A 576,716-nucleotide genomic window follows, 5' to 3' on the forward strand; every position below is an offset into this window, starting at 1 on the left:
TGAATAGAAAAAGTTACAAGCTCTCCTATATGAAAGGAAAGTTGCTTTTCTAGGTACATTATGGTTTCTTTTGAGCAGTATTTTTCAATTCCCAATTACTCAAAGGGTCACTGCATCTTCTCAGGATCTCCATGATATTGCAAGGGCCATAGGTGAACAATCATGGGAAGCATAAGAACAAGTACCAGCTCTTAGGAGGTGGATAAAGAAGCTCAGAAAGGAGGGACATCACTGAATAAAGGATAAAAGTCAGCTGTAAAGTAGGCGTGCCACAGAAAGCTTATAAGACATACTTTGAAGTATTATTATGAGTGAGGTCAGTGCTTATTCATATCTTAGTGGCAGGAGCTTACAAGCTAATATATACTGCTTAATTATGTCAAATAAGAAACCTAAATGCATTAAGGTATAGGATTAGTGTCACAATTAAGGCAATATTTTCTTACATGCAAACACTAACTATGCTTGAAACAATTTCTATTAATTAGAGGTCTTACCTTACCAGTTCTAATGGGAGGTGAACATTTTCACGCCTTATCTTATTCTTAGTGTCATGCACGCTCACATAATAAATCAAACAGAAAAATATACGTAAGTCTAGTAATATTTGTAAAGTTATAATTATCCACTTATTCAGAGTACAAAATTTGCAACAAAAATTGTAATTGCAGTTTATATTCTCTGAAGTCTATTTTCAAATGCTATGCTCTATTTATGTCTAATGAGGTAAAATATGAAGAGGTTATGAACCAAGGTTGATGCATTTATAAATAGTGCTGTGATAACTTTGTGAATAGACAAATATAGGTTTTGGAATATTGTATGTTTTAAATTTTTGAATTGTTGAACTAAAAAAAAAAGCATAGAATGAGATCCTAATTTGTCATCTTCATATTCACTGAGAATGAATTATGTGTCAAGCATTATTTTAAACTTAATTTTTGTAGGAGATGGTGTCAGGAGGAGAGGATACCTCCCATAAATTCAGAAAGAAAGCCTGAGATTGGTAAAACAGAGAAGACTTTTGCCTTCCATGTACCAGATGATTTAGTCTCTGACACTGAATTCCTAATCTCTGCCATACATGATTCTTGAGCATGAGCCAGGAGTAATCTTTGAGCATTATCATGTGTGGAGAAATAGAAAGTGTTCAGCAAGCCTGGAAAGCAGTCACTAACGAATCAACCAACCCACTCAGGTGGTTTAATGCTTGGTTAATGTTCCCACCAGTAAATGAGTGCTGCTCAGGCCCCCCAGGCTGGGGTGTTCCATTAGTGGGGGTGGGTGGCTGTCTGTCTCTGTTTTAGAAGGTAGGGTAAGAGATATGTTGTACCAGATACAGGCCCTGGAGTGCTGTGGTTTTCTTAAAATTAAGAGGATGAGTGTTGTCAAGTTAGACAATGGGTCCCTATGCCCAAAAAAGGCATGCCCCTCTAATATTTGGACAATCTCAACAACAATACTTCTGGAGAATTCTTTAAGTACAGAGACTATCAAGGAGTTGATATCTCTCTCAATATCACTGAACTCAATGACAAAAGAAATAATTTAAGAATTGGATATGAATCTTGAAATCACACGAAAAAATAATTCTACTTATTAAATTTAAATGATTGATAAATAACTTAAACACTATGTATAAAATATTGAGGTTCACCTAAAGAACTATTTAAACTTAAAATAGAATTAAAATAAAGGCTAGAGAGATAACACTGCAAGTAGGGTACATATGGTTTACCTGGATTTTGTTCTCCAAATGCAAATGGTCCTCCGAGTACCAACAGGAGTCATGAAGAAGTACTGAGCACTCCACAAGTGGTCCAAAACCTAATAGTAATAACAATGCATGATAATAGTAATGGCAATGATAGCCAAGTGTTGAGAATTTCTTATATATTGTATTATGATTCTGAAATGTTAACTAGAGATAAAATTATGGTAATAAAAAATTAATGGTAACAGTAATAATGAACTTGAGCTATAAAAATCTAATGCCATGTAAAGCAAGCACAAAAATAAAAGTTGACCAAAATGCATAATTTTGAATTCAAACCATTGGTACATCGAGGTTAATCTGCTCAAATATTTACATCATTGGGCAAACATTATTTCCATATTTCTACCAAGTAACAATGAGAACCCTTGCATTCCTTTACTTTCAACAATTCTTTCTCTCCTTCCTCACTTATTTTAAAATATTTGCTGGGAAATTTAAGTATTTCAGTCAGTGCTTTTGAAGCAGAAGCAATCAATGTTTTTACTAGTGGCTAGACTTCTAAGAGAATGAAAAACATAAACCTGCCCAGGGAAAAACACAGGTCTAGTTGAAGAATTGTTACTCCATACAAGCATTTGAGTTAGTTTTTGAAGCTTAGATAAATGGCATATTTCATAATGAAGTTAATACAGTGTCATAGTATAAAATCAGAATTTATCCTATGTAAAGATCAATTTTCCAAAAGTGATATTAAAACCAATCTTAAAATGTTTTATGGGGCAAAACCAAAATTTACCTTAAGTTTGGAAGAGAAAAACTAAGCTTTTATTTCTCTTTAGTTGTGTTGAGTAGCACAATAGAGATCAAGCATATAGCAGTGCCCACTTATAGCTGATAATCTTTGGTTGACAGTGAAACTCTATGGTATTTTTTTTCACAAGACCATATGATCTAGTAAAGAATAAACTGTTGTTGATATTTCTTTTAGCTCTATGAAATATAGAACATACTGCACATTGGTTATCAAAGAGGGCTACATATCAAACTTGCTCCTTTTACTACATATCAAGTATCTTTATGTTACAACTTGTTTATCAAATAGCGATGATGGGATTTATAAACTTTCATTCATGAAAAGTTCCCTAAATTTTACCACCTAAAATTTGAGAAATCATTTTTCCATATGAGAAATTTAAATGTGTTAGCTATTGTATCTCTGTTATTTTACTGTTCATATGTTGCTTGTTCTAGCAAAAGTTACTCGCATGAAATGATATGAAAAGTGAGCAAAATTCCATGCATTCTAAGTTTGCCTCACATTTATTAGTTGGCCTTATACTTTCATATTTGTTTACATAACTAATACATTTTTTCTATTTTAGCAAGAAAATAAAAATAAAATAACAATCTGTGGTAGGGGCTGTAAACATAAGATAACATAACTTTTTGCTTTTTAACACTGGAGAATAATACAGCAGGTAGGGTGTTTATATTACAAGTATCCAGTCCAGATTTAAGCATTAGCAATCCAATATAGTCCCCTCTATTCCATCAGTAATGACCCCTAAGCAGAGAGCCAGGAAAAATCCAAAGCATGAATATGTACCTAAAACAAACAAACATGCAAACAAATATTAGTTTACATGCAGCTGACATGGATTCAATTCATTCTTTCTCAATTCTTCCCTCAGGAATAATCCCTGAGTACAGTCAGGGATTGGGGCTTGGTTTTAGAAAGTTAGGAATATCCTCCAACATATGTATTATGACTTTATTTGTGGCCATTGATCAAAAATGATGGGGCTGATCTCCAGTCATTAGACTTGAGTGGTTTACATGAAGTAAAGGATTTCCATTTTATATTTTTTTCTTTGTTTATTTGTTTATTTGGGGGCCACACCCGGTGATGCTCAGGGGTTTCTCCCGGCCATGCACACAGAAATCGCTCCTGGCTTGGGGGACCATATGGGACACTGGGGGATTGAACTGCAATTCATCCTAGGTCAGCCACGTGCAAGGCCAACCAAAGCCCTACTACTATGTCACTGCTCTGGCTCCTTCGTTTTATATCATTATGAGTAAATTTCCTTATAAGTATGACTAAATTTATAATTATGATTAAATTTTCTTATAAGTATGTGTATTAAATGTCCTTATAAGTATTGGAAAATGATATACGTGTGGAATGTGTATAATTGATTTTAAAAGTAAGGCTGTGTATATATGAAAGAGATTGGTTCTGGCTCACTCTGAAAGAGTTGATTATGATACACTAAGACAATATGTTGATTCATTTTCCTTTGCTTCTTAAAATATTAATTATATGACTTCTTTTGGTTTCCCCATATAGGTCAGTACCAGATCTCCAGAAAGTTCACAAGCTAATTCTATACTGATAAGATTTAGTAGTGAATTTAGGGACAAGCACAGAAAAAAGCTGTGATAATACTTCATTAAAATATTAATTATATGACTTCTTTTGGTTTTCCCATATAGGTCAGTACCAGATCTCCAGAAAGTTCACAAGCTAATTCTATACTGATAAAATTTAGTAGTGAATTTAGGGACAAACACAGAAAAAAGCTGTGATAATACTTCATTAAATATATACTCTAAGTATCTATTTAACAAAATAATGATATATCTTCAAAAATAAGTGTAAAAATATTTTAATATGGATACTGTATTTAGGTCTTTAATATTCTAAATAACCTGCCTAATTAAGATACAAGTAGTGAATATCATGCCATTCATAAAAAATCCATGAAAAAAGTGCACATGTCAAATATCATAAGTACAGAAATATAATAGTAAGGAAAGCAAATATTGTTGTATAGATATTGAGCTATTTTTATAATGTTTGTTTCTTTACTTTATCAAGTATCTATAGCTCTCACTATATTAAAACTAGTTTCTCCTATTCAAGTATTATTTCATTAAACATGAAATGTATAAATCATGTCAAAAATAATTCTTATAATACCAAATTTAACTTTTTTATTGTTTTTGAGCCACACTTGACAGTGATTTCTTCTTATTCATGGCTTTATGTTGAAGAGTCACTCCTGAAGTGGGGTTCTGGTGATTGATCCCTAGATGGCCACATGCAGAGCAAGAACAAGATCAGTCTACTATTGTTCTAGCCATCAATATTTTTGAGGGATGAAATATTACATCATAATTATGTATTTTTTGAGTGGGTGAATGAATTTATTTTAGTGCATTCAATATACATTTGCCTACCCTATTTTTTGTTTTTGTTTTTGTTTTTTGCGCCACTTCCAGTGACACTCAGGGGTTACTCCTGGATATGCACTCAGAAGTTGCTCCTGGCTTGGGGGACCATATGGGATGCGGGGGGATCTAACCACGGTCCGTCCTAGGCTAGCGCAGGCAAGGCAGGCACCTTACCTCTAGCGCCACCGCACCGGCCCCTGCATTCCCGATTAAACTGTCAAATTCTAATTTATTTCCAAGCCCAGATACCATTAAAGACAGAGGGGAAAAATGTGAGGTATCATATCAGGATGTCAGAAATATGAGATTGTCCAGAGTAAAGAGGAATATGGAAAAACCTACTGAGAATTCCTGCACCTAAAATAGCAAAACTTGTTTCCTGGACTTTTGCTTTGGCAACTTCAGTGCTGGCCTTCTTGAGATGGATACTTTGGTTTCAAGTCAAAATCAAATCAGAACCAAGGTTTTAATTGCCTTGTCTTCTTATTGGCTGTCATCTTCTACTTTAAGCTATCATTGGACCAAACTTGGTTGAATACTTACCTCCTACGCTTCATTTTTGAGAATTTTCCCCTTCAGTTACCCTCCAGCACAGCCCTGCCTCTCTCTCTACATTCAGGCTATATTGAGCTATCACTGAAATGCCTGCTGGGTTTTCCTAGATGTCGGGTTTTTGTAAGGATACATTTCTTTCTTGACAGGATAATAATTTGATTATACTGATTATGTGTTCTTCATGCACAGTCCCCATTGCAGGCTGATTGCTCTCCGAGTTTTATTATAGAAACGCCTCTAGGCATAGTTAGTTGTGGAGAGAGAAAATGCTTTATGTGTTTTAAGAGCTTTGGATTTTGCTTTTTTCAAGAGCAATCCTGTGAAACTTGAATCTACAAATGTACGCCTGAAAAAAAAAAGTCTGAGAAGGTTTATGTTGTGGGATTTGTTTTCCCCACATTACCAGACCTGAAAGAGTAGCCGCCGGTTTTGAAGAGGAGAAATAAGTACTAACTGGATACAGAGAGTTAGAGAGGTGGGCTCTGCAAACAATCCTGTATTCCATGCCTCTGGCTGATTAAGTGGAGCTGAATCTTGCAGACTCATCCCATGATCAGAGGCTGAGAAGATTTAACCTAATTCCTAGTTAGGAAAAAACAAATTTTGTAATTTAACGGAAAATATGGTATAGCAGCTGTAGAATATAATAATGGCATTGGATAACCAGCAAGAAAGAGGAAACAGCCATTATCTCAATTGCTTCCACTCTTTTTTTTTTATTTTTTTGCCCCCCAACCCACTCTTCTTAATGAGACAAATATTTGTCTCATTTATAAAAAAAACAATGAAAAATAATTATGTAATTGAATCACCATGAAATACAGTTACAAAGTTGTTAATGATTGAGATTCAGTCAGACAATGTTCAACATCTTTCTCCAGTGAACACACAGTTCCCGACACCAATGTCCTGTTTCCCTCCTGCCCTTCCCCTTTTCTTCTCTCATTCCTTCTCCCTCTCTCACTTTTTCTTTCTCTTGTTATTGTTTTTTTTAAGACACTGTGGTTTACAACATTGCCACTGAAGAGCATTGAAGAGCAGTACTGTGTCCTTTCAGCACAAATGTCTTAAAGTTCTTAATCAGTCAGAAGTCCATCAAATTCTCCATAACCCAGAAAGAAAATGATATAGCCCAGAGATAAATGTTTGTGAGACTATGATGGTTGAGGGTGGCGCTAGGGGAGGAGTATAACCCACCAGTTCACAGGTCTGGAGATATCAGATATGTGTGTGGAGGGATGGTGGTAATGTGGAGTTTTCTGAGTGAACAGTTGAGACAGCTGCTATTGCCCAGATAAACATGAACTCTGAGTGACAGAAAATAAACCCTAGAGATTCCACACCATCCAACAATACCCTGAGAAATGTAAAATCTAAAAGAGACCAACTTCTTTTTTATGAACTGAATTTTCTAGGATTTGACTAAAATCAATGCTGAAATATACAATGAATTGAAAATTTTGCTATTTAAAAATATTTTCAGTTGGCAGTATTACTTTTTTACTTAAGATACAGCTATAACTATAGTTAATATATTATATGCTAATATGCAATATCTATAGCTATTGCATCAAGATGTCTTTTCAAGTTGAGAAAGGATCAAGAACTCGGGCCCGGAGAGATAGCACAGTGGCGTTTGCCTTGCAAGCAGGGGATCCAGGACCTAAGGTGGTTGGTTCAAATCCCGGTGTCCCATATTATCCCCCATGCCTGCCAGAAGCTATTTCTGAGCAGACAGCCAGGAGTAACCCCTGAGCACTGCCGGGTGTGGCTCAACCCCCCCAAAAAAAGAAAGGATCAAGAACTCAGACACAATATACTTATAATTTGTCATACACTTATAATCAATAATATTATATATAAAATACCATTTAGCTTTGGAAATATTCCTGCAGTAAGAGTTTCGTTTTGAGTTTCTGAAGAAAAAAACTACGTACGTCTTTATTCAAGCACTTGAGTGCAGAGAATTGAGTTTTGAAACACCATTGGTCACAGAGAATTCAAACGGAGGCATAAAGAAAAGACTGGGGCCCTGAGAGATAGCACAGCGGCGTTTGCCTTGCAAGCAGCCGATCCAGGACCAAAGGTGGTTGGTTCAAATCCAGGTGTCCCATATGGTCCCCGTGCCTGCCAGGAGCTATTTCTGAGCAGACAGCCAGGAGTAACCCCTGAGCACGGCTGGGTGTGGCCCAAAAACCAAAAAAAAAAAAAAGAAAAGAAAAAAAAGAAAAGACTGAGTGCTTTTCTTTTCTGAGCTGTGGATTGAGTTTATTATTTATATTTTATTATTTTTATATTTATTTTATATTGTATTTATATTATTTATAGTTTACTATTAATTATTATTTATTATGTCTTTTCTGAGCTGTGGTTTATGAGTGATAATGACCATTGTATTCAAAATTGATTCCCAGCTCTGCCAGAATGGAGTATAGCCCTTTTCACCACAATTCTCTCCAAGTGTACATTCCTTTTCATTTGGTTTATGTGTATTGGAATGTTGGCCTGGGATTCTGTAGTGTCTTCCTGTAAGTATGATATAAATGTAGAATTCAGGGGTGAAGCAGTGGCGCAGAAGTAGGGCTTTTGTCTAGCACATGGCTGACCCAGGACAGACCACGTTTCCATCCCTTGCATCCCATATAGTCCCCAAGCCAGGAGCGATTTCTGAGCACATATCCAGAAGTAACCCCTAAGCATCAACTGCTGTGGCCTAACCCCTCCACCAAAAAAAAGAAAGAAAAAAAGAAAAGGAAATGTAGAATTTAAAATATGATGTGCTGAGTATGTTAGAAAACACAATTCTGTTTTACTGATATTTTATTACTGGTGGTCATTCACAGAAGCCTCAATGAGTCAACTCTAGAGAAAAGTATGTGTAACTTAAACGTTGTTCCAGAGATTAAGAACTGGCTTCAGGAATGAGCATGTATGATAGTTACTCAGGGTTTATAATCAGAAGGATCCTTAAACTTGAACTTCAATATTCTAAGTAATTCTTCAGAATACATCCCTGTAGCTTGTTTTGAGAACTAGAGTTATCACATGCACTGATACTGCTTTAAACAAGTCCACATGTATTTGGTGACCTAGTTAGTTGTTGCCTGCACTCACATCTGTCATTAACTGAACTCCTAGAAGTCTTATCCCCATTTTTTTCCATGGTGAGACTGTTGTGTTTTTTTGTCTGGGTCAGTGACCAGGATGCATGGTGAGTGGGGAGCTGGTTCTATCATTGATTTCTATCATCAGCCCTTTGCTAGTGAGCAGATCTCAGCTTGGACATAAGGCTTGGGTTTTTGAACATCCAGCAAATCCATATGAGAAAGTTTTCACCATTTGTGGTTTACCCCATGTTGGGATTTGATATATAAAAGAGGAGATTATATCCCTGGATGAAAGTAACTACATATCCTCTTTTCTAGAAATGATCATTCTGATGTCTGGGCTTGCTGACTAGGGGATAATTTCCCAAAAATAGCTGGTTCCTAGAATAGTTAAGTGTCTTTATCTCTTGGACTAAAGAAAATTCTGATAAATCTATGTATATATATATATGTATATACATCTATATATGTATTTATATATATAAATTATCTTTGGGACTCTAGACAAGCCAGCATATATACACTCTGTATTTTTACCTTGTAACTGATACTGATACCTCTATACTATACCTCTATACTAAAAGAAGACTCTAGCTAGGGCCAGCAAGATTGTACAATGGTTAAGAGAGTTGTTTTGCATATGGCTTACCATGGTCCAATCCTTTGCACTTTATATGACCCCCCAAGTGGTCCTCAAACTATGGCCGGCGGGCCACATATTGTATTTGTATCTGTTTTGTTTCTTCATTGCAAAATAAGATATATGCAGTGTGCATAAGAATTCGTTCATAAGTTTTGTTTTTACTATAGTCAGACCCTCCAATGGTCTGAGGGACAGTGAGCTGGCTCCCTGTTTAAAAAGTTTGAGGACCCCTGCAGCACTTCAGTAGTAATGTCAGGTGTAGATCCAGGAATAACCCCATAGTATCTTCCTGAAACAAACAAAACACACACACACACACACACACGCACATACATGCACACGCACACACACACACACACACTTCAGATATCTCTTCCTTCCTTTGGCTGTTGTTATAGCCTTTGGGACACTGAGTGAATGGGTACAGTTGTTATTGTTGATTCAGTATTATTATTATTATTAAATATAGGATTATATATATATTATGCATTGTTGTGTTCAGTGTTTACTACAGGCTCTGTGCTTAGGAATCACTCTTAGATAGGTTCAGGTAAACACCTGGGATGCCAGAAATTGAACCCAGATCAGCCATAAGCAAGTCAACTGTCCTACCCACTGTTCCAGTCCCAGATAAAAAATGTTTTTTAGATGACTGATACTAACCTATTTGTTGCCTATGTAACATATCTATATTTTATGAAATTTTATGTTATCACCTCATTTGCATTAATTTGGTATAATTGTCTGCAATCACCTAATTTATAGCAAAACCGGCAGCACACATTCTGTTAATGACCCAGAAATTCTAAACAGGTACATATTCATGTGAGGTGGTGCTGAGATCAAATCATGGACCTTATTCCTGTGAGGCAAGCTTTCAACCAAAGGGGCATTCCCAGGCACATGAAAGCATCTATGCTAAATAGTTAATAATTTGGCTACTTTGTTAATACATGAATTTTTTGTAATACATGAATTTTAATATGAAAAACTCATGCAGATGTTTGATGGGTCTTACCATAATGAGGACAAAAGCCAAGACATCGACCATCGTATATATTTGATATGTGAGTTAATTTCCTGATCCCCATGATTTCTATTCAATGTATACCAACTTTTTACTGAAGTGTCCAGAAGGACATCAGTTTTAAAATAGTGACCAATATCCTCCTTGGGGACATATTTTTATCATGGACTTTTCTAGGTTCTCCAATCACACATTTTCACTTACGTTACTCAGACCTCCTTGTCTTGATTCTTAACTCAAAATTCTTCCTTCCTTTTTATTTAAATATCTTATTTGAATATACGGAGAAGTTGATGAGACTGAAGTCTTTTATTAATTTTTCATTTTACAATTTTATTTTTTAAAGTCAAGAGAGATTCTTTATATTTAGGTACATTTTATTCCTTCAGTACTCTAGCATGGGTAATATTTGAAAGCAATTTTTATATAAGGACATTAATTTATTTCCAAATTTAAAAGTGCTTTATGATAACAAATTCTCAAAAATACCCATTTAAGTCTTTGAAATCATTATATACTCAGAAATTCAATAAAGAGATCATGAAGCATAAAATTAACTATATGCCTTAGAAATGTTAGAAACTTAGTGGGACAAGTTGGATAGATATTTAAATGATATATCCTCATCAGAATTATATGATATGAACTGAAGTAAAAAAATATATGTGAAGATTGGGGAATCATGTGAAAGCACTGGAAAGGGTAAGAAAAGGACAATGAGAAATAATCAGGGAAGGCAACTGGATGTGATAGGATATATTTTTTTGGGGGGGCACACTCAGTGACGCTCAGGGTTACTGCTGATTATGTGCACAGAAATTGCTCCTGCCTTGGGGGACGACATGAGACACCAAGGATATAACTCAGGTCTGTCCTGGGTCAGCTGTGTGCAAGGCAAACGCCCTACTGCTTCACCATAGCTTCTGCCCCCACTCCTTTTTTTAGGATTTTAATCAACTTTGAAACATTTAGATATATCCCTTGAACAGAAGATGAGGTAACCTAGAAGCCTTTGTGTGATTTTTGACACAATCAACTCATTCAGAAACACTGAATGCAATGACTAGGCAAAGAAAACATGTCAATTGAAAATTTTTTCAAAGGACAACTATGCTTGAATTGGCTCATATTGTGGAGGTTATTGAATCCAGCAGGGAATTTTTAGTTGTTAATAATTGTCATACTATCAAATGGATGGTAACAGAGTTATAAAGTTCCAGTAAGTAGAGAACCTTGAGAAGTATCTAATTGAACACATTTATTCTGAACAACTTATAACAAATTGGGAGTATCCCTTTCTGGGGCTGAGTGATAGTACAGCAGTAGAGCATTTGTCTTGCATGCAACTAGACTGTATTTGATCCCCAGCATCCCATAATATCCCCTAAAATACGCCAGAACTGATCTCTAAACACAGAATGAGGATCAAGCTCTGAGCACTGTAAATATATTTCCCTTTTGTTTATAATATCACAGCAATTTTTTGCTACAAGCTAATAAATACAAATTCTTGGGTTAAACTTGATTTCAGGTAAAATTTCTGTGATATTAGATTAAGCCATTTTCTACAGTTTATACAATAACATAGGAGAAGACATTCTCTTAAATTTGCTTTAATAGTTATATTGTTAATTCTAAGTCATTTATTATTTGTTTATTTATTTGCTTGGGAGCCACACCCAGCAATCACTTAAAGGTTACTCCTGGTTCTGTATTCCACAATCACTCCTGGCAAGCTCAGGGAAACATATAGTATGCCAGGGATTGAACCTGGGTCAGCCACAGGCAAAGGAAGTGTCCTACTCATTGTCTGCCTCTGTCATTTCATTTTAACGTTACGCAAAATGAGATATCTGTTGCATATCATCTGCCCTGTTTGTTAATCATATTAACTTGAATTAATGTATTTAGCTGCCTATCCAAATAACTTTTAAAACTGTCTATCAAATTTTAGCAGCACTGCATCATAGGGCAATGTTTTATATATTTGTCATATAATACATGTTTATATATGTTTCAATTTATTTGCATAGCCTATATGTCTTATGCAACAACATGGAGTATAAAATGAAAAATATACACAAAATCATATATATCCTATAAGTGGCTTTTATCTATTTTTAAGACACTTTACCATCATTTGAGTATCCTTAAATTAAAATTAGTTTCAAGCAGAGTAAGAAGTCTAATTATTCCAGTTGTGCTGGAGAATGCAATGCATATGAGTGAATATTGAACTGCATTGGAATTGTAGAGGAATACACAGGGGTAATTATTTATTAACTCCTTATTCTTTTTTTAGTGATCACTCATGGAGGGGTTCAGAGCACCATATGTGGTGCTGGTCTGTGGCTGCAAGAACTACTCAATGTAATATTGTTCTGGCCCTTGTGATTATTTTGAATTCCTATCAAGGAAATTATATAATCCTATTTTCTTTATAATTTACTTACTAACATAGACATCCTAAGTCATCTTCAAAAAGGACCATGTTGCCACGTAAAATCTGTTCAAGAATGTTGACAATCATACTTGAGGTCTATAAATAATGGAAAGACTGTAGAAATGGTAACTTTCTGGAAGGAGAGTTTGAAAGCATCAGGCAATATTAGTGTTTCTACTCTTTAGTTAATTTAGGATTTTTTTTAATATATTTGTCTGACTGCTGGTAATGAAATGCCATAGAATTTTAGTCTGGGGGTTTCTGGATTTATAATCTTATGATCTATTGACTTTTTAACATCTGTAAATTGCTGGAACAGGATGTTAGCTTTTATCATATAAGGTCAATATGAAAGAGCAGGCCAGAGGACTCAGAGCAGGTCACATGCATGCCATATCAAATCACATCAACTTTATAAAAAATATTTGTTTATTTCTATTCTCTCAAAAGCAATTATTCTGAATAAAAAGATAGAATTCTAGACTTGAAATTAGTTTCCTGGGACTGAGTAAATTAAACTCTTCCTCATAGTGAATTTTTATTTCCCCAATCTCGCAAAGGTATGAGGTGTGTCATTGAATCTGAATTCTTTAAGATTTCTCAAGAGGTATTTACAGGTATTTTTGGAAATTGCCTGATAGGCAAAGATTCTATTCTTATTTAGATGCTCAGGTTAAGCAAGTCAGATATTCAATTTAAGCCTGCTATTTATCATGAAGGGAATAGTAATTCACAAGTTATTTAAAAGTCCTGATTCTTATATCTTCCTAGTAGTTTGATTTATATTTTCCTAAACTTGACCAGAAAAATCTATGTGTGAATTAATTTGAAAATTTCTATGTTCCAAATGTTATGCCAGTTCTACTAAGCATAGTTTTAAAAATGTTCATAAATACCAATTTATAATTTATATGCAGTTTTATGCTGTAGAAACTAGTTATGAATGATAATTTACTAGATTAATTTCATTTAATTTATAATAGAACATTTGCCTCAAAGCAGTACTCTTAAACCACAAGATAGTACTTTTATATTTTACTGATATTGTTCTCCTAGTTGTTACCAGAAGCAGATTAAGTCCCTTCAGCTAACTAACATTAATATTTTGCTATGTTTAGAAAAAAAACAAAGTTGTTGGTAGTTTAAGTTTTTAGGACTGCTGTAATAAAACAGTACAGACAAATATGCTTTAAACAACAGGGATTCCTTAAACTGGTAGGAATTATTTTTTTTCTGTGAATGGACCAGTGGATTTTCTCCCTAAATTTTAGATAGATATTTAGTCTTAGGGCTGATTCTAAGTAAAGAATAAACAATGTTTTCTCTATTCTTAGCTGGACAAGATTAAGGACTACTAAAGTTCTCAGACAGTACCAATTTATTAATAATTGTACCTCCCACCAAAGTTACTATTGCGACTTGAACATGGGATTTGGGGGCTGGAATTCATTCCACTATAATGATCTTTCAATGAAACTTTGACTCAATTGCCTACACTTTGAACTCAATATAATTAGACCTATCTAGTATTAGGAATATGGCATGATTAGAAAATGATAGTGCTTTACCTATACCTACATATCTCTATCTATGTAAAAATTCACTTTCATGAGGCTGGAGCAATAATACAATGGTAGGGCATCTGCCTTGCATGTTGCCTCCCTAGGATGGACCCGGGTACAATCCCTAGCATTACATATGATCTCCCGAGCCTTTCTGAAGGTATTTCTAATCTAAGAGCCAGGAGTAACCCCTGAGCACAGTTGGGTGTGGCCCCAAAATAAAACAAAACAAAAATTCTCTTTCTATCTATAACTACCCACTCTGGTTAAATTTTCTTTGAGAAATATTACTTGTGAATTTTCAACATTATAGATAGTGTAATTTCAGCTAAGTAATATTTGAGCACAGCATTAAAGAGTTTGAGGAACCTATGTGTGAATTTAGACATTTCACACCTTCTCCAGAAATCTATGAGGTCTCAAGTGGGATCTGGGAATTTAGATAAGCTTCCAAATAATATAGATGCTGCTTGTATTTCAAGCACAATTTAAACAGCAAAATTCTAAGATAGATACACAAAAGGCATCACTTCACGTAGCTTATTTAATATTTATTAAAATAAACTGTCAGATGGTTATTGGGAAATACATTTTGTTATGAACATTTCTTTGTCTTTAACTACCAAAGTCAATCAAGAAAAGAATAGATTTGATATCTGCATTATCCATTAAAACTTCTATCTTAAGTGAACAGTTTAAAAGAGAACATTTTTTTATTATTTTTCAGTTTTACAATTTGGCTTTCCAAATATAGTAACGACTTAATCTGCATAATAGCAAATAAGCTCTTATTTGTTTTAGTGCCATTAAATCAACATGCAATTTTATCTGTTGTAGCTAGAAAGGATGATGATTATTAATGCATTACTATGGGAAAACATATTGTGTTTTGAAGATCAAACACAGCTGGGAGCTATGCATGACCTCAAGTACCAGATGCTCCATTATCTGCCATTTGCTTAGAATTATTTGCACAAATGGGTATGTGATCAGAAGGGTAGAGAGACACCCTTTTTATCATTGCAAATCTCATTTTTCTAAGTAATATAGGCGTATATTAAAACATATATAATTGTGCATATACATATAGTCACCATGTATAACAAAGTTATTTGTGTGTGGGTATTAGGACATACCATTTCACTACACCAATCTGTTCACCAGTGTCCACTTCCTTCCATGAAGGCTGACCCCGAATTTACCATTCCAAACACCAATTTGACTCTGTGAGACACTTTATTTCATGGCTTTTGTACTTTTGGTAGTGTGGTTATATAGCGTTACTGATAGAGTCTCATGCATGCCACTTTATCGCATTCCAGGACCTCTCCTTGGCCACATAGAAAAGATTTCCCAGCCATTGTAGTACTGTTTTCTTCCCTGTTCTATTTGCTCAAAATGCCATGATCAAGAGTAGCATATATGAGTGCTTGCTTCAGCAGCACATATACTGAAATTGGAACGAAACAGAGTAGATTAGCATGGCCCCTGCGCAAGGATGACACGCAAATTCATGAAGCGTTCCATATTAAAAAAAAAAAAAAGAGTAGCATATATGCTGCTGAAAATCAGTTCTCATTGATTCTATTCTCTTTGTGCTTCTGTTGTTCTACTATGTTTCTTTATATACTGCATATGAACAAGTGTATTCAGTGTCAGCATCTCTCCTTCTTACTGATTTTGCATGCTATTTTCCAGATACCACTGAATGGCAGAAAATTGCATGATTTTATAATTTTTATAAGGCTGAGAATATTTCATTGCATGCACATACCATAGTTTCTTTTTCCAGTCATCTGTTATAGGGCACTTCTGTTGTTTCCAGTATTTATCTACTGTGGACATTCCTGAATAGAACATATAGTACCATACATTCACATATAGGAAAATTTCATGACTTCATCTCTCCTGACAGCTGTATAATACTCCATTGTGTATATGTATCACAGTTTCTTTAGCCATTCATTTGTTGAATGGCATCTTGGTTGTTTACAGAATCTGGCTATTGTAAATAGTGCTACAATGAATATAGATGTGAGGAAGGGATCTTTATATTGTATTGTTCTGTTCTTAGGGCGTATCCCTAGGAGTGGTATAGCTGGATCACATGGGAGTTTAATTTCTAGTTTTTTGAGAATCTTCATATTGTTTTCCATAAAGGCTGTACTAGAGAGCATTCCCACCAGCAATGAATGAGAGTTCTTTCTCTCCACATCCCTTCCAACACTTATTGTTCTTGCTCTTCATGATATGTGCCAATCTCTGTGGCATGAGATGGTAACTCATAGTTCTTTTGATTTGCATCTCCCTGATGATTTGTGATGTGGAGCATTTCTTCATGTGCCTTTTGGACATTTATATTTCTTCTTTGAGAAATTGTCTATTCACTTAGTCTCTCCCTTTTTTGATGCAGTTATATTATTTTTCTTTAAGTTCTGTCAATGCCTTGTATATTTTTGATACTATCCTTTTGTCTGATGGGTATTGGGGTAAACCTTGGAGTCAACTTAAGTAATACCTTGGAGTCAACATAACTAAAGAAGTGAAAGACCTATACAAGGAAAACTACAAAACCCTGATTCAAGAAATAAAAAAGGACACAAGGAAATAGAGATACACAGCCTACTCATGGATTGAGAATATTAAAATCATTAAAATACCAATACTTCTCAAAGCATTTGAGAACAGATTTAATGCAATTCCTCTAAGGATACATTCTTCAAAGAAGTGAATTAAGCACTCTTGAAATTCCTTTGGAATAATAAACACCCGCGAATAGCTAGAGGAAACTGTGGGAAAAAGGAATATGGGAGGTATCACTTTCCTCAACTTTAAATTGCATTACAAAGCAATAGTCATTAAAAAAGCATGATATTGGAATAAAGACAGACCCTCAGATCAATCAAATAGGCTTAAGTATTAAGAGAATGTTCCCCAGAGATGCAATCAACTAATCTTTGATAAAGGGGCAAGAAATGCAAAATAGAGCAAGGACAGCCTCTTCTACAAGTGGTGTTGGGACAACTGGTCAGCCATTTGCAAAAAAGTGAACTCAGACCTCCATCTAACACCATGAACAAAGGTCAAATATACATGGATTAAAGACTTTGATATCAGACCCGAAACTGTATGGTACATAGAACAACACGTAGGAAAAAAAAAGAAACTCCATGACATTGAGACTAAAGACATCTTCAAAGAGGTAACAGCAATCTCCAAACAAGTGGAAGCAGAGATAAAGAATTGAGACTATATTAAGTTAAGAGCTTCTGTACTTCAAAGGAAACAGTGCCTAGGATACAAAACTGACCCTCAGAATGAAACTATTATCCCTAAAGGTTTGACCTGATTTATATTATCATAAACAATATAAAAATGATATATTCCAATCTACAGTTTGGCAAAATGGGTAAGAAAACATTGGGTATTTTTATTATATACTAAGATAGAAACTAGATATTAAGGTTGTTTTAATTTTTACATCTCTCCTTATGATTGAATTTGATTATATTTGAGTGTGTGCATATATTTTTTATTTTATTCCCAATATAGTATCATATTTATTTTGTCCAAATTTGGGCACAGGGTGGTGTTTTAAAGCACATTACTAATTGGTTTATCATGTTAATTATTTGAAGATATCTTTTCGAATTTTATGAAATGGATTTCTATAATCTTTTCTTTTATAATTTTAAGAATTAAAAATCTAGTGACCATTCAGAATAGAGTCATTGTCTTAGTTCAGTGTAGTTCTCCAAAACAGAATAGTACACAAGTTCATATTATCTTCCTTTATCTCTAAAAGTTTACTTTTAAAAGTTTTCTGCATTGGCAATTTGGATACTATCTCTTTTTGTTTACTCTACAGATGCATACATAGCGTGTACTGAGAAAGGGAAAATTCTGTAATAACAAGACACCTGCCTCCTAACTAAGGACCACTGCTAATAAGTTTTGAAATCTTGGAATGTTGTGCACTTTGCTTATTTTAGCTGAGATTTCAATCAAATGATGCCACTACTTCTATGCCCTCTTTAGTTGTTTTTCTCCTTTATTACCTATTATGCAGTATATAAAATCTACATTATTGCAACCCTATACTTTTGGAAGTCCTTATAGATAATTATATTCTAGGGATTTTATGCTATTAGGAAATAGAAAGTTATTATCTCTCTAAAATTTCTATTTTTGAATTTTTAAGCCCCAATAGAGCTGTATTCAAAAAAGGAACCTCTAGAGGTATAATTAAGGATAAATAAGGTCATATAGTTGGAACCTTATCTGATATAACTGGTATTCACATTATATAGTTCTGGGAGCATTTACTCTAGTTTGCTTCTTCTTTCCTTGTCTCTTCAATCAACACTAAGGAGTTCATGGAACCAAAATGAAGTTAGCTGACTGAAAACCAGTCAAAATAATCTCTTATTAGAAGCTCAAGATGCCAAAACATTTATGCTGAACACTTATGACTACAAAATTGTGGACAAAAAAAGTATCTGTTATTTAAGACACCAGACTGTGTTCATCATTAATTAGCAAAAGCTGATTTAGTCATGCCTCTTAATTCTTTTTTTTTTTTTTTTTTTTTGGTTTTTGGGCCACACCCGGTGGTGCTCAGGGGTTACTCCTGGCTGTCTGCTCAGAAATAGCTCCTGGCAGGCACGGGGGACCATATGGGACACCAGGATTCGAACCAACCACCTTTTGGTCCTGGATCGGCTGCTTGCAAGGCAAACACCGCTGTGCTATCTCTCCGGGCCCATGCCTCTTAATTCTATGTGAAACTATCAGTAGATTATGAAAGCAAAATTTAATATATACCCAATATAATACCAGATATGTTTGTGGTGATAGTTTTTATAGGTGTACGTTTTTAATAGTTTGAAGGTCACTATTGGTACTGATAACTGGAAAAACACGTGTCTTAGCTCAATTGATACTGTAGGAAATAATTTCTAAATCATCAGTGCCTTTTACCAAATCTTGGATATGAGAGCTGGGCATGGGTTATCAAATCAATAGCAGGTTAGCACATTTTCAATGGAATTTCACTTCTAATGTTCTAAGTTATAATTCTCTAGATATCAAGAGAAAACTCAGGTATCCACAAAGAAATTACTACATCCAAGTGACCCTTTTATATTTAGTGTCAAATTAACATATTATGAAACATATATATTTTATTTTATTTTCAAAATTTTATTTTGACCAAAGTGGATTACAAATCTTTCACAGTAATTTTTAGGTACATAGTGACATTGAATCAGGAGACATTTCCACCACCAATGTTGTCCTCCCTCCACCCCTGTTCCCAGCATGCACCCAATATCCCCCCTACTTTACTCCCCGGGTTTCTAGCATAAGTGGTCCTCTCTGTGTCTATCATGTTGTAGATTGGTGTTGGATTCTGTTGTCGTTGATTTGGATTTGGTGTTTAAGTCTGATTCATTTTTTTATTTCTAATTAATGTTCATATGACTGTCTGGTTTTGGTACCCTCCATTATTTCCCCCTAAGTTTGTGAAGCAGAACAAAATGGCTCAAATCATGCAGTTCTGTTTGAAGAAAATAAAAAATATAAAATAAAATGGGGCAAAAAGTCAAATAAGCAAAAAATGGTAGGAGACCTTCTAGAGGCTATAAATATCAATTTAAGAGAAGAAAGTGAAAAAGGAAAAAAGACATAACACAATAGTAGGAAAAAAGAAAAAGAAATCAAACAAAAAACTCGAAAAGCACCACAGCAATAAAGACACCAACCACACAAAATAACCAGAGTCCTGAAATAAAAATAAAACAAGGCACAAAAAAAAAAGAAAACCCACAGGAAAATAAAAAAAAAACAAGCAACAAACAACAAAACCAAAGGGGAAAGAAGTTAATTTTGATGCTTCTCTTCTCTTTCTTATTTTTTTTCTTGCATAGGCACCAGTAAATATTGGGGAAATTAGAAAGGGAATTCCCTTGGCATAAGAGATACAGGGTTGCTCCGCCCTTGAAATATACTTATTTTTAATTTTTAAAGCTATAAAATTTCATTAAACAGGTATACTAACTTGGACAAAATTATACAAAATCTCAAAATGGTAATGAGTTTTAGATAGTGAGGACATTATCTTTTACTTTTAATCTTATAGAAAAATGAAAGATACTTAATACCTTCTCATTGTGAACCTATTAAAATTAATAGCATCTTAAAAATATTAGTTTTTAATTTAATTTTTCTCTTATGAATAAGAGCAGAATAATAGAAACAGACTTCAAAATATCTTCATGTATTACTATGTCTAAGTAGCCAGATACCTATATCTAAAAAAATTAATAATCTAAGACACCTGCAACATTATGTAGAGATTATTCCTAGAGCTTAGACCTATCTTCAAAGGCAGTGATATTATAGACATTTAAGTAATAAGCTCCTTCTCTTATAGAAGCTGCTGGAAGATATTTGAATATTTATGACTATCATTTTTCTAAGTTGGTAGAAAACAAATAATGTTAATGTGTTAGAGGAGTCTCATTTGCAGAAAATATTAGGTGTGGCTGAATATCACTGAAGACATTTACTTTAAAATATCAAAATAGTATATTGATGAAACAAAATGTCTTAGCTTTTAACATTAAAATGTAGATAGAGATGCATATGATAAAAATAAATATGAGCCAAGTAGCAAAATAGATTTTCTAAACAATAAAATGTATTAGTACTAACACTTATTTAAACATCTATTTATATGAATCAAAGTCTCCTTGCTTTGATGTCATTTGGCTCACACATAACTTAACTACAATTAATGGGCAAGATACTATTATCATACTCATTCAACCACTAGGAAACTGAAACTTCAGTATATCTCAAGAACCAATGGACATAAGAAAGCAGAAAGATTCAAATCTCATTCTATTTAAATCAAGTCTAGAGAAAGGCACTGAAAACATAAAACTGGTTTTAAAGCTTATTTTGCAGGGAAGTTACTTCAGTGTTGTGAGCCTCTAAACTCTACATAGAAAATTACCAGACAATAACAAATAAAATGATGACTTTAAGCATATTACATATTATAGAGGATATAGTACATTTGTTCAAGTGGAAATTTGGTAACTATCAATACATATTTAGTCTAAGTTCAAATGTGAAAGATAGGTTGGTGATATTCTCTTCCAGAAAGTAACCTATTTAATATATAGTGCAATTCTTTGCCCCTAACATATTTGGTTCTAGAGGTTTGACCCTAACTTAACACCTACTTATTCCAGTACTTTCTGCTCCATGCCATGGCCTGTTTCTTTTTTTTTTTTCTTTTTCTTGCAGTCTCTAGATCCTCTGCTTTGACTCCAATGTCAATTGACCAATTGTAAGCCACAAAACTACAAGTTTCTTCCCTACATATCTTCCACCATGAACACATTTGTATTTCTCCATGGCTTTACTTACATCAGTATTCTGCTGTCAACTGGATAGCTTTATTTCTCACCTCTCCAAGGAGCTGTTCAGTAGTCAGAGACCTCCTCAACATCTTGTTTCTAAGTCCCATAAAGCATCATGCCTATACAGTTTGAAGACAAAAACAATTCATGAATAATTCAAAATATATACAAAAATGAAATGCATGTATTTGTAGCCTTTCGTTCACTCACTTGAGGATTCTATTTTAAATTGAGGTATAGCTGACATGTATTTTACTAGTTTCAAAATAATAATTCAGTGTTTTCATTTTGCAAAAGAAACATCACAATAGTCTAGTAAACATTTGTCACCATCTAGAGATACAAATATTTGTACCATAAATATTTATAAAATACCGTATAACATTGGTTAGTGCCATGGTCATGCTGTATTAACAAAAAGTTAGGGTCTTCGGCTGCTTTTAAACAGTTTACCAACTTTTTAAGCCCCTATCTTTAGTCATTTACCTTTTTTAGGTATTTGAGTTTTGGTTTCTCTCTCTGTTCACTTCCTCTTTCTTCATAATTAGTTTGCTCTTTATTCTCTTCTTCTTCAGATATTATTCGAAACCATATTATCTTTCTCTCAGTTTTTCCCCTAATTTAAGGTCCTCAAATTCCATCATTGTTGCAAATGGAAATCTTTTATTTTCTTTCTGTTAAATCACATTCTATTGCACTGAAAAAAAAATAATTGTAAGGTTCCGAGAATGAATAGTTGGTTTGAATGAACAAGTTCATGTACAAAACTACCTTCTAAAACTTGAAAAAATGACTGTTTCAGTTGTACAGATGATGACATGAGTTTAAAAAGAACCAACCCACAAGAGAAGAGAAGCAATGACACAATTAAACATGATGAACTTTACAAGAGATAAATAAAATGAAAAGAAATAAAATAAAAAAATAATTAATTATAAAGTTGTTACAAAGGTGCTTAACAGGGTAAGGGGAATAATGCATGATAAATACAGTTTCAATGAAGAATTAATTATATAAAAACGCAGAACGTAAAACTATAGCAACAATTTTACTTTAGGTTCAAAAGATCATGTGATCGAATAGAAAAGTTGATGAGGATAACATTAGAATAATTAAATAATCTCAACAAGTGGAAAGAAAAATAAAACTAAAATTTCTTTTGTAAATAAAATTTGTAATTAAACTTCTAACAATAAAATTGTCCAACCTTGAACAAAGAAAAACATGGCATAAATGAACATTAAAAAGATAGGATATATTCATTGTTGGATTACTGGTTCCCTCCTAATCAGTATTCATACTCCACCCTAGGGTATGATCTGGTGATGGGATTATTGGATCATTTCCCTACAGGGTATACCTTCTCCACACTAGGGTGTGGCCTGGTTTTTGCAAATAAAAGTGTGGGTTTTAGAAAGGAAGGGCCTCATTTTTCAGTCTTCTTCCACTAAGCTACTTGCCTTCTTACACCAGCAGAAGACTGGTGTAATGGGATTCCTGGCTGAAAGTTGGCATTTCTGAATTTGTTTTTGCACCTTTTCACTGAATGGATTATTTCCTGCATCGAGTTTGCTATCATACCTGCATCTCTGCCTGATCCTAGTTTTGGAGCTTGGAGCTTCAATCATATATCATAATGACCAAAACCAAGGAAAGAAAAAGACTACCAGAAATCACTAGCAAAACTCAGGCACTATCAAATTGAATAGTCTAGAAGAATTAAATCGATTATCCATAAATCCTACCAAGACAAAATTAAAATTAAATAGAAAATGTGAAAGAAAAAAAATATTTATTAAGGGGTATAAATAAATAATTAATACCCTACCAAGAAATACAGGCAATTCCAAGTGACTTTCTGGATGAATTCAACTAAAACTCTAAATGATAATTAATGACTGACCATCTCAAGCTCTTCTTAAAATTAAAAGGAAGAAACGCTTCACAATGCATACTGTGAAACCAGAAAAGTAATATTACAAGTAAGGAAAATGAGGGGCCAGCTCTGAAGGGCTGATGCTCAGGACAGATAGTCACAGATTTTAGCTCAAGCTGAATGTCACTCCTGAAGTTACTAAATGTGGCACTATGGGCTTGATCAACACACACAACATCACGCATATTGAAACTTCTGTTTCACAACGCTGCTCTGAATATCATTGGAAATGGTCTCTGGTCTTCTGTGCACTGGGAGGGACTTCAGCCCAACCTTGCCTCTTGACAATAAAATAAATGAAAACTAAATGCCATTGTTCTGCTTTATAGTGATGCTAAACTCTTCACTGAAATATAAATAAGCAAATAAAACAGCATTTTAAAAAAGTTTATACCATTTTTAGAGAATATATATTGGACTATGTTGTTTTAACGTATACAAATGAATTAAAATTGTATATGCCACTAATTTCTTGAGGAAAAGACACAATTATTTGAATGTGTAGAAAAACATCTTACAAAATTTAATGAAAATGCTCAGGGCATGGGGTCAGAGCTATGGCGCAGCGGTAGGGCATTTGCCTTGCATGTGGCTAACCCAGAAAGGACCTGGGTTCAATCCCCTTGCATCCTATATGGTTCCCATGCTGCGCACATAGCCAGGCGTAACCCCTGAGCTGTCACTGACTGTGGCCCAAAAAAAAAAAAAAAAAAAAAAAAGAAGAAAGGAGAAAAAAAGAAAATTGCTCATTGCAAATAAAAGTACAAGTACTTAACGTACAAGAAAATTATTCACTGTAATAATGACATATATGTGGGAAGCCCATGTCTGGTGTTATAAGAGTGGAAATTGCAAAATATTTCCCTGTAACATAAAAATGAAATAGAGACCAACTCATATCATTGTTATTCAACATGGTGATGGTGGCCTAATTCAAATCACTACATAAAAATAAAACAAGATAATTAAAATGTAAAACAATAAAAATACCCCACATATTGCAGATTGGTTACATAGAAACCCAAAAAATATTCACAAAGATTTGTTAGGCTAATGAATAATAAATTATCAGGAAAGTTTTAGGATTTCAAATGCACATATAAAAACCATTGTATTGCTTGCACTAACGATTCAGAAAACTATATAGTATGTTAATTACAAAGCAGTCATTTATATATTATTAGGAATAATATATCTTAAATAAATTAAGCCAATCATAGGTAAGAACATTTTAGCTGAAAATAGACCAATAAAATAAATTAAATATGTAAACATGAAATTATAAATTATACTTATATAATAAAAGTCAATCAATCAAGCCAATCTTTACATTCAGTATTGTCCCAATAAAAATATCAATGGAAGTTTTTCATCTATATAGAAAACAATCTTAAAACTTTATCTTTTAATTCTTCCAATATGGAAAATGCTTTTTCTCATCTCCCCTTTTTGCCTGTAATTAACACATTTCTTACTACATTGTCACTTCACAGTTACCTCACAAGATTCCTGTGAAAATCGAATAATAAAGAATATGATAATGCACTTGCACATTATATTGTAGTATACACATTTTTACAACAATGTGGAATTTCATTTTATGTCTATGTAGTCTAGTTCTCATTTCAGTATCTTTCAAGACTCCGTCATATGCAATTAATTTTGCTATCATATAGAGCAGAGTACTGAGCATAATTTACATATGCACATACATACCCACATTTACATAAAACATATGCATATACTAGAACTTGATCTAAATAATTGATAGAGAGACTAGAGAAATAGTACAGTGGTTTGTGTGTTTGCCTTGCATGCAGCCAGCCTTCATTTGATCCCCAGCATCCCAGATGATTCCCTTAGTCTCCCAGGAGTAATTTCTGAGTGCAAAGCCAGGAGTAACCCCAGAGTCCAACCAGGTGTGGACCAAAAAATGAAATAAATAAACAAATAAAGAATTGGTTAAAACAGAGTCATGGATCAAAGATTTGGATTAACTTATGGGGTGCACAATTGGCACTGTAGTTGGTTTTGAATAATATTTGTGGTACTACCCTGTCTGCAACATCTGTGGTCCAAAAACCTACATTGACCATCTAAGTACTAAATCATTATTCCCACCTGATCAGGATGAGTCTCTCTAGAAATAGCCTCATTATCATCTGCACCATCATGATCATCACAGTGATGGGCAGTGTTGCAAATAACAGCAATATTTCATCTGTAATCACCTACTTCATATTAGCAATGATGACTATCATAACCAAATTCTCAAAAATTATAATTGAAGACATTGATTTCAGTTTTGATCTGTTAGATTAGCATTTTAGTAACACTTATTTAATCAAGTTCACATTTGTTAGTATATTATTTAAAAATTTATTTAAAGATGTATTTTCTGCGTACACTCCAAATTTTACAAGGGTGAGGTAAGGCAAATTTATTTTAAATACATTTGTAGTTTGAGAAAAAAATTAGAAAATTTTATAGAGCATAATAATGTGCTAGTTGCAGTGCATTATATTAGAAAACGAAATGTGGGTGAACATTTAGAGTATAAAATTAAAAATTTGAACCCATATAGGGAAAGATACTTGCGTTTGAAGGCTGAATGTAGAACTTTCAAGAATTAAAGACAGTGCAATTTGAAAAGAAAGAGATTATGTGATGAATTTGTTTTGACGAGCACACTTTATATGATACTTTGGCATGTATATGGCATAAAAAATGCTATTTTCTAGTAGTCTTCATGATGGTCTGTATTATATTTTAACAAATTATTTTATTTAATAAATTAAGAAAGCTTGGTTACTCCAGATAAATTTTTTCTTTGTTTTGTTTTGTTCTGGATCCACACTTAATTGTGTACATGCCTTGTTTCTGGCTCTGTAGTCAGGGATTGGGGGACCATATGGGGTAATAGAGACATCAAATCCAGGTGTGCTGCAAGCAAGGCAAGAAAGTTTTACACTGTACTTTTGCTCTGGCCTTAACATTTCTACTTTTTAAAATAAAAGATAAGGCAATTTACTGTAGAGATGGCTAAAGGTATTAGAAAAGGGTGAATTATTTTAATCCTTTATAACTTTCAATATCCTTGTTAAGTACATTTCAATGGAATAAATCAATATGACCATCATTTTGAGCATTAATGAGTTGTAAAATATATACTGGTACTTTCAAAATCTTTTATAAAATTATATGAAAAACATTTGTCTTTGCATGTTTTTCATGTATTATGTATATTGAATAATATTATGTATATTGAAAACAGAACCTGAAAAGGGACATTAAGAATATAAATGTTGAAGACATTATGTATAACCCCATCTCTTAATCTCTAACTTTAATTTCTTTTAATATAAAATGAAGGGCCAGCGAGATAGCACAGTGGTAGGGAGTTTGCCTTGCACTTAGCTGATTCAGGATAGACTGTGGTTCGAATCCCAGCATCTCCTCTAGTCCTCTGAGCCTGCCAGGAGCGATTTCTGAGTGTAGAGCCAGGAGTAGCCCCTGAGCATTGCTGGGTGTGGCTTAAAAACTATGATATATAACATGTATATATATAATAAAAATTTATTTAAAACCTTTTCTAATATCAGATTTATGAAAAGCTATTTCATGGTGTTGCAAGTACATCAATATTTCCCATAAAACATGTGCTATATTACTCTTAAGAAACATGCTTTCATTTTAATTTTCGTATAAATAGAGGTACATTTTGACTGCTTCATCTCTTCTTGTTGGTGAAGAACCAGCTGTTTAATTCCCTCAGAGGTTGCTCAAGGTTACTGAATGTATTTCAGATATGAGAAAATTTAACTCAAGTCCCAAGGCATAATAAATGGAAACCTAAAAACAGTTACTAGGTCCATTTTGGTTCTCTTTATTCATCTTGTAAAGTGCTGTCTGTGAACACTGGGTTATGATGATCAGAAATTAGGGGTACAGTAGAGCAAGAGGATATATTCTGGTTTTGAAAAATGGAAAATCAATGCATAACTCACATGATGAATATGATGTGAAGAATAAAAATAAATCAGAAATATATATTCTTCAATTCAGCTTTGTTTTAAAAGGAATCCTATCATAATATAGTTCCAAAAGCAAAACCAAATGGATTTATTTATTGGAACAACCTGTGGATTTTATTTTTTTGTTCTTTATAAGCAATGCTCAATGGGCTGAGAGTAGGGTGCTATTTTAAATAATATGTCAATAACAGACTAGCAATAGCCAAAATGCCATCTGGGTGCTAACCATTGTACCTCTCTACCTGGCCCTTTTTTATCTAAGTTTAACAGAACCCAGAGTTTCTAAGTAGGGAATTAAATGCTCCAAGAAAGTTATATTCAGGTACTTGGATAGTGATCTAGCCAAAGTAGTAAACTTTGAAACTGTGACAAGGCTTTGGGTCTTTAGGGTCCACTTATGCAATTTTGTGCAGCTTTCTTCTGATGTCAACTTTCACCTTCAGTATTGACAGTGTTTCTGTCCTTCTGACATAGAGGAGTAAGAGAAATCATTTTGATGCTATTGTGGGTTTCTTTGGAGTTGTGTGTTTTTATTTTAAATACCTTCTAGGCCATAAGGAGAACTTGGGAGCTTGTGAACAATGTTGCAAAGTTTGGTGATTTGCTGTCTTTTTTTTTTTTTAATGTATTTGTTACTTGCAAAGCAAAAATATTATATGCCTTTGCCTGACAGCCTCTGAGGGTGAAAGGGAAGTAGAAAGACAGCAGTTATTGACAAGCATTAGATTTCCTGTGCATTAATATTATGTTTGTTGTTTGCATTGGAAATGGCAAAAAGACAGCGAGGATTGAAAACAGAAGGCAAAGAGCTTACTTGTAACTACAAAGCTAGAGCCCTGATTTCAAAGGGTCTTATATTCAGGGAAATCTTTGGACATGTTTCATTGTTTCCACTGCTTGGCATAGTGCTCTTTGCTGCAGATAAGGTATAAAACATGGTTTCTGCCTTAAGAAGGAAGAATAAAGCAAAGAAAACAAGCCCTTTGTACTTCAATGTTGATGGCAAAAACTTTGATTATCAATGAGGTTCACTGAAATGTCTCAGAGTACACTGGGTGCTGATTCTTCTTCCCTGGTTTGTGTTCTCTGTTTTTGTTTCTTTCTTTATTTTTTTGTTGCTTCTTCTTCCCTATGTTATTACCCAAATGCTCTCAAATCCAAAGCCCTTGAGTTTATTCCTGTTTCAGTTCAATGGTTGTTAAATGCGGGTTAAGTTTAGGTCTGAGTAACAGAAATGAAACAGCTGTGGCTTTAAAAGAATTGATCTAGGTTATTTTCCTCTTTGCATGAGCTCTGAGGAAGACAGTTTAGGATATATGACATCTCTGCTCTCTGATGAACTTGCTGTATTTCTCTAGCTAAAAAGTAATGGTCACTGATGTGGTCCCCATGGGAACTATAATTGTCAAATTTGGAATCCAAGTGAAAGATGGATGGAGGGCAAAGTATTGATAATACATCAACACTTTTCTAAATAATTTTCCAGAGAAACTGACCAATAATAATGTTACATTTGTACTCCATTGACTAAAATGTATTCATTGGGCCACATTTAGCTACAAGTGAGGCCAGAAAATACCTTAATTATTAAATGTGGGGTAGAGGAAATTATGATTGGCAAAATACCAATATGATCCTTCTAACAAATTATATTATTTGGAGTCTTTATCAGTAAGAATTAAAAATAATTGAGGCTGGAGCTGTGGTGCAAGTAGTAATGCATCTGACTTACATGCACGAACATAGGACAGACCGCGATTTGCTACCCCATCATCCCGTATGGTCCCCGAAGCCAGGAGCGATTTCTGAGCGCATAGCCAGGAGTAATCCCTGAGCGCAGGAGTAACCCCTGAGCGTCACTGGGCGTGGTCGAAAAACCAAAAAAAAAAAAAAATAATTAAAAAGAATTACGTTAGTAATTTAGCACAGCCATTTTAAAATTGTATTTTATTTAATACAGTAGGCCAAACTGATATAATAGTAGTCAGAGTAATTACTTTTCATTCAGCGGAACTGGTTTGATCCGAAGCATAATGTATTGCCCCACTAACACATCAGGAGTGACCCCTGAATGCATAGCCAAGTTAATACACGAACATCACTAGGTGTGGCCCCAAAACTAAAAAACAAAAATTGAATATTTTTAAAATCCTACAGTATTAAATGAATCATGTGATGTGTACATATTGATTTATGTACATGCTAAATAATACAGATTAGTAGATTTAATTACTTCCATTAGTAATGGAAATGTTCAAAATATATATTTGTCTCATCTACACAGAGAGTTAGAAATCACTGAATATTGCACCATTAATATTTGCCTTTAAATTTTGCTTCCAATTTGTTTTAAATAATGTCGACTAAAATATCTGATAAAATTGCTACATGAAAATTAGATATGCTATATATTAACTATATATCAAAGTAGGTTAATTTTATGATTTGATATATGTGTATATGTTTTAAGTACTCTAGTCTTTTTAAACATACATGTGATTTCAGATATATTCAAGATGCTAAATTTCAAAATATCTTTTTAAAATATATTTTAGTCCAATAATAATTGCTGGTTTTGAATAATATTAATTACAATATAAGTGGTCAATATAAAAATTTTTGTAATATTTTTAATCAACACAGTGGTTGTGCAGACCCCCTATTTGCTTGCAAGCGCAAACTTTCTTCACCCTTTGTAATCAGGGACCAAGGAAGCCACCCCCCAATGAACTGCCAAGATTGAGTCTCAGTCTGATAACTAGAGAGAGTTTATGCCCTTACAACAATGTTTATATAGGACCAAAAGAGAAATGGAAATACCTGAAAAATAACAGGACATAGTCTGGGGAGTAGGTGAGATGTTAGGGAGCTCAGAATAAACAATTACGAGTGACCCTTAAGCAATGCAATTTATCTTTCTTTTAACCAGAGCTGTGCATGAGGGAAGAGGGATGGTCCTAAGTTAAGCTCAATTAGAAATATAGTGGTAATATTTACAAGCATATATATGACTTTTAAATAGAAGATAATGTTTCTACTATAGCATATATACTTTTCAAATATTCATTCATAAACATTTTAATATTTGAGTGACTTTGATTATTTCATACTTGTTTGAAAAATATAATGGAAAAATCAAGGCTTTCAAAATGTTTTACTGTAATATATTCTTACAATTAAATTGCCTAAGTTGAAAGTTATTTTAGTACCGTTCTTCTGTATAACAATTGAGTTGATTCATTAATTCCATTTTTTCTCTTTAATTTATTTGAAAAGTGTTTATTTATTGGATGTACAGAATAAAGGTACTTGACTACATAACCAATACCTTGGCTAGATAGGCAATACAGATGTTGAAAAATGTAGAGTGAAAGAATTCAAATAATCATGATAGCATTGGAACATTAAATGAATATAGATAAACAATTAAGATAATATTCTGTGATAGCATAAAAGAATTATCTAGAAAGTATTATGATTTAGAGAAGAAAGCAATAATACAGAATGATGCCAACTACACTTTCACCTGACAGTACTGAATAATTTCCTCACTTTCAAATTAATAACTTACACTATCACAACTTTATAATTATTGCACAAGACATAAGTCATATGGTCAGAGTCAAAATATCTTATTACATATCATTCAAAGCACCATATTTATTGTGCAGGAGGTGCAATGTCCCTTGACCCCCACGCACTCCAAGAGATAATTAAATCAGCCAATTATATCATGATATGGAACCATAATATCTAGAATCTCTATTTCTTTTCTTTTCTTTTTTTTTTTTTGTGTCACACCCTTTGGTGCTCTGGAGTTACTCCTGTCTCTACACTCAGAAGTTGCTCCTGGCAGGCTGAGGGGACCATATGACATGCCTGGACTCCAACCAGAGTCTTCCTGTGTTGACTAAGTGCAAGGCAAATGTCTTACATTGTGATTTCGCTCTCGGCCCAAGAATCCCCATTTTATAGAGCATTTCTTTTCTTTTCTTTTTGATTTGTGGGTCACATTTGGCTGTGCTCATGGTTTTCTCCTGGATCTGAGCTAAGGGATCACTGCGGGCAGTGTTTGGGGGGACAATATATAGGACTGGGAAATTGGACAGACTTAGGTAGCATGCAAAGCAATTCCTTGACCTTCTGTATTCTCCAAGGACTGTATTTGGGATTTCTTTCGTTTGTTTGTTTTTATTTTTTGGGTCACATCCAGCCTTGTTCAGGAGTTACTCCTGGCTCTGTGCTCATAAATTGCTCCTGGCAGGCTCACGGTACCATATGGTATGCTGGGGATCAAACCCAGGTCTGCCCAGCTACATGGAAGAAAAATGCCCTACCGCTGTGCTATAAAGTCCAGGTCCACGTATATGAGATTTCTAAAAGACAAGTTCAACATTTTCCCTAGAGGAAAACATTATCTTTACAAAATCTAGCTAGAACAGTATTCTGCCCAGTGCCCCCAAGGGAAGTCTGTCTCTTACTTATAGAGCAATAGGCTCAAAACAAAAATGAAAACAAGAACAAAAACAAAACTTACAAAAAAAAAAAAAAAAAAAAAAAACAAGAACAAAAACAAAACTTACAAAATACAGCATGAAACAAAACTATTAGCCTCTCTTTCTTAGAAGAGCTTCACAAAAAGAAAAGACTCAAGGAGAAATTTTTTTTCTCAAACAGAGAAGTCTTTGAGAAGAAATATCCTTTAATCTAGGCCCTCGGGTTAGGTTTTACTAAATGGAGTTTTCAGAGTAAAGTTTGAAGGCAAGGCTGGGAGTGACACCTGTACTATATAAATTGTATAAAAGATGTGCACCAAACTAAATTTAATATTTCATTAAAAACTTAAATCAATATGTCTTATAGAAAATACACAGTATTTTAAAAATTGCAGAAGTTAATGCTTTCTAATATATTTCTGAATTTTTAGGGATTCTTTGCACTTTAAGGCATGGTTTAAGCTTTAAGTATTTCTATAATATAGATGATATAGATAAATATTTATATTATATAGATATATAGATCTTGTTATCCTTCCCAATTTTCTGTCTATCTTACTTGGATAGTCAGACCCTCCCACATCTGGGTGAGGTCTGCTGTTTGTAACAAAGGGGTTGCCTGAGTGGTGAAGAGAAGCCTGAGCAAGAATATACAGTATAGAGAGGAGAGACACTGGTTGGGTGCGAAGGTCTGGTTAGCTTAGAGGCCATGTGAGATATGCAAATGGTGGTTAGCTTGTAATAAAACTTTGTCTCCTAAAATTTCAACTGACTGCTGTGGATCATTTCCTTGCTGTTATCCTGAACCTACAGACTCTCCAGGTTGAAGAAGCTGCAGTTGCCTGGCTGGGCCGAGAAAGGCCCCAGCCATCCACCATGCACCAGTAGGACTTATTAATGAATATTTAATACAACAGGTCTAATATATCAAACTGTGTAAAGCCATGTCAATAATTGAACTGTAACCACAGTAACAAAAGTTATAAAATTGTCTCTCATGGCGAAAGGCTGGTGAATAGGAGACAAATAGATGTGAAGATGGTGGAAGGAATCAAATATTGGTGAAGAGATGAGAGTTAAGACATTGCATGCCTGAAACCCAAATATGAATAACTTTGTAAACATGGTTACTAAAATAAGTGTTCCCCTAAGAGATGAAGTGATCGTATGTGAGTTGGCAGGAGTATCAAGACACAATTTGCATTGAAATAACCCTATTTCAATCTAAAATCTGGTTTAATCTCTAAGTGTAAAACACAGTAGCCTTGGAGACCTTGGTGTGGCTGTACTGTGGAGTTTCTGAGCACTGCACTAGAGTTTGGAAGATATCTGATCATTATAATATCCAAATACCACTGCATCCTTGAGCCCTTACCTTTTATCTCATTTTGTTAGCTGAGAGTAATGAGGAAGGAAACTTATTCCTAAGCACTGGTTGGAAGAACTTGCTCCCAAATTAAAAAGGTATCAGCAGGTTAAATAAAAAAATCACATACACATAGAAAAATATAATTATAAATTATTATAAAAATTGTAAAAAAATTTACTAACTACCTTTAAATAATACTGATAATATTTTACTAACCACCTTTAAATAATAATTATAAAAATTTAAAGAATTTTACTAACCATGTTTAAATTAGGGCTTTGTTCACTATTCTACCTTTCAGAATATAACAAATAATTAATTCATAAAGCCTTACAATTCAATCCTAATCTAAATTGCTTAGAGATTGATATCTCTAAAATAAGGAAGATTAAACAAAATTTCCAGAATAAAGTCAAGCTCTGTTTTTTATTTTTGCATTATTATTATTTCATGTTTTGACAGAGTTTTAATGGCAATAACCTAGTAGCAAGTTGGAAGATGGCCAACATATGTCCTCAAAGAGACCTTCTTGCTTTCAAGGTCAAGGGAATGTTTTCTGTTTTAGTTTGCATAGCCAGACACAGTGATATTGAGGATTTACTCTTGTCTGCTCTAAGGCACTACTCCTGGTGCACTCAAAGCACCAAATAAGGTTCCAGCGACAGAAACCAAATCAGCCATTATAAGGAAACAAATTTCAATCCCAATAAAACAGGCACAATCTATCTTATCAGATAAATGAAGAGAACTTAAACAGTAGAGGAAAGACAATAAAGAGAGAGAACATGAGAGAGATAGAGTGAGAGAGAGAAGACTATTCTATGTAAAGCTCACAGTGGTCCTCAAACTATGGCCCGTGGGCCACATATTGTATTTGTATCTGTTTTGTTTCTTCAATGCAAAATAAGATATATGCAGTGTGCATAAGAATTTGTTCATAAGTTTTGTTTTTACTATAGTCAGACCCTCCAGTGGTCTGAGGGACAGTGAACTGGCCCCCTGTTTAAAAAGTTTGAGGACCCTGTTTGAAGAAGAGTAAGTTCAGGAAAAATATTATTTTCATTATGTTTTATGGCATGACAGTTGCTCTTGTTTAATATTGATTTTTAATCAGTTCCAATCCCCATAGTCAGCTCTTCCATTTTTTATAAATAGTACCATTGAGTCAGAACTCTCTGCTTCCCGCTGATTTACTTCTTATGTCTTTTCCTAAGGACTCTAGCATACGGCAAATATTTTATCTGAACTACTTTTCTTTCATTTGATCATTCTAGGAATATAGTGCTGTCTCAGATCTGGCTATTAGCTGCTCACAAAGAATATTGTGAGGAAATGTAGAATAGAAAAAAACTGATCTCATTGGGAAATTATTGATCATGTTCTATCTTCAGGGCTTCTTCTTTGTAAGTAGTCTTTATCCAAGACATATTTTGAAGCAGGCAATGCGCATCTTTACGATCTTGCTTTGGGTAGTCCCAAATATAGTTGCCTTGTTTAAATATTCAATAAAGTAAGACTCCCAGTCCAGAAAATATATCATCTTATTCAAGAACACCAAACTGAAAGCAAAGTGAGAATTAGTCAACAGATTTAGGGCTAAAGAGCTAGTGGGGCCTGTAAGCTGCTTGCTTTGAATTGGACCAAAATGGGTTCATTCTATTGCACTCTATTTGGTACCCAAAGTCCCTTTAGCATGAGTTATCCCTAACTTAGAGCAAAGAATAAGTCGAAAGGATCTCTGGCATGTCCCCCAAATAAGAGGGAAATTAATTAGTATATAATAAATACATAGAAAGCAATCCTAGTATTTTCATTTTCACATTGAGGTATTAAGGAAGAATTTAAGGGGGATTCATCCAACTGGTTATCTTATATCTTGTTCCATAGGTGCAAACATTTGAAAATGGAAATATCTAAGATCAAGATATACTCTGCATAAATACAAGCCTTAGGAAGCTTTGGCTGTCACAACAATTTTTTCATGGGGACAAGGAATGCCAGGTGGCCAGTCTTAGAGCCCCAGCCATTAGACACTTATTAGAGCCTGCATGGTGAATATCTGGTCAGAACGATAGAAGTTTACCTATAAGTTGATGTTGAATCACACAGTCTGTACCACAAGAAGAAAGACAATCAGAGCTATCATAACACATGTGGTTGTTCCTCTTTCAATGGCTCTGCTGTCTATAGAGATTGACCGGCATGGATGCTTAAATATGTTCTGTAACCCCAAAATTATTTGCAGACTCTCTGTTAAGCTTATACATCCTCCACAGGAATCAAAGCTAGTGAGCATTGGTTATAACAGATTTTCATGGTATTTAATATCTTTGATTTTCTTGGGCATTCAGAAAAAAAATGGCACAATCAATGCATTCATATTTATGCCATCCATCAGAAGTTCTTCATCTCCAACTTTCATAGTCTTTAGAGTGGAACTATCCAAATTCTTGATCAATGTGAGTACTTTAGAAAAGCAAGATAAAATACATGTTACTAGATTCTAGAGGTCAAATATATTCATTCTCAATAGCCATCCAGTCCTATGTAGAAGTTCCTAAAAGTTTTAGGTACTCATTTTTTTCTGTTAAATTTTTCAATTTTATCTTCTGTTCAATGACAAATCTGCTCTCTGGAATATCCCAAGATATTTCTCTAACTCATAGGCCATGGTACAAAGCTGCCAACTTAATATAAGGATGAGCTGGGTTCCATTATTTTTAAGGTGAGTCCTTCTCTTATGAAGAACTGTCATCAGGTGAATTTATAGACTTGTGAAACTCCTCACATATTGAACATCAAGCTTCTAGTCACATTTACTTTTTCACTCATGATATCCTTATATATCTCAGAATAAAAATGATTTATAGCAATAAGGACTTTCTTTAGACTAGCTCTCTGTATTCAGCCAAATTTCTACCAAAATATATGAAGCTAGACTTTAGAAATTTGTGGCAATGATTTTAGGTGTCTTAAAATAGGAATTACTGATTATATCACCCCACATAGAAGAACATAGAATAATATCTTCATAAAATAATGTCAACAAAGGGTTTTATTCTTTTTAAATACACATTTTGAAAACAAGAAAAAGTACAAAAAAGACTTTTGCTTAAGCCTAAAGACTGATTAGGAGTTCAGGGCTTACAAATTGAGAACTAATGGTAAAATAAAATAATCATAGGTCTACCTTATAAGCAATATTATGTGGTATAAATGCTATAATCCTTTTCATTGAAAACACTGTATTCTCTGAGCTCTCTGAAGAAATTGCTGTACTGAAAAGCTTTAAAAAGGCTAATTATTTAATCTTGGGTAAAATGAGTAACAGAGCAGTAAGAAAAGTCATTTGCAAATGATGCAAGGTTGTTAAATCATGGATTAAATAAATATATAACAGAGCAAGCTTAACTATAGTGAAGATATTTATTCATAAGTGAGAAATATAATGTTTAAAGAGTAAAATTCTCATAAAATATGTCTTATACACAATGAATACTCAGAATTGTATCTCTTGACTCACAATACAGAACAAAATTATTAACTTGACTACTGGAGAGGGAATAACTACAGATGCAAGGAAAGGAGCCAGGGGAACCTTAATTACTTAGATTAAGTATTGAGCATAGAAGCTGCTCAATCTGAATCACCATTGCCCATAGAGTATGATTTGGAAACTATTTCTGTTTTGAAGTATTAAAATAAACTTATTCACAAGAACATTTTGGTTTTCAAATAAAGCATCTATGGGAAAGAGCAAATAAATAATTTATAAGGATATTTTGTAGCCATCAAAATTGATTATTGGTCTTAACCAGCATATTTATGTGCTTTAGATGACTCATTTAAACTAAATCTTTGTAACTTTTCAAAGATAAACATGTTTTACTAGGAAATGTTCAAATTTGTCCTCTCTTACTACTTAAACAAAATAATTTAAAAATATAATAGTAAAATTACATTTTCTATTAAAGTCCATAAAAGCTTTATATGTTTTCATAATTGTCATCATATAGATTAAGAAACATAGTGTATTAGTAAGTAAGAAATTGTATATTGGAATCTCATAAAAGAACATTACAATAGATAAAATACTTTCTATATATCTATAATGCATCACAAAAGTTCTTTCTTCACCTTTTACTCATGAATTATGCTTTGTTAAACAACTTAACATAAAGGGAAAAGATGCTAATTCCATTTAAAAATCACACCAAATTGTGTGAAAGTATTATGATAACAACACCTTAAATATATTTATCAAGTTAACTTCTAAGAAGAAAAACTAGTTTCTTTTTTATTAGTTGACAATTAACAATCACTTGATTAATTAGAAAAATCTTTTCTATTACTGATGGGTATCATGAATATGTTTATCTCCTTTTGCACCCAACTCTTGTCCATAGTGCTCATGTTTAACAATTATTGTCATAAAGATCCTTTCTCTGTCCTAATTTCTAAAATGGATAAAGTTTCATAATGTTTATTTCTCTGTCCTAATTTAAAAAAAGGAGAGAGTGAGAGAGAGGAGAGAGTGAGAGAGAGAGAAGAAAAGAGAGTGAGAGAGAGAAGGGGAGAGAGAGAGCGAGAGAGAGAGAGCGAGAGAGAGAGCGAGAGAGAGAGAGAAGAAAAGAGAGTGAGAGAGAAGGGGAGAGAGAGAGCGAGAGAGAGAGAGAGCGAGAGAGAGAGAGAGAGAGAGAATTGTCTGACATAGTGGCAGCCTACGGGAGAGGGCAGGAGGGAAACTAGGGAAATTAATGGTGGTAAGTGTACACCAGTGAAAGGATAGATGTTGGAACATTGTATGATTAAAACTCATTCAAAAAATCCAAAACTGGGGTCGGAGGGGTGGCACAAGCAGGAGGGCATTTGCCTGGCATGCACTAACATAGGATGGTCCGCCGTCCTATGCTTGGCTTCCCATATGGTCCATCAAGCCAAAAGGGATTTCTGAGCATATAGCCAAAAGTAACCCCTGAGCATCACTAATGTGGCCCCAAAAACAAACAAAATATCAAAAACTGATATTTGTGTTTTTTAAATAAAAAATCAAAAACTGATATTTTATTTTCCAAATCATTGAGGAAATGCATTAAAAAGAATATTAAAATCCAATTATATAATTCAAAAATTTAGTTTATAAGACCATTCAAATTATTATCACATTTGCTTGCATTACAGGAATATTTTCATAACTGTAGCTTTTCTAACATATTTCCTACACCACTGTTGGCCTATTTTACATTAGAATGTACTTTAATCATTTTGATGATTTCAGGAAAAAACATATGTATGCATAACTTAGATAATTTCATAAATTAGTGCACACTTAGTATTTATTGTTATAGTAAAATTTGTACTATTTTGTGAAAGTATATATATTTTTCCTCTGATTTCAATCAGTAACTAAAATTTTATTCTAACATAAAATATAGGCCATTCATGTTCTAGCTAATAGTTAAAATGTTTGGTTACGATGTATAGTGCTATGATATCACTCCAGCACCCAAGTGACAAATTCTCTTACCCATACACAGACCATATGTTTTTACTAACTACTATTTCCATGATTACTTTGAGTATAACAGGTTGATTTAAGTGTGAATTATCTATTCTCTTGCATTTTCTTATTTTTTCTATTTAAAAGTGATGTCATTTGTTTTTCTTCTCAGTATTCCACTTAATACAACATTTTCTAGTGCTATACATTTTATAGCAACATTCATGATTTAAAAATGAGCATATGGTTATCGTTTGGTTGTTGTCTTTTTTGCTCTGGTCTTTTCTTTTTTTTGTTTGTTTGAGTTTTTTGTATTGTTATGTTTTCTTCCTTGATCCTGTTTTTATCTTAAATTAATCTTTATAGCTTTTAGAAGGACTCCTCCCGTTTTGTGCTTGTTTGATTTTTATCCCCCCCCCGTTTTTTTTTCTTTCCTTCAAACAGAACCACATAACTTGAACCATTTTGTTCTGCCTCACAAATTGAAGGGGAAATAATGGAGGGTAACAAGACCGACCAGTCGTCTGAACATGAAGTAGAAATAAAAAAGATCAGATTTAAACACCATATCCAAAGCCAACCACAACAGAATCGATATCCCATCTACAACAAGCTAGACACAGAGGGGACCATTTATACTAGTAGCTCAGGGGACAAAGGAGGGAGATATGGGATGCATGCTGGGAACAGGAGTTGAGGGAGAGCAATATGGGTGGTGGTAATGCCTCTTTTTCAATGTCACTAAGTACCTAAAATATTACTGTGAAAGATTTCTAATCCAGTTTGATAAAAATAAAATTATTTAAAAAAATGAGCATATTGTATTGTGTAAATAGACCACATATTTATTTACTCATTTGGTTTTGAATATTTAGCTGTCCCAGATTTTTAATATTTTCAGAAAACTACAGTGAACATTGTATATTTTTTTCTAATTGGTATTACCCAGAAATTGGGATAACTGCTTAAGTCTGAAACAATTTGAAGTTCTATTTAATTTTTTTTGCCACTGAAGGTACCATTGATATTAGTACAATGTAATATTGTTCCTATGTTTTCTTGAATATCATTTGTGAGGTTCGGGCTAACAATAGAACATAAGCAGACATTGACATTGGTGGTGAGTGAGGTTTGTGCACCAATATTGTGTGTCTGAAAATCAGTTCAACAACTGTGCAAAGTACTGAGTCTTATTTAAAAAAAAAAGAAAAATCTATTTGTATTAGATTATGTCTGTGATAAAAGAATGTAATTTTGTTCTTTGGAATGAAGCATATATTTTTTCCTATTAATATAAGTTGAATATTTTCTTTTCTTCATTTTATGCTCTTTGCTCACTTATAAGGGATTATTTCTTTGTTAACAAGTATATATATTAGTGTATAAATATATAAAATATAAGTATATATATGTTATATATTATATTACATGCATTTATTATAATATACATAATATATATAGATATACCTGCATGGATATATATGTAGCACATGTTCATACATGTTTCATGTGTATGAAATATAAATGCATGGTCACTCAATCCAAGCTTTAATATTATGTGCCAGATACTTAAGATGGAATTCCTACTCTATTACAATATGGTCTGTGTGAATTAAGTCTAATTATTTACCAAAGTTTATCAGAGAGTATATAATTAGAAAACACACTGTTCTCTAGTCTCATATTTTTAAAACTTTATTTAAGATAAATAGTTTTCATTCAAGGTGAGTTCTCAGAGCCCTTTGTTGGTAGTGGAGTGCAGCAACTTGTTGATAATATTATAACCCTGCTACCCAAAAAGAAGCATTTTCACAATGTATCAATTAAATATTAAATAGCTAGTTGTTTGCATATAGATTTAAAACAATTTATATTGTCTTCTACAGCAACTTATAATTTATTCAGATCAACATTTATTTTTGCTGGTGAACAAGAGTAATTTTGTGGAATTAGAAAGTATTTTTACGGGGCCAGTGAGATAGCATGGAGGTAGGGTGTTTGCCTTGCATTCAGAAGAACAGTGGTTCTAATCTGGGCATCTCATATGGTCCCCAGAGCCTGCCAGGAGTAACCCCTGAGCACTGCTGGCTGTGACCAAAAAAACAAAAATAAATAATTAAATAAAAGGAAGTATTTTTACATCTAGTATTTTTACAAGGTGAAATAATTCGAACAGGAAATCAATATTTTTCTAAATAAATAAACATATATGTATATATCATTTCTATGAAAGAGCAAAACTTATATGCTAATTATATTTCAAATAGGCTAATAATTTATTTCATTTCTTTTTCACAAATCCCTTCTTTGGTCCTTCAGAATGTAAGTTTTATTATCCAATTAAACTAAAGCAGAGTTCAAATTCAAATATTTATTTTTAAATAAGTGTTTTGTCCTTATTTTTATATTTTACATGGTTATGGTATATTTTATGTTAATATCACTATTAGTTTATGGATTTGTCCTAACTATGTTTTTATGATATCTTCCATATATACATTCCCTCTTTTTCTATGTATTTTACAATGATATTTTATATATATTTTCCAAATAAATATTTGCCTATTTCCAAATTTGTGTATCTTTAATATTCACACCCTATAGTAATAGCTTCAGGTCAATAGAAATCTATGCAGTCTACAATTCAGTCAATTGATGGCTTTGGTCATATTAAATTATACCAGCCTGCTAAAATTGAGTTAGACATCTTTTCTGTAAAAAATTATTTTACTTCATTTACTTTCTTAGCAACGTAATGACCCATGAGAATTTTCCCATGTCTATAACAATTTTCAGTATTGCATTTGTATCACATCTAACAAAATAAAATTAACTAAAATGGAACAAAATTAAAAATATAGAATGCCTTATAAATCACATGTTTAAGATATTGTGTTACATGCGGGCAGACACACAAAATCTTGGTTAGACTTTGAGTATTTACCTTTCCTTAGGGCTTGATTTTATTATGTATGAGGATTCATATCTTCATGAGACTGAGAACTTAAAATTTGAAGAGGGGGTATTTGAGTAAATATGTGAGAAGTATAATTCTTCCTGAGAGAATTATATTATATTTGTGTATACATGTATGTGTGTGTGTTGGTTTGGGGATCACATATCTCGTGATATTCAGGGATTATTCCTGACTTTGAACTCATTAATCAATCTTGATTGTGCTCAGGGGTCCATATGGGATGCCAGGACACAAAGCTGGGCTGGCTGCACGCAAGAAAAAACCTTTTCTATTGTAATATCACTCTTTCCTCTGCCTGTGTGTATGTTTTTTAAAAACAATTCCTAAAACACAATATTGTGCCTCTGATACATCTTACAAAGTAGTATAATCTGCTTACAAAAAAATATATCAAAGAAACTTTTTGTGATACATTATACTTTTCTCTCTTCCCTATAGGTAAAAAATGCTGCCCCGTGTTCACTGTCTGTGAAGACTTGGAATCAGACAACTCTAGCTTGTATTCTCCAAGTGTTCAGGATGTAAATGTAGTCTGACCTTTCCCTGATGGGCTGTTAAATCATGGACACACTATACAATTTACTCTGGACAGTCCTTCCCCAAACTGCTGTGGCTTCTCTCTTGAATGCTCACTAAGCATTTGTAGCTGACAAGGACAAGGGAGAAAACCGTGAACTGGAAAGTTATCTTACAATGAAAATTACGAGCACATATTGCATCTGTCCAGTCCTCGTGTGTCTCTGTTTTGTGCAGAGGTGTTATGCAACGGCCCATCACAGCACCATCAAGGGAACCAGAAATCAAACCAAACACATCGAAGGGGAAACCGAAGTCCATCACCGCCCCAAAAGGGGATGGGTTTGGAATCAGTTCTTTGTTTTAGAAGAACATATGGGACCAGATCCTCAGTATGTTGGGAAAGTAAGTTATTTCCTGATTCTGTGCTCATTTCTTTTTATGAAGTTGTGGGATGGGTTGAAGGTAGGCATGGCCCTAGGCTGAGAAAGACAGGGACAGTAGGTAAAAGGATTTGGAACATTATTCTTATAATAGACGATCCAGGCATAATAATAAAAATTCACTTGATTAGTCTTGTCACATCTTCCAAACACAATGCCTCATGGATAGTGGACTCGCTGTTTTTTTCCAGAATATTGTTTTATTTTTGTTCTGTCATGAAAAAGAAATGAAAATGCTTGAGCAGCAATTCAATGGAGGAATGTTAAATGATGTAGGAATATTAAAATGAATATTGTGTAATCATGGATGAATATTCACATTTTTCTGCCTCTAATTTGTTGTGTCTAAAAAGAAGACACAACAGTGTGACTATTTATATATATATATATACATATATATACATATATATATATTTCTGTTCATTATGAGTGATTAAATTCACATAGAATTTATCCTCAAAATGAATAGGATTGTGGAGCCAAGGCAATGACACAGATCTTTTTAGCTGGATTGTACTTCATATCACAGGGTACCACAGCATTTCAGAGGGAGATCAGGTAGCCCAGGGCAGTGGATATGGCAGTGGTGACATCTAAGACCCCATGGTTCTCAGTAAAACCAACTCTTTGGATCCTGAAATTAAAGTATCTGCCGTTGTCAAAACTGATATTATTTATGCAATCCCCTGATAAAATTTCCATACATATATATTTTTTCATATTAGGTTAAACTATACATACTACAGTTTTTGTACAATATCCCTTTTGGAAATAATGAATCACTAAAACTTAAATTAGATAAAAGAGGAATTCAAATCAACTTTTCTGTCAAAGATTTGGACAAGACTGCAGCAATATTATAGAAGGTAAGGCACTTGTCTTGCACAAGGCTGGCACAGGTATGATCCCAGGAATATCCTATTGTCCCAGGAGTCCTTTCAGGAGTACACCCTGAACACAGAGCTAGAAGTAAGCCCTGAGCACTGGCTGTGGCCCTAAAGCCAAACCCAACCCAAACTAGCCTAAACAAAAATAGCAAGCACTAACATACGGGAGTTCAATTTCCAGTTTTTTGAGGAATCTTCGTATTGTTTTCCTTAGAGGCCGTACTACATGGCATTCCCACCAGAAGTGAATAAGAGTTCCTTTCTCTCCACATCCCCGCCAGCACCGATTGTCCTTGTTCTTTGTGATGTGTGCCAGTTTCTGTGATGTGAGATGGTTTTGTGATGTGGGATGTGGTTTTGATTTGCATCTTCCTGATGATTATCATATTTTCATGTGTCTTTTGGCCATTTGCATTTCTTTTTTGAGGAAGTGTCTGTTCATTTCTTCTCCCCATTTTTGATTGGGTTATGTGTTTTTTTCTTGCATACCAGCTATACCTCTTCTAGGGATATATCCTAGAAACACAAAAATACAATTCAAAAATCTCTTCCTGACACTGATATTCATTGCAGCGCTATTTACAATAGCTATTTACAATAGCCAAACTATGGAAACAAACAAGATGCCCTTCAGCAGATGAATGGCTAAGAAACTGTGGCACAAATACACAATGGAATATTATGCAGCCATCAATTGAGATGAAATCATGAAAATTTCCTATATGTGGATGGATGTACATGAACTCTATTATGTTAAGTGAAATAAATCAGAGTGAGAGATAGACACCAACTAGTCTTACTCATCTATGAGTTTTAAGAAAAATTAACGGCATTACTGTAATAAAGCCCAGAGACAATAGAGTTAAGGACTGGAAGTGCTGGAAAAACCAACTCATATTTTGAACCTCATCACAAGGAATGGTGAACTCTGTTAGAGAAATTACTACACTAACAACTAACATGGCAATGTTAAAGAATGAGAGAAGTAGAATGCCTGTCGTAAATACAGGCAGGGGTGGGGGTGGATTGGGGGCATTGGTGGTTGGGAATGTTGCACTGGTGATGGGGGTGTTGTGTTTATTACTGAAACCCAACTACAAACATGCTTGTCTTCATGGTGCTTAAATAAAAATTTATATAAAAAACAAACAAAAATAAACAAAAATAATAAGCAAACGAACACAAGCAATAACAACAACAACAAAACAAAAGCAAGACAAGATAATCCCATAGATTCTGGTGCCCTTGAGGAAAAGGAAGTTTCAGTATTTCTGGGGGAGTTTCAGTATTTGGCATGGCACCGGTGGCTAAGGAAGAGGGTGGAGGTGAGGGTTAGGGTGACTGAGTTTAAGATGTTAAAATCTTCCTGCTATTGACTGAGGAAGGAAGACAGCAGCCAGAACTGTGCTAAGAGCTGTGACTTGCCTCTCCCTCTCCTGGGACAATTTATTTTTACATTAGTACTGTTCAAACCAAATGTAAAGAAAAAGGGAAGGAAAAATGAGTTCTAAATCCCAGCCAGAGCATTTCCAAGTTGTGTAGGCAGAGTAGGCTCACAGACCAATTGCACTGCACTCCAAACCAAGAGTGAACACTGTATTTCTGCAGACAGAATATGGAATGTGAGCAGTAATATCTGGTGCACTTCTAAAAGTTTCTTTCTGCATATTAAAATGAAAAGATGCAGGAATTATCTATCTATCTATCTATCATCATCTATCATCTATCTAATTACCTATGTATCTAATCTATGTATGCATATATATCATTCTGCATTTCTATCAGTTTCTTCTCTGAATATTACAATGAAAAGATGCAGGACTTATTTATCTATCCATATATTTATCTAGCTATTATCTCTAGCTATCCATTCATCCATACATCTAGTGATCTATATTTCTATTTTTCTTCTTTCTTTTTTGTTTCTTCTTTCCTCTTCTTTCTTTCTTTCTTCTTTCTTTCTTCTTTTCTTTCTTTCTTTTTTCTTTCTTTCTTTCTTTTCTTTCTTTCTTTCTTTCTTCTTTCTTTCTTTCTTTCTTTCTTTCTTTCTTTCTTTCTTTCTTTCTCTTTCTTTCTTTCTTTCTTCTTTCTTTCTTTCTTTCTTTCTTTCTTTCTTCTTTCTTTTCTTTCTTTTTTCTTCTCTTTCTTTCTTTCTTCCCTTTCTTTTCTCCTTTGTTTCTTTTCTTTACTTGTTTCTTTAATTCATTATTTTTCTTAGTATTTATAAATTTCCTTTGCAGAGAATTCCATGACACAAATAGAAACAAAATACTAACATGAAAAATGTACTTTATAGCTAAAACTCTTAGTTGTATGCTTCAAAATACTTTTCTCCATAATCCTTAAGATTCCTAAAAAAGGAAAAATAAGGACAAAATAATTTTTTCTTTAAACTAATGGACAGTATTTAATTATATATATATATATATATATATAATATTATATATATATATATATATATATATATATATATATATATTATATATATATATATAATAATTTTTTTGTGTGTGTGCACAGACAGCAATACTGAGTCTTGACTCCTAGGTCTGCACTCAGGGATCACTCCTGGCCGACTCAGTGGGGACTATATGAGTTGTCAAGAATTGATCCCTGGGTTGCCTAAGTGCAAAATAAGCATTCTTTCCACAGTATTTTAGCTCTGGCCATTAAATTTTTTTTATTAAAAAAAGACTAATAAAAACTGGTGATGTTGTGGAGGTAGCACAAGACATACCTTATTAGATCCATGACACCACATGGCCCATGTGAGTCAGTGGGTAATCTACATAATTTGGAGTCCACCTTCCAAACTCTGAATACATTTATAAATGCACTACATAGGGGCTGGAGCAATAGCATAATGGTAGGGCATTTGCCTTGCATGTGGACAACCTGGGTTAGAACCAGGTTAGATCATCAGCATCCCATATGGTCTCCTGAGCCTGCCAGAAGCAATTTCTGAGTGCAGATTCAGGAGTAACCCCTGAGTGCCACTGGGTGTGGTCCCCCCACAATAAATAAATAAATAAATACACTGATCATTCCAATTCAAACCAAAAATTAAGCATCTTGATAGAATAGGGAAAGAGAAACATTTTTCACTTTTTTCATTCATTTTACTCATTTTTCTAATTTCAGAAATAATGAATCGCAATAGGTAAATAAGTAACAACTAAGTTCTCTATGTTTTGTTAAAGCCTTGAGGTCTTGTTCTTCAAAGGCAGCTTGGAAGAAGAATGAAGCTATGTAAATTTATAAAGATTCTGTGCTGAGTCTTCTTTGGGTTTCCACTGTATCATTGGAATAGATAATTTCTAAGTAATTATACAAAAAGGTTGCTCTAGCTATTCTCGGGTATTTATTCCAAATGAATTTTAGGAGTTTTTGATACACTTTTTTGAAGGATGTCATAGGCATTCTTTGAGGGATTGCAATAAATCTTTACAAAGCTTTGGGGGAGTATTGACATTTTAATGATGCTAATCCTCCCAATCCATGAGCAGGGTATGTGTCTCCATTTCCTTGTGTCCTGTTTTATTTCTTGAAGCAGGCTTTTGTACTTTTCTTTGTATAGGTTCTTCACCACTTTAGTTAAGTTGACTCCAAAATATTTGAGCTTGTGTGGCACTAATGTTTTTTTTTTCTTGTTTTTTTTTTTTTTGGGGGGGGGAACATATGTGAGACACTCAAGAGTTACTACTGGCTATGTGCTCATAAATTGCTCCTGGCTTGGGGAACATATGAGAAACCGGGATCAAACAGCCATCTGTCATAGGTTAGCTCTTGCAAGGCAGAAGCCTTACTGCTGGGGCCACCACTCTGCCACCAGTGATTGTGTATATATATATATATATATATATATATATATATATATATATATAATATCCATTTCTTCTCTATCATTATTAGTGTATAAGAATGCCATTGATTTTTGTGTGTTAACTTTGTAGCCTGCTACTTTGCTATATGAATCTTTTGTTTCTAGAAGCTTTCTGGTAGAGTCTAGGGTTTTCTAAATAGTGTTTCATGTCATCAGCAAAAAGTGAGAACTTGACTTTTTCCTTTCCTATCTGGATGTGCTTGATAGATTTTCCTTGCCTAATCACTATGGAAAGAACTTCCAGCACTATTTTGAATAGGAGTGGTGAGTGAGGGCAGCCTTGTCTTGTACCAGAATTTAGAGGAAAGGCTTTGAGTTTATCTCCATTGATAGTAATCTTTGCCATTGGTTTTTGGTAGATGGCCTTGACTATATTGAGAAAAGTTCTTTCCATTCCTATTTTGATGAGAGATTTTATGGAAACTCTTTTTTGTAGAATCCATTCACTGCATCTATTGATATGATCACATGGTTTTTATTTTTTCTTTTTGTTGATTTGATATACTATGTTGATTGATTTACAGATATTAAACCATCCTTGAATTCCTGGAATAAAAACACTTGGTCCTGATTTATGACCTTCTTGATGAGGCATTGGATCCTATTTGCTAGAATTTTGTAGAGGATCTTTTCATCTTTGTTCATCAGGGATATTGGTCTGTAGTTTCCTTTTATTGAAGCATCTCTGTCTGGTTTTGTTATCAAGGTGATGTTAGCTTCATAAAATCTATTTGGAAGTGCTCCTGAATTTTCAATTTTAAAAGAACCTAAAAAAGATTGGTAGAAGTTCTTCTTGAAAGGTTTGAAAGATTTCATTAGTGAATCTTTCTGGGTCTGGGTTTTGTTTTTGAAAAGACATTTATTACCATTTAATTTCCTCAGTAGTGATGAGCTTTTTTTTATATGCTAGATAATTCTGGCTTAACTGTGGAAGAATATAAAAGTCCAAAAATTTATTCATTTCTTTCAGTTTCTCATATTTTATAGTAAAGAGTTTCTCAAAGTAGTTTCTGATTACCCTTTGAGTCTCTAGTATCTGTTGTGATCTCCCCCTTTTCAATTCTAATCCAGTTTATTAATCTTTCTCTCTCTGTTTCTTTGTGAATTTTGCTAGTGGTTTATCAATCTTGTTAATTTTTACAAAAAACAACTTTGCTTCTGTTAATGTTTCAGATTTTTTTATTTCTTCTTCAATGATTTCTGCTCTATGCTTTTTTATTTCCTTCTGCCTACCAATTTTTGGTTCCTTTTGTTGATCATGTTCTAATTTTCTAAGCTGTATGTGTCTATTTGTCTGTCTTGTCTTATAGTAGACCTTTACATTTTTCTTTTTTTTTCTTTTTTTTAAATTTTATTTAAACACCTTGATTACATACATGATTGTGTTTGGGTTTCAGTCATGTAAAGAATGCCACCCATCACCAGTGCAACATTCCCACCACCAATGTCCCAAGTCTCCCTCCTCCCCACCTAACCCCTGCCTGTACTTTAAACAGGCTCTCCATTTCCCTCATACATTCTCATTATTAGGAAAGTTCAGAATGTAGTTATTTCTCTAGTTAAACTCATCACTCTTTGTGGTGAGCTTCCTGTGGTGAGCTGGAACTTCCAGCTCTTTTCTCTTTTGTGTCTAAAAATTATTATTGCAAGAATGTCTTTCATTTTTCTTAAAACCCATAGATGAGTGAGACCATTCTGTGTTTTTCTCTCTCTCTGGCTTATTTCACTCAGCATAATAGATTCCGTGTACATCCATGTATAGGAAAATTTCATGACTTCATCTCTCCTGACAGCTGCATAATATTACATTGTGTATATGTACCACAGTTTCTTTAGCCATTCATCTGTTGAAGGGCATCTTGGTTGTTTCCAGAGTCTTACTATGGTAAATAGTGCTGCAATGAATATGGGTGTAAGGAAGGGGTTTTTGTACTGTATTTTTGTGTTCTTAGGGTATATTCCTAGGAGTGGTATAGCTGGATAATATGGGAGCTCGATTTCAAGTTTTTGGAGGAATCTCCATATCACTTTCCATAAAGGTTGAACTAGACAGCATTCCCACCAGCAGTGGATAAGAGTTCCTTTCTCTCCACATCCCCGGCAACACTGTTTATTCTCATTCTTTGTGATGTGTGCCATTCTCTGTGGTGTGAGATGGTATCTCATAGTTGTTTTGATTTGCATCTCCCTGATGATTAGTGATGTGGAGCACTTTTTCATGTGTCTTTTGGCCATTTGTATTTCTTTTTTGTCAAAGTGTCTGTTCATTTCTTCTCCCCATTTTTTGATGGGATTAGATGTTTTTTTCTTGTAAAGTTCTGTCAGTGCCTTGTATATTTTGGAGATTAGCCCCTTATCTGATGGGTAGTGGGTGAATAGTTTCTCCCACTCAGTGGGTGGCTCTTGTATCCTGGGCACTATTTCCTTTGAGGTGCAGAAGCTTCTCAGCTTAATATATTCCCATCTGTTAATCTCTGCTTTCACTTGCTTGGAGAGTGCAGTTTCCTCCTTGAAGATGCCTGTAATGTCCTGGAGTGTCTTGCCTATGTGCTGTTCTATATATCTTATGGTTTTGGGGCTGATATCGAGGTCTTTAATCCATTTGGATTTTACCTTCGTACATGATGATAGCTGGGGGTCTAAGTTCAATTTTTTGCAAGCAGCTATCCAATTGTGCCAACACCACTTGTTGAAGAGGCTTTCCCTGCTCCATTTAGGGTTTCCTGCTCCTTTATCAAAAATTAGTTGATTGTATGTCTGGGGAAAATTTTCTGAGTATTCAAGCCTATTCCACTGATCTGAGGACCTGTCCTTATTCCAATACCATGCTCTTTTGATAACTATTGCTTTGTAGTACAGTTTAAAGTTGGGGAAAGTAATTCCTCCCATATTCTTTTTCCCAATGATTGCTTTGGCTATTCGAGGGTGTTTATTGTTCCAAATGAATTTCAAAAGTGTCTGATCCACTTCTTTGAAGAATGTCATGGGTATCTTTGGAGGGATAGCATTAAATCTGTATAATGCCTTGGGGAGTATTGCAATTTTGATGATGTTAATCCTGCCAATCCACGAGCAGGGTATGCATTTCCATTTCCGCGTGTCCTCTCTTATTTCTTGGAGCAGAGTTTTATCGTTTTCTCTGTATAGGTCCTTCACATTTTTAGTCAAGTTGATTCCAAGATATTTGAGTTTGTGTGGCACTATTGTGAATGGGGTTGTTTTCTTAATGTCCATTTCTTCCTTATTACTGTTGGTGTATAGAAAGGCCATTGATTTTTGTGTGTTAATTTTGTAGCCTGCCACCTTGATATATGAGTCTATTGTTTCTAGAAGCTTTTTGGTAGAGTCTTTAGGGTTTTCTAAGTAGAGTATCATGTCACCTGCAAACAGTGAGAGCTTGACTTCTTCCTTTCCTATCTGGATTTCCTTGATATCTTTTTCTTGCCTAATCGCTATAGCAAGTACTTCCAGTGCTATGTTGAATAGGAGTGGTGAGAGAGGACAGCCTTGTCTTCTACCAGAATTTAGAGGGAAGGCTTTTAGTTTTTCTCCATTGAGGATAATATTTACCGTTGGCTTGTGGTAGATGGCTTCAACTAGATTGAGAAAGGTTCCTTCCATTCCCATCTTGCTGAGAGTTTTGATCAAGAATGGGTGTTGGAACTTATCAAATGCTTTCTCTGCATCTATTGATATGATCATGTGGTTTTTATTTTTCTTGTTATTGATGTTGTGTATGATGTTGATAGATTTATGGATGTTAAACCAGCCTTGCATTCCTGGGATGAAACCTACTTGATCATAGTGGATGATCTTCTTAATGAGGCATTGAATCCTATTTGCAAGGATTTTGTTGAGGATCTTTGCATCTGCATTCATCAGCGATATTGGTCTGTAATTTTCTTTTTTTTAGCATCTCTGTCTGGTTTAGGTATCAAGGTGATGTTGGCTTCATAAAAGCTATTTGGAAGTGATTCCGTTTGTTCAATTTCATGAAAGAGTCTTGCCAGGATTGGTAGTAGTTCCTCTTGGAAAGTTTGAAAGAATTCATTAGTGAATCCATCTGGGCCTGGGCTTTTGTTTTTCGGCAGACTTTTGATTACCATTCTAATTTCATCAATGGTGATGGGGTTGTTTAGATATGCTACATCCTCTTCCTTCAACCGTGGAAGATTATAAGAGTCCAAGAATTTATCCATTTCTTCCAGGTTCTCCTTTTTAGTGGCGTAGAGTTTCTCAAAGTAGTTTCTGATTACCCTCTGAATCTCTCTCATATCAGTAGTGATCTCTCCTTTTTCATTCCTGATACGAGTTATCAAGTTTCTCTCTCTCTCTTTCTTTGTTAGGTTTGCCAGTGGTCTATCAATCTTGTTTATTTTTTCAAAGAACCAACTTCTGCTTTCGTTGACCTTTCGGATTGTTTTTTGGGTTTCCACTTCATTGATTTCTGCTCTCAGCTTTGTTATTTCCTTCTGTCTTCCTATTTTTGGGTCCTTTTGTTGAGCATTTTCTAGTTCTATTAGCTCTGTCATTAGGCTACTCAGGTAAGCTCCTTCTTCCTTCCTGATGTGTGCTTGCAAAGCTATAAATTTTCCTCTCAGTACTGCTTTTGCTGTGTCCCATAAGTTCTGATAGTTTGTGTCTTGATTGTCATTTGTTTCCAGGAACCTTTTGATTTCCTCCTTGATTTCATCTCGGACCCACTGGTTATTGAGTATGAGGCTGTTTAACTTCCAGGTGTTAAGGTTTTTCTTCTGAGTCCCTTTGGAATTCACAAATAATTTCAGAGCCTTGTGGTCAGCAAAGGCAGTCTGCAAAATTTCTATCCTCTTGATCTTATGGAGGTATGTTTTATGTGCCAGCATGTAGTCTATCCTGGAGAATGTCCCATGTACATTGGAGAAGAATGTGTATCCAGGTTTCTGGGGGTGGAGTGTCCTATATATATCCACTAAGCCTCTTTCTTCCATCTCTCTCCTCAGGTCTAGTATATTCTTGTTGGGTTTCAGTCTGGTTGACCTATCCAGTGTTGACAAAGCCGTGTTGAGGTCCCCCACAATTATTGTGTTGTTATTGATATTATTTTTCAGATTTGTCAACAGTTGTATTAAATATTTTGCTGGCCCCTCATTCAGTGCATATATGTTTAGGAGAGTTATTTCTTCCTGCTCTACATACCCCTTGATTAATATAAAATGTCCATCTTTGTCCCTTACAACCTTCCTGAGTATAAAGTTTGCATTATCTGATATTAGTATGGCCACTCCAGCTTTTTTATGGGTGTTGTTTGCTTGGATAATTTTTCTCCAGCCTTTTATTTTGAGTCTATATTTGTTCTGATTATTCAGGTGCGTTTCTTGTAGGTAGCAGAAGGTTGGATTGAGTTTTTTGATCCATTTAGCCACTCTGTGTCTCTTGACTGGTGCATTTAGTCCATTGACATTGAGAGAAAGAATTGTCCTGGGATTTAATTCCATCTTTATATCGAAATTTGGTGTGTCTTTTGGTTAGTCTTGTCTTAAATTAGGTCTTTCAGTTTTTCTCTTAAGACTGGTTTGGAGTCTGTAAAGTTTCTGAGCTGCTTTTTGTCTGTGAAACCATGTATTCTTTAGTCAAATCGGAAAGTGAGTTTTGCTGGGTATAGTATTCTGGGTGAAGCATTCATTTCATTCAGTCTTGTCACAATATCCCACCACTGCTTTCTGGCATTGAGTGTTTCTGGTGACAGGTCTGCTGTAAATCTCAAGGACGCTTGCTTGAACGTAATTTCCCCTTTTGATCTTGCTGTTTTCAGAATTCTGTCTCTATCTGTGGGATTTGTCATTGTGACTAGGATGTGTCTTGGGGTGGTTTTTCTGAGGTCTCTTTTGGTTGGTACTCTTCGAGCATGTAGGATTTGATCACCTATATTCTTTAGCTCTGGAAGTTTCTCTTTAATGATGTTCTTGACCATTGATTCTTCCTGGGAATTTTCTTCCTGGGTCTCTGGGACTCCAATGATTTTTAAGTTGTTTCTGTTGATCTTATCATAGACCTCTATTTTCATGTGTTCCCATTCTTTGACTAATTTTTCCATTGTCTGTTCATTTGTTTTAAGTTTTTTGTCCAATCTCTCCTGCTATATGGAATTGTTATGTATCTCATCTTCCACAGCACCAAGTCTATTCTCAGCTTCTGATACCCTGTCCCAGACTTATCCATTTTGTCATTCACTTTGTTTACTGACTTTTTCAGGCCTGTTAATTGATATGTTATTTCAGTTTGGAGTTTTGTGATTTCTGTCTTCATATTTTCTTGGTTCTTATTAGTGTTCTGTTCAACTCGATTCATGATTTCTTTGAGTTCTTTGAACATATTCCATATTGCTAGTCTAAAGTCCTTATCTGAGAGGTTGATTAGTTGGTTGGCCATTATCTGGTCATCAGAATTGTCCTCTTCATTCTCTATGTCTGATGCTGGCCTGCGTTGTTTCCCCATTGTCACACTTGTATTTTGGGTTTTTCTACGTGTTGTGGTGGTATTCATTGGCTATATGATGTAGGCAGCACACTTCTCTGGCTCCGCCCTTTCTGGATGGGCTGACTTGTCTCTAAGGGAGGGGAGTCCTCCGTGGGTGAAGCCTCACACTGGATCAAATCTTAGGCCCAAGCATTCAACGGAGAAGACAGTCCGAAGAGGAATGCTTGCTTCTGTGTTATAGCTCAGTTCTTAGTGTGATTTTTTCTTCTTGTTAGGATGGTGTTCTTTTCTTAGAAAGAGCTCCGCTTCGCTACACGGCCGTGCTCTGCTGGAGCCTCTTTTGCCCCACTCCCAAGAGTTTCACGCAAGAGGGCAGTAGAGAAACATTTACAAGGAGCACTCACAGTTGGACTCCACTGGGCGGGTGCAGATTCCTGGCTTTTCCCTGCCTGATGTCCCAAACAGGGCAGCTGGCTTCTGCGAAAGCCCGCTGGTTTTCACGTTCTGGAGACCCGACCTGGAAATGGCGTCTGGGAGAGCAGATTTCTGGAGCGTCTTTTGCCCCACTCCCAAGAGTTTCACGCAAGAGGACAGTAGAGAAATATTTACAAGGAGCACTCACAGTTGGACTCCACTGGGCGGGTGCAGATTCGTGGCTTTTCCCTGCCTGATGTCCCAAACAGGGCAGCTGGCTTCTGCGAAAGCCCAACGGTTTTCACGTTCTGGAGACCCCTACATTTTTCTTTTAAGCCTGGTTTTGGATCTCTGTAGTTTCTGGCTGTTGTTTATTCGTGAACTTCTTTTGAACCTGAAAATGAGTCTGGCTGGTGCAGTATTCTAGTTGATACATTCATTTCATTGAGTTTTGTCACTATTTCCCAGCACTGCCTTCTGGCCTTCAGTGTTTCTTGTGACAGGTCTGCTGTAAATCTTAAGGATGCTCCTTTGAATGTAATTTCCCTTTTTATCTTGCTGGTTTCAGTATTGTATCCCTATCTATGGGATTCAACATTGTGACTAGGATGTGTCTTGGGGTGCTTTTCTTTGGGTCTCTTCTAGATGGTACTCTTCAGGCATACAGAATTTGTTTGCATGTAATATTTAGCTATGGTAATTTCTCTGCAAAGATGTCCTTGACTGTTGATTCTTTCTGCAGATTTTCTTTCCATGTCTTTGAGACTTCAATGATTTTTATGTTATTTATATTGAGTTTCTCAAAGACATCTATTTTCATCTATTCACATAATTTGAATATTTTTTCAATTGTCTAATCATTTGCTTTAAGGCTCTTTTATAATATCTTCTGTTCTATGGAGTTGTTATGCATTTCGTTTCCAGCTCACTGATTCTGTCATCAGCTGCCGATAGTCTGTTGGAGAGGCTTTCCACTGAGGTTTTCATTTTGTTTACTGAAGTTCTCAGACCTGTTATTTCAATTTGAAGTTTTCTAATTTCTATCTTTATATCTTCTTGATTCTTATTTGTGCTTCATTTAACTTGATTTATGCTTTCTTTGAGTTCTATGAACATCTTCCATATTTCTTCTCTAAACTCTTTATCTTAAGGCTAATTAGATGTTTGGCTCTTCTCAGGTCCTTAAAACTGTTCTCTTCATTTTCTATCCAGGTTTTTGGGCCACACCCGGCAGTGCTCAGGGGTTAATCCTGGCTGTCTGCTCAGATATAGCTCCTGGCAGGCACGGGGACCATATGGGACACCGGGATTCGAACCAACCACCTTTGGTCCTGGATCGGCTGCTTGCAAGGCAAATGCTGCTGTGCTATCTCTCCGGACCCTGATTTTAGTTTTTCTTATGATAACTTTATAGGAGAAAATTTAATTTGTTGCATTGGTTAACATAAAATATTAAGATTTTCTATTTGGCTAAATCCTTTCCTAAAGATACATATCTCTATATATTTTAAATGTATTTGTAATATAGCATATATGCATGTTGATGCAAAAGCTTTAGTAACTTTTAGTTACTAAAGTACAAATTAATAAGTTTTCTTTACTAAATACTAGTTAGTAATTTTAATAATGCTCATGAGATAATTAAGTAAAAATCTAACTTATAACATTTCATGGACATCTTATGTACTTTTTCAAAATATATATTATAAAGTTATATACATATAACAAATATTTAAATATATATTTTAAAATATATCATGTATATCATAAAGTTTTATTTTATTTTATTTTGGTTTTTGGGCCACACGTGGTGATGCTCAGGGTTTACTCCTGGATGTGTGCTTAGAAATCACTCCTGGCCTTGGGACCATTTGGGAAGCTGGGGGATTAAATGGCAATCTGTTCTAGGTCGGTCATGTGCAAGGCAAATACCCTACCACTGTGCCACCACTCTGGCCTCTAAAGTTTTAAAATATATAAAATAACTGATATATTCGGTAATGGAATATAGTAATGCTACATTTTTTTACTTGGACAAATTTTATATAATTAAGCATTCTCTTCTAAAATTAAGTAAAATAAACAACTGATTTTTAAATTTCTATAGCTGAATGTTGCCACTTGATTCCCATTATAGCTAAATATGTAATGTTATAAAGATGACATGAATACTTTGTAATACAGATCAGGCATCATACCTATCACTGGTGTAAACTCAGTGTCTTCTTCAGATAATGATGATTAATGTATAGAGATAATTGGGTTTGAGTTATATCTTTACTATCTGTTATCTCTATTGCTACTAGGAAGTCATTTTAATTCTCTCAATTAGGTTTTCTTACAAAAATGACAAAGCATTGACTAACAATTATACTGCTAAATCAAGTATACAATACAACTATGGCCTAGAGAATATGGGTTAGTTAACTTAGATCTGTGCACTAAATTTAGACATGGATACATTGATATTCCCCATACATTGAAACAAATTTGAAATATTTTAAAATAGTGAATATATGTACTTGGGGTTTATATAAAATCTAGATTTAGAGTTCAGAAATATTTATTGGAAAAACAGGCATTTACATAATACTTATATCTGATTTTAGATGATAATTTTGAATTTGAATCTGAAGGCTCCGATGTTATTGACCATGTTTGTTTTATAAAGTTTGTTGTCAATGTTTACAAAGAGGCTGTGAGATATTATATATTTATTAGTATATAAATTAATGTGATGCATTCATCAGTGTTTATTTTAATAATAATATGTGCTAATTCACAGGTAAGTCACCATAATCTATAAAATGTAATAATCACATTAATGATTTTGATCATTACACAATACTATTGGCAGAAAAATATGTCTAATATCATATTGATATTATGGAGAATAATAAATTCTTAAGAATTTTAATTCATTCATTTTGGCATTTTAATCCCAATAGATATTTTAATGAATATATATTAACTCTGGTGATTTGATCATTACAGTTTGTGATTATTACATGCAATAATTCAACTTGTCATATGTTGCATACATATGTCAATACATATATTAGCACAGGATAATTTAGATATTATCAGTAATGGGAAAGATATCTCAGATGTTTCTCTGATTGAAATGTCTATATTTTTGTTGATATCTTCAGGTCCCTCTATAGATGTTGGAATAATTATATCTTTCTGAGTGATATATATATGAGTATTTCTGTGCATTTATCACAACAAAAATTGTAAAACCTAGAACTTTTCAGATATAATAGGTGAAAAATTGTATTTATTTGTACTTTTACATTAATTTTATTTGTAATATTATATTATTATATTGGAGAGACACTTTAATTGGAGAGAGTCTTAAGCTAATACTTTTTTTACTGACTTCTTGGGATTATTGATTTTATACTCACATTTATCTTTACTTACAGGTATTTAAGATTTAACACCAATAAGAGATATTTTCCAGTGATAAGTTATGAAGATTTTTACTTGTATTTAATTTCTACTTTTTTATGAATGCATTCTATTTATTTAGTCATTATCATCATTTTTTAGCTTAAAATCATGATTATATTTGACAGATTTTTTTGAAATGTATAGATACTGATACTTAGCAGCCATTGCTGTTGGTAAAAAGCATTACTCATAGACTCATATATACAATTTAACATGTATTATCAAATATTATTTAATGAATAAGAATAATAAAATATGGTTGGGGAGATAGTATTTGCCTTGTATGTAGATGCCCAGGTCCCTGGCACTCCATGTAATCCCCTGAGACAACCAGAATTTGATGCCTGAAAATAGAGCCAGGAGTAAGCTCTGATTACAACTGGGTATGTCCCAAAAGAAGAGAGGTTAAATAACTGATTTGTTATAGCAGATCTATAATTTATGGAATATGTAAACTCCTACTTTTAGTCATTATTTATCAGCTACTCTTTATAAGTATTTCCCCAACTTACTAGAAAACATATATTCAGTATATGCAGGTTATAATTGCTTAGTTAATTGCCTCATGGCATATTTTAGAAATGCTTTATAAAATAAAGGCCAGAGTGGTAACATAGCAGTAGGGCATTTGCTTTGCATGCAGCTGACCCAGGACAATGACAATTTCGATCCCCGGCATCACATATCACAGGAGAGATATCTGAATTCAGAGCCAGGAGTAACCTCTGAGTGCTGCTGGGTGTGGTCCACATGACCGGACAAACAAACAAACAAACAAAAAGTAAATGCTAATTTATGGAAGACAGATACAATTTAAGGATAGACTTTTGAATTTAATTATGTCAATATAAATCTGTCATCAACTAGTTAATTATATTTTAGGTGGTAAATGCTTGTGCTGAGCAAGGCATTGTGCTTAGGAAGTAAATCTTTTTTTTTTTGTTTTGTTTTGTTTTGTTTTGTTTTTTGTTTGTTTGTTTTTGGGCCACACCCGGTAACGCTCAGGGGTTACTCCTGGCTATGCGCTCAGAAGTTGCTCCTGGCTTGGGGGACCATATGGGACACCGGGGGATCGAACCGCGGTCCGTCCAAGGCTAGCGCTGGCAAGGCAGGCACCTTACATTTAGCGCCACCGCCTGGCCCCCGGAAGTAAATCTTAATCTTTATTTTATTATCATCTTGTGTGAGGTACACACCCAGTGGTGCTTAGGGCTTATTCTTGACTGCACAGGGATCAGGGATCAATAGTGGCATCTCTTGAGGGAGCATATTTAATGCTAAAGATAGAGTCAGATCAATTCAATGCAAGAAATGTGACTTAACCCTGTACTATCTTTCTAACTCCCATATTGTATTCATTTTATAGAAACTTTTAAAGATGTCTAAAGATGTCTGTGATTTTGTTTATATTTTGTAGTTACATTTGCTTGCATAACTGTATATGATTTAGTGGTATATATCTATATCTATATCTATATATATTATAAAGTCTTTATTTAAGCACCGTGATTACAAGCATTGTAGTTGGGTTCAGTCATAAACAGAACACACCCCATTACCAGTGCAACATTCCCACCATCAATGCCCTCCTACCATCCCTCCACCCCTGTCTGTATTTGAGACAGACATTTTAGTTCTCCAGTCTCTGCAAAATGTGTTAGAAGAGCATTGTTAATACTTTCAAAGTAGAACAAGCAGAGCTTCCTTCCCCTACTTCCATCTTATTCTCTAGATTCTTCTGGTCTGATTCTCTAGATTCTTCTGTGATCTGAGTGAAAGGACTTAACTTTGCTCAATTTACCTGTTCCCTTTTATTTCCATAAAGGTATATTTCCATATGAGTGAGGCAATAAACTATTTCCTATATCCTTAACTTAGAATTAAATCATCCATGTTTTGAAAATGGCATGTTTTTACTGCTCTTTTGGCTGAGAGTAATATTCTAGTGGGTGTATACACCACAGACTTCCTTATCTATGCATTTCTCATCAAATGGTTGGTTTGCATGTCTTAACTTTTCTAGTTACAGTGACAAAGGTGTGCCTCTATCTTTTGCAAATTGGAATTTTTGTGATTCTGTGGATGGAAATCAAGAAATAGAGTTGCTAGATCATGTGGTAGCTCTCTATTTTTAAGAAGTTAAAAAGTTGCCACAGTGTTTTCCATAAAAACTGAATCAATTTTTGTTTACTGTGTTTGAGGGTTCCTTTTGTCACCGAAGTACCATAATCATTTCTTCTCATCTCATATATAGGCCATTGTCACAATTTTGAAATGATATCTACTGTAGTTGTTGATTTACAAATTTTGATAATGAGAATAAGTTATGTTTTACATATGCCTATTGGTCATATGAAAGATTTACTTAATTGACCAAATTTATCTGAGTTAGCAACACATGTACACACATATATTTATTAGTAATATGACATTTGATTATAAATGAACATATATATACACTTTGTAAACAAAATAACATTTCTTTGTTTTGATTTAAAAATTATAGTTGGAGCATATAGAAATAAAGTATTTCTTTAAGCACATTAAATTACTTAATAAAATATAACACATGCTAGAGTTTTTCTTTAATATAAAAGCCTTCCTAAAAATGCTTAGACAGTATTCTCAATGGAATACTATCAAGTCTTTATAACATAATTTATGTTCAAAATAGTCTGAATATCAGTCCTAATATAATATAATAATTTTAATAATTTTGACACACTTCCACATAAATATGAATATTTATATTAGAACATATGATAAATTTTAAGCCATAATTATAAATATATTTTGTGATGATGGGAATCAATTCTGAGTGACACATATGTGAAGCACATACTCTATGATAGAGTTATATCATAATTTATTTCTGATTATATAATACAATTATACTTATTCTCCAAATTTTTATGATGATTTTTTACAAATTTATGTATATTTTCTTTTTGCCCCACAATCTGGTCTCTCCAGATTCTCTGTTTCTAGCAGTTTCATATTTTATGTTTTACATTCATTCTTACTCTTAAATTTGGTTCAAGAATCTTGAATTGTAATATTAATATTACTAATATTAGTAAGTAATATTACTTCCCTCATCTCCTAAATAATAACATTAAAAGGAAAATTTTAATTCTAGTTTTCTCTACTTTATATGCATATTTTGTCTACCGATGACAATTATTTTTTATTAGTAGTATTGTATAAATTATATAAGTATTTACAGGGACAGAGAGATGGCATGAATGTAAGGCATTTGCCTTGCATGCAGAAGGTCGGTGGTTCGAATCACAGCATCCCATATGGACCCCTGAGCCTGCCAGGAGCGATTTCTGAGCATAGAGCCAGGAGTCACCATTGAGCACTGCTGGGTGCGACCAAAAAAAACAAAACAAAAAATTATATAAGTATTTAGATGTTTTCATATTTAGAAATCTTTGTTGCTCCCTTTAATTATTTATCAGTATTTTATGATTCCACTAAATGCCCAGTTTTCCCATGACTAATGAGACAATACTTTATAAAGTATGACGTATAAAGTAGGAAATAACTGATTATGTATTACCAGGTATGCATAGCTTTATTTTTGGGATATTTTATATTTTATGAGTCTACATTTGTATGACAATATACATTATTTTCATTAATAGATTTACAATAGTGTTTAAAATAAGGAAGTGTGAATATCTACAATTTTGTTTTTCAATAGTCAAAATGTATTTGATTACTAACATATTTTTCTTTTTTTGAATCAATAAGAATTAGTTATTTCTCTTTATGAGATATGAATTTGAAGTTTATATTAATTATACAGAATCTGTAATTACCTTTGACTAATTAGTAATTAGTATTATTTTTAGAATAAATGGGAATTATTTTGATGTTTTCAGTTTCATCTATGGTATGCTTTGAATATACAGCACAATAACCCTGATTTAATTTTTTCTAGGTAATCTGTTTATTTTATATAGCTATAAAATTATTTTATCAACCATTTAATTTTCATACCTTACTTCAAATATTTCTCTTAACACAAACAAGGTTCACATTGATAATCTAAATATCTCTTTTTTAGAAATGAATTATAGTATTTTCTCATACTACAAAACCTCAAATGTTCACAAATAATGAGAGTAAAACTATGCCTTTTAAAATTCCTATTGCACTTCATAACTAATTATAGAAAACTTAATTTCACCATGTACTTGCCCTAAGGAAATGAATAGTCTTAACATAGGTATTAAATTATTTTCAGGAAATCCGTTTCATTATTTTATTGATTTTTGTCCAATGAATATTTGAACATTTAATTGCATTGGACCTCACATGACAAAAGCTTTTAATTTGAAATTAAAGCCTAGCGGGTCTTCGAATAAATTCGTGGTTTATTTTTTCTTACTTTCATTAATAAAACATCAAGTATTCATTATGAAACTGTAATAAGACAAAATATATATCTATTTTCCACTAGAATATTTGTTCCTATATGTGACACTTTCTTTAATTGTACTATATTATTATATTATATATAATATATATTAATATAAACTAGTGAGTACTTTATAGTATGTAATTATTTTATGAACTAAATGATAATAATACAAAATATAAAGAAAATACCAACTTCGTATTAGAGTATTGACTTTGTTTTTTTTTGTTTTTGTTTTTGTATTTTTGGTTTTTTGGGCCACACCTGTTTGATGCTCTGGGGTTACACCTGGCTAAGTGCTCAGAAATTGCCCCTGGCTTGGGGAGACCATATGGGACACCAGGGGATGGAACCATTGTCCTTCTTTGGCTAGTGCTTGCAAGACATACACCTTACCTCTAGCGCCACCTCTCCGGCCCCAACTTTGTTTGTTTGTTTGTTTGTTTTGGGCACACCCAGCAGCACTCAGGGGTTATTTCTGGGTCTCTGCTGAGGAATTATACAGGGTAGGCTCAAGGGATCATATAGGCAAATCAAACCTTGTTGGCAATATGCAAGGCAAATATCCCTGCTGTGCCTGACTATTGGCACTTTTATGATGGGAAAGAAGAAATAATTATATAAACATGGACTATATTACAAATCATCTTATTCAATAGTAACGATTTAGAAAATGAAAAATGATAAAACATTAAATAAGTACTACCAAAATTGTTTTAGTTTGATAACAGTGAGTTTAATTTGAAGAATCTCAAGAATGTTTATGGCAATTATTTATTCAAATGTATTCTGTACCTCCTCGGTTTGAGTTGCTATGCAAATAGTTTTATTTTTTTTCAAATGGGAAAAGCATTAGTATTGAGATATATTGACTTTGAAATGAAACAAATATATAATTTTGAATTCTTACAAAAGTCATAAAAGAAAGGCCTTCTTGCTGTATGGCATAAGACCAGTATTGATGAGTTCCCTGAGCACGGAAAACAGTGATCCTTGAGCACAAAGCCAGGATTAATCTCTGAACACACTTGGGTGTGGCCCCTAACAACAACAAACAAAACGTTTCTCTAATAACTACCTTTCATCCAGTGATAATTGAGAATGTGTCTTGACACTTGTCATTATGACATTCCTTCTGAATTATTCTCATTTTTTTTTTGTGATTGAGCAATGTTTGTGTTTGTTAGCAATCTCTTGCAGGTTATTGAAGAGAATCACTTGAAAGTACACTTATAATGGAAAGTAATTTACTCACTTGTATACCTGAGTATAAAAAGGGCTTACGGCACAGGTAGAACCGAAATACAAATGATGTGATTAAAATTCTAACTAACTCCCTAAAGCTCCAAACTCATAAAGTGTATGAGGGCCAAGCCCTAAGATTTGCATGAACCAGGGCAATCCATTTCTATGCTATTTATACAAATAGATTTCTTTGCTTGTGGCTGCTTTTAAGTGTCCATTAAAGGTTTTAGGGTTTGATTTTTAAAACCTCCTGTTTCTAAATAGCAGTTTATCTACCAGAAAGCCTTCTAGTTAAACGTAACTTATGTTGCTTAGCAAGCAAAAAACAGAAAATGAAATATGAAATAAAATAAATCCATATTATAGTAAGTTTATGCATCATTACTTGAGACATATTGAACTAGTCTTCAAGAACCAGGATGGACTTACAAGAGTAAACTGTGTGAAATAGCAAGCCTGAATTTCTCATTCTCCCATGGATTGGGAGGATAAATTATCAGAGTGAGTTGAAACTCATTCAGCAGATTTTCCTGCAATTATGGTTACATACATGTGCAATCCCTGATAATAGCTTCTAGTCAAACATAGCTATCAATACCTGAAATATGGCTAGTTAATATTAGTAACATTTTATCAATAATGGATTATTATATAATCAATATATTAATATTAACTAGTTAATATATATGAATAATATAGTTAAGGTGCTGACTGCTTATTTTGTGAACTTGATCTTAAATAAATGCTTATGATTGTTAGCTTTTGATGTTTTTATTGATATGTCATGAGTCAGAATTAGATAAATATAATTATTTCAGGAATGCCATGTAACTGTACTGCCATCCCCAACAACAAAATACTAATATTCATTCCCAAATGTCTCTAACTCACTTGCTTAGCATCCACTGCCCCTTCCTAGTTGTCTCACTGAGTTTTGTAGGTAGACTCTTCAGTTTGTTTCATTGGCCACTATCTCTTCTCTCCTTTAGTGCATTATACTTTACTTGTGCATGAGATCTTCTGGTATTGCTTTCTTTCTCATCTCTTCTCTTGTATTATATCAATTTGGAGCATAACACAAAAATTTAACCTAATAGTAACAGCGCATTTTGCATACCTACAAACTTATTTATTTTATCATGTGATGTCGAGCACTTGAATTGATTCTGGATATTTGCTATTGTGAATAGTTTTTTGATGAAAAGCATATTTTCAGATTAGTATTTTTGGTATACATGTCAAGGAATGGAATGATTGTGTAATTTCTTGGTCGTTTTTTTGAAAAGGCTACATAGTTTTGACAGGTACTAAACCAGACAACTGTGCAATTTACAGTGAATCAATGAAGGCATCTTTTGTACAAATCCCTAATATCCCTACCAGGACTTGTTTTCCTTACTTTTTAAAAATCAGTTTTCTCTTGTGTGACGTGATAGCTTATTGCCATTTTGACTTGAATTTCCAGGGTAATCAATGATATCAAATATTTTCTGGTGGGGATATGCCTGTAGCCCATCTGTTTATCACTCTTTCAGGAAGTAGCTGCACATCCCATCTTCCAATTTTCTTGTGGGGTGTTTTGCTTTTCTAATATTGAGTCTAGTGAAATCTCTATTTACTTAGATATTATCTTTTTCTCATATTTATAATGTATATATATCACCACCCTATTCAATAGGACATTTTTGTACTTTATTTTATTTAATTTTATTTTTTATTAATTGCTTTATTTAAGCACTGCAGTTACAAAATGTTCATTGTCGGGTTTCAGTCATATAACGTGCACCATTCTTCACTTATGCACTTTTCCTATCACCAATGTCTCCCCTTTTTCTCTACCCACATGTCTCTAGGACAGGCAATTTGTTTCTCTCTCTTACCCTTTCTTTCTCTTTCCTTTTTTACAGTGTTTTTGCATTATTGTTAATGGAGTGGTGTATTGCATGTCACTTGCACCTATTTCAGTTCCAAATTCTTGTGCAGAGTGATCAGTTCCAACAATCATTGTCCTGCTACTTCTGTACTCTAATTTTACTCAACTACAGCTCTAGACCTTCTATTGATTGTCTCTCAATATCTATAAGATAGATCATACTATATCTTGTTTTTCTTTTAGCTCATAGATGAGTGATATTATTTTATCTCTCTCCTTATGACTCATTTCAAATAGCATATTTATGTTCATTTCCACACATATACAATCCATTACTTCATTTTTCTAATGGCTGCATTGTATTCCACTGTGTAGATATACCACAAATACTTTAGCCACTCATCCGTTGTCTAGCACTTGGGTTGACTCAAGATTCCAGTTATTGTAAATTAGTGCTGTGATGGACATAGGAGTGCAGAGAACATTTTTGTATTATGTTTTTGTGTTCCTAGAATGTATTCTTATGATGGTATTGCTGGATTATATGTAATCTGAATTTCTAGTTTTTTGAAGTATTTCCATCTTTTTTTCCAAAAATGCTTGTCCAATCTGCATTTCACCAGCAATGAATGATAATGCAGAAACTGTCTAGATAGTAGAATTTGTTTACTTTTATTTTTATTTTTTGTGCCAGTAGTATTAAATCACTGGAAATATCTCTGAAGTCTTCATTGCATAGAGTTCTACTTTTGTTTTCTTTTATGCATTTTCAGATTAATTAGAAAGGAAACTTAATTTATAAACTGTCTCTGAAAAATGAGTCTTTAAAAGGCACATAAAATCCCAGACTTAAAATTGATAATTACAATCTATGGATTTAAAATCCTAAATTTGCATGTATAATGTTAAAAAGGCTGAGTGGACTATTGAATGCTCTTTGACTTGGTTTCTAGTGGCATATGTAGAAAATTGTTATTCAATTTATTTGTATGTGGGGTTGTTTGCCTTTTATTTATTATTTTTTGGGGGTCACACCTGGCAGTGCTCAGAGGTTCCTCCTGGCTCTACACTCAGAAATCACTCCTAGCAGGCTCGGGGGACCATATGGGATGCTGGGATTCAAACCACCATCCTTCTGAATGCAAAGCAAATACCCTACCTCCATGCTATCTCTCAGGTCCCGAGCCCTTTAAAGTAGATTTTTTAGGTGAATTTCTTGATTTATTTATTAAAACTGAATAAATCTGCATGATTTAAGCATAAAAGTAGTTTTTCTGATGAATACTAGAAAGCACAAAGAGTTGGCTCAAAAGGTCAGTGAGTCAGTGTTGAAAAAGTAAGACTAATTGAGAGATATTGGTTTGTTATAAATGTTTAGAAGTTAACAGTCTAGGAACAGTAGTCACAAGACAGTGCTTTTGAAATTTCTATCATAGATCTTATTGTTATTGCCATGGTGTTAATAATAATACTCATGCATAGGATCTGATCTGCCTTTACACAATGGCAGACTGAATCCTCTTTTATTTTTGTCTCCCAATTCACAATACAGACTAGGCAAAGGGCCTGGGTTGAGGTGTATATGGGTGCATTTACTGTACCTCCTCTTTCTATACAGTTAGTGTAAAGAACACAGACTGTGGTAAGAATTGGGAGACCTTATCTTTTCTTTTCTTTTTTTTTTTGATTTTTAATATATGTGTGTGTATATATATGTGTGTGTTTATATATATATATATATATATATATATATATATATATATATATATATATATATAAATCCTTCACCAGTGCAATATTCCCATGACCAATATCCCAAACACAGAATGGTCTCATTCATCTATGAGTTTTGAGAAAAATGAAAAACATTTGTGTAATAATTCTCAGAGACAAAATAGAGGAGGACTGGAGTGTCCAGCTCCTGACATGAAGCTCACCACAGGGATTGTTTAGTGCAGTCACAGAAATAATTACACTGAGAACTATCATAACAAAATGTGACTGAATGAGGGAAGTAGAAAGCCTGTCTAGAGTACAGGCCTGTGTGGGGTGGGGTGGAAGGACACTTGAAATATCAGCTGAATTCTCTCTTCTACCAAACATCTTAGCCCATATACATCTATATCCCACACAGATACATGCTAAGGCATACAAAATGTTCATTCACTTACCAACCTCATCAATTTTTCATAATACTTCCTAAGTGTAAATTAATATATGCTTTGGTTTTAATTTATGATGTTTTATGTCTCCAAAGTACATATAATATTATCTATCTTAATTTAAAACAAAAATGCATAATAGTTTGGTATCTTTTTAACTAAAAAATCCAATGTATACTGAAATTCAAAACAGAATTATATTATGTAATTACATACATATAAGCTAAATGCCGTGACTCATATAAATGTTCTGGAACATCTTGTCTGCTTCGTATGTTCAGTTCATTAGCTGCTTTGCATGCATGGGTTCTTCTGTTGTTATATCAAAATTATGAGAAGTATTAAACACATCTAGAATATTCAAGGCAATAGAAACTCCTTTAATTAAAATAAAAGGACACTAAGCTGAAAGGAAATGCTGTTAGAGAGACATATATATTTGACTTGGAATTACATTTGCCTCTACTGCATTACATGCTATGAGTTTATACTTGGTTTTCTTCTATCATTGCCATCGTTATACTTGTTTCTTGAACCTTGTTATTATTGTTTCATGTAATTAGATTGACCAAAGGAATTTTCCATATTGTTATTACTTTATAAGCAGCTAAATTAACATGGCTAAAGTAATATATAATTAACATCAATTGTCTGAACAAACAATGTTCAGTAAATATTTGTGTTGCAAGAGGGAGAAGCATCAATGTATATTGCAGCTGTGGAGAATTCTGGAACGTAGTTCATTTGCATCTCCCTTGTTACTACTCTCCGTTTCGCAGCTGCAGTTTTCCTTTTTTTTGTTGTTTTTGGTTTTTGAGCCACACCCAGCTGCATATTTAAGGCATATTTCCTGACTCTGCTTTCAGAAATCACTCTTGGCAGGCTCTGAGGACCATACTGGATGCTGGGAATTTGATCCCAGGTTGGCTGCATGCAAAATAAACACATTACCTACTGTGTTATCACTCAGCCCCAAGTTTTCTTAAAGTCAATCGAAATATTGGAAAAAGCAAGATAAGGGGCCAGAGTTGTGCAAAGTGGTCAGAACGAAGCTGACCCAGGATGGATGTGGGTTTGATCCCCAGTATCCCACACGGTCCTTTGAGCCAGGAGTGATTTCTGAGCACAGAGCCAGGAGAACCCATGAGGGCTGCTGGATGTGGTCCAAACAAACAAACATACAAACAAAGGATATAGTGGGATGAGTAGTGCTAAAATTAGATCACTTTTTTTTTTAATAATTTTTGGGTGACACACCAGGTGACAATCAGGGGTTACTTCTGATTGTGCTCTCAGAAATCCCCCCCTGGCCTTGGGGGACCTTATTGACACCAGGGATTTATCCTAGGTCCATTCTAGTTCAGCTGCATGCAAGGCAAATGCTATCACACTGTCCTCCCTCGAGATTACTATTTTAACATCAAAACTTTAGTCTCATCTATATTATGAAGTGGTAAATATTAACATGATTCAAAACTATAGTTTTTAACTGAATGCTTTTGTTGGAGAGTCATATAATATTTTTTTTTCAATCTTGAATACCAGATTTCAGATCATATCAATTCAGTGAAGACATGAGTGAAAAGTATTTAAAAGTTTTGTAGATTTTCTTTCAACAGTTTTGATGTCATTAGTCAAGGGAGGGAAGGCAAAATGCTCAGTCTGTAAACTAGGGCATTGTACAACTTCGGCATATTCTGAACCATTTGAGTCTTATCACCAGGTCTCAATTCATTAAAGTTTCTAAAATGTTTCTAAATTAAAATAATTTCAAACTACAAATATTTAAGCTCATTTTAATTATGAGATATAAATATACCTCAGTAATGTGACATATATATCTATTATATTATATATATTATATATAATATATATTATATATTTCTCTACTATCTATCAACTACTCAACTATAAACATATCATATATCTATCTATCATCTATCTATCTCTCTTTCTATCTACCTATTTATCTATCTGAGCCAAATTGATAATATGATAGTACAGGATATAAGGAATTTGTGTGTGGCTTTTCCAGCTTCAACTGAGTCACTAAATAATATCTAGGATTGGTCCTGAGCATAGAGTTAGAAAATTGCTTTAAAGGCAACTGTTATGACTCTCATATCCCAGAAAAAAATAAATCTAATATTTGTGTTTAACTTAGTATTGCATGTTACTGATCCTCACTTTCTCCACAGCAACTCACAGTCTCTTGAACTGAGTTTTCCAAGCCCATCTAGGAGTGGTATTTGGTGGTCTCCAAGCACTCACAAAATAGTTTGGGTGATTCTTGACACTGCAGGATCCAAATACAATTTATTCTCAAATCATCAAATTGAGCTATAAAAAGATTGAGAATCCTCAGACAGACCCTGGTAGATTCCTCAGTGTCACTTTAGAATCCCCCCAATAATAATGTTCATGATCATTATAATTAATTATTTTTTCCAGTGTTCCCTTAACATATTATGTAATTTAGTAATACTCCATTTGTCATTTTATGTATTTTACCAAATAACAAAAGATACGTGACATAAGAAATTGTGATGCATATGTTCAGTGGTTTCTGACTCAGCTATAAGTAAAGATGAAATCATGCAATTTCCCACTATGTGGGGGAACATGAAGGTATTATGCTTTGTTAGATCAATCAGAAAGAAAGGAAATTAGCAAAGGATGTGTTATGTAAGTACAATATATAGACATTTAGTAAGAGAATAAAGGCAACAGAACCTAAAAATTGTCCTGTAGAACTGATGTTACCACAAGGTGGGGTTGTTTGGTGGGACCACGGGGCACCAATGGAAGAAAGCATTCAAGGAAATTGTATATATTTTGATGAATCCATAAAACTATCATTAACATCATATCAATCACTGGGCTGTGGTATAGGTTCAATTCCAGGCATCCCATATAATGAGTTCACTAAGAGAAATTCTGAGCATAGAACCGGGACAAACTCCTGAGCATCACTGTATGTAGTACACACATATGTATACATATAAATTAGTATGCCTTAGTAAAACTTAGGTGAAAAAATAAATATCTTTATTGATGTAACTAAATTATAGATTTTAATCTTCATTCATTAATTATTTCAAAATAAAAATGCAGCTTTAAAAGTCACATTTATTGATTTTTATTTTGGGGATGGAGGCACAACTCCTTGGGGCTTACTACTGGTATATGTGCTGGTGGGGCTCAGAGACCTTGGGAAAGGTGCAGCTGTGTCCACTGGGAACATGCTCCTGACTCATCATCTGTGCAAGACAAAGTCCAGACCCCAGACCTACTGTATTATCTCTCTGGCCCTGAGACACAGTGTTTTATCTATTAATTTGGAATTATTTAAATTGATTATAAACACTTTATATAGTTTAAAATTGGATCTGACAAAATTAAAGAAACCATAATCATGGATATAATTTATATAGTTTCTCTAAACAGTTTTTTGAAAATGTGATAAAAATAATTTTATTTATTATATAAAATGAGAACATCTTTTAATTGCCCATACTTCTCTTTCATCCCAATTAAGCCACATAATGCTTATAATTTCTTTGCATTTGTAAAGATGTGGCTATTCAAAATGAAATACATGCAAGTGAGTGAAAACCAATATCTGCATTAAACTTCAAGTAAAGGTTTCAGATCCTATAATATATCTAAAGAACACAAGAATCAATAACAACAATAACAACAAAAATGCAGTTTCAAAAGGGGGTAGGAGATGAGCAGACACTTTTCTGAAGGTAAACACTTTAAGAAGTGCTCATCATCATCACTTATTATCAAGAAAATCTAAATCAGGAAGATCATGTCATAGCATCTCACAGCAGTGAGACTATCACTTAACAAAAAATATGGAAACAAATTATGTGGCAATAATGTTCTAAAGAAAGAACCCTCTTTCACTGCCCATGAGAATATTGTCTCATCTTACCCTATTAAAAACCATGATAGGTAAAAAGAGGATTTAGTTCACCTAAAATAACTGATTCATATCTAAACTCAAACTGCATTCTCCAAGCTGATATAATGTATGCATAGATGGAATCAGACAAAGGAAAGACAATGTACAACAAATTCTGGATCCTTTTTTGTAGTAAACACAGAGGTAATAGTTGAATAAGTATTTCTTTCTTATTTTCTGGTAGAATACTGTGATATTATGAATTATGTGCTATTAAAATGAGTTAAATTTCAAATATCATTTTTGAGATGCAATTTAATCTGTGCATAGATAGTTTTGTGTTTTTTGGTTGTTGTTGTTGTTGTTTTTTTGGTTTGGGGGCCATACCATGCAATGTTCAGAATTTACTCTGGATCTATGGTCAGAATTTACTCCTGAAAATCTTGATGGCCTATATGGATGCTTGGGAATGAACCTGAGTCTACCATATGTAAGACAAATGATCCAGGCTCTATTATCAAGTACTAAGTATATAGATAGCTTTTAAGGGATCATTTCTTTCCTAAAGTGAAAAATCTGTTTTCTCCATTTTCATGTTCCTCTCTGTCTAAGTGATAAAATTATACTTTTCATAAAGATAAATTTTATGTTATACATTAATTTATATTTTACTATTTTATTTTTTATCTTTTTTTCCTTTTTTGGGGGGCCACACCCAGTGGCACTAAGGGATTACTGTTGGGTATGTGCTCAGAAATTGCTCCTGGTTTGGGGGACCATATGGGATGCTGGGGGATGAAATTGTGGTCAGATGCATGCAAAGCAAACACCCTACCACTGCGCCAATGCTCCAGCCCCCAATATTTTTATTGACTTGGAATCAAACCCAAATTATTATTCATGGAAAGCAACTTATCATATTATTAAGCCACCTACAAAGTTAAGTCCATTTTTTGAAGATATTTTGCAAATAAATGTAGTTCTAGTTTACCAAGCATGTGTGATCCTATTTACTTTGATTCAGTAACTTTGATCCTAACAAGCTTATGACAATTCATGTCCTTGAGTTTTAATCAGCAAAAAATCCAGAACTATCTAATATCTGACTCAGAATTGCTTTCCCATCACATATGGTTAAAAAGACATGCACTATATTTTAATTCCTTAATGCATGTCCCAGAGAAGTCTGTTGTGGAGCAGAATAAACCAGAATGAAGATGGAACAAGAAGCTGTGGAGTAGTGGGAAATATCTTGCTGAATTTTTCAGTGCATGGACTGGGCTTTGGCAAGTGAAAATGAATGAGTAAGTTAAAGTAAATCTATTTCTTTTCCTCCTGTTTCTGTCACATTGCTTGTGAGAACCTGATTCACATTCAGAGACTGAAATGGAAAATAAAAATAGAGTACGGTCTTGGCTTCTGCTGTGTCAGATAATTACTTCCAAAATTCTGTAACTGAAAACCAATTGGGAAGGGAACTGTATTTTTGTTCCTGTGAAACAGAAATGCTGTCATGTGCAGCTACAGGATTTGACTGATACAGTTGGAAGGTGCCTTTCTACTTACTGAGCCTGAGTGACTAGTTGATCCACTTACAAGCAATGCAGAAGCTAGGAAGGAAAGAGAGCTCTCGATTGTTGTTAGATGCAAATGAAACATATTTTCATTTTAAAAACAGAAAACAAAGCAGGGAAACTTTATAAAGAAAACTTGTTTTTCCTCATTCTCTACATGCCTATTAATATGTGATATCTGGGTAATAGCTTTAGCTTTGCCATCAGACATCTCTGCCCAGAGTTTGACATCTTCTAGGTAAACATGTCTACTGCCACAAAGGAGAGAACCTCTTTTTCTTTTTCTTTTTTTTTTTTTTTTTTGGTTTTTGGGCCACACCCGGCGTTGCTCAGGGGTTACTCCTGGCTGTCTGCTCAGAAATAGCTCCTGGCAGGCACGGGGGACCATATGGGACACCGGGATTCGAACCAACCACCTTTGGTCCTGGATTGGCTGCTTGCAAGGCAAACGCCACTGTGCTATCTCTCCGGGCCCGAGAGAACCTCTTTTTCAAAGAAGAAAACTAATATTGATGGATTGTCTATTGGAAGATGCTATAGAGATTTTTATTTCAAACCCAAATAGCTGTATCCAATTCCTTGAGGTGCTATAAACTCTACACAGAGTCCTGAAGAATTTGCCGTCTACACCTTACTGTGAACCAAGCCTCGCACAGGGCCATCCCTTGATGATCTTCAGAAACTTTTTCTGGATTGTGCTTCCATCTCTTCAAGTAATCCAACAACACACCACAGTCTCATCGAATGCTCCTTTCATGCCAAGACCCCATGAACCCAGTCTATTAGTGCGGCCTGTCAGTGCCTCACCTACCTTGTCCCGTATTTTTCAGTTTCTCTGCTTTTCAGCCCTCTCCACTGTCATTTATTTTGTCATTATTTGCTCACTGCAAATCCTGAGCCCACTTCCTAATTGGCACCCCACTCTCCTCCTCAGCCCTCTAAACTCGCCTCTCTCTAGCAGCGAGATCGGTTCTCTAAAACCAGAAAACTGAATCCATCATTCTCAGCTTGAAAATCCGTCAGTGCTTTCCAAAAGTGTTGAGATTGAATTCCAAATCCCTAACAAACACTGAATGGAAGACTCCGGCCTCTGGATGCTTTCCCAGGTTTGGCTCTTGCTACTTCTTTTAGTTTGTTCAGTTCCCCGTATTTTTTTCTGTCATTTTATGGCAGCTTCTATTGTTCCATTATAAAACTTTCCCAAGTAGGATGTTTTAATCATCGGTGCATGCATTCATCACTCGATTGTAACTCCTTCCATGAAGTTTGCTATAGCTCTGTGTTTTAAATAGCAACCACTAGCAGGGCAATGAGATCAAGGGTATCCGCTCAAGTCATGAATAAGGGAGAACATTACATTTCCAGAATTTGAAATGTAGTTAACAGCCCAGAGGGTTGCACCTGATTGTCTTAACAGTAATGACCTGTGTGTATACAATATACACAGAATAATGATAATAATGATGATGCAGATAATTATATAGAAGTGTATCAAAGGAGTTCTCTGTGTTGATTAAAATAATTATTGTATTTATCATTTTTTGTTAATATAATATACACTATGATGAATGCATATTGAGGCATTTTTAGATTCCCAAACTTGTTTTGACTCTTCTCCCTATTTGCTGAGCTGGGAATAAAACAAGGGACTCACACATGGAAGGCTGGTACTTGCCTACCCAACAACTCTACTTTTGGAGCCTTTTGCTTTCAAACTTGTTCGGGTCAGAATAATTGGATAGCGAGTAAGAAAATTGCTTTTTGTACAGCAAACTTCGGTTCAATTCCTGGTGTATCATATGGTTCCCTAAGCACTGCTAGGAAGAAATATTTCCTGAATGCAGAGCCAGGTGTAAGTAGTGAGCACTGCCAGATGTAACCCAAAAGACAAATCCAAACAAGACAAAATAGCAACAAAAAGACTTATTTATGTGGCCAGTATTCACTAATGTAAGAATCAATTACTACCAGTGCCAGAAAAAGGCATCAAAAGTAATATACAGATATAGTCTCTCTGAATTCAGTCACCTACTTAACTATTTTTAAAATGAATGTCAGTAGCAGTCTCATAATTCTGTCTAACATTTATTGTAGGGTTATTTAAAAAATAAGAAATGATACTAGTAGTTAAGTATATATGTAGATAAGTACACATATATACAACCTATATACATGTGCATATCAAATATATATCATATATTTATTGTATATGCTTCAACCTATATTTAAATTATACACTGTATAGTTACATTTGTTTGACATAGGCATATGATGCACGCACATATGCACATCTATATACATGTGCTGAATACAAATATGTGATTTTCTAAACATTTATTTCAGATTTTGAAATTAATGCAATGTAACACAGGCATGTTCTCTCTTCATCATAGCTATAATAGGGATCTCATTGTGCTTAAATGGGTATGAGCTTCAGCAATTTTAAGTAATATTTATTACTGACATTTAAAAAGTACAGATAAGAAAAAGGAAGTAGAGATAAGAAACAAAGGTTAAGTGATCATTACTCATGAGCTCATTTTCAAAAGAACTAAAATAACTCCTTTAAGAGGAGCAACTCAACATACGATATTGTGACCAACTTTTCTTACTTTGAAATATCTTGAAAATGTCCTTGCAATATGAAAGTCTCTTGTCTAACATTATATTAAAAATGATCTAATACTTTATTATATTTTATGTTATATATTTTATATTATATACTATATGCAATATGTAACATAAACATTGTATGTTTATATATTTAAGACCAACTAAGTTGCTTTTGGGTGAGGGACATACCTGGTGATGTTCAGGGCTTACTCCTGCTCTATGTTTAGGGACCATTACTGGGGACTCTAGCGGGGCTAAAGTGAAGCCAAGCATTGAACCTGGGTCAGCTATATGCAAAGCAAATACCCTACCCACTGTACTGCCCCCAAAGTTTTTTTTTTTCTTTTTATGGTTTTTGGGTCACACACAGCAGTGCTTAGGGATTACTCCTAGCTCTACACTCAGAATCATTTCTGGCAAGCTCGGAGACCATATGGGATGCAGGCATTCGAACCATGGTCCTTCTGCATGCAAGGCAAATGCCTTAACTCCATGCCATCTCTCCAGCCCTGCCCCCAAAAGTTTTTAAATTCCCTTTAAAACTCTTTTTCTGACTAATGAGTTGGGTAAATAAACTGCAATTATGAATGCATTACTCTCGTTCACCATAATTTTATTAAGTAATTATTAACACTACTCATTTCATATAAATGTATGTGCTTTGATTTATGTCCATCTCCTTGCAAAACTTTGAGAAAGGCAGTATAGCATCAGATCTAGTGCTGACTTTAACATTAGTGTTGCATTAACATTATCACATTACAGACTAAATTCCACTGATGCTTGAATTCACTAAGAGCCCTGGATGTTTGAGAAGATGACCAGCAGGGTCCAGGTCTGAGTGCTTCTTATCCCCAAAGCAACACTTTCACTCTGCAATTTTGTTGATAATCTCAACATTAATACTGCATAGATGAAACCTCTAAACATCAGAGCAGGGAAAGCAGGTAAAAAAAAAAAAAGACCCAGTTGAATGCAGAGGCATTAAAGAATTTTCATAAAGTTCAGCCTCTCTTGTTCATGGTCAGTCTTTCAACTTGTGCCTAACAGAAAGTCCAAGTTAGAGGCATTACTGTGTAAGGGTTCATGAACTTCCATTTATTCCTCTAATGGTGCAGATATTTTGATTATACAAAATTATAGAAAAAGAACTGGCCATCTACTTTGCCTGTGACAAAGCTCTGATATATAATAATTTGGCAAGAAGCATATCTTTCTAAAAACAGGCTAACAGGTGAGCTGGTTCTCATAAGTGGAGATACTAAGGGTGCCTTTTAAAGGATATCATTTATTATGAATGAGTAACATCTATTTTTCAGTCAAATTGTATGTGAGATTCTACCAGGAACACATTATCTGATTAAAATACCACTAGTTTTTATGTTTTTATGTTCTTTATTCACTTAAAATACTTTGTTTCTCTCTGTGGTTATCTTGTGGTATTATAGTCACAAAGTTCAGAAAATATTTCACAAAAATGAATTTGACTTTTTTTCTCAAGGCATCTCAGTTATGGCCTCTTGAAAGTCCGTATTTCTCCCAAGTAGGCTAATTTCAGTCTCAGCTACAGTTGCTTGGTTACCCGGTCTAGCACCCAGAAAGTCTTAGAGTATATAGGAATTTGAAAGTAATAAAGAGGTTTAATTTCAACTGCTTGCTCCATAGTCCTATTATAAATCAAATGGTAAGCACTCTGTAATTGGTTGTACCAGTGGAATTAGTTCATTGTTAGCAGTGAGTAGAAAAAATTCTGTAGGAATGACGTGGGCACACAATTCCTCAAACAATAGCAGGTCATTATTCATTTAAAAATAGTTATTTTGGAAAATAATTATTTACATTATAATTATCTAGAAGCTACTGTTAATCATTAAACTTTATTATAGGCAGTGTAAGATCTGCTTCATTTCTTTCACTGTCAATATTAATAAGACACAGATGTAAATTATTAACACCTGTGCAGGGAAACTAATATCAGTTTTGCACTTTTTTTTTTACTCTTTCCCTAAAGTCTTCCAGATTATTTTGAAGGAGATATGTTGGGCTTTGATCTTTTCTTTTGATATGCTCTTAGATCCCAGCTTGGCTCACAAATTTTTCATTTTTATTTATCTTCTTAGGTTTTATTTTTCTCGGAGCTATCATGAGGAATGCTGGCATTATTCCATTATTCAAAAGAAAAGCATTTTTCATAATAATGACATAAACAACAGAACTTATATTAAAATGTGGAATACTGATTAAATCTAAGTTTCTGTTAATCGGCAGTAGCTCAGGATGAGTTTGTTTTTGCAATCGACTGTGAAAGATTTCATGAGGCTTGGAAGAAAGCGCAGGAATGAAGGATTCAAGCATGTTTTGCATACGGGTGCCCCCACTATAAAACAGAAAGTAGCACTGGAGTCAGCAGAGCATTGAATGGACATAGTTGGTGATGCTGGCAGAGCTTCACAATACCATATTTGAGGGCTAGTAATGAACTATCTGGCCCAGTAATAGGGTTTCTTTGGGAGTGACCTCCTGACCCTGAACACTGTTTGCAAGTACCCTTCCTACAATAATAATTTCATGCACTGAAATCACTGATACCAGTATTTTTGTATGTAGAGCATTGTTGTGATTTGCAACTCATAATAATTTTAGATTTACAAAATATTTCTTCCAAATATTGAGTGGTTTTTTTTTCTATTCATGTTTAATATGTGAAATTTTCATATTCTGACTATTGTACTAAACAATTAAAGTAACATTAAGTATGAAGATCTCTGTGGTTGGTTGATAGATGCCTAGATGTGGATTCACCATGTTGTATGGAGTTCAACTCACATTGTTTTTGGAAACACTCAAGCTGTTTTTTAGAGTCATAACTCTGGTATTCCCAGCAGCAGTGAACAAGGGTTTTTTCTTCATATTCCCAACAGTATTGATTGTGTATAATCCTTTTGATATATACCTTTCCCACTGCATCGGAATGAGTTCTATTTGGATTTGCTTTGTTATATGCTTGATTGTCATCACTATGTCTGCTTTGTGAGAAGTGTCTATTGATCTTGCAACATTTTTGATAGGATTCTTGAGTTTTCTTGTTTGATAAATAATGAATGTTGTTTAAAATTTAACAGGATTTAAAATATTTTTAGAAGTATTCCTAGAAGAGAAAGTTGAGACTAAAAATCTTTTAAAAATAATTCTGTTCTTTGGACCACAGAAATAGTAGAGTGGAAAGGGAACTGGCATGCAAGCAGCAGCTGACCTGGGTTCAAAAACCCATATAGTTCCCTGAAACCCTCCAGATGTGATATGTGAGCACAGCCAGGTATTAAATATAAATACAATGTATAAAATCATGAAAGGCACAAAAAGTATAAAAATTAAATATCAAGTATAAAAATATGAAAAACGAGGTAGAAAATATGAAAAGCATATAAGAGAAAAATGTGTTTGTCTCAAAAATAAAGTATATTGATAATCTAGAAAAGTTGTAGAATTTTTTATTTTAAGCAATTTACTTTCTAATGGGAACAAACTAAGATTTTTAATAATGAATATCAAGTGTAAAAAGTATGGTGAAATATACAATGGTATCTTTATGACGAAAGGGCAAAAACTTGTTTATGTACTGCAAGTCCATATGGTATATCATTTTATTCTGTACATATTTTGATATTCAAAATTAATAATTAAATATACCTTATTATTTTTGAGTTTTAAAATATTAAATTAAATTTTTCATAATATACAATGAGAATTTATGTCAATTCATATGATGATAAAAATTATAGATACATATTAAGTGTTTATTTTACAAGTAATAAATGCATTAGTTTTAGGAAAATTAAAATTCCAGAGAGACTTAATAAAAATAATTCTTTTTATACTCTCTATTTCAGTCTATATTTTATATATTTATGTTGAAAACTGACCAAATTTTCAGTAATTTGACTTTATGTTAAATATTTATTAACATCATATTATAAATACTGCTACAATATCATTTTTAATAAACAGATATATTTTTATTTACCATAATTTAGTTACATATTTACTATTCAAAGTTTTTCTTCTGTAGTAAAGCTTTAATTTATAGACTTACAATAACTTTAGATAATAATAGAAATAAGCTTATACCTTGTTAAATATTCTTTAAATTTTGATACAATAGTTCAATATTATAGATTAAATATACACATATTACTGAAATGTAATTTGCTTGTTTTCTTTTTACGCTTTCTTACATATGGTTAATAGCAAAAATAAAACTGTTGTGACTAGCAATAGATTTTAATTAGCAAACTTTAAGATGTAGGATTATGTATACCTCGCTCTTTTTATCTTGATTTCTTTCCCATGAGAAGCATTGATTTATATCTATGACTATAGAAGATTCACTATATTAGAATTTCATATAAATGAAATTATTTCATATGAACCATTTTGTACTGAGGACATTTGTTCAAATTATTTTTATTTTTTTAAACCTTTCTATAACTTTTATACAAAGCAATTGATGCTACTATTTGTTTATCCATTCATTTGTTGATAAACTGGTTTTGAACTAATTTAAATAAAACTTCTATGGACATGAATATATCTTTATTTACATATACTTTATTTTTCTTTGTGCAAAGTGAAATTGTTTATCATCTGGTTAATGATTGTAGATATAATTATGTGCTTTTCTAGTTCTATCAAATATTCATATGACAATTCTTATTCTCTCAATAAAATTTTAAACATTGACTTATTCTAAATTGCTAAATTAATATTTCAGTCCTAGGATGAACCTTGCAATAATTATTGCATCTGATTATTTTACTTTAATGTTGATTTTTTCTGACACTATTGTTGTCTACATTCATAAGAATATTAATCAGTAAGTTTCTTCAATATCTGCATAATTTAGGAATAAAGTAGACAAGAGTAGTTTATGATAAAATAACACTGGTCATTTAAAAATAAGTCACCACTGAATATCTTTGGTTCAGGTATTTTCTTTTATGTAATTATTTTGATAGAAACCATACATTTATTAGCTCTGTTATTTCTTTTTATATAATCTCTCTATATTTAGATTCAACTTGATTCTTAAATATTGACATAAAATCATTATTTTTTAAATTTAAATATTTTAAATTAAATTTATTAAGATATGATTATTATATAAAAGTCTGTGCACATTCAGTATATATGATTTTAAGTACCTGAAATAAGTATACCACACCATATTATATTAAAGATATCCATCATTCTGAAAGTTTCTTCTAGACATTTTATTAATATGTAATATGATTAATTGACATATGAACTTCCCTGTCAGTATATATTTAGGTAGACAGTAAATTGTGAAAATATATTTTATTTATTTTTTATCTATATTTTTAACAATAAGCACTATACAATGCAGATTTCTTTTGCCTAGTCTTTCACAATTCAGTTAATTCTTTGACATACTTCTCAACATTACCTGGTAACTCTTATTCTATTCTCTACCTCTATAAAGTTGACTATGTCATATCTCTTATTACAAATTAAATTACAAATTAACATCTTGTATAGTCTTTTTTATTTCTGAAAAAAATTATGGGACATGATCACCTGATATTTTATACATAATTAAAAATATTAGGATTTGCCTTTTTAAGATTAAAAAGTTTCATATTGCGTATAAAAAGCATTTTCCTTATATATACATATATATATTCCTATATACCCTATACACCTGTCAATGAACACCCAGGTTGTCTCATATGAATAGTATGATAGCAAAAAAATGCATGTAGAAAGAAAAATAACCTGACACTGAAATAGTAAAAATAAAATATAAGTAGTAAAAAAGGAAAAATGACAAATAGCAAAAATTAAAAATGATTTAAAAAGGTGTTCAACAGACAAAGAGTCTATAGTCAACCTCATGACAGTATACTTCAAGGGTGGAGAGACCTTGAATCTCCTAGGTCGAGGGAATTCCCTCTCTAATGCCCCCAATTTTTACTATGCCTATGCAGAAAAAAAAAAAAAACAGGGGGGGGGCACAAACTAGTTTTTTAAATCTATTTATTTTTTATTTAATTTTTATCTTCTTGACTTCATTGTTTTATTGTGATATTGAAGTTGATGTCCCTAATCTTATTTTATGTTATTTTATCTTTCTCTTTCTTTTTGCACTCTGGCATGTTTGTTTTTTTTTTTTTTTTCAGGACCGAGACTATTAAGTGGCGCTTGCCTTTAGTGCTGTAGTGCTCACTGGATATTTTATTCGATATTTCTTTTTGTATTGTTGTGGTATTTCAATTTTGTTTTTCCTGTCTTCTCTCAAACTGCGGTTGAGAGCCTCTAGAAGGACTACACCTATTTTCGGTTTATTTGATTTTTATTCCACTTTATTGCTTTTTCTTTCTTTAAACAAAACCACATAACTTGAACTATTTAGTTCCACCTCTCAAACAAAGGGGGAAATAAGGGAGGGTACCAAGACCAACCAGTTATATGATCACTAAGTAGTAAGCTAAACACAGAGGGGACCTCTTACTCTAGCAGCCCGGGGGATGAGAGTGGGGATAGGGGAGGCAGGATGGGAATGGGAGTGGAGGGATGGCAAATTTGGTGATGGGAATTCCCCTGATTCAATGTTAATATGTACCTAAAATACTACTGTGAAAGATATGTAAGCCAAATGGTCAAAATAAAAATTATATATATAAAAATAATAATAAAGGTGTTCAAATTTATTGATAATTAAATAAATGGAAAGTAAAGTCACAGAATGAGATCAATTTTTATATTTTGGATGGTCATCATAAATGTAAATATAGGTTTTATATTGAGAATTATATATTGAAATGGAAAGTTTATAAATGTTATTAGAAGTATAAATGTGTTCAACTACTTAGGAAAAGATGGACATTCTTTCAAAAATAAAGCCATGTCAGTTTAATAATCCCATTTCTGTACATATATAAAAACCTTTGTAACAATTAACTATCGAAATATTACATTTATTTTAATTTTTAATATACGCTTGTTTCTATAGCGATGTTTTTTGTAAATATTCAACCAAAGTTCAAACAAACACAGTCCTTTTACTTTTATCAGTGTCTTCATAAATTATTTTTCTCTTTCTGAAATTTATTTGCCAGAGTTTTTAGTTGTATTAAGAACATATAATTTGGGGCCGGAGCAGTACTGCAAACAGTACGGTGTTTGCCTCACAGTCGTTAACCTAGGGCAAACCATGGTTGATCCACTGGCGTCCCATATGGTCCCCCAAGCCAGGAGCGATTTCTGAGCACATAGCTCTGAACTTCAACAGGTGTGGCCCAAAAAGAAAAAAAAAAGCATAAAGATTCATTCTAATGTTGAATTTTGGGTATAGGGTATAGGTTTCATGTTTATTTCGATTCATACATTCCTAAGCACAAACTCTGCAAAACTAGAAATGTGAGCCATGGTACATTTCTCTTTTTAATTGGAAATCTTGATCTGTTCTATGAACATGAGAGAAGTATTATGAACTATTTTTTCCCTAATACAATCAGCTCTAATGACAAATTCCACAACATCCATAAAAGAAACTCTTTGTAAAGAAGCATCTGTGTTATCAATGACACATATTACTGTTTCTAAAATGAATATCACAGCATTAATTTCTATGAAGTAAAATTACTCAATTCCTTTTTATATATTTGCAAGTTTGATGCTCTTATAAAATACAATTTCACATTCATTGTACTTGACACTGGCCTTTCTTTGCTAATCAATGAATTATCAGTTTATTGATTGATTTTGGGACAAAACCAGAGTGCTCAGTTATTGAACCCTTCCCCAAAGTGGAATTTTTGAGTCATGGAAACTTAGTCATTAGTTTCTTTCGAAGTATCATATTTAAATTTTCTATGTATTTATTTTATTGTACTTTAGATAACATGGCTATCATATTAACATTTGTGACTACACTTTATACCATATGCCCAAGGTGCTCTATTGAGTCCTAGATTTACTTCTAATCCACCCCTTCCCTTCGTTTTTTTTTTTAACTTGGAAAAAAGAGAATACTTTATTTGACAAAGGTATTTTAGAAAAATTTAGATATAATGCTCATCAGATTATTAGTAAGGACCTCTCGTTTCTATTATCAGTAATTTTAGTTTCATCTTTTATTCATTGTCATAGTTACTAGAAGTTAGTCACTTTGACTCCTCTTTTCAAACAAGCAGATTTTGGGCTTGGTGAAAATTGTTATTATTTTCTCATTTTCAATGTCATTGATGAAACCCCTTCCCTTCTTTTTTAACCTCCCCATAACTACTTTGTTCTTTGAATTTTGTCATCCAAAATCTAGATTTTTATTGGTTTAGTATTCTCTTGGATATTCTTTGGACATTCACTTTGTTTAGTTTCTTTTCACCACAAATATGTGAGATTTTTCAACAGTAGTCCTTTGTCCATGTTTCTTTTGCAGGGGACACACTTAGTGGTTCTCAGCTTTTGATCATGGCTCTGTGCTTAGGGATATTCCTAGGTACTGCTTAAGAGACCATATGTTGTTCCAGAGATCAAACCCTAGTGAGCTGTGTGCAAGGCTAATACCAATCCTGTTTTGCTACTGCTCTGGCCTCATTTGTCTATGTTTTGATTAGATTATTCAAACTTTTTATATTGAGTTGTTACAAATTCTTTATGCATGTTACATTATACAAAATATGTACAATCTGAAAATATTTTATTTAATCTCTAGATTCCTTTTTTGTCATGGTGTAAGTTCATTTCATTTTGTTAAAACTTCTATTTGGTGCAGTCTTGTTCATTCTTGCTTTTGTTTTCCTTGTCTCTAATATTTTAGACATTTAGACATTTAGGTATTTCAGATATATTGAATAATCTTGTTATTTTGATCTTGAGGTCCTTTATTGCAACACCTGTTTTTTCTATATGTTTTGTTGTATTTTGTTTAATAGTAAGGTTTTAATTAGCCTTTTTGTGTATATTGCTAGGTATAAATATTTAAAAATGTATTTATATGTAGGGGCCAAAGCAATGGTACAGTGGTTTGGGTGCTTTCTTGGCACTCTTCCAACTTGGCTTTGATCACTGTTATCCAATATGATCCTCTGAACAACACTAGAAGTGAGTTTTTAATGCAGAACTTGTAATAAGCCCTGAGAATTATCTGATGTGATTATAAATAGTAGTAGTAGTAGTAGTAGTAGTAGTAGTAGTAGTAGTAGTAGTAATGCAAATTATTTGGAACCATATATAATGCTAATTTGGGGGGTTAGCATTAGGTTAAGGTACTCAAGATACTCCTGGCTCTTTGATTGAGTGTGATCCCTGGAGGTGTTCAGCGATATATGAGTTGCAAGAGATTCAAAATAAGATTTTGGGTTTCAAGGCAAGTGCCTAAACCCCTATATATTTCTTAGGTCCCAGTTTTTTTCTGCTTAAAATCAGCTTTTGTTTTGCTTTGTTACTGAAACTTTCAAGAATTAAGCTTGGTGAAGGAACAGAAAAGGCCATTTATTAAAGACCTTTTTTCCTTCACAAAGGGAAAAGAATGTGAAAAATTACAAGGACTGAGGACAAAAATAAAATAAGTTACTTTAAATTAAAAATGGTGACTGATATAGATGAAATAATATTTCCTATCTTGACTTTTCAGGTTATTATATGTTAAAGTCTATGTGTAATAATTTTATTTATAAAAGTTCAGAAGATTTTATTTTTTATTGTGATCTCTATGAATAATCAACATTAGACCCAACACTGCTGCTTTGTTTTTTGAGTTTTATATCTAGTACTCTTCAGAATTTTAATGCTTGGCCCAATTTATGGACTCTGTTCACTAAATCACATAGACCAAAAATGTTATTTTTTTTTAACATTTTACTCAAAGCTCTTAATATATCAAAATCTTTAGGGTCTCCAAGATACTGAATCTGACTCTCATTTAGTGAATATCTGTTCTGATCTAGGTTAAACATATACATAATATTAAATATAGTCTTGGTATATGTAGCAGTTATTTTCTTTTTCTTTTTTGTTTTGTTTCTGGGCCACACCCAGAGGAGCTCAGGAGTTACTCTTTGCTCTGCACTCAGAAATTTTGGGGTACCATCTGACATACCAGGAATCAAACCTGAGTTGAGCATGTACAAGGCAAATGTCCTACCTCCTGTGTTATCACTCTAGTCCCAAACAGATCTTTTAATCTCTTTTTAAACACAATGAACTTTAATTTACATTTGATAGATAAAGAAATTCAGATTGAAGTAGAATTTGAATTGTTCTGCAGATCTCTGTGAGTAGTTTTAAAAAATATTCTCAGAAAAGCCAGAGATAATGTAATGAAAATGATAGATTGTCTAAGATAAAGAAGATCTACAATAACAAATAAAAAATAGCAATGCGTATATACATACTCATTATATGGATATGTGAGTAGTACATTGTGTACATGAGTATTCAAATATGGGAGTTTGAAGATATGCCAAATATTTCTTTAATATGTTCTTACTTAAGGGACTATTGTCAGGTTCCATTGGTGACTCAGTCCCAATTCTAAAGTGGACTTAGTGACTCAGCTTTATTTTAAGCTGATCCTAGGCAATCATTTATGACTAATGCAGTGAAGGAAAGTTGATGTTTTATGACTTCTAAGATAAAGTCATAAAATACCATATTATTTCCTTTTAGTTTCTTAAAGTAAAGACTCCCTCTCTGGAGGATCTTAACATCGTATATGTAGGTTGATGTATGGGAATAATTACATCTTGTTCACTTTCATTGGGTGATCTTGTAATCAGTTAATATACAAAGAGCTTATAATTTGTAGGTAAAAATTAAGGAACACAAGAGAGGAAGATTTAATATTTCCCTCAATTGAAATAATTATAAACCAGCAAGATTTCTTAATCACAGTCTGGGAGTCTCTAAATTCCTTAGTTGCATTTAATATTCTCCTGGAAATTTGCATCTTGTTTTTTTTACATGCATTTAATCAATTTGTTTTAATACCAACCAAGGGTTCTCTCTGATAAGCATTCGCATATTGAGCAATTACTAGCTATTGGACACTATGTTAAATGTGCAATAAACAATATTCTCTCAATTTTATTAATTTTAGAGAGAGTCACTCAATTAGTAAATCTAGAATCATTCATTCATATTAAAATAATAATTGAGTACTCCATGTCAGGACACAGTTTTGTTGTTGTGTCTGTGATACAAAAGCAAAAAGGAAAGTGAAAAGCAGAACATTGTGTGAAAAATCCTGATAGTTGACAGTGATCCATAGACACCAGAAAGTGAGAAGGTATCCTGGGATTGTTAAGAACTCTGCATGTATACAGCAAGTGCATGGAAGTTGAAAATTGCAAATCTTTGAGTCAGGATTCTCACTCCTCTCTATGAATAGACAGAAAATGAAGGTAGAGAGGACATGTAAATTACTGCATAGCTGATGAAATGATGGAATTATGAAGAATGAATGCATTTTATTTTCTTATATATGCATAACATACATATACATAGATATATATTTATTTATATACTTATAGTATTTTCACATACACATACACATGCACACACACACAAACACACACACACACACAGAGTTTTTGGGACACTTCCGGCAGTGCACAAAGTTTATTCCTGGCTCTGTGCTCAGAAATCGCCACTGGCAGGCTTGGGGGAACCATATAGGATGCTCAGGATTAAATCCAGGTCCATCCTGGTTGGCTGCATGCAAGTCAAATGTCCTACCTCTGTGCTATTTCTCTGGCCCTCGCATTTTATTTTTCAATGAAAGAAATTCTACTTACCAGGCTCTGGAGTTTAGAAGAAAGCTTTTAGTCTTCACTCTGTTAATTTCCTATAGAATCATTCACAGCTCTCCACTGAATGACTGAAGGGAGAATTTTCCCCCTGCACCAAGAAGGGAGAATTTTCAAAAACAGAAAAGAAAAATCAGAAATTTAAAATTATTGATACAAACTGAAGAAGCCTGCATTGGTGACTTGCATTGGTGACTTGCAGGAGGCAGATTACTTTCTGTCCTCAGGAATTCTTAGTTAAACTTTGTTAAGTAAGTCTATAAGGAAAAAGTCAATACTAGCAGGAATATTATGATATAGAGTTATTTAAAAATTAAAGTTGGGCTTCTTTTTCATTCTTTCAGCTTTGAAAGTTGAAAACACTTTCCATAATAATATGTAGATATGAGTTTCATGAATGCTAATTTATGTCCTTGATCATTTCATTCTGTCTGATCCATTATTTCCTAATCCATTGCTCTCTATGGAACCCATTTCAGAGAGTTGAAGTGACTTCTTATCTAAGAGTGTTTAATTAATAAATGATGGAACGGACATGAGGAAGACTATCAGACTTTTAATTTCATATTCTTTCCAATGCTGCAACTCAAATTCATGTAATTCATAGAAGAACAATAGATTAATATATTATTCTGATGCATAAATCAGAAAATAATATTTCCAGGAGACTATCAGAATTTGTTCCTATTAATTAAGCAAAAACAAAGTTAACACAGCTCAGAGCAGCAAAGACATATTATTCAAATATATTTTATGCTTTGGAACCAGATATATTATTAAAAGTTCTCTGACCATAGATTACTGAACTTTAGGTTTTATGCAAGGTTTGCTGGGTTTTTTTGTAAATTATCATAAATATAATTGAAATTCTTGAGACCGTACAAAGAAAATATTATATTCATAAAATTTCGTGACAAATTGAAAAAATAAAAATTTATAGAAGTATTTAGAATGTCTTCAGACATGGGACAAAGGGTTCAAATATCAATACCTGGAATACACAGAAAACATAGATAAATCTTAAAACAAAATCACATAAAAAAGCAGAGAACATATTTTATTATTTTTCTTGTCATTTTCTCTATTAGAAAAGTTCAGATCAAAATAAAAATGATATGGGGTCAGAACAATGGTACAAGTGGTAGGGTGTTTGCCTAGCATGCATTAACCTAGTATTGACTGCGGTTCAATCCCCAATGGCATCCCATATGGTCCCCAAAGCCAGGAGCGATTTCTGAGTGCATAGCCAGGAGAAACGCCTGAGTGTCACAAGGTGTGGTCCAAAAACCAAAAATGACAAAGAAAAAGACATTATTACTTGTTAAGATCATAATGTGCAAAAATAGTACCAAAAATATGTAGATTGAAGAAAACTTTATACACCACTGATATGGATGTAAGTAGGAGATTCCTCAGAAAATAAAAAATAGGGGCCAGAGCAATAGCACAGTGGTATCATTTGCCTTGCATGTGATAAATTAGCACGAATCTTGATTTGATCCCCTGGCATCCCATATGGTGCCCCAAGCCAGGAGTGATTTCTGAGCAAGGAGTAACCCCTGAGAGGAGTCACAGGTTATGGCCCAAAAAGACAAAAAAGAGAGAAAGAAAAGAAAAGAAAAGAAAAGAAAAGAAAAGAAAAGAAAAGAAAAGAAAAGAAAAGAAAAGAGAGAGAGAAAGAAAGGAAAGGAAAGAAAGAAAGAAAGAAAGAAAAAGAAAGAAAGAAAGAAAGAAAGAAAAAGAAAGAAAGAAAGAAAGAAAGAAAGAAAGAAAGAAAGAAAGAGAAGAAGAAAGAAGAGAAGAGAAAGAAAGAAAGAAAGAAAGAAAGAAAGAAAGAAAGAAGAGAAAGAAAGAAAAGAAAGAGAAAGAAAGAAAGAAAAAAAGAAAGAAAGAAAGAAGAAGAAAGAGAGAGGGAGAAAGAGAGAAAGAAAGGGAAGATGAGAGAGAAAGAGAGAAAGGAAGAGAGAAAGAGAAAGAGAGAGAGAGAAAAAGAAAAAAAAAGAAGAAAGAAAGAAGAAAGGAAAGAAGAAAAGAAGAAAGAAAGAAGAGAAAGGAAGAAAGAGAGAAAAGAAAGAGAAAGAGAAAGAGGAAGGAAGAAGGAAGGAAGAGAGAAGAAAGAAAGAAAGAAAGAAGAAAGAAAGAAGAAGAAAAAGAAAGAAGAAAGAAAAGAGAAAATAAGAAGAAGAAAGAAGAAAGAAAGAAGAAAGAAAGGAAGGAAAAGAAAGAAGGAATAAAGAAAGAAAGAGAAGAAAGGAAAAGAAGAAAGAAAAGAAAGAAAGAAAGAAGAAAGAAAGAAAAGAAAGAAAGAAAAGAAAGAAAGAAAGAGAAAAGAAAGAAAGAAAGAAAGAAAGAAAGAAAGAAAGAAAGAAAGAAAGAAAGAAAGAAAGAAAGAAAGAAAAAGTTAAAAATAGAAATACCATGCAATAAAATTGTTACTCTTTTATTTAGAGATAACCAAATATTTAATTGCTATGTTAAAAATAATACACTCATTTGAAGAGGTTTTTGCTTTCAAATTTAGATTTAGGCATTGTATTCAATAAATAAGAACTGGAAACCAATTTATTCAAATGAATGGAAAAATAAATAGGATATACAATGACAATGGAATACTAGTCAGCTTTACAAAGATAAAAATAGTGCATGTGCACCACGATGGGCCTATATGGTGCCTTTCTGAATATAATAGGTCGGACAAAGCCAAACATTGTAATTATTTCATTCACATGTATATAAAGAAAGCTTACAGATTAACAAAAAAAACAAATCTCAAAATAAGTGTTTGGACTAGAGTAACAATTATTTGATGTATGAGAACTGAAGGGGTGATTCAAGACATAGAAATTGAAAGAATAAAACTTTTAGTGATAAAATCAATGTTGATTTCATTATATGAACATTGAAAATGATTCACACCAAAGAACTATCATAATAATGCAAAATTTCTTCCAGTAAATGTGTTAAAAAAGAAATTTTAGAAATTATATTGGATCTAGAAAAAAGAAAGTAACCATAATTACGAAAGTTTGATAATGAGCATGCATGTTTTTGAGGACTCCTCAGGCAAGTAGGGTCAGCAGATGAGAGCGTCAGATCCTGGATGAAAACAAATACCTATATACTTGAGTATAAGCCTACCCCCCTCATTTTACCGTAAAAAACTGGGGCAAACTTAGTGACTCGAGTATAAGATGAGGTGGAAAATGCAGCAGCCACTGGTAAATTTCAAAAATAAAAATATATGCCCAAAACAATTACAATAATTGAGGAATCAGTAAATTAACAAATGAATAAATAAATGCATGATTGTATTTACAATACATGATTGTTTGATATGTTGTATACCATTTACATGCCTCATTAAACCATAGTATTCAATGACAACTTTAAAAAAGTGAATAAACCACTTAAAGTATAAATAAATCGCAGTAAATAAATAAATAAATAAATTACAGTAAAGCATTGTAAATAAATGGTTAAAAAATCCAGTAAAGCATTGTAAATAAATGATTAAAAAATCCTGAATCCTTATACTCCAAAACCTCTGATTATAAGAATTCAGGATTTATAAACATTTATTTACTGCCTTAAATGTGTTTTTAACTTAATTAAATGTGCCATTGAATATTGTGGGCTAAATAGTTCAGTGGTTAAATAATCCAGTTCAGTTAACTGGATTTAAATAGTTAAACCCAGTGCAGTTCAACCACCTTCCTCTTTAGCTCAGCCATGACTTGTGAACTGAGCTAAAGCACCGCCCCATCCAGCAGAGGGCAGAAGATGACTGGAGACTATGTGCATTTGGTTCAGTGAGCTCCACTGAATCAAATAACCTATATGACGAGAATATAAGCAGAGTTGGGTTTTTGGCACAAATTTTGTGCTGGAGAAACTCGGTTTATACTCGAGTAATATGGTAATATTTCGAGTCTGATTGGCTATCATCTCAGATTCCCCTTTAAGCATCTCACTCTTTCTTTTTTCTCATTAATAGTATATTTTCCATATTGTGCTGTTGTCCAAACTTAGAGACTCACAGAGACAGACAGAGATACAGAGACAGAGAGACAGAAACAAAAAGAGTCAGATCCACAATGAGGGAGGTAGAGAAATATGGCAGCTTTACCTTGGGAGAGAGACAGTGCCAAGGACTGATTAAGAAACTTGTTTCAGACCAAAGTATTATTAGGAAAAATTAAGGGTTGCTTCACCTAAGTAAGTCTTTCAATCATCATTCTGATGTTTTCTTATGTTGCAGTGTAATGTACTCTAGGACATTGTTTAGTATTATATTCCTTTGCATTTACTTCTGTGCCCATTATTACTGTTATTAATCTAGAAAACACCGATTTAAAATATCTATTTCTATTTGCTTGCTTCCAGAAAAAGTACTAGTCACTTAATAATTGCTTTAACATCTTTCATTAATTAATGCCTCAGTATGTTCTCTCACTTTCTATATGTATTCTATATATAATACATATAACTATCATTTATAAATACATGAGGAGACATAATTTAGATGATAGCATATATTATTAAAGAACTTTGAAATTCAGCACTAATATTAAAAAGGTACCAAAATTACAGTTGTGATTATTTTTCTACCATAACTTGCTTTTCACTTTAAATTGTCACCATTCGTTTCTTCTCTTTCTGGTGTGTTTTCCATTTTCACCTCTAACTCTCTCTCTAAACTCCATCTATTATGAATCTGTGCGCTAAAAACTAATGATGAAGAAGAAGTAAAAAATGAATGGATCAAAACATTTTAAATAATCAAAATTATACTGTGAATTACTATTTTAAGGATTTATGATTATTTATGATTTTATAATGAATATAAATACTTTAGAAATTCACTGAGATAAAGTAGATCATTTATAATATAAATTAAAGAAAAATAAGTTACTGAGATAAGTGACACTTTGACACTTTAATACTGCCTGGTATTAAAGAAACATGGACTCTGTTTTCACCACTGGTATCAATATTGTTTTATTTTTAATGGTGATAGTTATCTAAGAAAGTTAGAGTCATACATACATACATTTATACTATGATATTTTTATAGATAAGTACTTTATGTGTTGTCCTATGGAATTTTAAATTTTATTTTACGAATTGTGACTTTATTTTATATGTATTTTTTATATAATACCTTTATAATAAGTAATTTGACACATTAATTCTTTAGTTTCTTTGAAACACATTATCTGTACGTACATAACAAATTTATGTAAATAGTTGTTTGAAAACTTTCGAGATATGCAAATACCAAGATCTCAAGCTACAGAGGCATGCTTTTTTTTTTTTTTTTTTTGGTTTTTTGGGCCACACCCGTCTGATGCTCAGGGTTTACTCCTGGCTATGCACTCAGAATTCACTCCTTGGTTGGGGGGACCATATAGGACACCAGGGGATCGAACTGCGGTCTTTCCTATGCTAGCTCTTGTAAGGCAGACACCTTACCTCTAGTGGCACTTTCCTGGCCCTACAGGCATGATTTTATCATCCATGATGGAGTGGATGGTTTCCAGACACCACAAAAGGACCTAGGGGAGAGTATAAAAGCATGTACGATCCTGTAGTTATTCCCATGACAGTACACTTCAAAAGCAGAGAAACCATGTATCTCTTAGATGAAGGGAATTCCTTTCTAATCTCCCTAATATTTACTGTGCCTATACAAGAAAAGAAATAAAGAGAAGCACAATTTAATTTTTTTGGCTCTGTTATTATTGTTGTTTGTTTTCTGTGGGGTTTCTTTTGTGCTTTGTTTTGTTTTTATTTAAGGACCATGATTATTGTGTGGTTGTTGTCTTTATTGCTGTGGTACTGTTCTAGTTTTTTGTTTGATTTTTTTTTAATTTTTAGTATTGCCATTATGTCTTTTTCTTTTTTTTCCTTCTCTTAAATTGATATTTATAGCCTCTAGAAGGACTCCTCCCATTTTTCCCTCATTTGATTTTTGCTCACTTTATTTTATTTTATTTTTTTTCTTTCCTACAAACAGAACCACAAAAATTGAACCATCTTTTTCTGCCTCACAAACTGAAGGGGAAAGAATTAAGGGCTCCAAGACCAGTCATATGAACATTAAGTAGAAATAAAAAATGATCAAACTTAAATACCAAATCCAAAGCCAACAAAAACAGAATCGATACCCGATCTACAGCATGCTAAAGACAGAGGGAACCACTTCTACTAAACACTGTGGAGATCTATGGGTCTTTTTCTTTTGGTTTGGTTGTAAATATTAGAAATCAAGAGAGAAGGGTGCAGAAGCCATCTTGGGCCATGCGGTTTCCAGCTGCCTGAGATTGGATTTCATCAGGGGCATACCTGAATAATGACACAGCTCACAAATGAAAATGCCCAACAAAAGGAACCAAAAATAGGTAGATAGAAGGAAATAACAAAGCTGAAATCAGAAATCAATGAAGTGCAAGCCCAAAAAACAATCCAAAAGATCAACGAAAGCAGAAGTTGGTTCATTGAAAAAATAAACAAGATTGATAGACCATTGGCAACATTCACAAAGAGAGAGAGAGAGAAACCTGATAACCCATATTAGGAATGAAAAGGGGGAGATCACGACAGTTATTGCAGAGATCCAAAGGATAATCAGAGACTACTTTGAGAAACTTTATGCTACAAAACATGAGAACCTAGAAGAAATGGAAAAATTCTTGGACACTTATAACCTTCCACATTTAAGTAAGGAGGATGTAGCATATCTAAACACCCCCCATCACTACTGAGGAAATTGAAACTGTAATCAAACAGATGCCTAAAAAGAAAAGCTCAGGCCAAGATGGATTTACTAATGAATTCTTTCAAACCTTTCAAGAGGAGCTACTACCAATTCTAGCCAGGCTCTTCCATGAAATTGGAAAAACAGGAACACTCCCAAACAGATTTATGAAGCCAACATCACCTTGATACCTAAACCAGACACAGATGCTGCCAAAAAAGAAAATTACAGAACAATATCCCTGATGAATGCAGATGCAAAGATCCTCAGCAAAATCCTGGTAAATAGGATCCAATGCATCATCAAGAAGATCATACATAATGACCAAGTAGGTTTCATCCCAGGAATGCAAGGATAGTTTAACATCCAAAAATCTATCAACATAATAGAAAATATCAACAAGGAGAAAAATAAAAATCACATGATCATATCAATAGATGCAGAGAAAGCATTTGATAAGGTCCAACACCCATTCTTGATCAAAACTCTCAGCAAGATGGGAATGAAAGGAACCTTTCCCAATCTAGTTGAAGCCATCTACCACAAGCCAATGGCAAATATTATCCTCAATGGAGAAAAACTAAAAGACTTTCCTCTAAATTCTGGTACAAGAAAAGAATTTCTGCTCTCACCACTACTCTTCAACATAGTACTGGAAGTACTTGCTATAGCGGTCAGGCAAGAAAAATATATCAAAGGCATCCAGATAGGAAAGGAAGAAGTCAAGCTCTCACTGTTTGCAGATGACATGATACTCTACTTATAAAACCCAAAAGACTATACCAGAAAGCTTCTAGAAACAATAGATGCATGTAGCAAGGTGGCAGGCTACAAAATTAACACACAGAAATCAATGGCCTTTTATACAACAATAATGATAGGGAAGAGATGGAAGTTAAGAAGGCAATCCAATTCACATTAGTGTCAGACAAACTCAAATATCTTGGAGTCAACTTGACCAAAGACGTGAAGGACCTATACAAGAAAACTATAAAACCCTGCTCCAAGAAATAAGAGAGGACACACGGAAATGGAAACACAGACCCTGCTCATGGATTGACAGGATTATCATCATTAAAATGGCAATACTCCTCAAAGCATTATACAGATATAATGCAATCCCTCTAAAGACACCCATGACTTTCTTCAAAGAAGTGGATCAAACACTTATGAAGTTCATCTGGAACAATAGACACCCTCGAATAGCTAAAGCACTCCTAGGGAAAAGGAATATGGGAGGCATTACTTTCCCCAACTTTAAACTGTACTACCAAAACAGCATGGTATTGGAATAAAGACAGACCTTCAGATCAGTGGAATAGGCTTAAGTACTCAGAGAATGTTCCCCAGACATACAAACACCTAATTTTTGACAAAGGAGCAAGAAATCCTAAGTGGAGCAGGGAAAACCTCTTCAACAAGTGGTGCTGGCAGAACTGGTTAGCCACTTGCAAAAAAGCGAACATAGAACCCTAGTTAACACCATGTACAAAGGTATAAAAAAAAAAAAGGTAAAATGGATTAAAGACCAGGATATCAGACCTGATACTATAAGGCATATAGAACAACACGTCAGTAAAACACTCCATGACATTGAGATAAAGGCATCTTCAAGGAGGAAACTGCGCTTTCCAAACAAGTGGAAGCAGAGTTAAATAGATGGGAATACATTAAGCTGAGAAGCTTCTGCACCTCAAAAGTAGTGCCCAGGATACAAGAGCCACCCACTGAGTGGGAGAAACTAATACCCAACAGAGAAAGGGCTAATCTCCAAAATATGCAGGGCACTGACAGAACTTTACAAGAAAAAAACACCTATCCCATCAAAAAATGGGGAGAAGAAATGAACAGACACTTTGATAAAAAAAAGAAATACAAATGGCCAAAAGGCACATGAAAAACTGCTCCTCATCACTAATCATCAGGGAGATGGAAATCAAAACAACGATGAGATACCATCTCACATCAGAGATTGGCACACATCACAAAGAATGAGAACAATCAGTTCTGCTGGTGGAGATGTGGAAAGTAACTCTTATCCACTGCTGGTAGGAATGTCGTCTAGTCCATCCTCTAAGGAAAGCGATATGGAGATTACCCCATAAACTGGAAATTGAGCTCCCATTCGACCCAGCTATTCCACTCCTAGATATATACCCTAGGAACACAAGAATACAATAAAGAATCCCTTCTTCACACCTATATTTATTGCAGCAGTATTTACAATAGCCAGGCTCTGGAAACAACCACGATGCCCTTCAACAGATGAATGGCTAAAGAAACTGGTACATATACACAATGTAATATTTTACATCCGTCAGGAGATGAAGTCATGAAATTTTCCATTTTTGGATGTACATGGAATCTATCATGCTGAGTAAAATAAGTCCGAGGGGGGGGAGAGAGAGAGAGAGAGAGAGAGAGAGAGAGAGAGAGAGAGAGAGAGAGAGAGAGAGAGAGAGAGAGAGAGAGAGAGAGAGAGAGAGAGACGCAGAATAGTCTCACTCATCTAAGGGTTTTAAGAAAAATAAAAGTCATATTTGCAACAATCCTGAGACAATGAGAGGAGGGCTGGAATTTACAGCTCACTTCATGAAGCTCACCACAAAGAGTTGTGAGCGCAGTTATAGAAATAACTACACTGAGAACTACCATAATCATGTGAATGAATGAGGAAATTGGAAAGCCTGTCTAGAGTACAGGTGGGGGTGGGGTGGGTTGGAGGGAGATTTGGGACATTGGTGGTAGGAATGTTGCATTGGTGAAGGGGGGTGTTCTTTACATGACTGAAACCTAATCACAATCATATTTGTAATCAAGATGCTTACATAAAGATATAATAAATAAGAGAAAATAAAGTATCATGACATTTGCAAAAAGAAATCAAGAGAAGAATCTCCCATTTTAACTTGGAAAAAAGATAGAATCATATCAAAACATAAATTTTGTGATAATTGAGGAGCATGTCTTAACTTGAGACATTTTAAATATTTTATTTATTCTGCTTAAATCAGCATTATTTAATAAAACCCCAAATGAAGCAGATCTTCTATGACCATTCAGCACCACTCTGAGACTGAATGCATGAGTTTCTTCATTTGCTCTAAAACACTAGAGATTTTCTGTTTGTTTTTAGGGTTTGGGTCCACAGTGAGATGCTTGGAGTCTATTTCAACACTGTTCTCAAGAATCACTCTTGGTTTTTTTGATAAGCCCTATAGAGTGTTGGAGATTGAATTCCAATTAATAGCATGCAAGAAAATTACCCTACATCATACCCTGCTACCTTTTCAGTTCTATTACCTGAAAAACAACCTTATTTCTATCTAGTACAAGAAGTGGCATGTCAGTACCTATACCAATATTTTAAATTAGAAGACAAAATTGCAAAGATTGCATTTTTAAAATCTGAAATTTCAATATGTTGGTGGAAGAACAGATACTTTTTATCTCTAGTAAATTTGCAGCTTGTGATGAAAAATCATTTTACTACTAAGAAAAATCATTAGACCAGAGATGCAAAAGAGGGAAAATTAAAGTCTACACAAACTAGATTTTTTTTACAGTTATATGTTTGGATAAGCAAAAGACAAAGATGTATAGGGTTTCTTAGATAAATAATTTTATTTCTTTTAGTTTCAAAAATAAGCACTTCATAGAAATAAATGATATAAAAAAGGATACAAAAGTCCTAATTACCACAGAATTGACTATATTGAGAATATCATAACAAAACATCAGGAAAGGGGCAAAGAATTGATTGACAAGGATGGAAAACAAGTCCTATCAAAATAAAGATTCCTCTTATTACATACTGCTTGGGAAGCATATTGTATTTTTATCATTAGTGTCAAGATTGATAGCACAGTGATGATTGCTCTCTGCAATTACATTCAGTGAAATCACGAATATTTCCTGTGCTTGTGAAAATGGATGTGACCCATGAAGACAAATATGCCTTCAATTGTGGTTTTCTAATATCAATATCAAACTCCAGGGTTATGTTATTATTCCTGTGGAACAAGCAGTAATTTACAGTATCTTCATATCTTAGTTGTTTTAACTTGCTTAGTGTCGTGATTGCATCAGCTCCTTCATCTAAATGTGTACAATGCACATTTGTACCCTATAAGACCAGGTTACTTGTGATAAGAGATTGAGGAGTTGGAAGACATCTAAGTGCTCTACTTAAGACATATAGGATGGATGAACCATATTTGACTTTGTTGTTCTGATCCCAGTTATGAAAGACCCAGTTCAAAACCAGTCCTCACCATGATGAGGACTCCTAACAATATAAAGAAATAAGGTAAGCCCAACTACTTATATAAGTAAATAGAAAGGATTAACTGGAAGAGTACTAGTGCTCAGAATATGATTTTTAAAAATGTAGCATTATCTTTTCCCTCCTACAAATGTTTTGATAATTTTCTTTATTTTTATTGGAAGGGGTTGGCCACACTTGGCCATGTTCAGGGGTTACATGTGACTCTGCAGTCAGGGAACAACCTGGTGTGCTCTAGGGACCATATAGAATACTGGGAATAGAACCTGGGTAGGTTGCATCAATGCAAATGCCCTACCCACTTAGATATTACTCCAGCCCTGATGTTTGATGATTTTCATTATTCAAAGATTATTCCTATCTATTTACTATGATTTTTTCAATGGCTATTCATATTGTACATATTTTATTTTTTACTATATTTTTGCTGTTAGTAGAAGTTCAGAAAGTATCTCATTTTTTAATTTCTAAAACAAGCTATCCATATAAATGTTATGAAAAATATTCAAAAATCCTAATAATTATTAAATTAAACATATTGAGATCATAACAAAAAGTTAGGAAAGGGTCAAATAATTGGTTGACAAAATATTACATTTTTGACCAGTCTAGCTAAAACCACAATTATTTTTACTTTTTTTATATTTTTTAGTTGTTTTATAAAGTACTGAAGGCATTTTGCAAAACTTTATTCTCTATTCTTTTTTTTTGTTTTTTAGCTTTTGAGCACACCAGCCAGTACTCAGGGGTTATTTGTGGTTCTGTGCCCAGAAATCGCTCCTGGCAGGCTCAGGGGACATTTTAGATGCCAGGATAGAAGAACCCGGGTACATCCCAGGTTAGCCCTGTGCAAGGCAAACACCCTACCACTGTGCTAACACTACAGACCCTATTCATTTATTAATCTATACACTTTATTATTTATTTATTTATTTATTTATTTATTTACTTGCTGGAGTCATCACTAACTGTGCATATAGATTACTGCTGACTCTATTCAAAGTTACTCCAGGTGGTTCTTAGGAGACTAGATACAGTTCTGTGTTTCAAAAAAGGTCAAATATATATTAGGTGAATGATATAGCTTCTGTAATATCTTCCCAGCTCCAGTGATTTGCAAAACTTTAAATAAAACATTTATTTACTTTGAAAATATAGGAAGTACTAATATTAGTTTCCATTCAACATAAAAATATAAAATATTTATGTATCAATTCTATATTATATTTTATTAAAAGGAAATGAAACTAATCTCAAAAATGACATAGCACAATTCATCTATAATAATGACATTTTGATATTAATTTATATGCAAACCAACCATAAATCCTTGTCCTTTATCACATGTTTTACACGATTCTTTTTGCGCACAAGACTCAGACCAACTTTTCAGATTCTTCCTTATGTATTTTTAGATGAAATTTAATATATGTATAGACTATTTATCACATAGACGGCTTAGTTGATTAAAATACATTTGTTTCAGGTAAATGGGAGTACAATAATTAAAAGTAAAAAAGTAACATTTATGAAAATTATAGTAACTCACAATGAGGTATTAAGTTGTTGTCAGAATGTTTAGTAAGTTCATATTGCTAGGTGATCTCTATGCAACTTCTTTTGTTTCTAAACATTAGGTGGTTTCATTTACACATTGACACATAGATAGCTGTATTACTGGGAGGATGGCAGTAATTAAAAAACAGAGGTGTACTTTTTATGATTGGAGCCCAACTATAAACATGTTTGTAACCATGGTGCTTAAATAAATGTATTGAAGAATAAAAAATAAAAACTTACACAAATAAAAAAAATCATAAAAAAATGGAGTTGTCTAGGAATCCCAAGTACTATTTCTAATACTGCAGCTTATGTTTGATGTAATTTTTGGCTGGCAGGTTTCCCAGAAGTATGATAATGTTGGGGAAATCATACCCACACTCATTCCATAAAAATCATGGTGATGATAATCCAAATACAGACATACGTGGAGTTTTGGTCAAAATGGTGTCTCTGCAAAGAGCCATAGAGGAGTAATGAAGCAGTGTCAGAGGTGAAGTTGGAATTCTGGGTGGTGGGTACAGCCATCATGAATTCAACAGGGGAGGGACTTTGCTAGCCCTCCCCTCTTGAGCTCACCATCTTTCAACTGCATGACCCATGTGTACCCATCATTTTTTATGATTTTCTTTACATCTCTTTCGAGAAAAGAGTGAGTCTATGAAGATAGCCAAATGCAGACATGGCAACTGTTTCTTTCTTAAATATTATTTTCAAGGACAGAGAGACAAAAGCGAGTAAAGAGAGAGAGACAAAAGCGAGTAAACAGAGATAGAGAAAACTTAAATTCATAGTACTGTTAACACTTGGGAATAGAGGTGAATACTTAACTATTATGTTATATATTTTAAAATATCATATATTTTCAAGGCAGAGTTTTGTTATGAGTATCATGATATACTGCTTAATATAATTTCATTTTATTGGTGTGATGATACCATTTCTTTTCCATTATTTTTTTCACTTTTCAAGTTTCACCGGGACCTTGAGAATGACTGGAGTTGGATAGACTGGTATGCCTGGAACCCAGAGTCTGTCTTATGCCAATAAACTTCTGGGGTGAGGCCTTTTTGTAATCAGGTCAAGGATTTTTTTTTCCATTTTCTTTTTTTTTTTTTTTTTTTGGTTTTTGGGCCACACCCGGTAACGCTCAGGGGTTACTCCTGGCTATGTGCTCAGAAGTCGCTCCTGGCTTGGGGGGCCATATGGGACACCGGGGGATCGAACCGCGGTCGGTCCAAGGCTAGCACAGGCAAGGCAGGCACCTTACCTTTAGCGCCACCGCCCGGCCCTTTTTTTCCATTTTCTCTCCATATTTCTGGACCTATGCAAACATTGGCGATTGCCACTATCACACCTTTACTATATATATATATATATATATATATATATATATATATATATATATATATATATATATATAATTACTCATCCTTTAAGGAAAAAAAACTACAACTTACTGAATCTAAAAACAAATTACTGCAGTAGAGTGCCTGTCTCGAATGCAGGTAGGGGATGGGAAGGGGGGAGGGGGTAAAGGTAAGCTGGTGAAGGGGGATGTTCTGGTTATGACTGTAACCCAAATATGATCATGTAACTTAAATAAAAATATATTTAAAAATACTTTTGAGGTTGACTTGAACTAATATGCAAGTGCATGGAAATGTAAAAAACTACTATGTCTTCATTTTAAGGAGTTACATAAATTTTATGGCTTTAGATTGCTTTGTGTACCTCTAGGAAAATTTATAATTTACTGTAATCTGGGGTCTTGGGGGACAAAGTAATTGTACATGGGTTCTGTTGTATTGTTCTTTGATAATTTTAAAATTGGTGTGTCAGCAGGGGTATTTCTTCTGAGAACTCTGTTTTTGGGTGATTGTCCTTCCACTGTAACTTTACCTTGTCCTCTTTCTTTGCATCATTGTTCACATAATTAAAAATAAAAAAAATTAAAAAAAATTTAAAAATACAAATGGTGGAATCAACACCTGAACAATGTTTTCATTGCTTAATGCCAAAAAAAATATCATACTTAGGAGTTCTTGATTATATAATTATATTTTAATGTTCTGTTATCTAATGAAGACATATATATAACTTATTAATAACTGCTGAAGAGAAAAGAATATAGATGGCAGAGAGATTGTATGAGGTGGAGGATCATGCCTACCATGTGGATGACTCAATTCCATTCCTGAGCACTTCTGTGTGTAACAATTTTGGTCCTGTGCTAATCCCTGGCAATGCAGGGTCCAAGTAGCTCTATATCTTTAGGGCAGTACAGTGACCTACCTGTTGGCCTCATTGACAAGAAACTCTAGTTAATTATACTGATGTTTCCAGAGCACAAATTAGGTGATAGGAAATAAAGTATATCCACAAGGAAAGAGCATACCAAAGGTCTACACAATCCCAAACTGCTTATTTTCTCCCATAGCTTAAAAACAATATATGAAAATCACTCCATTTATTTTATTCCAATATATTTTGTTAGATTGAAAACATTAGTAAGTTTTGTCATTAACTCTTTACCTCCCTAAATTTTCATGACAGTGTTTTCTCCTTTTCTCTCATTTTAAAACAATTTAAAAAACTTATGAATAGATCTTTTGTATAAACAGTCCACATCATGCTTTTCCGAATCCCTCTACAAACTTTAATAAAAAAAGAGAGTCACATCTCTGCAAAAGTAATGTTTTTTTCTGAAATATGTTATACAACAGTTGTGTTTATCAAAAGTTACAGATAAATCTGGAAATTTAAAAAGAAACTTATTTTTCTCTTTTCTTGAATCTCTTGAATACCTTTTCTGTATGGACATTTAACCCATTTTACTGTAATTTGCAATACTTTCTGAAATCTATGTAATTTCTCCACTAATTTTTTCTTCCTATCATGTAATTTTTTTGTTGTTGTTTCCAGATGGCATTTTTTTCTCCAAATGTCTGTTCATTCTTGATAGTTTCTTGGTGCATGAACATATTTGTAATTGCATCTTTTATTTCTTTAAACCTTTTGTGTGTAGTATAATTACTCTGTAGTCTGATTTTACATCTGCAGGTTTTATCATTAAGAATCATTTGTTTTCCCACTTTGCTTCTCTTAGGAGATGATCTTCCATTTCATACATTCATATTTTATGTTGTCATTGTTAAGGCATGCTTTGTTTTTATGGGTATTACCAATTTGGAATACTTCTGTCTGGAAAAAATGGACATATGTTTTGGTTAGTAAGGACTTCTCTGTGTGCCTGAGTCATTTCAACTCAACTGTCTTCCAACATTGAACAAATCATTAGTGTAGTGTGACTGAATCAAATATGGTTTATGCCAGTATGACCACTTGCCACCTCTGATCCTGACTTCTTTTCACTGCTTTTTCTCTATGAATTGCATATCTTTGGCTCAGCTCTACAATACCTACCACAATATCTGGATATTCCCATCTGAGCTTTAAGGGTTTTGATCCTTGGTTACTGGACTCTGAAATCCAGACATATTTCTGTTGTAGCTTTCACTGAGCCTTCCTACCCACTCTCCACAAACCAAACTTCTGTTATTTTGGAAGGGTTCTTAAAGGTTAGCAATATCTCTGACACTGACAGATATATAGTCTATTAAAAAAGGGGGAATAGAAAATACAGTGGAATTCACCTTGTTATGGTTATTTTTTATGTTTCTTTATTATTATTGTCTGTAGATGTGAATATCTTTTTCATAAACTTTGGTATTTTGAGTTTTTAGAAGTACTATTTGTTATGTTACTTTTTTTGTTTGTTTTGCTTTTTGGGCAATACCTAGTGACTCTCGAGGGTTGCTCCTGGCTATACTCTCAGAAATTGCTCCTGACTTGGGGGACCTTATGGGACACTGGGGGATCGAAGAGAGGTCTGTCCTAGGTTAGTGCATGCAAGGCAAATGCCCTACCACTTGTGCCACCGCTCTGGCCCCTATGCTACTATTTTTGTTGTTGTTGTTGTTATTGTTGTTTTTTGGTTTTTTGGGCCACACCCATTTGATGCTCAGGGGTTACTCCTGGCTAAGCACTCAGAAATTGCCCCTGGCTTGGGGGGACCATATGGGATGCCGAGGGAACAAACTGAGGTCCTTCCTTGGCTAGCTCTTGCAAGGCAGACACCTTACCTCTAGCGCCACCTCACCGGCCCCATACTATTTTTAATAATTATTTAAAAATTTAAAAATTTTACTGCTATTGGCCAAATGTTTTATTTAATCTCACTGTATTTACATATGATTTACAAAAAATTAGTAATATATTTATAAGCCAATCGAAACAATGTATCTAATTATATTACTTATAACATATGTGATCTTAAGAATTTCCTGGACTTATAATGTCTCCCTTTACTTTCAGCCTCTAAAAGTGATAATTTTATTCTTATTATTTAAGACAGTAGATGAAACACCACACTTTGCTCAACATTTCCCTCAAGATATAGCTACAAAATGGGCCTGAGTGATAACATAGTGGTAAGGTGTTTCCCTTGTAAGAGGCCAACACAAGAAGGACCCCCGCTCAAATCCTGCATCCCATATAGTCCCCAGAGCCTGCCAGGAGTGATTTCTAAGTGCAGAGCCAGAGTAAACTCTGAGTGCTGCTGGTGTGACCCAAAAAAAGAAAAAAAATAGATATAGCTCTAAAATATGAATCACTAAAATTTTAAAATATAGAATCACTTGAACACAAATGTATAAATTATATATTATACACAGTTATATGTAAATATAAGAAAAATAAAGGTGATATGATTTAATACTTTTATGATCATGGCAAAGTATGTACTTTCAAACATCTAAAAGGTTTTTTTAATCACTTATAGTTCAGTTTTCCAACTCAATCAGCATTAAATAGTTTAATATTCTCTTTCTTTACTCCTTTTTCACTTTTTTCTCTTTTACTCTATTCAGTTGTCTCCATTCACATGCTTTCTTACTTGCCATTGTTTTTCTGTAATGTTCTTGGTTTTCTTTTTCTGAGCTTTATTGATTGCTTTGAAGACAAGAGAAACATTCATGAAAGTGTTTCTCAAATTACTAGTATTAGTTGTGGCATTTATTTATTTAACCAAACAAATAGCACTAAAAGGTTCCATATTTCAGGACATAAAATTCAATTATAGCTCTAATACACAAATAACAAAATAAATTCATTTTTAGCTATCAGAGCAATTGATAACTGAGTTACGACACTCCATGCATTACTATATAAATTGCAGGATACTAATTTTATAATGTAGTTTAAGGACACAAAAAGATGAGGTAGTTTCCATAAGAGAACTCTTTAAAGAAAACATTAACAAGTTCCTTATCAGGTGTGATATAAAAAAAGCAACCTTTATTTTAAAGGATAATTTTTTTTTAGGGTTGAAATAGAAAAGTTCCAAAGGTAATCTGAAATAATTTATTGTTCTTATGGAATTTCTAAGTGTCTCTTATCATACCAAACAATATAATTGGAGAAGATGTCTGGTACAATTAGGACCTTTTTTCTAGAACATACAAATAATGTATCTAAAATGATATGACATTTGGTCTAACTTGTGTAAAAATATTTTAAAGATTGATATATCCAAGTAGACTTGATGTTATTTCTTTTGTAATGTATTTGCTTATCAAGATTTCAATATTAGGATCACTATATGATGAATTATGCTTCATTATGGCAATAGTTTCAGTATATTCTTGGTGCTTAATATATGTTATGATTATTGAGCCATATAAAAATAATATATAGTACATATATAATGTATAAAACTATAAAATACAATGCCAATATATGCATAGTCTACATTATGATTTAAATAGCGGTATATATAACATCAACAGAGCATATAATAAGTTCAAATTTGGATATTTGATACTTGAAAATTCATGACACTCCATCTACTAAAATGAAATCTTTGTAGTCAAACTTGTAAACCCTCATGCTGATAACCACTGATTTGATTGCACTAATAATAGTTTAGCTTTACCTTAATTCTAAAAATAAAAGTATATGTTGGCTTGTTTAATTCAGTATGCTGTTTTGATATAATGTCATATATTTTCAATGTAACCACAATTTTCTCAACACTCAATGGTTTAAATTAAATTTTCTGGCAAAAGCCGGCTCCCTGTGTGTGACACCAGGCGGGGAAATCTGCAAAAGTACACCAGCCCAGTGGGGCCCAACTGTGAAAAACTGTGAGTGTGACCTGTCTATGTCTGTCTACTGTCCTCTTGCGTGAAACTCTTGCGAGTGGGGCAAAAAGAGGCTCCAGAAACCTCGCTTGCCCAGACGCCATTTTCAGGGAGGGACTACAGAGCATGAAAACCGGCAAAGCTTTGCAAAAGCCGGCTCCCTGTGTGTAACACCAGGCGGGGAAAATCCGCGAAAGTACACCGGCCCAGTGGGGCCCAACTATGAAAAACTGTGAGTGTGACCTGTCTAAGTCTGTCTACAGTCCTCTTGCGTGAAATTCTTGCGAGTGGGGCAAAAAGAGGCTCCAGAAACCTCGCTCGCCCAGACGCCATTTTCAGGGAGGGACTACAGAGCATGAAAACTGGCAAAGCTTTGCAAAAGCCGGCTCCCTGTGTGTAACACCAGGCGGGGAAAATCCGCAAAAGTACACAGGCCCAGTGGGGCCCAACTATGAAAAACTGTGAGTGTGACCTGTCTAAGTCTGTCTACAGTCCTCTTGCGTGAAACTCTTGCGAGTGGGGCAAAGAGAGGCTCCAGCGGATCCTTTCTAAGGAAAGAACTCCATTGCAACAAGAAGGAAAAATCACACTAAGAACGGCGCTATATCACAGAAGCAAACATTTCTCTCCAGACTGTCTTCTCTGTTGCATGCTCGGGCCTAAGATTTGACCCAGTGTGAGGCTTATCCACGGAAGACTCACCTCCCTTAGAGGCAAGTCAGCCCATCCAGAAAGGAAGGAGCCAGAGGACTGTGCTGCCTGCATCATATAGACAATGAATACCACCACAACACGTAGAAAAACCCACAATACAAGTGTGACAATGGGGAAACAACGCAGGCCAGCATCAGACATAGAGAATGAAGATGACAATTCTGAGGACCAGATAATGACCAACCAACTAATCAACCTCTCAGATAAGGACTTTAGACTAGCAATATGGAAGATCCTCAACGGACTCCAAGAAACTATGGATCGAGTTGAACAGAACACTAATAAGAACCAAGAAAATATGAAGACAGAAATCACAAAATTCCAAACTGAAATAACATGTCAAATAACAGGACTGAATAAGTCAGTAAACGAAGTAAATGACAAAATGGATAAGCTCTGGGACAGGGTATCAGAAGCTGAGAATAGACTTGGTGCTGTGGAAGATGAGATACATAACAATTCCATACAGCAGGAGAGATTAGACAAAGAACTTAAAGCAAATGAGCAGACAATGGAAAAATTAGTCAAAGAATGGGAACAGATGAAAATAGAAGTCTATGATAATATTAACAGAAACAACTTAAGAATCATTGGAGTCCCAGAGACCCAGGACAAAAATTTCCAGGAAGAATCAACGGTCAAGAACATCATTAAAAAGAAACTTCCAGAGCTAAAGAATATATGTGATCAAATCCTGCATGCCCGAAGACTACCAACCAAAAGAGACCCCAGAAAAACCACCCCAAGACACATCCTAGTCACAATGACAAATCCCACAGATAGAGACAGAATTCTGAAAACAGCAAGATCAAAAGGGGAAATCACGTTCAAGCAAGCTTCCCTGAGATTTACAGCAGACCTGTCACCAGAAACACTCAATGCCAGAAAGCAGTGGTGGGATATTGTGACAAGACTGAATGAAATGAATGCTTCACCCAGAATACTATACCCAGCAAAACTCACTTTCCGGTTTGATGGAAGAATACGTGGTTTCACAGACAAAAAACAGCTCAGAAACTTCACAGACACAAAACCAGTCTTAAGAGAAAAACTGAAAGACCTAATCTAAGACAAGACTATCGAAAAGACACACCAAATTTTGAAATAAAGATGGCGTTAAATCCCAGGACAATTCTTTCTCTCAACGTCAATGGACTAAATGCACCAGTTACGAGACACAGAGTGGCTAAATGGATCAAAAAATTCAATCCAACCTTCTGCTGCCTACAAGAAACGCACCTGAATAGTCAGAACAAACATAGACTCGAAATAAAAGGCTGGAGAAAAATTATCCAAGCAAACAACACCCATAAAAAAGCTGGAGTGGCCATACTAATATCAGATAATGCAAACTTTATACTCAGGAAGGTTGTAAGGGACAAAGATGGACATTTTATATTAATCAAGGGGTATGTAGAGCAGGAAGAATTCACTCTACTAAACATATATGCACCGAATGAGGGGCCAGCAAAATATTTAATACAACTGTTGACAAATCTGAAAAATAATATCAACAACAACACAATAATAGTGGCCGACCTTAACACGGCTTTGTCAACACTGGATAGGTCAACCAGACTGAAACCCAACAAGAATATACTAGACCTGAGGAGAGAAATGGAAGAAAGAGGCCTAGTGGATATATATAGGACACTCCATCCCCAGAAACCTGGATACACATTCTTCTCCAATGTACATGGGACATTCTCCAGGATAGACTACATGCTGGCACATAAAACATACCTCCATAAGATCAAGAGGATAGAAATTTTGCAGACTACCTTCGCTGACCACAAGGCTCTGAAATTATTTGTGAACTCCAAAGGGACTCATAAAAAACACTTTAACACCTGGAAGTTAAACAGCCTCATGCTCAATAACCAGTGGGTCTGAGATGAAATCAAGAAGTTAATCAAAAGGTTCCTGGAAGCAAATGACAATAAAGACACAAACTATCAGAACTTATGGGACACAGCAAAGCAGTACTGAGAGGAAAATTTATAGCTTTGCAAGCACACATCAGGAAGGAAGAAGGAGTTTACCTGAGTAGCTTAATGACACAGCTAATAGAACTAGAAAATGCTCAACAAAAGGACCCAAGAATAGGAAGACAGAAGGAAATAACAAAGCTGAGAGCAGAAATCAACGAAGTGGAAACTCAAAAAACAATCCGAAAGATCAACAAAAGCAGAAGTTGGTTCTTTGAAAAAATAAACAAGATTGATAGACCCCTGGCAAACCTAACAAAGAAAGAGAGAGAGAGAGAGAAACTTGACAACTCGTATCAGGAATGAAAAAGGAGAGATCACTACTGATATGACAGAGATTCAAAGGGTAATCAGAAACTACTTTGAAAAACTCTACGCCACTAAATCTGAGAACCTGGAAGAAATGGATAAATTCTTGGACTCTTATAATCTTCCATGGTTGAAGGAAGAGGATGTAGCATATTTAAATACCCCCATCACAATTGATGAAATTAAAACAGTAATCAAATGTCTGCCGAAAAACAAAAGCCCAGGTCCAGATGGATTCACTAATGAATTCTATCAAACTTTCCAAGAGGAACTACTGCCAATCTTGGCAAGACTCTTTCATGAAATTGAACAAACAGAAACACTTCCAAATAGCTTTTATGAAGCCAACATCACCTTGATACCTAAACCAGACAGAGATGCTACCAAAAAAGAAAATTACAGACCAATATCACTGATGAATGCAGATGCAAAGATCCTCAACAAAATCCTGGCAAATAGGATTCAATGCCTCGTTAAGAAGATCATCCACTACGATCAAGTAGGTTTCATCCCAGGAATGCAAGGCTGGTTTAACATCCGTAAATCTATCAACATAATACACAACATCAATAACAAGAAAAATAAAAACCACATGATCATATCAATAGATGCAGAGAAAGCATTTGATAAGGTCCAACACCCATTCTTGATCAAAACTCTCAGCAAGATGGGAATGGAGGGAACCTTTTTAAATATAGTGAAGGCCATCTACCACAAGCCAGTGGCAAATATTATCCTCAATGGAGAAAAACTAAAAGCCTTCCCTCTAAATTCTGGCACAAGACAAGGCTGTCCTCTCTCACCACTCCTATTCAACATAGCATTGGAAGTACTTGCTATAGCGATTAGGCAAGAAAAGGATATCAAGGGAATCCAGATTGGAAAGGAAGAAGTCAAGCTTTCACTGTTTGCAGATGACATGATACTCTACTTAGAAAACCCTAAAGACTCTATCAAAATGCTTCTAGAAACAATAGATTCATATAGCAAGGTGGCAGGCTACAAAATTAACACACAAAAATCAATGGCCTTTCTATACACCAATACTAATAAGGATGAAATGGACATTAAGAAAACAATCCCATTCACAATAGTGCCACACAAACTCAAATATCTTGGAATCAACTTGACTAAATATGTGAAGGACCTATACTAAGAAAACTATAAAACTCTGCTCCAAGAAATAAGAGAGGACACACGGAAATGGAAACGCATACCCTGCTCATGGATTGGCAGGATTAACATCATCAAAATGGCAATACTCCCCAAGGCATTATACAGATTTAATGCCATCCCTCTAAAGATACCCATGACATTCTTCAAAGAAGTGGATCAGACACTTTTGAAATTCATTTGGAACAATAAACACCCTCGAATAGCTAAAGCAATCATTGGGAAAAAGAATATGGGAGGAATTACTTTCCCCAACTTTAAACTGTACTACAAAGCAACAGTTATCAAAACAGCATGGTATTGGAATAAGGATAGGTCCTCAGATCAGTGGAATAGGCTTGAATACTTAGAAAATGTTCCCCAGACATACAACCACCTAATTTTTGATAAAGGAGCAGGAAATCCTAAATGGAGCAGGGAAAGCCTCTTCAACAAGTGGTGTTGGCACAATTGGATAGCCACTTGCAAAAAATTGAACTTAGACCCCCAGCTAACATCATGTATGAAGGTAAAATCCAAATGGATTAAAGACCTCGATATCAGCCCCAAAACCATAAGATATATAGAACAGCCCATAGGCAAAACACTCCAGGACATTACAGGCATCTTCAAGGAGGAAACTGCACTCTCCAAGCAAGTGAAAGCAGAGATTAGCAGATGGGAATATATTAAACTGAGAAGCTTCTGCACCTCAAAGGAAATAGTGCCCAGGATACAAGAGCCACCCACTGAGTGGGAGAAACTATTCACCCAATACCCATCAGATAAGGGGCTAATCTCCAAAATATACAAGGCACTGACAGAACTTTACAAGAAAAAAACATCTAACCCCATCAAAAAATGGGGAGAAGAAATGAACAGACACTTTGACAAAGAAGAAATACACATGGCCAAAAGACACATGAAAAAATGTTCTACATCACTAATTATCAGGGAGATGCAAATCAAAACAATGATGAGATACCACCTCATACCCCAGAGAATGGCACACATCACAAAGAATGAGAATAAACAGTGTTGGCGGGGATGTGGAGAGAAAGGAACTCTTATCCACTGCTGGTGGGAATGCTGTCTAGTTCAACCTTTATGGAAAGCGATATGGAGATTCCTCCAAAAACTGGAAATCGAGCTCCCATACGATCCAGCTATACCACTCCTAGGAATATACCCTAGGAACACAAAAATACAATACAAAAACCCCTTCCTTACACCTATATTCATTGCAGCACTATTTACCATAGCAAGACTCTGGAAACAACCAAGATGCCCTTCAACAGACGAATGGCTAAAGAAATGTGGTACATATACAAAATGGAATATTATGCAGCTGTCAGGAGAGATGAAATCATGAAATTTTCCTATACATGGATGTACACGGAATCTATTATGCTGAGTGAAATAAGTCAGAGAGAGAGAGAAAAACGCAGAATGGTCTCACTCATCTATGGGTTTTAAGAAAAAGGAAAGACACCCTTGTAATAATAATTTTCAGACACAAAAGGAAAAGAGCTGGAAGTTCCAGCTCACCTCAGGAAGCTCACCACAAAGAGTGAGGAGTTTAGTTAGGGAAATAACTACATTTTGAACTGTCCTAATAATGAGAATGAATGAGGAAAATAGAGAGCCTGTCTAGAGTACAGGCGGGGGTCGGGTGGGGCAAAGGGACACTTGGGACATTGGTGATGGGAATGTTGCACTGGTGATGGGTGGTGTTCTTTACATGACTGAAACCCAAACACAATCATGTATGTAATTAAGGTGTTTAAATAAATTTATAAAAAAATAAATTAATTAAATTTTCTGTATTAGCTCAGATCTAGAATAAAGTGTTCAGACATGGCATTTTTATATTTTTAATGTCTTAATTTTTTGTTTTGACCACACCTGGTGTGGTCTCCTCTCAGGGACACTATTGGGTCCATATGGTTTGCCTGGGAATTGAATCAATGTCAGGTTTCAGGGGAACTAATACCAGAGAAAGGGAAGTGCCATACCTACTGTATTACCTCTCAGCCCCTGAATTTTCCTTTTTTTTTTTTCTGGGCCATACCCGTTTGATGCTCAGGGGTTACTCCTGGCTAAGTGCTCAGAAATTGCCCCTGGCTTGGGGGGACCATAGAGGACACCGGGGGATCAAACCGAGGTCCTTCCTAGGCTAGTACTTTCAAGGCAGACACCTTACCTCTAGCGCCACCTCGGCAGCGCCTGAATTTTCCTTTTATAATTACTTAAAGTGTTGTTATTAAATTGTATTCAGTCATCTCAGAGCTATATTTTATAAAATACCTATATCTGTTTTATTTACTTATTCATCAACTATATTCAGGATCACATTGACTATTGACCAAAGATATTAATGTCTACCCTGATATTTTTTTGGAGGAATTTATGAGCATGACAACTTATTTCTGCTAGACCTGAGAGTATGAAAGATATAAATGTGAGGCTGGTGAGGTGGCGCTAGAGGTAAGGTGTCTGCCTTGCAAGCCCTAGCCAAGGATCAGGATCATGGTTCAATCCCCCAGCGTCCCATATGGTCCCCCGAAGCCAGGAGCAATTTCTGAGCGCTTAGCCAGTAGTAACCCCTGAGCATCAAATGGGTGTGTCCTGAAAAACCAAAAAAAAAAAAAAAAGAAAGATGTAAATGTCAAAAATATGTAAACATGACTATTCTTTAATAGAATATCCTATCGTCCTATTACATGTAGAGTTGAGTTCTTGGATTTGTAAGTTTTTATACAGACTTTAATTGAATAAACCTTTAATTAAATGAAAAAAAAAGAAAGAAAAGGTAAAGTTGGGGCTAGAGAAATAGCATGCAGGTAAGGAATTTGCCTTGCATGCATAAGGACAGTGGTTTGAATCCTGACATCCCACATGATCCCCGAGCCTACCAGAAGTAATTCTGAGCGTAAAGCCAGGAGTAACCCCTGAGCGCTGCAGGATGTGACCCAAAAACAATAACAAAAACAAAAACAAAAAAGAATATGTAAACATAGAGAAACCAATATTGTGTGGCATTAATTTCTCAAAATAACATCCACTTACTTTTAGCCAATTTGGACTAATATTACAGAGACATATTATAGGACTTTGCACATACTTAACCCATGTTTGATATTCAGCAATACATAGTTGTCAAGCATTGCTGAATGTAATTTTGGGGGTTATAGCTTTGGTAAACACCTCTTCTTTGACTCTGGTGATCATTAACATAGAAAGACTGAGCAGTCATTTTTCTTTGTCTTAGCATTCAAGTGTCTGACCTTGTTAACTGAAAATAGTTTCAAATGGCTTCTTGTTCTATGGAACACTAGTTGCAAACCTCCCCACCCCACCCCCGCAAAAATAAAAAGTAGTTGTCTGCATATATAAATAGTTGGAGACTAACTGTAAAGAATTTTAATGACTTTCTAGTGACACTCCTTTTATATCTCAATACATCACCTTCACAAAATACACTCATACGAACCCTTTGTTCCCATAATATTTATTAGTTCAAAGTCCAAAATTGATGATCAAATTCAATTCCAAATTGTCAAAGTTTTTTGAGTACAGGAGTTTAAATTATATATACCCAAATGAAATTTTGTGTAATTTTGGGACATATTATTTTTCTCAACTCACACACTATATCAATGGGTCTGATAAAAATCAATGTTTTCAAATTGGGCAAGAAAAGAAAACAGCAGTCACTGGGACAGAGCATATATAAAACTCAACTTCATACTTGAGGTATATCAAAGAGATCTTAGTAGTAAGGGATAAATATCACAACTACCTTCTCTACCTTATTTTTTTAAATAATAGAAGAGTTTTCTCTTTTTTTTAGTAAAAATTGTTATGTGTTTGCAGATGAATCACTGGTTATCCTGCAATTAGTATTACAAGTTTCAAAATCCAAGTCTTCCTTCTTACATTTTTGAAGAAATGTTTCTATTTAATTATATAAATTTTGTTAACATATACTGTTACACTAAACCATTAATAATACTCTTAATACTCAATTAACATGTATGTAAATATATGTAAATGATATTATCCCCTTTAATCTCTATGTCCATATACACAAATCTGTGAAGTCTGAAATCAGACAGTGTATATCTGTAAAAATTGTACTTAAAAATCACATTATTTTGTGTACTATGGTTCATTAAAATATCATATAAGTTATATCTTAATTTTTAGATGCCCTAACTTAGAAATATGACACAAATATTGTTTTAATTTGTTTTATTACTTTTAACACTGCTTTTAGATTTCAGAAGAAAATTACACATCTTTTAAACACTTACCTACTGTCATAGAGCAGTGCAGCGAAACTGAGTCCTGCCTTAAGACTCAGGTAGTGTCCAGGCTCCCACCATCCCTACTTCTGATCACCGAAGCCTTACTCAATATGAAGTTAGATATTATATACTTTTGCATATCTTTTCTGACATATACACCACCTAACTGTGAATGAACTACATGTATAGTTAACTTTCTATAGTTCCACAAATAATCAGAGAATACAATAACTCTCTTTTCTCTATTTTCTCATTTTTCTTCAAAATTGGAATGTATTTAATGTATGTTACATATGATAACTAGATCAGTAAATTAAAATATTCAAGAATAAAATTAAAGGGACAAAACAGTAAACAGAGCTTTTGCCTTATATGTGACTAGCCTTAGTATGATTTCTGGCATTCCATTTAGGTTTCCTGGGCATGACCAGAAGTGATCCTGAGCACTAAGCCAGGATTAAAATTTGACACAGAGTCAGAATTTAGCCTGAGCTAAATATATTTTTATTATTTTGATAAATTTCCATAGGAAAAATTTGCTTGTACAAGGGGTCTTTTTAGAGTAGAATTTTACAAAAAACTAACAGATTGAAGAAATTTAGAATGTTCTGGGGATGGAGTTCAAAGGAATTCTAATTATATTTACCCCGATTACTGTATTCAGAATGATAGTTTTTACTGTAACTTTAAGATTAGTTTTTCAAGAAAATACTAGAAAGGTAAAGAGATGAAAAGTAAAAGAGAATATGTTGAAATAAAACACACAAGACTGAAATTTCTGTCCAAGGACCAGGCATTTTCTTTATTATATGTTAATGATACAATATAGGTACATACATACACATACATACTTATGTATATGTATATATAGGAAATATATTCCAGAGATTGTTTTTTGTTTTTTGGGGGGGCCACACCCAGTGACACTCAAGGATTACTTCTGTCTATGCACTCAGAAATCAATCCTGGGTTGGGGGACCATATGGGATGCCGGGGATTGAACCGTGGTCCATGTTAGTCAAGTGCAAGACAAAAGCCCTACCGCTGCGCCAATGCTCCTGCTCCATTCCCCGAGACTTTGATTCTTTCATTTCTTGCCTATATTCCTATTGCATTTACATATGAGAAAATTTGGATTTCCTTATCCCATTCATTTGCTTATATTTCCAGTATATTTGTCTTGAATGCAATGGTTGGTAATATTGTTGAAATATTTTTGCTTCTTGTTTTATTTTAGCAGTATTTTCTATCAAGTACCCTTTTTGGCATTAACTTGGTTTATTCTATTTGACAAATAATTTTCAATTGGCTCTTACATTATGCATTGGTTTCTTTGTGATAGAAATGATTGCAATCATTTTTTCTTACATTGTTTTCTACTTCTATCAAAACTTTTATTCAACTGACCCTTATAAAACTCATATTGTAATGCTGTTGTTTTGAAAAGAGTTATCAGTATGAAGTTATTTTAATTTATTGTCTTTTTATTTAATTTTGGGACACAGTAGGCAATGTTCAGGGACTATTCCTGGCTGTTTTCATCAATTACTCCTAGTAGGGCATAGGGGACAATATGTGGTACTTGGGATCAAACCCATTAAGCAAGGTAAGCAGCATTATTGCTCTAATTTCTAGTATTCTGTATTTTTTTCTTTTCGGGCCACACTTGGTGCACTCAGGAGTTACTTCTGGCTATGCATTCAGAAATCACTCTTGGCTTTGGTCGACCAGATGGGATGCCAAAGATCGAACCTAGGTCTGTCCTGGGTCAGCCTGCTGCAAGGAAAACACCCTACCACTGCACTATTGCTCCAGCCCCTGTATTTCTTTAAAAATAAACATTTTTGAGGTTGGTAGAAAGATCAGATGGTAAGGCACTTCCTTTATAAGGGTCCCATCAGAATGCTACCACTGTAACATATGCAGTTACAGTGGAACCCCACTAGGAGTGATACCTGAGCATAGATCTTAAAGTAAAAACTGGAAATCAGCTCCCTCCCATACGATCCAGCTATACCACTCCTAGGAATATACCCTAGGAACACAAAAATACAATACAAAAACCCCTTCCTTACACCTATATTCATTGCAGCACTATTTACCATAGCAAGACTCTGGAAACAACCAAGATGCCCTTCAACAGACGAATGGCTAAAGAAACTGTGGTACATATACAAAATGGAATATTATGCAGCTGTCAGGAGAGATGAAGTCATGAAATTTTCCTATACATGGATGTACACGGAATCTATTATCCTGAGTGAAATAAGTCAGAGAGAGAGAGAAAAATGCAGAATGGTCTCATTCATCTATGGGTTTTTAAGAAAAATGAAAGACATTCTTGTAATAATAATTTTCAGACACAAAAGAGAAAAGAGCTGGATGTTACAGCTCATCTCAGGACGCTCACCACAAAGAGTGATGAGTTTAGTTAGAGAAATAACTACATTTTGAACTGTCCTAATAATGAGAATGTATGAGGGAATTGGAGATCCTGTTTAGAGTACAGGCGGGGGTCGGGTGGGGAGGTGGGAGACTTGGGACATTGGTGATGGGAATGTTGCACTGGTGATGGGTGGTGTTCTTTACATGACTGAAACCCAAACACAATCATGTATGTAATCAAGGGGTTTAAATAAAATAAAAAAAGTTTTCTTAGATAATAAAATTGCACATGGCTTGCAAAAAAAAAAACAATAAATTCTACATATGACCCAAAACAAGCAAATTAAGACATAACTCTTAAAGAACAATGAAATTATGCAGTGTTCTGCAACCTGGTTGGAAATGAGTGTTAGGTTGAGTGATGTAAGCCAGAAGAAGGACAAACACAAATATTCTCACTTATCTGTGCTCTATAGAATACCTGGATGAGGAAATACAGTGTTTTAAAGTGAATGCTTTGATTACACTTGACTTCAGAGTAGAGGAAAGAGAAGGGTAGATAATGAAAACAAACAAACAAACAAACAAAGAAACAAGAAAAGAGGACAGACTATGCAAAATGGAGGTAATAGGGCAACAAGTTTAAAATTACCTCAGGTACACCTGTTATGTGGGAGAACAGTATAGTAACATATTCAAAGCATAGAATGAACAACATTAGAGACATGAATTGTAAACTACAGCACTGAACTCTGGAATGTGTAATACTGTACGCTGAACTTTGAACACTCAATAGTATTGGGGTGAAAGACAAGTATTAGTGGTGGACAGAAGTGGGCACTATTGGTAGGATTGGTATTGTAATAGTTTTTGACTATGACTCCACTGTCAATGATGTTATAAAATATTATTCTTTAATTCAATAAAAAATTAAAATACCTATTTATTCACCTATCACTTTTGAATTTATTCATTTTTTTCTTTTTGACTTTTATGAACACAGATTTTCTATTGGCATTATTTTACTAATTTGACTTGTTACATTTAAGTATGATTTTTTTGCTTCCTATTAGATGCACTTGAATTGTGGAATATATATTCATAATCAATACTCATTTTATTTTAATAACATTTATTAAAATCATATGATTGGATTAAATATTATTTTGGCTTTAATATGAAAAATTAGAAGAACTGGAATAATTCTCTAAAATATAGTATAATATCTTAAGCCCTAAATTATAGATAAAAATATGATTCACCATCACCAAGGAAGTACTTTAATTTAAAAAGAAATTTTAGAGATAATTCCCTAGGAAACTAGAAATTTCTCTGCATACAAATATAATAATTTAACATTTTAGGAACCATTATATAGTTACATTAGCAGAAATTTTATGTGAATGAAGAAATGACAAAAACTTAAAACTAGACTACAGTGTAGTCAAAGATATATTCAGTGTGAAACCTATGGTTTCCTTTCAAGTATTTTATTTAGAAAAGGATAAAATTGAAGTTGTGGGTGTAATGCTCAGTTCTATCATGTGGATGAAAGGGAAACAGGAACAAGAGTGTAATGGTATCATTTCAGAGATAACTGCTCTTTTCTGTGTAGGCAAGTGGGAGAGCATAAAATAGCTCAATGGTAAAGGAACTAGAGATGAGGGGGAGAGATTTTGGAAAATTTAGTAAGATAGAATCATGGGAACTTAGAAAAATTTTAGTGAAGAGAGATGGAGAATAATATTCTGCCTTAATGTATACAATTTGAAATGGATTACTAAAAGTATGGGGAAATAGATCTGGCTATTCAATCTCTTAACACACGAAATGATAGAAAATGAATTAGGCTTGCAAATGAGTAACTGAACTTTATGACCAAAAATTTACATTCCTAGCATGCTGTTTGAAATACATTTAAATGAGTAGAGTGCATAATTTTTATTTCAATTTTATTTTTATTTATTTATGACTTATGTAGATTCAGTTTTGAGTTGAGTAACTTCATACTTCAACACAGAATAAACATAGTTAAGATTCTTTATACTTTTATTCATTATTGCATCCAATTCTGTTTACTTCTGAAAAAAAAATACTGTTATTAAATTCCCAGTTTAAGGATCCAGGATCTGGGAGAATTGCAATACATTCTCATTTAGATTTAATAAAATTATGATTTTTAAATTGGTTATATACACATTATATAACTAAAAACTAAGATAATTTTGGGGTCATGGAGCATTCTTTGTGGCCATTAGTTTTTATTTTATTTTTATGTTCAAAGTAAAATCATCCCCATAATTTGAAATGTTAATATAAATTAAAACATAAATATCTACAAAATATATAATTCAAAATGTATATATATATATAATTTTGGTGTAAAACAAAGAAAAATATTCATTCACACACAGTAGCTGGAATTTATATTGAATAGTGTTGACTAAGTAGTAGATCTTTTTACATGGAAAAAGAAGTCTTTGGTCATTATGACTCTTCTGGCTATATTGAGCCATTGGGGTATCTGAGCATCATTGTTTGAGAATCTGAACTAAAGATTAGTGAATAAACAGATTTCTGTGTGTTGAAGCAACCATAAAAATAGATTATCTCCATAATGTAGTAACTGAGTTCAGACCAGGAAATCCATATTTAAGTTTTTTACTTATATATAAATTTCATCACTTGGGGGGAGTGAACTTTGGGCTACACCCATCAGCCCTTGGAATCTTTCTATGTGCTCAAAATGATCTCTGACTGCATTTGGAAAACCACATACAATTGTTGTGATTGAGTAGGTCTTGGTTGCATGCAAGTCAAGTGCCTAACCTCTCATACTTTCTTGCTGGATTGTTAAACAAGTGAATTGGTTAAAATAAAAATAAAGATGGTTAAATACAATATTTGATGAAAAAATATTAAAATAATGAATAATCTTTATTTCTATTTAAAATTGAAAATAAGATTGACATGCAATTCAGAATCTTTCTTAACTAATATATTTATTTATACACCATGGTTACAAACATGTTTGTAGTTATACTTTAGTTACAAAAAAGAATACCCCCTTTTCACCAGTGCAACATTTCCACCACCAATGCCCCCCATATCCTTCCTCCCCCAACCCCTGACTGTATTGGAGACAGGTATTCTATTTCTCTCAATTTTCCAGAAAAAGTGAGTTTTTCACTTCAGGCCACTCTTAGAACATTGACTAGTTTGTGGATTTCTTGTTCAGTGCACTAAATACTTCTTAAGGATAATGATCCCTGCCTGCCTGATCTCGACAAAGTACTTAGTACACAGCAGGGAGGTGATTATTTGTTGCTCTCACATTCAGTGCCATAGAATTAGTTCTTATCCGAGAATAAACGTAAGGTTTTCCTTGCTGTAGACCTGAGTGATCACTGAAGATATATGTAGAAATTATATTCCTTAGGTGATATACAGAAAAAAAAAGTTAAAAATATAAAGTCAAGAAAAAATTTCAGCACTTTTATTAAACAAACAATAACTGGAAATGCCTGACCATTTCATGCATTAGAATAGGCATTTGGTTAAATTCAGCAAAGAATTTAATAACCTATTTATATGACTCAAGAAAAAATATCAAATAAATGTTTACAAAATGATACTTATTGATGTGATGTTGATTTATAAGACAGTAGATGTTTATAGGTTTTAAGCGTATGATATCAGCACACTATTCCCACCACTATAATACCAATACAGCCCTGACCACATTTCACTGGACACTCATTAACTCCCAAATGTCATTGGCAAACTATTGTGTGCTCATAAGTTAATGTTTTGCTTTCATTGGACATTGCATATTCCCTTGCCTTCTTTTTTTCTCCATCACCTACAAGAAATATTATCCAGTATTTGTCCTTCTGAGTTATTTTACTCAGCATGATATCCTCTAGTTCATCCATATTGCTGAAAAAGACAACATTTTGTATGTTGGTCTAACATTTACATATTTATTGTTACTAAGTAAAAATAAAATAAAACTGATTACATATATTATTTTTATTACAGAGACTTATTTTTTTATGTGGCTTAGCTAAATTAAAAGCCACCTCAGAAATAAAGTCTGCAGTATAGCTGGAGCTATAATACAATGGATAGGGCTTTTGTGTTGCAAACAGCCTACAGGGATTTGATCTTTGGCATCCCATTTGGTCCACCAGGAGCTGCAGTAGTAATTCCTGAGTGCAGAGTCAAGAGGAACCCTTGAGCACAGATGTGAAATAAATAAAAAAAAATTAAGAAAAAGGAGTAAAGTTTAATATGTTCTGTAGGTATATTTTCATGTATTTTATGTGCTGATGACAATGATAATAGTGAGACTGCTATGAATTTCTGAATTTATTTCATTTCCACTATGTCTCCTACTCAATAAAAGTACAATACAGTAGAGTACAAAGTACTATAAAGTAAAGTGATTATGTTATTGGCAGATTTTCATGTCCCAATCGAAAGCAATTTTTAAACTCAGTCTCTCTGTCACTGTCTCCTTAACCTGAAAGATAATAGATAAATCATACAATGGGTAATGCATGCTTTGCATGCAGCCAGCCTTGGTTCACTTCCAGAACCACTTAGTTCCATGAGCTTTGAAGGATCTGGCTCTTGAGACTTATAAGTTGCACAGTCAGGATTGTCCTTTTATTGACTCTCTGGGAGGGCCCCCTGAGTATTTCTTGGAAGCTCTCCATAGATAATAAAATAAAACAAAACATAATTCAATTAAATTTAAAAAATCAAAACTGTTTCCCCAAGGGCAGTACTTACTAAGGTACTCAGGACTAAATAAAAAAAAATAAAATCTTTAATATGTGATCCTACTGTGGTGCAGAATGAAGAACACATTTTCTAGAACACATTCAAGACTGTCTCCTGATCTTATTCAAAATCATGACATGCTAAACTTTAACACCACTTAGTATATGTCAGCTGTTTATTCCTTATATATGTCTGATATTTATTCCTTTCGTTGTTATTTTTATATAGTCTTAAAATAACTTTATTTTTATTTTCTAATAAAGATGTCTTGGTTTACAGAGTTATACAGTAAGGTTTTAGGCATAAAATTATTTGAAAGTGAATTTTCTATTTCTTATTTTCTCCTGTTTTATGTAGCAATTATATATGTATTTTATTAGTAATTAGTTGAAAATATTGATGTATAATTAAATCTAACTTATTTTAACTATTTTTTACAAATCTCAATATAAAAATAATGAAAATCAATGTAGACTTTGCTGAGAAAATAAGACACTTGACTTACACTCTACAAACTCAGGTTCAATTCTCAGCCCTTAAGATAGTCATATAATACATAGTAACAGTAATCCCTGAGCATAGTACCAGAATTAGTATCTGAAGATCACTTGACATGACCTCAAGCAAATCAAAGCAAAGACAAAACTATCACATTGTACAATATCTGACAAAAATAGAGTTTCTTAGCTGCAAAATTATTAATACATGTATACACAGAGTATTTATACTATGTGTATTCTTTTTCCAATTGTTTTATTCAGAAATTGTTTCAATTATTCCAACTGTTTTTTTGCTACCTGTAATAGGAGTAAACATTTCTCTTATTCTGCATAAGCAGAATAACTGTATTCAATTAATTTCTCTCCTTGTCTTGTCTTTTATGACAATTGCTACCATTGATTAAACCCCATTCTTCCTTTCTCTCTCCACTTCTCCTTCCTTTATTCCACTCTTTCCTTTTCTTTCACTTATTTCTCATTATTGTTTATAAAACTATTTACAGAACACATGCATTTCTGAATCTTAAAATCCACATTTAATCAATTTTTTGGTGCCACATCTGTTACTAACTTCTCATAACAGAGCTGAATATTTTAGAACTGATATAGAAGACAAGTATTTAGAGATAGTGTAGCTCACACTAGTGAAACAATAGGTATGAAATAATCTCAGTTTTGATTCACTTACACAGTGAGTCATGAATAATGGTGAAGGTGCAGGGTGTGATACAGTATACTCTAGTAATAATATATTATATGTCTGCATTATAAAAGGCCAGTTTTTTTTATTCTCACTGCTAAAGTAAGTGCTATGTCTAAAGAAAATGTGATGCATACAATTTTATTATATATGCATCACTACTTCTACACAAATAATTCAACATTCTTTTTTGTTTGTTTTGGGGCCACACCTGTTGATGGCTCAGGGGTTACTCTTGACTAAATGCTCAGAAATCGCTCCTGGCTAGGGGGACCACATGGGATGCTGGGGATCAAACCAGGTCCTTCCTGGATCTGCTGCCTGCAAGGCAAACTCCCTATCGCAGTACTATCACTCAGGCTCTCATTCTTTTAAAAACAATTTTGTTATATGTCTTGCACTAAACTTTGTTCATGCACAACCTACTGGTTCCATGTTTGTACATCATTTATTGTGATGCTGAGGGACCATGTTTTATTGGGAGATAGAAACCAGAGGTTTTGTACTCCACTATGAATTCCATCCAGGATTTTGAACTTTCTAACAATCTGCAGAGTTATTTAGTAGTTAATATACTGATAAAATATGAATCCTTGAAATGTACGGTTTTGTTATATTTTTATGTAATTTTTAGAGCGCCAAAAATGCAATTTTGAAATGCCATAATTGATTGATTCTTTGAATGATTGCCTGCAGAATTTAGTGGCTGTTTCTGGCATGTGTTTTCAAGAAAGTAAATTATTATTGATGCAGCATTATTTACATTTCAAATGTTTTTATTGTTCCATAAAACAGTTCTTTTTTTGTACTGTCTTTTTCTATGCTTACCCTTTTAAAAGAATGTCTTCTAAGAGTTCAAACTTTAAAGTAATCCTCAAATATATTCACTCTCCTCTGGCGGAGACCAAAATGATATTTGAACCAGTTTATGCTTTTTTCGAAGCTTCAGAATGTCAGAAATGAGCAAAAGGTGAGTAGTTGAGGTTATGAGGCAAGAAGGTTTTAATATGAAGATAAGCTTAAATCTCTTGAGAGAAATAATTCTTAAAATATGCTTATGATTTAAGAAAGCACTGCATAAGTTCTTGTCTAGAAATATAAAAGTACTGCTTTTGGATACATTTAATGGAATAAATAATAACATAGTAGAATATTAATCATGATCTACAGAACTTTAAAATATTTTATGACATTTTATTGATAAAACTAATTTTTATGTAAACTATTTTTATTTTAATTGGATTAAAAATAAAAATGTTGCTTTTTAAATATCTATTCAAAGGATGTTTAATGATTAATATTTTGTTAAGTGAGAACCTAAAAACATAGCTAAGTTAAGTGAGAGTTAAGGTAAATTTAATTTGTAGTTAAAGCTTCATTATATATATATATTTTTTAATATATCTTTGTTTCAACAGCTTGATTACAAATATGATTGTAGTTGGGTTTCAGTTATGCAAAGAACATCACCCTTCACCAGTGCAACATTCCCATCACCAATGTCCCAGATCTCCCTCCTCCCCACCCCAGCCCCACCCCACAGGTTTCTACTTCCCTCATTCATTCACATTATTATGATAGTTCTCAATATATTTATTTCTGCAACAACACTCATCACTTTTTGTGGTGAGCTTCCTACCATGAGCTGGACCTTCAAGCCCTCATCTCTATTGTTTCTGAGAATTATTGCAAAAATGTCTTTTATTTTTCTTAAAACCCATATATGAGTGAGACTATTCTGTGTCTATCTCTCTCCCCCAGACATATTTCACTCAGCATGATAGATTTCATGTACATCCATGCATAGGAAAATTTCATGACTTTATCTCTCCTGACAGCTGCATACTATTCCATTGTGTATATATACCACAGTTTCTTTAGTCATTCATCTTTTGCAGGGCATCTTGGTTGTTTCCAGAATCTGGCTATTGTAAGTAGTGCTGCAATGAACATAGGTGTGAGGAAGGGATTTTGTATTGTATATTTTTATGTTTCTAGGGTATATACCTAGGAGTGGTATAGATCATATGGGAGCTCAATTTCCAGTTTTTGGAGGAATCTCCATATCGCTTTCCATAAAGGTTGGACTAGTAGACGGCATTCCCACCAGCAGTGAATAAGAGTTCCTTTCTCTCCACATCTCCCCCAGCACTGCTTATTTCCGATCTCTGTGATGTGCATCAATTTCTTTGGTGTGCGATGGTACCTCGTTGTTCTGATTTGTATCACCCTGATGATTAATGATGTGGAACATTTTTTATGTGCCTTTTTGCCATTTGTACTTCTTCTTTTACAAAGTGTCTGTTCATTTCTTCTCCCCAATTTTAATGGGGTTAGATGTTATTTTCTTGTAAAGTTCTGTCAGTACCTTGTATATTTTGGATTTTAGGCCCTTATCTGATGGGTATTGGGTGAATAGTTTCTCCCATTCAGTAGGTGACTCTTGAATCTTGGGCACTATTTCCTTTGAAGTGCAGAAGCTATCACCTTAATATAGTCCCATCTTTTTGTCTCTGCTTCCATTTGTTTGGAGAGTGCTATTTCCTCCTTAAAGATGCCTTTAGACTCAATGTCATGGAGTGTTTTAGCTACATGTTGTTCCATATACCTTATAGTTTCAGGTCTGATATCAAGGTCTTTAATCCATTTGGATTTTACCTTTGTACATGGTGTTAGCTGGGGGTCTGCTTTCTCTTTTTTGCAAGTGGCTAACCAGTTGTGCCAACACCACTTGTTGAAGAAGCTTGCTTTGCTCCATTTAGGAATTTTTGCTACTTTATCAAAAATTAAGTGATTCTATATCTGGGGATTATTCTCTAAGTACTCAAGCCTATTCCACTGATCTGAGGGTCTGGCTTTATTCCAATACCATGCTGTTTTGATAACTATTGCTTTGTAATACAGTTTAAAATTGGGGAAAGTAATGCCTCCCATATTTCCTTTCCCAGGAATTAAAGCTTCATTAGAATAAACATTTCTTATATGTTGAATTTGACATCTAAATTCTAATTAAAAATTTAACTTTCATTTAACCAGAATTGTTCCCCAACATACTATATTAATTTTAAAATTGTAATAATTGATTTAAACATCAATTTGTTCTTGAATTTTGTTTCCTAATTTAATTTAAAATTTATGTTTATATCTTTGTTTATACAATTTTATTACAAACATGATTGTAGTTGGGTTTCAATAATATGTTTCAGTGCAACATTCCTATCATCAATGCCCTAAATTTTCCACCTCCCTAACCCTCTCACTCGGCCTGTATTTAAGATAGGCTCTGTACTTCCCTCATTAATTTACATTGTTATGTTAGTTGTCAGTGTAGTTATTTCTCTAACTGCAGTCACCAATCTTTATGGTGAGCTTCCTATTATGAGCTGGACCTTCAAGCCCTCATGTCTATTGTCTCTGAGAATTATTGCAAACATGTCTTTTATTTTTCTTAAATCCCAGACTATTTTGTGTCTATCTCTCTCCCACAGACTTATTTCACGTAGCATACTTATTCCATATGCATACACGTATAGGACATTTCATGACTTTTTTTTTCCCAATGGCTGCATAATAATCCATTGTGTATAAATACCACAGTTTCTTTAATCATTCATCTGGTGCAGGGCATCTTGGTTGTTTCCAAAGTCTGGCTATTGTAAATAGCGTTGTAATGAATATTGGTGTGAGGAAGGAATTTTTGAATATATTTTTTTATTCCTAGGGTATATCCCTAGGAGTGGTATAGCTGGATCATATAGGAGCTCAATTTTCAGTATTTTGAGGAATCTCCATATTGTTTTCCATAAAGGTTAGACTAGACTGCATCCCACCAGCAGTGAATGAGAGTTCCTTTCTGTCCACACCCCCTCCAGCAAGGATCGTGCTTGAACTTTGTAATTTGTGCCAGTCTCTGTGGTGTGAGATGGTACCTCATTGTTGTTTTGATTTGCATCTCCCTAATTATTAGTGATATGAACCATTTTCTCATGTGTCTTTTGATCATTTATAGTTCTTTTACAAAGTATATATTCATTCCTTCTCCCCATTTTTTGATGCAGTTAGATTATTTTTCTTGCAAATTTTAGTCAGTTACTTGTATATTTTGGATATTAGCCCCTTATCTGATGAGTATTGGGTGAATAATTTTCCCCATTCGGTGGACAGCTCTTCTATCCTAGGCACTATTTCCTTTGATGTGCAGAAGCTTCTCAGCTTAATATTATCCGATCTGTTTATCTCTGCTTCCACTTGTTTGGAGTGTGCTATTTCCTCTTTGAAAATACCTTTAGTCTCAAGTCATGGAGTGTTTAACCTAAATGCTTTTCTATATATCTTATGGTTTCAGGTCTTATATCAATGTCTTTAATCCATTTGGATTTTACCTTTGTACATGGTGTTAGCTGAGGGTCTGAGTTCACTTCTTTGCTAGTGGCTAACCAGTTGTGTCAACATCACTTGTTGAAGATGCTTTCCTTGCTCCATTTTAGATTTCTTGCCTCTTTATAAAAAATTAAGTGATTATATGTCTGCAAAATATTCTCTGATTACTCAAAGCCTTTTCAATTATCTGAGGATTTGTCTTTATTCCAATACCATGCTGTTTTGATAACTCTTGCTTGATAATACAGTTTAAAACTGGGGAAAGTAATGGCTCCCATATTTTTCCCAAGTATTGCTTTAGCTATTCGTGGGTGTTCATTGTTCCAGATGAACTTCATAAGTGTTTGATTCACTTCTTTGAAAAATGTCATGGGTATTTTTAGAGGAATCACATTAAATCTGTACATTGCTTTGGGGAGTATTGTCATTTTAATAATGTTAATCCTGCCAATCCATGAGCAGGGTATGTGTTTCCATTTTTGTGTGTTATCTCATATTTCTTGAAGCTGGGTTTTAGAATTTTCTTTGTATAGGTCCTTCATGTCTTTTGTCAAGTTGACTCCAAGAAATTTGAGTTTGTGTAACACTAATGTGAATGGAGTTGTTTTCTTAATGTCCATTTCTTCTCTATCTTTATTGGTGAATAAAAAGGCCAATTAATTTTTGCATACTAATTTTGTAGCCTGCCAACTTGCTATATGAGCCTATTGTTTCTAGAAGGTTTTTGGTAGAGTCTTTAGGGTTTTCTAAATACAGTATCTTGTCATCTGCAAACAATGAGAGCTTGACTTCATTCTTGAAATTTTTTTCTTGCCTAATCACTATAGCAAGTAGATCCAGTACTACGTTAAATAGGAGTGGTGAGAAAAGAAAGCCTTTCTTATATCAGAATTTAGAAGAAAGGCTTTTAGTTCTTTTATATTGAGGATGATGTTTACCATTGGTTTGTGGTACATGGCCTTAATTATATTGATCCCATCTTGATCAGAGTTTTTTTTTATCAAGAATGGTTGTTGACCTTATCAAATGCTTTCTCTGCATCCATTGATATGATCATGTGGTTTTTATTTTTCTTTTTGTTATTATGTTTATTATGTTGATAGATTTAGGGATGTTAAACCATCTTTGCATTCCTGGGATGAAACCTACTTGATCATAAATAATGAACTTCTTGATGAGGTATTGGATCTATTTGTCAGGATTTTGTTGAGGATCTTTGCATATGTGTTTTTCAGGGATATTGGTCGGTAATTTTCTTTATTGGCAGCATCTCTCTCTGGTTTTGGCATCAAGGTTATGGTGGCTTCATAAAAACTATTTGTGTTTCCATTTTTTCAATTTCATGAAAGAGCCTGTCAAGAATTGTTAGTAGTTCCTCTTGAAAGAATTCATGATTGAATCCATCTCGGCCTGCACTTTTGTTTTTGGGAAGACTTTAATTACCATTTAAATTTCATCAATAGTGATGAGAGTGTTTAAATATGCTATATCCTGGTGAGTGAGTGAGAAATGGCTGCAGGTGGGGGTTTCCAGGCAGAGTGCTGACTGCTCTACCTGCAGAATCTCCACCGGGCTGTGCTTCTTCTGAGGAACTGAGCACCGGAAGGGAGCCCTGTCCTACCCTTCTCTGTCTTTCCTGAACTCTGGAAGCTCTCCTCAGAGCCCTGGGAAGCGAACCCCAAAGAAACTACATTCGGGAGCTACCCAGCGAGCCAGTGAGTGAGTGAGAAATGGCTGCAGGTGGGGGTTTCCAGGCAGAGTGCTGACTGCTCTACCTGCAGAATCTCCACCGGGCTGTGCTTCTTCTGAGGAACTGAGCACCGGAAGGGAGCCCTGTCCTACCCTTCTCTGTCTTTCCTGAACTCTGGAAGCTCTCCTCAGAGCCCTGGGAAGCGAACCCCAAAGAAACTACATTCGGAAGCTACCCAGCGAGCCAGTGACTCTCCTCAGAGTCCTGGGAAGTGAACCCCAAAAATAGAGCATTCTGAAGCTGCCCAGCGAACGAGTGAAAACTACGCCTGACCAGTGGGGCCCGACTGTGAAAAACTGTGAGTGCTGCCTGTGTGTGTCTCTCTGCTATCCTGTTGCGTAAACCTCCTGAGAGTGGGCTGAAAAGAGGCTCCAGAAGGCACTTAGCTCCACTTCGCTACGCAGCCATGTGCTCTTTCTAAAAAAAGAACACCATCACAAGAAGAAAAAAACCACACTAAGAACTGTACTGGATCACAGAAGCAAGAATTTCTCTCCAGACTGTCTTCTCTGCTGCGTGCTTGGGCCTAAGATTTGATCCTGTGTGAGGCTTCATCCACGGAGAACTCCCCTACCTTGGAGGCAAGTCGGCCCATCCAGAAAGGGCGCAGCCAGAGAAGTGTGTTGCCTGTATCATATAACCAATGAATACCACCACAACACGTAGAAAAACCCACAATACAAGTGTGACAATGGGGAAACAACGCAGGCCAGCATCAGACATAGAGAATGAAGATGACAATTCTGATGACCAGTTAACGACCAACCAACTAATCAATCTCTCAGATAAGGACTTTAGAGTAGCAATATGGAATATACTCAAAGAACTCAAAGAAACCATGAATAGAATAGAACAGAACACTAATAAAAATCAAGAAAATATGAAGACAGAAATCACAAAACTCCAAACTGAAATAACATGTCAAATAACAGGCCTGAAAAAATCAGTAAACGAAGTGAATGACAAAATGGATAAGCTCTGGGACAGGGTATCAGAAGCTGAGAATACACTTGGTGCTGTGGAAGATGAGCTACATAACAATTCCATACAACAGGAGAGATTGGAAAAAAAACTTAAAACAAATGAACAGACAATGGAAAAATTAGTCAAAGAATGGGAACACATGAAAATAGAGGTCTATGATAAGATCAACAGAAACAACTTAAGAATCATTGGAGTCCTAGAGACCCAGGAAGAAAATTTCCAGGAAGAATCAACAGTCAAGAACATCATTAAAGAGAAACTCCCAGAGCTAAAGAATATATGTGATCAAATCCTGCATGCTCGAAGAGTACCAACCAAAAGAGACCCAAGAAAAACCACCCCAAGACACATCCTAGTCACAATGACAAATCCCACAGATAGAGACAGAATTCTGAAAACAGCAAGATCAAAAGGGGAAATTACATTCAAGCAAGCATCCTTGAGATTTACAGCAGACCTGTCACCAGAAACACTCAATGCCAGAAAGCAGTGGTGGGATATTGTGACAAGACTGAATGAAATGAATGCTTCACCTAGAATACTGTATCCAGCAAAACTCACTTTCCGGTTTGACGGAAGAATACATGGTTTCACAGACAAAAAACAGCTCAGAAACTTTACAGACTAAAAACCAGTCTTAAGAGAAAAACTGAAAGACCTAATCTAAGACAAGACTGACCAAAAGACACACCAAATTTTGATATAAAGATGGCATTAAATCCCAGGACAATTCTTTCTCTCAATGTCAATGGACTAAATGCACCAGTTAAGAGACACAGAGTGGCTAAATGGATCAAAAAACTCAATCCAACCTTCTGCTGCCTACAAGAAACGCACCTGAATAGTCAGAACAAATATAGACTCAAAATAAAAGGCTGGAGAAAAGTTATCCAAGCAAACAACACCCATAAAAAAGCTGGAGTGAAAACACTAATATCAGATAATGCAAACTTTATACTCAGGAAGGTTGTAAGGGACAAAGATGGATATTTTATATTAATCAAGGGGTATGTAGAGCAGGAAGAAATAACTCTCCTAAACATATATGCACCAAATGAGGGGCCAGGAAAATATTTAAAGCAACTGTTGACAAATCCGAAAAATAATATCAATAACAACACAATAATTGTGGGGGACCTCAACACTGCTTTGTCAACACTGGATAGGTCAACCAGACTGAAACCCAACAAGAATATACTAGACCTGAGGAGAGAAATGGAAGAAAGAGGTCTAGTGGATATATATAGGACACTCCATCCCGAGAAACCTGGATACACATTCTTCTCCAATGTACATGGGACATTCTCCAGGATAGACTACATGCTGGCACATAAAACATACCTCCATAATATCAAGAGGATAGAAATTTTGCAGACTACCTTCGCTGACCACAAGGCTCTGAAATTATATGTGAATTCCAAAGGGACTCAGAAGAAAAACTTTAACACCTGGAAGTTAAACAGCCTCATACTCAATAACCAGTGGGTCCGAGATGAAATCAAGAAGGAAATCAAAAGGTTCCTGGAAACAAATGACAATAAAGTCACAAACTATCAGAACTTATGGGACACAGCAAAAGCAGTACTGAGAGGAAAATTTATAGCTTTGCAAGCACACATCAGGAAGGAAGAAGGAGCTTACCTGAGTAGCTTAATGACACAGCTAATAGAACTAGAAAGTACTCAACAAAAGGACCCAAAAATAGGAAGACAGAAGGAAATAACAAAGCTGAGAGCAGAAATCAATGAAGTGGAAACCCAAAAAACAATCCGAAAGATCAACGAAAGCAGAAGTTGGTTCTTCGGAAAAATAAACAAGATTGATAGACCCCTGGCAAACCTAACAAAGAAAGAGAGAGAGAGAAACTTGATAACTCGTATCAGGAATGAAAAAGGAGAGATCACTACTGATATGACAGAGATTCAAAGGGTAATGAGAAACTACTTTGAAAAACTCTACGCCACTAAAAATGAGAACCTGGAAGAAATGGATAAATTCTTGGACTCATAATCTTCCACGGTTGAAAGAAGAGGATGTAGCATATCTAAACACCCCCATCACCATTGATGAAATAAAAATGGTAATCAAAAGTCTGCCCAAAAACAAAAGCCCAGGCCCTGATGGATTCACTAATGAATTCTATCAAACTTTCCAAGAGGAACTACTACCAATCCTGGCAAGACTCTTTCATGAAATTGAACAAGTGGAAACACTCCCAAATAGCTTTTATGAAGCCAACATCACCTTGATACCTAAACCAGACAGAGATGCTACGAAAAAAGAAAATTACAGACCAATATCGCTGATGAATGCAGATGCAAAGATCCTCAACAAAATCCTGGCAAATAGGATTCAATGCCTCGTTAAGAAGATCATCCACTACGATCAAGTAGGTTTCATCCGAGGAATGCAAGGATGGTTTAACATCCGTAAATCTATCAACATAATACACAACATCAACAACAAAAAAAATAAAAACCACATGATTATATCAATAAATGCAGAGAAAGCATTTGACAAGGTCCAACACCCATTCTTGATCAAAACTCTCAGCAAGATGGGAATGGAAGGAACCTTTCTCAATATAGTGAAGGCCATCTACCACAAGCCAGTGGCAAATATTATCCTCAATGGAGAAAAACTAAAAGCCTTCCCTCTAAATTCTGGCACAAGACAAGGCTGTCCTCTCTCACCACTCCTATTCAACATAGCACTGGAAGTACTTGCTATAGCGATTAGGCAAGAAAAAGATATCAAGGGAATCCAGATAGAAAAGGAAGAAGTCAAGCTCTCACTGTTTGCAGGTGACATGATGCTCTACTTAGAAAACCCTAAAGACTCTACCAAAAAGCTTCTAGAAACAATAGACTCATATAGCAAGGTGGCAGGCTACAAAATTAACACACAAAAATCAATGGCCTTTCTATACACCAATAGTAATAAGGAAGAAATAGACATTAAGAAAACAACCCCATTCACAATAGTGCCACACAAACTCAAATATCTTGGAATCAACTTGACTAAAAATGTGAAAGACCTATACAAAGAAAACTATAAAACTCTGCTCTAAGAAATAAGAGAGGACACGCAGAAATGGAAACACATACCCTGCTCATGGATTGGCAGGATTAACATCATCAAAATGGCAATACTCCCCAAGGCGTTATACAGATTCAACGCTATCCCTCTAAAGATACCTATGACATTCTTCAAAGAGGTAGATCAGGCACTTTTGAAATTTGTTTGGAACAATAAACACCCTAGAATAGCTAAAGCAATCATTGGGAAAAAGAATATGGGAGGAATTACTTTCCCCAACTTTAAACTTTACTACAAAGCAATAGTTATCAAAACAGCATGGTATTGGAAGAAGGACAGACCCTCAGATCAGTGGAATAGGCTTGAATCCTCAGAAAATGTTCCCCAGACATACAATCAACTAATTTTTGATAAAGGAGCAGGAAATCCTAAATGGAGCAAAGAAAGCCTCTTCAACAAGTGGTGTTGGCACAACTGGCTAGCCACTTGCAAAAAATTGAACTTAGACCCCCAGCTAACATCATGTACGAAGGTAAAATCCAAATGGATTAAAGACCTCGATATCCGACCCCAAACCATAAGATATATAGAACAACACATAGGCAAAACTCTCCAGGACATTGAGACTTCAGGCATCTTCAAGGAGGAAACTGCACTCTCCAAGCAAGTGAAAACAGAGATTAACAGATGGGAATATATTAAGTTGAGAAGCTTCTGCACCTCAAAGGAAATAGTGCCCAGGATTCAAGAGCCACCCACTGAGTGGGAGAAACTATTCACCCAATACCCATCAGACAAAGGGTTAATCTCCAAAATATACAAGGCACTGACAGAAATTTACAAGAAAAAAACATCTAATCCCATCAAAAAATGGGGAGAAGAAATGAACAGACACTTTGACAAAGAAGAAATACAAATGGCCAAAAGACACATGAAGAAATGCTCCACATCACTAATCATCAGAGAGATGCAAATCAAAACAACGATGAGATACCACCTCACACCCCAGAGAATGGCACACATCACAAAGAATGAGAACAAACAGTGCTGGTGGGGATGTGGAGAGAAAGGAACCCTTATCCACTGCTGGTGGGAATGCCGTCTAGTTCAACCTTTATGGAAAGCAATATGGAGATTCCTCCAAAAACTGGAAATCGAGCTCCCATACGATCCAGCTATACCACTCCTAGGAATATACCCTAAGAACACAAAAATACAATACAAAAATCCCTTCCTTACACCTATATTCATTGCAGCACTATTTACCATAGCAAGACTCTGGAAACAACCAAGATGCCCTTCAACAGACGAATGGCTAAAGAAACTGTGGTACATATACAAAATGGAATATTATGCAGTTGTCAGGAGGGATGAAGTCATGAAATTTTCCTATACATGGATGTACACAGAATTTATTATGCTGAGTGAAATAAGTCAGAGAGAGAGAGAAAAACGCAGAATGGTCTCACTCATCTATGGGTTTTAAGAAAAATGAAAGACATTCTTGCAATAATAAATTTCGGACACAAAAGAGAAAAGAGCTGGAAGTTCCAGCTCACCTCAGGAAGCTCACCACAAAGAGTGATGAGTTTAGTTAGAGAAATAACTACATTTTGAACTGTCCTAATATTGAGAATGTATGAGGGAAATGTAGAGCCTGTTTAGGGTACAGGCGGGGGTTGGGTGGGGAGGAGGGAGATTTGGGACTTGGGTGATGGGAATGTTGCACTGTTGATGGGTGGTGTTCCTTTTATGACTGAAACCCAAACACAATCATGTATGTAATCAAGGTGTTTAAATAAAAAAAATGCTATATCCTCCTTATTCAACATTATTCAAATGAAAGTTTATAACAGTCAAAGAATTTATTCATTTCCTCCAGGTTCTTATGTTTAGTGGCATAGAGTTTCTCAAAGTAGTCTCTGATTACCCTTTTAATCTTTGGATTATATATAGTGATCTCCTCTTTTCATTTCTATTATGGGTCATAAAAATTCTCTTTCTGTGAATTTTACCAATCGTCTATCAATCTTGTTTTTTTCAAAGAACCAACTTCTGCTTTTATTGATCTTTAGGATTGGTTGTTGGATTTCCACTTCATTGATTTCTGATCTGAACTTTATTTCCTTTTGCCTTTCTATTTTGTTGATCATTTTCTAATTTTATGAGCTGCTCACTATGCTATTCATGTATTCCCTTTCTTCCTTCCTGATGTGTGCTTGCAAAGTTACAAATTTTTCTCTCAGTACTGCTTTTGCTGTGTCTCATTGGTTCTGATAGTTTGTGCCTTTGTTGTCATTTGTTTTCAGGAAAATTTTGATTTCTTCTTTGATTTTATCTAGGACCTACTGGTTATTTAGTAGTAGACTGTTTAATTTCCAGTTGTTAGAGTTTTTCTTCTGTTTTCATTTGTAGTTTAAATCTAATTTTAGAGGCTTGTGGTCAGCAAAGGTAGTCTGCAAAATTTCTATCCTCTTGATTTTATGGAGAAATGTTTTATGTGCCAGCATGTGATCTATACTTGAGAATGAGCCACGTACATTGGAAAAGAATGTGTATCTAGATTTCTGGGGATGGAGTGTCATATAGATAGATAGATAGATAGATAGATAGATAGATAGATAGATAGATAGATAGATAGATAGATAGATAGTACTAAGCCTCTTTTTTCCATTCTCTTTTAATGGCTAGTATATTATTTTGGATTTCAGTCTGTTTGACCTATCAAGTGTTGACAGATTCGTGTTGAAGTCTCCTACAATTATTGTATTATAATTGATATATTTTTTCAAATTTGTCAATAACTGTATTAGATATTTTGCTGGTCTCTCTTGGGTGCATATATGTTTGTAGTATGACTTCTTCCTGTTGCACATATCCCTTTATTAATATGAATATCAATCTTTGAACTTTACAACTTTTCTGAGTATAAAGTTTGCGTCAGCTAATATTGATATGGCCATCTCAGGTTTAGAAGGGTGTTCTTTGCTTGGATGATTTTCCTCCAGCCTTTGATTTTGAGTCTATGTTTATTCTGACTGTTGAGGTGTGTTTCTTTTAGAAAGCAGAACCTTGGATTCATCTTTTTGATCTATTTAGCAACTCTGTGTCTCTTAATTGGTGCATTTAGTTCATTGACATTGATATAGATGATTGTCATGGGATTTAATGTTATCTTTGTTTATAATTTTGGTGTGTCTGGCGGTCTGTCTTGTCTTTAAGTAGACCTTTCAACTTTTTTTTTAAGAATTGGTTTTGCATCTGTAAAGTTTCTGAGCTGTTGCTCATCCGTGAAACTATGTTGAGTTTATCAAAGACTTCTATTTTCATATGTTCACATAATTTGAGTAATTTTTCTGTTGTCTGAACATTTATTGTAAGGTTCTTTTCCAGTCTCTTCTGCTGTATGGAGTTGTTCTGCATTTCATCTTCCAGTTCACTGATTCTGTCCTCGGCTTAGTTACATAGAGTGTGCAGCAGCGAAGCAAAATGAAGCTTTTGCGTAACTGCACAACTCTGGCCTCACTCTGGTCTGGCATGTCCAAGACACCTCAATCTCTGAGGTTTACAATGGGGGTGCACTCTTCAAGTGGGCATGCCTAGGTACCCCTTAATGGCGACCATGGTGGAGGCCTGCACTCACCCTTGCTGGGCTGATTCAAGACACCTCAGTCTTTCATTTCTCATGGAGGGCACTCTTACAGGTGGGTGTGCCTATAGCCCTCAATGGCAACCACCTAGTTCCTAATTTAAAAGTTGAAATTTAGGGACCTGAGTGGTGAGGCAAGTGGTAAGGCATCTGCCTTCCTCATCCTAGCCTAGCATGGACCGCTGTTTGATCCCCTGGCATCCCATATGGTTCCCCAAGCCAGGAGTGATTTCTGAGAGCATAGTCAGGAGTACGTCCCGAGCGTCACAGGGTGTGCCCCCAAAACAAACAAGAAAAATCAAATTTCAATGTCGAGTAGTTAATATAAAAAGATAGTCTGCCACGATGGAATGTGACATGGTTGTTAATAATTTTTATTCCTAATTTTAGTTCATGCCATTAACTAAATGTTGTTACTGTAGAATAACAGTAAGGCTATTGATTTCAATTTAAAAACATTTTCTATTTCTCTAAATGACTTAGTGATGATAAAAGAAACATTTTAAGACTTGTGTAGAATAATTTAGAAAAATTAATGGTGTAATACCACATAACTAATCAGGAGGTAACCAAAGACATACACTTTATATCATATATTATTATATTATAATTATACTATATTATCATTTCATGTCATATTGTATATCATGCAATGCATAGCATATATCATATCTGAGCAGTTTTCTGAGACTGGCTTGAGAAATTGAATATTCATTGCATGTTATGTTATTCCACTTATATTTTACAGCTGCACTCCAATTCTGACAAAGGTGATGGGTCTGTCAAGTACATCCTTACTGGAGAAGGTGCTGGGACTATCTTTATCATCGATGATACGACAGGTGACATTCACTCAACCAAAAGCCTAGACCGAGAGCAGAAAACACATTATGTGCTTCATGCCCAGGCTATTGATAGAAGGACCAATAAGCCTCTTGAGCCTGAATCTGAGTTTATCATCAAAGTCCAAGACATCAATGACAATGCTCCAAAATTTACAGATGGCCCCTACATCGTTACTGTGCCTGAAATGTCAGACATGGGTAAGAGAACTCATATTTATATATTGTCAAGTAATACTTTAGGAAATTTTAAAGTCAGCTTTATAAACCAGATCTTAAATGTTACATCTGTAGAGAAATTTGGAGATAGTCTACATAAGACTTTTAGTGTCACTGGTGGTTTAAATCATAAAAATAATATTATAATTAGGATTAAAATTAACTTCTGATTATATAGATGTAAGTAACAGTTTAAACTTAAGGGGAAAATATTAGAGGAAAAACATCTGCAATTCTTGCTTACTGATCATAATACTTTGAAGATATAAATTATTCATATATAATATATAGATGTCACACATTCAAGGTGATACTTTGCATGCTAAAACAAAATATCAAAATTAGTTTTTGCTAAATATCTTAAATATTTGACTTTTGTTAAAAGAAATAATAGCATTTTGGTCTGGAAAGTGCTCCATGGGCTCTTCCCAGAATCTGATAGCCCTATGAGCACTTTGAGGAATGTCTCCGCAGCACTGAAATTGGAGTACCCTCCGAACAAAAGAAATAACATAACACATTTATTTCTATGATAGAACTAATAGGGGCAGAAATTATTACAATTATCAATAAAATTTTATATTTTTGCACACAAATACTTTATATTTATTTAAAAGTTTAAAAATCTGTGAAAAATTTTGAACATTTTAATGATAAGCAAACAGTGCTTATATAGTTTTCCAAACACTGTGCTGATAAAAATTGTCAAATGTAAAATGAGTTTGGTGTGTTCTAAATGCACAGTACAAGCAAGTCTAGCACTCTCTGTTGATCTGACTGAGCACTAACATATTTCTATTCATTCATTTTTTATCTTATATGATGTATTTCAAAAACATATAAAATATATATTCAAAAACATATAAAATAAATTTCACTTATACTGATGATTATGAGTCTGTGAGATTCTAGATTTAGACAAATGAATAATAATGTACATATTTAAGTCAGCTATATGTTTGACTTAATATATAATTTATTATAGTCCCTAAATAATGCTATTAATTTGGTTGTAGACACACCTAGTGAGTAATTTGGGTTTGATGCTGTCCGAGTATCAGAAAAAATAAATTCATCATGCTTTTATTTCTCTAGGTCATCATGACAAGAGCAGCCCAGTGCAATCATTTCAATATTGCCTGTAGTATTTCAGAATCATAACAAGAAAGTTTTATAGTTTTGTGTGCCTTTTGTATATGTATTTTTATTGAAATAAATTTAGAGATGTGAAAGCGAACACAAAAAGAAAAAGGATATGTGTTTGAACAAGAACAGAGTAGAAAGCCTTGTTAATATTCATCACATTACCTTAAATAGAAAAATATTTGTCAATCTCTTTGGCAAGGCATTTTAAGGAATGAGGAAAGAGGCAGAGAAACACTTAGGGGATAACTTTATATTCTTGTACTGTTCTAGTACACTTATGTTTCTGCCAACCCTGGTGACTGTCCACAGACACACACTTAAGATGACATTTGTTACAAACAAAAAGGGCTATGCTGTTTCTGTTAGGAAAGATCTCATTAGTAATCTAATATTCGGCCTTGTCTTGTTTTACTAAAATATCTCTGTTGTTTTTTTCTCAGCACAGCACTACTCTGAGTTAAAAATTCACATCTCACCACAGCTTTATTCTAGACAGGGTCATTGGACCAAATTATAATGAGTGGGAGGTCAGAGGAAGCCAGTACTAGAGACTTTCAAGGGAACAATCAAGGTTGCTGACCCACAAACACAATTGGTCCCCATATTCCATCCACTCTAATTTTTTTTCTTCCTGTTCGTTATGTGGCAGTAATATGGAAAATGCAACAATCTTAGGAATACACTTGCTGCCATCTGGGCTGGACAGTAATAAATAGGGCCTTACCAAAAATCACAGCAATGCATGAAAGTTCATTCCACATCTTGTTATTCTAAGATATTAAGTAAGTAAACCTTTCTAATTTACTGTGTTTTGATGTGTAAAGTACCAAAAACTATATATTTTATTGGGGCCAGAGAGATAGCATGGAAGGAGGGCATTTGCCTTGCATACAGAAGGATGGTAGTTCTAATCCTGGCATCTCATATGGTCTGCCGAGCCTGCTAGAAGTGATTACTGAAGTCAGGAGTAACTCCTGAGTGCTGCCGGATGTGACCTTAAAACCAAAAAACAAACAAACAAAAAAATAAAACTATTATATTTAAATCCTCTCATAAATGTTAGACAATTTTTTGTATCCCCTCCATCCCAAATTGTCATAATCTGTAATATATTATTGATAATATAAGGTAAGTTTTTGATTAGGTTTTAGCTGTATTTGCATCTAAAATGAATGTGAATTTTTATTTAAAAAACGTTGTATTTGTAACATCGCTTATGAAAACAAAATCAAATAGAAGGGAATGATCAGACATTTTTACGTTCCTATAAGAAAGTGTGATAATATTTAGATAATGATACATAAGTATCTTTATTAGGTGATAACAGATTATATACTGTCAAATTCACTAGTTCTTTCCCCATTCAGTCCATAATAGCATTGTTAAAAGATTTTCTATGCTGGCATTTTTTTCTGCTTGTGGTATAGCAAAGAAATGAGTTTTGAAATCTCTTTTTTTTTCTTTCCATCATAAATAGGGTGATTTGTTTCTGCACAATTTTTTGTGTTTTATAGAAGGAGATTAGATATTTTGAATATAGTAGTCAAAGCTTACAGACAATCAAAAATTGATGACCAGAGTAACCTATTTGTTTTTCTAGAGCCTGGAACTATTGAAAACCACAGATGCTGTTATAATGATTATGGGATTATAATGAGCATAACAACATTTATTGTGCAACTGTTATGTGTCAAGACTTGTATAGCATTTGCAATAATTTATGCTGTATCATTAAGTGCTTAGTGTGAATATTTTTCTCATTTTATGGAGGACAAAAGAAAATAGCAACTTTTGTTTTTTGACTAATTTTGAGGTTAGTAAGAGATATAAACTAAATAATATGTAAATTAGGCAAACTTTAAAACTGGAGTTAAAGGGTCTGGGAAGGCAGTTCAGTAGATAAGGTATTTGTTTTGCATAATCCCAACCCAAATATAATTCCCATGTAGGCCTATAAACACCACCAGGAGTAATTTTTGAGTGCATAAAATGAATAACCACTGAGCAGTACTGATGTGCCCCCAAAGCAAACAAAAAAAAGTTTAGATAAAATTTTCAAATGTAGTTAAAATATGAAGTTTGTTGTAAACTATAGTGTAAAACTATCATTAAAAATGGCCTTAAAGATATGTAAGCCACTATGATCAAAATAAAAATGAAAAAAAATGCCCTTCAACAGACGAATGGCTAAAGAAACTGTGATACATATACACAATGGAATACTATGTAGCCATCAGGAGAGATGAAGTCATAAAATTTTCCTATACATGGATGTACATGGAATCTATCACGCTGAGTGAAATAAGTCACAGAGAGAGAGAGAGAGAGAGAGAGAGAGAGAGAGAAAGAGAGATACAGAATAGACTCATTCATCTATAGGTTTTAAGAAAAATAATAGTCATTTTTGCAACAATCCTCAGAGACAAAGAGAGGAGGGCTAGAACTTCCAGATCACTTTATGAAGCTCACCACAAAAAGTAGTGAGTGCAGTTAGATAAAAAAAAAAAAAACTACACTGGGAACTACCATAACCGAGTGAATGAATGAGGGAACTGGAAAGCCTGTCTAGAGTACAGGTGGGGGTGGGGTGAGATGGAGGGAGATTTGGGACATTGGTGGTGGGAATGTTGCACTGGTTAAGGGGGTGTTCTTTACATGACTGAAACCTAATTACAATCATATTTGCAATCAAAATGTTTAAATAAAGTTAAAAAATTTGAAAAATGGATATCCTAAAATTTTTCTAAATTTTAGATTTTGAAGTGGGGGGGTCACATCTCCAATTATTTATAATATATTTGATATCATAACGATTCTTTTATTTAAGAAATAGAAATTAGAAATGAATATTTATTCAAAAAATATATGCATCTTTATTTGACTGGACAACACTATTTCTACTAGAACCTAATCCCTTTAAAGTACAGTGTACTTTTGAAAACAAAATTAATTCATTTTTCTCTAGTGATCCTAAAATAAGTACTGCATGAACCATGTGTAGAAAGATAATTAAAATGCTTCAGGGAAGTATATTTATCAAAACCATTGTCACCTGCATGTTACAGATAGAAATGCAGATGGACAAGAGTAAGGCTTCTTTCTCGAATGAAAAGTTTTGTATTAATTGGACTGAGGAGTGGAGTTTGAATAGAAGCCAAAGAGTGTTAAAGATATGGGAACAGTATGAAACTGTGTTTCTTTTGTTATTGCAATTAAAAAATCTATAATTACAATGAAAGAGATGGAGGTTTTTACCTGCCTATAAAATTATGACAAATTAGTAGACAGAGATAAGAGTATTGTTAAATATTATTTAAATATAAGATATAAATCACTGGGGATTGGGGAAAGTACATTAGACATTATGGTTTTGAACATGGCTAACTCAGATTTGATCTCCTGACCCCATATGTTCCTTGAGCTCCAAAAGGAGTGACCCCTGACCACAAAGCCATCATGATAAGCACTTTTACAACAGAAAGTGGTCCAAATACTTAATAACAAATATGTCATCCATGGAGATATGGTAAGTGTGCCCTGGTGAAAGGACCAGAGATGGAACATTGTAGGGCTGAGTATCAACCATGACCAATTTTGTAAGTGTATCTCATGGTGATTCAGAAAAAAATATAAATGATTTATTCTAATAATAAAAATAGGAACCTGTAATTACTAAACCATTTCATGACTTAATTAATAAACTATCAGAAATATATATCACATAATCATGCAAAATATAAGATAAAGGAAAGCCAGAATACTTTTAAACGTATATAGCAAGGAAAGAATTTCACTCCATAAGGAACTTTATTTGTAAATAAGAAAATATACACAACTGTAAAACATTGTATACATTAGAGGCTGGAGTGGTGGTGCAAACAGGAGGGCATCTACCTTGCACTCACTAGCCTAGAACTGATCTTCGTTTGATCCCCTGGCGTCCCATATGGTCCCCCAAGCCAGGAGAGATTTCTAAGCACATAGCCAGGAGTCATCCCTGAGCACCACTGGATGTGGCCCAAAATAACAGTAACAAAAATATTGTATACATTAAATTGGAAGATTTAAATTCACAAATTAAGAAACCACAAATAAACTCAAGTATTGGACTTCATATTTTACAATCTTGTTAATCTATGAAATTTTATGATGGAATATCTATTAGCAGACTTTATAAGAATAAACAGAATGAATATTTTCTTATTCAATAAGCAGTTAGATTTTCTGGTGTTGCAAAAAAATAAATGCAGTGCATGACTCTTTCATTGACAGGTCAGTGTAGTACATCATCAAATCACAAGTATTTTTCAGGGATAATTTGTCAGCATTGATCATAAATCTAAAACAACATATTTTATTGACAGTTAACTGTGATAGAAAACTATGTCATACATATATGTAATTCACTGCAGTGCTGTGTTCATAGTGCTTATGTTTAAAAACTTTTATAAAGATATTTTCAAGTAAATTATTTGATAAATACTTCTAATGAATTTAACAATAAAATACCATAAGTAGGTATACAAAACCCTGTTTGATGTGTGTAGGATGTGAAAAATGATCTTTTTGACTTGTATATATATACATATATATAAAACAATCTTCTGTTTATTTTAGAAAATTAGAATGTATTGCTAATTTGTATTCACATATAAGAATCTTTAAAGGTGTCACAAAGAGTTTATGGTGATTATTTCTAAAACCATCGGAGGTAGCTTTATCTGGTATAAAGGAAATGCACTTGCACTAAATATTATGTTATTTATAAAAATAAGCATAGAGAATAAACTTGATTTGTGATAAAAATTTGAGTAGCATCAATGCTAAATTTAAATAAGCATGTTCCTAGCAGTAATAAAGACTAACTCTTGTGTTTCTAGATAGCAATTTTTTCACATCATGGTGCCTGATAAAATTTTCTTTCTGTTTCTTTTTATTAAATTATTTTATTAAAGGAAAAAAAACAATCAATTTATATACCTCCAATTCTAGATGCATGAAGGCAGTTTATATGCTGAGTATAGTAATAGTGGCTAATAATAATATAGCAAGTAATACAAAAGTCCAAATCTGAACAGACTGTAGACTTAAGCAGAAGTTTCAATTTCTTAAAGAAAATAAAAGATTGGATTGAGTGGCCAGCTTGCAGATTTGTGAAAGTATTCTTGATTAATCTTAAGAAATTCATAGGTCATTTCCAGAGGCAATTGGTTGTAAAGAGATATTCCATATGTTATAATGGTAAAATAAATTTATCTTGCTAGAATATATGAAATCGGTAGGGGAAAATATGTATTTATAGGTGTACAACAGAGAGATCAAAGAAAGTTGTCAATTAATCATCTATATTAGTAAAATATGCAAATGATATATTACATATGATATACTTAAAATATATATAACTAAAAAATTCCTGGATATGCACATTTAATGTGCAGATGATTTTTTTCTTGTATATCTGTAATGATAGAAAAGGTGGATCAGGAATCAGTAAAATCAGTAAAATATTAGTATCTACTCTATTTACAGAGAAGAAAACAAGTCAAGAATGTGTAATTTATAGCTAGAGTGTGATAATTAAGACATGTTTGTAACATTATGAATAATTAAGGAAAGTGCAAAATAAAGTTTTGTGTCATTTTTATATTTAAAATTATTTTAGCCAATCTCGTATGAAACTTCTGCTTTCATCTCTTCAATGATAGAGTTGTTTTTTTACAGACTTGACACTATTGCCAATTTTACCTCAGTATATTTAGTCATGATGGAAAATTTTTTTGTCTTAATAAACGTTTCTGAATATTTTACAGAATCATTGCATCTACCTCTCAGAGGCATATATAACCCCCCCATTACCTCTGTGTCCTTAATATCTGTAGACATTGAACACTCTCTATGGAGCAAGGATATGATCTCAACTGAAAGATACTGTCCTAAAAAACATGCACAATAAAGAGAATGAAACTAAAGAGAATCAAAAACGTGAAAAGACAAGAATGATACAGTCTCTTTCAAAAAATATATTGGTGTTAGGATGTTGACATAACAGGAGGAAAAACATTTCATCCTCCCTGGCATATGATTTTTATAATTAATTATAGTTGTGTGTAAATGCAAAAAAAAAGTTGAGAAAATAATTTTTCTCATGGCAATAAAGCAGAAGAGAAAATGAAGTGCCATTATGGTGCTCATAAACAAAAGAGCAAGCAAAAACTCACTCTAAAAATACATCAAATTAGAAAAGTATTGTTTGCATTATAATGAATGATTAATAAGATATTGCTCATCATCTAGTACCTCTATTATAAGGTGCTCTAAAAATTTCATCATATCTTACAAGTATAGATGGAATACAACTTTAACATTATAAAAGGAAAAAAATAACTAGGTTAGCAACATGAGAAGATTATATGGATTATCATTTATCATTTAACATCTTTTATTATTTGATTCTGTATTTCACAGTAATGGCTTCACCACATCTTATCAATATTTTTCATGCACGATCTTTAATTTAGTTGTCTAAATTGTAATCATATAGCCTTAAGATTTTTAGAACTGAAACATAAGAATATAAAATTAAATTTAAAATGCAAACTTAATAGCATAGATATGGACATAACTTTGAAACAAGAGTATTCTTAGAAGGCATTCCAAAATTAAAATAAATATTAAAAGATTCTGTTTAATTGTAAGCTTTATGTGTTTACAGTATTTAAAATTTTTAAGGACTTAGTATGTTTTATAGAAGCATTTGTAAATGCAAGAATAGTATTTTTCTAATATGAGCTTGAGTAATTAGAAAAATATAAATTTGATTCTATTTCTATCAATTATGATAAGGAAAGTTTCTCAATTTAGAAACTATTACAAGGAACATACCTTGTTATATTCATAACTTTTAATTTATACTTTTATTTTTACAGAAAGATGTTAAGAAAACATAAAAGCATATCTAGTCTTTCTTTTCTATGTATTAATAAATGATACCCATGACCTTTCTTTAATCTAGAATCATCTCAAAATATGATAATAGTTGTATTTAATTTTTTGGAAAGAGCCCAAAATAAAATTAATATAGAAATTATGAGTTTATGATTTGTAGATATATTAACTTTAGTGGACAAGACAAACCGTTTGGCAAAACTAGAAGCTATATGTTTGACCCTTAGTTTCAGCAGTTCCTTGTCCTTGGAGATGCATTACAACATCTCTAATCATTTTCATATCTTCTTTGTTTCTCTTCAATATCTAATCCCCAGACCTGTTTCCATTCGCAGCTGTGTTCTTTGTCGCAAAGCAACATGAAAGGACACCAGCTGTGCTTACTTTATTGCACTGCTTGTTGTGGGATTGATTTATATCACCCAAACATCTTGGGAGCCTCATCCTGGATATCTTCCAAGTTTCAAGTAGAAATTTTAAAATCATTACTCTGGGGAATAATCTTTAGAGCTAGATCATTTTAATAAAGTGAAGTTAAAACTATAATTCTACATGTTAACTTAGAGGGAACATATAGAAGGATTTATATAGGACACAAGAAAATGGAAAACTATTACAAGGTATTATAAATTTTCTTCTCTTGTTTCTTTAACTGACTTTTCTGTTAGTGTTTAATTCTTTTGAAGTGAATCAACTGGTGAATTAATATCTCAATTCCATTTCAAAATACACTATTGATGAATTATTCTAATCCAAAATAATCTAACAGATAATACAAATACTAAATTCAATTTAAATGTAAAATTGTATACTAAACCCTAAGGCATATATTAAATATATTTAAATATATACACAAATAATGGAAGCTATTTCCTTTTCATGTATTTCAGAAATCTATATTGTTAATCAATCCCTACCATATGAAACAATATAGATATTTAATAAAATTTTAAACCAATATTATTTCAGAAATTAAAATACTAGTAAAACACTTGTGCAGACCCAGAAGACTCCACATGCCAGGACTTCAGTGTCTCTTCAGCTGGTATGTTAAGGGCTCTGGGCAGGACAGCTAGCCATAGGCCACCTGAGCTGACCACTTAGCCTCCTCTCGTATGCATACTGGACCCCATTCAGAAATTCTTTTCTTACTAGTATTCATTTTCAAAAGCGTGTGGGCTTTCTATATACTTTTTCTATATACTTTTTAACAACACAGAACAATGTTCTTAATTGTCGACTGTTTCTAGAAAAAAGAAATGGAATGCCCTAGAGTTGGAGGATAACATTCAAATAGGTCTCTAAAATCAGTGTATATGTAGACGTGACTTTACAGTGGTCCTCTCAGACTGCCAGGACTAATCCATAAACAATTCATCTATACAATGTATATAGCCCCTGTAATATATTTCCCCTCCTCCACACCACAGCACCTTCTACTCCCTCATCTCCCAATCCGGATTCGTTATAGTCCTCTTTACCCTCAGTTCTTAATTTTTAGGCACCAAGACCGAACCTCCTGCCCCAACAGATTCTGCCCTTTAGCACACCCCTAAAAAGCTCATTACTACTCCTTAACTCTCTCACCCCCAACTATCAGTACCCTACATTTATCCTTTTTAACTTCAGTATTACACAGTCCTAATCACAGACCAAAGTCGTGCATTAGATTTAACAACCCCCAACTATTTCAAAAGACAGAAAATGGACATATATGTCTTTTGAATATTTTATGTACATTTTCTTTGACAGCTATAACTCTTTCTAAATATTTTTCACAGTGACGATTCTACCCACTTTTTATCTTGTCTTTTCTTTGTGAGCTGTTCAATAAGGAATTTTAGTGGAAGAGTCCCTCAGCTTAATGCTTATGATTGAACCATGTCATGGGGATTGTTGGACTTGTTCTTATGTCCCCCATATGTGCCAATAACACCACTTGGCATTGTTCCTTGTTTGCATAGGCACATTAAAATGGGAAAATACTATACATACAAATAAGTTCTTATCTAATAGAGATTGGAACACAAATCTTGTAGTGCAATGGGACCTTACACCCTGAACATTGATATAATGACCTGCCACAGACCTCAGAAGAATGGGCATCTTCCATTCACTCCTGAACCAGGGAAGCTATCTACAAAACATCCAAAGTTTTTATAACAACACCTGGAAGCAATCCTCTACCAGGGAAGACCTTACCACTGCTCTAACATCGACCTGCTCAAAAGAGACTTCCCTCAGCACTAAGAAAACTTGACAACAACAACAAGATCTGCTTACAGGACAGGGCTCTCTGCATTGCAATTTAATTGTGAGGTGAAACAAGAGGACGCTCTGCACCAACCTGTCTGCAATGTAGGATATGCAGATTCCAGGATCTTTAATACAGAAACATGATACTAACAACAGAGACTGTATGAAAAATAAAAGTGTATTGGCACTACAGACAATGTCTTGGATTGGACAAACTAGTTTGCCTGGAGCCTAGAGTTGATCTTATGCCAGGAAACTTCAGGGGTAGGGTCTCCTTGTATTTAGGCCAAGGCTTTTCCTTTCCATGTCCCTCATATTATGGTGGGCCTATGCAAAAAAAAAATTGCCACCCTAACACCGTTTTTACTGTGCTCTTTTGACTCTAATCCTTAAAAAAACAACCCACTTAAACTTTTGAGGTTAATTTAAACTAATATGCATGTGCATGGAAATGTAAAAAAGTACTTTGTCTTCAATGTTTAAGGAGTTACATAAGTTTTATGGTTTTAGATTGCTTTGTGTGCTGCTAAAAAATATTATGTACTATGATCTGGGGATTTGAGGGACAAAGTAATTGTATATGGGTTCTGTTTTATTTTTCTTAATATTCTTTGGCTGAACATTCAAAGTTAATATATCAGCAATGAAACTACTGAGAATTCTGTTTATGGGTGATTGTCCTTCCACTGTAACTTTACCTTGTCCTCTTTCTTTGCACCTTTGTTCTCATAATTAAATATAAAAAATTAAAAAAAAAACTTGTGCAGAAACACAAAAATTAAAAAAAATGAACACAATCTCTTTGTTTTAGTTTGGGACCACACCCAGAAATGTGCAGGGATTACTCAAGACTATGTACTCAGGAAGCATGTCTTATTGCTTCAGGGGACTATATGCAATGCCAGGCTCAACCTTGTGAAAGAGAATGTGCCAACCACTGTACTATTTCTCTGACTCCAACTTAGGTCAATCTTAATGATGATCAAAGCCACAGGTATTAAAATTCTTATATTAAAGATACTAGTCAGATTATAGTACAGTAGGTAGGGCATTTTCCTAGCAAATATTTAAACCATATTTGATCTCAAGTACCACAAATGGTCCTCTGAGCACTACCAGGAGTGATCTTTCAGCACAGAAGTAGAAGTAATACCTGCATAACATCTGAATAGTATTCTGAGTGACATTCCAATTTTTAAAACTTGTAGTAGAGCCATAGTAATCAAAAAAATCTGACAGTAACATAAACACAGAAAACAGTAAAGAACCAAGATGTAAACCCATGTGGTCAATGAACTATTGACAATAATACACATACACTTTCTATATTTTTTAAAGTATTGTGTGGAAAATTGGACAATGACATGAAAAGAAGTGAAAATATGTTATCTTTCATTATATACAAATTAAATCATATACATATTAAATTAATTTGGCGTTTAAATGCAAGCTTTAAAGTCATAAGCACTGTGAACAAAAGATAAGATGTAAATAAGAAATGAGCTTCTTGTCTTTGCTTTTGTAAAGGGGTTTTGGATTTGACATCAAAAGCAAGTAAATAAAAACTTAATAACAGACATCAAGAAAATAAAAACAAATGTGTTATGAATTAAATCATAAATATTAAATGATCACTAATGATTAAAAACAGTTTAATGATTAAATTGATTTTTATGGTTGCATTTTAAAGAAAATAACTATCTTAGGTTTCAATAGTTTTTGAAGAGGAATATCAGAAATTCTACTTTTCTTTTGCTGTTTTCTATAATTGTAAATATATATTATGTAAATATATGTTGACTAGTAGCATATCAATCCACATTGCCTACAACTATAAATAGATGAATAATTTTGTAGACACATAAAATTATTTTATAATTTATTCTGTTAGTATCTAGTTAATTATATTCATTCTACTTTCTTTTTCTATTTTCTAAATTTTCTGCATGTACTTAGGAAGAACAATGTAAGATAATTTTAGTTTTTTACTTTTGTAAAATGATGGAGTAGACTGAGATGGTATCATACATAGTCTTATAAGTCAATGTTAAGTTATTTAGAAACAAATTAGTAAAATATAAACATAAACTAAATTGATTGTGAGATTTTAACTTGAAGAAATCTAAATGAAATAAGCAAGGGATTTAAATAATTGGAACTCACAGCTTAGATATCTTTAATCTTTCAGAATTTTTAAATATAATAATAAACGTTTGGAGACAAATATTGGTCCACATTACGCTTTACATGATCAAAGATAAAATGTGAAGATAATATCAAGGATCACATCTTTGGTTCTTTGGAATAAAAATTAATTTGATTTTAAGGAATATAGTAAATCATATATAAGAGAAAATGACTTTTCCTGTGGAAATGCACTCAGAAAGTTAAGACATTGGAAAGACAAGAAGAAATTATTAAATTCTTTTAGTAATATTAAGATTATATGCTAAAATATTTAGTATATCATTTTGAAAAACAAGAAAGCATATATAGAATAATATGCAGATACAAAACTTCAGAAAATAATAAAACATTTATAGAATAATATGTTGTATACAAATATTTAGAAAAATAATAAAGCATTTATAGGATATATGTTGGAGTAAAGAAGTGAAAATATTCAAACCCATAGTTTGAGTCATTAAGAACAATACCCAAAGCATAATAACTATGCTTTTTGTTTGTTTGTTTGTTTTGTTTTGTTTTGTTTTTGGCCCACACCTGGTGACGCTCGGGGATACTCCTGGCTATGCAGTCAGAAATTGCTCCTGGCTTGGGGGGCCATATGAGACTCTGGGAATCAAACCGAAATTATCCTGGATCAGCCCAGTGCAAGGCAAACACCCTACTGCTGCTCTATCGCTCTGGTCCCAGTATTCTTATTATTAATAAAGATTAGAAATATGGGTATTTGACTCTTCAATTATTCACATCACTTAAATTGCTTTTGAATAGAGAAGACTGGCAAGAGTAAGATTTGAATCTGAAAATTAATTACTAAACAGTGACAGTTCTTTTAACATTATGTCTGTACAGCTTTAATTTTTTTTGGAGGGGGCACACCCGGTGAAGCCCAGGGGTTAATTCTGGCTATGAGCTCAGAAATCATTCCTGGCTTGAGGGGCCATATGGGACACCAAGAGAACGAACTGCAGTTGCTCTTAGGCTAGAGCCGGCAAGGCAGGCTCCTTACCACTTGTACCACTGCTCTAGCCACAGCTTTAAATTTTTGTTACCTTAAAATATATGGATACCATATTATAATAATTTATAAATTTATAGCTTGTACAAAGTAAATTATTTTTCCCCAATGTTTGGGTCAATAATTGAATGCCTGCTGTATGCATATGCACATATTTACTTAGATAAATATAATATAAATTTGAAATATAGCATATATATGAAAATACATTATAATTTCCTCATAAACTCTTTAAAATGATTTTAAGTACATTTTGTAAGCAAAAAGTAAAAAATATTGATTTCTGCTGTTTGATTTTAGAATTCTGGGGTATTATCAAGTGATGCTCAGCCTTATAATGACTGTATTTATATCATTGCTGGCACTGTTCAGAAGATAGAGTCTCACACTAGGGAGTGTATTTGGGCTCACCATTTTCAAGGATAACACTTTAATCTTTATGCTATTGTTTCAGATTTAAGTACAGAATATTTCTACCTTGGTATTTTCTTCTGTAATTTGTTGTGTATGCTTCTCATATGGTAAATAATTTTGTTTTTTTCACTGATGGAAAATTTAGTTTAGAACACTAAACATTTCAGAAAAATGTTAAGGTTTATCAATTACTTCTATTTTCAAGATTGAAAAAGGAAAAAAATTTTCTACAAAGTGAAAATGAAATAAATTTATTGATAAAAATTCTAATTTGATAATAATTTTTTTTAATTTATTTAAACACCTTAATTACATACATGATTGTGTTTGGGTTTCAGTCATGTAAAGAACACCACCCATCACCAGTGCAACATTCCCATCACCAATGTCCCAAGTATCCCTTCGCCCCACCCGACCCCCGCCTGTACTCTAGACAGGCTCTCCATTTTCCTCATACATTCTCAATATTAGGACAGTTCAAAATGTAGTTATTTCCCTAACTAAACTCATCACTCTTTGTGGTGAGCTTCCTGAGGTGAGCTGGAACTTCCAGCTCTTTTCTCTTTTGTGTCTGAAAATTATTATTACAAGGGTGTCTTTCATTTTTCTTAAAACCCATAGATGAGTGAGACCATTCTGCGTTTTTCTCTCTCTCTCTGACTTATTTCACTCAGCATAATAGATTCCATGTACATCCATGTATAGGAAAATTTCATGATTTCATCTCTCCTGACAGCTGCATAATATTCCATTTTGTATATGTACCACAGTTTCTTTAGCCATTCGTCTGTTGAAGGGCATCTTGGTTGTTTCCAGAGTCTTGCTATGGTAAATAGAGCTGCAATGAATATAGGTGTAAGGAAGGGGTTTTTGTATTGTATTTTTGTGTTCCTAGGGTATATTCCTAGGAGTGGTATAGCTGGATCGTATGGGAGCTCGATTTCCAGTTTTTGGAGGAATCTCCATATCGCTTTCCATAAAGGTTGAACTAGACAGCATTCCCACCAGCAGTGGATAAGAGTTCCTTTCTCTCCACATCCCCGCCAACACTGTTTATTCTCATTCTTTGTGATGTGTGCCATTCTCTGGGGTGTGAGGTGGTATCTCATCGTTGTTTTGATTTGCATCTCCCTGATGATTAGTAATGTGGAACATTTTTTCATGTGTCTTTTGGCCATGTGTATTTCTTCTTTGTCAAAGTGTCTGTTCATTTCTTCTCCCCATTTTTTGATGGGGTTAGATGTTTTTTTCTTGTAAAGTTCTGTCAGTGCCTTGTATATTTTGGAGATTAGCCCCTTATCTGATGGGTATTGGGTGAATAGTTTCTCCCACTCAGTGGGTGGCTCTTGTATCCTGGGCAATATTTCCTTTGAGGTGCAGAAGCTTCTCAGCTTAATATATTCCCATCTGTTAATCTCTGCTTTCACTTGCCTGGAGAGTGCAGTTTCCTCCTTGAAGATGCCTGTAATGTCCTGGAGTGTTTTGCCTATGTGCTGTTCTATATATCTTATGGTTTTGGGGCTGATATCGAGGTCTTTAATCCATTTGGATTTTACCTTTGTACATGATGTTAGCTGGGGGTCTAAGTTTAATTTTTTGCAAGTGGCTATCCAATTGTGCCAACACCACTTGTTGAAGAGGCTTTCCCTGCTCCATTTAGGATTTCCTGCTCCTTTTTCAAAAATTAGGTGGTTGTATCTCTGGGGAACATTTTCTGAGTATTCAAGCCTATTGCACTGATCTGAGGACCTATCCTTATTCCAATACCATGCTGTTTTGATAACTGTTGCTTTGTAGTACAGTTTAAAGTTGGGGAAAGTAATTCCTCCCATATTCTTTTTCCCAATGATTGCTTTAGCTATTCGAGGGTGTTTATTGTTCCAAATGAATTTTAAAAGTGTCTGATCCACGTCTTTGAAGAATGTCATGGGTATCTTTAGAGGGATGGCATTAAATCTGTATAATGCCTTGGGGAGTATTGACATTTTGATGATGTTAATCCTGCCAATCCATGAGCAGGGTATGCATTTCCATTTCCGTGTGTCCTCTCTTATTTCTTGGAGCAGACTTTTATAGTTTTCTTTGTATATGTCCTTCACATATTTAGTCAAGTTGATTCCAAGATACTTGAGTTTGTGTGGCACTATTGTGAATGGGGTTGTTTTCTTAATGTCCATTTCATCCTTATTACTATTGGTATATAGAAAGGCCATTGATTTTTGTGTGTTAATTTTGTAGCCTGCCACCTTGCTATATGAGTCTATTGTTTCTAGAAGCTTTTTGATAGAGTCTTTAGGGTTTTCTAAGTAGAGTATCATGTCATCTGCAAACAGTGAGAGCTTGACTTCTTCCTTTTCTATCTGGATTCCCTTGATATCCTTTTCTTGCCTAATCGCTATAGCAAGTACTTCCAGTGCTATGTTGAATAGGAGTGGTGAGAGAGGACAGCCTTGTCTTGTGCCAGAATTTAGAGGGAAGGCTTTTAGTTTTTCTCCATTGAGGATAATATTTGCCACTGGCTTGTGGTAGATGGCCTTCACTATATTGAGAAAGGTTCCCTCAATTCCCATCTTGCTGAGAGTTTTGATCAAGAATGGGTGTTGGACCTTATCAAATGCTTTCTCTGCATCTATTGATATGATCATGTGGTTTTTATTTTTCTTGTTATTGATGTTGTGTATTATGTTGATAGATTTACGGATGTTAAACCATCCTTGCATTCCTGGGATGAAACCTACTTGAACGTAGTGGATGATCTTCTTAACGAGGCATTGAATCCTATTTGCCAGGATTTTGTTGAGGATCTTTGCATCTGCATTCATCAGCGATATTGGTCTGTAATTTTCTTTTTTGGTAGCGTCTCTGTCTGGTTTAGGTATCAAGGTGATGTTGGCTTCATAAAAGCTATTTGGAAGTGTTTCTGTTTGTTCAATTTCATGAAAGAGTCTTGCCAAGATTGGCAGTAGTTCCTCTTGGAAAGTTTGATAGAATTCATTAGTGAATCCATCTGGACCTGGGCTTTTGTTTTTCGGCAGACATTTGATTACTGTTTTAATTTCATCAATGGTGAGGGGGTGTTTAGATATGCTACATCCTCTTCCTTCAACCGTGGAAGATTATAAGAGTCCAAGAATTTATCCATTTCTTCCAGGTTCTCATTTTTAGTGGCGTAGAGTTTTTCAAAGTAGTTTCTGATTACCCTTTGAATCTCTGTCATATCAGTAGTGATCTCTCCTTTTTCATTCCTGATACGAGTTATCAAGTTTCTCTCTCTCTCTTTCTTTGTTAGGTTTGCCAGTGGTCTATCAATCTTGTTTATTTTTTCAAAGAACCAACTTCTGCTTTTGTTGATCTTTCGGATTGTTTTTTGAGTTTCCACTTTGTTGATTTCTGCTCTCAGCTTTGTTATTTCCTTCTGTCTTCCTATTCTTGGGTCCTTTTGTTGAGCATTTTCTAGTTCTATTAGCTGTGTCATTAAGCTACTCAGGTAAGCTCCTTCTTCCTTCCTGATGTGTGCTTGCAAAGCTATAAATTTTCCTCTCAGTACTGCTTTTGCTGTGTCCCATAAGTTCTGAGAGTTTGTGTCTTGATTGTCATTTGTTTCCAGGAACCTTTTTATTTCCTCCTTGATTTCATCTCGGACCCACTGGTTATTGAGCATGAGGCTGTTTAACTTCCAGGTGTTAAAGTGTTTCTTCTGAGTCCCTTTGGAGTTCACAAATAATTTCAGAGCCTTGTGGTCAGCGAAGGTAGTCTGCAAAATTTCTATCCTCTTGATCTTATGGAGGTATGTTTTATGTGCCAGCATGTAGTCTATCCTGGAGAATGTCCCATGTACATTGGAGAAGAATGTGTATCCAGGTTTCTGGGGATGGAGTGTCCTATATATATCCACTAGGCCTCTTTCTTCCATTTCTCTCCTCAGGTCTAGTATATTCTTGTTGGGTTTCAGTCTGGTTGACCTGTCCAATGTTGACAAAGCCGTGTTAAGGTCCCCCACAATTATTGTGTTGTTGTTGATATTATTTTTCAGATTTGTCAACAGTTGTATTAAATATTTTGCTGGCCCCTCATTCGGTGCATATATGTTTAGGAGAGTTAATTCTTCCTGCTCTACGTACCCCTTGATTAATATAAAATGTCCATCTTTGTCCCTTACAACCTTCCTGAGTATAAAGTTTGCATTATCTGATATTAGTATGGCCACTCCAGCTTTTTTATGGGTGTTGTTTGCTTGGATAATTTTTCTCCAGCCTTTTATTTTGAGTCTATGTTTGTTCTGACTATTCAGGTGCGTTTCTTATAGGCAGCAGAAGGTTGGATTGAGTTTTTTGATCCATTTAGCCACTCTGTGTCTCTTAACTGGTGCATTTAGTCCATTGACATTGAGAGAAAGAATTGTCCTGGGATTTAACGCCATCTTTATTTCAAAATTTGGTGTGTCTTTTCGATAGTCTTGTCTTAGATTAGGTCTTTCAGTTTTTCTCTTAAGACTGGTTTTGTGTCTGTGAAGTTTCTGAGCTGTTTTTTGTCTGTGAAACATGTATTCTTCCATCAAACCGGAAAGTGAGTTTTGCTGGGTATAGTATTCTGGGTGAAGCATTCATTTCATTCAGTCTTGTCACAATATCCCACCACTGCTTTCTGGCATTGAGTGTTTCTGGTGACAGGTCTGCTGTAAATCTCAGGGAAGCTTGCTTGAATGTGATTTCCCCTTTTGATCTTGCTGTTTTCAGAATTCTGTCTCTATCTGTGGGATTTGTCATTGTGACTAGGATGTGTCTTGGGGTGGTTTTTCTGGGGTCTCTTTTGGTTGGTAGTCTTCAGGCATGCAGGATTTGATCACATATATTCTTTAGCTCTGGAAGTTTCTCTTTAATGATGTTCTTGACCATTGATTCTTCCTGGAAATTTTCTTCCTGGGTCTCTGGGACTCCAATGATTCTTAAGTTGTTTCTGTTAATATTATCATAGACTTCTATTTTCGTCTGTTCCCATTCTTTGACTAATTTTTCCATTGTCTGCTCATTTGCTTTAAATTTTTTGTCCAATCTCTCCTGCTGTATGGAATTGTTATGTATCTCATCTTCCACAGCTCCAAGTCTATTCTCAGCTTCTGATACCCTGTCCCAGAGCTTATCCATTTTGTCATTCACTTCGTTTACTGACTTTTTCAGTCCTGTTAGTTGACATGTTATTTCAGTTTGGAGTTTTGTGATTACTGCCTTCATATTTTCTTGGTTCTTATTAGTGTTCTGTTCAACTCGATCCATGGTTTCTTGGAGTCTGTTGAGTATCTTCCATATTGCTAGTCTAAATTCCTTATCTGAGAGGTTGATTAGTTGGTCAGTCATTATCTGGTCCTCAGAATTGTCATCTTCATTCTCTATGTCTGATGCTGGCCTGCGTTGTTTCCCCATTGTCACACTTGTATTGTGGGTTTTTCTACGTGTTGTGGTGGTATTCATTGTCTATATGATGTAGGCAGCACACTCCTCTGGCTCCTCCCTTTCTGGATGGGCTGACTTGCCTCTAAGGGAGGGGAGTCCTCCGTGGATGAAGCCTCACACTGGGTCAAATCTTAGGCCCGAGCATGCAACAGAGAAGACAGTCCAGAAGGAAATGTTTGCTTCTGTGATATAGCGCCGTTCTTAGTGTAATTTTTCCTTCTTGTTGCAATGGAGTTCTTTCCTTAGAAAGAGTGCTCCTCTGGAGCCTCTTTTTGCCCCACTCGCAAGAGTTTCACGCAAGAGGACAGTAGACAGACATAGACAGGTCACACTCACAGTCTTTCACAGTTGAGCCCCACTGGGCCGGTGTACTTTCGCGGATTTTCCCCGCCTGGTGTCACACACAGGGAGCCGGCTTTTGCAAAGCTTAGCCGGTTTTTATGCTCTGAAGTCCCTCCCTGAAAATGGCGTCTGGGCGAGCGAGGTTTCTGGAGCCTCTCCTTGCCCCACTCGCAAGAGTTTCACGCAAGAGGACAGTAGACAGACATAGACAGGTCACACTCACAGTCTTTCACAGTTGAGCCCCACTGGGCCGGTGTACTTTCGCGGATTTTCCCCGCCTGGTGTCACACACAGGGAGCCGGCTTTTGCAAAGCTTAGCCGGTTTTTATGCTCTGATAATAATTTTTTTTTTATAAAATCAGCAATAACAGGGGCTGGAGCTGTGGTGCAGTGGTAGGGCATTTGGTTTGCAAGACTAGCCTAAGACAGATAGCTGTAGTTGGATCCCCTGGGGCCTCATGTGGTCCCCCAAGCCAGGAACTGTTTCTGAGCACATAGCCAGGATTATTCCCTGAGTGTCACCAGGTGTGGCCAAAAAAAAAAAAAAACCCAATAATACAATTACCTAGATTACACATGCTCAAATTTAGCAAATGACTAGCTTGTATTTGTGATAGGTCAATTAGTAGATAGGTTAGATGATAGATAGATGGATAGATAGATGATAGATAGATAGATAGATAAATAGATAGATAGATGATAGATAGATAGATAGATAGATGATAGATAGATGATAGATAGATGATTGAGATAGATGATAGACAGATAATACAGAAATATAGAGATGATAGTCATTTGTGGAGAGTATATTATATAGTTTCACTTGTTAGTGGTATATAATACACATGAGTATGGTAATCATATCTAAGACAATTAAGAGGAAGGCCAGGAGGACCAGTCCATGGTACAAAGCTTGCCGAAAAGAGAGGGGAAGTTTATCTAGGCAGAGAAGGGACTACTATTATAATGATAGTTGGAAATAATCACTTTGGACAAGAACTGAGCGCAAAAAGGAGGAATAGTGATAGGCAATATATCCCCATTTCAGTAAAAATATTGCGAACCCGTGTCTAAAGGAAAAATAGGAGAAACACAGAGACAAACTTAGAGACAGAGAGAGAGAAGGAGAAGGGAAGAAGAGAGAGAGAGGCAGAGAGAGAGACAGTGAGAGACAGAGAGAGACACAGAGAGAGAAAGAGAGAGAGAGAACAAATATGTTAAATTCAGAATCAGGCAGAAGGGAGGAACAAAGGGAAATTGGGAACATCAGTGTTGGGAAATGTTCACTGATAAAGGGTGTTGTACATTATATGGCAGAAACTCAGTCATGAACAAAACCCAACTGTATTTTAAAGAACCTTATAACCATGATATTTAAATAAAGTAATTTAAAAGATGAATAAAATGTCAGTCTTGAATTGATTATTCTCTAATTGTTATCTCTATAATCTTTTAAACTTCAATATTTTTATTTGTATACCAGAAACTGCAGCTTTATCAGTATTTCATTATTAATCAGTTGACATACAGTGCTATAAAAGAATAATGAATACTCATTATAAATATATACAAAGAAAATATATATATATATATATATTTTTTTTTTTTTTGGTTTTTCGGGCCACACCCATTAGATGCTCAGGGGTTACTCCTGGCTACACGCTCAGAAATTGCCCCTGGCTTGGGGGGACCATATGGGACGCCGGGGGATCGAACCGTGGTCCTTTCCTTGGCTAGCGCTTGCAAGGCAGACACCTTACCTCTAGCGCCACCTCGCCGGCCCCAGAAAATATATATTTTTAATGATAAAGGTTTAAATAATACAGACAATAAATGTACATTATTTTCTTAGTTGGTATTGTTTCCATATGAGGGAATCAATGAAAAATAAGTTTAATAATGTAAAACTTACATTACCAGGAAGCCTTTGACAATATACAGAAATTAAAAATAGTCATAACTTAAGACTAGAGTGAACATAACAAATTCTTATTTTGGTACCCAGATGTTCCTTACGTATTCTTGCAGGATTATAATGACTCGGGTGAACAATCAATTTTTTTTTCAAATTAAATGATGTATGGAAGGCTATATTATATCTCTGTGGGAATAAATGCAATTCTCATGCAAAGAATGAAATTTCATTTTTATCTTGATATCTATAGTTTTATCACAGCCTAGGGATATCTTCTGAGAATTAAACCCTAAGAGATGCCTTCAGAGAGAAACCCTTAACATTCATAAATCATCAAATTATTTTTACTCAAAATTCTTGGTAACATTTAGTCACTTGAGATTTTAACAAAGCTGTGAACCCTGACAAGTCATGCATAATGATGTATAATCCAAGAGAATATTTTCTTGTTGTTAAATTGCCTTATTAAATATTTCAAATTGGTCTTTAGAGATTTTCAAAAAAAATCAGATCTTTCTCCTCCTTGTTATGTTAACATTATGAAATATTCACTGTTTATAAAGAAATATATAAAACAAACCAAATGAAAGGAATGAAGGAAAATTCTCCAAAACAAATGTTTTAAATTATACATTGAAAGCTCTGTGTGAAATTAATTAATTAACTTATCTATTGTCATACTGAAAGTTGTTGAATGCTTTTTTCATGAATCAATGATCACTCTTGGTGTGCTTGGGAAACTATTGGATTTCTGGGGATTGAAACCAGGTGAATCAATGCATAACCAGGGTTCAAGCCACTATACAATCTCTATGACCCCAAAAGTATCTTTATACAAATAATTATTTCAGGTTTTCATAAATCATTGACAGGAATACATTTATACATTTATGCATTTATACAGAAAATTATGTACCATCAGAAATATTTAAGGTGAATTAATGTATATTAAGTAGTGAATGAGATTTTAAATTACATTTCTCTAATAGTTGTTATAGGCACAGTAATAAATTAAAAATCCTGTAGAGCTCTCATTGCGATTTTTTATTAGAAATCTCTTTATAAGTAATAAATTAAAAAACTATTATTAATATCTTCTGACCAAGTCTGGTGAAAAATAAGATTAATATATTTTGTCCTGTTTTGCTTTATTATTTTTATTTATCATTTTAAGACTATGCCCAACAGTATTCAGGTATATGCAATGCTAAGGATCACACTAATGACTTTGACTTTTAAAACTATGATTTAGTTTTAATCATATAATATTTCTTTTACTTTTTTCTTTTTTTCTTTTTTTTTTTTTGGTTCTGGGGCCACACCTGGTGGCACTCAGGGATTACACCTGGTTCTACACTTAGAAATCACTCCTGATAGGTTTGGGGATCATATAGGATACCATGGATCTAACCCGAATTGGGGATCATATAGGATACCATGGATCAAACCTGAGTTAGCCAAGGCAAACACGCTACCCACTGTGCAATCGCTCTGGCCCCGGCATACAATGTTTCAACACTAATCCCACCTCAATATCAAATCCCATTAATGCTATTCTCACACTCCATCACCACCTCCATCCTTAACACATATTAAACACTTTGGTGGTTGAAACTGATAACTCATGTTTTACATGCTATTGAGCCAATGCTTAGAATTTATATCCATAACATATGCCTACGTCACCAATATACCTAAACCCTGACCTCTATTCCCCTATTACTTCCCTTTGTTATCTTCTTCCTTTTAATCTTGATTATTCCTTTCTTTATCATTTTCCTTTTTAATATCTGAAATCAATGATGATCTTGGCTTTCCCCCTTTATTAAATTACATTTTTCTCATGCAATTGTACTCTATACCACAAGTAAGGGAGATCATATTGTGTTTGCTTTCATCTTCTGGCTTACTTCTCACAATATCCTATCTTCAGTTCCACCCAGGTTGCAACAAATTGCATGCTTTCATAGTTTCTTGCCTCTGCATATTATTCTATCATGTATATATTCCACATGTTCACAATACATTTATCTGTGATTGGACTCTTAGGTTTGATCCATATCTTTGCTAATATAATAAGTGTTGTAATGAATAATGGTGTGCATACATCATTTTGAATGAATGTACTAACTACTGATAAATTATATATATACGAAGTGAATTGACAGGCATGTGGAAATTTGGTTCTAAGCATACTGAGGATTCTCCATATGTTCACCATAGGGGTTGAGACAGCCATCTTTCCTATCATCAGTATATGAGAGTTAGAACATTTTTTATTTTAATGATCAATGCAATGTTTTATTTTCTTTAAAGTACAAATAGAGCTTAATATCATGGCCTCAAATAGAGCTTACATTTTTGAGGTGTTATTCATTTAGATCCATTTTTAATTTTTCCTAACTATGATATTGCTTTGGATATTACTTCACTTATTTATTAATTTGTTCATTGATTGAATTTTGGCCTTCTCTAAACTGTGTTTAAAACTTACACTTGGCTCTGTTCTCAGGGATCTTTTGTAGCAGTGCTCATGAGGCCATATGTGGTGGTGAGAATTATAGCATGTTTGGTTGTATGCAATGACTCAATGAATGTCCAATCTTTCTGACCTGGTTTTGTCTCATTTATTCTGTAACTTCTCGTATCAAATCACACAGGGAATAATTTATCTTTTTTTTTTCTTCCCTTGAATCTATAGGCATTTCTCTAGATTTGATCAAAAGAAAATATAACAGTAATTAAAAACACAACTATATATTATATTATAAAATGAATATGAACAATAAACTTTTTTTGACAAAGATCTATAAAACCACATTCACATTTTTCTGGAGTTAGTGTCACAAAATATCAAACACTAGATATTATAAACAATGATGTCTATTCTCTTACTCATTCTAAGCTGAATGAATATTTGAAGTCCTTTAATCAGCAAGAAATTTTTTATTTTGTTTTAGTTTTATTTTTACACCCCACCCAAATGTCTTCAGTAGGTTAATCCTGGTTCTGCTCTCAGAAATTACCCCTGGTAGACTCAGGGGGACATACAGGATGCTGAGGATCAAACCTGGGTCGTTTTGTGCAAGTCAAAATTCCTATCTGCTGTGCTATCTTTTAGACCCTATCAGCAAGATCATGGACCTTCTGAAATTATCTGTTCAGAGTCTCACATAAGATTCTCTTGATTTTAAAATGAGAAATCTTTGGCAGTGTATTGTAGAAAATATATTGTCCTTAATTTTATATAAAATTATCCTTGTGATTGTGTTATTGTGTATTTGTATATTCTTTTCACCATTGTTATAAGGAAATAATATATACTCAGTTTTGGGTATTGCTATACAACTATCATGACCTTTTGTTCAGAAAAGATAATCTCTATTTTTTAATTAATTATGTTTATTATTTAAAACATTGTGATTTACAATGTGGTTCATAGTTAAGCTCTGGACATACAATTTTGAGCACTAGTCTACCTCTAGTGTAAACTTCTCTCCATCAATGTTACTAGAATCTATTACATATCTGGCCCCTGCCCCACCATCACAATAAGCACATTTTTAAGTTTGGTTGTTAAAGTAACTCTCATGATTTCATTGTTTTTGACTTTATAGTTTGGATACCTCTATCTGTCCTTCCTTAACAACACAATGAATATGACTTCCATGTACTTCTGTCCCTCATTATTTAACATTTATCTTTTTCTTCCTCACTTGATTTCTTTCCTTCTAATTACTATAATCTGCATATATTTAATATATGTTAAGTTAAATACATATTGAATTATATAATTAATCTGTTATATATGAACACACAATACAATAAATGTATATTAAATATTATATATGCTATATTTATATAATATAAATTTAATCATCAAAATGTAGACAACCTCATTTAAACCAATGTATTCCATCATATAGTTCTTCTAAATACCACATACAAGTTATATTGACCTGTATTTATTTTTCTTCTGGTTTATTTTTTAATGATATTCTTTTATAACGATGTCTTCTGGTTTCATCCACCTTGCAGTGAGTTGCATGATTGCATCATTTCTTACAGCTATGTAGTATTATGTTGTATATATGTACCAAATAGTCGTGATCTATTTATATGTTGTTGGTCACCTAAATTTATTACAATTATGAGCTATTATAAAAAGTGGTGTTATAAATAGAAGTGTTTGAATGAATGAATGTTTTTTTGTCCTGGCAATGAATACCAAAAATGGGATTGCTGGGTCATGGTAGTTTGACTCACAGTTTACTGAAAACCCTTCATATTGTTTTTCAGAGGGGTTTATTCAGACAGCATTCATACGAGCAGTGGGTAAAAGTTATATATAGTTGTATTTAAATGCACTTGAGCATAGAATTTCATTCATTAAATTTGTTGCGCAACAGTTCAACTGATCACACACCTTTAAGAGTTCTGACATTTTTTATTTATATAAATTAATGAACATTAAAGGGTTTACCTAATGCCAAATAACAAAACATACTTCTAAACATATTTTCTTCAAAACTTCAAATTATGGGGCCAGAGAAGTGGTGCAAGTGGTAGGGTATTTTCCTTGCATGTGGTGACCTAGGATGGACTGCAGTTCGATCCCCTAGCAGGCCATATGGTCCCCCAAGCCACTAGTGATTTCTGAGGGCATAGCCATGAGTAACCCCTGAGCGTTTTTGGGGGTAGCATCCCCCAAAAAACAAAAAAAATCCTTCACATTTTTAAGACAATAAGTAACTGAGTATCTTTAATCAAGGTTAAAAGTCTTATATTGATTTGATATGGTAGGAAATTCTTAGCAAAGGATTAATTTATTTTTCCTACTATTTGCACTTTTCTACTTGTATATTCTGGGGCAAATTCAGATTTTGAATTACTAGTGTGTGTGTGTGTGTGTGTGTGTGTGTGTGTGTAGGTGCATGTATATGTGGGGGGGATTTGTCTTTAATAGAAGGTGACTAATACTGTTGTTACCAAAGTATACGACAAATGTAATTTACTCTTTATAATTTTACTTATTTCACACATTCATATGAGACATAACTTACACTGTTGTATGGATGACTGATCTTTAATATTTTAATATATAATCAAAATAAAAGATTAATATGCTTTTATTCTTTCTGAAACCCTTTTCTCTTCTTCCTGTTACTGCTATAATAAGCCATCTATCAGTCAGCAATCACCCCCACACTTCCTCTATTCTTTCTTTGAAACTTTATCTTTGTTTTTCCTTTTTTTAAATTCACTTGTCACTTCAATCCAAACAATTGCTTTAACTTTTACTTAACAAGGCTGGACTTTTATAGACACTTTAAGCTGAGCATACTACTCTGCTACATGTGATGTTAAACACACAGCTGCAAACAAAGTGTTATCAGACACTATTTGTCTTTCTCAACTTTATCATGAATTGTTGTTTGGAGCTACAGTCAACACATTGAAAAGTAGCTATACTTAAATGACGAATAGTAATTTTTTTAATACCCATTTTTCTTAAGTGCCATTATTCTCTGTCCGTTTTTTCTGAATCCCAGGAATCCTTAATTCTAATCAGTATTTTCCTTTGAGAGAAATAAGTTAACTGATTAAATTTTAGAGTAGTCTTGACTAAATATAAATATTTTATATATTTGAAAACTACTCTGGCTTGGTACTATAAGATTTAAAAATTCTCTATATAGAAAATATATATTTCTATATATTTATTAAATATAATATATTATAAATTTAATATTTATATTCTTTCTATATATTTCTTTTTTTCTATGTATTTTTAGTTATTAATATGTTTACATATATATTATACTGGCTAATGAAAAAGCACAATAGGTAGATACTTTAACTTGTATTTTATAACCCAGGTTTGATCCCTGATATCCCATAGAACCCCTATCTAACCAGGGGTAATTTATTTTTTGTTTGTTTTAGGTCACACCCATAAATACTCAGGGGTTACTTTGTGCTCAGAAATCGCTCCTGGCAAGCTCAGGGAAACATATTGGAAGCTTCTTGAAGGATCTCTCCTTCCTGGGAGCCGGGAGTCTAGCAGGAGGAGGTTTGGCAGGCCCCCGCCATGCCGGAGGCCTGCTTGGCTAGGCCTAGGGAGGGTGCGGGACTTGGGTAACCCCAGCACCCCTCTGCCGCCTTGCTCCAGATCTCCAGGGCTTTCCCGGGCCACACGCCTGGGCAAGCCGGTGAGTTGGGTCCCTTGGTGGAGCTTGAAGGTACCCTAGGCCTTCCCCCACTATCCATGCGGCTCCTTAGGGAGGGTCTGTGCTCAGAAATTGCTCTGGGCAGACATGGGTGACCATATGGAATATCAGGATCTGTCCTGGGTTGGCAGTGTGCAAGGCACACACCCTATCGCTGAGGTATAGCTCCGGCCCAAGTTTTTATATCTATTTAGTGACACATTGAACAATTTGGCATGATGAATATTGTTATAAAGCAAGATTTGTGTCATCACCAGAAATATTTGTACTTATTAATATTATTTTATCATCATTATTATTATCAAAATAACACTTATTATTAGAAGATATAGTCTTATTTTGTTTAGCTTTGCAAACTTAATCAAGACAGAAGTCATGTTATATTAAGCTAAAATGACTCTTTAGTGTTTCCAATATTTGTTTATATCTGTATTTTGGTTTGGGGAGGGAGGTTGGAGTCATACATGGTCATACACAGTGCTTATTACTGGCTCTGATTTGGTGATTTGGGATAACACTGGCATTTTGGAGGTAGAGTCCATTTTTAATGCTAGGGATCAAACCTGAATCTCTGTGTACAAGGTAAATACTTACCCACTGGATTATTTCTACATATCTTTGTATATTTACTTTATTGTTGAGCTCATAATAAACCAAAAAATCATGAGAAATGACATTATATTCTATACCCTTTATTTTCCTTCAAATGGTAATATTTCACTAGAATATGATAAAGTATAACCAGTTTACTAATATGATTGATTCTAAGTTTCCACATTTTTTGTTATTTTCCTAATCTAATCTAATGGTTCCCATGTGCAGAATCATTTTTATATCACCATAGATGAAATACTGAACATATCTAACAAGAGGATCCATCTATGGCCTTTTCTAGTCAAAAATATATCACACTAGTCTCTCCTCCAGCCACTGAGAACAACTACTAATCTTTTTCTCACTTCTAAAATGTGTTCATTTAAGTAAAGCTATAATCATAATATCACTAAAAATTGTATATGATACACTTAAATGACTGTTGTATTCTACATCCAAGTTGTTGTCTCCATTACGCTTGTTCATTTTTTATTGCTGAGTTGAATTTTTGTGAAGGAACTATAGGTTGACCATTTTCCTACTGAAGGACAGCTGAATTACTTTATAGTAGTTTGGGACTACTATAAATAATACTGCTATGAATATTTATGGTAGTTTTTATGTTCGCATGAAGTTTCACTGCTTACAATAAATGCCTAAGACTAAAATTTCCTAGGTTACCAATAAATATGTTCTCAGTATTCTAGAGAAAGAACTAAGTTTACACTTCTGTCAGCAGTGTATGAATGACATGATTACTCACATTCTTTCCAGTTTGGAATTGCCCATGTGTTTTGTTTTCTACATTTTTCTATTTTTGAGTTTTCTCTTAGACATGAAACAATCAATACTCCTTTTGTGAATATTCTAGGTTTTCATTTTTGTTTGTGTTAAGTGTCTTTATATAAAAAAAGTATTATTTTAGAATCTTGAGTATTAGCACAAGAGTTAAGGCACATACCTTTCATGACTGACCCTGGTTTGATTCTCAGCACCACATGATCTTGGACACTTTGAGGAGTAATTCCCATTCACAGTTCCAGAAGTATGTCCTGAGCACTGGTGACTGTGGCCCCAGATAAAAGTAGTATATATATATATATATATATATATATATATATTCAGAGTATATAATCTCAGAAGCATGACTATTAAAAGTCCATATGCAGTTGTAAATAGTCAGGTGAAGTTGTTTTATCTATTCTATTACTGTATATACTCCAGTATAAGCCGAGTTTTTCCGGCACAAAATTTGTGCCCAAAAACTGTTTATACTCGGGTCATACAGATTATGCACGCACACTGAATCAAATGCACATAATCTCAAGTCATCTTCTGCCTACTGCTGGAGTGGAAGGTGCTTCAGCTCAGTTCACAGTCACGGCTGAACTGAAGAGGTAGGCTGCTGAACGAACTGTATGCCACCGAACTATTTAACCCACAATATTCTGTGCTTTGTATGAGACCAACAGCAGTGATGATATCTGTGAACTCAGTTATGATGACAATGTCTATGCTGATACCCTCACATCAGATATAGCTGAAGTTTTGTTTGGACATACAGATGATGATGAGGAGGAGGAATCCAGTTTAGAAAGATTTTAACCTTTGTGATTTAGCTTGATTACCTGTTAAGTTATAGTTTTCTGCACTTTTTTTTAAAGTTATTGTCACCAGTTTACCATTTTTCTTTAGCAATAAATATTGAAAAACATTTAACCTACTGATTATTTAATTATTGTAATTATTTTGGGTATATATTTTTATTTTTGAAATTTACCAGTGGCTACAGCATTTTCCACCTCAGCTTATACTTGAGTCACTAAGTAATTCCAGTTTTTAGAGTAAAATTAGGGGGTTCGGCCTATACTCGAGCATATGCAGTAAGTTTTCTAGGATTCCTTGAAAGTATATGACAAATTTTGCTTAAATGTTTGTCTGAATTTTAATAATGAAGTGAAAAATGTACAGTTGAACTAATGTCATAGTCTTAAAAGTATATAATTCCTAAATCATTTAGGCAATTACTAAATTGCAATTTAAAACAGAAATGAATATTCTCATATTTAAGTAACAGAATTAATTCAAACTTTTATAAGACCAACTTAACTCTTGAGATATTTTTGATCTATAGCATAAATTAATATATATCTTGGGTTGGATAGAATAAGTTACTAAATATGCAGCAGATGATTCATCAAACTCATTCATGAATAATTGATAGCTCTTACCCATTCATTCTCTAATGTTCCATAATCCTGAAGAGATGTTGTCATGTTACATTTAGATTAGTTGTCATTAAGGAAATACCAAAATATGAACAGGTATATTTAATTACACAAAAATAATGTAAACATAAATTAAAAAGCATAATTATTTCACTAATTTTAGTAACTCAAAGCATAATATTTATTATGTGATGTTGATTTAATATTAATATTCACTTTCATATTTAAAAATCTATTATAGATAAACACTTTATGATAACCCTTATAAAATATAACATCAATGACAGCAGAGATATTACAGAGGCCAGGGCTTAGGCTTTGCTTATTTGAAACACCAGTTCACATGGAGTTATTTCTTTAGCTCCAGGTTTTAGCACTTAAGCCCACACACCCCCAATACTGCAGAGTCATCAAAGTTATCTTGGTATGCCTCTGTATTCAGGGTCAGGGCAACTCCACAGCCTTAGACTCCCACATCAAATTTACTAGTTTAGTTGGCTGAGTAATGGAGTTGTGTCCCCAGTGCATCTTTAGTAGTTTTATTTTGTCCCCAAAGATAATTATGTTGATACTGTGTAGAACAGCCTAAAGGAATGTGATCTGATTCTTGTGGGCCAGAATTAAGACAAATAAATTGTTCCTGTATGTAATCATCAAGGACATTCAAACAGAACAATAATGAGATGTCAACTCACATCACAGAGAATAGCATACATCAAACAGAACAAGAAGGAACAATGTTGGGGTGGATAAATTTCACCACCACATCCTCTGCTGGTGGAAATGTTAATTGCTCCATTTGTTTTGGTAAACACTATTAACACAGTTAAAAACTAAGAACTGATTTCTCATTGACCCATTAATACCACTTCTTGCCATATAACCTAAAGCTCCAAAAACATAAGGGAAAAGACATTCACACCCCTGTATTTCTTGCAAAACTATCCATAATAGTCAAAATCTGGAAGCAAAATTAATATCCAAGAACAGATGATTATATAAAAATATGATTCACATACACAGAGACACAGACACACACATACACAATGAAACAAAAATTGCCCAAAAGATAATATAAAATCGTTTATTGTATATTCCGGCATATAAGACAACTGGGTGTATGAGAAGACACCTTACTATTCCTGTTAAAATATAGGTTTTGGGCAATATTTGCCAGATTAGACTACCTATCTTTTAAAACACATGAAAAGGAAATTAGAAAATGTAAAATTTTATTTCAATAAGAAAATTTTAATTCAAATACTTATGTCATGCATGCACGTAGCTGGAAAACTGTCACTTATAAGCATAAGACTATTTGTCATCAAACATTGAGATCAAGGAGAGGGCTCCTCAAAGAGCAGCTTTCTGGCATACAATGATTAATAGGACAGTAAGAGGAGACAGAGTGTCTCCTCTGTGTCCCATGCAAGCTGAACAGAGGGATGCTGCTGGTAAGACGGGGGGCGGATCACTTGTCCCTGAAGCTGGATAAGTTTCAGCAAGCTGTATAAATGGCATATAAGATGACCCTGAATTTTAAGAAGTTTTTTGTGGTTTAAAAAGTTGTCTTATACACTTGAAAATATGGTTATTTGCCATGTAACTGCTATGGAACTGAATTCAAAGAATCATACTGATCAAGTTTGAGGGAGAGATACTGATTCAGAATGATCTCACACATATGTAGGATTGTAAGAAACATAACAGTGACATACTGGATGCATAAAGACAAAAGAAGCAAAGACCCAAGATATGTCTTCAGGAAGAATCATGGCACCTGGTTGGGGTAGGTGATTTGGAAAGAAAATGAGAGAAAAAGAGGAAGGGAGTGTTTAACTGGGAGGACTGAAATGTAGTGAAGTATTAACCACAAAACTCTATTGCCAGCTCTAACTACTATAACCCATTGTGTTAATATAATATAATGGATGTTGGTCTCAGAGTTGAATGGGGTGGGAGCATTGATAGAAGTAGGTGAACACATGAATGGATTGGTATTGGATCATTGCATTCCTGAAACCCAGGCATGAATAACTTTTAGTTCACAATGACTATAAAATATAAAATATAATAGCAACAGAATTCAAATAACAAGTGAATAGTTTTAATATCTTTGATCACTTTAAATGCCTAAAGAACTCGCCTACACACTAACATACAAACCATCTTTTCTCCAGTTATTTTCTAGCTATGTAGCAGTTTCATCATAACATATTTACTTTTTACCTCGAGTTAAGCCAATGCTACTCATGAGATTCAACAGAATCCAGTGGAGATAATACGAGGGTCATAGAGAATTTTATTTATATTAATAAGTACATTATTAGCCAAATGGAAATATTTGAAATATTGAGATATTTTATTTTTTATTTTTAGTACAATCGATGCCAAAAAATGCAACCTTGAGAGTTGAATCTAAGGATTAGAAGAGGTATACATTGAACATATTAGCATGATTTTCTGTGTAAAAATGACTCAAGTGCCAAACATGTTAATATATTTAAATTTGTTTTCCTGGTTACACAGGTACATCTGTTATACAGGTGACAGCTACTGACGCAGATGACCCTACCTATGGAAATAGCGCTCGGGTGGTTTACAGTATTCTCCAGGGTCAACCCTACTTCTCCGTAGATCCCAAAACAGGTTAGTTGCACTTATGTATTATATTTGTACACTTTCCTTTGTTATATTCTTCATGATATTCTATATCAGGTATTGTTATTTTAGCAAATTTGATAATACTCTTATTATTTCTAAAGCAATCTAAATAATAATTATACACATTATTTCCTATATATTTTGAATATTCTAAATAGCTTTTAAATAAGAATTATTTATTTATCTATATAAATGAACAATTCGATTTCTTTGTGTATTCCTGATACATTTAACTTTTTTATGTTAAAATTCAATAGATATACTTTAATAAATGGAATTTCTAAATATATTGCATTTGGATAAATAGTTTCATTTGCCAAAATGAAAGGCTATTACAGAAAACAAATATTTCTTCATGGTAGTGATTTCTATAACAATTTGGTGATTCTTTATGTTCATTCATATTTAGAAATTATGAATTACTTCATTTTGTTAGCCTTTGATATAAGATGATAGATGGATACCTGATACAATTGACTATAATTAATATTCCTGATGATAAATTTACTACACATAAAAACTAGGACTATATAATCTGTTACTAGGGGAAAAGGGATATGCAAATCTACAAAAACTTAGGTTGCATTTATTTATAATTTGGAATAGTTATAATTTTATTTATGTTGAAATACAAACTTTTTATGGCAATTACTAAAATTATAGATGCTCAATGATATATAGAGCTACACTTATCCTTTAATTTAGAAATTATTTTTACAAAATATCAAATTTTACTTTAAAATTAATATCTTCTGAAAATTTAACTGTCAATGATTTGTTGGTCAATTATACATTTATTTTTCAAGTAAATTTTATATTTACCTTTCAATTATCATCTGAGAAAATATCAGATAGTTTTCAAACACTAGTGCATGTTATCACCTGTAATAATGTTTAAACTGGTAGTCATTTGATTGCAAATCGTTGTTATTAAAAGAATAAGTATGACTAGCATCTAATATACATGGAACATAGAACATTGCAATGTTTATTTAAATCAAATGTCACCTCTCAAGTCAAAAGTGATATTATTAGTTTTACATAGTATTATAATAAATACAATAAAGACAGTTTTTAGTTTGTTTTCCTATAGAAAGATGAGTATTTGATTTTGTTATAGTTTAATTGGGTCAGGTTAGTTATTAATAGTTTTTTTCTTCAATTTCATTTCACATCTTTTCTTTGCTGTTCTTCCCAATGACCAATTTGTTACAAAAATGCCTTTTTGTATTTAATGTGATACTTTATTGTTATGTTTCCATACTTGCTGGAAATCTCATATTGTATAGTTTTTTCAAACCAGATGCTCATTCAGTTTCTTTCCATTTGTGTAATTCTTGCGCACATACTCACCAATGATAACCCTCTTTAGTTGACACACTAGGTACTGTGTGTGAGTGTGAGAGAAGGTTATAGGATCAGTTTGATTGCATATGTGTTCACTAAGATTCTGGCCATATGACTCACTCACACTTAATACTTTTTGCTGCTTGTTTGGGATACATACCCCTCTTTGGGCTGTTTATCTACAATGGTTGCAGTATAGCTAGATATCATTCAGGGAATCAGGGACTGAGATCAGCAAAACTGAATCATATCATGATTACTTCTTATGGGATGCTGAAGATTTCAATTGTGACCACAACCACTCACTTGCAAGAAAAATGCTCTTTGCCTCTACACTGTTTCCTGAAGCATTCCGTCACATTTATTCTCTCTTCCATGTGCTATGTATTCCCAAGTAACTGGGAATACTTCATAGTTTCGTTGCAGGTAATAAATTGATCAAGTTACCAACATGCTATTTTCCTGTTTGCTAGTGTGTAAATTTAGAAATATGAATCTAAATTCAATAAGAAATTTTATACAAAGTTTAGTCTTTGGGACATCATAGGTACCCTATGAAGTAACCTGGTTATGCTAATTGAGACTGAATAGAATTTACAAAGTTGCATTGTGAGCCATAACAAAACTTTGAAATAGCACTGGTACTCAGCAATGGCCTTCCTTATCATCTTGATGCAGAATAAATACATTTAGAAATTAGGGATAGGCATCGGTTTTGTAGGGATATTAGTTGAAAAACAAGTATTTTCAAAATTCTTTCTTTAGCAGCAACATAAACTTAAAACAAATAACATGTTAGCTTCTATTTAACCATCTCAAGTGTAATTATTTAATACAATTTTTTAATTTTAATTTTTTTGCTTTTGGGGCCATACCTGGTGATGCTCAGGGGTTACTCCTGGCTATAAGCTCAGAAATTACTCCTGGCTTTGAGGAGCATATGGTACTCAGGGAGATTCAACAGCAGTGTGTCCTAGGTTAGCGCTTGCAAGGCAAACACCCTACTGCTTGCGCCTCCATTCCGGCCCCTAAATCAAATTTTTTAATTGCTTATAGAAAGTCATGTATATATGTTTGGGTAAAATAAGTTAGCATCTTTATATGATTTATAGATTTTAATACTGTTTTTATAGTAGCTTGAATAAATTATCAAATTCTATCAAAGCACTTCAGATTTGCTTATTATCATTGCACATTTTTTGAATAATATCTTTATTTAAGTCCCATGATTACAAATATATTTGTTGTCATTGTAAATTTTTAATGAGCATTATTTTCTTGTATTATTTAACATCTCACTTATAGTCCTTTAGGAATTTTATATTTGCTTTTTTCTAGTCCTGTAAGATATATATAATTGAATAATTTTTATTGTACTCATTATTTTTAAAACAATATTAAATTTTATAATAATTTAAGTATTTTAGGAGCATTATAGTTGATTTATTATATTAGACATTTTATTAAAATTTTATAGTGTCATAAGTTCACCAAGCAACCACCCTGAATATTTAAAGTAGCATATTTTATAGCTAAGATATTAACAACAAAATTCAGAGTTTCTAAATTTCAAATAAAAGTCTTTAAATAAAATATGATTTGGGGAAAGTAGCTTCTAAGCAGTGATTTCTGAGGTTAAAATATTTTATATTATTACCACAGTTGCTTTATTTTCCAAAAGAATGTACTATATTTCTCATATTGAATTTGACCTTTCCAAACAGCTAAATCAGAAAAGACAACAAAGTTATGATTCTAAGGTTTCTTTCAATAATCTTCTTCCTCTTTAATTTTCTTTTTCTTTTGGACTTATTGGTCTAACTTAATTGTAAATAAGAATGCCAGTCGATATCTATATCAGCACTCAAACTGCCATACCATGGAGTAGGAAAAAGTATTCTTTGTAATCAGAAATTTCCTGATGTTGAAGAAGAGAAAAATAAAATCAACCCATATGTTGGTAGAGAATTATGAGTTGGTCCTCATATTGCCTTCTAATTAGATGTATCTCGATTGATTCTTTTGCTTTACATGTTAAAAAGATGTTTCCCCATTGCCTCCTCATCTGGCTTTTTCCCCTCCTTTTGAGGTGGGCATTGTTTTTCCCAATAAAGCTTGTTTTGGAGGTCTGGAGGGGAAGCTGCCATCTAGGCTTGTAGTTCCACGTGGTGGAGCAACTGACTTGCGGGTGAACAGCTTGTGGTGTGAGTTTCCCAACTGTGTGTGGATTATTTCCTGCGTTGGAATTGCTGCTGGGCCAGCATCTCTTGTCTTACCCGGACTTGGGGCATGGGGATCCCTCTTCCTCTCTAGGGACTGTGGAACACACAACCCAACTTTTTACACCTTTTTTCTTTGAAGATAAATTCTTTCTCCATTCTTTCTTTTCCCTAAATGCTATTGTGTGGTGGCCTCTGGGTTGAAGAGGGGAATATTGCACTAGTGAAGAAGGGGGGTGGTATTCTGTTTATGACTGAAATCCAACTACGATCATGCTTGTAATCATGATGCTTAAATAAAGATTAAAAAATAAAGTAAAAGAAAATAAAACCTAAAAATGAAAAGAAAAAGAAAAATGAGAAATTTCTAAAAATGAAAACTTAAGAGTAATTATGACATTCACAATAAGGAATCTACATTAAACAAAGCATTAAATATTCCAAGTTCTTGATCACCTGGGCAATAGGACACTTCCAATGTCATCTTCTCTGGGTGGGTACAATCTAGATATACTCAAAGAAAATTGATGATTTTGTGTTCAGGAGTTAAGCTGATGGTACAAGGCACTATAAATTGTGCAAGGGATCAAACCGAGATTGGCTGCCTGAAAATCATGGGTCTTAATCTGTGTCTATCTGGTCAATAGTGTTCTAATTAATCAGCTATAGCCTCCTTCAAACTTTTAATGCATTCAACTTCTGGAGATGACTTTTATTTTATAAATCAATCTAGTTGTTCCTAATCTTACTTTTTAGTTTGTAAGTTTGTTCTGAAGTCACATGCTACTCTGCCGAGGGCCACTCCTGATGATGCTTAGTGGACCATATGATCTGGGATTTTGCCCTACAAAGCAAGTACTCTATCCTTGCATTATTTAGCTCAGCATTGATTTCATTTCAGTATCACAATTCTTTGTTTAGTGTGTTTTTATACTATAGTTTAGAATCAGCAATATTGATACCTCCAATTCTACATGATTTTGTTTGAATTTTTCTGGGTAATTTTGCTTATTTGGAGTATTTTATGGCTTCATTTTGATTATGGCAGCGTTTACTTAACGTCTTCTAAAAATCTATTATAAAAACTTTATAGGTGATGAATTGGAATTGAGTCTGTACAATGGTTATCATAGCATTATTATTATTTTAACAAGGTTAATTTGTTTAGTATGTGAAAGCATTGTATCTCCACTTTCTATACCTTTTATCATTTAAGAGTTACTTATTAAATTAATGGAAATGATTTATTCACCTTTGTTCTTTTTTCTCTATATGTTTTAAAATAAAGTTGTTATTGTAGTTATACCAGTTATATACAATCTATTCGATAATATATTTTCTTTTTTCTTTCTTTCTTTATAAATAATTTTTATTGTGCCCAAAAGTGAATAACAAATCTTTCACTGTAATATTTAAGGTACATTGTGACAATGACCATTACTTTTGGCTTTTGGGTCACACTTGGAAGTGCTCTAGGGTTACTTTTGGCTTTGATTTCAGGGATCATTCTTCATGGCACCTTGGGGACCCTATGGGATGCAGTGGATCATACCAAGGTTGGTGTAAGAAAATGTCCTATCTGCTGTGTTATCACTCTGGCCCCCATATTCAATTTCTGATAGAACATTTATGCAATTTTTCTATATAATATTTTTTGTTTTGTATCATTCTTCATGTATTTATCCTTTGTATTTGTCTTTTTTAGTTTCTATGTGGTGTTTTGAACATATTAATATTTTAAGGTTATTACAAAATTTTTGAAAATACTTCAGTTGAGTAAACTATATCTTATATTGTCATCAGCCATATGCAATATGGAAAGTCATACCTTTCCTGACCTATTTATTTCAGCAAATGTTTCTATACATATTTTTATTATACATATTTACTAAGTTATAATACAGTGATTAATAAAATAATAGTAGGTCTTTTATGTCAGCATATAGAGTATACTATCCAAATGATCTTCTTATATAAAAATTAATGAAACAACAAATTTGTTTTCAATATTTTAAAATATATGCCATGAGAACTCCCATTTGATACAGAAAACAACTAGTCGAAATACAACCTAGGAGATCCAAAACACAATATAGAAAAGCCCTCTGTATTATAATGTTGATCATAGAACTATTCACAGTAGCCAGAATTTGGAAACAAGCCAAGTGCCTGAGAACAGATAAAGAGCTATAAGGGGATAGAGTGTTGCACAATGGATAGGGCATTTGTTTTGCACAGGCCTACCCAGGTTTTGATAGCTGACTTTCCATATGGTCTCTGAGTCTGTCAGGAGTAATTTTTGAGTTCAGAGTCAAGAGTAATTCTTGAACCCTATTGAATGTGGCCCAAAAACCAAAATTTAAAAAAAAGAAAGAAAAAAAAAAGACACTATGGTACAGCTAAAAAATGGAGAAACTATGGTACATCTATCTGTTAGGAAAAATTAAGTCATCAAATTTGCTTATAAATGGTTGGATATGCAGAGTATTATTCTGAGATAAATCTTTGAGAGGTATAGACATCAATGATTGCACTAATTTTTTAAATATATTAAAAAGGTATTATGGAAACAATATAAAAAGAAAAATTAAAATCAGAGCCAGGAGGATCACTCCATGATAGAAAGCTTGCCACAAAGTATGGGGAAGTCCATTTAGGGCAGAAGAGGGGCCACTATGTGACAAAGAGAGTGGTAACTGATCACTCTTGAACAGAAACTGGTTTCTGAAAAAAAGATAAAGTGATATGTATGATACCTTTTTATTAAAAATATTGCAAACACAGGAGAGGGAGGGGAGAGAAAGAAAGATAGATAGGGGGAGAGAGAGAAAGAGGGAGAGAGAGGTGGAGAGAGAAACAGAGAAAGACAGGCAGAGAGAGAAAGAGGGGTAAAGAGAGGGAGTAAGAGAGAGAAAGAGAGAGAGATTCTGACCCAAAACTGGGGAAAGGAGGGTTGATACTAGGGGTTTGGTGAAGTGAATGTACACTGGTGAAGGGTGTTGTACATTATATGAGTAAAACTCAATCATGAAGAACTTTATAACTGAAAAAAATCTTTTATGAACAACCTTGTAAAACCACATTGTTTACATAATTTTTAAAATAAATTATAATTTACAGAAATTATATTTGAAACTACACTAAAATTTTGAGTCTACAGCTATTTTGGAATGAAGGCTATATATCGAGGTAGTAACAAAAAATAATACATTCTATAGACTGATAAAATTGATCCTAGATTTTCTCAGGCAGATATATAAAAAGACTAGGATAGAATATATTTGACATTGAAAGGTTACAACTTTAGAGAATTTACACTTATTTTTACTTGATAGGACCTAAAAGAGATACTTCCATGATTCCTTAAGGTTTCCTTAACAAAGAGAAATACTGACTAGAAACTGCATATTTTCAGGTAGGCTTCTGTGGTAGAGAGAGAATGTCTTTTTGAACTGACATCATATCTGATAAAGTTGCATTGGCTCTCTCTTTTTGGAAACTAAGGGAATATACTTCAGTCTGTCCAGATAACTGCTTGATTTCTAACCTTAATAAATTCTCTTTAGTGGCATTCCCATTACTGAAAATATTAAAGTGAAGAGCTTTTCATTTTCTTTCTTGTGACCTGAAAAAATACTTTTATTTTGTTCTCTGATTTTAATGAAATCATACTTTATTCCTTAAATTACATTCCTTTGTTCAATATACCTGGTTTTCTTTAGGAGTGTTCAATCATGTCACAGTGTCACATTTTCTTTTGATGAGTTCCTAGAGTATGATAAAAAAAATTCAAATTTTTGAATATAGATTGAAAGAAATGATCCACAGTTCACAGACTGCTACTGTGCTTACTAGTGAAATACAAGGCCTTTGTATCAAACATTTTTAAAGATTCAAATGCAAACCACTTATAATGTGCTTAAAGTTAAAGGAAAATTATATTTAATATAAAATAAAAATAAGTATTTTATATTTAGGAATACAGTTTAAATAACAGAACAATTTTTGGATTGAGAAAAGACTATCCTTAGTAAGAAGTTTTTGATTTACATGCAGTTGTCCTAGGTTCAATTTCAGCCTCCCAAAAGGCCACTGAGCTCTGCCAGTTTTGATCTCTGAGTGCAGAGTAAGTTCTGAACACAATGTTCAAACCAAAAAGAAAAAATAAAATAGGTCTGAGCAAGCATAAATGGTAGAGTGTTTGTCTTACAAGTGATTGACAGGGTTTGATCTCTAGTATCCCATGTTTCCCCGAACATGCCAGGAGAGATTCCTGAGTTCTGAGCCAGGAATAATCCCTGACCACCGCCTGGTGTGACTACAAACCAAAACAAACAAAAATAACAGTAAAGATTAAATCAGATTTATGTAGTTCTAGTAACTTGAATTATGTAAAATATAGTGCTTAAATTAACCTATAGAAAATAATTCTTTCTTGAAATAAGCCATACTATTTTATTTTATATTTAACAAGTCATAGAATCACCTAGAGCAACTATTAAATATAAGAGTATAAGAAGCAGCAGAGAAATTATATTGTCAGAAAATATACTGTGATAATTTATATCCACCTGTGCATTTTCTTTCTTTATCTTTTAGCAGGCATTACATTATGCATTTCAATAGAAATTTCCAATTATTTCTGTAACTCATGTAAAAGCAAAATTGCTCACCGTAATATTCACTTGAACTGATTCATCAGTAAATATTTATTGCTTGCCCTCTATGTGTAAGACTCTGTGAAATGTTAAGTCTCAATTAAAGAAGAGTAAATTAGAATCTAAATAGCTGATGTCTTCATTTTAAAATTCTAATATATTATTCAAAAACAGAAAGAAAACTTCCAAATTTGTCCTCAGAGTTGCTCAAGGTAACATTTTTATGTGTCCCCAGTAATATTTGAGTAATATGTTTGTCTTTATTTTAAATTACTTTATATATAGTGTATTTAGAAAACAGAGTAATAGTATAGCAGGCAGGACAATTGCATTGTACAAGAATGATGAAAGTTTAATTGCTGAGACTATCCCAAATGTTTTCTGAGGCCTCAAGAACTGATCACTGAACACAGAGCAAGGAGTAAGCACCTTGAATGTGGCCTAAATTTTACTTATTTATATATATATATATCCATATATATTTATATTTTATATATTTATATATATATTTATATATCCATATACATATGGATATGTATATAGTGCTTATAGTATTACTTAGAGAAAATAAGTTCTTATCATCAGTTTACAGATGATAAAGCATGACTCAAAATAATATATATCATGTTTTTAAGGGTGGCAACTTTCCTATAGATTTCTAGTTCTCAGTTACTGAAATGTACATTAGCTATATAATATTTCTATGCCATCTGAAGAATACTTTGCTAGTAAATAATATTGATTCCTTCTACATGATGATAGAAATATTTTTTTTTTTTTTTTTTTTGGTTTTTGGGCCACACCCGGTAACGCTCAGGGGTTACTCCTGGCTATGCGCTCAGAAGTTGCTCCTGGCTTGGGGGACCATATGGGACACCGGGGGATCGAACCGCAGTCTGTCCAAGGCTAGCGAAGGCAAGGCAGGCACCTTACCTTTAGCGCCACCGCCCGGCCCCCAGAAATATTTTAATCTCTATATCAAGATGCATATTTAAAATAATTTTTAAAAAAATCTATACCTACAAACAATTTGTGGGGGGGACACACCTGTTAGCACTGAGGAGTTACTTCTGGCTCTGTGCTCAGAAATCGCTCCTGGCATGTTCTGGGGACCATATGGGATGCCAGGGATTGAACCCGGCCCTTTCCAGGTCATCTGTATGCAAGGCAAATGTCCTATCACTGTTCTATCACTATGGTTCCACTATAAATTATTTTAAAAGCACAAAAATAATTTTTAGTTTATGCTCTTTAACAAAAATACATTAAATTTTATAAAATTTGGTCTACCACAACCTAGTAAACTACTTTCAGATCATACCACTAAGAGTCATGAGCTAGACTTGTCTCAAAATTTTTATATGGTACAATAATATGGTTACTCTAAAATGAGTATTTGATCATTAACCTAACTGCTTACAAAAGATCTATAATTAAGCTAATATTTTAAACTTTTGAGAAAAATAATAAATGATCAATTTTATGTTATGTTATATTTTCCTCTAAGAATATAACAGCTCTTTTGATAAAATTTTCTTAAGTTCAGTGTTTATGTTTTCTTCTGAGGTTTAAAAACACCAAACCCAAAGCCAACTGCAATGGAATCGATACCCAATCTACAAGCTAGACACAGAAGAGACCACTTATACTAGCAGCTGGGGGGTGGGGGGGCAAAGGAGGGACGATATGGAATGTATGCTGAGAACAGAGGTGGAGGGAGGACAACATTAGTGGTGGGAATGTCCCTGATTCAATGTTACTATGTACCTAAATATTATTGTGAATGATTTGTTTATCGGCTTTGGTCAAACTAAAATTATTAATTAATAAAAAAGTTTGCATGGATGAAATGCATTGTATTTAAGTTTTTTTCCTTTCATGCCATTTGTCTTTTTCTCTTCTCTTTTTTTCTTTTTCTCTTCACTCTCTTCTCTTTTCTTATTTTCTTATCTTTATTTTCTTTTCTCTTCTTTTTTTTTCTTTTCTTTCCCAAACTTTTCCCAAAACGTTTGAGTTTTGGGCCAAATCAGTGGTGCTAAGGCTTACAAAATAGCTATGTACTTTGGGATCACTCCTGTTGTGCCATTGGGGAACACATAGGATGCCAGGATTGAAATCCAGATTAACCAAGTAAAAGGCAAATGGTCTATCCAATGAGTTATTCCTTCCCATGTCTTTGAATTCCAAACCTGAGTTCAATGTATGCACATGTATGTGTGACATTTATGTTCAAACAGACATTTATTCTGCAAACAAAAAATTAACTGGGTTAAGGTTCACAGGAAAAATAGCATTCCTGCTCCACTATATACTTTCCACATGGTCAAATGAATTTCAAACATGACCCTGAACGTCAATTTTATCTCCTATAAATAGGCATATATGACCTGTCCTAATTATCTGTCTGAAAACTTGTAAATATTTGTGTGCTTACATGGGCACACCTCTATTGGAAACATTACTTTATATTATGATGTAATTACCATTAGTTGTTCTGCATAGTGTGCCTTAAGAATGTAAATAAACCATCTCTTTTCACTGTTGATGAACTGACCAAACCAGTTATCCTACTTTCATTTCTTTGTTTGAGGCTACATTTGTTTTTGATTGCTGATGTTGAAAATGTATTTGTTGCTAAAGCTATTTATCCTCTTGACATGCATATGAAAATTTACTTGGATTATAGGAGGAGCAATCAGCCAGTGCTATGCCTACTGCTTGCAATAAATTCTGTCTCAGAATTTAAGCTACCATAGCATCAGATGAGGGAGACATAATGTATTCCTAATATGGTCACCAGGATGCTGACTGCATCCGCATTAGGAAAGCAGAATTATGATGTTCCACTGGAAACCAATGAAATCAAAGGGCCAGGTCATAATTCATTCAACAGTTATTAGCTAAAACCCACTAATTTTTCAATGTTTTTAAAACTGTCCCCAAGTAAGGATTTCTTTAACCTGGGAACATCATTCCTTTTCTAGTTAGCCATCTAAAATGGTCATGGTGTCTTCTTACCTTATTCCATTGCACAAGTCAATATAGTCTTCCTTGTCATTTATTAACAAATATGTATCACTATCCAGTAAACTCAAATTAAAATTCATCTCCCAGGATATGCCAAAAATTAGTATGCAAATTACTAAAAGATAAAGATTACCCACAACACACACAAAAACTTAATTATTAATTTGAAACTAATACTGGTCACTGCAGCAACTTTATATGTAAAGTAGTAAAATCTAGTTTTAAGAATACTAACAATTGGGGCCGGAGAGATAGCATGGAGGTAAAGCGTTTGCCTTTCATGCAGAAGGTTGGCGGTTCGATTCCTGCATCCCATATGGTCCCCTGACCATGCCAGGAGCGATTTCTGAGCATAGAGCCAGGAGTAACCCCTGAGTGCTGCCAGGTGTGACCCCAAAAAGCAAAAAAAAAAAAAAAAACAAAAAACAACAACAACAATAAAAAAACAAAAGAATACTAATAACCTATTAGTAACTATAAAGTATATATTGTGCCCTTGTTAGAATCCTTCAGTAAACTTTAAACATTTATAATATTTTGTTAGTTAATTTGTAAGTTAAATTATAGAGGCTCAAAAGGTAGATTATTTCCTATAAATTTTTAATAAAAAACTATTTTTAGTTTATTAGTTTTTGTTGTCTTCTTTAACAATTAATGTCATATTTCTCAAAAGTACTCTCAGAACATTAAAGGATTATAAGAAAAATGCAGCTTGAGAAAACAGCCTGAAAATATAAATATGATCTTATATACACAAGACTAGACATACGATATGGTAGAAATACTTCTTTATCCCTGTAGGATGAATTTATATCTATAACAATGTTTTTGGTCAGGAAGGAAAATATGAACTCTGCTTATGGCATAATATGTGCAAATGGAACATATGCACAAATGTCCCCATTGTGAGACAAATTATATTAAAATATAAGATAGAACTTTAACCTCAACTTCAACTTCCTATAACCCTAGAAACAACAGCCTAGAGTTATTTTACATAGATATATTATATGAAAATTTTAAATACTTTTGAAAATATTAAAAATGTCAAGTTAAAAATACAGTACATATACACTATTTTAATCATTGTCAGCATAGATCCAGAATAAATCCTGGATAATTCATTGGTTAATGAGTTATTTTATTTTAAAAATAAAATTAATTGCAAAAGCAAAATAACAATTGTTTTTAAAATAGATATATAGAGAAAAACAGATGATCAATTATATATAGATAAAAAGAAATTATCCTAGTGGACATTTCTTCCTAGAAGAATTTTTTTAGATGATTATTTTAGTTTAAACATATATATATATATATATATATATATATATATATATATATATATATATATATATATATATATATATATTAGTTTTGGCAGTGTCAGGACCTATACTCAGGGGATTGAAAGCAAGAACACATTCTGACACTATTTTGACAGACATCTATCAAAAACCTAGTCATTTTTGAGATGCTGTGTAAAACAATGTGACATGGGTGTAAAATTATTGACAACTTCTATTATTTTTTCATCATTGCTTCAAATTTGTCAAGGGCCAAGAATCTTAGAAAGGAATTGTTTCTAGGGATGGTGAGATAGTACAGGGGATTGGACATTGGCCTGGCATGAGTTGATCTGGCTTTGATGCCTGGCATTCCATAAGGTCTCCTGAGAACTAATTATAGTAATTCCTTATCACAAAATCAGAATTAAGCCCTGATAACTGTGTGGACTCAAAAAATAAACAAAAGACAGAAGGGAGTTGTGGAGATAGGAAGAGGATGGAGGGGAGAAAAAAAGGAAGGAAGGAAGGAAGGAAGGAAGGAAGGAAGGAAGGAAGGAAGGAAGGAAGGAAGGAAGGAAGGAAGGAAGGAGAAATGGAGATTGGAAGGTAGGGAGGAAAGGAAGGGGAGGAATGAAGGAAGGAAGGAAGGAATAGAGGAAGGAAGTAAGGAAGGAATGGAGGAAGGAAAGAAGGAAGGAAGGAAGGAAAGAAGGAAGGAAGGAGGGAAGGAAGGAGGGAAGGTAGGAAGGAAGGAAGGAAGGAAGGAAGGAAGGAAGGAAGGAAGGAAGGAAGGAAGGAAGGAAGGAAGGAAGGAAGGCGGGAGGGAATGAAGGAGGAGGGAAGGAAGGAAGGAAGGAAAGAAGGAAGGAAGCAAGGAAGGAAGGAAGGAGGACAGAAGGAAGAGTTGTTTTCAATGGAAAACACAGGGCAATGTTAACCATTCTTAACCCAAACAGACATGTTCTCTATAAAGTAAATCTTGAACCAATATTGCCTACACTACATAGTTTTAAAATGAAAAGAAGTTCAATCTTTCCAGGCAGAGCTCTGTCCATCAGAGCTGTCCGTAACATGACAAAATATGCTATCCCCACTCAGTGTTAAATTGCTGCTTAGGTAATGAATGTCATTGCAATTAACAATATTTTATTTCCTTTGGTGGGCATTTATTAATGCAACTTTAATATAAATATATACTTCTGTATTAAAGTTGATTTTACTTAGTCCTGGGGATAGAGCTTAAATTTTCATATAGTTACAATTATGGCTTTTCAGGAACTTCACCAATCCAAAAAGAATATTTTGGACTGCCTGTCACTGGAGCAAATTGAATACTCATCTTTGATTAGCTTTCAAATAGATTTTCCCTTTATCATGGGAAAATATTTTATGTACATTTATAATCATGCTGCAATCTTGTTATATGACTTATAAGAAGCCATCAGTAATAAGAAAAGACATAAAAAGTTAGAGTATTTCTCCAATATAATGGGTAAATGATGTGTAAGTGAAACTCTTTGAAATGACAAAAAAAAAAATAAATGGAGAGTCAAATAGGATTGAAATACAAAGTTTACTGAAGAGAAACATATGGAGCTATAAAACTAAGTTTTTTATTCAGAGCAATTTAATATTCATTTCTCACTTGTATGGTAAAATTTTTCCTCAGTTCCCTAAGAGTTGAAGGCTGTTTAGTTATGCAAAGACTGTTGTATTAGTGAAAAGCATAGAGGTTTACACAGTAATAGAACAACAGATATAATGTAAACAATGTGTTTTAAAAGAACATTTGACTTCCTAGTAAAGATTGTTAGAAAATCTTCCCAACTATAATTTTTATGAGTCTGTATTTAGCAGGAAGTTATTATTAATGACAAAACCAAATAGGAAAAAGAACATCATGGAAGATAACATTGCATGAATGCAACATTGAAACACATTTTAATAACTCTCATTTTTTAAATATGCTCAGGCTTTAAAATTTAATTGCATCTAATATTTATTTTAAATGTTTTACACAATAGTAATGACAAAGAGAGTGCTGTTTTCTCCTTGGAAGTGCCTTTAGTCTCAATGGCATAGAGTGTTTTATCTATGTGTTGTTCTATGTTTCAGAGCTGATATCAATGTCTTTGATCCATTTGGATTTGATCTTTGTGTATGGTATTAGATGGGGGTCTGAGTTCACTTTTTTGAAAGTGGCTAATCAGTTGTGCCAATATCACTTGCTGAAGAGGCTTTTTTTGCTTCATTTTGGATATCTTGCCCCTTTATCAAAGATTACTTGATTATATGCCTGATCACTCAAGTCTAGTCCATTGATCTGAGAATCTAACTTTTTTCCAATACCATACTGTTTTTGATAACTATTGCTTTGTAATACAGAACAAAATTGGGAAAAGTAATGCCTCCCATATTCCTTTTCTGATGGACTGCTTCAGTTATTCGTGGGTGTTTATTGTTCCAAAGTAATTTAGGAGTGTTTGATCCACTTCTTTGGAGAATGTTATGTGTATCTGTAGAGGATACTTTAGAGGATACAATGTTTTGGGGAGTAGAGTATGTGTCTCCTTTTTCTTGTGTCCTCTGCTATTTCTTTAAGCAGACTTTTCTAGTTTATTTTGTATAGGTCTTTCACCTCTTTAGTTAAGTTGACTCCAAGATATTTGAGTTTGTGAGCCTAATGTGAATGGGATTGTTTCTTTAATGTACATTTCTTCCCTATCATTATTGGTGTAATGACAAGGTTATTATTGAAGGACTAATCAAGAATTTGACAACTGAAATGACTCTTGCACTGTTACAAGGTTAATAAAATTTAAAATTGACATTTTCAGTTTACCATAACCTCTCAAAAACTCATAATATTAACCAGAATTAGCTTCTGTCTTTTTGGGATGGAGCATTAGTCCAGCAGGTAGGATTCTTGCCTTGCACATAGTTGACCAGGATTCAATTCTTGGCTCCATTGATAGTTCCTTGTAGCCCACCAAGAATGTTTCCTGAGTAAAGATCTAGGATTAAGTTCTATGTATTGCCAGAATTACCCCCACCCAAATTTAAATAAGAAAATTCTCATTCATCTACCTATATTTTAATAGCTACATTCCATTCACAAATATATTTGTGAATAGATTCACAAAAGAACAACAAAAATGTAACATGAGAATTAAAGCAAGGTAATTATAAAACTGCTGTATTGGTTTTATGAACAAAAAGTACCAATCACATATTTAACTAGCCCAAAAATGTTAGAAAAAGTATGTGACAAAATTTTTAAAACATTATAATATTTTTGGGTCACACCCAGCAGCACTCAGGGATTACTCCTGGCCCTGCACTCACTCAGAAATTACTTCTGGAAGGCCTGTGTTACCATGTGGGAAATCAGGGATCTACCCTGGCTAGTCTGCAAACAAAGTGAATACCCTTCCTGCTGTGCTATCTTTCTGCCCATTCCCCAATAATTACAGAGAATATAGGATAGATATTTGCTAAAAATATACAGGGAAGCCAATCAAACCATTGATTTCAGGAACTAGTTCTTATTTTTTTCTCATCTGTGTTTTTATTATGTAGCATATAAGACCTTGCAGTTGCCCATAAGTGCCTGGTTCTTCCTGTCTCAACTGAATGTTCTGAACTACCATTTGAATCTAGTTAATATCAACTTAATATCCTTTCAACCTCTGTACCATCCTGTGAAATTTAATCAGTGACCCATATAGTTATGTAGATAGCCTTCCGATAATATATGGGAGTAAAGTTCAAATTGTTGTTGAAAAGAATATAAAAACTCATTACAGATAAAACTCAACACATATAAAAATTCATTACCTTAAGTTCAGAATATAAAATAACACAATTTTTAATATGAAATAACACCATATATATATATATATCCTTCCTTTCTTGTATTTTTAGTGTATTTTGGATTATTTTCATGTATTCATTCAAGAAGAACAGAGGTAGTTCAGTAGCTAAGTGTTTACTTTGCGTATGAGAGATCGTTTTTAATCCTGGGCACTACAGGGTCCTCACTCATTGCAGCACAAAATGGGATTGGTCCCAGGACAGAGATTGTTATGGCCCAAATCTAATGAACCAACCCAACAAACAGTCAAAATTCATAGTGAAAATCAATTTTTAAATAGCACCTTCATTCTTTCAAATCAACATTTAAAGGTTTTTCTTGTAAAGCTTTTATATGTGCTTTATATGTCTTTGGGGAGTACTTATCTTAAATTCTTTCATTAAGTTGAATCCTTTGTTCCTCATCACATTTGTCATACTAGGAAAGTATGAGCTTAGTATTATTTATTTTACTTCTTTTTTTTTTTCTTTTTTTTTTTTTTTTTTGGTTTTTGGGCCACACCCGGTAACACTCAGGGGTTACTCCTGGCTATGCGCTCAGAAGTTGCTCCTGGCTTGGGGGACCATATGGGACGCCGGGGGATCGAACCGTGGTCCGTCCTAGGCTAGCGCAGGTAAGGCAGGCACCTTTCCTTTAGCGCCACCGCCTGGCCCCTATTTATTTTACTTCTATTTCATGGTGATATAGAGACTCTTATCCAGAGCATTTAAACGTTTTTCCTTTATATTAAGTTCAATTTTTAGGATGATGTGACATTTTATTTACTGAAATGAGTGTGATTTGATATAATAGAGTTTATGTTCAAGATGACTTGAACTTTCTTATTCTTTATAGTTTTACAAGCAAGTGAAACCCAGAAATGGGTGAGTTTTCTCTGTAAAATTGGACTCAACTTGCAGCTCTCATTCTTCATAGTAAAAGAACCAGTGTCTGATTTTTTTACAAGTTGGATTCATAACAATTTGCCATAATATGTAAGCAGTTTTATTTTGGTTATAGAATAAAATATATTTATAAATGTAAACAATGTATTTTAAAGATATTATAAAATATAAGCAAATGTCATTTTTCAACTACAAAAAACTGAACATATGATCTAAACCAAAGTCGTACTTCAATAAACATTTATAGAGAAATTTAGATTATGTATCCAAAGCGACTACCCAAAGAAAATATAAGAACTTGTATTTCTGCTTCAATTCTTCTTGATATGAATTTTATGTATATTAAGGAAGGTTTCAAATCATTAAAATTCTGTGAAAAACATTAAGTTTATATCCCTCTGATTTTATCAAGAAGACACAAATTTTATTATAAATGAAATAGAAATATCAATGCAAGTTAAAAATATTTTGATGCCTGTGTTTTTAATATATAATATGTGACTCTTGGTGATTATGCAATTGCAAATCATTTTGTTTCTGACAATATTAAAGAATTATGAAATCCTTGGCCTTGATGACAAAATTCTGGTTACCAAACAGTTGGAGATGGGATAGCTAAAGAGGATAAGGAGGAGACAGATGTTACAGAATGGCAGTCGTGGAAGGTCCTGAGCTTTTTGACTCAGTGATAAAGAAGCAATTTTGTACATGATTCCCATAAACAGAAATACTATTGAAACCATAGCTAATAAATAGCAATTTTAATTTAGTTCCTGAATATACTTACATTAATAGTATCAAGTATATTTACAGTAAAAAAAGAGAGAGCATAAGTTCCTGTTATTATGTATATTAGGAAGGCTTCAAGTCATTAAATTCTTCAAATCATTAAAATTGGATATATAATACAGAAAATTAACAATTTGAAGAAAATAATCCAGTGATGTCACTTGAGATGTTAGGTTTTAGCTGTTGATTAATGAAGTAGGACTTGATATTAATGAGTACAGAGAGACATCAGCTTTAGAATTTCTTCTAAAGTATATCCTGATCAATGTGTCTTAGAGAAAATAATTTCTGTACGTAACTGTTCGGAGTGCAATAAAATGGGTTTGTTTCTTCTAACTCATATTGATAAAATATTACTTAAAGAATCCTCCATTTCTATTAGATAATAGCCTGGGTTCTTTTTGTATTCCTATTCTTTGCTCATCACTAGTCCTATAAATTTGGTATTTTAAAAACTTGTGAATTTCAAAGGAACTTTAAGGAGATTAACACCACCAACCTATAAAGAAAATTGCACTAAAATTACTTGTCCATAATTAACATTCTTGAGGATTAGAATGCTTATGAGATTCAAATGGAGAACATTGTAAGAACACATCAGCTTATTTAAAGGGAATTACGATTTATGAGTCATTGGTTTTTCAAGTGAACTTTCCCTAAGACATCAGTAGTATAACATGAGAAAAACTTGCTAATCCCAGGAGAAAAAAATTCTTAAAAAATCCCTAAATATCCATTCAGGTGCTTTAATTTACTCTTTCCAACATCTCTCTAAATCCTATAATTTATAATAATAATTAATAATTTTGTCAGGATTTTAGTCACAAACAAATTGAAGCAAAAGAAAATAAAATCACAAAGGCAAGTTTATGGAGAAAGCATTCAAGTGAAATTCTGCAGGTTGACCATTTACCACTGGTTGTTTTTTGCATAAGTACAAAAACTAATTTCTCAACAATTTTTTTTAAACTCAATCTTATTAAGCTACCAATTACTCAGATTTTAAGTCAAGGTAGACAAATGTGATATAAGGGTCCCAATTTGATGTCTTCACCCCAAGTCCTAAAGCCTATAGTCCCTCATAGTTGCATCATAGGTTATGGTCTATCTTCAAAAATTATATTAATCCATTCAGCCTCTTAGTACAGTGCAGTTTAAAGACTGTTATCAATATTTACAAAGAACAATACTGAGTTTTAACTATGTATCTAAACATTGTTTGTTGTTTGCTGTTTGTTAACCATTCAATGTTTTCCACTTATTGAAGACAAATATTGAATTGGTCTTGTATGGTACAGAGTGCAATACAAGTCCACATCTTTTATTTAGTCTCAAACATCTCCCAAAGCACTAACAAGGTTTTGGAGTCCAGTCTTTCACTTATTTTATTCTTTATTCTCTTATTCTTATTCTCTTATTCCTTCCTTAACTTAACTTCCTTAACATAAACCAGACATATACACTAGGTTAATACACATTCCATTCCTCTAACAGGAATATCTATTATTTAACCATATCATGTTGAAATCATAACTCACATTCATCATTTATTTAATAATTTGGAGCTGTTAAATTCTTTCATATTATACCTTAAAAAACAAACAACTAACATTGGAAGTGGAGGGCACACTAACTGTCTTCAACTAAGCTGTCTTCAACTGGCCTAGTTGTATAGTTCAATTCTTCAGTACAGCAATGAGATGCTAAGCCTGCTAGTACTACTATGGGCCTCTAGATGTGGTTTCCAGAAATAAGGATGTCGCTATTTCAAAAGTCAAGGTACTGTACCCCTACAGCAGTAATATTAGAAATGATAAAAATTTAGAGATTTTAATGTTACATTTAATGTAGATGAATAAACCATTTAATCTGGGAAAAATGTAACAGAATATTTTTATTTAAATTGAGGGTGTGACTTTCAGCACATTTTTTCCCCCATACCCACAACTTCCGTTGTATTTTGTAATTTCCCTCACTGTTTATGCATTTTGTGGGTCGGTATCATGGAGTTTTAGGTCCCCCAAACCAGGCAATATTTCTGAGTGCATAGCCAGGAGTAACCCCTTAGTATCACCGGGTGTGGCCTAAAAACAAACAAACAAAAGAATAGCTGACACAAAAAGAAATTATTGGAGTAAGGTATTTGCACATTATATTTGAACTTTCATATGCAAAACAAGGGATTAAAAATAAATCCAAAGATAACCAATGCAATTAGAAAATAAAGATCTATTAACTATATGTAAATATATAGAAATATTAAAAATAATTATTTTACTAGGGGAATAAAAACTAAAATAAAATATCTCCTATCAGAAAGGGCTATAAAGTAATAAAGTAGAAATCTCAGATATTGAGGTGAGTAGAGTATGACTTCATAAAGAAATGGAGGGGAAATATTCCATATAAAATTGATTATTTATTACATTTATTATTATTAATTAGTTTTAATTATTATTACATAGGAGTATATTTATCTTTTGTAGAGTATTATACTTCCCTTTAAAATTTATATTGTAACTTTTGAGTTCAAAGTGATGAAGCTCAAGTTTTATTTATTAAGTGAAATAAGTAGGAAAGTAAAAGACAGGGGCCGGCATGGTGGCGCTAGAGGTAAGGTTTTGTAGCCTTGCAAGTGCTAGCCAAGGAAAGATCGCGACCGCGGTTCGATCCCCCGGTGTCCCATATGGTCCCCCCAAGCCAAGGGCAATTTCTGAATGCTTAGCTAGGAGTAACCCCTGAGCATCAAACGGGTGTGGCCTGAAAAAACTAAAAAACAGAAAAAAAGTAAAAGACAATCACCATTTGATTCTACTTATATATAAAGTATGATAACTCAGGTAAATAAATTGAAAAAAAAACAGTTAACTTTTTATTTATGAAGACTGAAGTTGATATTGGAAAGTAAAGAGGAAACTGTGAGGAACGGTAGAAGGTCTTTTGAGTGATTTTTGTCACTGAAATATTGGTGATGACAAAATAAATCATACACCTATAAATGTATAATACTTTATAACCTTAAAATTATATCCTATTACAAAACAATTAAAAATTAGTAAATATAATACTATATACAAATATACTTCAAGAATATGGAAATATATAAGACAATGATAATAATTATTTATAGCAATATTACCAAAATAAATAAAGTCTGGAGAAATAGTACAGAGGTAAAGGTACTTTATTTCATTGCAACCAAACCTGGATCAATCTTTGGTACTTATTTATGCTCCATCAAATATTGTCAGAGTGATTAAATAACACACAATCAAAATAAACCTTGAGCTCAGGTGGTTGTGGCACCAAAATTAAACATAAATACATACATATATAATACATACATATATAGGGCAGAGTAGAATATCCATAAATAGATTAATATAATTATTTGATTACCTCCTTGATAAAAGGTAATAGCTATATTTTATATTCAAATATTTTCAATAATGATACTAAAGCACTTGAAACACTAGTTGCTAATGCAATGGCACAACTTAAAAAAAAACAATACTGTGTACATTTCCTTCCACAATAGCCAAAATCCATTCTCCATGGAAGAGGTTTATATGTAAAAAAAGAAAAATAAATATTAAAATTCCATGTAAAAATGTCATATCATTTTATATTCAAATGTTTTCATAAACTCGCTCAAGAACCATACATTTCTAATTTTGTCTCATTCAAAAATTTCAGAAAAAACTATAATTATATGTATATATTTAATTTGCAGCTACCTGTTTAGTAGTTTGAGATGATAAATGCCACATCTTAAGTATTTTTATTTATAATTTCAAATGAGAAACTAAATTCAAAATTTTGTTACTTATAGGAGACAGTCTCAGATAATCATGATAAAGACATGTGAAGTAAAAATTTCTGAAACAGTATTATTTTCAGTTTCCCAAAAAGGCTAAGAAGGCTACATGAATATCACCTCTCAGAGAATTCAAAGGATTATAAGGAAAATATATGGATATTAATTAATGATCAATGATCTATCAGAAATTAATTTTCATTCTTTGTTGATTCTTTACATTCATTATATATAGACCAAACTAGTGGCATCAAAAATTAAACTGCTACACATATCAATAGTAACAAAATGAATGAAGATTTTAATATACTTACTTCACCACTGGTTAGATCAAATGGAAATAAAATGATTCAAGAAATATTGGCCTCCAAGAAAAAAATAAAGGGATAAATAGATAGGTGGGTAGGTAGGTAGGTAGGTAGGTAGGTAGGTAGGTAGGTAGGTAGGTAGGTAGGAAGGAAGGTATGTAAGTAGGTAGGTAAGTAGGTAGCTAGTTAGGTAAGGAGATACTCTCCTTGTTCTGTGCATGTAGGAATTTCCCAAAATTGACCACAGGATTGAACACAAAACAGGTCACAAAATAAAAGAGCTAAAAGTCATCTTCTGTGTTATCAGACTGCATGATTTGATTTTATTTTTGAGTGCAATATCTAGTATTAGTCAGGAATACTCCTTATTCTGCTCAGCGATTATTCCTGGGGATGCCAGGGATAGAACCTGGGCTAGCCATGTGCAAAAAAGCATCTCACCTGATGCACTATTCCTCTAACATAGACAACAATTCTTTTAAAGAGGAAATTAGTTGCAAATTAAAATCTGGGTAAATATCAGCTATGTAGAGGCAAACAATGTCACTATTGAAATGTTAGTGATAAGAAAGGAAAAATTAAAAAAATTTAAAGAATTCTAAAATCAGAAAAGAATGAAGACATATACCAAAACATGTCACACACACAAAAATGATCTAAGAAAAATATTCATAGCAATGATATTACTAATAAGGAAGTTATAAAAGATCCAAAACAACCAAATTACACAACATGAGGATATAAAAAATAAATCTTATAGTAAACATTAATAAAAATAGGAAAAAGCAATGAAATAAATTAAAAAAATAACACAATGGACAGTGGTGAAAAAAGGCTGCTTTTGTAAAAGACGTTTAAAATTTGACAAAATCTTACTAAATACAATGATCAAAGTATAAACCATAATGAATCAGATCAAAAATTGAATATAAAATATACCATAGGAATGAAATAATATCTAAAAATACTCTGAAAAAATTATTCCATAAAATTGGAAAATCTAGAAGAAATGGGTAAAATTTTGGAATCCTATTATATTCACAACTGAATCTAAGGAAGAAATTAAAATGTTAAAAGGTACCCTCAAACAAAACCCCTGTGCCCAAATGGGTTTACTTGTGAGTTCTTCCAATAATGAGACTTTCTCATCATTCTTTTAAAAGTGAATAATACCCTAATATTAAAATTAGAGAAGCATATCAATAAAAATAGAAAATTATGGTTAGGCAAATGCCCATATCTTAGTATCTTAGTATCTTGCATAAGAGATTTGAAAATCTCTTCCACACTTCTTTAAGTTATTCATAGTAAACTGCCTTGTGAGGTATCCCTTAAGTTCAGGTGGAAGTCATCTCTCCTTTCCATAATATTTTTCCCTCAACAAATTGTGTCAAGAGTTTTGGTTTCTCATAAAGTGTCTATTGATGTAACTTCAGCAAGAAAATGCTGAAGTAGGATTTAGAGGTGCATGATAACTGTTACTGTTGTGTCTACTGTAGTACCTGGCATAGTACATGCTTCATGATGATTAAAAGCGTATGATATAAAGTTTTGGAATAATGGCTCACAGGACTACATTTTATTACATTTTTACTCTTGATGATAGTTTCTATCATCAGTGTTGTAAGTAGAAAAGAATGGGCATCTGCAGAACTGAGTAAGTGCAGTTACATTATAGATAGATTAAGTTAGATACTTGCTGGCTGGCTCCCCATGATAATAACAGTGGAGAGTACATATAGGAAGGTACGAACTAGAAAATTTTGTATAAACTACTAAATAGCATAGATACTTATGTTCATTCTTAGTGCACTCATGAAACACCCTGATGTACCTGAAACTTACTGATGACCCAGAAGTAAGTCACCTTGACTTTAAGAAAGACATGGATCTCACACTACATTGAGAATATGCTTTTCACAGGAAATGAAGAGGTCAGACACAGATTCTATTCAAAGAGGAAAACCATGTCCTTCACCTCTAAAAAATAATTTCAGGAGAAAATAAACAATTAGTTTTTATGGAATTAATTATATTCAAGGGAGAGTGTGAGTATATTCAGAAAAAAGTCAGAAAGCTAAGGAAAAAAGAATTTTAGGCCTTAAAAATAGTACTTAATAAGAAAAGCAGGCACTTGCCTTCCATCAGGCTAAACTGGCTTGATTCCTTATATTCAATATGGTCTACCAGCCTTCCCAGAGAGCATCAATGAGCTTAGAGCCAGGAGTAAAGCCTGGGCAGAGTACCAGATGTAGGCCCTGTGTACTATTAGTTGTGGACCAATAACATAAATGAATAAATAAAATGGATATATTATGTTCTTTTATTTCCCCCAAGTGTTCTAATAAATTTATGATGTAATTTTTAAATTTGATTTGGGAATAAATTGTTTTATTGCAATAAAATTCAGTTCCCATGTCTCTTCTATAGAATATATCATATAAAAGTATTGTGCTTAGGGTGCATTCAGTTATTTCAAAGAAACTAGAGAGGACATAGTGTTTTTCATGTCCATATCATAGAAGAAACTAACTTGGATATATATGTATTATATATGTATAATAATTATTTATTCAAATTCTTGCAAACATATTAAAGGCATTCTGATATAGAAATGGTTATTTCGATATATAGTTTGTAATTTCACATTTTATTTTTCTTGTTTCTGAGTCACACCTGGCAATGCTCAGGAGTTACTCCTGGCTGTTTCTTAGGAATTTCCCTTGGAAATATGCAGGGAGACAGTTGGAATGCCTGGGATTGAACCCAGGTTGTCAGTGTGCAAGATAAGTGCCCTCCTTTCTGTATTATCATTCTAGACATTCATTATTTTTTAGCCTTGAGGGTCACAATGCTACAGGGTTCTTCTAGCTTGATGTCTCTCAGAGCTTGATGTCACTCCCTGTAGTGGTTGAGGAATTGTACAATGGCCCAGGGACAAGGCTTCTGTGTGCAAAACATGTGGTGAATTCCACTGAGTTTTATCTCTGGCCCTCACCATATTTTTTAACACATAGTCTATTTTTCTATCTACAGTAAATATTAGCTTTATATACTCATAGTTTCTCTCAACATAATTTAAATATTTTATTCACCTTCTGTCTATCAGTATTTCAAGCAACAAATAAATGTTAGAAGATATTCAATTCTCCCATTTAAAATGGTAATATATATTCTTTCTGTGTTTCTAATTATTCATAAGGAATTTGGGTCATTTGAAACAATTTAAGATGGTTTTGATACCTAAATTTACTTTAACTAGAATGATAGTTTTACATCATTAACTCAGACAGTAATTTATTTTTTTTGGTTTTTGGGCCACACCCAGCGGTGCTCAGGGGTTACTCCTGGCTGTTTGCTCAGAAATAGCTCCTGGCAGGCACGGGGGACCATATGGGACACCAGGATTCGAATCAACCACCTTTGGTCATGGATCGGCTGCTTGCAAGGCAAACGCCACTGTACTATCTCTCCGGGCCCGACAGTAATTATTTTTATGATTCATGGTATATTGTATTTAGATTAATGCAATGTGTTGTTCAACTCAAATTTACTTCACAAAAATTAAATGCATATACTAGGGCCAGAATGATAGCACAGTGGTAGGGCATTTGCCTTGCATAGGGCTGACCTAAGATGGACCATGGTCCATATGGTCCCATATGGTCCCCCAAAGCCAGGGGCGATTTCTTCTTTTTTGGTGGGGGCACACACCCACTGACACTCAGGGTTTACTCCTGGCTATATGCTCTGAAATTTTGCTCCTGGCTTGGGAAAAATATGGAAAACAGGGGTTCAAACCAATGTCCTTTCTTGGGTCAGCCACCTGCAAGGCAAATGCCATACATAGTGCTGAACGATTGCACTGACCCCCGAAGGTGGTTTCTGAGAGCATAGCCAGGAGTAACCCCTGAGAGTCACAAGGTGTGGCCCAAAAATAAAAAAAAAATTAACACATATATATAGTAGTGTTTATTTCTACTAGCAAAATTTTCCACTGCTTATAAAATTTCATGCATTTTAGCCAATTCATTTCAAGAAATAAACATCAACATTACAAGACATAAATATTTTAAAGTTGATTCTTCTCTAGCAGTCCATAAACTATTTCCCATTAAAGATACTCAAGAATACAATATTTTGATTTCACTTTTAAATTTCTAATTGAATCTAAAGAGAATCAAGTTCAAAATAAATTTTAACCTCTGACATAGAATTTGAAATCTCCAAATATTTAATGTGGGGCATTAATAATTAATCAACAAACTGAATTAAATAAAATTAAATAAAATTTTTTCACTAGTAAAATGTTAGACTTTATATTAATTAAAGCTTATAGACTTTGGGGCTGGAGTGGTAGCGCAGCTGTAGGATGCTTGCCTTGCAACAACTGACCCAGGACAGACTTCAGTTTGATCCCCGGTATTCTATATGGTCCCCCAAGCCAGGAGCGATTTCTGAGCACATAGCCAGGAGTAACCCCTGAGCGTCACCGGGTGTGTCCCTCCTCCAAAAAAAAAGTTATAGATTTAGTTAGTGAAAGATTTGCTAGTACTTATTTCATGCAATGCAGACTGATGGAGGCCATAGAGATATGTTATATTCCATTACTTATCCTTTAAACTTTACTCCTCAGAGTGTAATCTTTTTGCTTTCCTTTAGAGATTATCTTTCAGAATATTTCCTAAAAAAATCTCATATGGAAAATTTTAGTTTAGGTGTATACTATTTTAACATTACTTTGAAACAAACTCTTGGCTAGCTAAGAATAGAGATATAGGTATGCATAACACAGAATGAAATTTTTCCACACCATATACTTGAAAGAGATTGTTTGAAGAATTTTCATTGTATTTGAATAAATCAATGATGAATGTTCCCCACTGCAGGCAGAAAATTGCAAAAGTGAAGGGAGGTGTGTATTCTATGACTGCACCCCAATTATGATCATTTCTGTAACAATGGTACTTACATAAATAATCTTTAAAAAAACGAAAGAGGGTGTCAGATCTATAGCACAATGGGAAAAATCAATAACCAAATATATAGTATGTTTTTAAACATCCATAAATATTATGTACTATACAGTATAAAAGTATTATATATAAAAGTGGCAACTATAAAATTTATTTTTAGGTGGATACAAACTTTGTATTTACTGAGTAAAGCTTTTGCCTGTGATAAAGTACTGTCATTATTTAAATGATTCCAAAAATGACCAAATACCCATTAGAAACATAAAAGGATACATTTTCGAAAGTACTGATTTTATCAGCTTTAATGTAAAGTTGGATTATTAAAATATCACATGTAGTTAGGTTGAAATTCTAGAAAACTGTTACCATGAGTACTTTAGTGTAATTTCAGTCTGCTAAGAGTTTTCTATGTCCATTTGTCACCCATGTTATAACAAAATTGGGAATGAAAGTACATCTATTCATTCTCCAAAATTATTTTATAAATATTCCCAAGTCTTTTTAGATCCATTTTCATTGTTCTAAAATTATACCAGCTCAATATATCTACTTACCTATTATTTCACTGCACAAAGTTTTATTTCTTATGGAAATGAAATCATGGGTGCAGTTTGTTGTGAATTTAAATTCAGTTATACTTTTTTCTGAACTTATGCATTAATTTCACATAGTATACATGCCATGCGTAAAACAGAGACTCATAACTAATGTACAGATAGAGAAAAATGGAACAGATAGTATAGAATGTGTGCAACGGCACACCATAGTGTTATGAATTTTATAGAAATAAGAGAAAGATGTATTGTTAAAGGGTATTTTAAGAATTCTTTCAAATATAACCTGGGACCCCAAGTTGCTAAAGCTAAAATATGAAGATGATACAAGCTGTGCAATTACGTACTTTGCAGCTAAAAAACTACACGTCTCTGACATTGAAGCATAAAATCACAGCAAGCATTCTTGATGGTGATATTTACCTCTATTATGCACAGTGAGAATCAGTGTGCTGGGGGTCTGGATGACCTATTTGTTCTTTTATCCTTACATATCTATATAGTGCTTCATTGGCACCACTGTGCCAATGTGTGACATATGTTAGCATAAAGGAAATGTCAGCATATCAAGATAAAACGATTTAAACCTTAATGGTGAGCATCTTAAACATTCTGAGTAATTGCTTGCATTCTTTCATGAGCAAATCTATACCAAATTAAAATTATGCATTCTTGCATAGGATTTTAACATCAATAAATAAGAACGAATGTAAAAACACTGACTACACCAAAAACATTTTCATAAAATATCATAAAGGCAAACCACGTGTTACAACGATTTCTTGTTTGACTATTTTTTTTTTACAAGATCACACTGGCAATGCTCAACACACTCAGGAATTGCTCCTAGCAGTGCTTGAGTATCATAAGGAATGCCAATGATTGAACTGGTTTGGAGCATGTAAGACAAGTGCCCTACTTACTGCAGTATCTTTCTAGCCATGCTTACAGCATTTTATTAATCTATATATGTTTTAAGTCACCTTATAGGCATCAGGATTTGGCAGAAATGGATTTTAATTTGAATTAAGGCATGCATTTATGAATTATTCTGAAGTCAAAGAATAATAGGATCTGACACACATATATATTTAAAATTATGTTTGTTTATAATTTTTCTTTTCTTTTTTTAATTCAGTGTTACCATGCTATTGAGAATAAAATGTTTTGGGGCCACAACCAGCAGTACACAGGGCTTCATAGTGACTGTACATTTAGTGATCACTCCTGGTCCTGTTCCAGTAACTGAACCTAGGTGTTGGGTGCAAAGCAAGCATCCTACACACTATACACACTGTTCTGCCCTTGAGTCAATTTTTTGAAACAGATATTAGGGGAGGGGCTTGCAAGCATTATGGGATCCCTAAAAACAGTGTGTGTGTGAGGATTGGGAATTTGTCTGTTGGGTATGGGTGTAGCTTCTGGGATTTTAAAAGGAAGTTTAGGTTATCTATCTACCTCTGTTAAAAATTCTAGAGTCTCAGTTGGGTCACCATCTACCTGAGAAGATTAAGCAGTTGTGTATCTTTGTGATTAGTTTTTAGAGCTGTTGTTTATTTTATCCAGTTTTATTCTTTGTTTTCTTGTGGCTTTGGAGACACACACAAGACTTTTTCCAGGCTCTGTACTCAGGGATAATGGTGGTAGAATTTTACCATGTTTGGTATGAGGAAGAGTACTAGATTAGTTATGGAAGGCAAGTGCCTTAAGAGTCATATTATCTCTCTGAATAAAGTAATGAAAATGTAGATATATTATATACATTATAGATGCACCATTTTATGAAATTTATTTTAGTGCATTTACTGTGACCATGAATATTAGTCCTTTTTTACCATACCACATGGGGACATAAAATATATTGGGGGTATGTAGTTAGACATTTCAAAAAAAGGAAATAAAATATTATGGAATGAGCACTCAGATTAGATATATGGATAAAATAGCAACTATAGGGGCTGGGCGGTGTTGCTAGAGGTAAGGTGCCTGCCTTGCCTGCACTAGCCTTGGACAGATGGTGGTTCAATTCCCCGGCGTCCCATATGGTCCCCCAATCCAGGAGCAACTTCTGAGCACATAGCCAGGAGTAACCCCTGAGCGTTACTTGGTGTGGCCCAAAAACAAAACGAAACAAAAAATAGCAACTATATTTAATATATAAAAGGTATTTGCCAGGATTTTGTTGAAGATCTTTGCATCTGCATTCATCAGCGATATTGGTCTGTAATTTTCTTTTTTCGTAGCATCTCTGTCTGGTTTAGGTATCAAGGTAATGTTGGCTTCATAAAAGCTATTTGGAAGTTTTCCTGTTTTTTCAATTTCATGAAAGAGTCTTGCCAGGATTGGTAGTAGTTCCTCTTGAAAGGTTTGAAAGAATTCATTAGTAAATCCATCTGGGCCTGGGCTTTTGTTTTTGGGCAGACATTTGATTACTTTCTTAATTTCCTCAATAGTAATGGGTGTGTTTAGATATGCTACATCCTCTTCATTCAATCGTGGAAGATTATAAGATTCCAAAAATTTATCCATTTCTGCCAGGTTTTCATTTTTAGTGGCATAGAGTTTCTCAAAGTAGTTTCTGATTACCCTTTGAATCTCTACCATATCAGTAGTGATCTCTCCTTTTTCATTCCTAATACGAGTTATCAAGTTTCTCTCTCTTTCTTTCTTTGTTAGTTTTGCCAGTGGTCTATCAATCTTGTTTATTTTTTCAAAGAACCAACTTCTGCTTTCGTTGATCTTTTGGATGGTTTTTCTGGTTTCCACTTCATTGATTTCTGCTCTCAGCTTTGTTATTTCCTTCTGCCTCCCTATTTTTGGATCCTTTTGTTGAGCACTTTCTAATTCTATGAGCTTCGTCATTAAGCTATTCAGGTATGTCCCTTCTTCTTTCCTGATGTGTGCTTGCAAAGCTATAAATTTTCCTCTCAGTACTGCTTTTGCTGTGTCCCATAGGTTCTGATAAATTGTTTCTCCATTGTCATTTGTTTTCAGGAAGGTTTTGATTTAGACGAATGGCTAAAGAAACTGTGGTACATATACACAATGGAATATTATGCAGCTGTCAGGAGAGATGAAGTCATGAAATTTTCCTATACATGGATGTACACGGAATCTATTATGCTGAGTGAAATAAGTCAGAGAGAGAGAGAGAAAAATGCAGAATGGTCTCACACATTTATGGGTTTTAAGAAAAATGAAAGACATTCTTGCAATAATAACTTTCAGACACAAAAGAGAAAAGAGCTGGAAGTTCCAGCTCACCTCAGGAAGCTCATCACAAAGAGTGATGAGTTTAGTTGGATAAATAACTACATTTTGAACTGTCCTAATAATGAGAATGTATGAGGGAAATTGAGAACCTGTTTAGAGTACAGGCGGGGGTCGGGTGGGGAGGAGGGAGACTTGGGACATTGGTGATGGGAATATTGCACTGGTGATGGGTGGTGTTAAAAAAAAAAAGAAAAAGTATAAAAGATGCACTACAATTTAGGATTAACTGGAAAAAAAAAGAAATTAAAAAAAAATAAAAATAGGTGTTTTAATGACTTGTATAAAATAAATCTTGCTCAAAAAAAAAAAAGGTATTAATATTGGTGATGGGAATTGACACTGGTGGTGATACTGGTGTTGAAACATAAGTCTAAACCTCATGTAAATCATGGTTCTTTAATTAAATTTAAAAACATTTAAACAAAGTTTTAAAAAATAAAATCTAAAGTATAACAGGGTTGGAGAGATAGCATAGAAGTAGGGTGTTTGCCTTGCATGCAGAAAGAAGGTGAGTTGAATCCTAGCATTCCATATGGTCCCCCGAGCCTGCCAGGGCTATTTCTGAGCTTAGAGCCAGGAGTAACCCCTGAGCGCTTCCCGGTGTGCCCAAAAACCAAAACCAAAAAATCTAAAGTATAATAAATTCAATAACAAAATCATGTCAACAAATCTAGCCTTTATTTTTGGTTAATTTTTGTCTTCCCGTTGTGAATAAAAGTATTTATAATCACTTTATTTTTAATCATTATAGACATAATAATTATAATAGATAATATTATAGACATAATAATGTCTATTGATAAAGTTTACTTAAGATACTATACACTAAGTCTTGGTACAATTACAGATTTGACAGAAATGTGCTATCTCACACCTCTAATTTTTGTTTGGTTCTTGCTTTTCTTGGTATTGGGACACACTCAGTAATGCTCAGGAACTGCTAAAACACTGGGACCCAAGTTGCACTATGCAGAATTATCAGGTTGATTTGCCAAAGCTGATATCCATGCAACTTGACAGCTGGCCAGATGTTCTGGGACACTGGGGAAGGTTTCAGTTAGATCGTTGATAGAATTTATGTTTTAGCAGTTGTAAACCCCCCATAAAACCATATTTTCTTTGAGGGCAAAAGTTTGGTTGGATGATCATTTGGGCCACATTTAGCAATGCTGAATACTTCTCAATCTGTTCTTATGTGCTCAATTTCCACTTGTGCATTTCTGAGTCAGCTGCATGCAGGGCAAGAATCTTTACTCCTGTCTTATCTCCTTTCTCAAAACCAGTGGTTCTCAAATACTGGAGCAGGACCCCTCAGCGGGGGAGCGAGGCTCCGTAAATGAGGGCGCTTTTGACCTGGGCAAACACTGTCATAACAAGTTAAGCCCCGTGTTTATGTCTCTGTATGTCTCTGAAGGTGAGAGTTGCTGTGTCCTGCTTCAAACACTGCTTCGAAAAACTATGCATTGCAAAATGTGCTCATTGTAGCCATTAGTCCAGACATTACCTCTGATTAAAAAATCAGCTCAAATTATTATATATATATTTGTTTTGCAGGTCAAAGTTTTTTTTTAAATAAAAAATACTATTTACAGTCGAGCGGAAAGGGGTGGAAAAATGTTTTCTTCTTCCTGGGGGGGCATGACAGAAAATAATTGAGAAGCACTGCCCTAAGCTCACCTTCCTATTAGAAGTAAATGCAGACCCAACTCTGTGGTACTTGTTGCCACTACTTTATCTGAAAATGCCCCCTATTTTTAATCCACTACAAAATACCTGTTGCCACTGCTGCTGCTGTTGCTACTGTTGTTAAATCTTTAACTTCAAAACAAATCTACCAGTGAAAAAATAATAAAGGTTTAAAGTTTTAAGGTAATTAGATTAAATTCACATGCATGTTCCTTGTATTAGAAGGTCAAATGTTAGCAATCTTAATTAAACTTACAAAATCTTGTTATAATATAAAAACGACATAATCACAGAAATAGCCCCAGAGAAGAAAGGTCATGTTAGTCATTTTAAAAAGTTACTTTCCAAGTCCAAAATTTTAATACACTTAAATTATATAGCCTGATCCTTCTTATGTTACAATTATTTGTGATATACATGCTTATTTTTTGAAGTGTATCTATACATTGGTAATAATCCTATGCACTCATACTTCAGAAAATATTTCACATAGGTTGTTTTTTTTTTGATAGTCAAATTTCTATTTGTTTTATTGTTCAAAATTGTGATAAAGGTGTTAATGGTAATATTGTTCCAACTCTTAGGCTTGAGTGAAGTCAGAAATCACAATTACATTTTAGAAAAAAACTTTTATTACCTCTACTACCCATATTCATCTGTTTAAAATCACTGCATTTGGGAATTCTTACTGATCTCAGTATTCCATGAAAAAGAATAATAGGTTCTGATAATGAATTTATAAGCTTTTATTTATATTGATAACTAATGATTGATTAATAAATATCTTATTAGAATTAATGTGAAAAGTGTAACATAGAAACATTAGATAGCCTTACATGCTGCTCAACAATTCAATTCCTTGCACCAAGTAATACTCCCATGCAGAGAGCCAGGAATAACCTTTGAGTAATGGTTTCTGTGAGAACAACTACTCTGCCACCCAACATAAAGAGAAATTTGGAAGCTTGTATTTGTCTATGCTGCAAAGCATTAGAGTGAAATGACATGATTCTCATTTGCAATTTCATAATGTAATTTTCAAATTCCTCTAGCATGATCTTGAAGCCTGAATACATTAATAATTTGATAAGGAAATAGTGGTCATGTTGGATACAGAACTGTATTGCGTTTCAGCAGTTGGAATTATATTGATGTATTTTTTTTCTCCGAACTGAAGATAGTTAATGCCAGGCTAATGAAACTTTCAACTGTTAATTCATTTTTCTCTTTACTGGTTATTGTTATGAAAAACAATTTAGTTTGAGAAAGATCATAAAAGAAGATAAAGAACTTACTGAGAAAGATTTTAAAAGCTTGTAATTATCAAAGAAATATATTGGGAAAACAAATTTGTTCATCTTTAGTACTGTTTATGTATAGTAATTGTATAATTAAAATCATTAATAAAACCACTATGGGGCCATGCCATTTTTTAAGATTAAATAATTTGCATATTTTAATTAAAAACTACTAAAGACTTGATATTTCCCTCATAGACTTGGAAAGTAGGTCTTAATAAGAGGCCATCTAGAGGCATATACTATCGTGTATAATATAAAATTTACTTGATTTACACAAGAGTTAATTTTGCACAATTAAAAACCTAAGTAGACACAAAACTATTTGTGTTGAAGTAGTTTATGCTGAAATAATTTTAAAGGATTTTTATATCTTTTCTTCTTTGATAACTTCTCTTATGTTAATTTAGCTTTTATATAGTGGTATACACATTGAGAATTACCTTTTAGTTGAAATCACAATCTTAACTTGTTTCATATATAATTTGTTTCACAGAAGAAACTATGGGAATTGTTTTTGTAACCAGACCTTTTGTCAGACTCAATGGAACTGCTTGGAGGTTTCAATCTGTCTGTGGCTATTTGTAATCATCCACTTAGAATTAAAAACTAAATTTGATTTTTATCTTACCTTTTAAAATTGCATTTTAAACTAGATTTAATTATTTTTCCTTTGGGATCATACCTAATTGTAGTCAGGGATATGTCCTAGTGCTAGGGTTTGAACATAGTTCAGCCATGTGCAAGACAAGCATCTTACCCCTGTACTATTTCTCTATTTTTTTTTAAACTTTTAGCCTAATAATTAAAATTGTTATTATTGTTGGTTGGTTGTTCATATATATAAGTGTTCAGCATTTATTTCTGGCTAGGTACATAGTCATGTGGTGCTGAAGTATGAATAAATAAAAAAAATCTCCATACAAAGCCTATGATTCACCCATTGAAATGTCTCTACCATCTCACTCTATTAAAATTACATTTTAATAAATAGTTAATAAAATATTTAATCTGCCTTTAGGATCATCTTTCTTGAAATGGAATAAAAAACAGAAAATACTCACAAATTTGAAATATATGCTAACATAAAATTAAACTTCCTTGAGCATCCATTCCAACTGAAATATTAAAAATAATTTCCTTTTTCTTTCTTTAATACACTCAGAAATAAGTTACTCAGCAATACATTTCTGGCTTATTTATATGAACGATAATACTAAGGAAAATTGCATTCTTGTGGATGATGCCTGGATATATTTCACTACTCACATTTCAATTACTAAGGCCCTTCTGTTAGTGAGTCAGAGAGAATCTGTCAGTAAAAAAAATAAATAAATAACTGAGTAGACTAAAAGTATCTCTCAAGCTTCTATGTTTGGAAAGAATCAATTTGCTTTCATCTTAATCCCAAATAGAAGGAGCAATTGACTTTGGGAAAATCCTGTAAAATGTATTGCTGACAGCATATTAGAGAATACTTTCTAAGGATGACAGAACATATGAATTGATTTTGCTTCCAGTGTCACCAGCATAACTGGTTTTCTCAATCAAAGTGTAGCTGTGAGGTTTGTTGGCATTTTCCCTTGGTGCTATGAAAGCTTCATATTAAATATGGGGGGGGAGAAGCTTAGAGGGAAGATATCCAGCATGTACTTAATTGTTGTAGAGTATCCAGGAGCCATTGCTGCAATTTTGATAATATACAAAATTATATCTCTAAATATAGCCAAATAGTTTTATTTATGTATAATGGATTCAAACATTAACAGATAATTTTAACAGATTAATGAGCAAGTTTTTATTCTAAAAATATTGAACTCAATAATAATAGATATTTAATTTAGAGTGAAATTCATATTTGAACATGAAGTTTAACATTTACAGTATAGAAAATAATAATTATTTGGGCTGAAGATAGCACAACAGGTAGGGATTTGCCTTTTCTGTGGCCAACCTGGGTTCTATCCCTGGCCTCGTATATGTTCCCAGAACTTTACAGGAATGCCAATGGGTGTGACCCCAAAATAAACAAACAAAAAACAGAATTACTAACCACCATGGAGAAATTTGAAAATAATTTTAATGAAATTATTTTTTAATAAATGATTTTATTTTTGCCAATGACACTCAGAGGTTACTCCTGGCGATGCGCTCAGAAATCACTCCTGGTTTGGGGGAGAACATAGGACTCTGGGGGATTGGACGGTCCTCTTAGGTTAGCATGTGCAAATCTTTATTGCTGCAGTGCTCATTGGATATCTTATTTGATACTTCTTTTTGAACTGTTGTGGTGTTTCACCTTTTTTTTTTCCCCTTCGTCTCTCATACTAAGGAGGAGAGCCTCTAGAAGGACTTTGCCCATAGTCGGCATAGTTGATTTTTACACCATTTTATTACTTTTCTCTTCCTCAAACAAAACCACATAACTTGAACTATCTAGTCCCGCCTCCCAATTAGAGGGGGAAGTAATGAAAGTACCAAGACCAAACAGTTACAAGATCAAAAAGTATTAAACTAGACACAGAGGGGACCACTCATTCTAGCAGCCCCTGGGTGAGAGTGGAGGATATGGGAGGCAGGATGGGAGCGGAGGTGGAGGGAGGACAATTCGGTGGGGGGAATTCCCCTGATTCAATGTTAATATGTACCTGGAATATTACTGTGAATGATATGTAAGCCAATATAATTAAAATAAAAATTATATTACAATATATAAATTAATTAAATAAAATTGATATAAAAAGGTTAGCATGTGCAAGACAAACACGCCCTATTGCTTGTTCCACCGCTCCAGTCCTAAATGATAATGTTTATGTTGTAACTGCATATTATATGTATGACTCTAAATATATCTTTCAAATATACACTTTATGCACATCTACCTGTGTTTGTAATTTATTATACATTGAAACCTACTTAGTTAGGCTTATGCATTCCCAATGTGTCGTAAATTCACATGTACAGAAAATCAATTTTGAATTACATTCAAATACATCTGATGCAGTTAAAATATTTGTAGGTACATAATGCAAGGAAGCAACTACAACAATATTGTGGCATTAAATGTTATTACTAATTGCCTTCTTCTCAATCCTTCATCCCCAAGGTCACAGAAAACAAAACCAGGATCAAAACACAAAGGTTGTACTTCCATGATCTTTGTAGAAAAGTACACATAACTCCCCATTTTTACCAGGTTTATGTAAAAACTCTAATGAAAACCTGAGGATAGGGATTAGGGCCATTTCACTACTTACAGAGAAAAATCTTTGATGTTCATACAGAACCTCCAAAAAGAATGTCTAAAATGTTATTTGTGGATTATTATAATTGGATACACACCTTCCTCAAATCTCCTCATATTGGAGTAATGATGGTTGAGGTCACTTCTCCAAATGTTCAAGGAAAGACCAATCAAAAAGTGTTGACAAGGGGCCGGCGAGTTGGCCCTAGAGGTAAGGTGTCTGTCTGCCTTGCAAGCGCTAGCCAAGGAAAGATCGTGACCGCGGTTCGTTCCCCTGGCGTCCCATATGGTCCCCCCAAGCCAGGGGCACTTTCTGAGCGCTTAGCCAAGAGTAACCCCTGAGCATCAAACGGGTGTGGCCCGAAAAACCAAAAAAAAAAAAGTGTTGACAAAATGCTACCTATTACTTCTCATCAGTTCTCTGCAAAAGGCACAGTCTTCTTTCCCTTGAGCCAAGTAGAGAATGCTAAAGGCAATCAAAGTTAGATGTTTCATATACATATCCCTTAGACTAGTAGCACCTTAGAGCTTAGTAGAAAGAATCTATATGAGCATAGTCTAGCAATTGGGAGAAAGAATGTGAGCAAAATTAATGCATGCTACAGATAACTTATATAAGACAAACTTTGGAAAAACTTCCAAAAAAATTAAAATGGTCTACAATAGAAGCCTTATGTTTCATGATATGAAGCACAAGATATATCTGTGAATGAGATGCCATATAAATTTTGAAAATGATCTGTGTGCAGTTTTAAAATGTTGCCAATGATGGGCATCTATATTTTTTAGTGAATTTTTATGTCTGGTGGTACAAGTGGGAATGATGGGTCATAGTAAAATACAAATAGAGCTAAAATTATATATTATATCAAACAAGTGAGAATACATAAAACATTTAAAATATTATGTGAAAAAATAGTATTGGACTCTAATCCACTGCTGGTGGGAATATGGGTTAGTTCAAAGCCTACAGAAAACAGTGGGAATTTTTAAGTATTTTAGGAATAAAGTGTAATGATACCTTAAAATCTAGTATCAAAACTACCAACTAAGCAAGATTGTTACAATCCAAACAATTTGTTTGGATCCGCCACACTCCTTTATCCCTTCTCCTCTGACACTCTTACTTGTATACTCTCTCTCCATGTTTATGTTTTCATTGCTTTTGTTCAATTCATTTTTTTGATATATAATAACATGTGATTTTTCCATGTGGAATTTCACATGTTGAATTAGGAATTTTCCTAACATGACACTTCAAGGTAATACAGATTCTGAACAGGTTAGAATTTATAGGCTACAGCATTTAGTCTTATAAACCAATGTGGCTTCAAAAATAAACAAATTTACAAACTATATAAACCCAGAATTCCTGTGTGATCTATTTAGAAAATATTAAAATTATTTTAGCAACTTTAAATAGGTCAAAAATAGTAACAGGTAGGTATACTCACAGTAATAATTATAACTGTAAATTATAAACTATAAAATTAAAACTGTAATATCATGTCTAAATAATTAGAAAATTAAACAATACAAAAATATTATTTTGATAAGAAGTCTAATGAATATATAATTAACACAACATATTTTTTAATTTTAATTATCTTGTTGTTTAAACACTGTGGTTCATACCCCTTCAACAACAATATTGCAAAACACATGTCCAAAAGGAGAAAGATTAAAAAAGAGAGGGAAGAATAAGGAGAAGAAAAATGTTTCCCCCAGATATAAGCAGCTGGGAAAGGGCAGAGGAAAACATTTTATAGCAATACTATTTTTACAAAACATAGTTTCTTAAAATTATTTTTACATTAGTGTATTTATATTATTTTTTTCCACTCTGAAGAGGAATAAAGAAAAATAATGAGTTCTTAGCTGAGTATGTGGGGGTTTAGAGATACAGCTCTATTATCTGGCATACTGGAGCTGCTCCCTATGTAACTATGAAACTATTGCTTCCATTTAATCTTCTTTACCTGAGGACCCAGTTTATTTTAGTCACACTGGTGTCTCTCTTATCTTCATTTTTATAACTCCACCTTTTATCTTTGAAAATAGTTTGCATTATACTTTATAATTGTTAAAGATTGTATTATAAGATATTAATATCTATTCTTACTACATTTTTCTTAGTTTCTACTATTAACTCTTCTCAACAGAAAGGTTCAATATAGGAGAGGAGAGATAACATGCAGATGACCCAGGACTGACAGTGCAGTTAGATTCCTGGCATCCCATATGGTCCTGAACATACAGGATCAATTTTTGAGCACAGAACCAGGAGTAACCCTTGAGCACCTCAAGGTGTGACCCCCCTCAAAACAAAACAAAGCAAATAAAAAAAGAAAGGTTGGTGTCAGAGCAGTGGGAAGAGTAGTAAGGAGTCTGCCTTGCTAGCTCTAGCCTAGGGCAGACTGCTATTTGATCCCCCCCGACACCCCATATGTTCCCGCAAGCCAGGAGCTATTTCTGAAACCAGAGCCAGGAATAACCTTGACCCTCACAGGGTGTGGGCCAGAAAACCAAAATAAATAAATAAGGGGCCAGAGAGATAGCATGGAGGTAGGGCATTTATTTGCCTTAAATGCAGAAAGACGATGGTTTGAATCCTGGCATCCCATACATTCTTTATTTAATTTTTTTTATTGCACATAGTTGTGTTTTATGATCTTGGGGATAACCCAAGTAGTAGTTAGGAAGCCAGTCATATCAGAGAATGAAGCAGGGCTTCTTTGATACTAAAACATGTACTTTCAGTTGAACTTAATCTTTAGTTCTTAAATTTGCATTTTAACATAATTCTTTCATGGAAATTTTAAAACTTATAAAGTCTTCTCTACTTCAATTAATATAAGGACTATTTTATTGGGATTTTTTTTGGAGGGGGTCACACCTGGCAGTGCTCAGGGTTACTCCTGGCTTTTCTCTCAGAAGTAGCTCTTGGCAGGAACTGGGGACCATATGAGATGTTGGGATTCGATCCACCACCCATCCTGGATTGGCTGCTTACAAGGCAAATGCCCTACTGCTGTGATATTTCTCTGGCCCAATATAAGGACTGTTTTACTTCTGTACATCAAACAGCAAGCACATTAAAAACAAAGTTTTACTGAGCTTTTTACTTATCTCAATTTATTAATAAATTAATTCATTAATAATTCACTAATAACCAATTTATCAGCAAATCTTTTCAATTCTACTGCCTTCGATCTGGATTTACTTCAAATCTGTTTTTAATATCAAAGAGACATATTCACTTAAATAAAAGAATTCAGTGTGTCGACTTATTTCATCTATTATTTTTGTCACTGCTTTCATATACTACATCCTCCAAAAAACAACTAAGCTTCATTTAAAACTCACATAGTCATATTAACTTCTCAGAATAGCATTATTTTTGATATCTATCTTTCATTCCATAAAGTTCAGATACTGTACTTTTATTACTTTGATATTCTCAAGAGAGAAAAAAAGGCACATGCCCTGCCTATGGAGAATCTTGGCATTGTAACTTGCCAGGTAATGAGATGTGAATAACAGCAATATGTGTCAGTTCCCAGCAGAAGTATTTGCATCTCTCTTAATATTCTTTTCTGGCTTGGGACATAATATTTAAATGGTTCTCAAAGTAAAATGACCAGGAGCATTGCCAGAATGAGCCTATATTCATGGATAGGTTATATGAGCAAAAATAAATTGCTGGTATTTATGTCAGAACTCAGCCTGTCCATACAAATATCTTCTCTAATTTGATATCCAAACTCACAATCTTTCCTTCAAACTGGAAACCAACACTCTTTTGTGTTACTTAAGTTGTTTTATTTGTTGTAACTCTATCTCTTCTCTCCCATTTTTTTTTATTCTAAGCACTTTGCTCATGCTGAATTAACTCGTCGAGACTGTGAACTCATTCAGCTAGTTCTAACTTTGGATAGTTTGCATTTACTTTCTCTGTCTATTTGGTTTTGTTTTAGAAAGGTACATAATTAATTTACTCTTTCTATTGATTCTCAGATTAAATAGAATCTTTTATTAGGGTACTTTTCCATTACTCTGTGTAATTCTAAAACTGAGTTCCCTTTTGCTCCCACCTTGCTTATTTCTATTCATAAAACCAACAGTTTTTATATTTGAAAACAGCAGCAACATCGTGTGATAGTACTTCTGGAATGTGTACCCCATACCAACTACTGTTTCATTTTTTTTTTCTATTTCATCTCATGTTAAACTTGGAATTCAACAATTAAAATAACACCAACCAGATGTTATGTTTAAACAGAAAGAAAAGGTGTTTAAGTAAAGTGACCAAGTCCATACAGCATTATGTGGGGAAACAAAGAAACTGTATATCTGAACCATCTCATTTTAGGAAATAAGAAGCTGAATATACTTCCATCATAAGTAAGACCTGTATTACACCACCTCTTTACCTGCTTTTCCCCAAAAGTAAGGTAGTTTCTTGCATCATTCTGTTCCTTTAATCACTTTTTTATTTCATTTTTTAATCTTTTTATATATATGTGAGCACATATATTTTTATTTCTATTTTTATCTTTTTTTGGGTGTGTGACCTATTTCTGTTTTCTTCTCTTTCCATCCTCAAATGCACCGGCAATATGATGTAGCACCATTTCTCCCTGCAAAGGCACACTAAAAAAACGGGGAAATCTTACGTATAAAAACGAGCACTTATCTACTAGAGATAAGAACTCATACTTCTTTACAATACAGGGGCATCTCCCACCTTGAAAATATGTCACGTGGACCCAACTTAGACCCCAACTAAGACACCAACCGTCCAGCCTTGAACACTGGATTCCAGACATAGAAATGACACAGTTCTTAAGACCTGCACAATAAGCATGATCCCCAGTTCCGGGGAGAGACAATTGTCCGGCAGAGACAATTGTAACGGAAAGGGGCTTCTGGAAGCACAAAGAAAGACGCTATCCTAGATGCCATCCTAGGTTCAGTGCAAAGACCAAGATCACCAACCACAGAAGATGGATTAAAATGACACTGAGGTAACAGAACCTCTAGATTCACAAAGACTGACTTCACCATAAGTCCCACCTCAGGATCCGTACAGATACTGAGACCTCTAAACACAGAGCTCTGATTGTATCACCCTGGACAGAGCAGAAGTCTTCCACACACCAAAAAAAAAAAAAAAATACCACCGGGAGAGTAATGATCCTGAGCAAAGTCTAGAGCTGATCCCATGACAGTATACTCCAAGGACGGAGAAACCCCATAACTCATAGGGCAAGTGAATTCCTTTGCGAATGACCCCAATATTTACTGTGCCAGGGCAGGAGGGAAAAAAAACAAAAATACAAAAAACACAAAACCTCGGTTATTTTATATATATATATATATATATATATATATATATATATATATATATATATATATATATATATATCTTACCTTCATTTATTATTGTTATTATTATTTTTATTTACCTAGCTATTTTGGTCGATTTCTCTGTTTGGATGTGACTATTGAAATTGTTGTCCCCATTATTCTTTTTTTTTTTTTTCTCTTCCTTTCTTTTCTTTCGTTATGTGCTACGCCATGTTTCTTATTTCAAGACCACGGCGTGTTTTTTTGTTTGTTTGTTTGTTTGTTTTTTATGTTTTTTGTGGTGCTTATCGATATAGCTAGAGTCCTCACTGGATACTTGACACTTCTTTTGGTACTGGTGGAGTGTTTCACCTTCTTTTTCTCCTTCATTTTCCAAATCGATGATGAGAGCCTCTGGAAGGATTCTGCCCATTTTCGGGGTATTAGACTCTTACCCCAGTTTATTTATTTTCCCTTTTTCAGGCAAAACCACGCAACTTGATCTAGCTAGCCCTGCCTCCACTTAGAGGGGGAAATAAGGGAGGCACCAAGACCAAACTGATGCAAGACTACTAAGTAGTAGGTTAGATACAGAGGGGACCACATATTCTAGCCGCCCTGAGGGGGAGGGAAGAGGAAAAGGGAAGTAGGAAAAAATGGAGGTGTAGGGAGGACAATCTGGTGATGGGAATCCCCCCTGATTTTATATAAATATGTACCTAAAATGTTATTGTCAACAAAATGTAAGCCACTATGATCAAAATAAAAATTATATTAAAAAAAAAGAAAGAAATGACACAGTTCTTCACAACAGTTTCAGGAAACAAATCCCATCCGGGACATCCTTAATACTGCTCGGACATCAATAAGTGCCAGCTCTAATATGATATCCTGACAAGGAGGAAACTGGGAATAACTTGACCTAAGAGCAGGTTATCCTACCTCACCAGCTAACGATAAGACAAAATCAGAAGACTTGTCACCCTTTGGTCTGTCCAAATGCCAAGATTGCGATTTACAGATGACTGGTTGATAAAACCATGACTGGACTGTATGTATCCTGGGACCAATAAAAAAGACCTAGTCTAGGGTTTGAGCTACGACCTGCACAACAACCATGATCTCTAGTTCCAGAGGTCTGTCTGAGACAATTGCAACGGAATGGGTCTTCTGGAAACATAACTAAAGACGCTATCCCAGGCCTCGTCCTAGGATCAGCACAAAGACCAAGGCCACCAACCACAGAAAACGGATTAAAATGACACAGAGGGAACAGAACTTCTAGAACCACAAAGAAAGACTTCATCATAAGTTCCACTCCCTGACCTGTGCAGATACTGAGATCTCTAGATACAGAGGTCGATTTTATCACCCTGGACGGAGCAGAAGTCTTCCATTCACGACAAAAGCGCCAAGGGGAGAGTAAATGAACCTTAAAGGAATCTATAGTTAATCCCATGACAATATACTTCAAGGGTGGAGAATTCCTTAAAGGAATTCAACCTCCTTAAAGAGGAAACCATACTACTGAGGTTATAGCAATCTCAGAAAAATAACTAGATGATTTATTTACTTAATTTTTTAAGTTGTCACAATATTTTAAAAGCCATTCATTTAACAATTTGTTTTACATATATAACATCAAACAATAATATAAAAACATATTCCTTGTTATGAACCACATGTTTGAGAAGACTCTTGAACTCAACCATATAAAAAGAAGGATTTAGAGTTGGAATGAGTTGCCTGCTCTATTGAGTAGAATTTTGCTAAAATTTCATATATGATGAGTGCTCAGATATATAAGAGAATTCTTTTGAGCACATTGTTTTAATATGTTTGATAGACCCTAGTCCATAAATATGTGCAGATGAAGTATGTATCTCTGTGGCACATGCCACAATATTAGAAAAAGTTTTACTCTTCATTCTTATGTGTTTATTTTTCTGTTTTGCTTATCACCTTTAATGAAACTTAATCATAAAAAGTTTATCTTTCTCAGATATAGCATTTTGAAATACTAAGTCAATTTTCCCTACAATTTTTTGCTTTAAATGCATTTATGTTCTAAGTGATGATTTCTGAAAACCATATAAACTTTGGACTTTAATAATGAAGATGAACATGATCAATGATCTTAAATGTAAAGAATATTGCTATTTTAAAGGGCAGAATTCGATGCAAAATATTTAGTGAATGCATGACATATGACTGTAGTACAGAATGCTCTGCTGAGCTTACCAAAATGTTGCAAGTATGAAGGAATGAGTATAGAGAGGCACTGATGGTAATAGAAGAACAACATAACCAATGATCCAAATATATCACTTAAAATAGTGACAATGGTATATCCAATTCTTAATTTTTGAATATCAACTACCCCAGAGTTTTGTAAAAAATATGAGGATATGTCTGTATTTATGCTATACAACATATAAGTCATCCTGCTTTTATTTTTTTATTTATCCTTTTCTGTAACAGTTGTCTACTGATAATTTATTACATGTCAGGCATTCATATAAATAGTTTGAAATATATCAGAGAATAAAACAAACCACATTCATGACCACCTGGATTCCATTCTATTTGTCAATGGTGGTGAAGGGAAGATATATAATATGCAATAAAAGCATAATAAAAATAAAATTACAGGGAATGATAAAGTGTGGTAAATGATGTGCACTACAAAAAGGAAATTGAATTCACTGTGGGGATTAAAATATGTGAATTAGGTCAAGTTTCTGTATAATATTCAATAAGAGGTTGAGGTAACAGCATCATCAATGAGAGTAGTCCAGCCAGAGAAATAAAAATGATCTATCTGCAATTTTTAAATTTCCCAAAAGTTTGACATTAATTTTCCCCAGAGGAACAAAGCTCCATTAAGGGAAGAGGCACAGATGGTTTTGATTCAGCCTTTTCTCTCAGTTTTGCTTGAGAGGAGATGATATTTATTCTGTCATTTCTGGCAAGAAGAAAAGAATCACATTGCTTATAAAAGGTAAACATATAGTTATGTAAATAAGATACACAAATCTTAGGCTTGCAAAATGCCACTCGAAGTAGAGATATGGATAAGAATAAATATCTATGGTTTTGGCTTTTACTTTATGAAAGTTGTGATTTATTAGCTTGTAATGACAAGGTTTATATGTATAGAACATGAGGGAGTTCTGACAGATAATAAAAGGCATAAAGCCAAGAATAAAGAATTAATTTTTTATTTAGCTATGAAGGTTAAGTTCAGACAGGGTGCTGGATTCTATATAAATATACCCTATTGATTATACATATGATAATTTGGATATATTAGTACTATGAAATTTTATATTATAAGACTTTTAGTCAGATAGTTTGAATGTAATCAATACAAGCATTAATTTAACCCTTAAAATCAAGTAAATTAAGCATTTACAATGTATGAAAATATGTGTCGAATGACTTTTTATAAGACTATTTAAAAAGTAGCATATTTCTTTGGAAAGTTAGTTGCAAATGATTTTAGGTCCATGAGGCAAAACCAAAAAGGCGATTAATATTCTTTAATTAAACTCTAGAATTTGATGTTCTTGTACACCCACAGCTTATAATCAGTTTATTTAGTTTTTATTGCCCTAACTAAATCAGAGTGTGTAAAAATTATGGAAGGGTTTTTTAACTTAGTAATTGAAAATCATTGATTGAGCCAGGTCTATTTCATCAAATAGTGGTTTTATGGGTTATAGATCACAATTCATTGGCACTTTTCTAAGAGAAAAATCTCTCTTTACTTTGAGGAAACTTTCCATTGCTGCCATACCATATAATAAATATATATATTTTCACTAAAATTAATGGAAACGTCTATTTTCCTCTGCCAGAGTACATAAAAATGATTGTAATTCTTCAAAGCAATTACTTTGGAATTTTTTTTTAACTTCCACATTAAACTTGTTAACCATTCTTCTAAGCTCTCAATATCACTGCCAAAGATAGTATGTAAAGCCCAAAAAATAAAAAGGAAGATGTTAGAAACAGAGATCATACAGTCTGGTATTTAAATTCAGTCTCTTATTTTTTTCTAAATTCATTATACTAATTCCTCTTTTTAATTCACTAAATATTTTGAATCTCATATTGCTGAATTCACTTTTGATCATATAATAAAATGTCCAAAGATCAAGGAATTTATTATTTATTATCTATTTTTTGTTTGTTTATAATTTTGGCTTCGGTTCATTATATTGTGATAAAGCATTTCCCATTCTTAGATTTAAATGTATAGTATTTCTGTGGGGATTACATGCTAGCTATTGATTTACTTAATTTTTTGTTTCTTAGCATTATTTTTCTCTGGCAAGACAATTACTACACCAAAATTATGCATATCTTCTTCTAAGTCTACTAGGTAGTAATGAAATAAATGCAAGCCTGATTTTCCACTCATTAGTTCAACCAACACCCATCTGCTGTAATAGCCATTTCTTCCACTGAGGATTCTGGTTTGAAAATAAATGTTATTAACAGTGCATTATAAAATCTTAGTTCTGCCAATTTACACTGTATAAGTAAGTGCATATAGTGTACTTATGTTTTTCACAATTAACAATGAATCTCTCTACTAATTTCATTTGTCATGTTTTCCCATGTTCTCTGGTGAATACTATAGACTATACTATAGTTATTTATATTTATATTATTATTATATTATATTATATTATTATATTTATATTTATATATAGTTATTTATATTTCTCCGTATTACGTATAATTTTGTAGAAATAAATTAATAAACCACTAGATGACAAAATATTAGCTATATATAATTATATGTAAGGGGAAAATGTACTTAATTTCATTTGTTCAATATTTCTAAATATTGGATCAATACAAACTTATATTTGTAAAACCTACACTGTTACATAATTGAAATTTAATATAAGAATTCTTATAATTTCTCCAATTAAAATAAATTAAATACAAATTGTATATGCAAATTTTCAAGTAGACTTATTATAATAATCATTTTAAATATAGATAAATAAATATATTATACAACTGAGCTCAGCACAATGCCAATACCAGTATTACCTCAATAACAATATAAATACAAATATATATATAAATATAATAAATACATTCAATTTTATATAAATATATAAATATAATAAATACATTGATATATATATGAATATACATATATAATATATAAAATCCAATATATCCTTAAAATAATATTTAAGAGGAAAGAAACTCACCTTATATTTGCCAAGTATTTTCAAATTAAAAGTTGCAAATCACTTCTAGAAACTTTTCATTTCCCCTGTCTTACTTTTAAAGCTGGTGCTCCCTATTTATTATTGATCATTGCCAAACTGGCTCTACAATCCCCATCTTGTGTTCTCAGATAATAAAACAAAGATTCACACAGTGACAGTTCAAGCAATAGCTTCCAAAGAGTAATACTGCATGAGGACAGATGTCCATTTAAGCACAATATTCACTTCACCCTTGCTCTCAACACATCAGCCAATGTTTACATTAACAAGGACTATGACAGTTCTTGGGTACATTAAGAATTCATTTCAGCACTATTTACCATAGCTAGACTCTGGAAACAACCAAGATGCCCTTCAACAGACGAATGGCTAAAGAAACTGTGGTACATATACACAATGGAATATTATGCAGCTGTCAGGAGAGATGAGGTCATGAAATTTTCTTATACATAGATGTACATGGAATCTATTATGCTGAGTGAAATGAGTGAGAGAGAGAAAAACCCAGAATGGTCTCACTCATCTATGGGTTTTAAGAAAAATGAAAGACATTCTTGCAATAATAATTTTCAGACACAAAAGAGCAAAGGGCTGGAAGTTACAGCTCACCTCATGAAGCTCACCACAAACAGGGATGAGCTTAGTTAGAGAAATAACTACATTTTGAACTGTCCTAATAATGAGAATGTATGAGGGAAATTGAAAGCCTGTCTAGAGTACAGGCGGGGGTTGGGTGGGGAGGAGGGAGATTTGGGACACTGGTGATGGGAATGTTGCACTGGTGATGGGTGGTGTTCTTTACATGACTGAAACCCAAACACAATCATGTATGTAATTAAGGTGTTTAAATAAAACATATATAAAAATTTAAAAAAAGAATTACTTTAAAAATTAATAGGTGCATAAAGAGCAAAGGTGAAGATATTTACATAACTATGACCATAGGGTGATAAACAATTGGCCGACACTATTAAACTTATAGAATGAAAGCCATAATAATCACCTATTCTATTCTGCAGACCTCATTCTCTAAACTACGCTAAAGTTGTTTTACCTAGGGGACTATGTGGACTTTGGAGTTTTTACTAAGGGGACAATTTCCCACATACATTTCTTTTAGCCAATAATTTATTTAATATTTATTGGGTATAATTATACTTAAAGAATGTTTAAAACAATATGATTAAAGTAGTTTGGTTATGTAAAGTAGAATTTTAAAGGTAGATAGCACAGGAAATAACATTTATATTGCATACAGGCAATTCTATTCAAACACTGTCCTAGAGATTATCTTCTGAGCACTGCCAGGATTCATTCTTGAATACAGTGCCAGGAATAGACAAGGATGGGGTGTTGAGGATACATAGAGGTTTCAGAATTTACTCCAGGTTCTACACTCAGAGATAATTCAGTGCTCATGCTACTCTGTACTATCACTCTGGCCATATAAGAAAGTTCTTTTTGTTTACTCTTGGCTCTCTGCTCAGAAATCACTCCCGCAGGCACTAGGGACCATGTGGGATGCCGGGATTCAAACCACCATTGGTCCTGTTCAGTGCTTGCAAGACAAATGCTCTACAGCTGTGCTATCTCTCCGGCCCCTATGAAGACACTTCTTAAGTCAGTCATTCAATAAAATGAAATGATTTTGTAGTATATGGTAACATTTGTGATTTTTTATGTAACCTATGTTTTGAAAATCCCCTAAATCATGAAATGTTGGTGAGCTTGCTAATGTCAATAAAAAGCAACAGATCAGATAGAGAGTTAACTATTATTTCAAACTGGATCTTGATATGGGGCAATAGTACAGTTGATGGAGTGTTTAGCTTGCATACTGCTGAATCAGTTCCTTTCACTCACACTCCATATGGCTCCTCAAGTTCAACAATAGTGATCTCAGAATAAAGAGCAGAAGTAAGCTAATAGTACTGTGTGACCCCCCCACAACCAATAAATTAATGCATAAATAAATAACTGGCTAAATAAATTAATGAATAAATAGATGCATGGATAAATGACTAGATCTATAAATACCATGAGCTCAATATTTGATAAGAAATTTTCAAAAAGACTAAGAAAATAAATCTGTTCCCAAGTAGAAAAACAAAAGATTTAATATTAATTTGATTTCAAATTTAAAAAGGAATAAAATTGGAATATGTTTTTATATATTGCAAAGATATTTCTATGTTTATTGGAATATTTTAACATCTCTCAATTCTGTCACATTCTAATTATCTCTAAACAAAATATTTTCCATTTAGCTAGTCTGTACTCACATTTGTTTTTTTTTTTTTTTATCCCTAGTTAATTCCTTTTAGAATCATCTCTGAAAGAAAGGAAATATCACAGAAAATGATGCCTAAAATCTTCCCTGTTGAGTTTGTGCAATAACTTTGACAAATGATGCTTAAATCACTAGAAAGACATTTATAGGTTCTCTGGACTTCTACAAGTGAACAGCATCAAAATAAGCAGTGAAAGGTGTTAAATCAACAAAAGTGATACCATTTCTGGGTTTATTTTCAAAGAAAGTGTTTAAATAACTAAATAAAAGCCTCAAGTTTTTTTTCCCCAGTCACAATTTTTATTTTAATTGTTTTCCTTGTTCAACCCTTGTTTTATATTTCTGATTTACTCTAGTCTTGTTTTCAAATGCATTTTGCTTATCAAATAATAAATTCTGTGTAACTAATTCTGAAACATTTTCAGGATATGGTTCTATCCAACTCACAAGTCCACCTATATCCTATATAGAGAGTTCTTCATATCATTCTGAAACTTGGTCCAAAAGCTTGAGCATACTCTGTTCCATTTTTGTTTTTGACAGTGCATATCAAGTCTTTCAACAACTACCTTCAAACATGGTCTAATTACAACACAAATTTTATGTTGATCTATTGACTTAACTCTCTGGACTCAGATTTTTATAGTCTCTAGGACTCCTCCCGTTTTTCGCTTTTTTAAAATTTTACCCCACCCTGTTTTTTTCTTTTTCTTTTCATTTTTTTTATCTTTATTTTTCTTACCTTCAAACAGAACCAGATAACTTGAACCATCTTGTTCTGCCTCACAAATTGAGGTGGAAATAATGGAGGGCACCAGGACCAAACAGTCTTATGAACATTGAGTAGAAATAAAAAATTATCAGACTTAAACACCAAATCCAAAGTAAATTACAATAGAATTGATACCCAATCCACAACAAGCTAGACACAGAAGGGACCACTTATACTAGCAGCCTGGGGAAAAGGGCAAAGGAGGGATGATATGGGATGCATGCTGGAACAGGGGTGGAGGGAGGATAACATTGGTGGTGGGAATGCCCTTGCTTCATTGCCACTATGTACCTAAAATACTGTGAATGATTTGTAAACCACTGTGGTCAAAATAAAAATTATTAACAAACAAATTCATTACTTATTAAATTTTTCTTTCTTTCTTTCTTTCTTTCTTTCTTTCTTTCTTTCTTTCTTTCTTTCTTTCTTTCTTTCTTTCTTTCTTTCTTTCTTTCTTTCTTTCTTTCTTTCTTTCTTTCTTTCTTTCTTTCTTTCTTTCTTTCTTTCTTTCTTTTTTTCTTTCTTTCTTTCTTTCTTTCTTTCTTTCTTTCTTTCTTTCTTTCTTTCTTTCTTTCTTTCTTTCTTTCTTTCTTTCTTCCTTCCTTCCTTCCTTCCTTCCTTCCTTCCTTCCTTCCTTCCTTTCTTTCTTTCTTCTTTCTCTTTCTTTCTTTCTTTCTTTCTTTCTTTCTTTCTTTCTTTCTTTCTTTCTTTTCTTTCTTTCTTTCTTTCTTTCTTTCTTTCTTTCTTTCTTTCTTTCTTTCTTTCTTTCTTTCTTTCTTTCTTTCTTTCTTTCTTTCTTTCTTTCTTTCTTTTTTCTTTCTTTCTTTTCTTTTTTTTTTTTTTTTTTGCTTTATGGGCCACACCTGGTAATGCTCAGGGGGTTAGTCCTGGCTATATGCTCAGAAATTACTTCTGGCCTGGGGGACCATATGGGATGCTGGAAGATCGAACAGCACTCTGTCCTAGATTAGCACATGCAAAGCAAATACGCCACTGCTTGCGCCACTGCTTCGAACCCATTAATTACTTAACTTTTCTTCGAAGAAAAAAATTACAATACTATTGACAATAGGATTTCACTCATACAACATTCATCTGAGTGCTTATTCCTTCCACCTATGTTTAGGATTTCCTCACAACCAGCCCTATACCCCTTGTCTCACTCTTGATAAAATCAGGTTGATAAACACATTTTTAGATTTTGTTGTCTTTGAATACATGTTACACCCTTACCCATATAATGCTTCCTCTTCTCTGATTATTGTCATTCTGTTGTGAAACGTCTAATTTTTTTTAAATCTTTTTATTTAAACAACTTTATTAATTTTAATTTACTATTTTATCCTATTTCTATATATTTACATTTTGTAACTCAAAATGAGAGACCATATTGTATCAGTCCCACTCATTCTGGATGGCATCATTCATTATAACATCCTTCAATTTCATTCCCATAGTAAGGAGTGCAAGAGTTTGTTATTCCTTTTATATAAGTTCCTTCTGGTCAATTTTTTCACAGAAAAGTTGAACTGCTATGTCATACCCATTAGATTATGTCACACATTTGCTCAAAACATTTAATAATCTTTCTATCATATATGGCCATTAAAAGACTTTATGATCAGACACAATATATAATATTACATTTTAAAATATTCTCATTACTTTTGCTAAACAAAGATAATGGTTTCACTTATTTCTCAAACATGCTAATGAAAACACTCATTAGAACATTTTCACATATTTGTCTGGATCTATTATATTATTCTATTTGTCCTTAGTACATCTATTTGTACTTAGTATATATGTAAGTAAATATTTAAGATCGCAAAATATATGGTTTGTGTAAATATAAATAAATAGCATAAAATAGCAAATAAAAACTAGATTTTGACAACAGAATGATAACAAGAAAGAAATAAGTATGTGATAGAGAGAAACTAGCCAAGGTGCTTTTTTTTTAGGTAGTAGCTAGAAATCCTTTATTGGTGGGTATTGTGTGCAATACACAGATGCTGAAGTATAGTAAAGGTTAAAAGCTTGAACTGAATTGTAATTAAATATTATCTCAATATATATGATTCAATGTTATAACCTTATACTGAATTTTACATAAATATCGCCTCAGTATATGTAATTCTTGTAAAATAAAAATAAAATGCATGATTGATTTATTTTAAAGTTTTCTCACCAAAAGGTGGGTAACATCTGCTTTTCAAAGAATTGTAAAATATACTATATATAAAATATAAAATATACTATAGATTTTATGTAAATTTGGCATGTTTTATTGATACTTGTAAAATGCTTGTATTGATTTTTTTTGCCAGACTCAGATAAATATATGCTACTTGTATTAGTAAGAGTTTTGAGAAATAAACAAAGCAGTATCATTGAGATAGTGACACAATATTATTTTTTAACATATCCTCTTATTTTTAGGGAAGTTACTAGAGGTGAATAACATGAGTTGGATCTTGTATACTTTTCCATAAAACAGCTGGGCAGTGTGACAGTCACACAACACAATCATCACTCTTCAAGCATCACTTGACATGCATGACACAAGATCCCATGCCCATAACTTGTTTTTCTAAAGAGTTGATATTTGGTCCAAATATATATATATATTTGGACATGGACATAGAGGGCTGATTATTTGAAGAGACAGACAAAATACCAAATAAGCATGAGATTGTTCTTTATCAGTCATAGAGAGATATGTATTAGGTATATGTTTTACTCGCTTTGAAAAGAAATAAACCCTGGCAATACTTAATTTTAGGATATAGTCTGCAAAATTTGGAAAAGACATTTTAAAAAGATACAAGTCTGGATCATTACATTGCTCCTATGATGGAGCCTGGGATAGAATCTTTCGTCATGCTTCCGGAAGACTCGTTCAGTTGCGATTGTCTCAGTCAGACCTCTGGAATTGGAGATCTTGTTTATTGAAGAGATCGTAGACCAAAAGCTAAGCTAGTGCTTTTTGTTGTTGTTGTTGGTGGTGGTGGTGGTCCTGGGATGCATACTCTCCAGACCTGAATTGCAACAACCAGTCATCTGTATATAGTGATCTTGGCTTTTGCACAGATCAAAGAGTGACATGTCTTCTGATTTTGTCTTATCGTTGGATGGTGCAGAAGGACAACTTGCTCTTGGATCAAGTTGTTCCCATTTCTTTGTTGTCAGGTTATCAATTTAGAACTGGCACATGTTGGTGTCAGAGCAGCATTATGGATGCCCTGGAAGGGATTTCGTTCCTGGAGCTGTTGTGGAGAACTCTGTCGTTTCTATGTCTGGGATCCAGGAATCAGGGCAGGACGGTCAGTGCTTAATTCCCTGGGGTCTGAGTTGGTTCCACATGACGTACGTTCAGGGTGGGAGATTCCCCTATGTTGTAAAAAGTATAAGTTCTTATCCCTAGTAGATAAGAGCTTGTTTTTACACATAAAATTTACCCTTTTTTAATATGACTTTGCAGGAAGAAGTGGTGTTACATTATATTGTTGGTGGATTTGGGGGTGGAGAGAGAAGAAAACAGATACAGGACAAAAACTAAAAATATATATGCTCACCCATATCTAAAAAAAATACTTTTTTTCTTTAAAAATGATTAAATAAAAGACGTAATTAAAGGAATAAAGTGGGGCCAAGTTATATCCACATGAATCAAGAAATTGTCAAGACAAAATAGAATCTTGCAACATATTTTAATTCCAAAATCAGGGTTTGGCTAGCTTAGTACACAGGAATAACATTAATTTTTGAGGAAAAGAGCTACATATTTCGGGCCCGGAGAGATAGCACAGCGGTGTTTGCCTTGCAAGCAGCCCATCCAGGACCTAAGGTGGTTGGTTTGAATCCCGGTGTCCCATATGGTCCCCCATGCCTGCCAGGAGCTATTTCTGAGCAGACAGCCAGGAGTAACCCCTGAGCGCCGCCAGGGCCCAAAAACCAAAAAAAAAAAAAAAAAAAAATCTACATATTTTTTGATTCATGTGGATAATATAACTTGGATTACTTGGCAGTATGCAGAAAGCACCCGAATTCACGTGTAGACTTAAAGTTCCTGCCTTATAACGAAAAAATTATAGCAGTTAAGACTAGTATCCTTGGGGCTGGATCTGTGGCACTAGAGGTGAGGCATCTGCCTTGAAAGCGCTAGCCTAGGACTGACTGTGGTTCGATCCCCCCAGAGTCCCATATGCCTCCCCCAGCCCCATATGGTTCCCCTCAAGCCAGGAGCGATTTCTGAGCACATCGCCAAGAGTAACCCCTGAACGTCAAATGGCGTGGCCCAAAAAACAAAGCAAAGCAACAACAACAACAAAATGACTAGTATCCTTTCTTTTAAAAACAAAACAAGACAACAATGACAAGACATATAAACAAGTGCAAAAAAAAAAAGATGATACCATATTTATACCCTTAATTTCATGGAAATTTGGAAACTGAATTCCAATTGGATTTTTGACATTTCTTTGTTTAAAATCTTTATTTAAGCAATTTGATAACAAATATGTTTGTTTTAGGGTATCAGTTATAAAAAAAAAGTACACCTTCCTTCACTACTGCAACATTTCCACCGCCAATACCCCCCATCTTCCTCCTTTCCCAACCACTGCCTGTATTAGAGACATGCAATCTACTTCTCTCACTCACTACCATTGTCATGATAGTCGCTAGTGTAGTTATTTCTCTAACTGCACTCCTGTGGTAAGCTTCGTATCCTGGGCCAGACCTTTCGGCCCTCATCTCTATTGTATCTGTGTATTATTACAATAATGACTTTTATTTTTCTTAAATTATCAAGATTCCTCTAAGATTTTTTGGGGGTTACGCCTGAACTACTTGGTTGATATAATGGGTACATTATAGTCCAAAATAGAAGTATGAGCAATTTCTGGAAAGAATGTGCTTGCCTTGCATGTCCCCATGTTTAGCCTCTAATTATAAAACCAGTAGTGGCCTCTAAGCAAAACACTGTGTCCCCTCATGTCTTCTCAAAAGTAGAAGCTTCTAACACTTTGAATTTGGGAGTAGAAGCTTCTGTAATGCAATTTCTATTTTCTGATATTAATCAAAGCAGTCATAAGCCAACGAAGAATAATGGCATTAATATTTTATTCCCTGCAAAATAATTCAATATTTAACTAATAGCTGCTTGGAGCAAAAATAATCTACATTTTCTTTACTGATAAGAAGTAAAAATAGCATTTTCTCTAACTGACAAGAAGAATCATTGTCTTAACTGATTTATTGTCTTTCACAATAGCCTGAATTCAGTGTTGGTTGTTTTCCTTGAGCCACATATTATAGTTATTCTACTTTCCTCACCTTAAATCCTTTAAGTCGTGGAGTATAATTAGAACTTTGATTTTATTGTTATCAGAACCTATCCTGGCCAAGAGCGCCAGATATTATTTCAGAAGTCACATTGTCAAGATTAAGACATCTCTCCAAAATCTTATTCAGCTTTTTAGCAACATTTCCCACAATTTACTCACAAAAATTCAAGGACTTAGAGGATAATCATTATAAAATTTGACTGAATTTTAATTAGTGTATCAAGTACCCCCTTTATTATAACTATATTCCTGTGAAATTTTCTTAACTTTTAGTTCTTATGATCCTTAATTAATAAAACATTAAATTACATTCAGAAATAACATTATAATATACACTTGTTTTGAGGATGTAAGGAATTATTTACAAAGCTTAGTGATGCCACTAAATATCTTTGGCTGTGAATTAATTAACACAAGTTGTAGAACCACTATCAATGTTTATATACTTCAGAAGTTGGGGTACAAAGAGATAGTACAGCAGGTATAATGCCTTGCAGGGTCTGACCCAGGTTCTTTCCCTGGACTGTATGTAGTCCCTAAAGCCCCTCAGGATTCCTGAGTGCAAGGTCAGAAATAAAACATAACAACAGCTCATTGTGGCCCACACTAGAAAACAAAATTAAATACTAAATAACACAATTCTTTCTAACATTATCATCATCATCATCATCATCATCATCATCATCATCATTATCATCATCATAGGACCACTGGCCTTGAAAGAGATTTGACAGCTCTATATTGTATTGGTTATATTAAATACACTATGTACAATAATCATCTGAAAGTTTAAATCACATTGAAACACTAATGGTACAATTAAACTACAATTAAAAGAGGAAAATATAGATGGTAGTAATTCCCAAACTAATAATATCTAATTATATCCCAATAAATCTACATGCTATATAGATTTTCTTTTTTTTTGGGGGGGGTCACACCCAGCAGTGCTCCAGGCTCAATAATTGCTTCTGGCAGGCACAGGGGACCATATAGGACACCAGAATTCGAACCGATGACCTCCTGCATGAAAGGCAAACGCCTTACCTCCATGCTATCTCTCCGGCCCCATATGTAGATTTTCTAAGATTTCTCTTTCCTCCAATCTTCTCCAATCTTCTCCTCTCCTACCTTCTCCTTTCTAAATGCTTTATCTCTGCCATTTTCTGTATTCATTTTTCAATTAAGCAATTTGTCTATATCCATGGTTTTATTCAACTGGTCTCCTCTTTCCATATATAGTTGCATAAATTCCATCCTTCCATATTGTACAAACTCAACATCCTCCTACCAGTTAATCATCAGTCATTTTTGTTTCATTTGATATGATTTCTAAATTGTTATTAAAGCTTACATAATTCATAACATGTGTGTTTACACATGCTTTTCTATTAATAAATAAACTTTAATTTCTAACCCAATACAGTCTTCTCTATTTATGTATCCCATACTTTATATGTACCATGAAATACATTGAGCATATCTTAAATTGAATTTAGCATATATTAAACCATGATTAATAGAAATACAGATAATCTAAAACTGTGTTGCTTATATGACTATAAAATTGAGGTCTAGGGTTGAGATCTATTATATTATACCTATAGTTGAGTTATATTATATTAATTTTCAAGACAAATGAGAAGTTATGGGAGTCATATTATATTATAAAGTCATTGGGATATTTATAATGTATTTGAAAGGATATAACTTACAATACAGTAAATGTTTAAATAAATGTTAATTGAATAAGTAACATAAATAAGTTGAAGAAGATTATAAACTATATTTGATGAACCCAAATCACCAAAACCATGCAGTTATATCGATGAATTCTTATTGGTAGTTTCATCATGTGTAGCATGCTTAATGAAATGTACATATTTATAAAAACTCACACCATTCATGTAAATTAATGTAATGAATAGATTCTCAAAATGAAGTGTGAAAGAATTGAGTTGGGGCCAAACATCATGCATTGTCAGCACTGATAGCTATTGCTTCCTAGGATACATGCAAAGTTTGTCACAGACACTGATCTTTTGGCTGGATTCAAAGCTGGATTCAGCCGGTCTCTGTGGGGGGCCCTTACAATTGCATGACAATTGGTACTTCATGTGATTTTTGTTATTAAGTGGTCCTTGTGTCCAATTCTATAAACACCAGGAATCCAGAACATTTGAAAATGCTTCCCATAATGACATAATAGACATTAAATGAATAAATGAGCAATTGAGAAAATTAAGAATCAAAATAAGCAATTGAGTCAAAGTGCTCTTCTATTGTTCAGATATGGGAGAAAACTTGCTGATCTTCTTATAAAGGCTTATGCATTCACTGGAGATTTCTATAGGAATTTAATGCTTTCTTATTTGTTCTAGATTTTGAGGGATATTTATTTTGTACTCTTCTGTGTTAAAGTCTAATAATGAAATGATGTTTTTCATTTTCAGCTTGATACTTATTAGTCAGTAAGTACAAGAAAACTTTTTGAGCAATCGGTTGCTATTTATGAAAATCATTAGTCAGAAAACACAAACATAAAGTGTGCTTGTGAGCCAGTCTCCACGAGTGATGTTCATCACCATAGATGAGTTTTCGATGTTATGTACTTGTATTCAGCAGAGAGTAATTCCCAGTTATAAGCTCCTACATATCAAGGTAATTGAGAAGCAGTAGTCTGAAGGTAATTTGTAGGCAGTGGTATACTAGCAACCATTTACCAGGAAAGTTGTAAGAAATAAAATCATATGATACAAGAGTAATCACATCCTGTTGATTCAATAAAGCATCGCAAGAGAATAAGACTAAAAAAAATACATTAAAAATTCAAGTAAAGATTGCTAGAAAAACTTATACAACAGAAAATAAAAATATACCTCTGTAATCCACCTAGAAAATATTGAAATATGAGATGTTTTCTTCATTAAAAATTAAGAAAATATAATTAATTCAAAGGCCATTATTATTTTAAAGTTACTTAGTAAAAGGTATTCTGCTGTATTTATTTTGAAAGATAAAGATGTCATAGTATAATTATTGTTATAAAAGGATACAGAAAAAAAAAGTAAAAGAAAACATTTCCTACCAATACTGCATAAATATAAACTATCCTAGCCTTTTAAAAACTTTCATAATTTTCGACATGTATATTACCATGGCATATTATTTTATATATATACATATATATTTTTCCTAATATAATTATTGACATGGCACATGGCTTATAAAATATGGCCAAATATATGAATAAATACTAATAGACTATTTTTCTAATGTGGCTGTGTAAAGTGTGATTTTGATCCACTTAGATGATAATTAACTGTATTATATATTTTGCTCTATGTGTATTCTCTGTGCTGAATCCCTCACATACCTGATGTATAAGATAAAGTATAACACTGGAAAAATAAAGTGAAAGATTAGCAGCTAACTAGCCAACAACAGAATCCCCATCACAAAACAAAATAGCATATGCATTTATTTTAAAAATCTGCAAAATTATGACAAATAAGTTTATAGCTGCTTGAGCAAAATATAATAAATTTGCTGAAGTTTGTTATACAATGCTGGAAAACTAGAGAAGATTTCAGTTATTTGAACTATCACAAAAATGTTAGATATTAAATTGGGCAGAAAAGGCAGCAGGAATATTAAGACAGTTTAAGCATTCACATGGCAAAAAGGATTGAGTTTTGTTAAAATTCTCAGATATGTATCAGAGTATTGTTATTTATCTTCAAACTCTTAGACTAATTGGGAATAATTGTTCTCCATGACTGAAATGTGAATGATCGGGACTTATTCTAAAAGGACTCAAGCACAAAGAATGTCACATCAGGTTGATGAAGTGGATATAGTAAGTAAAGGCGACTACTGAGGCTAATGAGGAACAGGTATGAGGTTACATTTCAGAAAGATTTATTCACCCCAGGGTAAAAGGAAGCTAGAGAGAGGCAGGAGAGGAAGTATAAACTGAGTTAGCTACTGGTATGTTTGGGATAAGCAAACTAGCTTGGTTCTATTGCAGCAGAAGAACTGGGGAAGATTGAGCAACTGGGTGGGTGTTTTGGTGGGAGTAGATTCTTCATTTTACACCCAAGTATTTCCCCTGTAAATAAAAACTGAAATTTCTTATTAAAATATAAAACAAAATACATTTGCTGGGTCAAGAATGGTTACAAGAAGTCAAGACTTTTCACTTAAATATGCTGATTTATTGCAATAGGGAATATATTTCCAAGAATTTCCTTTATGAAAAAGAGTAAAAGGTGCTAAAGACGTTGCTTCTTTCTCTTCAAATTTTTCTCTATTTTTTAATTTTTGTTTGCTTTATAAATAATTAATTTAAATACAGTGGTCAGAAAATTGTTCATGGTTGATTTTTAGTCATTTAATGTCCAACACCTTTTACCAGTTTCCATTTCCTCTCTCTCTCTCCTCTCTCTCTCTCTCTCTCTCTCTCTCTCTCTCTCTCTCTCTCTCTCTCTCGCTCTCTCTCTTTCTCTCTCTCTCCATCCCTCTTTCCAACTTTTTTTCTATTTAGACACTGTGGATTTCACTACTGTTATTGGTAGAGTGCATCCTTGTATTTTTGTAAATCCCTGGGATCTGACACAAGATTAGATAGATAGATGATAGAAAGATAGATAAGATAAATAATAAAATAATATTTATCCTTAAATAAATACGCAATGTGTAATCAGAATTAGGACTGAAAATCACTAACAAAATATTAATAGTAAAGTGACTGAAAAGCCTATTAGTCAAACTGTTACACATTTCAGAATGAAATTGTTTCTTTGCATATTATTCAGGTACAGCACTAATCTGAAAATATTCACGGAAAACCAATGTTTAAAGTAACTTTTCTCAGAGAACTTCAGAAGTGTTTCTAGCTTTGTGTATAAAGACTCTTCTTGGCAATGATTGGGCGTTCATATGTGGTATCTGGGATCAAACTGGGACTGGCCATGGCAATGGAAGCACTTAATATCTCCTTAAACGATCTCTCTGTCACCTATATTTGATTTAACAAAATTTATTATTTATTATTATTACAATATGGAATAAAATATTTATTTAATATACATAAAGAATGAAAATGATGATATTGAGGTTACTTAGATCACAGGAAAAACATTATTTTGAATAATAGAAATAGAGCATTGGGGACCTTTGAAAATGGGTGTGATTTGGAAGTAAACACTTGCTGAGGATATTTTAATTCATCTGCTTTAGATAGTGAGTAGTATACTTGTGTATAACATCCAAAATTATAAATAATTTATTCATGTTTAAAACCTAGTAACCAGTTAATAAATAAATATCTTAAGGCATTAACTCATTCACTTTGTATCATTTTGAAAAATAATTTTAATCAAGGGACAACGCCACCTTAAAATTGTTATACATCTCTTCTGATAAAACATTTCAGATTTTAGAAACTAAACAAGCTAGTACGTGAGTGATGCAGCTGAATTAACTAGTCCTAAGGACATGCATGATTTTTAACCCCATTATGAAGGCTGAATGGAGAGAGAATGAGAGTGTGAGATGAGAGAGGGTGAAGGAACCATGTTATAGGCTGATGGAACATGCTATGAGCTATTGTTTCTAGCCTGTTTCATGCAGAGAAAACACCCCCCAGGGAGTTAGAAGTAAAATAAAATATAACAGTCAATAACTTCTTGAAGAATGAAAAAACTCCAGATGGGCTTGAATAATACTATGCTTAGATTAGTCTATCAAATCAGAGCCATAAAAGAAATACTTGATAAAATGGACTTCAAGGGGCCGGGAGGTGACGCTAGAGGTAAGCACCTTGCAAGTGCTAGCCAAGGAAGGACCTCAGTTCAATCCCCAGGCATCCCATATGTTCCTCCCAAGCCAGCGGCACTTTCTGAGCGCTTAGCCAGGAGTAACCCCTGAGCATCATATGGGTGTGGCCCAAAAAAACAAACAAAAAATATGGATTTCAAAATTATTGCTTAAAATCTATAGTGTGAAAACACTCCCCGGGGAGTTAGAAATTAAGTCACATACTTGTAGAAAATGTAATTAAAAGACATCAGATAAAGGACTATAATCTTACAGCTCAATAAGAAAATAAGCTACTTAAATAAACCAAGTACCACTACAGACATCTCATAAAAATAAAAATAAGCATAAGAAAAGATATTCAAGTTAAAAATAAAAATAACAAATAAGCATAAGAAAAGATCTTCAAGTTCAGCTACCACTAGAATAAATCAAGAGAAGAAGAACAAGGGTCACTTTACACATAACAGTGTAGCTAAAAATCTGAAATACTGATCACAATAAATGCTGATACATACCTGGTACACTAGCAAACTCTCTGGTTTGTGGCGTTAGCAAAATTATATTCAGTTACAAGTAGAGGATTTTTTTTAATTGTACATGGAAGGAAAGAATGTCATCCCCTCCTTTTTTTTTTTTTAAATATAAGGGAAAGGGTGAATTTTAACTGTCTAACCAGGGGAACAGGAATTTCACTTAAGTCTGCATATTTCCCAGCCTTGTATTGGAGGAAAGAAGAAAAGGATGTTAAAATAGAGGTTAGGAAAATGGGTCTTCATCATTTGATTGATCTAGCCACTTTATATAAGCAAAAGTGTCCTTCTTGTTTGGATTGTGGTACTTAAATAAACAAGGTGCCATGAAGTTCCCTAAATAATAAACTGGACCTTGAGGCAGTGATGTCTTTCTGTTGTTATTGTTATTGTTTGTTTTGGGGCCACACCAGGTGGCGTTCAGGGGTTACTCCTGGCTTTGAGCTCAGAAATCACTCTGGCAGGCTCAGGGGAACATATGGGATGCCTGAGATTGAACTGGGTCTGTCCTGGGTTGGCAGCATGCAAGGCAAATGCCCTACCACTGAGCTATTGCTCCAGCCCCAGAGGCAGTAAGCTTTATTTATTTATTTATTTTTCTGAAACCTAATTTGAAAAGCATTATTTTTTTATTCTACATCTTTACTGGATTCTGACAATTTTGAAAATTAAACCAGGGCCTGGGTTAGGGTAATATATTTCGTTTGCCATTAGCCTGTATAAAATACTTATGACAGATTTGTTCTACAATTATCTTCTTAGGAACAACAGTAGTTAGACAAAATAAAAAAAGAAAAAACAGGAAAATATTTATCTGTTAGTTCCTGTTTGGCAGGAGGCTGTGGCTGCATAAACCTCCATAAACCTCAGGGCTAATAGCTCATGAATCTCCAATGAGATGTACATGTGGTTAATTTCACAATTCCTGCTGTGATACCCAGTAAACATTTTGTTTTGTGTGTTCCTACTGGACTGATAGTGCCCAAGGCTAGAGTTACCAGAGGTAGGTCCTTAATAAATTTCTCATAGGCATCCCCATAGTGCTAGTACTAAATCAGTCTTAGCACTAAGTGACCCTTAGTAGTGCCTCTTTGCATTGCAAGAAGCCCTTTAGCAAACAATCCCACAAACTGAAGGCAGCTTTAAAAGAAGAGAGTTTATTGCTGAAAGGCCCTGAGGGCAGAAGTCATGTCCTGAGGAGATATTGGTTTGTTCAGATTTTATTGGTGACTTTAAGACATAAAAGAGAACATTTCAAGTGTAACAAAAAAGGATAAAGAAGAAAAAGAAAAACCTGGAGGGAAATCAGCTGCAATCTAAGTTATCTAAATCACCCAGGCCCTGTAAAACTAGAAGAGTCTGCCTGCAGAAGTCTGAGGGGAGAGAGATTCAGTCAAGTTTTGAGTGAGGCCTCTGCAGTGGTAGCCTTCCAAACAATTGTTTTACTGAAAAGAAAATCAACTTCAGGAGATTACTCAACAATTTTTTAATGTTTACTCAATGGAGGCAACATTTTATTTTTACCCAGAAGTCTACACACACACAAGCAGTGCAAACACACACACACACACACACACACACACACACACACACACACACACACACACACACACACCCCAATTTTGTTTTATCCAAATTCACCAAACTTGGAATAAACCAAGTGATGCTTCTGTAGGTGAACATAGAACCAGATTGCAATTCATCCTGATCAAGCGATGCAATTTAGAGCAAAAATAAAAGAAATGATTGGTCCTTAGATATTCCTACATATCTTTAGACATTTATTCCTAAGTGAAGCAGCCATTTTGATGACGTTGCAGAAAAGCAAAGCAGACATACTATCAAAGATGGGCAGTTTTAATATTTACATGTAAGGCATGGAGAAATATATTGAACGGAGGTATTTGGGGACAGTTACAGTATTTTCTGTTGTTACTACAATTATAAATATATAACGAATATATAAGAAATATTGTTTTAAAGCAATGTACTATTCAACTTCAAGTGTGAACCATAGTATTAGCTCTGGGTATTAGATAATAATGAATGGCAAAATGCATTTGTTGTTGTAAAATATGCACTTTCCTGGTACCATTGATAGAAGGAGTATGTATATTAAAGGGTCAAGGTTGCCATGTAACTTGTCCCTGTCTTTTCAATTTGATGCTCTAAAAAAGTTGCTTAGAAGAAAACCCAAATGGTGCTGCTACATTTGTTCTGCTCCAGGTCACCCATGTATAAGCATCTGGGAGACATGTTATACAGGGATTATATTACACTAGAAAGATATTGCCATAGCAATTTGGCTAAAATGGTTCCCAGTTGTTCGAAAGCCCTCAGGAGAGGTGAGAGTTAAGCATGTGTAAGCTCAAAGTCTCTGGGGGAATTGAGGTAATGTTAAGTGGATACCTGCACAATTGTTTGTGAGCTGTGCTTGTCAACTCTGGCACTGCTCTTTTCTTCCTCACAGTAAATTCATCTCACAAGATTCTCTCCCTTTTTAGTCGAATGTAAGTGTAAGAAAACTGAGGGGAAAATGTCAGAGCAAAGACATAATTGAAAACTCTTCTAGAAATTAGGGGGTGATCCTCTTAATTGAATAGCCTTTGTATTGTGTAACAGAGATGTCTAAATTTCACTTCTCATGCTGATTTTATTTTTATGACCTGATATTTTGTGAAATATCTCCTTACGTTTTTTCATTGTAAACTATTATATTATCTTGGACTAAAGTCTCATAAAATATTTTCACAAAACCTTGGCTTATTCATCATCACATATATTCAACACTTTTTTATATACATAATTATCTAATGTGATAAAACATTGTTCTTTTTAATAAGGATGCTTGAGGCTTATTCATATTCATGAATTAGATGAATCATTTATTATAATATTATTATAATTTCCCTTGGTAAGAATGATTTTCACGTCTTCTTAGCTCCAGGAAAGTTTTTCTATACCCCCTCAACGATATATTCTCAAATTTTGAAAGTTACGGGCTCATTTTCTTTTGGTGCCTGAGGTTTTACTTACAAAGTCATTACACATTTAATCAATTCAGTTTCAACAAATTCAGATTCACTATTCATATTCAAAATAACTCCTTGACTGATTCTGCTCACTTAAAAATTGTTTATTTTCTTTTCTCTCGTGGTATCAACATGTCTATAAATGTTTTTAGTAGATTTTTGGATTGGCAATTACTATTATTATCCTTTGAAATTTACCACTAATAATAAAGTGTGTTTTTGTTTGTTTTATTTTGGGGGTTTATGAAGTTGGCCCACACCTGGCATAGCAGATGGATTACTTCTTGCTCTTTACTCAGGAGTGACACCTGGTGGGTATTCAGGGGAAAAATGAGACATGGTGCAAGGTATTCCAACCAATGTGCCGAAGAAATAGCAAAGCTCAAGAAGCCTGCAATATATTTCCTGCCCTGAAGAGTATCTTCAATTGGAATTGTTGGTGTCTTTCTCAAAAGTGAAATAATGAAAATATTTCTTTAGCAGAAATGGTGGTTGTTAAGAATAGATCAAAGTTTAGAGTAGCAGATGTATTCTAGTATTTATATTTTATGCAATAAAACACATGCATATTTATGTATACATTTATGGTTCATATAATATGAACCATTCCCATGAAAATACATTTTCTTCTAAATTCAGTTCACAATTCTTATGTAAACTTGACCTGAATAATGTGTTTCAGTTTTTTAAATTTTACAGTGCAAAGCCATGTCAAATTTCTATTTTTATAAGTATGTATGGGGAGTACAACTTTTGTTTTTCCTCTTCCAACTAAATATTAATTCATGAAGCTGACAGTCTATGTGAATTCTGGAGTTAATCCTATCACATAATCTTGCATCTATATGCTTAGCCCTAATGCTTATTGTAGTTAATGCCTGTCAAAATAGTTTCTTGATCTTGATAAATGCTCAAATGACTACTGTTGGGATCTTTGTTTAAGTGCTAACATCCCTTCACTTTCCATCATCAGTCTTTGACAGCCCTCTTGGAAGCTGTGTGTATTTTCTGTAAAGAGGGAAATTAACCCTGCTCAAAGCATCTTAGTTGACACTTGGGAGGAACATAGCAAGCACGAAGTTAATAACACCATCCACGCACCCTTTACCCACCCAGGCAAAAATCCAAGGTGGGCTCCAGGCGTCTTCTAGGAGCCACCCCATATAAATTTTGCAAAGCTATGGGCATCTTTCATTCCCAGCTACAGGGAATGATTGGCAATGAGTGGCACTGTTAAATCATTATTTTTATGAGGTCAATTAAAGCATACATTTAAGGAACTGTTTGACTAAGGCTAAGCTGCCAGACTTTTAAACAATTTATTAGGAGTGTATTTCTTACAGAGAGAGAGAGAGAGAGAGAGAGAGAGAGAGAGAGAGAGAGAGAGAGAGAGAGAGGGAGAGAGAGAGAGAGAGAGAGAGAGAGAGAGGGAGAGAGAGAGAGAGAGAGAGAGAGAGAGAGAGAGAGAGAGAGAGAGAGAGAGAGAGAGAGAGAGAGAATATGGGCTGGTAATATTGAGAGATAATAGAGTAGTTAGGGCACTTGCATGGCGCAGGAATGACCTGATCCCTGGTACCCTATATGGTTCCTTGAGCATAATCACGGGTGGTACCCGAGGGAAGAGCCAGGAGCAAGCCCTGAGCTTCGGTAGGTGTGCGTAAATGCAATCAATGAATAAATAAATACATAAGTAAGAGCCATCTAGGAAACCACTCCTGTGTTGTGCCTAACAACGTGTTTCTTGGCTTGCAGGAGTGATTCGAACTGCCTTACACAACATGGATCGCGAAGCCCGAGAGCACTACTCGGTGGTCATTCAAGCCAAAGACATGGCTGGGCAAGTGGGGGGCCTGTCCGGGTCGACAACTGTGAACATCACCCTGACTGATGTCAACGACAACCCCCCGCGCTTTCCTCAGAGTATGTACCAGTTAGTCAGAACCTTACTTTTCATTTTTTACATGGGCAGGACAAGGACTTGGAGCTTACAATGTTTTGTGATTCTTATTGTTGAGATCTAATTTAAGTGTTATGCACTATGGTGTCCACATTTTTTCTTCTTCCTTCCTGCCTTCCTCCCTCCCTCCCTCCTTCCTTCCTACCTTCCTCCCTCCCTCCTTCCTTCCTTCCTTCCTTCCTTCCTTCCTTCCTTCCTTCCTTCCTTCCTTCCTTCCTTCCTTCCTTCCTTCCTTCCTTCCTTCCTTCCTTCCTTCCTTCCTTCCTTCCTTTCTCTTTTCTTTCTTTTCTATATTTGTTCTATACCTAGTTGTGCTCAGGATATACTCCTACCTCTGTGCTCGGAGATCACTTCTGGCAGTGCTTAGAGTATGATATGTGGACATGGAACTAATGATGAACATGGAAATAAGATTGGATAAATGCAAAGCAAGTACTTTAATCTTTATATTATCCCTCTAGCCACATATAAACTCAATTCTTTATTTTATTATTTTGTTACTCTGTTTGTGTCTACTTGAGGGCCACACTCTGTAAAGTTACTTTTCCCCCTATACTCAAGATCAAAACTTGCAGGATTCAAGGTCCAGAGATCAAATTGAGTCCAGCAGCTTGCAAGGCAAGCACTGGATTAAAGAAGGCACTTATTGGCACCACAACAAAATATAAAAAAATGATACAGTATTACCAGGAATAATTGTTTTTAAGGACATTCTCAAATAATGAATATTTATATATTTGTGTTATGCTTCCAAAATCTGACATGCACCCATCATGCCACACTCTCCATCATTGTTTTTCTAGCTATAAAAAATTGTGTCGTATGTGAATATTTACACTTGAACCTAGTATACATAGCGACACACCACACCACACACAGACACACACACACATACACATGCACACACATACACACATAAATGGTTATTTTAATAAGTTGGGTTCTCCATACACAGTCTGGTCCTTGTGAATGAAGAAAATAAATCAGTTATACGTTCAGGGTATAAGGTATAAGTTGAGTGAACATTAAGCCTGGTTGTGTCTAAAATGTGTAATGAGTACATGTGTATTTTTTCAAAGTGGTAGAAACTGTGTGTAATATTTCATGTTGGGGCTGCACACAGAGTACTTAGGGCTTACTCCTGGTTCTGTACTCAATAATATCTCCAAGTGCTTTTGGGAGACCATATTGAATGCTGAGGATGGAAACTGAATTAGCTGCATACAAGATAAACACCTTACCTGCTGTGCTATTGCTTAGGCCATGTGTATAACATTTTATAGAATGTATTCATTATATACAAACTGGTTTCTTCTTGTACATGGTGTTTAAAAACTGTAATAAACTGTTGTGACAATACAGTATATATGCACGCCAGTGTGAAATGCTTTCTTCAGCTGTTTACCTCAGTACTATATTCAGTGTAGTTTACCCTGGTTTCACCTGATTCTTAAGCTCAACGACATTGTTCTCTTCTTTATTTCAGACTAGAATTCTCCATACTTATATTCCTTTTTCTAAGAAGCCATGAATTATTTCTTTTGGGAATTTGGTACAGCAGTAGAAATATTAATGAATCATATCCCAAGGATTTGTGTTCTCCTTACTCTTGTGGGTGATAATGTCTCTGCGTCATGAGTCTCTCCAAATGAAAACGATGCTTGAGTTGTTTTTGTAGACTTAAAGCTTTGGATGAGTGCATAGTCACTGATAAAAAGATATTTGTGGTCAAAAGAATTGAATCTAATTTCTCTGTTTCACCATCTTTAGCAAAGGATGATTGTTAGGAAATAAGCATGGTATTTAACCTTTAATATAAATTGTTTTTATTTTTTAGATAGTGCTGACACCTAGCTGTGCTCAGAGATTATTTCTGATAGCCACTTAAAGAGATCACCCTTGTCAGGGTTGACAGGACCAAATAGGGTGCCAGAATTTGAACCCAGGTCAACTGTGTGCAGAGAAAGTGCTCCCAATCCACTGACCTCTCTGCCAATCCCCACAACAATTTCAAACATTATTTGCAAAGCTAAGATTTCATGACCACTGGTCATTTGTGCGACTGTGGCTGTATGAAGAAAGTATATTTGAAAAATAATATATCATTGTTACGTCGACATTATATTCATTTATGAGCTTTATTTCACTCTTAAGTCATTTTACAAATTACAGATAATTTTTGTATTCATTTTTTCATTTTTCACTTGGTGCATAGTATATGTCTATCCAGACATAATTTCCTGATTGTTATTTTACATATGACAAAGAAAGTGAAGTACAAAAATATTTTAAAAGATAATAATTGACAATGCTCAACATAACAGAAGAAAACATTCTTGTAACTGGTCTTAGTTTTAGTCAGATTCTTCCAGCATTGTTTCTTGTTCGGTTCATATCATCTCTTAATAGAGGGAAGAAAAAACTCAGGGTATAAATATTCAGCCTCAATCAATGCTGAACATGCCATGAACGTTTCACCTTTACTCACCCTCATTCTCTCCATAACAAGTTCATTAAAATTGATTTTAGAAGCCAGCCGGAAATTGGAGTGTGATGAATAGAAGAAAAATCACTCACAATTCATTATTTTGATTAATACAAGTATTATCTATGAAGCATCAGTACTTAGAAAAACAATTATTTTCCTGACAAGAAAGCAGGAGAAATAAATATCCTCTGAGTTAGGACATTATTTTCTTATGGGATCTCCTCACCTTTCTTCCACAGCAGATTAAATAGACTGACTGGCAGGTGTCAATCTTACCATGTTTAAATAATGCACTTAGTGTTTTGAAAAATGGGAAAGACACACAGAATCTAAACTGGAATTATTCTAAAAGGATTATTTTATTTGAACACAGATTTCACATAGCACAAAACTTTTTTTTAGAATGACTGAAGCTTTCAGAATTATTTGCTGTCAACTTGACGTGTGGAAAAATGTTTGTTAAAAAGCATTAAAGCTCCTTAACATATTTACACATTTACATGTGCATATGATAATACACATTCAAGATAGATGAATATTATAATAAATAAGATACTTGTCTTTCATAGAACCAATCTGCTTTGGTTCCATAGAACCACATATAGTACTGTAAGCATAATTAGTAGTCATCACTTGTAAATGGCTTCACACACCATAGTTCCATTCAGGATGGGTAAAGCAGGTCTGTAACAGGGTCACCACAGAAAATAATCCAAAGTAGGTTGAAGAGAGATGAAAAATGGATTTGGGGACCTGTCTGCCACATGGAACAAGAAGAGGCTACACAGGACTATTGGCAAAGTTAGGATTTTTGGCGAGTTAGGATCATCCCATGGGGACTAAGGCAAAGGACCTATGCAGAAGTTCTTCATGCATAAGTGGGTCTTTGACATGTAAAAGAAGAAACCAACAGAGTTTAGGATGAAGGCTGGTTTACCTGAAAATCCTTAGGGCATAGTCAGAAATAAGCACTGAAGGGCACTGTTATGGCCCAACTGTCTTGGCCCCCACAAAATAGCGGTAATATATATTATCTATACTAATGATATTTATATGTGTGTATTTCTATATAGTGGATATCTTTATATCTATTTAACACGAGTCACTTTTTTAACTGCTTGGAGGAAATCATGTTATATTAGACTTGCAACCACAAGTATACAATCTGATCTATATTACATTCATGGTCTATATTACATTCAGCCCTGCTATTTTATTTGAAGTAGATAGAGAAGAAAAGTAAAGGATGTGCTACGTGATAATCAATCTCAGTCATCCACTGATTTCATTGCTGTTTTTCTGAAGACATAATACCATGGCAGCTCTGAATCTGTCTCTATTTAACTGGGAGAAGCTGTCTTTTTCACACCAAAGCTGTGATTGACTCAGGTATAAACAACAATCACGCAAATCTTTGTAAAAAATATTCCAAGAAAGTGATTTTTTTCCTACCTTTTCTTTGATTAATTTGCTAATGCTTGTGAAAGTGAGTCATGTTGTAATATCTTGTTATATCTTAATTTCAGGCTGTCACTGCACTCTCATTTAAAGCATCTCAGCTTTCAGTAAGTGTTTGAGAAACAGAGAGTGAATTACACAAGTCATTTGTGTTATAGCCTCTATGGAGTTGCAAACGTGGTGATATAGAATATTTGGAAAATAATAGTGTGCTGTTTGATGGCAATGGAGAGGCAGTAGCGGAACAGGCAGGCTGAGAACAGCTACACTTGAATTTGTGGTAGTGTGGTGACATAGGTAGGGCAAAGACAGGAGAGAAGATACTTATGTGCCTCTCAGTAATAGTCTAAGTTCTAGTTAATCAAGTGGGTGAGGTAATTAGTTTGCACTTTTTTTTTTGATCCCAAGTGCCACATATATTGCCTAAAAATACTACAGGAGTGATCTCTGAGCACAGAACCTGAAAACTGCTGAGTGAATGTTCAAAATAAAATAAATTAAAATAATAAAAAGGACAGTTAAAAGCAAATGAATTTGTTTTCTCATATACATTGTTTTAAAGATTGTTACTATTTCTGATTCAGGGTTTAATGAGATTAATGCTATTTATTGATAAGATCTTATTTTTTGAGAGGTGGAGATTCACTGAGATATAATTTCTATATTAGTGTGTAAGGACAGTAATTTGCATGAATAAAGAAGATTTTCTTTGTCTTTAGTGAAGCAGTTTTATGTAAAGGAAACTTATGGTTAACCAGCTTGGGTCAGAAAAAGCACAATATATCACACCAATACACAGTGGATCAGTACTATTGGTTTGTTTGTTTTTGGGTCACACTTGGTGGTGCTCTGGGGCTACTACTGGCTCTGTGCTCTGAAAAAGCTCCTGGAAGGCACGGGGTGGGGGTGGGGGTTATATGGGATGCCGGGATTTGAACCACTGTACATCCTGGATCAGCTGCGTTCAAGGCAAACGTTCTACCCCTGTGCTATCTCTCCAGACCCAAACCAATATTTTTATTTGTGAAATAGAAATATCTCATTGAATTTGATATATTTATCCAGTTAAGTCTAACTGTAACTCAGTTTTGGGAGAATCAAGTGTAAAAGTTGAATAGATGGCAGAATTTTCCGTATCACTAAATATTACAGCAATTTCACTTATATTGTATATGTTTTAGTAGTCTAATCAAAAGTGTTGATGAAACAATTGAAATTATTTTGATTTTGTTAAGAGCAAAATATCCTGAGCAATGATTATTATTCTCATTGTATTTTTATTTTCAAGAAAGCCAATCTACATGGTCTATATCATATTCAACTCTGAATGTACTAAATTCAAATATTTTATTTGAAGCAAATTGAAAAGAAAAGATGGAAAAATGTTTTCCATCAAAATGTGGGGTGATTCTCTTAATTTCAAACAAATAAAAGTCATTGTAATAAGTGTTCAAAATTATAACTGGGATCAGAGAGATAGTACAGGGACTCAACTTGCCAGTACTGAATTCCGTTTGATTCTTATGGTTCCAAAGCATTGCCAACAAAGACTCTGTAGAGTCCCAGAACACCTAGGTTATTATAGGTAAATCCTAACTAACCAAGACTCAAGAAAGATTTCATCATCAGCTCCTAGCATTGATTCATAGGCCCATTTGAGTTGATTGCCAAGAGGGGCACCACAATTGCTGATCAGTCTTTGAAACCCACCAATTTCCCAAGTTTTGTTTTTATGGTATGTTTATTATCAACACATTTCTGATGATTCTGTGTTAATAACACATTGACTTTGTGTTGCAACTATTACAATTTTTTCACATCTGTTTTCCATCTTGTTTGTAGTTTCTTAGTATATCTATAAATCTAAGTTTAGCTATCAAGTACAATCAAAATGATTTTTTGATTTGAGGCCTTTTTCTCCAATGTTTCTATTTCACACCCTTATTTTCATTTTAGATACAATACAAAACCTTGGAACTTATAGTTTGCCTGGACAGTTGATATAATTTTAATTATATTTTTTACCTAACTTTGAATATTAACTTTTATCTTAATCATTGTGAATTTAAAGCTCATTTGTTATGTTTTATTAGAATCAATACACCAATATGGTATTTATAGAATTAGTGTTCATTAATAAATTGAAATAGTCATTTCATGTAGGTCATGTAGCTTTTCTTATGGTATTTCAAGAGAAAGTCCAGCGTTTTCTTAAGAAAAGAAATATCTCTTCATGGTAATATTGAAAAGACAGCTCCACTTAAGTTTATATTGTAAGTTCATAGAAAATTTAGAGGACAAAATAATGAACTGGATATTGAATGTATCTAATCTGACATATTAATTTTGAAATATTCTTTTTTTTTTTTTTTGGTTTTTGGGCCACACCTGGCGATGCTCAGGGGTTACTCCTGGCTGTCTGCTCAGAAATAGCTCCTGGCAGGCACTGGGGACCATATGGGAGACTGGGATTCGAACCAACCACCTTTGGTCCTGGATCGGCTGCTTGCAAGGCAAATGCCGATGTGCTATCTCTCTGGGCCCAATTTTGAAATATTCTAAAATGACTTTACTAACACATAATCACTAACCTTGTTTTATATTAAGTTTTTAATTCAGTATTGATAGAGACAAACTCTGAGAGTTTAACTTATAAAATTGCTACATAAGAATGAATTGTTTAAATACTTATTAAATAAAATCATTTATCCATAAATATTTTTAAAATATAATAGAAATATCATATGTATTTTAAAAGTTGTATAATTCTTACAAAATTAATGTTGAAATATTAAAGCTATTTTGTAATTTCTGTTGAGAATGTAACAACCATAACATAATTTTGTGACATTTTTAATGCCTTAGGCTACATGGTATGGAATCATACAGACTTATTTTTTCTTTTAATTATTATGCTTTAAGTAGATATATATATTTGCTTTATATGAATGTATATTTTTCTGAGAAAATATTTGTCATACTTACTTGTTCATTTCTGACCTTTATAGAATGTTAGAAAAGAATGATTGGACAAAATAAATTTATTTAAATTATCTTTATTTAAGCACTATGATTACAAACATGTTTATTCTTGGGTTTTAGTTATTAACAAAACACCCTCTTTCACCAGTGCAATATTTCCAACACCAATGCCATCCATCTCCCTCATTGCCCATCCTTGCATGCATTGGAGACAGGCATTCTATTTCTCTCACTAACTACCATTGTCATGGTAGTTGTCAGTGTAGTTATTTCTCTAAATGAGATCACCACTCTTTGTGGTAAGCTTCATATTGTGGGCCAGTCCTTCCAGCCCTCGTCTCTTTTGTCTCTGTATATTATTACAATAATGTCTTTTATTTTTCATAAAACCCATAGATGAATTAGACTGTGTTGTGTCTATCTCCTCCCTCTGACTTATTTCACTTAGCATAATAGTTTTCATGTCCATCCATGTGTAAGAAAATTTTATGATTTCATTTTTCCTGACAGATGCATGGTATTCCATTGTGTATATCACAGTTTTTTTTTTTTATCCACTCATTCATTGTTGGGCATCTGGGTTGTTTCCAGATTCTCACTATTGTAAATAGTGCTGCGATGAATATAGGTGTGCACAAGGCATTTTGGTGTTGTGTTTAAAATTCAAAGAGTCTTTAGAAAAAATAAAGTCATGAAATGTACCTATACATGAATAGATATGTGGAGTATCTTATTGGGTGATATGAGACAAGGGGAGAGAGACAGACATACAATGATCACACTCATATATGTGAGATAAATAATAACAACACATTATTATATTATGAGAATAATACCCAAAATAAATAGAAAAGAAATGGTCCACGGTAAAATGTTTGCCACAAAGAATGAAGCAGGGCAGTTAGAGCAGAGAAGGAACCTTATGACAATGATCATTTGAATTGATCACTTTGGACAAAAACTTGCTGAAAAGAGGTAAAGTGTTATAAATAGTACTCCTTCAGAAACAGTATTTTTTTCTGTATTTCTTTTTTTTATATATATAAAATCTTTAAGCACCATGATTACACGCATGATTGTAGTTGGGTTTCAGTCATAAACAGAATACTCCCTTCACCAGAGCAACATTCCCACCACCAATGCCCCCTCACCTCACTCACTCCTGCCTGTATTCACCACAGGCATTCTACTTCTCTCGTTCTGTAATATTGTCATGCTAGTTGTTAGTGTGGTTATTTCCCTAACAGCCACCAGGCATAGAGAATGAAGATGCAACGCTGGTAACCAGAAACAGTATTTTAAACTATAGTGCTAAGAGAGGGGGAGGGGAGAAAGAGAAGGAGAGGAAGGAGGAATTAACTCCCATCGATGTAGTCTAGGAGGTGAGGGCTTTGTGGAAATGGAACTGGAGACTTTGGTACTGGGAAGTGTACACTGGAGAAGAGATGGAAATGACTAACAATGACTGTGCATGTCTCAATGATTCAACAATTGTAAAGTAAATATACATTATAATTTGACATTTTCCCTTTTTGTGAATTTTAAAACACAAGTGGGCTTAACTTAACATTGTTTGAATTAAAAGTTTTAAATAATCATTCTTGCTGTATTTATATTTACACATGGGAACACAGAATGTGTTGCATTAAGCACTTTAAAACATACAATTCCAGTGTAGGATGCATATTTTAATGTAGAAAATTGCCCTTTTACTGTGTCATTTAAATTGCTACATTATTAGTTCTTTATTTTATTCATGTTTTAAAATAAGCACAGAAAGAATTTATAATATAATTATTCAACATGAATTTTCTAACATACAGTGAATTCTGAGAATCATTGTATCTTTTTTAAGACCAAATTATTTCCTGATAAGTATCTGCATAAAAAATTAAAGATTCAAAATCTCTAGGTAATTTTATATAAATTGTATAAAATGTATAGATCATAGTATATAATCTCATAGTATGCCAATTGTATTTCATGCAACTTATAATATCTAATATATAGTTAATAATTTCCCGAAATACTACTTATTTATTAAATTGTAAGATTAATTTCTGAAATAAATATCATAAAATTGATTACAGATTTTTGTAGATTGAGGTCTGAAATTAATATTAGGATATCAATTATTCACCTACCAACGTTATGGAAACAAAGCAATAAGATCTTGTGATTAAAGTGTATTAAATGAAACTAGCTTCAAGGAGTTAGATGCATTATTTTATCCCCACCAGATTTTTCTTAAATGCACTTCATCTTGTCATTAATATTAATACAGAATTGTGAATTAGGTTGATAAATTACACATTGAGGTTCACATAACCTATAAATAAATGTTTGTAAATTTGAAACAAAATATGAAATACCTATGTTAGTCTATGCTGAGAAAATCACATAATCCCAAAACCAAAAGTTGAATTAACACTACTTAAAATGCTTTCTTAAACACTTGATTGGGTGGCTGAAGAGATAAAATAGAAGATAAGGCTATTATTTTAATGGGGTTTTAGTTATATTACTGACATCATATATAGCTCCAAGAAGCGATTCCTGAGATGAGCCATGACTGGGCCTGAATACTGCCAGATGTAAACCAAAAAGTAATAATAATGGTAATAATAATAATAATAATAATAATAATAATAATAAACTTTTTGAAAAAGAGCCTGAATATAGCAAATAGGCTTGAGCATGTGAATTGCATGTAGGAGGTTTGTATTTGATCCTAGGTACTACATGGGAGCATTAAACTAGGGGTAACTTCTGGGAAATAATGAATATGAATCTCCAAAATGAGCAAAACAAACAAAAATGTTTAAGAAGTAAAATATAATAGGAATAATCTTTTGTTTTGTTTTGTTTTGTTGGTTATTGGGCCATACCCAGTGACACTTAGAAGTTACTCCTGGCTATACACTCAGAAATTGCTCCTGGCTATGAGGATAATATGGGACACCAGGGGATCAAATCGCTGTCCATCCTAGATTAGCATGTGCAAGGCAAATACCCTACCACTTGTGCCACTGCTCTGGCTACATAATGTAGTAGAAATAATCTTATATAATTAAATGAAAAAGCAGAGGCTGTAATAATACAGAACACATTATGTGACACTGAAAAATCAATAGAGCATTTAAATTATCTTTCTTTTTAACAAGTTTAAGCTTTACATACAAAAAAGTATTAAAATAAAAAACTAACATTTCTAAATGTAATTACAGTTTTTTTGGGTGGGAGTATTACATTTCTTAACTTATTTATCAGATTATTTTCATCATTCTACATTTCCAGCATGTGGTATCATGGCTTAATTTTCCCTATATCCTGATTCAGATGTTGGTTGATTAAAACTTAATCTTATTTACTGTTAGTCCAGTAACATTTATATAAAATATAATACAGCAGATCAACTATTTAAATGTACCATTTGTATGATTAGTAATATTCCACAGTTGCATCATTATCTTCATCATACATCTCAAGACCTATTTTTTAACTTTTAAGTTTGAAATTCTATGAAAATCAAACACTAAATTTTCATTAATACTTTTTTATCTTATAACAAACAGCTATTCAATTTTAATCCTTTATAATATTTACTATTTACTTTATTTAAAATATGATATATAGTATTTCAAATTTCATTCATGCTTTAAAATACATCAGGATATTGTTATCTAATGAGATATTCTAACACATTTATTTCATCTATTTATCATTTAACCTGGTTCCTCTTTTGAGATTTGTTTAATATTTCTATGATAATTGACATACATATATATTCTGCTTTCAATGCTTTTGACTATATGCCAGAAATTTGTTATTAAATAACTTGATAATTCAATATTTGATTTTTCTTGATAGTAATTTCTAAGCTGTGCTTGGGATGTTTTGGGCCTGGCCTCTCTACCAATTATCTTTGGGTTCAATGCAAAGACACTCAACAAGGTGTTAACTGTTCTCTATGACTCTAGGTTTCCTCAAAGTCACCCAACAGAAGCATGGGTGCCTTCTAGGGATGTATTTGGTGTAGACTGGTTTTTGGAGGAAATAATGCACTATTTTCTACACTGCACTGTGCTACTGTTTCAAAGTGTCCCATTTCTCTGATTTCTTTTTAAAAAATAACCATCCTCTTTTCACTATAATTTTCTTTATAATATCTTATATGTTTGTTTTGTATATGTTAGGACACAACTAATGGTGTTCAGGGCTTCCTTCTGATTCTACACTCAGAGATCACTCCTAGTGGGTCTAGGAAATCATATGATGCTGGGGATCAAAACTGATTCCACCAGGTGTAGGATAGAAAAACACATGTCTCCCATCCATTTATGAGAATGGTTAAAATGGGGTAAACCTCTAAATTCCTTTCATCTTCTTTAGTTAGGGGCTTTTACAGTTGCATATTTAAATAGTTTCACAGGAACTTTATGTCTCCCTAACTGTGATTGATGACCAATAATGGAGTTGGAAATGTTTCCAGATTTTTGTTTTAGGTAATCTGTAAAGTACATGTGATACCTTAGAAATATGTTTACAATATTATGGATATTTTTTCTGAAATAATGATCAGATTACCTGAGAGATATTACTTTTCTTTACATGGTTGTGGCATAAATCTGAAGTACATATGACAAATAGACAAAAAAAAATTCACAAAACCAGAATAATGATAAGCAGCAGATATCTTGGTTTGTTTGCCACATGGACAGAAGGGAAGATAATTTTAGGAATCTAGCCTACTACAAAATATCTGCCACGAAAAATATCTGCCACAAAACTAAATTTCAAAAAAACTTCCAAATTTTGAAAAAAATTCAAAAAAATTAAATTTCACAAAACTAAATATAAAACTAAAATATATATTTATAATATTAATGACATAGTTTATTTTATTGGACACACTTTTTCTTTTCCTAGGTCTATAGTCAGAGAATAGCGTAGACTGAAGAGAAAATGCACATTTTAACCTGTAAATAAGATATGGAAATTAAGAAAAATGAATAGGTCAGAGTCCAGTTAAACTACCCCAACTTAGATCTATTATAATTTTGAATAAAAGAAAACCACTATATACTCAGTTGTAAATTAAAGATATAGGAGTTATTTGTAATTTAAAAATGTGATTGATGAAATGATTGCTCATTCTCACAGACGATATTCTTACTAATACAATCACCATCAAAACAAAGTAGTTCCATGGTGTTTGAAGAGGAAAGTAGTGTGAAGTCATTATGAGATGCTGAAAAATGCCTGTGGTTTGTTTTCTTTAAAATAATTTCCTTGGAATAATGGGATAACTTGTTAGGCATAAATGAATCAATAAATTATAGCTTTAGAAGAAGTTTGAAGGGAGACCATTTTTAGAGAAAATAATTGTTATTAGCTGTATTTGACAAAAAATACTACAATAAAAAAGATCTCTCAAACAAATAGCATAGTATATTTTGTAATTGTCATAAAAGTGAAGAAAAATTTCATGACTTCCAAGGATAAAAATGCAAATATATAAGTTTGTTCACCAAATAAGTTATCATCAGTCATGAAGTCAGAACTGAATAATTATGGTCTAAAATGACTTTTTGAATTAATTACTAAAATACTTTATCTCTAAAGTGGTATTTTCTGTTATTTGTGTCCATATTCATGCCTGATTATGTACCTAAATTTAGATTATATCATATTGTAGAAAGTCTGCTTAAATTCAATGATATATGAAAAGTCAAATTATGATACAATCATATTATAAAATTGTGAAATTCATGTCTTATTTTATGGATTAAAAGGGTTTCATAGAGCTGGTAAGTAGTTCTTACCTGTAAAAGGAAGATAGGTTGATGAACTGCGTTTGACTGTGGCTGATTTTATTATTTAATCGTAACTATTTGCTTCATCTATTTTTTATTATGATTTTATTGCTAGGTGAAGTATATGTCTCTGGTGTAATTTTAAGATTTTTTCAGTTACTTTGATATAGCCTATAAAATAGGAGCAGACATGGCTCGAGGGGTCCTCAAACTTTTTAAACAGGGGGCCAGTTCACTGTCCCTCAGACCATTGAAGGGTCTGACTATAGTAAAAACAAAATTTATGAACGAATTTTTTGCACTCTTTATATATCTTATTTTGCAATGAAGAAACAAAACAGATACAAATACAGTATGTGGCCCGCGGGCCATAGTTTGAGGACCACTGGGCCACGGTTGAGAAGATGGTTTAAACCCAACCTGCTATTTGAATTCTAAATTTGAGACTATAAGCTCCAATGACTGATTCATTAACTAATATTTTGCCAGAAATTTTACTTAAAATTAAACATCAGAAGAGCCTGAGTGATAGCACATCATGTAAGGCATTTCCCTTGCACAGTGCTGACCTGAAATCAACCTGAGTTTAATCCCTGGCATACCATAATGTTCCCAAGCCTTCCAGGAGCAATTTCTAAGCACAGAGCCAAGAGTAACCATTGAGCACTGCCACTGGGTATGTCCAAGAAACAAACAAAAATTGGATAACACAAAGACAAAAATATTTACTCTAATAGCAATGCAGTTTAATTTAAGTTCTCATTTAACACAAGGCATAATTGTTTTCCTCAACATTATAACATCATAAAAATATTGTACATTTTTTAAATATATAGCATGTCCATTTGAGCTTTCTCATAGAATGAATAGTTGAGAATTTGGTGGGTTCTGCTTATAGTATTCTCATTGCATAAAACAGTCATGATGGAAGATTACTAATATTTTCCTAAATAATTAAAAAATGCTGATGCAAACATTCAAAGAGGAGAGTTAAGTTCATGGGAAAAAGAACAACATTTAGATAACCAATCACATAACAATTTAAAAGTGGATGGAATACTTCTGAGAAATCATTTTATCTTTTTTTTTTTTTTTTTTTTTTGGTATTTGGGCCACATCCAGTGATGCTCAGGGGTTGCTCCTTGCTATGTACTCAGAAATAGCTCCTTGGTCGGGGACCAAACGCAGGTCTGTCCTGGTTAGCCACGTGTAAGGCAAACATCCTACTGCTGTTCTATCACTCCGGACACGAAAGCATTTTAATTTGATCAATATTTTAACAAACTTGAAAATACTTACAAAACAGGTTTAGGTTACTCTAGTACGTAGTACGATTTATGACAAAAGTATATATTCTGAAGACACAGATACCAATGATCATCATCATATCAATAAATCTATACTATGGGTAATAGAAAAACATTGATTACATATGTAGGTACTACTTACCTATTAAAGCATAAGAGTATGTTTGAGATTAATGATGTAAAGTTTAAATAAGAGTAAGCATAGATCAGTTATTTATTAAAAATGGTTAGTACATAAAATATATTTGTGTAAGAAATAGAAAATCATAGGTAACACAGAATGGGCGATGCCTTAACTAGTTATAATATCTTCATATGGATTGCAAAGTTGGTTGGCAATGAATAACATTTACATCATAAAACAAGAATAGTTAGAATATAAAATTATAAGAATTGAACAATAAATGTAGGTATGCAGGAAATTTGAAAGTAGCCCATTAATAAATTAATAAACTTGATTAAATGTTTAAGAATTACAGAAGAACTAAAGAATTTGGGGGGGGGTCTTGGTTAATCATGTTAGATCACACCAGGAGGGCTCAGGTAGTACTCTCAGATTCTTGTGAAGTATATGTAGAATTAGGTTTGGAACCTGGTCTGGCTACATGCAAGGCAAACTTCTTTCAGACCTCTGCTCTCTCTCTCTCCAGAGAGGTCTTTATTACTATTCTTATTTGACAATGTCTAAAGGATTGCTAACTTTAGATTTTTTTCTATAAAAGAGTATCATGTTTATGTAGTTTAGGCCTTGAATTTTAGTGACAGATTGATCAAATGTGGATATTTGAGATAATAAATATTACCAAGAATACCAAAAATGTGTTAGAATTTTAATACTTTTAAATAAACTAAGATCTTAGAGCTTGATAAAGACATTTAAGGTAGAACTTATATTTTATTACTCTTAGAGTGCATTCAAAACTGAAAAAATGGTTAGTGTTGACAATAGTCATAGTATAATATCTTCATACAACTTTCCTACTTTGTTCTTGGTCATTTTGGGGCCACATTCAACAATGACCAAGGACTACTAATAGCTCTCTGCTTCAGAGTCACTGCAGTTAACTATGTTCTTGGAACCATGTATTGCCAGAGCTTGAATCTGTGTTCATACAAATATAACTCAGCACAACTTCACAGCTTTCATCTCAACAATTTATCTTATCTTTATGGACCATCTCATTTAATTAGGATGTGTTTAATATCATACAGAAACATATTTATTACCAACAAATAACAAACTTTGGAATATAATTTACTACTTATTCTAACAAAAAATAATTTTTATTAGTTCTTTTTTTGTTTGTTTGTTTTTGGGCCACACCCGTTTGATGCTCAGGAGTTATTCCTGGCTATGCACTCAGAAATTGCCCCTGGCTTGAGGGGACCATATGGGACGCCGGGGATAGAACCATGGTCCTTCCTTGGCTAGCGCTTGCAAGGCAGACACCTTACCTCTAGCGCCATCTGGCCGGCCCCTAACAAAAATTTTTAACACAAGTCTTGAATATGTATAAAATATTTAATTTTTTCTAATAAGTTTTATAATACAAAGCCAACATTTCACAAATAATTAAAATATTTTAATAACAATGATAATACTCAAAATTTTATTTATTTACTTATTTCAGAATTCTCTGTAAGACTGAAGCAGTGCACTTGGGTAAATTGTTTTGTAATTTAATTGCATTTTTAATTCTTTGACCACCACTCTGAATTTGCTATACTTCTTAAATATCAAAGTAAACAAATACTTCTTGAGGCAAATTATGCAATTTTATCTGAATAAACTTAATATTTTATTAGATAATTGAATATTGATAGTGAGGAATAATCTTTTGTTTTTATTTTATTTTTACTTAGTAATAATTTTCTTTAGGGAAATAAACCATATCTATTAGATAGTTTCCCACTACAATTACGTATGCGCTGTTGCCAAAGGTAATCTACAGAGTACACTACTTGAGGTCATAAAAAAGGCCACTTACACTGTGTATTTTTTACATTTTTAAAGGAATGGTTACAAAACACCCTTTAGTTTCTACTATATACATGCTAATTCAAAACTATATATAGTTTATAAAATTTACCATGTGTGTTAATAATATATATACAGGGGGCGGCGAGGTGGCGCTAGAGGTAAGGTGTCTGCCTTGCAAGAGCTAGCCAAGGAAAGGACCACGGTTCGATCCCCCGGCGTCCCATATGGTTCCCCCCAAGCCAGGGGCAATTTCTGAGCTCGTAGCCAGGAGTAACCCCTGAGCATCAAACGGGTGTGGCCCGAAAAACCAAATATATATATATATATATATATATATATATATATATATATATATATATATATATATATATATATATATATATATACTGTCCAAAATGGATAAATAATTTCAAGGGAATAATCTTTTTCATGGTGTAATACTGTAAAAAATGTTCTTCCATTTTTTCTGGTAAATAATCATGCTTAATGGTAATTTCTCATTTTCTGGAGCCAATGAAATTATAGAAATAAAAAATGTCATAGTTGTGGTTTTGTGGTCAATCTTGAATGATGAGTGGTGTCTTATTGAAAGAATAATGATAGTTAAACTTTTAAAATTTGATAATTCAAGAAATGGTCAGTCACTAGAATGGAAGATTTGGTTTCTAGATTTGAATTGGTTAGGGTGGGGAGTTAGGTGGATGAATTGGGACACTGATGGAGGGAATATGTGTTTCTGAGGAAAAAATATTAAAATAAAATTTCTGTTTAGTGAAATTAGTAGTGATATAAAATAACATATTCACAACTATCTCCTGAATAGTATACATATTTCATCATTAAATACTGTGAAGTGATACTGATACAGTTTGATAAAATAGAACATCACAATTAGCTAATTTACTGCTCTTCTATGAAATTTTACTTTCATAGTCACTTTTAATATATTCTATTAAAATTTCTAAAAAGACTAGCTGGTGTCTATCATTGACTCACTTCTAAAATTTTTAACATCTGTTGATATTTTGTTATTATAAAAATAGTCTAAGAAATTCTCAGAAATTATTAAATTGTAGATATTTCTTCAGTTGATTTCAATACATATAAAAAGGTGACAATAAATAATGGTCTGGTAACAAGAGAATGATAAGCATATATCAAAAAAGAAGACAGAAAATAAACTCATGTATATATGTTAATTAATGTTTTAGAGTATCACATTAATAACTATTAACTATGACTCTTCATATAGTGTTGCACTTTTTTTGTTTTTGTTTTTGTTTTTGAGCCACACCTCGTGACACTCAGGGATTATTCCTGGATATGGGCACAGAATGATTAAATTATTTAAAAATTATACAATGAGATTTTTGCATTATATTAAATGAATTAAAATATGAATACCATTCTATATTTGAAAATATATTTTGAATTAAAAAAGAAAATGTATCAAATTAAGTATTATAAATTTAAAATAGAGGTACCACATAAATAAATATTTACAGGAACCTCAATAAAGCCATATGTTAACATGTTAACATGTTAACATGAAAGCAAAGATAAGCGTTTTAGTAACTTGAAGGATAGGTTAGAAATTTGATTTTGGTAAATTAGGTTACCATAATTTGGTTACCATGATTAGGTTAGTTAGTCTTAGAAAGCAGATGTGGCTACTATAATTTATAAAAAAAAAAAGAATATCTAGAGGAGGACAGTAAAATGTTTCTACTTGGCCACATACGTGTACACTCACTAAACTATTCTATATGCTATAAAATATATGTTTTAAGTCATGATAATTTTCTAATTTAAATTTGCTGATATTTTTTGTACTTTTTATACAAAGCACCACAGGATAAAGGTAGCTCAAAATGGCCCATTAAATTGAGCTAATTTCTCATAATTATTGTGGGAATAATATAAACATCCTATGTTACACCTGTGATTTAATCCAAATGTAGCAGCTTACAAAAGCCAACATTGGATATTTTCACAATTTCTGTCGGTAGGTAGGGATTTGATTCCATTGGGTGTGTGGAGTTCCTGTTCTTGAGATCACAGAATCACTGGCCACTGGTATTATATTCTTACCCAAACACTTGGTTCGCTTTGATGGGGCTGTTTATACTAATGAGCTAATTCTAATGAGCAGGATTGTTGCCAGGTCTGTGTCTTACCATATGGTCAACTCAGCAGGGCTTTGATACAACTTGGTCACTACCTCTCTCCAGAGGAACAATCCAAAAAGCAACTACAATAGAGATTTCAGGAAATCAAGTATCATTTTTAATTTGAATTCCCACACTTTTATATTTTAACCCATGAGATTATTGCATTGGTATAAAGTACCTGACAATTTTAGATTATGTATAATATAAAATTATAAACATTCCCCCAACTTATCTGCTTCTGGCTGTAGTGCTACTAAAACATTTTATGTTGCTATAAATATAAATATCCTGGCATGGAATATTTTCATAAACTTAAATTTATAATATGATAGTATTTTATTTTTATTAGCATATTGATAATTCATAATGTAAATGAATATTGCATATACTATTTAATATGATGCTCATTGAAATATGCATCTTACAATGCTTAATTTTCTTCTTCTAAATCTATTACTGCATGTGCCTTATCAAACACATTAAATGTGAAATGTTTTTCAGAGCACTATCAGTTGTATGTTCCGGAGTCAGCTCAAGTTGGTTCTGCTGTTGGAAAAATCAAGGCTAATGATGCGGACACCGGTTCAAATGCTGACATGACTTACTCCATTATTAATGGTGATGGTGCTGCAATCTTCTCCATCTCCACCGACAAAGAGACAAGAGAGGGGATCCTTTCCTTGAAGAAGGTAAAGAACATATTGTTAGAGATTTATGCAAATCAGTCATGCTTTTATGAAAAAAATAATTGAAGAAAAATATAGCACATTTTTTCAGGTCATTACAGCATTGCAAAATTTCCTCTTAGAGGTCAAGTGGCATTTAACTTTTAGTAGTATCTGAGTAACTAATTATTTTTTAAAACAGTATTGTTATCCTGTATAAAAATGATGTGATATATGTAAAACATCCTGGATACAACTCCCTACCCTTCTTTGTTTTCAGATAACAAATTCATTATGAATACCACTTGAAGTACTTTTATTATTAAATTTATAACATTATTATATGAAGTACTTATCTACATAGAGTAAGAGGTTTTCAGATGTAAATTCTTTTTACATGTGGGATAGTAATAATTATGACAGAAAACTTTACTTGAAAGTTATAAGTATATAGAATAAATTATATGAAACTACTAAACTCATTTATTATTTTTAATTAATTGGAATTATACCATAACTTTTTTGAATTTTAAAACTTTATCCAGTCTTGTAAAAAATTAACTGGAACACAAACAAATGAGTGATAAAATTTAAAGTCACTCTCTAAAGAAGTTTGTCAACACAGCCTTAAAGGATTAATAATTCTAGGTTGGAAAATTTTTTATTAATATCTTTATTTAAACACCTTGATTACAAATACGATTGTAGTTGGATTTCAGTCATGTAAAAATCCCCCCTGATTCACGAGTGCAACATTCCCATCACCAATATACCAAACCTACCTCCTCCCCACCCCACCCCTCTCGTTCTCTAGACAGGTTTTCTACTTCCCTCATTCATTCACATTGTTATGATAGTTCTCAGTGTAGTTATTTCTCTAATTGCACTCATTGCTCTTTGTGCTGAATGCCATCTTGTGAGCTGGACCTTCCAATCCTCCTCTCTTTTAACTCTGAGAATAATTGCAAAAATGTCTTTTATTTTTCCTAAAACCCACAGAGAGTGAGACTATTCTGCATCTATCTCTCTCCTTCTGACTTATTTCACTCAGCATAATAGATTCCATGTACATCCATGCAGAGGAAAATTTCATGACTTTATCTCTCCTGACAGTTGCCATAATATTTCATTGTGTATATGTACCACAGTTTCTTTAGCCATTCATCTATTGAAAGGCATCCTGGTGTTTCCAGAGTCTGGCTATTGTAAATAGGGCTGCAATGAATATAGGTGCAAGGAAGAGATTATTGTATTATATTTTTGTGTTCCTTGGATATATCCCTAGGAGTGGCATAGCTGGATCATATGGGAGCTCAATTTTCAGTTTTTGGACGAATCTCTATATCGCTTTCCATAAAGATTGGACTAGACAGCATTCCCACCAACAGTGAATAAGAGTTCCTTTCTCTCCAAAAACCAGCCAGCACTGCTTGTTCTCATTCTTTGTGATGTGCGCCAATCTCTCTGAGATGGTACCTCATGGTAGTTTTGATTTGCATCTCCCTGATGATTAGTGATGTGGAGCATATTTTCATGTGCGTTTGGCCATTTGCATTTCTTCTTTGACAAAGTGTCTGTTCATATCTTCCCATTTTTGATGAGATTATATGCTTTTTTCTTGTAAAGTTCCATCAGTGAATTGTATATATTGGATATTATCTCCTTATCTGATGGCTATTGGGTGAATAGTTTCTTCCACTCAGTTTGTGGCTCTTGTATTCTGGGCACTATTTCCTTTGAGGTGCAGAAGCTTCTCAGCTTAATATAGTCCCACCTGTTTATCTCTTTCCACTTGATTGGAGAGTGCTGTTTCCTCCTTAAGATGCATTTTGTCTCAATATCATGGAGTGTTTTACCTACGTGTTGTTCTATATACCTAAGGTATCAGGACTGGTATCAAGGTTTTAAATTCATTTGGATTTGACCATTGTACACGGTGTTAACTGGGAATCTAAGTTCACTTTTTTGCCATTGGCTAATCAGGTTGGAAATCTTATAACGTGCAGATGTCTATATTTTGATTCAGAAAGACTGTATTGAGACTAAGAAATTATCCTTTTTAATAATTACTTTCAGTTAAAAATCATATCATTCTTGTTCTATACCTATGATATGTATTTATTTATATATTTAAATTATATATTTGAAATATTTATTCAACTCAAGTTACATGATATAAAATTTTGTACATTTTTAGTTATTATCAAAGTTATACGAAACTATATTGAGAGCATACTTGACTTCTGAATGCTATAGAGATGTATTAAAAACTAGATTATATAGTATACATATAGTGATATGGTCATCACAGATCTTTGAAAAATATTGTTCAGTTTTGTTTATGTCTTTTTCTTGTTTTACTCTTTGAATACCAAGTTTGATTCATCTGAGTCAAATGTATGACAATATGTTGTCATATTTTTAATAGATGTATTCATTTTGAATGCCACTGTGTATGAAACTTCTCTGTTCTATATAAATTATACAAGAATGAGATGAGATAAACATAGTTTGCCCAGGGATTACACCTGGTGTTAATATTTAAGGATCAACCCTGCTCAGCAACCATACCAGCTGCCAAAGGATAGAATTGGGTCCTCTTTAGTGGAGTTTTCCCCCTACATCTCCTTGATATTCCTTGGTCCCAGGATCCCCATGTGGAAAGAAATAATGCATTTGTGTCTTCTATGATGGATGTGGGAAAAAATGGTCTCAGGAATTTTTATTTCCCTGCCCTGACTCCCTGTCCATGTCCCCTCAAAGCAATCAGAGCTTCCTATAGCCCTCCCCAGCTGTAGTTTAGGCAAATATATTTATATGATACGTATACACTAAAACTTTTTCAGTTTTACATGATGGAAAATTTTTGATTTGGTGCATGTATTTGGTAATGGCAGTTGAATCAAAATTCTAACATCTGCAGGCCCTGAGATACTATCAAATTTCAATCCCAGTCAAAAACCTCTTGAAAGAGCCTTTGATGGATTATAAAAAGAAAGTAATTAGATCATAGTTGATACTTTTGTATTCATATATGTTTGAGCAAGACAGCTTTAAGTGAAACTTTTTTTTTTTTTGGTTTTTGGGTCACACCCAGCAATGTTCAGGGGTTATTCCTAGCTCTACGCTCAGAAATTGCCTCTGGCAGGCTCAGGGGACCATATGGGATGGCAGGATTCGAACCAGAGACCTTCCGCATACAAAGCAAATGCCTTACCACTGTGCTATCTCTCCAGTCCCTAAGTGAAACTTCTTTAGATGTGAGGAGACAACAGAGAGGGGAAATGAGTTCAAGAGATAGTACAGAAGAAGCATTAGAGTGGAAAAAAGCAACTAAAGAAATATGCACCAAGACCAAACAGTCAGATGAACATTGAGTAGAAATTAAAAAAATGATCAGATTTAAACACCAAATCCAAAAACAATTACAACAGAATTGATACCCAATCTACAACACACTAGACACAGAAGGGACCACTTATACTAGCAGCCCAGGGGGGCAAAGGACGGGTGATATGGGATGCATGCTAGAAACAGGGGTGGAGGGAGGACAACATTGGTGGTGGGAATGCCCCTCATTCAATGTCACTATGTACCTAAAAATACTACTGTGAATGATTTGTAATCCACTTTGGTATATATAAAAATTATTAATAATAAAAAAGAAATAATGTGGGATACTTATTGAATAAAGAGAAATGGGATAAGTGTCAGCCAGTGTCTTTATTTCGCATAGCTGTTAATAAAACTATGTGAGGGTAAAGCTGTATTTTCTTTTTTACTCATCATTACTGGGGACTAGTAGTTTGTTATTGGGGATTACTCCCTGATCTCACATATGCAAGGAGAATACTTGAATGATGAGTTATATTTCTTTTCTAATGACTACTTTCTTAAATTTAACTCATACCCTAATTTCTATCAAGTTTTCAAGTACAGAGGAGGCATTCAATTAGCCATGGAGTAATTAATGAGTGGATAAAAATATAGACTGAAAATGAATGCATCCCCACTTTTTGTACTTTGAATTTTTTCCTGACTTGATTAGATTGATAAGTGACTCATCTTTATCTAAAGATAAATTTTGAACTCTAGATACATCATATTTAGAATAAAATAAAGGCAAAATAATTTTTTTTTTGGTTTTTGGGCCACACCCGGCCGTGCTCAGGGGTTACTCCTGGCTGTCTGCTCAGAAATAGCTCCTGTCAGGCACGGGGGACCATATGGGACACCGGGATTCAAACCAATCACCTTTGGTGCTGGACCGGCTGCTTGCAAGGCAAACGCTGCTGTGCTATCTCTCCGGGCCCAAGGCAAAATAATTTTGAAGGTATATTTAAAAATGTAGGAAAGATTTTTACCAATGGAGATATTGGTACTCAGGAGAAGATAATGAATAACAATATAATGTATTGTATAAATGTAAAAGGATTAGGTTCATATTACTTGGACTTAATGAAAAGTGTAAGGATTATCACCAACAGTCTTTAGATCATCTTTATTTTCATCTTTATAAGAGTAACAGGACCTAATATTTACACTTCACTTGGAAGATATTTTTAAAGCGTTAATTAGTTAATATACAATCATGTCTTTAAATCTCACCAGGATGCTGAGTTGGATAGTGTTATTATCTTCACATATAGAAGGGAAAGAAATACAGATAAAAGAACATAATCACAAAAATTTAATAATTCACTAGAACCCAATGAAACTGCATAGTGTGTCTTCAAAATCTGAATATATATATATTTTTTTGAAAACTTGATACATGGAGATAAACAAACTTGTAGTGGTGAAAGGAGATCAATAAAATAAGAGGTAAAAAACACATCATCCTCTTTTGTGAACATATAAAGAGTAAAATGATAGGAACTAAATACATTTAAAAACAACAAAATGAAATTGCTTATTGTTGATATTAATAAAGTGTATTTTCATATGAAAAGTTAAAAAGCTCATAGATTTTAAAGGAACAGAATAATAGAAAATTATTTAATTTAAAAAGATAACACTTGGAGCCAGAGCAATAATACAGCTCGTAGGGCATCATCCCATACGGTATTTTGAGCCTTCCAGAAGTTCCTGAGCCCATGACCAGAATCACAGTGTGGCCTCATAACAAATAAATAAACAAAAAAAATAAACATTAAGTCAGGGCTTAGAATTTTTATCCTTCTTGAAAGTAAAAGATGGTTGCAGAAAAATTTGTAATAATATTCCATATGATGGTACTTTTCTAAAGTTGCAACTTATAAAGCAACCAGGCTAAAAGATGTTCTGATTAGACTAAGTGAAATTAAAAACAATAGAAGGCTTCCCACTTAACACATAATTAATTTTAATATAGTCTATAAAAAGTAAAATAGAGTATGCACATATTATATAAATAACAATATATTAGATAGGCATTCTTCATTCTATTTTCCCTAAATATAATGGATATTTTTAAAATGAGAATATTTCAATTGATTCAATGTTAGTGAAGATGTATTAAATAGAAATTTTCAATTAATTTATTCAAGAAGTCATTTATGATTGTTTTTCCTTAATTTTTTAATCAGTTTATGCTGCCTTGGGGATTGATTTCTTTCTACATTTGCTTTCATTTTAATTTTGTCATTTGTTTATTTATTTATTTATTTATTTATTTATTTTTGCTTTTTGGGGGTCACAACTGGTGGTGCTCAGGGTTTACTCCTGGCTATGTGCTCAAAAATTGCTCCTGGCTTTGGAGCCCATATGCGATGCCTGGGGATTAAAACCTAGATCCCTCCAAGATTAGTATGTGAAAGGCAGACACCTCACCAATTGCATCACCTCTCTGACCCAATTTTTGTCATTTAAATTAGACTTAACAATACCTAAATTGCTTCATTTGATATTGACTTTGTGTTGAACTAATCAGAAGTAAAAAATTAAGCTATATAGTTTAGAAAATTTTAAAAACTCAGAGGAGGCCATGATTCCAATGGCAGTGAATGGATAAACCAGTGCTTTAAAAACCTGTGCCTTATTTAATCTCTAAAATAACTCACCTTATCCAACAAACAGAACTGCTAAATCTTCACAAAGATCTGTATCTGCTCTGCTCTATAAATCAGTTTTCACAAGTTCCTGTACATTCTGGTGCATATCATTCTTTCATCAGAAAATTGCCAAGTTCAATTCACTGGTCCATGGCTTGGTACATTGTAAATAAACTCTGATAACGTTTCTTACCTGTTTAATGGAGCCTGACTAGGTGGAAAGGGAAAAGAAGAGATAAGAATGAATACATGTTGAGGCTTTTTTTTTATTTCATGTAAGCCCCAGTAGCCAAGGAGGCACTGTTTCTTAGAAGATACTTATGATTTCTATATAAACTTATGCTCTTTCCAGGAGTTGTTCCGTATTATTTTTCCTACTCCAAGATCTTACCATTTATCCTCCGAACTCTTGAAAAATGCCAGATATTTAATTAAATATGAAAGGTATACAAATTTAAAACAAAAAAAATCTTAAATGAGGTCTTCAATTCATATAAAAAGTGTGCTCTTAAATGACTTATACATATCAATCTGAATTTTAGTCTTATTGAGTAGTATATAATAATTTTGAAAAATTAATTAAAAAGCTGATAACAATGCACTGGAGTGTATTTGGGTGTGATTTACACTAAAATGCTCAGTTACATTAATAACTCAATATTTATATCTCTTTTTATGTTCTATACATCATCCATTTGTACCAAACTTATACTTTCTACACCTCTCAATGTGGTTATTTTACTTCTTTGTTATATTTCATGTTATATAATTCACATTACACTGTAACTGGAAGAAAATATTCTGTTATAGCTCTATTCAGTTAAAGCATTCATTGATGGGGCTGGAGCTGTGGCTTGGAGCAGTAAGGCACCTGCCTTGCAGAGGCTAGCCTAGGACCACGGTTAGATCCCCTGGCATCCCATCTGGTCCCCCAAGCCAGGAACAATTTCTGAGTGCAAAGCCAGGAGTAACCCCTGAGTGTCACTGGGGGTGGCCCCCAAAAACAAAATAAATAAATAAATAAGTAAATAAATAAAGCATTTGTTGATGCCTATAATTACTTCTGACAAATATTTCCTATTGGAAAGATTTTGTTCTCCAATGAATCTTTTAGTATAGATTCATGTATACTTAAAGTTACCTTGAAAAAATTGGATTCTGAGATATAGCTTAAACTAGGGCTTGGACAATGTCTTCGCATACAGGAAGCCCTGTTTCAGAAACTAGCATTGCATGGCCCCTCTAGCACTGTTTGGTGAGTTTATTATGTGGTGTTTGGGGGCAGGATAGCCATGGTAACACTCTCAGAAGTATTCAAGACTTACTGTTGTTTCTGCTCTCAGGAATTACTATTGCCTATGCTCAAGAGGCCAGAGGTGGTGCCAAGGATAAAATTGGACTTCACCTAAACTGTTTCAATATCTCTCAAGGCCTATGCTAAACGTGTTTCTTGTACTTTTTAAACTTTAATCTAAGACTCTTGATTCAAAGCTAATGATAATTGGGGTTAAGGCGTTCAATTTTTTTTTTTGAGGGGTCACACCCAGCAGCGCTCAGGGGTTAATCCTGGCTCTATGCTCAGAAATCACTCCTGGCAGGCTCGGGGGACCATATGGGATACCGGGATTTGAACCATCGAACTTCTGCACGCAAGGCAAACACCTTTACTCCGTGCTATCTCTCCGGCCCCTGCGTTCAATATTTTAACACCAATCACTACACCCCAAAGTGTCATCTTCTCTCTATCAGTGCTGCCTAGCTCCTCTCTCTCACCAGCTACTTTGACAGATTTTTTTGACCTTCCAGTGTATCTTTCACTATCATTGGTTCCCTTTTAATCTTGTTATTTCCTCAGTATTTTTTTGAAGTTAACATATAATTCACACACACACACACATTTGTAATCTGTTTTGACTTTAAATCATGCATATCTTATGTTGAAATCTTAAATTCTTACTATTCTCTGCAGAATTGTTTTTGATGTCATGTTTGCTACAGCTGGTTAATAATGTTTCTAACATAAATGCCTGTAGAATGTAATTTAGTGAACCAGTTGTAAATCCATTATTTATTGAAACTTTTTAAACTGTATAGGAATATAGACAATTGGTAAGTTTTCTTATGCACAGGTATATTAAAATAAGTTAATATAATATATATTATAATTCATATGATTTACATGATTGTTATTTTTATACTTTAGTGTTAAAAAACAACAGTGTGATATTTATGAAAACTATACTGTACTTTCATACATAATAATAGTAATTAGCACAGTGAAATTTATAACAAAAAAAGTGAAACCTATTCTAGACTCTACATGCCCCGAATTTAGGGTAACCCTGTAACAGGTAATATGTAATATTATCTATGTGAAAAAAATTTCAAATTATTATAGTTTTTTTTTTTTGTGGTTTTTGGGTCACACCCGGTAGTGCTCAGGGGTTATTTCTGGCTCCAGGCTCAGAAATTGCTCCTGGCAGGCACAGGGGACCATAAGGGGCGCCAGGATTTGAACCGATGACCTCCTGCATGAAAGGCAAATGCCTTACCTCCATGCTATCTCTCCGGCCCCAAATTATTAGAGTTTTTTATGACTTGACAAAATGATAACATTTTAAATAGCATTTATAGGTAAAAAATATGACCTCATGGGCCAGAGTGAAATCACACATGGTTAGGTGTTTGCGTGCCCTATTTGGGAAGGATCCAGGTTTGATCCCATCATCTCACAAGATCCCCTGATCCTGCCAGGAGTTACTTCTGACTGCAGAGCCCTGATTCAGGAATAACTAACCAACCCCCTCCCCCCAAAAAGAAAATAATGACATTAGGTGCTGGTCTGTGATTCGTATATTTTGTATGATTTAAATAATAGTTTTTATTTATTGAACTACTGATAAAGTACTCAAATTAATCCTTCACTCCTACAGTTGAAAATCTGACTGAAATAAAATATTTGATAAAGGAAAGCTCTGAAGGGTTGTCTTCTCTAATTATATAAGAATACAATTTTTAGAAACTTCTTAATATTCTCGAAATACTGAGTCAAAGCAACTCTGTTAAATCATGTTTTTCAATATCCTATTTATGATGGTTATATAGTTTCAGAGAAGGAATATTCTAGTGTGATTTAATGAATAGTAAAAGTGATTAATGAGAAACAATTAAAAAGTTTCAAATATGCAGAGCTGGCTGGAAAATGATTGATAAGAAAGATGATAACTAGAATGTGAAATGTGTAACTGTTAAAGAGGATGAGTATTATTTTATAAGTTAGAAAGAGTAATGATATGTAAAAGCAATTACTAAGAGTAATAGTAGGAAATTAAGAAACTAAAGTTAAATATAAAAATTGGAATCAACTCATTGACAATGGATTGCATTAAAATACTGAACAGTAACTAAAGAAGAGTGAGATAATTCTCCATTCCCAGTGGAAGTTAAAATTATATAAATAAAAGTACTTTTAAGAGAGGAAAATGAGAAAGAATTTTGCATATTAGGCATTTCAATTTCATAGTTCTATGTGCCTACAGATTGCAGTGACATAAAGGTGCTCAGAATTATGGTAACCCAAATTAATGAAGTTGTCATTTTATTTTTAATATTTAAACATATGGAAACATACACTTTCATTTCTTTTCCTTTTTTTCGTTTTTGGGCCACACTCAGTGACACTCAGGGTTTTACTCCTGACTATGTGCTCAGAAATCTCTCCTGGCTTGGTGGACCATATGGATGACAGGGATCGAACCCAGGTTAGTCCTGGGTCAGCCGTGTGCAAGGCAAATGCTCTCCCGCTGTGCTATCACTCCTGCCCCATTTATCAAATTGATATTGTACATTATTTATATGCTCTGTTCTAGGCTTTTTAGCCCAGTATTAAAATACACAAACTCATGAGTCACATAGATTCTTTACAAATATAAACTCTTATATGGTGGCTTCTGGACAATTTTCTATTTTTTTTTTTTGACAACTTTCCTAACTTTATATGCTGTGGTTTAATTTCCTGTGGTTGAGAAAGAATTATGATATTCTATTTTGATTGAATGAGTTAATATGTTGTGATTGTTTAGTTCACACATGTTAACTATTGATCATCTTTCTCCTTCCATATGTAAACCATGTCACAGCAATAGTTTCTATTATAAACCCATCTATTTATAAACCCAGATATTTAGAATTTAGTAAAGGCTATTTGTCACCCATCATGTACTAGGAATTATACTAAATAACTGATATGTGAAGATGAAGTAGATAATACTCTTTCTTTCTAGACATGAAGCAGTGTTAAAATGTCAAAGTCTAATGGTGCAGGATTCCTTAAATTATTCTGAGCTCACAGATAAATGAGGGGGATTTTTAAAACATGTAAAAGAGCTATATGCTATTTCTGTTTAATATTAAGCATGCATAGACCAATATGTGTAAATACTCAAGAAATTCAACCTTATTTGAGATAGTACTATAATGCTATATTATGTTTTCTTTATAGAGAATGAAGTACACAGTTTTTAGTAAAGTGGGAATATATTCCTGCAAAATGCTTCTATCCCACAGAGTAAACAATAATAAAAATGAACTGAGAGAGCATGAGTACAATGCATAATAATATTAGGGCTACAAATCAAAATGTAGACGGTGTTTGTTCCAACGATGTAGAGAAAGTAAACATCATGTATTTATGTTTAAAATAAAATTATTACTCATTATTATTAAGGAAACAAAAATTATATGTTAGAATAAATAAAGAAATAATTACTCTATAAGCCACTTAAATATAGGATTTAAACTGCTATTAACATATTGAGGAGCAGGGAGAAAATCAATACACTATTTTTTTTCCAGGATACACAGGAAAGGGACTGCACTTGACTATACAGGACTATTTCTGACTCTGTACTATGGAGTGGCTCCTTTAGGGACAATATTTGTCACCAGGGATTAATGTGGGATAAGGTCATGCTGACTAATTCCTTAACTCTTCACTATCTCTCCATCTTAAAACATTTAGCTTTATCCCATGTTTTATGCAAATAGTGGTAATAATTCTTAAAATAAGAATAATAAACACCTATGAAGAAAGCATAAAAGGCATCTCAAAAGAAAGTAGAAAACTTATAAATAGAATTGTAGTTAATACTCACAAACAAAAGCAGAGACATTAAAATTTAATAATAAATAAGAAACCAGTAAAAATAATAAAAATGCATGTCATTGATTTTTATGCTCAGAATGAGAGAATAAATTCTTTTTTTTTTTTTTTTTTGGTTTTTCGGGCCACACCCGTTTGATGCTCAGGGGTTACGCCTGGCTAAGCACTCAAAAATTGCCCCTGGCTTGAGGGAACCATATGGGACGCCAGGCGATCGAATTGTGGTCCTTCCTTGGCTAGAGCTTGCAAGGCAGACACCTTACCTCTAGCGCCACCTCGCTGGTCCCACAAATTCTAATAATAAAAAAGAAAACTTGCTTTCCAATTGGAGTTATTTATAATTTATGTATGATATAAATAAATAGGTTTGTAGTGTAGTACATAAGGAAGGAAAGAAAAGAACAAAAAAGAAAGGAATAAAAAGAAATAAAGTAAACAAAAAGAGTGAATGAAAGAATAAAACAAAAAAGAATGAGTGAGTTAAAGAAGGAAGACAGGAAAGAAGGAGGGAAGTATGAAAGGAAGGAGGGAAGAAAGGAGGAAAGAGAAGGATGAGGGGCTAGAGAGATAGGATGGAGGTAAGGAGTTTGCCTTGCATGCAGAAGGACGGTTGTTCGAATCCCAGCATCCTATGTGGTCCCCTGAGCCTGCCAGGAGCAATTTCTGAGCATAGTGCCAGAAGTAACTTCTGAGCACTGCTGGATATGACCCCCCCCCAAAAAAAAAGAAGACAAAGAAAAAGGAAGGAAGGAAGGAAGGAAGGAAGGAAGGAAGGAAGGAAGGAAGGAAGGAAGGAAGGAAGGAAGGAAGGAAGGAAGGAAGGAAGGAAGGAAGGAAGGAAGGAAAAAATGAGGGTAAAAGGTAAGGAAGAATAGAATGTAAAATGAAACCTAATAAAATGAGTAAAATAAAAATAAACAATAAAAGCAGAAACATAATTCAATAAAATAAAATTAAAAACATTTTAAATGTTTCAAAGAATGTTTTCTTAGTTATATGTAAATAAATGTTATTGCAGTGATTTTACATGTATAAATTACTAAAAGCATACTAAAAATAATGAAACAGCATATAATAATGATTTCCACTTCAGAAATTGAAAATTGTGTGGAATATGCCTTTCAGATATATCTAATTTAATGACCTGCTAAGAAATTATATCAAATTGCAAAAGAATATGATCTGATACTATTTAAAAATTGTAACACATGAAAATAAAAACAGTTTTTAAATTAAGAAAATACATCTATGTTAATTTCTGTAACATCTGTAGCCAATTCTCACAAATGACCTTAAATAACAGCAACACATTATTTAAAGAACTGAAGGGCAAAAGTTTTGAATCAAGATAGGTATAAATGGGAGTATGGTTTGTCCTGAAACTCCAGAGAGTATGTATTTCCCTTGTTTTTTGTAGATGATATTAACTCTAATATCCCTTGGCTTTTCTCCATATCACTCCAATCTCTGCTATTGTGGTTCCCTGACTTCATCCTGTTTTCTCATTTAATTCTGTTTTCTAAATTCTGGGACATCAATAGTTGATTCAAAGTCCACTTGGTGGGGCCAGAGAGAGAGCATTGAGGCAGGGTGTTTGCTTTGCATGCAGAAGGTTGATGGTTCGAATCCCAGCATCCCATAGGGTCCCCTGAGCCTGCCAGGAGTGATTTCTGAGCATAGAACCAGAGTAACCCCTGAGCGCTTCCGGGTGTGACCCAAAAAAACAAAGCAACAGCAAAAAAAAAAAAAGTCCACTTGGTAATCCAAAATAAATTTATCTTTATCTTTAATCTTTTATCAGATAAAGTAATTTCCTCTTTTATTATAATTACATGTTTACATGTTTGAAAAAAACTATAATTCAGTCTACTATACTTTTCCCCCCAAATGCAGTACTTAGGGATATCTCATATACCATATATTCACTTTATTCCAATATCCCCCAAACTCTTACATGATTAAAATTGTTAATTGCTCAAGTTTAACACCTCATATAAATTTGGTTTTAAAATTTAATTTTTAGTTCTCTAGATCATTAGAATCAGATGTATATCTTACTTTATAGCAAGTGTAGGATCATGGATGTCAACAATTATATTCCAAGAGAAAAAATGTGGAAGAAATAAATGACCAACATTAATTTCATTTAGCAGGGAATATTCCATTAAGTTTCCTTTATTGAAAAGAATAAATTTAGGTACTTTCAAGTTATTCAAAGTATGACAATTTGTATGATAACCCTAGGGTACTATTACTATGATATTGGCATAGGACAATAATCTTATTGTCTTATCTTAAAAATCTTATTGGTACCTAATCAAAGTACAAAAATTCCTTAGAGTCCTAAATAATTTCTTAATAATGATAGAAGATTTATTGAAAATACAGGATTATGTTCAATACAGAGGTTTGCCAACATTGGAATGACAAGAAAAATAGCTATGATGACCCAAATGAAATCTTTACTATTATTGTAGTAATACAAGTTAATGTATTTCTTGTTTTCTATGCAATATGTAATCTCAAGATAAAAATAAATGCATTTACTCATTCGAATTCTTTCACACTTACAATGCAGAACTGTTGATTTCTCTTCATAAATGAGGTTGTTAAGATATATCCATTTGCATTAGTTCATCTGCTTTTAAATTCTTGTCATAACCTTAAATAATTCTCTCATTCTTTAGTGTCTCCAGATGGGTTCTTATCTGCCCAATCTGCCAGTTCTGGCAAACAAATGATGATCAAAATGATTATCCCTGCTTGGGGACAGTTAAATATTATATTTGATCATCACAAGCATAAAGCTGTGTGTTCATATGAACAGCTTGTACCTTAGCAATGGGTAGGTTAGTGTTGAGACCAAAAACATTCGACATGCCAAGCTTCTTAAAAATAAAACAGAAAAAGAGAAGCCTGTCATATTGTAGGCACAGCATGACAATAATATCTTCTATGTTAATGGTGGCCAAAAGAAATCCAGAAATGGGTTTAAGCTCAGAAAGATGCAAGAGCCAGCCCACAGTATCAGATATGTGAAAACGTGTGTTTTCAAGTCCTATTAATTCATCTCAAAGGATTTGCTATTATACACACATATCCCTAATAAAATAAACAAATCCGGTCTATTTTTTTACAATCACAAAAGCTAATGTTCAAATAGAATATTCTTAGTTATTGTAAGTCAGATGCAGCAGTTTGAATGAAACATTGCTTTTATCCTAAACAAATAGAAATTGTCCCAAGAGTTTATTTTGCTCTCATAAACAATATCCCTGGATTCTAATCTTTGATGCTTCTCTGAAACAAGAGGCCCCTATTTATTTGCTCCAAACATGAAAGATTACAGACAGAATACATCCTAAGCTGTTTATTTTTATTTTAATTTGATTTATTGAATCATTCAAAGATTCTCATTTCCCAATGTTAAGGAGAAAGGAGTCACAAGAAGGAAACTAAAAAGTATAATGGACTTATGGGTCAGCTAAAGGATTTCTGTATCTACCTAGTCAGGGTGAATTAGTAATGTTCAGAATTTATTTTGTATTTGTTTCCAAGGAAGAAAGTGACTCCAAATTAGTGAGTCAGAAACTTCTATATAATTATCTGGATTTGATCCCTAGCATCCTATAAGCTTCCTAGAGCCTGCTAGGAGTAATTATGAGTACAGAGCCAGGAGTAAACCCTTGGGTGTCACTCCAAGCCAATAAATAAATAAATAAATAAATAAATAAATAAATAAATAAATAAATAAATAAATAAATAAAGCTTGTAATATATATATAAATATATAGGCATATATATGGGGGGGAAGTCAATGGTATTAAGGTGTTACTCCTGGCCTACTCCTGCTCCTGGCTACTTACTCCTGGTTACTCCAATCTCTTTACTCAGGTGTTACTCCTGGTAAGTTTAGGAAACCATACAGGATGCCATGGATCGAACCTGGGTCGGCCATGTGTAAGGCAAATGCCCTACCTGCTGTGCTATCACTCCAGCTCCAGAAAAACTTGTAAAATATTCTAATAACTCCATTTTATCCAAGTCCCTGACACTTTTTTGGTTCAAAACATAATATCTGGTTGAAAAATTAAATAGCTGTTTTTCCATTTATACTATCTCCTTTCTCTTGGAAGGCCCATTTTCCATGGCAATTCAGAGACATTAGGGAAATAATCATTATAGGACTGATCACTCTGTTTACAAAACCCAGTTAAGGATTATTTTTTCCTAATAAGCTTTTCTCCCAGGCTCTCTTTATGACAGAGAAAATGTCTTAGTTTCTCTATAGGGAGTGATAATTGTCTGATTCTGCCAAGAAAAAAATATGCAAGATGGAAGCAGGTTAGTTCACATTCAGAAGCAAAAATAGGGTTGAAGAAGAAATATTTGCTCTGTTTTTCCCCATACTGTCGATCAGTAAATTGAGTGAGAGAGTAAGAAAAAGTAATAGAATTTTCCCTGGATCACATGCATTGCCATCTTGGTAGTACTAATATCATTATTTATTCTGAATCAAAGCTTAGTTTTGAGAGGTTATGCTTTCTGAAGGATGTTTAACTTTCTTCCATTATTTAGTTCTTAATTGAAGAGGTTCTTCCTATTATGAACATTAACTACATGATCTCATTCTTATTATCTAATCTTTTCATGGCTTTTTAAAATAAAAATCAATATAAAATACCTTTTTTAATCGTTTCTTTTTCTGCATAGTCTTTAAAATATCAGTTGTCAAAAATATAGAGCTGACCTAATCTATTAGATTAGGTCATGCTACTATAATATGATAATGAATATACCACTTTGACATCATAATTGTGTTATCAGAAGAAATATAACTATTGGTTGAATAATTTTATATAAAAATTACAATGTTCAATGCAACTATTAAGTAGATCTAAAGACTAAAACAGTAAATGGTAAAAACAAAATAAGAATATATCTTCAATCAATAATATTGATCACAATATAATAAGGAAAGTGTTATAAAATAAAAAAGTAGCATAGCAATTATAGAAAAGGATATATTAACTTTTTTTATGATTTCAGAGATGTAGATAAAGAGATAACACAGAGAGTAAGGTTCTTGTTTTGTACAAAACTATTCCCAGTACTATCCCATGTACTACACATGGTCAAATGATAAGAGCCAGAAATGATTTTTGAGCACAGAGCTAGGAGGAAGCACATATCAAGATTTGTCCTAATAGCCAGCCTCCTCCTGTAAACAATTACAGAAATAACTTGGTGAAATTTTAAGATACTGTTGAATTATATAATTGATATATATCATATTTTAAGAATGCTAAAGCCAGTTTTAAAGCCAGCAAACTGAAAGAAAACATGATATAAGATATTAGATATAAGATATCTTAAAAATAGATATGAGATATCTTAAACAATTTTTATCTTTAAAAGATAAAAATTGGGACCAGAGTGGTGGTGCAAGCAGTATGGTGTCTGCCTTGAACCCTCTAACCTATGACAGACAGCAGTTTGATCCTCCGGCGTCCCATATGGTCCCCCAAGCCAGGAGCAATTTCTGATCACATGGCCAGGAGTAACCCCTGAGTATCACCAGGTGTAGCTCAAAAACAAAAACAAACAAAAAATAACACAAAAAAATAAAAATTGATGTAAGAATAAAGAAGAAAGGATAAAATGAGATCCATTATTAAGTGAAAACTGAAGAAACTAAATTTTAGTTTAAAAACCACAGATTTAAAATTATGCATAATAATAATGTTGGTTGAAAAGAAGATGTAAAGATGGTAGTAACAGAGTCTGAAGGATTATGTCAAAAACTTTTTTTTCAGAGACTGAATTTTGTATCTAGGAAGCATCTTTATATTTAAAAATACCACAATGGACTTCGTGGTGTCCATTAAGTCACAATGCATATTTGGCCTTAAATAATCTCTTTAGGAGATTGGAATTTGAAGCTTCTAGTAGGACTCAGAGAGCTATGGGATCCCCTCTTTGTGACTCTGAGTCATTCAAGCAAAAAATAAATTTGTGGTTCTTTAAGTTTGTGCTCTGACTTTTGATTCTAGTGATAACAGGATCCTCTGGTAGTGCAGGGCTGCAACAGGAGTGCACAAAGTAATTCTCAGAGGATCGTGTGGTGCAATAGATCACCAGGAATCAATGTGTACAAGACATGAGTTCACCTCCTCTACTATCTCTGTGACCCAGGAATGATGTGTATGAAATGAATAGAGATAAGTTATTGTTATCTAAAATACAGAAAAAAATGTGTTAAATTGATGGCTGTTGTAATATTGGACATCTTTTTTTTCTTTTTAACAGCCACTGAATTTTGAGAAAAAGAATTCATATACACTCAACATAGAAGGAGCAAATACACATCTTGATTTTCGCTTTTCTCACTTGGGTCCCTTTAAAGATGCCACCATGCTGAAGATTATTGTCGGGGATGTTGATGAACCTCCGCTCTTTTCCATGCCTTCCTACATCATGGAGGTCTATGAAAATGCCAAGATTGGAACTGTTGTGGGCACTGTATTGGCACAAGATCCCGACATTGCTAACAGTGTTGTAAGGTAGAGTATTCCCTTTAGAAATGCATTTATTAAATTTTATAGAATATACTCTACTTGAAGTGAATATCATTTTGCAAAAGTTCATTTTCAGGATATCTTTGTATTAAATAATTAAATTAAATTACCTAATTTTTCAATAGAGCAATGTTTTGATTATGATTATGACTACATGTAGATAGCCCTCTGATTATATTCTAATCACAAGTTAATTAGCTCATTTGATATAATAATTGACTGAAAATAATTTTGGAAATTATCTATTTACATATTAGATGACTTATTTTAAAATTATCAGTCATAAAAAGTAGAGATGAATGAGAAGAGTGAGGATTTGGAGAGAATGCTCCTTTAAGAATGATATTTAGCACAGCGGCGTTTGCCTTGCAAGCAGCCGATCCAAGACCAAAGGTGGTTGGTTCAAATCCCGGTGTCCCATATGGTCCCCCGTCCCTGCCAGGAGCTATTTCTGAGCAGACAGCCAGGAGTAACCCCTGAGCACTGCCAGGTGTGGCCCAAAAACAAAACAAAACAAAAGGAAGATATTTTTCTCCAATAATGGAATGCCCTTAGGAAATTACCTACCTTATTTGGAAAAGGAGAAAATGAACCCCTCTCTTGAAGAGTTATGGTGGAATTACATAGAGAAGTTCACTTAAAATACAGAGCTGTATCTTGAGCAACTGTGGTCACTGAGAAAATGTGAATTTGACCAAGACAGTACAAGAATCAGGGTCAGAGACAGTAAGACCAGTGTGGTAATGATGCCCTACTGAATAATTTCCTGCATGCTCTTTCTAATATGAAGAAACATTATTGCTGAGCAAGCATTTACTATCTATCATCTATCTATCTATCTATCTATCTATCTATCTATCTATCTATCTATCTATCTATCTATCTATCTATCTATCTATCATCTGTGTGTGAGATATTTGGTTAAAATAAACAATAGTACACTTTAAAGAACATATAAACTCACAAAAATAGTTTATTAATTCAGTATGTCCTGAATATGCAGCAGTTATAATTGATTATTTTCTTTTCTAAATATACAACTTTCTTAAATATGACCATATCAAACTATTGCATATAGGTATTCAGTTAACTGTACTTTTTAATTTGAATAGTCTCTAAAATTTGTTTATAAAGTCTTACGGTATCAGTTTACCTTTTACATCAAGTTCTTACTCACATTTTCTTTGGTTAGTATCTCTTTTAACAATAGCTTATGTGACACATTCCATAGTAGCCTGTATAAAGAGTTTCTTTTTGTACAAACATGGTAGGTTATGTTTTTGAAACTAAATTGACTGTCAAACTGAGTATAAACTCTTATGGACACAAATGTATTTATTTAATAATTTTGTTCTTCTTGTAAGTATCAAAACAATCTTTTAGCAACTCTGGCACATTGGAACTAAAATATGAACATTTGAGAAAGTAGACAACATTCAGTAATATCAGTGAATGCATTAAAAGCAGAAAGAAAAATTCATCTGCAATATGAACATTTGAGAAAGTAGACAACACTCAGTACTATCAGTGAATGCATTAAAAGCAGAAAGAAAGAGAATGCAAGAGACGAAGAGATTAATATACTTTGTTGTCAAAGCAGAAGAAAGCTCACTGATTTGTGTTAAAAGAGAGATTCTTGGGGCTGGAGCATTAGCACAGAGGTAAGCAGTTTGTCTTGTATGCTGCCAACACAGGAAGGACTCCGGTTCAAATACCGTCATACCATTTTGGTCCCTCGAGCCTGCAGCAGCTACTTCTGAGCCTGCGCATAGCCAGGAGTAACCCCCGAGCGCCGTTGGGTGTGACCAAAAACAAACAAACAAACAAAAACAAAAAACAAAGAAGAGAGAGATTTTTTTAGAGAAAGGACCCACCCTTTTTTGAGAATAAAAACATTTTCCTGTAGATGTGAAGTTACTTGATGAAGATTTGAAGCATGAGAGATATTACCGGTGTTAAAGTCTGTGCCGTGCATCCTCTCAACCTGGTTGAGCTTCCTAATATCCCATATCGTCCTAGAAAAGAGCAAATAATCCCTAAACAGCACTCTCAGTTATAGCCCCCAAACTCAAACTCTTTCATTCTAAACATTTTTAGCTTTCTTTTAAAATTGAATTTAAGTATTAGTATGTCATCTTTGAATTCAAGAAAGAGGTAGGAGTCACAGTTATTTTTAATTGTATATAAACACCAATTTGAGATTGTGTTCCATTCATTATCATGATACAGATACTAAAAACCTCTACATACATATGCACACACAGCAAAATTTTAAACTATGTCGTATTTTGTAGTTGAAACTAATAGGGAAATCAAGTAAAAATGTAAATGCTATGATAATGGGATGGGAAATATTTGAATGAAACAAGAAGTTCAAGTATCTGGAGGGAATGAATTGAGGAAGGGTAAATTAAGTTCAAAAACCCAGGTCCAGGTTGGAAATTAGATATTCAGACAAAGAAATATTGTATGGACAAAAAATTTTGATCATCTATATGGGAATCGGAAGTGACGTGTATGAATGAGAAGTAAGAAAAGAATCATGAAGATACTTTGAATTAAACCCATATATTTTAAATATTTCATGTCTTTGAAATTTATGACAGCAATGTCAGTGGAAGCAGAAAAAACAGAGATAAGTAACTTTATTTCAATAATAAAAAGAAATATTTCCTGATAAAGAATAACAAATATTTAAAATCTATAAAATGTAGTATCTATAGCTTAAAATCCCACCAGGTGTGGAAAAAATTTTAAGAGCCAAAGAAAGTATTGCTTTTGTGTGCTTTATAGAGTCAAAATTTTATATACAAAATATCAATCTCCAATAGAAAAGTAATTAGCATGAAATGGTGAAAGCCTTATAACAAAGGGCATTTGGCATTGTCAGACCTGGTTTATTGTCACCACTGAAATAGGAATGAATGGTGTTGTCGTCTTTTAGTGTATGTTACTGATATACACAGTCTTAGCATGTCCCAACTGCTGGATACTGAGGTTGAAAAGAGTCATAATAAACCAAACTCAATGATAAAGTAGTAAATATGGAATGCTTATAATGCTCAAGTAAAGAAATTCTGAAAAGATATTTTTGGCAAGAGACTATCAGTATATGTATTGTTCATATACATACTCATATATGCTTAAGCATATACATGTTTCCATGTATAGACTTAATTGAGCAAAACACATTATCTGTATATATTTAACTACCCCATAATTTTGTCTTAATAATAATTCTATATTGTTAGGATGATTTAATTGACACCATGCCTAAATAATAGACATGCTCCCAGTTGTTAAAGTTTAAAATGATTGTCTCAGAATAAGTCAAATTATTAGCATATGTATTCTTTTTATGCTCTATCTTTGAATTGGCAATGAAACTGTACTTATAAAGTTGCCTTAATAGAATTAGACTCCAAAAATGTTGTTTGGGGCATCATTTACATAATATTTATTCTTGATTTTAATAAAAATATGTCATTCACATGGGCCTGTAAGTGCCAACAGTGAATTTGATAGAAACAAAAAAACAGAAAACATTAACAAACACAAAAGCGCGCTTTATACTTCCACCTTCTCAGGGACCAAATGTTTGTACTAATTAACAAAAAAGCACATTGAAAAGATGAACCTTGTAATGTGCCCCAAAAAGCAATTAACAGCAAGTTTGCAGAATTGGTAATGAAAGGAGTTTGCTTCTGAAAGGCATCTGTGAAAAGCTTCCCAACTTCAGTCTTTTGTATTTCAATTTTCAGAACTATTAGTGAAACTCTTCAGATTTCTAAGAGCGTACTATATTGAGTGTTTGCCTCTTTCAATTCCAAACAAGAAAGCAATTTGCAGCAATAGTATTATCACCTTTAAAAATAATCAGAACCAAACTGTTTTCCAGAAATTGGGAACAAAAGTGTCTTGATTTTTACTGGCTATGTTTACAGATCACTTGCTGTATCCTGGAACTCGACTTAAGTAATACTCTGATTAGCTACTGAGAAATCAGGGACCCTTAGTGGATACCAGCAGAAGCCAGAAAGCTTTGTGGTCATGCAACCTTCAGTCATATGAATATTGAAAACACTTACTAGTCATAGTTTTACCTGTAGGCCTGACAATGCAAAAAAAAAAAAAAAAGTATTATTTGACTCCTGAAGAATCTATATTGCTAGTACCATTCTTCAGATGAAGAAACAGGCTCGAACATGTATGTGATTAAAGTTCACATAAAGATAAAGTCACAGATTGAGAATTAAATCTAGTTTTGCTTTACTACATATTCTTATTTTATTGCTGTTGCTTTTTGTTTGTTTGTTAATGTTTTGGGTCATACCCAGCTATGCCTGAGCTTAGTCCTGACTCTAAGATCAAGGATTACCACTGCTGATGCAAAGGTCAGAACTCATTGGGTCCTGTTAAGGCAAATCAAGTTGAAGGTGAACAGCACAAGTAGGATTTCACTTAAATCAGAATTGTTAGGGGACAAAGCAATAGCACATTGGGGAGGGTGTTGTTTGCCTTGAAAATGACCAGCCTGGGTTTGATCCTTGGCATCCCATATGATGTCCTGAGCCAGACATAATCCCTGAGCATTGCTGAATGTCCCCAAAACAAAACAAAACAAAAGAAAGAAGTGTGTGCCTTTTCCTTGTATTTGGAATTATCTCAAGTCACATATAGTCAAGTAGCATTTTGAGGAGGAATAACAGCAATAATTGCTATTAAATGGTATGGAGGCAAGACATTTGAGTATGTAAAGGGTGTTACAGAAGATTGAGGCAACTCTACCTTATAGATGAAGATGCCTGTGCATAGACTAAATCAATCAACTGACTTATTCCAGGCACACAGAGAGCTAATATCCGATATTAACAAAAATGATAGGATATGGACAATTTCATCATCTTAAAATTAATATATTGAGGCCAGAGCACAAAGCTAACCTGGGTTTAATTCCCAGCATCGTATATTGTTCCCCTAACTAGAAGAGCAATTTCTTATTGCAGAGACCAGGAGTAACTCCTGAATATCACCAGCAGTGCCATGATATGTATTAAAATCTATATTAAAATAAAAATATAAATGGTCATGCAAATATCTACATTTTCAGAATCAAGTTGACCTGATGAATGATTATGTATTGATAACCATTCAAGATGACAATCCGGTACAATGGAAATTATGCTTTCTCATTATTTCGCAACCTATTTAACCCTGGAATTAAAGCATAATCTTGGCTTAGTGATAGTTTTAGTCTAAGGGGAAACTAAAAATGCAAATAGTTTCAATGAAAATATTTCCAAAAGAGGTGATATTCAAGTTGTTTACAAAGAATTTCAAGAACTCAGGGTTTTTGAAATGTCTTATATTTTGTTTCATTTGAAGCATAAATAGAGAGAACATATCTTCCATTTATAGAGGTATTAATTTTTAGACATTTTATTGAATAGAGTCAGTTGCCCATTTGACTAGGCATAAAACACTATCAAGTGGCAAATCATCCTTATATTTAATTTCTTTAGAAATACTGTTTTCTGGATTTATGACTAATGGAATTAAATGTTTCACCAAAGTGAACAAAAAAACTATTTTATTTTTAAGTCACAAAACTGAGCAGCCTGCTTGTATGATACCTTTTGTAAATTAAAGACAAGTCTAAGCTGCTATAACTTGCCACAGGGTATACATAGATGAAATCTTATTCTATCTATTTATTGATCACAGGTAGAATCTGCTAAATAGCTCTTTGGAAAGTCAGATCTTAAATGTACCCACCACCCATGCTATATGTTTGAATATATTTAATATATGGCAACTGAACAAATGCCTTATGCTTTTTGCAGCAGAAGACTTTTCAAGTAAAACTCTGTGCTATTTATTTCCACTACATAAATTTTCAATTACTTTCTTATAGTGAAATGGACAGCCATGTAAATAAGTGCTCTGAAGACCAAAATTTTGTTACTGAAATAAAAAAAAAATAACTTTTTCAATGCACTTAACCGTGACAGTGATTATGCTGAATCTATGTCTACATAATCAAAGGGAAATGGAGTGCCAAGTAATCAACTGAATAATTTTTTGAAGTAGTTTATTTTGAAGAAAACACTTGATTATGGTCATCATTATAGAGATTGACTGCTTGCTTTGGTCATAGCTTTTTTATTTGTTGGCCCCTTAATTCTAATTTACATAATAAATTCTCAGCTACTTTCAATAAAATGCAATTTCTTTTTACTTTTTATCAGTGCTTTAAAATATGTTTTTGTAAAATATGAATTGGTGTGTATGTTATGTGACAAAACAGAAAGTAGTGGGATAATAAATATTACAAACCATATTTACCACTATATGATAAGTTTGCAAGATCTCTGTAGTACAATTTGAACCTTTATTGGCCAGTGTAAAATTTTTTAGTTCACATATGACACTAGTTCAATTTGAGAACTGTTCAAGACTAAGTAAGCACCCATCTGAGCTGGACTAACTTTGCCTTTTTTTATCCTAAAGTCAAGTAAGTTCACATAGAGGACCATGTTGTTGTCTATTAATCATGCACATTTCTAAATAGCATTTAGTATGGATGATTTTTGTTGTATTTTGGGGGGATACACACAGCAATGTTCAGATCTTATTCCTGTTTCTGTACTCAGGAATTAGAAATGATAAATTTCAGAGACTATATGGGGTACATGAAATCATACCCAGGTCAGTTGCTTTTAAGGCAAGAGCCCTACCCACTGTAATATATATATATTACATATTATATGTTATTTTAATATAAAATCTATATATGTAATATATTATACATTATATAATTATATATGATGGTATTATTATAATACATAATTATAATTATACATATACATTATATAATGTATAATATATAGTATTGTATAATGTATATGTATATCATGTATATATGTTTCTAGATAGATAGATGATAGATCTAGCCTAAGTATAATTGTCTATTGCAGGGGTCCTAAAATTTTTAAACAGGGGGCCAGTTCACTGTCCCTCAAACCATTGGAGGGTCTGACTATAGTAAAAATAAAACTTATGAACGAATTCTTATGCACACTGCATATATCTTATTTTGCAATGAAGAAACAAAACAGATACAAATACAATATGTGGCTCGCGAGCCATAGTTTGAGGACCACTGGTCTATTGACATTTACTTTATACAGGATGTGGAAACCATGAGGAATCAATGGCTTAATCATTGCATTAGAAGTTCCTTGAACACAATTCCACATGTACTTTCTTATGGGAACCCCTTATGTATGTATCTATCTTTTCCAAAGCATTAGCTATTCTAGATTGTTTGTATCTATCCTTTGATTCACCTGAGGGTGGTTACTGTTTGGGTGCCAGATGTAAAATCACCTTATGGTCGTATCTCCAACCTCAGGTTAACGAATCTAAAGCAGGTCACATATAAAATAATACAGAACAAGGTGAGAATGAAACATATGTAGTCTGGCTTTCTTCTATAACAACTGTTTTTTATTGAGTATAGAGACCTCCCCTCAGGAGGGGGAGTAATGACATAGTAAGGGTAAATAGCTCAGACTATTCTGAGCAAGTCAAGCCCAGATTTACACATAAAACAAACTTTGTTTTTGTGAAAACAAATTGTAAACAAATAGATCAAAAGAAACCAGAGAGATGGGGCCAGATAGGTAGGGCATCTGCCTTGCATGCAGAAGGACGGTGGTTGAAATCCTGGCATTCCATATGGTCCCCTGAGCCTGCCAGGAGCGATTTCTGAGTTTAGAGCCAGGAGTAATCCCTGAGCACTGCCGGGTGTGACCCAACACCCCCCCCCAAAAAAAAAAGAAATCAGAGATGATCTTTGTTTTAGGTAAAATAAGGTGTAACCTAACAAAATTTTAGTCTTAAAAGTGACTATAAGAATTGATCATTATGGTGTATATAAGTTGTGGAACTGTGTGTCTATGTAGTTTCTAAAAGATTAATGTTTAAAATATTTAAGTATATTTTATAAGTATTTTTTCTAAGTATATTCCTCACCCACTGGTTAGATCCTCTTTCATTGAAAGAGAAAAAATATTGCGAATAGCCTTGCAATCAGAGCTCAGCTCTGTAAAATTTTAAGGTTGAAGTATATTATTTTCTTTAGGAACCATTTTTCAGCTACAGACACTCTTGCTTTTCTAGTACCTACAAATGGAAATTTCTTGAAATGTTTATGGAAACTTAAAACAAGATTTAATAGATCATCAATGAGTTTCTGGTATTTTTTTAATTAGGGGAGCCATACCTGGTGATTGTTTATGGACTACTTATATTTCTGTGCTCTGGAGTTATTCCTGGTGATTTTCAGGAGATCATATTGTGACAGAGATGGAACCAGGGTTGGCAAAATTCAAGGCAAATGCCTTAGCCATTGGATTACTTACTGTGTCATTTAAAAAAATTTCCTGTTTATCATAAAGCAAGATTTCCCACACCTACTATGATTTAAATTCTCATTATCAGTGTTGGTTTCTCTGGAAGTGTTATTTTAATAATTTAATTTGTTTTGTATTGTTCTGTTTTTGTTTTTGACATGATTTCAAATCAAACAAAGTAAAATAATGTCAAGTTTCTTGTGCCAAATATTTTGGAAATAATGTGATTTCCACCATTTTGTAAATTTATCTTTTTTCTGAGTTATAGTTGCTTTACACAATTAATTTTTATTCAAACTGGTGTTTTTCACTATGAACTCTGTAGCTTTCTTAATATGTAGTTACTGAATAATCAATGTACAAAATCAATTATTTTTCTTGACCACTTACAAATAATATATGTTCATTTGCAGGTTTATTTTTCAATAATAAAGCTCTGAAATATTAGAGTTTATAGTCTTGAAATGTACGACTCTATTAATATCTTCTCCTGTGTGGACATTTTTCCACATGTTTTTGAAATATTCTTTGCCTAATGATACGTTTTACCTGCCTGGTAAGCACAATATTGACTTTCCAGTGGTATTATTTTGCCTCTCCATTTTTAATTACTATGTTTCTACTATCTACTATTTATTTCTTTTTTAGTGGAATATGGTAAGGATGTAGAAAGTTGGTTTGTAATTAGTTATTGAACTAACCATAAATTAAAAACACACAGGTAAAAAAAATCATTGCTCTTGGTCTACACATAAAATTGTTAGGCAGATATTAAGAGTCATAGCTATAAACAAAAATAATATAGACATATATTTTTAAATAGTGTCCTTCAATTTTACTTTATTACAGCATCAAGTAAAAACATTCATCTTTATTTTTAGGTACTTTATTGACTACCCTGCTGATGATGACAGATTTTTTAACATTGATGCCAATACTGGAACTATTAAGACAACAAAAGTTCTTGATAGAGAAGAAACTCCGTGGTACAACATCACTGTTGCTGCTTCAGAAATTGGTAAACTGTTTATATCATGTATCATAATAAAAAAATCACATGGGCATGAAGATGTACTGACATTTTTTCAAGAGAATGTTTTATGTTTTTATTTTTGATGCCAGGATCTAGCTTAGAAAACCAAGTATATGAGACACAATTACATGTTGTCAGAAACAGTAAATAAATCTTACACCTTTTCCTTTACATTCATCTTTGTCAAGTAGCAGAAAATTGGCATCACAGAACAATTTGTCTTTATTTCTGAATCAAACTACTTGCATCACTCTATCATGTGTTTCTGACTATTATATTCATAAATGAGGAGTAATAAGGGTACCTCCTATGTATGCATTATATTCTTCAAAATATAAATTGAAAATGTGAAATTTTTCTTGAATACTTATATTTGTTTAACTCTTATTTCCCAACCTTTGATTCACATATAAATTTACTATTAGCTTAGAAAAACCATTTCATGCCTCATCTGGAATATTGTACTGTGATATATATCTAAGCTCAGGGGTGAGTAAATAAATATAATTATCTATGATTTTCAAAATAGGTATGCATGGGTTTTTTAAATAAATAAAAATAAAATTATTAAACAGGATATATAATTTTAATAATTTTCAGTTAATAGTTAAGATAAAGCAAATATACCAATTACCTTTGTTTCATAGTTATATTCACAAGTATTGTGTATGCATGTGTATACATATAAATTAAATGTTTAAGTTTACTCATGAAAGAACTATAAATATTTTAAAAAGTTAAAATAATTCAAATAAACTAGAGATGATTACTAATACTTATGCAGTAATTTCCCTGAAGTTCATTGTTTATTACAATGCATAATACAATATTGGATTTTAAGAATAGAAACCCATAGTCCATGGTATTTACTGTTCAAAGTTGTATATCATTATATAATATATTAGGCTACTTGTTTTGCTCTAACAAATAAACTCTTTCCTGTTCAGTCATCAGATTTTAGTTCTTCTTTTCTGTGCCCAAACCTTGAAACCTCTAATCTAATATCTGTTACCCATGAATATCTTACATAGACTGTCCAATATAATAAGATACTATGAACTAAGTATTTTAAACTACAGACATTAGTTCTTCCCAATTCTGGAGCCATGGGAGTGTAAGTTCATTGGGCCAATTGACTTGTCATCAGTTTAGGCATTGAGTTATGATTTATAACCAATCTTAACCAAATTATTTCATAGGATAAAAACTCATCGGAGTTTGGGGTATGTTTTTTTTCCATAGAAAAAACATTTAAAAAAACTTTTTACAAAAACTTGAGTCTTCACCAACTTTGATGCTAGAAATAATTCAAAGAGATGGAGTGCATTTCTGGCATGTAGAGGAACTGGGTTTTTTGCTGGCTACCACGTGTAGTCCATGTAATATAGGCATAATATATGGGTATTGACCACTGATTCTCAGTAGTGCTGGTGAAATCCACAAAAAATATGAATTAATTGTCTCCCAAAGTCCCTACCATACCAATTTCTATAAATATACACAGGAGATAGGCTTCAATATATGCATGTGAAAAGGATAATAAGCACTAGTTCTATAGTAATGATTTGCATACTTTCATCATGTCATATGAGAAACATGCACTGTGATCCTGTTATTTGCTTATTTGGCTTAGTATAATGTTTCAGAAAATGTGGTGTATCATTATTCCATTTCTCCACTATTAAAAAAAATTCACATAGTATGTGTATGCATATTTTATTTATCTACTTATAACTTGATAAACATTTATGTTATTTTTACACCTTATCTAATGTGATTAATACAGCAAAAGACATTAATTGATAGTTTTGTGTGAATTTGTTTTAATTTCTCTTGGGTATATATCCAGGAGGGATATATGAGCTATATAAAAATTTAATATTTTATCTGCTATCTAGCTAGCATATGAATATTCTACATATATCTTTTGCAAAGTGGTATATTTAATTTTAGAGAGATATTATTTATGTAGTTCACAATGACTGTTATTTTCTGTCTCTTGATTTTTCTAGTGGGTATGAATCACAGTTAATTGTGATTTATGAACTTTTTTTTTTTTTTTTTTTGGTGTTTGGGCCACACCCGGTGGTGCTCAGGGGTTACTCCTGGCTGTCTGCTCATAAATAGCTCCTAGCAGGCACGGGGGACCATATGGGACACCGGGATTTGAACCAACCACCTTTGGTTCTGGATCGGCTGCTTGCAAGGCAAACGCCACTGTGCTATCTCTCCAGGCCCAGATTTATGAACTTTTATTTAAATCTTTATGACAAGTAAATAAACAAATTCTATTTTTTCCTATTGTATCTGAATCTTACATTTTTTGTCTTCAAAATCACTTTACTGACTTTAATTTAGATTTTTTTAGCCTACTACTCTCGTTAAAAGAAAAATTCACTTATTAGTTTTAAATAAATTTTATAAATAATACACAATTATATTTATTAGTGGTCCTTTCAATGTTTATTTTCAAAATACACAGACATAGAAATTATATGTTCCTCTAAATACTAATGGCTCATTGAAAATTAGTTAAAAGCTAAAGTAAATTAATATATTTAAGAAGTGATGAAGACAAAGATTCAGAAAATATTTTTTATTTTTCTAAGGTATAGTCCACATGTTTAAAAGATTAAAGAGAGAAGAGACAGATAGCATAAGATATAAAGCACTTACATTGCATGTTACTGACTGTGGTTTAATCTCCAACATCACTGAGATTCCTTCAAGAACTAGCATGTATAGCCCTGAGGTCTCTGAGCATTTCTGGAGTGGCCTGTATTGTCTTTCATATGACAAGGCCCAAAACAACTCTAAAAACTGAACCAAAGAACAGGAGCAAGCATGGCTTAGAATCATTGAGAGGGAATACAAGATCCTGAAAATAAATTAGGGGAACTCCTTCCAAAATGCATGGGGTGAGTTCATTGAGATCACATTTATTTATATGACACTATCAAAACATATTTTTCACTAGATTCTAGAGTTTCTCAGTTGCCGTGCTTCAGAGTCTCATTATAAAGAGATATTTTTATTAAATAGAAAATAAATTCTGAATATTTAAGAGTTAATGTTTATAATGGACAGGAACTTATTTGCAATCTTAGCTAAAGGAACTACAAAAATGTATTCAATTAACATCTTAAATATATAATAATTAAGTATACTTTCTAGTTTACTATTTGCTAGATTCCATATGAAAAATGAGTTAATAAATATCTATTATTAAGAAGGTATATAAAAACAGCAATAACCTTGTATTCTATAGATGCTAATTTAAAAGGTCTTAGAGATGTATCATCAAGTCTTACTAAAACAAAAATATTCCTTATTATCATAAACTATTATAAAGTATGAGCATTGATTAAGTATCCAGAGTGTGTGAGATAATTTATTTGGAAAACTGTACATCTGAGTGCCATTTGCTTGATTCAAGTATCTATGTATAATTGTTACTAAATTGTTTCTAAACTTTAAACCTACTATCAGTAACAACATCAAGTAATTTTAAATACAATTTGTACTCTTTCTTTTGTTTGTTTGTTTGTTTTATTGGCACTACCCAGTGATGCTCAGGGGTTATTCCTGGCTATGCATTCAGAAATCACTCCTGGCTTGGGGGACCATATTGAATGCTGGATATAAAATCGAGGTCTGTCCTGGATCGGGGCATGAAAGGCAAACGCCTTACTGCTGCTATAGCTTCGGATCCAGTTTTTACTCTTTACAACTGACTTTTTCAAAACTATATATATGTGTATATATTTATATTATATCTATATAAATTTTATTGTGGTCAAAGTGAGTTCAACTCTTTCACAGTAATATTTAAGGTACACAGACACAATGAATAAGGAGAATTCTCACCACCAGTGTAGTCCTCCCTCCACCCTCAAAACTATATTTTTAATGCATTGAGAATCACAGAAAAAATGATGGATATGTACTGAAATTTCTTATATATATCCATTTTCATATATACATATAATCTTCAAACTCAACTTACTTTGCTGCAGTCATATTTTGTTTTTACTTAGAGTTTTAGTTGCATAGCACACATGTCCACAGCTCAGAATTAAATTAGCATAGACTTGATTTACTGTAAGTAACAAGCCATACATCTTGCATTACAGAGTCATATATACTACCTTATAATTTTGAATATACTATATACATGATCCATTCATTTCTTCCCACTATGACTCCTGGTAATCATATACATTTATATTTGTATCATAAATTTTTTTCAATGTTATATAGCTGAAATAATATAACAAGAATTATTTTTCACATCTTGTTTTTTCTTAAGATATGTATATAAAGTTCTTTATCTTTTCATGACTTTTCACTCACTGATCTTTTTTGCGTACAATAAAATGTTTTAGTAGACTACTCCAAAATCTCTTCATCAATTCCCCTACTAAAAGATATTTTAGTGACTTCTTAGCTTTGAAATTATGAACAAATGTGTTTATGAACTTACAAACGGTAAGTTTTAGTATAGACACAATATTCAGCTTCTTTAGAACCTAGCAGGAATTCAATGTTTGTTCAACTGCTGAGTTTATTTTGATTTTTGAGAAATACAACTAATTTCTAATGTGATTTTAAAATCAACAATCAGTGGTATACCCACAATCAATTTTATAAATGCTTTCATATTTGTCCTTAAATTATTCTGAATTTCTGCAACTCTAATAGGTATGTAGTTGACACATATTTGTTTTGTAGTTTCTGTATGGCTTTTGAATATTATGTTAACATTTCAAAATCTTATTTAATTTGAAATATATTAAAGCTTTTGGTCCATTTTTAAATAGTTGTTTCTTTAATTAGAATTGAGTTTTAGTACTATGTTAATATTGTATTATATATCCTTTATATGATGTGATTTTATACATTTTTCAGTAAATATTAGTCTTTTTAACATTATCTGTTGCAAAGTTGAAATCATATTTAAGAATTTTTTCTAATGTACATTTTTGAGGAGTCTTATTATGAATAATGGTATTAAGAAATTAATATTTAAAGTTCTTTTTAAAAGCTTTTATAATCTTGGCTAGTATTAAAGGGCCCTTTTTCTGGGTAGAAGAGTTGCTGCACTAGAACTTAAGAGTGAATTAAAACCAAGAGATCTCTGATAACGCAAAAAAAAAAAAAAGAAAGAAAAGACAAGACAAAAATAAAACTAAAGAAAGAGTTAAAGAGCAAAAGAACAAAATAAAGCCAAAAGAAAGATCTGAAGGAGAAAGGAAGTATGGAAGAAAGCATGGAAGAAGGAAGGAAGGAAGGAGGAACAAAGATGAAGGAAGTGAGGGAGGGAAGGAGGGAAGAAATGAATGAGGAAGGAAAATGTAACAAATGAAAAGAGGGCCTGATTATAGAGTGGTTAGGATGCTCTGAGTATCTCCAAGAGTGATCCTGAGTGCAAAGCTATAAAAGGATGGGAGGTGAGTGGGAAAAATAAAAGTGAAAGGGGAGAGGAGGAAAAGATGAGAGAGGAAGAAAGGAAAGGGAGAAGAGTAGGGAAAGAGGGGAGAGGGGAAGAAAGAGGAAGGCAGTGGAAAAGGTCAGGAAGAGGAGAGGTCAAAGACAAGAGAAAGAATTGTCCTTTGATCTAGGTACCTTGACTTATACTGAAGATTATCAAGGGTCCTGTATGAAGTAGAAAAACCTGTAGGAAAGCAAAGAAGACCCACAGGCAATGTACACATAGATATATAGTGTTTGATTGTGCTTTCAAGTGATTATTCTTGTGCGAATCTTCTGTCAATATAAACACATGGCTGATTATGATGTCTACTGCTACTGCTGAAAAAGATAAAGAGGCATTATTTTACACTTATATAAAGTACTTTTATAGAGATTTTTCTAAAAACTTTTGTAAAATAGAAAGGGCAGACAATAACCTCACATTATAGATAAGGAAATTGAGATACACAAAATATAAGTAAATATTTCAGTTTATGAATCGAAGTTTGTTCTTATATGACCCTCTAGGAAAGCTGAAGTTCACTGAATACATGGCCAAACTAGGTACTTTAACTGATCAGGGTTATAAATTTGAAAATTATTATGTGACATTTCATTTTTACACACTTTTATTTTATTTTATTTTGTGTTGCCAGGGAGTGAACCCAGATTTAATGTATACATGGCACACACTTTGTCAGAGCTACATCCCTGGATCTATTTTCATGATTTTAGAGAAGACACTAAGCATCAGATTAATTCAGTAAGCTGTGTTTGATCAGGTAAATAGAAAGTATAATATTATAATCACATATACCAGTCTCTGAGAAACAGTACTTTCTGGATAAATTTCAGAAGGACCTGTTGAATGTAGTGACAATGTCTTTATGTAAAACAAGGTATAGCTATTTCTTAATTTCTATAAATTACTACTATTACATAAAAATAACCATAATATTATTATAGTTCTAGAGTATAGGTAGAGTCATTTATGTTATCTCCTTAAAGTTTTGCAAATAAAGTGTGTGTCATAGAATAAGTTTCTTACCTGGAAATTCTAGTGGAATAATCTAAATTTAGTCTTATTCTTCTTGTTGGTAGACTTCTGCTTGATTAAGAATTTTTTATTTTTAATTTTTTTTTGTTATCAAGATTATGTGCCTCAGAAGCTATCTCTTCCCTGTATCCAGAATATCACTTTATTCAAGAAATATTTAAAATCCTTGCTGGCTGAGTCTCTTTAACTTCCTCCATTGTTCTTAGCTGGAGCAAGTTTATACGTTCAACATTATCCAATCAGATCATATCTACGCAAATAATCTCTGTATTATAAGATTATCTAATTGGAACTTTTAATTATATATGCAGAAAGCCATGATCTTCAAGATTTCCCTTCTATTCTGTTCTGCTCATTTTTCTGCCTTTTCTCATTTGGTTCTGCTTTTTTAAAAAAGCTATTTGTTTACAATAACCATATAAAATGTCACATCCACAAATTGTTCTCAAATCAGGTAATTCTGACAGCCCTACCCATTCTTTACTCTTTTTTGCACATCTTAAATGTTAGCTTTTATATGATATTAATCATGTTTTAAAGTAACACTTTTCATGTCCAGAAAGTTGGATCATCTGAGATCCAGGAATCTGATATTATATTTATCAAATTTTCCAAAATATTTTAGTGAATGACCTGTCATTAGTCAACTTTTAAATCTGTGATATACTCTGCCACACATTTCTTAATTGACCTTAACTGTTCAATCACTTAGTGACTAACTATAAAATCAATAATTAATAAAAATATATTTTACTTTTTGAATAAATGACTTTTTTTCTGTACACTAAGTGCAGAAATTTAATCTACCTGATATAGTGCTATGCCATTTATTGTGTGCATAAGAGTTCTACTTCCAAAAAAAGCTATGATCGCGATTTAACTAATTTTGTAGTTGTGTGTGCAAAGATTCTGTTACCAAAATCCTGGTAGGGAAAAACACTGTGTGCTGATGAAATAAAGAATTGTCTAAGCATCTTCATATTTTTATGTATAGCTATTTACATAATTCAGTTGAGAAATCAATTTTTACTTTTCCATTTATCGATTCTTTATTTTTTATTGTCAGGTTCACATATGGATATATTAAGATTTATAAATGCCAAGTTTATTTCAGTTGTTATATCATGAGATGAACTTATTTCTTGTTGTCATTTAGTCTAATCTTTTGTGTCTAACAGAGAAAAATCTGATTACTGAAGGGAAGGGAAGGAGTTTTAAATTCTTTTAGCTTTTATTCATCATTTTGCCAATGTCAGTAAATTTATTTTAGCATACAAAATTGTGCTTTTTGCAAATGTGTTCATATAAGCAATTTCCTTTAGCCTAATGGTCACATTTCCTTAGCACTCAGAAGAACACATAAAGAAATTTGTATTGATTTAAACAGTGATCCCAAATTTAAAACACTCCTGAAATATCTGCACATATGCACACAGTGCACTATATATGTATATAAACATATATGTTTATATAAACATAAAGAATATTGCCATATTAATTATCCATCATAAAAAGCTAATTTCTGAAAAACATCAAGAAACATATTTTAAAATATTTAAGAAAAATGATTGGATTGCATATTTATTAATTTCATTGGAAAATTAAAGCTCATTTTACTTAGCCTTGTCTCAATTTTCTTTTTTTATACCTTTGTATTTCATATTTTGCTGTAGGATTTGTTGCAATAAATATTAATAAATACTATAGTATTCTCATATTAAAATTATAAATGCCTCCTTACTTTGGGACTTACTCATCCTCATTTATGTCCAGTTTATGATCACTTTGGGTAGTCTGAAAAAGTTGTTCAACTTAATTAAGTTTTAGGGGCAAAGTGTTAGACATTCCATTTGGTCCTCATTTTGCAGTGCTCAGGGAGCCATATTTGTTCCTAGAATCAGACTGGAGTCAGTTGCATGCACGACAGTACATGCAAGCTTATACTATCAGGGCTAAAGCAATGTTGTAGCGATAGGGTATTTGCCTTGCACATGGCTGTCCCAGGACAGACTGCTGTTTGATCCCTGGCTTCCTATATGATCCCCTAAGCCAGGAGCGATTTCTGAGCGCATTGCCAGGAGTATCCCCTGAGGATCACTGGGTGTGGCCCAAAATAAAAGCAAAACAAAAAATAAAATAGAATAAAATAAAATAAATACAGTCACTGTTGATTTACTTTGGTTTCTTTTTAATTATCTCCTTTTTAATAATGTAAAAATTTGAATTCAATGAATAGTTTCTATAATAGAAATCATTGAAAATGATATTTCAGGGCAATTCTTATTGATATAGTACCAGTAAGTTTTAATGTTCACGTTTTTCCCATTACTTCACATACAGTAGATAATTCTGCTTCTCTGACATATAAATTAAGGATATATCAAAAATGTTTTTGTTATTAAATCTACAAACTTAACGTTTACTAGGGTTCTAGTCACCCAGATCTCATTTCTTTGTGTTATGTAAATAATTGCTAGGTATAATCCCAAACACCTCACCCCCCCAAAAAAATTGAAAAAAATATTACCTGGCCTAATGATTCTTAACTTATATAATAGCAACAGTATTTAAGTTGGTGATCAGAAGTGGAAAAGAAAGTATTTTTCGGAAAGATCATTCAGTCCTTCAAGAAATATTTTATTTTGGCATAAATATGCACCATGCTTAATATTTTTAAATTGTTGAATATTTTGTCTCAGGATGCTGCCAGATTTTTCTTTCACTGAATTGTGTGAGATCTTGATACATCCTATGTGTTATAATTATTTTCAATTGCATGTGAATATATATTTCTACATATATTGCTCTAGTAGAACACATATTTGAGGCACAAAATGCATTCTATAAATAGTCATAAGTGTTTTCTTTACACATTTAACTTGTTTTAGGTTATATATAACTATAATCAATCATTCACCAAAATTAGTGTTTATTCTTAATACACTTCACATCAGTTCCAAAAGTACATTATTTGTAATTTCTACAAAGATGATACATAATATCATAAGAAATGTTATTCTTTGTTTTAAAATTATATTACATTTATTTTTTCTATTTAAACTAATAATTTTTTAAAGTTTCGGAGAATTTCTGAGAATACATTCACTGAATTTATCCAATTTTTTAGTTGAAAGCACTTCTTTTTGTTTGTATTTTGGGCCATACACATTGTAGTGCTTGGGGATACTAGAGATCAAATCTCAATCTGATGCATTCAAGGTACACACCTAGTTTGCTGTACTATATACAGTATATTTTGTTATTTTGGGGCCATACCTGGTGATGATCAGGACTTACTCATAATTTGATATTCAGGTTTCACTCACGGCACCGCTTAAGGTACTATATGGCTAAAGGGATAAAACCTAGGTCAGCTGTATGAAAATAATAATAATAATAATAATAATAATAATAATAATAATAATAATAAGCCCTATGCTCTGTAATCACTTTCTAGCCATAAATATTTAAAACTCTTCCTAATAAAAATGAAGATAAGGGGGGCCGGCAATGTGGCACTTGAGGTAAGGTGTCTGCCTTGCTAGCTCTAGCCAAGGAAGGACCACGGTTCGATCCCCCGGCGTCCCATATGGTCCCCCCAAGCCAGAGGCGATTTCTGAGCTCTTAGCCAGGAGTAACCCCTGAGCATCAAATGGGTGTGGCCGAAAAACAAACAAAAACAAAATGAAGATAAGGATCGGAGAGATGGCATGGAGTTAGCGCTTTCCCTCTCATGCAGAAGTACTGTGGCTCAAATCTTGGTATCCCATATGGTTCCCTAGCCTGCCAGGAACGAATTCTGAGTGTAGAGCCAAGAGTAACCCCTGAGTGCTGCCAGGTGTGAACCAAAAGCCAAACAAACAAACAAACAAAAATGAATATAAAGATGGCAGGATATGTATTCTTGTGATGGGATGCATGTTGGAATGTTGTTTGACTAAAGTTTATTAACAACGTTTTTACTCTTTATCTCATGGTAATTCAAATTTAAAAAATGAAGAAAATATGTAGGTTAATGGTGCACAAACTTCTCAAATTGAGGAAATAATCTCTATTCTTAATTTCTTAAAGTCTTCTTAATGTTTTCATAGAAATTCTTTCTGGGTTAAACCTAAAATTAGTCCTTAGAAATGGATTATTAAAAACAAAAATATTGTCAAAATTTTCATAAAGGAAAATCTATAGATCACACTATGTGATTATTACAGAATATTACTAATATTATCTATGTCTCACTGTCTAAAAACAGAGGTTTGACATAATACTATGTTTATCTTTATAGTCATTTATAAAACTGGTTGTTTTGAATTGTTGATTTCTAGAAAAAATAAATCTCAGTCAATTTTTTTCTTGATTTCATTTTAAAATCTATTGTACCTATATAATTTATTTGAATATAAAAGCAAAGATTGTGATGTATGTGCATAAAGAAATGCATTTTTATGTAGAATACATTGTATATTTTCATAATTGACAAACTAATTTGCTAAAATATTTTCTAGTTTAGGAGATGATGTCAGTTATAAAATTTTCTGGTATTTCACAACATTTTGCTGAATTTAAACTCTTTGATGACATCTTCACTTTCTTCATTTGGAATACAACAATGTATTTATAGATGATGCACACATCTATTTCTTTTTTAAAAATATCAACATTAACTCCAAACATCAACATATCAAGTTTTAGTGCTTTTTTCCCCCACAACCATATTTGGAGAATACTAATTGATTGGGCATTCAAATATTTAATAAGAATGGTCAACATTTGCTTGTTTTTTTTTTATGTCAGCTTTTGCTGACATAAAAAAAACTATGTTCAAGTATCGAACATTTTTATTAAGAAAAAGTTTATTACTTTCACATAATTCAGGTAAACATGGATATACAATGTCATGCATGTCTTGTTAGTAAATATCTTGGAAGCATAAAAATATAATTGCAAAAACAAGTTCAAAGGAAAATTCAGCTGCCACAGCTCAATTTGTTATCTTTAAAAGAAAGAAACTTAAAATAAAAAGGAATATCTTACGGAAAAATAGACCAGGATTGAACACACATATATATGCCATGTTAATTAAAATATATGTATTTTGCTAGTTTTTTTTCAAAATTGAATGAAAAATAAATAACAAACATATTTTTATATATTTTAAATTAATAACAAGTGCATAATTCAAAAGCAATTAATTTTGTAGAAAAAAGATCTATGTTCTTAAAACATAAGGTGAAACTTAATTTTTGTAGTTTCAGTATGCTAATTTTAGAAAATAATACTTAAAAATATGCTGGAAATTGTTAGTTGAATTAGATACATGTGAAAACAAGAAACCCTTAAGGATCAAGTTTTACTTTATAAATCAATTTACTCTGAAATATTCTTGGTAATTTGAATAATAAGATTATACCCTAAATTAAAAAATACTTGGAATTGGTATGGGTTATGTCTTTATAATTCTAATAGTACTTCTAGACAGTATCATTTTTTTACTTATGTATATACATATGTAGTCTAAAACATATATTGGATCTATTTGCATTTTATTTTTTGTGGATATATATATGCTAACCCCACTGTGCTTGTTGACTCTGGATCTGTATTCAGTAACCACTTCTAGAAATAGTCTGGAAATAGTGATGTTAGGGATAAATATTTTAAATAGGGTCAGTATTGTGCAGATTTTTAATCCCTGTACAATATCTCTGACAGCTGGCTTAATTTTTCCATAATATAAATAACAGAATTTTTATTTTTAATCTTTCTATTTGACTACAAGAGGCTTAATAATTTGAAACTGAAACTTCTTCTTAAGGTCACTATAGAATTATTTTGAAAACATTTAATTTTATAATATTCAAACCATTTAGAAGAGAAATAGAGAAATACATTTTGAGGAGATGAGATATGCACCAGAAATAGAGATAGATTTGTTTTCTTTATTTTTTCTTGTTTATGTTTTTTCTGCCACACCTGGTGACACTTGGGGGTTACTACTAACTATGTGCTCAGAAATTGCTCCTAGCCTGAGGGACTATATAGGACACTGGTGATCGAACCGTGGTCTGACCTAGGCTAGCGTGCACAAGGCAGATGCCTTACCCCTTGCTCCACCACTCTGGCCCAAATGGAGATATATTTATCATGAAATAATTATCAAATATATAAAATGCACATTTAGGAAATAGCATCTATTAGTTATTTTTTAATCTCAGGTTTTTATTTTCAAGAATCAATATCTTAAAATTGAATATGCAAAAACTTCATCATAAATCAAATATCTGTCTAATTTTTGTTTGAATATTTGTTTTGAAAGCAAATAGCATTATATATACATACTACACATATATATATATATATATATATATATATATATATATATATGAAACACCTAAGGGAATTGTTAGTATGTGTTCATTAATAAAGTGTTAGCATCTCATTTTAAAACAGTCTACCATAAGTCTAATCATTGATTCATAAGAAGTTCAGAAATTGAGCAGGAGAGATAGCACAGCAGCAGGGCATTTGCCTTGGACAATGCCAACCTGGGAAGAACCCTAACAACAGCAATTTCTGAGCACATAGCCAGGAGTAACCTCTATGTTCTGCCAGGTATGGTCCCAAAACAAGCAAGCAAACAAAAAAGCAGGAATATTTTAGATTTTTTTAAATATATAAAATCTTTATTTAAGCTCCATGATTACAAACATGATTGTAGTTAGGTTTCAGTAATAAACACAATACCCTCCTTCACTAGTGCAACATTCCCACCACCAATGCCCCCTCACCCGCCCCTGCCTGTATTTGTGACAGGCATTCTACTTCTCTCATTCTTTAACATTGTCATGCTAGTTCTTAGTGTAGTTGATATTTGTCTACATTGAAACATTTTTCTATAAATAAAATAGCTCTACATTTTAAATGGGTTATTTTAGGGAAAGAAATTGATTATAATGTAAAGCTATATATAATATTTTATTAATTTTATTAATAAAACCCACAACTGGGGCCAAGGAGATAATATAGTGGGAAGGACACTTACTTTCCACAGATGACCAAGTTTTTATACCAAATGGAACCAAATGTAGTTCACTGAGCCCTACCAGTAGTGGATTCCTCAGTGCAGAATCAGGGAAAGTTCCTAAGCATCCCTGGATGTCCCACCAAAATCAGAATATGTAAATAAACTCATAAGAACTGCATTTTGCTGTTATAGTAGTAAACAAAGTATCTACTTTCCACCAACTTTTCACAAAAATACAACTTTATACAAAAAAATGAAGCTATGTTTAAAGAAAAATAATTTATATTTTTACATGATTTTATCATGATTTACATTATTTGTTTATATATGTATTCATATATATACATATTATGACTTTTAATGCTCCTTTGAACATGAATATTTTAATTTGAAATCTACTACATTTCCTTAGAACTCAGTGTTCCATACACTAATAAGCACAATTTACATTTAAGATGACACATTTTTAAATAATAATAATGGCTCCAGTGTAAAATAAAGGTAAACAATTAAGGCAGAATTTAAGGATCACAAAAAACTATGTGTTTGAGTTTCTACATTCCATGTCAATAATAGAAGCATGAAAAAGTAACATATTCAGTGCTCAACATATGCTGTCTTCTCTAGTACCCATCTGTGATATGCACTTAACAGTGTTTTATCATCTCACTGCATTAATGGAAATTGTTCTCATTAAGGTAATTTTCTAAATGTCTTATTATTTTTATCAATGCAATTTAGTAGTCTTACTTAATACAGTGGATTCATTTCATCATTCTCTATATTAATGAATTGACTAATTTATTTAACTTTTATATTTTCACAATTCATTTTGCAATGCAATATTCTGATGTTATAATTTCAATTTTGTATTTTGTCCTTCTATGGCATAAATATCAATAAAGGAAAATTACTTTTTCTATTGTGCTTTCTGCATTTATACCTCTCACAAATAAATGAAAGGAGCACTTGTCTTTTTCTTTTCATTTCATAACTATGAACTTATGCACATTTATGCACATTTTAACTTATTATTCGTGATAGATTCAATTCAAATTTCTGAGTTCCTGTGTTTAAATTCCTCTGATTTAGGAAGAAAATTATCCATTGGTATAAAGAAAATCACTTTCTATGTACTCAAAATTTAAGAATCTTGATCTTTTTAAATTTTGATATTTTTAAAACTGGTGGCTTTGATTTCCTTAGATTGATAATGAAACCATTGTTCATCCCTTTGAGTCTGACAGCATCCGATGAATCCTGACAACTTTCTCCCACTCCAATTCCTGAATAACATGTAATTTCCTGGAGATGACAAAATATCATTTTAGCATTTATGTCATGCATTCGTGTTCATTTTTCATTTTTCTGTAAGTTAATGAGTGCTAGAAAGAGCCCATCATAGAGTTGTCTTTTGCCAAACGTCCTGCTGTAGCATAGGCAGCTGGTGACAAGCTAACAGCATTCAGAAGATTTGTTTTAAACCAATCTCTTAGGTATGTGCAGAAATACTAAATGCAGTCCTGTATGTTTTGCAGACAATCCCAGTTTACTGAGCCACGTCACAGTGGGTATAAGAGTTCTGGATGTCAACGACAATCCACCTCAACTTGCTAGGGAATATGATATTGTTGTTTGTGAACATTCTAAGCCTGGCCAGGTAAGTAAAAGGTTTCCTTTCTTGTACTTTAAATAGATGATAAGCAATGCTCTTTCTTTTCTTACTCAAAATTTTCCTGTGGCATTTTGTTGGTCAGTGAAAATAATTTGATAAAGCTTTAGGTTGAAAATGGTTTTTTAAAAGAAACACAGCGAATCATGATTGTAGATTCTAAACATAATTGTTCAAAAGTATATATTTATTCATACAGTCATTCATCTTGCAAGTCTAGTGTATTTAATGTTTTTCAATAAACGAGCATGATATAAGGAGAAAACTAAACAGTCTGTCTCATGACTTGGCATTGGTAGAGTTGGAAGCCTGGGTTTGTGCATTTAAGCTGGCCAAATGATAAATAACCATTTAGTGATATGATTACTAACCTGTGATATATTTTAAATATGTGAAGTTATGTGGGATAAGGAGATGAAAGAGGGAGAGAAGAAATTGACTGAAGAATAAGTTGGGGCCAGAAAGAAAGTATGGAGGTATGGCGTTTGCCTTTTATGCAGAAGGTCAGTGGTTTAAAACCTGGCATCCTATATGGTCCCCTGAGCCTGCCAGGAGCAATTTTTGAGCATAGAGCCAGGAGGAACCCCTGAGCGCTGATGGGTGTGACCCAAAAACTAAAAACCAAAAAAAAAAAAAAAAAAAAAAAAAAAAAACCAGAATAAGTCAATGGAGACGAGCTTAGTGGAAAATATAGTTTTGTATGATCTAATATAGGTCATCTTTAACTAAAGCAGGTACTATAGAACTTTGATTTACTACCCTCAATCCAAAGTTGGAGAAAAAAGTCACTAATTACAATAGCAAAGAGAAATGAAAGAATATGTTTTATAGGAACTGGAAAGTTAATAGAGAAATTGGCACATTTGCCTTCATAACAGTGACATGGTTTCATTCCTAGCACTATATATGGTCCCCTAGACATCCAGGAATTATCCCTGATTTCAGAGCCAGAGTAAACCTTGAAAATCACCAAGTTATCAAAAATAAGATGAGAATAAAGGAGAAAAGAAAAGAAAGAAAAGTAAAGAAAAGAATAACAAAGATGGAGCAATTTCAAAGTGTGACTTGAATTTTGCATCAAAAGTGCAATTCTTTAAAAAAAAAATGAGAAAGGTAGCATAGGGATTAAGACAATTGCTTTCCACATGACTGACCCAAATTTGATCCTTAATACATACATAGTTCCCTAAGAATTACGGACTACAATTAAGAAAGAGGTCATTCTTAGAACAGAGCCAGGAGTAAACCCTGAAGACTTTTGAGTGTGACTCAAAACAAAAATTAAAAGAAGAAAATTTTGGATAACTTCAGTCTTGTTAAAAAGAACTTCTTTTATGTGCCTTTTGCCCATTTGTATTTCTTCTTTGAGAAAGTGTCTTTTCATTTCTTTTCCCAATTTTTGATAGGGTTAGATTTTTTTTTTTTAAGTTCTGCCATTACCTTGTATATTTTGGATATTATCTGAGACCCGCCCATTTCTGGGAGGGGTCTTGGGAACTGAATATTAGGTGTGACCTTACCTGCAAGACCCCTCCCAGATGGCAGAGAGAAATCCACCTCCATCCATCGCCATCCAGATCCATTGTTAATTATTTAATTCAACAATTAGCCCCTTATCCTATGGGAATTGAGTGAATAGTTTCTACCATACTGTGGGTGCCTTTTATATCCTGTCACTATTTCCTTTGAAGTGCAGAAGCTTTTCAGCTTAATATAGTCCCATATGGTGGCCTGAGCAGTAGTGCAGCTTTAGGGCATTTGCCATGCATTTGGCTGACCTAGGACGGACTGAGGTTTGATCATCCAGCGTCCCATATGGGCCCCCAAGCTAGAGGCGATTTCTGAGCGCATAATCAGGGGTAACCCGGAGCATCACTGGATGTGCCTCCCCAAAACAAAACAAAACAAAAAGCCCCACCACTTCCACTTGGAAGTGATGTTTCTTCCTTGAACATGCTTTTAGAGTCGATGTCATGGAGTGTTTTACCTACATGTTCTATATATCTTATAGTTTCGGGTCTGAAATCAAGGTCTGTAATCTATTTGAATTTGACCTTTGTGCAAGGTGTTAGATGGAAGTCTGAGTTCGCTTTTTTGCCTGTGGCTGGCCAGTTGTTCCAGTGCCACTTGTTGAAGAGGCTTTCCTTGCTCCATTTGCATTTTTGCCCTTTTATTAAATATTAATTGATTGTATATTTGTTGAACATTCTCTGAATACTCAAGTCTATTCCACTGATCTGAGGGTCTGTCTTTATTTCAATACCATTCTGTTATAAAAAAAATGCTCTACATCACTAATCATTAGGGAGATGCAAATTAAAACAACAATAAAGTACCAATTCATGCCACAAAGGCTTGCACACAACACAAAGAACAAAAACAATCAATGCTGGTGGTGTTGTGGAGAGAAAAGAACTCTCATTAACTGATATTGGAAATGCTATCTAGTCCAACCTTTATGGAATACAATATAGATATTCCTCAAAAAACTGTAAATTGAGCTCTCATATGACCCTACTATACCATATCTAGGGATATATCCCAGGAATAAAAAAACGCAATGCAAAAATACCTTCCTCACACTTATATTCATTACACAGCTATTTACAATAGCCAGACTTTGGAAACAACCCAGATGTACTTTAACAGATGAATGGCTAAAAAAACTGGTAAATATACATAATGGAATACTATGCAACTGTCAGAAGAGTTGAAGTCATGAAATTCTCCTATACATGGATGTACGTGGACTCTATTATGCTGAGTGTAATAAGTCAGAGGGAGAGAGATAGATACAGAATAATCTCACTCATCAATATGTTTTAAGAAGAATAAAAGACATTATTGTAATAATGCCCATAGAATATAGAAATGAGGTCTGGAAGGAAAGACTCACAGTATGAAGCTTACCAAAAAAGATTGGTAAGTGCAATTAGAGAAATAACTACACTGACAACTACCATAACAATGTCAACAAATGAGAGAAGTATAGGCATATCTCGAATACAGGCTGGGGGGAAAGATGGGAGATAGGGGTATTGGTGGTGAGAATGTTGCACTGGTGAAGAGGGTGTTCTTTATATAACTGATGCCCAACTACAATTATGTCCGTAATCAAGGTGCTTAAATAAAAATATTATTTAAATATTTTATTTACCATATTAATAGGATGTGCAGATAAAGTATGTAGTAGGAACAAAATGTTTGTTAATAAGATTATGAATATGGATTACTATTAAAATATAAAAGCATTCTTTAGACTCAATAGTTTAAAATATCAGTTCCAAAAAGTATAAAAATATAAATAGCCATTTTAAATGAATTATAATAGAAAAATAAACACATGTAGAATAATCAATAAAACTTGTGAATAGACTATTGAAATCCAGAATTAAATATGCCTATCCATCTACTTGATGGGAAGACTTAAAGTTAATTACAAAGTCAGGGTTGGTGAGAGGGAAACGGCCATTGTTAATGGGAAATGATCACTGGTGAAGTTTGTTTTACATTGAATTACTATAACTATCATGCACAACTTTATCTGTGAAATATGAAACTATTCTGAGCAATCTTGTAACCAAGTGTTTAAATAAAATATTTTTTAAAAAGTTGATAAAAAAAAAGTTGACAATAAAGATTTCTGAGGAGAGGCCAATAAATTGGATCATAGATACATTAATAATATGAATGGCACAATTCAATATAACAAATTAAAAAATCTGGACATGAAATATTATATATTTCCAAGAAAGAGTTGAATATTTGTTTACAAAAATAAAAGTTACACATTTGTATGATTTTACGTTATGATTGCTCAAACTGGAAATGTCTCAAAAATCGATAACTGAATGGTAAAATCATTTCTAGTGAAGTCAAAATATACCACCCAGCAACAAAACCTACTAGTACATGTAAAATCTAGACACCTAAGTTGAGGTTTTACTAACCAATCAGCAGCAACAAAAAATTACTTTACTTATGTTTACTAAAGTCAGAATTTAAGGAAAGTGTGAGGGTGAAAGGGAAGTGAAAAGGCACCTTTGGTTTTTTTAATTTTAATATAAATATTTTGTATCTAGATAAAATCAGTGTCGATATTTTGTTATGAAACTTCATATTTTAATTATCAAAACAGAAAGTGCGTACTAAATATTTCAATAGCTTTATGAATCCTAAAATCTTAAAAATAAAAAGTAACAAGGATATGTAGATTAAACTCAAAAAACTTTTTTTGAGCCACACAGTGACGCTCAGGGGTTACTCTTGTCTATGTACTCAGAAATCACTCCTTGCTTGGGGGACCATATTGGGATGCGGGGAGATCGAACCTCTGTCCATCCTAGTCCTGGCTAGCACCGGCAAGGCAGACACTTTACCACTCTACGCCACCACTCTGGCCTCTAAACTTCAATTTTTTAGTCAAATAAGATTTGTTATTAACATAATATTACTTAAAATAATAAATATGTAAAGTTTAATTGTAATATTTACTAGAAATATATGGGAGAAAATTTAAATTTGTTTTTATCTAGATATGATTACTGCTCATATTTTATAAAATTGTAAGCTTCTCTTTTATTGGATTATAATCAAAATAAGTATTTAAAGTCACATTGAAGGAATTATAAATGACATCTTTTTATAAGTGTTTTGATTAATAAAATTTAAAACAATAAAAATTAGAAAGTGTAATCCAAAGAACATATACAAAAAAAATTCTCTAAATCTTTCAAAATCAATCCACAGCTTTGCTTTTCATCATGGAAGTTAAAAGCTAGAAATTTATGAAAATTAAAACTATCTATAATCTGAACCAGTATAGTAATATAGCAGGTTGGGTATATGTCTTGCATAAGACTGATTTGGATCTATTTCTAGTCACCCTTATATTATGGTCCCCTAAGCACCACCGAGATTGATCTTTGAACATAGAGCCAGAGTAAGCCCTGAAGATCTTTGTACATAGAGCCAGAGTAAGCCCTGAAGACTGCTGGGTTAAAACACTGCTGGGGCCCAAAACTAAACAAAAATCAAAACTAAACTAACTATAATGATATAGGCATTACAAGATATTTATTGAGAAACCTAATTTGTATTCAGACATTGGAACTGAGCTGACTTTAAAGGGAAGTTAGAAAGCATCTAAGGTGTGATACAATACAGTATATAGAGATGAAGGATATTGACATTTTGTTTGGTAAAACATACATTTAAGAGGAATGAAATCATTCCTTTAAAACACACATAATTTATACTTGAATATTCAATGAGTACACATAATTTTTTGACACAAAATATTTCTCAAGTATAAATACAAGAAAATCTCTTTAGTTAAAAAATCTGTGTGGGTGTACCTATTTAAGACCCTAGACCCACCCTTTTCTGGGAGGGGTCTTGGGAACCGGATAATAGGTGTAACTTTACCTGCGAGCCCCTCCCACTCCTGGGAGGGGTCTGGGAAATGTTAGATAAGGCGGAACCAAGGGAATTCGGGCTTTTGGCTTTTTGCCTTTTGGCTTTTTGGGCCTTTGGCTCTTGGCCCTTTCTGCGCTGCTGGGCGCTCTGAGGAAGATGGCTGAAAGGAGTTTAGATGCAGGGCCAAGAATAACTAGTGCTTAAAAGGTTATGAGATAGGCCACACACATGTGGTGAATAGGGTATGAATAAAGTTAATGCTTCCTAAAGCTTGCCTGTGAGTGAATCTTGATTACGCCGATCACCTGGGCCTGGAACCCGCCAGCTGGATGGGGGATGAAGCCACGTGGCTGGGGCCTAAGCACAAAGGCCTCTATCCATCGCCATCCAGCCCCATCGTTATTTATTTAATTCAACAATCTGAAAATGTCTATCAGATATATTCTAAAGATCCCATTGATTGAAATGTGAAAAAGACTCTACTGGAAGTGTTGAGAATTAAATATCAAAATGCAATAAATATAATACTTTTAAAAAGTCAATTAAATTTCTCTGCTGGATAAATGAAAGTATGAGGACTATACTGAGATCTCTGCAATTTACCTAGTATACTTTACAATAGGAGATACAAGTAAATAGTTATATGATGGTGAAACCTTATGTACTAACTTAACTTGGGCAATATAGATAAAATGCTAGCTTATAAAAGCATATATGTGTCAAAAAAGAATGCTATAATTTCTACTTGAACCTACAGTAAAATATCTATGAGACCAATAAAAGTTGATTTATAAATACCAACTTTAGAAAATGCATTTGCATTTATGTTTCTTGATCTTTATTTTTTAATAAAACATCACTTACTGTAATGTCATTCGTGTATTTACAAAGTTGTGTGTAACTTTTTTCTGCTTTATTATATGCAGTAGGACAAATATACAAGCCCTATTACTTAAGATTCTAGAAGATCACATATAAATTTTAAAAAATGATTCTAATGTTTATAAAAAGTAAATAGCTTAAATACTTCATAAATCTAAAATTTTACTTTTTTGGTAAAGCTTAAATTTTTCATGACATTGATCATATTTGCAATTGAGATCATGTCTTTTCTCTTATTCTCTTCACATGAAAAATAGTTAACGATTTTATAAGGATGAATAATTTTTTGATAGTTTCCTCCTTTGTTAAGGCCTTTTATAACCATTTAGAAAATATTTCCTTCTCTAATTTTAATGGTCTGCTAATGAAACTGCTAGAATTATTTCTCATCTAAGTATTAAGACATAAAACCCAATAGTCTAATATAATTATGCAAATTAAGCACTTGCTTTTTTGTCCTTCAAAATTAAACTTATATTAGCATCACTGCTATTTTTAGTATTGTATAATTTTATTCATTAGCGTCAGATAGATTTCTTAAGTTGTTTGAACATTTGTTTCCACAACTTATACTAGGCTGAATTTGTACTTTACATTGAGAACATTTTGACATATTTTATGCATTCCTATTTAATAAATTATTATCAGACAGCTTGATAAGTTTTACAATAATACTTTAGATGGGAAATTTTGTTGTTTTCCTTCAGATTTATTTATTACTCTTGGTGTTATTTCACCCTGTTCTTGGAGCATTTCTGGGCATAGTCTGTGTATTGTCTTGCATAGCTATAATATAAAACTCTATTTAAATGATGATTTGTGAAATAGATTTTCTCAAATGAATTTGTATTCCCAGGCTTTACGGTAGTTCGTATTGCTATGACAATTGCTTTTATAACCACAAATATATCTATGCAGGTTAACATGCACCTCAAAATCACAGCATGTGGCTATGGCAGAGATTGAAGTTTTTTTCAAAGCTGAGGTTTAAACTACTTTTAGCAACAGAGTTCAGGTGAATTTAGATATTAAAACAAACAAATATATACTCATACTCATCTGAGTTCATTTATTTTCATGTCATGAAAAAATAAACTTTGACTGCTCTAGCATGAAAATATTAAAAAGAAAGTGTCATGCATGAATAGAATTCAAAGTCAAGTTTACTAAACAGCGTGAATTCAGAATACTTTGATGTTCCCACAAAGAGCAATTGGGGAAACAAAGGGGATTCTTTATGCTCTATTCATAGTGAATTGTCCCTAAGTGTATTAGGAAATTTTTCATTTGAAATGAACTTAGAAAACATAATATACAAAAGAAAACATTTTCCAATGTAACACCTGCTTATGCCACCATTACATGGTATTGTTAACAATACACTTATGTATTAAAATATCAGGAGATATTTTACACCAAGTTTTCATCCAATTTGCTTTTAGCTAGCAAGTGTCGGTATTATTTTCAACTATATTTATGTTTTCATGTGGTCATATTTTAAAGCAAGCACAGATAATTTAAATATTTGCAATGCATTTAATAGAATTACTGTTTAAGTTTTAAATATTTAGAGTTAACATGCTCACTAAGTAAAATATTATGATTATTTTATTCATTCTAATATTATTCTCCTCAATTACAATATATAGTCAATAATTAATTATAGAAAACCCATTTAGTGAGGATACATTTATGATAACTAGGATAGAGAATTGATTCAAAAGTGTCCCTGCACAAAGTACAGCCTCATTTAGAATTATTATCAACATATATGCTGATGGTGGTTATCAGTTTATATTATCAACTTGGATTTTGCTGATTTCCCTCAGTAGATTAAGCCTGATTGTAATTCTCATATTTTAAAAATAGCTAAACATTATTTACATACCAATTGCATACGGCGGGTAAAAGAATTAAGACTCAAAGAATGAGTGAAAAAAACCAATCATGATTTAAATCTCATAAATTATTGCACCTACAAAAGCATAGATCCATTAATCATACATTTGACAAAAGTTGAGAAAATGTGGATGTGAGAAACAAGGTGATGATCAACTCCTTGCCAAAAGTTTAAAGCTTCTAAAACTCCTAAACATGTCATGTTCAAATTTAAAGAAACAGGACATGAGAATTTAATTCCTAACATCAGAGATGTAACCATGACTAATTGCAGCAGAAGAAATAAAATTTCTCACTGCTGATAAGAAGAGTTGATAAGAAGTATTGCCTTTATGTGGATAAAGGCAGATGATCCAGGTTTTATCCTGGATTTATTAATTTTCTGTATAATTGTTATTGTGGTGATATTCAAATCTAAATTGGGTGCATAATTGGTTATGGTACGTTGTGAAATGGAGATTGTGTTGCATGTAGTCATCAACATTGCAGCCGTGATTATGGTCGTTGTCATGGTGGTTGTGCTAGAATGATAAAGGCCATGCATAGGACTCCTCTTGGCACACTGGGCAATAACTTTCCACATCTCATAATAACAAGGTGGATTTTATAGTAATGGCTATACTCTAGGTATTTGATGGCAATATTGACATATTGTAAATTAGTAAGGGAACATGACCAACCAATCATTAATAGTTCAATAAGAACATGTTTAAGTGATGAGAAATCTCTGTGGAAGAAATAACTTGAATAGAATTAAATTATATTTTACTAAAGATAATATGAGACTAATACAACAACATTCGAGTTTTCTGGGTTCTTTGTTTTGTTTTGTTTTGCTTTGCTTTTTTGGTTTTTGGCTTTTGGTCCACATCCAGTGGCTTTCAGGAGTTTCTCCTGGCTATGTGCTCAGAAATCTCTACTGGCTTGGGGGACCATATGGGACTCCAGGGATCGAACCTTCATCCGCCCTAGGATAGCGCACACAGGGTTGATAGCTGATAGCCTTATGCCCTATGCTATGGCTCAGGTCAGAATTTTATGTTTTAATAAGCAGAATGTAACATTAATAGTTTAAAAAATTAGGTAACAAAATAATTTTGAAGTATGGAGAATAATGTTTATTTCAAAGGATTAACAATAGGAACTACAAATGATTCAGCTGTTTTAAATATTTTGTTCTCTGATCGCTAACAAACTTGCATGCTATGATAAAAAATGATATATCATCAAAAACAGATGGTGTTCATCAAAATAAAGAAATGAATGAAAGAACATTCACTTACCTTATCAATCACATAAAATAACCTTGAAAAATTGATGATTTAGTTCATGTTATGTAACAGATATAAAGAGAATGTAAGTTTTCCAGATCATAAATATTTTCAATGTCACTGATTTTTTCATGCATCTAAGAAAAAATATCTACAGTTTACTCTCCTACTTAAATTCAATGTCCACAAGTGAATCAAAGATCTTCATAGTGATTTGTTGTACTTTAAATAAAGATAAATCAACTATCTAACTCATGTTTATCATTAATATGGAAAAAATTAAAAAGGATAGATTTTCTCTTTATATAAAACATTAAGAAGAATTTTGACTGAAGTTCTTTCTAGGAAAGAACTTTTTGGGGAAGAATATAAAGCACTGAGCCTTGGCTATTTAAGGAATACTTTCATCCTTCAACACTTACTTTCCATTGACTTTCTACAAACACAGGATTTTATGGCCCTTTCTCACTGGTCTCTCTTCAGTGTGCACTTCCAAACTTCCTCACTTACATATAGTGAGTACTGACACGTAGTTTCATTTTGACTCTTACGCATTTTAGCAGATCACTTCACTTGCACATTGTTGAGGTTAGGTGAAATGAAATTAAATATTACTTTAAATCAGGGATCTCAAACTCGCGGCCCGCGGGCCATTTGCCGCCCTCTGTACAACATTTTATGGCCTGCGGCCGGCCTACAAGTATCTCAGTATACGCGATTATTTGCTTACCGAATAATCGCAATAAAAATCGCATTAGTAAGAAAAATATCGCATTAAACATTCGCATACCTCAAGCAGTTCCGTTTGGGGTATGCAAATGTTTCATGCGATTTTTTTTCTTACTAATGCGATTTTTATTGCGAATATTTGGTAAGCGAAATCCCTTATGCGGCCCTGCCGCATCCCGACTTTGCCTCCTGCGGCCCCCAGGTAAATTGAGTTTGAGACCCCTGCTTTAAATCATCCAGTGTTGGAACAAACCCATAATATTTCACATGCAGAACATGCTTTTTGTGGCTTTAATTTTACTCTGGATTATTTATTTTCTCTGAAAAGGTATCAAAATGAATATACATCCTCACTAGGATATCAACTTTTTCAAGAAAGAGAATAGCATAATATTTATTTATTTGCATATTTTTATAATATAATTAGTGATGAATGTTGGAATTTATATTCTTTGGTGACCCAAGACCGCTTGTTTCTATATTCTAGACAGTCTTTCCTTTTGAATGCATATCATACACCAATATTGAAAGAGCATTTTTTTAGCCACCAAAGATTAGATGTATTCAAGAAAACTGTGAGCAGGCTGGCTAGTACCTCTGACATTAGGTTATAAATTTGAGGCTTGTTCACAGACCTAGAGGGACTCGGGTATCACATTGCTAAAATAGAGAATATTATGATCACAAAGGTCTCTTTAAAAAGTCTAAAGACATTTGATTTGACTGCCTTAATATTTCACGTCTGAGACCAACATATATTGCAATGCTTTTCTACATCAGCACCGGGATAGTTATAGTCAAACAAACAATACATTCCAACTCCCTAAACAGGTGTTCCTGAAAAATATTAAAAGTAATTGGCCCCCAAGGTACTGTAGAGATAAAGAAAAAATGTAAATGGTTGTGCCATGATAGAAAATAAAATGTGAATGACTATAATCCCACCATTGTATGTTTCCTTAAATGTAATGCCAAGGAAATTAAGCCAGTGATAATTTTAATGAACAGATATGAAAACTCTCTAGATGGATAAGAATTGTTTCAAAAAATCCTTTTCTTTTACCATTGAAATTGTGATAAATAAATTGAAATTGTGAGAAGTAGAAGAGAGGTATTTAATTAAATTAACATCTAAGTTTTTTATTTCCCTTTTAGGTGATTCATACCATCAGTGCCACTGATAAAGATGATTTTGCCAATGGGCCAAGGTTTAGATTCTTCCTTGATGAAAGCCTGTCAATAAATCCAAACTTCACTCTGAAGGATAATGAAGGTGAAAATGAATACATGTATATATATGTATATATATATTTAAGTTTTTCATGGTATTTGTCTTAATACAAAATAGTCCTGAGAAGTTTTGTCTTATCCTTATATGCCCAGGAACAGCTTGCAAATCAGAATTCAAAGTCAGTTTGATGTTAATGTGTTATGATCTGTGAAAAGCTCATATTTAAAATTAAGCCATATGTACAAATAACTTTTATTGAATTTATTCAGAAGAATCCCTTTAAATAAGCATTGTACATGTAATGTGCTGTTGGGCACATCTGAAGAGAAATCTTAGCTGACAAACATGTTTATGAGGGCTGCTGCAAATGCTTGGAGGTAGAAAAAATTTAAATTAGGAAAAATGAAAAATATGTCCTGGGGACAGTTTGTAAAGGAAATGGAATGTTTGAAATCATCTTGCATTTGCAAGACTATCAAGATGTGCTGTACAAATTATATTTCCTCTTAGTTATTATGAATATTTCAGCATATATGTCTTGATAAATATGCATAATTGCAAAGTATTGTGGAAATGCTTTCTTTTTTTTAGCTTTTGTGTGGTTAAAAACTAACAATTTAGTCACTTTACAGAAAATTCTCCATGAATTTTTTTATTCTCTATCTGGTAGATCCTTCATGATTGGGCAAAAATTAGTGTCTGTCTATAAGGACAACATTGACATTCAATCTGTGCAGGGTTCTGACTGCTATCCGTTGTGTTCCTTCCTAAACTGTCTTTGATCAAATTTAGCAAATGAATGTAAGTTAACTGGTGCCTTAAACTAACAAGAAAGAAATAGACATGTTGCTGTAAAATGTCTCTATCCATCCTGTATAAGCATTTTCAAGTAAAAAAAAATACTAAATAGAAGACGCTACTAAATATCCCTGATATTCATTTAACTATAATAGTCAATATAGTAAAGTATACATGTCACTTTATTTGGTTTCTTTGAAAATCAAACGCTTGTTTTTCTTCTACTATTTTAGCTTGACTTATGGTCAGCTCTACTGTGGAATATATATTTGTACAAGTTTCTGTGTATCAGAATTTAATTAGTATATTAAATTCTTTTATATTTCACAAACAATTCTCAAAATTATTCTGTATAACTAAATATATTACTTAGGCACATTAAAATCAAAACTATTTACTATATTTCAAGTGATCACATAATTTATCAAGAAATTAACTTTCAGTCTTAATAAAATTAAATAATCTCTAAAAGCATATATATACATATATTTTGGGAATTTATTCATTCTAGTATTTTATTTAAAATTTTACAAAATTTTATGTGTATTTTTTCTTAGTATAGTGCCCTACTGAAAAATAATTGACAGAAAACATTGCCTAAACTAAATTACACAGTATATTGATTCGATACATTTACAGTTTAGAAATTATAACTATAATAGCTAGAGCAAATAACACCATCAAATCACATAGTTACATTGGTCTTTTTATGAGAATATTTAACATCTACTCCATTAACAACATTGAAGAAAATAATATCAACTATCATAACCTTTTTTATGAACTTCTCAGGACTGATTAATATTATAAAACTGTGTTTTTTGCCTTTTGACTAATATTTGCTCAGTTTATCTCCCTTACATTAAACAATTAGTTGTAGTACAAAGAATTTTCTTAAAAATTATTTGATGTGGGCCCGAAGAGATAGCACAGTGGTGTTTGCCTTGCAAGCAGCCGATCCAGGACCAAAGGTGTTTGGTTCGAATCCTGGTGTCCCATATGGTCCCCCGTGCCTGCCAGGAGCTATTTCTGAGCAGACAGCCAGGCGTAACCTCTGAGCACCGGCAGGTGTGGCCCAAAAGCCAAAAAAAAATTTTTTTTTGATGTTATTACAATGGAAAGTTTTGTTTTGTTTGGGTGCAGTGCATATTAATCTCTACTCGGTTACACAGAAGAATCTCTACTAACAGCTAAACAATTGGATCTGACACAATTTCCTGTGTGAGATGGAAGGTTCTGTAATTTTAGGTCACATATTTCTAATATTATTTCTCATATCATAAGAGCTTAATATTTTCAGAGTTCTGCTATCCCTCTAGGTTCAGAAAATCACTTGAAGTAACCATGTAACCAGCTATTTATAGAAGTATATATTTAAAAAAATAAAAAGAAGTGTAAATTTGCCTTTTAACAGAAAACCTTAATTTTAGCAATCCCAGAATTCTATAATGACATGCAAGAAAATCCAGTTGCACTCTACACCCAATAGTGATTGTGTTTATGATATGAGGTGGTAGATATATTTAATCTCTCCTTTGAGGGAGACACTCTTTTTTTTTTTTTTTGGGCCACACCCGGTGACGCTCAGGGGTTACTCCTGGCTATGCGCTCAGAAGTCGCTCCTGGCTTGGGGGACCATATGGGACGCCGGGGGATCGAACCGCGGTCCGTCCGAGGCTAGCGCAGGCAAGGCAGGCACCTTACCTTTAGCGCCACCGCCCGGCCCGAGGGAGACACTCTTAAGCCTTTGATTGTTCACTCTGCTAATATCTTGACAGCTATGAAAGGCTAAAGGAAAGTTAGCACCATATTAACCAGATTTGCATCAGTGTAAAAAATTCAGGTTTATTTGTCCTCATCAACCTACATATATTACATAGATATACACATGGACATGTATATATATATATATATATATATATATATATACATACTATAAGAGCGGTAGTAATAACACAGTGGTAGGGCTTTTGCCTTGCATGTGGCTGACTTGGGATAGACACTGGTTCAATCCCTATCATCCCATATGGTCTCCTGAGCCTGTCAAGTGTGATTTCTGAACACAGAGCCAGGAGTAATCCCTGAATCCTGCCAGGTATGGCACCCAAACAAAAAATACATATTATATAGTGTATTTATAACATATATATACTATAAAATTGACATACTTATCCTCACCGATGTTCATACAAGACTATCCATTTAACTCATGTGTTGAGTATCAAAAGATTGGGGATAATACCAAAGATAATCAAACTTATAAAAAAATAAACACACAGCTTTTATACAATGGAAAAGTTCCCAAGAGATTGGTTAAATGATAGAGTTTAACACCTGTTATTTTATCTCATCTCAGCTGCACATAATGTAATGATACCACTAGTAATACAACAATATACCATGCATAATTTATATTTAAAATTTATTTACACTATCCTGTGTATGAATTACAGATAAAAATATACAATGTGTCAATAAGTAATGGTTTGAAAAGAAATTTAGAAGAGTACTTGAAATAATTGCATAGAAAGTAGTGGAATGAGAGTATAATCTACTGTTTACTTATTCCATAAAAATAAATTTGATATAGATATTTAGATATTTGTGTTTAAAGTCAGATGTCAAGCAGCAATGTTTTCTAATAAGTCTTTTTATCAAATTCTACAAGTGATTATCTCATGCTTTCAAAGACATACAAGAGCTCTGATTCAGTGTGGTCATACAAAGAATAAAGATAGCTTTCTATGCTTCTGGGTAAGTAGTTCTTTCCCAGAGTGAAATTAGAGTTCTTCTTAAAAGACTGATGAACAAAGTTTAACACCAAATAAAAAATGGCTAAAAATTCTAATCAGAGTCTGACATATCTAAGTTTTAGGTCAAAGGCTAAAACAGGATAGTGAACTCAAGAAAATGGAAACAAGTTTCATTGTACTTTAAAGTTGCTATTAAAAATAGGAAAATATATTTATGAACTAACTTGAGAGGCAAAATATAAATCTAATTGGAATTTATTTTCTTAAATTGTGAGGCTTTACTTTTCCTCTTTCCTTCTTTATGTTTTGGTGGATGGCATCATTATTTTGTTTTAGTGAAGTAAGGTCATTTTATTGATACTTATTTAGAAAGTTGTGAGAGGAGAAAAAGAAAAAAACAGGTGTTTTTGAGAAAATATAAGTTTCTTACAGAACAGAAATAAGCATAGAAACATAGATACAAGCAAATGAATTTTTCAGTGATAAGAGAAAATGGCTTTAAAGAGCAAGTAAAATTATTTTTTACCTCATGTAAAAATTATTTTTATATTTTGGGCGTACACACCTGCAGTGTTCAAAGGTTACTGGTGGTTCTTCTACATTATGAATTATATTCCAGTGATGATAATTGAACCATATGAGATACTAAAATCAAACATGGTTCTGCTGTGTGCAAGAAAAATGTCATATGACTCTAGCCATTATGTAAGATTTTAATTAAAAAATTAAAGGTGAAATATAGAAACTAATAAGAAGAAATAAACAATAGCCATTTTAAGTTCCAGTTGCTATCTAAAATAAAAGTTGGAAATTTTGGTAGTATTAACCATTTTCAATGATAAATATAATAAATGGAATGTCCTAAGATAATTAAGTTTTACTTTTGTGAACAAAAATATATCACAACCCCATCATAATTTAAATTCTTTCTTTTGATGTCTGTGTTAGGAAACAATTTTCCAGGTGTTTCTTACATTTCTTTAGTCTGGCAATACGAAGACACATTTAGCTCCTTTATTAAACAACTATTAGTCTTGAAGTATAGGAAGACATGTCATCTCACTTGAGAATAAAGTACATACTGTACTTATTTAGCTGTAGAAAAGTCATCAGATAACCACTTTATGGGGCAGGTTTGTTTTTAATTATTAGAAGAGATTCATTTTTTATAGAACACAAAATTCCTCAATTATTTTGTAAACCTATTGTGAGCACAACAAACATCTTTTTTCTACATGTTTGTTTGTTTGTTTTGGGGGGGCATGCTACATGACTCTCAGGCTTTATGCCTGGCTTTGCATTCAGTAATCACTCCTGGCAGGTTCAACTCCACATCCAAGAAGGCTACATGCAAGGCAAATGCCCTACCCACTGTGCTATTGATCCAGCCTCTTCTATATCACTCTTATTTACCATAGAAATCAACAACTAATATGAAATAATTAACATGTGCAATATGTAATAGGATATGAGTAATACGTCTTTACGTTTAACTCAGGAGTCATGCATGACCTTCCATAAAACTGCTAGAATTCAACTTGTTAGATTTTGAGTAGACTATGATCTCAGGTTCTTCCAGCTCTTGTCACCTCATTGGCAAACCATAAGAATAGTTTTAAGGGCCCAGAGAGATAGCACAGTGACGTTTGCCTTGCAAGCAGCCAACCCAGGACCAAAGGTGGTTGGTTTGAATCCCAGTGTCTCATATGGTCCCCTGTGCCTGCCAGGAGCTATTTCTGAGCAGACAGCCAGGAGTAACCCCTGAGTACAGCCGGGTGTGACCCAAAAACCAAAAAAAAAAGAATAGATTTAAAAATCTATTTATTTTAATTTATGATGCACACATTAAAATATCTCATACATTATATTAAATAGTATTTATGTTTAGATTAGAAAATCTATGTATTTCTACTACCTAAAAATAATAGTTTCCTCTCACTTATATAGTGATTGAATTGTTATTCCTATCCAGATTTGCTTGGAAGTAAATAAAAGACAGGTTTTCATGGCAATCAGATACTCACCATTTTCTTTATATTTTTTCTGTTTTCTGTTTTATCCTTCAGTTCTTTAAATCTTTCTATTTACTAGAAAGTTGCAGACTAAATTATTTTAACTATGTCCTATGTTTTTATTATAACGTTTCTTTACTAAGGAAATTATTTCTTATTCACTATGGCATACTCTTGGAATAGATTTAAGTAGATACTGGTTTTAAATTATACTATGCTCAAGAAAATGAGTCTTACAAAATGAATTTAAATTCATGTGGTTTGAATGTTTATAACTTCAGTAAACATAAGCATTTTTCCTTAGTATTGAGATATAAATACCTAGTATTCTATCCTTTTATGGTTTCTGTCTTTATTTTATTTAGCATAGCAATGTCTATAATTTTATGATTATTGTTGATAAACACTAATATCAAAATGACAGATATTTTCCCAATGGGGGTAAATAGAGTGGCAGAAGTTGGTCATATTAGTATTTTTTGATGTGTCTAGTAATTTTTGATTGAAAGTTATACATTGTGATAGAAAGACCTCAGATAAAATATACTTTTTAAATGTATACTTACATTTTATTTATAAGCAATTAAAAAAGATAGTTACTTTAGTCTAACATAAAACTTGCTTGCCATTTGTTTAGATCAGGGGTCTTCAAACTTTTTAAAGTGGGGGACGGATTACAGTCCCTTAGAGAGCTGGAGGGCCGGACTATATGAGCTACTAATTCCTACTCACACTGCACATATCTTATATAAATAAAATGAAAACTATTTATAAATAAACAGATCACACACCAGTATTTCAATGGGAACTGTGGGCCTGCTTTTGGCTAAAGAGATGGTCAATGTCCGGTTCCATACTTGTCACTGCCAGCCATAACAAGTGATGCAAGTGGGCATCAGTTAATTTTGATCTGGTTGAAGATTTCAGATGTTTCATTCTTGAAAAAGTCTGTTCACAGGCATAATTGCTACCAAAGATGGTTACTATTTTGAGTGCATGGTTCCTGATATTTGGATATACACTGAGTGTATATGCTGGCAGGTATCTTGGCAACCAAACAGCGCTCACAGCTGTCGGGCCAGATCAGACTCCTCTGCGGGCCCACGGGTCGTAGTTTGAAGACCCCTGGTTTAGAGGATTTCATGTGTTTGCTTGTTTTTTAATAACCAGTCTCTGACTTTCCTTGACCCTGAAGAATGATCTCAAAGATTTTCAACTGAGTTAATATTAACATTTTAGATATGTATAAATGAATGTCACTTGTCATTACTTATACAATGCTATAAACTAAAATATATATACTTAAATCTTAAGTTTAATTTTTGTTTATTTTCTTGCCTTTTTTTCAGCTATTTGCATCTCACTAAGCTTCCAATTTAAATTTTAATTTAACAAATATCTTTAGGGAAAAGTCAGTCCTGTGCTTAAAACACTAAATACCTAATTGCAAGCCCAGGAGATTACCAAAAGTTGTCCAAGTTTCTCTGTTCCCAACTTGGAAATGCAACTTCCTGTTCATTCATAGTATAGGAAATAATTGCAATTAAGATTTGAATAGTTTATTTCTTCTCTGAAATTTTCTTTTCTTACCCTGCTTTAGTTGTTCTCAAATGCTATCAAACAGACACATACTTAAATTTAGCTTCATATTTTTCTTGGCTTAAACAACTGTATTGTTCCAGTAAGAGCTATTACTTAATGTTGAATAGATGGTATTATATATTTACAGATAATGATTTTAAATTACACATATAATAGATGGTGCTTTTTGCAACTTGTCTGCGAATTATTAGACTAATTGTCAATAGATATTTACTAAAAAAACTACAATGAGGGGCCAGACCAGTGGTGAAGGGGTAAGGCATCTACCTACCTGAGCTAGCCTAGGAAGGACCACTGTTAGATCCCCAAGAGTCCCATATAGTAACCAAAGCTAGGAGCTGAGCGCATATCTATGAGTAACGCCTGAGTGTCACTGGATGTGGCTCAAAAACAAAACAAACAAAAAATACAATAAAATAATCTTCCAATATAAAGTATCACTTTTGTTTCAATTAGAGGTGTACTAAAAAGTATTCTTGGGCCAGGAGAGATAGCACAGGGGTGTTTGCCTTGCAAGCAGCCAATCCAGGACCAAAGGTGGTTGGTTGGAAACCCGGTGTCCCATATGGTCCCCCATGCCTGCCAGGAGTAACCCCTGAGTACCGCCAGGTGTGGCCCAAAAAACCAAAAAAAAAAAAAAAAAAAAAAGTATTCTTACAGAAAAATTTTTTTAAAGCTTTAAAACAGTCTAGGGGCTGGAGCAGTGGAACAAGTGGTAGGGCTTTTGCCTTGCATGTGTTAACCTAGGACAGACTGCAGTTTAATCTGCTGGGGTCCCAATATGGTCCCCCAAGTCAGGAGCAATTTCTGATCTCATAGCCAGGAGTAACCCCTGAGCGTCACTGGGTGTGGCCCCAAAACAAAAACAAAACAAAATAAAATGTTAGAACAGTCTAGAATAAAAAGTTCTCTTATTTTCAACATTATTGTAAACCACAGTACAAAAAAGTTTATATATTAAAAAAAGAAAAACCTTTTATTGTTTGTTTATTTTTGAGTCACACTTGGCAGCGCTCAGGAATTACTCCTGGTTCTGTACTCAGATCGCTCCTAGCAGGCTTGGGGGACCATATGGGATGCCAGGGATATAATTTGGGTCCTTCCTGGGTTGGCCGCGTGCAAAGCCCCCAACAATATTTTTTAGAAGTAGAATGGAAGATGGTTAATTGGTGGATATTGGTGATGAGCTAGTTACTGATGAAAGATAAACTGCATGCAAGGCAAGTGTCCTTCCCACTGTACTATTACTCTGGCCCCACATTATATAATTTTTAATGAAAAGAAAAAACTTTGTGGACACCAAAAATACATAGGAACACAAAGTGTCAGGACACTGTCCTGGTATTATATACTTTTAAGTGCTTTATTGTCTTGTCCTATTCTATCTTACTGTTTATTATGATTTTTTTCTCTGCCTAAAATTTTATTCTCAAAATTAAGTTCTATATTCAAACTCTTCAATTAGCATTGATATTTCCTACCATCTAATCTATAAAGTCATATATATTTTTTGTTTATCTGGGCCACACCCAGTGGCGATCAGGAATTACTCCTGGTTCTGCTTTCAGAAATCACTCCTGGCAGGCTCAAGGGACCATATGTGATGCCAGAATTCAACCTAAATTGGCGTTATGCAAGGCAAATTCCCTACCCATTGTTCTATCGCTCTGGATCCTGTAAGGTCTATATTCTTTGTTTTGTAATATTAGTCATCTAAGGTACTCAGAACTATAGGATTTTAAACTCAAAAGTTCTTACTTTCATGAGTCTATTTCAGAAAGTAAGTGTAGCATTAAATATGACTAAACCCCAACTACAATCATGCTTGTAATCATGGTGCTTAAATAAAAATTTTATTAAAAAATACAGCTTAAAACTAAAGATAGGGAATTTGTTATTTTAGAACACTAAATAATTGTTGTATTGCTAATATAGATACTTTATGGCTTAACGTTAATAAATAAATTTTTCTATCAGGTGGAGAAAAAATAATTTCCCAAGTACCTGGTTGAAAAACCAGGTATTGGTGACAGAATGTAACATCATTTGTATTGGGCAGAAGGATCTAACCAGAGATTTGTGGTACTCTCGAAAATTGGAATATTAACTGACTGCTGAGAACAGTGGATATTCAGCATTATATTATATTTTGTGGTTTAAAAATAGAATACTAGTCTACACTTAATCCTTTGGGTCTTTGCTACAAAATCATAGAACAGAAAATTTCACACTATATAGGATCATCAATGTTTATATAGAAACTATATAAACCTTTCTTATAATTTGGAAAATAGTCAAAGAAAATGTGATTTTTTTTATAAACCCTTATGGTAAACATGTATACATATGCATATATTGGTAGTGATAATATAAGCATAATTGTCTCTTTTTGACTTTCATTTTTATCATTTATATATATTTGTAGTAAAATATTAGAGTTTAGAAATAATTTTGAAGTCACAGTATTTTAAAAATATATTACTGGGGCTGGAGCAATTGCACAGAGTTAGGGCATTTACCTGCATTTGGCTGACCAAGGATTAACCTATGTTCAATCCCCAGTGTCCCATATGGTCCCCCAAGCCAAGAGTGATTTGTGAGCATTACTGGGTGTGGTTCAAAAACGAATATGTGTGTGTATACATATATATTGTATAATATAATTACAGCTACAATTCAAGATTAAAACCATCCATGTACAATAAACTTCAAACAATGTAAATCAAAGTAGATAGCTCTTGACAAAATCTCTTCACAAAATTATATATATAATAATATATATTATATTACTATAAGATAGCAAAAATGTGTAAAAAATGTTACTATATTTGATCGGACCTAAAAACCCAACTCAAGGTCAATGAGAATATAATCAAGAGACCCAAACTACAGCAAGCTATACACAAATGGGACCTGTTACACTAGCAGTCCAGGGGGCTAAGGGTAGAAGTATGGATTAACTGGGAACAGGGGAGAAAGGAGGTCAACACTGATGGTGGAAATTTCCCTGATTCACTGTCACTAAATACATTAAATATAACTTTAAAGACTTGTAATTTATATTGGTTTCATTAAAAACTATTTTTAAAATGTTACTATATTTAAATATGTAATTTTATTAAAAACATCCTCTCTGTAAATTGTTACAACTCTTAATATTGGCATAAAAACATATTATAAAAATTTAATTTTTCACCAAACAAAAACTCTTATAAGTGAGCTATGCCTCTATAGTCACAATCTTTGAGTCTAGCTGTACACCAGGATATATATATATAGAACTTTTTTCATCTACTTTGTATTAAAAGAGTGTTTCCTAATCCTCTGATATAAAATCATCATTAGTCTACAAAGTAATTCTATTCTGCTTTATAATCTTTTGGTTCTCTGTTGAGAAACTAGATTTTACTTGATGTAAAACGATTTGCCTGCCTAATACTTTGGTTTAATTCTAATTGTCAAGTGCATGTGTAAATCTTACAGGTTTTAGTAGGAAAAAAAGATTACTTATATCTGTGCATCTAACTATATATCTGTAGTGCTTTTTACTGTGCCCTTTAAATTTAAAAGTCAGACACATTTCATTGTTGATTTACTATTAAAAACTCTAAAAATAGCATTTATTTTCATTGTCTCTACTTCTGACCTTAATATATATTTCCACCTATATATACCATTTATTTTTTTTCAGGTGATTTATTTTGTTTTGTTTTCATTTCAATATCTTCATTGTTGTTTGGTTGTTGTCCTTATTGCTGTGGTGCCTTTCATGGGTTTTCTTTGTTTAAATTTTGTCATTGTATTTTTGTTTTTGCTTGTTTGTTTTCTTGGTTTTTTTGTTTTGTTGTTTGTTGTTGTATTTTTTGTATTGTTGTATTTTTTCTTTCTTCTTCCCTTTCTTCTCTTAAATTGATATATATAACCTCTAGATGGACTCCTCCCAGTTTTTTGTTTGTGTGAGTTTTTTTTTTTTTGTGGCTTTTGGGCCACACCCGGCGGTGCTCAGGGGTTACTCAGGGGTTACTCCTGGCTGTCTGCTCAGAAATAGCTCCTGACAGGTACAGAAGACCATATGGAACACCGAGATTCGAACCAATCACCTTTGGTCCTGGATTGACTGCTTGCAAGGCAAACACCACTGTTCTATCTCCCTAGGCCCTGTTTGTGTAATTTTTTAAAATTTTTTTATTTAAACAACTTTATTGCATACATGATTGTGTTTGGGTTTCAGTCATGTAAAGAACACCACCAATCACCAGTGCAACGTTCCCATCACCAATGTCCCAAATATCCCTCCACCCCACCCAACCCCGCCTGTACTCTAGACAGGCTTTCTATTTCCCTCATACATTCTCATTATTAGGATAGTTTAAAACGTAGTTATTTCTCTAACTAAATTCATTCCTGTTTGTGGTGAGCTTCATGAGGTGAGCTGTAACTTCCAGCTCTTTCTTCTTTTGTGTCTGAAAGTTATTATTGCAAGAATGTCTTTCATTTTTCTTAAAACCCATAGATGAGTGAGACCATCCTGCATCTTTCTCTCTCTCTCTGACTTATTTCACTCAGCAAAATAGATTCCATGTACATCCATGTATAAGAAAATTTCATGACTTCATCTCTCCTGACAGCTGCATAATATTCCATTGTGTATATGTACCACAGTTTCTTTAGCCATTCATCTGTTGAAGGGTATCTTGGCTGTTTCCAGAGTCTTGCTATGGTAAATAGTGCTGCAATGAATATAGGTGTAAGGAACGGATTTTTGTATTGTACTTTTGTGTTCCTAGGGTATATTCCTAGGAGTAGTATAGCTGGTTCGTATGGGAGTTCAATTTCCAGATTTTGGAGGAATCTCCATATTGCTTTCCATAAAGGTTGAACTAGCCGGCATTCCCACCAGCATTGGATAAGAGTTCCTTTTTCTCCACATCCCCGACAACAATGCTTGTTCTCATTCTTTGTGATGTGTGCCAATCTCTGGGGTGTGAGGTGGTACCTCATAGTTGTTTTGATTTGCATCTCCCTGATTAGTGATGTGGAGCATTTTTTCATGTGTCTTTTGGCCATTTGTATTTCTTCTTTGTCAAAGTGTCTGTCCATTTCTTCTCCCCATTTTTTGATGGGATTAGGTGTTTTTTTCTTGTAAATTTCTGTCAGTGCCTTTTATATTTTGGAGACTAGCCCCTCTCATTGAGTTTTGTCACTATGTCCCACCACTGCCTTCTGGCCTTGAGTGTTTCCAGTGACAGGTCTGCAGTAAATCTCAAGAATGTTCCCTTGAATGTAATTTCTCTTTTCGATCTTGCTGCTTTCAGAATTTTGTATCTATCTGTGGGATTTGTCATTGTGACTAGGATGTGTCTTGGTGTGCTTTTTCTTGAGTCTCTTTTAGTTGGTACTCTTCGGGCATGCAGGATTTGATTGCATGTATTCTTTAGCTCTGGTAGTTTCTCTTTAATGATGTTCTTGACCGTTGAATCTTCCTGGAGATTTTAGTCCTGGGTCTCTGGGACTCAGTGACTTTTAAGTTGTTTCTGATGAGCTTATTAAAGAATTCTATTTTCATCTGTTCCCATTCTTTGAGTAATTTTTCCATTGTTTGATCATTTGCTTTAAGGCTTTTTTCCAATTTCTTCTGCTGTATGGAATTATTATTCATCTCATCTTCCAGTGTACGAATTCTATCCTCAGCTGCTGTTAACCCGTGGGAAAGCTCACCCCATGTTTTTCTTTAATTCATCTACTGAGTTTTTCAGACCTGTTATTTGACCTGAAATATCAGTTTGGAGTTTTCTGATTTCTATCTTCATATTCTCTTGATTTTTATTAGTGTTTTCTTCTATACTTTCTTTGAGTTCTTTGAACATCTTCCATATTGCAACTCTAAACTCCTTATCTGAGAGACTGACTAGTGGGTTGATCATGTTCAAGTCATCAGAGTTGCCATCATCATTCTCTGTGTCTGGTGCTGACCTGCGTTGTTTCCCCATTGTCACACTTGTATTGTGGGTTTTTCTACGTGTTGTGGTTGTATTCATTGGCTAAATGATGTGCACAGCTGGGAAGCAAAGCAAAGAGGCCATGCTCCTCTGGCTCCACCCTTTCTGGGCTTGTAAACTCACCTCCAGGGAAGGCTCAGGGAAGGCAAGTCTTCCTCAGATGAGCCACACACAGGATGAGATCAGACCAAAAATGGAGCACAGCACAGAAGACAGGCAGATAGGGGTGCTGGCATCTGAGTTCCAGCAGAGTTCAGCGGCTTTCCCTTTCTGGGCCTGTAAGCTCACATCCAGGGTACGCTCCAGGGAAGGCCATCATTTCTATTTAAATAAAAATGAGCTCAAAGAATGAGCTTTAAAAAATAATTAAAACATTTACTTTGGAAATAATCATTGTAACCATTTTAAACAAGATATTCATTAAATTCTCATTTTTACCTTATGATAACATTTGAAGATTTTGTTTTTCTCTTAATATATTTTATTATTTATTTTGAATATCTATTTATACTTATAAAATGAATTATCTATTAGTACAAACTCTTTTAGAAATTTATAACACATAACATCATCAAAATACTCTTTTTTATTTTGCTTGAAGCTATTCGACTTTGTGAAGAGATATCTACTTTGATTTACATTGCTTGAAGTTTATTGTGCATGGATGGTTTTAAGCTTGAATTGTAGCTGTAAAAGAAAGGTGTCTTTGGGGGAACTCTTTTCAGTTTTCACAGTACATGAGTAGTGAAATGCAACTGTTTTGCTTGATTCATTGTAAACCATGGGAGACTGTATGTTTATTTGGTATTTCTTTGGCATTGTCAGACTTATACTACTCAATATTTCTGTGGTTTATTTTTGTCCTTTAAATGAGATCTCACAGCTGGTGTGGTAATGTGCTTAATTTCTCCACAGAGTACAACCATTTAGCATTTTGTTTTTATCCACAGGGCTAAAGAGACCATTTAGCAGTTTTACTCAGTTCCAAGCGAAAAAGTACTCTCATAAGTTGGTTCTCAGAAAATCCTTATAATGAATTCTCAAAAGTTGTCTAATTTGGTATTTCTCCATTTTCTGCAACTGTGCACCACATTCTGACATAATTTTGTCTGGTACACCATTCTTCCATTCTATGGGTTGGTCGCTAAGACTTATGCCATGGTTTTTTACCCCTTTCCATGGCTATTATGGTTCCCAGGAGAAACGGAGGGAGGATGGACTTCTTGGTCTCTTTGAAAAATAAGTACCTAGTGGCTATAGGATCAGTGATGCCCTATGAATGAGTTCCTAACCTTTGTGACTGTGGGAGATGGGGTTCATCTCCTTTCTCCCAGCCATATATCAGACTCACTTTCGGGCTGTAACTAATCTTATGATTATGAAATAAAGAAGAGACTCTGGTATCAACTAGTTTCAAAGATTCATAGATAGGAGACAATCTTAACTGGAAAATTTACAAAGTATGCCTTTTAATTGCCATTTTTATACAATGCCCTATGCTCTAGGTAAAAAATAATTCAACCTGTGGCACTCCTAAATTATTTGATCTCTGTTAATTGCATGGAAACATATATATTTTTGGTAAGGATTTTGTCAACTGGGATTTCATTTTTAGTTTCTTAACAAAAGTGTAGTCTCATTCATAAAACAATCAATAAAAAAATCAATTAGAAAAAGCAAAGTAAATAGTTTCTCCCATTCAGTGGGTTGCTCTTGTATCCTGGGCAATATTTCCTTTGAGGTGCAGAAGCTTCTCATCTTAATATATTCCCATCTGTTAATCTCTGCTTTCACTTGTTTGGAGATTGCCATTTACTCCTTGAAGATGCCTTTAATCTCAATGTCATGGAGTATTTTTCCTACGTGTTGTTCTATATACCTTATTGTATCAGGTCTGATACCGAGGTCTTTAATCCATTTGGATTTTACCTTCATACATGATGTTAGCTGGGGGTCTAAGTTCGCTTTTTGGCAAGTGGCTAGTCAGTTGTGCCAACACCACTTGTTGAAGACACTTTCTTTGCTCCATTTAGGATTTCTTGCTTCTTTATCAAAGATTAGTTGATTGTATGTCTGGGGAACATTCTCTGAGTATTCAAGCTTATTCCACTGATCTGATGGTCTGTCTTTATTCCAATACCATGCTGTTTTGATAAGTATTGCTTTGTAATACAGTTTAAAGTTGGGAAAAATAATTCCTTCCATATTCCTTTATCCTAGGAAAGCTTTAGCTATTTGAGGGTATTTATTGTTCCAAATGAATTTTAAAAGTGCTTGATCCACTTCTTTGAAGAATGTCATGGGTATCTTTAGAGGAATCTCATTAAATCTGGTGGTGGAAATGTTGCACTGGTGATGGGGGTTATCCTCTTATATGACTTAAACCCAACCACAATCATGTTCATAACCAAGGATTTTAAATAAAAATATTATTTAAAAAATAAAGGATTTTCCATACAAAGAAAAAAGAAAAAGAAAAGTAATAATTTAATATTTTTCTTGTTGGGCCATGTTTTAGTAGTACTGAAAGTACTTGGGCAACCATAGATGCTGCTGGAGATTAACTACTGGTTGGCTGTAGCAAGGCAACTACCATGGCAAACACACTGACCACTAGATTATACTTAGCCACATAATGCATTTTTTTTAAGTGGCTCTTCTTACTTTTTTTGGCTTCTGTTTATTAAAAATATAATTCATAATCTATTTTCCTTAATTACTTTCCTTTAAAACCACATGTGTCAGGAATCATCTCTTCCACACAATGCTTTCATGGAGAAATGGAAAACTATCATTAATTAAAAGAGCAACAATAGGTAGAGCATTTGCTTTGCATGTGGTTTATCTAGGTTCAAACCCCGTATCCCATATGACCCTCCAAATACTGCCAGAAGTAATTCTTGAGTGCAAATAAATAAACAAATAAATACAAATGGTGAAGTTTTCACTTTTTAAAATTGGAGTAATTGTTTTTAATTTTCTTAGGCACTACATTAATGATCAAAATATATTGATTTATTAACTCATATATTATATTTGACACCCTTTATCTATTAAATACTATTATATAGCTTATATATTATGAAATTTATAAAAATTTTCATCAAATTAATATTTCTTTTTATAGTTTTTCAATTGTGGTGTTATGACAATTTCAGAAATAAATTGCTGTGGTAGTTTGTTACCATTTATCATTGATATATTTTTGTTGAAAAGTTATTTTTATCTTTATCACCTTTCCACCTAAATTGTGTAAATTTATATGTATAAGTAATGAGTTTTTCTTATATATCTTTGGTATTTTATTACATATATGCATTACTTTAAACATACCTATTATTCAGTCTTGTAGATATAGGCATACAAAGCAGTGGTAAAATGGACCAAACATTTTTAAGTGAGGTTTTAATATATTAATAGTACATTAATAAAGTAATATTAATTAAGTAATTAATAATAATTAAGTAAATAATATTTTATAAAATATATTATCATTAACAGAATAACAATAATAATAAATTCAAACTAAAATACTGAGGACTAATTAAAATAGTTGATCATTGATCTGATAAAATGGAAATTAATATTCTTTACTAATCTCTTTGTGAGTTCATGTCTCTCTTATCCTCAGAAAAGATAGGTGTCTCTATTTATCAGAGTAATTTATATTTATGAAAGCAGAAACCTTCTATAATGAATGATTCTGCTTACCTAGGTTTTAAGTTATTATGAAAATGTGCAGCGGATGATGAAATAGATGACATTCCAGGGTGAATTAACACACAGTGATACATTCAGTCAGACATTTGTGGTCTGAGAGAAACAAGTAAGATCAAGAATAAGTTTACATTTACAAACAAGTATTTCAGAATTTGGATCAGGTTTCCAGCATGTTGAGATTATAGAAATGCTGGAATAAATGTTAGAGAATATACAAAAACAAGTGAGAATGAATAAACCTTCATTTGAAAGCATTAGGAGACTATGCTGCTGAAGCATTGTAAGAAATATTACATCTATTTACCTTTAATTTCTTAGTACAAGTCAACTCAATAAGGAACTAGAAGAGAAGACAAGCTCTGATAGTGTGTAGTTTGAATCATTATTTATCAAGGATCTATTATGTGAAAGAAGTTTTACAGGAAAGTAAAAGAACATTGTTTCATGCATGGTCTCTGTTAACAGTTAAATTACAATTGCATTATATACCTGTTAGAAGACTAGGACTGTGGAAACAATAACAATAAGCCCTGTGCAGTTATCTGTTTGGTGAAACTTAGATTCTATTCCTTTAACTTTCTTGTCAAACACACTAAAAGGAGGGAAAAAAACCTGGGGGACATTTCTATTAGAGAATTAGATTTAAAAAGCTCAAATCATTGCTGTCAAATAGTTGGAAATATTATGTTAATAGCCTAGAAATGTTATGTTCATAGTCTTTTAGGCTCAGCTTGAGCTGAAGTATGTCTTTATATCTAGATTTTCAAAAAATCATTAAAATGGGGGTTACTGTTTGACTCTAATAATTTAACATTTTGAGAGCCATGAAGTTGTAATGCTTTCCAAAATAGCAGGTAATTTTTAGATTTCAATATAGAATTTGCTTTTGCCCCAGGTACTATTTTAAAATCATACCTTTATTTTAACTTAAAACTATTCATGCTTGTGAAAATAGAACAAGATCAAAGTCATTTGAGATATTTCCAAATATTAAAAAGAAAATAATAGGATACATACTACTAATTCATAAAAATTGTAACTGAATTCCAGAAAAGTATGAAACTTGTTTCATACAATCATAAGATGATATATTTAGTTTCTGTAGACATATAGAGGTTAGGACTGTGACTATACATTATATATATATATATATATATATATGTTTTTCACATTCCAACAAATTTAATAACAACTATGAAATTCCTAGAACCTTTATTTTTACAAAATTAATTTAATTGTAGTTAAGATCACTCTTCAAAGGACTCCACATTTTATTTTTTTCTAGTGATCAGAATATTTTAGTCTATCTGAGCCAGTTTGCAAAGCAAAAAAAAAAAAAAAAAAACCAACAACAACAAAAAACCACCTAATAAAACCATAAAAAAATGGGGAGAAGAAATAAATAGACACTTCTCCGAGGAAGACAGACAGATGGGCAAAAATCACATAAAAACATGTTTGCCATAACTCATCATTAGGGAAATAAATCCAAATAAAGACAACAATGAGGATGGCACACATCAATAATAATGGAACCAATCTCTGTTGGCGGGGATGCAGTCAAAAAGAAACTCTGCTCCACTGCTGGTGTGGCAATGCTAATTGATCCAACCCCTATGGTTGTAACTCAGAATCGATCTGCCAATCGACCCAGCAATTGTACTACTGGGTATCTATCTCCAAGAGAGAAAGACATTCGGGGTCGAAGCGATGGTGAAAGTGGTAAGGTGTCTGCCTTGCACGCACTAGCCTAGGAACGACAGCGGTTTGATCCCCCGGGGTCCCATGCGTTCCCCCAACCCAAGAGCAACTTCTGAGCACATAGCCAGTAGTAACCCCTGAGTGTCGAGTGTGGCCCAAAAACCAATAAATAAATAAATAAATAAATAAATAAATAAATAAATAGCCATTCATCCAAAAATATGTATACACATCACTATTTATTGCAGCACTTAGCATAATAGCCAAGACCTGAAATCAACCTTAGATGCACAACAAGAGATGAGTGGATCATAAAGATGTAGTACTTAAACACAATGGTATATTACATAGCAGTTAGAATTAATACATTCAATGCAATTTGCAGCAATATGAATGAAACTAGTAAATATTATGTTAAATGAAGTAAACCAGAAGGAGGATAAATCTCTGTTTCCTACTAAATTTTCAGCAGAAGAAATGTAAACTATAGCAAAATAATAATGCTTTTATTTTAAATAATAAAATACATTGAAATTTATTTTTTATTGCTAAGGAAATACAGTGGCTAGGAAAATCTGAAATATATTGATGATACTCAGACACATTGTTGGATATTTTCTGAGACACTGAGATTAAATAAATAATTCTCAGACAAATAGAATTTTATATACTTCTTTTTGACATGTTCACTAGCTGCATATATTCTATTTTCTCAATAACCCAGTTGAAATAATCAATATGTGGATCATCTAATTATCATTTTTAAGATAGTAGATCTACAAGTACTCCCAGAACACCAGTAAAAGTTTCTTAATATTTAAATATATTTGTATTTCTGTGTTGAAATGCTTTGTTCCTATTTAACATACATCCTATTTAACCATACAGACCTTATTACTCTATTTTTCTATATATATATAAAATTATAACTATGATGAAAATTGATATATATGTGTGTACATATAATTTATATATGCATGTGTCTTATACTTACCTATAACACCCATCTGTCATTTTAGAACAAAGTTTTCTAGTACAAGTTCAGTAGCTTGTGTCAGATACATCATCTTTTGCTATTCCAGTGAAATACAAAATACATTTTGTCAAGTGCTCATTATTTGGCTGTGCTAAGTCCTTTTAGGGGGAAGAAATCTTTGCTTTCTGAATCTCTATTCTTTTCAAAAGTGAAACCTTTAGCTAGAAAATAAAAGAACATTTTTATATTTCCATTTAAAGTTACTTCTTTATGAATTAAAATGTACAGAAAATTTCTGCCTACTATTTTTTACCTTGCATTTCAACTTCTTTCTTTCTGCATTGCCTACACTTATATAAGAGGACTTGATACCAACACAAGAATGTTTAGCCTGGAGAGGCAGTACTGGGGCTAAGAAGCTTTTGGGTGACCCTGGTTTGATCCCTAAAATTGCACATGATCCCACAACTCTTCCAGGAGTTATCTCTGAGCACAGAGTTAGGTGTAAGCCTTTAGCATTACAAAATGTTTCTCTGCAGCAAATGTTCTTTCAAGGATGTAATATTGTAAAGGTCCATCAAGAGAGTCCCTAGTTCTCAACATGTTATCCTGTCATTCTACTCATTTGTTACTCAGGACGGTTGGTATAAGTCTGTGATTTATAAAGCTCTTTCACAAAGGACTAAAAGAGATAGATTCTCTAATATAGTCACCCTCCGAATGAATACTTAAACCAAGGAATCAAATGCCTGAACAAATATTTATTAATTATTATGGAATATCTTGCTCATTCTTCTATTAAAGTGTCATGTCTTGATCATTTGAAGTACTGTCACATACACAATGCAATTTCTCTTTTTCTTCAGGTAAAAAAATGAATGTGCTTTGAGGTCATACTTTCCAAGAAGTGCTTCAGTCTTCCAAATCAGTACCAGGAAAATTTCAGAGTATCGTACACTGCCACAGTTCAAACAGGCTGTTAGGAATGCTCTTGGAAATTAATGCATTAAGAAAACATTCTTGGATTTGAGTGAGAATACAGTGGATATTGTATTTGCAGCCAACCTGGGTTTTATCTCTGAAATACTTCTTTGTGTTCCCCAATATACCTGCAAAAGTGATTCCTGAGTGCTTAGCCAGGAGTAAGCCCTGAGTATCTATGAGTATGAACCCCCCCAAAAAAAAACCTTAATAAATATTTTAAAACTTTTTCACTAAGAAAATTTATTTCAATTCTTATCATTCTATCTGCATATATTTCATTTGAAAACCTTAAAAAAACTCATACATATGTGCATGTGTATTGAATGTGCATATTGTATGCAAAATTATAGACATGGAACAGACATATAAATCATATATTTTATATATAATTCACACTGAATATTTACAAAAAGAACCACCTTCCAATTATATTGACTTGGCAATAGACAACATTTATAAGGTAATGCATTTAGACTATCATGATATGGTATAATTTTGTGCACTAAGCATACCAGTGACAGACATTCAATTTTCAGAAGAGGGCTAATTGATTTGAGGAAAATCATCTTTCGATATTTTAAGTTTTTTGGTGAAAATTAAGTAAAGCATAGATGGAGGATAAGGAGACTTCCTAATTTTCCCTGGGGGACGGTTCTTCTGTAAACCACTATAAGAAAGGCTGTGCAGAGTGAGCGATCAAGCCATCCAGCAATACCAGTGGCTGCAAGGCAGACTCCAAGTCAATTTCCAAGATTAAACTTTCTCTTCTACACTGTATTCAGTGACAATGGCTACACCTTTACAAGCTTGCAGAAACTCTACTTCCAATGGCTTACTACCTTGCAAGACAGTCACCTATAGCTAGACAAAAAGCCACTCCATGCAAATATATAACAGCATTGCCTGGTGCATAATAGACAAAGTGGAGTGAAGACTGACTGCTAAGATAATTACATATTTTGTGCTGCTGGGCACATCAGCACCATGGGAACATGAATTGGAGATGTGATATTGTGGTTCTGAGCACTTGTTTGTGGAGAATTGAAGTTGTTGCCTAAAGATTTTCTAACCTACAAAAAGTAATTGCATATCCTCTTAAGAAGTTATAAAAATTGATCGCAATAAATTTTAATTTACTAGATGATGCAACATTTAGTAGGCACAAAAATAGATTGAGCTACTTTATAACTTCTTAATTGTCTTATGGCATGCCCACTAAATACAAGCATACTTTCAGCATCTTCTGGAGACTTTTTTTTTGTGTGTGTTCTAGATAAGCATTCTTATATTTGTTCTGTAAATTAACATGATGTAAGTATGCTTCTTTCACTTTCAGTCACAAAGATTAGCATAAGAGCCATTGGCTTATCTAAATTCAAAATCCACTAGCTTTAAGACACTTGTATACCTTTGCCTTCCATGCTAATGTCCATATCCAAAATATTCATTAGGTCCCTCCCTATTATTCCATTTGAGATTTCACTGTTAATTTTTCTAAGAGGTTATAAGTTTAAGAAACACTATTAGTTGTTCGTTAAAATTACCCCTTTCTGTTCCTTTCTCCATTTCACACAATATATTTTCAAAAAAAAATCACGCATCACCCTGTAATGTGATCACGCATCACATTAAAGAAAATAAGAACCTTTAATGGCATTTTAGTAAGTCTGTTCTGTTTTGCTTGTGTCTTTCATAGATAACACAGCCAGCATTCTGACCAGGAGAAGGAGATTTAGTCGAAGTGTTCAGGATGTGTATTATCTCCCCGTGCTGGTGTCTGATGGGGGGAACCCTTCTCTCAGCAGCAGCAGCACCCTCACCATTAGGGTTTGTGCCTGCGAAAGAGATGGTCGCGTAAGGACCTGCCATGCAGAAGCCTTTCTGTCCTCTGCAGGCCTGAGTACAGGGGCCTTAATCGCAATTCTCCTGTGTGTTGTCATCCTCTTAGGTAAGTTTCTTTTTGTCCATCTCTGTGTGAAAGATGTAACTGTGGATGCAACCAAAAGGGAAAAGGGAGGAGGGGAGAAGACCGAGACAGAGAAGATAGAAGAGTTGAATTTCCTTTGAGTTCACTTTCAGAAATCTCGAGTTTTCTAGAAATAGGATGCATAGTGTGATGAAAGTGTCAAAAAATCCAAAGCAAGAAAGATATCTAATCTATCTCTTTTAAAATTAATATCTCCTGGAAATAATTTATGTGAAATATTCTAAATCCTGGAAAGAATGAAGTTGACGATTTACATGAGGCATATAGTTAGAATCATTTACAAAAAATTTAAAATTTAAATATAAAATATAAAATATAAAAAGTAATACTTAAATATATACTTAAATTTTATTATTTATATTTAAATTTTAAATTTAAATATGAAATTTATTTTAATACAAAAATTAAAATAAAATATATTTTATACAGAGCATCTACTTGTCTAAATACTATCAGTCTATCAGTCATCTTTGCTAACTGATTTTGTTTATTTTTTCTAGATTATGCAGTAAAAAATTCTTAGTATATAGAAAATTACTAAACCTCATTAATAAGACCCCTGGACCACCACCAAACTGTCCAAGAAGTTTTCAAATGTTCTTATAGGTCTTCTAATCTCTTTTTAAAATTTCTCTCAGTCTCTTTTTCCAATCTTAGTAATCAATTTTGCATTTTAATATCAAGGCTATGGCATAGTTCAGAACTGGGTATCTTCTTATATTAAATTTCTGTATTCCAAGAGAATTGTTATTTTATCTATCTAAATAATTTATCTTTGAGATAGGAATATTTATTAAATTAAAATTAAATGTTTTTCTCATTTGTCTTACATTTCATCAAAAATAAAATATTTTTCTATTGCTTTGAGTGAAGTTGATTTTATCAATACTGTTTTCAGAATTTCTATTTAAGATAATGTGCCCAATTATTTTTTTAAGGAAGAAGGAAAATGTAAAGTCACTTCATAGTAGGTAGATTTTTTTTATGCATTTCTCGCTTCTACATTTTTCTTTATGACTTCTTTTGTACATTTATTGGTATCAAACACACATGGAGAGAGAAATATTTTTGTGAAAATAGTTCCATTCAGTTTCTAAGGCAGAAGACAAATTATCTTCACTAAGACTAAATAGAGAGTGTGACAGAATAAAGCTGAAAAGTGAAAAATTAAAAAAAAATACATGGAGGCAAAGTTTTAGGAAGTTAGTGGCTAGAGATGGCTGTTCTGCTTTGGAAAATAAAGAGACCTAGGAGCAAGAGAGCCTCTCCTTTTTCTTTGGGGAAAAAAAAGCCTATGTTGACTGAATAAAATATAAGACTGATATTTTGGGAGGAGAACATGCAGGGATCAGGTAATCACTACACTTACTCAACACAAACTTACTATTTTTATATCAGCATGGAAAAGATATAGGTATAATATCAGGTATTTTAGGTGAAAGAAAAAGTGATCTGGGATCAGCCACCAACCTCAATAAAAAGATCGAATAAAATATTAGCTGTCTGTTTTAGTGGCAGTTCTGCGATACCACTAGAAACAGATATTGATAATTCTGTTTCAAGAAATAAATTATTCAATTTTATGACACTTGTACTTTCTTTCAAACAACATTCCAAGTGCTTAACTCACAAATACTTTTTTAATGATCTTACCTAGATCAAATTAATGCCTAAATTCAAATACTCCTGAAAAATTAAAAATGTTGATTCCATCTTTCATGCTCGATGATTGAGATTATGAAAGGAAAACATGGGTAGAGAAAGAGGAGATGGAAACTGAAGTGGGTCAAATAAATGTACTCAGTAAGTCAAGAAGGAATAGATGGCAAAGACAATGAAGAAGTCATAAAAGAAGGATGAAAGAAGTCAACGGGAAAAATAAATGTATTCCATTATACAGAGCCTTGAACAAAGTTGCTCAGAGGTTAAAGAAACCAAGTACCAAATAATAACATGTTTATTTAGCATAAAGTGGGATGCAGTGTAGCAGGGACTGAATCATTTGTGTGCAGACTTTTACTAGTGTACAGGACACAGAAGCTGGCACTTTCATAATAATTCCATTTTGAATACAGAAACTGGCAATTCAGAGCTTGCAAAGTTTATGTCTTTATTGATTGATTGTTGATTGTTTGCAGCTGCTATTTTCTTCAAAGAGTCATGTATTACTTTTGTGTCTCTAAAATTAAAAAGAAAATTAAAAATAAAAACATTGCCCATGTAAAGTAAAAATTTCAAACCACAAACATTAATTCGTCTAGGGTTCCTAACTTATTACAAAAAGATTAATACTCAATAATTGTAATATACCTTTATACTTGGAGAACTCCTACTCAACTACAAATCGCAGGGTAGTGGCATTCTCATTTAGATTTTTGTTTTCATTAATGACAATTTTTCTTACTAAAATAAAATTTTAGAAATCAATCCAGGGGCTTGAGAGACAGCACAGCAGTAGGGCATTTGCCTTAGATGCAGAAGGATGGTGGTTAGAATCCCGGCATCCCATGTGGTTCCTGGGGCCTGCCAGAAGCGATTTCTGAGTGTAGAACCAGGATTAACCCCTGAGCACTATGAAGTGTGACCCAACCCCCCCCAAAAAAAAAGAAATCCAAAATATTAATTTGCAGAAACACTTTAAGGTGTACAATTCACAGCAGCATTTCATCATTCTATGAAGCTGTACCTCTTTTTAATTATTTTGTTAAAATGTTTTTCTCTATAGGGGTAGATAAGAGAACATTTCCTAATTTTATGCTATATTTCAGGACTAGTAGAACAAAGGTGAGATTTGATATGTTTGCTTTCAATATCTATTGAAACTCAAATATGCTTTTATAGTTTTTCCCAAAGGTAGTAAAATATTTTAAGCTTGAGTTTAAAAGATAATCATTTATAATGTAATCATAATTTGATGGCATTGTAAAAGTGCTTATAGTTATTGAACAAAATTCTAACAATTTAGATTTTACTCATTTATAATACTTTAATACTTTAATGTGTGAGCTTATAATTTTTGAGGAATACATCAGTTAAAGGGTAGAGAGATAGTACAAGGATTAAGGCATTTTCCTTGCATGTCACAAATTCTGGTTTGATTCCCTAGTGTTAATATAGTTCCTCAGTCATCACTAGGTTTGCTCCTTAGCACAGAGTCAGGAATCACCCCTGATTCTGTACATAACATAATATAATAAAAACTGTGTAAAATATCCATTTTTAAAAATTGAAGATACATTTTATTATAAATACTTGAATGATCATCTATTGTAATAATTAGGTGATCTGAGAAAACATCCAGAAATGGTTACTTCCTTTGGATGTCTTTATGCATAGATTAATGCAACTCAATGTGTTTTAATTTTCTTAAATAAAAGGATAGTATTATGTGAACAGTCTCAACTATAGATATAGTACAGTAAAATAATGCACTGCTTGCATGCGGCTGGGATCAAGGTTTATCTCTGGGTAACAAATATGATCCCTGATCAAAAATGCCAGTAAGTGCAGTGAACATTCATATGGTCCAAAAGAAACTAGAATGAAAAATTCCATCTAAGATTGGAAAAAAGAACAAAATATACTAAATATATTAGGCAAGAATAAGATGTTCATTGAGGGTCCAAAACAATGAGACAGTGGGTAGGAAATTCCTAGAACCACATAACCAAGTGATCGGAGCACTGCTAAATGTAGCTCCAAAAATAAATAAGTAAATAAAATAAAAATTTACAAATTAGAATCTATTGATTTTATTTGCATAAAATTGTTTCAATATTACTTATTCCGTTTATTTCCTTTTCAAAAATTTAGTTTTGGAACCACACTCAAAGATCACTCCTGGTGGTGCTCAAAGGATATTTGAGGCACCTGGGAACAAACCCAATTCATATACAATTATCCCAGATTAGCCCTATTTATTCAGCTCCACATTTATTCCATTGTCATGGACTATTTTCCAAGATTGTAAAAAGAGATAATTTTCTGAATCAGAATGGTTTTCTAGATTAGAAAGTGGGTGGAAATAAATATTTGAACAATTTAGTTTCATTATATCAGGTTTATATGACATTTAATTCTGTCCAATTTTCTTTAAATAATTTTGGTCCTTCTATTTTTGGTAATATTGTCTTGTTATTTCAAATATTTATTAAAAAGATTCCTCAAGGAATATTTAGCAACCAATTGCTTATTTTCTTATTTAGTATTTAAATATTAATTTAAATTTAATTTTAAAATGTAATTAATTAAAATTAATATTTAATAGTTAAAATACATCTAATGAGGCAATCACCATTCATGGAGACTTACTTTGTAGGGAGAGAGAAGGGAAAGAAAGAGCAGTGAGTAAGCGAGTGAGAGAAGGAGAGAACAAGAGAGAGAATAGAGAGATTAAGTATTAATCAGCTCTATTATGTTTATTTGCTTGTTTGTGTTCAGGGCTTATTTCTGACTCCATATCTTATTTCCCTGTGTCCTATTTCTGACTTAGGATTTTCTTCTGACATTTCTCACGAGACTGTATAAGATAATAGGAATCATGAAAGGGTTTGGCCACATCTATGGAGTATGTAGTACTTTTTATACTGTCTATGACACAATACACTCTTATTGGAACAGTCTACTTTTAACCATATATTCACTTTTTATTCAGTTTCAGAATTTTTTTTTTTTTTTTTGGTTTTTGGGCCACACCCAGTGACGCTCAGGGGTTACTCCTGGCTATGCGCTCAGAAGTTGCTCCTGGCTTGGGGGACCGTATGGGGTGCTGGGGGATCGAACCGCGGTCCATCCAAGGCTAGCGCAGGCAAGGCAGGCACCTTACCTCTAGCGCCACCATCCGGCCCCCAGTTTCAGAATTTTTAATTAATAAAGGACTATGGAAATATTCTCATATTTATTGTGGTTTAGGGGCCCAAGAGATTTAGATCTGATACTATTTAACCATCAAACTTTCTAAAATCTCACTTTCCTCATTTTAAAATCAATAAAAACAGAAATTCTGTTGTGAGAATGAAATACAGCATATATTGTAAGAACATTTTATCATATGAAAAGTCAAAAAATACATGTTGAAACTATTTAGTGAGACCACTGAAACTAAACAATTTTTAACTTAAAAGATTAATATAATGATTAATTTTATGATATTTCAAAGGATCAAAGACAAAATAACTTTAACAATAGAAAGTACCACAACTTTGACTTCCTAAAAAATTACCCAAAGAAAGAGTTTATCGCAGGAATCCTTGTTCCTATTTTAAAGAAAACTTACCTCCCTTTAGTGAATCTACCTCGAAAGACAGAGTGTATGTATATCAATAGGTATATTAACTCCAATTTTGTTGAAAGAGTTTTATATTCTCAACTTCTGTTCCCTCCCAGGAAACACTAAATAGGTTCTTATATTGTAGCAAGGATCAAGAACTATGGACCAACAAACTATGAGGCTGTTCTAGTATTTTATCAAACATGAGCGATTTCCAGGATTTTGTAGAGACACACAGTTTACTTACTGATTTTTACAGTATTCGACGTTGGTAAAATAATGATGTCTTTCTCCAGAGTGCAGAGGTCAGTTGGTGCTACAGGGTGAACCCTGAGCAATACCCTGGATTATGGATTAGAAATGGCTAAAATCACATCTCTAAACTGGCCTTTCCTTGGTGATTTGGCTAGATGGTGACTCTTTGCATTTCTCTTTTCCAGCCATCGTGGTACTTTTCATCACTCTGAGACGCAGCAAAAAAGAGCCCTTGATCATTTCCGAGGAGGATGTGCGGGAGAATGTGGTCACCTATGATGATGAAGGGGGTGGCGAGGAAGACACAGAAGCCTTTGACATCACCGCTCTGAGGAACCCATCTGCGGCAGAAGAGCTCAAGTACCGAAGAGATATCAGACCCGAAGTGAAGCTGACGCCCAGACACCAGGCATTCTCCACTCTGGAGAGTATAGACGTGCAGGAATTTATTAAGCAAAGACTGGCAGAAGCCGACCTGGACCCCAGCGTCCCTCCTTATGACTCTCTGCAGACTTATGCTTATGAGGGCCAGAGGTCAGAAGCGGGGTCCATCAGCTCCCTAGACTCAGCCACCACGCAATCGGACCAAGACTACCACTATCTGGGAGACTGGGGCCCTGAGTTTAAAAAGTTAGCTGAACTCTATGGAGAAATAGAATCGGAAAGAACAACTTAGGGGTCAATGCTCGACCACCATAGGAGAAGAAACCTCAGCCATGGCCAAGGGAGAGATGCGTTGGAGGTACCAGATTTGGAGCTGAGCAAACTGTACCCAGCAACTGTAGAAAAAACAAAGTGCCCTTTTCCTGATCAAAACTGGGTTATTGCATTGGAAGGACATGGACTCAGCATATTCGGCTACTGTTCCTTGTGTATATTTTCAGTTGCTCAATAAAGTCTGTGATACTATTTGATAAAGAATAACTGAATGAAGCCAAACAAGGATATTTGTCTCAATACTTTATTTTGTGATATTTTTGTTTGTATTTTCCTCCAGAGCAAAAGAAAACAAAATGGTCTAAAAGTCCCTCAGATTTTGATTGATTAGGGTGGTTTACTGCAAAATGGAATTTGTGGAAGTAATGATGACCTGGTCTTCATTGTTCTGGGCAGTCCCTTGAGATCCATACTCAGTTCTGGTGACAGATGTCATTAATGCTGGGTTGAAATTAAAGGAGACATTTCCCACAGACCAGGACACTACTGTCCTTGCTTGGCTTGTTGGCACCAATACTTTCCTTTGACCTACCCACTTCTTTTCTCCTTACAGGATCTTTGGGGCATGGGAATTTGCTGCTTGCACAATACTTTATGCAACTGTTCACCTCCTGGGCACTGATCTGAAGAGCTCAGACCATTGCCTCCTCACCTGCTCCCTCCATAGTTTTATTTGAAAAGAAGTCCTACTTTTTAAAAACTAGAGAGAATGAATACTTTGAGGCATACTCAAATAATCCAGGATACCACTGAAAGGTCCTATTTGAAAAAAAAAATTAGCTAACAAGATTTTTCTCTGCATACCCTATGTGATACAGAAGAAAACACAGTTCCTTTTCCCCCCAATTTATTTCAGTCAAATTTAATTATTAGTTTAATCATTTCTACAGCCCAAATCAGTTTTTACCAAACTGTGATTATTTTGTATTTCAGTCTCATGCGTTTATTGATAATTTAGGCAACCATTATGCACCTTGCAAAAAAATGAGTGTAGTATAAAGAGAGTAGCCTCAATGTCCATCAATTTCATAGATATGCTTGGCTTTTATTTATCCATACACACCATGTGACTTTCTCCATCCTGTTAATTAATTTACCTTTTAGATTTGGGATCTACAGCAATTGATATGACTATGAGCAAAAAAAGAAGGGAAAGCAGAAGATTAATATATATAATCCTTTAATTTATGCCCCAAAGTCTCTGAGCTTCAAAGCATCAAACTATAAAACAGAGATGGCAAATAAATTTCCAAGATACCTCGAGGAATGTGTGGGAAAGAGAAGCATCTATAAAAAATGTGTTGTCCACTGCAATATGCTCTGTAATATAAAGACCGGCAGACACTCATTTTCTAATTCTATTAGCTTATAAAAATATAATCATACATTTTGAATATTATATTATTTTGAGGAAAAATTTATAAAATCTTCCATGGTGAAGAAAAGAAATAATTAATAAGTAACTATTAAATATACGATATGCAAGTTTGATGATTTTGTTATTTTCCCAATAAGTTACTTTTTTATAATTTATTGGTTTTATTTTTAAAGCATTGATATTTCATTGATTCAATTGGTTTTGAAATTAGAAGATATGGCATGTCAGTTCTATGCTTCAAAACTGACCAGAATTTTGTTTGTGAGATACATTGAAACTTTGAAACCTACAAAATCAAAATTCATTTTAGGGGAAGTGTTTCTCTGCTCTTTTAAGTTATTAAGTTACTATGATCTTATGTTCCTAAAAGGTCTACAATGTTCTATGTCTTATTCTATCTAAGTGCGAAATTTTGAAATTTGCCTTTGTTCTCAATGATTCTGTATTATTGTATGACATTCTTGAGGTATGGGAACCACATTTTATTTGTAGCACTCTCAATTTGTGTTTGAAACCTGAAGAATAAAATGCAATTTAAGTTTTTTACATTTTAAATTTTCAAATGATGCATTATCATTGTTAATAAAATATCAGAATGGTGTTCATTTGGTATAAAACTGTATCACAAAATGTATTCAGGGAAACTTTGGGGAGTAAATTTTTGGAGATAACCTGAGCTGATTCTGAAAATTTGGATATGGTTAACCCTGAAAGGATTTACTTTAGAGAAATCACTAATTTGACTTTCCTCAGCAACGAGGGCCAAGAGGGTCAGGTTGCAGAAGACCATCATACTTCCGGGTTCAAATCTTGGGAGAAATACTTGTGGATTTACGTATTTATTTACTTTACATGTTAAGATACATGCTGCAAGTTACAAAAGAGTTTTAAAGATACTGGTGTATGAATGGTTTTGATGATTTGCATATTCTTGATCTTGAAGAAAAAAAAAAACTCACCCCGGATCTACCTTATTTCCAACTCACATTAAAACAATAATGAATTGTTTACCTCCTACAAGTATCATATATAAGATGAAGGTAAAATGGAGTTTCCGTAGTCTTGAAATATTGTTTCAGTGTGACTTTATTTTGGAATTTTGTTAATGAAAGCATTCCAGATCTTATTTTTATATGAGCTCTGAAATTAAGCAATTATATCATTATAATAAGTATGTATTTGGTCTCATATTTTTGCTGAATTAAGTTTCAAATATATATATATAAATACATGCTCTGAAAATGGCCTGAACTCATTCTATACTCCATCTCTGCTTAAAAATTAGTCTACCTTAAAAGGAAGTTCCCAGAATTTACAAGGCAGGTTTTGCAGAGAAGACAAAGCATTATTTACAGAAATCTAGCTTTGCGATATGTGTGTGTATTTCTATATGAAATCACTACTAAGTATTCGCACATTTTATAAGCCTATGTTATTATTTATCCCAAAATAAAACTGTCATTTTGAAATCAGTTTATTTCTATCAAAATAACTTTCTACAGACAGAACTGATAAAATTGCTGAGTGCTCTTTTAAATAAAATATAAACAGTTGTCAAAATTTTATGAAAGCTGTTCCTTATAAAAACTTGTAAATTTAAAATATTATTTTTGTTCAATTATTGGGAAATAAATAGGTCTTGAAGAAATCTCTAAAGACTCATCACCAAAAACATTGTTATGACAAACTATTTTATAAAAAATATGTTTAAGCCCAGATTTGAAGAGGCAATAAAAGAGGGAGTTATCAATAAAGATTCACAACAGTTATGATTCTTCTATATAAGAAACGAAATATTTTGGGGCTGGAGTGATAGCACAGCAGTAAGGCATTCGCCTTGCACGAGGCCAACCCAGGACAGACCTCATTTCCATTCTCCGCATTCCATATGGTATCCCTGAACCTGCCAGAAGTGATGTCTGAGCTTGGGGACAAGAGTAACCTGAGTGCCACTGAGTGTGACCCAAAAACAAAAAATAAAAAAAGAAATATTCTGAATGAAATTACATTCCATAAGCATATATAATTATACATATAAATACATATATGTTTTAAATATTTACCAAAAATATTAAAGTTATAAATCTAGTATTAAAATTATAAAATAGGTTAAACTTTTAAAATGAAAAAAAAATAGACACAGTTATCTGAATAAAACATCAAGTTTAAAAATGAGTTTATGGGGAATGCATCTATTAAGTACTTATAATTGTTTTGACTTAGAATATTATGATAAATTTAGGTGTATGTGTAGGAGTGTGGAGCATTGAATCTACCATATTTAACCTAATTAAAATTTTAGTCTATTATTTAATTTTGACTAAAATTTGATAAATATGCAAGGGAAACAAAAATAAGGTAGAAACATTCAAGTCATTTGAAAGTATGAGTTAACTACATATGATGATAGAACATTAAATGTGTGTAAACTTAAAACATTGAAGATGAAATTTTTATCTATTGCAATTAGAGCTTAATCAACAATTTAAAAAATAAAAATGTAATTTTTCTGAAAATGGGAAAACACCTATTTTTCTAAAATGAGTATATGTTTAGGTTAAAGATTTTACAGCATTTATTTAAGTTATTTGATTTTCAATTTTTAGAAAAAAAAACTATTTTCAGAAAAACTGTTAGGAAATATGTGACTTACATCTTCTTGACCTTTAGGATTGGGCATTTTAATTATAGGAATTTTTAAATTAAATTTTCTAATTAAATGAAGAAGTATTTTTGGATAAATATAATGCTAAAATTTTAATTTTAAATAGAGGGAAAAAATCAGAGAGAAAAATGAAGTCTTCTTTATGGATTGATATGAATAGTAAGAAAAGCTCTTTGTTGAGAAATGAGTATGTTTATCCATTTTTTAAAAAGTACCGTATTTTTCGGCGTATAAGACGACCCCTAATTTTGCAGTTAAAACATAGGTTTAGGCCTATATTCACTGTATCAGACAGAACGTTCCTGTGCTGCATGTGCTGCATTTGTTCCTGTGCTACTGTACCACAGTGAGCCAATCACAACAAGCAAAGGTTCAAAGGTTATATTGTAATAGACTTCCTCTCTGACTCTGGCCAATCTGAGCAGGCTTTTTACAGTGTAGATTCAGATACAGAACATTGTCTAATTTGCATGCATAAAATGCTTGCTTGGATTGGCTGAGTTAGAGAGGCAGTCTAAGCAGTCTTGCAATGATTGGTGCATGATAAAGTTGGAAAATTCGTTTTGTGGCAATATTCAGACAATTTTCGTTTAGCGGCATATTGAAACATTTTTGGGATATACTCAGCGTATAAGACGACCCCCGATTTTCGGTTGACTTTTTTTGTTTCAAAAGTAGTCTTATATGCCGGAAAATACAGTATGTGGAAATAAAGAATTTTTGCCCTTCAATTCTACAGGCATCAAACTCACTTTAGCAATGATTTATTTGTAGACTTAAGTAATAGTGAATAAAGAAGAAATATTTCAAGGACTTTTGGTATTATACCCTTGCGGAAGACGTGTCATTTATAAAGTGGATCCATTAGCTGGTTTAGCCTATTGCAGCCCAGCAATAGAAATAAATTTGTTTAAAGACAAATAAGCAAAGCATCCTAGTATCAAATTTAATAATTTAATCAAATCAATTTTTCTTATGTCAAAAATGCTTCAAAATTCTACTTTATTTCATCTATATTAATTTTAATGTCATTTAAAATGATTTAGCTTCAAACATAAATTCATATAATTAAACATTCATTTAGTTTTTCTATATATACCCCATATTCAAGAAACTGCTCTTTTCAGACTATAATCCTTCAAGTAAATAAATAAAATAAAGCCTTGATAATAATGTTTTATTGTGATCAAGAATAAAACTAGTCTCACTTCAAAGTTTACCTTCATATGAAATTGATAGACAACATAATAAAAAGTAGAAGATGAAAAATTTTCTGAAGTAGGTGAAGATGCAAGACTAGAGAATGTGTTAGGTTCACATTATACCTTTATTAATAGTGACTAACAAAGTACTAAGGACAGAGAAAACGATACAAATGCATAGAGAACAGATCAAGTAAATATTCAAAACTTGGTTCTTCTCTAAGAAAATTAATGTTCATAAAGGGATATATGGAAAATTATGAAGTGAAAATGACTTAACTAATGTCACTGTACTTGTATTTCCCTCTATAAAGAAAGTGGAAGTTATGTCTATTTTTAAACTGAGTCCTTAAATTGGGTAAATATAAAGAAGAATTGTTAGGTATATATACTTGTGGAGAAATATTAGGATATTTTATTATATCATACTATTACTTATTTGAGAACTATATCTGGAGAAGGAAAAATAACCACAGTAGTAATATAAGTTTTTGATTTTACTCTTGAAATCAACTAATTCCATCATCCTAGTCATTCTAATAAAAATTAATTGAAGAGAAAGAGGTACTTTTAAGAACAGCATTCCTTCTTTTTCTCTCTCTTTCTTTTTTTTTTTTGGGCGACACCCATTGACCCTCAGGGATTACTCTGGCTATGGGCTCAAAAATCGTTCCTGGCTTGGGGACCATATGGGACACCGAGGATGAAACAGAGGTAGGCCCTGGATCAGCTGTAATCAATACAAATGACTATAGCTGCACTATCGCTCTGGTCCCATAAAACAGCATTCCTTCTTACAAATTCATTCCTAAATAGATTTAAGTGTTTGTCTTTGAAAAATGCTGTTTTAAATATAAAAATAGTTTTGAACTGAAAAATATTAATTTTCAAATACCAAAGACAAAAGTGATGTCTTGTTATACTATATTAGTTATATTCATAAATTATTTTAATACTTAACACAAAATATGCCACACTAAATTTTTATTTTATATAAACATACATTGAATTTATCTTTAAAGGAAACTATGAAACATGAATATTTAGATGTTGAATTATTGCAAGTAGATAAAAACTAGATTCCCATCTTCAAGTCTTCTGTTTCACTTTTCATTTTTTAAAATTCACTTACCCTTTTTAAAACATTTAAAACTGATGCCGATGCTATTAGAACAATTTTTATATTTCATGTAAATCTGGGGAACAAATTTTTTAAAATGTGTTTCAGAGATACAAAGTAGTGATGTTATCAGACTTGATTTTCAGCACTATTTTTCTCCCTTTCCCCCTAATCATGCTTTTCCTCACCAAAAAGTAATAAAAGAAAATTGCATTCAGAAAAGTATTCTGTGAGAGGTTCATGTGAGTTTGAGATGTCTTTCCATGATGTTGTTTGATTTTATGTTTCTTGAAGTGCTCTTTCCTATCTTCCTGGCAGTCATGCTGTCTTCATTCTTTTAAAAACTAATGGAAGTTGAAGGGAGGAATTTTTGCTCATGTGAAATTTATTTCAAATGCCCTCAATGACTGTTTATTCATTAAACTTATGTTGATATCAAGACAGTTTCATTCTATAAAGCATGTTTTCATTGCACTTTGCAAGTTTCAATATTTAAGGTATAACTTCAAAACATCAAGATACTTATCAATATACTTTCACTTGTTCAAGATTTAAACAAAAGTATTTTCCATAATTTACACTGAATAAATTAGAAATTTAGTCACCAAGTGATATGTTATTTTTCTAGTTAAATATATATACTAAAATCACACTGGATCACACAGTTACATTAAATGGCAATTAATATATCAATCAGATGATACAATAAGTGATTGTTGATCTTATGTTTTACTTAAGGTTTATACACAATGTTATAGCTTCTTTGTTTGAATTTAATTCACATTTTTTTGTAATATAATTCCTCTGTCTGTCTTTCACCAATATCAATCTCTTCCACTTTGCCACTTTCAACTGCATTTAACCAATTCCATTATGTCTGGAGAGAAGGAGTTATACAGAAAAGTGACATTTCTTGTTGGAAAAAATTGCCTGGAATAAAAGTTATTTTCTTGATTTCTAATTCATGCTTAGAGTAAAAAGAGTAATAACATAATAACAAAAGCACCAATAGAATGCGTGTGTGTGTGTGTGTGTGTGTGTGTGTGTGTGTGTGTGTGTACCTAGCTAACCTAGATAAAGGAAAAATGGAAATTCTTGATGTTTAGAAGCTAAGATTTAGAACCTTTAGTCAGCAATAGTAGACTACCATATGGACATTAATTTATGTATTGCTTACATCCCCTTTCAATTTAAAATAGAAATAATGTCTTTGCATTTACCTCAAAGAGTGGTATTTTTCTGTTTTTTGTTTTGTTTTGTTTTGTTTTGTGGATGAAACACAGAAATGAGTAAAGTTCAGAGCAAATGCATAGCAGTATTATTATGGTCTACTTTCCTTCTTTAATCTTGCCCATTTTCTGGTGTGAGAAAACTGTGGCACAGGTTATATATCATAGGTATGAAAACTGCAGTTTCCACACAGTAAAATAAAAAAATTATGTTTTATACATAGACAAAGTTGTTCTCAAATACATATTTTCTTCTTTTTATCATTTAGAAAAGGATGCGAACATTTGTATTTCTGTATACATATTAAAATTTCCTTTAACAATGAATTAGTATATATAGCACCAAATATATATTAAAATCACATAACACATTGTAGTTACGTTTTGTTTACTGTTTCAGTTTTCTCTTCCAGAACATTTACAAAAACCAATCATATTTATTGGCAATTATGATTTTTAAATAAAATATATTTTTTCTGCCTTTTAAGTAAAAGTTTGGAGTATTAATATTTGGAAATCTGTAGAATCTTGGGCTGAAGAGATAGTACTGGTGTTCACTTTGCCTATAGTTGATAGAAGCAGATAACCAGCACCATGTATGGTCCCTGAGCATAGCCCAAAGAAATTCCCAAGTATAGTTTCAGAAGTTAGCACTTGGTGTGGCCCAACTTCATCTAAAATAAAATAAAATAAAGTAACAAAATAAAATAAAATGAAACAAATATTCTACTAAAACCTCTAAAGAAGAATAAACTAAAGAGAACTAAACATATTAGCATAAACATGAAGGAAACATCCCCTTTATATCTGAATGCTTTTGGGGGAAAATTCTCAATCTCTATTGCTATAATAATACCATGATAATTTAGGGTAATTAATAAACAAAACGATATAATAAATAAACAATAAATATAATAAATAGCCAAATATAGGAAAGTGCTTGATAATATTTAAAGAGATATTATGTGAGAACTCAAAGATAATTCAGCATCTCAAATTTTGTTTTCTTCTTCTTAAATATACCCACAAAGATAAACTTATATTACCAAAAGACAATATTTTACTCTCCAGTTTAAATCAAAAATTAACATTGATATGTAAGAAGATCTTGAACAACAACAAAAAAAACATTCCTTTAGAGTCTTCTTCCATTAATGGTCTTCCTATGTCATCTATTAAAGAATAAATATTTTTATTTTATAAAGCAGAGTTTTCTTTTGAATAAGTTGACAAATCAGTGTGTTGTTAAATAAACCTGACAAAATAAAAACAGAGAAAATAAAATTTTTACTTGGATTTTCTTATCTCCCTTCTCTACCTATAGCTACAACCTAGCAGATAAGATAAATCTCTGTTCTATTTAAAGGGACAAAAGAGGAACAGAGTAGGACCAGATTCAGATTCAGAATATGACCCAAATGAATGAAATGTATCTATAATAAATCAATGGCCCTCTGGCTGATACCTAACCCTAACCCTAACCCTAACCCTAACCTTAAATGAGCTAGGCTTAGGGGGCAGTTTTGATACTCAAATACCAAAGATATAACCATCACAGCATCCTTCCCCTAATTTTAATCACCCCCAGTCTTCAAACACAAGAAAGAAATGTTCACCACATACTTATTTTAAAACATTACCAAGGGGAAAGTTTTCTGATTTTTCTGGACTGCTCTTTAGTTGGAACCTTTCATAATTTGGGTGTTCAATAGCATTCTTCTCTCTTCCTTTCTCTGCCCTTAACAAAAATCCTGTCTAAATTCAACCAAATGATCGTTAGTCCCCTGTTTAAATCTACAGGTCTTGAGGTCAAAAATCCCTCAGTACCTTTGGTTGCCTTCTAGATACAGTAACATCCTGATTAAATCTATGTATTTTAGTCAGCCTTTGTATTGTGGCCATTAATATTTTTCACCAGTGTTTATTTCCTTCTCCTAGCTAAAACCTGACGAATCAAGGTGAAGAAGCAAGTTAATTCTCCTGCTCTAAGCAATGTTCTGATTAAACCTAGTTGATTTTCCCTTGCTCCAAGGAATGGTCTATTTCTCAGCTGTTAATTTCTTCTCACCCTCCTAGAGCCAGAGGGAATCATACTCATCACTTAACTGCAAGAAAGGATGTGATGTGACTCCATTAGGAAAAGAACACAGGACTAGAAATTTCCCAAGATTGATTTCCCAAGGGTTTAAAAGGCTTGAGTTAGTCTGCACTTAGACTGGTAGCTTGTCAAAATTATTCTTTACATGTCTCACCTTCTTCCTATCCCCAATGTCTGTGGTGTAGGCAAGCATATAGTGACTATTCCATTGTGTATCTCTGTATCTCTACAGAAGTCTGTGTGATGTTTTCATCAGAGGTTTATGTTCAAGTATATGTCCAAGAAAAAATAGTCTAAGTTTATTCAGCTATTTTAGTCTTTTGTTTTGAGGATAGCAATGATGCTTTTGAATGTTTTACAGATTGGCAAACACACACACACACACCAAAACACAAAATGACTATTTTTCTATACAGAGCCAGCACATGAAGTCTTTCAGTATCTAAAAATATTATTGCATTGTTTGTTGCTTTTTTTTTTTTTTTTGGTTTTTGTGTTATACCCAGTGACACACAGGAGTTACTCCTGGCTAAGCCCTCCAAAACAGCTTCTGGCATGGGGAACCATAAGGAACAATGGAAATCAAAACACAGACTTCCTAGGTTAGTGAGTACTAGGCAAATGCCCTACCTCTTGCTCTACCACTTCGGCCCATTTGTTGCATTTTTACTATATTATTATTTATCTTATTTTTTTCATAATTTATTTCATTATTGTATATGTTTGCTAGCATATTTTATTTTCTGTACCCTATGTCCTAAATTTGTTTCTTACATGTGTTTCCTATTTCAGAGTAAGTTGTTTTTATGCTTGATATATAGTTTACAATTGCAGACTTCTTTTATTTTTTTTTCTCTTTGATTTTCTTTTTTTTTTTTTTTTTGGTTTTTGGGCCACACCCTGTGACGCTCAGGGGTTACTCCTGGCTATGCGCTCAGAAGTTGCTCCTGGCTTGGGGGACCATATGGGACGCCGGGGGATCAAACCGCGGTCCGTCCAAGGCCAGCGCAGGCAAGGCAGGCACCTTACCTCTTGCGCCACCGCCCGGCCCCTGATTTTCAAAATATTTTAGAACTATGTAGAAGTTTGTATTTTCTAAACACAGGCATTGCAATATCTACTCTTTCAATATTCAAACAACACTTTTCTCATTTATAAATCCATTTGGTGATATTTCTTTTTTTTACGGGTCATATAGTCTTTATTTCTTTTATTAATATAATTTTTATTTTGATCATAGTGGCTTACATATTATTGACAATAATACTTTAGGTACATATTTACATAAAATCAGGGGGGATTCCCATCACTGATTTGTCTTCCCTACACCTCCATTTTCATCCTACCTCCCATATCCTCCTCCTTCATCCCCGGGGCTGCTAGAATATGTGGTCCTCTCTGTACCTAGCTTACTACTTAGTAGTCTTGCACCTGTTTGGTCTTGGTGTCTCCCTTATTTCCCCCTCTAACTGGGAGGCAGGACTATCTAGTTCAAGTTATGTGGTTTTGTTTGAAGAAGAGAAAAGTAATAAACTGGGGTAAAAAATCTAATGCGCCAAAAATGGGCGGAATCCTTCTAGAGGCTCTCATCATCGGTTTGAGAGACAAAGGAGAAAAAGAAGGTGAAACACCCCAGCACTACAAAAAGAAGTGTCAAATATTCAGTGAGGATTCCAACAACAACGATAAGCACCACAAAAACAAAACAAAACAAAACAAAAACATGGTCTTGAGATAAGAAACATGGCAGAGCACATAAAAAAAGAAGAGAAAAAAAAAGTATAAATGGGAGAACAATTTCAATAACCACACCAAAACAAAGAAATCGACAAAAAGTAGATAGGTAAATGAAAATAAAAAATAAATGAAGATAAAAAAAATAATAGGCAGAACACTCGAAGACCTATATATCAAAAAGGTCTTTGAGGATGGAGTACCAATGGCAAAAACTTTAGCATCAAACATAAACAAATGGGACTACATCAAACTAAAAAGCTTCTGCATGGCGAAAGAAACCTTACTTAACACAAGAAGACAGTTAAAGAATGGGAAAATATCTTTTCACTCGACATATCAGATAAAGGGCTAATATCTAGAACATACAAAGCACTCAGAAAGCTGAGCCCCCCCAAAACCAAATAAAGCCATAAAAAAAGGGGAGATGAAATGAATAGACACTTCTCTGAGGAAGACAGAAGGATGGCCAAAAAACACATGAAAACATGCTCACCTTCACTCATCATCAGGATGATTCAAATCAAGACAGCAATGATATATCACTTTACAACAGTGTGGATGGCTCACATCAAAAATAATGGGAACAATCTGTGTTGGCGGGGATGCGGTATGAAAGGCACTCTCATCCACTGCTGGTGGGAATGCCTCCTAGTCCAACACCTATGGAGAACTGTCTGGAGAGTACTCAAAGAACTCAGAATTGAGCTGCCATTCGACCCAACAATTGCTCTCCTAGGTATATACCACCAAGTTGGAAGGACATTCATTCCAAAATACGTGTGCACCCCATTATTTATCACAGCACTCAGTATAATAGCCAAGTCTTGGAACCAACCTCGATGTCCAACAACAGATGAATGGATCATTAAGATGTGGTATCTATACACAACGTAATACTACATGGCAGTCAGAAATGATACAATCACAGACTGCAGCAACGTAAATGGACTTAGAACATGTTATGTTAAACGAAGTAAGTCAGAAGACAAAAGATAAACACAGAATGATAGCACTATTCTGAAGCACCCTAGAACATACAAATTATACACAACTAATACTCAACAATCAAATAACAGGGTTTAACAGGGTAGAAACTCCAAACACTCTAATAATCAACATATACTTGGGAGCAGTGCTCAAAATACATGAAAAAGGAACAACAAAAACTCTTGACTACACATTATACCACAAAGAATCCAGCAACACCAGAAACAGCAGCATAAAGAGAACAGGTATGTAATCAGCCTTCTACAACAAAGACACATAATAATCCCTTAGAGATTGTATACAGGATCACAGGTAAAAAATACCACGGGAAATCACTGACTCCAATGGAAATATCCCATATGTTTTAATGCCTTTATCTTACTATATTTAAAATAACCTCTCAGCTTTTCTGTCCACAGGCTTTCTTGGATACAAAGGGTGGACAAACTAAGATGGCAGCCCGGGGCTCAGTCACAGGAGATACCATACCCAGCTTGCACTACAAGATTGTCCCGAGAAAACTCTTTAACATACACTTTATCTCTAGGTTATACCTTCTTTTAGGAATTGAAGCACGTGACCAGTCAGACCACCGAAGCAGCAACTGTAACCTACAGACTTAAACTACAGGCCCTACTCATCGAACACATTCAAGCAAACTAGCATTCCCTTTCTATTTTCTCCTCTCTTCTCACTACTTTCATTTTTACTTTTCTTTTCTCTTCTCCCTTTCTTTCTAATGTATTTTCTCTTTTCTTCCTTCCTACTCCTTCCATATACTTTCCCCTTTCTTCCTTTGGAAATCCAACTATCCCTTCACCCCTCAATCCCATCCAGACCTCCCACCATATTAAAACTCTTCACCCTCAGTCCTTAATCCATTAGGCATCAAGACTGACCTCCTACCCCAATGAATCAGTACCCAGAACCCAAGCGAAGGGACACCCAGTCAAACCCACACCTTGTCCCTTGCAAGAAAAGGCAGCCAACTCCCCTGTGAACTCAGGCTGCGCGGCCCTCCCTACCAACTCCCCCTAACGTGTACTGTTACTTGAAAACCGGACTTAGCTCCAAAAGTATCCCCAATGCAAGAATTCTTCCAACACCTCCCTGCCGCACATCTCTTGCCAATCTCAAGAAGGTCAGAGGGTGTGATGGAAAGGTACCTGGGAACCCACACACCACAAGAAAAACCCAAAAGACAATGGGAAAACCTGTACTTCCAACATAAGTATAAGACCTGTATTACACCACCTCTTTAACTGCTTTTCCCCAAAAGTAAGGTAGTCAGTTGCATCACTTTGTTCCTTTAAATACTTTGTTAATTCATTTTTTGTTTTTTTTTGTTTTTTGTTTTTTTTGTTTTTGTTTTTGGTTTTTGGGCCACACCCGTTTGACGCTCAGGGGTTACTCCTGGCTATGTGCTCAGAAATCGCCCCTGGCTTGGGCGGACCATATGGGACGCCGGGGGATCAAACCGCGGTCCTGATCCTTGGCTAGCGTTTGCAAGGCAGACACCTTACTTCCAGCGCCACCTACCCGGCCCCTGTTAATTCATTTTTTAAAAATGTTTGTTCTACATATATATATGAGCACATATATTTTTATTCCTATTTTTATCTTTTTTGGGTGTGTGACCTGTTTCTGTTTTCTTCTCTGTCCACCCCCAAATGCACCAACAATATAATGTAGCACCATTTCTCCCTGCAAAGGCACACTAAAAAAAGGTAAAATCTTACATATAAAAAAGAGCTCTTATCTACTAGGGATAGGAACTCATACTTGTTAACAATACAGGGATATCTCCTACCTTGAAAATATGTAACGCATACCCAACTTAGACCTCAGGTGATTAGACACCATCCATCTAGCCTTGAACCCTGGATCCCAGACATAGAAACGACACAGTTCTTCACAACAGCTACAGGAAACAAATCCCATCCTCCCATCCGGGACAGCCTTAATACTGCTGGGTCACCAACAACTGTCAGCTCTAATACCATATCCTGACAACGAGGAAATGGAAACAACTTGACCTAAGCACAGGTTATCCTACCTTACCAGCTAACGATAAGACAAAATCAGAAGACTTGTCACCCTTTGGTAGGTCCAAAAGCCAAGATCGCGATTTACAGATGACTGGCTGCTAGAACCATGACCAGACTGTATATATCTTGGGACCAATAAAAAAAAACGTAGTATATATAGGGTTTGAACTACGACTTGCACAACAACCATGATCCCCAGTTCCAAAGGTCTGGCAGAGACTATTGCAATGGAATGGGGCTTCTGGAAACACAATGAAAGACACTATACTAGGTGCCATCCTAGGATCAGTGCAAAGACCAAGAGCACCAACCACAGAAGATGGATTAAAATGACACTGAGGGAACAGAACTTCTAGAACCACAAAGAAAGACTTTATCATAAGTCCCACTCCTGGACCTGTGCAGATACTGAGATCTCTAGAAACAGAGGTCTGATTTTATCACCCAGGACGGAGCAGAAGTTTTCCAAACACCACAAAAGCACCACCGGGAGAGTAAATGAATCTGAACAGAGTCTATAGTTAATTTTATGACAATATACTCCAAGGGTGGAGAAACCCCACATCTCTTTCCATTTTCGAATGACCACACTATTTACTGTGCCAGTACAGGAGGGGAAAAAAAGCAAAAAGCATTTGGTGATATTTCTTAAAGCTAGTCCAAATTTTAGGGTGGGCTTACTGAAGATAGTAACTTCTGATGGTTTTGAAAGAGGAAGACTATTTTTTAACACCAGCTACTGTGAGCAGTTCTAGATTTTTTACTGGCCTATCCTATATTTTTAACAATACTTTGCTCATTCTGATTAATGAATGGGTAGTCAACAATTCACCAACTTCATAGATATATCCCTAGATCTTAGGTTTATAAAGACAAACAGACAAATATAATAAACCAGAAGCTCATCCTCACCTTTTATAAATCTTGTGTTCTCTGTAATATATTTGACAAATATATTTTCCTATTAAAAATAACCAATAATAAGCTATACTAAACTTAGTCCCTTACTAAATTCTTGCCTGCTGGAGAGTTTCCCTTCTCCTTTCCAATAAGTTTTTTCATTTTCCAATTCTTGAATCTGAGCATTGTTATTATTAAATATTATGAAGCTTTAAAATATTGAAGAACTTGGGACCCAGAACCATGGATAAGTAGACCCATAGATATCACATCTGTTTAATCATAAAATTACCAATATTTATGATATAACACACCATATTTCTTGGGATATTGGTTATTAAGACCCTAGAATTATCCAGAATGCTAGTTTTTTTTTTTTTTTTTTGGTTTTTGGGCCACACCCAGTAACGCTCAGGGGTTACTCCTGGCTATGTGCTCAGAAGTTGCTCCTGGCTTGGGGGACCATATGGGACACCGGGGGATCGAACCGCGGTCCCTCCAAGGTTAGCGCAGGCAAGGCAGGCACCTTACCTTTAGCGCCACCGCCCGGCCCAGAATGCTAGTTTACATGTGTTTTGTCTGACACTCTCATATGAGAGTCTAATCTATAACCAAAACCAAACACAACACATGAGAAACACTTTAGATAATTCCAGATTATTTCAGGCCTTATTAAGTCAATTTGTTACTACACAAGAGTAATAAATTGTAGGGTTTAAAAGTGAAAATATGTTAGATCATTCTGGCCAAAGATGATGTCTTTGTCCAGTATATACTAATAAAATCTTCTTAGAATATGTATTGATTTACTCATATCTCTAGTTCCTAGACATTATTTGAATTTAAACTTTGCAGGAAACAAAAAAGAAATGTGTGAATATTATACAATATGATATCCAAAGCCAGGTCATGAACATGCCGAATTTCTTCTTCTTTTTTTTTTTTATTTTCTTGATACCCCCTTAAGGAATTTAACTGAGATTGGGAGTAAGAAGGATAGCTACATGGAAATTCATAGGAGTTCTGAGATCCAAGATATGACCTCAGCTTCAGTGACTAATATGACTGAAGAATTGATGATTTCAACCTCATTATGTCACTGCCCATGCTCAAACTTTAAAACACACTCACAAAATGTCCCAAAAATGCTGCAAAATTGTCAGTTTGCATATTAATAAACTATTGTTTTTTTCAAAATCACTACATTCAAGTAATTTTAGTTGATCAAAATCTAGACTGAAGTAAACATAAAGAATAATTTTTTGGTTATTGTTTTATATATATGAATTTCTATAAAACAGAAACTATACAACCTGTGTGAAGAAAAATTCCATTGGGGCCTTTTCCCAAGTTACTTTTTTCTTTTCTTTTCTAACAGGTGACATACACTCTCGATTGGTTTTTTTTGTTTTTGTTTTGTCGTTTTTTTTTTAGTTTTGTTTTTGTTTTGTTTGGTTTGGTTTTTGCTTTTTGGGCCATACCTGTTGATGCTCTGTGGTTACTCCTGGCTTTGCGCTCAAAAGTCGCTCCTAGTTTCAGGGGACCATATGGGACACTGGGGAACCAAACCACGGTCCTTCCTAGGCTAGCGCTTGCAAGGCAGACACCTTATATCTAGTGCTACCACTCCAGCTTCACACTCACAAATTTTTAGAGGAAGGTAGTTATTGGTCTTTTTGACTACTCTTAAATCCAGACCTAAACTGTGTTGAGCTATTCTTTAAGAACCTTTTTATAGAGTGTTTTATCTCTTTATTTAGGCTGGCATTGATGTTTGACGTTTCTTGGTCCTAGATTTATGAGAAGATTTCTAATCTGAGTTTTCAACTTTCCTGAGCCCTAAGCTTTTTCTTTTACTTCTCTATATTCTTTAAAACCTAATTTCCTGATCATCAATGTGTGACAGAAGACCATAGTCACTGCATCTATTGGGTTTATTATTTGTCTAGCTTTATGCTTTCTTTATTTTCTGCGACTGTGAAAGTTTCCTTAATATAATTGCTGTTCAAAATCATGCCTTTATACTATCTTTTTTATCAGTGACTGGAAGTATTTTGCACAAAGCAAACCTCTTTTATATTTTGGTTTGCCTTTTAAGATAACATATTCCCTTGTTGCCAGAAAGATAATTTGTTTGCATTTCTACAATTTTATTTGTAAAACTTTCATTTTAGAACAAATCTCCAAAGGCTAGTGACCAATTATGCCTGCTCTATCTCAAAAGAAAAGCTGTGGTTATATTTGTATCAAACCTCAAATTAAAAGAAGGCAAGTGAAAAGAAAATGTTGAACTGTGTGCAACAAATTGACCTGGAGAATATTTCACTGTTATCACTTTTTTTAATATATAATTGGATTTGTGATTACTCTTGGGGTCATATAGAAATATGCACTCTCAGCAGGTGATGGCTACCCATTTCTAAAAGAAATTCTTATCATAACTCATGCATCATTTATATATACAATCCTTACTTAAAAATCCATAAAATTATTTTCACAAAAATTTATATAAAGGCTCATGACTGAAAAATTTCTCTTTACTCATCCTCTCAGTTATTTTTTCATTTGCTGAATGTGTAATCATACATAATCACACATTAGAACTACTCACAATGTGCAAATTCAGTTTCCTTCCAGCCATATAATGAATGCAGTAGTATATTAATATGTATACTTTATGTTTGGGGCATACCTGGCGATGCTCAGGGTTTACTCATGTTTTTGTTTTTTTTTTCCCCAGGGGTCACTCCTGGCACTCTCAGTGAAGCACAAGGGATTTTGGAATCAAACCCCAGAACAATAGAGAAAGTGCCCAAATTGCTATACTATCACTCTTACATGCCCCTTTTAAGTAAGATACATTGCAAAAGCATTTAGAAATGCATTTTTATTATGAATATTAAAAATTTAGGCTACCTTAGTATTAATGCTAACTTCTTCATATGTTACATGGATATAAAAATATTTCTTTAATATTTGGGGGCCAGAGCAATAGAGCAGTGATAGGACATGTCTTGCACATGGCTGATCCAGCACAGACCTCAATTCTATCCGCGAAATCTCATATGGTCTCCGAAGCCAGGAGTGATTTCTGAGTGCATAGATAGGAGTAACTCCTGGAGTCACCGGGTGTGGCTCAAAACAAAACAAAAAATATATCTTTAATTTTTGAGTATTTTAAATATAATTAAATGTCCTGATTGAAATTATTTAAAAATATTATAATATAGAAGAATATTCATTCTGAATTAAAAGACTGTGGCAATATATTGTAAATGATCCTGAACAGAGTTTATAGTTGATCCCATGACAATATACTCCAAGGACGGAGAAACCCATAACTCTTAGGCCAAGTGAATTCCTTTTCGAATGACCCCAATATTTACTGTGCCAGGGAAGGAGGGAAAACAAAACAAAACAAAACAAAACAAAACAAAAAAAAGCACAAAACATTGTTTACTTTTTATATATTATTTTTTACCTTCATTTATTATTATTATTAATTTTATTTACCTAACTATTTTTGGTCGATTTCTGTTTGGGTGTGGCTATTGAAGCTGTTGTCCCCAGTTATACCTTTTTTTTCTCTTCTTTTCTTTTCTTTCTTTATGGGCTATGTCATGTTTCTTATCTCAAGACCATGGTGGTTTTTTTTTTTTCCTTTGTGTGTGTGTGTGTGTGTATGTGTGTGTGTGTGTGTGTGTGTGTGTGTGTGTGTGTGTGGTGCTTATCATTATTGTTGGAGTCCTCACTGGATATTGGACACTTTTTTTTGTACTGATGGAATGTTTCATCTTCTTTTTCTCCTTCACCTCTCAAATCAAATAAGAGCCTCTAGAAGGACTCCGCCCACTTTCGGAGTATTAGACTTTTACCCCAGTTTATTACTTTTCTCTTCTTCAAACAAAACCAAGCAAATTGAACTAGCTAGGCCTGCCTCCCAGTTAGAGGGGGAAATAAGGGAGGCACCTAGACCAATCAGGTGCAAGACTACTATGTAGTAGGATAGGTACATAGGGGACCACATATTCTAGCAGCCCTGGGTGTGAGGGAAGAGGATACAGGAGATAGGACAAAAACGGAGGTGTAGGGAGGACAATTTGGTTATGGGAACTCCCCCTGATGTTATGTAAATATTTAACTAAAATATTATTGTCAACAATATGTAAGCCACTATGATCAAAATAAAAATTATATTAAAAATATAATATCTTTTTCTCCATTTACAAATTTCAGTATGTTAGGTGATTATTCTATTCTTGTGTACCTATAATTTATTATTTTTCACATCTATTTTTTTAACTAAATTGAATTTAAGATGATTTGGAAATGTCTAACTTTGCATTGTTTTTTTTTATTATTTTGTTATTTCAAACTGAAGGCACTCTTAATTATGTAACTTGCAAGACGATCACCTATTATTAAAAAATTTATTCTTTAAAGAATTCTCTCTTCCATCTGCTACTTTTTTCTTATAGTAATATTTTCTTAGTATCTAAAAGTGTTGAAACTCTTTGTAATTATCTACTGTAATTTTTAGTATGTAGCTAATTCTTTGACTTGATGTCATAGGCATCAAACTTGTTGCTAATGACTACATACTCTTCAATTCTTCATGTATTTTTATTTTTTTATTTGTTTTGGACATTCAGGGGTTACAACCATCTTATAAATCATTCCTGGAAGACTCTGGGGATGAGACTCAAATAGGATATAGGGGATCGAACCCATGTTGCATGCAAAGCAAATGTCCTACGCAATGTGATATCAGTCTGGTCTCTCACTTTATGTAACTTTTGATGTGAATCTTGTCTATTTTTGGTAACTTTGTATGTTGCTTTAATCTAGTTTAATCTAATACCTAGTTTACCTCCACCTGACAATGGTGTTCATTGTCACTATATCGTACCAAGTTTCCCACCCAGAACTCTACATGTAACCAAGATCTATAAAACATGTACTCTATTACTAAACAAAATTCCAGAGATTTTGTTCTGGATTTTAAGTACCAGAAATCTCTGTATTATGTGTGAGTATCCTTAAAAATTGTCAGCATGGAGCCAGATAGATAGCATGGAGGTGAGGTTTTTGCCTTGCATGCAGAAGATCAGTGGTTCAAATCCCTGCATCCCATATGGTCCCCTGAGCCTGCCAGGAGCTATTTCTGAGTGTAGAGCCAGGAGTAACCCCTGAGCACTGCCGGGTGTGACCCAAAAATACAAAAATAAATTGTCAGCATGTAAATGCAACATATTGTTTGTTTCAATTCAAACTATACCCAGAGATAAGGAGGGCTTATCCCTGTCTTTGTGCTCAAGGATCACTCTAGATACAAATATGGAGCTGGGAACTGAATGTGAGTCTGTCACATGCAAGGCAAGCCCCATATCCATTGTGCTATTTCTCTGGCCTACTCTGTGAGTTATTTTAATTCATATATATTCAATACTATAGGCAGTACTAGGGTTCAAAATGTAGTTTATACTATAGCACTGGTCTCAAATTAAAGTTATCTTTACTTGGCAGGGCAGTTTATCTATATTTTTGCTTTCTATAAAATTATCTTAAATGTTCTGCTGATAGTGATCTGTTACTAGTATTTAATTCAGTGCACTAACTTAACATTATGTACTCTCAATGTGCTACTATATAGAATATTCACTAAAAGACATAGTAAGTTAAATATATGTTTAAAGAACTGCATATGATCCCCAAGTTCCATCAAGAGTGAACTCAGAACATCAGAATAACGGTGTGTGGTCTAGAACAGTGTTTTTCAACCTTTTGGTACAAAGGCACACTTTTTTTATGAAAAAAATCACAAGGCACACCACCATTAGAAAATGTTCAAAAAAGTTTAACTCTGTGCCTATATTGACTATATATAAAATAATTCTCTTGAATAGGAATGAACACAAAGAAATTATTTTATAATTACTTTATTATGAAATAAATCATTAGAATCTAATGATTGGTCTAATTGTGAGCTGAACCTGCACGTTACTGCTGAAATTGGAATTTTTCCCCTCAGCACTCCAGAAATGATCTCACAGAACACTAGTGTGTCGTGGCACAGTGGTTGAAAAACACTGGTCTAGAACACAACAACATTATTAATAGAATGTTTTAAATTTATATAATATTCAACATAACTCAGTGATAACACATTAAGTAGCATAGCTATAGTAAAAATAGACAAAATGCAAATAGACATCAATATACAGAAAAATTATAGACTTATGAGTTAATCAGACAAATGTTTAATTTCCAAAATTTTGACTAAATAATATTTAAATTACAGAAATTTAATTTTCTTATTCCCATAAATAATACTAAATTCACTTGTGTCTATATTGCAGTAAAGTTCATTTATAAATATAAGAGATACATGACAAACTAAAATTGGGATGTTTGATTGAAAGTCTATCATTTGGCATTCATCTCTATTGTCTCTGGGCATTATTACAATAATGTCTTTTATTTTTTCTTAAAACCCATAGATGAGTGAGATTATTTTGTGTATATATCTCTCTCCCTCTGACTTATGTCACTCAGCATAATAAATCTCATGTGCATCCATATATAGGAAAATTTCATGACTTTACCTCTCTCTACAGCTGCATAAAATTCCATTTTCTATATGTACCACAGTTTCTTTAGCCATTCATCTGTTGAAGGGCATTTGGGTTGTTTCCAGAGTCTGGCTATTGTGAATAGTACTGCAATGAATGTAGGTGTGAGGAAGAGATTTTTTTGAATTGTATTTTTGTGTTCCTAGGATATATTCCTAGGAGTGGTATAGCTGGATCATATGGGAGCTCATTTTCAAGTTTTTTTGAGGAATCTTGTTATTATTTTTCATAAAGTCTGGACTAGACAGCATTCCCATCAACAGTGAAAGAGAGTTTCTTTCACTCGACATCCCAGCCAGCACTGTTCATTCACGTTTTTTTGTGATGTGTGCCAGTCTCTGTGGCATGAGATGGTATTTCATTGTTGTTTTGATTTGCATCTCCCTGATGATTAATGATGTGGAGCATTTTTATGTGTCTTTTGGCCATTTGTATTTCTTCTTTGAGGAAGTTGGTCCATGCATTCTTCCCATTTTTTGATTGGGTTAGATGTTTTTAAATGGCCTTTTTATACACCAGTAATAATAGAGAAGAAATTACATTAAAAAACAATCCCATTCACATTAGTGTCACACAAACTCAAATATCTTAAAGTCAAATTAACTAAAGAGGTGAAGGACCTATACAAAGAAAACTCCAAAAGCCTGCTTCAAGAAATAAGAGAGGACAGAAAGAAATGGAGAGATATACCCTTCTCATGGAATGGCAGGATTAACACCATTAAAACGGCAATACTCCCCAAAGCATTGTTCAGATTTAATGCAATAGAAAGAAAAAAATAGATGAGCTGTTAAATAATTTTTTGTTGATTAGGTGTTTTGACCATATTCAGTGCTACATCCAGGATCACTCCTCGTGGATTCCCGGGAACCATATGAGGTTCCGGAAATTAAACCCTGTGCCATGAAAATGCCTTATTCACCACACTATTTCTTTGCTCTTCTCAGGTCATTTTTGGTTCATAGAATTTGCTTTCTTTATTAACTAACTTATTATTCATATACTTAGAATGATCAGATTAAAGCAACTCAGAATTTTGAAAGTCAAAGGTTACAAATAAAATTATGCATTCAGTTGTTATTATCTTCACAAGGGAAGTATTAGTAATAATTTCAACAAGATTATTTGACTATACATTCACTGTTGAATATCATGTAGTAAAATAAAAGCATAAAATAAACTCTTAATTTTTATTGTTTGTTTTGGGGCCACAAGTGACCATGCTTAGGGCTTAATACATTTGGGTTTTCCTTGGTGCTGTTAGAACTAAATGTGAAGCTGGATATTAACATGTTGTGTTAATGCAAGTTATCTTTCTTATACATTCCTATATCTCTCTGCTTCCTTTATTTATTTTTGTCTGTTTGTTTTTGGGCCACACCCAGTGATGCTCAGGATCTACTTCTGGCTATGTGGTCCAAAATTGTTCCTAGCTTGGGGGCCCATATGGGACACCAGGAATTGAACTGAGGTCCATCCTGGGTCAGCCGAGTGCAAAGGCAAATGCGCTACCACTGCTCTATCACTTGAGCCCCTGCCCCCTTCATTTTTTTAAATGGAAAAATATTAAATTCAAATATATTTATAAATAATAAGTTAGTGATTATGTAAACTGTTGGTACTATTGAAATCATGTATTTAGATATGGTCATGAGAAAGCACTGATGGAATCAAAATAGTTAACAAAACTTTGTATTTTCAGAAAATTTAAATAGTATCAATACAAATTCATCATAATATATTTCAACTTTAAATAAAAATAGGTTGACTATGGTTAAAGACAAAATTTAATGTTAACATAATCAGTGTTGAGTAACTCAAGTATGCAAACTTCAGCCATCAAATGTAGTAATTTTAATTAAAAGGAACTTGTCTGCTCAGATATATAGAATAGGAAAAAATATATATTATATTAAAAATCTATCAAATGAGTTTGAAATACAACTTTAAAAGGACAATGATAAAAACCAACTGATCAATAATAAAAATGTACTAATATAGAAATATATTTTCTTCATTATTGTTTAATTTAAAAATGTAATTTTAGGGGCCAGAGTGATAGTACAGTGATAAGGCATTTGCCTTGCATGCGGCTGACCCAGGATGACCTCGGTTTGATCCCTGGCATCCCATATGGTCCCCCAAGCCAGGATCTATTTCTGGGCGTGTAGCCAAGAATAATCCCTGAGATCACGAATTGTGGAGCCCCCCCCAAAAAACAATAAAAAACACAAATGTAATTTTTATGGGAAGAAGTCTAAATATAATTTATTATCTGATGAATACAAAGTGATATTAACTAGAATTTTACAGACCACTAATAGCAGGGAATCTTTGAAGAATAAACTCTCAAAAATAGATTTACTAGACATGACTATATTGTCGAACTCCTATAAATAAACTTATATAAAATTCTGTAATAATTAATAGAAATATGTACAATTATCCATCTTTTAACTCTTTTCAAATTTTGGTTGAATTTTTTAGGACATTTTTGTGGGGTTTTCTTTTGGAAGGTGGGTACACCCAGCAGTTTTTAGTATGTAATCTTCTCTATTCTTAGAGATCATTCTAATAGACCAAATAATTTCTGTAATTTAACCTAGTTTTGTTTCATGCAAGGTAGGTCCCCACTGTACTATCTTTCTAACCTCTAGTTCCACTTGTCACTCAGTAGATTTGTGATATAGAGACTTGTCCAAATGTTCCATTTCTTTATTTGTAATAAAAGGTAATTTTCTAGTCTATTTTATGTGACCATATTAACTTACTACAAGGTAATTGCTATATGGTGCTGGTATCAAGATTATATTTTTTTCTCTCACTGCTATTTCAATATTGAAATGCTCAGGACAACCAAAAACAATGTGATTGGAAACAGACTGCAGCCTTCCATCAGAGAAAAAAAATTTAAACCTGTAAAACTTTGGGGAAATGGCAATCTCAGTCTGGTCTTCACACATATTTCCCTGATTCCAGTCACTGGATATCTAATGGTTAACCATTTTTTTACCCACCACATGTGTGGGCAACAGCAGCTAGATAATGATAAAGAGCCTCAAATTATCTTTTTATTGACTGTAATTACCTCAATTATAGGAAAGCCTACGGACAACTGGAGATACATAATTACAACACATTTCTACTTTAAAAAATGGAGTTCCAATATTTAAAGATCACTATTTAATGGGAACTACTTGGAAATAAACAGCCACAAGTGGATTTATGCTAAATTATCCACAAAACTACCAGATGGTTAAAGATGTTTCAACTTTATTTTATATAACATCAAGAGAAAAACTCCAAACAGCATAGTCAAATTTAAATGGTAAAAAAAAAATTCATATTCAGAACTTTCAAAGTAATGCTCAATCAGTTTTATAGTACTTTAAAATTCATCGTACTCAACTGAATAAACTTTATGTGAGATAAATAATAGAATCAGTGGGGCCAGAGTGATGGTATAGTGGGTAAGTCTCCTACCTTGTTGAAGGGTGACCTTGCTTAGTCATTCGCATTTCATATTCCTTTCTTATGCCCCTGCACACCTCCAGAAATAATTCCTGAATGCTGAGTGAGTAATAACCCCTGAACATCACCAAGTATGACCCAAAGAAATAAATAAGTCATACTTATAATGTTGAATTAGAAACGAGTTGTTCTATCAGCAACATATCTTCTTGAACAACAAATTTAAAAGGTTTTCAATTTTAGACATGTTATACTTTCTGAAATGTGCTTTTCTTTTATATTTCCTTCTAGTCTACTGATGCAGAGAAAGAAAGGGAAAGGGAAAGAAATCCAGACACCAATATAATATTTCATTTTCTTTTTCCTTTCTGCTTTTGGGTCATACCCAAAAAAATGCTTAGTGTTTATTCTGGCTGTGCTCAGGGATCACTCCTAGAATTACATGGGGGTGGGGGGAGGTTAATCATCTAGCATGCCTGGAGTCAAACCCTGGTCAGCTCTATCTATGCAAAGCAAGCACCTTCCTCAATTCCCCATTGAATTCTTTGACTCAAGTAACTAATTTTTAAAAGTAAACAACATTGTATGACTCTTATTCCAAAGTAATACATCAATTAGAAACTAACTTCTATAAGACAGAAAATGATTTTCAAGGAAACCAAATGATTGATTTCAGATATTTCTGTGACTTATTCTCCTTCATATAGAAATATGACACATTAATCTGCAAAAGAAAACACATTGTGGTCAAGTTATCTTGATTAGATGCTTGATCTCAAGGCTTTTAGGGAGATAAAATAGCCCTTTACTATCCCGTCCATCTGCTAATAGGCAAAAGTAAACATTAATCATCTCTATAACCTGACTGTCATAGACTGATAAGAAGAAAACAAAATCCGAGTTTTCTGTTGCTGTTATAAGCTGCAATCTCTCAAACTATAACCAGTTCACCCATTGATGTCTCCCACACACTCATTCCACTTTTAAGTCCAAACATCATTCCTACATACTACTTACCTTTTGTTTCTTCTCTGCTAACTTAACCAGTCTTTTGTAAAGTTGTTTCCATAGCTGTCACTCTCTTTAATGTGTGGTATTTGTTAAACGACAGCTATAACTGATAATGATTTAGATGTCAAAGTACTTATTGTTATTTCTCCTTTATTCTAATAATAATTATATGTCTGAAATAATCTGTACAGTATAGACAAATCAAGCCATGCCTACATAAAACTTGCTGTGCTTCAGGGATATACAACGTAGAATAAATAGTCTTGTGAGAGTCTACTCACTCTTTTCTTCTATTTAAAAACATGGTGCTTAATTATAGAGATAACGTTTTTCTCCCACTGTGCTTGCAGCAATGTTTAGCTTTTCTTTCAAATTTTAGTACTTATTAAAATAAAATCTTGAAGGCATTAGACACACCTTATAAAAATAACAGCATAGGGCCCAGGGCGATAGCAATACGGCATTTGCCTTATACCTGGCTAACAAGGGATGAACCCATGTTCATTCTTCAGCAACCTATATGGTCCCCAAGCCTGCCAGGTGGAGCCACTTCTGAGTGCAGAGCCGGGAGTAATACCTGAATGCCACTGGAAGAGACCACCCACCCCCCTAAAAAAAGAGCAGAACATCATTATTCAAGCATTTATTTAGAAATTTAAACACACTAAGTTGAGGGTCCGGAGAGGTGACGCTAAAAGTAAGGTGTCTGCCTTGCAAGCACTAGCCAAGAAAGGACCGCGGTTTGATCCCCCGGCATCCAATATGGTCCCCCCAAGCCAGGAGAGATTTCTGAGCGCTTAGCCAGGAGTAACCCCTGAGCATCAAACGGGTGTGCCCCCCCAAAAAATACTAAGGTGATCATTTATAGATTTTGGTAGAGGTGTGATTCTACAATTTAGATTCTAAATTTTAGAATATAGATCTTCTAGAATTTAGTTTGATTTTAGCATCCCTTGCGGTCCCCTGAGCCTGCAAAGAATTTTTTCTGAGTGCACAGAGCAAGGAGTAACCTCTGAGTGTCACTGCATGTGTCCCACAAAAGCTAAAATGCCAAGAACAAAAAAGAAAAGAAATTCTCATGGTAATGCCTAGGAAAAAGACAATAAAATCTCAGTGATTATTTTGAGAGTAATGAGGGGATTTGATAAAAAAAAGAATAAATACTAAAACAGCATAATAAAATATGACTTCTAGAGACATTATTATACAGACAACTTCTATATCAGTTATGTCTAAAGGTATTGAAGTATCACACTTCCTATATTTGGTTTTTATCCTAAACTTAGTAAAAGATAGCAATACAATTAATTTAAATATGTCATTATTAATATGAATGTATCCCTCTCTCATAGACACACACACACTTTCCTGGGTGAGAGTTGTTTGGGCCATACCCAGCAGTTATCAGGGCCTTTTCCTGGCTTTATGATTGGGATCTTTCATGATAAAATGCAGAGCAGGGTACTGAGTCTAGATCTGACATCTATCCCCTCTGCTTTTGTTAGCAGTTCTGTGCAATATCTATTAGCTTCTGTTGTTTGCTATTATATTCTTGTTCAGAAGCAAAGATTCAATGTTTATTAAGTGCCACTGAATAAGAAGGCCTATATAAAAAGATCAAGATCTGCAGAACACTTATAATTGGTCAAGCAGTGAAATTTTATGAACACTCATAACACACTTTACACAATTAAAGAATACATTTTGCCATATACTGTCATTCAAATATAGGGCACCATGCCGTTAGAAAGTAAATGGATATAGTTGGATGTGATTATGTCACAGAAAAGAGATAAAGACAAAAAGTCAAAGCCCCTCATCTTATTCCAGCATTCCATGGTGCATTTATATCACATTTTTTGTTTGCTCTCATTTATTGTTGGAAACTTGGGTCATTTCCACAAAGATGTTTTTGTAAATAAATCTGTTATGTACACAGTTATGAATATATCTTTTTATTTGATTTTTACAGTCTTATGATGGATATCTATGATTATAAGTGCTGAACTCTATACTAAGTTTACATAGAAACAATTTTTGGATAAGATAAATTTATGACAATAGAGTTACAAATTGAAAAAAGTACTTAACTTCAACTTAGACATAACAGTTCCCTCTCAAAATTCTCAGCAAATGACATTCCACTCAACAAGTTCCACTTTTGATGTTTCATCATGTCAAATAATCATTTGTTAAGTTCCCTTATTTCTTGACCTTGTCTATGTGTTCATTTGCTTTCAGAAATGATTAGATCGGTCCTATATTATTACTAATATTAAATATTTATTTTCACTTGACTGCTAATCAATTCTTAATCATATCCCCTATCACAGTATACTGACTTTACATCTATAGCTAATAAGATGTTTCATTTTAGCAGCCAGTATCCAACATTTGAAACTCTTTGGTACTTTCCCCCAGAATCTTTGCTTCAAGATTCTCATCATCCATAAAAGACTGTCACAAAAGAAAGAACAGTGGGGATTGGGGACTGCATTCAAGTGTCTGTGACATATTCCCCAATTGAAAACTCGGGTACATTAAATGACTTTGCTTCCGTTTTGAACTTGTTGAGCTCTCTTGAAGAGAAAACTAAAGGAGCAAAGAGCACAGTTTTTCATCGCTGTACTTTTCCTCAAGCAATTCTTCAAGCCGGAAGCAGAATCTCAAAGACCTTTCATATTTTGAAACAAGTTATTTCAAGTAGCCTTTTACATCTCATTTGATGTTTTATCACACATGCTGCTTTTCTTGTAGTGACATTATTTCCACAAACTTTCAACTCTTCTTCGGAACACTACGAATCACTGATGACATGAGATTTCCTATCCAGTGTAATTTCTGTTGTACAGATGGGATAGTTTGTAATTAATGAAAAGTATACTATCTGATCTTATGGATTTTAAATTTAAGATCTTTTTTATTAATATCTATATTTTGTTAAATGCTGTTTAAGATCAAATCATATTAGGATTTCTTAACAACTCATTTGTGTTTCTTAGGAAAAGAAATTTGATATTTTTCACCTTCAATTTACTAATATGAAAGCATTAGGTAAACAGCTAATTGTATGTGTTTATATCTTGGAAGATGAACCATTAATTCTCAGTAGACATACAACATTTTGAAACTATCATTCATTAAGATTGTCAGGTAGTTGTTAGTTTAGTAATTTCCCTGCATTTACCACTCTTTATGAATTGATTAAAGATCTCTATATGGCTTGAATATATAACATTTATATATGTATAAAAATATATTGCTGGTCATACTGTTGGTATTAAAATCATAAGTGCTAATACTACTACAATTCATATTACCTTAATGACACACACAGGTGCATATATGTATATGTATATATATATATATATATATATATATATATATTTAGTTTTTGGGCCACACTCAGCGGTGCTCAGGGATTACTCCTGGCTGTCTGCTCAGAAATAGCTCCTGGCAGGCACGGGGGACCATATGGGACACCGAGATTCGAACCAACCACCTTTGGTCTTGGATCGGCTGCTTGCGAAGCAAACACCGCTGTGCTATCTCTCTGGGCCCCATGTATATATATTTTAAAAATTAACATTTACATATCTGAATTGCTTCAAGACATGAAAAAGTCAGATGGTCAAGAAACATTTTTTACTCTAGAAAAAACTTTTTTTAACTGAAAAATAGTTAAGCAATCTGTATTATATTGTACAAATAATAAAGCCAGAAAACAATGTAGAAATAAATAGAATATTGAATCCAATGTATAAAAATGTATTTAAAATAGAAGTTATGAATATTTAGAATTAAAATTTATTACATACAGATATCTAATTTTAGGGTTCTTTTTTTTTTTTTTTTTGGTTTTTGAGTCACACCTGGCAGTGCTCAAGGGTTACTCCTGACTCTGTGCTCAGAAATTGCTCCTGGCACCCTCGGGGGACCATATGGGATGCCGGAATTTGAACCACCATCCTTCTGCATGCAAGGCAAGCTCACTACCTCCATGCTATCTCTCTAGGCCCCAGATATCTAATTTTTTATGGTGTTTCTGGCATGCAGGAGGAACTACATACTAGGTAGAAGATTGCAGACTACACTTGTTTCAACGTCAGCTTGGTCTGGATTATTTCTTGTACGACCCTGATTCGGACTCATTCACCTGGGGTTGGAGATACAGCATGTGGAGTAATTTTACACTAATATTTTTGTTTGATATTTTTTTCATTTCTATTCTTATACACTATTGAGTCATATGGGTATCTTTTCAATGGTTTTGTTATATTCTTTGAATAGCCTTAAACTTTCCTCTTAAATTCCCTATTATAGATGTTATATTGGAATCTGATGTTAGTTTAATCTCCAGAACTACTACCATATTCAGTCACCAGGTGTTGTGAGATTCTACATTGTTTTCTCTTTGTGACCTTTGAAGTGTGCAAAGCAAGTGCTCTATAACTACATCACTGCTCTGGCCCCTAATTGATTCTTTGTTTTTCGCCCCCATCTAATATGGTTCTTTTTTTTCTTTTTTTTTTTTTTTGCATTTTTTCTTTAGTTAAACATGTTGATTACAAATATGATTGTGATTAGGTTTCATTCATGTAAAGAATACCCCCCTTCACCAGTGCAACAATCCCACCACCAATGTCCCAAATCTCCCTCCATCCCACTCCCTCCCCCACCTGTACTCCAGACAGGCTTTCCACTTCCCTCATTCATTCACATGATTATGGTAGTTCTCAGTGTAGTTATTTCTGTAATTGCACTCACCACTCTTTGTGGCGAGCTTCATGAAGTGAGCTGGAAATTCCAGCCCTCCTCTCATTGTCTCTGAGGATTGTTGCAAAAATGACTTTTATTTTTCTTAAAACCCATAGATGAGTGAGACTATTTTGCATCTCTCTCTCCCTCTGACTTATTTTTTTTTGTGGTTTTTTTTTTTTTGGGTCACACCCGGCAGTGCTCAGGAGTTATTCCTGGCTCCAGGCTCAGAAATTGCTCCTGGCAGGCACGGGGGACCACATGGGACGCTGGGATTTGAACCGATGACCTCCTGCATGAACGGCAAATACCTTACCTCCATGCTATCTCTCCAGCCCCTCCCTCTGACTTATTTCACTCAGCATGATAGTTTCCATGTACATCCATGTATAGGAAAATTTCATGACTTCATCTCTCCTGACGGCTGCATAATATTCCATTGTGTATATGTACCACAGTTTCTTTAGCCATTCGTCTGTTGAAGGGCATCTTGGTTGTTTCCAGAGCTTGGCTATTGTGAATAGTGCTGCAATAAATATAGTTGTGAGGAAGTGGTTTTGTGTTGTATTCTTGTGTTCTTAGGGTATATCCCTAGGAGTGGAATAGCTGGGTCGAATGAGTGCTCAATTTCCAGATTTTGGAGGAATATCCATATCGCTTTCCATAGAGGCTGTATTAGGCGGCATTCCCACCAGCAGTGGATAAGAGTCCCTTTCTCTCCACATCCCCGCCAGCACTGATTGTTCTCATTCTTACCATGTGGGAAAAACTATTTACCTGATACCCATCAGATAAGGGGCTAATATCCAAAATATACAGGGTACTGACAAAACTTTACAAGAAAAAAAACATCAAATCCCATCAAAAAATGGGGAGAAGAAATGAACAGACACTTTGATTAAAAAAAAATACAAATGGCCAAAAGGCACATTAAAAAAATGCTCCTCATCACTATTCATCAGGGAGATGCAAATCAAAAAAAACAATGAGATACTATCTCACACCACAGAGATTGGCACACATCACAAAGAACCAGATATCTAATTTTAAATAAGAATTATAGTTCTGCTTATGTTTAGTGACTCAAACATGATAGATATAAATTAACATAGTTTAATTATAAATAATATTATTATTTAAAATTAATTTTAAAGTTATAAAATGTAAGCACTGCTTCAATGAAAGGAGTGAATGAAAACAATTACAAACATTAGCATACAACTTAATATAACACTGTAAAATAATTTTGAGTCAAGTTTTTATAAAATTATAGTTTATTGAAACAGCCTTCATCCATCTTTTCTTTGGCCAGCTCTATTCATTCACTCTATTTCAAAAGAGATGTATACTAAACTGGAAAAAATCAGGGGTAAAAAGGTGACACAGCTGAAAACATAATCTTTTTTCAGAAAGTGCCAATTCCTGCCCTTCTGAAGCCATGTCAGCCACACCCTCCACCAAAACTGCTTCAGAAAATTGTCCTACTTCAACACTCAACTCTGGCTCTCTGCAAAAAACAGCAATCTGACCAAAACTTCAAGTATGCCAGCATTTGGATTGACATCACCAGAACTTGCTTGGAGTGAGTACGGTCACACTCCTTCCACCTTCTTGTACTTCCAGAGGCAGAAAACAAAAAACTTGTCCCATATAAACTATAGTACCAAAAACAGTGCCTGGTATTCCTGGACAGTGCAGTCATAATTGCAGCCATGCGATTATTGCATAATTTTAAATTATTGTCAACCCTGAATGAATATACCATTTTAGATGCCAATGTGTATCATGAACCATATTCAGAAACAAAAGAAATAACAAAAATTTTCGTTAATAAGAAATGCTTGTTTAACCTTCTGACAATCACTTAATGACCTCATTATTACATACAGCAATTTTCACAAAATTTTTTTGTTGCTGTATACTATTCTTCCTTTTCATTTTTTAAAATAATTTTGTTCCGACTTACTAGGACACAAATATATTATGATTAACTATGTTGAATATGTGATGCATTCCCTTTAAATAAAGTAATTTATAAATATATAATTTTAAAATAAATTTACAAAAAATAAAATACAAATCATTGTTGCCAAAGTTAAGTAAAATATGCATCAGATATATTTTATATAATTTTTTTTCTTTTGGGCCACTCCCATAGTCAGGGGTTACTTTTTGCTATGCGCTCAGAAATTGCTCCTGACTTGGGAGGACCAAATGGGATTCAGGGGATTGAACAGCAGACCATCCTCGGCTAGAGCTTGCAAGGCAGACACCTTACCTCTAGCACCATGACTCGGGCCCCCAAATCAGAAAAATTTAATGCTGAGATTTAGGGAAGCATTTTAGAGGCTTATTCAGAACCATGATTATACACAATTGCATAATTAATAACTAATTGAGCAAGGCTAATAGTGATTAGAATGATAAATTATGTGTATATTTTGATAAAATGTCTTATATCAGAACAATATCATTGGGTCAAAGCAATAGCACAACAAGTAGAGTGTATGCTTAGCACATGGCTGACCAAGGTTCAATCCCAGACATTCCATATATGGTCAGCTTGCCAGGAGTGATTACTGAGCACAGAACCAGGGATAACCACTGAGCACTGCTGGGTGTGTCCCAGAAAAAAAATCATGCATGAAGTCAAAACAAATTTTAGAGAAAAGTTTATTTTTGCTTGGAGTTAGAGAGGTAGAAAGTTGAATATCAAGAATTAGATAGAAGTGTTGTTTTTATTATTGTCTGGTATCCTCTTTTTTTTCTGATGTCCCACCCATTGTGTTCTCTTTATATGTATCTACCTTGCAGTCCTTTTATCTCTTTGATCTCCAACTTTACTTTGACAGTTTTCAAACCATAAATAACACAATAATATTAAGTACTGTAAACTATTAAATGTATTATGTAATCTGTGATAGTAACCCAGGAAAACTAATATAAACATTATTTCTCTCTGCTTCTGATAATTATTGGGGTGCTGTGATTTTGGGGTCACCTGTAAAGGAGTTTTCTGTGTTTCAAGGTAATTTATCAAGTATATTATTTTATTTGAACTTTTTGCTAATGTGCTTTACAAGGACAAATGTTTTTGTCTTTTTACTCAGTGATATACCCCAAGTGACACAAATGTTATGTTTGACATATGGTCAGCACTCAACATATGTTTGCTGCATGAATGAACTAATTCTCTTATGAGAGTTTAGGGTTTAACCATTACTTCTTCCTGAATAGATTGCTATTCAACCATATCACAGAATTTAATCAAAGGAGTACTTATCAGTAGATCCATAGGTTACCTCAACAACCATGGGTCAAAGCTGTAAGAAAAATAAAATAAATTGAGCTTGTAAATTCTAATATAAAATACATATTATAATCCTGTGCAAAATGTTTGTTTCTAATTACTCACTCAATACTAATAGAAGAAATAAAAAAATGAAAGCAATATTGATAAGTAGGTTGGAAATATTTCAGCAGTTATGTTACTAAACATTGGAAGGAGTCTTTAGACAGATTTTTTTACTCATCTTTTTCTTCAGAAGGTGTAAAAGTGACAGAATTTATGCAATCTGGTACAAATTATTGAATAACACATGTAAAAATAAATATTATTATTTCATTCCTACCCCCCAAAGCATAAAATTTTAACCTGCAACAGTATAGTTGCTTAGAAAAACAGAAACAAATGCATAATTCAGTTTCTATAGTTTCAATTTTTAATAAAAAAATAGTAGTAAGAATAGTTAATATGATCAGCCATTCCATGTTAGCAAGGGGTCTTGAAATTAGGACCAATACTTTTACTCCAAATTTCTTTTATTTATCTTTTGCTGTATGTATATAATAACTTTTAAAAAGTAACTTTTCCTAATTCTCTTGCATGCTTTAACATTGAAGAAACTTTTAGGAAATCAGGCTGGGTTTATAAAACATTTTTTTGTCTAAATTTTTGTCATTGGAGAAAAAAAAAGTGAATAATTGTTAAAGGTAAATCTGATTGTCAATGGAATTCTAGCATCATATTAAGTAGTTTTACATAGATTAGAATTGCTTAAGTATAAGCAGCTAAAAAGTAAAGTATCAGCAGCTCCATGAAACCATAGAGAAACTATCTATGGAATATGTTTAATTCTGAATTTTTGAGTAAAATATCTTAATGCTTGGAAATACTTCTATTGAGAAAGAATGGAGTGTTCATTGATAAAGCATTCATTAAATCACCTATTGCTAAGGGCATTCATTAACTCACCTAGTACATTAAGAAAATGTAAAATATTTCAATCATTTAAAAATAATGGGAATTTAATTTTTCATATAAAATGTTATAAAATGTTATAAAAACATACCTACATCACTGATTTTGAAGAGAAACTAAGGTGTGTAATTATCCGAGGTGAATTGGTAATCTGGAAACTTCTTGAAATTAGGGAAGGCCAAATCCCCATTATGCCCAAAGGTTCAGCAACTCCAGCCATACCTAACACCTTCAGAATATAAAAGCCCAAGTCCCCATGTCCACAAATTATGTAGAAGAGGTACCAAATCTTTTTAATCATCTCACTTTCACAACTCTTAAAGTGTGAGGCATTTCCAAATTTCATGGTATTGATAGCTCAGTAGTAGAACAGCAACTTTAATGGGGGACTTCTACAGAAGTGTACTAATCTTCATGAGTAAAAATAATAACACAGAAGGCTCAACTATCACCAAATAGCTCAGTAAATCCTCAGACAATGTCAATAGTAAAACTAGAGTAAGATATAATAGTTTTTACAAATTTTCTTCTACTGACCTATTATTATTTGATAATTTAATTTGCCATTTTGCTGTATAATCAATACAAAGTAAATTATTTTCTGTCTGCTAAGGGAATAGGCTTGCAGTTACATGAAAAGATGCCAGTATATGCAACCAAAATAATACGGAGAGTCAAAGATGTTGAGATCACAGTTAAAGGATGCCACCTCAGGAAGACAACCCTTTGCTAAGCCTAAGAGAGCCAACATGCATGTAGCATCCCACTCAGCCCAACAGAAATTCTCATCACAAAGTGAATTATTAATTATTAATTACTTAAAAGTAAGTTTTTGGCTAAAGTGTGTGTTGTAATAAGTGTTGTGTATGTAAATATTTTAAGGGATTATTATGTTACTGACCTTAACCTGATTGGTGATTGTGCCCTACCCTAGGGTGTGACCTGGCATTCTGCCCCCACCCTAGGGTAGTACCTGGTTCTGCTTCCACCATTGGTTGGTATCTGATCCCACCGTTGGGTGGTACCTGATTCTGGGGGATAAAAACAAGGGTCTGTGGAAGGCGAGGGGCTTTTTGCTGGAACTGAGGCTGAGTCTTTGGACTTCAGTCTTGTCTACCGAATAAAGCTAATATTTCCATAAGCCTGACTGTCTGCGAGCTGTTTACCCGCCATTTCACCTCAGAGCCATCGGCTAGACAGGGTGGCAGACGCGTGTTCCGAGCTGGAAGAGAAAGGCCTTATCCTCCATCCCTCCATCAGTCAACCTCTTCAGGGGCTAATTTGCAACAATAAGCAATATAAAATAAACTATTTTGCACCAGCTATGTCACAAAATGGCTGTGAGAGTGTGTGGGAAACTGAGACATTATTGGAGGGAAAGTCATTGTGGTGATTTGATTGTTGTTGGAATTTGATTGTTGCTAAAACAATTTTAATATGAACAAATTTGTACTTTGTAGCATTACATGGGTTTAAAAATAATATTTGAAAGTTGACAAAACTTTGGGATTTAAGTATATAAATTTAACAACCAATTGCTTATGGGTTAAATAATAAGTACATTTATGAATTTTATAAACATACAAACCAGAATTATTTGAATTCAGTTATTGACTCATATTTATACACAATTTAACTTTATGTATTATTTGATGTATTGGAAGATTAGTTTTCAATTTGGACAATAAAGCAAATTAATTTATTTACTTAGGTATGTTTATGAAAATTAAGAACTATGTATTAAATTTATAAGTATGTTTAGACTGGCTCTTAAATAAGTTATCTTCACATTAACACTAGTATTAATTAACATTAGTATTAATTAGTATTAGTATTCATATTAACGTCTGTATTAATCCCAAGAAAGTTTAAGCTACTAGTTCAGGTAGCTCTTTAACTTAGAATGAGAATGTTACATTTGAATATACAATGTGAAATTAATATGAGATATTTTACAGAAAATATAAAATCTGACCAGTTTAAAAGTAGATTAAAATCGATCTTTTATTGGAAAAATACCATGAAGATAAAAGTTGTGACCATATATGAATAATAAAATTATTGTGGTTTGAAAAAAATCTTTTATAGCTAGAATAAGTGAATATTTCTATAGACTAGATGAATAATAAAAATAAATACAGATCTTTGTTTTACATAAGAACCATGCAAAGTTGTGAGAAAAAACAGAGCAGAATTTAGAGATAAGGTATTAGGAAAATTATGACCTAAAAAAAGTACCAAAGATTAATGTGGCTTGTGTGGAATAATATATATCTCAAGGTAGTTTATCAGGGTATAGTTAGAGAAGTAAATATCCCATTTTCTTGAGACTCATGGATTATTTTGTTACTAGAAAACACTATATGAAACTGAATTTTGGGGCCAGAGAGGTAGCACAGTGTTAGGGGGTTTGCAATGTAGGCAGCTGACCAAGGAAGGATGCCAGTTAGATTCCCTGCATCCCATTTGGTCCCTGAGCCAGAGTAATTTCTGAGCACAGAGCCAGGAGTAACCACTGAGTGCTTTATTTTATGTATTCTATGCTTAACTGGGTCAAAGTAATATTTGATTTTGGAAAGAAGAATTAAAAAGCAAGATTGATAAAATATTCAGAAGATTTTAAATAGTGTAAATTAGCATACATTGTTTAAACTTCTCTATAATATACAGTAATTTTCTATTAGGTACAAATAAAATAATAAAATTAAAAGATGATTATATAACAAAGTATATAGAATTTATACTCTCCAGTAAACATCCTACCATTGGCTCATAACTGTAATAAGAATCTGACAGTATTTTTAACATTACTGAGATATATATGTATATATATAGTATACACACAAACATAAGTTGTTTTATTTTTTTACTTATTTATTTAAAATATTCAGTAATATGTGGTGGGAGAGCATTTAGAATTAATGTCAGACTATTAAAAATAAAATATTCCACTGATGAACAAGATATAGTTCTGTATAACTGGGATTGTTTTTAAATTTAATTCATCATAAAAATTGTGAGAGTTTGATAATGCATGGCCAATAGACCTAGCCATATGGAATTCATTATTGATGCAATAAATTCCATGTTTCTAATTTCACTTTGTTTCAAACTTTGTATGCAACGATTTGGGTATGATTCTACCATATATTTATTATTTCTGGGCAAGAACCTCTAAATTAATTTTATTATAGTGTATTCAAGGTGCTTCTTACTTTGGAGAATTTCTCAATATACATGCATGGAGATATAAGTAAGAGCTGTTGTTTTCTGCTGATGCTCCTCTGATGAGTTATGTCTGGGTAACATTACAGAGGATATGTGATGCAGCTTAGAGTTTTTATAAAGAGCATGTACACTAGCATAATTCTTTCCTCTTCCCCTAATTTTACCCTAGATGTGATTACAAAACATTAGCTACCATACAGAGAATATGAGGTAACTATTATATTAGAATAATAAAATGAACTAATAGGTTTCCCCTTTTTAAAGTAAATTAGATTAATTTTATATGCTAGATGACTTTCTTGATTATGTCCAAGTTAGCAGAATATGTGACATTTTCGCTGAGTGTCATTTAAAGTGTCAATTCAATTTTAGTTCCACTGATAAGAAAATTCAAGTTTATATTTATTGAGAAAGTTTTAAAAATATGTGCATTTCTTGAAAATAACAATTTATTTTCTTTCAATATTTTTAAAGAAATATTTCTACTTAATGTATTTAAATGTGTAGTCCTAGCTACTTTATAGTCACCAAAATTTATTTCTGCTATATTTTATTTTATCTTGAAGATTTATATGTACAAATATAAGAAATATTGCTTTCTATTAATTTTATTCCCTTGTGTCTCTATATTTCATATTTTAAAACTTTATTCTCTAATAAGTTGAATTTTTAAGATGCATGTTTTCATTGCTGTTTATTTCAAAGTACATTAATTTGCATATTCTTTGTTTAAATATTTAAAGTGGCTTATTTTAAGAAGATAATTTTCTACCTCAAATATCAGATATTTCCAGAAATACTGTGGCTGGAGCAATAGCACAGCTGCTAGGGCATTTGCCTTGCATAGGGCTGATCTGGGTTAGATCCTAGGCATCCCATATGGTCCCCTGAGCCTACCAGGAGCAATTCTTTGTCTTGGGGGGGTGATTTTTTTTTGCGGGGGGGCACATCCTGTGCTGCTCAGGAGTTACTCCTGGTTATGTTCACAGAAATTGCTCCTGGCTTGGGGACCATATGGGAAGCCTGGGATTGAACAGCTGTCTGTCCTAGGTCAGATGCGTGCAAGGCAAATGCCTTACCACAGCGGCCCCATGCCAAGAGCAATTTGTAACACAGAGCCATTAGTAACCTCTGAGCACCACTTGGCATGCCCCCAAAACCAAAATAAAAAAAGGAAATATGCCTCAATAATGTTGCTAAATAATTTCAAATTCTGTAGGTTATGTAGACCATATGGTTTGTCTTTGTGAATTCCTTTATGATAGTGCATTTTATTTACTTCACATTAATTGTAGGGCAGTAAATATTTATATAAAATCAAAGAGCAAAGTGATATATAGAGAAGGAAAGGCATCAGAAGATACTGATTAGTAATTCTATACATCTATTTTGTTTTAGTTACATTTTTACTCTCATTTTCTCTTTAATTTGATTTTGTGTGTGGGGGTGTGGTGGTGGGGATTGTCCTATTCTACCCAGGACTTATTTCTGACAATGTGTTCAGGGATCATCACTCTGGAATGGGGCTCAAGGAGTAATGTATAACTGCACATGACAAATAACTTATGGCTGTATAACCTCTCAGTTAACTAATATTCCCTAATTTCTTATTAAAAGAGGATGCTCCCATGGGTAGGGGAGATGATTTTCAACAATTTATGTAACAGATTTATACTATATATATAGCTCTACATTTGGTGTAATAAAAGGGCATATTTCAGAAAAATGGGCATCTTCAGATTTCAGTAAATACAACAGTTAAACCATGACAAGAACTTAATAAAAGAAGAAAACGGAACTCAGACCTACTTAATTATTTACATAAAGTGGTTTATAAAGTACATCTGAGACATAGAGGAAATGTTTTAAAGCCCCATTTTTTACAATAGAGGTTGACAACAACTTAGAAAGTTTAAAGTTTTATTATGTTTTCTAGCTAATTGGCTAGTTTACCAGCTGCAAAGGGAGGGGTAGAAAACACAACATTCCACTCAGGTAAAGGATCACCATGTGCTTCAAGTTACTATCAGCATCCTGTTCTTAATATGACAATGGACAATTGTTTTAGTAAAACCTAGACAGTGGGTCAGAATCACAAGTGAGAAACCTTGAGCTTAAGAAACCCCAAGGGAGGCTATGAACAGAAGAATGATTCATGGTAATAATTATAATATAAGGTTTTAGATGCTTCGGTTGCACATGGCTAATCCCAGGTTCAATCACATGTACTGCATTTGGCATTACAGGCACCATATTTGATAGCCTCCAAACTATATCTACTGGTCCCAGAGCATAGAGCCAGAAGGAGATCATAGGAAGCTCAGAGTGATCCTTGAGTGTAGAATAAGCAGAAATTCCTAGGTATCTCATCATGATCCCTGAGCACAGAGCCAGCAGGAAGTCTAGGAAACTCAGAGTGTTCCCAGAGTACATAGGACTGTGGGGTGTTGCTCTCTCCTTATTCTCAAACAAATGCAAAACAACAACTCTTGAGACATGTTGTTGGGAGGTTTTACCTTGCCTTGATGAGACAGTATAAGCTTGCTCTGTATGTCAGGTAGAGATATTTTGTATGTATTCCAAGATTATGTCTTATACAGATATTCTAGTAATATTAATCTGGAACACAGGATTTCATTGCTTCTTCACAAGTTCTCAAAAATACATGAGATCTCCTGATAACTATTTCTTAAAAAGGTTGTTAAGTACATATTAATGCTCATTAATATTATTGCTACTTTGTGTTTTGGGCCAGACCTGCTAATGCTCAGAGCTTCTGGCACTGAACTTTGGAATTTCTCTTGAAAGGTTATATGTGGTAAATATATGAGGAGGAAGGGCTTGAACCCTAGTCAGCTAGCTGTATTTAAGTAAAATGCCTTAGCTGATATACTATCACTCTGGCCTAATAATTCTATTGAATTTTATATAAGATTTTCTTTAAAAGCTAGATAAAAGATTCTATAAAATATTGTTATTATTATTTTGTTTTTTTGGGGGACGACCACACTTATTTGACACTCAGGGGTTACTCCTGGCTATTAGCTCAGAAATTGCCCCTGGTTTGGGGGGACCATATAAGATGCCAAGGGATCAAACCAGTCCTTCCTAGGCTAGCGCTTGCAAGGCAGATGCCTTACATATATCGCCACCTATCTGGCTCCATCTATAACAAATATTATTGCTAAATATTATTATTACAAATATTCTTGAATTGTGTTTAGGAAATAGTGTGACAAAGCTTAGATAAATCAAATGACAGGAGAGTCAAGAACTAATCTCTCAATACTTAATCTTAATTTATTTTAATTTAATTTAATTTTAGTTTTCAAGCAAATATCTTTCACCATTTCTCCTATCCTATGTTTTCAACATAAAATAGGTCTTATCTTATGTAACACCTCGGGTGTTAAAATAAAAACAAATAAATAAAGGATTAAAAATTAAGAACAAATGTTTCTCTTTGTCAAGTTTGATAGTGAGTGTCAAATAATGTGAAATACACATTTTCAAAATAGATTTGGTGACTTACTTAGAGCATTCTGGACATAGTATATAAATGATTAATCTATGTTAAAATATAAATCACTGACAAAAACATGTCATCAGTCAGTACAGTGTTGCTAATTGCCCCCTTTCAAGAAATGATCCAAGTATAGAAAATTCACTGACATTTTCCTCAGGCAGGCCAATCGCGAGAAATCTATTTAGTCTCTGTGTAATTTCCTTTTTATGTAAAGAGATTAATTTACAGCCTCTTTATATAGTAATCCCACTGATTCTCAAGCTGACTTCCTTCTTTTAATATGCTGTTAGAACTTCATAATTTGACTTCCAAGACTGCTCTTTGGTGATATTCTAGTGATTTTAATTTTATATGACATCCAGATTTTTTTCTTATGAAGAATGAAATACAATGACTGTTACCTGAAGAGAGAATGCCTGAAGAATTGCACCCTAAATCATGCATGGCTCATTTTAAGTGTCTGATTTTCAGACCCTTCATCTAAAAAGTAAACTAACTCTTTGATAGAACATTAAAAATGGAATGGTGAAGAGTAAAATTTTATGAGTTAATTGTGAATTAACAATCTCTGATAATCCCAAAGCATATATACTACCCCAAGGTTTTAAATTAATAACTGGATAATAAATTGGTGAATGAAAGCTTTGAGATAGACAAAATATGAATACACATTTACATAATCTTAGTAACTTTACTTTTGTTGTGCACCCACAAAATAGTTTTATTACAAATATATGCTATATTTTTAAAACACACATTTTAAAAAAAATCTATGTTTTATCCAAAATACCATAAATTATCCCAAAAGTGATTTTTCTAAAATAAATCTGGACCATTTTCTTAATAAAAAATATAGGAGCTAGTAATTTGGAAACATGGTATGGATAACTGAAATCTGTGAATGTAATGTACTGATGTCAGCCTTAGGATAGCTGATAATTCTTCTGTAGAATTTTTTAAAAGCCAAATATGACAAATTAGAAATATTCTTCTCCCAGTTCCCAGCAAACCAAGTTCACTTAAAAAAATTCTACATAAAAAATGTTACCTTGAAGTATTTGAAATCATGGGTAAAGAAAAAAAAAGACTAAACTTAATTTAAATAGTTATTTTGAGAAAATTAAATAAATTATAATAGATATGTTCTGATTAATACTTATTTTGAAATTCTTAATTGATATATAAATTTATTCTAATAGTAATAAATTTAAATGTTACTATGATTAAATATATTGTTTACTTTAAAATTAACTATTATCAAACAATGAGGTAATATCTTACACCACAGAGACGGGCACACATCACAAAGAATAAGAACAATCAGTGCTGGCTAGGATGTTGAGAGAAAGGAACTCTCATTCACTGCTGGTGGGAATGTTGTCTAGTTCAGCTCTTATGAAAAATAATGTGCAGATTCCTCAAATAAACTGGAAATTGAGTTCTCATATGATCCAGCTATACCACTCCTAGGGATATACCCTAGACACAAAAAAAAAAACAACACAAAAATGTCTTTTGCACACCTATATTCATTGCAGCACTATTTACAACAGCCAGAATCTAGAAACAACAAAGATGCCCTTGAACAAATGAATGGCTAAAGAAACTGTGGTACATATACACAATGAAATATTATGCAGCTGTCAGAGATGAAGTCATGAAGTTTTTCTATACATGGATGAACATGGGAACTATTATGCAGAGTGAAATAGTCAGAGAGAGACAAACAGAATAATCTTACTCATCAATGGGTTTTAAGAAAAATAAAAGACATTGTAATAATGCCCATCTATATGTGCCTACATCTCAGCACACCTAGTAAAGTTGTGGTGGGTACAAGAATTTTATCTAAATGATTCTTGTATTCTGTTGGAAGAGGCCTTTGGGTTGACCTCGTATTGCTTTCTAATTAGATATCTCTTGATTGATTCCTTTGGTTACATGTTAAAAAAGATGTTTCCCCAGTAGCTCCTCATCTAGCTCTTTCTCCTCCCCTTGGGCATGGGCTTTGTTTTTCCCAATAAAGGCTGCTTTGAAGGCCTGGAGAAGAGGCTTCAATTTTGGCTCTTTGTTCCATATCACGGAGTGACTGGCTTGTGGATGAAGAGTTTAAGGTGAGAATTTCTGGCCTGCTATTCCTTCCCAAGTAAGTGCGAATTATTTTCTGTGTCGAAATTGCTGCTGGTCCTGCATTGCCTGTTCTACCCCGATTGGGGGCATGGGAATCCCCCTCTCTCTCTGGGGATTGTGAAAGGAACTCAGATCCCACCATTTCACAGTATTCATTGTTCATGTTTCTACTTTTCCCTAGTAATTACCACATTAACAACATAAACTATTAATTTTCCATTTTCACTTATGGTTTTATAAATCTCTACATACCATATTACATTTTATCTAAAATTTTATTTCTTTCCAGAGACGCCCCACGGTCATCCTCCTACGTTGGTCACCCATAATATCAAATGAGTACCCTTGTATGTAAATTTTGCTAAACATTATCTCCGTTGTAAAACTGCCTTGGCTTAACAAGTTATGTTTAAAAATTTTACTAGATTTATAGCTGCCACTAATAGTTCAGCCAAAATATAATTTTCTTCACCTGAGTATCTGAAATCTTTACTTTGCCTTAGAGACCAATCTATTTTTTTATTTTACATGATTCTTAGCAAGGAGAATATTCTTGAATAATTAATAATGTCATTAAAATATGTGTATTTTGTTTGCAAAAATTAACACATATATTTAGCAACTTTAATGATATTGGGCACTGCACATTAGCATAAAATGATTGAGTTGAGAATTAAGTGGTATCTAAATTATAATTATTTTAAGTAGAATCAATTCTTAAATCCAGTTTGTCCCCTGCATACCTTAATTATATGTACTTCAATGGTAACTTGGCACACTATTAGAAACTATTAAAACTTTAAAATGATATGATTATTAAGTAAACTTATCAAAGTTTGTTTTTAAGAAAAGTAGGGATATATGAAATACATATGGTGCTGTGATATTCTATTTTATTAAGACACTCAAGTGTATATACCTGTATATTAGTTTTGATAAGAAGACATCTTATGTTCCATTATACCAAAGCAAGTTATGTGGTATTTTGGAATACCTTATTAATTTTTGGGTTGGTAAATCCCTGTATTTGTGGCACTATTATTGTTACAATTTGTGCCAGGAATCTTAGCCTATTAATGATACTGCCAGAAAGAACAAAATCTGAAGAGTCCTAAGATAAGGAATAAAAAAAATGTATTTGTGGTGGTGAATAGTAGATAATTTACGTAGCTCTAATAAATACAATAAAGGGGGTATTATTCTACAGTATTTTAAAGCAGTAAATACAATTTTGAATGGGTATACATTCATTAAATGAAAAAAAATTTTTTATTTTTTTGGCCACACCTGGCAGTGCTCAGGGGTCAATCCTGGCTGTTTGCTCAGAAATAGCTCCTGGCAGGCACGGGGGACCATATGGGACACCGGGATTCGAACCAACCACCTTTGGTCCTGAATTGGCTGCTTGCAAGGCAAACGCCGCTATGCTATCTCTCCGGGCCCCATTAAATGAATTTTTTAATAAAAAAGCTTTCTGAGGGCTGGAGAGGTGGCGCTAGAGGTAAGATGTCTGTCTTGCAAGCGCTTACCAAGGAAAAACCTCAGTTTGATCCCCCTGCATCCCATATGGTCCCCCCCAAGCCAGGGGCAATTTCTGAGCAATTAGCCAGGAGTAACCCCTGAGCATCAAATGGGTGTGGCCCAAAAAACAAAAACAAAAAAAAGCTTTCTGTCATTTATAAGAAATAGATAATTCTGTTTCATTATGTGCATTGAAATTTTTATTCCCAAATCACCAAGTATACAAAATAGCTTTGCTAAAATTTTGAATAAATAATTTTATTTTTTTGACTATATTACTTTAAAGGACTTAGCAGTGGAACACTGTAGAGAGATATAAAAAAGGTACTCATTTATTTTCAAGTATACACTCATAAACACATGTACAAGTATATATATTATATTTTGGTTTATATGTGGCAATGTTCAGAGCTTTCTCTTAGATTTGCTCTCAAGTATCATTCTTAGGTGGTTTTTGCACCATGTGTAGAAAATTTCACTGACATTTTAATAAGTACATCATATTCTTATTCTGGGAAGATTATAAGATTTATTTTATAAAGGTTATCATTCAACTGTTATATTCTTTATCATTGTTTTCTAAGGACCAACTTTTAAGTAAAAATGATTTATTTTAGATTGAAGGATGAAATAAAATAACTTACAAGTACATAATATGCAATAGATATTAATATGTCAAATTTAAAATGAGCTTCAATTTAAGAAAATAAGAAATTCTTCCAACAGATTAATACAATATAGTTCTTTGATATTTAAAAAAGAGCCACCCTTCAGATACTTTATAAATTGAAATTATGTTATTTTGGAAGCAAATATCTTATCTATATTTATTTTGTAGCAGTATAGTTATTTCACTCTGATTTTTTGTACATAAGTATATCAATAATTCCTTTTATATTATCTACTTTTACCTCAAAAATATATTATATGTGCTGGTGATTTATATAACTTCTATTAAACCTATTTGTTCTTTATTGTCTTAAAATATCTTATGTTTTGGGGCCAGAGAGATAGCATGGAGGTAAGGCACTTGCCTTTCATGCAGAAGGTCAGTGGTTAGAATTCTAGCATCTCTATCAAAAATTAGGTGATTGTATGTCTGGAGGAACATTTTCTGAGTATTCAAGCCTATTCCACTGATCTGAGGGTCTGTCCTTATTCCAATACCATGCTGTTTTGATAACTATTGCTTTGTAGTAAAGTTTAAAGTTGGGGAAAGTAATTCCTCCCATATTCTTTCTCCCAATGATTGCTTTAGCTATTCTAGGGTGTTTGTTGTATCAAACAAATTTCAAAAGTGCCTGATCCACTTCTTTGAAGAATGTCATGGGTATCTTTAGAGGGATAGCGTTGAATCTGTATAATGCCTTGGGGAGTATTGCCATTTTGATTATGTTAATCCTGCCAATCCATGAGCAGGGTATGTGTTTCCATTTCCGCGTGTCCTCTCTTATTTCTTGGAGCAGAGTTTTATAGTTTTCTTTGTATAGGTCCTTCACATTTTTAGTCAAGTTGATTCCAAGATATTTGAGTTTGTGTGGCACTATTGTGAATGGGTTTTTTTCTTAATGTCCATTTCTTCCTTATTACTATTGTTGTATAGAAAGGCCATTGATTTTTGTGTGTTAATTTTGTAGCCTGCCACCTTGCTATATGAGTCTATTGTTTCTAGAAGCTTTTTGGTAGAGTCTTTAGGATTTTCTAAGTAGAGCATCATGTCATCTGCAAACAGTGAAAGGAGCAGGAAATCCTAAATGGAGCAAGGAAAGCCTCTTCAACAAGTGGTGTTGGCACAACTGGCTAGCCACTTGCAAAAAATTAAACTTAGACCCCCAGCTAACATCATGTATGAAGGTAAAATCCAAATGGATTAAAGACCTCGATATCAGACCCCAAACCATAAGATATATAGAACAACACATAGGCAAAACTCTCCAGGACATTGAGACTACAGGCATCTTCAAGGAGGAAACTGCACTCTTCAAGCAAGTGAAAGCAGAGATTAACAGATGGGAATATATTAAGTTGAGAAGCTTCTGCACCTCAAAGGAAATAGTGCCCAGGATTCAAGAGCCAACCACTGAGTGGGAGAAACTATTCACCCAATACCCATCAGATAAGGGGCTAATCTCTAAAATATACAAGGCACTGACAGAAATTTACAAGAAAAAAAAAAACATCTAATCCCATCAAAAAAAAAAAGGGGAGAAGAAATGAACAGACACTTTGACAAAGAAGAAATACAAATGGCCAAAAGACACATGAAGAAATGCTCCACATCACTAATCATCAGGGAGATGCAAATCAAAACAACAACGAGACACCACCTCACACCACAGAGAATGGCACACATCACAAAGAATGAGAACAAACAGTGCTGGCGAGGATGTGGAGAGAAAGGAACCCTTATCCACTGCTGGTGGGAATGCCGTCTAGTTCAACCTTTATGGAAAGCAATATGGAGATTCCTCCAAAAACTGGAAATCGAGCTCCCATACGATCCAGCTATACCACTCCTAGGAATATACCCTAAGAACACAAAAATACAATACAAAAATCCCTTCCTTACACCTATATTCATTGCAGCACTATTTACCATAGCAAGACTCTGGAAACAACCAAGATGCCATTCAACAGACGAATGTCTAAAGAAACTGTGGTACATATACACAATGGAATATTATGCAGCTGTCAGGAGAGATGAAGTCATGAAATTTTCCTATACATGGATGTACACAGAATCTATTATGCTGAGTGAAATAAGTCAGAGAGAGAGAGAAAAACGCAGAATGGTCTCACTCATCTATGGGTTTTAAGAAAAATGAAAGACATTCTTGCAATAATAAATTTCAGACACAAAAGAGAAAAGAGCTGGAAGTTCCAGCTCACCTCAGGAAGCTCACCACAAAGAGTGATGAGTTTAATTAGAGAAATAACTACATTTTGAACTGTCCTAATATTGAGAATGTATGAGGGAAATGCAGAGCCTGTTTAGAGTACAGGTGGGGATCGGGTGGGGAGGAGGGAGATTTGGGACATGGGTGATGGGAATGTTGCACTGGTGATGGGTGATGTTCCTTTTATTACTGAAACCCAAACACAATCATGTATGTAATCAAGGTGTTTAAATAAAAAAATAAAATAAAATTACTAAGAACCTTTGGAAATTAGTTTATGATATATAGTATTCTATCTTTAAGTGAAATAAAAATTATTAAAAGAAAAAAAAAGAAAAAAAAAAGAATTCTGGCATCTCATATGGTCCCTTGAACCTGCCAGGAGATATTTCTGATCAAAGAGCCAGGAGTAAACCCTGAGCACTGTCAGGTGACCCCAAAACAAAAAAAAAAAAAAGTTATGTTTTGGCCAGAGTAGTAGCACATTGAATAAGGCATTTGCCTTGCAAGCAGCATACCTGAGTTTGATCCTGGGCATCCCATATGATGAGCCTGTCAGGGTCTATCTCTGAATGCAGAGCCAGTAGTACCCCCAAGAGCCTCCAGATATAGGCCCCCCCCCCCGCAAAAAATAAAGCCAAAAAATAATCTGATACTTTTAAACTTTGAGATGTTTAGAATTATAGATATTACTTCAAAAATTACTTTTGTACTTTACTGGTGTCTACTTTTAATTATTCAATATAAATTATTTGCATTAGTGTCGATAGAAGCAAACAAAATAAACAATAAGGGTATATTTACGATTTATATTTTATTTTATTTATTTATTTTGGTTTTTCAGGCCACACCCATTTGTTGCTCAGGGGTTACTCCTAGCGCCACCTCGCGGGTCTAACACTTTATATTTTAAAGTGAAGTTTAAAAAGGTTACAGAATAAAGAATTCACATTTTTCTTTTAATTAATTTTTGTTTTGTTGTTTTGGGACCACTACCTGGTGATGCTCAGGGGTTACTCCTGGTTATGAGTTCAGAAATCACTCCTAGCTTGGGGGACCATATTGCACACTGTGGGATCGAACTGTGATCTGTCCTAGGCTAGCGTGGGCAACAGACACCTTACCGCTTGTGTCACCAATCCGGCCCTAATTAAAATTTCAATACAATGATTGAGGTAGTTTCATTTGCGTGAGTGTAAATCTCTATTTATTTATGTGTAAAAACATAATTATTTTATCACTATCACTATAAAAGTGCCATAAAGCCTCCACCATTCTCCATAGGTCATCTCTGCTTTGCCTCATTTTTTTTTCAATTATCTATTGCAACTGTGTTGACCATAGTTCTGTTGATACTGCCTAAGAACTTGTATTCATGATACACATATTTTTCTTGCATTATTTCTTTATAACATAAATGCATGCCATCAACAAGCATTTTTCTTCTCATCTCACTGACTTACTTCATTTAACATGGTGTCTACTAATTATACCCAAGTTGAGAAAAAGACAAAAATCTCATCAATGGTAATATCCCATTATGTATATGTGTACTATATTTTTATTGAATTAGTATTCACTATATGTTTATTAATTAATTTTTTGTTTGGGGGCCAGTCTCAGAATTGTTCATGTATTACAAATGACTTGATGCTCAGGGATCACTCCTGGGAACCAAAAGGGGTGCCAGGGATTGAACTCCAAGCCACTTCATTGCACTGCCCACTGCACTGTATTTCAAGGCTCTATCATTACATGTTTGAAGTTTTCAAATCTTGGTTATTGAAAATAGTTCTGTAAAGATATAGATGTGCAGTTTTTTGTTTTGTTTTGTTTTGGTTTTGGAATTAATGTTCTTGTGTTCAAGTAGCTGATTATAGTTAATAGAATTGCTGAGTCGTATGTTATTTCTCTTTAAAATTTTTGTAAAGTTTCCATAGAGGCTGTACCAGATGGTATTTCCATAATCAGTGAACAGAAATTCTTTCTAGACTTCCACAGCAGCATTATTTATTTCAAGGTTATATATTTGCATATGCATGTTTATGCCATATATAGTGTATATGTGACATATTTTTATATAAATGCCATTATCACAGCTTTGAAGTGATATCCCAACCTTTTAATTTTTATTTCCTTAGAAAGCAGTGATGTGAACACTTTCTCTATTCCAATTATTCATCTGTCTTTCCTTTTTAAAAACAATATGTCTAAGACCTCCTTCCATATTTGAATAGAGTTGTTTGCTTTTGGAAACGGAAGAAGATGAAACTCCCATAATGTACACAGGAGACTATAGGCTGAGAAGGGATGTTTGTGATTCTTGGCCAACTGGGACTTAGATTTTTGTACAAGGGACATATGATGTGATTCAGTTCTCAACTTACCATTCCACAGACACATCATCACTGTGGGATGCTCAGGGTGGGCCCACAATATTTGAGGACTTCCAAATCTGCAGAGAGTGGTGTGGGAGTCCAAATGATGTTGGGAATTGAATCAAGGTCAAACACATGACCAGCTTGAACCCTGACTTTTATTTTCTTTCCTGTCCCAAACCTTTTCTGTTCTTTACATTTTGTGAATTATTATCTTGCCTATTGGTCATTTAGTAGATGTAGTCATGTGATTTTTCCCACAGGAAATAGGATATTTAATTACTTTTTCCACAGTCAGTTTTTGTCATAAATATATCTCTTTAATATAATTCTATTTGTTTACATGTGCTTGGGATTTCTCTGCCAATGAAATCAAATTATTGATGGTACCTACAAAGTCAACCTCATGGGGGACTCTATGTCCCCTTAATGTCCTTTTATGGGATTTGAGATAATAATGGTATACTTCAAAAATATATATTAAGGGCCAGAGAGAAAATACAATAGGCAGTTCCCAGGCGTGGCATGCAACTAATCAGGATTCAGTCCATGGCATCAAATAATGTCACCAGAACAGTAGCAGAGTGATCCCTGAGCTTGGAGTAACCCTGAGAATCTCCTGGTGTGTCTCAGCTCTAACTATTCATCCCAGAATCATCAGTTATTCTGATTTGCAATACTTTTAATAGTAACCATACTTAAAGAACACAAAAGCTTGTACTCGTTCCTGGAGTGTAGGTTTCTCTTAACACTGTCCTTAAGTCCTCTCACTAGTGACACATTTTCCCCCTTGCCAATATTTCTTATGATTGAATTTTTAGTACCTTTCCATGTGTTTCATGATCCTTGAATTACGAGTGAGACTTTGACATTTATCTGTTCCCTTTGACTCACTTCACTCAGCACGATATCTTCCAGCATCCTCTAAATTGCAGCAAACGGCAGGAATTCACATTTTCTTATAGCTATGTAGGTTTTCATTTTTTATATTTGAATTAAATCTTTATTTAGCTTCCTTTGTGTTTAATATTTGAACTTACAGAAGGGAAAAATTGATAAGGTGACCTTTCTCTAATTTTACTTCATTTGAAATTTGTATGAATGTGACTAAATCAAAAGGATTAAATTATTTGTAAAATCCAATTTGCCATGCTATAATAAGTTCCCAGCAACACTGTTCCTAACACTTTAAAGCCCTGCTAGAGACTGTGCAATTTGGACTTGACTATAACTAGAAAGCTTAAAGAAAGTGGACAAAAATAGGAAAATAAATATGCATGTGTCAAATGGCAGTCTATAGAGCATATATTATACTTGTTATTCTTATCTTTTTTCTTCTTTTTTTCTCCATGTCACCCTTCCTGATCTCTTTCTTCCTTTATTTTTTATATTCCTTCTTACTTCCTCCATCCCCTCCTATACAATATTATAAAACAGTATTGAATAACATGGTTAGTCACTTCCAAAAATGTGATCTCTTTCTTCCTTTATTTTTTATATTCCTTCTTACTTCCTCCATCCCCTCCTATACAATATTATAAAACAGTATTGAATAACATGGTTAGTCACTTCCAAAAATGTGATCTCAGACTCCCATCTAACACCATGTACAAAGGTCAAATCCAAATGAATTAAAGACCTTGATATCAGGCCTGAAACCTTAAGGTATATAGAACAGCATGTAAGTAAAATACTCCATAACATTGAAACAAAAGGCCTCTTCAAGGAGGAAACAACACTCTCCAAAAAGTGGAAGCAGAGATAAACAGATAAGAATATATTAAGCTGAGAAGCTCTGCACCTCAAAGGAAGCAGTGCCTAGGATATAAAAGCCACCAACAGAATGGGAGAAACTCTTTACCCAATCCACGTCAGATAAGGGGCTAATAGCGAAAATATACAAGGTACTGACAGAACTTAACAAGAAATAAACATCTAACCCCATCAAAAAAAAATAGGAAGAAGAAATGAACAAACATTTCCTCAAAGAAGAAATACAAATGGCCAAAAGGCACATAAAAAATGTTCCACATTACTAATCATCAGGGAGATGCAAATCAAAACAACAACGAGGTACCATCTCACACCACAGAGACATACACATCACAGAGAACAAGAACAATCAGTGCTGATGGGGATGTGGAGAGAAAGGAACTCTTATTCACTGCTGGTGGGAATAATATGAAGGTATTCTTAACCTACATGGGTCTTTATAATTTGATCAAGATAATAAAAATGGTTTGTATAAATGTATGAGTCTGTGTGTATGAGTGTGTTTGTATGTGTGTGCCAGAAGGAGTAATAAAATTTGGAGAATATGATATTATTTATTATGCTATTATTTTTATATGATGTAAGCATAAGAGAAAGCTCTTTACAAAAACCATTGTCCAACTACAGGGGAGCTTCTTTAAATAAAGCTAATGTTTTGACTTATTAAAGAAATAGAGTACATCTGAGTGATTTTTAAAGTTGTGATGCTAACTAGCCTAAAAAAATTTTAAGTCTATCTTTTAATTTTTAAAATTGTTATATAAAATTTATAGTGAGTATTGGGGCCAGAGCAGTGGCACAGCAGAAGGGCTTTTGCCTTGCACGTGGCTAACATAAGATGTACTGTGGTTTGATCCTTGGCATCCCATATGATCCCCAAGCCAGGAGTGATTTCTGAGGGCATAGACAGGAGTAACCCCTGAGAGTCACTGAGTGTGGTCCAAAAACCAAAAACCAAAACAAAACAAAAAACTACAGTGATTATAAAGACTATTTTCAATGATTTTTTTTCAAAATGAATTACAATTCAATTAAAAGAAATATTTTTGAAATTGAAATATATGCATACAAAATGCTTATTTTTTATGATCTAATATCAAAATAATTGAATAATTATATTAATAAGTGTACTTATTTAGAATAGTATCTCTAAATAAAATATAAAGAGTATAACAATTTTTCTATTGTATGATTGATTTATTTATGTCTTAGAAGCTTTGAAAATATCAATATCAGGATATTTTAAATATCCATGTATGTTCTCACATTTCCATCAAAACTATCTTGGGTGGGTGAACTTTAGTTTGTTTTTTTTCTTCATAAAGCACTATGTCTTTGGGACAATGGTACATTAATAATCTGTGATTTACTAGACAGGAAATTGATTCCAGGCAATTAATGAGTGTTTCCTCAACGTTCCTCTATGCTCATTTGAGGAAAGCCTGGTACTGCACAGTCACACAAAACTGAAGTATCGGGGGCCGGAGAGATAGCATGGAGGTAAGGCATTTGCCTTTCATGCAGGAGGTCATCGGTTCGAATCCCGGCGCCCCATATGGTCCCCCGTGCCTGCCAGGAGCAATTTCTGAGCCTGGAGCCAGGAATAACCCCTGAGCACTGCCGGGTGTGACCCAAAAACCACAAAAAAAAAACAAAAACAAACAAACAAAAAAAAACTGAAGTATCAAATGAAAGTATAAATGTAAGAGAAGATGGAAAATTCCATCAAAAATATACATGACTTTCAGAATAGTAATTTAAATAATCTGTGTTTCAATGTCAACCACCCAACATATGTGACTGAGAGTGGATGCTCTTTTGATATTATCATATGGTTTGTCTTCTAGAAGGAGTTTTTGCTACGTTTTGATTTTCTACTGTGAAGCCAATTATCAATGTGGGTGGCATATTCAGTCTTTGCTTACAGTCTGGACTAATGGAAAATGAGATCTCATAAACTTTTGACAATTTCCTTTCATTAAGCACTGTCTCCAGACAGACCTTTGCAGCACTTATAAATTGTATTTCAAATCATAGCCATAACTAAAAATGCTTTTATCTTTACCTAGAACATCTGTCAAAAAACATACTGTTATTACCATAATACAGTATTCTCTTTTTAAAATACTATGTTTTCTTTATTTTAAAAAGTGCATCACACTGGTGACATAGCTGACCATATACATTTGTTTCCAGGTAAGTGAGAACAAATTTATTTAAAAATAATAGAAAGAAAAAATAAAAACAGAAAGAGAAGAAAGAAAAATAAAGTACAAGCAAATTGGTCAAATTATGATATCTCCAATGAGTTCATTAATTTACTGTCAGAAGGTTTAGTAAGCTCTTTTTACTAGTTGACCATTCTGTTACTTCCTTTGTTTCCAAACAATAAGTGACCTCAGTTACACATGTAATCTGAATTAGTGTGTTCCTATGGGGATAACATTATCAAACAAATAAAGTTATCTCAGAATTCAAGGCACTATTACTGATACTGCTGCTTTTGTGGGGTGTGCTCTCAGCTTCCAGGTCTTCCAGAAGTATAAGAATATGTATATATGCATGGAAGGCAGGAGGGTAACACCACTTACTCAAAAAAATTCATGGTGATATCAACCCAAATATCAGCATAACTAGGTTTTGGTCAGATTGGTGTCTCTGCAGAGAATTTTAGAGTGATAAAGCAGTGCCTTTGCTAAATTGGATATTATGAGTGATGGATGTACCAGGCATGACTTTGGTAGGGCAAAGCCTTGTCCCTCTTCTTCCAAGATTGCCAGTTTTCTGCTGTGTGGCCAGTGTACCCATAATTTTTTCATGTCTTAGTTTATATCTCGTTCTAAAACAGAGTGAGTTTATGGGGTTGGCCTGGCTTGAACATGGTGACTGCATTTGTGGGCTAGAAATTTCTATTTTATTTATATATTTACAATGCCCAGATCATAGTTGAATTTGCTATTATTTTAGTTACTTTTTCTTTTTAACCATCTACTATGGTAACCTATTATCTCAGACATGTTTGTAATTCTGATTATACTTCCAACTTATTATGTATGTACATATTCTATAACTTATAGTCAATCCATTTCTAATTTTTGATTTATAATAGAAAACATTATCCCTCATTGTTCTGTAACATTACTGAGCATAAAACAAGGTGATAATAGAACATACTTTGGGGGACTCAAAAGATAAAACTGTCTCATATTTTTCAAAATTTATAATTTAATTTATTATAGTTCTGTTTTATGATCCATTCTCTTCTTTTCAAAGCCAGTTTGCAATAGTTTTCTAACATGTCTAAAACAAAATATCACAAATTGTCTCACACAACAAATGCTCATTTTTTTATCACCCTCACCACACTTGTACAAGTTACCCAGTTATGGATGGGCATGTCATATTTACTCTGAGGCCTATTTGCTTTGTTAGTTTGTATGTGGCGGCTCCTTTTCACTTCCAGTGACACTATAGTGATAGCCCTGAGCATGTGGTTAGTTTGCTTGGCAAATTTCTTCCTAATCCTAATTTCAACTACTTACAAGAATTTAAAACTTCTAAGACTCACTCTACTGTAATGACCACATTTTATCTTAATCACATCTTTAAAGCCTCTTACTTTAAATCCAGTTGCATCCTGGTGATTTTATCTGTAACCTTGGAGCAAAACATCTTCATATTCTTCATTTCTCTTTACACCATTAAATTATTTCTTTTCTTCTATGTCTTTTGTCAAACCTCCCTCTAATTTAAGTCATACTTATATAATCCAGAATAATTTCCACAGCATCAATTTAGTAGTTTTTGCAAAATAGTATTTTTCCCATAAAACAGCATAGACTCCTCAGAACAGGTTGTGGTTATTACTTAAAATAAAATGACTTAAGTTATCATATACCTTTTCTTTTTAATCTTAAAGTTATTTTGAGAAACTTAAAGCTCATTGAACCTCAAAATATAAACACACTCATTTACAAAATCTATAAAACATGAAATTGTGAGTAGAATTTTTATAGCTTAATTATTTGCTAAAATAGAACAATATTATTAGGGGCTGAAGAGATAATACAGTGGGTAGGGCATTTGTCTTGTCAGTAGCAGACTCAGGTTCAATCCCTGGCATTTCATAACAGTATAGTGATAAGCACTATTTGCTAAACAATTTTTAATGGAATGACCTAGAAAATATCCCCTGAAAAATTTGTACATGATAGGTGGTACTTAAGAATTAAAATTTTATTTTATCCACTCTTTTTTTTTTACTTATTTTTATTCACCTTTTTTTTTTTTTTTGGTTTTTGGGCCACACCCATTTGACGCTCAGGGGTTACTCCTGGCTATGAGCTCAGAAATCGCCCCTGGCTTGGGGGGACCATATGGGATGCCGGGGGATCGAACCGCGGTCCGTCCTACGCTAGCGCTTGTAAGGCAGACACCTTACCTCTAGCGCCACCTTCCCGGCCCCATCACCTTTTTTTAAAATCAACTCACATGTCATGTGTGTCTGATGCTAGGGTGAAAAGTACCAGCTGAAGGTGAAGGATCAGTGAGTATTTGTCAATAATAATTATTTTATTTGTTCCAGTGAAAAGAAAAATTGAGTAAATACTGTCATTATGGATCTGATGTTTCATAACTTTTCCCACACCAATTAATTATAGGCTAGAAAGATGATTTTTGTATTAAAAAAGAATATGTTCAAATAAAGAGAACAATTTTATTGACTAGAACGTTTAAAACAATTGTGCACCTATTCATACCACCTACACTCAATCAGATCATTCATTCTAAGAGAATCTCACCACATCCCAGATTCTCATACAAAAGATGATCAGAAATTTCTTTAAAAACTTTAATCAGTGATGAATCCAATAGTCCCAAAAGCTAGGTCATTATTTCTCAATAACTACACGGATACCACATCCTCTTATTTTGAAACACAGCCCATTTGCCTTGTATGCCTTAACTTTACTCACTGGCCACTAGACTGATACAATGTCCCAAATTTATGTTATTTCCTCCTGTGACCCACATAAAATTCCTGAAGTACCATAGAGAAAAATATGATCTATGCTTTGTACATATTAGACTACATTGTGTAACCTCAGTAGGCAGTTGTCTGTTGGAAGTTCAAATAATTATTATCTATGAGGTTCACAGAAAGTCAAAGTCACTTAAAATTTATTTCTCAGAATCCATCTGCATTGTTAAATTATGCAGAACTGTATACAAGAGGCTGACATATGTGCCATTCCCCTTATATTTATTTCATTAAATTAAAGACATCATTTTTTCTTATTGATTAAACATACAATTAAGTAGTCTTGCTTTGTGTCAGTTGTATACTATTTATTCTTCTGTTTTCACAAGACTAAGTGTAGGTTTAATTATTTTTACTAAATTTTCTATTTGAGTGCTGGGACTTTCCCCAAGGGGGTGTGTCCCCTGGTCTCAGGAATAAAACCTTTTCATCATTGCCTGGATAGGCTCTGAGTCACAGTCTTCTTTGACAAAAGTCACTGAGAAGTCCCAGAGGCAACTGGGAGAGCTTAGTCACAGAGTTTCTCACTTCTTTTAATCCGTTGTCATTCTCCCACCTTTTGATTCATTTTCAGAGACTCTATTTTACTTTTTTGGTCATTTAGATGCTAATGTTGGAAGTAGGATGCTCTGAGGTGTCTATTTTTATTTTTATGTCTTATTTTAACAAAAAATATTCCTGATCTGAGATTTTAAAAGTAAAATATAATCTTGTAAAATTCAGTGATTGTATTTTCAAAACCTATTTAATTAGTAGTTTTTTCATTTACCAATTATGAAACATCATAAGCATCCTTATGATGACTCCAAAATATGTTACATTCTCTTATTTTGAAGCTTATTATTAGAGTGGAGAATTTTAATAAGTATGTGTTGCTTTAAATTAACTCCAAGAACATTGCTCTACTGATTCTTCAGTTGGAATGTTTTCATCTGACATTGTGTCTATGGTAATTGAGATTTTGTATTTGTAACATGTTTTGCATCATAATATTTTTTATTTCAGCTCTCTTTATCTGACAGTCTCATTCAGAGGCCAACCTGTGTAACTGAATTTATTGTCTTGTTCTATCAAAGTTATGATATATATTGTGTATAGTACAGATTTTTTTTTATGGGGGGGACACACCTGGTGACACTCAAAGGTTACTCCTAGCTATGAGTTCAGAAATTGCACCTGGCTTGGGAAGCCAGGGATCGAATTTAGGTATGTCCTGGGTCAGCTGCGTTGAAGGCAAATGCCCTAACGCTGTGCTATTGCTCTGGTCCCTAGAGTACAGCTTGCTAAATAAAACTGTTAGATCTACATTTATAGTATTGTTCTATTTCCAACAAGTTTTTTGTTTGTTTTTGTTTTGTTTTGTTTCTTTTTGTTGTTGTTTTGGGGCCACACCCTGTGATGCTCAGTGGTTACTCCTGGCAATGAGCGCAAAAGTTGCTCATATCTTGGGGGACCACATGGGATGCTGGGGGATCAAACCGTGGTGGTCCATCCCAGGTCAGCCAGTGCAAGGCAAAACCCTACTGCTGAGCCACCGCTCCCGCTCTACTTCCACCAAGTTTTATATCAAGCTAAATAACGCCCTCCTTTTTAATGATATTTTATTTAACACCTTGATTACAAACATGATTGTGGTTGGGTTTCTGTCATGTAAAGAACACCCCCAATCACCAGTGCAGCATTCCCATCACCAATGTCCCAATTCTCCCTCCTCCCCACCCCACCCCTGCCTGTACTCTACACAGGCTTTCTATTTCCCTCATACATCCTCATTGTTGGGATAGTTCTCAATGTAGTTATTTCTCTAACTAAGCTCATCACTCTTTGTGGTGAGCTTCATGAGGTGAGTTGGAACTTCCAGCCCTCCTCCTCTTTTTTGTATCTAAAAATTATTGCAAAAATGTTTTTCATTTTTCTTAAAACCCATAAATGAGTGAGACCATTCTGCATCTATCTCTCTGACTTATTTCACTATATTAGAATTCCCGATTCTACAGTCATATTTCAAACTTCAGAAGTCAGAAATATCCATTTTAACCCATTATGTGACATCATAATCCATGATACCAAAAAAAAAAGAAGACAACTAAATGGAAGTCAACTAAATACATTACAATATTCCAACATACTTAGTTATTAGAAAAAATCAATTTAAATTTATAATGAGAATTCATAACTGTCAAAATAGTTAAAGTTAAAAGTAATACAATATCAAGTGCTGATGGGACTCTCCCATACTTTTAATGGAAATGAAGAATGGCTCAACAAAAATAAATAAATAAATAAAAAATAAAAAGCTAAATAACCCCACAAATAGTAAGGAAAGAAAAGATGTGAATATCATCTCAATTCTGCCAATCCATGGTCTTCTTTAGATGTCACTCTTGAACATATTGTTTAGATAATTTTAAAATATTGTTCATGAATTCAGAATTAGTCTCATGATCATAAAAATTCTGATATATTCTGATATACTTCAGAGATATTTGTCTAAGCATCTATAGTATATCAATTACTAATGTTTATATGGAAAAGATTTACATTCTTTGTAGTATTTATGTATTTAAAGTATCATTAAACTACCCTTTGAAAACTTATACATGGGGTGATTATAATTTGTTATTAAAAATTTTGCCAGCATCTTTATAAAACCTTCTATGAACCAAATGGGGGAACCAAAATCTCCTAGAAATTATTTAATTGCAGTAAAATTATTACAGTATATCTAATGTCTTGGAATAGTGTCAATTTTTCTTAAGAATAACTAGAAGTTAAATGAACTGAAGTGGTGCTCCAAATAAGAAATTATTTATAGGTAAATATGCTTAATAACATTTTCAACTTCAAGTAAAATATCCACTTGGGGAAACTTATTTCCTTCCCAATCTGCTAGCTTCCAGTTATTATGTAACTAGCATGACACCTTGCAAGCTGAGAATGTTTACCTATGTAAGCACTACTTCTTATAAATATCTGCAATTTTCTAAGCTTCTATTACTTATGTGTAGTATAAATTGCACTAGTCTTTATTCATGCTATTTAAATTGCCACACACAATTATTATTTATTGCATTGGACAAAATATGTTAACTCTGATTTAATAATTTGCTATTACTGTTTGACTTTTCAAAACTTTGCATTGTACAAAATTTTCAAGATTTATCATTTCATTGAAAATAAAATTAGAAGATCATTTTCTATCTCTTGAAATATCTTATTTATCATTACCTGTATAATCATAAATACTTCCAGTGATTTTCAATTTAATTTTCCTGTATTCTCTTCTCCTGCTCTCTTTTGTGCTCTTTTTTTTTTAACTATTCTTTTTCTCACAATGTATTCTGTTTTTGGGCTTTCTTCAGTTTTCTCCTTAGACATTTTGCTATTTTTGACTTTCTTTTAACACATACTCCTCATACTAAAAATCTATAAGATATTTTAGAAAAATCACTAAAATTTCTCACCTGAGGTATATAAAGATATCTTCACATATTTAGCTGCTTATTTTAAGGAACATTTTTGTCCATTACATGCACTAAAAGGTATTTTCTAATAAGCCTATTAATTAATGTTTCTTGTACAAATCTAATCTCCATACTTACAAAATGCCTTTAGATTTTATTATGTAAACCAAGATAACTAACATTATTGATAATAAGCAAGTCATTTTATTTCTTATTTAAATATTGTTGTGGGAATGGGAATGAGGAGCTTACACTGGCAGTGTTAATGTGTTCTGGCTCTTCACTCAAACACTATGGTGCGAGGGATCTATCCTTAGTTGACTTGTGTGCAAGGTTAGTTCCAGTTTCATAGTAATATCACTTTGGCTCCTTTTTTTTTTGGTTGTTTAAAAATATTTTCCTTAGTCTATTTTATTTTTATTTATTTAAAAAATACCATCATCTGGTAATAATAGGTTTATACATTGTCCCAGAATATCTGCCACATGATCTCCCACTTTCCTGTACTACTGTTCTAAGGACCCTTTCTAGAGCCAGAGCAATTGAGAACTTACTGGTACCTTGCACACAACTGAACCAGCTTCAACTCTGGCATCTCAAAGGATTCCTGATGACCTATTGGAGTAATTCCTGAGTAAAGATCCAGAACTCATCCCTGTGCATCACTGGGTATGGCACAAAAAGCTAAAATCCCAAAACATCTCCTTAAAAAACAAGACAAAAATTATTCCAAACATCCCTCCACCCACAGATAAATAACACATGTTTTGTTGCTTATGGATATTTGTTGCCCCCTTTGCTATTTGTCTTCTATTTTAGGTATTTACTTTTAAGTTCTTTTTTAATCTGAAAAATGTATATTAACTCATTTAAGTTTAATTGCCAAATGTTTGGATTTACCACAATTTATTTGTGTGTTCCATTTTCAAAGCAGTGTAGTCTGAAAATATATTTGAGATACCTAGCTCATTAATTTATGGAGATATATTTGTGATCTAGCAAGTAGTCTATAATGAAGCAAGTTATGTATACACTGGAAAAATGTTTACTCAATTTTAAAAAATTTATAGAAATAAAGGCTATTATATATGATTTCTAGACCCACTTTTTGATGTCTTTCTTCAAGTTTTATTCTTATTGATTGATTGTGTGTGCATTTGTGTGTATGTGTGTGTGTTAAGTGTTTATGGTTTATCTATTCATCAGGAACAGAGAATTTTAAAGTCTACTTCTATTGTGTCAATGACTTTTGTCTACTAGCTGGGTGTAATTATTAAGACGAAGGAATATATTTGCCATCATTTTGTGAAATAATGGCATGATTTGGAATTTTTTGCATGTTGTCAGGATTGTCTTGTTTTTTAAAGAAGATATCTAATGCTTCTTAAACACTATTTTAAGTCTATGAACTCTCAAGCCAGTTACATATCTGTAAATCTTTGTATTAATTCTTTAGTCTGATAGTATAATTTAGCTCTATATGGCATTATATGTGATTTTTTTAATGAGTTGCCCTTTTAGTTCAGTTTTTAATATAACACATGAAACTGAGCTAACATGTTATAAAGAGGAAAAATGTTCCCATTTAAAATATATGCTCAATATTATGGGATCTCGTCTGGATCCAATTCTCATTGATATTATTTCTTTCCATATATTGCATCTACCTTGAATTTTTGTTAGTCTGATTATAATGTATATTGGAATATTTCTCTCTAAGTTTTAATGTTATCCTTTAGGTACACATATTCCTAAACTCTAAATTTTTTTTTGTGTGCATCTTTTATACTTTTTCTTTTTCTTTTTTTTAACACCACCCATCACCAGTGCAACATTCCCATCACCAATGTCCCAAGTCTCCCTCCTCCCCACCCGACCCCCGCCTGTACTCTAAACAGGTTCTCAATTTCCCTCATACATTCTCATTATTAGGACAGTTCAAAATGTAGTTATTTATCCAACTAAACTCATCACTCTTTCTGATGAGCTTCCTGAGGTGAGCTGGAACTTCCAGCTCTTTTCTCTTTTGTGTCTGAAAGTTATTATTGCAAGAATGTCTTTCATTTTTCTTAAAACCCATAAATGTGTGAGACCATTCTGCGTTTTTCTCTCTCTCTCTGACTTATTTCACTCAGCATAATAGATTCCGTGTACATCCATGTATAGGAAAATTTCATGACTTCATCTCTCCTGACAGCTGCATAATATTCCATTGTGTATATGTACCACAGTTTCTTTAGCCATTCGTCTGTTGAAGGGCATCTTGGTTGTTTCCAAAGTCTTGCTATGGTAAATAGTGCTGCAATGAATATAGGTGTAAGGAAGGGGTTTTTGTATTGTATTTTTGTGTTCCTAGGGTATATTCCTAGGAGTGGTATAGCTGGATCGTATGGGAGCTCGATTTCCAGTTTTTGGAGGAATCTCCATATCGCTTTCCATAAAGGTTGAACTAGACGGCATTCCCACCAGCAGTGGATAAGGGTTCCTTTCTCCCCACATCCCCGCCAACACTGTTTATTCTCATTCTTTGTGATGTGTGCCATTCTCTGTGGTGTGAGGTGGTATCTCATCGTTGTTTTGATTTGCATCTCCCTGATGATTAGTGATGTGGAGCACTTTTTCATGTGTCTTTTGGCCATCTGTATTTCTTCTTTGTCAAAGTGTCTGTTCATTTCTTCTCCCCATTTTTTGATGGGATTAGATGTTTTTTTCTTGTAAAGTTCTGTCAGTGCCTTGTATATTTTGGAGATTAGCCCCTTATCTGATGGGTATTGGGTGAATAGTTTCTCCCACTCAGTGGGTGGCTCTTGTATCTTGGGCACTATTTCCTTTGAGGTGCAGAAGCTTCTCAGCTTAATATATTCCCATCTGTTAATTTCTGCTTTCACTTGCTTGGAGAGTGCAGTTTCTTCCTTGAATATGCAATTAGCCGCAATGTCCTGGAGTGTTTTACCTACATATTGTTCTATATATCTTATGGTTTTGGGGCTGATATCGAGGTCTTTAATCCATTTGGATTTTACCTTCGTACATGATGTTAGCTGGGGGTCTAAGTTCAATTTTTTGCAAGTGGCTACCCAGTTTTGCCAACACCACTTGTTGAAGAGGCTTTCTTTGTTCCATTTAGGATTTTTTGCTCCTTTATCAAAAATTAGATGATTGTATGTCTGGGGAACATTCTCTGAGTATTCAAGCTTATTCCACTGATCTGAGGGCCTGTCTTTATTCCAATACCATGCTGTTTTGATAACTATTGCTTTGTAGTAAAGTTTAAAGTTGGGGAAAGTAATTCCTCCCATATTCTTTTTCCCAATGATTGCTTTAGCTATTCGAGGGTGTTTATTGTTCCAAATAAATTTCAAAAGTGCCTGGTCCACTTTTTTGAAGAATGTCATGGGTATCTTTAGGGGGATCGCATTAGATCTGTACAGTGCTTTGGGGAGTATTGCCATTTTAATGATGTTAATCCTGCCAATCCATGAGCAGGGTATATGCTTCCATTTCCGCGTGTCCTCTCTTATTTCTTGGAGCAGAGTTTTATAGTTTTCCTTGTATAGGTCCTTCACATTTTTAGTCAAGTTGATTCCAAGATATTTGAGTTTGTGTGACACTATAGTGAATGGAGTTGTTTTCTTAATGTCCATTTCTTCCTTATTAGTATTGGTGTATAGGAAGGCCATTGATTTTTGTGTGTTAATTTTGTAGCCTGCCACCTTGCTATATGAGTCTATTGTTTCTAGAAGCTTTTTGATAGAGTCTTTGGGGTTTTCTAAGTAGAGTATCATGTCATCTGCAAACAGTGAGAGCTTGACTTCTTCCTTTTCTATCTGGATTCCCTTGATATCCTTTTCTTGCCTAATCGCTATAGCGAGTACTTCCAGTGCTATGTTGAATAGGAGTGGTGAGAGAGGACAGCCTTGTCTTGTGCCAGAATTTAGAGGAAAGGCTTTCAGTTTTTCTCCATTGAGGACAATATTTGCCTCTGGCTTGTGGTAGATGGCCTTCACTATATTGAGAAAGGTTCCCTCCATTCCCATCTTGCTGAGAGTTTTGATCAAGAATGGGTGTTGGACCTTGTCAAATGCTTTCTCTGCGTCGATTGATATGATCATGTGATTTTTATTTTTCTTGCTGTTGATGTTGTGTATTATGTTGATAGATTTACGGATGTTAAACCAGCCTTGCATTCCTGGAATGAAACCTACTTGATCGTAGTGGATGATTTTCTTAATGAGGCATTGAATCCTATTTGCCAGGATTTTGTTGAAGATCTTTGCATCTGCATTCATCAGCGATATTGGTCTGTAATTTTTTTTTTTCGTAGCATCTCTGTCTGGTTTAGGTATCAAGGTAATGTTGGCTTCATAAAAGCTATTTGGAAGTTTTCCTGTTTTTTCAATTTCATGAAAGAGTCTTGCCAGGATTGGTAGTAGTTCCTCTTGAAAGGTTTGAAAGAATTCATTAGTAAATCCATCTGGGCCTGGGCTTTTGTTTTTGGGCAGACATTTGATTACTTTCTTAATTTCCTCAATAGTAATGGGTGTGTTTAGATATGCTACATCCTCTTCATTCAATCGTGGAAGATTATAAGATTCCAAAAATTTATCCATTTCTTCCAGGTTTTCATTTTTAGTGGCATAGAGTTTCTCAAAGTAGTTTCTGATTACCCTTTGAATCTCTACCATATCAGTAGTGATCTCTCCTTTTTCATTCCTAATACGAGTTATCAAGTTTCTCTCTCTTTCTTTCTTTGTTAGTTTTGCCAGTGGTCTATCAATCTTGTTTATTTTTTCAAAGAACCAACTTCTGCTTTCGTTGATCTTTTGGATGGTTTTTCTGGTTTCCACTTCATTGATTTCTGCACTCAGCTTTGTTATTTCCTTCTGCCTCCCTATTTTTGGATCCTTTTGTTGAGCACTTTCTAATTCTATGAGCTGCGTCATTAAGCTATTCAGGTATGCCCCTTCTTCTTTCCTGATGTGTGCTTGCAAAGCTATAAATTTTCCTCTCAGTACTGCTTTTGCTGTGTCCCATAGGTTCTGATAAATTGTGTCTCCATTGTCATTTGTTTTCAGGAAGGTTTTGATTTCCTCTTTGATTTCATCTCGGACCCACTGATTATTCAGTATGAGGCTATTTAACTTCCAGGTGTTAAATTTTTTCTTCTGTGTCCCTTTGTAGTTTATATATAATTTCAGGGATTTGTGGTCAGCAAAGGCAGCCTGCAAAATTTCTATCCTCTTGATATTATGGAGATATGTTTTGTGTGCTAACATGTAGTCTATCCTAGAGAATGTCCCATGTACATTAGAGAAAAATGTGTATCCAGGCCTCTGGGGGTGGAGTGTCCTGTATATATCTACTAGGCCTCTTACTTCCATTTCTCTCCTCAGGTCTAGTATATTCTTGTTGGGTTTCAGTCTGGTTGACCTGTCTAGTGTTGACAATGCCGTGTTGAGGTCTCCCACAATTATTGTGTTGTTATTGATATTATTTTTCAGATTTGTCAACAGTTGTATTAAATATTTTGCTGGCCCCTCATTCGGTGCATATATGTTTAGGAGGGTGATTTCTTCCTGCTGTACATATCCCTTGATTAATACAAAATGTCCATCTTTGTCCCTTACTACTTTCCTAAGTATAAAGTTTGCATCATCTGATATTAATATGGCCACTCCTGCTTTTTTTTGGGTGTTGTTTGCTTGGATGATTTTCCTCCAGCCTTTTATTTTGAGTCTATGTTTGTTCTGACTATTCAGGTGCGTTTCTTGTAGGCAGCAGAAGGTTGGATTGAGTTTTTTGATCCATTTAGCCACTCTGTGTCTCTTAACTGGTGCATTTAGTCCATTGACATTGAGAGAAAGAATTGTCCTGGGAGTTAGTGCCATCTTTATATTAAAGTTTGGTGTGTCTGTTGGTAAGCCTTGTCTTAAAGTATGCCGTTCAGTTTTTCTTTTAAGAATGGTTTTGAGTCTGTGAAGTTTTTGAGCTGTTGTTTGTCTGTGAAACTATGTATTGTTCCTTCAAACCTAAAAGTGAGTTTTGCTGGGTGCAGTATTCTAGGCGAAGCATTTATTTCATTGAGTTTTGTCACTATGTCCCACCACTGCCTTCTGGCCTTGAGTGTTTCTGGTGACAGGTCTGCAGTAAATCTCAAGGATGTTCCCTTAAATGTAATTTCTCTTTTCGATCTTGCTGCTTTCAGAATTCTGTCTCTATCTATGGGATTCGTCATTGTGACTAGGATGTGTCTTGGGGTGTTTTTTCTGGGGTCTCTTTTAGTTGGCACTCTTCGGGCATGCAGGATTTGACCACATGTATTCATTATCTCTGGTAGTTTCTCTTTAATGATGTTCTTGACTGTTGATTCTTCCCGGAGATTTTCTTCCTGAGTCTCTGGGACTCCAATGATTCTTAAGTTGTTTCTGTTGAGCTTATCATAGACTTCTATTTTCATCTGTTCCCATTCTTTGAGTAATTTTTCCATTGTTTGATCATTTGCTTTGAGGCTTTTTTCCAATTTCTTCTGCTGTATGTAATTGTTATGTATCTCATCTTCCAGTGTACTGATTCTATCCTCAGCTGCTGTTAACCTGTGGGAAATCTCAAACATGTTTTTCTTCAATTCATCTACTGAGTTTCTCAGACCTGTTATTTGATCTGAAATTTCCGTTTGGAGTTTTCTCATTTCTATCTTCATATTCTCCTGATTCTTTTTAGTTTTCTCTTCTATACTTTGTTTGAGTTCTTTGAACATGTTCCATATTGCAACTCTAAACTCCTTATCTGAGAGACTGACTAGGTGGTTGATCATGTTCAAGTCATCAGAATTGCCATCTTCATTCTCTATGTCTGGCACTGGCCCATGTTGTTTCCCCATTGTCACACTAGTACTGCGTGTTTTTCTACGTGTTGTGATTGTATTCATTGGCTAAATGCTGTGCACCGTCGCGAAGGGGAGCGGAGCAACCGTGCTCCTCTGGCTTCTCCCTTTCTGGGCGTGTCGACTCACCTCCACGGAAGGCTCACAGGAAGGCAGGCTGGCAGATGGGCTGCACCCAGGATGAAATCAGGCCAAAAATGCAGGACAGCAGAGTAGAGAGGCAGAACGGTGCTGGCATCTGAGATCCAGCGAAGTTCAGTCTAAACTCTAAATTTTTTTACTTGTGACCTCAGTATGTTCACTTTCCTGTTTCTTAGATACTTTGAAGTATTATTTTTTTGGTAGGACCACAACTGGCAGTCTTCAGGGCATAACATTCAGGGATCACTACAAACCAAAATGGCTTTGACAGGGATGGGACCCAGGTAGGCCGCATGTGAGGCAAATGCCTAGCCACTTTTTATTTTTGAGCATTTTGGTTATTCTTTGATAACTCTTCATGAACTCACACCATAATTATATGTGTACTATAAATGCATTTTCTGATACCCCAATCATCTTTTATTGCCCTCTAGTGATTTTCTGCATCTCTTATGGGGCTCATCAATTTTCTCTTCAGCTACTATTACTCTGCTATTGAGGCTTTCCACAAATTTTTGGTTGTTGTTTGATTTCTTTTTTTTTTTTTTTTTTTTTTTTATAGTTTTTGGGCCACACCTAGTGACATTCATGGGTTACTTCTAACTATGTGCTCAGAAATCTCTCCTGATTTGGGGGACCATATGGGAGGCTGGGGACTGAACTGTGCTTCGTCCTAGGAGCAAATGCCCTACCCAAGAGCCACCGCTCAAGTCCCTTGAAATTACTAAAATATTTTATTTATATTTCAGAATTCTAAGTGATTCCTCAAAGAACAAAACTACACTTTATTAAAGTATCATACTAAATTGTTACTTTTACATGTTTATATCAAGATAATGCTCACTGTTTAGATAAGACAATCTAAAGAACACCCAAATGCATTTATTGCATGATATATTTAATTAAGAGAGATTTAAATTTAGCATTAGGCCCAAAGGAGTTGCCTTGCACATGTAACTCTGTTCTTTGACAGGTAGCTCAGTTATCTACCCCCGAATAATACAAAATATATAACACTATATGTGTTTATTGATACATTTATGTATTTATTTTTATTTTTTTGGAATATATATATATATATATATATATATATATATATATATTTCTTTTTTTATTTTGATCATAGTGGCTTACATATCTTTCACATTAGTATTTTAGGTACATATTAACAATGAATCAGGGGAATACCCACCAACAAATTTGTCCTCCCCCTTCCTCATTCCCTTTCTGCAACCCATATCCCCCACCATCACCCCCGGGGCTGCTAGAGTAGGTGGCCCCCTCTTTGTCTAGCTTCCTATCAGTGATCATACATCTGTTTGGTCCTGGCGTCCTCCCTTGTTTCTCTCTCTATTTGAGAGGCTAAGCTAGATAAATCGAGTTATGTGGTTTTGTTTGAGGGAAAGAAGAGCAATAGAATGGGGTAAAGATTAAGCAAAAAAAAATTCTGAAAATGGGCGGAGTCCTTCTACTGGCTATCAGCCTCAGTATGAGAGAGGACATGAAAAAGGTAATTGAAACACCATAACAATACAAAAATAAATGTCTAATTAAATATCAATGAGTCCTACAGCAATAAAGAGAAGCACCACACAATAGTCTCAGTTCTGAATTCAAATTATGCCAGAGTGCAAAAAGAAAAAGAAAGAGAAGATAAAATAATATAAAATAAAAAGGAGACATCAACTTCAATATCTACACCCAAATAAAGACATCAAAAAGACAATCAATCAATAAATATATAGTTAGATAGATAGATATGCGGAAATGATTATTTTGTGATTTTTCCTTTCTTTTTTTCTTTTTCACCCTGCATAGGCACAGTAACTATTGGGGATATTATAGAGGGAATTATCTTGGCCTAGGAGATACAGGGTTTCTCCATCCCTGAAGTATACTGTCATGGGATTAACTATAAACTTCTTGCATGATCATTTACTCTCCCTTGGTGCTTTTGTGGTGTATGGAAGACTTCTGCTTCATCATAGATGTATTTATGTATTCCTTATAAATATATTCAAAGTTGGGGTTCTACCAGTGCTGAGAGCAGTGCTAGACATATCCACAGTGATACTGAGAGGCCCAACAAAAAATATTTACAAGACTCTGCTGGGCCCCTTAAGCTTGGCAGACATTTTGGGGCTTCCCCTGGCTTGCTTCAACCTGGGAACTTTGATCTTCTTTGGCATTCATCCCCTGATGGCTTGCCTCTGCTGAGGTGAGTCTTTCCAGGCCAGAGTTGTGGATAAAGCTGACTGCTTGGCCCCTTAGGCTCGGCAGACATTTTGGGGCTTCCCCCAGCTTGCTTCAACCTGGGAACTTTGATCTCTGGCATTAATCCCCTGAGGGCATGCCACAGCTGAGGTGTGTCTTTCTGGGCCAGAGTTGTGGATAAGACAGACTCTGCTGGGCCCCTTAAGCTTGGCAGACATTTTGGAGCTTCCCCAGCTTGCTTCAACCTGGGAACTTTGATCTTCTCTGGCATTCATCCCCTGATGGCTTGCCTCAGCTGAGGTGAGTATTTCCGGGCAAAGTTGCGGATAAAGCTGACTCTGCTGGACCCCTTAGGCTCAGCAGACATTTTGGGGCTTCCCCCAGCTAGCTTCAACCTAGGAACTTTGATCTTCTCTGGCATTCATCCCCTGATGGCTTGCCTCAGATGAGGTGAGTTTTTCTGGGCAAAGTTGTGGATTAAGCTGACTCTGCTGGCCCCCTTAAGCCCACCTCTAAAGGGTCAAAGCAAAGGAGTGAAGTTTTGCGGCCACACACTCCACCTAGCCAATTAATACCACCACAACATGTAGAAAAAACCACAGCATAAGCGTGACAATGGGGAAACTACACAGACTAACATCAGCCATAGAGAATGAAGATGGAAACTCTGATAACCCAACAATGGCCAACCACCTAAGCAGTCTTTCAGAAATGAAATTTTGAGAAGAAATATTGAGGATGCTCACAGAACTCAAAGAAAATGTAGATCAGAACACTAATAAAAATCAAGAGAATATGAAGATAGAAATCAGAAAACTCCAAACTAAAATATCAGGTCAATTACTGTGTCTGAAAAACTCAGTAGATGAATTGAAGAACATAATGGATGAGCTTTCCAACAGGTTAAAAGCAGCTGAGGATAGAATTAGTGCACTGGAAGATGTGATGAATAACAATTTTACACAGCAGAAGAGATTAGAAAAAAAGCCTTAAATCAAATGATCAGACAATGAAAATTTACTCAAAGAATATGAGCAAATAAAAATAGAAGTCTTTGATAAGCTCAACAAAAACAACTTTAGAATCATTTGAGTCCCAGAGACTAAAGAAGAAAATCTCCAGGAAGAATCAACAGTCAAGAACATCATCACAGAGAAACTACCAGAGCTAAAGAAAACATGTGACAAAATCCTGCATGCTCTAAGAGTACCAACTAAAAAAGACCCCAAGAGAAACACCCCAAGACACATCCAAGTCACAATGATGAATCCCACAGATAGAGATAGAATACTACAAGTAGCAAGATCAAAAAGGGAAATTACATTCCAGGGAGCATCCTTGAAATTTACAGAAGACCTGTCACCAGAAACACTCAAGGCCAGAAGGCAGTTGTGAGATATTGTGAAAAAACTCAATGAAATAAATGCTTTGCCAAGAATACTGCACCCAGCAAAACTGACTTTTAGGTTTGAAGGAAGTAAACATGGCTTCACAGATAAACAACAGCTCAAAAACTTTACAGACTCAAAACCAGCCTTAAAAGAAAACCTGAAAGATCTGTTCTAAGACAAGACAGAAAAAAAAAAACACACCAAACTTCTACACAAAAATGGCAATAAATCCCATGACAATTATTTCTCACAATGTAAATGGTCTAGATGCACGTGTTAAGAGGCACAGAGTGGCGAAATAAATAAAAAATTGAAGCCAACCTTCTGCTGCCTAAAAAAAACACACCTGAATAGTCAGAATAAACATAGACTCAAAATCAAAGGTTGGAGGAAAATCATTCAAGCAAACAACACACTTAAAAAAGCGGGGGTGGTTATACTGATATCAGATGACACTAACTTTATACTCAGAAAAGTTGTAAGGGACAAAGATGGATATTATGAACTAATCAAGGGATATGTAGAGCAGGAAGAAATCACTCTCCTAAACATATATGCACCCAATTAGGGACCAGCAAATATTTAATACAATTGTTGACAAATCTGAAAAAGGATATCAATAATAACACAATAATTGTCAGAGACCTCAACACAGGCTTGTCAATACTTGATAGGTCAACCAAATGGAAACCCAACAAAAATATACTAGACCTGAAAAGAGAAATGGAAGAAAGAGGCATAGTAGATATATATAAAACACTCCATCTCAGAAACCTGGATACACATCCTTTTCCAACATACATGGGTCATTCTCCAGAATAGACCACATGCTGGCACATAAAAAATACCTCCATAAGGGCCCAGAGAGATAGCACAGTGGCGTTTGCCTTGCAAGCAGCTGATCCAGGATCAAAGGTGGTTGGTTTGAATCCTGATGTCCCATATGGTCCCCCATGCTTGCCAGGAGCTATTTCTGAGTAGATAGCCAGGAGTAACCCCTGAGCAATGCCCAGTGTGGCCCCCCAAAAAAACCCGAAAAAAAATACCTCCATAAAATTAAGAAGATAGAAATTTTGTTTGCTATCTTTGCTGACCACAAGGCTCTGAAGTTAGATGTGAAGTACAAAGGGACACAGAAAAAATATTAAATAGTCTACTACTGAACCAGTGGGTCCGAAATGAAATCAAAAAAGAAATCAAATATTTCCTGGAAACAAATGACAATGAAAACACAAACTATCAGAACCTATGGGATACAGCAAAAGCAGTACTGAGTAGAAAATTTACAGCTTTGCAAGCACACATCAGGAAGGAAGGAGCATACATAAATAGCTTAATGATGCAGCATATAGAAATAGAAAATGATCAACAAAAGAAATTAAAAATAGGGAGACAGAAGGAAATAACAAAGCTGAGAGAAGAAATCAATGAAATGGAAACCCAAAAAACAATCCGAAAGATCAACGAAAGCAGAAGTTGGTTCTTTGAAAAAATAAACAAGATTGGTAGACCATGGCAAAACTCACAAAGCAAGAGAGAGAGAGAAACTTGATAACGTGTATTAGAAATGAAAAGGGGGAGATCACCACAGATACTGCAGAGATTCAAAGGATAATCAGAGTATATTTTGAGAATCTCTATGCCACTAAGTATGAGAACCTGGAGGAAATGGATACATTTCTGAACTCATATAACTTTTGACGGTTGAATAAAGAAGATCTAGCATATCTAAACACCCCAATCATGATTGAGGAAATTAAAACCGTAATCAAAAATTTTCCCAAAAACAAAAGCCTAGGCCCTGATTGATTCACGAATGAATTATTTCAAACCTTTCAAGAGGAACCTCTACTAATCCTGTCCAGGATATTTTATGTAATCAAAAAAAAAGAAACACTTCCAAATAGCTTTTATGAAGCCAACATCACCTTAATACCAAAACCAGATAGAGATGCTGCCAAAAAAAAATACAGACCAATATCTCTGATGAACCCAGATGCAAAGATCCTCAACAAAATCCTGGTGAGCAGGATCCAGTACCTCATCAAGAAGATAATTCATTTTGATCAAGTAGGTTTCATCCCAGGAATGCAAGGATGGTTTAACATTCATAAATCTATCAACATAATACACAACATAAACAACAAGAAAAATAAAAATCACATGGTTATATCAATAGATGCAGCAAAAGCATTTGATAAGGTTCAACACCCATTCTTGATGAAAACTCTCAGCAAGATAGGAATAAAACAAACCTTTCTCAATATAGTTAAGGCCATCTACCACAAGCCAGTGGCAAATATTATCCTCAATGGAGAAAAACTAAAAGCCTTTCCTCTAAATTCTGGTACAAGACAAGGCTGTCCTCTCTCACCACTCCTCTTCAACATAGTACTGGAAGTACTTGCTATAGCGATTAGGCAAGAAAAAGGTATCAATGGAATCCAGATTGGAAAGGAAGAAGTCAAGCTCTCACTGTTTACAGATGACATGATACTCTACTTAGAAAACCCTAAAGACTCTACGAAAAAGCTTCTAGAAATAATAGATTCATATAGCAAAGCGGCAGGCTACAAAATTAACACACAAAAATCAATAGCCTTTTTATACACCAATAATGAAAGGGAAGAAATGGACATTAAGAGAGCAATCCCATTCATATTAGTGCCACACAAACTCAAATATCTTGGAGTCAACCAGACTAAAGATGTGAAGGATCTATACAAAGGAAACTATAAAACACTGTTCCAAGAAATAAGAGAGGACATGCTGAAATGGAAACACATACCCTACTCATGGATTGGTAGGATCAACATCATTAAAATGGCAATACTTCCAAAAGCATTGTACAGATTTAACACAATTCCTCTAAAAATACCCAATGACATTCTTCAAAGAAGTGGATCAAACACTTCTGAAATTCATTTGGAACAATAAACAACCTCGAATAGCTAAAGCACTCCTTGGGAAAAGAAATATAGGAGGTATTACTTTCCCCAATTTTAAGCTGTATTACAAAGCAATAGTTATAAAAAAAAAACAGCATGATATTGGAATAAAGACAAACCCTCAGATCAGTGGAATAGGCTTGAGTACTCAGAAAAGGTTCCTCAGACATATAACCACCTAGTTTTTGATAAAGGAGCAAGTAATCCTAAATGGAGCAAGGAAAACCTATTCAACAAGTGGTGTTGGCACAACTGGTTAGCCACTTGCAAAAAAGCGAACTCAGACCCCCAGCTAACACCATGTACAAAGGTAAAATCCAAATAGATTAAAGACCTTGATATCAGATCTGAAACTATAAGGTATATAGAACAACATGTACTTGAAACAGTCCAGGACATTGAGACTAAAGGCATCTTTAAGGAGGGACTATATTTAGCTGAGAAGCTTCTGCATCTCAAATATGCAGAATACATATGCCCAGAATACAAAGGCCACCCACTGAGTGGGAGAAATTATTCACCCAATACTCATGAGATAAATAACTAATATCCAAAATTTACAAGGTACTGACAGAACCAAAGAAGAAAAAATCATCTAACCCCATCAAAAACTGGGGAGAAGAAATGAACAGACACTTTGAAAAAGAAGAAAGGTAAATGGCCAAAGGCACATGAAAAGATGCTCAACATCACTAATCGTCAGGGAGATGCAAATCAAAACTACTATGAGGTATCACCTCATGCCACTGACATTGGCACACATCACAAAAACGGAAAACAAGCAGTGCTGGTGGGGATGTGGAGAGAAAGGAACTCTTTTTCACTGCTGGTGGGAATGCCGTCTAGTACAATCTTTATGGAAAGCGATATGGAGATTCCTTCACAAACTGGAAATTGAGCTTCCATACGATCCAGCTATACCACTCCTAGGAACATACCCAAGGAACACAAAAATACAATACAAAAATCCCTTCCTTACACCTGTATTCATTGCCCCGCTATTTACAATAGCCAGACTCTGGTAACAACCAAGATGCCCTTCAACAGAGGAGTGGCTAAAGAAACAGTGGTACATATACACAATGGAATACTATGCAGCCGTCAGGAGAGATGAAGTTATGAATTTTTTTCTATACATGGATGTACATGGAATCTATTATGCTGAGTGAAGTAAGTCAGAGGGATAGAGAAAGACGCAGAATGGTTTCACTCATCTATGAGTTTTAAGAAAAATGAAAGACATTTTTAACAGTATCTCAGAGACAAGAGAGATGAGGAGTGGTAGGTGCAGCTCATGACATGAAGCTTATCACATAGAATGATGAGTGGAGTTGGAGAGATGACTACACTGAAAACTATCATAACAATGTGAATGAATGAGGGAAGTAGAAAGCCTGTCTCGAGTACAGGTGTGGGGGGGGTGGGGAGGAGGAAAATCTGGGAAATTGGTGGTGGGAATGTTGCACTGGTGAAGGGGGGTGTTCTTTACATGACTGTAATCATACAACTATAATCATATTTGTAATCACGGTGTTTAAATAAAGATAATTATGAAAAATATTTTCAGAGATGCTTAAGGTACCATAATTTCTCTGAGGTAAAACTCTTGGCCTCCTGTCTTTTACAAATATAGTTCCAAATCTTTTTTTTTTTTTTTTTTTTTTTTGTATGTTTTTTTTTTTTTTTTTTTTTTTTTTTTTTTTTTTTTTAAAAACCTTGATTACATACATGATTGTGTTTGGGTTTCAGTCATAAAAGGAACACCACCCATCACCAGTGCAACATTCCCATCACCCAAGTCCCAAATCACCCTCCTCCCCACCCAACCCCCGCCTGTACCCTAAACAGGCTCTACATTTCCCTCATACATTCTCAATATTAGGACAGTTCAAAATGTAGTTATTTCTCTAACTAAACTCATCACTCTTTGTGGTGAGCTTCCTGAGGTGAGCTGGAACTTCCAGCTCTTTTCTCTTTTGTGTCTGAAAATTATTATTACAAGGGTGTCTTTCATTTTTCTTAAAACCCATAGATGAGTGAGACCATTCTGCGTTTTTCTCTCTCTCTCTGACTTATTTCACTCAGCATAATAGATTCCATGTACATCCATGTATAGGAAAATTTCATGACTTCATCTCTCCTGACAGCTGCATAATATTCCATTGTGTATATGTACCACAGTTTCTTTAGCCATTCATCTGTTGAAGGGCATCTTGGTTGTTTCCAGAGTCTTGCTATGGTAAATAGAGCTGCAATGAATATAGGTGTAAGGAAGGGGTTTTTGTATTGTATTTTTGTGTTCCTAGGGTATATTCCTAGGAGTGGTATAGCTGGATCGTATGGGAGCTCGATTTCCAGTTTTTGGAGGAATCTCCATATCGCTTTCCATAAAGGTTGAACTAGACAGCATTCCCACCAGCAGTGGATAAGAGTTCCTTTCTCTCCACATCCCCGCCAACACTGTTTATTCTCATTCTTTGTGATGTGTGCCATTCTCTGGGGTGTGAGGTGGTATCTCATCGTTGTTTTGATTTGCATCTCCCTGATGATTAGTGATGTGGAACATTTTTTCATGTGTCTTTTGGCCATGCGTATTTCTTCTTTGTCAAAGTGTCTGTTCATTTCTTCTCCCCATTTTTTGATGGGGTTAGATGTTTTTTTCTTGTAAAGTTCTGTCAGTGCCTTGTATATTTTGGAGATTAGCCCCTTATCTGATGGGTATTGGGGTGAATAGTTTCTCCCACTCAGTGGGTGGCTCTTGTATCCTGGGCACTATTTCCTTTGAGGTGCAGAAGCTTCTCAGCTTAATATATTCCCATCTGTTAATCTCTGCTTTCACTTGCTTGGAGAGTGCAGTTTCCTCCTTGAAGATGCCTGTAATGTCCTGTAGTGTTTTGCCTATGTGCTGTTCTATATATCTTATGGTTTTGGGGCTGATATCGAGGTCTTTAATCCATTTGGATTTTACCTTTGTACATGATGTTAGCTGGGGGTCTAAGTTTAATTTTTTGCAAGTGGCTATCCAATTGTGCCAACACCACTTGTTGAAGAGGCTTTCCCTGCTCCATTTAGGATTTCCTGCTCCTTTATCAAAAATTAGATGGTTGTATCTCTGGGGAACATTTTCTGAGTATTCAAGCCTATTCCACTGATCTGAGGACCTATCCTTATTCCAATACCATGCTGTTTTGATAACTGTTGCTTTGTAGTACAGTTTAAAGTTGGGAAAAGTAATTCCTCCCATATTCTTTTTCCCAATGATTGCTTTAGCTATTCGAGGGTGTTTATTGTTCCAAATGAATTTCAAAAGTGTCTGATCCACTTCTTTGAAGAATGTCATGGGTTATCTTTAGAGGGATCGCATTAAATCTGTATAATGCCTTGGGGAGTATTGACATTTTGATGATGTTAATCCTGCCAATCCATGAGCAGGGTATGTGTTTCCATTTCTGCGTGTCCTCTCTTATTTCTTGGAGCAGAGTTTTATAGTTTTTTTTGTATAGGTCCTTCACATTTTTAGTCAAGTTGATTCCAAGATATTTGAGCTTGTGTGGCAATATTGTGAATGGGGTTGTTTCCTTAATGTTCATTTCTTCCCTATTATTATTGGTGTATAGAAAGGCCATTGATTTTTGTGTGTTAATTTTGTAGCCTGCCATATTGCTATATAAGTTTATTATTTCTAGAAGCTTTTTGGTAGTGTCTTTAGGGTTTTCTAAGTAGATTATCATGTCATCTACAAACAGCAAGAGCTTGCCCTCTTCCTTTCCTATCTGGATTCCCTTAATATATTTTTTTTTGCCTAATTGCTATAGCAAGGACTTCCAGTGCTTTGTTGAATAGGAGTGGTGAGAGAGGACAGCCTTGTCTTGTGCCAGAATTTAGAGGGAAGGCTTTTAGTTTTTCTCCATTGAGGACAATATTTGCCTCTGGCTTGTGGTAGATGGCCTTAACTATATTGAGAAAGATTCCTTCCATTCCCATCTTGCTGAGAGTTTTGATCAAGAATGGGTGTTGGACCTTATTTCTCTGCATCTATTGATATGATCATGTGATTTTTATTTTTCTTGTTATTGATGTTGTGTATTATGTTGATAGATTTACGGATGTTAAACCAGCCTTACATTCCTGGGATGAAACCTACTTGATCGTAGTGGATGATCTTCTTAATGAGGCATTGAATCCTATTTGCCAGGATTTTGTTGAGGATCTTTGCATCTGCATTCATCAGTGATATTGGTCTGTAATTTTCTTTTTTGGTAGCGTCTCTGTCTGGTTTAGGTATCAAGGTGATGTTGGCTTCATAAAAGCTATTTGGAAGTGTTTCTGTTTGTTCAATTTCATGAAAGAGTCTTGCCAAGATTGGCAGTAGTTCCTCTTGGAAAGTTTGATAGAACTCATTAGTGAATCCATCTGGACCTGGGCTTTTGTTTTTCGGCAGACATTTGATTACTGTTTTAATTTCATCAATGGTGATGGGGTGTGTTTAGATATGCTACATCCTCTTCCTTCAACCGTGGAAGATTATAAGAGTCCAAGAATTTATCCATTTCTTCCAGGTTCTCATTTTTAGTGGCGTAGAGTTTTTCAAAGTAGTTTCTGATTACCCCTTTGAATCTCTGTCATATCAGTAGTGATCTCTCCTTTTTCATTCCTGATACGAGTTATCAAGTTTCTCTCTCTCTCTTTCTTTGTTAGGTTTGCCAGTGGTCTATCAATCTTGTTTATTTTTTCAAAGAACCAACTTCTGCTTTCGTTGATCTTTCGGATTGTTTTTTGAGTTTCCACTTCGTTGATTTCTGCTCTCAGCTTTGTTATTTCCTTCTGTCTTCCTGTTCTTGGGTCCTTTTGTTGAGCATTTTCTAGTTCTATTAGCTGTGTCATTAAGCTACTCAGGTAAGCTCCTTCTTCCTTCCTGATGTGTGCTTGCAAAGCTATAAATTTTCCTCTCAGTACTGCTTTTGCTGTGTCCCATAAGTTCTGAGAGTTTGTGTCTTTATTGTCATTTGTTTCCAGGAACCTTTTTATTTCCTCCTTGATTTCATCTCGGACCCACTGGTTATTGAGCATGAGGCTGTTTAACTTCCAGGTGTTAAAGTGTTTCTTCTGAGTCCCTTTGGAGTTAACAAATAATTTCAGAGCCTTGTGGTCAGCGAAGGTAGTCTGCAAAATTTCTATCCTCTTGATCTTATGGAGGTATGTTTTATGTGCCAGCATGTAGTCTATCCTGGAGAATGTCCCATGTACATTGGAGAAGAATGTGTATCCAGGTTTCTGGGGATGGAGTGTCCTATATATATCCACTAGGCCTCTTTCTTCCATTTCTCTCCTCAGGTCTAGTATATTCTTGTTGGGTTTCAGTCTGGTTGACCTCGTCCAGTGTTGACAAAGCCGTGTTTAGGTCCCCCACAATTATTGTGTTGTTGTTGATATTATTTTTCAGATTTGTCAGCAGTTGTATTAAATATTTTGCTGGCCCCTCATTCGGTGCATATATGTTTAGGAGAGTGAATTCTTCCTGCTCTACGTACCCCTTGATTAATATAAAATGTCCGTCTTTGTCCCTTACAACCTTCCTGAGTATAAAGTTTGCATTATCTGATATTAGTATGGCCACTCCAGCTTTTTTATGGGTGTTGTTTGCTTGGATAACTTTTCTCCAGCCTTTTATTTTGAGTCTATGTTTGTTCTGACTATTCAGGTGCGTTTCTTGTAGGCAGCAGAAGGTTGGATTGAGTTTTTTGATCCATTTAGCCACTCTGTGTCTCTTAACTGGTGCATTTAGTCCATTGACGTTGAGAGAAAGAATTGTCCTGGGATTTAACGCCATCTTTATTTCAAAATTTGGTGTGTCTTTTGGGTAGTCTTGTCTTAGATTAGGTCTTTCAGTTTTTCTCTTAAGACTGGTTTTGTGTCTGTGAAGTTTCTGAGCTGTTTTTTGTCTGTGAAACCATGTATTCTTCCATCGAACCGGAAAGTGAGTTTTGCTGGGTATAGTATTCTGGGTGAAGCATTCATTTCATTCAGTCTTGTCACAATATCCCACCACTGCTTTCTGGCATTGAGCGTTTCTGGTGACAGGTCTGCTGTAAATCTCAGGGAAGCTTGCTTGAACATGATTTCCCCCTTTTGATCTTGCTGTTTTCAGAATTCTGTCTCTATCTGTGGGATTTGTCATTGTGACTAGGATGTGTCTTGGGGTGGTTTTTTCTGGGGTCTCTTTTGGTTGGTACTCTTCGGGCATGCAGGATTTGATCACATATATTCTTTAGCTCTGGGAGTTTCTCTTTAATGATGTTCTTGACCATTGATTCTTCCTGGAAATTTTCTTCCTGGGTCTCTGGGACTCCAATGATTCTTAAGTTGTTTCTGTTGATCTTATCATAGACTTCTATTTTCGTCTGTTCCCATTCTTTGACTAATTTTTCCATTGTCTGCTCATTTGCTTTAAGTTTTTTGTCCAATCTCTCCTGCTGTACTGGAATTGTTATGTATCTCATCTTCCACAGCACCAAGTCTATTCTCAGCTTCTGATAACCCTGTCCCAGAGCTTATCCATTTTGTCATTCACTTCGTTTACTGAGTTTTTCAGGCCTGTTAGTTGACATGTTATTTCAGTTTGGAGTTTTTGTCATTTCTGCCTTCATATTTTCTTGGTTCTTATTAGTGTTCTGTTCAACTTGATCCATGGTTTCTTGGAGTCTGTTGAGCACCTTCCATATTGCTAGTCTAAAGTCCTTATCTGAGAGGTTGATTAGTTGTTCAGTCATTATCTGGTCCTCAGAATTGTCATCTTCATTCTCTATGTCTGATGCTGGCCTGCGCTGTTTCCCCATTGTCACATTTGTATTGTGGGTTTTTCTACGTGTTGTAGTGGTATTCATTGTCTATATGATGTAGGCAGCACACTCCTCTGGCTCCTCCCTTTCTGGATGGGCTGACTTGCCTCTAAGGGAGGGGAGTCCTCCGTGGATGAAGCCTCACACTGGGTCAAATCTTAGGCCCGAGCATGTAACAGAGAAGACAGTCCCAGAGAGAAATGTTTGCTTCTGTGATATAGCGCCGTTCTTAGTGTGATTTTTCCTTCTTGTTGCAATGGAGTTCTTTCCTTAGAAAGAGTGCACGGCCGCGTAGCGAAGCGGAGCGGCCGTGCTCCTCTGAGCCTCTTTTTGCCCCACTCGCAAGAGTTTCACGCAAGAGGACAGTAGACAGACATAGACAGGTCACACTCACAGTCTTTCACAGCTGAGCCCCACTGGGCCGGTGTACTTTCGCGGATTTTCCCCCGCCTGGTGTCACACACAGGGAGCCAGCTTTTGCAAAGGATAGCCGGTTTTTATGCTCTGAAGTCCCTCCCTGAAAATGGCGTCTGGGCGAGCGAGGTTTCTGGAGGCTCTTTTTGCCCCACTCGCAAGAGTTTCACGCAAGAGGACAGTAGACAGACATAGACAGGTCACACTCACAGTCTTTCACAGCTGAGCCCCACTGGGCCGGTGTACTTTCGCGGATTTTCCCCGCCTGGTGTCACACACAGGGAGCCAGCTTTTGCAAAGGATAGCCGGCTTTTATGCTCTGGAAGTCCCTCCCTGAAAATGGCGTCCTGGGCGAGCGAGGTTTCTGGAGGCTCTTTTTGCCCCACTCGCAAGAGTTTCACGCAAGAAGGGACAGTAGACAGAAATAGACAGGTCACACTCACAGTCTTTCACAGCTGAGCCCCCACTGGGCCGGTGTCTATAGTTCAAATCTTAACAATTATTTTTATCTTTCAATCTTTTCCATATATATTTTTTAAATTTTCTTAAAATGTGTTAAATTTTATCCAATTTATTTTTATCATTAAAATTAAATATTTGATGTATCTTTAAAGAAATTTCAATTTTATCAGATTTGACAAGATTTCTACACTACTCATTTCTTTCCATAAAAACTAAGTGCTTTAAGATAAATCTCCAGGTGCATTTTGAAAGTTTTTCTTTTTAGAAAAACAGGGGGAGAGGGCATTTATACCTGGCAGTGCTCTACCATAGGTGATACACTCCTAGTGGGATGCGGTTAAAAGGGTGTGGGAATTGAACCAAGGTTGGTCACATGCAAGGCAAAGTGCTTTACTTGCGTGTAGTATCCCTTGGGCCACCAAATGCAAATTGTTTTAAAACTTGATTTTAGGATTTGTTAGAGTTCATCATTGCATGTTAAATATAATTATTTCATTATGTATTATTTGAGCCTATACTCAAGATGTTTAAGTACTATAGAAAGAAAGGGGCTGGAGAGATAGCATAAAGGTAAGGCATTTGCCATTCATGCAGAAGGTCATTGGTTTGAATCCCGGCATCACATATGGTCCTCTGAGCCTGCCAGGAGCGATTTCTGAGAGTGGAGCCAGGAGTAACCTCTGAGCACTGTTGGGTGTGAAACACCTTCCCCCCAAAACAAAACAAAACAAAACAAAAATATTATAGAAAGATTAGAATCCAGATGCAGAAGTGATTAGAGAGGTCATTGCAGAGATTATCATAAGAATATTATATTTAATGGTATGCATTATTCTCAAATGTTCACGGCTCAGTCACATTTTTCATATGTAATTCCAGTAGTTAATTATTTTCATATCCTATCAAAGTCTATATTGATAATATTTTAGCAAAAAATCTATTTCATTTTGTATTATAAATTTTGGGGTAGCAAGCAAATGCCATTAAATAAATCATTCTGTCCAGACATTGTTTGTTTTTAATAGACATGATCTCTCAAAAGCTGAAGAAATTTTATTTCTTTGTAAATATCAGATAGCCACTAAGGTACTCTTGTATTACTAAAAATATTTGATTTTCTTAATATGATATCATGCATTTCACTGGTGTAAGGATCATTTATTTAGAGAGCAAATATATGTTCATCAATTCCATAGACACCACAATTTCATGCTTCCATTCACAAAAAGAGAAAAAAATCAAGACAAAATCCTAACGTTGCTTGACAGTAACTTTCAGTTTTTACTGAACAGACTACATTGACTAAGGAAAGAGATTTAATTGTGTAAACCATAGCTCTATTTCTAATACAAAGACTACATAATAAAAAAAAGATTAATTTTTAATTATTTTTTTATATCTGATTCATAAGCAATCCATTTAAAATAATCAAGAAAATATCAGATACAATTAATTCTCAAAAGGACAATGGAGAGATAGCAGCATGACCACAAGGAGAGTAAATGAACCAGATATTCCAATTTTGCATTATTGTTCTCTATTATCACTTTCTCATCTGCATAATTTTCCTTATATTCATTCTATTCCTATTCTGCATTCTCCTCTTAGTCTGCATTCTTGCCACCTATTCTACAATCTGACGTTCTACTCTGCATTCTTAGGTCCACTGCCCTCAGACAAAGGCAACAACACTTCAGAGCAGCACTGTTCTTTTCCAAATCCTCCTGATTCTACCACACCCCTTATTAGATTTGGAGTCAATTATTTGCATCTGAAGTCACAGCTCCAAGTGCAACAAGAAGACAATTGGTTCTGAACCAGCTACCCTGCATTTGATAGTTTAGGCAAAGTGTTTATATGCCCTTCTTATTTTAACTTTGCAAAGTGGATACTGTTCAATCTCCATATTTTGAAGTCAGCTGATGAATAACTTCTGCTGTGAAACTTAACGGCAGGCTCTAGGCATCACGCTACAAGAAAATTGGGACACATTGCTCCCTGCCATTTTAGTTCTAAAATAACTTGGATGTATGAACTATTTATCAAAAATATTTATTTTTGAAAACATATGCTTATCAATATTTTATTTATTTTAGTATAAAAACTTGATATTAACTATGCATTTTGAAATGTTCCATAGCTTCTTAGGGTCTACCCCTGAAGAAAAGGTGGCCATGCATGCTTGCAACAAATTGTTTAAGTCCAGACTCACAACAAAATTAAATAGAAAGGAAATGTGATAGCACCAAGCAACAGTACAGAGGTTAATGTATTGGCTTTATACCATCCCAGGAGTAAGTTCTACACTCGTCCAAAGTGAACCCAAACCAAACCAAAAATAAATAATTGATTACAATAAGAAGAAAGAGAAAAGAATAAATGGACAAGAGAAAATAAAAACCTCAATACAATTTTAAAATAACTTTAGTAGATTGTTATGAAAAATATATTTGAATTTTTCGTAACTGAGAGGTTGTTCCTGAATGTGTGGGTGTGGCTTGGGAGAGAAAAATCATGATGAAAAGAAAAAGATTAAGAGGTTCAACATAGAAAAAGTGAAAAAAATTGATATATTTAGCAAACTTGTTTTTTTTTTTTTTGAGTAATCTTTTTCTGTTTAAGATGATATCCATTCCTCTGAAATTTCTCTGAACTTTCTTGGGAAAGATTTGTTTAGACATGCAGTAACTTACACTATCTTTAATGGCCAATTTCTGTTGCTGTAAAAGCCACCTTTGAGAGTTTCTAACTCAAGATAATGACTGCATTAAAATATGATTCTCTTATTTCCTATTGCATATCTCTCATTCCTCTCTGGAACCCCATCATGTCATTGAACTAAAACCAATAATTTTCTTTTCCAAAAGTGTTTTCCTTCCCAAGAAATTCAACAGGAACTATTTTTATATTCTAACCTTTCTATTCAAATTGGTTAACTGTATTCCTTTTCCATGAAGCTGGCAGATATATTTATATTTTTTATATAATTACTGCCACTGCACTTCTAGCCATCACTTTTATTGGGCTCCCAATTTAAAAATAACACTCAGAACGTTCCTTTGTACTACTAAAAAGTCTCATGGGAAATCCAAGATTTAAGTCACTGTGAAGAAATTTATGATGCTGACCTTCCTTAGAAGACATTCTAGCCACATATTTGTTCCTCATGCCCTGGCTTTTATCTTTTTACATCCTTTTCCTCTGTGTCAGAAAAGTTGGTCTATTATTCATAGTCTCTTTTGAGCCATAACTGGTGGCAATTCTGTTCTGAACTTAACCTGACAAGACAGGTTTAATCATCTTTTGCCCTTTGTGTACATTTACCCTCTGTTTTCATGCTAACAGAGCTGGCTCGGCCCTAAAATTTCTACTTTATTAATAAATTCCCAGGGTCACTATTAATCAATGTCATTTTGATTCTACTTCCTACGCCACAGTCTGTGAACTTGTATTTACTGTTTTCACCCCCAATATGACAAGATTGAGTATTTTCTAGTGGGAACATCTTCTAGAGTTATTCAAGTTAGCTCTGATTCATTGCCTCGACTCTTCCATTTTATATAGTACTTACTGCAGTTTATATTCTCCTTTTAAATAATTTGCATCTGAATATTTTCTGTTTCTGACTCAGTTCACAAGACTTCTCTGTCTAGAAAAATGTTGGACCTAGGTATTTTTTTTATTGTAACTGATGGAAATACCAAAAATTTCAAAATATTTTGAAGGTTGCAAAAAAAGTGCATGATTGCTATTTTCCTTTGTATCTTCCATTAGATTTTGAATAGGTGCTGTGACAGTGAAAAATAAATAACCTGCATATTTATTGTTTATTTTGTACTCTATTAACCAGTATTTCCACCAATGATATATTGACCGTACATATATAAGTTTCAATTTTATAAATACAATGTTATTTTATGCCACAGGAGAATACCACCTTGAAAATCATATCAGTCGTGATATCTGTCATATATGAATTAGAATTCCACCTTTGTCTCAACCAGTCTAGTAATGTTGAGTATTATACAAAATTATTTGCCAACAAATTAGTTACAGATAAATAATAGGTCATTATTATGGAGTAAATTTAATAAAATATTGTAGGTAGTAAGTTATATGACTTTTCAGGGAAAAAAGTATTTGAATTTTTAACTATTTACTGATTTGGATCCATCATCTTGTGATTTAAGCTACCAAATTTATTTATGTTTAATAACATTCTTTCATGTCTTTGTCTACTGATAATCAACTCATTACCTCTTCATTAACATTCAATTTTTAATGAGAATAATAAGCTGATTTGTTTATATGGAAAGAACTATTTTCTTTTGTTTTACAATAAACAAAAAAGTTTGCAAGCATTTTTTTGGGGGGTGAGTTCTTTTATTTTTGACTTAATTTTCTGTCTTACAAAAGCTACAATAAACTTCTCTATTGAATATTTCTTTATATTGAAATGACACGCTGACTGTTAATATTTCCAAAAAATATCAAAGGACTATAGAAACAATGATCCCAGGGCACTCTCGCCCTCACCTGCTGTTGAATACTAAACCTGTAAAGATGAACTGTAGCCAGGGCATGTTCCTGTCAGTCATTGGTACTTTTCAATGACTCACTCAGAGCTTTCTTTAGTTTGTTGGTTTCTGGTTACCCTCTGATGCCCACAAACTCCCCCCAGTGTTTCAGTGACTAAGCATACTGTGACTTTGGTTTCTGGATTCATCTGCAAAAATGTTAGCCCAGATGCCACTGCTCATTCCGGATTTCATTATATTTAATCTCTGGTATACTTTTGAATTTTTCAGTGTGTTTTCTATTCTTGTCCTGTATTTGCAGTGATAGTAGTGGGTTGTGGTAGCAGAACATGGAACAGTGACTTTGAGAATAAGTCACTGAATATTTATGAAAACCATTTTTTTTGCAACCAGGTAGTCCAGAGAAAATATAACTCATACTTGATAAAAACAAAATCAATGAAGAATACATTTCCCCTAAATTATGCACCATAGTCTGAAGTTCATATATTTTAATCTAGCATCTCATGTATCAAGAGTTTAGATACTTAAAAATGCCCTGACCTTCCTTTAGTTTTACTTACTGCGAAGAACAGCAGAAAAGTTCAGAGAATCCTTAGCATAGCAACAGCATTGCATCTGTTGCTACAGATTAACACAAAATTCATTTTTGAACGTTGTCTTAGTTTTTACAGAGAAAATTAAATATAAGCAAAGTTTACCTATTTAAAGAAAATAGACAATGCAAATCCAGTGCATCCTTTTGAGAAGAAAATATTGGTCAGATATCATAAGAGTAGAAGAATATTGTGAAAAGTAGTCTGGTAATGTGGTTCTATTTAGGTATGATTCCTTCTGTTGCCTAAATTCTTTCTTTTTCTTTCTTTCTTTCTTTCTTTTTCTTTCTTTCTTTCTTTCTTTCTTTCTTTCTTTCTTTCTTTCTTTCTTTCTTTCTTTCTTTCTTTCTTTCTTTCTTTCTTTCTTTCTTTCTTTCTTTCTTTCTTTCTTTTTCTTGTTTCTTTCTTTCTTTTCTTCTTCTTCTCTTTCTTTTCTTTCTTTTTCTTTCTTTCTTTCTTTCTTTCTCTTTCTTTCTTTCTTTCTTTCTTTCTTTCTTTCTTCTTTCTTTCTTTCTTTCTTTCTTTCTTTCTTTCTTTCTTCTCTTTCCTCTCTCTCTCTCCTCTTTCTTCTTTCTTTCTTTCTTTCTTTCTTTCTTTCTTTCTTTCTTTCTTTCTTTCTTTCTTTCTTTCTTTCTTTCTTTCTTTCTTTCTTTCTTTCTTCTACTTTTATTTTAAGAAAATGCAGGTTGATTTTTAGCATGAGAAAAGAGAAACTGCACTGAAAGTGCAGACCTTAACAGACTCTCAGACTGGAATAAAGTGGTTAATAAACCAGATAGTGTCACTGTGCTTTGCCATTATACAGTTGGCATGTGTAGTTATTTCTGTGGCCATAAGATAGGATGCATTTTATAGATTCTAAAAGTTAAAAAGTGGTGAACTGTGAATAATATTTAAATTTCTTTTATTAGGGTTTTTCTAATAAACAATAAATATGTTGTAGTTCATTAATCTTTATGCAAAATATATAGAAATATAGATATTGAAATATAAATTTCTCCAAAATTAAGACAATGTATATTATATGATTGTTCTTCCAAAGTACATTTTTAATAACTAAACTCTTAGAAATGGTATATCTATATTTGTACATTTTTAGCTTAGTGAATATCACAAGATGGTACTTTTTAGTAGCTTCTGGTATTGTTTTAAAAAACATTCAATGCAAGGATTCAAATTTTGACCTTCTGCATGCAATGTATATACTATAGACCACCAATACCTCTCTACAGCCATACATATATGTTTATAAATACATCTTTAACATAAATTTTATGTCTATTTTATGTCTATTCATCATCTTTAATAAAAACAAAAATGCTACAAAAAGTCAGATAGAGGCCGAAGAGATAGCATGGAGGTAGGGCATTTGCTTTGCATGCAGAAGGACTTGGGTTCAAATCCCGGCATCCCATATGGTTCCCCCAAGCCTACCAGGAGCGATTTCTGAAAGAAGAGCCAGGAGTAACTCCTGAGCACTTCCAGTTGTGACTCAAAAACAAAAAATAAATAAATAAATAAATAAATAAATAAAAAAGTCAGGAGATAGTATTCTGTTTTTTCCTAAAAACTTAAATTTAAAATTTCACGTAACAAAATACTAATGTATTCAGACATATACATACACATAGGCAAACACACAAAGATTCTTAAATGGATTTAGCTAAAGTTAAATGAAGACTAGAATTGTGATAAACACCCACTTTCCAAAATGTACACTAATAGTAGTATAGTTTGAGCAACTATCTAAAGTTAAAACCTGCCTTATTACAATTTTATATGTACTGCAAGATCTCTGAGGTTATAGACTTTAAGTGTGCGCAAAAGAAATAATATTTAAATTTCTGTTTAATAAAAATTCTTCCTGTGGGGCCAGAGTGGTGGTGCGGAGCAGTAAGGCATATGCCTGCCCAGTGCTAGCCTAGGACAGACTGCTGTGAGATTCCCTGTGTCGCATATGGTCTCCTAAGCCAGGAGTGATTTCTGAGCGCATAGCCACGAGTTACCCCTGAGCGTTAACGTGTGTGCCCCAAAAAACAAAAAACAAAAACAAAACCACAAATTTCTTTCTAAATTTTTTAGGACATAAAATTTAATTACTTGTGATCAAATGATGTGACCACAACCATCATTTCCACTCTGAGTGGCTCTAATATTTAAAGAAAATACTTCTATTGATGCAGTCACTTGCCATTTACTCAAAATGCCTTCCAAAATATACTTGAATTGGTTTATAAAATCAATCCTCATAATTAAATCTATTATGTTTTCCTCCCAAAAGGATTTTTTAGGGGGGGATTTTTGGACCACACCCGGTGATGCTCAGTGGTTATGCTTGGCTCTACATTCAGAAATCGCTACTGATTCTGGTTGGAGAGATCATATGGGATGGTGGGGTATCAAACCGTGGACTGTCCTAAATCAGCTGTATGCAAGGAAGGCAAACGCCCTCCAGCCCCAGAATTTTAAAAATTATTTAATCTAATTATTTTCTAAAATTTTGAAATCTCTATATGGTATATTAAATTATACCTCTGACATATACATATTACTTATTGATTTTTTATATATTAAATAATATATAAATTACATAATACATAATGAAATATGCATATACAATGTATGCTATATATACAGATGTTAATATAAATATAAATATATATAATATTAATATATATTAATATAATGTTAATATAAATATATAAAATGTGTGCCTTTATCGTCTCATCAATTCACAACATCTTAGTCCCTTGAGTGCCTATAAATTAGACAGGAAGAAATATTACTGTTGCTTTAGTTAGATGGTACCTTTGTTTTGGGACAGCAGGAAAATAGTCATTATGGAGTTCAATTCAGTGCAAAGACCTTTAAAAATAGAGACATTTGGGCCTGAGACTAAAGCCCAATTTGTCTTGTGTGAATGAGAGCTTGATATCAATCACCAGCCTTGCAAAATAAAAATACAGATATTTATACCTCACTGTATTCAGGGTAATATTGCATTACATTTAGATGATATATATTTGAAGTGTTGTAAAATAGAGTTTAAATTTTTATAATCCATCATTTAATGGAAAGATTATTGTGTTAAGACAGAGAAACATTTCTGATGGTAATATATGAAATATTTGATAGAGTTTATGTCACTAAATTAAATGTGTATTTATTAAATAGTCTGTTCCTGCACACCCAGGTGTGTTTAGATGGGATGGAACTGGTAGAAAGCTCCTAGAAATACAAAGTTAACTCTTAGGTGCTCAGACCAGCACTATCTGCTCAGTCCCAGATGGAGCACTTAGCTGCACTCAGAGATGCTAGAGTATTATGCAATGCCCACATAGAACTCACAACATAGTACATAGGAGCTACTTCTCCTTTTGAACAAACTGCCTGGACCTGATTTTTTTTCTTCCATTGTGTTTTAGGCTCCACACACAGCTCATTCAAGAAATGGCTAATTATTTGGGAAGAGCAGAACTGAGTGAGAACATCTGTCTCAACATAGAAATCTCTTTATGTCTATAGCATCACTTTTACTTTTTCCTGAGGGGATGAATATACCTGTTAATTTCACATTTTTCTTTTTATCGGGGGATGTTAACCACAACTTTCTCTGTTCAAAGGTTACTCCTGAAAATCAGGAATTAATCCTGGGACAGTGTGGGTTGCAGAGCATCAAGCCCTAGTTGACACCTTGCTAGGTGAGCACCCCAACCTGCTCTACTAATTTCTCCCGTTCTCGATCACACTCTTTGTGTTGCTGGAGAAATGGTTTAATAAGCTGGGGTGCTTGATTTTCATACTGGGAATCCTAGTTTGGACTCATCTGCTCATATTTCCACTGTCATCCCAACTCAATTCCCCATATCACATTCCTTGGAGATGATATGCTCAATGCTAATGCTGGCTTTAAACCCTGAAGTACAGACCCTCCAAATTCAAAAAGAATAAAATTGTTAAATTCCACCCTTTGCAGCCGTTTATCAAAAAAGCTTATACTACAAATATAATATGTTCATGTCTGTACCTTTTTACCTTTCTAGTCCTTTATTTCACTATTGTTTATCTATATTATTAGACTACAGGCTCAAAATGATTTACTTTATTTAGATTGGCTTAATTTTTTGTCTGTAAGCAGTTATGTTCAGGGATTTCTCTCTGTTGGTGCCCATGAAACCATATGTGGTGCCCGAAGTAATTATATCTGGGTCAGGAGACACCTGATCCACTGTATCATCTCTTCCTCCCAGAAACTTTGATCTTTATAAGATCTTAAAACTTGATTTTGGGGTGGTTATTTTAAAAACTATGGGGGAATTTCAATCAGAAGTTTCTGAGAGGGTAGACAAGAAACAATTATTTCCCATGAGAATAAAGCAGGCAACATCTGTATCAAGGAGAAGTGCTTTTCTATGTGGGCCTGAGTTCTATTCAGGAGCAAAAATAAGTGAGCATAGGTTATGGCCTTGCTTATTTCCCATATGAGTCCCAGTTGCTGAACACTCTTGACTCTGATGCACTTATTTTCAACTTTGTCTTCTGATTTCTCTCATCTTCATCTCTGCTATTCCAATATCATTAAGAAATTACTATACCCATTTCCTAGTATACTATTTATTAATTATGTATTTATTATGTTAGGTAGATATAGGCTAATGGAATACAGAAAATTCTTTTTATCATTCCTTTTCCTTTTTGTTTGTTTTTGGGTCACACTCAGTAGTTACTTCTGGTTATGTTCTCAGAAATTGCTCCTGGTTTGGGGGACCACATGAAATTGAAACCAGGTCCATCCTGAGTCAGCAGTGTGCAATACAAATGCCCTACCACTGTGCTATCAATCTGGCCCCTCCTTTTCTTATTTCTAAACTTAAAACTATAGAAGTGTTTCCAGTGTTTATTGATATTTTTTTCACCTTTTTTAGAATTGAGTTTCTCAACCTTTGTTTCTTTTTTTTTAGGGCACAAGAATTACAGTACTTTTAAATATTCTAAAGCCCGTATTTCTCTTTAGTTAAAAAAGCATTGTTTCTAAGAAGTAAGGAAGACTCAAAATTGATTTTCTATCTTCATTGTTCACAAATCATATGCAAATTCTACCTAGATTTTTAATAAATATCATAATGCATATTCATGATGAAGTCTTTCCGAAGTTTATTTGAAGAAAAAAATCTTACAAAGGTTAAAATTCTAATTAGGCAATGACCTCTTAAGAGGCTCTCGAGATTATCTATATTATTATTCAATTTATATTTATTAAAAGACAGTTATGTGATCATTCTTGTGGCCATACTAATTAAAAAAGGGGTTACACAGATAATAAAGGGGTCTGCTCTCATGGAGCTTGTTTCAGCTGATAATTAAAAATAACTAAACAGATTAAAAGTAATTTTTGTTAGTAATAAATATAAAGAGAGTATAAGTATTTTTTTGCTAGTAATAAGAAGAGTAGCAATGAAAGGCAAAGTAGGTAACTGCGGGTTGAAAGAGGAAGAATGATCTTGGGGCCAGAGAGATAGCACAGCGGGTAGAGCATTTGCCTTGCACATGGCTGACCCAAGTTTGATCCCTGGCATCCCATATGGTGCCTTGGGCTTGCTAGAAGTAATTTCTGAGTGCAGAGCCAGGAGTAACCTCTGAGTACTACTGGGTGTGGCCTAATGGTCAAAATAAAATAAATAGATATACAATTATTTTTAAAAAAGAATAAACTGTATGCTGTTGTCAAACAATATCAAATAAGCAAATATTAAAGCTGTGCTATTAATGCTATAAAATAAAAATATTGCTTAAGTAAAGGAAATGTATAGGATACTTCATGTTAAAAATAATTTAATTTATATATAGCTTTATTTATTTATTTTTATTTATTTATTTTGGTGTTTGGGTCACACCCGGCAGCGCTAAGGGGTTACTCCTGGCTCTATGCTCAGAAATCTCTCCTGGCAGGCTCAAGGGACCATATGGGATGCCGGGATTTGAACCACGACCTTCTGCATGAAAGGCAAACGCCCCAACTCCATGCTATCTCTCCAGCCCTATATATAGCTTTAATAGTGCATCAGAATCAGGATCACTCACTGGGCAGCTTTACTAATACATCATTATTATTTCATGGTTCTGGAGGTTACAACTCTAAGATGTTGGCTGTGTTATTTTCTCCTGAGAGGTGCCAGGTAGATTCATTTGAATCTTTCTCTTATCTGCTTCTATTTTCTTATATCTGTAGAACCACCTGTGGTATGTAGATCCACCGCTGTCACCTTTGCCTCAAACACTTTAGTCATCTTTTATGTCTATCTAATCCAGGGGTCCTCAAACTATGGCCACATGTGCCACCATGGACATTTATTTGGCCTACTGGGTGTTTTTGCCACTGAAGCCTGTCCTGCTTTGCTGCCAACTCATCCCTGCCCACAGTGTGCATGTGTGGGATGCAGGCCTCACTCTTCGACTTCCTCCTTCTCTCTGTCTCTGAACTCCTCTCAGTTTCAGGCAGGGGTCCTCAAATATGGTCACCAAAATCAGGCCCATAGTTCTCATTGAAATACTGCTGTTTGTTGATTTAACTTTACTTGTTCTTCATTTTAAATATTGTATTTGTTTCTACTGTTTTGTTTACTTCAAAATAAGATGTGCAGTATGCATATGAATTTATTCATATTTTTAAAACTATAGTCCAACCCAACAAAGAACTGTGGGACTGTGAACTGACCCTTTTACAAAATCTGAGGGCCCCTGACTTTTATTCTGTTTTATAAAAGGAAAATATAGAGAGTTTTCCCATTATAAAAGGATTCACATTATATTGTATTTTGGAATCTACTTAGTTCATTATAATCTCAACTGTAAAAAAAAGGTACCAACAATTATGCTAGTTCTACATAACATCAAATTTTAAGTTCTTTGGGTACAACCTTTTATGGAATTTGTAATAAGACACTACAGCCAATAACAGATTTGTAATAGTAAATGCTGTAGAATAAACTATCATTCATGTAGAATGAATTTTTTACCTTGAAGTCTGAAGCTTTGAGTTCTACTGCACTAACTTAACTCATCTGCTTAATTAATTTCTTAACCCCTAAAATTGATTTGATATATTCCATGCAGTAAAACTTGTCCATTTACTTATGACTCAAATTACCTTTGCATTACTCAAGAAAAGTAATTTGATTGACATATATAATCTTTATAAAGAAATTGAGTTTGTTCTTATACATAAAAGAGACAAATTTGTTCAATCAGGCTTATTCCTGCATTATTTTTCAATCTGATAATACATGATTCAATGTTAAAATAAGTAAAAATAGAAGTTTGTGGGATTATGGGATTAATCCATTCCCACATCATTCAGTATAAGTTTTGTTACTCATTGGTTGGACCGATTACCAATCCATATCTATCCAGGATTCTGGTATTGGAACCTGATGATTTAATAGAAGTCCATTATGCATGGTGCAGACTTCCCTGTTGAAGAGTTGAGTAATATTTTTATGTATACTGCTCAAATATACTTACTTTTTCTACTCCTAGTATTTAAGTATTTCTTCGATCTTATTAAAACTTAATATTTTATTGTAATATGTATCTCACACTAACCAATTGTGCCACTGGAGCATAAATCTAATATTTTTCTACCCAATGTTTACTATTTAAACTGGATAAAACAATTTTTCATTGCTTACAGTTGAAAAGCTGAGAATACAAAACACTAACATGAAACAAACATCTCATCAAGAATACTCAAATACAGCTAGATTATCATTGAGGTTTGAAAGAGCCTCAAAGACAAGCTTAGGGAACTTATAGTCTTGAGATCTGTTTTGCAAGAAAAATAAAGTTAAAGAAGCTTTTCTAAGAGTCATAATAAACATCTCTGCACATTGCTATTGAATTAGGTATTTATGGGCTGGAGAGATACAGTGAGTAAAGTACTTAACCTAGGTTCAATTGACCTAGGTTCAATCCCTGCAATAGGTCATAGAAAAATCTGTAGAGGGCGGTTTGATCCCCTGGCATCCCATATGGTCCCCCAAGCCAGGGGCCATCTCTGAGCTCATAGCCTGGAGTGTCACTGGGTGTGATCCAAAAACCAAAAAAAAAAAAAATTTTTTTTAGAGATTTACTTTTTTAAGTCAATGTTCTCTCTTAAACATGAATTTATTTTCTTCTCCCCTTTTTTGCATCTTTCTAAGTTTTTTCAATAAAAAACAAGTTAGTTCACAGAAAATAAAGTTAATTTATATCATGCTAAGGGATTTTATAGTTTTTTAATATTGAATTAATGCTTCACATATATTGAATTTTCTGTCATTAAAGTGATTTTTGCATATATATTTTATCATGGTGTAATTACTAATGTATATACTTAATAAATATTTATAAAATAATACTAATGAACAAATTCAATATTACCTTTTAAGGATAAAACACACTTTTATACTTTTATTGGCCTATTCTGTTCTTTTATTTATTTTTTTTTTTTGGTTTTTGGGCCACACCCGGCGGTGCTTAAAAAAAAACAGAATAGCTCTCTGCGTCCTGCGGTGGTTTGAGGGGTTATTCCTGGCTGTCTGCTCAGAAATAGCTCCTGGCAGGCACGAGGAACCATATGGGACACTGGGATTCGAACCAACCACCTTTGGTCCTGGATTGGCTGCTGGCAAGGCAACGCCCGCTGTGCTATCTCTCCTGGCCCTATTCTGTTTTTTTGTTTTGTTTTGTTTTTGTTTTTGTTTTTTTTTTTTACATAAATTAACCCATTTATTATAGGCCAACAATGTTTCTGAATGGAGATCTACTGGTCTTTCAATTCCTTCAGTCTTCTGATGGCAGATTTAACTGTGATAGCAGAAGTGTGTATTGTAGGTCCAAGCGCCACCTGGGAAGGTTTTCATACAGGAACCGCAGTGCCAAATGCCTACAGCCCGTCTCTTCATCTTGGTCTTGCCGCAGAAGGAGCATGTGTACTGGCTGATCTCGATCTTCTTCACTATCTTCCGGAGGGAAGCGCCGTAACGCGTCCCATATTTACCCATGATCCCCACCTTCTTCGTGCAATTAGCCATCTTCCCTCAAACCACCGCAGGACGCAGAGAGCTATTCTGTTTTTTTTTAAACATTTTTCTTTTTTTTTTTTTTTTGGTTTTTGGGCCACACCCATTTGACGCTCAGGGGTTACTCCTGGCTATGCGCTCAGAAATCGCCCCTGGCTTGGGGGGACCATATGGGACGCCGGGGGATCGAACCGCGGTCCTTCCTTGGCTAGCGCTTGCAAGGCAGACACCTTACCTCCAGCGCCACCTACCCGGCCCCTTAAACATTTTTCTTAATTATACTTTTCTCAGTCTCACTACATCATTTGTAAGATTTTTTTATTTTATGTATGTTTTGAAATTTACATATAATGTGTCAGTATAAATTATGCATACATATTTTAATTTATATAACTATAAAAATGAAAATATGCAGTTCTTGGAAAAATTTAAAATTTCATTGATTTACAATTTTGTGCAATTTCAGGTGTAACTTTTTATTTATCACAATATTTTGTGGGCATTACCAGCTCCACAATTAAATTAAAAGACCTCTCATATATGAGCTATAAAGATACAAAGTAAGATAACAACAAGTTGTCAAAGTCATCATAATTGGATATTTTGTCTTCAGAACTGTGCATACAAGTGAGGGATCTGGTTGGATGCAGCTTTGGGAGAGGGGTGAAGGGAGCTGGCTATCTGGTGATGATATGATGTAGTCATGAAAAGTAAAATTAAAGTATAAATGTTTAAAAATTATAACCTATATATATTTAAAGAAAACACAATGCCCCAATAAAATTATTATATTTAAAATAAAATTGATCTTTATAAATTTCCAAATAGAGTTCATATTTTTACTATCCTCCTAAGTTTTTAGTTTGTACTGATACACATAATTATTTAATTTATTTTTTGTTTGTTATTCAAAGGGGTAATAGGTCTGTATTTGCTTAGTGGCAGGGGTAGAGTTACATTTAGTTTTAAGGGTAGGTTAGGAGTATAGATAGAGGTTGTGTAAAGCTAAGGATAGGGTTAGGGATATGGATAGGGGTAAGTTTGATTTAAGATTAGTAATAAGGGTAGGGGATTCAAGTACAAATGAACTTCTCTATATTTTTCTAAATACTTATAATACATGTGAATCTTATAAAATTACTTAGTTAAGATCAGATAAGATTAAAAATCAGATAAACTTTGTGTCTAAAATATAGCTAACAGTTTTCACATCATTAATAAGTAAATCAATTCAGCCAACTCTGTTAGTTCTTGCATTTAGTTTTGAATTATATTTTGGAAAACTTTTCTCTAAATATTAATTTATTCTATCATATAATATCTTGCCATATGATTTTTACCTCTAACACAAATAAGATGGTATTATAAATGTTGACTTACATGTACTTAATAACCAGAAGACAAAATATTTTAAAGAAAAAAGATCTTAAAAACTATAAAAAAAAATAGAAAGCAAAAATCTTATTACTTGTATAATGACTCTAGAAACCCTTTCACTTAAAAAGTAAAAGATTCATTAAAAAGTAAAAGATCAAATATAAGTAGTATGAAAGGTTGAAGAAAATTTTATAACATTGGCTATCATTTTCCTGTAATTTAAAAAGTTAAACTTTCAGATACTATGTTATATCTCAATGAAAATTTAGTTACTATTAATCTTTAGGTGACATTCAAGTCATTTACAACTTACTATTTACTATCTCATGTCTCATGAAAATTTCTTTGTAATACATATAATTGTTTATATATATATGCATAATGCAGGCAGCTCTAAATAATATATTTAGTATTTTATTATAATCTAGAATCATTGTAATAATTTCTTTTTCTTTATTTTATTTCTTTATTCAATTATTATTTTTTATTTTATTATGTGTTACTTTTATTAATAAAGATATGTAAACTATATTTAAATAATTAAAATATAAAAGAAATGGATATTTATTGATAACTTTAAAATGAAATTAATAAATTGTGTTAATTTAATTTATTTATTATTGGTTTCTTTCATTCTTAAATTAAATATTTTAAATTTAAATTACTAAAAATCTTTAAATGGCTTAAATATGAATATACCTAATACTGTAATATGCTATATTTTCTGGTGTATAAGATGACTGGGCGTATAAGACGACCACCTACTTTTCCTGTTAAAATATAGGGTTTGGGCTATATTTGCTATATTTTAAAGCACAAGTGCTTTAAATTAAAAATTATAATAGAAAAAGAGTATAACCCTCAAAGTTTAACAGTGTATGTTTAATAAAGCACATTAAGCATATATGTTTAATATGTGATTATTAAACATATATTTATGTTTGGAGTGGAGTGACAACAATCATTTTATATTTGTCATTTGTAGTGAGTGACTGTGATTTTTTAATTTTGATCTACATGGAGAACAGGGAGAGGGGCCCTCTCCAAGAGCAGCTGGCTGGGGTACAGTGATTAATAGGACAGCAAGAGGGAAACAGAGAGCCCCCTCTGTGTTCCATAAAAGCTGAACAGAGGACTGAGCTGCATACCAGAGATGACACCCTGAGACTGGATGTGATGCAGCACTAGGTAACTCAGCTCCTCTGTGTGCCCTGAAAGATAAATGAGGAGAAGCAGAGGATAGAGTGATGACTCCTGGCAACTGGATGGGATGTAACAGTAAGAGGGGTGGATCACTCATTCCTGAAGCTAGAGTAAGTTTCAACAGGCTGCTGCGTATAAGAAGACCCCTGACTTTTAAGAAGTTTTTCATGTGTTAAAATGTCGTCTTATACACTGGAAAATAAGGTATTTTAAATAAACAATATTAACATTTTCCCATATTTTTGGAAGCATAATAAATGATACAGTGCCATCTATAATATCAGTATACAGATCCATTGCCACTATGTTTTGTATTATTTAAAAAAACAATAATTTTCCTTAAAGTTGGAAAAGTATTTTCTGAGATGTGATGGGAAGCCACCTCTGCTCCATCTCTGTACTACTTGCTGGAAGCACTAGCATCCGTATCACCCACAGCTGCTAAAATGTAATAATAAAATAGATTAAAAGTTTCACAACTAATCTCCAAATACATAGAAGCCAAACCAAGGCCATGAAACTCATCAGCCAAGTTCTACTAATTACGCAGGCTATGGGCACAAACAAGGCTACACAGCACCTCCAAATTTCACAATACTGAGAGCTTAGTAGTAATACAACAAATTATATGAAAACATTTTATAGAATCCAATTAAGCTCAGAAACAAAAATAGTAACATAGCAGATCCAAGGTGGAACAAATATCTTATTAAACCGTAAGATAATAACTTTACCTATCCCATTATGAGATATAAAAAGTTTCACAGATTTTGTTTAACAAAATAAATTTGTGATTATTCAATTACCCATTTTATTGTAATAAATTATATAAAATAAATTATTTTGTGCTTGCAAATGTGGGTGGATTGTGGTTGAATGGAGAACGGGGAAAATGATGTGGAGAAAATATTATACTGGTGGTGGGATTGGTGTTGAAACATTGAATTCTTCAAACGACTGTATTATAAACAACTGTGTAAATTTATTTGTTTATATAAAGTTTATAAATAATATGATTTCATTTTGTTTTGTTTTGGTAGTTGATCTCAATTTCATAGTTTAAAAAGATAAATATTTAATAAAAATAAGGTTGAAAGACTATAAAAAGTGTTTGTAGCAATTCTGCTACAAAATATTTTTTCTAGTGCTAAATCAATAAAACAGGCCCCAAATGGAGTTGTTTAAGATAAGCTCCATATCACTAAACCTAGACTTAAGTTACTTACAGAGCTGTCTCTCTCTCTGAAATGAAATCTTGAAGCAGTCATTCAGCAGGAGTTAGGGAACTTGCCTATTGACTCCTGACATCTCCCTGAGGAAAATAGCTTTGCAACAAATCTTTCTTGTTCCTATTTCTATCTCCCTCAATAACTTTTCCTATTGTAAATTCCTATTGTAAATTCTGTTAGATGGGATTCTCACTAATTCAAAATATTTTTACCCAAATGTTCTTAAAATGTGAATTGTCCTACATTTAGTTGTCAAAGCACTTAAATGGGAGTGACTTCAATTTTATAATATCTTTTCCATTTATCAGAAGCAATATAACAAATCTCTTAAACAGAAAATCAACTAGAAGGGAATTGGAGCAGTGGTGGAATGTCTTTGACACATTGTTAGAGCAACTTTTTGCATCATAATAATTCATGTAATTACTCCTCTAATGGTGTTATCTAAACTCTAACAAAATATATTATAAATTAAATGCAAGTCCATAAAGAGGTTGTAGAGGTGGTACAGTGTAGATAAGTGGCTTTTCTTGCATGCAGTGAACCTGCATAATACCTGGAAACCCAGCTAGACTCTAGAGTACCCCAGTGATGACCCCAAATAATACATAGCAATAAGCAATAAACCCGGAATAATGCCAGATGTGGCTACCAGATCAAAATAAAGCGAAAGCATATATGAATAAACAAGAATCAGAATTTGGTTCATCTGAAACTATATTCTGTGTATTCTATATGGAGACAATGAAAGTTTTACACAGGCTGAAATTCACATATGTTTCCAATGTATTTTTAACAACCACAACTTCATTGCCAACACAATTACCAAGATATTTTAAATTATAATTTTACATGTTGAAAGAAGTTCTAATGAATTTGAAAAAAAAATACGTTGAAATTATAACCTTTGACAGGAACAAATAATATGCGCTAAAGGGTGGAAGACGATCATCTTGAATGAGTTTGGTGGGAGAGAGGTATATTCATAGAATAATTAGAAATGATCTCTTGAGAAATTGATATTCAAGTTAGACTTTTTAAAATGGTAGCAATGAGATATAGGATTATGGAAAGTGAAAGAGATTTTGTGAACTCTGAGTTATGGGATTTCAGGCATGAGGAATTTTCTTTCAGAGAGATGAAAATACAACACAAAGCTGAATTATTTGCTTTTCCTTGATGAATGTGAACAGGGAAAAGCACCAAAAGAGTCGATTTTAACCCTTACCAGAGGCTAGAAGTTATTGGCAAATTTAAAAAGAGGAAAACTTAATCAATGATTTTAAAATTCAGTTAGATCCGTGGCGAAAATACTATTTTATTCCTCACTCAATGAAAGAGTAACATTCATGGGAGTGTTACTAAAAATAAAAATAATACAGGAAATTGGGGTTTGAGCTATAGCAGAGTGGTAGGGCTTTCTCCTTGTAAGTTGCCTACCAGGGACAGACCAGGTTTGATTCCCTGCATCCCATATGCTCTCCCAAGACAGCCAGGAATGATTTCTGAGGGCAGATCCAGGAGTAACCCCAGACTGCCCCTGGGTGTGGCCCCAAACAAAAATAAACAAAAAATCCCCAGGAAATGGCAAAATATTAATTAATTGTTAATAAATGGCAAAATAATTAATTAAATTAAATATACTTAACATATTAAAGTAATACACAAATAATTAATATTGATACATAAATTTGATAGTTGGTAACCTTTAAATAAAAAAAAATGAGTCTGAGACAAAATATTTGTTTATTTTGGGAGCACATAGAGAGGTTAGTCAGGCTTTTCCTGGCCCAGGAAACAGGAAACTGTGCTCAGGGAACAATCCTTTTGTTACTCAGGGGACCACAATATGTTCCAGGAATCTAACCTGGGTCAAGATAATATGCAAGGCAGTGCCCTACCTCCTGTATTATCTTGCTCAGAGGCAGAATTATTTTAAAAAATTTATTTCTAAAGAGACAGTTTGTGACTTGGCAAGAGAAAAGGACACATTTCACAAATCTGGAAAAACAGCAATTAAGAAAACATTCTGACCTCCCTGAAAAACTAAAAATGCATATTACAGGCAGATGTTAGATATCTAAGCATGCATAACAATGTCATTTAAAAGAATTGGGAGCCACCCAAACTTTAACAACCAAACTTAAAAAGGTGCTTGTCAAGATGTCAGGCTGTGAGTGGAGGTCTGGGATGGACTCAGGGAACATCAGAGGAGAAAGGTTGACACTGATGCTGTAATTGGTGCCAGACTATTGTATCTCTAAAACGCAACTATGAATAAACCTGTTAATCATGTTCCCCTCATTAAAATACATTAAAAATAAAAAAATTTAGGGTCATTGCTATGTGGGATTTAATTTCATTTTATATAACCTATATTTTGCATAGCAATAAAATTATGCACAATTGAAAATATAAGGATATCAAAAAATACACAGTTGCAATATAACATTATTAAATTATTAAATTACCTGCAGTCTTTTTTAATTAAAAACTAAGAAAAAATAAGAGTTTAATCGATATAAAATTAAAGAACTTCTTCTTATGGAGGGCTGACCAAGGCAACCAGAGAAAGCAAAAACTGGGAATTTTCAAATAATAGTAATACATCTTTTGTTCTGGAAATCATAGCCTGATTTAAGTAAATCCATGACTGTGAAAGAAGTGAAAAACATATTTTCCCCTACACATTCCTGATGGGAGTTGTCTGTCTCTTTCTCATGCAATGCAATGTTCCCCCCTCACCCTCCCCTCTGTGTTAACTACCTGCTTGTCTTTTATCTACTGAGTTACAGGTGCTGATCCATTTGCTGGCTCCCCATGGTTTTACAGACCTTGCATTAATTATCCTGAAGACATCTTGGAGACTTAATGTCTGGATCCCGCTCACTTGGAGACTTGAAGTCTGGACCCTACTCACACCTACCCCCAAAACCTCCGGATTCCCCCATATCAAAGCCCATTCCTGTTTCCTCTGTAAAAATAACACAGCCCACCTGAAAACTGTATAAAAAACCCCTTGATTTCAGACCTTGGGGTTCGCAACCTCTGCTCTGCTCCGAGCATGTTTCGAACCTCTGATCGATCAGATTAAACTTGGAACTTGCCTGCAATTTGCTGAGCACGTGCCTTTTTCACTATTCTGTGCTGGGCAACTGGGGGGTCGGGTCGTCCGGATTTTTCATTTTTGGCGAGCCACCAGGAGACCCTTACACACCCCACCCGAGCCGGACGAGTGAACAAGGTCTGCTTTGTGAGTTCCCTGGGATCCCTTCTCCCTCCTCCTCCCCTTAGCTCACTCTCTAGTTCCCTGTGTGCTTTGCTCTGGGTTTATCTGTGGGACGCGCTATTGCAAACAGACCTGGTAATTCGACTAAGGGGCTTAGTCGTGGAAGTGTGTGACTTTGGAATCCCAGACTGAGGTTCCCACTCGAGGCGTATACCGAGTGGCAAAGGAGTTGACGAACTCCAACGCAAAGTCACATCCCTGGCCGCGCGCACCAGGGTGCCTAGGAGGCGATTTAAAGCAACGGGGAAGACGTTCCCTGGTTGCAGGAAGGAGGTCTGTCTGTGTAAAGGTTTGTCTGCGTCGTAGGTTTGCTTTCTGTCGCTATTATTGGATTTGAAACTGTTGTTGGAATATTGGCTTGCGATTTGAGTTGAATATCTGGCAATTCTGATATCGTCATTGTGTTTCTCTATTGTGAGTCCCTTGGGGCTCGTCTTTTGACTGTTGAGCCGAAAAACTTTCTGTTTAAGATCTCTCACTAACTGTATCTAAACTAACGCTACTGAGTCCGACCGCAAAAGTCCCCCGGAGCCAGGTACCCTGTCTTCTCCATAAAGGACGTGGTCCGATAGATAAATCCTGGTGAAGAATAAAGGGTCTCAGTCAAGTCTCTCCAGATAGACTTGCCCTCCAGCAAGACAAACTGAGCACCGGTTAGGCACACATTGGTTTAAGCAATACACTACTCCCTCAAGTGGTCGGACATTCTTTTTCTATGTCTTCTGTGACTAATTCTTTCTGTCCTCTTACTTGTAACTGGACTAATCCAGCCTCATATTCTGGTACACTCATCCCAGTTTGTTGTTTTCTCTCTACGGAACACCCTACCCTTGTTTTCGTGTTCCAAATCGGACTCTGTATTGTGTTTTTTTTATTCCTTGTTGGTTGTTACACTGTTAGGTGTGGAAAGAGGGTTTGATATATTGCTGTGTGAAAGAGAGACTTGGTAACAGCTGTTTGTGCATAAGGCTGGTGAGACCAGGCAGCAATGGGACAGGTACCATCCACACCACTTGCTCTTACACTAGAGCACTGGAAAGAAGTTAACAAAAGGGCAAAAAAACAATCTTGGGTTATAAAGAAGAGAAAATGGCAGGCATTTTGCTCTTCCGAATGGCCCTCCTTTGGTGTAGAATGGCCTAAGGGAGGCTCTTTTCATTTGCCATCGGTACGGAAAGTAAAAAGCGTTATCTACCTCGCCAAACCCGAGGGACACCCAGAACAGGAGTCCTATATTCTTGTTTGGGAAGATTTGTGTGAAAGCCCCCCGGAATGGATGCGCCCCTTTCTGTTTCCAACAGCTCCCGACAGCCTGGTCGCCTTGCCGCCTGACCCTGAGCGCTCTTCCTCACCCCCACCTACTAACCATAGCATTCTTCCCGTAAGAACCCAAGAAGGAGGCGCCCCGGAGGAGATAACGAAGCAAGCCCCTCCCGGCTCACCTCTATGCCCACCACAGTTCCCCAACGTTTATCCAGATACAACTGATCTTCTTCTTTTCGAGCCCCCCCCCTTACAGGCCCACAGAACGGAGATTCGCCCAGCCCGCATCCACACAACGGGAGGCACCTGTCTCCCCTGCGTCTCCCTCAACTTGCGAAAGTTCGGAGAAGCAGGGAGCAGGTCAGGGGGCGTGGCTACTTTCCGGGTCTGCAGAGCAGAGAGCGTCTGCTCTCTCTGCGTCTGCCCTCTCTGCGTCTCCCTCAACTTGCGAAAGTTCAGAGAAGCAGGGAGCAGGTCAGGGGGCGTGGTGGGTCACCCCAGCACCTGCACTAGGAAGAGGGGGACAGCCCACCCCAGCTCCTGCCTCTATCTGCGGGAATGCAGGAAGTGCAGACCAGGGGACGCGGCGGCTCACCGCAGCGCCTGCATTCGGGAGAGGGGAACCATCCACACTGTCAGCTCCCACTGCCCCTCCCCAGCCACCACCACCACTATTAACCAAGGGTCATGACCGGGCCCCTTGCCTGCCTTCTGTTTTAACAACAGACGGACAGGTATCATACTATCCACCTTCCCCCCTTGACTCAGAGGGAGGGGATGGACGCACAGGACCAGCTGCAGGGACCCGGAGCCAGCTAAGAGGACAAAGCTCTGCCCCTCTTGCAGCATCTATAATGCCACTAAGACCAGTGGTCCCCAACGTTCCTTTGCCCGATGGGCATGGTGGAAATATGCCTACCTTACAGTACTGGCCTTTTCCCTCCTCTGATTTGTACAATTGGAAGCTAAATCATCCTTCTTTTTCAGAGGACCCTACTAAATTAATCAACCTTTTTGACTCCCTAATGAACACTCATCAACCAACCTGGGATGATTGCCAACAACTGATAAAAACCCTCTTTACTACTGAGGAACAAAATAGAATCCTGGCCGCAGCACGGAAAAATGTGATTGGGAATGGTGGTCTGATCACCGACAGGCCTGATGAAATAGATGACATCTTTCCTTTGCGCAGACCTGACTGGGACCCCAACGCTCCTGGAGGTAGGGAACATCTGTCCACTTATCGCCAGACACTCATGAGAGGTCTCCGGGAAGCTGCTAGAAAGCCCACAAATTTAGCCAAGGTAAAAGAAATAATACAAGGGCCAGAGGAGCCTCCAGCTGTCTTCCTAGAAAGACTAATGGAGGCATATAGGCGATATACCCCATTTGACCCTGCTTCTGAGGTCCATCAGGCATCAGTAATCATGGCTTTTGTAGGACAGTCAGCAACAGATATTAGAAGGAAGCTACAGCGGCTAGAAAACATACAAGGCAAAAATTTGCAGGATGTGTTAAAAGAGGCAGAAAAGATATATGAGAAAAGAGAAACAAAAGAAGAAAGAGAAGAAAGGTTAGAAAAGGAACGTAGAGAGTGGGAAGAAGAGAGAGAAAAGCGTAAGAAGGAAGAGGAAGAGAAAGAAAGATTAGAGAGAGAGCGGAAGGAAGATCGGAGAGATTACAGGAGAACTAAGGAAATAGCAAGAGCCCTGGCCGTAGCAGTCAGTGCAGAAAGGGCAGACAGGGACCTGGGCCCACGTAAGAACCCAGGATGGAGCTCAGGCCCGCGTCGCGATTTAGGATCACGACGAAAGCCGCGCAAGCTCGAGAAGGACCAGTGTGTTCGATGTGGACAGATAGGGCACTGGGCACGGGAGTGCTCCCAACCCCCGAAACCTCGCTCAACAAAAACCCTAGCAATAGACTCCGAATGAGGGGGTCGGGGCTCCAATCCCCTCCCGGAGCTCAGGGCTAAGTTTAAAGTGGAGGGGACTCCCGTGGATTTTGAGTTAGATTCAGGAGCAGTATATTCAGTCCTGAAGAAACCATTAGGGCCATTGGCAAACAAACTAAATTTAGTACAGGGAGCAAATGGAAGCAAGTACAGACCCTGGACTACTAGTCGTACAATGGATCTGGGGAGAGGAGAAATAAAGCACTCCTTCCTGGTCATTCCAGACTGTCCTTCACCTTTAATGGGTCGAGACCTATTAACTAAATTAAGGGCACAAATTACTTTTGAGGAAACAGGCCCTGAGGTAATTTTTAGGAATCCAAAAGTCCAACCTATTGGAACATCCATTCTAACCATGAGAGCTGAAGACGAGTATAGAATATTTGAGGAAGAAATCCATACCTCCAAAACAGATCTGGACTGGTGGTTAGAAATAGCACCAGCAGCATGGGCCGAGACTGCTGGACTAGGGCTGGCGAAACTACAGGCACCAGTAGTGGTGGAATTAAAGGCAACCGCAACCCCTGTAAGAATCAGGCAATACCCCATGAGTCAAGAAGCAAAGCAGGGAATAACTCCCCACATCAGAAAGCTCTATAAGCAAGGAATTCTGGTAAAATGCCAGTCCCAATGGAATACTTCACTCCTCCCTGTCAAGAAACCTAGCTCGGGGACTATAGACCAGTACAGGACTTGAGGGCAGTTAATGCCCGGGTGGAAGACATTCACCCTATGGTGCCCAACCCCTACAATCTGCTTAGTACCCTCAGTCCAGACAGAATTTGGTACACTGTGTTGGATTTGAAAGATGCCTTCTTCTGCTTACCCTTGCACCCAGCTAGCCAGCCGTTGTTTGCTTTCGAGTGGACAGACACGGAGGCCGGCATCTCAGGCCAGCTGACATGGACACGACTCCCGCAAGGATTTAAAAACTCCCCCACCATTTTTGATGAAGCTTTGCATCAGGACCTACGTGCTTTTCGCGAACAACACCCACAGGTAACTCTGTTAGAGTATGTCGATGACCTGTTGATCGCTGCCGAAACCGAGGGCAGTTGCAGGCAAGCCACTCTAGATTTGCTACAAGAGCTAGCCCAGCTGGGATACCGGGCCTCTGCCAAGAAGGCCCAATTATGCAGACAGGAGGTAACGTTCCTAGGATATACCCTACGTGATGGCAAACGATGGCTGACGGAGGCTCGGAAAAAAGTAATTGCCCAAATCCCGCCACCAACAACACGGCGACAGCTGCGTGAGTTCCTGGGAACAGCAGGGTTTTGCCGTTTATGGATTCCGGGTTTTGCCAACCTGGCAGCACCTCTATACCATCTCACAAAGGGAGATGCAGCATTTGAATGGACTCCTGATTGCCAACAAGCCTTCGATGCAATCAAGACGGCCCTGCTGTCCGCCCCAGCGCTGGCTCTACCTGATGTGAGTAAGCCATTCACTTTATTTTTGGAAGAAAGAGGCGGGGTGGCCAGAGGCGTCTTAACCCAAACACTCGGGCCGTGGAAAAGACCGGTTGCCTACTTATCAAAGAAATTGGACACAGTAGCCAGTGGCTGGCCCAAGTGCCTTAGGGCAATTGCAGCCGCGGCCCTTTTGGTAAAAGATGCTGACAAAATCTCCCTTGGGCAAAAGCTAACTATAGTAGCCCCACATGCACTGGAAAGCATCATCCGCCAGCCTCCGGACCGGTGGCTCTCAAACGCAAGAATTACACACTATCAAAGTATTCTGCTAGACAAAGACAGAATTCATATCGGAGTACCCGCCACCTTAAACCCGGCCACTCTGCTGCCTGAAGAAGAAGCAGAGCCGGTACTGCACAAATGCCAAGACATACTGGCTGAGGAAAGCAGTACCAGAAAAGATCTCCAGGACCAGCCGTTAAAGCAGTCAGATGTGATATGGTTTACAGACGGGAGCAGTTTTGTAAAAGGAGGAGAAAGAAGAGCCGGAGCAGCAGTAGTAAGCAATCGTAAAGTGGTTTGGGCCCAACGGCTGCCAGATGGAACTTCTGCTCAGCGGGCAGAACTAATTGCATTAACAAAAGCTTTAAAATTAGCAAAGGGGAAGAAAGCCACCATCTACACAGATAGTCGGTATGCTTTTGGAACCGCCCACGTCCATGGCATAATTTATCAAAGACGAGGGCTGCTGACTTCAGCGGGAAAGGACATTAAAAATAAAAAGGAAATACTGGAATTATTATCTGCCCTTCAACTCCCCAAAGAACTGGCCATCGTTCACTGCCCCGGACATCAAAAAGGAAATGGAGCAGTAGCAGCAGGGAACCGAAAAGCAGATGCAGAGGCAAAGGCTGCAGCTGAGGGACTACTGCCCTGCCCCGTCGCAGGACCAAGGCCACTTCAGGAGGAGGCATTAGTATGGGTCAGAGAAGACATCCCTATACCTCCACTCAAGCCGGAGTGGAAAACTACAAAAATTGCTGAACTAGATCCGGAAGAAATAGAAGAGCCTGACCCAGAGGCAAGAAGGTTGTTGCCACTCAAGGAAGTACCTAGACAAGAGAAAACTTCAAGAATTCAAGAGTACCTAAAAACACTCCATCGCCTCACCCACCTAGGGCCCAGGAAAATGTTAGAAATTGCAAGAGACTGGCTGGGGGACACGCGCCCTGAGGAAATAAAAAGACTTGCAGAACAAGTTGTTAAGTCGTGCCAGCCATGTCAGCTGGTAAATGCCTACCCTGGAAGAATCAAAATGGGAAAACGATTAAGAGGAACACGACCTGGACAGCACTGGGAGATTGACTTCACCGAGATCAAGCCCACCAAATATGGACTGAAATACCTATTAGTTTTTGTGGACACTTTTTCCGGCTGGGTAGAAGCCTACCCCTGTAAAAATGAAACTGCGCAAATGGTATCTAAGAAAATTCTAGATGATATTTTCCCCAGGTTCGGACTTCCCCAGGTAATCGGGTCCGATAACGGACCTGCTTTCGTGGCCCAGGTAAGTCAGGGATTGGCCAGGGCTCTGGGAATCAATTGGAAGCTACATTGTGCCTATCATCCCCACAGCTCAGGACAGGTAGAGCGTATGAATAGAACTATTAAGGAGACTTTAACTAAATTATCTCTAGAGACTGGCGTAAGTGACTGGATTTCCCTCCTCCCTTCAGCCCTTTTCCGGGCTCGAAACACCCCTCTCCCCTCCCAGTGTAGTTTAACCCCTTTTGAAATCCTATATGGGGCTCCTCCCCCAGTAAAAGTTATAACTGATACTTATGAACCTTCTCTTGCTTCCTCTTCCCCCTTGACTGCCCGACTGGCTGCTGTCACCACGCTGCAAAAGTGCATCTGGAAAAATCTTCAGCAGGCATACGAGCCCGGGGACCTGACAGTACCACACAACTACAAGCCAGGAGACTCAGTCCTCGTGCGGCGACATCGTGCTCTAACACTAGAACCCAGGTGGAAGGGACCGTATGTTGTCCTCCTCACGACCCCTACTGCAGTTAAGGTAGACGGTATTGCGGCGTGGATACACACCTCACATTTAAAGCCAGCACCAATAGAATTTAATCAGAATGAGTGGGCAGTGGAGCGAGCAGAAAACCCGCTCAAAATCCGGCTTAAACGCCAGCAAACTGCTCCTCCTGCCTCAACTCCTGTGGTTACTTCTAATGCCCCCAGTCTTAGGGGGGTTTGATCGGCCAGTGGAACACCAAAAGCTGTTAAGGACTCTCTACGGTAACCCCTGTGACTGCCCCGGAGGTCATCAGTTCAAACCTGAGTACCGAGCTACACAGGCAGTCGACTGTGGCACTAAAACGGCCTATCTCCAGCTCAAGCCATCAGCTTCCACAGGTGAAATCAAGGCTCAGTGGGTATGTAAGCAAAAACCCCAACCCCTTCCCCCGGACACGAAAGGAACCTGCCCCCCAGGATGTGTAGAGCTAACTCAGGTACACTCACGGTGCTATAAAACCTATCAGCAGTGCGTTAAAAATGGCCAACTCTACCTGGTGGCGAAACTAACTGATACCTACAAGGGGAGCACTGGAGGTGAATGGGGTCCTGAAACTTTTAAAACTCCATACGGGGCAGCACATTGTCTAGCAAATATTGGAGATGTGGTCTGCTGGCCTCTAAAAGCCCCTTTACATATATCAGATGGGGGAGGGCCCACAGATCAAGAAAAAGAAAAGGAAGCCATAGAATGGGCCGAAAAGGAAGTTTATAACCTAATGCCAAACTGGCCCAAGCACCCCTCCCTTCAAGCTAGGGTGCTAAATGAGGATCTGGATTCAAATATACACGACATTCTAAAGTACACTCACAAGCTCTTAAACCAAACCAACCCAGGCTTAGCGGCTGACTGCTGGCTATGCATGAAAATGAGTAACGATTGGCCATTAGCAATACCTGTGCCTAAACCAAATATAAGTAGCTTTTCAAACTGCACCTATACCAAGCCCTTTAAGGTAATCCCTCAGGAATTTGACTCCTCCACTTGCTATGTTAGAAATTACTCACTAACCATAGATTTAGGGCAAGTACCAACAACAAGGTGCTCTAACATCTCCGAAGTCTCTTTGGACTTGGGATGCCTCCCCCCAGGACAGGTCTGGGTCTGTGGAGGAAATTTGGCTTATCCAGTGTTACCCAGAAATAGCACAGGCATTTGTGCACCTGCCTTCCTGCTACCCAACATTGATGTTCTCCCAGGAACTGAACCAGTCCCTCTTCCCAGCATAGACCTCCTGGGAGGACACCGAACTCGTAGGGCTGTAGTATTACTACCCCTGCTGGCTGCGTTAGGGGTGGTCAGAGGATTAGGAATGGGAGCTGCAGGGTTAGGAGTTTCATTGGACCGGTATAATAAGTTATCTGATCGACTGGCCTCAGACATCCGGCAGGTTTACAAGTCTATCCAGGACCTACAAGACCAGCATGACTCACTCGCCCGGGTGGTCCTGCAAAATCGGAGGGGACTGGACTTAATCCTAGCCGAGAAAGGAGGATTGTGTGTAGCTTTACAAGAAGAATGTTGCTTTTATGTTAATAAATCCGGAATAGTACGAGACAGAATAAAGAAACACCAGGAAGAATTAGCAAAGCGAAGGGAGGAACTCTATGATGAACCGTTATGGTCTCTATGGGGAGGAATCCTCCCCTACCTCCTGCCTCTACTTGGTCCACTGCTAAGTGTACTCTTAGTAGTTGCAGTAGGACCCTGTATCGTAAACAGAGTTGTAACTTTTATCCGCACTCAAGTGGGGGAAGTTAAGCTAATGGTGCTAAGGCAGCAATATCAGGAAGTACCCACAAAACTCTGAGTAACCACTTGCTGCACCTTGAACTTAACCCCTGAAACCAACTCCGCCCCACCTCAGCAGGAAGTAGTTACAGAAGAGAAACCGTCTGCCCAAAATCCCTTCAATGTTCTTGGCTAGCAGTGGTTACTTCGGTTACTTCTGTGTTAATTCTAAGATTAGAATTATTAACAAGAAGGAGTGGGAAATGAAAGAAGTGAAAAACATATTTTCCCCTACACATTCCTGATGGGAGTTGTCTGTCTCTTTCTCATGCAATGCAATGTTCCCCCCTCACCCTCCCCTCTGTGTTAACTACCTGCTTGTCTTTTATCTACTGAGTTACAGGTGATGATCCATTTGCTGGCTCCCCATGGTTTTACAGACCTTGCATTAATTATCCTGAAGACATCTTGGAGACTTAATGTCTGGATCCCGCTCACTTGGAGACTTGAAGTCTGGACCCTTCTCACACCTACCCCCAAAACCTCCGGATTCCCCCATATCAAAGCCCATTCCTGTTTCCTCTGTAAAAATAACACAGCCCACCTGAAAACTGTATAAAAACCCCTTGATTTCAGACCTTGGGGTTCGCAACCTCTGCTCTGCTCCGAGCATGTTTCGAACCTCTGATCGATCAGATTAAACTTGGAACTTGCCTGCAATTTGCTGAGCACGTGCCTTTTTCACTATTCTGTGCTGGGCAACTGGGGGGTCGGGTCGTCCGGATTTTTCAACTGTAAAATTAGAGAAGCTGAAACAAAAATACAAGCGTTTTCTTTTGGATGTTCCTTGGCCTGTAGGTCTGAGGCCTGAAACTAATATCCTCTACTTTTTATAGCAATATATTGTTTCTATATTGGAATCTTTATATTATTATAAATAATAAATATAACAATGTCAAAATAAAGGTTTTCCACTCTGGAGAAACCCTTGTTCTGTCTAAAACACATATATCCTCTCTTTCCCTTCTTACTATCTCTAAGAATATTTCTTTTAATAAAAAATATTCTGCTTTATGAAGAAAATGTCAAAAAATAAAAGAAAAAGTAAAAATTAAAAAATAAAGCCAAATAAATAAATAAAAATAAATGTAAAGCTGCTGGCATTCTCACATTATTTAGGCATATTTTTAAGAGAAATTAAAAATCAAATCTTCAAACCTTAAATAATTTTCACATAATTATTTTTAACTAATACTTATTAATTCCAGGTTTAAAGTAATTAGCTTTCATTGTAAAGTATAAATTAATCCTGACATTAAATAATATTTTATCTTCAAATTATTTTTGTTTTACCCTTTTAATCCTCTTTGACATGGCCAAATTTATTGAGATTGGAATTATAATTATAGATTATGTAATAAGATAGAATTTGAATAATTAAATACACAATCAATGAAGTCTGGCATTGATAATTAAAACTACATTTAAAGTATGGTCTATTTAGGGTAATAAAACAATTGTACATAAAGTAGGTACTTGCTTTGCATACAATGAACCCTGGGTCAATCCTTAGTACTCCATGTCTTCCCCTAAACACCACTGCACTATTTTCTTAGTGAGAGTCAGGAGTAACCCCCAAATAACTTTGAGAATGGCCTGAAACCAAGGAAAAAAATAAATAAAAACTAGTTAATTAAAAATTTTCTATTTTCTTTAAAACTTAGCGTTTGCAGTTGGAGACAAAAATAGCAGGATATCTTTGACATCACCACATCCTCAAGACTTTGCTTTGTACCATGAGGCTGCTTGACCAAGAATTACCAGTGAAATCCCTGGATCCACTAAGAACCATTTGAGAGGCAAAGTAAAGACCAGAAAATAAATGAATTAAAATATGTATAAAGGAAATTGTTGATAGTAAAAATCAGCACTATAAATGAAGCTGGTAAGATCAGATCCCAAGATGTAGAGGCCACTGGTGAGGTTGGATCTCAGGCGAATAGAGGACTCAAAAGAAGCATCTACCAGCCACTTCACAGAAGAGCAACTTAGTTTATTGTAGGTGGGAAAGAGATATTTGTATTAAGGTAGAGCAAAGTGTGAAGTCTGTCAACCAATTGGGTAGGATGTGAGAGGTGACTACAACAAGGTGTGTGCCTCTGTGTTTAGGGAAGACAGGGTTATGTTGATTAGGGTAAATATGGTGTGTGCTCTGGATGTTAAAACAGGGTGTGTGTTTAAGAGGATTAGTTACAAAGCACATAATCAACTCCTCAGAATGTATTGTTCCCAAGTCATCATTTGAACAGATCTTATTTTTTTGATTTACTTCAACATTCATAGTAGTGAAAAGACAAAATTTGGTAATGTTACACTGCCCACACTAAACAAGATTGCTTTTTACTTTAAAGCAGAAATTAGTTAAACTGTAGATATTCTTTGCAAACAAAAATATGGCTCATGTCATATTTCAAATGATCTTTCAGTTAAAATACTTAGCACAAGAATTTGTTGAACATAAGAGACACTATAAATAAAATGTAGATAGATAGAAAGATAGATAGATAGATAGATAGATAGATAGATAGATAGATGATAGATAGAACATAGAAAGATGATAGATATTGATATATTCAACATGGTGATGAAATGCAAGTGTGAGTTGCAGACTTTATTAAGGATAAAAGTGAAGGATAAGCAATATCCTTCCCTATTTCATGTCATTTTATCACTCTATGTTTCTATGAAGAGAAAAAATAACTACTTTCAGGTTGTTTAAGAAATATCTATTTTAAGTAAATTTTTTTGTAAATATGAGTTTTTTGGGGTCAGAGTGATTTTTTGGTGGGTAAAGAATTTTTCTTACAGGAGACTAACTCAGAAATATTATAGTTCTCCAAATCTGTTAGAAATGAAAGGAATTATCCTTGAGAAAAGACCGAAATGGTAGCACGGTGACAGGGCATTTGCCTTGCACTGGGCTGACCCAGGATGGACACAGGCTCAATCCTCAACATACTATATGGTTTCCCAAGCCAGGAGCTATTTCTTTGCACAGGGCCAAAAGTAACCCCTGAGCATGAATGGGTGGGCCCAAACACAAGAAAAAAAAAAGGAAAAAGACCTGAGCACTGCCACATATGTCTCTCAAACAAGCAAACAAACAAAGGATGTTTAAAAATTTACAAATAAGGGCCAGAGATATAGCATGGAAGTAAGTCATTTGCCTTGCATGCAGAAGGACCTTGGTTCGAATCCCGGCATCCCATATGGTCCCCTGAGCCTGCCTGGAGTGATTTCTCAACGTAGAGCCAGGAGTAACCCCTGGCCACTGCCAGGCATGACCCAAAAACAAAACAAAAAAATTTCAATTAAAACAATAATCATTTATTTTTTACAAAAGGGCGAATAATGCCTCCTATTTTCAGGCCCTGTTGTAGTTCTATCTCTCAAAATAAAGATTATTTGTCTGTGACACATATTACCAATTTAAAAGGCTAGACTGAGAGCAGAAAAGCATATGTAAATAATTAACACAATAATATGGAATAATTTATAGAGTTTTTACATGTTAAATATTTTATTTAATATATTATATATTAAATATATCCTAGGATTTTTCAAATGGCAAATATCCAAGTATTGATAATCTCCATTAAATCAAAAGCAGGTATTATGCCAATTTTTGTAGAGCTCATAAATGGAACATTTGTTTTTTGAAACATTTTAATGTGACACCCTATTAAAATGACTTCCCAATAAAACAATTTCAATCACTTCAGGCTTGTCTTATTTTTGTTGGTTTGGTCATACTAAAAAGCTAATGCAAGATAAAAAATATTTATAAAATGATGTTCTATCCTGGTATATTTTTCAACAATGACTAACATAGAATCAGGCAAAGTTAAATCCAAGGTGTTTTATAATAAAATTTTTCATAGGGATAGGAGTGTTAGCATGGTGGAGGAAGTTTGCTTTGCACACAATCAAACTGGGTTCTATCTATGACACTTTAGATGGTCTTTAAGTCCAAGAACAATGCCACACCACAGAGCCAGGAGTAAGGCGTGAGAACTGATGGATGAGGCTTCACAATAAAACACAAACAGAATAGAAAAGTTATTGATAAAATAAAACTGGAACTTCTGGTCATCTTTATAAAAAACTTCTGAGATCTTTACTTCTTGTTTTCTTTTACATTTCCCTTTAATTGTTTAACTTTTCTGAGAGACACTCCTTACTTTAGTGAAATTTTATCCACATATCTTTATTGAAATTTCAATATCTGAATCTAATTACCCTTACCTAGATCAGTGAAAGGGATTTTTACTGATTTTGCCTTTAGCTACATTGTCAATCCCTAATAATCTTTTTGATCATAGTCTACATTTTCTCTATTTCTTCCATAATTTTGTAGTATCTTTTTCTATCTTGATCGATCCAGCACCATCTATGCCCACCTCTCAATAGCAAGATATGCCACCTTTATATCAGGCACAAATATCAAGAAAATTGAACCCAGTTTACTTCATCTATCTGTCATCTATCTGTCTGTCTATCTATCTATCTATCTATCTATCTATCTATCTATCTATCTATCTATCTATCTATCTATCTATCTATCTATCTATCTATCTATCTATCTATCATCTTTAGTTAGGGGGTCACACCCAATGATGCTCAGGAGTTACTCCTGGCTATTCACTCAGAAATTGCTACTGGCTTGGGGAAACATATGGACACCGGGGATCTAAATGAGGTCCGTCCTGGGTCAGTCGCATGCAAGACAAATGTCCTACCCCTTGTTATAGCTCTGGCCCCTAGTTTACTTAGTCTTATATTGTCAAACTGGCCAGTTTGGATCTCACTCTGATGCGAATCATTTTCATTACAAGGGAATGCATTCTAAAAGGCAATGACTGAATTCATAATACATTATTAAGTGTAAAGATGTCTATTTTTGAAAGATAAGAAATAGGTTACTTGAGAGCAATTGAGAAACTTTAAAATATTTAAAATTCCAAAATATATTCCTTGAACTTCTACAGAGAATTTTAAGATCATATGCATTCTTATATCTTTAAGTTGCTACATACCAGTCGATCTTAACTAGAAGATTCCAAATTTAGTATGGGTTAACAGATATGTTAAGTGATCCAAATTTGATAGAACGAAGTTTGAGTTTGATCCCAGCACCCCATATGCTTACCTAAATGCCACCAGGAGTGAGCCCTGAGAACAGAGCCAGGAGTGTAAATTCTCCCTATATCCCCAAAAAGAAAATAAAAACTAGAAAAAATGACGTATCAAGTATATGTGTTCCTTCTGCTGGTTTATATAATCTTAGAGAACAAAAGGAAAAGTCAAAGATGTATATTAATTAGATTTGTTATAATCATTTAGCAATGATTATCAATAATTAATTTCTATGCTGTACACTTGAAAGCAATATATCACACATCAATTATTTCTCAATAAAATGGCTTATTATAAATATTATACATAGAAATAGTTATTATATATTTCTTCAGACTTTATATTATACTCTACTCTGAAAAAGGCAGGCTACTAAATAATTCGTGACTTTGGGGCCAGAGCTATAGCACAGTGGGTAATAGCATTTGCTTTGCACATGATCAACCCAGGAACAACAGTGGTTCAATTCCCTGGATCCCATATGGTTCCCTGAACCTGCCAGGAGGGATTCTTGAGAGCAGAGCCAGGAGAAACCTCTAAAAGCAATGTCAGGTGTGGGCCACTCACATCAAAACACTCTGGTGAATTTTTGAAATTAAAAAAAAAATAATGGTATCGACAAGCTCTGCAATCTGTCACATAAAAATCCTTTTCTTGGGGCGGGAGTGATAACATGGAGGTAGGTTGTTTGCCTTGCATGCAGGAGGGTGGTTAGAATTTCGACATCCCCCGAGCCTGCCAGGAGCAATTTCTGAGTGTAGAGCCAGGAGTAACCCCTGAGCGCTGCCAGGTGTGACCCCCAAAAATAATTCCCTCCTTGGAAATTCATCTGACATGCCCCCTTTCTTTTCAAAAGAGTCATTCATAAATTCTGACTCAATCACATCTTATATACTTAATACATTACAAATGGCCTCTGGAAAGTGCTGTCAAGCCACCATTTTTCTACTAGGGTGATTCCAGTTAACCATATTGGAAGTCACATAGAAATGGAAAATTGTGATTATATATTTCAGCCAAGTTTTCTTTATGTTGAAATAAAATTCTATAGTGAACAGGCTTCCTCTCCCTGAAGATATAATTTCAGATCTATACTTTATCATAAGTGTGCATAGATTTAGAACCATAATTTTGGGATGCTTCTAAAAATTCAGAGAATAAATTTATGGGTTCAGTTAATTACTAACAAAAATTTATGCAAGGATATGTTCAAGTGCACATTTTTCGTAGGAAAAAGATAAGTAATTTAATCATACTTTAAAACAATGTGTATATATACATATATGTGTGTGTGTACTTTTGTGTGTGAGTGTATGTGTGTCTGTTTAAGAAAACTCTGAATTAAATTAAACAAGAATTGAACATTAATTCTCATAGAATAAAAGGAAATTTAAATTCTAAAGCACTTAGCAGAGATATTATTCTGTGAGGTCAAGACAGAAATTAGCAAATATTTCTCTCTTCACATATATTAATACCGTCTCTCTGAAATTAAGAATATTGTGTTCCATACAAATGCAATTTAATCTAATCTAGGTTAGTTTTATTTTTTAAGTAACAGGCCAACTATTCCAAGAAAAGAATGTCTGACAGAAAGTTAATTTCTTATTCACAAAAGGCTGATTAATATTTATTCTTCCTATGCTGATATTGAAGCATGATTTAATAATGATGTTTGCATCTTCAGAATTCTCTAGCCTCTTGTCCAAAAAATCACATTTGTCAGGCTGATTTGTTTCCAACATCCACAGTTTAATGATCAGAAGCAACTTAGGCAATAAGTCTCATATTTTGTCACAATTGTTTTTATTGAGGACAATTAAGTAAGTCACAGTTTTGTCAGTTTGACTTTTCCATAAATAGATAACTCACTATTTTTTGATAAACATAACTCAGGGATGTTCAAAAAGATAATGGCCTACAATGATTTATGAAATTTTTAATAGAGAAGACATATTGATTTTATAATAATAAGTTATATATTATATAGAGCATATTTGTAATTAAGCATATGTATTTTGGTTTCCTTAATGACACAAATCTATATTTAATTGAAAAACAAATTATTAGCAGCCACTCAAATCTTGGAAATTATTTCATGCATCCAAAGTATCTAACACACTCACACAAACAGTTCATTTGAAGTCTAATTCTAAGCATTTTATTTATTTTAATTTACTTTATTTAAAGAACATGTTTCAAATAGTTGACACAAATAACCATAATACATTTGTTTCCAGGTAAGTGAGAACAAAATCATTTTAAAATATAATATAAAAAATACAATGACAGCAAATTTTAGCATCTCCAATAAGGCCATTAAGTCATTGTAAGCTCTTGTTGCTAGATAACCATTCTCTTTCATTTATTTCTGAATACTAAGTGACTTACGCTACACATTGGCATTTTAATGTGTGGCTTCTATGAGGATGACAGAAGACAAATAAAGTTGATGTGGTGGGGTGGTCAGGAATTAAAAAAAAACAATTACTAACACTGTTGCTTTTATGGGTTTTTTTATCATGTTTTATTATTTTTAAATCGTTTTTCTGCCATGTCTTTGGAAATATGAGAAGGCAGTGGGGAAGGTGCTCACGCTCACTCCAGAAAAGTTCTGGTGATATCAGCCTAATTACTGGTATTCATGGGGTTTTGTTAGATTGGTATCTCTGCAGAGAAACAGAGGAGTGGTGAAGGCAAAGTGGCTTATGCAGGGTGAGGAATGACTAAGCACTATCCTCTAAGTATTTTATTTTTATAAAATTTTATTTATTTGTTTTTTGTTTGTTGTTTGCTTTTTTGAGCCACACTGGTGACACTCAGGAGTTACTCCTGGCTATGCGGTCAAAAATTTCTCCTAGCTTGGGGGACCATATGGGATGTGGGGGGAATCTAACAGCAGTCTGTCCTAGGCAGACACCTTACTGCTTTGCCACCATTCTGGCTCCCATAACATATTATTTTAAATACTTTTCAGAGGACAGAGCAGTGGCACAAGTGGTAAGACCTTTGCCTTGCAGCAGCTAACCTAAGACGGACCAAGTTTTGATTTCCGGCAGTGATTTCTGAGTGTATAGCCAGGAGTAACCCCTGAACGTCCATGTGTGTCACCAAAAAGAAAAAAAAAACACAAATATTTTTATGTGTTTCTGTAAAGCAACATTTATTGATTTTAACCAAATAAAATCTAATTTACAGGCAATAGTTTAAGGAAAATATTCATGAAAATTCATTCAGCTTACATGAGTAAGAGTCCATACAGTGTCATTTTGTTACTTTAAAAGTAAGTACATTATGAATATGTACATATATATATATTATATATTTTTTTCTTCTCAGGGAGAGCGCCAATGCAGTCCCCAACTACCACAAATTGTGCAGTCGAGTTTCCTACTTTTGGGGAAATGGCAGGGATAGGCACATCAGGAGTGCAATAGAAAACCACCTTTGTGATCATGTTATCGCCCCTGCCAGGTAAGTATGCATTATATATAGTTTTGAAGAAAAATTGTATTGTAATATTAGTGGTTAGTCAGAGTTAAAATTTTGCATTAAAGTCATCAATAACAATGTAATTATGATCTCTACATAGACCCTCTTATTCCGATATAACTGGTATTGCTATTCCTTTCCCTCTATGATCACTAATTAATCTTATGGTCCAAAGGCTTATTTCTATTCCTTTATTTATCCATTTAATTAATAAAAATTAATTAATATAGATTAATTAGTAGATCTTAATTAAATGGATAACTAATATATTTAATTAATATAATTTAATTAATATAAAGTAAAGGTATTTGAAATATCTCTATTTTCTAAAATTTAACTTTTCTTATATACAATGTCAGGTATATCAAGCATTACATAAATAAGCAATAAATCAAATATAAATTTAAAACATGTCCATTAATCTTTAAAATGTGCTGTTTTAGGTATTATAGCATATAACATCAAACTATAAAAAGCACTTTGAATGTAGACTCTGTTCAAAGTTGATACGCTGAACTTTACAGTTACATGTTCATTTGAGAATTAGATCTGAAACTTTGCTTACTGCATTCATAAAAGTATAATTTTTGTTAGTCATCATTGTCTGTGTTTTTTTTTCTTTTTTATTTAAAAATGAGGAAATTTCCTAAAGTTGTTGAAAAGAGCATGTGAACTAATATATATTGAGATATGAAGAAATAAAAATGTGGAGGGCAGGCAAATTTCAGAAATGATGAAATATTATCATTCATATTATCCATATCTTCTAGATATTTACAAATATACAATATAAATATATAAACATACATATGAATGAGAATATTATCAGATTAGCATAAAAGTACAATTCCTGTTAGAAAACCCATGTGCATTATACTCTAGCTGACAACATGAAAGAAAAAGTAGTTTATTCGATCTGTAACTGGATATGGTGTGGTTCAAAAATAATTGTTTGATATTGTAGCAAAGCATACCCAGCCATTATTCTGCCAACTTGCTTTTCTATGGAGACTAAAATGCTACTAAAAGGAGTATTTCAAATTCCATAATGGAATGATTGGAAGCCCAAAAGACACTGGATGACACTGAATGATAAAGAACAAAGAAACACTGAAGCAAAGAAGAAAGTGCATCAAAGAAAAGACATAATATTTCTTCATGTCAGGTGATAATCACTTCAGTGAGACTCATCGCTTTCATACCAGGAATTCTTGGGATAATAAACCAACAGAAAAAAGAAAGAATCCATTTAAGAATATTTGGAGAATATAATACCAGAAGGTATCTCCACCTTCATATCCAGAGGAAATTTTATCAATATTTGATTTTAAGCTTTCTCTAAGTAGAATAATGTGAATAATAAGAGACACAGAGAAATGGTTACTGTTATGGAGTTCCTTGACATTAATTGCTGAAATAAGATTTGAACATTTCTAAACTAGAAAGAGCACTGAGTAGCCTCAGACCACTGTTTTAATGACTTTCTGAAATTTTTTGAATTCTGTATATTAACAATATACATACAGGTACCTAAGAATTGCTGTAGAGAATTAATTATTTAAATCATTCTAATATAAAAGAATTTTCTCAGGGGTTGTATAACACATCATAGGGCACATACTAGCAGCAGTCCACCCAAGGTTTGATTGGCAGCACAGTGTCAGTCCAGTGTGACTTTAAGGCCTCTTGTTTCATTGGCATTATAGTACAAGTATGGACCCATAAACAAATTACAGTTTTATTGCTTTAAGGTATAAAATGACCATTGGTGGAGAGTCACCTGTAGGTACCTCAGGCCATACCAGGAACTAATCTAGACTTTTCTATATGTATTAACATATACTTTTTATGAATCACTGAATATTTGGCACATAAATGAAACTAGTGGCAATTTCATGCTCAGATTGTTTTTAATTTTATTTTTTTGGGGGGGGCCACACCTGTCTCTACACACAGTATTTATATCCAGGACAACATGGGAGGCTAGAAATTAAACCTGGGTTGGCCATATTAAGGCAAATGCCCTACCCACTGTACTACCACTCCAACAATTCTTTCTCCAAATTTTTAATCTATAAGATAATTTGGGGCAGGACATATAGAATCTAAAGCGTATTCAAGGATATCACCCCATGCAGTGAAAAATTTGTCCATAGGTTGGAAATATGTGTTTCTCCCTACTCAAATAATTCTATTAGGAACAAATACAGTAATTGTCTCAAGTGAGAAAAATAAATTAGTAAATACATTCTAAAACTGTATTTCTGAATTTTTAATATAAAATGTATTATTTCTGCTTTAGTTAGTATAATATTCTTATATACATATATAAGAATAAACATATAAAATAAAATACACATGTTGTAAATTTTTAATATTCCTTTAAATTGAACAAATACATTATAAATGTATTATAAAACATATATAGAAGATATCAGTAATGGGTGACTTTTATAAAATTAGAAATGATGGTGACTTTTAGAATATCCTATTAAAATTTAACATAATTTTTAAATTTAAGATGACTTGACCAAATGAAAAGCTGAAAAAAGATGAAACTGATAGAAACATTAATACAGAGATTGCATATAAAATAATGATTGGACATTCAAAGTTCAATTTTGCTTTGGTAAAATTATCTTCACATTAAAAGTCAACCTAATTTTCTTGGTTGAAAAAATAGCCAAAAGGCAACTAAGTCACAATGTGACTTAATGTGATTGTCTTAACCACTGTCTTTTAATTGAAATTAAACACAATGACTAGAATGAAAATTTCAAGTGAAATTTGTCTGACTATGGGTACCATCATTTCTAATTTTATAAAGAGAAAAAATGAGGCTTTATTTCACTTTATGTAGCTAGCAAATAAAGACTTATACTTCTTATTAGCTGTATTACTGCTCAGAAAGCAGTCAAATTTTGACTTAAAACTGTCTATCTCACACCATTAATTAGGGCTTAATGTGCAGGTTCATTAAGTACAGGCGACTATAAGATTTATTTTGGCTTTTATTTTACTTGCAGTAGCTAGGCCACCAAATCTATTATCTTACATTTTATTATAATATGTACTTATTAGTTTGAATTTTCAGACTGCCAAAATGCATGTCGTTTTCCTATTTGTCATAATTAGTTATGCAAGTCTGTTTTTATCTCAAATATTCTTAAAAATGGGTTCATCTTTTAATTCTCATAAATTAAAAATAGAAAAGCACAGAACTATCAATCAAGAATAATGATTTTTATTCTTCAATTTTATCATAATAATAGGCATATATTGTTCCCTTTCTCACTTAAATTATAGTCCTCTGACTTAAATATGAGAAGAGACTTTATTTAATATGGTTCTGAGTTACAGAGGTAACTTTAGGTACATTCTTTAATTCCCTGATAGTTTTCCAATTGTTAAAACTCTCATTCCTTGATTGCTGCACTATCAGGCAGGCAGGTACTGAAGCAGAGGTCTTAAAAATGAAAATAAAATAAATCCTCATTAAAATTCAGGCAAAACCATCTCTTTAAATTCTAGTAGACTATAAACAGGCAAGATTATAAATGCAACATAATTACAGCAAAGTGGGATAATTATATCAAGGAAGATGGTTCTCCTGTTGTATTGATTCCATTCAAATTTGTCACTTGATGTTTAACTTTAATTAAAGGGTTATTGTATTCAGTCACTTTATTTTTCTGTTTTAAATAAGTGACTGAATTACCGTTTTAATTCAGTTGACATTAGTCATTGTCAATAGCATCTCTGGAGGAAAATAAATAAGTATCTTTAATATTTCATTTCTGGGAGCTGTGAGGTAAAGCTAGGTCATGGGAAACATTTTATCAATGTCACAATGAATAGGGCAGAAAGCTAGCGATTAAGTAGTGGTAGAATAAAATTTAAGCACTTCTTAGGGTTAAGCTTATTTCATTCCTCTATGACTTACTGAATCCCATGAATGCATTTAACTCCAAATATTGATTAGATATTATTATAACTGAACATTGTTATAATTTACATGATTTGATTATCTAATCATTATTTACATTAGTATAATTGAATTACACTCTTTTAATATGCCAGGGTTAAGATAGGAAGATTATTCAATTATGTTACAATGCAAAATACTAAGTGCAGAATATAGTAGGAAATTGATGGTGTAATGGTGTTAATGGAAATGAATATTTGAAAACACTTTTTTAAGAAGCTGTCAAACCTACAAAAATGTTAACTGTCTCTTTCTAGTTAGTAAAGGTGTAAACTCAGAATGTAAGATAAGTGTATGTGCTCTTTCTATGATAATATATAATGCCAATATCTGAGAAGGACTGTATTGTGGAATATACTATACTACATTTTACATTGTCCACATATTTTGCCCATAAAGAATATTTGCCTATAATATTTTTTAAAAAAATTAAAAAGTTTCAGTCACATTAAACTTGTCAAGAAAGGAATGTTTATATTTGTATGAATAGGCACCAAAAAAAGACTCAAAGTCAGAGTGAGTTCTATATACAGCTGGTGGGTCGAAACAAACTAAGAAATTATGAAGCTTAAATGCAAGTGCTCTAAATATTGGGTGATAATGTGGGGCATTTGGGGGTGTTGAGAACGGGTATGAGGACTTGATCCTTCAGTAAATCAAAAAGAGAACACTTACTGTTTTCTTTATTCTTCAAAGTTCTTTATTTTGGGGGAAATGGAGTCACATCAGTGATGATCAGGAATTATTCTTGGTTCTGCATTTAATGGTTACTCCTGAATGAGCTTTGGGAACCACATATGAATCTGCGGAACAAACCTTAGGAATTGTATGCAAAGCAAGTGTCTTACTCTGTGCTATGACTCTGGCTATTCCCAAATTCCTGTTGTACTTGAGAAAATGTTACTTCATAGGGGAGGGGAAACCAGATGTGTGGTAAAAACAAAACAGAGCCACTACTTTTTTTTTTGTCCCAAAACAGAACAGGCAAAGGGTCTGGGTTGAGGTGTATATGCGGTACATTTACTGTACCTCCTCTTTCTATACAGTCAGTGTACAGAACACAGCCTGTGGTAAGAATTGGGAGGCCTTATCTTATCTTTTTTTTTGATTTTTAAATATATATATATAATATATAATGTGTGTATATATATACATATATAAAATCCTTCATCAGTGCAACATTCCCATGAACAATATCCCAAATGTCCTTCCTCCCCACCCCACACCAGCCTGTACTCAAGACAGGCTTTCTATAAAGTAGAAAGCAACTACTTTTTTGATGGTCCAGATAAAATGCTCACTATCTTGAACTGTTTTATCTTGTTATTCTTTAGTACAATTGTTCAAAGTCTAGTCAATCAGGCTTTTCCCTCATTTGCATCAGTCTTTCTGGATTTACCTATTTATAAGAATTGTTTTTGTTTTATTTTGTTCTTTGGTTTTCAATTGCTTGTGTGCTTTAGATTTGGCTTATGGAGCACACCCATAGTGTTCCAGGGCTATCCCAAGTTTTATGCTCTGAGAATTATTCTATGCTATGAAATGAACTGGAACTCACGAGCCAGAGGATGCACCCCAATTCATTAAACAATCTCCCCATTTCTGGATTTGCTTTTGTTTTCAACTGGTTGTTCCAGTAAAGTGTCTGAAATGTACTACTTGGGACTATAGACCATAGTAATTTTAACAATCTCTTTCATATCAGAATTTTGCAGTGTCTTCTCTAAATAAAACTTTTTACATATTTATTAAGTATGCAGAAAGTATTTTAAAATGTCATATTTATAATATGGCACTTTTCAACACCCTAGCATGACTGAATTGAATTTAGCCTATTGTATAATAGAATAAATATTTTGTAGGGCTGCCATAGATTTTTTGATATTTATAAGTGATATAATAACAATTATGCCATACAATAAGACAAAAAGTTGAAGAAGTGCTGTGATGAATTCACTTGTTTTTAATGGTTTTATACATTATATGTTGAACTGTAATCTCTAATTATATTTGTATTTACATTTTGATTGATTTAACCTAACAAAAATATCTCCATAAAAATTAAGACCAAAAGTTTTACATTTTATTATAATTCTCTTTATGCACGTAATTAAATATATCTGAATAAAAAACTGCCCTGAAAGCTATCTTGTTCATTTACAACACTGACCTTTTTTTACTATTTTCTGCTTTTTCTGATATATTTGTGCTTTAATTATTTACTTGATTGATTACTCCTGTTAGCATAATCAATGTTCCTTCTGCAGAGGAGTTTACTCCACATATAAGCACCATCTTTATTTCCACATCATCTCACTATCTGTTAAACATGGTTTTACTTCATGTTTAAAAATCATAATTTAATATTTAATTTAAAAATAATCTCAGTTGAAATTCTACTGCTCATTCCAATTAAAATAGACAACCTGTTACTTCAGCGGTGTGATGGGTAAGACATCCATGAATTCTGCCAAAGTACAAGGTCCCAAATTAAACCTCTCCAGTCTGCGTGGAAAGACAATTTTTCATGTCTGATGATTCTATTTAACAGCACATTCCTGTATATTATGTAATGACAACTCCACAATTATTGGATCTGGGCAGCATGACCTGTCTTCTTAATGTTTTAACACCCTCTGTGTTACAAAGACCTAACACAAAACTTGTACTTATAATAAATTTAACAAAATGCTACATTTGCACTTAGAAGTTAAATATTAAGTGACAGCTCTTAGTGTCTACTTGTAAAGAATCGAGGAATTAAAGGAGACCATTTGAATCATAAAAATATAATTTAATGGTGACATAAAAATATTTTTAACTAATAAGTTACTATAAAATCTTCCTGCTAACTTTCACTATTTTTTCCTAGGATAACTCGTAAACTTAAGTTGTTTGTAACATTCGTAATTGTTATTAGATAAAACTTATACACTTCCTTATTATTCAGTGAACATTGCTTTGTACCATATATTATTCTAGATGGGTGCATTTATGTAGGAGAGAGTCATTTTACTTGCTTGAATGTATGTTTCTTATATCTGTAGGTATTTAAGTACTTGAAGTAGATATCAAAAAAATGAACACACTTAATTTGTTTAAATTTGATTAAACATCTCAAAATGTTATTTATATATACCTATATCTCTATATAACTATTTACCAATAGTTTGAAGGCTACACATAATGGTTCTCAATGTTTACTCCTGACAATGTAGTCAGTGGCAGTGGCAGTTATTGGGACACTTATATTACCAGGAATCAATCATTCACTACACGAAAGGCAAGAACCTTAGTTCCTGAATGATACCCCAGTTCTCAGGGACAAATGTTAAAGGCTGAAGAGATTACTCAAAAACCTCAGTGCATGGAAGAAACTGTTTCATTCCCCAGCATGAGGAGGAACTCCCATCTGGAGAAACTCCAAGAGCTGACCGGATAATAGCCTCATCTCTGCCAGAAAAAAATGCAAATAAATTTTAAAATGATCTTAAACAATTTCAGACACATATAGAATTTAAAAAATTCCCAAACTTTTATTTCTTTTCTTGTACTTGTTCTATGACAATAGTGATAATAAACAAAGAAATCACCGTATGATATTGAAACTGTTTTTAATATTTTGGAAAGCCGAATAACATTTTCTTCAGATTCATTTATCAATAGAGCCATGATCTCATAGTTATACTTTCCTTTTATCTTTAAAAAGAACTTTCCATGCAAATGAGAATATAAAAACAATTGGGATTTGAACTATGGTTGGTACCTCAGAGAACAAACTTTAGAATTGACATTTTATAGAAAATGAAGTAAAAACTAATTAAAAAGCAAATCATACAATTTAAGAAAAATGGAGCAGCTGGGCAGTGCCTGAGTTTTTTATATAAATATTGCAGCAAACATTGATTACTCGGTGGAATCAGATTGTCAATGGATTTGTTTTCTGCAATGGAAGATTCACAGTTAATCTCAATTACTCCCACACAGAGGGAACTTGAGATTCTGCAGAAACAGTCTCCTCTGATCACCTCAATTATAATAAAGCAGTAAAATTCATTTACTTCATTTAGAAAAAAGAATATTACAAACTCTTATGCACATTAAAAATTGTTCATTGCTGCCTATTGGATTTTAAGCAATATATTATCCATAACTTTAATATTCAATAACCTCAAACTTTTCACAATTAAAAGAACATGAAAGTGTCAGTGTCAACCCTTAATATGTAATGACTGGACTGTATAATAAACACTTAACATTTTTGCATTGTAAATCAGCATAATATCATAGAGTTACTCTAACATTGATATAATGCTAACTTGAAATCTTCCATAGTGTTACCCTGAAGTGTTGGTTCCGCTTCCACTCAAGGGTCAATTAAGCGAGAGACATAGTGATAAGAGCTGTTTATGCAACAAGACCACAAGTTACCATGGTCAGGCCTTTTGGTATTCCTTTCAATGTGTTCATAGATGTTGATAGTTTGTGTATTCACTCTTGTTTGCTTCCAGAATTCTTTCTATTTTTTAATGTTTAACTTTCTCTTTTACACATTGATCATACTATCACATTTGTTTAGTCAGCAAATGTTTTAGCTAAAGCAAAAGCTTTAGCTAACATTGATTTTATAGTTAACTTCTACCTTCATAGCATCAATGTCTAAAAAGATAAGTTTTTATTTTTTATCTTTTTATGGGCTCTCAAAGTGTGTTTGAGAATATGAGAATGTGGCCTACCCTAGAGGATTATCCATGTGATGGGTGAAGAATGCCTATCAGACTTTTATTTATGGGTATAGAACACTAAATATCTATTTATAAGCATTTTTCAATTTCTCATTTACATCTCATTTTTTATTGATATTTTAGATGATCTGCTCAATGAAAAAAATCTACTAAGGTTACCTAATATATTTGCATTGTCATCTGTGTATCTACAGTATTAGAGTTGATTTAACAACTGTTCTAAACATTATTTATTTAATATGTTCTTTTGACATAACAATCAATATATAAATATATTTATATTTGCTATAAATACATAAGAAATAACGTAAAAAAGTAATATAATAAAAACTATAACCATTTTTATTTATTATTAACTTCTATAGTCTGAGCTTCATTTATTATGAAATAATTAAAACCATTTTTATATTTTTTTTACCATTCCTATATTTTGTATATTAGTATGTCTTTGTACATTTGTTTTTCTGACACTTTACATTGAATCTGAGCTTATAGCAAGGCATCAGGGTGTGCTTTGAAAGTAGAATAAGGTTAGGTTTATTTCCTGATTCATTCAGGCACTTTGTGCTTTAGATTGGGGTGTGAAATTCACTGACATTTACAGAAGGTATTGACATGAAGAAATTATTTGACATTTTTATATGTGGATTTTTGATATTTTAAACTGGACCGTTACTTTGTCTTTCTTTTATTTCCCCCACTTGCACTCAATTACTGACTTAATGTAGTGATTTGTTTCTAATTTTTTCTTTTTATTAGTTGATTTTAAGTTTTTGTTTTGTTTTGTTTTGGGATAACATTCCTTATACATCTGCTATTCTAGATTATTCTTTATCTTATATTCCTGAGGTTACTTTTAATTGTTCTTCTTTGCCTTCTTTTGTATTTTTTGTTTGTTTTCATATACATTTTCTGCACCTAAGTGGGATATATTGCTTTCTCTACAAGACTATTTAGTAGTTCTTGCACAATAGGCTAAGAAGGGGCTAGAAAGATAGCACAGCAGTAGGGCTTGCACACAGCCACTCAGTATGAACGGTTGTTAGGTGGTTCGAATCCAGCATTCCATTTGGTCCCCAGATCCTGCCTGGAGTGATTTCTGAGCATAGAGCCAGGAGTAACCCCTGAGCACTGACGAGTATGACCCTCCCCCCCCCAAAAAAAAATAAAAGAATAAGCTAAGAAGCCATGGAAGTCTGTCAGGCGATGTCTTCATGATTCTCAAATCCGAGTGATAACTTGTTATCATTATCATTCAAGAATTTGGATGTAACATAATCTTTCCTTCTTGCTTGTAAAGTTTCATTTGAGAAAACAAAAGTAAATTGGATACATGAAATACATGAACCTTAAACCCAGTATTGTAAGACCAGTTAATTTAGTTTAATTTTCAATTAAAAAATGATAAACTTGAAACAGATCTTCTCTTCCAATCATTATCATGGATTACTATTTATCCTAACTGCTTTTTAATTCTCCCCTAAAGTGGAATGTTCTGCCACTCAGCTGGAATTTTTCTGGTCAGTACTAGTGTTATAATCTGTAACAAATCACCACCCATAAATCCACAAAAAGAAAAAGATTTTCACTTAATAGTCTTTACTTTCATCTCAATTGTTCTCATTTTAAAAGCCATCTATTTTCTACACCTGTTTTTAACCCCAGTATTTTCTATATGCTATATATAAAACTATGTGCTTCATGACTCATTTAATAAAAGTAAATTTTCTCTAAAATTTTTGGATGAAATTATAAAAGATGTTCAAACTTTCTGATCAAAGACCACTTTACTCAAAGCCATTCAAATTAATTGAAGCTACAAAAAATAATAAAAGGAAACATATTAAAGGGAAAATATAATACTTGGAATAAAAAGAAAAGAGACAAAAAAAATAGCACAGAGGTAGGGTGCTAGCCTTGTCTGATAACAACTCTATTTCTACTCCAGGCACTCATATGATCCCCAAGCCTGCTTGGAATGATTCCTGAGTACAGAGCCAGGACTATGTCCTGAGCAATTCCATGAGTGGCTCCAAAACTAAACAAAAAAATAATTGAGATAGGAACACACAAATCTTGTAATGCAATGGGACCTTACACCCTGAACATTGATATAACGACCTGGCATAGGCCTCAGAAGAATGGGCATCCTTCATTCACCCCTGAACTAGGAAAGCTATCTACGAAACATCCAAGGTTTTATATAAAAACACCTGGAAGCAATCCTCTACCAGGGCAGACCTTACCACTACTCTGACATAGACCTGCTCAAAAGAGACTTCCCTTAACACTAAGAAGACTTGACAACAACAATGACCTGCTTACAGGACAAGTCTCTCTGCAATGCCCTTTAATTGTGAGGTGAAAAGAGAGGACGCTCTGCACCATCCTGACTGCAATGTAGAATATGCAGATTCCAGGATCTTTAATACAGAAACATGATACCAACAACAGAGACTATGTGAAAAATAAAAGTGTAATGGCACTACAGACAATGACTTGGATTGGACAAACTATTTTGCCTGGAGCCTAGAGTTGGTCTTATGCCAGGAAACGTCAGGAGTAGGGTCTCCTTGTATTTAGGCCAAGGCTTTTCCTTTCCAGGTCCCTTATATTTTGGTGGGCCTATGAAAACAATAATTGCCACTCTAATGCCATTTTTACTGTGCTCCTTTGACTCTAATCCTTAATAAAAACAACCCACTTAAACTTTTGATGTTAACTTAAACTAATATGCATGTGCATGGAAATGTAAAAATGTACTTTACCTTCAATGTTTAAGTAGTTACACAAGTTTTATGGCTTTAGATTGCTTTGTGTGCTGCTAAGAAATATTATGTGTTACAATCTGGGGAATTGAAGGACAAAGTAATTTTACATAGGTTCTATTTTATTTTTCTTAATGTTCTTTGGCTGAAAGTTCAAAGTTCAGATATCAGCAAGGGGATTTCTGAGACTTCTGTTTATGGGTGATTGTCCTTCCACTGTAACTTTACCTTGTCCTCTTTCTTTGCATCTTTGTTCTCATAATTAAAAATAAAAAATTAAAAAATGTCAGCCTGTGGGGCTGGAGAGATAGCTTGGAGGTAGGGATTATCCTTGCATGCAGAAAGACAGTGGTTCGAATCCAGGCATCCCATATGGTCCCCTGAGTTTGTCAGTAGCGATTTCTGAGCGTAGAGCCAGAAGTAACCCGTGAGTGCTGCCAGGTGTGATCCAAAAACCAAAAAAGAAAAAAGTCATCCTGTTTATGCAGCAGTCACTAGTGCGGTTCCTTTGACTTCTGATAATAACTTAGAAGCCCTTCCTTATATAGACCCTAAAAATAATCAGTATAATATAATGACATAAAATTATTTTTAAAATAACCAATATGAGATCATGTCTTTTTTTTTTTTTTTTTTTTTTTTGGTTTTTCGGGCCACACACATTTAATGCTCAGGGGTTACTCCTGGCTAAGGCTCAGAAATTGCCCCTGGCTTGGAGGGACCATATGGGACGCCGGGGGATCGAACCACGGTCCTGATCCTTGGCTAGCGCTTGCAAGGCAGACACCTTACCTCTAGCGCCACCTCGCCGGCCCCGAGATCATGTCTTAATATTTCAGTAGTCAAGAGATTCTCACTTATGTTTAAATTACCAGGTTAATTTCAAACTCTGATAATTATTTTTATTAAATGTTGTTATTTTGGGGCCACAAGCATCGGTACCTTGGCGTTCTTCTGTTTATGCCCTCAGAGAGCACTCCTACTATTATTTGAGGGAACATTTATGGTGCCCAAAAGTTTTAAATCATGGATCTAAAAATATGGAATACACTAATCAGGATATATGATCTGTAATATGAGAAATCGTACTTGTACAAACATGAGCTCTCTTTCCTAATTTTTAAGAGAAAAAATTCTGAGATCAGAAAAAAAATGACTCAATATTTCTAGAGCATCTCTTTCTGTATGTTTCTATCTCTGTCTCTGTGTCTCCCCCACGGACACACACACCTCATGAAATTCATCTCTGCAAAGAAAGATGAAGAACCTGGTACGCTTGTGAAGAGATTAGGACTTACTTTCTTTTTATTCAAAGACAGAACCAATATTCTAAACTATCTTGTGTCAAGTTATACTCAGAGCTGGTCCAGTATATTTTTAAAACATTTTAATATATATTTTTGCTTCTTAGTTTGCGTTGGCGCGTCTTGTTAAACTGTGGTCAGGGATTACACCAGGTTCTGTGCTCAGCAATACCTTCTAGGGCTTAAAATGTTCAGATCAAAATTTTATACATAGAACTTAATAAGTTCAGAATTAACTTCCAGGGGATGTTCAGGGCCATATGTGACTCCAGAATATAAACTTAGTTCAGCAGCTTGCAAGGCAAGGATTATACACTCTTTCATGGTCTATGTTTTAATAACTAAATATCACATGAAAAAATAACATTTTATGAATTCTAACTCATATTTTCCAATTAGATCGGTATGTTTTTTAATAATAGTCACATATTATAGTTTCTTTCTAAAGCATATATAATTGATATACAATTATTTAATTACACATAATGTATTAAATGTGTATTTGATGAAATAAAGCCAATGGAAAATGTTAGATACTTTTCAAAATTATTTTGCTATAATTATTATTAATTTTTTTTGCTTTTGAGTTAGCCTGAGTGCTCAAGGCTTACTCCTTTCCCTTTATCTAAAAGCCTAAAGAAAAGGAGAGTTTATCCTCATTATACTCTTAGCCACTAAATCCTTAAGATAAGGAGACTTCTAGTTTTGTTCATCCCCAAAATCCTCTTATTTTGTTTTAAGCTAGCAGGTACTAAGGACTGAAGGGGACCAGTAGGGTTAATTAGAAGTATGGCTTCAAGTCATCTATCCTCTATACCCTTTTTTTTTTTTTTTAGTTTTTGAGCCACACCTAGAGATGCTCCAGTCCCTACACTCAGGGATTTTGTTTTGTTTTGCTTTGTTTTGGGGCCACACCTGGTGATACTCCTGGCTATCTGCTCAGAAATTGATTGCTCATGTCCTGGGGAACCATATGGGATGCTGGGGGATTAAACCACTGTCCCTAGGATAGCGCAGACAAGGCAGACACCTTACCTCTTGCACCACTGCACTGGCCCCTCATGTTGATTTCTTGTTGACAAGGACCTTAGATGCTAGCTGCACCCACTGTAACAATCCCAGATTGTGTCTCATGGAAACAATGCAGGGAACTTTACTAGTTAGTTTGGCACCCGAAGGTCTAGAATACCCTCTTTCTAAAAGCAGCATGAAAAAAATGTATTATGGTCTTTTTTTTTTTTTTTTTTTTTTTTTTGGTTTTTGGGCCACACCCGGCATTGCTCAGGGGTTACTCCTGGCTGTCTGCTCAGAAATAGCTCCTGGCAGGCACGGGGGACCATATGGGACACCGGGATTCCAACCAACCACCTTTGGTCCTGGATCGGCTGCTTGCAAGGCAAACACCGCTGTGCTATCTCTCCGGGCCGTATTATGGTCTTTTAGACAGGACAGTAACTTTGAGAACATGAATCTGTCATCTTCCAATATTCTGGTTTAAAGATTTTTCTCCAGCCACTATTTGAAGAGTTCCCCAGAAGCAGAGAGATTTTATAGAAATATAAACTAGACTGCACTTAAAACTAATGTTGCAAATGCATCTCTTAGGTAATAATGCTGTTTCATTATCAGGGCAGAGCGATAACACAGAATTTGCCTTTCATGCGGCCTACTGATTCAATTCTGGCATTCCATATGGGTCCCCAGCCAGTCAGGAGCAATTTCTGAGTGAAGACCAAGGAGTAACCCCTGAGCACCTCTGGGTGTGACCCAAAAACCAATCAATCAATCAATCAATCAATAAAGTAACAAAAATGCTATTTATTTATCATTGTATCTGTATTATTTGAATGACTATGTAGAAGTGTTATCTATTAGTATTAATTTTACATTTACCATTCTAGTGATTTAACTGGAAACTAATTTATTGCTATTTATTAAAAACTATAATCTTCAACTATTGAATTAAGTTTTAACACTATTTTGTCAATAAAGATGAGCAGAAAAGATTGTACTTTTGCTCTTTAAAAATTTAACCTTGTGTAAGAATGATTCACTCACCAACTACTTCTATAAAGACTTTAAAATTGGGATTTAAAGATTATAGGCAAACTTTATCATTAAATGCAAAGCTATTTATTGTTTAGCATATATTCTTCTATTTGTCTGATTTTAATTAACTGAGAAAATTTGCTTTTATTTTTCTTCTTTGGGTTATTTTATACTTCTCTAACTGTAGACATATAAAAGGTATGCAAACAAATGCCTCTAGACATACAAATTAATTATATAGCAGATAATAAAGTTCACATTTGTTCTATTCTTGTGTTCTACCTCCTTAATCTAAAAAAATTAGTGTTGTAAACTGCTATTTATTATTTTAAGGGCCCTTTTATTCAGAAATCCTAGAAGTATTTTTGGCGATCTGTGGTTGATAAGTCCTCCTGGTAATTGTAAAGGGTCACTTTATAGGTAATAGATGCTGCTGGTAAGTGTAGCAACCATTTTCTTGGTTGAAATTGTGAATTGAACCCAAATTATATTGAGCAAAAGTTGATGAGAAGTGATAGTCTTTCAGGAATAAAGGCAATTTGAACAATCTAGGAAAGAGTGGAGATACCAATGATAGCTAAGGGAGAGTATACTGATAGGGTTTAGTTTTTTGGAGAGTTTTGTTGCTGGATTAAAGAGATATTTGAGCATAGTCTGGTTTCTGAGTTCGCTCAAGGCCCAGGTAACTGTCATGGGCATAGAAGACCTCTCCTAATACACCTGGTTTTGCAGTGAAAAAGTAAGAGTCAAGCAAGTCCTAGAGCAAGTTAAGACCCTAAAATTCTTCTCACCCTGTTTTCTAAATTTATGGACTGAAAGAATTGTTTTTACTATTTCCCTGGGACCATGTATCTTAGATTGTTTCACCCCCTTCTGAGTTCTTTCATAGGAAATGGTTGTGGAACCTGAGACCCTGATCCATGGACATGAAAAATGGGAACATGTATCATCATGGGCTTTGAAGGTACCACTGTCTGAAGAAGCCAAATCCTATGATCACAACTAAATGCATGCAATCACACACACACACACACACACACACACACACACACACACACACACACACACACACACCTGCCCTTAAGCTTATTAGTCATACCTGTGCTATTTTTGTTAATATTTTTTGTTTATGTTTAATTTTTGAAGCACTACCCAACATTTGGGGCAGACTGAAATGGAGATTTTACTGCATCTTTTGTCACTAACTGCAATAAACCTTTATTTTTCATCAAATAAAACATTTTTTATCTTTTTATAAACATGTGTTGAATGATTTCAGGACTCAAATCAATGCCTAAAGTTCTATATAAAAGCATATTTTTAGGAACAAAGATTTCAAGCTTGTGTGATGACAAGTGGCCAATTAATTTTCTCTTGGCTTGTCCCCTGAGATATACACAATCTTCTCTGCAATGGGAAACAAAAGTTTCTGACCAGAGATTCAAACTGTCTTAGGCTTTTGGTTTAAGACAAAAAAAGAGAAAACTGTTTAATAACTGGCACTGCACATGGTACCCCAAGCCCAACCAAGAATGGCCTTCAATCAAAACAAAATGGAGGTTGATTGAAACAAAAAGACAAGATGTAAATGTAAATACAGATGTAAAGGCAGAACAGTACAATGAGTGGCTAATTTTAAAGGTTCTGCACACTGTAACCCTACCCAGGAATTGGAGCAGGTTTTTTGCATGAAATAATTCAAACCAAACTGAAAAACTGATGAGGATAAGACACATGTGGCCTGGGAACCTTCCACCTAGTGGCGCAAGAAAAGGGACTCCCAAAGCATGGTTCACCATTTATTTATTTATTTTTTAGGAATTGAGACCACCCCCAGGGGCAGGGATAGGGAAAATAAAATCCTATCTGGAAATTGTCCCACCTAGGTGAGTCCTTGATATGTAAAGAGAGCAGAGAAACTTCCAGTTTTGTGAAAACTGGTTATAAACCAATAGCTTGTGCTGTCTGTATAAGTGGACATTGAAGAAGTCAAGATCAGATGAATGCCTACCAATTTCTCTGAAAGTTTATTAATTTAATTATGTATCCTGATACCAAGTCTCTGAAATATGCTACAGACTTGGATATCAACTCAGTCATATATGACTGTAATTCTAGACACCCTGACTATATAGTTATCCTAGTGAGATTAAAGTTTGGACTCAGAAGATTAGAGTACTTGTCCTTGAAAACTGAAAGTTGTAGGGACCGGGAAGGTGGCGCTAGAGGTAAGGTGTCTGCCTTGCAAGCGCTAGCCTAGGACAGACAGTGGTTTAATCCCTCGGCATCCCATATGGTTCCCCCAAGCCAGGGGCGATTTCTGAGCACAAAGCCAGGAGTAACCCCTAAGTGTCAAACAGGTGTGGCCCAAAAATAAAAAAAAAAAAAAGATTTGGGGCCGGGAAGGTGGCGCTAGAGGTAAGGTGTCTGCCTTGCAAGCGCTAGCGTAGGCTAGCGTAGGACGGACCGCGGTTCGATCCCCCGGCATCCCATATGGTCCCCCCAAGCCAGGGGCGATTTCTGAGTGCATAGCCAGGAATAACCCCTGAGCGTCAAATGGGTGTGGCCCCCCCAAAAAAAACCTGAAAGTTGCAAAGAGACTTTCTAAATTGCCATTGCTGATTATTAGAATCTAATTTGTTGACTGAAACTTCACCTTAATTGCATTAAACTAGCTATGCTCCTCTATTTTTAATTAGCTGCATGCAATGTGTTACAATATGGACACATGTCAATAAAAAACATATTATAATAGTAGGTGATAGGTTTGTGTTGTTGTAACACCAAGAACTTAATCTCAGAATATGAACATCATATTGCAAGTATTTTTGACTTTGAGAGTTATTTCTATTAAACAAACTCATCTTTGTGCTTTTATCCTAAATACAGTCAGCAATAATACTTTTTCTTTTAAAGGGTATCACAGAATTGCAATCACAATCTATTTACAAACTAGCACAGGCTATTTTTTCTCCTGGCTGCAGTTTGCAGGTTGCAGTTCCTTGCTGCAAAAAGAAAAGGTAAGACACAGAGTTCTTAAAACTATAGGGATACTTTTATTATTGTAATAAAGATAGAAGAGAATGTCTTTTTCTGATTATGGAATTATAATTATCTGTAAAGGAATTGACAGAATAATCTGTTGATCTTGTATTTTTGAGAGAATTGATCATAAAACACATTTCTTTGAAAGGTGGAAGCTGACATAGTAATAGTAATTTTGAAAGACAGACAGTTCAAGTAATTGTATAAATAATTTTGCAGTCTTGTTTCAATGGGACTAGCATTTTGCACTCTTGTAAATTGTCAACATTCTAAAAAGGCTCGCAAGAACAAGAATATCTCTTTTATAAAGAACACTAAAATAGAGGCTCAATAGCTAATGCAGTATCTAGAGTCCAGGCCTTACACATACCCAACCTAGGTTCAAACCATGGCACAATTATGGTGCCCCCAAGTGCTGTCAGGAGTAATTGCTGACTGGAGAACCAGAGAAAAAGGGTAATAAAGAAGGAAAAAATGAAGAAGAGAGGAGAGAAATGAGAAAAAAGAAAGGGAGGGAGGGAGGGAAAGAAAGAATAAAGAAAAGGAATAGGGAAGTCAAGAAGAAGAAAGGAAGGGAGGAAGGAATGCAGGAAGGAAGGAAGAAAAGAAGGAAGAGAGGAAGGGTGAAAGGGAAGAAGGGAGGGGGAAGGGTGAAATAGAGGAATGGAGGAAGGGAGGTAGGGAGGAAAACAACACTGATCTATGTAATCTCACCTATTTTTACCTTGTAATTTCACAATATTATTTTATCTCTTTTATTCCTCTCAAAGAATACAGAAAACAAATATTTTGTCCAGGGAGAAGAAATGAATAGAATCTTTCTCAAATAAGAAATACAAATAGCCAAAAGGCACATGAAAAAAATGTTCCACATCACTCATCATCAGAGAGATAAAAGACATTATTGTAATAATGCCCAGAGACAATAGAGATGAGGGCTGAAGGACGGGTTCACAATATGAAGCTCACCAAAAAGAGTGGAGAGTCCAGTTAGAGAAATAACTACATTGACAACTACCATAACAATGTGAGAGAAGTAGAAATCCTATCTCGAATAAAAGCTGGGGGTTGGGGAGAAGGAAGATGTGGGAGATTGGTGGTGGGAATGTCTCACTGGTGAAGTGGGTGTTTTTATATAACATATCCAACTACAATTAAATAAAATTAAAGAATCTACAATTAAATTAAATTAAAAACTACAATTAATTTAAAGAATCAAGGTGCTTAAATAAAAATAAGAAATACAACAAATGTCTTGTTTCTCCTTAGGAGTAGTTTCTACCCACAACTGCATATTTTATAATATTTCCAAATAAATATATGTCATGTCTGCTAAAGGTTAATAAAATTAATCGCTAAACATTGACAATTAGGAAGATGGACAATCTTTCTTGGGGCCATCTGAGTTTCATGAACAAACTTCATCTCCTTTTTAATAAATATATATTTAAATCTCAGTTATTTAATATAGATATTTGAGTTTAAATAAAGTCAGGATAATGGGAAAATAGTCAAGAGAAGTAAGATAGAGTATACTATTTAATATTATATTATTAATATCACTTAACCAATATTAATTCTATAAATGTTAATATTATTAAATTATTGTTAGATGAGTTGTGAATTTTTAGATATTGCCTAGTTAGGAGATCTTAGAGGAATTTATCTACCTTCAAATTATAAAAGCTGAGAGAAGAGCAGCCAAAGTAATCGTATAGTAAGTAAAGTGCCTGCCTTTCAGGTGACTCCCCTAAATTTTATCCCTAACACCTGTATTGTCCCTGAGCCCTATCAGGATTGATCTCTGAGCACAAAACCAGGATTATGTCCTATGTATTGCCAAATATGGTACAAAAACAAAATACCAGACAAAAGCAAGTAAGCAAACAAACAAAAGCAATAGAAGTTAAAAAGCATATGGCCTACAAAAATCTAAGAATCTACTAAGTAATGTCATTTTTAAAATTTAATTTATTTTATAGGGAACTATTTAAACAATTTTAAATGAAGTGTATATGATCTGACTAGCTACATTTAATCAAATACTATCATGCTATATCAATCTATTTTAATACATGTTAGGGTTATGTTATCTACTTCAAATTTCAGTGTTACTAGAGTATACAAATTAACCATTTCTAAATAAAGCTTTTGCAAATACAAATACATGAGGTATGAAAACACTCCACTAAGTTTTATTAAAGAAGTAAAAATATAGTGGAAGGTCAAATAATAAAATTATATTGAAAACCAAAAAACATGAATAAAATGGAAACCATAAAAAATTCAGTATTTTTTGTTTCATTTGGACCCTTGGAGTTAGATGGCTACTACATGGTTAAAAACATGCTGCTATTATTTTGCCTGTGTATATTTCAGTGATGTAATTTAATTTGAAGAAGGGGTCAAGTGTGAAAAATAAAATTACAGGTGATGTAGACATTTTGGATAGTTCAAATATAGTACATATTAGTTTAGATGACAATTATGGGACAATAAGAAAATGTACATTTTTGTCTGAATTAGATACAAAATTCTACAATAATTCAATCCAGTGTTGTTTGGTGCATTTCACTGTCCTAGGCTACATTTTAATCCCTTTAAAATTCAAAGAGCCCTAACTAAAGCTATGATTAACTAGTTACATTTTCATAACTGAGGTCTAATTATAAGTTTAGACATTTTCTTGCCTAACAAAGAAAAAGCCAGCGTTGCTGACAGCTGCACAAGGGATAAAAGCTGAAAAGTGACTAAATAAGGGAATTTGAAACAGCTGTGACATTGTCGAGCTAGAATCCTGCGGATTCTCTTACTGGAGGTGAGAGAGATGGATCATTAAGTACACAGAAAAACACATCTTTATGTGAAAACGCACCAGTCCTCATAGGTTGTAAAATTATAACTGCCAATTTTATTAACAATGCTTGCGACTATTGGAGGTTTAAATAGAATGGAATATATCACCATCACAAAACATGCACCCACCTTTTCTGCAGAGGAAATTGTCTTCATATTGTTTTGGGTGCCTTTATATGATGACTTCATTCTTTGAATTTGCAGAGAATTTCTTTAAAGAGCAGGAATTAAATGAATTTCTGAATTAGTTTAATAAGTTTATTAATTTAATTTAGTTTAGTAATTAGTTAAATTTAATTAGTTTATTTGGGGTTAAAAAGACTTGCCTAAATTTGATGGAAAGTATAAAGTGAAACTTAATACATTTAGATAGTGCTAAGATGTATGGAAAATATATATTTATCTAGATTATAGAGAAAGAAAGAAAAAATTGCCTACCCTTCATGTTTCTTCTTGGGCTGTACTAACATCTGATATATTATATAGATAGATAAAATAGAATTTTAATCACAAATATTTAAAAAGTATACCCTCACAATGAGGATTTTAAGAACAGTAAAAATTAATAGGAGACCAAGAACTTTAAGTTATGGGGCAGGAGTCGGGTTTCAGGGTAAGAGAAGGAATAATACAATAAATATAAATATAAGCATAATAATAAACTGAGGAGTGGTGACTCATCTAATGAAGAACAAATGTTCTATAATTAGATGTATGCCTTTCACTTATATGCATTTGAAAGGAAGGTTCTCTGGCTAATATCCTCATTTTTCTTTTTTCTAGGTAGCTAAATACATGTAGAGTGTCTTCTAACCTGACAAGTCTTCATGAAGTATCAGAATTAAATAACGTGCATCTCAAATGACAAGTCTTAAGAAAACCAACTTTAATTTGCTTTTGTAGGATTTTTTTTAATAGAAAAGAAAGAACTCAGTGCTGAAACAGTGCTCAGAAATTACTGTTAAAGGAGTTACATAAATTTTGTGGCTTTAGACTGCTTTGCGTACTACTAAGAAATGCTATAATATACTACAATCTGGGATCTTGAGGGACAGAGTAAATGTGCATATGTTTTGTTTTATTAAAAAAAAAGGAAAAGGACATTCACATTATCCATTATAACCATCTATCTTATACCTTATTTATAGACTATCCAAACAACAGCAAATAGAGTGATGACCTGAAAAAAAACAAAAGAAATTACCTCTGGATCTGTGCTTGAGAATCATGGCTGATGGTACTCTGAGGAATTCATGCAATGCTTGAGATCAAATAGGATCATTTTCTGCTGTATACTTACCTATTTCTCTTTCTCTTCTCCCTCCCTCTCACACACACTTTCTCTCTCCTGTTTTGCATAGCACTCAAACCCAGAGACCATAATAGAAAAAACAATACATATTTGGAGTTATGAAGCATTTATTGATTGTTGGGCAAGTCCTTAAAGTCATCGACCCAGTTTTCTTTTCTTTTTTTCTTTCCTTCCTTTTATTTTTCAAATGACAGTAACTTTCTGCTATAATTAAGGAAATATCATTCATGAAATTTAGAAATGTGCTTTACTTTTGCTGAAGATAAAGGAAGCAATGATAATGTGTGTATGTGGAGGGGGAATGAGGAATTTCTTTCCTAGCACATGTAAGTAGAGTCAGGATAATGTTTATATAAACACGGCCAACAGTAACATAAATTGGAAAGACTGGCAAAGTTCAACTCAAAATTCAAGGAAGATTTAGAAATATCTTTATTGGTTTTCCTTATAATTATGTATTCATTTATGTTTACTTAATGTTCACTCGATAAAACTCAAAATATTCTTTTAGGCAGTTTAAAAATGAATATTTTGAGTGATGTAAACAATAAGTCTATCAAGTTTTGTCCACATTGCTGTCTTACTAGAACAAAAAATTACCTGGGGGCTTCCAGTCAGATAATAACTTAATAAAAACCCTGGTAATGAAAGAATCAGATTAAGTAAAACTCGATTAAAAATATAAATCAGTCACTTGCAAAGGATTACCTTTTGTGGTTGTTGATAATCTGACACTCACCTGAGATTCATAAAATCAAGAAATATTTGTTGATTTTGTTTAAAACTTTATTTAAAAGTTACATAAAAGTGTTCATAATACAGATGCTTAGTCTTCCAATGTTCCGACAGCAATCCCATCGCCGGTTTGACCTTCCCTTTACTAATGACCGCTTTCACACCCCAGGAAATGTCTGACCAATAATAGGTTCAAAGTGATTGGCAATATATTGCTTGTTACTGAAAGGTAAAAGAAAAATATTAAAGTTACTTTTGGTAGGGCTGGAGATATAACACAGTAATAGGGCATTTCCCTTGCATGTAGCCAATCTGGAGGATTGATTTCCAGCATCCCATACTGCCTCCTGAGCCTGTCAGGAACAATTTCTGAGCACCCAGCCAGGAGTAACTCCTGAGCCCTGCCGGTGTGACCCAAAAACCAAAAAAGAAAAATAAAGTTATTTATGGCAATAACAAAAGAATTTTTTATAGATTGTTTTATCCCACAATGGTTAATTAATGTCATTGTCTGAGTAGATTGATGAAAACTGAGACTTTCTTGTTATTATTTTCATTCATTGAGCTTTGTAGGATTTTAAGCAAATTTAGCATCTAATTTGTTGTGATTCTACTGTGCTATCTACCTGTATTGTATGTACCTACATACTCCAGAAACTGTGGAATTATTTTGATTCAGCAGCTTGCTATCTTTAATAGTATTTGTGGAACTGTGAAGCTGGGCCAATTGTATGAAGGAACATGAGAGACATGACTGTTGCTGCTGGGCATTGGCACTTAAAAGAGTGGAGACTCAATCCACCATCTTCTCTCGAGAACCTGATATTCTCAACTGCAGAATAGAAGTTTCATTGGCTTGGCAGCTCTTCAAGAAGCACGTGCTTTGTAAAACAAGTCTACTACAGATTTTTTTTTCAACCAAGACTTTCTTGTGAAAAGAGAATACTCAGTAATTATGTTGGTATTGTGTATAGAAAACCTGTGATTATGGTCAAACTAAATTTACTGTAAGGAACTGTAGAAAGCTAAAAGGTAAAAATAACAAGAAATATGTCAGTATGGGAGAATTACTGATATAGTGTGCAGGTGGGCTGTGATAAAATAGATGTGCGATTGAGAAGAGATACAAAGCATAGCTAACAAAGATCAAGACTATTATTTTATGGTAAAATTTTTATTTTATTCTAAATGCAACACATAAGAATTTAAGATTAAAGTAGTTATCAAGTTCTTGATGTGAAATTTATTCTTACATTTTGAATAATAAATGGAAAGATAAAGAAGCACTAGAGTATAAATTTAAAATCTATTGCAATAGCCATTTAAAAGAATGACTAGGGTTGTAATGACAGAGATCAGAAAAAAAGAAAAAAATAATTTATCAAATTGTAAATCATGTAAGAATGTATGGGCTTGACTACAATGCCTGAGAGAGAAAAAGAGTGAAAAATGATGTAACCTTTGTTGTGTCAATGATTGGTTGAATTCTGGCACATATTTTTGACATACAGCTGGTTCAAGTATGAAAAATTTTGGAAGAAGTCAACCTTGATACTTAGCACATTTTAATCATGAATTAGTGACATTCATATGAAGACTGTAAGTAGGCATTTATATTAAATGAGAACAAGATCAAAGGAAATGTTAGCTTAAAGAGGTATATTAGAAAATGTCAGTTTAATACATTGAATTAAGTTGTGTGATGTTTATTTCACTTGTTTTAGGAGAAGGTAAAGAAAATACAAAGATACGAGATCAGTGCCCCAGACTCCAAAAGGTTTTGGTGAGATCTAGAAGATGCAAAGGTTGACACAAGAAGTATTCCACACAGTGAAAGAATGCAAAAACAGGGTTAAACAGGTTCAGAAAATCCAACACTCAAGCTAGGAATCCCACCACACAAGCCTTCTGCATCTTAGAAAGAAAGAAAGAAAGCAGCTTAGTGAAGAAAGAATAAAGAATGAACACCTGCCTTTTCTCAAACCCTTGCTTTTATCATAAGAACCAATCCACACTCTAGGGAATAATCCAATAATCCCCTCACCAGATCATATTCATACTCCAAAGGTGGAGTATGAATATTGATTAGGGTGGGACCAGTAATCCAGCACATCTTTCGGACACGGAATGAAGAGAGGGATTTCCATAAAAAATGTGACTCATAGATATGATGAGTACATAAGGAGCTATTTGCAGTTGGGAGATAGATATCAGAGTGACTGTATCTCTTAGTTGTTTATAAAACACTTATAATATGATGTGAATGTAACTTCTAATCAGTTTGGCAGTAAGATGCTGAAATACATTTCATGAAATACATGAAATACATGGAAGAATCCTGACAAAGTATGTAGTGGGCAGATTTAGAAAATAGCATCCTTAAAAGTTGAGAAAATGTTTGTGACAGTACTTTCAAGAAGTAGGTCAGTGAAGAGAACAGTTGGTATAAAATGATAATAATTCAATGCCAGAAAAATATATGTCTTTGTTATTGTATTTTAATGATCATATCTTAGAAAGATATACAGAATATTCTAGTTATGAGGTTAGCAGAAAATTTTAGGAATGGAGAACTATATTTCACTCAAAATAATGAAAAACAAAGACCCTGAGAAAGTGAGAAAGCTCTGAGTACAAAACAAGATATTCCTTTGATGCAGAGACAACTTGTGGAAGGAAAGTGAGAATGCAACCCTCACCTCAAACTGCAGAGAAAATAATTGAACTGGATGATAGGAAATAATTAGTATATCCCAAAGTTCTCTCTGTGTGTTAACTTTTAAAGTGTCTTTTGATACATTTGCTGTAAATTTTAAGAGGTTTCCTCTATATGTAGGTTCCTTTATTGATCTTGGTGCTTTCTGTGTTCTGTCTCTGTGCTTACTTTTTGTCATTCTGAGTACAATGTGTCTTGAAACTTTTGTATTTGGTTTATTATTACTTGGAATCAGGCATCTTAGACCTATATATGTCAACTATTAAAAATTAATATCTGTGATTTATTTAGTCACCTTTTATCAAATTAATGTTTCTGTTTAAGGTTCTTAAGTCGTTCCTTGATTTTGAACTTTTCCATAGTTTTCTTGTGCTTTTATTTTTTCTTCAATTGTTTTCATTTTTCTTATTTTTTTTCTTTTTTAAGGAGAGAGGAGAGGATAGAAAAAAGGAGAGAGGGGAGAGGAGAGGGGTCTATTGTTTTCTTAAAATCTCATCTTAGTGCTCATTGATCTCAGTTGCTCATATTTTTCATTTCAGAAATACTATTGACTTTTATATCACCTACCTTTATTTATATCATTTTTTGCTGGACCAAACCTGAAAGTGCTCAGAGTTCAGTCTTGGAAGAGCTCAGGGATATTATACTGGCTGGGGAATCAAACCAAAGTGAGCTACTGGAAAGCCAAGAGCCTTACCCACTGTTTGATCTCCCTGAACTCTCATATCACTACTCATTGTACTTTTCTCAATTGCACTATAATTTATTTTTCTTTGTTTTCAAATACCTGGAGCATCATTTCTTTGAGACCATTACAGGTCTTCAACACAGTGTCACTGAAGACTCATTGAGATATTACAGAGAAGGTTGTTACTAGCAGTCTTATGTATATTATTATTTTATTAATATATTTATTTTAAAAACTTGATTACAAATATGATAATTATGATTTTAGTTGGGGTTCAGTCATGTACAGAATACCTCCCCTCACCAGTACAGCTTACTCATCACCAGTGTCCCAAATCTCCCTTCTCTCTACTCCTTCCCTGCCTGTACTCTAGACAGGCTTTCTACTTCCCTATTCATTCACATTGTTATGATAGTTCTCAAGGTAGTTATTTATCTAACTGCACTCATCAACATTTCTGATGAGCTTCATGTTGTAAGCTGAACCTTCCAACCCTCTCTTGTCTTTGAGCATTATTGAAAAAAATGTATTTATTTTTCTTAAAACCCATAGATAAGTGAGGCTATTCTGCTTCTATCTCTCTCCCTCTGACTTAACTCACTCAACATAATGAATTCTATGTACAACTATGTATAGGAAAATTTCATGACTTTATTTCTCCTAATGGCTACATAATATTCCACTGTGTATATGTACCACTGGTTTATTTTAATCATTGATCTGTTGTAGGGCATCTTTGTTGTTTCCAGAGTCTGGCTATTGTAAGTAGTGCTGCATAGAATATATGAAGGGATTTTTGTATTGTATTTTTGTATTCCAAGGGTATATCCCTAGGAGTGGTATAGCTGGATTGTATGGGAGCTCAATTTCTAGTTTTTGGAGGAATATCCTTATCGCTTTTCATAAAGGTTGGACTAAATGGCATTTCCACCAGCAATGAATAAGAATTCCTTTCTCTCCACATCCCTGCCAGAACTGCTTGTTCTCATTCTTTGTGATGTGCACCAATCTCTGTGGTGCAAGATGATACCTCATTGTTGTTTTGATTTGCATCTCTCTGATGATTAGTAATGTGGAGCATTTTTTCATGTGCCTTTTGGCCATTTGTATTTCTTCTTTCACAAAGTGTCTATTCATTTCTTCTTCCCAATTTTTAATAAGATCAGATTTTTTTTCCTTGTAAAGTCCTGTCAGAGCCTTGTATATTTTGGATATTAGCCCCTTATCTGATGGGTATTGGATGAATAGTTGCTCCCATTCAGTGAGTGGCTCTTGTATCCTGAGCATTATTTCCTTCGAGGTGCAGAAGCTTCTCAGCTTAATATATTCCAATCGGTTTATCTCTGCTTCCACTTGTTTGGAGAGTGCTGTTTCCTTCTTAAAGATGCCTTTAGTCTCAGTGTCTTGGAGTGATTTACCTACATGTTGTTTTATATACCTTATAGTTTCAGGTCTTATATCAGGTCATTATTAAAGATTTGGATTTTACCTTCGTACATGATGTTAGCTGGGGTCTGAATTTGCTTTTGTTCAAGTGGGTAAACTGTTGTGCCAACACCACTTGTTAAAGAGGCTTTTCTTGCTCCATTGAGAAGAGTATTTTCTTACTCCATTTGGTATTACTTGTTCCTTTATCAAAAAATTGGTGATTTTATGTCTGGGGAACATTCTCTGAGTACTGAAGACTATTCCACTTATTTAATTGTCTTTATTCCAATACCATGCTGTCTTGATTGAAAATAATGCCTCCATATTCTTTTTCCCAAGGATTCGAGGGTGTTTATTGTTTCAAATGAATTTCAGAAGTGTTTGATCCACTTCTTTGAAGAATGTTATGGATATCTTTTAACGGATAGCATTAAATCTATACAATGCTTTGGGGAGTATTGCCATTTTAATGATGTTAATCCGGACAATCCATGAACAGGGTATGTGTTTCTATTTCCTCGTGTCCTATATTTTTTCTTGGAGCAGGATTTTATAGTTTTCTTTGTATAGGTTCTTCACGTTTTAGTCAAGTTGACTCCAAGATATTTGAATTTGTGTGGCACTAATGTGAATGGGTTATTTTCTTAATGTCCATTTCTTCCCTATAATTATTGGTATATAAAAATTCTATTAATTTTTGTGATAATTTTGTAGCCTGTCACATTGTTATATGAATCTATTGTTTCTAGACTTTTTGGTAGAGTCTTTATGGTTTTCTAAGAGTATCATGTCATCTGCAAACAGTGAGAGCTTGACTTCTTCCTTCCTTACCCAGATTCCCTTGATATATTTTTCTTGTCTAATTGCTATAGCAAGTACTTTCCATTAATCTTTCAAATTTTTTTATTTCCACTTCATTGATTTCTGTTCTAAGCTTAGTTATTAAGTTCTGTCTACATATTTATGGTATCTTTTATTGATCATTTTTTAATTTTATAAGCTGTATCATTAGGCTATTGAAGTATGCCCCTTCTTCCTTCCCGATGTGTGCTTACAGAGCTGTAAAATTTCCTCTCATTACCGCTTTTGCTGTGTCACATTCGTTCTGATAGTTTGTCTTCATTGTCATTTGTTTCCAAAAAAGTTTTGATTTCTTCTTTGATTTCATCTCTGACCCACTGGTTGTTCAGTAGTTGGCTGTTTCATTTCCAGGTGTTAAAGTTTTTCTTCTGTTTTTCTTTGTAGTTCACATCTAATTTCAGAGCCTTGTAGTCAGTGAAAGTAGCCTGCAAAATTTCTATCCTCTTGGTTTTTGAAGGTAAGTTTTATGTACCAGCAACAGTAATAATCTGGTTTTAGGGCAGGATTCTCTGCAATGCAATGTTGGGGAGATGGAACCAGAAGATACCACATACCACCCAATCTTTGATATAGGACCTGTACAGAAACCAGGAAAGAGACAACTATGATACTAAAGAACTGACCAAAGAGAATGACTAGTGGGTTGGACAACTGAGTATACCTGGAGCCATTTGTTGGTCTATGCCAATATACTTCTGGGTTAAGATCTCCTGTCTTTTAGGCCAAAGGTCTTTCTTTTCAACTTCTTCCATATTTTTTGTGCCTATACAAATGACAACTGCCATACACATATCTTTTTTTTAAGGGTATCTCCATCCCTAAATAAAAAGGGAGCATACTAAACCTTGGGCTAATTATTAATGACTTTATTGGTGATAGAACAATTTTCAAAATATAACTTCTAATAAATCTGTCTCCTTTTTCCACTTTATTTTTCACTTACATATTATCTTTCTACTTTTTAATAATTTTGCTTTCTGTTAGACTGAAACAAATGTATAATGATCAGTTATGTAAACTATGTGATATATTTCCTAGCGCCATCTTCCCGGCCCCTTATAAATGAAGTTTTACATCTACCAACCCTACAACCAGTGGTAAGTCTCACACGCCATTAAATTGGAAACCAGAAATAAAATAGATAAAAAGGATAGTTTTAATCCCTAGTGTAACAGACATATTGAGAGTACAATTAATATAGGAAAATATAAGAAAAGCATGCTTGAAATAATTAGTGTTCAATGCTGAAATATGCCTGAAAAACCAGTAGGATAGAAAGAGGTAAAATAATTAAGAATTCTTTCTAAGAATTTCTGTCAGTTACTATTTTGACTTTACCTCTCATTCATTTGATTATAATAAAATCTTTATTATAATAAAGTTTTATTATAATAAAAAGCAAAAAGAAACCCACAATTTTTATTAAGGAGGTCACTGAGAAAATGACTATAAGAGCTGGAGTTGTTCTTTTGGAAGTGCTTCATTCCCTTATCTGTTTTAAAAATGCCTGTTCCTTTCACTGTTTACAGTGTTTACTGTTTTCAGAGTAATGCATTGGTGGAACATTTTACTGGATTCTAGTATTGTCTCTAAGATTCTGGTGGAGAGTTTGCAGTACATCACCTAAGACACAATTTGTAAAAAGTAACTCGCTTATTTAAACCACCATCTAATGCTCTGTAGTGCACTATCTCTACCTTATCTTCAGTTTTCTCTTTAATGTGGACCATTTATTCTGGATGAATTTCACATTTCCTCTGAAAAATTCCCAGTGTTGTGAGTTTACTCTAGCTTTTCTGAGTTATGCGATGGAAAATAATAACTAACCATTTATTTACCCATTCTTTTACAAAATATACATTACTGTTACTGTTAAATACTATACTCAAATGGCAAAATAGTATATTTCAAATGGTTTTATCTAATTATGTATTGCAAATAATTCTATTTACATTTTATATTAGTATAAAAGAAAGTAGACTAAAATTGGTGGCTAAATTTCATAAAATAATAAAAGCATTTTTTCTTAAGGCCAGAGCAATAGTGCAGCGGTAGGACTTTTGCCTTGCAGGGGCTGACCCAGGATGGACCTGCGTTCGATCTGATCTCCAGCATTCCATATATTCCCCCTAAGCCAGGAGAGATTTCTGAGCGCATAGCCAGGAGTAACCTCTGAGCATCACTGGTATGGCCCCAAAACAATACACAACAAAATAAAACAAAAGGTTTTTCTTTGAAACACAGTAATTTTTTGCTATAGTTATTGCTTGTAACAAACCAATTAGTCTAAATAGATCGGGTCTGATTTAATGGTTAAAATCAATCAAAAAACTACCAAAATATTTCAAATGTTTAACAACTCTAAACATTCAATTGGACTGTACTAACAAGTTGTATATCAATTTAAAATAAATCATTTTTGTGTGGAAACTGAAAATAAAGTTTTTAAGAACTGAACTCACTACTGTCTAAAAATAATTATTAATTTGCCTCCAATTTATAATATGAAATAATAATAGGTAAAAATAACTGCATTTTAGAAATGTTCTACCACTTTTCTTAGGAGTAAAAGAAAATGTTCTGAGAATTTAGTTATGTAGATATTTATTAGAGTGTTATTGTCTAGAAATAATACAGTGATGCAGAAAATATATTTCCTGCTGTTTTCAATCAACTCCTTTCAGTATTATAATAAAATTCAAACAGCAATGATTATATATATACACCAATAAAACCCCTCATCATAATCATAGAAATCAATATTGACTTCTCCAACTTTTGTCATGCTACAATATGAAAGTGAGAGATTATAAAATTTGCAATGTTCTATAGCAATGTGAGATTTATTTTAATTGGAAACATATGTAAGCGGAAGTCTATTTTATAAATATATGGAATGATAATGATAAAGTCTTTAGACCAACCAAAATTAGGTTAGAACATCTGTGATACTTTAGTACCAACCTCTGACAAATAAGCCCAACACATTACATCTGTTCTGTAATAAAAGTAGGGTAATTGCTACATCTCAGTGACATTCTAGTAAAAATGTCAGATTTCAACAGGGAAGAAAAAAGAAAATAAACAAGTTTAGAAAGCTTAGTATTTATTAATGTAAAGTTGTTTCTTTCTGACAGAAAAATATTTAAAATACCATACATTAGAGTGTCCCACATCTTGCTTCAGAATATATAATTTTCTGCTGCTTTTGTAGGTCTTTTTCTATAATTATTAAATACAACTGTCTGTTTGAAAAATTATTTAAGACATTTTCAGTTAATAATTTATTGATTAATATGTTTATATGAGTAAGATGTTTGTCAATATATAGTTTAAGATGTTTATATAATCAGAATACACTGAGTATTGAATGCAGCTGACCTGGGTTCAATCTTCAGCATCCCATATAGTCTATCTAGCTTGTCAGGAGTGATTCCTGAGTTTAGAGCAAAAATATTGTTATGTGTGCCCCCCCAAATACCCATAATTTAGAAAATTAAAATAAAAAAGATGTTTATATTTAACTGGAGTATTATATATTAATATATATTATTGATATATACATATATGTATAAACAAAAGTTTAGATGACTTTTTAAATTTTCAAAGTAAATAGAATCAGAGGAGTGGTCCATAAAAACTTTTATTTTCAGGTTTTATTCTCAGTCTCTAAAGAAAAATTTCTATCCCCATCCCCTAGTTTTATATTTTCTGTTACAAATAAGAAACAAGACAAAGTAAAAAATAATTCACAGTGATTAAATATTAAAATTGTTTAATTTAAATTTCATCCAAAACAGAGGTAAGAGGAACTGAAACTCAAGTACAAGTGAAAATTGTTTATGTGCAATTCTCATGGCAAGTAGAAACTGATCATAAACTACTCATAGCATATATATAGCAATGCATGTTTATACATAGTGTACAGAGATCTAGATAAAAACTGATTAGATATTAGGGCTTTAGATTTAAGTTCAAATCACAACTATTGATAAATGTTCTTAATCATAACACTGTATGTTGAAGTAAAGATGTTTGAGGTTACTGAATATCTAGGTGCCAGAGAATACAAGCAAAAATTATGTGTATGATTCATGAGTGAGAAGGTAAGAGGCATTTAAGAAAGTTTTTGACATTTAAGCAATGAATAATTTATTCAGGATAGGTGACTTTTACTCTATTAAAATAATAACTGAAAAACCTATTTGTTAAAAACTATTATTATAAAATAAACATTTTACTGAAAAACTTCATTGCAATGCAATGAATAGTTAAAATCTATGATTATTGATAAAGCTGTGCTGGTAAGTTTGAAGTTCAGTAGGCTCCAGATATGTTTATTATAAAACCTCAAAGTCTTTTTATGGTGCCAGGAAATGTTCTGCTTAATTGTGGCTGACAAAACCAGTCCTCTGTAATTAGAGATCTTGATATTTGCACAGATCAGAGGATGAATTCTAGGATAAAGTCTTTATGGTTCTAGAAGTTCTGCTCCATCAGAGTTGTAGTCAGTTTTAAGTAATTAGTGATCTTGGCTTTTGCACAGATTTTAGGATGAAGCCTAGGATATAAATTTTCCTTATGGTTCCAGAAGTTCTGCTCAGTCATAGTTGTCAAAGTCAGACCTCTGGAATTAGAGATCTTGAATTTTGTTCAAATCGTAGGCTGAAGCCTAGGCTAGGGTCCTTCTTATTGGACCCAGAGAAAGTTCTACCCAGTTGTGGTTGTCAACGTTTGTCTTTTTTAATTAGTAATCTTGATTTTTGTGCATATCAAGAACTTAGTGTCTTCTGATCTCTTCTTACCATTAGGTGATGAGGTAGGGCAACCAGCTCTTAGATATAGTTGTTGCTGTTTCCTCGTCGTCAGCATGTTGTATCAACCTGGCACAAGTTGGTTCCAGGGTGGTATTAGTTGCTCCTCAGAAGAGCAACCAACTGTGTTGGTTCTATGGTTGGGATCTGGTGTTTGAGGTTGGAAGATCGCTTTTCAATCATATGGCGTCTAAGTCGAGTTCCCATAACAAATGTTTAGGTGGGAGTCACCCCTGTATTATAAAATCTATTGGCTCTTATCCCTTGTAGATAAGAGCTTATGGAAATAGTTATTTCTGTATGTTTCTTATCATCTCCTTGTGAGAAGAATTTAGTATTAGATCTTGTGACCCTAGAACATCAAATGACCAGTTATTCAATACATAAAACAGTTTTTTTCTTCAATGATAAATTTAATTAAATAGAATCATGTGGTAGGGAAAAACTTTTGTTATTTTTATGTGTATTAATTTTTAAGTTATTCTAGTTAGTAATTACATTTCATTAGCTAAGAATCTGGTTGAGAGGTATCTATTAAAGTAGATTAACAATAAATAGTACATTAACAGCATTGGGATTAAAATAATAATATATTTTATTATGCTACTGTTTTTGAAGCAAAGGGAATTATTTGAATGTTTTCTCTCCTTTATTCACATTACTGATTATAAATAAAAGTATTAACTTAAAAAATCTTTAAAGATGCCTAATTCTCCAAAATGAACTAATAGAATTGCATTATCAATATATCCCTCTAAAAGCCTTTATGATTATTCAATATTGTTGAATATCTGGTAAAATAACAGTCATGTTTCCTCAAATAAATTAATGGTGTTCAAAGCCTGTTCTCAGGGGCTATTTTTATTGGTACTTTAAGATTCATACTCAGTTCTGGGCATTAAAAATATTTCATAATAGAGTATTTTATTTTATTATATATACTTTGATATTTGGAACACACCATGTTCACATTCTTCTCAGTTTGTGCTCTGGGATCACTTCAGGTAAAATTTGGGGACTAAGTGCTAGAAATTGAACTAGTCAATTACAAGGCAAGAACAAAGAACATTATCGATTGTACTTTCTACAATCGATATTCAAGGGCCAGAGAGATAGTCCAGTGGGTAGGACCTTTGCCTTGCATGCAGTTGACTCATATTTGATCCCCAGTAACCCATATGATCCTTGGTGCCAGCCATCAGTGATTCCTGAGTGCAGAGAAAGAAAGTAACCCCTGAATGCTGCCAGGTGTGGCTCAAAACAACATCAACAACAAAATGATTTTCAAGATTTCAATTCCAAGATATTTGTTTTAAAATATATTTAAATTTATTAACAGTAGAAATATGACTACATATATTTGTTTACATATTACCCCAAGACACAAAAAACAGCAGCAATAGAAAATATTAATGTATTAAGTATACTGATATATTTACTATAAAATGTATGTATATTAATATATAATACAATTAGATTGATACTATTAGAAGTAAAAATTAAATATAATTTAGTAAAAAGTAATCAACATTTAAAAACATCTTTATCATAATAATGCTTTGGAATATATTTTAAAGTTTGAAGCAATATGGAACTTTGCACTAGAATATGATGTGGCTGTTTATAAATAATTTTCCTCACTGTTGGATGCCAATAGACTCAGGGCTACTCAGCCAAAAAATTACTAAATTACTACCTTATGTGATCATTTTTGTCATTTAGGTTCACAGAGAACCTGCCACAAGTACAAATGCCATTTTGACAAAAATGCATTTGGCAGAAACTATATGATCTTAGATCTGAAACTCAAAGTTGGTGAATGGATTGTTAAATTGTCTTTCTTTTCCTTTTTAATTTCAAGGGAAATCATGATTTCTATGGTGCTTTGAAAATGTTTTATAAATAATTTTAGGAAAAATAGTCTTGTTTTAGTGAAGTATACACAGATTTTATTTAGAATTTATGAGAAAGGGAAAGAGAAAATAACATTTAATAGAAAATGTGGGTTCCTCCAGTGGTGAAGATAGCCCAAGTAGACATCCGAGATACAAAGTCTGAAAGTAAAAATCTACAGAGCAGAAATGCTGATTGATATTCTTTTAAGCTCTGTGTACATAAACTGACAAAACACATGCACTTGGGCAACATATTCACTAGGAAACAAATTATTCTGCAAACTTCTAAAAGTCCCATTATTTTGCAATTATATAGAAAGGATACACATAAAAGCATTTCTATCTAAAACATATAGTTCACTGTGATCCAGCAATATATCTATGGAAATTGCACATAAATACTCAAGGCATTATAATATATTATATTTAAATCATAAATGTCAAGAAAATGTAACAACAAAGGTAGCTATATATTAACTTCTATGTAAATAAAATCTACAGACATATAAAAAGTTTTTTGGCAATAGGAAGGTACTGTCAGACATCAATAGTATTGTTATAGGCACTAATAATATTTCTTGTGAGAAGAATCTGCACCTTTTATTCACCTAAAAATTATAAAATTTAATAAGAAAAAGTATTTTTAAGTTAAAGATAAAGAGTCAGAATACATCTTAGCAGTAACCTTTGAAAAATGTATGAATTCTAGTAGAGCGTAAAAAATATGGTCACATAAGTTACTCAGAATTTAGTACTTTGTAAATGAACTCCTAGTCATGAAAACCATGAGGTTTTCAGTTATTTTCAATTTTTATTCAAAGCCAAGACATTGTGATGCAGAACATAATTCAAAGTAGAAATACTACCTTTCAAAATGTAACTTTTAAATGATTTTATTTCAGCTATATTTTCTATTAATTTTATTATAATGCGACTGCTTTTATAATTTTTAAAAATTATAATTTATAAATTATAATAATATATAATTGAAACCTATTTTATTGCATATGAAACACTTATTTTTCATATACTAATTTAGTCCCCAATTCAGCAAATGGATTTTATAAAATAATTTTAATGAGAGGGAATACTCACTCTCACTTTCTTTATTTCTTCTTTTACAATTGGCTTTGGTATTCATATCATTACTGTAACACTATTCTTAGTTTAAGGATATTATGTCATCAAATAAGAGATCTACGTAAAAGATCACCTTACATTTCAAAGAAACAAAGATAAATCTTCTAGTTATAAATTTATTAGATTAAATGTTCCAAGAAAAAGTATTATAGCTTATTTTCAACAGAACTAGTTATGAATCTTATTTCTTAATCTGTCATTTTAAATTTGTAGTAATAACTTCTTAGCTTTAATTTTTTTAACATATTTAGTAATCACAGTTAACAGATATGACAATTTTAGGAGAAAAGATGTATTTTGAGAGAGCATATTTATAAAACTTTTTTATATATAAATCTTTATTTACCCACAAGCATGTTCGTAGTTGGATTTCAGTCATAAACGGAATACCAACCATCACCAGTGCAACATTCCCACCACCAATGCTCTCCCTCATCCCCCGCCCCTGCCTGTATTTGCAACAGGCATTCTACTTCTCTTATATAACTTTTTAAACAGCACATTATTATAATTCTATTTTATTCACAGCTCCTAACTTCTTGCTGTACTTAATGTTTAATTTGCATTGGTAGGTTTTTGCAAGAGAAAATAGGAAATATAGATTTTGGTACTGTTCCTAGTTCCAGGCATCCACCTGGATTATTACAATGCATCTCTGAAATAGAAAAAGATCATTGTTTTACAGAATAAGTCAGGTCAGGTCTAAAGGTCTTTACCTTCTTCTTATTTCACTTCATGCATGGTGTTGTTAGTGGACAACTATCTGGTACTGTAGGTATGAACCTTGAGTTGGATGACAAATATCTAACAGAGAAAAGGGCTAAAATGAAAGCTGAAGCACAATGTATAGGGCATTTGCCTTGCACCTAGGTTCTACCCAGGCATCTGAGCCTGCCAAGAGTGATTTCTGAGTGCAGAGTGAGGAGTAATCCCTGAGGATAGCTGAATGTGACCCCAAAACAAAACAAACAAAATAAACCAGAAAGACTAAAATAACTTTCAGATTCAGTGACTTCAAATATGAACAGTGTGAGGCTCACCAGTTATATCATAGCTCCAGGTTTTTACATTCAAAAACGGTCAAAACAACCTTTATTTGTAATAACAAGACAATATCTCTCTTTCTACATCTTTCATTAGCTATTCAACTTCTAGAAACTTCCAGCACCAAGAGCTTCTCTCTTGCACTTCTATATCAGTAACCCTTTCATTCAGTTGCTTCTTTCCCTTCCAGGGCCTTAATGGCAGCAACCCATGATCTACCTGTTTTCATTTATTCTACATATCTCCACCCTTTTGTTTTGGTAAAATCAATATTAACAAGGGCTTTAAAAATTAGCCATCTAATTGGTTATGCAAATATCAACCAGATATCCTAGATAAGAGCCAAACAGGGCATCTAGTTAATAATTCAATAGATTGTCTACATGAAGACCAAAAATATTGTCTCTTACAAGCACCATCTATATGTTTTTATAAGAAATTCCAGCCTTCTACACTTCCACTATAACAGTGTTATCTCAGGGTTGTTTTTTTTTTAATCTAAAACAAGCATCTCCAGTTATTTTCAATATGATGGCAGATGAACAGTGCATTTTAGCTAGCATAGGAAACAAGTTTTAGGATGCCATGTGACTTATGTCAACTTCACCTCCTCTCCAACTTCTGTGTCTACAGCTCTTCCTTTGATTGAGTGACAATGCCATTAGTATTTCACAAGGCTTTAAATAAACTATACTTGTCAGCTTTCAGGAATATACTGACAATGAGCCTGCATCAAGAATCTCAGGCATTGGGTTCTATAAGTCACTGGTGAACGCATTGTGATCATTTTATTGTAAGTATTCTGTTGAGCAGGTAATGATATGCAGTGATTATTCAGTGAAAGGTTATAATGTAACAATTGGACTAAATGATGCAGGATTTGGTGATTACATAGGAAGATGTGATAGATTGTAGAAGCATATTTTCCTTAGGCAAATAACATAATCTGGCATAATTTAAATGTTACAATGTCTACACAAAAGAACACTTTTCTATAAAAGCAAAATTTTCAGTCCTTCTCCTTCTAGGTATTCTTTAAACTTCATTTATACTATTTTATTTGAAATATTAGCTTTATAGTCTTAATATCTGAAGTGGTTTGCCATGTTTTGTGTTAGGGTTAGTTGGAAAAGACATAGGTGTGAACCGAGGACTAGGATTTAGTAATTTATGCTAAAATTTTTATGATAAAGATTTCTTTAACATTTACTTTCCAAATGAATAATTTAGTAACTTGTCTGAGAAGTTATGGAAACTACCAAAATTATCCTGTGTGAATGGTAGTATGAATAACAGAATTAAAGGAATAGTGGCTTAAAAAATGTTTATTTAGGGGCCTGAGTGATAGTAGAGTGGTAGAGCATTTGTTTGCCTTGCAAGTTGCAATCCAGGACAGAGCATGGTTCGATCCCCCACCATCCCATATGATCCTCCTAGAAGGAGCTCTTTCTGAGTGCATAGCCAGGAGTAACTTCTGAGAGTCACTGGGTGTGGCCCAAAAACAAACAAACAAACAAACAAAAAAGTTGTTTTTAAAACTTTTTTGGATGGCTGGTGAGACAATATACTTGGTAAAGCATATTTTCTCTGACCACTTTTCATCCCTGCACTATATAAGTTCCACTGAACTCTGTTCAGCATGATCTGTCTTTTTTTTTAATTTATTTTTATTTTTGGGGGGTGGTTTGGGTCACACCCTGCAGCTCTCAGGGGTTACTCCTGTATCTGAGCTCAGAAATGGCTCCTTGCAGGCTCATGGGACCATATGGGATGCTAGAAATTGAACTGAGTCTGTCCAGAGTTGGCCATGTGCAAGACAAACCCTCTACTGTTGTGATATCACTCTTACCCCCCCCCCACCCATCATGATGTTTAAACACAGAAGTTACAGTAAATTGTGAGTACCACTAAGTGTGGTCCTAAAAAATAAAACAAATACAAAACCCCAAAAAATATAAATATAACTACAATGCCCCCTGAACCCCCATACTGATGTACTTATAGTACATTCTGAAAACCTAATGCTATCATTTTAAATTTTTAGTATATTTTAAGTTCATAATACCATATGAAGATAACATTTTTAATTTTTGTTGTTAAAGTCATGTTAAATATTCAAAAATGTAAAGACAGAAAATAATTCATGTACAACATTGGCGAAACACATATTGAATTCTTCTAAAGGCAAGGAGGACTGTTCAAAAAGAGGTTACCTTTGCTTCTTGCCTCAATCCCAATGCAGATGTTATTCCACCAAAAATGCATTTATTCCTGCATAAATATCTGGGGCTAGAGCTACTGTAAAGTGAGAAAGGCATTGACCTGGATCACAGCCAACCCAGTATGATCTCAGGAGCACTGCCATGAATAGTCTCTGAGTGCAAAGCCAAAAGTAACCCTTGACTATCTGTGGTGTAGCCTAAAAACAAACAAAATAATCAAAGAAGAAAAACAACGAATATGTCATAAATGTGACAGTTACTTCTCATATGTAGGAATAAATGTAGGAACATATACATTCCCCATGTGTAGCTGTATACTAGTTATTTAAAATGTTTTGTTTTGTTTTTGTTTTTTGGCAATGATGGAAAAACACACAGTTATATGATGGAAACTTCTAGTGTTATGTAGTTACATGGGAATACGGATGGGTGTTCCAGATGAGGAAGAAACAAACAGGGACAACAACAACCAAAAAAAGGGAAATGAGGAGTAAAAGACTGGATCAGCCAACCTTTAGATAGTTTAACCTAAGTCAATCTCATAAATCAATCAAATAGCAGAATTAAGTAGTGGGTGGAGATCTCAGGCACTCTTAAATGAGAAATTACAATTATGAAAATTGGGAATTCCAGTTTGTTCATAGCAATCTGATTGGGCATTGATGCCCAGATTAATGGACATCAGATATTAGAAACAAGCAAATATATGCATGGTAAAGAGTGTGATTGCATATATATATGTATATACATGTGTGTATTTGTATGTATGTGTGTATGCATATGTATATTTTGTGTGTAAGAAGTCTGTTCATAATAAAGAGGTTCCTGGTTCTGTAGTCATTCCTGGCAACATGGGTTTTTAAATAAAAAGTGGAAAGCAAGCAAACAAACAAACAAGGGGCCTGGACTATAGCACAGCAGTAAGGCATTTTCCTTGCATACGGACCTTGCATGCAGAAGACCCCCGATAGACCTAGGATCAATCCCTAGGATCCCATATTATCCACTGAATCTGCCAGGAGCAATTCTGAGTGCCAAGCCAGGAGTAACCCCTGAGTGCCGCCAGATGTGGTCCAAAAACCAAAATAATAATAGTAATAATAAATAAATAAATAAATAAATAAATAAATAAATAGAGTGGGGAGGCAAGAAATAAAAGGCACTGGTGGTAGGAGTGTGCACTGTTGAAGAGGCTGTTCTTTTTTATGATTGAAAACCAACTACAAACATGTTTGTTTGCAATCATGGTGATTGAAAGAAGATATTAATAACAAAGAGTTATAATCCTGGAGTGCTGATTGTCAGCATGGTATTCTTATTCAGACATACCTAGACTGGTTTCAATTTTACTTTTTTTTGTCTTCCAAATATCAAGTTAACTTCTTTTATTTATTTAAGCACCATGATTACAAACTTTATTATAGTTGGTTTACAGTCACAAACAGAACATCTCCCTTCACCAGAGCAAAGTCCCCCCTCTCAATGACCCCTCCCCCTTCCCATTTTTTTCCTGTATTCAAGACAGGCATTCCACTACAGTTATTTGTTTTTAAGTTCAGTAAACTGATTTTTTTTTCTTAAAGGATAAGTGTTAAAAAAATACAATAGTAAAGATGTGACAGTGGCAATTGCTGTTGTTTGCATAGGCCCAGAAAAATATGGGGAAAATGGGAAAAAAATCCTTGTCCTGATTGCAAGAAGGCCTCACCCCAGAAGTTTATTGGCATAAGACCAACTCTGGCCTCCAGGCATACCAGTCTGTCCAATCCGAGTCATTCTCCCTGTTCCCGGTGAAACTTTTTCACACTTTAGCTGTGTTGGTATCAGGTTTCTATATTTAAAAATCCTGGATTCTATGCATTTCTTTCATTGAAGTCAGGCTGATGTGGAGCATCCTCTAGTTTCAGCACACCATTAAATGCGGAGTGATCTACCCAGCAAGCAGGCTGTTGCTGAGTCGTCTGAGTGTTGAGAGCACTCTTTAGAGTAAGTCAATGTCAGAGCAGTGGTAGGTCTTCCATGGTAGAGGTTTGCATCCTGGTAATGTTATAGACAACTGTGGTTGTTTCCATAGATGGTATCCATTGTTCACGGGTGTATGGGCAATGCCCATTCTTCTGAGGCCTAAGCCAAGTCATTATGCCAATGTTCAGGTTATAAGGCCTAATACCAAATGTGTGTTCCTATCTCTATTAGATAAGAACTTTTTTGCATATGTATCATTTTCCATTTTAATGTGCCTATGCAAAAAAGAGACAATGCCACAAGATATTGTTGGTACATCTGGGGGCCAACGGATCAAGTCCCACATTCCCTATAACTTGGTTCAAACATGAATTCTATACAGAGGTACTCTTCTAACAGCATTGCTTATAAAACAGATCTCAATGGGGAAAAAAGCAAACAAACAATCAAATAAAAAAACAGTGGACAAAATTGTCACTATATAAGAGGATATTCAGAAAAGAATTATAGAATGTTAAGGGAATACATCTGATATATACAAAGGAGATACATGTGTCCCTTTTATGTTTTAGAAATAGTCCAGGGGGAGGGTGTTGTTTCCGGGACACCACTTTGGTCAGTGATTTGGCCATTTAGAGTCTTTAAACAATTCACAGCACTTCATATCAGGAAATGTATTTGACTGGGGGTGTCTTGATAACTGGTAATGCTAGAAAGCACAGGTACCCAGTGAAGGGAGTTGGAAGACAGGCGTCCATTAAAAATAGATTGATCAGAACAGAGTTTTGGTTTCTTGTCAGTCAGAGTCTTTTTATTCATTTTCGGAGCTGGCTTGCAGTTAGCTTGAGAGAGGACTATAATCTGGTTCATAAAAAGCGAAGAGCTGAGGGAAAAATGGTTACATGTGAGATGATAGACTGTGAGGGTGACATTAATGACTAGAAATGAGCCTGTAGGGTGGTGAGCAAATGCAGGGAGGAAATAATATAACATAGATATTTTGTATATTTTAAACATAGATGGACCCCTATGATATCCTATTTAACTGTACTGTATAATGAAAGTGGATTAAATGATATGATATCCTACAAATTTATATAAATTTTTCATGCGGGGGTAAAAGCCCTACACAGTTTGAATTGAGAATTCAATGGGAATTGAGAGAAGGCTATGGAGGGGGGGCAGCCTAGGCTTCATCTTCCCCTAAGCTTGGACAAAAAGCCTATCACGTGGAGCCTTGTTGTCCCCATGTTGCCTGCTGAAGTTTCTGGCTCCCGGGTGAGGAGTTTGCATCCTTAATTGCTGGAAACCAGAAGTTCACCAGTCCCCTCCCTGCCCCCTACAGGAACGGGGAAGCCTGGGGTCTCCTTTAAACTGCTCCTCACTGGAACCAACTTACTGGGACCCTGAGCACGCACCCAGGGGTAACCCTGGGGACTGGAGGAAGGATAGAGAAGGCTGTGGGGGGCAGCCAAGGCTGCATTTTCCCCTAAGCTTAGCCAAAAAGCCTACCGCATGGATCCATGTTGTACCCGTGTTGCCTGCTGAAGCTTCCAGCACCTTGACAACTGGTTTCAATTTAATGTGAAGGAAGTATCAAAGAGGAGCAGGAGTGATAGCGCAGTGGTAGGGCATTTGCTTTGCATGTGGCTGATGCAGGACAGACCTCAGTTGAATCTCCTTTGCCCAGTCTGGTCCCCCAAGCCAGGAATGATTTCTGAGCCATAGACAGGAGTAACCCTTGAGTGTCACTGAGTATGGTCCCAAAAAATGAACAAAATTAAAAAAATAATTATAATAGACTAAATAGAGGTTGAAGAGATGGTATATGCTGTAGGGACACTCCCCTACGATCAGCTGACCTTCGTTCACCCCCATACCCCATAAGATTTCCAGAGACAATACAGGTAGGGAAGCAAGACTAAGCCCTGAGGATAGCCAGGAGTTATTAAAAATAATAAAACGTACACAAACAAACAAGCAAATAAATGACTCAATCATTATCCTCTGAGACAAAGATACAGACAAATGGATTTGGTGTCCCTGGAAAGTCATAAAGTACAAAGAAGAAAAAAAATGTCCATTAGATTACCAAATTTTCCAAACCCAAGCTAGAAACTGATAATTTATGACATAAAATCAAATGCCTATGTTTTTTTATATTCTTGTATTAAAAAAAAAGGTAACCAAGTTAATTCAAGAATATAAGAAAGGAAAAGCAGGAATTTTTTTTTACCTCTGGCTTGGTTTTATTATAAAAACTCTTCATTTACAATAGATCTTTGTGTTTCTTTATTTAGAGACCAACTCAGTTCTAACCTTTAGACTAAAAAAATTCAATTAACATACTTTATTCCTATATCCATGTTCTGATTCTGATAGTTTTGTTAGTCGCTATAAAACATATCATCCAACTGCATTTGTTAACAATGATAGTTCATTACTAAAACAGGTGCCTCAAGAAAGGAACATTACTTGAACCTGTTCTGCTTAATTTGCTCATGTATCTCTTGAACCATGGACACTTTCAGGTAAATAAGAATTTCTAGGATTGCAGAAAAAACTAGAACATTTACCTCATTCCCTCTCTGCAGTTATGCACTTCTCAACTTCTGCTTTGTTATAATCAGTTCTGGAACCGTCTTCAAGTTTCCTGGACTTCTCAACTTGGATACTAGTAAGTGTTAGCATAGCTATGCTTTTTTGCAAGAATTTACCTAATCCTTAAGTTTAGCCTGCTGATATATGAGCCCCTCTTAAATGCTTTCCATATTTACTCTGTAAAAATCTATCAATTCATTTATTTTAGTGCTACTTGTTAGATATATCAGGTTCTATAAATAGAGTTTCACTGATCTAATTTTCTAGAGTTGTGAGCTCCTAGAACAGTTTTTTTTTATGTAGAAGCTAATAAACTACTTTATATGCACCATTCTCTTTCTAGGTTTTATATATTTATGAGGGCAAATGTGGTATAGAATCCACAGAACCCTAGTCAGAGACATGCAAGATAAAAACTTTACTGCCTGTGCTATCTTTCTATAATACACTGATTTGAATTGCTAAATGAATGATTTTATAATATTAACTTTGTCATCTGAAGGTATTTTCATTGATAGTATAAAAGCTCAAGATTTAAAGTTTTTCTGAATTTTGGACTAAGATTAGTATCTCCATAGACTTAACATAATAACTTTAATAGATCATGAAGTGTTACAACACAGGTTGAATGTCTGATGATAAAGCTGAATTATAAATCCATGGGAAATATGATAGCATCAACCTGATTGTTGGTTCCTTTATATTTTGGGGATCAGGACAACTGCTGAATGTTTTTAGGGACTATTCCCTTCTCTATGTTTACATGTCCAATGTTATCACAGTTCCTGAGGATCATATTATGTCATGCGTCAATGCAATTATACATTCATCATTATGTTATCCTTCTGTGCCATTGTAGTGTCATTTTAAATGTATCTGATTGATTTTTGATATAAAATGTTTTGTAAACATTTTCACATGACATTAAGTTGCATGAACATGTAACATTTTTCAAATTAGAGAAAATATTTCTTTAATTTCAAATCCTGATCAAAAGCTTTAAGTAGATTTATGGCATAAAATGAATTATTGGCAACATTTAAATTTTGAATGCAACAATACATTATATCATGTTTTATATGTGCATGAGAAAAAGTCATTATATATCATTTTACTTCAGAAAAATCATGAAAATCTATTCTAATATTCCAATCCTTTCACTCCATCACTCCACCAGACAAATGGTCTCAAACCTCCATGTTTGCCAACATTCTAGATGTTGAAGCTCTTCCAGATCTGGATCTTCCATTGGCCTTACTCTCACTTCTCACCTCTGAAAGCTCTTAAATCATCACACTGACAGCAGCTTTCTGGAAATTCTTTAATACATCTATCTATCCATATATCCATCTATCTATCTATCTATCTATCTATCTATCTATCTATCTATCTATCTATCTATCTATCTATCTATCATCTATCATCTATTTATCCAGCCCTTACTAAATTTTATTTTAAAATAAAAGTGGAATATACATTTAGGAAAAAATATTCCAGAAAATGACCACTGATCTATTTCATAAAACAAAAACAAAGTTTCTTTCTTCTTAAAAAAAATCTCCCAATTGGGGCCTGAGAGATAGCATGGAGGTAAAGAGTTTGCCTTGCATGCAGAAGGTCAGTGGTTCGAATCCCAGCATCCCATATGGTCCCTGGAGCCTGCCAGGAGCAATTTTTGAGCATAGAGCCAAGAGTAACTCCTGAGCGCTGCCGGGTATGACCCAAAAACCAAAAAAAAAAAAAATAATAATAATAATAATAATCACCCAATCTACAATAAGATAGACCACTTATACTCGCAGCCCGGGAGGTAAAGTAGAGGAATATGGGATGTATGCTTGGAACAGGGGTGGAGGGAGAACAACTTTGGTGGTGTGAATTCCCCTGATCCAATGTCAATATTTACCTAAAATATTACTGTGAAAGATATTTAATCCACTTTGGTCAAAATAAAAAGCATTATAAAAAATAAAAAGGTCAACATACAAATGCAAAAAACAAATCAGACATTTTGGATGTTCTTTTTATTATCAAAGGTTATGATACATCATTTGTCCAAAATATATTTTAATTGATGGACTTGAGTTTATATGCAAGATCACCTAAGATTATGTTATATGTTTTTGTGTATAAAAATAAACTAAACTTAATAAGAAAAGACATTGACTATTTGCTTTATGGTTTTGAGAAATGATCTATGTCCTAGACTCTAAACTCCAAATTTTAGTTGACTAGAGAAAATGTATTAGTCTATTAAAACAAGTACTCATATAGATATTCCCTAACAAGCCATTTGTTGAAGAAACAGAAATTAACACAGCAGAAATTACTCAATGTGTAGATGATCAAAAAAATCCTATTTGTTTAAAGAAATTGTAGGTATAATGGATTTGTGTATTTCAGTACCTCTCTGCTCAAACTTAGAATAGCTAAAACTTAAATATAAATGTCCCCAAGAAAACTCACAAAAACAGCTAATTGAAACCTAATTTTAGGACTGTGAATTTAGTATGAGTTGACAATTCTGCATTTAACTTTAGTATCTTTATTTTATTAAGAATGAAATAAAGGACTGTTCTTCTATTTTACCCTTTCTTTTGTTACTTTCATGTCTTTCTTTACTAAGTTGTTTTGAAACTATTTTCTATTAAAATATTCATCATGACACAAATTAGTTTTTATAATATAACTTTGAACTGATAGAAAGTCCAAATTTTATTATAAAAAAGCATATTGGCTTATCATGTTGTTAGGTGTTTACATAACTATATTATGGATATTTTATATAATTTTAAGTTGGACCATTGATTAGAAGATGACAATAGATTGTATATTTTGCAGGGATGAATAAATTTAATTCTTTAAAATAAAATAAACTTGAATTAAAGATAAGATAGTATTTGCTATAAAAAATAAAATACTAATAATTAGCTTAAATGAGTGTGCCTGGAATATAATTTGTTCCTTCATGGAAGATAATTGACAAAATAAAAAGAATATGATCACATAATTAGTTTTATTGCTTTGAAAATTGATAAAAAACATTTAATAATCCATGATATTTCAGTAATAGGAGCATAGTTCATGCTCAAGTTTTGTAATATTCTTTAAAAAAGGAACTTATAGTAAATTTAGGAGAAATTTGATTTTAGGTCTAGTACAGGATATATTTAAAATTAATATAGAATAGTATATTACCATAGTAAATAATAAATACTTAAAACACAGACACATATACAAACATTTATGAGATTATATCTGAGAGATACTAGAGTATCTAGAATTGCTCTCAATGGCTAAGAGATGGATAATTTGAACATAGACATTGGTAAAATACTATCACATTAAACCAAAACATAAAATAAATATTTATAAGCTTTTATAAATGGCTAGAAAATGAAATAAATGGTAGGACAGACCTTTTTTCAAAAATCTATTTATTTTTGTTTATTTTTCCTTTATAATTTTATATTTTTAAATAATGATTTTTATTTTGACCAAAGTGCCTGGTCACATATCTTTCACAGTAATATTTTAGGTACATATTGACATTGGATCAGGGGAATTCCCACCACCAAAGTTATCCTCCCTCCATCCCTGTTCCCAGCATGCATCCCATATTCCTCTCTTACCCCCCGGGCTTCTAGTATAAGTGGTCCCCTCTGTGTCTATCTTGTAGATTGAGTATCAATTCTGTTGCCATTGGATTGGGTTTGGTATTTAAGTCTGATCATTTTTATTACTACTTAGTGATCATACAACTCTTTGGTCTTGGTGCCCTCCATTGTTTCCCCCTCAAATTGGTTCAAATTATGTGGTTCTATCTGAGGGGAAAAAATAAACAAAATGGGGTAATAATCAAACAAGCAACAAATGAGTGGAGTCCAGAATATATAAATATTAATTTGAGAGAAGAAAAGTAAAAAGGAAGAGAAACACATCAACAGGGGCCAGAGAGATAGCATGGAGATAAGGCGTTTGCCTTGTATAAAGAAGGATATCGGTTCAAATCCCGACATCCCTGAGCCTGCCAGGAGCAATTTCTGAGCATAGAGCCAGGAGCAACCCCTAAGCACTGCCAGGTGTGACCCCCCAAAACAGACAAAGAAAAACAAAACAAAACAGAAAAAAGAAACACATCAACCATACAAAAAGAAAAATCAAACAAAAATAACCCCCAAAACTCACCACAGCAATAAAGACAAACATCACACACTGACCACAGTCCTAAAATAAAAATAAAACAAGGCGCAAAAAATGAAAGCAACAACAATAAAACCCCCCCAAATTATTCTGTGCTGCTTTTTTTTTTCTGCATAGGCACAGTAAATGTTGGGTAAATTAGAAAGAGAATCCCTTTGGCCTAATAGATACAGGGTTTCTCTGCTCTTGAAGTATACTGTCATGGGAATAACTACTGACTCCATACATGTTATTTATTTTTGCACACCATCTTCATAAGACAGAGCCTAACACACTATCTCTTCAAATGAAGACTATTCAAAAAGTTCTATCAAAACAGCACTGTGAATAGAAACTCAAATAACGCAACTTGAGGAATATGACTTTACCAAAGTGAAATTGTAACTATTAGCACTTAGAACTATTTATAAAATAAATCACTTGATAGAAATATCCCACACATAAAGAATATAAGACAAACCCAAATAAAAGGATAGATGTAGTCTTAAAAACTTTCAGTCATCAGAAAATTTATTGTCTTAGAAAAGTTTAAAGTGGGGCTGGGCAGTGACGCTAAAGGTAAGGTGCCTGCCTTGCCTGCGCTAGCCTTGGACGGACAGCGGTTCGATCCCCCGGTGTCCCATATGGTCCCCCAAGCCAGGAGAAACTTCTGAGCACATAGCCAGGAGTAACCCCTGAGCGTTACCGGGTGTGGCCCAAAAAAGCAAAAAAAAAAAAAAAAAAGTTTAAAGTGAAGATAAAACTAGAAGATACAGTATTAAATATACTTAGATGTCTAGAATTTAGTTTGAGTAGGCCAACTGCAGGAAATGGATTCAGTAAGGATTTTAGTTAATAAAAATACATCAGCTTTGGTTGATTAATTATAAAATATTGCCACAATATTGTACTGTAATGAAATGATAAATATGAGGTATGAGTCCTGAGAACTTTTGGACTATCACTGTAATTTTTTTCTAAGGAGAAATTTACAATAACAATCTTTTTTTTTTTGTTTTCGGGCCACACCCATTCGATGCTTAGGGGTTACTCCTGGCTAAGCACTTAGAAACTGCCCCTGGCTTGGGGGGACCATATGGGACACCAGGGGATCAAAGCAAGGTCTTTCCTTTGCTAGTGCTTACAAGGCAGACACCTTACCTCTAGCGCCACCTCACTGGCCCCTACAATAATAATTTTATAAAAATATATATATTTTGAGATGAAATTGATATCAAGGTCATTAGTTGTTTGCTTTGAGTAAAAAAAATATTCTATTTTAAACCTGAAATTGTATTTTGCCTTATGCAGAGTTAAAATAATTGATATAAAATATTTAAATTTTTTAGTTATAATAGATATAACAGTTATAACAATTCTAATCAAATTTATTTTGATAATCATTTTAAAACTTGACATTAAAGGAAATAAAATAATTTATCAGTAAAAAATAACATTGCATGAACCACACAAATGTCATATTTGGCAATATTGGTCAATTAAAATAATATTTTATCTGATGTAGAAGAGATAAAACAAAGTCCATGCAAACCAAAGTAAAAGTTTTATATATTTTTTCATAATAAAATATGTGTTATTGATATTTGGTCTGGAAACTATGTAAAATAACTTTATTCTCACTTTGGTAATGACATTTTGTGGCGTTCTAAAAGTCAACCTTTGGAAATATATTTGAGTTGCTTCAAAAATTATACTTTTAATGTTATAGTTTCTTCTCTTAAATTTACATGTAAGAAACAATTTTTATGACTTGAATTTTAAATTTTTAATTAAAATGTTTTTCTTCACTATAGGCATTACATATTTACTTCTAATGGTAGGATTTCATGCATATGTTTTATTACCAATTTCTCCACTAGAATTACCGTGCACAACCTTTACACTCAAGCCCAAAGATTTTAAATTTATTTTCAAGACAGATTAAGCATGATCCTTTCCAGTTCAAATGGTTGAGCTATTATTATTATTATTATTATTATCATCATCATCATTTTTTTTTTTTTTGGTTTTTGGGTCACATCGGGCAGCACTCAGGGGTTACTCCTGGATCCATGCTCAGAAATCACTCCTGGCAGGCTCTGGGACCATATGGGATGCCAAGATTCGAACCAATGACTTTCTGCATGAAAGGCAAACAGCTTACGTCCATACATACAATCTCTCCGGCCCCTTTTATAAAAGCAGTAATAATTTAAAAATAAACATTTACCATGTAGTTATATTGTGTACTACTGCCATCAAAATAAATAATGTATATTAAAAATTTAAACTAGAGACCCTTTTTTTATTTACAAGTCCTGCATAAAAGGAGAAGAAAATACGCAGTTTATAAACTCAGCTTCTGTAATGTGTTGCTCTTACAGATACACTTTATCAAGTTTATTAAGAACAAGTGTGGCCAAGGAGCTTTTAGAAAGTGAAAATATAATCTCACAGGTCTTTGTGAATATTTATAAGAGGATTTTAGTTTTAGCATTCAAAGGAACTTTGGGCTATATTATTTTGTGATAAAGGGTATTCTTCTCAATAGACCCAAGCTCACTGTCTGCAAGTCTATTTTATAATAAGGGTATATGCTTGAATAAATGAATAGTGATATAAATAGGGACTTTGAGTAGAAGTAATTACATTTTCCAAACTTTCTATTGTAAAATGTCAAATTTTCTGCCCACCTTAACAAACCTTTAAATAAACACTTTCTTCCTTATGATCAAATAAGTTTGATGAAAATAGTGTGTGCCAGCACTGTATACTAAAAGACAATTAATTTTGATAGATTAACTTTTATTAAATAAAAATATTATTTGGCAATCCTAAACTGTACAATCAACAACTGCATGTGGTCAAACTAATATTTCCAATTACTCAAGTGTTCATAATTAGTAGCTAATTAAGGAGCCTCTCCCCACCCCTATATCTAGATTGTATTAACTGTATTGTTTTTTCGACAGTTTCAAGTTAGAGATTGCTGAATTTATTTAAGAAAAGAGTTTCACCACAAAGAAAGACTTCATAAGCTTCATTCCTTGAGCTGCACAGCCACCAAGATCTCTATATCCAGAAGTCTGATTTTACCATCCAAGATAAAGCAGAAGTCTTCCATACACCACGAAAGCAACAAGGGTAGAGTAAATGAGCATGCAAGGAGTCTATAGTTAATCCCATGGCAGTATACTTCAGGGGTGGAGAAACCCTATATCTCCTAGACCAAGGGAATTCCCTCTATAATATCCTCAATAGTTACTGTGCCTATGCAGGGGGAAAAAGAAAAGGAAAAAAAAAGCACAAAACAATCATTTTTTCCACATATTTATTTATTGATTGATCGATTTTTTTCTGACGTCTTTATTTTGGTGTAGAGATAGAAGTTAATGTCTTCAATATTATTTTATCTGATCTTTCTCTTTCTTTTTGCACTTGAGCATGATTTGATTTCAGAACCGAGACTATTGTGTGGTGCTTGTCTTTATTGCTGTAGTGCTCACTCGTTATTTAATTTGATATTTCTTTCTGTATTGTTGTGGTGTTTCAATTACTTTTTTCACATTCTCTCTCAAACTGAGGTTGGAAGCCTCTAGAGGGACTCCGCCCATTTTCAGCGTATTCGACTTCTTTTTGTTTTCTCTTATTTTGTACCCCAATCTATTGCTTTTCTTTCCTTCAAACAAAACCACACAACTCTATTTATATAGCTCTGCCTCTTAAATAGAGGGGGAAACAAGGGAGGGTTCCAGGACCAAACAGATATATGATCACTAATAGTAAGCCAGACAAAGAGGGATCCACCTACTCTAGCAGCCTGGGGGGTGATGGTGAGGTATATGGGTTGTAGAAAGGGAACTGGGATGGGGGGAGGACATATTTGGTGATGGGTATTCCCCTGATTCAATGTTAATATGTACCTAAAATACTACTGAGAAAGATATGTAAGCCATTATGAAAAAAAATTGTGTTTTAATTAGAAACTTTATTTGACTTACATGTATTATTATATTATATTAATTATATTATGTTATGTTACTATATTATGTTATGTTAGTTTACCTCATTATGTTAATCAATTTTGTCTCATGAATAAATTCTTACAATAAAAAGAAGAAAGTAAAAAAAAAATAAAAAGAGTTTCATACTTACCTGGCTGTGGTAATTCCATGATCAAGAATGTGGTTTCCCCAGGGTTAGGCTCACCCATTGTGCTCTGGGCGTATTGACCTCTGCGATTTCCACAAACATGGGAAACTTGACTGTGTAATTTATGGTAGTGGGGGACTTTTTTAAAATTTTAAATTCTTAAATAAAAGAAAGAGTTTCTTCACAATGAGCCACATAAATTTGACTTTCCTACCCTTAGCTTCTGCCTAGATATTTTGATTGGAGATAAATACATGCTTTTGAGAATCTACACCATTTTCTCAAGTGTGGCCTATTTTTTTCCCAAAAAAGTACAAAAGATAAATATTAGGGACATTCCAATTCTGTTCAACTTAGAAAGCAACGAGGGTATCTTCATTTAAGCTGAGATACATTGGCACAGAAACATACATACATCCCCAAAGGTCTTCTCTTACAGGGAATAATCCACAAAATATGAACCATTTCATTTATGATCCCCTGAAAGAAAAAAAAAAGTCTTTTGAATAGACAACAGAGACAAGCCTTAATAGCTTCATAAAAAGGGAAGTAAGAAAGAGACAGAGTACTTCAGATAAGAAGTCTGGAAACATCACATTGTGCTTTCTTGTGAAGTTCTTTTTGCAAAGCTTCTGAGTTTTTTCTGCTCCAAATGACCTCAGGAGCATGTTTTAGAAACAAAATCCAGTGGCAATAGTTAAAACCATCTTCCTCTTTTCTAGAATTCCACATGCTCAAATGGATCTGAGAGTGTGGAGATTTCTGCCTGAGGAATATTGGCATGTTTTTCTGTTTTCTCTCTTTTATGCTCACTGCCAGGGGGTAAATAACAACAACAAGAATATATTTTAAATTTCATCTGAGATTTTATTACTACCACATAATGTATCAGAATCTGATACAGACAAAGAATAGTGCTAGGCAATAATGGTAGATCATTGGGGGTGGCATGAATACAAATGAAGATTAACCTACTAGAGACCAGCAGCTGATGTAAAAAATGTATATATATATATTATATGCTAATATATATAATGTTCATATATTATATGTGAAACAAATAAACAAAAATTTTAAATGTTATCTTCTAAAGATAGAAACAAGCTAGATATTTTAAAACATTTTCTTGGTTCTTTGTAAAATGTTAGAGAGAAGAAAGAATTAGAAACTTGACTGACCTGGAAAGAATTTACCTGAAGACATTGGCTGTATTATAGAGATTTATTTATCTGATTGGTCCTTCTATAATTCAATATAATTAGATTTGTTTTTTTTGGTTTTTTGGGCCACACCCGTTTGATGCTCAGGGGTTACTCCTGGCTAAGGGCTCAGAAATTGCCCCTGGCTTGGGGGGACCATATGGGAAGCCAGGGGATTGAACCCTGGTCCTTCCTTGGCTAGCGCTTACAAGGCAGACACCTTACCTCTAGTGCCACCTCGCCGGCCCCATAGTTAGATTTTTTACTTTAGATTAGTTTCTAATAAAATTATGCATTACATGTAGATTCTAATATTTAAACAGAAAACCAAAACACTATAGGCAAATGCATAACTTTCCCAGTTATAGTTATACAAGAGTATAATTCTTTATGATCATCTTATATATAAATATTTTTATTGTTTTATATTTTGCCAACCAAATGTGCATATTTATATTTCAACAATGAGGGTCTAGAAACAGATTTCACAACAAATCATGAGCTTCCCTTGCATGAGGCCAATATGTTTGATCCCCATTTTCCCAAATAATTCCTGAGCTTTGGCAGGAGAAATTCCTGAGCAGATTCAGCATGAGTCTGCCCCCCCAAATATTAAAATTTGTGTTTCTTCTTGTTATGTTCAATGTAATAGGTTCTTGTTTCACTTTTCTTATATTTATCTCCAGAGTGCTCTCTCTATATAACAAGTAAATTCTAGACAATTACTACAATGTTGGCATCAATTATAGCAAGAAGTTTACTTTATCTTATGGATAAATAGTTTGAAGGCTCTTTAACAAATGAAGTAACCATTCTAGAGTGCTCTTCAAAAGACTTGAACACAAGTAAGAACATTTAGCAAAATATTTGGAATTCTAATGCTTTTTCACACCATTTATCTTCATCCTAATCCATGTAAATTATGCATCATGATGATTATAGGTACTAGAGGCAATTACATGTGTCTACCCTATTAAGAGTACTCTAGATTTCACATAAATTAAGCCTATTTTCCTGTGTTAATTAACCGAATGTATGAAAACTTGATTATAATTTGGCCTCTGGCATTTGGAAAATCATTATTCCCCATAAATTATTTTCTTAATGTTTCCCTTTTACTAAAATTCTCTATAAACAGTACATTTGCCAATTGTATCACCAAAAAATATGAAGTTAAAACCTCTTCAGAATTTGTAAATTACACAAATGCTTTCAAAAATGGTACTTATCAGAGAGAAAAACTTGCTATATCCTGAAGAGAAACCAGTAAAATTATATATGAAACCAAGGAGCTATTTAAAAAAAAAAGAATAGCTTTCAAACAAAATAATTAAGAATATAGTACAATGGGTACGTCACTCGTCTTGCTCATAGAAGGCCTGGTTTCAATCCTTCTCAACTCATATGGTCTGCTAAGCAATGCCAGTAGTGATTTCTGAGCAGAGAGCCAAGAACACCCTAATAGTACTGGGTGTTGCCCAAAAATAAACAACAAAAATTAAAGGCCTCAATTTCAGACACACATTTTGATAAGGAATAATGACTAAGCCAGAGATCCTCAAAATTTTAAATAGGGGACCAGTTAACTGTTTCTCAGGCTGCTCAAAGTCCTCACTATAGTTTTATAAACAACTACAAAAACATTTCTATAAACACTGCACATATCTTAATTTGAATTAAAAAGGGGGGAACAAATCTGATATTTAAAAAGAAGAAAAATAAAGTTAAATCAACAAAGTTATCAGTATTTTAGTGGGACATATGAGACTGCTTTTGGCAAGCTGTATGTACTTTGAGGGAAGAGTCAAGAGACAGAGGAGGGGAATCTGCAAATCCTATACATGAGCACGGTAGAAAAGTTGGCTGCTAAGCAGAACAGGCAGAGGCAGAAAAAACATTTTGTGGGCCAAATAAATGCCATATTTGGCCTGTGAACCAAGTTTGGGAACCCCTAAGCTATACCAAATGACATCATGCAGGAATATCTTCTAGGCACATGGAGATAATTTAAAGGGCTGAAGTGCTTATCTTTTGTGCATGTGACCCCATGGTTGATCCTCAGTAAACTCTACTCTCTTGGGTGTAAAGCTGTCACTCACTCACAATTTTAGTATGTCTGAGCAACATCATATTTCCAGGACCATGTTGAGTCCTGCACTCATCTGTGGGATTAAAAAAAATAGTATGGTGATAATATCTAAAGAAAATAGAAATGAGGGTTTTGGTGGAAGTTTTCCACAAACAGGGGTTAAGTGCAGTTAAGGCAGAAAAGGCACCACTATGAGCCATGAGTCCATCTGGGTAAAGCATAGACCAAAAATCAAGAAGCATAAGAGAACACATATTTATTAATTATTTTTATTTGGTTATGATATTTTATTCTAGTAGTCTAAAAATCCAATAACTCAAATTTGTCCGTTGGTTTTATAAACAGCAATTAACACTATTTTGTAAATTTGTTCATTTATTTGAATAATAAAATGAAATTATTTACATATTACAATACAAATAAAAATTCTCTATAGGTCAATGTCACATGTTAAAATCAAATCTACCTTATCTTTAGAAGTCATGAGAGTGAAGTAAAGATTGAGATTTGTGAACTGATGAAGGAGACCAGAGAGGCCTTCTCATCTTCACCAGGAAATCTCAACAAATACTCACGCTACTGATGCCCTATTTTGCACTGAATTTGAGAACTATGATAAATCAATGTCTACAGTAAATCCACATTTAATGTTGTCAATAACTTCAAGGGATCTATGTCTTTAGGATGGATATAGAACTCAATCTTACCATAATTTAATTAATAAAAAATAAGAATTAATGTATTACCTATTTTCAATCCACTTATCATTGCCAGGATTTGTAAGAGTACAGTCAGAGCAAACAACAATTTTCAATGAATAACTTCATTAATTTTCTAACTAGCTTATTCTGGTTTAGAATCTCGATTCATTTAAAAGGTAAGTCTCAGCTCTGAGCATCATGCCCTGACACCACAGTGTATATTAGTTACTCTGAATAAGACAAACTGAACACAGCAGTAAACCACATGTACAGGTCTTTGGGATGTGAGAAGAAAAAAGAAATCCTAAAAATCTTCTAGGAATCCCAGAGAACCATGAGGATAAAATCCAATCTCCATACAGATCAGGGACCTATGTGAATTGAGGACCAAATTTTCTCTATAATATTATGTAGTAAAATAGTATTGAGAGAAAATAGTTATTTGAAAAATCAATATATGACACCCAGCTTTCTTGAGTTTGTTAGAGAATCCAAAACATATTTAATTATAAAAATAGCACAATTACTATCTGAGGATATCCCTGTTCTGTATAGGTAAAATATTTAAAATAATTGGATTTACAAAATGTTACTATGTGGTTAGATGGGCAATGCACTGTCATATATTTCTGAGACATGTTTCCTTTTCTCTTTGGTATTTGCTTTTAACATTAAAATTAATCTTAATATTTAGAAATACATGATTTTGAAGAGAAATCATAAAATAAGAATGACATTTTGATTAGATGCTGATTTTTTCAACAATTATTTGAAATTAAAATTTATTCATTCACATGGTAAATTTTGGGAGAGACACATCTGTTATATTTGGGGCTGACTCCTGTCTCTATACTTAGGAATCACTTATCATGATATTTGACAGGACTATATGAGTTCCAGAATATTAAACTTATATACCCTACCTGGAGTCCTACAACTCTGAGCCATCACTTAATAAATTTTACAGTAGCTAATTAATTATACCTTTAATTATTTAATGAGATTTTATGTATTCTAATCTTAGTGATGCATGTTGAAATACAAATTAAATATAATTTATTAACATGCTGAATAGCTGTATTTCTCTCTTACCTCTAGTTTCTATTTAGCTTTATGATAATTTTTAATATATCTCTATTATGTGTATCTTATTTATAAATTGTATCTGTCATGACTACAATCTTTATTTGTATGCTTTCTTTACTTCAGTTCATTATAAAGCAAGTTTCATTATGTGCTGTCTAAATAATTTATGGGAATTTAGTAATGGACACTTAAATCAATCTTACATAACATTACTTTGTTATTATATTACTTTGCATTATTAGTTGATTATATTGTTTTTGTCATGATTATATCCTATTACTACTGATTTGCAACTTAGTATGTGACTTCTTTAATCTCTGTACTTAGTGTTAATTTCTTTAGTACCATTTTTTTGAAGTGCAAATTTTCAATTTATAGTAGTCTGAATAAAACATATATTTCTAAATTATTACCAAATTTGTGTTCCCATCTCTATTAGATAAGAACTTGTTTGCATATGTATTATTTTCCCATTTTAATGTGCCTATGGAAAAGAGAAGCAATGCCACAAGATAATGTTGGTGCATCTGGGGGCCGACGAATAAAGTCCAACATTCCCCGTAACTTGGTTCAAACATGAAAATCTATACAGAGATACTCTTCTACCAGTTGGTAATGTAATTAGGCCTTTTTACCCTGAACATTGGCATAATGATTTGGCTTAGGCCTCAGAAGAATGGTATCGCGCACACACACCTGAACCAAGGATACCATCTATGGAAAACAATCACAATTGTCTATAACATTACAGAATCCCAAGCCTCTACCAGGGAAGACCTACCACTGCTCTGGCATTGACTTACTCCAAAGAGTGCTCCCAACACCCAGACGACTCAACAATAGTCTGCATGCAGGGCAGATCGCTCCGCATTTAATGGTATGCTGAAACTAGAGGATGCTCCACATCAGCCTGACATCAATGAAAGAAATGCACAGAATCTAGAGTCTTTACATATAAGAATCTGATATCAACAATAGCTAAAGTGTGAAAAAGTTTCACCGGGACCAATGAGAATGACTCGGGTTGGACAGACTGGTATGCTGGAACCCAGAGTCGGTCTTATGCCAATAAACTTCTGGGGTGAGGCCTTTTTGTAATCAGATCAAGGATTTTTTTTCCATTTTTCCCATTTTTCTGGACTTATGCAAACAACGGCAATTGCCACTATCACACCTTTACTATATTTTTTTTACTCTTATCCTTTAAGAAAAAAAAATACAACTTACTGAACTTAAAAACAAATAAGTGTAGTAGAATGCCTGTCTCGAATACAGGCAGGGGATAGGAAGGGGGGAGGGGACAATGTTACCCTGGTGAAGGGGGATGTCTGTTTATGACTGTAACCTAACTATGATCATGTTACTTAAATAAAAAATATATTAAAAAAAGATATTCCTCTGACTTTTAAAAAATAATTACTTGTATTTATACAATTCTATCCAGTAGTTCTATTTCAATATTCCAGTAATATTCAATACAATCTTATTTCAATATGCATCCCTCTCTCTATATTTTATATATTTAAACCCTAACTTCTCAGTTATATGTATGCAGAGAAATCTCTGAGGAAATGGGACAAGACTGACATGAATTGTCAAGGTGAGGTCATGATATGACCTTTGCTCTCTGAAATATTGAAATAGAAGTATTAAATAGAACTGTGTACCTCCTGGTAATAAAATACCTGCATAAGGCAGAGGAATATCTTAAATATTGTAAATAGCTGAGGAAGTAGATGAGAGTGACATTAGGTTCTAAAAGTGAGGACATCATTGCTGAGGGTTAAGTGTTCATCCAGGTCTTAATAGAGAAACAGATGCTGGATTCTGAACCTGGTTTGGCTATGTGCAAGGCAACCACTACACTATCTCTCCAGTCCCTATTTGATTTCCTTCAGTATCTCTGACTGGTTTGTTCATTTTATATCCTTCTAGTTCGTTACTTTTATATCCTTCTATAGATGATCTAGAGATCAAGGGTTAAATCAGCCTTATGCCTCTTTGTGAAAAATACATTTTTAGCACAATCATAAGAATATATTGTACATTAAATGTTATTACTTTCTGCAGAGTTGTATTGGATAACCTCATTTTTTGCTGAGAAATCCCTTATCCCAGACCTAAATAATTAAACTGTATACTTAGGGGTTGAGATATGGACCTGTCTTTTTAGGACTCAAACATTTCATCCTTCCTCCTAGAATATGATCCTCAGAACTGTATAGCCACTCAAGCATTGTGGTTCTGCTCCTGGAGTCTTCACAAGTGTCCTTGGCATTGAACCATTGCTGAGATCAGAGCCGGATCTCAATGGCTTGGCAAATTCCTCATCATACCACTCTTGAAAAAACAAACAAACAAACAAACAAAAACACCTGGTTGGGCTCTTACCTTTCTGCAAACAGAAGCATCCTTAGACAATGGATTTCTAAGTCTCTCAGAAAACTGCCAGTGTTTTAATTTAATGTTTTTGGTTTAAATCTCTTTCCTTTACATCTAGTAAATCTAACTTTCAAAAAGATTCACTTCTCTCTCCATCAGCTATTCTTCTTCTCTATCTTTTAATTATTTTTTCCTTTGTCTCACTTTGCTAGCAAAAATGAAGGAGAAGATAATCACCCATGACAGTGGCTGGTGATTTGGAGGAAGAGAGTAAATCTTTGAATCTTTATTATGTTTTTATAATATAACAGGTGATATGTCAATAATGCACATCTCATGGATAGATCCCTCACATAAAGAACTACTGAGGCAAGGCTTGTTTATAGTAGTTCAATAATGTGTTGAAATAAGAAAGAATCCACATTAGTATGTCTGTCCTAGAAAGTCAGAATGTTATTTTATGTTGTATTAGTGAGTCATGGAAGATCCTGTTTACACTTTTAAATACATTATGTTCCCTTGTCTTGATTTGTACAAAGTGACAAAAAAGGAGATGGAATTATTTGGCTAGCTCTTTTTCTTCTGCCTGGAAGGAATGAATCACTGAAAGTATAAGATCAAAAAGAGAAATATTGAACATAGAATTGATAAAGAATAGACACAAAGGGCCATTGTTTCCATAAAGAAGCAAACAATACTCTTTTTAAATGTCCTGAAGTTCTTTGTGGTTTTAAAAAATAAAGTGAAAACTAAATCATATTGACATCATAGCCTGCAGTGGAAACACGCTGAGCCTTAAATATTAACATTTGGTGCCATTTCGTGTCCTATTAACATTACAATGAATACCAACTTCTGCTAATCTGTCTTCACATTGTTCAATTTCACAGTATAATTCCAGACAAATAGAGTAAAATGAGCTAAGTAGTTTGGACACAGACTTCATCTTATCAATGATTTGTTTCTCTAATAAAAAATAACCAGTATTTCCCATAGTGAACAAGCATGATATAAATAATATAAAGTACAGCATATGAAGAAAAGCAAAAAAGGCCAACATATTCTCCACAGAAAATGACTTTGGCTTCTGAGGACCTGAAGTTCATTTCAATCTACACTGGGGTGAATTGGCCCAAGGACCCTGGAGGTAAAACAAAAACTTATTATTGCTAGAAAATGGAAATGGCTGCCCCCTTTCATTCTAGTGAGACTTGGTTAGACATAATAAACTATATATCATGGGATATAATAAACATAATAGACAGAATATAATAGCATAATAAACTATATATCATTAGTGATATCCTAATTATCAAGAAAGTAGATTGGGTTGTTATTCAAAATGCTAATGCTAGAAGGTAAAAAATGCTCAAATTTTTATTTAATAATACTTATACTATTAAATAAGAATTTCTTTCAAAAATGCTGTTTTTTTGTTTTGTTTTGTTTTGATTTTGCTTAATTGGGGCAAACCCGGTGACACTCAAGAGTTACTCTTGGCTCTGCACTCAGAAATCCTCCTAACTTGGAGGACCATGTAGGATGCTGGGGGATTGAATTGTGGTCAGTCCTAGGTCAGTGCATGCAGGGCAAACACCTTACCACTTGTGCCACTGCTCCGACTCCAGAAATGCTGTTTTATGTTATTCTCATCATACATTTAGTGAATGACAAATATGTCATATTCATATTTGAATTACATTTTTTTTCAAGTTATAAAACTTACTCTATTGTAAGCATAACATGTTGCTAATAAAATTAAACCAAATGAGAGTACAATAGCCATCAAATTCAGCCATTAGAAATTACTAAAAGCTAAGGAGTTTGAAATAATATGTTAACTTCCTCATTTTTTAATACAGTGTCACATGTCTAAAATCTAGGTGCTGTCATACTTATAGTGTTTCTATAATATGCTATTTATACGTTATTCTACTTATATTTTTTAATGTGTGTTGAAATATTATTGGTTTCTAACATTGACTAAGGTGAATGTATCCCCTAATATATATGATGCTATATTGTATTCCTGCAAGTATAACTCACATTTCCTTTTTTTTTTTTTTTTTTTTTTTTGGTTTTTCAGGCCACACCATTTGATGCTCAGGGGTTACTCCTGGCTAAGCGCTCAGAAATTGCCCCTGGCTTGGGGGGACCATGTGGGACGCGGGGGGATCGAACCGCGGTCACGGTCCTTCCTTGGCTAGCGCTTGCAAGGCAGACACCTTACCTCTAGCGCCACCTCGCCGCCCCCAATCTCACATTTTCTTAAGCTTCTAAATACCTCTACTACAATTAATCTTACCTAATTTTGTTATCAAAGTCAAGAGGTTTCTGTTTGTTTATTTGTTTGTTTTTATTTCCTTTATAAAGAAGAGTAAGTCTATATGTATCTCTCATTGTCCTATGAGGGCTATTATCAACTTCTAGACATTTCCAGATTGCAACTCCTCTTTACATGTTCAGATGTGTTGATTCTTTTCGTTGTTGTTTTGTTATATTTTGTTTTAGGGACACACCCATTGACGCTCAGAGGTGACTCCAGGCTATATGTTCAGAAATCACTCCTGGCTTGAGGAGACAATATGGGACACTGGGTGATTGAACCATGGTCCGTCCTAGGCTAGTGCTTGCAAGGCAGATGCCTTAACTCTAGCACCACCGCACTGCCCCAAATGTGTTGATTCCTTTACTTTCAATATACCACTTCTTCTATCTCTTATTTCTTCCTCACTCCTTTTCTTTCTGACACCTCTTTAACCCTTTTTGACACTACTTTCACTCTTTGGAGTCCACAAGATTTCTTACTTTGGATCCATCCAAATAATCCAACACAATTTTTGTTTGTTTGTTTGTTTTCCTTTGGGTCACACCAGGCAGCCCTCAGGGATTACTCCTGGCTCTATGCTCAGAAATCACTCCTGGCAAGCTTGGGGCTTTAAGATAACATAAATTCGGTGTATAAAACTAATGTGCTTATTTTTCTGAAAGATGTATATTGACTTAATCATGTGGAACTGAGTATAGTTATTATTTGTTTTGTGTTGTCACCGAAAGAAAATGTCTGTTTCAATTTTTATCTTACATACTCAGTCTTCTGAAATTCTGAATTTATTATTTCCCAATGTTGATTAATCTCTTAGATATCCCCAAGCAAGTTTGTGTTGTATTTTATATTTCCAGAGGGAAAAAAAATACTCTTGTCTTTCTCTATCTTCCTATACTTTGCATTACATGCCCTGTCCATGGTATTCACTATAGTGATCAAGACTAATCTAGGAATAAACAGTTTCATTTTTCTCTCCATCACCAGCCCGAACAAGTCAGTGAAGTATAAGATGCTACCAAATGAATATGCTCATGTTTATAGAGTTTGATCAACCACATATTCCTCCTAAATCTTGAAATTGAATATTTCTCACTAACATGAATAAATTTAAAGTATACAGTCCATTACCTAGTTTACTTTTTATTCAGTGCTTTAAAACACTTTTGATCACAATATACTACAATAATTTGTAGCTAATTGCAGCTGAGAATTTTCATTCTTTCTCCTTCCTTCCTTCTTTCCTTCCTTCCTTCATCATTCCTTCCCTCCTTCCCTTCTTCCTTCCTTACTTCTTCATTTCTTTCCTCCTCCCTTCTTCCTTCATTCTTTCCTTCCTTCATTTCCTCCCTCCTTTCTTCTCATCCCTCTTTCCTTTCCTTTCATTCCTCCTTCCTTGCTTCTACCTTCCTTTCTTTCTTCCCTCCTTCCTTGCTTCTTCCTTTGTTCCTTTCCTCCTTTCAATCTTCCTTCCTTCTTCCTTCCTTTCTTCCCTCATTCCTTCCTTTTCTCCCTTCTTCCTTCCTTCCCTCCTTTTCTCTTCCTTTCCTTCTTCCATTGTTTCTTTCCATCTTTCCTCTTTCCTTCCTTCTTTCTTCCTTCTTCCTTTTGTCCTTTCCTCCCTCCCTCGTTCCTTCCTTCCATACTTCCTTTATTCCTTCCCTCCTTCCATTCTTCCCTCTTTCCTTCTTTTCTTTTCTTCTTTCTTCCTTCCTTCTTCCTTCCTCTCCTCATACTTTCCTTCCTCCCTGCCTTCCTTCGCTTCCTTTCCTCCCTCCTTTCTTCATTCTTCCTCTCCTCATTCCTTCCTTCCTCCCCTCATTCCTTCCAGCCTTCAATTCTTCCCTGCATCCTTCTTCCTTCCTTCTTTCCTTTCTTCTTTTTCCTTTTCCTTCATTCCTTTCTTCCTTCCTTTCCTTCTTTCTTTCTTTCTTTCTTTCTTTTTTTTTCTTTCTTTCTTTCTTTTTCTTTCTTTTTCTTTCTTTCTTTCTTTCTTTCTTTTCTTTCTTTCTTCTTTCTTTCTTTTTCTTTTCTTTCTTTCTTTTTTTCTTTTTCTTTTTCCTTTCTTTTCTCTTTTTTCCTTTTTTCCTTTCTTCTTCTTTTCTTTCTTTCTTTCTTCTTCTTCTTTCTTTCTTTTCTTTCTTTCTTTCTTTCTTTTTTCTTTCTTTCTTTCTCTTTCTTCTTTCTTTCTTTCTTTCTTCCTTCCTTCCTCTCCTTCCTTCCTTCCTTCCTTCTTCTTTCTTCCTTCCTTCCTTCCTTCCTTCCTTTCTTTCTTTCTTTCTTTCTTTCTTTCTCTTTCTTTCTTTTCTTTTTTTTTTCTTCTTCTTTCTTTTCTTTCTTTCTTTCTTTCTTTCTTTCTATTTCTTTCTTTCTTTCTTCTTATCTTTCTTCTTTCTTTCTATCTTTCTTACTTTCTTTCTTTCCTTCCATCCTTCCTTCTTTCTTTTTTCTTTTCTTCTTTCTCTTTTCCTTTTAATTCTTTTTGTTTTTCCTTTTTTCTTTTTTCATTATTTTTTGTTCTTTTTATCTTCTTTACCATTTAATTCTGTTGGAAAGTATAAATTTATGTGCATACCTTATTGCTTTTTTGTATTACTTCTTAGTGACACAAATTATTCACTAAACAATGCCTAATAATTCTACACTAATTTATTTCAATGCCAATAATTTTAGGATCATTATGTTAATATATTTTTACCTATTTAAGAAATATCATTTTAATATCAAATAGAATTTAACTCAGTTGTGTTTTCTTTTTATTTTATTAACTGGAGAGTTAACATGTAGTTTTTCTACTTAATAGACATATTTAAAAAGTCCACTGCTCCCAACTCTCTATGTTCTGTGCAAATTTATGTTTACTTTTTCTATCATGGTACGTACTTCTTGAGATATCACATGCCTTATAAAAATCAAGAAGATTTAAAATGAAGAAACGTATTTTCTGAGTATAACACCACAGTTTCTTAGTGAATAACTATGTCATTTTCTTGTTAGATGAATTTCACATAATAAACCTTGATGAGTTCTAATTTCTTGTAATTTACATTTGTCTAATGAGTTTAAATATTTATCACAAAATGTATATTAAATTATCAGTCTTTCATTTTTTATGTATTCTGCACATTTTTATAAATGTATTAACATTGTTCTCATTTGTCTAACTCATACAAATATGATCAAGATATTCCTGTTCTTTCCAAATCTTTATGAATAATTCTGTTCCACTTCTAGTTTCAGCACAGAATGGGTGAAATCAAGCATTCACTTGATCTCATTTACAGAACCCATTCCAATTCTAACACCAACTATCTAAATCTTCTTTATTTTGACTCTCAAATACAAACACTGTCTTCTGATACAAACTTTGAGTAAAATGCTTTACATGAATTATTTTCTATCTCTTTTACGTATCCTCCTTTGATTTTTTTGACCTCAAAAGAGATTTTACAAATTCGCAATGAACTTTTTGTCTCTCTTCTCATTGTTTTTCTCTCTCTTATTGCACTTCAGTCCTCTTTATTCATTACTTCTCTTAATATTATTCATGCTCTGCCCTTTGCCTGGTACAATATCCTTCATCTATTTAATCTATTGAAATTTGAGTCCTAATATATGCACTCATTTTATACATTCAGAGTGATATTTTGCTTATTCTGTCACACTGTGAACATATCACACTGTGAGCATATCATATATTTTCATTTGTTATTATTATTTGTTACATTTAATGTACAAGTTCAGTATATTTCTTCTATCCCAAAGCATTACTCTCACAAGGAAAGTGATTAGCTTTACCTATTCATTCTGTAGTTATCATTTTTCATATGGATCAAATACTTTTCAAATAGGCCCAACATTTTTTTCAAATGGATCAAACACTAGTTTAATCCCTATGATACAGTTAACTTCCATGCATAGCCAAAGAAATCCTTAGGATATAAATAGATGGAAGGAATTACTTTCCCCATCTTCAAATTGTCCTGTAAGTCAGTAGTCATTAAAAAGGCATGGTACTGGAATAAAGTTAGATTCCCAGCTCAATGGAACAGACTTGAATATTCTGAAACTGGCCTGCAGGTGTATGATCAAGTATTATTTGATAAAGGGCAAACAAAAAAAAATACAGAGTGGGAAAAGAAAGTCTCTTCAACATGTGTTGCTGGGAAAATTGGTCAACTATAAAGAATACCAACAAGATGGGATAAACTATCCAACCAATCCTCATCAGATAAGGGGTTAATATCTAAGATATGCAAGACAGTGGTAGAACTCAGAAAGAAATATGCATCTAATACCATCCAAAAATAGGCAGAAGAAATGAACAAACATTTCCTCAAATAATACAGTCAATTGGCTGAAGATATTTTTTAGTCTGTAGAATCAAGATCACTTTGATTTTATTCTAGTTACAGTTGTGTTCATATTAATAAGGGTGTATTTGATAAAGAGAGGTTTATCTCCATGAATTAGTTTGCATTTTTGATTCTGGATCTATGCATAGAGAAACTGTTTCTCACAATTCTTGCATTGGGGGGCATATATTATGCTTGGGATTGAATCCAGGTTAGTCACATGTAACTTATGTACTTTACTATATTTCCAGCCTATTGCCTTTTCACTTAGAGTCACATAGTGATTCCAAGCCTTTAGTATGTGAAAACAGTTCTTTCATTTGAAATTCTACTGTAGTTTTGTGCATAATAATTCAGATATAGAGTTAAGAATAATGTATATAGTTTTAGAATAAGAGACAACTCTAATATTTTTCTTTCTTACTTTATAAGCCTAATAATATTGAGTATACTGTATGATACAAAAACTTGATTAGGCTGATTTAATTAAAAATTACATTACGTATAAGAGAGCTAGTAGAGCAAATAGGATGCCACATTGCTCAGATCTACCAAAATTTGATCACCATCATTTTATATGGTCCCCTGGGACACCAGAAGTGATCCTTGAGGCAAAGCTAAGCCCAGAACTAGGTGTAAGACATATCAATAAGACACAGCTGATCCCTCAAACACACAAAAAAGAATTTCCATATTAATTTTGTAACTTATTAATTTTATGATTTACATAATACATAACATTTATGTATTACAATAGCATTAACATTTATGACATAATGTGCACAGTTATCACACCTCAACACCATCAAAGTACCCAAGATCCAACATCAATGTCCTAATATTAGTGGGTGTAGTATTATAGTATTTTTTAATAGTATAATATTGCTAGTTTGCTTTACCATCCCCCCCCTGCTCCTCTACATCTCCCCTCTTGCCTATCTCTTTTATTCTTTGGATCAAGGAGAGACCAAAGGTTTTACCCTGCTCATATTACCTATTTAATTATTTTGCTTCTTTATATGTCACATAAAAGTGAGAACATATGATAAATGACCTTCTATATCAGACATTTTACTTAACACAATACGCTTCAGTTCTATCTACATTGTATTGAACTAGAATATTTCATCTTTTCCTTATAGTTGCATAATATTCCTAGATAAACTAATATATAATAGAAATATTATTATATTATATAGTATCATTCAATATGCTATTACATAATGTACAGGAAATTTATATGTATTTATTACATATTACTATATATTTATTATATATTATTTAAATATTTATATATATTATAATTTTTCTATCACTGACATTTTGGTTGTTCCTATATTTAGTTTTTATATTAACTATTGCAGTAAACAAAGTTTTACTATATTTTGACTTAATATTTCTGCATTTGGGGAATAGAATGCAAAGAAATGGCATCAATAGCTATCCTTAGTGCATACAAGTTGAAAAGTGGAACTTAAAGTCATATAAGGAATAATTTATTTATTTTTATTCTCCTGGTAAAATATTTTTATGATTAATTTTTAGCTCTGCTTTTATTCTTCTTTATTGAACTGATATCTTTGCTGATATCTTATTGTAAACTATTATTCCACATTGACTGGCCTCTATAAAGTGTTTTCTTCTGATGTGCTAGAAGGATGAATGAATCTTTGTATAGAAAATATAAAAATTCTCCTTTTGCTGCCTCAGTGTTGTCAATTCACATATTCATTTTATTATATGCAAAGATACAAATGAATCTGCTGTATCATCTAGCAAATTAAGGAATAAATCAACATAATAGAAGGGGCAGGAAGCAGATGGGTGATTTCTAGAGGATTTCACTTTTATCTCTCCCAAGAGTAAAATTTATTCATTCATACTGGCTGAATTCTCTGCATTTGCAATCCAAAGATGGTTTAGCTGGCAAACTAAGTATTAAGCTCATATTTTAGAATCTAGGAGAACATGTTTAGCTTAAATGGCAACAAAATAAATCAAGTAATATAACCATGTCTACTTCCATCAATATCCTTGATTAATGACATCTTAATCATATGTTTTGGTATGAAGTACAAATTTGGTACAAATTCAAGTACCCTTTTAATTTTCCATCATGTAGCCATAGTGTACTGAAGCTGTGAGTGCATTTCCCAGATATATAAAAAAAGACTTAATTTTTTAACAAAGGCATTTGCTAAAGCTATAAATCACTAGTATGTAGATATATTTATATAACATTTACTTGTTAAAAACAATTTGTATGACAAGAGAGATAACTTTATGTAATGATCACAGGGTTTGTTTGAAGGATGCCCAGTGTTGACATTTGCCATTGCAGTGTTCTCAAGTATTTCTGGAAATGATCATACACACATGCACACACATACACACACTGGTGTGCTCACACACATGCACACATACATACATATATACATATATAATATATACATGTGTGTATATAGCTAGAGAGAAATAAAGAGAGAGAAGAGTAGCCCCTGGATGTCACTAGACAATGATCTTGCCAAAGGAAGCAAATCAGAATCAGAATCAAACTAATTGTATTTGTTCTCTTTGGACTTCAGAACATTCAGCTTACAACTTGTTCTCAGTTGAGTTTAGTTTCTCTGTGTGCAAAAGCTCTTTCAATAGATTGAGAATTACAGGTAAAAATTTGATGTGATTGGAACAGTTACATACATTAAAATAGAAATTTAAAGTTTTGTGCTGTGTAAATTAAATAATGTCAGATATAAATAGATAAGAAAATTTTGAATCTGAGAACCTGGCACCTTACTGAAATAAAGTGTCTGTGTGGTATCTTTTAGTGAAAAATCACAATGATATTAATGATTTAATTTTCATATTACATGCATAGTGCCCAAGCTGTCTTGTTGGTTTATGTAATTTATATTGTTGTTGTCTACTGCTTTGGTATGGTAACTAAGAGTATTATTTTATAATTTCAAAGTTGTTTGACTTAAGTAATACATTATGTAATAATCAGATTAATTTTATTTTGGGAAAGGAAGGTTTTTTAGCCATACTAATGACTTACTGTGATTGAACTCTTGGATTACTCCTGGAAATGATGAAGGATCATAAGTCATTCTCAGGCTCACTACAGGCAGTCCAAGTGACTTCGTCCCAATATTTTTTTCTAATACTATCTTTTTACTCAATTATCTCTTTTACTCTAATTATAAAAACTTAAATTACATAGTTATCCTCCATGTTTTAACGTTATTTTTCCTTATGTGCATACCTTAAATATAAATGAAAAGAAACAAATATATTAATTATGAGTATTTATAATTACTAATCTTTAGTTCAACTGATTTCTACTTAGATTTAATTGCTTAATCATTGTGTTCTATTGATCTAGTTTTTGTTGATGATACAATTTCCATAAATTTCAAAACAAGTATTTGGAGTTAATATGCTTCCAACTCATGAGCCTATGACACACAAGAAAGTCTCCACTGATTTTGATTATGGTTCAACATACAAAGCAGGCATTAAAAAGACAATAACACCCTAAGATAAAGATATTCAAAAATCAAGCTCCATGATCTACTAATTAAAAGTAAAAGCAAGAATCAAAGTTATTTTTTAAAATTTTGTTACAATAAACACAATATTATGTATATTTAAGGTTTATAACAAGATAATAATTCAATGTGAACATATTACAATATTTTTGCCATGTAGTAGCCAATATTACTATTATGTTTGTTCTGGAGATAGTATGTATTATTTTGGCAAGTCTGACATTTATAATAAATAAACATTTTAATCATTGTAGTGTGCACTAGATATTCAGTGCTTAAATAATCATTTTAATTATGTGCCCTAAATAGCATGTATCCTATTCCTCCATGAGAGCTTTTTGTAATCACTATTTTACATTTTTATGACATCCACAACTCTTGTCCGCAAAGTGACATTTTACTGGTTTTGTCTTTATTTTATCTATTTATATTTTGTTTCCTTTTATTTAATACCTTACATTTTCTACTTTATAGAAAAGATAGTTTTATATTTTAGTATATGTCTAGTATTTCATTATATATACTTCTGGATTAAATTTGTTTTATCTACTAGTGTATCACTGAGCACTTGAAATGCTTCTTTTCTTAACTATTGTAAATGGTGTTGTAAGAACCATAGAACATACATGAGTTTTCCAACTGTTACTTTGCATATTCTTTGAATAAATACCAAGAAGTGAATTTGTAGAATTCTATTATATTTTGAGTGTTATGAGTAAAATTCATTTTTATATCTAAAGTAGCTGAACCGATTTACATTTTTGTTAACAGTGCATGGAGATTTTATTCGATCCATACTTTGGCAATACTGTTGATACTTGTCTGTATAAAGTGCCCTATTCTAACATGTGTGATTCAGCTCATTGTGATTTCTCTATGTATATACATAATAATAAGCTGTTATTATTGTTAATATTGAAAAAGATCATCATATATTCAAGTGCTGTTATCTCTCTATGTTTTCATGGGAGATACATTTATTTATGTCTGTATAATAACTCTGAGTTTTATAACTTGCCTATTAATCCCTTTTTAAAAAACAATGCAAAAAAATTCTATGGCATTCAATAGTCTATCTTTTCATTGTGTTGATATTATTTTTACCATAGAATTTTTTATTCAATAAATATTATTGATATAGTCCACTTCTTTAATTTTAATTTCCTTGCCTGGTCATTGGATAGACATCTTAATTTCAAATGGAATGTGTGCTTCTATTTATATTAAGTGTTTTATGGTTTTAGATCTTTTATTTAGGTATTTACTCTATTTTTATTTATTTTCTATATAATGAAAAACATGCAATTTTATTTTTATTATGTTGTCTAATTTACATATAATTTGTTGAAGATATTTTTCTTTTTTTCTTCTCTTTTCTTTCTTTCTTTTTTCTTTTTTCTTTCTTTCTTTCTTTCTTTCTTTCTTTTCTTTCTTCTCTTTCTTTTTTCTTCTTTCTTTCTTTCTTTCTTTCTTTTTCTTTTCTTTCTTTTCTTTCTTTCTTTCTTTCTTTCTTTCTTTCTTTCTTTCTTTTTCTTTCTTTCTTTCTTTCTTCTTTCTTTCTTTCTTTCTTTCTTCTTTCTTTCTTTCTTTCTTTCTTTTCCTTTTTCTTTCTTTCTTTCTTTCTTTTTTTTGTTTTTTTTGGGGGGGGCCATGCCTGGTAATGCTCAAGGGTTACTCCTGGCTATGCTCTAAGAAATTGCTCCTGGCTTGGGTACCATATGAGATGCCGGGAGATCAAATGGCGGTTCTTCCTAGGTTAGTTCAAGCAAGGCAAACACCTTACCGCTTTAGCTACTGCTTTGGTCCCTTAAGATATATTTCTATATTGTTTGCCATTGCTCATTTTTTCAGCTATTAAATTACTTTATTTCTAGACTCTTCATTACATTGACCAAGATGTAGTTACTTTAAAACATCATAATGTGCTAATCATCACTGCATATTACTTTGGAGCCATAAGACATATTTATCCCAATATTTTCAGTTTTTCCTTAAAATTACTTCCTGTGAGTTTGACGACATAGATCAGGGGTGGCGAAAATTTTATACTGTGAGAGTCAGAGAGCCACACCACTCAGTGACCTGCCAAGACAGAAAAACACTCACACAAAAACATCTAATTTTAATAATAATATATTAAACACATATTGCATTTTGCCATTTTGAGTGAGGGTCAAAATCCTGCAGGGATGGTGAGGGTGTGCTGCGGTCCTCCACACTAAGAACTAACGGCAAGATGGGATCCAACATGTGACACACGGGTACCCCGCTCGCTCGCCAGTGCAGTTGTTTCCGTGGGATGACAGGAGGACGCAGCCTAGGGGTGGGTCTAGGCGCTCAGAGATCTCTCCTCAGAAGCAGCAGAACAAAATCTAAACTTGGCAAAGAGCCACAGGATGCAAAATAATGAGAAGAGGCAAAGAGCCGCATTCATTTTTGGCTGGGAGCAGCATGCGGCTTGAGAGCCTCGTGTTCGCCACCTCTAACATAGATCAAGCAGCAGAACATTAGCTAGGCAGGACAGTCAATGCCTGAGATGGCCTTGTCAACATGAATATGATTTTATTTCTTTATTTTGGGGGGAGTGAGGGGATGGACCACACCAAGTGACACTCAGGGGTTACTATTGGCTTTGCACTCAGAAATCCTGGCATGGGGGTTCATATGGGAAGCCAGGGAATCAAATCCAGGTCTACTCTGGGCAGCTTTGTTCAAGACAAATGCCCTACCGCTGTGCCATGGCTCCGGCCCCATGGGAAAGGATTTTATTTCTGAAAATATGAATTCTGTATGATATACAAAAGAAGTACATGCAAAATTCATACAAAAATGAAGTTATCATTTGTTATACAGTTAAGGTAAGCGGTTCTAATGACTCCAACATATCCAGATCTTTTACTTTAGGACAGAATGTTTGTCCTATCTCCTTATCAAACTCAATTTAATGTTATTTTAAAATATTTTTTATTATGTTACTTTATTTTTAAATTTCTTTTATTTTACTGAGGGGTTCATCTGATGGTACTCAGGGTTTACTCCTGGCTCTGCACTCATGAATCACTCCTGGAGATGCTTGGGGAACAATATGGAATGCTGAGGTTTGAACCCAATTCTAGAGCATGTAAGGCAAGCAACCTACCACTACATTATTACTCCTTCCCTGAACACAATTTTAATAAGCCAAAAAATCCTTGTGGATCAATAGTTGTTGTAATTTTTATTACAAAATAAATATTCTGTAGTGTTTATTATAGAATAAAATGTAATATGTGCTAAAATGTTTTCTGCTATCTTATTCCTCTGGTAAACACTATATAGTCCCCTCCTCCATGTGTAAATAGGAACCTTTCACAGTAGTTTGAAATGGTCTGTGAACAGCTGAGTTTTCCACTCCACAAGCTATGGTTGGCAGAATAGAGACAGGAGAGGTGTCTGCTGGCCTGGGAGCAATATTCCTTCATACTGTGCATTTTCTGTGACAAAGAGATATTGGCACATAGCCAAGAGGAAATCAATTTACAACCAGTCTAAGTGACCCTGAAACATTATTTTCCAATTGAGACTCCAGATGAGAATGTAGATGACTTTGCTAATCTGCTGTAACGGTGTCTGGTTTGTTGCCATTGGGCTTGAGGTACTTTGGAGAGTTACAACAATCCCAAACCTGAGTAAAGAATCTGCTAAAGATATTTGAATTTGCTTCAATACAGACCTTTCAAAGTGTTCAAAGGATATTTTTATAACATTTTATCTCTAATCAAGATTTCAGTGGGAGTATATTCATAGTTGATAACATTCATTTTAGCTTCCAAATTACAAGAGCCACTTTTTTTTTCCAACTTATTTTTTCTTGACCTCCTCAAGATAATTTACTCTGAAGCACTGATCCTTGCATTGGGCATGCATAATTGTGTTTTTGAGAAACAGACAACGCAATAGATGAATATTTAATCAGTTTTTTTTTTGTTTTTCGGGCCACACTTGTTTGATGCTCAGGGGTTACTCCTGGCTAAGCGCTCAGAAATTGCCACTAGCTTGGGGGGAGCATACGGGACGCCAGGGGATTGAACCGCAGTCCTTTCTTGGCTAGCGCTTGCAAGGCAGACACCTTACCTCTAGCGCCACCTCACTGGCCCCATTTAATCAGTTTTAAAAATATTGCTTTTCAGTGATGTCCTCTTTGTATCATTTCTTCTTTTTTAAGAAGGTTCTTTGGGGGGGGGCTGCAGTTATTTTTTTGTATTGAGCCAGAGGAAGATGATCAAGTATACTGTTTTAGAAAAGATTGGAATTTATATATTAAGTTCATAAATTTCCACCTATTTTTAAGTTAGTACTAAAGTTTGTGATGCTGAAAACTTATGCAGAAATTCATCTTTAGCCTAGACTACTCACTCAAACTTTTGGAAAGAGGATTTTAATCACATATAAATATGCATTTCATTCTTTTACTCTAATTAAAAAATGAATTAAAAATTGCCTTGACAGTAACCAAAATTTGTTAGCTCTTTAAAAGTAAATTTTTCTGTATCTTTATTTTAATTTTTTTGTAGTTGCCAATTTAGATTTTTACAAAGTGTAATGAGATAATCTGCCCACTTTAAAGCTGTTCATACATTACAATATGGGAATAAACTATTCTAGAGAATGTTTTCAAAAATCTGAGATTTAAACTAAAACATAAATAAAATGTTATATTTATGAGAAATTTATATGTCACTCAAATGAAATTTTAAAAGACTTTGTGTCCGTGTTGTTAAAAGGTATATGAGTAATAGTAGCTCTCTAATTTGAAAAAGACATTTGGAAATTATCTTTTTTTAGATTATTATTTGCTTATTGAAGATTTGCAAAATAGCTTAGAAGATGGTGAAATTTAAAACACAATGATAAACCAAACTGTTGTATTAATAGAAATAATTTACCTCTATGAATTGTAGGATGTTTCTCCTACCCTACCTCCCAAACCAAGCCATGCCCCCCAGCATTAATTAAACTGAAACAACGAAGATAATTCACATGGTCTAGAGCATGCAGGAGTCTGGAAGATCAATCCCTTAGCAGCATAGTCTATAGTATCTTTTGTTAACTTTCTGACCACCAGCAGCACTTGGGCTAAGGTGAAGTAAAACAAGACTGTGTGCATACCCGTCAGATTGCAGCATTGAACAACCTCAATGTAAGAGGAAATGCCTCTTTCTTTTAACAAACAACACCAGTGCTAACAAAGTTCACTGAAGACCGAGAACATCATATTTCTATCAAAACATTCCATAAAAACAAAGTAATGTGAACACTTAAATTAGCTACTGAAGAGGCACTTATAAAATTGTTTGAAATTTTAGAGTTCACATTCCAAAACAGTTTCCATAAGTCAACAATATAACTAAAAGTTACATGGTCAATCCAAACTATCTTTCCTCATCCAAACAAAAATTATTAAAAATAATAACATTTTAAGTACAGAAAAACCGAAATTCTTTCTGTTAAAGCAATAGTAACAATTTCCTGCCTTAGAAAGCAGAAGACACAGTAAAAACATTATAGGAAAATTAAAAGAGTGATATATGCCAAGCAGTGAAAGCAAATATACATGGTTTCTAGTCTGTGGATTTATTAGGCTTTTAATAACTTCCATGTTTGTGATTTCTTTTTCTCATGTTTATTGTATAGTCACGTTCATATTTAACAGTAGAGGTTTTATGTAAAAATGCATTTTTCCAATTAAAATGTCTTAATTCACTCCAACTTTGGGGTAGGGGTTGAATGAGTGTTAGTTATTTTATTTCATCAATAGCTAGATGTCTCTTCTAGTGACTGTATTTTTAATATTAAGGCAAGTACCATTATTAATAAAGAAACAGTTCTTTTTTCCAAACTTTAAAACAGATCAACTGTACGCCATCAGCTCTGTGACTATATTGTAGGAAAAGTGGCAGCACTTCTGTAGGGGGCATTCTGAAGAAAACTTCAAAAGTTCCACGTGATGCACCATATGTAAACATATGACAGAAATTGCTGAAAGGGTGTGAAAATGGTTTACTTTGGCATAATATTTAAAAGTCACTGAGTTTTTAAGTTTTTTTCTTTTTTTTTTAATTTCTTGCTTAAGTATCTCTTCTATCTTCCTCCCTAATATCTCTCCCTTCTCTCTTTCTTTCACACTCTCTTTGTATCTCTCTATCACCTCTTTCTCTGTTCCTTTATTTTTTAAAATATAATTTTTATTTTGACCATATTGGCTTACATATCTTTCACAGTAATATTTTAGGTACATATTAACATTGAATCAGGGGAAATAACACCACCAAATTTGTCCTCCCTCTACCACCAGCTCTCATCTTTCTCATACACTTCTAGTAAATTCCAGGGAAGCTTCAGAAATCTCACATAAATATTGTTTTAAATATCCCTCAAATTATTAATATCTTTACTTGCATTAATAAAGAATTCTATGAGAGAATGGCTTGAAACATGTATCATCAGAAAATATAGACTCAGCTTTTGCAAATATGTCTCATGGAAGCCTATTAAAAGTGACCACAATGTAACCCCAGCACCTCTCTACTGCCTTGCTCCAGATCTCCAGGACTTCCCCGGGCCACATGCCTGAGCAAGCCAGCGAGTTGGGTCCCTTGGTGGAGCTTGAAGGTACCCTAGGCTTTCCCCCATTATCCATTCGGCTCCTTAGGGAGGGTCTAGGTGGGGCTTCGAACTTCTGGCCTCCCAGCTTGTTGAAGGATCTCTTTCCTTCCTGGGAGCCGGGAGTCTAGCAGCATGAGGTTCAGCAGGCCTCCGCCATGCCAGAGGGCTTCTTAACCAGGCCTAGGGGTGGTGCGGGGCTTGGGTCACCCCAGCACCCCTCTACCGCCTTGCTCCAGATCTCCAGAGCTTTCCCGGGCCACATGCCTGGGCAAGCCAGTGAGTTGGGTCCCTTGGCAGAGCTTGAAGGTACCCTAGGCTTTCCCCCATTATCCATTTGGCTCCTTAGGGAGGGTCTGGGTGCGGCTCAGAACTTCTGGCCTCCCAGCTTCTTGACGCAGTCACTGGTAATCTCTTTCCAGTCTATATTTTCAAAATCACACGGGGGCTAGTGTCCCCGCGTGCACAAGATACATTAATAGTACTCACTATCATTGAATTATGTTTTTAAGTATGCAGAATGTCCATTTTGTACTCTGCCCTTTTGAATACCCGTGCAAAAGATAATTTTTCTCTTTAACTTCCTTAACCCCTATCATCATTACTCCTCATTTACCCTTTTTAACTTAAGTACTGTAGAGTCCTAAGTCACAGACCAAAGTGGAGTTAACACCCACCCAACTATTCCAAAAGGCATAAAAAGGACACATCTGTCTTTTCAACATTTTATGGGTGTTTTCTTTCACGGCTATAATTTTTGCTGAATATTTTCTTATACAGTGACAACCCCCCCCTTTTTTATCTTCTCTTACTGAACTGCTCAATATGGAATTTGGTGTGAAAGAATCCCTCAGTTTAATGCTTATGTTTGAACCAAGTCATGGGTATTGTTGGACATGTTCTTATGCCCCCATATACTCTGATAACACCACGTGGCTTTATTTCTTGTTTGCTTAGGCACACTAAAATGGGAAAATACTATACATAAGAACAAATAAGTTCTTATCTAATAGAGATGGGAACACACAAATCTTGTAGTGCAATGGGACCTTACACCCTAAACATTGACATAAAGACCTGGCACAGGCCTCAGAAGAATGGGTATTCTCCATTCACCCCTGATCTAGAGAAGACATCTACAAAACATCCAAGGTTGTCTATAACATCACCTGGAGGCAATCCTCTACCAGGGAAGACCCTACAGCTGCTCTGGCATTGATCTACTCAAAAGAGACTTCCCTTAACACTGAGAAGACTTAACAAGAACAATGACCTGCTTATTGGACAGGGCTTTCTGTATTGCCCCTTAATTGTGAGGTCAAACTAGAGGATACTCCACACCAGCCTGACTTCAATGTAGGATGTGCAGATTCCAGGATCTTTAATACAGAAACCTGATGCCAACAATAGGACTGCGTGAAAAATAAAACTGTATTGGCACTACAAACAATAATTGGATTGAATAAACTAGTTTGCCTGGAGCCTAGAGTTGGTCTTATGCCAGGAAACTTCAGGGGTAGTCGTCTCCTTGTATTTAGACCAAAGCTATTCCTTTCTATGACCCCCATATTTTTGTGGGCCTATGCAAACAATATTTGCCACTCTAACACCGTTTTTACTGTGCCCTTTTGACTAACTCTTAAAAAAACCTCTTAAACTTTTGATGTTAACTTAAACTAATATGTATGTGCATGAATATATAAAAAAAATACTATGCCTTCAATGTTAAGGAGTCACATAAATCTCATAGCTTTAAGTTGCTTTGTGTACTGCTAAGAAATGTTATAATGTACTACAATATGGGGACTTGTGGACAAAGTAATTGTACATGGGTTCTGCCTTATTTTTCTTAATGTTATTTTGACTGTAAGTTCAATATTTAGGCGTCAGCAAGGGGATATCTTCTGAGAACTCTGTTTATGGGTGATTGTCCTTTCTAGTAACTTTACCTTGTCCTCTTTGCATCATTGTTCTTATAATTAAAAATAAAAAATTAAAAAAAAAGAAAAAAGTGACCACAATGCCTTGATTTTCTGTCCATTAATATCATGATATTCACTGTGTAAATATACTAATATTCAATTCAGAATATTGTTGAGGGGAGTCTGGATAGCAATGAAAATTATAAGGATATGTTTCTGGCTCGTCTCTCAGAGATCAATCATAGTGGTGCTCAGGGGACTTTATGGTGTCAAGGATAGGACATGTTTTTGCCATATGCATTCATGACAAGCTGCCCATGCACTTTATTCTCTTTCTGGTCCTCAAAAGATTTTATATGACTGTGCAGTTTTCCACTTCTAACTACTAGAATTGAATTTCAATATTTATTACTAGAAATGATTATGAATATTTAGTACACATTTTTGTGTCTATAGATATTTTGCTCATCTCTTGTGCATAGATATTATCAATTACATGGATTTTTCTTATTCAAGTTTTAAGCCTCAAAATACTTTTAAGTAGGGGCTGGCGCAGTGGCACTGGAGGTAAAGTGTCTGCCTTGCCAGCGCTAGCCTAGGATAGACCGCAGTTCAATCTCCCAGTGTCCCATATGGCCCCCAAGCCAGGAGCAACTTCTGAGCGCATAGCCAGGAGTAACCCGTGAGCATTACCAGGTGTGGCCCAAAAACCAAAAAATATTTTTAAGTTAGCTACACCAATTTACTTTTTCCATGTACAATGTATGTGGGTTCCAACTTTTCTTTCCTTGTCAATGTAGTTTATGGTCAAGATTATGGTTCTCTGAGAAAGATACATTTGAATATAATAGAAGATATTTTATGAAGAATTAAAACAACTGATGTTGGATATTAAAAAGTTGATTTATTTGCCTTCCACAGGTGAGTACCCAGGAGATCCTGTGGTATAATCAGCCAAAGACCCAACATATAAATGAACAGAGAAGCTCATCCAACCCAGGGCTAGAAGAAGATGAGGTAAGATGTGTCCTGGATCAAACAGTGGGAAGCAAAGAAGGGGTAAACTTTCAATTGTCTGCCTTTTGATCTATTCAGAACCTTGATAGGTTCTATCATATTGACTATTCATATTGAAAGTGTCTACTTTGTGGAGTTATATAACTTGATTCAAGCTCTAATCTTATCCAGGAATACCCTCATAGACAACCCTAAAAATAATGAGCTTTTGGTTGGTTTTACCTAGATTTATTATAATGTTGGCTCATTTATAAAGCCATTTGTGAGTATAAAGTATAATCTTGAGGTTTTGATTGTTCTTCCAACTCTATTATTGTTCTGGTTTAGTTACCTTTAACACCTTATCTTGGTAGAGTTATTTTATTAACATTAATTAAAACACTAATATATTACTCTCACAGGTAATTAACATATTTAGCTCAAAATTAAAACTAACTTTTGAAATATTTATTTTATTTTTATTTCTCTCAACTGCATCAATTAGAAAAATAGTATTTTTTCTGTAAATAATACTATAAACAGTACTTTTAGTGGGCTTGGGAACCTGATAAATATCTGAGTTAAAGTACCTATCTCATGTGATCTTACATTGTAATTTAAGTCTAGCAATCTATGTATGAAATTATATTTTGTTTGACTTTTAAATATATAATATATATTTCCAAAAAATTCAGTGCAAACTTTTTATAACCTTCAACTCCATAAACTTGAATTATCATTCACCCAGTAAAATTCTATTATATCACAATATGAAGCAAGATTAACTTAGGCATCATATTTGCCATTATAAATATTTTAACTTATGTGCACCTGACCTAGTAATGAGGTCAAAGAGATTACAACAAGAGAAAACTAATTATTGGGAGCTCAAACAAGGTCTAGGAAAAAAAAATTCATTAATCATTTCTACAGAGAAATGTCAGATTCTAAGGAGAAAACTGAGGCTAGCACAGCATGCAATTCACTGTGCTTGCATAGGTCATACCAGTTCTGTTGGAATATTATCACTTTTTATGATTAATATTAGTTCTCTATTGAATAAAGACACTTCAGATTTAATATTCACCAACGCATTTCTTATCATGTCTTCCAAGCACATCTTTTCTTACATTATTCATGTCCACTTGAAGACTCTTATGAGAAACTCTTCTGAGTCTTAATTTAAGAAAGTGAGACTATAGGGCAAATTTTTTACTTTTATCTTATTAATATGGTGGATTTTATTAATCATTTTTATAACACAATTGCTAAAAAGTCAGGCTAACTCCTCATATACTCAAAGTTTTTGAATCTACATAAAAGCACCTGCTTAATCTGAGTGCTCCTACCTTTTATTTATTTTCTCTTGCTTCTAGATTTATAATAGGTTATTTTATTTTATTTTATTTTATTTTTTACTTGCTTTATTTTTATGTTTATTTTATTTTTGTGGTATCATGTTTCAAATTCTCTATCTCATACCCTATGATTCATGCATTATTTCCATAGAGCAATATTTCCATCTCCTATAAAATGTATTTGTAATTCACCTTAAAATACATTTTAAAAAGTGGAATAAGAAGAGAATATATGTATAAATTATTTGAAAAGAAATTGTGAATTTAGAGTCATAATACAGTGACTTAAGATGTTTCCTTTTCACTTGGCCATCCCAAACCACATGCTCTATTATTCCCCATATGGTCTCTTGAGATTGAGACTATGGAGTAAAACCTGGGGGTAGTTCAAAAGAAAAACAAAAATGAATAAAATTTATATTATTCATTAAATTAGCATTCATTGGGCCATAGACAGAACACAGTAGGTTGGAGATTACCTTGTATATGGCTGTCCTGGGTTATATCTCTGGCACTACAGAAATTTCCCAGGGCCTTGTCAGAAGTTATTCCTGAGCACAGAACAAGGAGAAAGCCCTGAGCACCACTAGGCAAAGCCTTAAAACAAAAATATAATTAAATAAATTAATTATTTATCATCATTTATATATTTTATCATATATCCTATAATTAGTTATGTATTGTATAATGTTTATTTATACAATTATTTATCATTAATATTATGTATATAATAATTAGTAAACTATTAACCCCTTACTTATCTATCAATCTTATTAATTTAGTAGCATAGATTTTGTATTTAGAAAAATAAACTTCATTCTGTTTTTCTATTAAAGCACTTATTATTTTAGTTAAAAATATCACGAGACCTCATTCATGTACTGGAATTTGATTCACTTAAATTTCATCCCAGAATGTTTATAACCTTTAGTTCTTGACTGATTTAATTTTTAGATATTTTGTTATTCAATTTATATCCACATAGAACATTTTGCTGTCATTTTAGTTTACTCTAAAATGATGTTACGTTATAGCAGTATGTATCTTTTAGGTGTGCATTATAAATCAACATATGTATAAATTATATTAATTTATAACTGAAAGTCTAATTCTTCATTTTTTTTAAATTTTACTTTCAGTTCTCCATTTTGCTTCACCCAGCCATACTCCTGGCTCTTTGCTCAGGGATCACTCCTGGCAAGATTCATGAGATTACAGGAAGTTAGGAATTATACCCAGGTCAACTGTCTGTGAGCAAAGTGCTTTACCCACTTGTTAATGCTCTAGTCTAATCACTATGGATGTTTTATATGTAAAAGTTTATTCTATTTTCTTTTTTTTTTGTTTGTTTGGTTTTTGGGCCCCACCCGGCGGTGCTCAGGGGTTACTCCTGGCTGTCTGCTCAGAAATAGCTCCTGGCAAGCACGGGGGACCATATGGGACACCGGGATTCTAACCAACCACCTTTAGTCCTGGATCGGCTGCTTGCAAGGCAAACGCAGCTGTGCTATATCTCCGGGCCCCTATTCTATTTTCTTTAGCTGTGTCTTTATATTTTACATATGAATCAGATCTCACAATGCTTATTTTTCTCCTTCTGATTCATTTTATTAATCAACATCGATTCTCTACTGTTCATTTTGGGACAAAAGCAGGATTTCACATATAACATTTGTGTTATAGGTGTATGGTATTTCAATGTTACCATTTACTTGATATAAACTAAAAACATAATTTAGGGAATTTTTTTACAATTCTAGAGTGTCTTCTATTTTAAATAATGATTCATATTACCTATTAATAGGCCTTATGTTGTTAGATAATTGTTCATCATTAAAATTATGTTTGAGGGCCCGGAGAGATAGCACAGTGGCATTTATTTGCCTTGCAAGCAGCCGATCCAGGACCAAAGGTGGTTGGTTCAAATCCCGGTGTCCCATATGGTCCCCCGTGCCTGCCAGGAGCTATTTCTGAGCAGACAGCCAGGAGTAACCCCTGAGCACCACCGGGTGTGACCAAAAAAAAAAAAAAAAAAGAAACAAAAAACAAAAACAAAAACAAAATAAAATAAAATTATGTTTGTTTTTCTGTCATAAAATATATGTGAAAATTACATTAACTTCCTTAATTTAACTTTCCTTGAAAATATTATTTTTATTTCTTTTTGTTTGTTTAATTTTCTTGGGTCACACTCAGAGGTGCTCAGGGGTTTCACCGGCTTTGCACTCAGAAATTCTTCCTGGTTCAGGGAAACATTAGGGATGCAGGGAATTGAACACGCATTCATCCAGGGTCTGCCACATGCAAGGCAAATACTCTACCACTGTGATACCCCTCCAGCCCCAGTTTCTAACAGGTAATTTACTCTAAACTGGATGGTTTCTCAGAGTCATAAATTATATAGTTTATCTAAAAATAGGACCAAATCATGACAGGTATATAATTCTAAAAATTCCTTATTGAGAATATTTTACTTGTTTGTGTGAAAAATGATTAGCCACCTATGTTTACTGAGCTTTCAAGGAATAGATTCACATTAAAACTATTAGTCAAGCCTGGTTAGTACTTGGATGGTAAATCGCCTGGGAATACCGGGTGCTGTAGGCTTAAAACACACAAACAAACAAGCAAAAATTATTAGTCTATCATGCCTGTATCTGAATTGGTTTGATTGTTTTATGTTACTACTGAGTCATGCTATTGAGGTTCTCACAAGCTGAGAAAAAATGAAGTTTATTTTGTTTTGGACTACAGAGGTGATGCTTAGGGGTTACTCCTGGCTCTGTGCTCAGGAATAATGCTGGTACTGCTCAGGGGACCAGATAGGATATCAGGATACTGGGATTGAATTAGCGTTATCATATTCCAGGAAAATACAATACCAGCTGTGCTATTGCTCTGACCCTTGACAAAATTTCTATACTACTACTATACCATCATATTCTTTGTTTACTTCCTATAGCAGAATAAGATAATATCTATGAATTTTACTCATACCATTTTTTTTTAAAATATGGGGGAGTATTTTCAATGAAACATTAGTTGTTTGTGGAACCCTAATGACTGATTCAAGTTGACATTGGAAAAATAAAACAGTGATCATCCAGGTTAAGTGTTCATCTGTTGATCACATTAGTATTTTTATTTACATAATCTCTCTCTTTCTCTCATTCCAAACACTAAAACCATGGTGAAGTTCTAAGGTGAGTCCTTTGCTTTGCTTTAAAAGAAGCAGATTAATTCAATGATACCTCTGTGTCTATAGAATCTGTGTTATGTAAGAAATTTGAAAATGCTCTTCAAAAAAATATCTCCACAGTTTAATAGCTTTTTAAAAATCCAATATTGAAAACTAATTCTTTGGAGAGAAAATAATGCCACTGCAGTCATACTTTTTTACTATCAAGTCAGATTTCTGTGTTTTTATGCTATTAGATATTAAAGATTCTGTGCTTCAGAGACTGAGCAATTAGCACTAGGGATAGTTTTACTCCTACCTATTAAGGCAGATGTTCTACAAATCATAAAGAATGAAGTTTTAATTGCTGAACAAATAAGATATTGATATATATAAATATATTTGTATAAATAAACATGTCACTGACATTTTCTATAGATTTTTCTATTGAATATTCTATAGGATATCTGTGATATGAATTACTAAAACCATCACTCATTGATTTATTGCTATATTAAAGCCTTAACAAATAAAAACAACAACAACAACAACAAAATGACCTAGTACTAGAGAAGGACCTTCTGTCTGAGGTTGGGAAACATATTAGGGTGAGTATTACAATGATCAAAGACCAGAGAATGACATTATGTCAAGAGCAGAGTTTTCTATGGATGATCCTTTATAAAGAGAACCCCTGAAAAGTCAAAAGATTAGCAATAGTTATGTTGTCTTTGAAGGAAAAGAAACCCTTGTACACATTTAGTGGGAATGTAAATTTGTACAAGCCCTTTGGAAAAAATTGTGAAGCATTCTCAAATACTAAAATATATACCAGTAATCCAATAATTTTAATTTTCATCATTAATATGAAGAAGAACAACAAAGATAACTAATAACATTTTTTTACACAGACTTATGTTCAATTGCAATATAGATGAAGTAATCCAAGTATCACACCACCGGTAAGTGGATTAAGAACTGGCTTATGGGCCCAGAGATATAGCACAGCGGCGTTTGCCTTGCAAGCAGCCGATCCAGGACCAAAGGTGGTTGGTTCGAATCCCGGTGTCCCATATGGTCCCCCGTGCCTGCCAAGAGATATTTCTGAGCAGACAGCCAGGAGTGACCCCTGAGAACTTCCGGGTGTGGCCCAAAAACCAAAAAAAAATAAAAAAAAAAGAACTGAATTATATAAACAATGGATGGTACAACTAGGAGAAAGATTAACACTTTTTAACCTTTTTTAGGAGGTGGTTAACAGTTAACTTTGAGCAGGGGCTAGTCCTTCCTCTGTGCTCACTTCTGGCAGGTTCAAGGGACTATATGGGATGCTGGGGATAGAACCTGAATTGGCAAACACTCTATGAGTTGTGCTATAGCTCCGACTTATCTTAACAGTTTATAATCTTAACAGAAATTTGAAGCAGCAATATTAAAACTTATGAAATCTAAATGAAATAAATCGGAAGGTGAAAGAAAAGTATCAGTTGTTCTTACTCATATGTAAATTATACAGAACACAGCAAGGGAACCGAAAAAAAATAGCAATTGAAAATAATGAAGCAGTGCCTTTAGGGTCAAGAAGGCACGTCTATGACAATGATATGACAATGATAATTGGACCTAATCATTGTGGACATAAAACAGGTGTTGAATGAAAATAAAGCAATAGGCACACTTCAGCACTCCTTCATTAACAGTATTCCTTCATAAACAATACTGCAAACGAAGTATCTAAAAGGGTGACGAGAGAGTAGGAAAGAAAGGGGAAAAGAGGGAGAAAATGAGGGAGAGAAGGGAGGAGAGAGAGGGGAAAGTGGGATAGGGAGATGGAGAGAGAGAGGAGAGGGAGATGGAAAGAGAAGAAAGAGGAAAAGAGAGTGAGAGAACTAAAAACTCAAAGGCCTGTTCCAGAGAGCGAGAGTGAAACTGGGGACATCAGTGGTGGGAAATGTTCATGGGTAAAGGGTGGTGTACATTATGAGACTAAAACTCAATCATGAATAATTTTGTAATTATGTGTTTCCACTTGAATAAAAATAAACAATTAAAAAAACAAAATAAGCCCTTTAACTTTGAATTTGGAACTTAAATTATTAGATAAAGAGGGAGAAAACTTGGAAGTGAGAGGGGCTTATAGAATGGAGTGGATGGAGGTACTTTAGGTGGTCTTTAAAAACATGTTTTTAAAATGATTAGTGAAAATATATTCATAATATACCATCTTGTAAAACAACATAGCCTTATTAAAATATAGAAGATATCAGTTTCATTCTATTCATTAAACAAAAATGGTTTCAGCAAAACAATGTATAGTAATTATGTCAATAAAATTGTTCCACAGCATATAATAGGCAAATCATAAAATTTAAATAAATCTTCTGGAATTGGCCTATTTGGTAAATGTAAACAGTTCAGAATATGTATGTGAAACAAAACTTCAGATACTTAACTCAGTGATTTATATATTCTGTCCATGCCAAGTACTCCCTGGGTTTGATTATTTTGGGGAGAAATTTCTTACCTCTGGTACCTCTGTGATTTATTCCATATCAAAAAAAAAAAGGGGGGGGGGGTTTAGGTACCACAGTGGTCCCATGAACACACACAGAACTTACTTTTTTCTTAACTGTCTCATCCTAAAAATGACACACTTTATTACTTAATGGTCTTTTATTTCCTACTAGCAAGGTGGTACCTGTTTTCATATATATTACCTTCCAGCCATGTTCATTGCCACTTTGCAGGCAAGAAATTGTTTTCTTGAAAGATTCCATTGTTCCATAGTTCCATTGAAATATTTGTATATGTTAAAATTTGTACTTTTAGTTACTGGAATAGATTTTTTTCTTAATTTATTAAAGGGTAAGGAAAAAGAATATTTTTGAATTATCTAAGATGATAGTTAAATTTTAGAATTTTTGTTCAATAAAACTGTGTTAAAATTATATGTGTTTATGTGTAATAGGTACATTGATTACAAATACATTTTTAAATATTTGGCACACAATATTCTAATTTTTTGTTTCTTCATCTGTTTTTGAGGGTTATATTTTTACATATTGTGAGTTTATAACACCTAGATTTCTCAATGATGGCATTTCTAAAGTATATCATTTTTATTCCTGCTTTGATTTTTATGACATTTCCCTCACTCCTCTTTTTCTTTCATCTCATATTTTAAGATTAGAAAATAATAAAGTATTCAATAATTATTTCTTTTAGGCTTTTAGGCTCAGGTCCTTAGCTGCCAGGCTTCCTGGAAGAAGAAGAAACAGGAAGGAGAGTGCCTGCACTCATTCCAGAAAATTCCCAGTGATATCAATCCCAAAACTGGTGTATCTGAAAATTGGTCAGACCACCAATCGAAGGTAATCTAGAAAGGTGATGAGGCATGGCCATTGAGAAAATGGTGATTATGAGTAATAGATGCAACAGGCATGGCTTCAGCACGATGGGGGCTGAGCCCATAATCTTCCAGATATGACCAACTTTCCGTTGCATAGGCTGGTGTATGTACCCATGATGTAAATTGCTTGGATTATATCTGGGTTGAGAAAAGAATGAATCTATGGTCTGGCCTGGTTTGAATATGCAACTGTGTTAATGAGTATGGATATAGCTGCCAAGCTTCTCAGAGGAAGAAAAATATTGGGGTCTTTGGGTGTCCACATTAGCCACGAATTTAAAAAAAAATTTGTCAGTATCTAAAAGTTCATCCTTCTTTTTATGAAATTAAGAGGTTTAATTTAACTAAATCTATGTTCATATCAGGATCTCAGCATGTGTCGGCTTAGAACCAATCAACAGGGTCAAACAGATTATCTACTACTTAGTGAGGTGACTTTGTTGTCTCTTAAAATTCTGTTTTAAGCTTTCTTCTCTTCAAAATTAGCATAGGTTAAGATAAATGCATAAAATGACCTTTTTAATCTCTGTTAACTTTTTAAATTACTTTGGTTTTCTTAAAGCAACACTAAAACCTGAAACAAATATGGGGCTGATTCAATATAGTTATTTAGTAGCTGCAGTGATTTTGTGGATTTTGTTTACAGTACAATAATAATTGCAGTGACCCACAGATCAAATCTTCCTTTTTATAAAATATCTATTAAAAGCATCATTCCTTCCAAAAAATCATCATCTGATGACCTCAGTAATAATTTAGTAGTCCTCAGAAGAAGCAATCCTAATGTGGCCATGGTTTAAGGTAGAATAAATTCAAGAGAGCAGAACATTTTGACCCTTTAGGTTTAGATAAGAAATGAAGCAATTTGGTTAAGGAATTGAGCAAACACAAGTAAAAGTTCCTTGAAAAATAACACATTCTTTTACAGAAAACTTGACTACCATATTTTCTGGCGTATAAGACAACATCCTAACTTTAAAACATAGGTTTAGGCCTAGATTTGCTGTATGACAGAATGTTCCTGTGCTGCAACTGTATGTACCACAGTGAGCCAATCACAACAAGCAAAGGTTCAAAGGTTAAACTGTAATAGACTTCCTCTCTGAGACTGGCCAATCTGAGCAGGCTTTTGACAGTGTAGATTCGGGTACAGAACATCGTATAATTTGCATGCATAAAAAGCCTGCTTGGATTGGCTGAGTTAGAGAGGCGGACCGAGTAGCCTTGCAATGATTGGTGCAGGATCGAGTTGGAAAATTCGTTTCCTGGCACCATCCAGACGATTTTCTTTTAGCAGCATATCTAAACGTTTTTTGGGATATACTTGGCGTATAAGATGAACCCCGATTTTCGGTTGACATTTTTGTTTCAAAAGTCATCTTATACGCTGGAAAATACAGTAAAGAGAAAACTTTAGAAATGAAGCTGCAGGGGCCAGAATTGTAGCACAGTGGTAGGTCCTTTGCTTTGCAGAGGGTTTGGTCCTGGCATCCCATATGGTCCCCCGAGACAGGAGCAATTTCTGAGTGCAGAACCAGGAGTAACCCTGAGTACTGCCGGCTGTGGCCCCCCTCAAAATAACCAAACAAACAAAAAGAAATTAAGCTGCAAACTGATTCTTTCTTCATTGTTCATCATGGGAACCTGTTTCTAGGACATGTCACCTATGTGTCTGAAAGGAATACATTTCTCTGTGTGAGCCTTAACCATACTATTTCTTTCCATCTTAGGCAAAGAACTTGTTAGCAGCAACCTGCTTAATTATCTTTTTATCAGTCAGAGAAAGCTAGCTATCTTCTGCAGATATTTAGAGAAATTATTTGTCACATATCACCCCTTTGTCATCAGTGTATTTTCTTCTCACTCCTTTCTCTATGCCCAGTCCCTTTTTCTTTAGTTTAATGTAGAATGTAAGAACCTGGATTGTCCCACTTACATGTCAATTTACAGCCATGTAAGTTCTTCATATTAAACAATTGAATTTTATATATTTTTGCCCACTAATTCTTTACCTTACATAATGTATCCCTAAAAGATGGAAAGGGGTTTGTATTATCACCTGTGCCCTATAAGTTTTTAATATGAATTAGAAGTTTTTTCTCAAACATACTATTTTATATGAGATACATATTTGCAAACATTTCAGAATACAGATGAACAAACTTTCCATTAGTGAGGATATTTTATTTTTCTATCATAGTGGGTTTTTCTTCATATTTTTCTTTGATATTCGCTGAGATGGGGACCATTTTCTGAAGACATTGTCAGCATAGTTTTAATTTTTAATTTCACACTGCTGTACAGATGAATGATACTATTCAGTTTTAAACAGTTTTGAATTACATTCAGATTTAGGAAATAGACTCATTTGTTAAGTTGTTTTTGGTTTGGGGCGACTCTCAGGGATTACTACTGGTTCTGCACTAAGGAGTCACTCCTGGTGGTTCTTAAGGGACTATAGAATTTTCCAGAGTATGAACTTGGGTTGGCTGTGTACAAGGCAAGCACCTTAACCACTGTACTAATGTCTTGGCCCTTAAATTAGATTTTCTTTTTTTTTCTTTTTGAGAGAGAGAAATAGATTTTATTTGGGAATATGAGAAACAGTGAGTAAAAAACTTCAAGGAGACAACAGATTTCACCAAAGGCAGAGAGATCCGTAGTACACACATCCCAGAATAAAGTATGAAATTGCTCATTCCAAGAGGGGAGATGTGGGGAACATATGCATGCAGAGAACATGTCCATAGGCTGGCAACATACATGTGCATGAAATTAACTATGTAAAATTTGGGCAAGTAGTATACTTATTGAACCAAGTGCTTGCATTTTCCAAATACATTTAAAATAACTTTAATTAAACAATAGTCTAGACTATGCAGCATTATATATTGAAATTAGTTGTGAAAAATCAATTATCTGTTTCTTAATGTGTGATTATTTGATCAATTTTCACTCCTGTAAAAATAAAGTGTTGATTTTCACTGAATTCCCTTGATAATAAATCTTCAGCATAAATTAATAAGATTGCCCATCTCCTAAAAACCTTGCTGTATAATACACACAATTCTTTCAGTGCCACAAGAATACAATCTACTTAATTTGGCGTCTATATCACCTTTCTTTGGTAAACCATAATAAATTTGAGTTTTGGTACAAGTAGGCTGTTTCAATTTCTCTCTCAATATTTTGCTGTAGTTGCTGAATAGTTTCTTAGCAAGGAAGAAAAAGAATTAACTTGACTAAAACCCAGTTAAAATGCAAATGAAATGAATTTCTGGGCAATAAAACATGCATTAAGCTGGAACTCTAATGAACATAATAGTAAAAAAGTCCCTGGAATATTTTATGCACCTCTATCTATTTCATCTTTATGCTCATTTAGATGTAAGTCTTCAATAATTTTAGAGGCTTTTGCATTTCTGTTTGCCACAAACATGATTAACAACTTCGCTGCTTCATTTTCTCCCAAGACATATTTGAGCCTACTTAATTTCGCTCTCCTGAAACCAAGCCACCATGAAGTGAAGAAGGAGCATATCTGACTCAGGAGAATTATACTCTTTTTATAAAGATTACTGAAATTCAATATTAGTGGCAATATACAGTATAGAATGGCAATATAGAGTTTGAGGCATGGGTAGTAGTCCTGCATTAAAGTTTTTATTTACAATCGATTTGTGTTTTATCTGTAGATTAAATACACTATCATGATAGAGCAACAAGAGAACATTTTCTTTATAAAGACGCAATTCTTGTTATCACATGAAAGATGGAAACTAGCCCCTTTGTGGGAAAGAATAAAAGTTTTTATTAGAGTGATGGATTTGGCTGAGTCAGGAACTTCTTTCTATTGAGACAAGCCTTGGGTTTAAGCAAATATAAGTAGGTCATTTCTTTTACCTTGTTAAACCTTTGCACATTTCGCTCAAAGGTTTTTTAAATATTCAGAGGATTTTAATGTATTGTCCTATAAAATAATTGTGTAATCTATTATTATAATAGATCATAAAAGAGTATGGTCATTACAGAGTAAGTATTATTCCAGAATCATAAAATGTTAATAAGTGTTCAAGGTCAGGAAAATATAGGATCATTGGAGAGCTAAATCTACAATAGCTGGTTCAGTGTAAGTTGAAATAGCGGCAAAGATTCATGAAGTCTATTCTATGCCAGGAACAGTATCCCTGAAACTAATTTAAATGATTAGTTTTACTTTTTCCATGTTCATCTGTTAGAAGGCATATGGTGTAGCCTCGGTGATTATAGCAATAAAAAAGGGCCATTTGCTAGTCATGGCAATGTTGTGACTATGGGATATAAGGTCAAATAGAGCAAAGGAAAAGTACTCTTAAAAACGGAATGCCACTGAGATGTATCATTTAATGTGCATTCTCCACTTTAGGTACAGAAACCTTTGATATTAAAAAGAAGCTTCATTGGGCTCAGCTATACATTCTCATTTATCCACCAGATAGGGGGAGAAATCACTGAATTTAGGAGGGCAGATGAATTACTGAGTGGGTTTCCTAACCTACTTATTCAATTTGATAGAATATCTAGAAAGTGTCTCTTTTGAAAGCCTGAATATTAACTTAGCCAATTGCTTCTTGAATGAAAGATTTCTTATCGAGTGTGTGCTCTGTCCTTTAAGAAGTACAAAGTGCAGGGCTGCTGATGACAGAAAAAGCACTTGAAATAGCTGAAAAAAATATACCTATTGTACCATTCCATTTAAACTATGCTGGCTCCAGTTAAAATGGCAATTTCTATAGTAAAAAGATGCATCTTTGGACTAATTGCCATTCATCTAATCATGGAGCTCTCAACATTACTTTCTGAGGAACAGTTAGTTCTAGTCATGCACTGAGTCTTACCTTCTCTGTCACCTCTCTTTGGCTCCACTCTGCCATGTTTCTGGGTTCTTCTCTATTATTAAAGAGAATCATATGCACATAAATATGCATCTACTGTGTGTATCTGAGTCAGCAAAGCTTAGTCGCTATGAAATGCTTCATTTTCCAATTTGTCATATAGAATTTATTATCTGTAATATTTCACCCTTTCAACTGTTAGTGGTGGTAGTCAATGGTCTGCATTATTGCTGAGCTGTTTGAAGATGATTGATTTGAGATGAAAAGAACTGTGCCTGGACTAAGAACACTGGAGCTATTGGGGTGCATAATACTCTCCAGTTTCTATACAAAAAAGAAAAAATGAGCTTAAGTTTTGTTTGTAATACAATAGTTGCCTTTATTCATAGACGATTTTTTTGGTAAAACATTCAATTAATGTGTTACTGTTTTTGCTCCTACCCTGCACTTCTAGAATTAGTAAGAGTTGAAAACATAATCAGGCAAACATGTTAATTTGTGCAAGTTACTTTTTCTTTATAATAGAAAGAGATGATTCTCTCTGGGGTTGCAATTTGTTAGGAATCCAACATTAGGTGATTCAGGATGGTTGGGTGAAATTAAAAGTAGGTATTAGATTCCCTTTCTCTGATGCTTTTCCAGAACCACCTGGCAGATGGACCCTATAGACAACTGCTCTGGGGATTCTCCTTGACTCTAAAGATTTGGAAACTAACACTCCAGAGATGCGGATGAACAGCTAAAGGAATGTCATCTCCCCAAGATTAGTGGTTACTCTCCAACTTGATTCCAGGATATCTTCCTCCCTCACAGAAAGTTGTGCTTAAGGGAATTACAAATCACTTTTATTGCCCATTGTTTTGGTTCTGAAACATTCCTAAACTCCAGTGTTTATTCTACTCATCTCCCTGAAGCCATACTTCCCCTTGGCTATGCTTCTGCTATGTCTCTGGTCCTGCCACCATGGATGTATCCCAGTTCCTCTTATATATAAACTTATATATAAATGCTGTATATAAACAGTGTTTAAATGAAATAAATTTTCTCTGGTCATCAGTTTGGGACCTTTTCTTTTCCTGTTATCATCGAGGGGAACACACCTGGAGGATGAAAGTTGACTCTATGTGACAGACTGAGTCAGCAGAGAAGGAAGAAAGCCCAAAGGTCAGAGTGCTTCTATTTTAGTAGTTGGCCCATCTGGATCACTCCAGATATTCTTGGGGTGACAGAAACCAGCAAAGTATAGTATGAAGACCTCCATAAAACTTAGCTATTCCAGCTTGAAAGTTCAGTTGTCAAGATGAATCTTAAGTCTGCTTGATATGCAGAGCAGAACTGGCCCTCACATTTCAAGCTCTGATGAACCTGTTAACTTAGGCTGAAATTATTGACCTTCATGGAAAAAAGAAAATTAGTCCTATAATCTGGCAAGTTTTCCAGGAATATTGCTAGGAAACAGAACAAGAGGATACAAAAGAGTGATGTAAATTAGTTTTACCTAAAAATTAATAGTACTTTGAGATATGGGAGAGGTAGAAAGAGACATGTACAGAGAAACCAATTTGCTGCCATAGATGTTGAAAGCCAAGAGAACACAGTTCAAGTGTTATAAAGCCAATTTGGGGCATGGAGCACAAATATGCAATCACTTTATGGTGGGTGTTATATGATTATTATATAATTGTCTTGGCTAGAAATAAAGGTCAATTGGGCTTTGTAAAGGTCTTCTATGGGGCAAGATTATGCTTAAGGTCTACCTTCCCCATTGTATTCAAAGAGCCCTCTTATTCTTTTCTTGGGGACTATCTGCAATTCCAGAGACAAAAAATCCAGACCAGCCAACTCCATGGAAAATACATTACCAGTTTAGCTATCTTGAAGGGATGTGGGGGCATTTGAAGGTTCTTGTAATAGCATATGCCCTTACCCCCTGCCATCCTGGTGACTCTCCTATAGGGTGCCCAGTCAGACATAGTCAAAAAATTCTGCATCACAAAAGCTATCTGGGTTTATTGTTTGTGACTTGTATTTAAAAGATCCTCATGCCATTAGCTAGTTTTGCATCCAAACAGTGTTGCCCCAATGCATTTCACTAGGGATTCTTATGGTTCTGCCTGTAAACAAGAATAAGAAAGGTTTATTTTGAAAAAACATGATGAAATATTAATGCTTAAATAAAGATTTAATAAAACATGCTGAAATATAAAAATTAAAAAGACATAAATTGTATATGTGTTTTATTAAATAGTCAATGATTCTATACATAGACATGCTGATTCAATATGCTAAAAATGATTTATGGATTTTGATAAAATCATAATCAAAATAGGCTTTAAATATGTTTTTTATTTAATAATATATTTTTATTTTAAACATAGAGGCTTACATATCGTTGACAATAATATTTTAGGTACATATTAACATAAAATCGGGGGAATTCCCATCACTGAATTGTCCTACCTCCACCTCTGTTCCCATCCTGCCTTCCATAATCTCCCTCACCCCCGGGGCTGTTAGCATGAGTGGTTCTCTCTGTGCCCAGCTTACTAATTAGTTATCCTATACCTGTTTGGTCTTGCTACTTCCCTTGTCTCCCCCTCTAATTGGGAGGCTGGACTAGATAGTTTAAGTTATGTGGTTTTGTTTGAAGAAAGGAAAAGTAATAAACTGGGGTAAAAATCAAAACTGTCGAAATGGGCGAAGTCCATCTAGAGGCTCTCATCCTCAGTTTGAGAGACAAAGGGGAAAAAGAAGGTGAAACACCACAACAGTACAAAAAAGAAGTGTTAAATAAAATATCCAGTTAGCACTCCAACAATAAGATAAGCACCACATAAAAGCCATGGTCTTGAGATGAAAAACACGGCAGAGCGCATAAAGGAAAAAGAGAAAAGAAGAAAAAAATTAAAAAAAAAATAAGAATGGAGACAACAGCATCAATATCCACACCAATACAAAGAAATCGACAAAAAAACAGATAAATAAATATATAAAAATTATAATAAAATAAAAAATGTTTCATGCTTTTTGCCTTTTTTTTCCATTCTGCACAGGCACAGTAAATTTTGGGATCATTTGAAAAGGAATTCCCTTGGCCTAAGAGATACAGGGCTTCTCCACCCTTGAAGTATATTGTCATGGGATTAACTGTATACTCCTTTCAGGTTCGTTTACTCTCCCCTTGATGCTTTTGTGGTATATGGAAGACTTCTGCTCCTTCCTGGGTGATAAAGTCAGATCTCTGTATCTAGAGGTCTTGGTATTTGCACAGGTCAAGGAGTGGAACTTATGATGAAGTCTTTCTTTGTGGTTCTAGAAGTTTTGTTCCCTCAGTGTCATTTTAATCCATCTTCTGTGATTGTTGATCTTGGTCTTTACGCTGATTTTAAGATGAAGCCTGGGGTAGCCTCTTTTATTATGTTATCAGAAGACCCATTCAGTTGCTATTGTTTCAGTCAGACCTCTGGAATTAGACATCATGATTGTTGTGCAGGTTGTAGATCAAACCCTAGACTAGGGCTTTTTTTTTCCCCCAGGATACATACTGCCCAGTCCTGGTCCGATTGGCCAGTCTTCTATAGATCACGATCTTGGCTTTTGCACAGACCTAAGGGTGACAAGTCTTTTGATTTTGTCTTATCGTTAGCTGATGAGGTAGGATAACTTGCTCTTAGGTCAAGTTGTTCCCAATTTCCTCGTTGTCAGGATATCATATTAGAGCTGTCACTTGTCGGTGTCCGAGCAGTATTAAGGATGTCCCGAATGGGATTTGTTTCCTGTAGCTGTTGTGAAGAACTGTGTCGTTTCTATGTCTGGGATCCAGGATTCAAGGCTGGAAAGTTGGTGTCTAATCACCTGGGGTCTAAGTAGGGTCCACGCAACATATTTTCAAGGTGGGAGATGCCCCTGTATTGTAAACAAGTATGAGTTCTTATCCCTAGTAGATAGGAGCTCATTTTTATATGTAAGATTTCCTCCTTTTTTAGTGTGCCTTTGCAGGGTGAAATGGCACTACATTATATTGCTAGTGTGTTTGGGGGTGGAGAGAGAAGAAAACAAAAACCGGTCACACCCTCAAAGAAGATAAAAATAGAAATAAAATATATGTGCTCATGTATATATATAAAAAAGATTTTAAAAATGAAGTAAAAAAGTAATTAAAGGAAAAAAGTGATGTGAGAGACTACCTTACATTTGGAGCAAAGCAGTTAAAGAGGTAGTATAATACAGGACTTATACTTATGATGGAAGTGTAGGTTTCCCTATTGTCTTTTGAGATTTTCTTGTGGTGTGTGGGTTCCCGGCAGCCCTTTCATCACACACCCTGACCTTCTTAAGATTGGCAAACGATTTGTGGCAGGAAGGTCTTGGAAAGAGTTCTTGGATTGGGGATCCTTTTAGAGCTAAGTCCGGTTTCAAGTAACAGTCCACGTTAGGAGGAGTTGGTAAAAAGGTCCACGTAGCATGAGTCAGCAGGGGAGTTGTTTGCCTTTCCTTGTCAGGGACAAGGTGTAGGTTGACTGGGAGTCCTTTCGCTTGAGTGCTGGGTACTGGTTCATTGGGGTAGGAGGTCAGTCTTGTTGCCTAATGGATTAAGAATTGAGGATGAAGAGTTTTAATAAGGTGGGAAATCTGGATGGGATTGAGGGGTGAAGGGATAGTCAGATTTCCAGGGGGGGGGAAGAGGAAAGTATATGGAAGGGGCAAGAGAGAAAAAATAGAAAATAAAAGATAAAAATAATAATAATAATAATAGATAATAATAAAAAAAGAAAGTAGTGAGAAGAGAGGAGAAAAGAGCAAGGGAATTCTAGTTTGCTTGGATGTGTTCGATTAGTAGAGCCTGTAGTATAAGTCTGAAGGTCACAGTTGCTGCTTTGGTGGTCTGGCTGGTCACGTGCTTTAAGTCCTAAAAGAAGGTATAACCTAGAAATAAAGGGTATGTTAAAAGAGTTTTATCAGGATATTCTTGTAATGCAAGCTGGGTATGGTATCTCGTGTGCCTGAGCCCTGAGATGCCCTCTTAGTTTGTCCATGCTTTGTATCCAAGAACGCCTGTAGACAGAAAAGCTCAGAGGTTATTTTAATTATAGCAATATTAAGGCATTAAAACATATTATTATGGAATGCTTCCATTGATGTCAGTAATTTCCCATGGTATTCTTTACCTGTAATCCTGTACAAGATCCCTAAGGGATTATTGTGGGCCTTTGTAGTAGAAGGCTGATTACATACCTGTTCTCTTTGTTCTCCTGTTTCTGCTGTTGCTGGTTTCTTTGTGCTATAATGTGTAGTCAAGAGTTTGTGTGGTTCCTCTTTCATGTGTTTTTGGCACTGCTCCCCGGTATAAGTTGCTTGTTACAGTGTTTGGAGTTTCTACCCTGTTAAACCCTGCTATTTGATTGTTGAGTATTAGTTGTATATGAGGTGTATGCTCTAGGTGTTTCAGAGTAGTGCTATCATTCTGTGTTTATCTTTCATCTTCTGGCTTACTTCATTTAACATAATATGTTGTAGGTCCATCCAAGTTGCTGCAAAATCTGCAATTGTATCATTTCTGACTGCCATGTAGTATTCCTTTGTGTATAGATACCACATCTTTTTTTTTTTTGTTTTGTTTTTTGGGCCACACCCGGTGATGCTCAGGGCATACTCCTGGCTATGAGCTCAGAAGTCCCTCCTGGCTTGGGGGACCATATGGGACACCTGGGAATGATCCATTCATCTGTTGTTGGACATCGAGGTTGGTTCCAAGACCTGGCTATTATACTGAGTGCTGAGATAAATAGTGGGATGCACACATACTTTGGGATGAATGTCCTTCCAACTTGGGGGTATATACCTAGGAGAGCAATTGCTGGGTCAAATGGCAGCTCAATTTTGAGTTCTTTGAGCACTCTCCAGACTGTTCTCCGTAGGTATTGGACTAGGGGGCATACCCACCAGCAGTGGATGAGAGTGCCTTTCATACCACATCCCCGCCAACAGATTGTTCCCATTATTTTTTATGTGAGCCATCCTCACTGATGTGAGGTGGTACCTCATTGTTGTCTTGATTTGGATTTTTCTGATGATGAGTGAAGGTGAGCATGTTTTCATGTGTTAGCCATCCTTCTGTCTTTCTCAGAGAAGTGTCTATTCATTTTATCTCCCCATTTTTTATGGCTTTATTTGGTTTTGGAGTGGCTCAGCTTTCTGAGTGCTTTGTATATTCTAGATATCAGCCCTTTATCTGACGTGTTGAGTGCAAAGATTTTTTCCCATTCAGTTAACTGTCTTCTTGTGTTAAGTAGGATTTCTTTAGCCATGTAGAAGCTTTTTAGTTTGATGTAGTCCCATTTGTTTCTGTTTGATGCTAAAGTTTTTGCCATTGGTGCTCCATCTTCGAAGACCTTTTTGATATATAGGTCTTCAAGTGGGCTTTGAATATGTTTTAAAGAGAGTATTAACCTGTGGAGTCAATGAGAAACTAAGAAAAATGAGATTATGTGAATTTATTACAAAATATTTAAATTAACAAAAATAAAACTTGTGAGGCCGGAGAGATAGCATGGAGATAGGGTGTTTCCCTTGCATTCAAAGGGTGGTGGTTCGAATCCCGGCATCCCATATGGTCCCCTGTGCCTGCCAGGTGCCATTTCTGAGCATAGAGCCAGGAGTAACCCCTGAACACTCCCAGGTATGACCCAAAAACCAAAAAAAATATTTGTAGTAATTTGCTGAATTCTAAAAAAGAATGCAGCACATCTAAAATACATTTTCTATTGTTTAATGTTGAGAATAAGCATTAGAAATATTTAAATCACTTGTTGACTTAAATGGATTATACTGAGTAAAATCTATTTTCATGAAAATAGTTACAAGCTGTAATAGCAAATAACATAACAGTATTCAGTGGTTTTTAAAAGTTTCTAATCAATATATTTCCTCAAGAAAAATTATATTCAATATAACTAATACATCACTCCCTCTCTTCATATCAGGTACTAAGCTGTGATAATATATACTGTTTAGAAACTGTATATGCATATACACATATATACTCATTTCTTGGACAATACCAGGCAACTACTTTGATCAATGTTATTATCCACAACTTCCCTAGAATTGTCAATTTCCTCACTACTAATTTAGATTCTACAGCTTATTCTGATTAAAATAAAAATTTCTCATAATTTCCTTCTATAAACATTCTGTTGGTAAAATTAAACTTTCCTTAACCCTAACTTTCAGGGCCAAAGAGATAGGACAGTTGGTAGAGTGCTAATCCAACATGCAGCAAACCTGCTTAAATCATCCTTACACATGACCCATCCACAACAAGATAAATAATCTTTGAGAACAAGCCCGAGGTTTGACCTCAAATCAAAAAATGAACTAACTTTCAAAGACTTTGACTCACTTATTCCATTTAGAATTAATTTTTACCACTGACTTTCTGGATAGGCACATAAAATACATGGGCAAAGTTTAATTAAGTTCTAAGTGGTCTTTCATGGCCCTGTGTTTTGACTGTGAAATCTCCTAGTATAGATAAGGTTAAAAATACAATGTGATTTCTTTAGCATGCAAAACTATTTATAGTCTTGTTAGAAATGCCAACTCAGTAACTAGATATTTACACAAATTTTGATCTGCTATTATTACATCCTAGCACCTAGATGTGTAAAGGAAGCTAAACTAGCTGGTAAGAGAGAAGAATAAATAAATATAATGGAAATGAAAGAAAATGAATTGTCCTTAAAGACATAGTGATCAAATAATAATATCACTCAATTGTTCATCATTTTTTTTGGGGGGAGGGAGGGTTCACTTTTGATAACTATTCTCAGGGCTTATTATGGACTCAAGGCTCAGGAATTAATTCTGGGACCACATTATGTGGCACAGACCATATTTGAGTTTGTAGCATGCTAGCTAAATGCCTCACTGTATTATCTCTGTCAAACCTCCAATAAATATATTTCTGGCCTCTCAATTTATAATTTATCAATTTGTCAATTTACTATTTATTAATTGGTCTCTATTTTATTGCAGAGGATGTCTCAGAGAATTTTTAAATTTTTGAAACAAAGATTAAATTGTTTTTTCTTACGGGAGAGAAAGGTAGGGAATATGTCTCATGTATTTAATTATTGGTTTAATTTTATTCAAAACTATTTTCCTACATAAAGATTCCTAGGGACACCTTGCTTATTTTTCACAGTCTCCTATTGTAAAATCCTTTACATATCTTGTAATAAAGTTGGATTGTTGCCATTTTGAAGAGTTTAGTTCTATATAGTTCATCACAATTATGAAAAGTATTTTAAATTATTGGGTATTTTTTGTTTCTGTAGAAGTTTAGAAGACAATGGAAGAGTGTGTGCATGTTTGCATGCTTTTATGTTTGTTTTTTGGGGTTTTATGTGTTGCTTGCTATTGACTTACACCTACTGGTGTTCAGGGCTTACTCCTGGCTCTGGCTCAAGGTTCATTTCTGTTAATGGATACTCCATGGAGTGCCAGAAAATGAATCCAGGTTGCACTATTGTTTTAGACTGTGTGCTTTATTAAGTGAACTTAACTTCTCAGTATTCTCATATATGATTGCTATTTTTTCAGTCTCACAGATGCTTTTTTGAATTCTTCAATTCATTTTGTTTCAATTAGTCAATGAGAAATATAATGAAATATTCAAAAAGCTCAGTATTCAAACTTATACTTCCTAATTTTATAATTTAGGGCTTAAATCTTGAACTTTAAAATTTTTTTATTTAAATTTTATTTATTTATTTGTAATTTACAAAGTTATTTCAGATATACAATATTTCATGACCAATGTTCAATGACCAATTCCATCACCAGTGTCAAACTTCCTCCATCAACGCTTTCAGAGTTCATGCCTTGCCACCATGTCATTCTCCTCAGTCTGTCAGCAAAACAGGCTCATTCTATATTTTGGTTGTTAAAGATTGAGTCTTACTATTTAATTGTTGTTGACTTTGGCTTGGATATTTAGTTCTGTAATTTAGTAACTATCAATGTCCTTTAGCCTTGCCAGAAATGATTCCTCAGCACAGAGCCAGAAATATAAACACACCTAGATGTGACCCAAAATCAACTAAACAAAATTTAAAATAATAAAAATTAAAGGGGAGTATGATAAATAAAACTCCTTATGGTTTTTTGTACTTTTGAATACAGATATATTCAAAAGAAGAAACTCTAGCATTTTTAAGTTGAGTGTAAATCCTTATAGACCCCCTTTCATTGCTAAAGCACTTATAACATTTGAGAGTATGTAAAATGAACAGAAGATAAATATGATAGTAAAAATTTCATAAAGTTTTTTATTAGAAAAATGTAATTAAAACCAGTCTCTTCCCAATGTAGGAAACTTCTTACAGTTAGAAGAGAAAGAAAACAATTTCAATACTGAATAAGCATTAATTCAGAACATCATAATTATCACAAGCAATTTGCTAAGGCTGTGAAGCAGAAGAAAATATTACTCTTATGCGTAGCTCAGGTTCCAGCAATTACAATCTCCAACATATATGTCTGAAAAACAAACAGCATAGCATTGTAAAATTAGAGCATTAGCAGCATATCTTGTTATCCATTGCTCATTCTAATCTGCCTGCTAATTTGGAATAATCACCTGCATTAACTGTTTGGTTTTCTTCAATAGAAAAATATGAACAAATAGTAGTGCTGAAAATTGGAAATAGTCTTCAACTAAAGTTAAAGTCTTCCCTTTGATTGCACCTCTGACTCTAGTCCATCATGATTTTATTTAAAAAGCATAGTTCTTTGATTTTTGAGAATGAAATTCTGGATTCTAAATCTGGAAAATAGGTTTATTTAGGTTGTGATAATTTTTAAAAACTGAGATATGTTTTAAGTGGCAGAATATATGCTTAGCATCTGCACAACCCTGAGTTTTGTTCCCTTTCATGAATTGCCTCTCACTGAGTGATGGGGACATCTGTGGTACCTCTTTAACTTATCTGTTATTTTGCACTTAGAGGAACATACCTAGAATCACTGAAAATGAATAATGAAATATAAATATTAAGTATAGAAATTAATTACAAACTTAATTGCAAAATCAATATACAAACTTTCTGGAAAAGACTGGAATTTAAACCACTTTGTGTGTTTTAGTTTGTAGTTTTAGTCCTTTTTTAAAATAAAAAATAAAAATAAAATAACTATGCATATAAAATTCATGATTCATTTTCTAATTTTAGATTTTTACTTTGTAAAATAAAAGCTAACAGCATTTCTAAAACAAAATAAAAATGATGATAAAATTGGATGTATTTTTTGCATGATCACAATTACCTTTCTTTTTTTTTTTTTTTTTTTTTTTGGTTTTTGGGCCACACCCGGTGACGCTCAGGGGTTACTCCTGGCTATGCGCTCAGAAGTCGCTCCTGGCTTGGGGGACCATATGGGACGCCGGGGGATCGAACCGTGGTCCGTCCTAGGGTAGCGCAGGTAAGGCAGGCACCTTACTTTTAGCGCCACCGCCCGGCCCCAATTACCTTTCTTTTTTAAATGGCAATAACTTTGCAGTACATTACATTTTAGGTGTACAATATTAAATATTAACATTTATATAAAATATATTACCTGCATTAGACACTAATAGTTTAACTTGATGATATTTACTCAGTTGTCCCACATTTTCTTTTTTTGCCCAGTTAATTGACTTGTAGAATAAGCACTTTATTAGCTAATTTAGTCTGTCTGTTTTATCTATCACGCAGAGTAAAATAATATAGTGTTTATTTTTCTTTGACTTGCTTCATGAAGCATATTACTCTTTGGGTCCATTCAATTGATTGTATATGGAAACCCCCATTTCTTTAAAATAATGTGTTAAGGGGAATGAAGAGATAGCACAGCAGGTAGTGGACCAAGATTCCATTCTCAGTATCCCGTATGGTCCCCTGAACTTGCCAAGAACGATATATAAGTTCAGAATCAGGAGTAACTCCTGGTTGAGACCAGTGGCCCCCAAACAAACAAAAAGCAAACAAAGATTGATTGAAACATGGATCTCTGGTAACAGGCACAATCAGAATTATATTATTCCAGGAACCCCAGTAAAACTTTTTATATGCTCTGTATTGAATCTTGCTGGAAATGTTCTGGTATAAACTGATAATTAGTAGACACTAATCTATGCTAGCATGAAGAAAAGAAAGAGAATAGTTGTATATATTTATAGATAGAAGTCAGACAAAGAATGATATAGCTTCCTTTAGGACTGTTATCTAGGTGTTTTTAATGTTCCTCTAATTTTGTACAAATTCATGGATTTTTAAAACTAAAGATAGGATTATGCTATCCTCTAATTGAAGAAAAAATGACTTATCTTCACTGCAATGAGCAAGTTGGACAAATTCTATTGATTGATGGCTAAAAAAAAGAACCACTTAAATTTCACTTGACATATTTTTAAGAAAAGGTAGAGGCATAATATACAAATGATTTCTTCAAAATACTGTTTTCTTGTGTGTTATTTTTTTTTTTTTTTTTTGGTTTTTGGGCCACACCCGTTTGATGCTCAGGGGTTACTCCTGGCTATGTGCTCAGAAATCGCCCCTGGCTTGGGGGGACCATATGGGACGCCGGGGGATCGAACTGCGGTCCGTTCCTTGGTAGCGCTTACAAGGCAGACACCTTATCTCTAGCGCCACCTTCCCGGCCCCTCTTGTGTGTTCTTATAAAACAATACTGATACAATTAAGCATAAACTATATGTCATTTAGAGTGGCTTAACATATTCACACCTGCTTTTCTAGTTTACATACTAAGAAAGTATCCTCAGCTTAAAGACATAAGAAATATGATGTAAATTTAATAAGGTCCTTCACCTATATAAAAATCCTGCTCTTATAACTCATCATGTCATGAACACTTTATTCCATCATTAAATAGTCTTTAGCAACTTGACTTTACTTAGAATTATCACTCCTTGAACCATTATCTTTATTACTACGACCAGTACTTCTACTACTACTAGCACCACTACTTCTACCAGCGTCACAACTACTACCACTACTATTCTACCATCATCTCTCCGATTATATTACTTGGAAGCTATTTGGGTAACATGTAGATGGTTACTTGGTTACATATATAGGTAAATAAAAATAAGCTGAAATAATCTACCTCTTAGTTACATATGTGAAACTGACTCTTCTACTTCACCTACATTCAAAGATAATAAAAAAAGATTCAAGGTAAATTATAATTTATAATTATCTATATCTAGTATGTTGCAAATCCCCAATTTTGTGTTATTATTTTTCAGAATCCTTATTCAGAACTCTAACAATGTTTCTGGGGCAAGACTCTGGAAACAACCAAGATGCCCTTCCACAGACGAACGGCTAAATAAACTGTGGTACATATACACAATGGAATATTATGCAGCTGTCAGGAGAGATGAAGTCATGAAATTTTCCTATACATGGATGTACACGGAATCTATTATGCTGAGTGAAATAACTCAGAGAGAGAGAGAGAAAAACGCAGAATGGTCTCACTCATCTATGGGTTTTAAGAAAAATGAAAGACATTCTTGCAATAATAATTTTCAGACACAAAAGAGAAAAGAGCTGGAAGTTCCAGCTCACCTCAGGAAGATCACCATAGATAGTGATGAGTTTAGTTAGAGAAATAATTACATGTTGAACTGTCCTAATAATGAGAATGTATGAGGGAAATAGAGAGCCTGTTTAGAGTACAGGTGGGGGTGGGATGGGGAAGAGGGAGACATGGGACTTTGGTGATGGGAATGTTGCACTGGTGATGGGGGGTGTTCTTTACATGACTGAAACCCAAACACAATCATGTATGTAATCAAGGTGTTTAAATAAAAAAAAAGAATTCTAACAATGTCTCATAAATTACTTAATAAAATTCTACCATCAAATGATTGTATATATATTTACATATGCATATATATTTAATGTAAATGTATATGTGCTTTTCAATTATACATTATATTGGATATAATGTTTCTTTACTTTTTTAAATGAAACAAAGTTTAAGTATATTTACACATTTGTATGAGAAACAGTATTACAAATTTTGACACATTTCAGTTCAAATTCCCCTTTTTTAAGAGCACTAACAGTTTACCTTATACTGGATACTATTTTCAATGAAATGTGTACATGTTTTACTTCATGCTGTTAAAATAACTGTTAATAGGTCAGGCATTCATCTTTATTAAACAGGTTGTATATTTAGCCATATTTTTCTTAAGCATTTTTGTGTTTTGATAAATCTCTTTTCAACATTGTTTTTTGATGTGTTAAAGAAAGACTCATTATTGGTCACAAATTTTATACAGTAATTTTTTATGTCTTAAACTCACCATACAAAGAAAAAAAGACATAAAACGGTGAATGTGTAGATGATTTATTAAGAATAAAAATACATAATTAAAACAGATTATAAATATAATTTAATGTTTGTTTCTTCACATACACACTTTAAAGAAGCCAGAGATAATGTGGAATATGTAGCCCTGAGTTTGTTGATATACTTGTTTGACTATTTCTGATTATTCACATAATATATTTCTGCATGTTTCTCTTTGTTGATTGAATTTCTAACTGCATTTTTCTTTGGTTTCTTTGTTTTCATATTTATTTAATTAGGTATGGTTTATTATAGTGCAATATCTACGATTGATGTAGAAATGCTACTATACCACATCAACTAATAAGGTGTGTTATCCTTCTACTATTGTTCAATTTTTATTTTCTGCTTTTTTCTTTTCTCCTAATTTTGTTCATTTTCTCTCTTTTTTTTAACTTTTCTATTTTTCTCTTCTTTCACTTCCCTTCTCTTTGCTTCTCTTCTTTTTACTTTCTATACTTTCCTCTCCTCTCCCCTCCTCGCCCTTCCTCTCTGTTTTCCTTGTGGGACCCTAAGATTTCTGCTTTACCATTGAAGTTTCATTCTCCTGTCTTTGTCTGAGTCTCCTCTCACTCTCTCTCCCGTCACCCATGCCCAAATCCTCTCCTTTCTTCTGCTGTCCTCTCATCTCTCCCCTTCCCTCTCTTTCCCTTCCCTCCCTTTTCTTTCCTCCCGTTTCCTTCTTTCTTCTTCCCTCCTTCCCTCCCCTTCTTTCCTCTTCCCTCCCCTTCTTTCCTCTTCCCTCCTTCCCTCCCCTTCTTTCCTCGACTCACCTTGCCTCGCCCCGCCCTGCCCTGCCTCTCCTCGCCCCTCCCTTCCCCTCTTCTCCCAGCTACTCTCCTCCCCTCTCAAGTACTCTGACTCCTCTACTTGTTTCTCCTCTTTTCCCTTCTCTTTTCCTCTTCTCTATTTTTTAATCTTCCTTTTTTATTCTTTTTACATTTACTTCACTTACTCTAGATTTCTTTATTTATTTTTCTTATTTTTGTTTTGGTAAATCCAATCCATACTTTTGTACTTGGATAGTAACTGACTTACAATATTTTATAAACTGTGTTCCTAAATTTTCACCAATGGGACATGAACAGCTTTTTTAAATGATTTATGAAAATGCTATGTTACTCTCTGAAAGTTTTAAAAAAATACTCAATTTAATTTTAATATTCTTGTGACAGGACCAAAACACTGTAATGTCTGGAATCATCTTATCATCAAAAAAAGGAATTTGATGATATGCTTAAGAAAAGGGCCAGAGTGGTGGTGCAAGCTGTAAGGAGTCTGCTTTTCCCATGCTAGCCTAGGATGGACTGCGGTTTGATCCCCTGACATCCCATATAGTCCCCGAAGACAGGAAAGATGCATAGCTAGGAGTAGAACCTGAGCATCACCAAGCATGCCCCCCCAAAATAATATTTTAGTGCCTGGAATAAAATTACATAATAAAACAAGACAAGAATGATTGTTGGAAATACAATCTAATTTTGATAAATATTTATCAAATTTAAACATCAAATTGCTACCCAGTTAAGATATATGATATTTTTTATTTCAACTTAAAATATGTTTGCTCAAAAGACATTAAATCTAAATAAAATACTTACTAGCACCATATTGAAACTTTGAAGGTGGCAAGAAGAAATGTATATATATATATATATATATATATAAATGTATATATACCTATTTTACAAGAGCAAATAATGGGTAAATAATATAAAAATAAATATATAGATAATATTATATTACTCCTTGCTTTTATCCAAAACAAAGGCGGTCCCCCAACCTCCTCTTTCCTTGTCATCTATTCCATTAATATTTAAGCGTCCACCTAAGCTTCAGTAATTTGTACCTTGATATAGATACCCTTCTCCTGCTGACTGACAAAGAGATTTCATTTTGTTTTGATGTGCAGAGAGAGATCTTGAGGTGAGAAGCCAACCAACTTCATGATTGGTTATTAATTCTTTGTGGCTCCCCTGCTTCAGAAAATTTCATTCAGAGTTTAAATATAGTGAGGAAAGCTTTTACAATAGTCTAAAAACACATTTCACATACTTGTATTTGTTATGTGAAGAAGCAAATAACTTCTAATCCCATATCGCATTAATTTCATATTTAAATGTAAATTTTGTGAATTACAATGAATATTTGAATGTGTCCTCTTGGGAACTAGAAAAATAACTCAATGTTTCCTAAATAAATATGCTAGTTTTTTCTTGATCCTAGAACTTATGTGATGTTTAAGACTTAGAAATTCAACAACATTCCCTGGTGTATTCCCCAAGAATAAAACCAATAAACTGATTAACCAAAAACAACCCTAAAATTCCTCTATCTTTCTAATTTAATTTCCTCAAGTACTTATATAATCAATTTGGACATACCTCTACTTAAAAAATAGGAATGATAGAAAAAATAATTTCCTATTCTCAATTGAATTGAATTGAATGATCATAGAAAACTGAGAACTAGTTTGCCTCATGGGCCATACATCATTCTCCATTCATTAAATTACAAAACAGACTAAACAGCATAAATTTCTAAGACTGTCCCCATACAAATATTTTAGTTCATTGGGGTTCTCATAAAACTGCCTTTTAGCACTAGAGGTCAAATATAAGACCATAACAAAACAGGAAGATAAGATCTTACTGATCTCAGTCATCCTGACATGCTCAGTGACATATTCCTTCTGACCATGTACCTGAACAGAAGCTACTAGGGATAGAAAGTATTACTTAATTAGTTTTAATGATTTGATATTATTAGAGAATACATACAGACTGAAATTGAGGTTTTCTCTTATGTCTCTAAACCATATATGTAAGATAAAAATAACAACACAGTGAATTTATGAGTGATTGTGAAAGCAATTTTGAAAAAGAAAAATTTAGTTGAGATCATACAAAATACTTTAAATAGATATTGGTCTGGTCTTTAATGAGAGAGTTAAAATAAAAAATGTAATTGTTTTTGCATTTTGTATGAAGTATATTAAAATTTCTTTGCATTAGCTCATGTATAAGAAATTAAAATTTAAAGATGCTTTATTTTCAATAGAACATTTTATAATGACAATTTTTATAATTACAAAACTCTCTATAATAAACATTTCACTTGGTTTTTGCTTTACAAACTTCACTTCAAGTTAAGAACACATCTCATGTCTTTATATTGTTATGTTTGGGGCTATACTCAGTAGTGTTTGGGGATTAGTTTGGTTCTGTGTTTCTGAGATCATTCCTAGTAGTGCTAAGAAAACCATATAGTTGCCAGGGATTAAACCTTGGTTGGCCATTGTGCAACAAGAAAACAGTACAGGACTGAGCTAATCACAGTTGTCCATAAGGCCAAAATGCACTTTCTTGTTCTTGTCTGCAAATTCTCTTCTGGGTTTATTTTGGCTCACAGTAATATCTGATCTAATAATAGCTAAGCTTGCATAGTCTTAACACTAGCTAAATTCTTCAGTGTTGGAATAAAGTTGCTAGAAACATTATTGCCTAGAATCTTATTATGCCTAGAAAAAGCCCAGTCTGACTTTCTGTTCCCCTGTCCACGTTTCCTTCTTCCTCAAGTTGCTATAGCTTCAGGACCAGTGGCAAGACAGGTACAAGGCAAGCACCCAGACTGCTGTGCTATCTCTCCAGCTATTTGGAGCTATTTTAAATCAAGATTTAAAAATTGCAGATAACACCTTGTGGAGAAAAAAAATGTACCCATTTGAATATACAGCCTAAAAAAATTCCGTGAATTACATTTTTTTTTCAGAATTTCTGTGCTTGATGAACCTATTTTCTTCTTTTATTTACTTTCTTTTTTCACTCAAGCTTAAATGACTGCAATATATTTTGGCGTAAAGCCATTTTGTTAACCAACAAAACCATGATAGGTTTTATGTTTAATTTATTACTTACCACCTCTGAAATATCCTAAAAATAATTTAAAAATATTGATAAACACCTTGTCCCACCTTAAAAAATCTACTTGAAAGTTTCTTATTATTTTGTTGTTATTTTTAAGGTTTTGGTTTGATGCTTTTTTCCTCCTGTTTATTTTATTTGTTACTTACATTCTATCAAAAGTTTCATTGAAAAAAAAAACTGGCTGTTCTTTAACAACTGCATTCAGCCTTTGACATATCGTCTAATTTGAAGAGTCCCTCCTAGCACTGATAATGTGTCCTCCCAGTGTACTATGAAGAATATTCAAGTTAATGTCATTTTACAATGTAAAAATAAGTTGTCTGTTTATACTGATCTCTTCATTTAGGATATAACTCTATACCACCTATTTTTTAATTCTCTCCAAGCTTTTAGGTACTATATTGTGATCTTACTAAGGGATTTTTATACCAATCTTAAAATATGTATATATGTATATAGAGTCAATACATACATAACTACATACACAAACACAAATACAAACCATATTTTCAGGCATATAAGGCAACTAACTGGGCATATTAGACGACCCCCTATTTTTCCTGTTAAAATATAGGGTTTGGGCTATATTTGCCATATAAGACTACCTCTCTTTTAATGCACACAAAATGAAAATTAAAAACCTAGGATTTGATTTTAATATGGAAATTTTAATTCAAATACTCTGTCATGCATGTAGTTAGCTATAAAACTGTCACATAATTTTACATAAGTTTATTTGTCATCAAACATGTAAATATAAAACAATGATCTACATTGAGAGCAGGGAGAGGGCTCCTACAAGAGCAACTGGCTGAAATGCAGTGATTAATAGGACAGCTAGAAGGAGACAGAGCACCTCCTATGTGTCCCACAAAAGCTGAACAGAGGGATGCAGCGGTAAGGTAAGGCCTGGGTGGCAGATCACTTGTCCCTGAAGCTGGAGGAAGTTTTAGCATGCAGTATACTAGCGTATAATATGACCCTTTACTTTTAAAAGTTTTCCATGGGTTAAAAAGTCCTCTTATACACCAGAAAATACAGTATATATGTATAAATTTTTAAATAATCACCTTTTTTATCAATCATCTCAGGGTTAATCTTGTTTTATATTTAACACAAAATAAACTATATTTTTTATAGGTACAGAGATGCTTGGAGTGCTTTATGCTTAGTAACTCATATTAAATCTATGATTCAGAGGTCTGAGCGATAACACAGCGAATAAAGCATTTACTTTCACACACCCAACCCAGGAATGACTTGAGTTCAATCCCCTGCATTCAATATGGTTCCCCAAATCTGCCAAGAATGATTTCTGATTGAGGAGTGACTCCTGAGTGCCATCAGGTGTGATCAGAAATCTCTACCCCCAAAAGTATGTGATGCAGGTACTATTCCTATTGATTTCGTTTGTTTTTTGGGTCACACCATGTGGTGCTCAGGGATTACTCCTGGCTCTCTGCTTAGAAATAGCTCCTGGCAGGCACGAGGAAACATATGGAATGCCAGGATTCAAAACACCATTGGTCCTGGGCCAAATACTTACAAGACAAATGCCCTTACCACTGTACTATCTCTCAGGCCCAATTTCTATTATTTTTATTTTATTTTATTTTTTGGTTTTTGGACCATGCCCGGTGATGCTCAGGGGTTATTCCAGGCTATGCTCTCAGAAATCTCTCCTGGCTTGGGGGACCATATGGGACACCAGGGGATTGAACCAAGGTCGTCCTAGGTTAACGCATTCAAGGCAGATGCCCTACAACATGTGTCACCTCTCCAGCCACTCTGATTCATTTTTTAACTGATAAAGAAATTGAGTCAGAAGCAGGTGTGGGAGGAGCACCCCTAGAAAGGCAAGTCAATGTGTTCTTGGAGGTTCTGTTTAACCATTACACTGCAACAGACCCTATAGTTCTGGCCTTTCTGATGCTGAGCTATAGGCTTAGATTTTTTTTTTAATTTTTTGTTTTTTTGTTTTTTCGGGCCACACCTGTTTAATGCTCAGGGGTTTCTCCTGGCTAAGCGCTCAGAAATTGCCCCTGGCTTGGGGGGACCATATGGGATGCCAGGGGATTGAATCACGGTCCGGTCTTTCCTTGGCTAGCACTTGCAAGGCAGACACCTTACCTCTAGCGCCACCTCGCTGGCCCCACGTTTTGTTTTTCTTTTGTTTGTTTGTTTGTTTTGTTCCATACTTGGCATTTGCTTGAAGGCTAGTCAATCCTGACATCATGATCAAGAGTCATTCCTTCAGATGTTCAGGGTATATAAGGTCCTGGGAACTTAATGTGGACTACTACTAACATGCAAAAATGGGTTTTAACTCTTTGAACTATCTCTTTAGCTGGTGAGGTCATGTTGATTTTTTGTTTACTTGTTTTTTTTTAAGTATAGCCATACAGAGGAAATTTGGTAATCCAATAACTATAGAAAATTCCATGTACAAATGACTTAGAGAATAAGCAGAGAACCTGCACCCTGTCTAGTAGGTAGAAACATTTCTACCTATAAAGTTTTTCTACCTACAGCAATTTTCTATCTATAACATTCAAATTATTTTCTACTTTGCAGAAGCATCCTATTACCCCAGAGTTGACTACAGATAAAATTGATGTTTAATTATATCTTTGTAACTCTGTGAAATTTTCCCATTGAATTTTTTCCTCTATGTATTTATCTTTTTTTTTTACCCCAGGAAAGGCTTGTCAAGTTGAAAATAGATACATGGCTTCATGGAGGAAGTTTCCATAGCAACAAAAATACATAAAGGAGAGAAACACACAAAAATGCAATATTCGATTCACACTACAAGATGTATTTATTCTATTTATACATCTTTGCCATATTGGATTCAGTATTAGAACCCATATTTCATGTTTCCTCTTAATTGGTTTTAAATGTCTTTATATTGTTGGTTCTTAAATAATAATGAAGGTGAAGACAGTTTTCTCTTCTGCTATGGAAGATAAAAAGAAATTATTTAGCAATATGTTTATCTCTTCATTTGCTTCTCTGAAAGTCTTACTTCTTATGGTTTCTAATATTATCTCTATATTTATTTCCTAAGGAATCTAATTTCATACTATGCCCACTCCATCACCTCTTGGCCATTGAGAACATATATGTTCACTCATCTTAATTCTTTTCTTTCCTTTTTGTTTTTTTGAATTTTAGACAGTGTTCCTGGAAGGTGTGGGGGATATATTGGATGCTGGGGATCAAACCCAGGTATACTGTGTGCAAAGCAAATACCCTACCTGTGGTGCTATTGCTCTGGCCCCTCATTCATCATACTTTTAATCACATATCTTGATATTCTTCCCTGAAGTTTTTATATAGCTTACTTTGAACAGATATAAAACTACCCTTTCCCCCAACTAACAAATACATTTTTAGTTTACCTAAAAATATTATAAATGAAGTTATTATAATGACTTCTTTAAATACTAAATACACCTTTAATTTTAGTTTTTATGGAAATATGGTGATTTCCTAAGAACAGAACTTCCCGTGTTTGAAGTCTTAACTTTGTTGTGTCTATTTTCATTTCCCATAGGCCTTATGATTACATAAGTAATCTTCTTACAGACGCAATGATTCTTCTCAAACATTTTCATCTTCAAAAATGCTGCTGTCTTTGAATTTTCTTTGTGAAAGTAATTCTAGAAACATCAAGGGCTGCCAGGGGTGTAGAGCATAAAGAACTTTCATATGCTATTGATAAGAAAATAAATTGGTCTATATTCTTTGAAAGTTGCTGTTACTTTTTAACAAATATGAAACATGAATTTCCTTTATTATAAATACTGTAACTCCTAGGGATCTATTCAAGTTACACAAAAGTACTAACTCAGAATATTATTCTTATATCCTATGTAATATGTTTGCTGAGGGCTAGTTACATGAGGCAAAATTTGGAGTCAATTCAATTGCCCAATGATGGTTGATTGTATGCAGATAGTATATATATATGCCCAATTAAATGCTAAACATTCATTATTCGGTGACTTTTTTTTAGTAATTGATACCAATTTTTTTCTCCTTTTCTTTAACCTTTTTACCTCCAACAGAATAGCATAATTTGAATCAATCAGCCTCATAAATTGAGGGGGGAAAAGAATGATACCAGGACCAGTCATATGAACATGTAATGTAAATTAAAAAATGACCAGATTGGAACACCAAACAGAATAGATACCCAACCTATAACAAGCTGTAAGGCGGAGACCATTTGCAGTAGGAGTCTGGGGGGTAAAGGAGGGAGATGTGAGAGACATGCTGGGAACAAGAGTGGAGGGAGGATAACATTGGTGGTGGGAATGCCCTTCATTCATTTTCACTATGCATCATAAATAATTCTGAGTAAATGAACTTCAGTTACAATAAAAAACTAAATAAAAAAATGCTTCAAGGGCAGGGAAACCCTGAATCTCTTAAGCCAAGGGATTCCCTTTCTAATTTCCCCAATATATAATGTGCCTATGCAAAAAAAAAAATAGCACAAAAACTTTTCACACCAGCCCTCCTTCCTTTGTTAATCTTTCTCTCTTTAGTCTTTGTTGTTCTTTTGTGTTGTTATTGTTGTTGTTGCTATTGTGTTTTTGTAGTTGCTGTTTTTGTATTTTGTTTAATTTTTTGTTAATGTTTTTCTTATTTACCTTTATTCTCTGAAATTGATGTTTATAACGTCTAGATAAATTCATTCCAGTTTTTTTTTCTTTTTTCTTTTTTTTTTCCTAACAGAATAATATAACTTGTATCATCTTGGTCTGGCTCATAATTTGACAGGGAAAAATGGATGGTACCAGGACCGAACAGTCATATGAACATTGAGTAGAAATTATAAAAAAAAGATC

General features: G+C 33.9%; 1 protein-coding gene, 4 non-coding genes and 2 pseudogenes across 5 annotated transcripts; 3 read left to right on the forward strand and 4 right to left on the reverse strand.

Moving 5' to 3' along the window:
* Nucleotides 1-15,717: 15,717 nt before the first annotated feature.
* On the forward strand, nucleotides 15,718-15,824 carry LOC126003235 (U6 spliceosomal RNA). The gene has a single exon (XR_007493767.1). It is a non-coding gene; the product is annotated as a U6 spliceosomal RNA (small nuclear RNA).
* Nucleotides 15,825-42,480: 26,656 nt separating this feature from the next.
* Nucleotides 42,481-340,975, forward strand: CDH18 (cadherin 18). Its single transcript, XM_049768384.1, has 11 exons — nucleotides 42,481-42,954; nucleotides 137,930-138,224; nucleotides 171,497-171,616; nucleotides 239,032-239,199; nucleotides 257,941-258,128; nucleotides 275,607-275,860; nucleotides 285,174-285,310; nucleotides 300,414-300,535; nucleotides 311,902-312,019; nucleotides 334,219-334,470; nucleotides 340,219-340,975. Exons 1-11 carry the CDS (start codon nucleotides 42,727-42,729, stop codon nucleotides 340,707-340,709), a joined length of 2,373 nt encoding a protein of 790 aa, XP_049624341.1. The 5' UTR covers nucleotides 42,481-42,726; the 3' UTR covers nucleotides 340,710-340,975.
* On the reverse strand, nucleotides 67,166-67,297 carry LOC126002572 (small nucleolar RNA SNORA51). Its single transcript, XR_007493258.1, has one exon. It is a non-coding gene; the product is annotated as a small nucleolar RNA SNORA51 (small nucleolar RNA).
* Nucleotides 340,976-437,354: 96,379 nt separating the features above from the next.
* Nucleotides 437,355-437,702, reverse strand: LOC126001177 (60S ribosomal protein L37a-like; annotated as a pseudogene).
* A 24,069-nt stretch (nucleotides 437,703-461,771) lies between these two features.
* LOC126002881 (uncharacterized) lies at nucleotides 461,772-461,918 on the reverse strand (annotated as a pseudogene).
* A 4,952-nt stretch (nucleotides 461,919-466,870) lies between these two features.
* Nucleotides 466,871-467,000, reverse strand: LOC126002716 (small nucleolar RNA SNORA51). The gene has a single exon (XR_007493383.1). It is a non-coding gene; the product is annotated as a small nucleolar RNA SNORA51 (small nucleolar RNA).
* A 47,430-nt stretch (nucleotides 467,001-514,430) lies between these two features.
* Nucleotides 514,431-514,597, forward strand: LOC126002867 (U1 spliceosomal RNA). Its single transcript, XR_007493481.1, has one exon. It is a non-coding gene; the product is annotated as a U1 spliceosomal RNA (small nuclear RNA).
* The last annotated feature ends 62,119 nt before the right edge of the window (nucleotides 514,598-576,716 follow it).

This window comes from Suncus etruscus, chromosome 2, assembly GCF_024139225.1.
Source record: "Suncus etruscus isolate mSunEtr1 chromosome 2, mSunEtr1.pri.cur, whole genome shotgun sequence".
NCBI lineage: Eukaryota > Metazoa > Chordata > Mammalia > Eulipotyphla > Soricidae > Suncus > Suncus etruscus.

Coding starts and splice junctions, on each gene's coding strand:
- CDH18 (XM_049768384.1), top strand. CDS start 42,727: ATGAAAATTACGAGCACATATTGCATCTGTCCAGTCCTCGTGTGTCTC. Junction 138,225..171,496: donor GCCTGAAATGTCAGACATGG/GTAAGAGAACTC, acceptor CTGGTTACACAG/GTACATCTGTTATACAGGTG. Junction 258,129..275,606: donor GGATCCTTTCCTTGAAGAAG/GTAAAGAACATA, acceptor TCTTTTTAACAG/CCACTGAATTTTGAGAAAAA.